This window comes from Bos indicus x Bos taurus, chromosome 3, assembly GCF_003369695.1.
Source record: "Bos indicus x Bos taurus breed Angus x Brahman F1 hybrid chromosome 3, Bos_hybrid_MaternalHap_v2.0, whole genome shotgun sequence".
NCBI lineage: Eukaryota > Metazoa > Chordata > Mammalia > Artiodactyla > Bovidae > Bos > Bos indicus x Bos taurus.
In genome coordinates, this window is record NC_040078.1 from 118,311,201 (window position 1) to 118,886,086 (window position 574,886).

The 574,886-nt window shown below is 53.8% G+C and overlaps 1 protein-coding gene and 1 long non-coding RNA gene across 7 annotated transcripts; one reads left to right on the plus strand and one right to left on the minus strand.

Annotated features, from left to right (window-relative positions):
- Nucleotides 1–15,908: 15,908 nt before the first annotated feature.
- On the minus strand, nucleotides 15,909–312,545 carry HDAC4 (histone deacetylase 4). Of its 5 annotated transcripts, none has more exons than XM_027538100.1 (28): nucleotides 312,461–312,545; nucleotides 262,047–262,283; nucleotides 163,332–163,403; nucleotides 128,446–128,690; nucleotides 116,116–116,266; nucleotides 104,313–104,427; nucleotides 97,845–97,966; nucleotides 88,959–89,090; nucleotides 84,945–85,057; nucleotides 81,517–81,633; nucleotides 81,224–81,422; nucleotides 75,126–75,364; nucleotides 74,681–74,779; nucleotides 70,159–70,416; nucleotides 67,875–68,061; nucleotides 66,386–66,519; nucleotides 62,426–62,546; nucleotides 57,218–57,264; nucleotides 53,329–53,436; nucleotides 51,390–51,445; nucleotides 49,961–50,048; nucleotides 48,385–48,504; nucleotides 47,638–47,735; nucleotides 33,058–33,176; nucleotides 31,506–31,639; nucleotides 22,110–22,194; nucleotides 21,051–21,192; nucleotides 15,909–20,599 (listed from the first exon to the last, which is right to left on the minus strand). In XM_027538100.1, the coding sequence occupies exons 2-28, from the start codon at nucleotides 262,066–262,068 to the stop codon at nucleotides 20,560–20,562; spliced, it is 3,363 nt and encodes a 1,120-aa protein (XP_027393901.1). In that variant the 5' UTR covers nucleotides 262,069–262,283; nucleotides 312,461–312,545; the 3' UTR covers nucleotides 15,909–20,559. The 5 variants fall into 5 exon arrangements, with proteins under 5 accessions (XP_027393901.1, XP_027393902.1, XP_027393900.1 ...); XM_027538101.1 differs by having other exon boundaries at nucleotides 62,441–62,546; nucleotides 104,307–104,427; XM_027538099.1 differs by having other exon boundaries at nucleotides 104,307–104,427.
- Nucleotides 312,546–356,340: 43,795 nt separating this feature from the next.
- LOC113890236 lies at nucleotides 356,341–365,860 on the plus strand. 2 transcript variants are annotated; one of them, XR_003510464.1, is made up of 3 exons: nucleotides 356,341–358,638; nucleotides 359,748–362,000; nucleotides 365,399–365,860. It is a non-coding gene; the product is annotated as an uncharacterized LOC113890236 (long non-coding RNA). The 2 variants fall into 2 exon arrangements; XR_003510465.1 differs by lacking the exon at nucleotides 365,399–365,860 and adding an exon at nucleotides 362,181–362,326.
- The last annotated feature ends 209,026 nt before the right edge of the window (nucleotides 365,861–574,886 follow it).

Consider the following 574,886-nt stretch of genomic DNA (forward strand, 5'->3'; position numbering starts at 1 on the left):
TTAGCTGTTGGTGCATCTTCTTGGGTGAAATAGCTGTTTCTGTCTTTTATTCATTTTGCAAAAAAAATTTTTTAGGATTTTACTTTTTAATTAACTTTTGGTGTTCATTTCTACGTGCGGGCTTTTCTCGAGCTGTGGTGTGTGGGCTTCCCACTGTGGTGGCTTTTCTTGTGTGGAGCACAAGCTTGAGGGCATGCGGGCTTCAGCAGCTGCAGCCTGTGGGCTCTAGAGCTCAGGCTCAGTAGTTCCGGTTGTTCTCACGGGCTTTGTTCCTCCGCTGCACATGGGATCTTCTCAGACCAGGGATCAAGTCCGTGTCCCTGCATTGGCAAGCAGATCCTTAATCACTGGGCCACCAGGGAAGTCCCAGTCTTTACTCATTTTAATTGGATTGTTTATCTTCTTATTGTCAAAATTCTTTACGTAGTCTGGATACAGGTCCTTTACCAGATACATAATTTCTAAGTAATTTTCCCTGTCCCTGACTTGTCTCTTCCTTTCCTTAATGATGTCTTTTGAACTGCAGAAGTTTTTAATCTTGATGAAGTTCAATGCATCCTTTTTTCTCCTTTCATAGATCATGCTTTTAGCATCAAGATTAAGAACTCTTTGCCTAAGTCAAACTCCCAAAGGCTTTCTTCTGTGTTTGTTCTCTAAGTGTTCAGTTAGGTCCACGATCCTCTTTGAGTTAATTTTTGTGGGCGACGGGCGGTAAGGGTCTAAATTTGTCCTTTGGCCTGTGGATATCACTCGTCTCAGCACCTTCACGGAGGAGACTCTTTTCTGTTGATTATCCTTAGCACTTTTGTTGAAAATCAAGCGAGCACAAGTGTAAGCGTTTATTTATGGACCCTTATTTTTTACTCCGTGGTCTCTATGCCTACCCTATGCCAGAGGTGTACAGTTATGCTTACTGTGGCTTTAGAGAAAGTTTAAATTCCTCCTTTAAGTCTAAATCATCCTTTTGTTCTTCTGTTTCAAAATCATTTTGGATATCCCGAGTCCTTTGCATTTCCAAATAAATTTTACAGTCAGTGGGCCAATTTCTACTAAAAAATTCTGCTGGGATCTTTATAAGATTTAATTGACTGTATAAGACAATTTAGGGAGAATTATGATTTTGAGAATATTGAGTCTTTCTGATTCCTAAACCTGGAGTGTTTCTCCAATTATCTAGATCTTTACTTTCTTTTAGCCACTGCCACTTCTGAGGAGCCAGGCGCAAAAGCAGAGCACTGTGCATGCCCCCTGCACGCAGCACCGACAAGGGGCAGGCAAGCCACCCAAGCCACCCCCGGGCCTGACCCCCGGGCTCGCCCCCACCTTCGCTCCATATAAGGAACCAGCTCGCCCCTCCTGGGGAAAGAGCAGGGGAAGCTGTTTCTGTTCTTGTCCTCCTGCTGCAGCAGGGGCCCCGACAGAGCTGTGCCTGGACTTCTTGTCTGCACTCTGATCAATTTCTGCTGATTAAGGAGCAAGAACCCTGGTTGGTATCACGGTCACACCCACTCATCCCCCGGGCCTGGGGCTCCTTCCACTGGCCATCTGTGTCCCTCTTCTTCCAGGCGGATGCTTCACATGCATTCCGTGACTGTGACAGATTCCATCAGCATCTCAGCTTTTGTAGAATTCGTCTCAGTTTGGAGGAGACATTAAATCCTCTGGCCACCATCAGAGGTTAAACACGAGGAAGATTTTTGATAGCAATGCCGACGTATATTGACATTCCCACTCAGAAATTTCTACCTTAGCAACACTAAGTCTGTCTCCTTCCAAATTCTAGGTACAACATTCACCGTCATTTGCTGCAGAGACACAACTTTAACTCTGGCTTCTGCAGTGTTGGTTGCTTCTTTGTTTTTAATTTGTACTGGACTGTAATAGCTTTACGGGCTTCCCTTGTGGCTCAGCCAGTAAGGAATCCGGCTGCAATGCAGGAGACCTGGGTTCGATCCCTGGGTTGGGAAGATTCCCTGGAGAAGGGAAAGGCTACCCACTCCAGTATTCTGGCCTGGACAATTCCATGGATTGTATAGTCCGTGGGTTGCAAAGAGTCGGACACGACTGAGCGACTTTCATTTCTTCCTCTCCTTGGATGAATCTGTTTGCTTGTTTCATAACAAGGTCAAATTGTATTTCCCGTCTGGTCACCACTAGGAAAACTGCAGTTCCCAGAGTGCCTTATAGCTGGCGTTCTGGATGGAGTTTGGGTGCAGCCTGATTGCAGGGACTCAGGAGCGATTGGAAGGCAGATGTGGCCACTGTAGGCAGGGGCTGGCAAGTGTGTGTGGCCAAATGTGGTGATGATCACAGCAAAAGTGGGGCGGGGGGTTCCTGGACTCCTCGGCCTCAGGGGTGCGACCGCTGGCTTGCCTGTGTGAGCAGACCCCCCTCACTGCCCCAGCCCACAGGGATCTTTAAGTCCTTACAGCCCAGGCTGAACCTGTTTTTGCTTCTAACACACGTGTGTGCTCAGTCGTGTCGACTCTTTGAGACCCCAGGGACTGTAGCCCACCAGGCTCCTCTGTCAATGGGATTCTCCAGGCAAGAACACTGGAGTGGGTTGCCATGCCCTCCTCCAGGGTCTCTTCCCAACCCAGGGATGGCACCTGCGTCTCCTGCATTGGCAGATGGATTCTTTCCTGAGAAGCTCCTTTCTGCTTCTAACGCTGGAAGTGACTTCTTTGAACCTGCAGGTTGCTGCATCCCCTGTGAAGAACCATCTGGAAACTCCCACACTCACTTCTGCTCACCGACTGTTGGCCGAACTCAGTCTCATGGCCACAGCTGTCTGGTGGAAATGGGTGCCTGCAGCCCTGAACACAATCAAGGTTCTGTTTCTGAGGAGGGCACCAGGGCAGATGATGTTAAAACAGGCAGCCAGCCTTGGCCGCTGAGTCCCAGCTGGTTGACCCCCTTCCCTGTACCCAGAGGTGGTTGGATGGCATCACCGACTCAAGGGGCATGAGTTTGAGTACACTCCGGAAGCTGGTGATGGACAGAGAAGCCTGGTGTGCTGCAGTCCATGGGGTCTCAAAGGTCGGACACGACTGAGCGACTGAACAACAACAAATGTACCCAGAAAAGGGTAGCATGGTTTCTGGAGCATCGTGACCCCCAATAAATACAATCATCGTACTACAGTCATCAGGTTGAAGCTGTAGACACATGGGGATCCCTGAGTGAAGGGTCTCCTGGGGCCGGGTGTGCAGGGACCATGTTGTTTGAGGAATTCGTCCCCCAGGACGACGGGTCCTGGGGGAGCCGTGGTCACCAAGCTCCTGCTTCCGGCTGACCTCCCGGGCTTCCAGCAGCCGGCAGCCTGGGTCCGCCTCCTCTGACTGGACTGGGCGCTGGCTCAGCATTGCCCCTGCTTGCTGTCCCGGGACCCCGGAGCCCCTGACTCTGCCCCTCCTCTTCTATTCCAAACATGAACCACCCTCCGGCGCGCAGACAGGTACCTTCTTTTGTGCTGTGTGTCTGCCTTCCCGCCCCCACGGGGATGTGAGCCCCCTTATGGACACTTCTCCCGTCCACCCGCCAGTGCCCAGGTGGATAGACCACCCGGTGTATCCACACGGAGGCAGTGACGGCCCAGATGGTGGCCGAGCTGCAGGGCCAGCAGGCTGGACTCTCCAGGGTGCCCGGCCCCCTCTTCAGCCCTGATCAGCAGAGCAGCTGGGGGTCTTCTCCACTCCCTGGGGTGGTGGGCTTTACCCAGGGTCCCCCAGCAGAGCAGGCGACGTTAGGAGAACCCCACCCTAGCCTGCCCACCATGAAGTCTTGCTAAGTCAGCTTTTCCCCGGATAGTGGGGGTGGCTCTCAGTGTCTGACGAACTGTTCCCCTGTCACCCCCAAAGGGTAAGCAGGGTCGGGGCTCAGGCCTTGGGGGGTGAGGGGTGGCGTGGGGGGTTTCGGGGGGATGTGGACAAGGCTGGGGAATCTGCCTGGGGCTGCAGCTCCAGGAATCACCAGCAGGCGGCGCTGGGATCGCAAGGCTCCCCCAGGAGCATCTGGACGGGTGGGGGGCTGCGCCCACTCTCCTCTCTGCCCCCTAGACAGCAGCCCGCTCCCTCTGCGGCGCCCTATGGTGGCGACGTCTCCTCAAACCTCAGAAAGCCTCCTCTGTTGCTGCCCTCTGGCCTCTGATGAGGGCAGGACAGGGCCCAGGGGTGCCCCACGTAACACCCCAATCCGGAGAGAGAGGCCTGGAGAGGGCAGACCTCCAGCAACCCTGGCTCCCGCAGGGCCTTCTGCAAATCCATCAGACTGAGTGACCAGCGCGGGACCGTCTCTCACACTCGGTCAAACCCACTGGGCATATTTAATTACAAGCCCTGTCTGGAGTCGACATCATTCTCTCGACGTCCCCAAGGCCCCAGGGGGGCGGCTCTGCGTCCCCAGCCATGCGTCCGGGGATCAGGCAGGGGTTGGCGCTCAACAGAGCCTGATCCAGTGGGGGCGGTGTCTTCAGTGACGCCCAAACCTGGGTGGGGTGGGGGGGGGAGGCAGCAGAGAGGGGGTCCCAAGGGCCTCAAGCACGAGACGGGCCCAGCGGGGTCTTCCAAGCCCTTCTGCCTCGTGGCGTCAAAGGTTCCAGATGAAGGGGCCCCTGGGAACCGGGTGCTTGCGGGACCCTCCAGAGGCCCTCGTGTGTGTCATTGCTCCTGCCCCTCCCTGGGCTGAGCAGACCCCCGCTCACACATCGCTGGGTAACTCCGCAGCATCTGGGTCCTGGCTTTCTGCCTGGTTCTCCTGTCCGACCCACAGCCGGGGCTGAGACGACATCCATCCCTGAGGAAGGGCCCGTGGTGCAGGGCTGCCCCCCGCCTGGCTCCCGGGGTCCCGTGCGGCCACCCTGCTCTCACTCACCTCTGTTTCCCCTTTCATGCCACACAGGACCTGCCCTCCTCCAGGGCACAGCACCCTACACTCCCTGGGGCCCAGGGCGACATCCAGCTGTTCCGGCCCTCAGTCCCCCAGACCCCACAGGTGCAGCTGGGCGACTCAGGAGGACAAGGGACAGAGGGTCCCAGGCTGGGCGGGGTCTGCCAAGCAGGTGACACTTGTCTTTTCTGCTCCATCCTGTTTGGATCTGGGGACACTGGCCCAGGCCCTGGTCCAGTGCCCAGGAGCCCCACAGGAGTGGAAGATGGACATCGCCCTTCCTGAGGGGCCCCCAAGGATGGGGACAGAGGCTCAAAGTTGCCCTGAGATGCGGGAAGCTGCTGGAAGCCCCATGCCCTCCCGTCAGAGAACTGCCTGAAATGTCAAGGGCATCAGGAGGTCTCAGAACTCCAAAGCCCCCAGACTCCTGGGGACACCAGGTTAAGAACCCTGATATAATGGACCCTTTCAGACGCTGGCCCAGTAGGGCCAGTGTCCCCTGGCTCCCCCTGGAAGGCTCCCTGTGAGTCTCCTGGGGGTCTGGTAACAAACCACCAGAAACCGGGGGGCTTGTTGTTGTTCAGTCGCTAAGTCATGTCTGACTCTTTGAGACCCCATGGACTGCAGCACGCCAGGCCTCCCCGTCCATCACCAACTCCTGGAGTTTGTTCAAATCCATACCCATTGACTTGGTGATGCCATCCAACCATCTCATCCTCTGTCATTCCCTTCTCCTATCCTCAATCTTTCTCAGCATCAGGGTCTTTTCCAATGAGTTGGCTCTTTGCATCAGGTGGCCAAAGTATTGGAGTTTCAGCTTCAACATCAGTTCTTCCAATGAATATTCAGGGTTGATTTCCTTTAGGATGGACTGGTTGGATCCCCTTGCTGTCCAAGGGACTCTCAAGAGTCTTCTCCAGCACCACCGTTCAAAAGCATGAATTCTTCAGTGTTCAGCCTTCTTTATGGTCCAGTTCTCACTGTGAAAAGAGAAGAGAGTACTTGAGACAACTGAAATTGATTCCCTTGCAGTTTGTTGGGCAGAAGCTGGAAGTGAGGTGCCAGCGGGCCCCCTCCCCTCGCCCGAGGCTCAGGGCGCAGCCTCCCCACCCCCTCAGCATCCAGGGCTCCCATCCCCCCTCGCCTTGTGGCCACATCACCCCAGTCTCTGCCTCTGTCCCCAATGGGGCTCCTCCTCTGTCTCTTTCAGGGGCACCTGTCATTGGGTTGAGAGCTGCCTGAGCCATCAGGATGGTCTCCATTTGAGATTCTCACGTAATTCCATCCGCACACACGCTGGTTCCCAGGGGCGGGATGCAAGTATCTCTTGAGGGACCACCGCTCACCCACTGCTGCCTGTCTCGAGGTCAGAAGCGGGGGCTGCCAGGAGTGAGCGTCTCTGGGCAAATTCGGCCAGTGCCCCGCTCCATCGCAGCTCAGTGCAGGGAGGGGCCAAAGCCCATCAAGGATGTTCCCGACTCGTGTGCAATGGCCGTGAGCCCCCCCATCCATCACCGTCCATCCCAGCCACCACCCTCACTGACTCAGGGGCCACTGGCAGCCCGTGCCCACGGAGGACGTGGAAGCAGACCCCACCCTTGTGGGGCTGCTGCCCGATGCCCCTGCCGCCCAGAGGGTCTGGTGTCAAGTCTCTGGGGCACAGGTCACCGTTGGGAGGAAGAGCCACCACCCCAGTCTCAGGAAGAGCCCTGCCTGCCCGGTCACCTCTGTGTCTCTGCAGTATTTGGGGAGGGGGATGGGAAGGTGGCTCCACTTCAACTGGGGTTCGGGGGGAAGAGGGGTCCCAGGAAGACGGGAGGAAGGCATTCCTGGCGGAGGCCAAGGCCGGGAGGCAGGGCTTCCACGGTGCCTTCCAGGAGGCCCGCCCACAGTGCTGAGTGGCATCCTGCCCCAGGCTGGCAGTTTCCGGGGGGGTGCATGTGTGAAAGCAGGTCCCCAGCTCAGGGATGGCCGGCAGGGCCCCCAGGTAGGCTCCTCGCTGTTTTACGGGCCATGGGCACCTGGACGGGACATGGGAGGCCCCTTGGCTCAGGCAGCTGGCGAGCAAGCAGGGCGCTGCCCAGGGAGGAGCTGGGCGCCTCCCCGTCCACCCCCTCACCCGCCCACCTCTGCGGCCAGGGTGCCTCCTTACCTGCAGCTGCAGAGTGGGTGCGGGGGCTGCGGGGTGGGTGCAGGGGCGCTTCCGTCCTTCCAGCCTCAGGGAGGCTCTCTCTGCTCTGCTCCAAGATGGGCGTTTGCCCCATTTTCACCTTCCTAGAGCGCATTCCTTCCCTATTGTGTGGTAGCAGCTACGCTGATTCCCCAGGAAGCAGGCCGGGGCAGGGGCAGGGCTGGGCAGAGGGAGATTCTGAGCTGCGATGAGGTCTCAGCGAAGGCTTCAGCTTCCCCGCAGCTCTAGGGATGGATGGTCCTCCACCCTGCTGGCCCCCGGGTGAGGGGCTGCCCTCCGTGGGCCCCTGATGATTTCGGGTCTGGGCTGAGGGCTGAGGGCTGGACCTTCCACCATGCAGGGTCCAGGGGCACCTGTGCCCTCTTCCCTCCAAGAACCAGGTCCAACTCCTGTAAGTGCGTGGAGCAGCTACGGATAAGGAAAGGACTGAGGAATGGAGTGTCTCCTGCCATATCAGTAAACAAGGGTGTCACAGCCAGCAGCCGCTCGGCCCTTCAAATGTGAATTCCTGAGCCTGCCACGTGTGAGTGGTGAGCGAGAAACGAAGGATGTGACACTCATACCGCAGGATGCTGGCCCCAGGCAGCTGAGATGTGCAAGAAAGGAAGGAGTTCAGTGAGCCCAGACTCTTGTGTCTTCCCATGCATAGAAAAGCGCTGAACTCCTTAACCGGAGATATCTGGTTTTCCTTCATTAGCGCTAATCTTCTGATGTTCAGAGCCCCTGCCCCTTGTTGACACTTCTGCATAACCCGACACCCTCCCCCGACCCTGTCTTCCTCGGAACAGTTTTCTCAGTGCCACTCGAGATGCTGTCTCCCAGGCGTGAAGTCCTACAAATCCCAACCCAACAAACTGCTTCCCAGGTGGCTTAGGGGTAGAGAAACCGCCTGCCAGTGCAGGAGACTCAGGAGCTGTGAGTTCGATACCTGCATTGGGAAGATCCCCTGGAGGAGGAAATGCAACCCGCTTCAGGGTTCTTGCCTGGAGAATCCCATGGACAGGGGAGCCTGGCGCACTACAGTCTGTGGGGTCACAGGAGTTGGACGTGACGGAGCAGGCATGCTCAGTATTTAGGCTGTGGTTATTCTTAAGTCGAATTTAACCTAGATGACCATTATATCTACTACTGCGGGCAGGAATCCCTTAGAAGAAATGGAGTAGCCATCATGGTCAACAAAAGAGTCTGAAATGCAGTACTTGGATGCAATCTCAAAAACGACAGAATGATCTCTGTTTGTTTCCAAGGCAAACCATTCAATATCACAGTAATCCAAGTCTATGCCCCAACCAATAATGCTGAAGAAGCTGAATTTGAACGGCTCTATGAAGACCTACAAGACCTTTTAGAACTAACACCCAAAAAAGATGTCCTTTTCATTATAGGGGACTGGAATGCAAAAGTAGGAAGTCAAGAAACACCTGGAGTAACAGGCAAATTTGGCCTTGGAATACGGAATGAAGCAGGGCAAAGGCTAATAGAGTTTTGCCAAGAAAATGCACTAGTCATACCAAACACCCTCTTCCAACAACACAAGAGAAGACTCTACACATGGACATCACCAGATGGTCAACACTGAAATCAGATTGATTGTATTCTTTGCAGCCAAAGGTGGAGAAGCTCTATACAGTCAGCAAAAACAAGACCAGGAGCCAACTTTGGCTCAGATCATGAACTCCTTATTGCCAAATTCAGACTTAAATTGAAGAAAGTAGGGAAAACCACTAGACCATACAGGTATGACCGAAATCAAATCCCTTATGATTATACAGTGGAAGTGAGAAATAGATTTAAGGGCCTAGATCTGATAGATAGAGTGCCTGATGAACTATGGAATGAGGTCCGTGACATTGTACAGGAGACACGGATCAAGACCATCCCCATGGAAAAGAAATGCAAAAAAGCAAAATGGATGTCTGGGAAGGCCTTACAAATAGCTGTGAAAAGAAGAGAAGCGAAAAGCAAAGGAGCAAAGGAAAGATATAAGCATCTGAATGCAGAGTTCCAAAGAACAGCAAGAAGAGACAAGACAGCCTTCTTCAGCGATCAATGCAAAGAAATAGAGGAAAACAACAGAATGGGAAAGACTAGAGATCTCTTCAAGAAAATTAGAGATACCAAGGGAATATTTCATGCAAAGATGGGCTCGATAAAGGACAGAAATGGTATGGACCTAACAGAAGCAGAAGATATTAAGAAGAGGTGGCAAGAATACACAGAAGAACTGTACAAAAAAGATCTTCACGACCCAGATAATCACGATGGTGTGATCACTGACCTAGAGCCAGACATCCTGGAATGTGAAGTCAAGTGGGCCTTAGAAAGCATCACTACAAACAAAGCTAGTGGAGGTGATGGAATTCCAGTTGAGCTATTCCAAATCCTGAAAGATGATGCTGTGAAAGTGCTGCACTCAATATGCCAGCAAATTTGGAAAACTCAGCAGTGGCCACAGGACTGAAAAAGGTCAGTTTTCATTCCATACCCAAAGAAAGGCAAAGCCAAACAATGCTCGAACTACTGCACAATTGCAGTCATCTCACAAGCTAGTAAAGTAATGCTCAAAATTCTCCAAGCCAGGCTTCAGCAATATGTGAACCGCGAACTTCCTGATGTTCAAGCTGGTTTTAGAAAAGGCAGAGGAACCAGAGATCAAATTGCCAACATCTGCTGGATCATGGAAAAAGCAAGAGAGTTCCAGAAAAACATCTACTTCTGCTTTATTGACTATGCCAAAGCCTTTGACTGTGTGGATCACAAGAAACTGTGGAAAATTCTGAAAGAGTTGGGAATACCAGACCACCTGACCTGCCTCTTCAGAAGTCTGTATGCAGGTCAGGAAGCAACAGTTAGAACTGGAGATGGAACAACAGACTGGTTCCAAATAGGAAAAGGAGTTCGTCAAGGCTGTATATTGTCACTCTGCTTATTTAACTTCTATGCAGAGTACATCATGAGAAACGCTGGACTGGAAGAAACACAAGCTGGAATCAAGATTGCTGGGAGAAATATCAATAACCTCAGATATGCAGATGACACCACCCTTATGGCAGAAAGTGAAGAACTAAAGAGCCTCTTGATGAAAGTGAAAGTGGAGAGTGAAAAAGTTGGCTTAAAGCTCAACATTCAGAAAACAAAGATCATGGCATCCGGTCCCATCACTTCATGGGAAATAGATGGGGAAACAGTGGAAACAGTGTCACACTTTATTTTGGGGGGCTCCAAAATCACTGCAGATGGTGACTGCAGCCATGAAATTAAAAGACGCTTACTCCTTGGAAGGAAGGTTATGACCAACCTATATAGCATATTCAAAAGCAGAGACATTACTTTGCCAACAAAGGTCCACCTAGTCAAGGCTATGGTTTTTCCTGTGGTCATGTATGGATGTGAGAGTTGGACTGTGAAGAAGGCTGAGCGCCGAAGAATTGATGCTTTTGAACTGTGGTGTTGGAGAAGACTCCTGAGAGTCCCTTGGACTGCAAGGAGATCCAACCAGTCCATTCTGAAGGAGATCAGCCCTGGGATTTCTTTGGAAGGAATGATGCTAAAGCTGAAACTCCAGTACTTTGGCCACCTCATGAGAAGAGTTGACTCATTGGAAAAGACTCTGATGCTGGGAGGGATTGGGGGGCAGGAGGAGAAGGGGATGACAGAGGATGAGATGGCTGGATGGCATCACTGACTCGATGGACGTGAGTCTGAGTGAACTGCGGGAGTTGGTGATGGACATGGAGGCCTGGCGTGCTGCGATTCATGGGGTCACAAAGAGTCGGACACAACTAAGCGACTGAACTGAACTGATTCTTAAGTCAGCATTGCGGCAGGGCGGTCACAGTGCTGACGGCAGCCCTCGGAGGCTGGGCGGTGCTCAGGTGGTCCTCCTAGGGGTCCTGCATGACAGCTCAGCTGCCTCCCCTGGGCCTTTGCCTTGCGGCTGGTGTCCTGCACCATGTCCCCCCATCCCCCGCCCCCGGCAGCTGGCTTCTTCAGGGGCTGTGCCCCAGGGGGACCCTCCGAGGCCTTCAGCACACAGGAGGTGGGCGGGAATGCCCTTCCGGGCTGGGCGGAGCTTGGGGAATGTGCTAGAAACCACTTTCCCTGCACTTTCGGTTTTCCTCCAGAACAGCTAACCGACTCCTTAAGGAAACGGCTCTGTGGGACAGAAGCTGGGAAACATGTTGTCAGCTCCAATGGACACTGGCCATCTACCCCTACGAGGATTAAATCAGGCACTTCTGTAGCTACTGACCGTCAACTGCCCCTGAAAGGAGGTCAGGGTGCACAGCAGAAACGAGGCCTCTGTGCTCTGGGAAAACAGGCAGAACGGGTCTTCAGATAGGTATTTTCAGGAGCTGGTTTGATCAGCCTAATTCTTGCATCTCCTTATACTAGAAATGCAGAAAACGCTCTAAAATCTTTCATGATCATATCTGCTCCTCGTGACCAGGAGCAACCTTCCACAAAGCAGCACGTGCTTGATTGTGTGTGCTCCCCCCTCATCAAAACCACATACACTGACCTCCCCTCCTCGGCCGGAGCAGCCTCTCAGAGCCATCAGAGGTGCTGTCTCCTGGACCGCAGTCCTCACTTTGCCCAAGTGAACCTTAACTCCCAACTGTCACACTGTGCGTATATTTTTTAAGTCAACAATGGCTTTAGGGTCGTTGTTCATGAATGTAAATGAGATGAACTCGGAGCTGGTATACTTCCTTCTATCACAGAAGGAAAGAACTGCCCTCAGTATACTGTGACGGCCCCTCCCCGTCCTGTTTGGATGCCAAGTTCAAAGTCCCAGCTTGGGTTTCTTCATCAGGTCGACATCGAATATGGTGCTTCATCTACCCTCTGGCCCCAAAAGATGTGCTCCGTGTGGTGACCAGCAGTGTCGGTCAGCCCAGCCCCAGGGGTGCCACCACCACGTGCCCAGCAACCAGGCATATGCCCACTCCCGACTGTTCAACATTAATATGTCCAGGTGTTTCCAGCTCTCCACTGAATAATGCTGAAGTGAGCATCTCTGCGCAGGAAACACTTTCTGTGATTAGATTTCTGTCCCTGGGACCGATTCCTGGAGTGGAATTACCAGGTTGAGGCTCAGCTATCTGCAAACAGGTCTGTCTGCAGCCCTGACCATCCCCAACCCAGGCTTGGCCAGTGAGGAGCTTGGTCCTCACACCCTCCCTGAACTGAGCTGAGGGCGTCATTTGCATACAATCCCCCCCACCCCATCTAATTTCCATTCAAATCTTGACCTGAAGTCACACCAGCAACTCTGCCCTTAGGAAAATACCGCAGGGAAGTGGTTACAGAGGCACAAGCCCAGCTCCGGTAGCAGCGCGAGCCTCTCCTCGACTGTGGGGACAGCAGAGGACTTGAGGGGCCGCCCGCTCACCTGTTCCTTTTATGGAGAAAACTGCAGTCCCATGAGGTCAAAGGTCACACCCTGGTTCCAAGCCTTCTCTGCCCGACCTGCCTTCGGGCAAGGGATCTGGGAAGGGCGAGGCCTGGAGGGACGTTCTCCTGGAGGGAGGGTGGGCTTTGCCCGCAGCTGGCCTGCGCAGGATGCCTGGTAGGGACTCCACATGTGGGGCCTCTGGGAGGGACGGCCTGAGCCCCCAACAGTGCCTGGGCCTCCTGGTGGTGCTGAGATCTGAGCGTCACCGCCACACGGGGGCTGGGGCTTCGGGGCACCTGGTCTGAGCACAGCTGGGAGGCTGGACCCAGGGATGCTGTGCCTGCCTCCATCTCAGGGAGGATGGCTGGGTGGAGAGAGGAGCAGCCCAGGCCCTTATCCCTCCCTGGGGTGGGGGTGGGGTTGCCCAGCTGTCTGTACATTGGGCTGTGTGCAGAGTGCCCCTAGGACCGGCCCCACGCATCCTCGTGCGGAGGGGACCAGCCCTGGTCCGGACACCGCAGGCATCGGTCCCCGTGGGTCCTCCACCCTCTCCAGTCAGCCGTGGCCTGTGCGTCAGAGTGTGGCCTGCAGGGGCAGAAGACAGGGGTTCACACGAGAGGCTCGGCAAGGGGACCGCCCTGCGTCTAGGACCCCATGTCTGATGTGCAAACTTGGGCAAAGTACTTGAACTTTCTGAGCCTTAGTTTCCTCGAGGATAAATGGGTATGACCACACCGCCTCCTCCAAGGGTTCCTGGGACGTGGGGGTTAAATTTTAGTGGAGTTGCTGCAGGGCCTGATCCATGAGCAGTGGGCGAGGAGAACCCCAGTTTTTATACACTCAAACACCAGATAAAGGGGTTTTAAGTGGCCTCAGACACCGGGAATGCTCCACTGGTTTAGTTTTGTGCATGAATCCCAACACTTTCATGAATCAAAATGCACACTTTTCATCCCCGTTTTCCAAACTGGAGCTCGCGCTATCAGCAGAGAAATAAAATTTGTTGTTACTTTTAAATTCAAACCAAGACAACAGTTTAAGCCCGCTAAGGGTGTATTTTGAACAGGAATGCTAAGTGCATTTTAAAATTAAACTCCGAGTCTTACATATTGAGTTAAACCATGTAATATCACCCTTTCAGTTTTGGTTGAAATATTTAGTATCACTGAGATACTGAATGGGAAACTTTTTCCTTTTGAAACTGTCACCTTCCAGGGCTTACTTTTTTCCTGTAGGCACTGTAACCAACTGTGAAGAACAAGCAAGGAAACAAGATGAAAAATGAGACCTCAGCTTTGGCTGGTTACTGGACAACGTGAAGGAATTGTCCATTTTTCAAGCATGATATGGTATTGTGCCATGTTTGTGAAGAGTCCTTATCTTCCAGGGATGTCTACTGAAATATTTGCAGGTGGGTGGGTGACGTGCTGCTGGGATTTGCTTCAAAGTCGCCCTGTCTGTGGGGAGAGGTGCAGACTCCACAGACGTGGGGTGTTTGCAGTGAAAGAAGGACTGGGGACACATATGGTCTCAGGACCCCTCTTTCTGCTGCTCTGTATTTGGCCAGACTCCTGATTCAGTCAGTGCTGGTGGAGGCGAAAGTCGGTGAACCGCTATGGGGAGTGACCATTCTGATTTAACAAGAGCTGACACCTTGCAGGGCCAACTCCCCTGGAGAGGGAGCCCCCACGATACCCAGGGCAGCGCGGTGTGTGGGGGAGACCACGCGGTGAGAGCTACATGCCTAAGTCAGGAGGGCTGGGCTATGCGTGCGGGTCACTCAGTGAACGAGCATGCAGCCCTTGTAGTGAGTTTCTAGAGGTGTGCGCATGGGTAGAAAGTACGAGTGAAAGTCACTCAATCATGTCCAACTCTTTGCGGCCCCATGGGCTGTCCACGGAATTCTCCAGGCCAGAATACTGGAGTGGGTAGCCGTTCCCTTCTCCAGGGGATCTTACCGACCCAGGAATCGAACCAGGGTCTCCTGCATTGCAGGCGGATTCTTTACCAACTGAGCTATCAGAGAAGCCCATAAGGTGAGCCCAATAACACACTATGGATGAAAAAGGCATTTACAGAAAATTCCGGCACCATCGCACTAATTTCTACTTCTATGGGGATAAAATAATGCAGCAAAGATGCAGAAACATGGACACAGAGTCCACACACCGATTCCAGGGCAGCGTTTACCCAGGGAGGAAAGGGAAGAGGACACGGAGCTGACCTGCGCCCCCCCGCATCTATTTACCGCAATGCTCACAGCAAAGTGTGACTGTGTGCTCACCCTGAAGGATGGGCACTCATACGTGTGTTATTTTCTCTACTCATTGTGGTTGAGGTATTTCACACTTTCAAAAGATTTAAAAAAAAATCAGTGCTTTATAACATACATTAAAAAATAATTTTCAGATAAAAATTATCCAAAAGATGTCACACAAAACCTGCAGGGCAAAAATAAATCTGAAGAAAAGCTGCCCTCACAAATCTCCTTGCCTAGAGCTTGGAAAGGACACACTCTTTCAAGGCTTCTTTATATCTGAATCTGCTTGGAAAACAGAATTCCTATTGGAATAAGATCCTCTCATTTTGCGTAAATTAATAAATATATCGTCATAAATACCAGCAAAGCATGAAAAGACTCAGGTTACACTGGAGCCTCCTATCTCTTGACACTGTCTGCATCAGTCAGCTATTGCTGCAATGATGCTGCATAACAAATATCCGCCTCTCCCCCCAACTCAGTGACTCCAGCTCCAAGGTTCTTGCCTGGGGCAGCTCTGCTTGTATCTGGAGGTGGTTGTGCTCCATAGGTCTCACTGGGGGCCTGGAGGCCCCTGGGTGTAGCATTTGGGGTTCCCAGAAAGCAGACCCTGGGTGGAGTCTGGTGAGCACAATATTTTTTAAAGAGCGTCCTTGGGGTCGACAGCTGAGAAAGGGTGAGGAAGGAAATATGACTTGGCAGAGGGAGAGCCCAGCTGGGGGCGGGCTGAGGCGCCCCTGAGTCGTTCTGTCTGGGGCCAATGGGACTGGACCCTCCCCACCTCCCCCAGTTATGTCACTGGATGCGAGCGCCTGGGAAGGGTATGACGGGCGGAGAGGTACGGTGGCCACGTGCAGGTGGCTGTGTTTGCAGGCTCACAGCCTCAGGGACACAGTGCCGAGCTCCAGAGAGGCCAGCCTCTGGTCCTTTCCCTTCAGCCTCGATCCCTTCCAAGGCTGTTTCCAGACCAGGATTTTGGGGAGAAAATAGAATTACTGGACTTGAATTACTGGACATTTAAGTGAAGATACACCTGTGGGCTGTCTGTACAGGTGGAAGGTGGCCGGGCTGCTGATGGGCTGGTGCCCAGGTGCCGCCCTGCCCCTGCCGCCCCTTGCAGGGACCCTGGCACGGAACCGGCGAGCATGAGAGCACACGGCAGAAACCACGGGTCGGAGGGCAATTAATGCTCTTTATTTACACCACAAGAGTGACAAGTCGCACGATGAGGTACAAATACTGGACTCCGGTGAAGTGGAGCCGGCCGTCGGGGGAGGACACCGCAGTCGGTGCAAACCACCCCCCACACAGAATGAAACAAGAATGAGAAAACCAAGGACAGAATCTCCAACTCCACTGAAAAAGGGAAAGGACCCCGGGAAGGTCCAGACAATCGAGAGAGAACGGATGCGAAGTTACAGAGGAGACTGGTCTCTGCCGCCCGCGTGGCGCCCACAGGAGCGGGAAGCGGGCGTCGGGGGGATGGGAACGCGTCCCACCGCGTTTTCTGCGACAGACCATGAGGAGCTCTTGGGTGAATAGGGTCAGCCCCCTCTTATACAGACACATGATAATGTTTGTCATTCTCATAAATTGGAAAGCAGCGCCTCCACTGTGGAGCACACACACCAAAAAGAAGATTAAAAAGAAAAAACAACCACCAACAGAAAATGTCTGCTTTCTTTTTCCTTCAACAGGAGGCTTCTAATCATGTCAAAGACACAAAGTGAGCTGAGCTGTGAAAGCTCTGCTTCATTACAAGGAAGAAATGGTGTCCTTTCAATGCAAAGTATGATTTTAAACCACAGTGCAGCACAGTTCATGACTGCTGAGTGTCAAGTGAAATCCTAGCCGTCCATCGCCTGCAAGTCAGGAAAAGTGGGCTCGGCTGTGCGGAAAGGGCCGCAGGGGCCGCGGCTTCCCCGGGGAGGGGGGGACCAGGGAAGAAACCCCATGGGGAGAATTCCTCCAGAGCAACTGCGGGAGACAGGCGGTCCACCTCGACCTCCGCGTAGGCTCCTACAACACTGTCTCCACATAAATACAATAAACTCTATTATTGGTATGCCACAAGGCTAGATAAACTTTTTCTTAATATGACAAATGTTTAAGTAGTCTTTTTATTTTTTCTTACAATAAAAAGTACAATTTCTTAAGAATAACTTCAGTAAGACGCAAACGTTCCCCCCTCCCCCACTCTCCTTCAAGGTTTTGTTTTACAGAAAGAAAAAAAAAAATCCCCATCTTTTGTTGTCTGCAAATGTCATGGGAGGGGAACAGAAAGGCATTTCTCTTCTTCCCCAAGCTGCCGCGTTTGCGTGCAAAATCCGTATACAATATAAAGACATGCCGCTCGTACAGCCCATGCAACCTCCAGGTGTAGGAAACTTAAAAAAATATATTCATATGTATTTATATATATATTTATATATGTATCAATGCCCGTAAAACACGTGGGCCCAAAAGTCTACAAAAAGAAGAATGGAATGAGCATGTGGCTGTGACCAGGAAAGGAGGAATGTTCCGATCGAAAATTAAAAACAAGAAACTCCATTGTTTAGTGCTGCAAAAACCAGACTTGCTTTCGTGTCAGAACCAGGACAAAACGGTCCTTCCTCTGGAAACAAACTTGGAAAGGAAGTCAAGAAAAACCTAAACGCTTTGACAAAGTGGCCCTTCGGAACCGGAGGGGCGGCTAGTCCCAGGCGGCCGGGGGCGGCCGGGGGACGGCTGCCTGCTGGTGGGGCTCGGGCGCCCGGAGGCGCAGCTGGAAGGCCCGGAGGGCAGGGGGACACGAGGTCCGCGGCATCACGGGGTTTCCTGCAAAGGGGTATAAAGTGCTCACTTGCTGACCCCCGGCCAGCGCCCCCAAGGCCTCTAAAAAGGAACAAAAAGGCTAGAGGTCCAGGGACCACAGCGGGAAGGTGTGGGTGCCCTCCCTGAGGCGGTGGGCGCTCGGGGCGGGCCCTCCGCCCTCTGCCCCGGACGGCTGGCTGTGGAGAAGGGCTGAGTGTGTCTTCAAAGGAAACAAAAGGTACACGGAACTGCTTTAAGCACGCCTGTGAAGCTGGAGCGAGCTGACAACGAAAACGGCCCCGGCGGGCCTTCTGCAGAGGAGGTCTCCGTTGGACGAGATTAGAAGTAAACCCTTCCAACAGGAACTTGGCCACCAAGGTCACCTGTTATCCCATCACCTGTAAAAACATCAGGTGACGTGTTTCTCCCCAAGAGCCACGGCCGACCGGAAGTGGGCAGGTGGCGGGGGTGGGGAGGGGCATCCCAGGAGGCCAGCAGAGACAACTGGCTGGGGCCTGCCTCCACTGTCGGGGGCTGGGTGCTTCCAGCTCTCCCACCAAGCTGGGCCTCAGGGCAAGGGGCCAGGAGGAGAGGGAACACCAGACACGGCCCAAGACCTTCCTGTCCTGCTCTTGATCACTGTCTTGAGTCCAACCAACAGCAACCTGACGACCAGGCCGGTCCAAGAATCTGGACTCTTTTGGTCCCAAGTCTGGCTGCGTCAGAGTCTCTTCCAGAAGCTACCCTGTAAATGTCACCAGACTTGAGACTTGGCTGGGGTTCCCTACCCATGGGCAAGCTGTGTCTGCGCTTCCTCGTCAGAACCCGATGCACACTCTGGAATGAAACTGGTGGCTTCGAGGGCTGGAAAATGAGTTACCACTAAAAAGTGATCCTTTTCAGTTACTGTCAAAGAGAAAAAAAAGAGCCAAGGATGGACGTCCTGATGGGGAGTCTGCTGTCCCCACGGGGTCACCAGGCAGCGAGGATCCAGGCTCCCCGCGGCCACAGGCTTCAAAGTTCAGGCCTGCTGCTCCCAGCCAGGGCCCTGCCACGTGGCTGCCGCAGAAGAGCTTGGGGAGGGTGCACCGGCCCCCTGGCCCCATGCGTGGCTGACAAGTTTACAAGCTGTTTGGAAAAGCCAAGTGAAAAATGCTATCCTGACCACGTGGTCAGAGACGTTTACACGTGAATTTCATGGATGCTGATGGCCCGTGGTGGCTGGCAAGCCCCTCAGCTCAGCGCTGCGAGGGTGCCCCCTGCCCACAAAGCACGGGCGGCAAAGAAAGGCTCCATGCTCTACGTGCAGCCACAGGCGGGCCCAGGCGGGCAGACCTCAGACCCTGCTGCACCTCCGTGCTCACTCTGAAAATAAACTCTGTGCTCACTGTACAAAAATAAACAAAATGAAAATAATAATAATAATAAAAAAAATACCTTCCAAAGTTAAAAAAAATGTACAAGCAAAAGTTTAGAAAGAAAAAAGGTTGACGTTATTACCATTCAGAAAACTGCTAAATGGTGAGAAAAAATGTAAAATTCACAAAACAATGCTTATTCCGGATCTTTTTGTGAAAAAGTTCATACAAAATCAACAGCAAATTGATATCCTTTGCTATAAAAACTTATCAGGTACACATGTGCATGGAGGCTTGGAGTGGGGAGGGGTCAGGTCAGAAAATAATTAAGATGAAGGTACAATCTTGCAGGGCAGGTGTCCCATGGCGAGCCTGTGATTGAAAGCTCTCCACTCTGGAGTTCAGAAATAACATGAGCTTCAAACTAGATCCCTTTCCACAAGCACCTTGAGAGCTGAGTCACAAGCCGTTCATTCGCCAGGGACCTTTACAATCTGCATTTATTTTATATATATATACTTTTTCTATAAATGCGTTATAAATATTTTATCAAGATTTCATAAGAATCAAGTTTCTTAGCTTGGAATACATTGGAATATATATTATACATATATATATATTTATTTATACCTAAAATTTTAAGCAATACTTCATGCTACTTGCTTTTAATAAAAAGCATTCCGATCGTAACACTGAAAGTGTGCCTAGGACATGCTTCACAACCAAATGGAGATGCTCGATTGTTATATGATGTACGAGAAAAAGAACACTTTGGATTCATTTAAAATTTGTTGGACTTCGAAACCCCCAACAGTATTTGCCACTATTTTGGAACTACCTCCATTTTTCTTCAACAGCAATAAAGTGAAACAGGGTGGCAGGACCTCAGCCCTCCAGAGCTGCTGGCCGTGGCGGGGACCACTTGTGAAGCGCCAGGCCGGTGCGAGCCGGCCTCCGGCCCACCGGCCACAGGGAGCGGTCCCACCCACTCCTGCTGTTTATTTTTCTTAAGGCATTGTTCCTCGGACTTCGGAAAACCCAGCCACAAAAATCCATCAGAGCAATAAAAAAAAAGGCACAAACGCGCATCTTCCGTCGGCTTTGAGAAACCAAAGCCGCACGGGCTCACATTTCTGCTTTTGTCCAGTTTTGTTTTCCTTAACCGCTCTCCCGCTCCACGTCCCAGCCCCACCGCGCACCCGGAGTGTGCAGGGGCAGGCCAGCGCCGGAGCGGCTGACTTTTCTCTGAAAAAGAAATAAGCTACAGGATGAGTTGAGTGGTTTACACGGAGACTGTGGAATTGTGGGGAATCACCAAACCGTAAGCACCAGTTTTAATCAAGTTTGTTTTGTGTCGTGAGATCTTTGATTTTCATTTTCTTTTCCTCGGGTCGGCTCGCTCGGCAGGCGGCTCTGCCACGAGCCCCCGCGGGCTCCCTCCCTCCGCGGCTGCCCTGGGGCGCCCGGAGCGCCCGCTCCCGCACGTCCGTGTGTCCGCGCGTCCCGGCGTCTGCCCGGGTCCGGCAGGCAGAGGGCCGCCGGCTGCGGCTCGCCCCGCCGCGCCCGCGGGCTCGGAGGAGGCCGGCAGGACGCAGGGCGGCAGCAACTTTTCTCGGCGGAGCTTCAAGACGGAGACAGACAAACAAGAGACCCGCAGCTGCGGGAGCGGCTACAGAGGCGGCTCCTCTTCCATGGGCTCCTCGTCGGGTCTGTTGGGGCGGGCGGGGGCGCGGTGGCAACAGAGGAGAGGGTGGGTGTGCGGAAGGTGGGTGTGCGAGGTTCCCACCACCCCGTCCCCTACTCCGAGCCACCCCAGCCCCCGACTCCTAGCTATCTCTGCCCCCTCCAACTCCGAACCATTCCCGCCCCCAACCCCGAGCCACCCCCGCCCCGACTCCTAGCTAACCCGCCCCCTCAACTCCCGGCGACCCCCGCCCCTCCCCTAGGGAAGTGTTCCTTCTGGCCCAGACGCCCTTCAAGTGTTTCTCCAGCTCTTGCTTCTGGAAAGAGGTGGCCGTGCAGTCTGTCCTGGGGCCAGGGTGAGGACACACACTCCCGGCTCTGCTGAGCTAGCACATGCCCCCAGTACACCCGGGAGCAAAGACCCAGGTCACCCGCAGAGGGCGGCAGCACCCACGGCCGGCCAGTGTCCGTGCTCACCTCTTCTCAGGGGCCTTCACCGCCACAGACAGCGAGGCCATGGCAGTAACAGTCTCGGCTTCCTCGTTCTCACACTTCTGGGCCTCGACCAGGGAGTAGCCAGCGGTGGAGGCAAGCCTCTGCAGGGAGCGCCAGTACTGGCCTGCAGAAGTGGGGGCAGTGACTGCTCAGATAGGGACCCCAACCCTGCGCTTGGACCCACGGGGTTCCAGCAGCACCCATCGGTGGCGACTTTAAAGCACCACGCTCTCCAAAGACCACAAGGTGGCCTGGTTAGAAACTCACAGAGGGTGGCCGTCTGGAAGAGCTTCCCGGTGGCCAGGAGAACTGGGCCCTGCAGGGGCAGGACAGCTGGGTGGGGGTGGGCTCCTGGGAGGGTCCCTCCCTCAGGGAGGGGCGGCTGGGATGGGCACTTCCTGACTCCCAGCGGGAGTCCCGAGATGATGGGGGTGGGTGCAGGCAGCCTCCTGGTGTCTCCTGGGCCTCGGGGCTCCTCATTCAGGAGGCCAGGAGCTCAGTGCACAGCAGGGAGACCCTGGGTCCCGCCCACGGACACAGACACTTGTGATGGGGCCACCCCACAGACCCAGGACAAAGGCGGGGCAGAAGTCCCAGGCTGTGTGCAGCCCCTGGGCTCCTGGGCCCGGCCACTCTGGGCCAAGGGTGCTCTGAACTGATGGAGTGGGGTTCGCTGGTCCAAGGGCAGAGGATAGACCCGAGGACACAGGCTTCCACGCGGGTCCCAGCCTGTCAGCAGGGAGCCTGGAGAAGGGACCTTAAGCCCCCCCTGAACCCCAGCTCTTTCGCCCCACAAAGCAGAGCTGGTGACCTGGCTGTGGCAGGCTGTCGGGATGCTAACGGGGGTGAGAGGAGAGTCACCGGCTCATCACATTCGCCCTGAAAGCCACGTCTCAACATGCAGGTCTGGGGACGGTACTGGCGGTGAGAGAGAAGCAGGGGATTGGGGTGGGGGGTGGGGAGGTGGGAGAAGGGCTGTGGAGTCCGGCCCCTCCCTTGGTGGGGGGGTCTCCCTCCTGAGCCCTGGGCCAGGCCACTTACTGTGGATTTCAATGACCTTCTCCATCGACCGCACGGCGTTGGCATTGGGTCTCTGCTGTAAGACCTTTTCTGGGAGAGGATCGAGCTGGGGACGAAAGAAGAATACATGGTGAATTTGAGGCTGTCAGTAGAATCCCCGTGCGTGTTCGGATGGGACGTCTGGATCATAGAATCCCCGTGTGTGTTCAGATGGGACGTCCGGATCAGCGTCTTCCTCACGTGTACGTGCTAACAGAGAAGACAGCTTGAAAAAGCCAGAGGTGGCTGTGGCATTACATAAATGTTTTCACAGAAGTAGACTTATTTTCCTTAAGGTGTTTCCCCTAGGAGGCTCTCGGGTACGTTCGTGGGTGCCTGTTGCAGGCAGGACACTGGCTGGTGTCCAGGGGCAGCTGGTGCAGAGGGGCGGCGGCGTGGGCTCCACTGCTGGATGCATGGCACAGCGTCAGGGGAAGGGATGATGACTTTTCGGAAACATCAGTTTCATCGCACTTGTAAACCAGGGTTTTATAGACAGGGCTTGAATATCCCCACTTTGGCCCTCCCTGGTGGCTCAGCGGTAAAGAATCCGCCTGCCCAGCAGTGGACGTGGGTTTGATCCCTGGGTCAGGAAGATCCCTTGAAGGAGGAAATGGCAACCCACTCCAGTATTCTTGCCTGGGAAATCCCACGGGCAGAGGGGCCTGATGGGCTGCGGTCCAGGGTGTCACAAAGAGTCAGACACGACTGAGCGACAAGCACATCTGCCCTTTAGGGTTTTCTTCCAATGATCAGAGAAAAGGTGGACAGAGGGTGTGAGCATCTCTGCTCTGAGCTCTCCCTGAAGTCCCTGAAGCAGGTGGAGTGGGGAGGCGCACACGGCCCGCCCATCTGATGGCCACAGGGTGCGCCGGGTGTCTGCCACAGAGCCGCCCAGCACGCGGGGTTAAACCGATCACAAAGTACTTGCTTCTCACAAATGCACTGCAGCCGCCAGCGCCCTGTGGGCTCATTTGCTGCACAGGCAGCCCCTGCTCCAGGGCCCGGCCAAGTTCCCTGTCGTCCCTGACTGACAGCTCGTGGCCCTCACTGTGTTTCTTTCTTTACTTTCACTGACTTGGCATCGTTGTTACTGTCTCCTGGAGTTGCTGTTGATTCGGGCTTTCCTGCACTGACGCCCCCCGTCTTGCTCAACAGACAGCTGCCTGGGCTGTCGTCCTTCTGCCTGAAGCTTCCTCCTACAGAGTTTCCCTTGGAAAAGGTCTCATGGGTCAAGCTTTCCCAGTTTATTTCTCTAGTCCCACCCACCCCAGCCCCACGGCTGACAGTCCCGCTGGGCCTGAGGCTCTGTGCTGGCAGGTTCTTCTTGACAACGGAAGACCTTGCCCCACTGCCTCTGCTTCCTTCGCTGTGAAGCGGTTGGTGTCTGGCTAACACTGCTCCTTGTGGCTTGCCTGTCTGCTCTCTCTGGCTACTTTCACAGCTTCCTGTTTGTCGTCGTGGTCCTGCAGTCACTCAGATGACCTTGGATGCAAGCGTTTTTTTTTTTTTTTAACTCTGGGTTGGGCCCCTTGCCTTCCAGAGCTGAGGATGGTGCCTCCATCAGTCACTTTTAGTCATCCCTCTGGTTCTGTATCTGCTCTACAAGCCCGCTTCTACCCCTTGTCTCTGGGTTGTGCTCAGCCTCATTCCTTCAGCTGTTGCTTCCAGGCTGTGGGATTCCCTGGTGGCTCAGTGGTGAAGAATCCTCCTGCCAAGGCAGGACATGAGGGTTTGGTTTCTGGGTGGGGAAGATCCCATGGAGAAGGAAATGACAACCCACTCCAGTACTCTTGCCTGGAGAGTCCCATGGATAGAGAAGCCTGACCGGCTATGGTCCATGGGGTGGCACAGAGTCAGACACAATTGAGCACACACACATCCCTTCCAGGTTATTAGTCTTCTCTCCAGCTGATCTCACCGAGTTTCTGTTTTCTGCTAATATGTTTTCATTTTTAGAAATTCCATTTGGCTCTCTTTAAAACATCCCATTTCAGTTTCAGCGATTTCTGGTTCATCATTCATTAGTATCTTTCTTCTAATATATTAAACATGATTACTTTATCGTTTAAAACTGAAATGAAAAATTAAGTTCTGGTAGTGCTGGTGACAAAAATGAGAGGAGGCACAGGTAAACATGTTAGGATAAGAAGGACCGTGACTACAGGAACAGTAGAGATAAAAGACAGCACAAGAACGCTGTTAACTTCAGTCAATAATTTGGAAAAATTGGCCGAGATAGAAAAAGTTCCTGGTAAAATGTAATCTTCTGAAATTTACTCAAGAAGGGATAAAAAAAAAAAAATGACAAAATCAGTCATTAACTGATTTTAATGAAACTTAAAAATTTCGCCCAAAGGAGACCCATGGCCCTGGAAAGCCCTTTCAGTCAAGGAACAGATTATTCTGACCCTACATTCACTATTACAGAGAAGAGGGTACTCCCAGCTGTCCATCAGTCTGTCTATCCCTCCAACCATCCATCATCCATCCATCCATCTATCCAACCACTCATCCATCCAACCAATCACCAATCCATCCATCCACCCATCTATCCATCCATTCAACCATCCACTATCTATCCATTTATCCATCCATGCACCCATCCAAGCATCCACCATCCATCCACTTATCCAACTATGCAACTATGCATCCATTCAACCATCCAACAATCCATCTATCTGTCCATCTACCCAGCCATCCATCAATCCATCCATCTACCCATCCATACACACATCCATCCATCCACCATCTATCCATTTATCCATCCATACACCCATCCAGCCATCCAACCACCCACCACCCACCCATCCATCCATCCATCCATCCATCTGTCCAACCATCCACCAATCCATCTATCTATCCACCTACCCATCCAACCATCTACCATCCATCCAACCATCCACCCATTTATCCATCCACCCACCCAACCAACCATCCACCCATCTATGCATCCATCCACTGAACCATCCATCCATTGACCAGTTCATCTATCCATCCATCCATCAATCCATCCATCTATCTATCTACCTACCCATCCACCAGTTCATCTATCCATCCATCCACCAATCCATCAATTTACCCATCCATCCATCCAACCATCCACCCATCTGTCCATCCATCCATCTACCAGTCCATCTATTTATCCACCCACCCACCCATCCATCCATCCAACCATCCACCATCCATCTATCCATTCACTAGTTCATCTATCCATCCATCCATTCACCAATTCATCCATCCATCCATCAATCCATCCACCCACCCATCCAACCATCCACCATCTATCCATTTATCCATCTACCAATCCATCTATTTATCCACCCACCCACCCACCCATCCATCCATTCACCAATCCATCCATCCACCCATCTATCCATCAATCCACCAAACCATCCATCCATCCACCAGTTCATCTAGCCATCCACCCACCCATCCAACCAATTCTCCCCCCAAAATAGATTGGAAAAACATGGTCTAATAGAAAAATGGGCAAAAAACTGGAAGAGAAAGGCAGAGTGGCCAAGAGACCCATGAAAAGGTGCTCAGCCTCTGAGGAACGAGGAAGTGACCCCTCTGCTGAACTGGGTGCTGTGCTGTCCTTCAGACTGATAGGGTCAAATGTGAGATGCCATGTTGCTGAGGTTGGTCCCCCACTACTGAGGGCCTGAGGGACAAACACTCAGATGCGACCTCGTAGACGTGGGACCACCCCTCCCTCCACTGGGATCTGCCTCAGGGACGCAGTTGCCCTCTGGCCATGGCTGACTGCACAGGGTGGGACCCTGATGTAATTCCCAACCTGGGCCAACCTGGTGAGTCCTGGGCCAGAGAGCAGATACAGGTGGGGAGCCCCTCCAGGAACACCTGCAGGTCCCCATGAGAACGGGGTGTCCCTGTGAAGACAGGAGTGTCCTTAAGCACCTTTGTCAGCGGGCCACCAAGGGCAGAGCCCAGGTCCCCTGTGGGTACAAAGCTGGAGCAGAAAACACGCCTTTCAGGTTTGGGGTCCTCATTGTGGCATAAACAGCTGTGGCCTTATTGTTGCAGTACAACTCTGATAGTTTGCTAGGATTTTATCCCTTTTAAGAAAAAAGCAGTTCTTTAGAAAATAACTCATTCCATAAAATGCCTATCACTTGAAGGCAGAGAGGTGTGTCAGAGCACGATGCCAGGAATTTTCTAAAATGCAACCCAGGTCTTGCTGCTCCCAGTCCTGGGGGGACCCCCACGTCTAACCTCCCCAGGGGGCCCTGGATGTGGCTGGGGGCTGACCCTCCAGGGGGCTGCATGGCCCTCCTCCAGCACCCTCTGCCTGGGTCACATCCGGTGAGCACCTTGGCGCCCACATTGCCGTCTGCCCCCCACCACCATTTCTGTGGTGGCTCCCCATCTTCAGCCGCTCTGGGCATCAGTCTGCCCTGAGCACACATCCAGCCTCCACTTTACACACAAGGGCTGGGCAGCGGGGGAGGCTCTAGCTCTTAAAATATAAATCTCTCATTACCTGGGGTCTTATTTTTCATTTAATAGACATCACTGAGCAGCCCAGGGAGAACCAACCACTATCCATCCTACAAACTTAGGAAACATCAGGGACCAAGAGACAGACCTCTGCCCGGCCTCGCAGAGCAGGGGCCTGCATCTGTGGGGCCAGCTTGGGTGAGGGGTGACGTTCATGCAGGGGCCAGGGCGGTGGGCCGTAGGGAAAGCAGGGGAGAGGGGGTCAGGCCGTGCTAAGCAGGGGAGGGACTGGGGGGCAGGTGCGACTGGGAGCAACGAATAGGGCTTGGCAGAGGGATCTGAGGCACATGGAGGTGTCCAGTGGCCCCAGGAGGAGAGCAGACAGGGGCCACCATCCTGCTCTTGGCCCGGCCGAGCAAGCTCGGAGAGCTGGGCTGTGTGCTTTCACTTGCCCGCCTGTGTCTGGAAGGAGCCAAGCTGGAGAGGCTTTGAGGACTTCCCTGGTGGCTCAGATGGTAAAGCATCGGCCTACAATGCAGGAGACCCGGGTTCAGTGCATGGATCAGGAAGATCCCCTGGAGAAGGAAATGGCAATCCACTCCAGTATTCTTGTCTGGAGAATCCCATGGATGGAGGAGCCTGGTGGACTACAGTCCACAGCGTCACAAAGTGTCAAGACACGGCTGAGCGACTTCACTTTCACTTTCACTTGGAAGAGAACAGAGGGCTGGCTGTGGGTAACGCCAAGTCCGAGTGATAGACAGGAGCCCCTGGCCACCCTGGGGCATGTTCACCTCGCGTGTATTCCACGTCACAACCGAATCAGAAAGGAGGCTCGGACTTTAAAAAGCCAGCCTCGGGGAAAGTGCGCAAGAAAACCCTTGTGCAGAGCGCCTGGTTGTGGGTATCGGTGTGGCTTGCTACTCTGCAGTTTACAAGAGCTCACACCACACCCTGAGTGAGCAGAAACCAGAGAGGTTACAGCACCAAAGAAAACGGTCCTTACGAAATCCTGGCTGAACCCAAGTCACAGCGTGTGTTTTCCAGAAAACGAAACTGCACTTTGGTGGGCATCTCTGGGCCCGCAGAGAACACGAGAGATGACGGAGCCCCCAGCCCATGCTCAGGGGCTCACGCCCTGTCCCACCATCCAGAAGCTGCCCCCAGCCTGTGACGGACCTGACGCTCACGGCCGTGCCCGGGTTCAGACGCCTGGCCACCCCGGCAGGTGCCCCGGCCCCTGCGTTCTTCCCAAGGAGACAGACAGCGTCCCCGGGGGCTCTCCAGCCGACCACACCCCCTGCCTGAAGGCTGGCTCTGCGATCCCCCCTCCCCATCTCGAGGATCCTCTGGGCAGAGGGCCCTGTAGTACTCAGAGCCACGGGGGCCCGGGGGCCGCCCCAGCCTGCTCTCCTGCATCTTCCCTTCTCTCTCGGCCTCTCCAGGACCTCTTCCAGAGATGGGTTTCTGGTCGGCCTCCTCTCCCGAGTCCTCTGTCCTCAGGCCCAGCCCCAGCCTCCCTGCTGGCTCCCCCGGGGAGGGGCCGGGCCGCCTGCAGTCACTTGTGACTGCGGTTCCCACCTGCTGGCCGAGCTCCTCTGGGGGCCTCAGGGAAGCACGCTCCTGCCAGGGCTGGTGCTGAGCCCTCCCGGGACATCCCCTCCTCGGGGTCCTTGAGGGGCTGGGTGGTGGGTGGGGTCCCCTCCCCCGCAGGAGGGCCTGCACGTCTGTCTGCTCAGGCTCTGCGGCCTCAGCGCGTGGACTGTATCTGGCGACAGGGCCGGACTCAGTGACTATCAGGGGCCGGCCACATGGCGTTTCCTGAGCCTCCTAGTGAGGCGCAGAGGCTTGGAGGACATTCCTGGTTTGCAACAGTTTTTAAACACTAGTGAAAATGAACCACATGGCACCAAAAAACCGCAACTCCTTCAGACAAAGGTTAGAAGACAGCCTCCACTGATAAGACAGCGGAGGGCATATGCCCAGGGTGGCGGGATGCTCCTGGGGCCCCCGAGGTGGGTTCTGGTCCCCACCTCGGGCTCAGCTCCTCATCTCCCCGCAGCAGGAGGCCCAGGAGCTCCGGGGCGGGTCCCCTCTTGCCGGCAGAGGGTGCAGGGCTGCTTCTCCGGGGGAAGGTGGGGAGCTGACGGGCCCGCTGGGGCACAACTCAGACACGTGGCCCACCTCCCCGACCCAGCACAAGCCGTGTCCTGGAAACACGACTGGGGGACAGCCTGCTCCATCCTCACGGCCTGCATGTGGGCGCTTCGGTGAGGTGAGCACAGGTGAACCCCAGCTGGCGGGCTGGAAGCTGACAGCGGGCTCGGTCAGCCCTGCGTCTCCTGCGTCCACCCGCTGCTTCTAACCCCCCGGGGCCGCCCCACTCTGCGGCCTGGCGAGGCAGTGCAGTGGGACAAGGGAGGGACACTGCCGCGGCCGCCGGCCACCTGATCCCCCACCACCTCCTGCCCGGGGTCTTGGACTTGGGATCAATGAGCCAGTGCCATGTGACCCCCCAGAAACCGCACAGCTAAATAGAAAATGGGCCCCAAAGGAGCCTCCCCTTGGGGGCGACCTGTGAGAGGGGAAGCGACTCCCCACCTGCCCGGGGCCCTGCCCTGGGCTGCAGGTCCTTGGCACACCCCCCACCCAGCTCCCGTAAGTGACATCTCACTGTCATCGTCCCCAAGGGCTGCAGATGGCGTGAAGCTGAAGCTAGTCAATACGACGGCTTTGTGTTCAATAGTCAATTCACACAACTTCAGTTCAGTAGTTGGTACGATGGCTGTTGTGGCGTGGCAGGCCCTCCAGGCCCAGCCCCGCGCGTGCCCCTCTGCTGACCCCCATGGGCGGGCGCCCCCAACACCGGCCGTGCACAGTCGGCTTCCCCCACCCCAGAGTGAGCCGTCCCTGCGCCTGGCATCAGCCTCATCAAAGGCCGAGGGGTGAGGCTCCCTCCAACTTTCTGGCATTAAAAAGATTTTTAAGAGACCTCGATAAAACTAGGGCTTCCTGCTTTTTGATGTGTTTCACCAAAGGAATACTTTGTCAGAAGAGCGCGAGCAGCTGAGCTGAAAGCCGAGTTCTCTACCGCTATTTTAAAATAGCTGGCTCTCAGAATCAAAAGCCCTCAAGACGGCTTGAATATAGAAATCAGCTGCCTTCTAGTAAAAGGGGTGAGGAGATCGCTTTATGGGAAGAGAGGAAAGGTGAAGACTCCTGCACACTTTGGAAAGCAAAAGCAGGCGGGTGTTTGCCAGAGAACATTCACACGTGTTGCTAACAAGCTGACCAGAGAGCGGAGATTCCAGCAGGCCCCCGGACCCAGGTGTGACTCAGGTTACAATGGACACCATCTAGGACACGCAGAGGTTGACAGGAGAAAACACAGCCCTCCCAGGTGCCTGCCCACCCAAGCTTACCACCTCCACCCCTGTTGCCAGCCAGCGGCCTGTCCCAGCAGACAGCCAGGGAACACAAGCCCGGGCCAGGGAGCACAAGCCCAGGCCAGGGAGCACGTGCCCCAGCCAGGGAGCAGGCATCTGATTCAGGGAGCACAAGCCTGGGCCAGGGAGCATGCGCCTGATTCAGGGAGCACGCACCTGATCCGGGCCAGGGAGCAGGTGTCTGATTCAGGGAGCACAAGTCTGTGCCAGGAAGCACGCACCCGATTCAGGGAGCAGAAGCCCACGTCGTGGAGCACAAGCCTGGGCTAAGGAGCATCGCAGGCAGGCCTTACAGGGAGCCGCCCTGCAGTTCTGCCTCTTTCCCTCCGTGCCTGGAGTCTTAGATCCCCCCCGTGAGCCCCTGGGCCTGGCCACTGGGAGCTGCTACTCCAGGAAGGACACACCGGTCCAGGGGCGGGACTCAGGCACCCCACAGGGCACCAGGTAACCCTGACCCTACTGAGAGAGGGTCCACGCACTCTGCGAACGTGGAGAAGCCCCGTTTCATCTGATGGGCCCTGGGGAGGGGAGCAGCCTCCAGGCGTTCCTGCATGGGCCTGCACCTCCCTAAGGCCCCCACGAGACCCTCTGTGTCTGGGGAGTGTGGACTGTGGGCCTTGCTCCACCGCGGGCCGGCTGGCGACCCGAGCCACTTGGCCAGTGCTACCATACACCAGCGGCTCTTTCCTTGGCCCCTCACGGCAATGCCATGGGAAAAGCAGCCAGAGAAAGCCATGTGGTGGGTGTGGGAACCACCCACGCTTCCCTGATGGGGTCAGGAGACTGGGATGTGGCCTCGTGTCCAAGGCCGTGGATGCATTTAAAGCTTCAGGAAGAGCACGGTTCCAAAATCCAAGGTGGAAGCTACAGAGTGGGTTTCTGTCATGAACTTCAGATTCTCAGAACCGACCCAGGCAGTATCCCCACCCCTGTCCTCCCCCCCTGGCAGCCGGGTGGCTTTGTCCACCAGGAGTGCCAGTGGGCGTGGGCATCCCAGGCCAATGGCATTTTAGCCTGGAAAACTCTCTCCCAGTGGGCCTCCCTCCGTGGAACCCTGTGAAGTTCCCTCTGAGCCCGGCTGTTAGGCCGGGCTGCTGAACCCAGTCCTGGGCATCGCCTGAGGGTCAGAGCAGCAGGAGAGCCACAGGGACCCGGGCCCATGCCCCAGCCCCCAAGATGGCGTGCTGACACCTCCCCCAGGACCTGCTTCAGGACGTCCCAGAGAACCGACCATCCACGAGGAGGTAACCAGGTAAAGGCGTTCCCGTGTGAGCCCTACATCAAGGCGAGTGCCTTTAAAAGACAGATGCTGAGCCGTCTGCTCAGGAGACACGGCTTCTAACTGTCCCTTTGCCCACCCACTTCCGGCCACAACCAGACAGTCCTGTTGGGTGGGCAAGCCTCCTCTTGGATGTGACTGGCAGATGCGCAGGCCGCGAGACAGCGGGGCAGGGCGGGGCCCTCCTACCTCATTCCCCAGCAGGGCAGAGACGCAGGCTTCCGAGGCGTCGCAGATGGCTGTGAGATCGTGGCCCCCCTCCAGCGCCAGGACAACCCGGCCGCCGGCCAGGCCCATCAGCTGCTTTGTCAGGTACCCGAAACCTGCGGGGGACACGGGAGAGGCAAAGTGGCGGGTGAGGCGCCTGGCAGCGGACCAAAGCGGCCGGGGCGCTGCAGTGCCTTACCAAGGCCCCGAGGCCGGCACTCCGAGTGAGACACCTAATGGAAGCCAGGCTGGCCTGTGATAAATCCACTGGAGGATTTCGGCTTGGGATTCTTTTTGATCTCTGTGGGAGTAGGAATTATGGTTTCGGGGCTTTGATTTTATAATGTTGCAAATCATCTCGTTCGGGGGCGGGGAGGAGCCCCGGGGGAGCCCCCATCTCGCTTGCGGGACCACAGAAGCCGGGAGGCAGCAGGGCGGCGGGCAGGGCAGCTGCTGGGGCCTGGCCACATCCGTCCCAGGGCCCAGGGTGTTCCAGTCGGCTGAAGTGCCGGGCACAGGTGTGCCAACACACCCACGCGTGTGTCACCGCCAGGGCCCTGCGCCCTGTCACTGTGCATGTCACCACTGCGCCCCTCCAGGGCCCTCCTGCATCCCCATCTGGCTTTCTGCAGCAGCCACGGTCCCTGCAGTGCAGCCCAACACCCTCCCCACGGAGAATGAGAATGACCCTCCTCGGGGAGCCAGGCCACCTGACCCCATCTGTCCACAGAGGCTGGCGCTCAGCAGAGCGGGCCCGAGGCTGGACTCTGCCCCCGGGCAGCTGCGGGTGCCGGCGAGGCCCTGGAGCCCCCCAGCCTCAGTTTCGTTTCCGGTGGCGACAGTGACGCTGGCTTGGAGGCGACTGCAAGGACCCCAGGAAGCACTCAGGGCGTGGGCCCCCAGGCTGGGCGTGGAGGGCACTGGTGCCCTGCCTGTCAGGGACTCAGCCTCTCGGCCCCCGGCTGGGCAGGTGGACTCTGCGAGGCTGTGCTCTGTTGCTGGGCTTCCTCTTTGCTGCACCATGCTCTCCCCACATGGGTGCAGGGGACAGGCTCCCCTGTCCCCCCGGAACCCCAGGCACCCAGACCACTGCAACCCCCAGGTCGCTGGTCAGGGTTGGGGCGTCCAGGCCTTTCTGGGGCCGGCGCTGGGGTGGGGGCGCTGTCACCTGCCTGAGTTGCTGAGACGGAGGACACACATGTCTTTCCTCCCGACTAGAGTGAGCCTGCTCTCGGCTCTTTATGTCTTCACAGCGTTTAGGGCCGGCCCCCCCACAGGCCCCGCGTGGGATGACAGCCCTCAGGAGGAGGGGGACCCGGCCCCAGCTGACAGCAGCAGAGGGCAGGCCCCAGGCTTGCTGGCCTTCTGGCTGCACGCCTGCCGCAGGCCTCGTGCTCTCCGGGGAGCCGGTGTCGTGGTTTCAGTAAGATGTCTTTGGGGTTTTGGGGTGGAGTCTCCTTCCACGGCCACTGGAGGGGAAGCCTGGTGTGCACACCGCGCATCTGACACCCGGCCACCCGCAAACCTGACTTACACTTGGCGGAGAGGTTGTAGCCTCCGAGGGGCGTGGGGTGGCCCTCCACGGCATCGAAGCCCGAGGACACCAGCACCACGTCCGGGGCGAACTCGCTGGCGATCGGCATGACCACGGTCCTGCACGGGGCAGAGGGGGAGACGCCGCGTCAGCCCAGGATGGCCACTGTCACTGGCTGCTGGGGCTTCCGGGGCACCGCCCAGCACTGGGGACCCGGGGCCGGGCAGCCGAGCTGGTGAGGGCGTCCCGGAGCCCCCACCCTGGACTTCGACGACCACAGCCCAAGGCTATGCCGTCAGCTGCGACGGACCAAATGACCCGCTGCTGGGGTGCAGGAGGGACGTGTAAGGCTAATTAGAAAGAAATTCAACACTTAGGATCCCTAAAGGGACAACTGATGCCCCAGTTTAAGAGAACCAACTGGTTAGTAGTATAAACAGACGCTGAGGAGGTCAGGCGCTAAGTTACGTTCAGGACACAAGGCAAGAAAAGTGGGGGGAAGCTCCTGTTAACACAACTGGCTCAGGAGCTCGCAGCCTGAGTGTACGGCTCAGCCTGGAAATCTCAGTTCCTGCTGAGACCAGGAAGACTCCCGTCCATCTAGTCCAGCGTCTGACCCAGAGCCAGCCTCATAGGCCTGGAATGTCCCCCTTGACTTTCTGTCTTCCTCCTGCCCGGCTCCTCACCTCTGAGATACACTCCCGCCCCTGCCAGGTCTTCAGAAGATTGCACAAGGGGCTCAGTGTGCGGGGCGTGACCAATGGTCACCGCCCCTCACGGGCTGGGCCCCAGGGAGCACCACAGGCACGGGGCGGGCCCCAGGGAGCACCACGGGCACGGGGCGGGCCCCAGGGAGAACCATGGGCACAGAGAAGGCCCAGGGAGCGCCACAGGCATGGGGCGGGCCCCAGGGAGCACCACGGGCACGGGGCGGGCCCCAGGGAGCACCACGGGCACAGAGAAGGCCCAGGGAGCGCCACAGGCATGGGGCGGGCCCCAGGGAGCACCACGGGCACGGGGCGGGCCCCAGGGAGCACCACGGGCGCAGAGAAGGCCCAGGGAGCGCCACAGGCATGGGGCGGGCCGCAGGGAGCACCATGGGCACAGGACGGGCCCCAGGGAGCACCATGGGCACAGGGAAGGCCTAGGGAGGACCATGGGCACGGGGCAGGCCCCAGGGAGCACCATGGCCACAGGCCGGGTCACAGGGAGGACCATGGGTACGGGGCACCCCCCTGTAATCCCACAGGCTCTCATCAGGATGACATAAAATCACCGTTTATGACAGCAAAGTCAACTCTGGAAGATGACAACTTTGGCCAAAGAAACAGAATCAGTTCAGTTCAATTCAGTTCAGTTGCTCAGTCGTGTCTGACTCTTTGCGACCCCATGGACTGCAGCATCCCAGGCCTCCCTGTCCATCACCAACCCCTGGAGTTCACCCAAACTCATGTCCATAAGAAACAGAATGCTCAGTGTTAAATACTTCTCCATCTAGGAACTATCCTGGTTTGTGGTCCTGTTGAGAGGTCCCTCTGATTTCAGGTTGGGGAGGGCCGAGAACCCCGGAGAGCCACACAGGTGAAGACCCGGCCCCTGCTCTGCAGGAACCGTGGTGAGGAGCCAGGAGGCCCGGCCAGACTCCTGAGACCATGCATGGCCCAGGGGGCTTCCCAGGGGACATCCACCTGTGACGGGTCAGGTGCTGGGAGCATCTACCACCAAGACTCACCAACTTCACCCCTGGCCCTTCGTCCACCAGGAAATCCCCTTCTGGAACCAGGGAGTCACAGGCCAGGTGGGCCTTTCAGCAGCTGGCAGCTTCTATTCTTTCCTCTGAGGCTGGGTCCAGTTCAGTTTCCTCCTGAACAGCCTCTGCGGAGCTGATGGAAATGCTCTCAAGGACTCAGGCTCTGGGCCTTGGGGGCCACCCCTCACAGCCCAGCAACGCTGCATGTGGGTCAGATCAGGGGCTGAGAGCATTCCTGCCGAGGGCCAGGGAGCAGACACTTCCATCTTTGGGCCACTTGACTTAAAAAACACAAGGTGGGACCTGGTCCCTGGGCTGCCGTCCACCAGCCCTGCCCCAGACTCCTGCCATTCCGACTCTGCTGAAGTTGCTCCATGCATGATGCCAGCCCCCGCTCTGAACGCTTCTCGGTGCCAGTGGGACGAGAGCTCACAGGAACTGGAGACGCGATGTAGAGAGCATGGCCTCTTTTTCTGGCTGCACCGCACGGCATGCGGGATCTTAGTTTCCCAATGAAGGGTTGGACCTGTGTCCCCTGCGCTGAAGCGCAGAGCCTCAACTGCTGGACGCCAGGGAAGTCTGTGAGCGCGGTCTTCTAAACACAGCACAGGCATCAGAGCAGGCCCTGGGGCTTGTGTGGAAATTCCTGGTCCAGGATGGTGGTGGGGGGGCCGCCTTGGGATCCAGGAAAAGCCGTCTGCTCTCCCTCCACGCCCGGCAGCTGTGTCTGTGCCCACAAACGCACAGGCCACCGTTCCCCACTGCGAGCACCCGGCGGGGCCCTCTGCACGAGCCCTCATCATTCCAGCGAGGCTGGTTTTCAATTATTTTTAATGAAGTTCTTGTCACATAAACTTTGTCTTTGGGCAGGAGACCGGCTTCGGCCGCAATCTTGGTAGGGATTTTAAAGCCGGCACGGTGTTTCAATGAAAACCACAGACGTTCCAAGCAGACGCCGGCTCATTCATAGAGCTCCGGCAGACGTTTTGAAGCAAGTGCATGTGGGCGCTCTGCTGCTCTGCTTTGAAGTATCGCGGAGCGATTTCATTTCTAATCCCCCCACAAAATTAAAAAAAAACAGCCCTGTGAAAATCATCATTAAAGGAGGTGAATACCGAGAGGGTCCCTGGCGTCTGTGCTTGGTGTGTGGCTTCGCCCCAAAGCCAATCATAACAAGTTGTAAAGCACGGCTGATCCCTCGTGTTGGCGTGTGGGTGTGTGGTGTGTGCATGCGTGTGTGACAGGTCTGGGGAGGGGGGCTGGCGCACAGTCCAGGCGGGAGTCTGAGCACCTGGGAAAGCGGATGTCCGTGCGCACACCTTCCTTTCCTCTTCCTGACTGGGACGGTTGACGCTGTAATCCCGAATGCTTGCTACAGTAAGAAAATCTGAAATGGTGCTGTTTGCCCGGCGTGTGCTGAGTGGGTGTGCAGCACACATTTTTAGTGTGCCCTAAGCCCCGAGAAACGTCGTCTTCCCTTGACAGGACTTGGCTTCCTCGTGGGTAGGAGAGGGCTGGACGCGTCACTACTGACTGTCTACCAGCCTGCCTTCTGGACCTCCCAGCATCACCCTGCCCGGGACCCTCGTGCCAGAAGCAAGCTGCCAGCCTGTGACTGGTTAACAGCTGCTGCAAAGAAAATGGGAAACTGCCTGACATTTTATTTCTAGGATGAAGTTTTAATGAGCAGTTTAGTCTGAAAATAATAAGATCTAAATATCTGCTGAAGGCCTTCCCTCAAACTGCTGCTCTAAGGCGAATGGGTCTAGGGGGTCCTTGGCAACCTTCAGTGGGAAAACCGAGGAGGACAGCATTGAGGGCCAGGAGCCTCCCAGGGCAGCAGACCACCAATCGTCCGCTTTCAGGGAGGAGACCCTGAGAGAGGAGGAGGCCAGGTGCAGCTCTGGACGTGGGAAAGCGGGGGGTGGGGGAGATGGCGACAGGGATGAGCAGCGGAGGTCCCGGGGCCTCCGCGCCCTGTGGGGTGGGGTGCAAACGCGCAAAGTACCTGCGCAGCTGAGCTCCTGGCCCGTGACGCCTAGGACCCAGCCCGGCGCCTCTGCCCTGGACACGCGCTCTGCCCATCCCTCCATCCTTTGCTCGCTGGAAAGTTCACACCTGCAGCCGGGTTTCCATGGGGAAAAGCCAGGCCGGGTGCCAGGGCTCGGCAGGCCAGACGACAGGGTGGACGTCGCTGACCGGCCTGTTCAGCTTGGGCCAGCCTGGCTGCTCCATGAAGGCGGCAGTGCCCGGGGTGCTACGGGGTCCCTGCAGCTCCCAGAATCATGTCTTATCAGCTGCACTGTAACCTCGCACGGCCAGACTCTGCCATGCCAACATGCCAACTCCCAACCCACAGTGAAATCTAAATGCACGAGCTGGCTCCAACAGCTGGCTCCAACTTCTAAAGAAGAAATGACTTCTCAATACACCACCCAACTGGGGCCCGCACAAATCCGCCAGACTGGCGGTCAACGCCAGCTGGGGGCACATGACCTGGTGGCCAGTGGGCTGCGGTGCCGTGTTTGGGGGCTGTGCCCACTGGTTCCAGGGCCTTGGCTGGAACCAAGGTTCTGTCTGCTACGCTGCCCCTGGCTTGCTTCTGCCCCTCCGATGCCCTGGGGCACTGTCCACGCAAGCTGGCCCTAAACACCCCTCGCATGCGGCCCCCGGAGCCTTCGCCCCACAGGCTTCCTTGCTCATGCTCACCCCTGTGTTTCTGGCTGGTTCCACGGTTCACGTCTCCCGCCAGGAGGGCGCTCACTGGCTGGAGGCGCCAGGCAGAGGACACTGATTGTGGCCGAGCCCTGAGTCCAGACCCGGTTTTACAAAGGTTGCTGCTGGGAGCCCGACAGCACCATTTCAGTGATGGCATTTTGATCATCGAAAACTTCCTTTCGTTTATGCTCTGCAAGGGGAGGTATGTGCCCTTTGGGATCTGGAATCTCTGTACACCTGCCTAGGGGGGCCTGGCCTCTGAGTCCCTGCCCTGGGGGTCCCAGCCTCTGAGTCCACCTGCTTTGGGAGCCTGGCTTCTGAGCCCCTGCTATGGGGGCCCACATCCTCTTGAAACCCCACCCTCTCCACTGGGACTGCAGGCCAGGGGCCCAGCACCTGCTCATCAAGTACCCAAGCTCTGCTGAGAGTCGGGATGTGAAGGAAGACAGTGATGACGGGAATGTGACTGCCCGGGCCGGGCCCCCCAGCAGTGACGCCGTGGCCTCAGCCAGGCTGAAAGCCACTGAAGGCCACCCCTGCTGCCGCCTCCCCACACAGGCCTGCCCCACCCTGCCCCCCACCGGAGTCGCATCCCCGAGGCTTGGCCTCTTAGCTCTCTGCTCGCCAACCTCCATCTGCCAAGGTGTGGACGTCTTTCCTCCCCACCCCCGGCAGGCTCCTGGGCAGCGGGCGGGCACCTCGCCACTCCAGACCCCAATGTATTCTCGCCCCCTTCCTGGCCCTGCGGCCCGGGCCCCGCCTGTCAGGGGCCCCCAGGAAGCCTTGTGCTTGAAGGCTCCACGACCAGCCATGGGAGCGTCCCCCGCCCCGACACCACGAGGCCCCCACCCGAGGGCAGGAGGACGCCGCACACCATCGGCACAGGCCCATCTCACCCGGGGCCCTGCCACCCACGAGGACAGGCACGTGCACCCCCGACCTGTACACAGGTGCAGTGACCGCGGGCTAAACACGGCATCGCTCAACTCCGAGGTTTTACTTCTATCTTCTGCTTCTAAGATCATTGCAGTAGAAATGTCCTCGGATAAACGCTCTGCCGAGAAGACCTGGACGCCCCTGAAGAGCTACAGTGGCTGCTAGAGGGGTCCAGGTGGGTGTGTTCATGGCCCCCAGGGGCTAGGCCCTCAGGGACAGTCTCCCCGGAGCAGACACGCTATTGTGAACGCAGCCAGCGCCCCGAACTAGATGTTCGCACGTGTTTCAGAGGGTCAAATTTTATGTATAGTTTAGCTCAACAACAACCAACCAGTGTTTTTTTTTTTTAAAAAAACATGGAAGAAACAAAAGCCCCTCAACCTTCCTGCAGGGCTTCAAAGGTTGGGTAAATGAAATGAACCTGCTCAGCTTCTCAGAATAGAGGCCGACCTCACTCAGAGAGGAAGACTTCCACTTGCAAACAGGCGGTTTCACCAGCATCTCTGATAACTTTTATAACACGGCCTTTCCCCCCACAGGGCACTGTGAGAGCAGGAGCAGTCCCTGCTCCACCATCCCTGAGCACCTTTATATCACGGCCTGTACCCCATACTGGGCTCTGAAAGCATGAGCAGTCCTGGCTCCACCATCTCTGGGATGGTCCGGCTCCACCATCCCTGAGCACCTTTGTTAACACGGCCTTTCCCCCCACACAGTGCTCTGAGGGCAGCAGCAGTCCCGGCCCCTGCACCCCACGCTGCCAGGCGGCAGGGAAGTGAGGGGTTAAGAAAAGTACACCAGGATCTCCTGGCCCGGAGGCCTCCGCTGCTCAGCAGACTTCAAAGCTGCTGGCCTGGCTGGTTTGAATTAAAGTCCCCTTTTCTCCCAGAGTCTCAGGCCCAGGAGAAAGTGCTGCTGCCTCTGGCTTTCATTAGGGGCAATTTTCTTATCTCTTCTTCATCTCGGGCTTGATCTCCTGAAATGCAACAAGGCAGGCGTGGGTCTCAGCAGAAGGTGCTGCCTGGAAGGCATGGGGCGAGCGTCGTCCGGGCCCCCAGGGAGCGGGCAGAGGAGGGGAAACGGCTTCTGACCCTCCTTCCCCACTCTGATCGATGCCCAGGGAACCATAAATTGTAAACTTCAAAGTGCTATTTTACATTAAAATCAATAAAAGAAAAAAACCCTGAAACAATTTTCCTTTTCAAAGAGGCTATTTGAGCTTTAAAAAGTTCACTTGATAGGGCATCACCATGTATACACTTGGCAGAAGATTAAAACGGGACATCAATAGCAACTCTGGGTGAGGGGTCCATCGTAATGCTGGCGGTCGGGGAGGGGGCGACCCCCAGGACCCGCCTCCTGCCCGCTTTTCCACCCCATCAGCGTGCCCAGCACCCCGAGACAGCCCTGGAGGCCGGTTCAGTCGGAACCTGGTCTGAAGGAAGAGGGAACCGCCATTTTTACCACTTTAACCCCTAGTTTCAAGACAGCCTCCACCAGAATTCAGCCATGCCGGGTCCCCTGAGACATCAGAGGTCACTGGGCTGTATCATGCCTCTCAGGGCTGAGTCCAGACACTTTCTTCCCCAGGAAGCCCCTGAGGAGGGCCAGTTCTCAGGGTGGGGCTGGAGGGCGTCCTGGGGCGGGCGGTGATGGCCTCCACAGAGAAGGCCAGTTCTGATTTCCTGAAGCTGACGTTTAATCATGTACGTGAGCGGTTTTCAGATGTGGTGTCCGTTTAGGGGGAGTCCTTCTCCCCTAAGTAAGGGGGGGGACAATGTCACGATTGCATTACATCTTACCAAGAGGAAGAGGAAAGAAGAGCATTAAGCCACTGAGATCGGAGGAGAGAGTGTCTGGGTGACGACCCCGCGGGACTTCTGAGGAGGCGATGGGGTCCTGTCTGAACCGGCTGCTCTCACTGTCTGCGCACCTCGTCGCTTGACCCACCATTTGTGGGAACCAAGTGGCAGGCGGCAGGGCCTCACGGCGGCGGAGCCCCCCTTGGGGCCCGGCCTCTGCATCCCTAGACCCAGACAGCTGCCCCTGAGGCTGGGGCACAGATGAGGGGGCAGATGCTGTGACGGGTCGTGTGACCCCTACGGCCACCCCACCCAGAGCCCAGCCCAAGGCTGGCAGCAGGGAGGGCCCTCAGCCAAGCTCTGATGGCCTGGCCCTCGCTAGGATCTCAGGTGCAGGTGGGACACAGCCGTGCTCACATCCATGCGTGCCTCCACGCACATGCCCATGTGCACACGCATGCACGCCCACACACATACAGGTGGGTCACACCCGCACACACACACACAGATACAGGCACATCACACACACAGATACAGACACATCACACACACACAGATACACACACACACAGATACAGGCACATCACACACACAGATACAGACACATCACACACACACACATACACACACACACAGATAACAGGCACATCACACACACACAGATACAGGCACATCACACACACACAGATACAGGCACATCACACACACAGATACAGGCACATCACTCACACAGATACAGACACATCACACACACACAGATACAGGCACACACACACACACAGATACAGACACATCACACACACACAGATACAGACACACACACACACACAGATACAGACACATCACACACACACACAGATACAGACACACACACACACACAGATACAGACACATCACACACACAGATACAGACACATCACACACACACACACATACAGATACAGGCACATCACACACACAGATACAGGCGCATCTCACACACACACAGATACAGACACACACACACACAGATACAGACACATCACACACACACACACAGATACAGGCACATCACACACACAGATACAGACACACACACACACACAGATACAGACACATCACACACACACACAGATACAGACACACACACACACACAGATACAGACACATCACACACACACACAGATACAGACACACACACACACACAGATACAGACACATCACACACACACACAGATACAGACACACACACACACACAGATACAGACACACACACACACACAGATACAGACACACACACACACAGATACAGACACATCACACACACACACACACATACAGATACAGGCACATCACACACACAGATACAGGCGCATCTCACACACACACAGATACAGACACACACACACACAGATACAGACACATCACACACACAGATACAGACACATCACACACACACACATACACACACACACAGATAACAGGCACATCACACACACACAGATACAGGCACATCACACACACACAGATACAGGCACATCACACACACAGATACAGGCACATCACTCACACAGATACAGACACATCACACACACACAGATACAGGCACACACACACACACAGATACAGACACATCACACACACACAGATACAGACACACACACACACACAGATACAGACACATCACACACACACACAGATACAGACACACACACACACACAGATACAGACACACACACACACAGATACAGACACATCACACACACACACACACATACAGATACAGGCACATCACACACACAGATACAGGCGCATCTCACACACACACAGATACAGACACACACACACACAGATACAGACACATCACACACACACACACAGATACAGGCACATCACACACACAGATACAGACACATCACACACACACACATACACACACACACAGATAACAGGCACATCACACACACACAGATACAGACACATCACACACACACAGATACAGACACACACACACACAGATACAGACACATCACACACACACACAGATACAGACACACACACACACACAGATACAGACACACACACACACAGATACAGACACATCACACACACACACACACATACAGATACAGGCACATCACACACACAGATACAGGCGCATCTCACACACACACAGATACAGACACACACACACACAGATACAGACACATCACACACACACACACAGATACAGGCACATCACACACACAGATACAGACACATCACACACACACACAGATACAGACACACACACACACACAGATACAGACACATCACACACACACACAGATACAGACACACACACACACACAGATACAGACACACACACACACACAGATACAGACACACACACACACAGATACAGACACATCACACACACACACACACATACAGATACAGGCACATCACACACACAGATACAGGCGCATCTCACACACACACAGATACAGACACACACACACAGATACAGACACATCACACACACACACACAGATACAGGCACATCACACACACAGATACAGACACATCACACACACACACATACACACACACACAGATAACAGGCACATCACACACACACAGATACAGGCACATCACACACACAGATACAGACACATCACACACACACACATACACACACACACAGATAACAGGCACATCACACACACACAGATACAGGCACATCACACACACACAGATACAGACACACACACACACAGATACAGACACATCACACACACACACACAGATACAGGCACATCACACACACAGATACAGACACATCACACACACAGATACAGGCGCATCTCACACACACACAGATACAGACACACACACACACACAGATACAGACACATCACACACACAGATACAGACACATCACACACACACACAGATACAGACACATCACACACACACAGATACAGACACACACACACACACAGATACAGACACACACACACACACAGATACAGACACACACACACACAGATACAGACACATCACACACACACACACAGATACAGGCACATCACACACACAGATACAGACACATCACACACACAGATACAGGCGCATCTCACACACAGATACAGGCGCATCTCACACACACAGATACAGACACATCACACACACAGATACAGACACATCACACACACACACAGATACAGGCACATCACACACACACACAGATACAGACACACACACACACACACAGATACAGGCACATCACACACACACACAGATACAGACACATCACACACACACACAGATACAGACACACACACACACACACACAGATACAGGCACATCACACACACACACACACATACAGATACAGGCACATCACACACACACACAGATACAGACACACACACACACACAGATACAGGCACATCACACACACACACAGATACAGACACACACACACACACAGATACAGGCACATCACACACACACACAGATACAGACACATCACACACACACACATACACACACACACAGATAACAGGCACATCACACACACACAGATACAGGCACATCACACACACAGATACAGACACATCACACACACACACATACACACACACACAGATAACAGGCACATCACACACACACAGATACAGGCACATCACACACACACAGATACAGACACACACACACACAGATACAGACACATCACACACACACACACAGATACAGGCACATCACACACACAGATACAGACACATCACACACACAGATACAGGCGCATCTCACACACACACAGATACAGACACACACACACACACAGATACAGACACATCACACACACAGATACAGACACATCACACACACACACAGATACAGACACATCACACACACACAGATACAGACACACACACACACACAGATACAGACACACACACACACACAGATACAGACACACACACACACAGATACAGACACATCACACACACACACACAGATACAGGCACATCACACACACAGATACAGACACATCACACACACAGATACAGGCGCATCTCACACACAGATACAGGCGCATCTCACACACACAGATACAGACACATCACACACACAGATACAGACACATCACACACACACACAGATACAGGCACATCACACACACACACAGATACAGACACACACACACACACACAGATACAGGCACATCACACACACACACAGATACAGACACATCACACACACACACAGATACAGACACACACACACACACACAGATACAGGCACATCACACACACACACACACATACAGATACAGGCACATCACACACACACACAGATACAGACACACACACACACACAGATACAGGCACATCACACACACACACAGATACAGACACACACACACACACAGATACAGGCACATCACACACACACACAGATACAGACACATCACACACACACAGATACAGGCACATCACACACACACAGATACAGGCACATCACACACACACAGATACAGGCACATCACACACACACAGATACAGGCACATCACACACACACACACACATACAGGCACATCACACACACAGATACAGACACACACACACACACAGATACAGACACACACACACACACAGATACAGACACATCACACACACACACAGATACAGACACACACACACACACAGATACAGACACACACACACACAGATACAGACACACACACACACAGATACAGACACATCACACACACACACACACATACAGATACAGGCACATCACACACACAGATACAGGCGCATCTCACACACACACAGATACAGACACACACACACACAGATACAGGCACATCACACACACAGATACAGACACATCACACACACACAGATACAGGCGCATCTCACACACACACAGATACAGACACACACACACACACAGATACAGACACATCACACACACAGATACAGACACATCACACACACACACAGATACAGACACATCACACACACACAGATACAGACACACACACACACACAGATACAGACACACACACACACACAGATACAGACACACACACACACAGATACAGACACATCACACACACACACACAGATACAGGCACATCACACACACAGATACAGACACATCACACACACAGATACAGGCGCATCTCACACACAGATACAGACACATCACACACACAGATACAGACACATCACACACACACACAGATACAGGCACATCACACACACACACAGATACAGACACACACACACACACACAGATACAGGCACATCACACACACACACAGATACAGACACATCACACACACACACAGATACAGGCACATCACACACACACACAGATACAGACACATCACACACACACACAGATACAGGCACATCACACACACACACAGATACAGGCACATCACACACACACACAGATACAGACACACACACACACACAGATACAGGCACATCACACACACACACACACATACAGATACAGGCACATCACACACACACACAGATACAGGCACATCACACACACACACAGATACAGACACACACACACACACAGATACAGGCACATCACACACACACACAGATACAGACACACACACACACACAGATACAGACACATCACACACACACACAGATACAGACACATCACACACACACAGATACAGACACATCACACACACACAGATACAGGCACATCACACACACACAGATACAGGCACATCACACACACACAGATACAGGCACATCACACACACACAGATACAGGCACATCACACACACACACACACATACAGATACAGGCACATCACACACACAGATACAGACACATCACACACACACACAGATACAGACACATCACACACACACACATACAGGCACATCACACATACACACACACATACAGATACAGGCACATCACACACACACACAGATACAGACACACACACACACACAGATACAGGCACATCACACACACAGATACAGACACATCACACACACACACAGATACAGACACATCACACACACACACATACAGGCACATCACACATACACACACACATACAGATACAGGCACATCACACACACACACAGATACAGACACACACACACACACAGATACAGGCACATCACACACACACACAGATACAGACACACACACACACACAGATACAGGCACATCACACACACAGATACAGACACATCACACACACACACAGATACAGACACATCACACACACACACATACAGGCACATCACACACACACACACATACAGATACAGGCACATCACACACACACAGATACACACACATCACACACACAGATACACGCACATCACACACACACAGATACACGCACATCACATACACACACACAGATACACGCACATCACACACACACACACGTGCCCGCATGCAGGACAACCAGAGCACACACTCAAGAGGAAGGAAGGAAAGCCCCTTGGAAACTTGATGGGCTCCAAAGCCTGATGCAGAGGCCATGTCTCAAACAAAGACGGAAGGTCTGTTGGGCTTCGCTACTGAGGAAAACTTTCCTCCTTCCGAGGGGCCCTGGACGCACACTTGCCAGGGGCTGCCCCCCCGTTCCCCGCCCCCCACCCCCCAGCCACTTGCTCTGACCGCAACAGGAGGCGGGGTTTCCTCCTACTAATCTCCTACTAACCAGGAGGTAGCTGGTTAGTGCTACCAGCCCCAGGAGTCCCTTCAATGTGGCCCAGATCGAAGCAGAAAGCACGGCTCGATGACAAGAGCAAAGACGGCTTTACAGAATCGCCTTGTACCTGACTCCCCCAGCCCAGCCTAACACAACGGAACCGGGGTGACCGAGGGAGTCACCTCCCGATTTTTATGTCAGCAGAGGAGGGATGTTCACTTCTGTTTCCCATCATCTCACAGAAGGTTTTTTGAGAGAAGAATTAGGAGATCAGGAGCCTTTTCAGACCGCAGCACCCGATTCTCCTTAACCTCATGCTTTCTGACACCTTCCCCCAGCCTCCCTCACTTTCTTACTATTGAGACCCCAGACGGAGTCCTGGTTTCCATGAGACGCACAAGACGGGAACCCTGCAGACGGAAGGTGAGAAACAGTCTTGGGGATGCCACCTCTGGCCTGAAGAGCAGACTGTGAGAAGCCTTGGGGTTCATCCCCCAAAACGCAGAGACAGCAAGACCGGTTCCTGCAGTGCCAGCACACAGCACTGCCCAGGGATGGAGGGGGCGTGCTCACGAGGGAAGGTGAAGGTCAGAGGAGAACGGTGAAGCCCACAGGAGCTGGGCCCCCGTGGGGGGTTCCCGACTGCTCCCTAAGTGCCCCACGGGGTGGAAGCCAGGACCCTCACCTGAAGGCTGCGAGGTACTCTGCGTCTCCCATGGGGGGGTCCAGGCCGCCGGTGAAAGCCATGTTGACGTTAAAGCCCACGCCGGCGCCCGTGCCCACCTGCACGGAGGAGAGAAATGCATGCCATGACCCGACCTGGGCGGCCTTTGGGGTGTGCCCCTCGCCCACCCACCCGCCCTCAACACGCTGCCTTTCAGGATGGGGCGTTTTCAGAGGCAGGAACCCCGTTCCCCGGCACGTGCAGAGTGTGGGGGCCTTGTGCCCTGCCTGAGGGAGGGGCCACACCGTGAAGGGCTGCGGGGACCGCTGCGAGCTGGCCGTCTGCCCTGACATCCCTTCCAGGACGAGACCCCGAGGCGGGCGGGCCTGTCTTTCTCCTTGGACGGGATTCCCTACTGTCGGGCCTCTCCGCTCAGAACACGGACCTTCGCTGGAGTCTCGGGGGTCACCCGGGAGCCCACCGTGGGCACTCGACCGGCGAGAGGGCCGCCGTCCTGGACACACATGGTGCCTGTGCAGCAGCCTTTCCTGAAGGCGAGGGCACCCGCGCTCACTGGCCCAAGCCCTCGGCCCGCCCAGGCTAGAACCAGGGTTCCCAGGATGTCGTCTGCACATGGACTAGACGTGGCCCGCATGGGAGCACCTGAGGGATCCGGGCTGACGGCTTCCCCCCGTCACGCCGGGCCCCCTCTGCTCACGGGCGTGCCCCCAGCCCCCAGGCTGCGCCCGCGGACAGAGCCCTGCTCACCTCGTCAGGCGCGCCGCTGCCCGGGAAGAAGTTGCCGTCGTCGTAGCGGTGCAGGGAGATGTAGAGCACGCGGGGGTCGCTGTAGAAGGCCTGCTGGGTCCCGTTCCCATGGTGCACATCCTGTGGGGCGGGGGGTGCTCAGCGCTGGCGCCCTCCCGTGAGCCAGCACCTCCCGCCCAGCGCGGGTAAGCTCCCCGGCTCGGGGCTCTCAGGGCACGGCCTGCGGCAGGTTCGCAGGGTGTCTCACTGCCCCGGGGGCTGCTGTTTCCGGGCAGGGTCATTTGATCAGTGTGTTGCCAACCCTGGGGCAAGGGGCAGGCTGGGGAGCTGGGCAGCCCGCCCTTACTGCCAGCCTGCGGCTCCCACAGCTGCTCACTTGGGGGCGCAGGCTCAGAGCCGGCTCCGCCGGGGACTGAGAGCGGGGGTGCGAGGCCCCGAGTGGGGTGACAAGCCACACGAGTGGGTGGCTGGCGGCCAGCGCGTGAGCTGCGGGCTGCAGACGAACCGCAGTTTTCAGCCCAGGAACTGCTGAGAATCCGCGCATGAATGCTGTCTGAGCTCATTGGAGAAAACACAGAAGGACAGCTGGAAGCGGGGGACCAGCTGGACTCCACAGAGGCCTGAGGGTGAGGGCGGGGCAGGTGCCGCCCGCTGCCGTCTGTGGCCACAGCAGAGCCTCCGGCGCAGCCCTGGATGGCAGCCGGCGAGCGCCCGCCTTCTGCAGGGGCTTCACGCCCCCAGCATCTCTGACTGCTCCCCACGGGGGGCTGACGAGGGGCTCCCTGGGCTGAACGGAGCAGGCACTGGGCATGTGTGGACCAGGGTCAGCAGCCCATGCCCTGCAGCCCCGGCACCAGCGCCCGGAGCTTGGGGTGTCCCGGGCTGTGTTCCGGTTTTACTTTTCCCAAACCCAGGAGGAACTCTGCAGCATAAAGGATAATCCCGCCTGAAGTATCTGATTTTTTTTTTAACTAAAAATATTATGAAATGGATCATAAACTCCAAAGGGAATTTTCTCCCCTCCCCTTGCCATCTATGGCTTGAAAAACAATAATAAAGTGAACACCTTGAGTGCCCACCTCCCACCTCTGGAATTCAGCTATTCTACAGCGTTTTACATAGACTGTACCCTGTGAGGCAGGGCACTGTCAGAAGCGGCCCGTCATGTGGGAAAATGGGGCAGGGGGTTAAATCGGTAAAAACCGGGTCACCCGGCAGAAGCAGGAGTGACAGAGGCAGCCGGCCGGGCCACCGTCAGTGCCAAGGGCCCACGAGCCCCGCCTGCCCCCCACCCTCCTACGAGGCTTGGCAAGACCACCCTCTAGCTGCTGCCCTCAACCACCAGCCTGTCTCCGGACACTTCAGAACCGGGGTCACTGACAGGAAGGGCTGGTAGGAGCTGTCACACTCCTCGGATTTGGGCTTTTACTTTCTGCATCTTTGAGGGAGTTTCCACAAAGTGCAGGTCCGCAAATCCAGTTGTCAGCGGAGGTGGGAAAGCCTGCCTTCCCTCTGTCTGCTGGAGCGGGGGTGGGGTAGGGACAAGCTGGCAGCGCCCCAGGGCCCCCCAACTCACCCAGTCCACCACGAGGGTCTTGCTCACGCTCAGCCTTTGCTGGAGAAGCTTGGCAGCGATGGCTACGGAGTTGAAGTAGCAGAACCCCCTACAGGGGAGAATCAGGAGAAACGGAGATAAAATGTGGGCTCTGATTAGTTTGTACACAGCTTGTACGAGAACACTAGAGAATCCCGAGGACACCTCTTGGGACATGCACTGACCAGCCTCCCAAGAGGCACGAAGGCCCACGGAACACAGAAGTTACTATTTTACTCCCTCCCCGCTTATCTTTCTGTGTTCTAGGATGTATACAATGATTCGAGAGAGGCTTTGAGAGGACGGGAAAAACAAGCTAAGAAAGTGAGTCGAGTAAAAATGAAAATCTCCTAAACTTGAATTGCCACAGGAGCTGAGAAGCCTAGGTGGGTTTGTTTTGAGGGTGCAGGCTGGCTGTCTGGAAGGGGTACCAAGCACCCGTAGCCTCTCCTGCCTTCCTGGCCTCTGGACCCCCAAGAGAGCCTCCAGCGACGAGACTCCTCCAGGCTCCATCTGGGTCCCCCTGAGCCCACTGTCTAGAATATGTGACAAGCCAGACTCAGATTAGAAAGGTGACCTCAGAGCAGATACCCAGTCGGTCAGCACCTGCTGCTGGGTCATGCGGACTGTCCTGGGCCAGGGAGGGACGCACGTGGGTGACGACAGCTCCCTCTACAGCAAGGGCCCTTCCTGCAGCCGCATCCCGACGCCCCACTGGGGTCAAGGTAGCTCCCTGCCTGCGTGCTTCCTGCTTCTCCCTGCGGCTCTGTCTGCATGTGTGTGCCTCACCAGCCGACAGGCCGGCGCTCAGCCTTCCAGGCTCCGCCCGTCGCCTCCTCCTGATGACCCCAACCCTGAGTCTTCTGTCTCAGGCCCTGGGTAGAAGCCCCATATGGCGCTTGCTGAGGGTTTCCTGTGTCCACTTTGGGCACAACTTGTGGGGTCAAGTCCTGTGACTCCTGCAGGGGGCTTCTGGACAGGGATGGACCCTGAGTCCACATGCCACCCCCCGCCACCTCAGCCAGCTCCACAACCCGAAACACAGGCTGGACAGCTGACCACTGTAGTCGTGGCCTGGCGACTTGAGCCTCACGGTACCAGAGCATGAGCAGGTCGGCTGGAAGGCCACACGTGAGCAGACCCGAGGTCTAGAACAAGGACGAACCCCCTGAACTCCTCCTGGGACAGCTGATGTTCCCTTTCCTGGGCTTGTTCCTGGGCTAGACAAGGAGGTGGCGCCTCTGGACTCACTTCTGCACCCTCGCCTCCCCTCTGTGCCCCCTGCCACCCCAACCCGCATCTTTCCAGAGTCACAGCCAACTCCAGCTGCAAGTGCTGCTGGCCCAGCACACGGGAGGGGTGTGAGACAGCCATGTGTCCCCTGCCCGAGAGCGACCATGTGTCCACTTACATGGGCGTGCTCTCCTCTGCGTGGTGTCCTGGAGGGCGGACCACAGCAAAGCCATTCTAGGCACGACACCAGCGGGGAGAGACAGGGACAGAAGATTGGTTTCAGGTCAGTGAGAAAAAGATCACAGACTGCTCTTGAGCACAGGCAGAGTCTGCATGGTTTCCAGCCGCCCCCGGGCGCAGACGCGGGCAGGACCCAGGGCTCCCTGTGAGCGCTTCGGAGACACCCAGGTCCCTTCTGTGAGAGGCCTGCTGTCATCACAGATCACTGAGACAAAAGGTCAGCTCACTCCTGACTTTCCATCCGCAACAGTCTGCTGGCCAGGCTGCGGGCTGCTGAGCGGGGGAGTCTGGGAAGGAGGGGAAGGGGTGCCTGTGGCCCTGCTCTGATTATAACCAGCAGGAAGTAACTGGATGGGAACGCTGGAGCAAATGAATCTGACGGGGCTAGGCTGCTCCCTGGTTGGGCCATAATGTCAGCTTCCCTGCTGTCTCTGCGGCTCAGCTCCCCGGGGACTGGGCAGTGCAAAAAAAGGACCACTATCGCCTGTGAGCAAAGGCTGGAGAAGAGCTGCAGGTTGCCCCCTCCAGGCCCCGAAATCACTTATGCTTTAAAAGGACCATCTGCAAACCATCCTGCAGCCGCCGTAATAAAGACGGTTTAGACCAGCACGCCCGGTCTTGCAAGCCCAGGAAGCTATGTGGTCAAGGTCTGCAACGGAGCCCCCAGGGCCATGGACCATGCTGGCCAGGCATGGGAAGTGTGCCCAGCCTTCTGCAGAGACTGGGCTGGGTGTGCACTTGGTGGAAGCCCCTCCTCGGCACCACCCAACCATCTCCCCGTCCCTGGACAGGACCCCACAACCCGGGCCTCTCCAGTACCCCCACAGCTCTGTGCCCGCTCCCGTGTAGCTGAGAGCTGACCAGCGGCGGGTGTGGTGGTGGGGGGAGCACACAGGTTCCCAGGGGAGCGGCAGCTCCATGCCAGCGCCCTGAGAAAGCAGTGAAACTTATCAACATCATTAAACCTTGACATCTCTTTAACGCCCACACAGAGAGATAGGGGATGTGTAACCAGCCCGGCGGGGCTGTCAGATCGGGGAGAACGAGACTGTGGTCAGCGTGGGATCTGAGCTTCCTGGTGAAAATCCCTGTGCGGAGGAGACCCTCCTGACGAAACGGGAAGTGACAGGCACGGTTCCCAGGGTGTGGGCTGCAGTGCACACTGCCTAGGAAGAGGCGACTGAAGGCTCTGGGGCCCTCCGTGACCCCTCATCTCTGGACAACCGAGCACGGTGCAAAGTCAGGATAAAACGACACGCTCAGGGCACGGGGCCCCTCATAAAGCAGGAGGACAGAGGCCGCTGGTGTGTTTCAGGGTCTACACGGCAACACGTCTTCAGGACAGCACCCCTCGCTGAACTGGGGTGTAGGGTCAGAGACACAGACCTGCAGTCCCCTGAGGACCCCCCTCCCCTCGCCCTGCACTATGCCAGGCTGCACCGCCTCTGTGTGCTTCAGCCAAGGCCACGTGTCGCCAGCCACAGATGCAGAAGTGGGCATGACGATCCCAGCTGAGCCACGAAGCCAGACGCACTATTATTTTTAAATTAATAAATATTTACAAAGCTTCATTTTTCAATCTCTGATGACTACTCAGCCATGGATGATACAACTCCTACGGACAAAATCTCTCCTAGTCTTTCAGCCACAGTGAGAGGGCGGGGCTCCAAGATCGGCTTTGCTGAGAACCGCTGCGTGGCTCTGTGTTCTCACAAGGGGCAGGGTCTCCTGCAGGTCAACCGTGGGGACAGACCTGGGCACCCGCCCCCCTCGCAGCCGCCTGGTACCCTGCAGAAGCGGGGAGCAGAGGCGGCCGGCTGCCCCCTCCCCAGGCACTCTCCCCCCACCCCAAGCCCCTCCTGCGGGTCCTCACTGACCTTCAGCTCCCCCGTGGCCACCTTGAAGACCAGCTCTACCACACAGCCCACGGCCAGGCGGGCGGCCCCCGACGAGTGCACCTCGTTCCATATGGTGTCACTGTCCACCTGCGGAGAGAGTACGCCTGCGGTGAGCCCGGCGCCCTGAGGGTCACACCGCCCCCGCCGCCGCCCAGCCACGTCCTCTGTGCTCTGCCTCTGAAACTGGAGGGTCTCGTCTCTCCCTAATTACAGAACACAGCTCACATTCCAGCTTACTTTTTTTTTTGAAGACACGCCAAAAAATACTAAACAAGAAAAGAATGGTAAATGCACCCAAATTAGCACACCTGCATTCTCACTCCTTTCTGAGGTGTCATTTCTTTTCTCAGTGGCTCCAAGTGACTCCAAGCTAAGAGTCGTGATGTCAAGGTTACCTAGCTCCCCCAACCTCTTTTTTTAAACTGCAACTGCAGCTGAGTTACACTCACAGTCAGCAAAAGCAAATGTTAAGAAGGGTTAGAATCAGCTGTTTGCTGTTCAGTCGTGTCCGACTCTTATGGACTGCAGCACGCCAGGCTCCTCTGTCCATGGGATTTCCCAGGCAAGAAGAGCAGGTTGCCATTTCCTTCTCCAGGGGATCTTCCCAACCCAGGGATCGAACCTGTATCTCCTGCTTTGTTGGTGGCTCAGACAGTAAAGAAATCCGCCTGCGATGTGGGAGACTGGGGTTTGATCCCTGGGTTGGGAAGATCCCCAGCCCAGCCTCTGGGAATGCCAGCTCTCACGTCGATTTTATTGAACTGATGCTTGAGCTGAAGTAACTGGTCCCCAATATTCTAGTTGAGAGGCTACTGAAATGAATAACAGCACACCATTATTTAGAACAGAAGCCTGTCTTTGAACGTTGAATATTAATGCCGTGGAGACCGGACTAAGTGCAGAGCGTTCTTCTGACATTTGGAAGCTATTTAAAGAACACAGCGGTTTGGTCATTGAAAAGAAGAGCCCGCACGGAATAACGCTCCTCAGGAAATAGCTCGAACCGCTCGTAAATGTATTTTAAATCATCTTGCTTTGAAGATGAAGCCTCAAGACTTCATTGAAAGAAACCCATCCATCCCACGTAATGATCAGGGCCTGGGCGCCGACCCTGGCGGGGGCGGGGTGCCAGACCCTCACCTGCAGCTCAGCCCCTGTATCTGGGCCCCGAGCGTTCAGGGCTTGGAAGGGGTTGCCGTGGGCAGCAGGTTCTCACAGGCCCTGCAGACTCCACTCCAGGTGGACAGGCTTGTCACTCAGGCTTCCCAGAGCCTCTCTAGAAGGGCGTGGGAGTCCCAGGCGTCTGCTGCAGTCCGCAAGAGTACCATCCCTGATACTCGGTTTGGGCAAAAAACCACTCAGATTCTTTCTCCTCCAAATGCAGTAACTTGGGCTTTTGGCTAAGTAACCAGAGCCAGGGGGTAAAATGGACCGACGCTTCGCGTTCAGTGAAGGGTCTTTGTGCTCTGCGCTTGTCTCGAGGGCCCAGAAGCTCCCATACGTAACATTGGGTCCAGGGTAAGGGACAGACCCCGAGCCCCACACTGCAAGACCCCAGGCTGCCACTGCCGCCCGAGAAACTGACGGTGATCTGCACTGCCTCGGGGCCTCCAGCTGCTGGCCAGCAGCTCCCCATGGACCCACGGGGATGAGGGGCTTGGAGCCCTGAGTTCCAGAAGAACAAGGCTCCAGGGAGGGCGCTGGGAGTGCAACACCGCAGAGGCGGCCCTGCTCGGGGTGACCGCCACACACGGGAGTGGTGGAGGCGGGGGAAACGGCCCACCGCCCGATTCCTCCACAGTTCCCCACAGCGAAGGTGGACGGGAGGATAGCTGGGGAGACCTCACACGGAGGTTTCAAACGGACACTCGGGGTGGCCCTTCTGGGTGGGCTGTGGGCCCCCAGGGCCTGCGAGGGGCTGCCCCCTCTAGCCAGGTCAGGGCTGGAAGAAAAATGCAAAAATCGGGAGGAGAGCAAAGCAGAAGTTGCTGTCAACTTGGTTTGGGGGGGAAAGTGTAAAACAAGAAAAACCTCCATTACACCAACTGGATGTTCACTTGAGCGACCTTTCCTTCCTGGTCTCCACAGCTGACCCACGCCCTCCCAACCACACCTGGGTGCCTGGGGTCTCCGCGGCTATCCCGACACCCCGGGGGCTGGCCCTCGGGTCTGGAAGGAGACACTGAGACCCAGGAGGGCTGCGGCTGCACCAGCGGCGCGGCCAGGCCCCGCTGAGCCTGGCAGGAGGACGGGCACCTCGGCCCTCTGCCCGTCTGTTTGTGTCAGTCGCTCGGTCGTATCCAACTCTGTGCGACCCTGAGGACTGTAGCGCCCCAGGCTCCTCTGTCCAGAGGATTCTCAGGGCAAGAATCCTGGAGTGGGTTGCCATGCCCTCCTCCAGGGGATCGTCCTGACCTAAAGACAGGAGCTGGGTCTCCTGCATTGCAGGCGGATTCTTTACCACCTGAGCCACCAGGGAAGCCCTCCTCTTAGGAGTAATTACAGCACACAGCTGGGAGTGGACAGTCCCCTTGGACACTGCACGGCTCACACTCCCCCGATCACTCTGACGGACTCCCCTCTTGACCTGGCTCCTCTTGGTAAGACTCTCCAGGTCTCCATGCTCCTGCGTGTTTCTGTGCCTGGACGTGGAGGTAGGTGCCATAGCCAGCCGTGGTGGGGTGGGACCTGGACTTCACACCAGGGAGGGGTCGCCTGGCTCAAGGCCCCAGCCCCCAGGCCCCATTTCGCTTTCGTTTGTGGATTATAAATCCTGCCTTGCACGGAGTGGCTGCAGGGCAGTGCAGATCCAAACCTTTTCAAGTCTGGCCAAAAATTTGCCCTGAATTAAGAGATTGCAGCCTATTTACAATACAAAATACAATAACTCTAGGAGGGCCTGGTGGTGGTATGAATAAATGCCGTTTATTCTCTTTCTGACGGGATAATTTTCAAAGCAGCAATTTTTGTAAAGACTCAGGAAGAAAACAATTTTGTTTCATTTCCATAACAGAATCCAGACCTGGGCTCCGCCGTGCGATCTGTCATTACGCGGACCTTCGACCACTGCACAGTTCCAGCAGGGACGCCTTTGCGCCCACTGGGGCCTCTGGGCTCTCTGGGACCAGGACCGGCCACGGAGCCCCACAGCCAGCAGGCTGGCTGGGAGGGGGCTGCTCTGACCCCCAAACCCAGCACACTCTCCTTGCCCGTGCCCCTTCCTCACCCAGAGGCCGGCGGGTTGGGGGGCAGAGCCCCTGGATGAAGGAGAAGCTCTGGCTGTGCTGGGGGGCAGCTGGGCGCCAAGACGGGTTCAGCGCCCCCACCACAGGCAGGGAGAGCCGGGGTGAAACACAGACCCTAGTTCTCCCGTGTGTCTGCCTGCGCACCTCTGCTCAAGGGCTCAACCCCGGGGGCACGGCTGTGCCCACCTCTCACGGCCCATAATCTCATGCCCGCAGTCAGAGTGGCATCGGGGGCTTCGGGCCGGGGCTCAGCTCTGGGATCGGGATCGACATGCTCCCATGCGGCGATGGGATCCGCGAGCTGAGCCAGACCAGGGGACTGTGGCTGGGCGGGTTGGATGAGACGGGCCGCACACCAGATCCCGTTTCCTGAAGCCAGCCCTGCTGCCAGACGGCCTTCCCCGGAGGACAGTGCCCCAGACCCACCATCAAAATGCTCACAGGCTCACGGGGCCTTTGAAGCCGCACGTGTGCGCAGTGGGCAGCCCCGCCCTGTGGACCCTGTTTATGGAAAACACCTGGCAGCAATTACCTGCTCTTCGGAGAGCGGGGCGGCGGTTTCTGTGACCATCGGGACCCCGAGAACAAACAGGACGTTATTTACACATTAAAGAAACACTTACCCCGACACCACCGCAGGGCAGCCTGACGAACACGGACGTTAGTGAGCCTGCGGGGAGGAGAGAGCCCGGGTCAGGTGGTGCGGTCGCCAGCCACTAGTGGGGACGCAGTGTGCCCACCGAGGGGGCATGTGCGGCTGCCAGGGCAACACCTGGCCAGCAGAGGGTCCCAGGCTGAGCGGGCGCAGCCCCGGGGACAGACCCCGCCTTCCCCTGGGCAGCAGCTGCTCGTCAAGGGGCGGGGAGCCCGGTGGGGGCTTCTGCTCCCAGCCCGAGCTGTGCACCTGGCAGGGAGCCACCTGAGCGGCAGCATCCAGAGCCCCTGCCCCCGGCACGCGCTCTCAGCCCTGAGCTCTGACTGCTGCCCTCCCCAGCAGTGAGCAGGAGGCCTGGGGTTATTGCCGCCCCCGCCCCATCCCGGGGGAGCCCTTTAGACGTGGAATGCGAGTCACGGCAGGCCCCCCTCCCCATGCAGGAGTGTTCCGGATTCACTGGGATGTGCCCAGCTAAGAAACCACACAGCCTTGGGGCTGGCCGTCCAGGAAGGCCTGCACAGGGTCCCTGAGGCTTGGACTGTCCCCACCCAGGGACAAGGCCAGGGACTGTCTTCCTCCTCGGTGTGATCCCGGTGCAGGCCGACGACCAGCCTAGAAGTCGCCCCTCCCCAAAGGGAGGCAAGGCCTGTGCCCACCTCATCCGGGCTCCTGGCCGGGACCACGCTGGGGACCCTCCCTGCCCCTCGAGATGGTGGACCTGTCCTGCCTGTGCGCACTGCTCTCCTCCGTCAGGGCCTCCCCCATCGCCTGCCGCTGCGGCTCTGGACTGTGGTTCCCAAACTGCCCCTTGTCAGAGCCACACGGCCTCCAGCCCCCTTCCCTGTGAGGCCGCGGGCATGGCTGCGTCTCCTACCGCACCCGTGAGCCTCAGCCACCAGATTAGGCTCCCCCACAGCTCGCTGCCGTGAGAAGGCGGTGACCAGGCAGCTCCCTCCAGGGTCTGCTGCCCACATCAGTCTGGCCAAGCTGCGTCACCGCCCCGCACTAACCACACAAGTCTTTTTGCACGTGGCTTAGAAACGTGCGGATTCAACTGAAAGAGGCAGGGAGATCACAGGGCAGTGTTGGGGCACCATTACCATCATTGGGGTCACCAGTCACCACCAGGTTGGGATACGCAGAAAGATGTCCCGATGGCAGGACAGTCACCAGACATGTAAACAGGTCTCAAGCAGCGAGACGCTATCTGCCCGGGCGTCCTCACGGCTACGCGGGCGCACGTCATGACACAGAGCTCACGGCCACGTGGGCACTCGTCATGACAGAGCTCACGGCCACGCGGGCACTCGTCGTGACACAGAGCGCAGTAGAGAAAGAGGAAACAGAGTGGGCTGTACTGTCATTAACGTAAATGGAACACACACAACACGTGTGTGTGACGATACCCTGGGCTCATAAAAGAAACACTAAACACGCTCACACAGCTGCCGAGGGCAGGCATTGGGGTCTGAGATGATGGAGGAACACTTCAACAAAGACACCACAGCAGCGGAGGGGCTTCCAGGGAGAACGATTCTGGATGTACTGAGGAGGGGCCCCGTGGGGGCGGGCCTGGCTCGGAGGGCGGGAAGAGACAGCTCCCAGCTCACTCTCCACGTCCCCCCCCTCCCCGTTTACTCTTCCCCGGTGACCCCCGTTCTGGCATCTCTCTCATTTCTGATCACCTGCCTTAAACGTTGGAACCAGTTTGAAAACCTCATCCATCCTCCTGGCGGGGGACTTGAGTCCACCTGCACCCCAGCATGGGGACCATTCCCCCATCACCCTGTCTCCTGTCCCTCGAGCGTCACATGCCTGGCGGATGGACATGCAAAAGGGGTGGGCTGACCAAGCGGGTGGACGTGGAGCATGAGGGTGAGCTGGGAAGACCTGCGCTGGTCGGAAAAGGACATGAGTGGGCTTGGCGGCCGCAGGGTGTGTTCAGGGGGTAGTCCGACCACTCTCTGGCCTGAGGCCCCGCAGAAGTGGGGGTTACTGGGACTGCATGGGCAGCCCCAGTGGTGTCACGGGACCCATGGGCAGCCCCACCTGTGCTGGAGAGCATTCCAGGAGTGGGGATCCACGGGGGAAGGAGCTGAGCTGCCCGGAGGATCCGGGGCCAGGCTGCAGACCTTGCTCTTGGCCAGCTCCACGCCTCCCTCCGTGGCCACTGACTTTGTCCCCCGGCTGCACCATCCTTGTCCTTGGGGGCTTCTTCCCACCAAGCCCCACCCTGCCTCAGGCCAGGCCCTCTCCTCTGGGCCCCCTGCTGGTGCCGTCTCATTTCTGGATGTTTCGGCCCGTATCCACGCCACTTCCAGTGCCATAGGCTGGCCTCTGGGCTCCTCAGTGTCCCCTGTCCTCCCCTTCCTGGGAGTGGCCAGTGTGGACCACCCTGCCCTCCCCTCTCCCCATGACTCTGGGTGTGGGGCCTGGACAACTCCAACACCCCCTCCCAAGCTCAGAGGACACAGACGTGCTTCGGGGGCTGAGTGGAAGACGCTGTCCACACTGAAGAATCTGTGTCTAGTCTGCACCGCACATGGCCTCAGCTGAGGGAGAGGGAACAGCAGGGCGCCCCCTCCACGGGGACCAGGGCCCTGCCCAGCTTTTGGCCAAGTGAACCTGCGTGGCTCCTTCTGGTTTCTTGTGTGGTATCCTAAACCACGTGGTCGAGCTTTGGAAAACCCAACGGGGTAGCATTCATCCTCCAGGGCTGGCCTCTGTGATTGGTCCAGCTTCAGTGTACGCGTCCCCAGATTCACAAGTCGAACTTTGACCCTAGTGTGACGCTGGGAGGTGGGGCCTTCGGCAGCGGCTTTAAGCCGTGAAGACAGAGCCCTCATGAGTGGGGTCAGTGCTTTTCATAAAGAAAGAGCTCCCCACCCCTCCCCCCACGAGGTGGCATCGGCCGTGAACCAGGCAGAGGCCCTTACCCACCATGCTGGCACCCTGAACTCACAAGTCCAGTTCTGGGGCAGGGGCATGTCTGGACAACGTGCCTGAGCCTGGCTGGCTGGAGACTTCAGACTGGAAAGAGCCTTCCCCGGAGCTGGCCAGGCTTTGCCCTGCAGCCGTGGCCCAATGTCGTCCTGGCTCCCAGCAGCCCTGGTCCTCTTCCTGGGAGGCGGCAGCATGCTCGCGTCTGGCCCCTGTGCTCTGAGGCTTTCCAGGGTGCTCCCTGCAGGGTCCTCCCGCCCTGGGACCCTTGCGTGGCCCCCCAGGGCTTGCCATTCCTCTCCACGTCCTCCGGAAGCTCCTGGGCCTGCGCACTAGGGACGCTCCTCGTATTTCTTCTCTTCTCTGGCTTCCTGGTGTCCAGCCCTGGTCACGTTCCTTGACTCCCTGTCCCATCCAGCCCAGAACTCGATTTCCGAGACCATGTTTCACATTACTCCCCCTGAATGTTTTTATTTTTTCTTCTGTTTCTTGTTTTTGCTCTCATTCTGTGGACATGGTGCCTCCCCTCCAACGATTCTAAGGCCAGTCCCGGCTTCTGTGGCAACTCCCAGAAGTCTGGCCTCTGAGCGGTGAGCACCTTCCCAGGGGCCCGCAACCCCTGACCTTCTGCTCTGGCTGAGGGTGAGGGTGTGCAGCTGGTGGCAGGTCCGGGGGCACGGAGGGCTCAGGCACCGTCGCCACCACTGTTGAGGAGCTCAGGGCGCTGTGTGTTGGGGTGCCTCGCCGCCAGCTCCCTCTGGGCAGACAGACCCTGAAGGAGGTCCCCCATCTCTGCCGGGGGTAAAGGTCAGCGTGCTGGGAGCCCAGGACGGAGGGAGGGAGGGCCGGCGGCCTCACCTCCTCTGGGCCTGAGTCTGTCCCAGCCCAGGGGCCCCCTGCCTGTCTGTCTGGGGCTACCGGGCTGCCAAGGGGACGTGATGGAGACCTCTCAGGCCCTGTGGCCAGGTCCCCTGAGTCCTGCCTGCCTGCACCTCGTCAGTGTCTGTCACTTGGCTGACAGCAGGCAGAGCTGGGGGCGTCTGTCCCTGGAACCACTTCCGGGTACGTGCCGCCCAGCTCCGTGCCTCAAGCCCCCTCCTGTCTCCCAAGTGTGGTGGATTCTGATGTCTAAAAGCCCAGTCACTGCACACAGTCCCCTGCCCAGACCAGAGCACATTTCCTATTGCACCCCGCCTCCAGCTATGTGCTTTCCAAGGGCTCAGCACCTACAAGGCGCCCAGCAGGGAAGATGTGTCCCCCGCGTGCACGAGGGGGTGAAGGGGCCTATGGGTGCACGGGGAGGTGGTGGGGCCGCACTGCAGGGTCCCTGGGGAGGGGGTGACACTCATGCAGTGAGGGCCAGGCACAGGGGCAACCTTCTCCACGTCTACCCCAGAAATAAGAGCAAACAGGGCATGGCCTATCTCCCCCAACCCCAGAGGGACCCGAGAGTCTGGTTCCAGGACCCTCTGCCTGCCTTGGCTCAGGGAAGCGCCCCGAAGGGCGTCTCGCCCCAGGGGGCTGGGACAGGCAGGGAAATCCAGGTTGGCGACTGTCCTGGCTCAAGATGATCAGGAAGCAGTGGTGGTGGTAGTCGGCGGAAGTTGTCCAGGAAGTGTTCTGATGGGGGGCTCTGCCCCTGGGGGGCTCTGCCCCTGCGGGCCTGGGCACCCCACCTGTCTGTCAGCCCCACCTGCCTTATGGGGACCCTGACCACCTCCCTAGGGGGAAGGAGTTCTTTCCACCAGGCCCAGATCCCACCACTTCATCTGGGGGGTTGCCTGCTCCAGATGAAGCCCCGGCCCCCAGGAAAGGCTCAGGCCACCGCCGTCCTCCTAGGAGCCTGGAAGAGCATCCCCAGGTGGACTCCAGGCCCAGAAAGGGGTGGCCGGGTGGTGGCTGCGGGCCCTGACCAGCCTCGCCCGTCACAACTCAGCTAGTTGAAATACTGCAAAACCAGCGGTGCTCAGCCCGCTTGCTCCCCAACACGCCCGATGCAAAGCAGGAAGCCAAGCGCCCACGTGAACGCCAAGGGTGGGTTCCTCCTCGGACCCTCACCTGACAGCCTGGCCCGGGCACCACGGGGAAGGGCTGCCTCTGCCCCTGCTGCCCACTCACAGCCCGGTGGGCGACACTCGGCCACCAGCCAGCGCCCCAAGGGCGGGCCGGCGGGGCCTCAGACGCGGGCCGGGCCAGGAGCAGCCTCGCGGTAAAGGTAAAGAAGGCCTTGGAATACCTAGAAGTTTCTTACTGTCCAGTTTCTGCCTGTTGAGGGGGTTCGTGCCGTACAGCAGGGCGTGTGTCTCCGAGTGCACTGTCTGCAGCTCCTCCAGCGTGGCCTTACGTCCGCGGATGCACTGCGGGACAAAAGGGGACGGGAGGCCGCCGCGGTCAGCCTCAGCAGCAAACCAGCACCCGAGACGGAGCGGGGTTTCACGAGCGCATGAGCACAGTGTGACTTGGTTTTTGCGAAATCAAAAGCAAACACCACCCCACATGATATTTGAAAAATATTTGGGAAGTATTTTAGAGGGCGTATACTTTAATTACAACTTAGACGTTTTAGAAAAAGAAAAAAAGATAATTCCAGCCTTCAACGCTTTAGCCTTCACTGTCACGTCAATGATTTGCCATCAATTTGTTATTTTGCTTTCCAACTGTCTGGTCTTAAAATAGATGGAAACCGCCTCACACGTGGGGCTGTGCTCAGCTCTCACGAGGCCAGAACCCAGCTCTCCGGGTATCGAGAGCCTTCCTGGAGGGCAAGGCGGCCCATAACCAGCCTGGCACCCCAGGCTGTGTCCGTCTGCATGCTTCTTCACTCTGGATATTCCTCAGATCTTTGGCTATTTTCAGATGTTCCCCAGAAATTACCATGAACATCACTGTTCTTGAGTTGAGCTGACCTACGTTTACTTAACCTTTCAGAAGCAGACTAGTTTGTGAAGCAAGATTCCGGTCGACACGTTACACTTTCTGAGAGTCGGAGTAATGCAGGGGGAGCCAACCGGACTCCGGGGCACAGGGGGAGGCCTTGGGCTCTCTGGGCCAGGCGCACGCTGGGCAGACATGGGCCAGGAGCTGCGCTCCCATGGAAACCCCCAGGGGGCTCTGTAACCATTCCTAACTGTACGACAGGCTCCCAGAGACGCCTGCCTTGGCCCAGGGGCCAAGGACAGGGAGCCCGAGACCAGCAGGCTGTGGCCAAGACTTTCGCGACCTGGCTTCCAGTGTGAAGGGGTACAAGGTGGCAGGGAAGCTGACCCACCCACACCATGACCTTCAACACCAGGTGGCTCAAAGAGGGGAGCCCACCCATAGAGTGGGGGTACTGGCTGGAGGCTTGGGGGTCTCAGGAAGTCATGGCACGGCAGGTCCCCTAACCTCCCCTGCCTCGGGTCAAGTCCCACAGCCGTGTCCTATAGACCAGGAGATGCCTTGCACGGTGACTGCTCCCAAGTGTGCGGAGGGCAGGCTGGCCTACAAGCATAATGCTGCGTGGAGCACCTCTCCACCCCGGATCGGTTGCCCCTCAGCCTGTGTGTCTTCACCCCGAGTCCTTCTCAGCCTGTATCTCTCAGGGTCCCCCTCAGCCTGTGTCTCACCCGGGTCCCCCTCACCCTGTCTCTACACCCCAGGTCCCCCCCTCAGCCCCCGTCTCTTCACCCCGGGTCTGTCTCAGCCTGTGTCTCTTCACCACGGGTCTGTCCCCGCAGCCTGTATCTATTCACCTCAGGTCCATCCCCTCATCTGTGTCTCTTCATTCCGGATCCTCATCAGCCTGTGTCTCTTCAATTCGGGTCCCCTGCTCAGTCTGTGTGTCTCACCCCAGGTCCCCCTCAGCCTGCGTCTCTCACCCGGGTCCCCCTCAGCCTGCGTCTCTCACCTGGGTCCCCCTCAGCCTGCGTCTCTCACCCGGGGTCCCCCTCAGCCTGCGTCTCTCACCCGGGTCCCCCTCAGCCTGCGTCTCTCGCCCCGGGTCCCCCTCAGCCCCCGTCTCTTCACCCCGGGTCTGTCTCAGCCTGTGTCTCTTCACCACGGGTCTGTCCCCGCAGCCTGTATCTATTCATCTCAGGTCCATCCCCTCATCTGTGTCTCTTCATTCCGGATCTTCATCAGCCTGTGTCTCTTCAATTCGGGTCCCCGCTCAGTCTGTGTGTCTCACCCGGGTCCCCCTCAGCCTGCGTCTCTCACCCCGGGTCCCCCTCAGCCTGCGTCTCTCACCCCGGGTCCCCCTCAGCCTGCGTCTATTCATCCCGGGTCCCCCTCAGCCTGCGTCTCTCACCCGGGTCCCCCTCAGCCTGCGTCTCTCGCCCCGGGTCCCCCTCAGCCTGCGTCTCTCACCCGGGTCCCCCTCAGCCCCCGTCTCTTCATCACGGGTCTGTCCCCGCAGCCTGTATCTATTCATCTCGGGTCCATCCCCTCATCTGTGTCTCTTCATCCCGGATCCTCATCAGCCTGTGTCTCTTCAATTCGGGTCTTCCGCTCAGTCTGTGTGTCTCAGCCCGGGTTCCCCTCAGCCTGTGTCTCTCACTCCGGGTCTGTCCCATCTGCCTGTCTCTTCAACCTGGGTCCCTCCCCAAGCCTGCGTCTATTCATCCCGGGTCCCCCTCAGCCTGCGTCTCTCACCCGGGTCCCCCCTCAGCCTGCGTCTCTCGCCCCGGGTGCCCCTCAGCCTGCGTCTCTCGCCCCGGGTGCCCCTCAGCCTGCGTCTCTCGCCCCGGGTGCCCCTCAGCCTGCGTCTCTCGCCCCGGGTCCCCCTCAGCCTGCGTCTCTCACCCGGGTCCGTCCCCTCAGCCTGCGTCTCTCACCCGGGTCCGTCCCCTCAGCCTGCGTCTCTCGCCCCTGGTGCCCCTCAGCCTGCGTCTCTCGCCCGAGTCCGTCCCCTCAGCCTGCGTCTCTCACCCGGGTCCCTCTCAGCCTGCGTCTCTCACCCCGGGTCCGTTCTCCAGCCTGTCTGCAGGCCCATCTCCTGGGTGTGGGGACCCCTGGGCTGTCAGTGCCCGCCTTCAGCGCTGCTGTCCTCGCCCCATCTTCCAGCTCCTGCCTTGAAACTACCCTGGTGGCCGCCAGCCTGAGGGGCCCGTCCTGTGAGCGTAGAAGCAGCTCAGGGATGGCTGGGCAGGGGTCCTCTGGAGGAGGCGTGTCTGCCGGGCCGATGCTGCCCCCCAGTGGCGTGTCCTCATTGTATCTGGAAGCAGGTGCGGCCACTCCAGCCCGGCTGCCTGGAGTCCCTGTCATCTCCACAGAGGGACTCCTGGGCTGGATTCTGGGCCCAGACCTCCAGCCATCTCCTCCAGAAATCGTGGGTCGTCATAAGCTGGCAAATCCGTGGGGTCACTGGAGGCCGGCTGACCTCAACTCAACACCCTGTCTCAATGAGGGGCAGATGGGGACCCGGGCTCTGACCACACCCTCCAGGTGGCGCTGGGCTCCAAAGGATGGACGGTACAGTTCTGCTCAGCCATAGGCTGGGGCTTTGTGGGGTCACCCTGCAGAGCAGCAACCCCCTTCCAGTTCCCTTTCCCTGGCTTTGTGGAGGGTGGGCACACGGGAGGCCAGGCCCTGTCACCCTGGAGGGCTCTTGGGAGGTGGTGTTGCCTGCCTGCTCCACAGACGACAGTGCTATGGCGCCCACAGCCTGGAGCCCCCCTGCTTGTGCACAGACAGACGCCCCGCCCCAGACCCAAACTGGCCACACTCCTGCATCAGAGGGGTGGAGGGACCTTACAGGTCCTTCAGCAGACCTGTTCTCCAGGACCCGATTTTCAAGGGTGCAGAGGTGGGGACCGAATTCCAGGCAGACTGACCAGTCTGCCCACCACCCCCACCCTGCAGGCCTGAGGCTCTACCCACACCCTGAGAGGAGCTTTCCCAAAAACTCAAGGAAGAGAACCTTCGATGAAGAGCCAACAGAAACGACGGTCTTCCCCTAGGTCAGGGCCACCAGATCCCATCCGTGGAAGAGGCCCTGGGATGGCCTGGCCATGCATCCTGGGTGATGAGAGGGAGCCTGGCGAGAGGCAGGCTTCCCAGAGGATGACCAGGAAGGGGAGTGGGCGAGAGGGGGCTGGGGAAGGGCCCCTCGGGTTCCTCCAAAAGGCAGGCCTGCGTGTCTGCCTGCGCAAGGGCCCTGCGTCCCCCCAGGTCACCCCACACACGCCCTGGCTTGTGACGCCCGCAAGGCCGGCCTCACCTCACATTTGCCTCGCAGGCCGGTCTCCTGCAGCCGCGACCAGATGCTCTGGATGCGCCCGGCGTGCTCTGGGTGGCTGTTGGTGTTCCCGCAAGTGCACTGGTGTTTCAGCATCAGAGTGTCGTACACGAGGCCTGCAGCAGGGAGGCAGGGTGGCCGCGCTCAGAGAAGCCCTCGGGGTACCCGGCAGCTGGTCCCCCTGCCAGGGGAGCGGAGCTCAGGGCACTTGCCCAACGGCCAGAGTCCTCGACACCCAGGGGAGCTGGCGAGGGAGGAAGAAATGAAAAGGCAGCCCTGTCCCCAGGACTCAGGGCTCTCATATCACAGGGACCGGGCTGACCCAGACAGTGGGGAGATTTTGGTCCCAAACTCAGGTCTGCCAGGGACCCTGTCTATAGAGTACTTTGCCTCTGTGGATTGAGATCCATCTGTCCGAGGTTCTTGGGGTTCAGAAGGCTCGGTTTCTGCCTGCGGAAACTTGCAGAGCCACTGGACAGGAGCACACGCTTGTGCACACACACAGACACACACAGGGACGCAACTGCATTTGAAATTGACCTAGACAGTGGGGCGGGGCAGGGTGGGACGTGGCCTTCCAATAACAGAGCAGCAGACTGACGCAAGCACAGACGCATACGCCTGTCCACGTGGACTGCAGGTGTGCACGTGTGTGGACAGCACCAGGACACAGGCCCCACCCGACGGCATCATGGTGACACAGTGATGCATTAGCAGAGGACGGGGTGAGGCGCTGTCCCGGGGGCCCTCCGTCCCAGGCGCGGTGGGGGCCGGTGATAGGGGCTGACCCGGAGCCCCTGGGCCGGGACAGCCAGTCCAGCGCCTCGACACCAGTGGACACTGCACTCGGCTGTAGACCTCTGCCCTGACTCCCAGGGAACGCTTTCAGGCGGAGAGAGTCCTGCCTGCAGACTTCTGCAGGGTTGGGAGGCCGTAGGTGAGGGGCGCGGCGAGACTGCAGGCAGGAGCAGTGTTGTGGGCTGTCCAAGAGCGGACAGCGAGCGTCTGGGCCGGCCGCGCCCTGCTCCCACTCCACCTGCACGCTCCAGGCGTCGCCTGGGCCTCACAGGCAGGGCCCTGGGTGGATCCTCAGTCCAAGGACAGGACAGACGAAGGAGGGCAAGGTGGTGACCCCGCCGACCCCGGGCGGGAAGCTGCCTGGTGGGGGCAGGCCCAGGGATGGGCAGTTCTCTGAGGCTGTGCTTCTCTGAGGAAGAGGAGGCGGGCTTCTTGGCCAGGATGGACCCCCAGTGACCTCTCTCTGTCTGGAGCCCCCAGCATGGGGCTGAGCCTTGGGCAGAAAGTCAGGTGGATGTGAGGCTGGGCACCACCCGGAAGCCTCACCCAGCCTGAGCCTCGCCCTCTGGCCCTGCAGGCCTCGTGTGGCACTTCCCTCGTGTCTGCAGCCGCGGCTCCCCCTGCGCGGGGGCCCTCGCCCTCCCCCGGCTCCCCACACCCTGCCCCATGGTACCTGTGGTGAACCTTGGCTTGGCTGGGGGCTCCTGCACGGACATGGGGAAGGTGGCGGATGCGGGGGAGGACTGTGCCCGGGACAGGGGCCGGTGCCCGCCAAAGGACACGGGGATGCCAGCAGCCTCCATGGACGCCTGGTAGTTCCTCAGCTGGTGGATCCGCTGCTGCTCCAGGAGGAGGGCTTGCTGCAGGTGGAGAAAAGGGGCCACTCTGTTGCTTCCCGGCATCTCCAGTCCCCGGCTGCAGGGCTACGGGGGCCCCTCTCCCAGATCCTCCACCACACTGCCCCCGGGCTCCCAGTGCAGAACCTCATGCCAGGCTGCTGGGGAGAAGCCTGCCCTCTGGGCCAGGAGGGTGGCCAGCAAGGCGGCGGCCTAGGGCCCTGCTGATGAGTCTGCACATCCCCATGGGGAGATAGACCGTCAGTGGAAAAGCCTGCTCAGAGCTGATGGGAGGTCGGGGTAGCCTGGGGGCCTTGGAGGGCTCCTTGAGGAGGTGACACCTGGGGGCAGGGTGGCAGTACCCAGGCAGAGGGTGCTGGCGGTGGGGTGGACTCTGGGGTGTGAAGGCAGGGACTCGGGGCAGGTCCGGTTTTGCCCAGGGAGGTGGATGGAGCCCGGGGAGAGGTGGTGGGATGGGTTGGGGGCCTGCCGGCCCTGCCAGGAGCACGGCTGCTTCTGTGGGGACCTGGGGGGTCTCCTCCCCGCACGGCCGAGGAGGGAAGGGCAGGACTCCCTACTTTGGACCCCCCCTGCAGGAGGTGAGGAGCAGGCCGCTGCCCCTGCCTTGGGCCTCCCTCCTCAGGTGCCTCCTCCCGCGGCCTCTCCAGACGTGACACCTGATGCCTCCGGAGCAGGTGCCCATCTCAAGGTGACTCTGCAGACTGCTGCGAATGCCACCGCATTTCCCCGAGACGAGCTCTGCTTGCGGTTCTCCCGAGAACCAGACACCCAGCGCCTCTGCTCACTGCCTCAGGCTCAGAGCCCAGGAATAATTCCCTAAGAGAATGCCGACCACCTTATCATTGGCAAGACACCAGCCCTAAAAAACTGCCTCTCAGTTTCACACCAGACAGTAAGAGCATGGCGCTGAATTCCAGTTATAAGAGGAGACCGCCGCCTCTGTGAACGGGCGAGGCCCTGACCTAAGCCCCCGGCGCGGGAACGAGGCCTGCAGCCCGGACGGCCCGCCTGGCGCACTCGCACTGCAGGAGTCTACACGGCCGCGGGGACAGTGGCTTCCCCTGCCCTGACCTCCTGCTGTCATCAGCATTGGCTCCAGGGCCCCTTGAAGAGCAGGGGTTTAGCACTAACACCGGCTGACACGTGAGACAGGCTGCCCTCTGAATGAGGACTAGCAAAAGTGACCGCCAGCCACCTGTGGCCCTGCCTTTAAATGCGGAGCCACGGAGAAGGCTGGCCTGCTACCCAAGAGAGGCTCCCGGGAAACGGAGGCGCTGAGCTGAGCCTGGGTGTCACCTCCCACCCTGGTCCCAGGGGCACTGGGGGAGGCACCCCCTGGGCTGTCGGGGGAGGAGTCGTCTGCCTGGGCGGCCAGCACCGGGCCCACGGGGAGGGTTGGGTGAGCCAGGGCCCCACATCCCAGGTGCTGAGCTCCACAATGAAGGACACCGTTAGATCTTAGAGTCCACCCCTCGGACGCCCTGGCCCAGCTTCTCAGAAACAACACGGGGTTTTGACTCGCTAGCTGACTGTCCCAGTGTTTTCTCGTCCCAGCCATATTACTCTTCACTGTAAGTTAATGAATCATTATCGGGTATATTCATCAGTCTCTTAGGAGTCTGTTAGCTGTGTGTCAGTGCCAGGGAACCTCACTGGCTCTGGGTGTCCAGACCAGGCTGCTTTTCTGGATCTGTCAGGCTGGTCACTAGTGTCTTCTTGGCCCCAAAAGTCCTGGCTTCTGACCAGACGCTGCAAACCTTCTTGATCAATGATTAAGTCAGCCTCCCTCTTCCCCTTCTATGCTGAATCCACCAGCATTCAGATTTGGGTTAATCTGCAGCCTTTGGGCCTGAAGGGGAACCATCCCTAGGGAGTCTGGGGCTTGTTCAGCTGAGAAGCAGGTGCATAAATACACACAGTGGACAGAGGGCCAGTGTCTCTGCGGGTGATGCCTGCAAAGCAAGGCTCACATCACATCTGCCTCCTGTATCAACAGGGAAAGCTAGGGGCCTGGATCGGCAGGTTTGGAGAACGACGCCCTTGGACTTGCTCTAGGGGCCCTGCTCACCCCCTGCTGCCCGCTCCCTGCTCTGTGGGTACCTGTCTGAAGAGCAGCTCCTGCTCTGTGGGCGGCCGCTGGCCGGGCTCCGCCTCCCTCGGGGGCTCCGTCTCCTCGTCATCACTCTCGATGGGCTCCTGCTTCACCTGCACCCCGGCCAGCGAGTGGGTCTCCTTCTGCCCTGGGAGCCGGTCCAGGAAGGGCTCCTCCAGGAGCGCCTGGTGCTCCCGCAGCTCCTCCTCTGTCTCCTCGGGGTGGCTCTCGGGCTGCCGGGCCGGCTCGCTGGGTTTGGGGATCATCTGTAACACAGGGGTACCGGGTGGAGCGTGGCGGGACGGGGGTGAGGGAGGTGCTGGGACAGGAAGGGTGTGGTCACAGAGCCCACGTCTCGGGATCAGCGGGGCTGACCTGGGCTGAGGCAGGACACACACAGAGCCCACGTCTCGGGATCAGAGGGTCTGACCATCCACGGACGCTGTTACCCTGGGCTGAGGCAGGACACACACACAGACAGACAGACACAGACAGACACAGAGCCCCCGTCTCAGGAACAATGGGGCTGATCCTCCGAGGATGTTGTCACTCTTGGCTGAGGCAGGGGACACGCAGACACACACACGCAGACATGCACACACACGCCAGGCACTGTACACACACACACACGCACACACGCAGACATGCACACACACGCCAGGCACTGTACACACACACACACGCACACACACAGACACACACAGGCAGACATGCACACACACGCCAGGCACTGTACACACACACACACACACACACACACACACACACACACACACACACACACACACACACACACACACTGGCACTGTCCGTGGTGCTGAGATAAAACACAGCCTAGCGTGGTACCTTGGAGAAGGTGATGGCACCCCACTCCAGTACTCTTGCCTGGAAAATCCCATGGACGGATGAGCCTGGTAGGCTGCAGTCCATGGGGTCGCTAAGAGTCGGACACGACTGAGGGACTTCACTTTCACTTTTCTCTTTCATGCATTGGAGAAGGAAATGGCAACCCACTCCAGTACTCTTGCCTGGAAACTCCCATGGACGGATGAGCCTGGTAGGCTGCAGTCCATGGGGTCGCTAAGAGTTGGACACGACTGAGTGACTTCACTTTTACTTTTCACTTTCATGCACTGGAGAAGGAAACAGCAACCCACTCCAGTGTTCTTGCCTGGAGAATCCCAGGGACGGGGAAGCCTGGTGGGCTGCTGTCTATGGGGTCGCACAGTCGGACATGACTAAAGCGACTTAGCAGCAGCAGCAGCAACGTGGTACCTGCTGTCACGTGCCTGTCTGCCAGGCCCAGTGAATCGCAATGCGGTCACTCACCACAATCGCGAGGTGTTGGCCCACGTCCGTACCTGGGTGTGAAGTGGGACCGGGGTGGGTGTACCCTCCTTCCTTCTCAGTCACCCCACCCGCCACCCCAGCAGCTCACACCCAGGCACCACGGGGACAGGCGGCCTCTGAGTCCACTCACCTATGCCGCTGGCCCTGAGCCCGCAGCCGGCACACCATGCCCCCTCCCTGCTGAACTTCCACACACAAGAGCCCCGCCCTGGCAGGAAGGATGGATCCTTCCCCACGTCCTGACTGTTTCTAGAAGGAAAGCAAGGGCTTCCGAGAAGCCTTAAGTTTTGGTCCTGAGCACTTGTGTTTTAAAAAGTCCTTATGGAGCCACCTGCTCCCTGACCCACACCTGGACGAGCGCAGCCTGGCCCCTGAGGGGAGGACTGGGGACGCCTGTGCTAGGGCTGGGCTGCATTTGTGGTAGCTGGCCGGGGTCAGCTGTACCGCGGGCCCCAGGGCCAGGCCCCAGAGGAGGACAGACCCACTGACACCCTCCGGAACAGCTGGCTTGCTCTGCCGAGTGAGCAGTTTCCACTGGGCTAGGGGCTTGTTCTAGTGACCGTCCCCTGAGCTGCTGTGCTAAGCTCTGCAAAGGAAGCACGCTGTGAAAGGCACGCCCCAGCCTCTCTACATCCGCCCCAAGGCACCATCTCCTGAGGAAGTTTCAATCCAGCCAGAACACGGAGGACGCTGCTCCGTGAGCAGGTCCGAGCCCAGCGGAAGGTGAGGGGCGTGAGTGGGGACACAGCCGCGGGGTGGGCAGGGGGCAGACAGGCTCCGAACCATTTCGAGTGAACAATCCTCCAACCTTACATCTGGTGATTTGACTGACTTCTCACAGTGGTTCATCCAAAAAAGTGTTCTGAACATCTGTCTTTGAAGATTTGGGGATCTGTCCATCTCATCTGCTTCCCACATACCTGCAGCCAGTAAGGCCCCCCTCTGAGCTTTGTGCCTGGACAGAGTCCACTGAGGGTGAGACCACCAGTACCCCCAGATCGGGCTGGGGGCAGGAGGACCCATCTCCACCAGCAGAGGGCGCTGGGTCTCTCCCAGGCCCCCCAGGTCCACAGGGGCCTGTAAACCTCAGCAGGTGGCATCAGGAGTCTAAGCTTTACGGTCCGCGGGGTCAAAGTGCTCGCGTTTCTGTCATCCCTCAACGTTTGGTGCAGAGCCCAACAGGTAACAGGCTGGGGTTGATGGGGAGGGTTGATGGGAGGTTTGGGGAGCACAGGGCCTGGGAAGGTGGCTGGGGGACAGACTGGTGAGTAGATGTCACAGCAGAGTGACGGGGAGGGAACAAGGATGCGGGAGAGTGGGAGAAGGCAAGGCCCCTGTGATGTGCTCCAGGGTGAGGCTGTGAGAGAAGAGGCTGTGGGCACTGGGTGGGGGTCAGGGAAGAGGACACGGGGACGGGGCATGGACAGCGGGGGGGACATGGGGACGGGAGCCCCCAGCACCACAGACTTAAGCCTCCAGATGATGGTCTGGGAGGCAGGTGCTGTCTCAGAGCGGGAGGCAAGCTCCTCTCTGCTGTGGGAAGATCCCAAAGAGTCAGGCTGAGAACGGGTGGGGTCAGGTGACTGCCTGCAGAGAAATGACCCTTTGGGGGCTCAGCGGGGAGGGGGCGGAAGGTCAGCAGAGGGGCTGGTCCAGGCACACCAGGGTACCCCAGGGATTCCAGGCCAGGTGCCTGAGGACACCTGCATGGAGGAAGGTCGGGGCGGGAGGGGCATGGGACCCGGGCCTGCCGCAGAGAGGCTGAGACCCAAACTCTGGGAGATCTGCAAGGGGCTGTCCTGGGAAGGGGGATCCGAGCAAGGGGTAGGGCGATGGGCCAGGGCTGGAGGTGATGGTTAGGAAGAAGGCAGACAGGAAACGGAGGTGGGAAGCATGGATGCTCCAGGCTAGGCTTGCGGAGCCGGGGTGGCCGAGAGCCTGGGAGGGCACGCGGACAGAGGGAGCAGGAGAGAGGCTCACCCAGGGGACAGAAAGGGGGCGGGCGGGGCCCCCCTAGGGGACTTGGAGAAGCCGTGTCTGATCCTGGAGGAGCTGGGGCTGCCCCAGGCCCTGCCAGGAGGTCAGCTCTGAGTGGGCACGCATGACCTTGGGAACGATCGCGGTGACCCAGCAGCAAACGGCACACGCAGACCTGCTCTGTCTCCCCAAGGCCTTCTGGACCTCACGAGCACCCTCTCACCAACTAAACGAGAACGGAGGTAACTGCATGTTTGGAACAACAAGCTTCTAAAAGCCAGACTGGAGTTCAGGGCCCAAACCAAACTGGTGAGCAGTCCAGCGTTCAAGATTACTGGACACGCTCACCATTAGATGCCCAAACAAATGGGACCCAGAGCTCATGTTCACAATTGAGCTGAGGAGCAGTAACACACGCGAGGAATGGCTGAGACCCTGGTGCACTCCAGCCAGGGCCTCGGGCCTTGGCTCAGGAGCCTTCAGGCCATGGGCACGAAAGACAGAGGGCAGAAATGTCAGTGCTGGCAGTGCTGGGTACGACTGTCAGCTCCCTGCACCCTCCGGGAGATCAGTGTATAAACACTTCAATCAACTGTCGCTGGTGACAGCAAACCAATCACGGAGTGAAATCCAGAGAGATCAGACAGCGTCTGTCTCTCTGTTGGAGAACACACCACACGTGAACAGGTGTTCCTGTCTTTCTAGTCTCCTACCCTATCACTCAGAGAACGACATAACACAATTAAGAAGACAGTCGGCATCAGAAAGGTGACACAGAGTGCCTTTGACACTTTGGCATCCATCTTGCCTACCTTAAAGGTGCCTTTCTTGCCCCGTGGGGCTTCATTCAGCCACCCACCCACCCCTGACCCCGCCCTGTGCCCTCTGGTAGGGGAGCCTGCCAGGCAGAGGGGCTCTGGGGCAGGGGTGCTGAGCCCGTGTCCAAGCGCTTGGGCGGGCAGTAGGGCCTGGTCTGGGGCAGCTTGCTGTTTGTTCAGGGCCCCCAGTTCTCCCAGGACAGAAGCTGCCGGGCAACGTGATGGCTCTGAGTTTAACCTTTAGAGGAACCGCTGGACAGCTTTCCAGAGTAGTTCATCTCATTCTCTATCAGAAAAGGGCTTTGCTTCCAATGTCAGCATTTGGAACCAGTTATTTGAAACTGCTGCTCTTGCTTCAATAACCAGCAGGGAGGGCCACACTGACCTTGGTGCCGCTTGCTGCTGAAAGCAGGTCGGGAGTGATCATCCAGATGTTGGATTGAGGGACGCAGACCTCTGGGCAGGAGCCCTTTGGCCGAGGTTGCTGCAATGGGCAGGCAGAGCGCCAGTGTCCAGGGGCCTGGAACCTGTGTTTCGGGGGCCCCGTGCCTCTGCTGGGCACTCTCTACTGGGGACTCTCTGCTGCGAGTTTGCTTAAGAGGATAAGTCCCCTTAAGAAACCCCAGAGACCCCTGAGGGGCAAGGAGAATAAGCCACCCAGGGACACTGATGCTTCGGGAACATAGCCCACCCCACTCCTGCCTCCTTTATGCCACCAATGGGACAAGCTGCTCACTGCCTGTGTCACCGGCCCCGCCCGCAGCCCCAGCCCCGCCCCGACGTGTTCCAGGCTCCGCCCCCACGACTCCTGGCCCCGCCCCGCGCCTCACCTTGTTGAGGTGCAGCTGCGGCTGCTGGAAGTGCTGCTTGTGCTTCTCCAGGAACTGCTGGTGCTGCTGCTGGATGACCAGGTGCTGCAGCGCCTGCGTGCTCTGGGGCAGCGGCGCCGACTGCGTGCGGCCCAGCGGGCGGTGCTGCCGCAGCTTGTGCACCGAGGGCGCCACTCGCTCCGCCCCTACCAGGGGCTGCGCGTGCAGGGGCAGCGCGCCCAGGCCTGCAAGGTAGCGGTCTGGAGAGAGCACGGGGAGGGGAGGAACAGAAGGGAGGCACGAGGCCTGGTGAGTCTGTGACGGAGGCCGGCCGCCACCGCCTCCCAGAAGCCCGCCAGGCCTGCTCCAGCACGCTGACCACCCGAAGCCTGGACTTAGGGGCAGCGGCCAGTCATCTGGTCCCCCCATACTCAGGTCCAGGTCGTAAGTGGGCAGCCCCAGCACAGACGCCCTCAGAGGGGCCTGGCTGAGGAAGGGGCCAGGGTCTGGTGGCTCCAGAATGTTCTGGAAGACCAGCGAGTGGGCGCCTCCCTGACAGCCTCAGAAACCCGGGTGTGAGGAAGACACCTGCCCTTATGAACCAAACCATTTTAAGGGTCTCAAGATGCCGATTTTATACACAAAGAGGGCATCAACACTTGAAAAAAATTCTGATGCATGTTGTCAAAATCTCTGCAAATTTCTGGGAAAGGCTGTCACCTGCTGCCCAGGAGAAGGGCAGCTCAGCCACACCGTGTCTGGGCTGTGTTTAAGTTAAGAATCTGTGTGGACATAAGAGGGTAGGTTTGACTCTGTTTGAATCTTGCTTCAGAATGCGACCTCCTTATGTGAACCAGCAGGTGGAACGTCCTCCTTCTACATTCCTTTCGACCAGTAGTACTTTTTCTTTTACAAATTGTGGGTTTAGACAGTGAGTTGGTGATGGACAGGGAGGCCTGGCATGCTGCGATTCACGGGGTTGCAAAGAGTCGGACATGACTGAGCAACTGAATTGACTGACTGACTGACCATTTTCCCTGGTACCATAGGCAAAAGGGTGTAACAGACCCTTCCCAGGCCACCTGAGTATCTGTCCTCTGGCACCAGAGCTGATCACTCAAGCTGCCTGTGACCCCAGATCAGGGCATCTGACCAGGAAAAACCACGAGTGGACAGACCACGCCAGCTCTCAGCTGCCCAGTGCTGACTCCTGGGAGGGGCTGTGTTGCCATGTTTAGTCAAACCCAAGCCCCCTCCAGCGGGTACTGACTGTCAGTCTTTTCCTAGTCCCTTCCTGGAGGTTATTTCTGTATTAAAATTTTTACTTTATGTACAAATAGAAAAAAAGGTTCAACTCTAGCAAAATTGTCCCTCGCTACCTTTTCAAAAAGTTAATCAGTCACAGTTCCCTGAACCACCATCACTTTTTATCCAACCCAAACAGTTTCCTGGAAAGATAAGTTATCTTAAACCTTATTATCTGCTTGGCTAGCAAACTAAAGTGAATAACTCGAAAGGTAGAACCAATTCTGTCCTGGGTTTTCTATCAATAGAAAAGTTAAAAACAAACAAAAACACAGCATCAGCGTAGAGAAGGTCTTCCAGAATTCATCCGTTGTTGGTCTGGTGGCTCAGACAGTAAAGAGTCTGCCTGCAACGCAGGAGACCCAGGTTCAATCCCTGGGTCGGGAAGATCCCCTGGAGAAGGAAATGGCAACACACTCCAGTAATCTTGCCTGGAGAATCCCATGGATGGAGGAGCCTGGTGGGCTACAGTCCCTGGGGTCGCAAGGAGTCAGACACAACTGAGCAACTTCACTTTCACTTTCTTTCACTTGGTCTGGGTATCATGGGGGATTAAATCATTTCACCAGCTTCCCAGGGGGCACTAGTGGTAAAGAACCCTCCTGCCAGTGCAGGAGACGTAAGAGACGTGGGTTCAATCCCTGAGTTGCGAAGATCCCCTGGAGGAGGGCATGGCAACCTACTCCAGTATTCTTGCCTGGAGAATCCCATGGACAGAGGAGCCTGGTGGCTACAGTCCATGAGCTGGCATAGAGTCGAACAAGACTGTGAAAGTCACTGAGTCTATGTAGTCCATGGAATTCTCCAGGGCAGAACACTGCAGTGGGGAGCCTTTCCCTTCTCCAGGGGATCTTCCCAATCCAGGGATCAAACCCAGGTCTCCCACATTGCAGGTGGATTCTTTACCAGCTGAGCCACCAGGGAAGCCCAAGAATACTGGAGTGGGTAGCCTATCCCTTCTCCAGCAGATCTTCCTGACCCAGGACTCGAACCAGGGTCTCCTGCCTTGCAGGCGGATTCTTTACCAGCTGATAGACCAGGGAAGCCCTAAGTGACTCAGCACGCAAATCGTTTCATGGAGGGAAGAAGGATGTCAGCCACTGGATGCTGGACTCATGGGGTTAAAAGTCCACTTAGTTACTGAAAGGCGCCCTCTCAGAAGACATCACTTATTTTTAAAGCTTCCTGGGCCCCCAAGAATGAGGGTGTCACAGGTGGCGGGGCTGCAGAGCCCTGCGCTGGGCCACTGGGCTGGCCATGCATCGTATCCGCAGGGAAGCGTCTCTCGGTTTTAGAGGAAACACTTAATTCCAGAGATCCAGTGTCTGCTGTGACCCAGGTTAGGGAACCAGGACCCCAAGTGAGCTGGAAAGGCGGGGACTGTGGGTACTTCAGGGACCTCTCCCTGCAACTGGGGCTCCAGCTGCTTGATGCTGGCCCAGAAGCCCGCCTTGGCCAGGATGACACCACCTTGAGGATACAGGCCTCTGTCCCCGCAGGGTGCGGGTGGCTGGCGGTGAGAGGCCTGACTTCCAGGGGACACCAGGGGAGCCCGTGTCTACATGGAGCCCCGGCTGTTCAGGCTAGACTCCGGTCTGGTTCCGCTCCCTCCCCTCCCCTCTCACCTCCATCCCCTTCACCCCAAATTAGGCTCTAGTGCTTCCAGGGGTGGGGGTAAAGCTGCGGGGCCCCCACACTCGAGGACAGCGTCGTGATCAGCACTCCTTAAAACTGGACATCTGACCTGCCAGGAGAAAGACCCCACACCTGGTCCAGTGTGGACTTAGGCCACACTTGAGTTCAGAAGTTTCTGGTTCAGGACTGGAAGATGACCCCTCAGACCATTCACAGGAGCTTTTGATGGTAACTGGAAACTGGTTGGTTTTTGGAATGTGCTGTGAAACTTCCAAGCACAAGGGCCCAGTACATTAGGATCCAATTCTGTCCCAGTGACCAGCTGGCCTGCAGAGGCTGGCTAGACAGCAGGCCCTGGCAGCCTGCGGCTGCCCTCATCCAGTCCAAGTGAAGGGACCTGAGGGTGGCCGGTGCCGAGCGGCTCCTCCCGGGGACAGGGCAGGCCAGCCTGTCCTCAGAGGTCCTCTCTGGTGCAGGAGGTGAAGAGGACAACGGGACGGGAGCTCCTGGTGAGCACCCAGCCCTTCCGTGGACACCTGGGCTGAAGGTTCCCTTCACCTGCACTAACAGCGAGCGGATCTGCAAACAAAGGTGCCACACAGATGCCCCCCCAGGTGTGGGGGTTAAAGAAGAAGAGCAGTTGGAAAGCAAATCGCCCTGTGTTCTGGGCCTGGTTCTGCAGCGCCGGCCTTGGCACTGGGGATCCTGCTCAGTCCACGTGGATTCTCACGTGGAATCCACGTGAGACAGGTGATTCCTGTGGCCTGAGCCCTTACACACCCACTGCCCATCTTAAAGCGTCTTTAAAGCTGGGGAGTCTTTAAAGCACCTTGACCAGCTGCTCAGAGCTCAACCTGGGGACTCTCTGGGGCTCTTTTCAGGAGAAGACTGGAGCACAGAATCACCGGCTGTCAGGAGCCTCCTGCAGTGGCGAGGACCCAGGCTGTGGAAACCACTCTGAGCGGGCACCACGTGGAATTCACACCCGCATGCCCGCTCCCCAATGGACCCGGGCTGGCTGCTCCTCCCGCATGGTCAGCCTTTGTGGAATGACGTGGCCCTAGCTCTGACACCGTCTATCTGTCCACAGTGACCACCAGCAAGCAGGCAGGTCTGTGGGCCTTGGGAGCCTCAGAGAACCTACCAGAAGCCAGCCTGCAGCGCGAGCCTGACTCTTCCTGACATGGCTCAGACACCGCCTGGCACCAGGTGCCACCGCAGAGGTATCTGCCGTGACCCTTCCGGCATCAGACGCTGAGGGGGTGCTGGGAGGGGCTGTGCAAGGTATCTCGGTGTCTGTGCTCTGGGGGACAGAGGTGTGCAGAGAAACTGCCCGTGCTGGGTGCCCGGGAGGCCCCCGAGCTGGGCCTGACACGGAGGAAGGGCCCTGAGGCCGGGCGTGCAGAAGGCGACGTGGGCCTCGTCAGTGCTGAGGAAGCCTGCACCCTGAGCGCAGCGTGGGTCGGGGGCTGTGCGCTGGGCCGGAGCCATCTGACTGCGCTCCCCGTGCTGGTGCAATGGTCCCCGTTCCTACCACGCCTCAGCCAGTGGCCACATGAGAACGTGGCGAGTCACACATGGGATGGAGAAGCCACACCTGGCCTCCGCTTTTAACTGTCGCTGTCTGGGGGAGGGACGGTGGCAGGGGTTGTTGGGGAGTTTGGGATGGACGATACGCACTGCTGGGTTTAAAATGGGGAACTAACAGACCTGTTGTGCAGCACACGAACCCTGCTCCGTGTGGTGTGGCAGCCTGGATGGGAGGCGGGTTTGAGGGAGCACGGATATGTGTGTGTGAGTGGCTGGGTCTCCACTGCTCACCTGAAACTGTCACCGTATTGTTTGTTAACAATGAAAGTGAGATTTTCACTATGAAAGTGGCTATGAAAGTGAAAGCCTTAGTTGCTCAGTCGAGTCTGACTCTGCGACCCTATGGACGGCAGCCCGCCAGGCTCCTCTGTCCATGGGATTTTTCTAAGCAAGAACACTGGAGTGGGTTGCCATTCCCTTCTCCAGGGGAATCTCCCTGACCCATGGGTTAAATCTGAGTCTCCCGCATTGCAGGCAGACGTTTTACTGTCTGAGCCACCAGGGAAGTATTGTTTGTTAATTGGCTATACCCTAATACAAAATAAAAAGTAAAAAGAGAAGAAAGAAAAGTGAAAAACCCACAACTTCCAGTGTCAATGTGAATGGTCACAGCTCTGGACCTGGGGAGGGCTTCCTGGAGTGTCCACAGGAGTATAAGGTGACCCCAGGGAGGCCCGGGAACAGGGAGGGGGGCAGGGAAGGGCCCACAGGACGCTGGGAAGGACAGACAGGCCGGCTGGGAAGTGAGGGAGAGAGCAAGGGCGAATGCTGAGAACGATAAAACCAAATGTCACCAGCAGAGCAACCAACAGCTGAGGAGGACTCCCCTGCTGATACTGATACTGGGGGCTCTGTTGGCCCTCCTAAAACCTGGGGAGGAAGCCGAAGACCCAGCTGGATGGCCTGGACCTGGGAGGTCAGCTCTGCAGCAGGGCCCCCTCGTTTCACAGCGAACCCTGAGCACTCTGTCACTTGGAAAGTAACACCTTTACACTGCTGTTGCTATGCAAATTTTATAGCAAATATGTGTGTGTGTGTGTGAGAGTCGCTCAATGATGTCTGACTCTTTGTGACCCCATGGACTGTAGCCCACCAGGCTCCTCTGTCCATGGGATTCTCCAGGCAATAATTCTGGAGTGGGCTGCTATGCCCTCCTCCAGGGGATCTTCCCCACCCAGGGATTAAACCTGGTCTCCTGCATTGCAGGCAGAATCTTTGCAGGCAACCATCTGAGCCACCAGGAAAGCCCTAATTTTTTTTCTAAACATAACCACCCATTAGATGGGGCACATTTAAAAAAATAAAACATTACTGCTGATAGGAATCTGCTGCCCAGCAGGGCCAGCTCTGTGCTCCATCACACTCTGAGCACCCAAAGGGCAGACACATCAGGGGGCTGGCAACCTGCTCTTGGGAAATCAACCAGAAGGTGTGTCTGACGCTCTGGCTTCCACGCCCCTGGCTCTGTGAGTGGACGTGGTCTCTGCGGCCACAGCCTGGCGTGGGAGGGCTTGGGTGCAGGAGTTCTCGGGGACAGGTTACCCGCTCTCCCCCGGGGAGCCCAGGACGGCCCGACGCGGCCCGCTCACCTGTGACGAGGGGCGTCTGCGTGGGCGGCTGCTCCAGGAGGACCACATGCTGCAAGAGGGAGCCCGGGGCTGCCCCCGCGTCCCGCTCCAGAGGCGCTGCGCCCAGGTAGGGGGCGAGGTGGGTACCAGGGAAGAGGGAGATGCGCTGCTGCAGGGCGGGGAGGGCCAGTCTCTCGGCCTCCTGCTGGCCGGCCGCCCCCTGGACAGACAGACACAGCCAGGTGCCCGGGTCAGGGGCCTGGGGGGGGCTGCCCTGCACCACCGCCTCACAGACCCCGGGGGCGCCCACTTACCGTGGAGGGGCCGGTGGCGGGCAGCCCCAGTGTGATGTTGGGCAGGGATGGTGACGTGTAGAGGGGCAGCGGACCCACCGAGCCCTCTCGTGCCACGAGTCTGTGTGCCAGGCTGGTCTGCAGACAGAGTACACAGGCGTCACGGAGGCTGCACGGCCAGGCCTGAGCGGCCTGTGCCACAGGAAGCAATGAGAGAAAACCCTCCAGGGGAGGCTGAGGTCCAGTCTGAGGTCCCCGGGACGGAGGCGCATGAACAAGGACAGCTCGGAGGCAGACACGGCATCGCAAAGCCGTCAACTCTGACTCACGACCCGGCCCTCTCTTGTCTGCTCCTGTTCAATCCACACAACACTGTAAAACTGTCAGAATAAACCTAGGATAATACACTTAAACATGTAGTCTCAGGGTCGGGAACGTCCTTCCAAAGGTTATGTGAGAGGTAGGAACCAGAGAGGGAGATGCTGATTAGAGAAAAATGCCTTCACATAAAAGGCAGATATCAGCGATGCCAAGGTTGGCAACCATAGTACAGACAAAGGCCACATATAAAGAGCACGCAAACTAAACAGTGAGTGAGAAGTGACAAAGAAGAGCCAGGATGGAGAAGAAACTCATGTGAAAAAAAAAATCAGCAGTGATCTAAATAAAAAAAACATTTAAAAACCTACACAATTGGCAAAGATATTTTAGAATGACAACAACATCTTGACCCAGAGAAACATAACCATACTGCTGGGTGGGCCATAATCAGCCTGCTCCTTCTACAGGACACTTTGGCCATCCACGTCAAAAGTCTTAAAAACAGACCTAGCCTTTGATCTTAAACCCCACTCCACTCGCAGGACATACTCTCGGGAGAGGAAGCTGGAGACAGAAGGACTTGACCACAGCAGCGTTCACAGGGCCCTACAGCCGGTCAGAGGGTAAAGCCACGAGGCGTGTTCACACACAGGACACGGCCCTCCACGGGGACACTCAGGTCGGAAAAATTCTGTTGATGATTGGAACCTTATTTATCGTGTGTGCTTAAGTGCCAGTCTCCGAGGGCTTGAATTACTGTCCTATTTCATGTCGTTCTGCCTCTAGAATGAAGGTTCCTGGCAGAGAGGACACTGTCGTATTCACACCGTCCCCTCAGTAGTAGAGAACGGCACTAACAATGGACTCACAACCGGTTTTCTCCCAGCTCTTCTCACAAAGGAGCGTATCATTAAGGCTGAGAAACATTTTGCCTGCTTTAAGATTTCACTGGCACGGTTAGAAAGAATATGAGCTGAAAGTCACTGTGAACAAGGGCGGGCTGCAGCCCCTGGCCGGTAAGTGCCCCTCGGTCCATCAGAGGACGGAGCGATGACCACCCCAGGGCGTGTGTGCTGGAGTCCCGTGCCAGGCAGCGGTCCCTGGGCGGCTTCCTCGTGTCACACGCACGGTGTCAGTGGAAACTCACACACACTTGTGCTCCAAGGGCACCGTAGGAAGGGCCCCTGGGGAGGGAGGTTAGTGTGGCTCTCCTAGTGAAGGCTGCAGCCACTTTACTCTGTTCACATAGTAAATGGTACAGGAATGACTAAAGGGCGACTTTAAAAGTAGCCCTTTTTCTGGTTTTAAAAAAATCAGCAAGCTCTGATTTAGAGAAAGTGACTGAGCTTGCCAAGGAAAGCATGATTCCACTGTATTATCATTGTCCAGGAACAGAACAAGCGAACACTGAGTGCTTGAAAGTTGTCATTTCCTCTTTATAACCAAGGCTTTTTTCTAAAAAAACAAACAAACCAAACCTACTTTACTTTTAGAAATCAAGCAGCCTTCTGGGAACTGTCTGATGTGCTCACTGGTCTGCGTTTCCAGTGCTGGCCATCTACACTTGCCCTATGGCATGCCCCTCAGCTGTCCAGGAAGGCCGGGGCCAGGGCAGCACCCCCACTGACGTCCCCAGATCCCACCTGGCTTTCAGCATCGCATGAAGCTCCCTCCCTGGGGCGAGGCTGTCCAGGGTTGGGGAGCCCTGCTGCCCCCGTGTAAGGACGATGCTGAGCGTCCCTCGGTCCAGCAGGGAAAGCCAGTGGCCCACCTCCTGCGTGAGGACCCCTCGCCGCCCCTGGACCAGAGGAGGAGGAGGAGTGGCCAGCCCTGGCCTTGAGCTTACAGAGGCACTGAGGGAACTGTCCAGGCCTAACCAGACTGAAACCAACGAAGGACATCCAACTGTGACCACATTTTCAAGGGCTAGCCTTGTGATTACTGTAAATATCTAACATAAAACACGTGAACTGCAATCTTTGTTTCTTACAAATCCTTTGACACCTTCTATTAATTTCCAGTACTTTAATTTACATGAAAATGCAATTTGTAAAAATCAACATGCCCCTTAAACCGGCATTCACTCAAATAAGGCATCTCTATGGTAGAAACCATTAGGTGAGTGACTACCCACTGAAACAAAACCAGGATCTGGGAGCACGACTGACAAGCCACATGCAGCCTTTACAGCTCATTCCAGGAAGCAACTTCTAGGCCAAGTTCTAAGGCTGCTAACAGGTAGATCTCAGCTATGACCTCAGCCTCACAGAGAAGGATTGCTAAAACTCTTAATCTAAACAAGTCTTTAAACAGGGAGGCTGAAATGCACAGGTAATAAAGATGTACAAGGAAAAGAATAAAGGGGGATTAACAAGCAAGAAGCAGCAGCATAAAATCAACTCAGTATCTAAAAATCTGCTTTTTATCTTAAGTGTCTAAAGACTGAAAATGGAGTGGACACGTGGGCCTGTGTACTCCAACCAAAGCCTTTCAGCCCTCTGGCGGGGCAGGACTCATTTCCAAACATTTAAGGAAGAGAGCAAATTACCGTGTTTGACAAATGACAGCCTCCTGTAAGTTGGAAGGAACTTAGAAAAAAAAAAAAAACCTCACAAGAACCTCCTAGTCAGGAGCACCATCCAAGCAGGAAGCACACGGCACAGCCGGCTCAGTCCCGGGAAGCGGGGTGTGCAGCTGGCTCCCCTTCCGGCCAGCACCCGCCCACCCCAGTCGAGTGGAAACTGGCCCTGTGCAGGGGCCACAGGGCTGGCACAAGGCAAGCGCTCCAGACACTTGTGGCATGAGCCAGAGGAGCAAAGTGAATAAGGAGGAAAATGAAAGCATGGAGTGAAGGCTCCGGAACATCGCCCTGACCCAGGTCTGGTCAAGGGTGTGGCCTCCCGCCAGCCCTGAGGTCCCCCCCTGGCTGGAACAGCCCCCGGGAGGGTTCTCCAGGAGCCACCTCTCAACCTGCAGCATAGCTGGGGTCTGACCGGCAGAGGTGAGGGGCACCGCCCCCCGTGGTCTGAGGCTCAGAGTTCCTGAGATGCCTCGGAGATGCTGCTCCGATGGTCAAGACGGAAGGGCGGCTGGACACCGCCCTGCGGACGAGCGCACTGCACACTGACCTCGGCCGGGATGCTGGGGACGGCGGGCGCGATCCCGTTCTCCGTGCTCACGTTCCCGGAGCTGTTGTTGGGTGAGCTGGGCGCGGAGCCTGGGGCACTGCTGCACGCCGAGTCTAGGAGGGAGAGACACTCGTGAGCCTGACCCGGGTCCCAGCGAGGACCCCGAGGTGTGAGCTGGGCTGGCCTCCCGCTGTGGCGGCCCTCTGTTCTGAGCTGGCCGACTGTGGAAAGGACGGGACCACGGTTCCCACCAGGGGCCATGGAGCTAATTCCCTGTTTCTGGCTGTGCTGTCAACTCGAGACCTTCACAAACCTGTGACCCCAGACGCGCCCCTGGAACCTTCTGAGCTGAACACATACTGTCAATTTTACTCCTCTTTGGTAAATGATCATAAACGCTAGAAAAACAAGCCCTGAATGATCGTTAATACTGTAACAACAAGAGACGAGAAAGCACAGAGGCCAAATGCCTGTGAGCAGTGGAAGGTCAAGTACGCTGTGCTCATACGCAGCCTCCTCTGCCAACATCTGCTCTGAGCCAGTCCTCGAGTTTTTTAGACTTCCTGGGAAACGCTCAGCTGGTGGCCTCTGTGACTGACCAGGTTACCTGACAACACATCCCGGACAGTCTCCAAGCAGCTGTGATGGCCTGTGTGGCTCCATCTCGCCCACCGTGGCCGGGGCTGAGGATGGAGCGTGTCCCACCCCGGTCCCCCCACCCTCACTGCTGAAGGAGCCACTACTGTTGTGTGTGCAAACACGCGACGGGAAGCCCCTCTGACTCTCTACGGTAACAGGAAGGTGTGTCTTGCGTTTTTGAGTTCTCGTCTGGCTCAATGGTGTCGAACACTGGCACCTCCAGGTACAGCCTCTCAGATGGAACCAGCCTGAACTGTCTGCCTTTCCCTCCCGAGTGTCTGCTTCCCTGGTAGCTCAGTTGGTAAAGAATCTGCCTGCAATGCAGGAGACCCCAGTTCAATTCCTGAGTCAGGAAGATCCTCTGGAGAAGGGCTAGGCTACCCACTCCAGTGTTCGTGGGCTTCCCTCGTGGCTCAGCTGGTAAAGAATCTGCCCGCAACGTGGGAGACCTGGGTTCGCTCCATGGGTTGGGAAGATCCCCTGGAGAAAGGAAAGGCTACCCACTCCAGTATTCTGGCCTGGAGAATTCTACGGACTGTATAGTCCATGTGGTCGCAAAGAGTCGGACATGACTGAGCGACTTTCACTTCACTGCCTGCCCCAAGTGCACTGACCGCAGGACCTCTGATGACTTAACATTCTACCCTGACCTGGACTTGCAGGCATGCGGAGGGGGAGCCTGGTCCATCTCCCAAAGCTGGACCCCAAAGGGGCTCAACAGGCATCTTCCAGGGCAGATCTTCTCTGCGCCCCCCTCCCCCCTGACACTGAGGCCCGGCCCAGGAGCGTGAGCCCATAGAGCTGCCAGTGGGGCCCAGAGGACTCTGAGACTTGGTTCCAGCTGAAGTCGGGGCAACAGTGAGGAGGCTGAGGGTGCCATGTGGATGGATGGCAGTGCCCACTCCCACAGGCCCAGCTCTCATGGAGAAGGAGACCCAATCCCAAGGGTAACATGCACGACCCCCTCCACCCAGGGGACCGTGAGCACTCGAATCCTTGCCACCGAGCAGCCGTCCCCCTGGGAACACCCTGGCAGCAAGTGGCTCTGTCCACTTGAGGCCCCCCGGGACCCCCTCATCTCCCCCGTGCACAGATGGTGAACCCAGGCCCTGGTTCCCTACCCACCGGATCCAGAGCCTGGTCTCCACCAGGTTAAGTCGTGTTCACACATGCCTCCCTGAACGGGGGCAGCTGGGAAGGCCACCTGGGCTGGCAGGTGTCACAGGTCACATGTAAAGACAGGGCTGGCTCCCCCACCCCACCCCACCCCACCACAGCCATGCCCCTGCCTGGGCGCCCTCCCTGCTGTTAGCCTGCCCCCGGCTGCACAGAACCTCCCCTCCGGCCCTCCTTTAAACAGGCCCGTCCCAGCACCGTGGGCAGGTAAACCCTCCAGAGCGTGTGGGAAGCCAGGCCATCTTTTGGGGGCAATAGAAATTATATGTGATCTCTCCAACCTTTCACCCATCTTCAGCTCAACAGTGTTTGGACTACTTTTTCACTCTACTTCAAGGTATCTGGTCTAAGAAAGTAAATATGAATGCATAATCACCATGGTATCATTTGCACCCACACGGTGGAATATCATTAAAGGCGCAAGAGTGTTGTGACTAATATCGAGTGAAAAAGGAATCGAGTGTACACAGGGTACGTGCCAGACCCGCACAGAAAGGACTGGAAGGAAATACACTCAGAGGCTAACGGCATTCCTCTGGACAGGGTCAGAGGGGCCCTTCTCTTGTCTGCTCGCCCTGCCAGGCACAGCTCCGATGAGCGACGAGGCACACGCGGTGTGACGTGGCCACGCCCCTGACCCGTCCCATGAGCGTCCGAGGGCCGCCACTGGCCGCGCCCTCACCGCCGTCCCTCCTGGCCTCCCGTTACAGGCCAGAGGAGCCGCGTCTGGGACGCCGTGGCCCTCTCCTCCCAGGACCCCAGGGGAGGGGACCCCACCCTGCCCAGAGCGCCTTATTTTCCCGTCTTCTGGAAAGCCAGCTCTGCTCAGAGCATTTTCCCCGCCCCAGCCCCCCGGGCTGTGCTGGACCGGAAACCCACCCCCATCTCCGAGCCGCCTGCGCCCATCCGCCGAACTTCCCCTGGCCCAGGGGCCCCGCCACCCGCCTTTCCTGCTTCCCGCACGGCGCCCTCTCCCGGTGATGCTGCCCAGCTCCCAGCAGGCGCCGCAGGCCGTGTGCTCCCAGCCCCAGTGTGGCGCCCTGGTCTCTGGAGTCAGAGAGGAAGCTGCTGGGAGGCGAGGACGCAGCTCATCATTGCAGCGCCCAGCCTGGTCCTGACCTCACAGGCGGAGCCGCTGCCCCCCGAAGAGACTAGGCCTCGGTGGGGGGGGGGGGGGGGGGGGGCACACGCGCCCTGCCTCTCGCGAGGCCCGAGTCTGCACGGAACCCACGGTGAGGGGGGCCTGGTCTCTCTACCAGAACCACCGGGCCCCAGGCCCGTGGCCTCAGACCCGGCTCCAGGCAGGCTTCACCCTGGCCGCAGGGCAGGGCTGAGGGCGCTCAGCTCACCCCAGACCCCGTGCTCAGAACTAAGGGTGCGGGCGGTGGGGGTGGGGTTAGGGGGACCGGCCCCTCCCACGGCGCCCAGGAGCCCCTCTTTCCTGGGGGGCGGCCCCGAGAGCCGCGGGTCTCCATCAAACCCTGTCCTTGGTGCACACGAGCCCTCCCGCCTGTTTCCAGGCCACCTGGGCAACCCCTCTGTGCTGTGATTCCAGGAACGGGGGCTGCGCACCCTGTGCACGAGGGGTGCGCCCTCCGGAGGCGGGGTGCCCCTCGAGAGCAGGGCGTGCCCTTCTGACCGCACAGCCCCAGGAAGTGGGCTGTGTCCTCGGGACCACCAGGAAGGGCCTCGGCCTGGGGCCCGGTGGTTCTGGTAGAGAGTGTGGGTGTGCTTCCGCGCGCTGGCCACTAGGTGGGGGCCGAGAGCAGCGCGTGGACCCGGGCGAGGAGACTTCCAAGCTCCCGCCTCCTTCCCAGGAAGACTCTGCCGTTTAATGGGCAGGGGCAGGTAAGAGATCTGGGCTCACCACCCACAGGGCGGGAGCTGTTAAACAGCTCCAGAGAACCCTCCACTTAGAATCCCTGATCGTCTCCCGGGATGTCCAGGGGCCTGACTGCTCTCAGCTGCCCTGCGGGTCCAGGCTGGGGGCTGGACATGCTGCCCAGGAACAGGGCTCTGAGCGCCTCTGGGGGCCACTTGGGGCCCTCGGACTCAGTCCTGGGGGCTGGCACCGCCCTCGGGACTCGATGGCGGGGGAGATGGATGCGGAGAGATGCAGGTTTCCCTGCTAAAGGGAGAGCGTGCAGGCTGGCCTCTCTGAGACGGGCAGGTAGGCGGTGGGGTTTACACTCAAAGTACCTGTGACATCCAAGGGACGCTTTTTCAGAGCCGTGACCACTGGCCCATCTTTCCTGCGTAGCAGGGGGCTGCTCCGTCTCTCAGCCACTTTCTGCTTTAGCCTGGAGCGTAATTTCAGGTTGGGTTCAGAAGCTGCAGGAAAAGGAGACGTCATTACCGGCAGGCAGACACAGCTGGGGTCAAGGTGACTGGGGGTGCTTTACCACGACTTCTACATTACACACGTCCTCACTCACCGGCAAATCAAAAATTCCCCCCCGGAGTGACGGCCCAGGCCGGCTGCCCACTCGGATCCCAGCCGCTGAGAGGTGCTAAGGCCAACCCACCTGATGAGAGGGTTAGCCACCTGCCTGCAGGTGAGGCCCGTTCCCCTCCGTGTCGCCTGACCCCCCAGCACAGGTGCTCCGGTTGCTTTTGGTAACAGCCTTGCTTGTGCGAATGGAGCCCTTTGCACACCTGCAGTGCTCTGGCCTCTGCACCCGGAGCCCAGACCACACCCTGGACCAATCCAGTCCCACGTCAGCGTGGCTGCCTTGGGAAGGGGGCATCCTCACTCAGCGGGGCCCTCCCTGTGGCCTCTGGACACCTGAGTCTTAGCCCCCCAGGCTGGCAGCTTGGGAGCCCGCGGCGGCGGTGAGCTCACCACCAGACTTCTGCCTTCGGAGGCTTTATGAGTTCATTCAAGCTTCCGTTACTTGTGGATCTGCTAACTGGCGAGTTTCTTTTACCTCTTGTTTTTGTTTGTAATCAGCAGCCCTGCTGGTTTTAATCTTTCTGGAACAGGAAGTTTGCAGCTCTCTAGAGCAACAAGCAACAGGATCAGAATTCCCCTCAGAGTTGGAAGTAAGCTGGCTGGGGTTATAAGAATGAGGCTGCGCGTGCGTCTCACGGCCACTGCGACTCCATCCTCTGGGGAGCCTGGGGGCAGGGTCGGGGGTCCTGGCAGTGGGGTGACCCTGGGGGGCGCTGGGAGGTAAAGGCGGGTCCTGTGAGGAGGGAGGAGCAGCCCGCCTGAAGGGTGCTTCCCAGAGAAATGAGGTGTGAGGTGCGAGCAAGGTGGCAGCCTCGCCAGATGCGCAGCCTGCTCTGGAGACCCCGATCCCAAGGGAGACACTCTCTGCTCTGCAGAGTTTGTCTGGACGGCCAGGTTCCCCAGCAGGACGTTTGTGTCCAAAGAGGAAAAGGACCCGGTAACGGAACAGCCATCCCTGCCGGCGAGAGGACCCGTTTCTGTGTTTTTTAATATTTAATACTGTTTTCACATTTTTGAGAACTGGAGCTTCACGTTTCACTTATTTCTGTTTCTACGCTGAGCTTCTTACTTTATCATTATTTGAAAAGAAAAAAAAACCCCAGCTCCACCCGCTAGATTAACAGGCACAACCCCTCTCCCCGTAAGATGTCAGCTGAGCCTGCACGAGGTTGCTACAGCCACGTGTCCGTCCTGGGGAGGAATCTGCCCGAGACCCAGGGAGGACAGCGCGGCCCTGGAGTGGGGGAGCGCGTGGCCCCCGCCCCAGTGTAGCGGGGCCCTGTCGGCGGCACCGAGGTTTGTCTGTGAGCAACACTGCCTGGTCCTGACGGGGGCGTCCCAGAAGGTCTCAGAGCTTCGGGGCCCAAGGGTCAGCCTTGTGAGCAGGGTCAGGCTCTGGTCATTTGCAGGCTAAGACAAGGGCCTGAGAGCCCCGAAGGAAGGTGACTCTGGACCTAGCCACACTATCCATCACTCGGGGGCCAGGATAAAGGCATCTGCCAGCAGGCAAGGACTCCAGAGAGTCACATTCCACACACAGTTTCTCAGAAACCTCGGAGGAGCTGGACAACCACGACGGAGGAGGAGATGAGACACGGGAGCAGGTGGAGTCCAGGGAAGAGGCCGGGCCTCCCCGGGAGGCCGTGAACGGCAGTCAGGGCCCAGAGCAGAGCCTCTGCACCGCCTGCCCTGGAGGACAGCCTCCTCCGTCTGCCAAATCGTGGGGCTGAATTAAAAGCAGGGACAAGCAGACACCTGGAGCCGAGCTGATATTTTATAATAACTCCAAATGGAATACAACTTTAAAAAATTGTCCACTTGAAAGCTATATAATATTGTACATCAACTATCCTTCAATTTAAAAAACATAGGCAGACAGAAAACTCAGCAAATGAAACAAACCATCAACTTCAGGATAAAGGGCACTCACACACCAACAGGAATGCAGCCAAGGTCACGGGCGGTTTGTGTGTCCTTTCTGTGCACTGTCCTCATGATTCAGGGCCGGGTGGGTGGGGCCAGCTGCTCCCGGAGGCAGCCTTGTGGGGCTCTGTGACTCATGGACATTTACTTACTCTGATAACAATAAAAAGAGAGCTCTAGAAAGACAAGGGCTTCCCTGGTGGCTCAGCTGGTAAAGGATCCGCCTGCAATGCGGGAGACCTGGGTTTGATCCCTGGGTTGGGAAGATCCCCTGGAGAAGGGTAAGGCTACCCACTCCAGTGTTCTGGCCTGGAGAATTCCATGGACTGTATAGTCTCTGGGGTTGCAAAGATTCGGACATGACTGAGCGACTTTTCTTCTTTTCTAGAAAGACAGAGGACAGGCTGGAATACAATTTTTGGTAGCATACGTGACAGACGCAGGATGGATATTAGCACGTAAAGCAACAAGAAAAAAAAACCGGCCGAGAGAAAAGCGTATGGGGGAGCTGCCACTGAACACCGACATTAGGGACCGTCCCTGCTGGTGTGGCGGCAGATGCTGGGCACAGGGGGCGCACGAGGAAGGCACAGCCTGGCCAGTATGCACGCTGCCAGGCACAGGGGCACGGGCCACGCTGGGCCCCAGGAGAGGCCCAGCGGCTCCGCGACGCAGCGCTCAGGTTTCTCCCGAGCAGGGCGATGGGCCGTAACAGACATGTACATCCCTGACGGGGACGGAACTGCTCTTTGAAAAGGCAGAGAGGTCACGGCTTCGGCACCCATCAGGCTGGCTGGGGTGACCCGGGGAGGCGTCGCGTGAGTGAAGGGGGACGAGGGCCTCTCACGAGTGGCGGGTACAGCACTGCAAGCTGGGCTTTGTCGGCTCTGCACACGCTTTCTAACTCAGGAGTCGATCCTGCAGAAAGAGTGACTGTAGGCCCCCACATCTGAGGGCAGAACTAAACGCTAGAGAGCAGTTACCACCGCTACAACATTTGTAAATTGAGATAATGTAGGAAAGGTGTTGACCTTATGTGTTGAAATGGAGTGGTACCCCAGATATAACAGTAACTGAAAAGTGAAGCTACAGCGAAAGTGCAAAGCACGTGTTTTCTTGACAAAGAGACAGTCCACGGGCATCACTCGTGCACAGACACACATAACCCCCACACGCCGGCATAGACCACGTCTGCGCTGTAGGCACCAAACCAGACACAGGAGCTGCTTCCAGAGGTCACACACAGGATGCATACATCTGACCTATGTTTTAACTTGTCGGAATTCAGACTCAAGTTGAAGAAAGTAGGGAAAACCGCTAGACCATTCAGGTATGACCTAATTCAAATCCCTTATGATTATACAGTGGAAGTGACAAATAGATTCAAGGGATTAGATCTGATAGACAGAGTGCCTGAAGAACTCTGGACGGAGGTTTGTGAGATTGTACAGGAGGCAGTGATCAAGATCATCCCAAGAAAAAGACATGCAAAAAGGCAAAATGGTTGTCAGAGGAGGCCTTACAAATAGCGGAGAAAAGAAGATGCAAAAGGCAAAGGAGAAAAGGAAAGATATACCCATTAAATGCAGAGTTCCAAAGAATAGCAAGGAGAAATAAGAAAGCCTTCCTCACTGATCAATGCAAAGAAATAGAGGAAAACAATATAATGACAAAGACTAGAGATCTCTTCAAGAAAATCAGAGATACCAAGGGAACACTTCACAAAGATGGGCTCAATAAAGGACAGAAATGGTAGGGACCTAACAGAAGCAGAAGATATTAAGAAGAGGTGGCAAGAACACAGAGAAGAAATACACAAAAAAGATCTTCACGACCAAGATAATCACAATGGTGTGATCACTCACCTAGAGCCAGACATCCTGGAATGTGAAGTCAAGTGGGCCTTAGGAAGCATCACAACAAACAAAGCTAGTGGAGGTGATGGCATTCCAGTTGAGCTATTTCAAATCCTGAAAGATGATGCTGTGAAAGAGCTGCACTCAATATGCCAGCAAATTTGAAAAACTCAGCAGTGGCCACAGGACTGGAAAAGGTCAGTTTTCATTCCAATCCCAAAGAAAGGCAATGCCAAAGAATGTTCAAACTACCACACAATTGCACTCATCTCACACGCTAGTAAAGTAATGCTCAAAATTCTCCAAGCCAGGCTTCAGCAATATGTGAACGGTGAACTTCCAGATGTTCAAGCTGGATTTAGAAAAGGTAGAGGAACCAAAGATCAAATTGCCAATATCTGCTGGATCATCAAAAAAGCAAGAGAGTTCCAGAAAAACATCTACTTCTGCTTTATTTACTATGCCAAAGACTTTGAATGTGTGGATCACAACAAACTGGAAAATTCTTCAAGAGATGGGAATACCAGACCACCTGACCTGCCTCCTGAGAAATCTGCATGCAGGTCAGGAAGCAACAGTTAGAACTGGACATGGAACAACAGACTGGTTCCAAATTGGGAAAAGGAGTACGTCAAGGCTGTATATTGTCACCCTGCTTATTTAACTTCTATGCAGAGTACATCATGAGAAACGCTGGACTAGAAGAAACACAAGCTGGAATCAAGATTTCCGGGAGAAATATCAATAACCTCAGATATGCAGATGACACCACCCTTATGGCAGAAAGTGAAAAAGAACTATAGAGCTTCTTGATGAAAGTGAAAGAGGAGAGTGAAAAAGTTGGCTTAAAATTCAACATTCAGAAAACTCAGATCATGGCATCAGGTCCCATCACTTCATGGGAAATAGATGTGGAAACAGTGTAAACAGTGAGAGATGTTATTTTCTTGAGCTCCAAAATCACTGCAGATGGTGACTGCAGCCATGAAATTAAAAGATGCTTGGTCCTTGGGAGAAAAGTTATGACCAACCTAGATAGCATATTAAAAAGCAGAGACATTACTTTGCCACCAAAGGTCCATCTAGTCAAGGCTATGGTTTTTCCAGTGGTCATGTATGAATGTAAGAATTGAACTATAAAGAAAGCTGAGTGCCAAAGAATTGATGCTTTTGAACTGTGGTGTTGGAGAAGACTCTTGAGAGTCCCTTGGACTGCAAGGAGATCCAACCAGTCCATCCGAAAGGAAATCAACCCTGAATAGTCATTGGAAGGACTGATGCTGACGCTGAAGCTCCAGTACTTTGGCCACCTGATGCGAAGAACCGAATGTGGAAAAAGACCCTGATGCTGGGAAAGATTGATGGCAGGAGGAGAAGGGGACGACAGAGCATGAGATAGTTGGATGGCATCACTGACTCGATGGACATGAGTTTGAGTAAGCTCCGGGATTTGGTGATGGACAGGGAGGCCTGGTGTGCTGCAGTCCATAGGGTTGCAAAGAGTCGGACACGACTGAGCGACTGAACCGAACTAATGCCTTCCTTTTGTGATTTTTTAATTAAAAAAAAAAAAAAAAGGCACTCTCCATGGTGTTTACGACTGGCGTTTGCACCAATCGTTTCGATAGCGTATTTCAGGCGGCCGCCAAGCTCAGGTGCGAACAGGGCACATCTGGTCAAGATAAGACCAGGTCTCACTGGGCACTTCTCATGTGAAGAGGAGTCCAAGTTTGATGGACATCAACATGTGAAGTGAGGTCCTTTTCCACATAGACACTGCCTAGTATTAATATTAACCACACGCGTCATCTCTGGAATTTTCTTTGGTAAAGCACACCAAAGCCTTTATGAAAACCCTCTGAACATATTCACACCCACTTTGCAACAAGCACAAAGTTGAGGGAAGACAGTAGTACACAAAAGCCCCCTGAGGGCTGGAAGCTTGGGCCGGCACGGCTGGAACTGCGGGTCAACCCCTTTCACCCCGCCCAGAAAGCTAAGTGCCTTATCCCATGCCAGGGCCACAGGGCCTCTACTCCGACCGCCCCCCCAGCCCTGCCCAGAGCCACATGAAGCACACCCAGGCATAGCGGTGTGCAGTGCGGGCCATGCCCACAGCTGCCCAGGCTAGCAGGCTGCCCCCGGTCCACAAACCACATCAGAACCAGATGGACCGCGAGGTGACCCGCCCTTCCCAGACTGCAGAGAGGCGTGCCATGTGCGTCCCTGGTAACCTCGAGCCACGCTACTCACAGCTAAGATGAGTAGGAACGGGACGACTGCAGGGCGAGCTGTGCACACTCACTGACGTGTCACGGGGCCTCAGTGATCGGATACCCCGGCTCTCCGCCGGACACCGCCCACCATCTCAGCCCAGGCAGGCCCTCCCTGGTGGCGGGGGCTGCGGAGGGGGACCCTGAGGCCCAGAGGCAGCCATCAGGCCAGGGCTTCTGAGCAAACCTGATGGGGGGCCTTGGTCCTCTCTGTTCTTTTGGGGTAAAAAGCCAGCCCTGCCCTCCACGGGCCAGGCCCCCTGCCCAGGGGCCCCACAGGTTCACCCTGGGCCTGGACTCTGCAGCTCCCCTCCTCCTTCAGGACTGGAGCATGTGGTCATTGGTGGCCTGTCGCCTGCCTGCCGCAAAGCTCAGGGCCGGGCACCTGGGGAACACCCGACCAGTGTGCTCCGTAACCACTGTGGAGACGCGCGGGGAGCCAGCCGTTGCCCAGGCTCGGGGCCCTGCCTGGGATTGAGCACACGTCCTCCTGACTAAGTGCCAGGAACCCCGGGGTCTGCAGCTTTCTGTCCTGTGACCTAGCAAGGCCTGAGCATGAGCGTCCGCCCAGGGGACAACAGCCCTGAGTCCGTAACAGACACACAGCTCCCGCAGACACTGACTCTGACCCCAGGGCCCAGAGAGGACCCCCTGGGGGCAGCTGTCACTGACACAGTGTCCTGAGGCTCACTCGCCCCAAGCTGCCTGTAAAGACGGAGGGAAGGTGGGTCACCATGGGATCAGCTGAGCAGGTGTGTCAGCTGCTCAGTCGTTCCCGACTCTTCATGGCCCCATGGACTGCAGCCCGCCAGGCTCCACCATCCATGGGATTCTCCAGGCAAGAATACTAGAGTGGGTTGCCAAGCCGTCCTCCAGGGGGTCTTCCCGGCCCAAGGATCGAACCCAAGTCTCCTGCAGTGCAGGCGGATTATTTACTGTCTGAGCCACCACGGAGCTGAATGCATAGAAAGATGTAAATTATTTAGAATTGGCAGCGACATGTGTTTGAAAATAGGTGCTTCGAGAATGACGCAGGATACCGTGCTGCACTTTGTTCCCCTAAGGGCTTTAAACTCTGCCCTGGAACCTTGGCCTTATTACTATTACTAATGTGCCAGGGTTGCCGTTTTAGAAGACAGTGCAAGCGCATCTCTACTGAGCTCCTCCGCAGTCCACGCAGCGTGGGGCGGTGCCTCTTTTCTGTCCTGGGGACGCGGGGCTGGGGGCGGCGCTGCTGATTATCACGCAGCTCAGGGCCACACGGAAGGTGGCTCTTCTCGGTGGCCAGGAGCTCTGTCCTTCATGTCCTCCCCCACCCATGGCTCCAGGGGCTGTGGGCACCACTCACCACACCCAGGGTGGGCACAAGTGCTGTGCGCTCAGCATACCCACTTTGGAGATGAGAAACTGAGGTCAGGAGAGCCTAGGGAATCTGTCGTGGAGCCCAGGGCTGCAAAGCAGGCGGGAGACACCCGCTGAGCTGCAGAACCACCAGCCACTCGCTCAGAGCCAGCCCCCCAGCTCCCTGGGTTCCACTCCCACCAGGCCCAGGCCTCCTGGGGCAGGCGCCTGGGGTCTCTCCTCGCACAGGGCCCTGTTTGACTGATGGCGGTGTGGCTGATCGCAGCGCCAGCTCCAGGACGGGGCGTGGAGGGCAGGCCTGGGGGTGGCTGGCCCGGATCCCGACAGACACCTCTTTCTGCGGAGCCTGCAGGCTCTCTAGGTGAGAGGCACGGCCCTTCTCGGCACACGACGGGGGACAACCACACACTCAAACTGGAGGGCAGAGGGCAGATGCCACACTCGCACATTCACCAATAAACTGTTGCCAGCCCACGCAGAACCCCAGCCACGCGTGTAGACGTCTCTCTGACCGGGCAAGGCTCTGTGGACCCCGCTGCCCACCAGGGTCCAGCTCTGGGACGGGGCCCCTCCTTCCTGCACCCAGGATGCGGGTCAAGTCCCCTGGTGCTGAGTGGAAGCGCCCCCTTCGCGTCCGGCTCCTGTTTGGGGCTGGTGACCCCACATCCTCTCTGGGGCACACTGCTTACAGGGGGCCCCCGTCCTTAGGATGGGGTGGCAGGGGCCCCCAGCCCTGCTCCCTGTACCCCACCACTCGGGCGGAGAAGATGTTCCAAAGCTTCTCTGTCCGGAACTGACCAAAATCCTTTGAATGAAGACAAATTCATGTTTGTGGAAAAGCAGCTGCCGCACACCCCCACTCCATGAAGCACGGCATTCCCCTCGAGGGCCGGACTCCACCTGCCGCCTCCAAGAGCAGAGCCCTGCCCTCCACAACCAGGAGGGTGGCCAGGCTTCCCGGGGCACAGCTTCGGGGAGAGGCTCGCTTCGCTGGCCCCTGCCCTCCTGAGCGCCCAGTGCAAGACCCAGGGATGCTTCGATTCTTCTTAAAAGCCACTGCCCGCTTACAGAGTCACTGCTGGACAGAGTCCAGGGGTCCTGTGCACCTCGCTTGTGTCTAAACATCCTTCTTCTGGCTTGTGACAGAGAGGCCGATGTCACCCTGAGGACCCCCTGGTGGGCCACCAACCCCCCACCCCCGCAGCGGCTCCGCACCCACCTGTCTTTCTGAGGGGGAAGTCGTCTTTGGCGTCATACATGCCCAGGACTGGGTGGTTGTAGGAGGCTGACGCCCCGCTCTGGGGCGGGGAGCTCTGGTCCAGCGAGCTGTGCTGCGTCTTCCTGGAGAGAAAGGGGGGGACAGAGGCTGAGTGACCCTTGGGGACCCGGAGCCACGGTCGTGCAGGGAGAGCACCCCTGGGCGCCCATGCGGGTGGTTCTCCCTTTGACGCGTGGGCCCGGCTCGACAGCCGGCCTGCTGGGCAGCCTGGCTTCCTCCCAGGGCAGGACTGAAACGATGATACAAGGCCGCCTGTGAGCCTGTGAACCCGGCCGCCTGCAGTCTCCCCTGGGCCTGTGGGGCTGAGGACAGGCGGCCTGTGGGGCTGCACGCTTGGTCCAATCCCTGGGCTCTGCCCAGCCCCCTCGCTCTTGGGGTCTCCTGGCCTGGCAGGCCTCAGGCTGAGGGGGGTGTTACCCCCGGCCACCGAGGGGCCCGTCCTCAGGACGCAGAGGGAGATGGGGGGCTCCAGGTGCAAGGAACACAGCTGTGGTTGGAGGCGGCGGAGACCTGGCCGGGGCCCGTAGGGACAGTGCTGGCGGCCTCTGGGTCCTGGAGGGCAGGGGCCACGTGGGGACTGTCCCCCTCTCGGGGACGGTCTCCCCGGCCATCTCCCCTCCCCGGGGGAGGCGGGGGTCGGCGGCACCCTGGGCCCCGGGAGCTGATCCCGGGAAATTTGCTTCCTTTGTGAGTTGGCGGACACAGCCCCAAACGGAATGATGGGCAGGGCGCTGCCACAGGCGGCGCAAGGTGGGCTCAGGCCTCAGGAGGGGGTGCTGGTCGCGCTGGCGACGACCGTCTGCAAACGTGCTGCGTCTTGCTGGCAACACTGAAGGTGTAATGAATTCCAAGAGTCTGTACACGGTGTAATCTCTTAATGACTTGAAACAAATTAGCCAACTTACTTATTTGGAATTTGTTAGACTATTTATTTGCATACACAGCACTCCACGTCCCCACGCACCTGGTGTTGTTTGAATTGAGAACGTGAGCACTTAAACGCTTACAGGTGGATGTTTAAATATTTGAGAGCGCAAACGGGTGCAAAGAACACGGTGGTCACGGAGCTGGATCCGAGGATGCCTGCAGGCAGGCCACAGCGGGTGCTCAGATCCCTGGGACAGGCCTGCTGCCCGCTTGCAGCCCCACCGCCCCCAGGACGCATGTTGGGGGCCAGGGCTGCAGGCTCAGGGCTGGACTGGCCACGCTCATGCCGGCTGTGCCCTCACCGCATCAGACTGCCAGGCCTCACTCGGGGGTCCGGCCTGGCACGACCCCACGGAAGGTCTGAGGGCATCTCTCTACCCGACTTCTCCAGGCCAGAGCCTGCAGGGAGTGCGGCCTCGGTGGCCCCAAACCGCGCCGTCACTGCCGGGGTCTAAGCTGGGAGAGAGTTCACTTTCTCCTTCGTGAGAAACATGGAAAGGCCGGTGTGTGTGTTACGTAATCTTAAAACATGGATAATCACGATTAATGATAATCACTGCTGTCATTAGACTCTGATGGTGGACTTTGCAGTTAAGCCAGAAGTACATTCAGTGTAACATCTAGCAGATTTTCTCCTGTCTTGATCTCGAGACGCCATCAGTATTCAAACCCTCCCTCCCGTCTGGCCCTGACCTGGAGGAGCACAGGCAGGGTCTGGCCCCCGAGCCACTGTTCCACGCCGTCTGAGAGGGCACTTGGGCCCCGGGCAGCGGCCAGGCTGACCCAGCGGAGCCGGACCCCACTGGTGCCTGCGAGGATGGAGCCAGACTTCATAGCAGCCAGGCTTCCCCAGGCCTCCAAACACCATGCAAAACGGAGAAAAACCAGCTCATCGCTAGAGGCCGAGGTCTCCCAGGGAGCAGTGGCCACCGGCCCTCCTGTGGGACCCGGCCCTCGTCACAGAGCCCAGGGCTCACACGCACCACAGCGGGCGACGGCCAGGGGTGTGAGTGAGGGCAAGGCCTGTCCTCGTCTGCAGGGGCACGTGCACGCTCACCCCACGCTCACATGCAATCAGTGCACAGGCACACACTCACACACACACAGACACACACACACACACTACACACACAGACATACACACCACACACACACACTATACACACAGATACACCTCACACACATACCACACGCACACACAGACACACCACACAGACAAAGACACACACACACACAGACATACACTCCACACACACACTATACACAGATACACCTCACACACATACCACACACACACACAAACTACACACACAGACACACAGACACACAAGAGACACATACAGACACAGATACCACACACACAGACATACACACCACACACACTATACACACAGATACACCTCATACACATACTACACACACACACAGACACACACACCACACAGACACACACAGACCACACACACACACCCCTTATACCTGGAGGCGGAACGTGAGGAGCTGCTCTTCTAACTCAGCTCCAACCAGAATCACCGTCCAGGTGTTCGACCTGACCTTCCAGCGGGAGGAAGAGCCTGGGGTAGCTCTGCTGTGATCCTGGCTGACGGAAGGGGCACCGAGTCTTAAAGACCATCAGTCCTCAGTGAAGAAGATGGAAGACAAACACGCCTGCCTTTTCTTTCTAAACACTGCTCTGACCATGATACGGAATGAAGCCGAACACAAACTCTGCCATTTACCAAGTGATTTAGTAGATTTAGCCATTTAACTAAATTCTACCAACAACTGGCCTTTCCCATGACCTCAGATTGATGCAGGTGAATGCCATTTGTAACTGCTCACACCAGCACCGTCCAACAGGAGTAATACAGGCTGTGTGTGCGATTTAAAATTCTCTCTTGGCCACGTGAGCAGGAACAAAAAGAAAGCAGTGAAATTACGTTCAGTGTTCTTAACCCAATACACCCCAATCCTATCATTGCAACTAAAAAGTGTCAAGGACATAGTTCTCGTTTTTTTCACATCCGGCACGTCTGATGTTCACAGCTTGTCTCCATCTGAACAGTCCATTTCGATGCCCCGGAGCCCATGTGGCTGGCGGCTACTGCGATGGGCAGCACATCTCCTCTGGTAAGCCTAATGCTGGGGGTTCTGACCCAGGTACACCATAGAACCACGCCACTAAGGACAGAAAACAGTCACCTCCACGGGAAGGCCCTCTGCCCCCACCCCGGTCACGGCCACCTGGCTTCCTGTTCCTACAGACTGGTTGTGACGACTCTAGGACCACATGCAAACGGCATCTCAAGGCACAGACTCTGCATCTTCTCCGAAGCCTAATGTTTCTAGGTGTGGGCAGGCTGCCCTGGGCCTTGCTGAGCAGATGAGAAAGCAGGTGCCCGTGTTGCCATCACCTGCTGGCAGACACTCAGCTACTTCCATGCTTTGGAGACAATGAGCAGAACTGCTGTGACCATCAGAACACAAGTCACTGCCCGGATGGAAGACCTCACCTGTTCTTAGGGAAACACCTAGGAGAATGGGTCATGGGTCACGGAGTGGGCGTATGGGCAAGAATACTGGAGTGGGTTGCCATTTCCTCCTCCACGGGAATCTTCCTGACCCAGGGATCGAACCTTTGTCTCTTGCATCTCCTGGCAGGTGGATTCTTTACAGTTGAGCCATCCGGAAAGCCGGCAATCGGTTTGTTCAATTTCAGCCATCCCTGTGTGTGAGGGGACATCTTGCTGTGCACTGCATTTCTGGGGTGACTAATGATCTTCGTGAAATTACTGACCATTTGCTTCTTATTTTGTGAGGTAATCAGTTCAGTCACTCAGTCGTGTCCAACTCTTTGCGACCCCATGGATTGAAGCACGCCAGGCTTCCCTGTCCATCACCAACTCCTGGAGCTTGCTCCAACTCATTGTGAGGTATTGGCTCATGTCTTTTGCCTATATTTTTTCAGTAGGTGCTTGTCTTTTTGTTATTGAGTTGTGAAGTGAAGTGTTCCTCGCTCAGTTGTGTCTGATTCTTTGTGCTCCCAAGGACTGTAGCCTGCCATGTAGCCTGCCATGCTCCTCTGTCCATGGAATTTTCCAGGCAAGAATACTAGAATGGGTTGCCATTCCCTTCAGGGCATCTTCCCAACCCAGGGATCAAACCTGGGTCTCCTGCTTTGCAGGCAGATTCTTTACCATCTGAGCCACCAGGGAAGCTCTTTGAGTTGTAGGGCTTCTTTATATATTTTGGATCAAGGGCTCAGTTGCTCACATTCATTGTGAATATTTTGTTTCTGTCTGTGCCTTGCCTTTTTATTTTCTTAAGGGTGCCTTTCAAAGGATGAAAGTATTAAGTTTTGATTAAGTTTACATTTTTGGTTTATAGTTGATGATTTTGGTGTTCAAAGATCTCCTTGCTTACCTCTTCACCAACGTCATGAAAACTTTCTCCTACATTTTATTCTGGAAGTTTTAACAATGCAGCTTTTATGTTCAGGTCCATGACACCTGAGCTGACCATCAGGGGTGGAGTGAAGCTGGAGCCCAGGTGAGGTCTTTCTCTATAAAGACGGGTTTTCCCATCTTGCCATCATGCAGCAAATGAACATGATCCACGATTTGGTTTGCTTTGTGTGACTCATCAAGAAGCCTACCAAGTCCAAGGCAAACAGGCCCATTCCCTCTGACTCCACTGAGGCGAGTCCTTCTTCCACTGCAGCGGGCATGGCCCCGTCCCCTGGGAAAGAGGGATCTCCCCACCAAGCACTGGACCAGGGCAAGCAAGCCTCCTCCGAGTCTGGGTCACCCTGCTCACCGTGCCCCCAGGCCCAGCCTGCGTGTCCCCGCCTCTCCCTTCCAGTTCCCAGGTGCTCCTTGCTGACCCCCCTCCCCAGCAGCCCCCAGCACAGCCCGTGGACTCTGTCCTCCTCTTTACATGCACGTACATCATCATGGCATCTATTCCTGGAGACTGGACGCCCCACCTCTCCACTCACGGGGCTCCTGACACCCCAGTCTTCCCTTCGCATCCCTCTGGCCACCATCCATGGACTCCGGCATGGTCAGCCACGCCCCTCCTCCCACCACAACCTCCTCTGGGCCCACGGCGTTCTTACGCTGCTCCTGAAGGCCCCTGCTGCTCTCAGAGCAGGGCCTCTGCTGAAAAGCTTCCTGGCCTGCAGATCACATCACCTCCCCCGAGGGAGGATCCAGAAGCACTGCCCACCTTTACCCGACAGGCTACTTCTGGGGGTCCTGGACCCCCCCAAGCCCACTCAGCTTCTCTTCCTGCCCTGCCCAACCTACTACAGTGCAAGGCATTTTCCTGGTAATCCCCCTACAAAGGAGGACGACAGAGCCTTCCCAGCACAAACCCAGGGGGCGGTCACTAGTGGGGAGACGACAGATCAGTGCCGCATCATGGGGCCCCCAGGAGCACGGCCCCAGGACTGTCCACGGGCCCCAGTGCCCAGTGCTCAGAGCACGTGGCCACCATGCGCGGCTCTTCAGGGTGGCCACTGCCATCGTGGCTGTGGGTGGGTGGTGGCGCTGCTGAGCCCACAGCCGGAGGGTGTGGGTGTAGCCGGAGTGGCCGTGCGGTGCGGGGGCTGCTGACACTCAGAGTGGAGATGGCTTCAGAACCAAAACGCCCTTTAGGCCGAATCTACTGAAACAAACACGTTCATTTCAATGCGATCTGGTGGCATGTTAGCAAGACTGTTGTCCATCTCAGGCATCCAGGAAGAGCTAAGCTTTCCTCCCGTGAATGAATGATAATCCCATTTTTATTTATGAAAACTGCCCGATGAGGCTTCTTCCAGGACAGAATCACCCTTGACAGGAGAAGCAAATGATATCAAAGGAAAAAACCGTGGGGCACCCCGGACTATGGTCTGAAGCCACAGAACTTGTCACTGCACTTCCAGCTCGGCCTGGGTTGGTGGCCAGCCCCTCAGAGCCACACGCAGGCCCAGAGGAAAGACCCAACATAGAGCAATCCCACCACCAAATTCAAGTCCTCTGTGCCAGGCTCGTCAGCCTCTGAGCATGAACAGGCACTTTGTGGTCTCTGTCAGTTACACAGGCTCTGGGAGGGATTCTTAGTATAAAAACAGTAAAAAGACCACAGGTGCTTTTGACTTGACCAGTAATCAGTAACACATTGGGCAGGATTCAGTAGGTGCATATGGACGATGTAGACCAGAGTTCCGGTTTAACAGGTGCCTTTTGTGGCCAAAAATCGCATGAGAAGCCAAGAATATGGTCAGACACCCGCCCCACAAGTTTCCCTTTAATGTTTGTTTAAAGAGCGGCCCTCTCTGCATCTGGACAAGAGCCATGTGTCCTGACCACTGGACCACTCGGGTCTGAGCGCGTCTGCTGCTGGCTCAGGGAGCATCTAATCCCACGCCATCCCAGGTGGAGAACCGAGCGCCCCTCCGGTCTCCCACGGACCCCGTGTGCCCTCACTTACCCGTACCAGTATCGAGGGTCGCTGGACATGCAGTGGTTCAGGTTCCGGTGAGCCAGGGCCTTCTTTTTATTGAGGACAAACTCCTGCAGCTTCATCTTCACTTCCGTGCTGGCCACGGCGCCTGGTGCGGGAGAGAGCGGGGCCGGGTGACTGGAGGCTCTAGCCCAGGGCCCCCTGCATCACATGCCGGAAAAGGCAGGACAGTGATGGGCAGGGGTGGTTCCCACTCAGGATGCTGCTGATACCAGAGAGCATCTCGTGGGAAAGAGGGGGATCAAGGGGTTGAAGGGAGAGAGCTTCTTCCCAGGAACATTTTATACAACTGCATTTTCATTTAAAGTGCAGACGGAATCAGCACGAAGACCCAGGGCTACCTAACACAAATCCTCTACAGAAGGAAGTTCGAATGGTCTTTTATAAGAGGAGGGCCTGAGCTAGCAGTGCAGCTGTGTGGCCTTTCTTTCGCTGCAGCAAAGAGAGGCCGAGCCTCAGAAGAGGTTTTGTGCCAACTGAAGAGCCGTGTCTGAGATAGGGACGAGAGTGACAGCGATGTGGCCCACCTCGCGGGGAGTGGGCAAGGCAAGGGCAGCGGGCAGGGCAGCCGGGGGCCTGGCCAGGCCTGCCAGAGGGACAGTCCTGCTCTTTCCAGCCTACAGCTACCTCCTGAGTTAAGCGTGTCTCACCAAGCGGGACAAGGCTGAAATCTTGTGTTGTGTGCTTTTCTGGTGGTGGTGGCGGTTGTTCACAGCCCCGTTAAAGATAACCGGCAAACTGGGGAAAAGACACTAATAAAGGCCAAAGCCACCACCCTGTCTCAGGGGCCACTGGCATCTGATCTGACCTCCTCAGAGCTGCAGTGAGACACCAGGGCACGTGGGATCCATCCATCAGAAACACGGTGTCGTCCCTGTGGTCCACAGAATGCAAACAGCATTTGCAATGGTGGGAAAATGCTTCACGAGGTGAGCAAAGCCCAGTTCAGAAAACCCGTTCCCGATTGGGAGACGGTTTCAGACATTTCCTTTTGTTTTTGTTAGAAACGACGTTGGCCAACATTTATGAGTAAATATCACCTGCCCACCGCCTTCCCCCAGCGGCTCAGACGGTAAAGGCTGCCTGCAGTGCTGGGGCAGACGCAGGTTCCACCCCTGGGTCAGGAAGACCCCCGGAGAAGGAAACGGCAGCCCACTCCAGTATTCTCTATGGAGAATCCCACGGACAGAGCCTGTCAGGCTACAGTTCATGGGCCACAAAGAGTCGGACATGCCTGAGCAACTAACGCTTGTCATCCCCCACATGTAGGATTATTTCCACAGAAGAGATGAACAGAGCAGCTATGAACAACAAAACAACATTAGAACTCTTGAAGAATCTACGTTGTTTTCCAAAATGTCTCTATACAATGACCACCACATGCCACAGACCAGGAGCCAACGTTTCCCTATCAGTACTCGAGAGTACCAGCTAACCCGTGTTTCTATCTGTAATAGTACTCAAGAGTACCACCTGACTCGTAGTCTTTATTAGCACTCAGGAGTACTACCTCACCTTGTGCCTCTATCAGGAGTTGGGAGTACCACCTGACCTTGAGTGTCCATGAGTACTCGGAGTACCACGTGACCCTTGTCTCGATCAGTACTTGGGAGTACCACCTGACCGTGTGTCTCCATCATACTCCAGGGTACCACCTAATCTTTGTTTCTATCTATAACGGTACTCTGGAGTACCACCTGACCTTGAGTATCCATGAGTACTTGGAGTACCACGTGACCCTTGTCTCGATCAGTACTTGGGAGTACCACCTGACCGTGTGTCTCCATTGTACTCCAGGGTACCACCTAATCTTTGTTTCTATCTATAACAGTACTCTGGAGTACCACCTGACCTTGAGTATCCATGAGTACTCTGAGTACCATGTGACCCTTGTCTCGGTCAGTACTTGGGAGTACCACCTGACCGTGTGTCTCCATCGTACTCCAGGGTACCACCTAATCTTTGTTTCTATCTATAACGGTACTCTGGAGTACCACCTGACCTTGAGTATCCATGAGTACTCGGAGTACCACGTGACCCTTGTCTCGATCAGTACTTGGGAGTACCACCTGACCGTGTGTCTCCATTGTACTCCAGGGCACCACCTAATCTTTGTTTCTATCTATAACGGTACTCTGGAGTACCACCTGACCTTGAGTGTCCATGAGTACTCGGAGTACCACGTGACCCTTGTCTCGATCAGTACTTGGGAGTACCACCTGACCGTGTGTCTCCATCGTACTCCAGGGCACCACCTAATCTTTGTTTCTATCTATAACGGTACTCTGGAGTACCACCTGACCTTGAGTATCCATGAGTACTCGGAGTACCACGTGACCCTTGTCTCGATCAGTACTTGGGAGTACCACCTGACCGTGTGTCTCCATCGTACTCCAGGGCACCACCTAATCTTTGTTTCTATCTATAACGGTACTCTGGAGTACCACCTGACCTTGAGTGTCCATCAGTACTCTGAGTACCATGTGATCCTTGTCTCGATCAGTACTTGGGAGTACCACCTGACCCGGCATCTCTACAGTACTCAGGGAGTACCATTCGACCCTATCTACCAATACTTGGGGGTGCCACCTGACTCTGAGTTTCTATCAGTACTCAGGAGTACCACCTGACCTTGAGTACCCATCAATACTAGGCTGTACCAACTGATCCTTGTCTATCAGTACTCAGGAATACCACTTGGCCTTTCGATTAGTACTCGCATGTACCACTTGACCCCATGTCTCTATAACAGTACCGAAGAGTACCACCTGATCCTTGTCTGTCAGTATTCTGAAGTACCACTCAATCTTGTCTATTAGCACTTATGAGTACTACCTGACCCAGCATCTCTAGAATAGTATTTGAGAGTACCACCTGACCCTTTATAACAGTACTCTGGAGTGCCACTTGCTGCAAACGAGAAGACTGAGTCTCGCTGCCAGGCCCTTGATAACCCCCAGGATGCACTGCTGTTTCTCTCTCTGATGCTCTTCAGTGATGCACTCGGCTCAATGTTCTCTCAGAGCCTTCCTGTGGTGTGTGCAGTGGTGGTGCTGCGGGTCTGTGTGTACACTTTACATTTGTATCCTTTAGTGTGACTTTTTTTTTTTTCAGTAATATACTTATCGTCAGCCATCACATGTTAAGGCATGTTTAAACTTCATCATTAATGCTGTTCAGTTCAGTTCAGTTGCTCAGTTGTGTCTGACTCTGTGTGACCCTATGGACTGCAGCATGCCAGCCCTCCCTGTCCATCACCAACTCCTAGAGTTTACTCAAACTCATGTCCATTGAGTCAGTGATGCCATCCAACCATCTCATCCTCTGTCGTCCCCTTCTCCTCCCTCCTTCAATCTTTCCCAGCATCAGGATCTTTCCAAGGAGTCAGTTCTTCACTTCAGGTGGCCAAAGTATTGCAGCTTCAGCTTCAGCATCAGTCCTTCCAATGAATATTCAGGATTTGTTTCCTTTAGGATTGACTGGTTGAATCTCCTTGCAATGCAAGGGACTCTCAAGAGTCTTCCCCAACACCACAGTTCAAAAGCAGCAATTCTTCAGCAGTCAGCCTTCTTTATGGTCCGACTCTCACACGCATACATGATTACTGGAAAAAACATAGCTTTAACTAGATGGACCTTTGTTGGCAAAGTAATGTCTCTGCTTTTTAATATGCTGTCTAGGTTGCTCACAGCTTTCCTCTTAAGGAGCAAGCGTCTTTTAATTTCATGGCTGCAGGCACCATCTGCAGTGATTTTGGAGTGATTAATGCTGTAAGTAGGTATTAACATCACCATGTGGTCCGGGAGGCACTGAGGATGGGCAGTCCAGGTGAAATCATCCTGATTCAGTCTCATCAGACCCCTGGCTCCCAGCTCCACACTCTGCTTTTCACATGAGGTTGGCCTTGGTCTCTCGTTTCTCTTTAAAATGTGGCTTATATTCTGATGCTATGAGGTAACAGAAAATACTTGTCTCTGCCCTCAGTCCCTGGCACAGAGCTCCCAAGACCCTGAAATTTCCTGAGTGATGAGAGCATGAGAAGCACCCTGTGTTCTAATGGGGTGACTCTGGGGGGGGTGTTCCTGTGGGGGAGGGTCACCAGCAAGACAAGCCTCATGAGAAGCCCAAAATTCTCAGCTCCACCTGAATCCTCCAGAGAGGGGAGGGGCTGGAGGTGGGGCTGGTAACTGATCACGCTCACGTGAGGAAGCCTCCACAAACCCCCACTGCAGGGGTTCAGAGGGGGTCCAGGTTGGTGAGCACATCCACACCGGGAGGGGGTCCCCCAACTCCACACATCAGAGGCTTCTGCACTTGGAACTCTTCCACACCACCCTCTGTATCTGTTCCTCAGGCTGTTCATCTTCTTAAAACCTAGACTTCCTTATTCATTTATCGGCGGTGCTGGGTTTGGGTGCTGCCCGTGGGCTTTGTCTAGCTGCGGCGAGCGGCGGCTGCTCTCCAGGTGTGCTGTGTGGGCTTCTCACCGCAGTGGCTTCACTTGCAGCAGAGCGCAGGCTCAGTGGTCGTGGCCCACGGGTTCAGCTGTTCCACAGATGTGCTATCTTTCCAGACACGTGTCCCCTGTACTGGCAGGCAGATTCCTATCCACAGGACCAGCAGGGAAGTCCCTCATCTTCTTGTTCGACTCAGCCCTGAAGCTGTGAGATGTGATGCTTCCTCTGGGGAGATAGTGTCAGAACTGAGCTAAGTTGCAGGACCGCCCCCACCCAGTGCTGCAGGAATTGCCTCTTGTGGGGAAATCCTCCACGTGCCTGGTGACCAGCAGTGTCAGGGGTGAAGTCCTCTGCGGGACCGGAGTGTACACAAGACTAAAGGAAAAGCATGAGACCGAAGAGCTGCGCTTTCCCAACACTGGAAAGAAAAGACTTGTTTTTTCCTAACTCAAATGTTCAAGAGCTTGTTTTTATGGAATCTATTCTAGTTTTCTCATTGTGATTTTTTTTTCTTTCGATTTCCTGGAAGTTTTGAAATTGATCTTTACACTGTTCGGGAAAATAATCAGTTTCATTTTATCCTTGTTTTTCTTGTGTTGAGTTTTCATAAATAGGTTCACATTAAAGGCAGCACTCCACTGAGGCCATTTCATGACGGATTTCAGGGTGCCGTGGACGAGGGTCAGGCAGAAGGAACCCCTTGCGAACATAATCGTCCAAGCTGTGGCAGGACCTGAACGAGACCTGCCAGGGAGGCACAAGGAAAGTGCCTGACGCTGAGTGCACCAGGAGTGGTCCACTGGGCTTCGGGGCTTTTGCCTCAGGCCTTCTCGGTGTCCCAGGAGACGACCCACCATCACCGGAGCAGCGAGGCTCGCCCAGGCTACCTGTGTGAAGTGTGAGCGGGTGAGCCAGCTGCCTGGCAGAGCGGCCCAGACCACATTACAGACCCAGCGAGACCCGCATGAAAGGCCAAGGGAATGGTGATGTGACCAGGCGGTGGGAAGTGACCGGAGGTGTAAAATCACACCTCCGCTTTCGAGCAAGGTTCCCTGGGCTCCCTCCAAATGCAGCCAGGGCTGGACTCGGACCATTCTGAACACTTTCAGCCTGATTGTGTCTGTCTCGTCTGAAAAATCCCACTCAGAGAAATGCCGAAATCTGCATATCAGGTGCCCAACACGCAGCCCCCTGGCATTCCTGATGGCCTCTCAGCCCCAGGGGGACACTCGACAAAATGCAAATGGTAGACCACAGCAGGACACAAAGTCCTGCAGGACACCCCCACCAGGGGCGGGGCGGGAGAAACGGGGACCAAGGGCGGGGCTTGGTGTCTGGCTGCAGTGCTGGGCTGGGGCGACGTCCAGTGGGAGGACGAGCAGCAGGACGACCGGAGGGCCTGTCCGAGGAGCTGACCCTAAGGTCCGTCCAAAAGGCCCGAAGGAGTAAACCAAGGTTACTTGGGTCCTCGGGGCACGGGACCCCACTCACTGGGTGTCAGCTGGCCCGACTGGCCCAGGAAGCCCTGTTAACACGGATGCACTTGGCCCTGCAGAGTGCACGGCACGGGCCACACTGGGGAAGTGCTGGCCTCCCTGCTTAGTCACAACCCAGGCTCGCACCACGGGCTCCTGAGCTCTGAGAAGCAACAAGAACAGATGTCTGGTGCCAGCAGAGAGGGCACACCCGTGATAAACACAGTGTCGGGCCGGCAGCAGGGCCCAGACGTGGGCAGGGGCGCCTGCGCCATCCAGGGAGATGACCACCCGTCCCTGGGGGCACTGAGGGACCTCCGAGGCACCCACCAGGCTGGGACACGGATGGTGTTCCTGTTCCCTGAGCCGCCTGCAGGTCCTGCAGGAGGAGGTGCATCTGACGGGCCCTGGGCCGCCGCGGACACACGAGGCCCTCGTCCAGCTCCAGGGTGGGCGCGGGCACCTTGCCAGGCTCTCATGGAATCAGAGGGAAACGAATGCAAGTCCCCAAGCCCTGACTTCCTCCCCATGAAAAAGACCTGGGAAACCCTGAGAGGAGAGAACTTGGAGCGGATGATGCCGGCTCTGCTCCTCGCCCTCTGGTTATACACGCCCTCGCCTCTCAAAAGACTTCTTTCCCCACCTTAAGTGAAGGCTCCAGCAGTGGCAAGACACGTTCAGTAAATGAGTACACGCTTTGAATTTTTTTACTTAAAAAAATTAATTTCTGCTGATGATCACTCATTCATCTGACAGCCTTACAGGGAATATACTATGTGCCAGCAGTGAACTAGCCGGGGGGTACAGAGGTAAGCAAGACACAGACAGCCCTCTGCCCCGGGGGGGGGGTGTCGGGGTAGTCAGAGGACAAGTGTTCAAGGAAACCCAGGCAGGGAAGGGGCTCTGGGTGGGGCCCACCTGCTGGGGGCAGAGTCCGGGGGCTCAGTGGTCCCCGAAGCAGGTGCCACCAGACATGTCTCTCAGGTTAGCGCCCGCGGAGGGACTGATCACCCTACAAACGGGACAAGGAACGACTCGCGGGCTGGTGTCCCATCTTCCAGCTCCATCTTTTTTTTTCCCTTTTACGAAACGTAAATTTATTTGGTCTTAGCTGTGGCACACAAACTCTTAGTTGTGGCATGTGGGATCTAGTTTCCTGACCCGGGATTGAACCCAGGCCCCCTGCATTGGGAGTGGGGAGTCTTAGCCACTGGACCTAGCCACTAGGGAAGTCCCTATCTCCACCCTTTTGAACCATTTTTAGGCAAAGCTAACAACTTCTCCAAGTGAGGGCGCCTTCCCCCGCCTCCCAGGCTGTGGTTGTAACTACCAGAGAGAAATATGCCCTAGTGTTAGTTCCAAACTGTCCAGAGAACAAAGACAGGTCTTCTGTTGGACTTTTTGTTTTTAAATGAATTTAAAGACAGTGTACCTTAGAGTCTTAAACATGGTTATATTAAATAAAACAGATGAAACAGCATGTGTTCATGCTGAGTAAGATGAAAACTGCCATCAACTCTAAGAATTCACTGTTTTACCAAATCAATAGCATTAACTGGCATCAATCAGGAAAACTGCAGAATTATTTAAAATTAAAAGCACCATAAATGTTAAATGTAACAAACCTTTCAATGAAATATTCAAAAAGAAATTCATTTTTTAAAGAACCCCAAGAAACGACACAACGGAAGCTCTGCACTACATTTTCAAATGCTTACAAACTGGAGATGCTAACGCCAGGGCCTCCGTGAGCCACACAAACAAGAATCTCCTTCATAGGTGAGGCCCGAGCAGCGTCCAGCATGCGGCCTGCCAAGCCTGCCTTCTCTCAAGACCACACTCTGAGGGCTGCAGGGCTGATGCAGGCGTGCCAAGTACCCACTGTACACAGTCCCTTATTAATAATAAACCCGACCACCCAAACCCACGAGCTGAACCGCTGGGGCTGCTGCTGTGACGAGCCTGGAGGGGAGAAGAGAACATTCCTACAGCCTGTCGAAGGGCTGCCCGGCGGGCAGAAGAAATTGTTTTTGACTTTGAACAGATTGAAACTGTTTTCAGAAGTCAAATCTTTTCATATTTTGTGAGGCCTGAGATGTTATTTTTATTGGAAGTTTCTGGCAGACGGGGAGGAAGTACTGTAGACCAAGCTGCCTTTGAGCGACCTGGTGAGTCCCTGGGTTTGCTGGTGAGCCGGGCGCACAGGGACTTGCTGACCCTCTCCACCTAGCCCTCGTTCCTCAAAGAATAACCTACCCTCGCTGCAAAGAAGAGCCCCTGTAGGATCACGAGGGGCTGTCAGGAGCAGAAGCAGAAGGCGGGACGGGAGAGGGGCGGGGTAGGGAGCAGAGGGTGGTGTGGGAGTAGAGGGCGGGGCATGAGAGGGGGCGGGGCAGGGCGGGGCGGGAGTAGAGGGTGGGGGTGGGAGCTGAGGGGGTGGGGCAGGAAAGAGGGCGAGGCGGGAGAGGGGCGGGGCGGGAGTAGAGGGTAGGGTGGGAACAGAGGGCGGGGCGGGAGTATAGGGCGGGGTCGGGCGGGGCGGGAGTAGAGGGTGGGGTGGGAGTACAGGGCGGGGCGGAAGTAGAGGGCGGGGTGAGAGTACAGGGCGGGGCAGGAGAGGGGGCGAAGCGGGAAGGGGCGGGACAGGTTATGGGGCGGGGCGGAAGTAGAGGGTAGGGCGGGGCGGAAGTAGAGGGTAGGGCGGGGCGGAAGTAGAGGGCGGGGCGGGGCGGGGCGGGAGTAGAGGGCGGGGTGGGGCGGGGCGGGAGTAGAGGGCGGGGTGGGGCGGGGCGGGAGTAGAGGGCAGGGCAGGTTATGGGGCGGGGTGGTAGAAGAGGGCGGGGCAGGATAGGGGGCGGGGCCATAGCGGGTCGACTCGGGGACCAGGTAGGCAACTCTGCGGGCTCTGGGTGCCACGTACCTACTGTCCCACAGCAAAGCCCCTCACAGGGCGCCTGTGGGACCACATGCTGTTGTCCGTGGGGCGGGGTCTATGGAAGGCAGCCCCCACGCGGTGGACACAGTGGGAAGCCACAGGGCCTCCAGGATGCTGAGGCCCCTAACTCAGAGCGAGGGCAACCACCCCAACCCCGGCTCGCAGTCTCCACTGCACCTTAGAGTCATCCCGGGAGTATTAGAAATGAAAGCTGGCGCCCACCCTCCGCCCCAGGTAAGTCCATCATGACAGCCTGTGTGCTGGTGACCAGTGCTGCAGGCTCAGGTGTGATCAGCGCCCAGCCATACCCTCAGCACGAGTGGTGGTGAGCGGCCTGTGATGCAGACCAGCCTCCTGGTGCGGTTGAGCTTGGTGGTGTGGACCAGCCTGGCAGGTGGCAGACGGGGGGCATGGGAGGCAGAGGGCAGGGAAGCGGGGACCAAGTGTGATGGGCGCCATCTGACACAGCTGCCCACGGCAGGGCCACGATCTGTATTCACAGAACAAGGTGCAGGTGGCCAGCCAAGCCTGCAAGTCCACTTCTCCTGCCGGCCTTCCACCCTCATTTACGAAGTCTTGACTGTGGGCTCGTCGTCATCTCGCCTAATCGCTGTGCTGTAATGAGCTGTCCCACTTGGATTTACCGATTCCTTTCAAATACTGGCACACAAGCTAGACTTCATGTGGGAAACAAACTCTGACCTGCTTTTACACTAAAATTCTATTGGACAGTGAAAGTGCAAATATGCTTAAAATACATTTATTATTTCAAGAGTGAATGCTGTAATAACTGACTGGAAAAGCTGTTAGTTTTGTGTATAAAAACAATGACTAAGAATGTGCAAATAAACAGAGACGTAAAGTGAATGTGAAGAGACTACATTAGTTGTATCCGTTTAGGAAAAATAATATGCTTTTTGAAAGAAATTACAAAAATGTACAAAATAATATAGGCATAATAATACAGATTAGATTACGTTTTAATTTAGAAAAGACCAGTGTAAGTTAGGCTGCATTAGAGCCGAGACTTCTGTGGTTTCAAAGGCACCACCAGGAGAGGGACAGCGAAGGTGAAGGAAGACCCTCGCGACACCCACGACTGACCAGAGAACAGGCAAGAGACTGGAACAAGGACTCAGCCGGACAGGACATTCCCATGGGCAGGAGCCCAGGAGAAGACACTGAGTCCCGCTATGATCAGAGGAAGCAGCTGAAGCCAAGGGGCTGCTTCTCAGAGCTGAGATTTAAAGTCACGGCAGGGATGCAGGGCTATAGGACTTCTATGATGTCACTGATGGGGGTGACAAGTGGTCCAGACACTCTGGAGACTGGCCTCACCTATGGAAGCTGACCTGCTCCACAAGACGTGGCCAAGGGTGTGTGGAGCAGCAGCGTTTGTAAGAGCCCAGGAACAGCCCAAACAGTCACCGACTCTCGAGTGGATGGCACAGCTGCGGGGACCTCAGCAGGAAGTGAAGCCCTCCTGCTACACAAGGACATAGCAGACACCACGCGCACAGTGTGGGGTGAAAGGAGGAAATACAGAAGCCTCCACGCTAGCGAGTCCACTGACACCAGTTTGAAAAGCGGTGTTGTGTGTTGGGGTTGCAGGGCCGAGGGGCGTGGCGGCTTCTCCTGAACTGGCCGCAGGTGCTGTGCTGGGGGTGGCTGCACAGTGGTGTGTGCTCGTGGGTAATCCCTGCACACGGAAGTCTGTGCACTATTCTTTATGTACAACACACACCAGTAAAAAGACTTTTTAGACAATTTCAAATAACAGACTTTACAAGGATCTTTAAGACATCTTAGCTGTATCTCGTGTGTATATAAAACTGTATATAAACTTTAAAAGCTTGTTAAAACGACTTGCATGGATGGCTAACCACTTTCAGAGTGTGCCCGTGTGCACAGCTGCTGAGTCACGTCTGACTCTGCAGCCCTTTGGACTACAGCCCGCCGGGCTCCTTTGTCCATACTGGAGTGGGTTGCCATGCCCTCCTCCAGGGGATTTTCCCCACCCAGGAATCAAACTGCGTCTCCTGTGGCTCTTGCATTGCAGCTGGACTCTGTACCCGCTGAGCCACGGGGGAACCCAACCACTTTCAGCAGCTGAGGATAAAGGAGTTTCGAGGTTTTTGGAGGTTAGTATGTACTGGTAAAGTGTGCAAAGACTTCTTGTTTTACTCATGAGCATGAGAAGAGTAAACCACCATCTGGTCAGGACGTCGAGTCCTGACACGGGTAGAAGTGCACAGCCTGACATACCTTCAGGATTAACAGGGCACCCACGTGTGCACCTGAGCTCTGAGGTCTTGGCGGAAAGGACCAGAGCCTGGGAAAGTCTACCTAATTTCCAGAGACAGCACACGGAAGAGTCTCCTGTCTAAGATCAAGTTGGGTGCCTCTTGCAAGATAACGGACTCCGCTGGTCTTCACTTAAGCACAGCTAGGATGGAAAGCGAACACTGGGGTCAAAGGGCAAAAATGTGCAACCCAGGAATCATCGCGCCTCCTCTCGGTGACAGGCCATCCTACCGTCTGCTGCTCACAAATGCTCTCAGACAAAGCAACTTTGAAAAAGTTGAGGCTGAACTCATAGGCGAAGCTCACTGTGATGCTTTACGGGTCTTAGTCATTTCTAAGTCCGCCAAGAGTCTGCAACCTTTCCTGTAAATGCTTACGCCAAACCAAAAGTGGGGCCAGATGCCCTCTGCAGTTCCTGCGTGAAGACAAAGCCGGGGCCCAGCCTTGAAGCTGGGGTGCCCAGAAACACACGGGCGAGGTGGCTCCTGATGCAGCTTGGCTCCGGGGCCTGGGTCCCAGGTGACCACGGGGGAGGGGAGGGTGCCCGCCTGCCCCCCGCCCCAGGGTGCCCGCCCGCCCCCGCCCCCCGCCTGGCGTGCACTCACTCTCTTTGCCCTTCTCCTTGTTCTTCAGCTGCTGCAGCTTCTGCTCCCGGTGCTGCTTCTCCAGCTCCTGCTCCTGCCGGTGCCGCTCCAGCTTCCGCTGGTGCTCGAGCAGCTCCTGCTGGTGTTTCATGGCCAGCAGCTCCTGCTGTTGCTGTGGGCGGGAAGCAGCAGACACAGACGGTCAGAACCTCGCCCAAAAGGAACACTGAGACAGACATGCACGAGAAGAGCGGCGGGGGGCCAGGGTCCCCTCTCTGCCCGTGTGGACCCCAGGCCTCACTCCCCGCTGCAGGGCCCGCATCGCCAAGGAGGAAGCAGGGCTGCTCGAGGATGTCTCCTACTCATTTCATGCTGAAGGCTGTAAATGAAAATAGAAACGACTGACCTCCTGGAAGAAAATACGCATGACACTTTATGCAGTCTAGGAAGTCGGGAGTCATGTATGGATGTGAGAGTTGGACCATAAGGAAGGCTGAGCACCAAAGAATTGATGCGTTTGAACTGTGGTGCTGGAGAAGACTCTTGAGAGTCTCTTGGGCTGCAAGGAAATCAAACCAGTCCATCCTAAAGGAGATCAATCTTGAACATTCATTGGAAGGACTGATGCTGAAGCTGAAGCTCCAGTACTTTGGCTGCCTTATGTGAAGAACTGACTCGTTGGAAAAGACTCTGATGCTGGGAAAGATTGAAGGCAGGAGAAGAAGGGGATGAAAAGAGGATGTGATGGTTAGATAGTATCACCGACTCAGTGGACATGAGTTTGCGCAAACTCCAGGAGATAGTGAGGGACAGGGAAGCCTGGTGTGCTGTAGTCCATAGGGTTGAGGGGCCAGACACGACTGAGTGACTGGAATGCCTTTTTGAGAGTGACACAAAAGAGTGTGAAAGAGTGTGGTCACTTTGCAAAACTGCCTGGCACCTTCTTTCAAAGTTAAACACACACCCATCCGAGACCCAGCAATCCCACACCCAGGACTAACGCAAGAGACGTGGGAACACATCTGGGCAAAACCCTGTGCAGGACCGCCCGTGGCCGCTGTGCTCACAGCAGCCCTGCCTGACACACCCCCGACGTCCTCCAGACGTGAGCTCAGGGACAGGAGTGCGCGTTCTTATGTGAGAATCCCACCCGGCAATGCGAAAGAATCAACTGGACATACTGGCAAAAACAAGGATGGGCCATAAAACAAGCAAAATGAGCAGGTCTGGCGTCAGCTGTGGAAACAGGACAGAAAAGAGTCCACCTGCAGACTCTGTTCACACGAAGTTCTGGAACAGGAAATCCCAAGACACGGAGACAAAAGTCAGAGACGGCTGCTTCTTGGGTGAGGCCGTGGACAAGCCGGGGGAGCCGCCCAGGGTGTGCGCCGTGTGCTGGAGGCAGCCTTTACACAGACACTCACGACTGTCCACGGACACACACTCAGGATGTGTGTGTGATCACGTTGCCAAAAACGACACAACTGACAATGTAAGAAGCTACCTTCACAACATATACTGTCAGCAAAATTGAAACGCAAAAGCTGAATGAGGAAAGCTCTTTGCCATACTCACGTGTACAGACCAACTTTTACATGCAGATGGCTGTTTCACGTTAATAAGAATATGACAAGCAGCCCACTAAAAAGGTGAGCAAAAAAAGGCCAGGAGATTCACCAAAAAGAGTTTATTGCTCAGTCATGTCCGACTCTTTGTGACCCCATGGACTGCAGCACGCCAGGCTTCTCTGTCCTTCACTATCTTCCAGAGCTTGCTCAAACTTGTAGATTGAGTCAATGATACCATCCAGCCATCTTATCCTCTGTCGGCCCTTTCTCCTGCCCTCAATCTTTCCCAGCATCAGAGTCTTTTCCAACGAGTCAGTTCTTTGCATCAGGTGGCCAAAGTACTAGAGCTTCAGCTTCAGCATCAGTCCTTCCAATGAGCATTCAGGACTGATTTCCTTCACGACGGACTGGTTTGATGCTTTTGAACTGTGGTTTGGGGACGACTCCTCAGAGTTCGTTGGACAGCAAAGAGATCAAACCAGTCACCAAAAAGAGTGGTTAAAAAGAAATAGGAAACAATGTTCAACCTCACTAGCCATCTAATCCCATTTTCACTTAGCGTGTTGGAAAAGGCAAGAACAGACAAGCGGGCCAGCGCTGACGGGGGTGTGGGAGAGACACGATCAAGCCCAGACACCTGACAGGTTTTTCTGGAACATCAACCAGCCAAGTCCTCCGCTCACAGCCAGAGCTGCCTGCTCCCGCTGGACGGCCCCTCCGACTCGCTTGCTCCCAGCCGTCTGTCCTGCCCCGCCCCCCCACCTCCCCACTCCAGGGCTTGGCCACCCCTGCACGGCCTCAGCTTCCCACCAGCCACGTGGGGCCTCGGGAAGCCCCAAGGGCCTCCCCTGCCCTCCTGGCACCTGCCCAGGGCAGGCCTCTGCTCACAGCACCTTCCCGGGGGCGCTTGTGTCCCGGCCGTGACTCACTCCCGACCCCTCTCCTTCGGCTGGGGCGGGTCTCGCCCTGTCCCTGTCCCAAGGGGGTGGGGGGGCTGCCATCTGTCTCCTGCGAGGCCCTGGGACTCTCCGTGGACAAGCACGCTTCCCCCCACACCAGCCACCACGTGCATGAGACGCCGCAGGGCGGATGCCCCCGTGGCCACTCCTGGGGGCCCTGCGGACACCTGCTCGCCAGCCCACTGTGGAACAGGAAGGATGGCTGAGCCCCGACTGGATGGAGCCTGGGCAGGCAGATCACAGCTGTGGCACACACACACACACACACACACACACACAGACACGCCCCTGTGGTCACAGCGGTGCCCGCACACACAGCAGGGCACCCAGGGCCCGCGTCCACAAGCCCTGCCACCTCCCGCTTTCCCCGGAGGGGAGGGGGCTCCTTTCCAGCCGGGACCACGGGAGAAAGAATGCAGAGGGGTGGGTGCGAGGAAGCCCAAACTCAGCGCGGGAGGGAGGGAGGGAGAGGGAGGCGGCCGCTGGACAGAGGGTGCCGGGACAGGGCTCACACAGAGGAGCAAGTGCAGACGGCCCCTGGGCAACAGAGGAGTGAGTGCAGACGGCCCCCGGGCAGCAGAGGAGCGAGTGCAGACGGCCCCCGGGCAGCAGAGGAGCGAGTGCAGACGGCCCCCGGGCAGCAGAGGAGCGAGTGCAGACGGCCCCCGGGCAGCAGAGGAGCGAGTGTAGACGGCCCCCGGGCAGCAGCACGCCTGCCCCCGCCAGGGCCCGGGGCTCCCAGGCCACATCATGCGGCAGGCTGTGCGGCGACGGGCAGGAGGAGACGCCCAGCTCAGCGCCCACCCGTGTGCTCCATACACGCTGAGCATCACGGCCGACCTCTCTCTGTGGCAGAAACAAAAACAACCGCCTTCCCAACAAGCGGCTGACAGGGGCAGGGCAGGACGAGGGCGGCAGAGGCCGCTCTGGGTGACCGGATTTCAAGCGTAGCTCTCCACCCTGGCTCCCCGGCTCTGCAGTGACTGTCGCCGGCAGTCAGCACAGCTGGGTCTGACCTTCAGCGCTTCCAGCTGGCGTTACTGTGCGTGTCTGTAAGACCAGCTCGAGAACTTTGCAAATGATTTAAAAAGGGGTGTTCTCTTCTCTTCTAAAAGGAACACAAAATGACACCACGGGGACAAAAGACTAAACGAAGTGGAAATGAGCCACGTCCCTTGTCATAGTTTCCTTCCAGGAAGGAGGGCTGCTCACCCAGGGAGGTTCTTCTACCAGAGGAAATGTCTTGATCTGCCTGGATTCAGACGATCCTGCCTTGGGGCCCGATGGCACTGTACCCGATGTCCGGGGGTACAGGCCCTCATGGGCATCACCAGGCCACTGCCAGCCACTCTGGGATTCCACCAGCATCGTCAGCCTTCGGGAATGGACACCTCAAAGGGCTGTCTGGTGTCAGGAAACCAAGATGGTGCCCGGAACAACAGATCTTGGGATGAAGAACCTGGAGCTCTTGGTATTACCGATCCCCGCACACTGCCCACACACAGCCGGGCTCCCCTCAACTGCTCAATGCGTAAACGAGGCACAGGCAGAAATCTGCTGAATCTGGTCTCACAATATTTACGTTTCAGGCAGAACCCAGAAAAGGAAAGTGAGATCTTTCAATTATCATTACAAAGAGACTGGAAACAACCACCCTAGATCCCGGTGATTAAAATTCACAGGACGACAGAACTCGCAGAAAACGCCTGTTGCGCAGTTTAATGAAAGGAACATTGAGAAACCAGGCCTCTGGCCTCCCCGGCATCATGGCGCGAAGGAGAAGGGGGCGGCAGAGGGTGAGATGGCTGGATGGCATCCCCGACTCGATAGACACGAACTTGGGCAAAGTCTGGGAGATGGTGAGGGACAGGGAGGCCTGGCCTGCTGTAGTCTGTGGAGTTGCAGAGTCGAACACGACTGGGCGACTGAACACAGGGGTCCAGCATGTCCTCTGCCCCCAAGCTCTCGTGCCCATGCAGGAGGGATGCACGGTGAGCCGTGGTCTCTGCGCCTGGCGCGGGCCCAGGGGAAAGCGGAGGCCGCTGGCAGCTGCCCATCTGCTCCAGGCCAAGGGCCGCTGGAGGCTCCCCTGGCCCGTCTCAGCAGGGCTCCTGGTCGCAGGTGGTGGGCACCGCCTGCTCCTGTCGTTCCTCCTCTGCTGATGGCTCAGGCTGGGGAGGCCCACACGGCACACAGGACAGCCTGGGTCGGCAGGGCCAGGACCGGAGAGCCAGGCCAGGCTCCGTGGGGGCTGAGCCGTCCCCCGGGGCTAGGACCACCAGGGGCCCAGGCCACACCCGAGCTGAGCAAGTGGGCCGGCACGGGGCCCTCCCGGCTCCTCTAAGCCACTCGTGGGACTGTCTCCTGGGGAGGCTCTACCTCAACACGCAGCGGGTGCACCCAGGGTGCAGGCGGGGAGCTGGCCGAGGCCTCTCGCCCCCACCTCCGGCCGACGCGGTGGCTGCTCTTGCCACCCACTTCCTGTGTCACTGTGAAAATAAACACACGGATTTCAGGTGGCCCCTCAGCACAGAACACGAGGTGCTATCACAGCCTGGCGTGGCTGGGGCAGAGCAGGGGTCAACCTGGGGGCATGGGGCTGCCACGGTGAAGCCCACGCCCCCCTGGGGCTGGACCCAGAAGCCCTGTGCATCGAGCCCGACAGGCGGCGGTCACGGAGCTTCTCCAAGATGGTCAAGGAGCTTCTGACGCTCAGGTGGCCCGCTTCTGGGGAGAAGTCCAGGGCAGACCACTGACCCCCAGGGGCCAGAGCGCCAGTTTGATGGAGGAGGCCTCCTCTAGGCTGCTCATCTCCAGGCTCACGGGCTACTTGGCCATGGTGGTCAGGGCCCACTCAAGACTAAAATATTCTTGCCTATGGGGTCCTCTGAAATAGAACCATGTGGATTTACTGGCTCAAATCAAAGAGGCACCCTCATTTCAGTTTTCAAAAGCACCCTTCCCTCCAGCCTCATGAAGCACAACAGCAGTAATCAAAAGGTCCGGTGGACCTGTCACTCAGGTTCCCCCCAGACTGGACATTCAAATGCCACAAAGGGTCTGCCATCCGCAGGTGGGTCAGAGAGAGGAGGGCCTGCGTCACAGACGCTCGGTGCCCCAGACGCCACGGACAGGGCACCACTGCAAGCAGTGGGGGGAGGCGGGGGGGTGACAGCGATCCAGGGGGAGCCCGCCACCCCCACCACCCCAGCTCCACTCCTGTTGCACGCCGCTTCCTCTCAGGTGGGCGCCATGAAGACCAGCAGAGGGTCGGCTCCCCCTGCAGGGCACCCCGACCCCTACTCTCCACGGGGCTCACCGCCACCTGGACACACTTCCCGGGACGGCTTGGAGCTGATGAAGACCCAGGCCATGTCCTCTGGCCTCTCCCTGCCACCCAGCACACAGTGGGTCTACGTGTGCCCATGAGGGTCCCGGGCTGGACCAAAGGCAGCACATTTATCAGCGAGAGCCAGTGAGGAGAGAGAGAGAGATGAGAGGGAAACCGCGGTGCAAGGCCACGCGAGAGCCAGTGAGGAGAGAGAGAGAGATGAGAGGGAAACCGTGGTGCAAGGCCACACGAGAGCCAGTGAGGAGAGATAGAGAGATGAGAGGGAAACCGCGGTGCAAGGCCACGCGAGACGGTTTTCTCTGCAGAACAAACTACGGCGGCCACCTCTGGAAACACGCTCAGCGCTCCTTCCCTCCTACAAGCCGGGGGCGGCACAGGGCACAGCACAGCGTGGAGCGGCCATCCACGCCCCAGGGGCGGCAGGTCAAGCGCGGCCCTCCGCCAGCCCTGTCGGTGACTTCCTAGAAACGCAGAGTGTGGACTTATGAGCCAGCCCTGACCGTAAGTGCGTTCACGGGGTGCCGACGGGTTCAGGAATGACGCGGTGCTCACGGCAGCCACACGCCTTCCCGGGCACCGGGGCTACGGCCGCCGAAGCATGTCCTCTGGGCTCATTACAAGTTGTCTCAGACGACCCAAAAGCTGGGGTCCAGGCAGCGTCGCTCAGCCACCCGGGGCAGGTAATAAAGACAGTAAAGACCGGCCTGGCTCTCAGGCTGGAAAAGCAGGCTCCTTTCAATTCTATCCACTTCCCTGCAAGGAAAAGCGTCACACGCTCGCTAAACAGCTCCTAAAGCTCTCCTGTCCAGAGAGACAGCACCAACCACAGCAGGTTTCACACACACACACGCTCAGCCTCACTAGTGAAAAAGGACGTGCAAATAAAGAGTGGAAAGCACTTTTATTTTTCACTTGTTAGATAGCCTGAGACCTGGGGAGAGAAGAGCCAAGCTGGACACAAACTCACAGAGAGCAGGCACACTTCTGGACGGAGACCCGATGAGACCACCAAGACGTGTAACACACACACCGTAGCGTATCTTTCACAGTAAGGGGTTTATTCCGAGGAAATCTGCCTAACGGATGGTGCTGGCAGTCTGGGCTACAAGTAGGAACTGCGGAAGACCAGCCCCATCTCCCAGGATCGCGCCTGTCAGACCGACGCGTCAGGACGGGTCTCCACCCTGAAGTGTAGGCAGGGAAGGGAGGCTCAGTGTAGATGGGGAGGGGAGGCTGCAGTGTAGATGGGAGGGGAGGCTGCAGTGTAGATGGGGAGGGAGGCTGCAGTGTAGATGGGGAGGCTGCAGTGTAGACGGGGAGGGGAGGCTGTAGTGTAGATGGGGAGGGAGGCTGCAGTGTAGACAGGGAGGCTGCAGTGTAGATGGGGAGGGGAGGGGAGGGGAGGCGGCAGTGTAGACAGGGAGGGGAGGCTGTAGTGTAAATGGGGAGGGGAGGCGGCAATGTAGATGGGAGGAGAGGCTGCAGTGTAGACGGGAGGAGAGGCTGCAGTGTAGACGGGAGGGGAGGCGGCAGTGTAGACGGGAGGGGAGGAGGCAGTGTAGACGGGAGGGGAGGAAGCAGTGTAGATGGGGAGGGGAGGCTGCAGTGTAGATGGGAGGGGAGGCTGCAGTGTAGATGGGAGAGGAGGCTGCAGTGTAGATGGGAGGGGAGGCTGCAATGTAGATGGAGAGGGGAGGCTGTAGTGTAGATGGAGGGGGGACTGCAGTGTAGACGGGAGGGGAGGCGGCAGTGTAGACGGGGAGGGGAGGTTGAAGTGTAGATGGAGAGGGGATTGCAGTGTAGACAGGGAGGGGAGCCTGCAGTGTAGACAGGGAGGCGGCAGCACTGGGGTCATGGGGTTCAGCCTTGGCTCTGTGGTGTTACCCACGCCAGGCGTGTGCGGGCTCTACCAGCCCCTGACGGCATCCCCAGGCCCTTGTCCATCCACAGCCAGTGATCCCATGGGGTCCTGGGGCCGGCACGACAGAAGTACCTATTACTCTCCTGGAAGCACTCTCTGAAGACGCCTGTCTCCTCTCTATGCTGGAGCCACAGTCATCGAAAAATCCACAAGTAACGACTAGAGACTGACAGAAGGCAACCGTTGGCTAGAAGGTCTATCAGCAAGTGGAGCAAAGGCTGCTGAGACTGCCGATGAGAGCCTCAGAGGGGGAGTCCCAGGTCCGCGCCGGCCGAGCTGCGGACGGAGTCGAGGTGGGCTCTCAGGGGTCGGGCGGCAGAGCAGGGAGGGCCACTTCTGCTTGTTCTCACCGTGCTGCGTTTCAACTGGAAACATGAGATAGAGGGATTCCCTCGATAATAGGTTTAGAAAATTTAAAATGACACATCAAAGTGGCAAACCCAGGGAACGCCTCATCTGCCGGGTGATCTGCTCAGCAGTCCCAGCTGATAAAAGACCTTCTGGGCATAAACACCTGCCGATACCACACTCACGACTCCCTCGACCCTGGGCCCCAGTGACCACGCTCCAGGACCCCCTTCCGGGGAGAAAGAACTAACTGTAGGGCAGGACGGGGCCAGGCTCCTAAGCGGCCGCAACCAGCAAGCGTCCAGAAGCAGTGCGACGCTGAGTGTTGGGACCCCAGTGAGAGAGAGCATCCTGACCCAAGGTTAGCAACTGCGGTTACCTTTTAAACACTCTACGTTAGTCACTCAGTTGTGTCCGACTCCTTGCGACCCCAGGGACTGTAGCCCACCAGGCTCCTCCGTCCATGGGATTGTCCAGGCAAGAATACTGGAGTGGGTTGCCATTTCCTTCTGCAGTGGATTTTTCTGACTCAGGGATCGAACTCGGGTCTCCCGCATTGCAGGCAGATTCTTTACCATCTGAGCCACCAGGGAAGCCCTTTTTAAAACACTGTTTCCTTTTAAATTATCAAATCCTATTCAAATTCACTGATGGTTTAATGACACTAATTAGATTGTGTGCTCAAGAAATCTGTCTGACAAACACCACTGCCAAATGTCACCAACAAGATGATGGCTTGTGAAGAGAGCGGAAATCGTCAAAACAGAGGCCGGCTGATGGGATGACGGTTACATAGTTTTAAATGGCTTCAGAGGAATGATCTCTGCTGTAAATGGAGAAACAAACAATTAAAGCCCAGAGAACGCGTCACCTTGAGAAGGTTTCTGAAGTGCATTTCTGGGGCTCCCATCCTCTCTGCGGGCTTCTGGCCTGAAGGCCTGGGGGGCTGGGGGACCCTTGGCGGAGGGGCCCTGCCTCTAAAGATGGGGGTCCCCAGGTCACTGGGAGGCCGGGTAAAGGACTTGGAAGAGACGGGCTGCCCTGACCTTTCAGGCTTCTGAGATGACATCAAGATGCAGGAGTCTGATGGCGAAAGTTCAAGAAGCCTGCTGGTGAGGAAGAGAGGAAACCGCATCACAGGGCCAGCAGTGCGAGTGGGCGGGGCGGGCTCTTTAGATTGCTTTCGGGAGTCACAGAAAAGGAGGCTGCAGCTTCAAGGACAAGACGGATCAGGCAGCCTGCGGGGGGCGCTCGCTGGTACCGAAAGGCAGTTAACTAGACGGATTCTGTGAGGACCTAATCCCGCAGCGGCCCAGAGCTTCCTCCCAGTACTGCAAACCCAGTGCGGCTCAGGGCCAAAGACCCCCTTGGAGCGGGGCCTCAGCGGGAAGCCCCACCCCCTCCTTCGCCCCTCCCACCCATCCCCCCTGCACGTGATGGGGTCTCGGCTCCCACGCTGGCAGGGCAGGTCCAGGCCGCAGCCCACAGAGCACCCCCGGGGGGCTCCGTCTCCTCCCAGCAGCAGGGGAACAGGTGCTTGGCGTCAGGGGGCAAAGGGCATGGCGATGGCTCTAAGGACCCTCGCCCGACCCATCCCAAACCCAAGGGTGTTGATTAAAACGCAGAGGACCACCATGGCTGGGGGGCCGTCTCCACGGAGACCAGCGCCATCTCGAGATTAGGCGGGAGCGCTCGCTGGCTCAGACCTCTCTGGCAAAGCCGTGAGGCCTGGGCCTCCAGCAGCTCTGGAGGGTGCTGCTCTCTGCTGGGCTTGTCGGACGCTGGCCTCAGCAGCTCCTTGGAGCTGGGGTGGACAGGAGCAGTGGCAGCGACAACCCTGCTGAGCCCCTGGACCTCAGGCGAGGCGCCAAGCAGCCAGGGCACAAACAGGTGGCGCACAGGCCTTCTGCCCGCCAGTAGCGGGCACAAGCCAGGGGCACAGGCTGGTGGTGCCTGAGGAAGCTGAGGCCGGGCCGAGTGACGTCCAGCTGCGGGCAGCGCTGGTCTCCGAGGGAAGGGCGTCTCAGGAGCACCGCGTACCACGTGGGATCTTAACTCCCACATCGCTGCTGCCCAGTCCCGCAGCCACTGACCACGGGTGGGCCCGGTGCAGCTGGTCCACAGGGCAATGGGCTCTACGTGTCTGGTCCACGGCGTGCACCCAGACTCAGCATGGATACAACCACTTATGTGGATCACAGGTTGAAGTGACACTTTAGAAATACGAGGTTAAATAAAATACCCTGAAATTACTTTTACCTTTAGCAGCCAGGTCCCCAGTGGCCCCCCAAAGACTCCTGCCTCCTGGTGTCCACCCCTTGGCTGGGCCCCTGCCGGGAGGGTTGACGCCTATGACAGCAGAGCCACGTAGCAGGGGTGGGGGTCACCTTCAAGATTTTGCCAGAAGACACCGCGACCTCCTTCTTGGTCACCTGGATCCTGGAAGCCCTGGTGAGGAGGACTTGAGGCCTCCTGCCCCAAACCAAGAGGTGAGTGAGCCAGGAAGGGGGGCCTGCAGGCCCGACCCTGTGCTCAGATGAGACCGCTGCCCTGACCACGCCCGACCACACCTCACAAGAGGCCCCGTGGCCCCGCCATCTGCGAGCTGCCCCCAGATTCCCGGTCCGCGGGAGCTGAGCTGTCCGATAACACACGTTCATTATTTCAAGCGGCTAAAAATCTTTTGGGTAATTTGTTACATAACAATAAATCACTCACACAGCCTGGTTTCTTTGGGTGTTTTAAGGTGGCTACAGGAAATGTAAAACTACCTATGAATTTTAACGTGTGCACATTTCCACTGAACAGCAAGGTTCTAAGTGCGGTGACACACGTGATCACAGACGTTGTAAGTGGTCCCCCAACCAAGTGACGGGACCTCTCCGTGCCTTGCTGGTGCACATTTCTTCCTAGAACGTTTGGTTTTAAAACCTGGGATCAGAGTAAATACGTGAGACAGTGAATGGGGCTTCCCAGGTGGCCTACTGGTAAAGAACCTGCCTGCCAAGGCAGGAGACACAAAAGATGAGGGTTCAGTTCCTGGGTCAGGAAGATCCCCTGGAGGAGGGCGTGGCAACCCACTCCAGCATTCTTGCCTGGAGAATCCCACGGACAGAGGAGCCTGGGGGGCTACAGTCTATAGGGTTGCAAAGAACATGACTGAGGCGACTTAGCACGCACCAGGCAGTAAATACCAAAAAGAAAAAATTGTTTGTTTTTTCCTTATCCCTTCTAAATCAAAGTAAATATTAGCTCCCCCCCAATTATAAAAAATTAGTGGGAAAAATGGAGAGAAGATGGACAAGTCCCAAGAAGAAAATAAAGACAATTCCTAAACACCTCACCCAGAGGTGACCACTGCTAATATTTTGTCGTTTCTTCTTGCCAGTAATGTCGCTACTTAGGAACATATGTTTGTAGATGAAGTCCAGTGATAAGAATGCTCCCCCGCTTTAAGCTTCTACAGGGTGACTTTAAATGCTGTTTCCACTCTTGGCCACATCAGCCAGGATCCCTTCAACCAGCTTCCACGTCCTGCCACGCAGGTATAAACGGCCCGGTGAGGGACATCCCCAGGCATCAACCTCAGCCCGGCAGCAGGTCACTGGGGTGGTCCTGGGCGCAAGATAGAGGGCCAGGCGGGGCGGGCCAGCCCGGGGGCTGGGGGCTCGGGGGTGGCGGGATAGAGGGCCACACGGGTTGGGCCGGCCTGGGGGCTGGGGCGGTGGTCCTGGGCAGCGGGATTGAGGCACACACAGTGGGCCGGCCCGTGGGCTCGGGGTTTGTCCTGGGCTGTGGAATCGTGGGTACACACGGGGGGCCAGTCCAGGGGCTCGGGGTTCAGGCTTTGGTACTGGGCAGCAGGGTCGCAGGCACGCACAGTGGGCCGGCCTGGGGGCTCGGGGACGGTCCTGGGCGGTGGGGTCGTGGGGTGCACAGAGCGGGCCGGCACGGGGGCCATCGGGCAGGTCCTGGGCGGTGGGGTCGTGGGGTGCACAGAGCGGGCCGGCACCGGGGCCATCGGGCAGGTCCTGGGCGGTGGGATCTGGGTGCACGTGGCGGGCTGGCCCTGGCAGTGGGATCTGGGTGCGCATGGCGGGATGGCCCTGGCGGCAGGATCTGGGTACACGTGGCAGGCTGGCCCTGGCGGCGGGATCTGGGTGTGCATGGTGGGCTGGCCCTGGGCCCGAGGCCGGGACTGACCTTGATGTGCTCGTGCAGCTGGGCCTCGTGCTGCCGCGACAGCTGCTCGTGCTGCCTCTGGAACTCAGCGATGAGGATCTGTCTCTGCAGCTGCTGCTTCTGCTTGAGCGCCAGGAGCTCCTGCTGCAGCTGCTGCTCGCGGAGGCCCGGCTCCGCCACGGGCAGCGGAAACTGGTGGTCCAGGCGCAGGTCCATGGGCACCCCCGGGGGGGCCACTGGCAGAGGCAGGGCCGAGGCCACGTCCACTGTGGAGAGAGCACAGCACAGAGGCGCTGGTGACCGGGTGGCCCGCCGTCCTGGCCCGGCCCCGCCTGCCCTCCCCGGGAGCCCATGCCGCCACCACAGGGACGCCCACGCTGCCACTGGGGACACCCACGCCACCAGTGGGGACGCCCACGCAGTGAGAGCCACTGCTCGCTTCAGATGCCTCCTCCCCCTTCCTGCTCAACAGGCTCAAAAGGCAGGACTCAGGGGCCTTCCGCCCTCTTCCTCCGAGAGGCCCACCCCTCAGGCAGAAGGCAGCAGGAGGTCGGACTGGGATGCACACTCAAACGGGCTCTCCTGCCTCTGCCCCACCCCGCACCAAGGGGCCCTGCTCGCTCAAGGGACCTGGGTGCAGGCCCGGTGGCCTTTTCTGACGTCGTGTTTGAAAGTCGACACAGAGAGCAAGCAGGAAAAAGGCTCTGATGAGCCCTGGCCACCCGAAGGCAGAGGGGCGAGCCGCGTGCTTTTCTCCTTTGCAAGGAGCCACAGAAGAGTTGTGTGCAGGGCGCACGGAACAGTGTGTGCCCTCAAAGTGGTCCAGACAGGAGCGCTGGGTGCACAGCGCGTTTCCGTGGTGACGGGCGCGCCCTCTGGGAGACAGCCAGTGCAAGGCTCCCCCGGATCGCCTGCTCGGCTCATGCTGCAGGAGGACCACTTCTGTGCTTTGCTAAGAAACAAACCGCCTTCATCGCACGGCGGCGTGGCCCACGAACAGCCACGAGTTGGCTCTGATTAGAAACGGAAGCGGAATCGATCTAAACGCTTGTAGATCAACGCCAAATTAAAAGCGAAGAGGAGGCAGAAACCAGGTCTCCAATTATGGGTCTCACAAAATATCCCCACGTGGGCGCTCCTCTCAGGGCGGGATTGTATCAGAAAAGCCGGGCCACTGGCTGTGGGCCTCCGACTTCCCAGAGAGGCTCTGGGGCGCATCCCTGAGGGTGAGCATCCTGGGCTCTGTCAGAGACACCCTCTGACCCCCAGAAGTGGAGACAGTCCAGCAGAGGCCCCGGGGCCCCGCCTCGACCAGAAAGCCCGCTCACAACCTGCTCAGTCACAGGCCAGAGGGCCGGAGGCTGGGCCTCTCCTCCAGGGGCTCAGAGGTCTGGGGGAGACCCTGCTCAGCAGATAGGGCCCCCGGGCCAGTCTCCCCTCCAGAGTCATTGCCACCCAGGAGGGGGCCTCGTCGCAGCACCTCTGCCCAGGCCCTCTGCAGTCAGGCCTTCTGACGGCCTGGACCTGGTCCCAGGGTCTCCCAGGGTGAGACTGGATCTAACCCCGTGCCTCTGGAAGTGCCCTCCAGCCCTGACTGCCCCTGCCACTGGGCAAATGAGGGGCTTACAAAAGGCAGGCAGTATGGCCATTTCGTTAATTCTCTGTGCTTATTTTCTTAAGCTAAAATACTGCTTTTTGATGAGGTAAGTGGACCGTCAGAGACACCACAGGCCGGCCCCACCTAGGTTCTGGTGGATTCTAGGAAAATGACCCAGGAGTGGAACCACCCCTCGGGATAGCCCATTTCAGCAGTCACCACACAGGCAGGTCCTTGCCGGCCGTTCTGCTGACGAGCGAAGTGAGGTGGGGAGGCCTGGCTCCAGCTCAGTCCTGGGTCCTAGCCCCCGAGCCCACGCCCGGGGCCCTGGTGTCCTGAACCGACACGTGGCCTCGCACCTCAGGCTCGCTCACCTGGGCAGGGTGTGGGGCGCTGGCTGGGACAGCAGGGGCCTGGCTCCTGCAGTCACCACCTCCCTCTCCCCGCTGCCAGAACTAAGCCTGGATTCCACCCGAGGCCCCCAGAGCCCAGGGCAGGTTGCATGCAAGGAAGGCCCGGGCCCTGGCCCCAGGGAATGGAGGAAAATCCTCAATATTCAATCATTTTCCAGAAAATATCTAATTCTCCTCTCTCTGAAGTCCTAACAAGCCCCGGGTAAATACCAGCTCTTTGGTTTTTCCCAAAATCAGTGAGGTGCAAACTCTGTTTTAAATGTATTTGTTTTTTTCTAGTTGGGTGTCAGGCTTGATGTGTGAAGGGTTTTTTATTTGATATTTAACAAAAACGGACACAAGTAACTGTTCCCATGAGCAGGCCCAGACGACAGCGGTGCCCCATCCCACCCCCACCACACACAGCTGGTAGAGATGAGGTCTTGCTGACTTCCTTTATTTTCTTTCTTTGATCATTTTTATTATGAAACATAGCAGGATGGAAAAACTGTGTAAACAACACCCGTTTTATAAAACCTCAAGATTTTCCTCCATTTGCTTCAGACTCTATTTTAAGGAATAGAACGTTATGGCAGACAGGGAGCAGGGCTCAGGAAAGGGACTCAGAGGAAAGAGAAAGTGACTTGACGTCTTAAAGGAAATTCAGCTTTCCCTTCTCCCGGGGGTGGGGAAGGGCTGTGCATCTTCCTGCTTTCACTAATGACCGCGCTGAATGCTGCCTGGAAAACATCATGATGTGTATGACGGCAGGCTTTCTGGCTCTTCTTTCTGCTTCCCTGGAAGAGGATGAAGAGGTTTTCTTCATTAACCGGTTAACCCGCCTAGTCCTTCATGGATTAACACGTGAGTTACTTGGCAGATCCCCTCAGGTTAGCTGGCCTTTACTTTGTAAAGATGAAGCCGACCTTGTCTTCCTGGGTTACAGACACACACACACACACACACACGCACACACACAGAATCACCGACAGACTGAGCCTGCAACCGTTTCACTGGGCACATCTGGGTCCATGTTCATATGTCTGGACTGGCTTGCAGTGTCTCTGACACTCTTCTTATCCGGTCAGGGAGCGTTATTTTAGCTCAAGAAACCAAGAGAATTAATGAAATAACCATATTGCCTGCCTTTTGTGAGCAGTATCACCTCACTTGCTTTGATGGCAGGGCTGACCCCTTAGGCGACATGTGAAGGTGACCTGAGATGTTATGCAGCAACAAGGCCAAGCCCGAGACGCTGCGCAGAAGATGCCCGAGCGCTGCCCGCTCCCTGCGAAGCGCTGCTGCTGTCAGTCACCCAGTCGCATCCAGCGGTGCCCCATGTGCTGTGGCCTGCCAGGCTCCTCTGTCCATGGGATTCTTCAGGCAGGAACGCTGGAGCAGGGTGCCAGGCTCCTCTGTCCGTGGGATTCTTCAGGCAGGCACCCTGGAGTGGGGTGCCAGGCCCTCCTCCAGGGGATCTTGCCGACCCAGGGATCAAAGTCGCATTGCATTGGCAGGCGGATCTTTACTGTCGGAGCCGCCAGGGAAGCCCTCACTGTACCATACCATCTCTCCATTTCTAATTTTTCACAGGCGAGGTCAGGAAGATGATCAGAAATGTCCAATAGTTAACATCTTAAAAAACTGAACATAAAACAACTTTGAGGGATCCATTTTATTAACTTCAAAAATAGGATGGGCCAAATGTTTCCTATGCCTGCATCCCCTCACTGCAGAAAAATGCCAGGGCCTGCTGCTCTGTGCTGCGTGCTGGGGGGTTGTTCCCAGTCCAGCCTGCAGCAGATCTGCCGTGCAAAGGGACAGGAGAGGGCAGAGGGCTTGAGGGACGCCCCGGGGAAGGGCCCACACAGGGGCCGCAGCTCTGAGTGGGAAGGGGCCGGGGAGCCAGGACCCAGACGGCCAGTGTTAAGAGGGCAGGCATGGGGGCGGAGACACAGGAGGCACCTGGACCGCTGGCTTGGGGCATGGGACCTGCATCCAGAGATCCTCGGGGGCCCTGCAGGCCCAGGTGGGGGTGCCAGCAGCAGAGGGAGGCCAGGCCTCAGATGCAGAGGGGCCGGCATCAGGGTGCTGGGTGTGAGAGACGAGGCGGGGGCTGAAGGCGGGAAGGGAGGATGTGGCAGGCGCCCCGGCGTGGATGGGGTGGGGAGGACCGTGGTTCCCTGTGTCCACTGTCCCTTCCCTCGGGTTCCCTTTGAGTCTGGAGCTGCAGGGAACATCAGGAGGACCCCCCCTTCCCCCCCGCCGAGTCATTCCAGACACCAGAGCCGGTGGGCCCAGGGAGGGGATGGCAAGGAGACCCGCGGGCAACACCATCAGGTCTGCAGAGAACAGAGGGGAGCAGGCCGGGGGCGGGGGGTGGTCATGGGCTGTCCTCACCATTTACTGCGAGAAAGGGAGGCGAGGCCTGCTGGATTTCCCTTTTTGAGGTTTCACATAAGACTTCATCCTCTGCTAAAGAAAGTCCCACGCAAAGAGAATGCAAAGCCAGACGTCACCTCCGCCCGACAGGCCATGCCCAGCGCTGGCCGTTCCGGTGCCTTGGGAGACACACGCACCAGCCCGGGGGTGGCCGCGGGCCCAGGCCAGGCGCTTCTCACCGCCTGAGCTCAGCCTCAGGAGGCCAGGCGGGCCCCTCAGGCGGCCGGAGCCCCAGCTGTGGGATCAGACCCACAGCCCCATTCATTCCGCCGCTGGAGGGTGCGTCAGACATGCCCGTGACTATTTCTGTATCAAAAACTCGCCGAAATGCCACGAGTTCCCAACAGAAGCTGCTGGTGCTTTTGACCCAAAGTGCCCCGAAGAAAACAATGAGACTTTCTCTACTTAAAGAATGCGGCATCAAAACAAAAAAGCCTGTATTCTCATGAATATTTTATGGCAGAGTAGAAAATTGCTTTTATAGGTTGTGCCTTGAGAAACATATTAATACAATCAGATTCATGACGTTAGTAAAAGCACAAAGACTATATTCAGAGTTTCAATAAGAAATGGCAAGGCTGGGCCATGACCTATAAGTTCTCAATCAGAAATAGAAAAAAAATCTGCTAGTCTCTAATTTTTTTAAAAAAATAAATGATCAGGGTGGGGGCAAAAAAGGACACTGTAATTTTCCATTACATGGGTTGGGTCTTCTGTTCATAACACTATTTCATGTCATCATATAGACAGCAAATAAAGAGAAGGTCTGTTCTTTAGCAAACAGGGCCAGAGTGTAGGCTCTGTTCAAGTAAAGAACAGCTCATTCAAATCTAGGGGACAATAATAGATGTTTCATCCGTGTCAGCACGAGTTCCTCTCACACTGACGTTTGTCTGCCTGTGTGAGGGATGGAGAGAGATGCCTGCAGGGGGCGAGGAGGAGGAGCAGGAGAAAGGACAGGGGTCTATTAAAAAAGCACAACCTATCTCAAAATGTTTTCAACTTTTATGACAAAACATGTCACACATCCCGGGGACACTGGCACACCCCCGCCTTGCTCCCCAGGCCCCCAGCCCCGTGCTGACTCTTTGCTCAGCACCCCCGCATGTCGTGGTCACAATCTCCAGGACGCACCCCTAGATGCGTCCTCTGCACTCAGCAGCTGTGGGGGGTGGGCGGGGGGAGGCGAGACGAAGGCCCCCAGGGAAAGACAAGAGTCTTGGGGCCAGGCTGCTTCAGCTTCCAGGACAGCTGACAGGAAGAGCTCCTCTGGGGCGAGGCCAAGAGTGACCCTGGGAAAACCACGGCCACCCCCCACAGTGGGACCAAGACTGGGACCAGAACCTCCCTGCGTCCTGCTGCCGGCCCCGCCGGCCGTCCTCCAGGTGTGTCCTCCAGGTGCACCCTCCAGCCGGCCGTCCTCCAGATGCCCCCTCCAGCCGGCCGTCCTCCAGGTGCGTCCTCCAGGTGTGCCCTCCAGCCGGCCATCCTCCAGGGGCGTCCTCCAGGTGTGTCCTCAGGTGCGCCCTCCAGCCGGCCGTCCTCCAGGGGCGTCCTCCAGGTGTGTCCTCAGGTGTGCCCTCCAGCCGGCCGTCCTCCAGGGGCGTCCTCCAGGTGTGTCCTCCAGATGCCCCCTCCAGCTGGCCATCCTCCAGGTGCGTCCTCCAGGTGTGCCCTCCAGCCGGCTGTCCTCCAGGGGCGTCCTCCAGCCGGCCGGCCTCCAGGGGCGTCCTCCAGCCGGCCGGCCTCCAGGGGCATCCTCCACGTGCGCCCTCCAGCCGGCCATCCTCCAGGGGCGTCCTCCAGGTGCGTCCTCCAGGTGTGCCCTCCAGCCGGCTGTCCTCCAGGGGCGTCCTCCAGCCGGCCGGCCTCCAGGGGCATCCTCCACGTGCGCCCTCCAGCCTCCAGGGGCATCCTCCACGTGCGCCCTCCAGCCGGCCATCCTCCAGGGGCGTCCTCCAGGTGTGTCCTCCAGGTGCGCCCTCCAGCCGGCCGTCCTCCAGGTGTGTCCTCCAGGTGCGTCCTCCAGGGGCGCCCTCCAGCCGGCCGGCCTCCAGATGCCCCCTCCAGCCGGCCGTCCTCCAGGTACGCCCTCCAGCTGGCTGTCCTCCAGATGCCCCCTCCAGCCAGCCATCCTCCAGGTGTGTCCTCCAGCCGGCCGTCCTCCAGATGCCCCCTCCAGCCAGCCATCCTCCAGGTGCGTCCTCCAGGTGCATCCTCCAGGTGCGCCCTCCAGCCAGCTGTCCTCCAGGTGCGCCCTCCAGCCTCCCGTCCTCCAGGTGCGCCCTCCAGGTGCGGGGGCCCAGGAGCCCCGTGGAGAAGCACGGCCTCAGGTGAGTGAGGGCGAGAGGCAGGGAGGTCCAGATGCCCTAGGGGCTGCAGAGCTCCTCCACAGCGCCTCCCACACAGCTGCCCCCTCCCCGAGGCTGGCCCCGGCCCTCCCAGGGATGCCCAGGGTCTGCGTTCGTGCCCCTTTATTCCACTCCTCTTCCTTCTGGGCTGTTCTCTCCCTGCAGGAACTCAGCCTCCTCCTGTGTCTCGGGAAGGAGGCGCATGGTTTCCTGTCTGAATGTGTGCTCACGTCCTAGTCCAGGCATCGTCCCTCTGCCTGCACACAGAACTCCAGCGAGCAGTCACCTCCTCCAGGACGGTGAAGACAACGTCCCCACCTCCTTGTTCCCAAGACTGTTACTGAGAAGTGAGGAGCTGCTCTGACTCTGGACGCGTGCCCTTTGCTCTCCCTCTGGCAGACCAGCTCCTGGCCACCGCGTCTGAGCAGGAGGCTCTGGAAGCGAGAGTCTTCCCTTACCTGCCGCGGAGCTCCAGGCTGCCTGTCCAGTTTGGCAGCTCAGGCCTCCAGCGTGGGGCATCTCCCTGGGTCATCGTGCGGACCATCGCCCTTTCCTCTGTTTTCCCCTTCAGGAACTTCCAGTACCTGGTGGTAAATCTGCAACAATCACTGATTTTCTTTCTGCTTCTCCCCCGTTTTCTGTGTCCAATGCTGAACTCTATTCAAGATTCCCTTAAATGTATTTTCTAAGTTTCTCACTGAGTTTTGTGTATTTTCTGTGGCTGTGTCCCTGAGGACGAGTGGAGGCAAGGATCCTAAGCTGCGAGCGGAGAGGGGACTCAAGGCTGAGCTTCGCTGGGTGGGGCTGAGGCACCCGGAGCCGCAGGGCAGGAGGCTGTTGCGGAGGGCGTGCGTGCTGTGCCTGTTGCCCTCCAGCCTCCACTCCACTCGGCCCGGCCCCCTCCTGCCCCAGTCCTGTCCTGGAGGCAGGATGTGGGGCTGCTTCCCAAGGATGCCGTGGCGTCCACCCACTGGGATCTTGGCTGCACCCGTGGGTGGCGTGCAGTCTGGTTTTTTCTGCCCAAACTGCCAAATCCAGTGTGACCTGTGACTTCAATTTCTACCTTCCAGACAGTTGTTGATGCTGTGTCCTTGTCTGTTCCCCATCCTGTTTTTTTGAATGCCCCTTACAGGTCTGGCTGCACTGGGTCTTTGTAGCAGCACGCGGGGTCTTTGATCTTCACTGGGACAGGTGGGATCTACTTCCCTGACCAGGGATTGAACCTGGGCCCCCTGCATTAGGAGCGCAGAGTCTCAGCCACTGGGCCACCAGGGAAATCCCTGTTTCCCCTACCTTTGTGAGCTGATGACCTTTCTCTGGAATACAGATATAGATAGACAATTTTTTAGGGAAAATTAAAAAAAAAAAAAACACAAAGCCACCGAAAATGGTGTAATCGCCTCCCAAGGATCCATCAGCCAGCTCCCAACAACTGCTGCCCTGTGGCCAGCCCTTCCTTCTAGATTATCCTGAAGCCGACCCGCCAGCAGAGCGCTTTACTCATAAGGACTGTGGTATCCCTAAATAAACTCTTAAGAAAACAGTCAACCTGCCCAAATAAATTAACAACTCCATGATGCTATCAAATAGCCCGAAAGTATTATCATTTTTTTTAGAGTCTCATATACATTTCTGAGACTTCATTCAACTCAAGATTCAACCGGGGACTTCCCTACTGGTCCGGTGGTTAAGAATCTGCTTTGCAATGCAGAGGATGTGGGTCTGATCCTTGGTCAAGAGAACGACAATCCCATATGCCATGGGGCAACTAAGCCATCGAGCCACAGCTCGAGAATCTGTGAGAAGGAAAACGCGGTGCAACAAGGATCCTGTGCAGCCAAAAACAAATCAAGATTCAGCAAGGTCTGTACGCCGCAATTGGCTGACACAGTCTGTGCATTCTCTGTGACCTAAAGATCCCCCTTCTTCTCCCTCATGCCTGCACCCTCTCCAGCTGACGGGCTGAAGACTCTGGTCACCCGTCCCGTGCTGACTGCACCTGAGGTGCAGATCCACATGACGCATTCCCTGGGAGCAGAAATGGGTCTGGAGTCCCGGGGGACGCAGCTCCAGTTCCCAGCAGGGCCGCCCCCCCAAGACGGTCCTGTGTCTGCCGGGCTCCTGTGTTGCCAGCAGCTAAGGGGTTCCCTGATGATGCTGTCGGGCCTGTCAACACGGCCCTTCTAGCCCCATCTGCCAGTCCTGAGCTGCTGGCCAGGGGAGAAAGGGCCCCGAGTCAACTGTCACGTTATCCCCACAGACAGCTTTTAGCAGAGAGGCAGGGCCAGTGCTTGACGATCTTTTATTTGCCAATTTTCAACAATACTGAGCTGGCCGCACTGAGTCTGGCTTCGGGATCGCAGTGAACCGAGCCTCTGCAGTCCTGTCCTGATGCTCACACGCGTCCTTGGGCAGCCTGCGTGATGGCACCAGGTCACCCAGAACCCACCAGCGGCCCTGGGGACAGCCCTCAGTGTGGCTGTGACAGCTGTCCCGAAATGCCCCTGCACTTCCTGGTCCCCAGGGGCACCTGGGCTCCTTCAGTGGGAAACACGGAGACCACAATCTGGGTTTTGGTTGCCACAGTTTATAATGTGTATATCCTTACTGGAGCTTTTGTGAATTTCAGGAGTGAGTGAAATTAGATCTATGTGTTCAATCTGTCAGCTCACCATGGAACTTTGGGTGCATAACTTATTAGAAATATCATTCAAAACGGCTGAACAGTCATAATCAAGTTCCATTCAAAATACTGATTTATATGCAGCATCATTTTCCCCAAAGGTGCTCTTAACTGAATTACAATTATTCTGTTTAATACTGTGTGTGTGTGTATAAAGGGGAAATGAGGTAGAGAAGTCAGAAGTGCTTTTTAACGTAAACATTTAAAAATATTCTGTAGGGAAGGTAAACAAGCCAAGTGGTCCCATCTCAGCTTCTCATGTAGACGGGTATGGCTCTCCCTGCTTTTTTGCCTCATTCACATGTATGTACACAGGCAATGCCAAAGAAATGAGCTTATGTGAGCAACTCAGGAGAATATAAATTATGCTTGAAAAATAAAAATAAATAACAAGTAGTATGGAGCAAGAACATACTATTATGTTTATATTGTTTTGTTTTCAGCCGAGATCAGAATGTAAAGAAATAAACATATACAGTGGTATTTATCGGAGAAGGCGATGGCACCCACTCCAGTGTTCCTGCCTGGAGAATCCCAGGGACAGAGGAGCCTGGTGCCTGCAGTCCATGGGGTCACTAGAGTCGGACACGACTGAGCGACTTCACTTTCACTCTTCACTTTCATGCATTGGAGAAGGAAATGGCAACCCACTCCAATGTTCTTGCCTGGAGAATCCCATGGACAGAGGAGCCTGGTGGGCTACAGTCCAGGGGGTCACACAGAGTCAGACAGGACGGAGCGACTCACACTTCATCCACGTGTTACATGGGAAGGCTCTTTGCACCTGGCCTGGGGCGGGGAGAGAGGCGACGCACAGCGCCTCTGAGCCGCTTTCTCCATGTGGGTGCCTTGCACACACCTGCATGCCACGAGGCAGCAGCATGCACCTTCAGGCCCTGGTCGGCCCAGGCTCTGCCTCCAGACAAGAGGGCAGTGGGTTACACTTCAAAAGCAAGCAGAGACAGGCCGCAGCAGGGCAAGTGCCTCAAGCCGAACGCAGGAGGGGGCGTCGGGGGCAGACACGCAAGCCCCCAGGTCGGCCCTGAGTCGCTGCGGACGACACCTCTGCAGGCTGCTGGCCTGGGCTAGCTTCACGTGTCAACAGGGACCCTGCAGGACACAGGTGGGTGCCAGCTCATCCCCACGGACAAGCAGGGAAGCAAGCTCAGAGAGTCTAAGTGACATGCCCGAGGCTACGCAGCAAGTGTCATGGCAAACTTGGAACTGGACACTAACCACGGGCGACGGGATGCCCACGGGAAGAGCCAGGAGGAGGGGGCACAGGGGGATGTTCTCAGGCGGGGGCACAGGTCACCCTGGGGCTCTGGTTCTCAGGCGGGGGCACAGGTCACCCTGGGGCAGTGGTTCTCAGTTTGGGTGGCACAGGTCACCCTGGGGCTCTGGTTCTCAGGCAGGGCGGCACAGGTCACCCTGGGGCTGTGGTTCTCAGGCGGGTTGGCACAGGTCACCCTGGGGTGGGACTGTGGTTCTTAGGTGGGGTGGTGTGAGCGGCTTGGGGACTTGGGAGCCGTGGAGGCTGGGCCCTGCTCAGCTGCTGTGCTCGGGGTGCCTGGGGCTCCAGGAGCACTCGGGTGATCAGGCCCCCTGCAGCCCAAGTACGCACGCTCTGGGGCTCTGAGAGCACTCCCCCCATCAGGGCCAGCGGACCCCTTAAGTCCCTGCCCACGGCTCCACCTGTGGATTCTTTCCTGACCAAGGGCTGGGCGTCCCCCCAGGATCGCCAGCTTGCTCCAGCACCCCATAGGCCCGTGCTTTCCAGCGAAGAAAAGCCTCTACTTTTCCTGAAGGACGCACAGGGGTCCGCTCCAAGAGCCCCTGCTCATGGCCGAGACATAGCCCCAAGGGTGCAGCCAGCCCGGGTCTGCACCACCCACCCGGTCCCGGGAAACAGGCTGACCAGCACCGCCAAGCAGACCTGGCTGCCGAGCAGAGATGCAAACAGCACGTTCCTGATGGCTCACTTCCGCCGCCAAAAAGAACAAGTCACCATCAACACCAGGTAATGTTTTACTCCATTGTCTCTTCCCCTAAGCTGGGTTTCACCTTCACTCACTCACACCTCCTCCCCAAGCGCCAAGTTTTCAACGGCTTCTCCCTGGCGGAGAGTCCAAGGCCATCAGCGCACCGAGGCCTGGCCACCCCTCACCCACCACCGTGAGGGCCTCTCCTGCAGCCGCCATGATCCTCCTCTTCGAGGTCCCCACTGTGCCTGCATGTCTGCAGACACCAGCGAGGACCCGGTCAGGGAACAGCTGGCGGGAGGTGGGACCCCTCGTGGAAAGCAGGCCCAGGGCCCCACTTCTAGGCACCAGGACGTGTGTCCAGGTAATGCTACTGAGAGAGAAGAGGCTGGGCCCCCGGCACAGGCACCTGGTCTCAAAGGTCCAGTGTGGGGTTCAGGGCTAATGTGAGTCCAAATCCCCATGAGGACCAGCGGCCGCCCAGGGGCCCTGCATGTGACCAGCGTCCATCGAGAGCCAAGACACAGCCTCGAGCCGGGCGACCCCATGGCAGTGTGAATGCAGGGAGAAGACTCCAGGGGAGCTGACCTGGCGGGAGGGGTGTCTGGGTGCGGTGGGCTGAGCTGAGTCCGTCTGTCTCCCGAGCTGCTGATCGCCCTCCCTCTAAAGTGGGCCCAGAAGGTGACATCACTGAGGGTGGTGAAGACCCAAGGCAAGACCTGGTGGTCAGGATGCAGGAGACCCCAGGAGGGCGCAAGCCGGCCCTCAGCATCTGCCACGTGACAACCGAAGGCTGAGGCACGAACGCGCCTGGGGACAGGCGTCCACAGCACCCAGGCTCAGGTTCCAGCACACCAGGGGCGGAGGCCCCGGAGGGCAGGCCCGCAGTGCGAGCGAGGGGCCCCGGGTCCCCCAGACATGGAGCCAAGACAGCTTCTCAACTTAAAGGATGGGAACAGGATATGGAGACACAATGGCTTCACAATGAATGAAAGGGCGTGTATTTGATGCAGACAGAGAACAAGCACCAGCCTCATCTCAGGGCGGGGTGCTGATCCCACGGCAGCTGCTGAGGAGTGTAGGTCAGGGCCCCCTCCGCCCCCTTCTCTCCTATTGTCAAAGAAATAAAAAGGCCTTTGTAGGACGGGAGCACGCAGGGGAGAGAACTCAGACAATGGGGCAGAATCCAGGTCATCTCACAGTTCTGCAAAAGCAGACCATCGAGGCCCTTCCACTCCCTTCTCACCCACCCCACCTGCCCCATTCCCCGGCCCGGGCCCCTGGGCACCTGCAGCGCGGCAGCCCCACCGCCAGCAGGGAGGGTACAGCCTGTGTTTCAGGCCCAGCAGCGGGTTCCAAAGTGTGGGCACGCCCTCTCCCCGCAGAGAAGGTCGGAGGTCAGAGGCAGCACCTAAGACAGATGGCTGAGCATTTCCAGAACTGGTGGGAGACACGGAAGGCACAACCAAGCAGGGACCCCAGCAAACGGCAGTAATCAAGACAGTTTCCAAGCGGAACCGCAGACTCGCGAGAAGAGGGCCAGCGGACCCTGAGGATGAGCAAGCTGCTGACGAGGAAACGGCCAGAGAACAGCGAGCCAGCTCCGAGAGCAGAGGAGCGCCTGCCAAGCCAGAACCATGTGCTGGGAAGCGGCGGTCACGACTGCATGCAGAGCACACACAGACGGGGCCACATCAGACTGAGAAGGCTGCAGGTGCACCGATGAGCCCTCGGGGAAGGAAGAACCCACGGCGAGTCTGAGACGCGGGAGGAACGGCGAGTGGAGAACCCAACACACACAGAAACGAGTCCACACAAACAGCAAGGAGGTGGACGGCAGCGTCCAACGTGTGGGTGAAGCCACGGAGGAAACCCTGGGGCCGTGGGGAGGCTGCAGCGCCCCAGGGCCCTGGGACCCCTGCCCCCATAGGGGTGGAGGTAGAAGACAGAGGCTCACAGGCTGCCACACAGACCTGCCGGAGACCACGAGGCGGGCCCTCAGGGCAGTGGCGGGGGGTGTGGCTAGGTCAGGAAATGATTTTAAGGAGAAAGAAAAAGACACGAGGCTGCTAAGCGCCCCCACCTACACACACAGAGCTGGTCCTCCCAATGGATGTACACGCCTGCACCTAGACTCCGGCCAGAAATAATCACAACGGACTCTGATCAAACCTCCAGGTCTAACCACTGACGGACAGGAAACTCAGGCAAGAGAGGTCCGCTTTAAATGACAACTCAGGGAGGAAATCAAGCGAAATCTAGAACCCAGGGAGACCCTGCAGGACAGACAAGCCAGTATCTTCAGAGATAGACTGCAAAGCTCAAAAAAAAGGCAGGAGGGATCTTACAGATGAGCTGGGGACAGACCAGCCACCACGCACGAACATTAAATAGACCTCGTGTCAAACAATGAAATAAAGAGACATGTGCTTTAAACACCATCAGGGTGAAGGGATAAAGAAGTGAAGTGAGAGTCGCTGAGTCGTATCCGACTCTTTGTGATCTCACACACTATACATCCCATGGAATTCTCCAGGCCAGAATACTGGAGTGGGTAGCATTTCCCTTCTCCAGGGGATCTTCCCAACCCAGGGATCGAACCCAGGTCTGCCGCATCACAGGTGGATTCTTTACCAGCTGAGCCACAAGGGAAGCCCAAGAATACCGGAGTGGGTAGCCTGTCCCTTCTCCAGGGGATCTTCCCGACCCAGGAACTGAACCAGGGTCTCCTGCATTGCAGGCGGATTCTTTACGAACTGAGCTATCAGGCAAACCAGGATAGCCGTGAAGCCGCGACAGGGGATAAAGAGGAGGCGGTATACAAATACAATGGAACTTCAGCCATAGGAAAGAAGAAAATCTTGTCATTTGTGAAAACGCGGATGAACCTAGAGGATATCATACTAGGTGAAGTAAGTCAGGCAGAGAAAGGCAAAAACCACATGACTTCACACATGTGAACTCTAAAAACAAAAATGAACAGACGTAACAGAAACAGACTCAAAGATAAGAACAAACTGGTGGGCGCGAGAGGGGAAGGAGGCTGGGGGGTGTGCAACAGGTGAGGGAGGTGCAAGATCCAGACGCGCAGATTCAGTCAGTCACAGGGCTGTAACGGCGGCCGCAGGGGACAGTCAGTGAGACGGCAGTACAGCAAGGCCCACACACGAGCAAGTTCCGTTCCCAGACTGTGTTCCCAGGTTGAGCCACGGGAGCCTGGGTGCCCGCCTAACAGCCAGCTCTGTAGTGCTGCACTGTTACAGCTTTATGACACGTCTCACACATAACACAGGGAAAAACAAGCAAGACTCCTTCCACTCCACAGCTCAGCACCTTGAAAAGCGCAGCAGTCCAACACAGCAGCCGGCACACAGGGCCTGGCCTGGAAAGAACAGGGAAGAACGGTTACTGACGGGAGGAGGGAGAGGAGGGGAGATGGTAGAGCCAAAGGGGCGTCAGCAGCAGGAGACGGGGGGCGAGCTGCTGTCTCACGCACGCCTGACGCTGACGGAGAGTAGATTTGCATCTTTGAAAGTTCACAACTTGAAGGTCTGTATGTAGGGGACTTACTGTATCTTTCTATGGTGACAAGTGGTAACTAGACTTATCATGAGGACATTTTTTAATGTATAGAACCAGGGAATTACTGTGTTCTGTACCTGGAACCAACACAGGTTTGTAGATCAATTTTACTTAAATTAACACATACACAAACTTGTATCAGGAACATATAAACACTAGGTGAACACTGAATAAAGCTAAAGGATTGTTCCGTTCACTTCATTCGCTCAGCTGTGTCTGACTCTTTGCAACCCCATGGACTGCAGCACACCAGGCTTCCCTGTCCATCACCAACTCCCGGAATTTACTCAAACTCATGTCCACTGAGTCACTGATGCCAGTCAACCATCTCAGCCTCTGTCGTCCCCTTCTCCTTCCACCTATAATCTTTCCCAGCATCAGGGTCTTTTCCAATGAGTCAGTTCTTTATATCAGGTAGCCAAAGTATTGGAGTTTCAGCTTCAGCATCAGACCTTCCAATGAACACCCAGGACTGATTTCCGTTAGGATAGACTGGTTGGATCTCCTTGAAGTCCAAGGGACTCTCAAGAGTCTTCTCCAAAACCACAGTTCAAAAGCATCAATTCTTCGGTGCTCAGCTTTCTTCTTAGTCCAACTCTCATATCCATACATGACCACTGGAAAAACTATAGCCTTGACTGGAGGGACCTTTGTTGGCAAAGTAACGTCTCTGTTTTTTAATATGCTGTCTAGGTTGGTCATAACTTTCCTTCTAAGGAGTAAGCGTCTTTTAATTTCATGGCTGCAATCACCATCTGCAGTGATTTTGGAGCCCCCCAAAATAAAGTCTGCCACTGTTTCCATTGTTTCCCCATCTATTTGTCATGACGTAATGGGACCAGATGCCATGATCTTGTTTTTCTGAATGTTGAGTTTTAAGCCAACTTTTTCTCTCTCCTCTTTTACTTGCATCAAGAGGCTCTTTAGTTCTTCTTCACTTTCTGCCATAAGGGTGGTGTTATCTGCATATCTGAGGTTATTAATATTTCTCCTAGCAATCTTGATTCCAGCTCGTGCTTCATCCAGCCCAGCGTTTTGCATGATGTGCTCTGCATATAGGTTAAATAAGCAGGGTGACAATATACAGCCTTGATGTACTCCTTTCCTAATTTGGAACCAGTCTGTTGTTCCATGTCCAGTTCTAACTGTTGCTTCCTGATCTGCGTACAGGTTTCTCAAGAAGCAGGTCAGGTGGTCTGCTATTCCCATCTCTTTCAGAATTTTCCACATTTGTTGTAATCCACACAGTCAAAGGCTTTGGCGTAGACAATAAAGCAGAAGTAGATGTTTTTCTGGAACTCGCTTGCTTTGTTGATGATCCACCGGATGTTGGCAATTTGATCTCTGGTTCCTCTGCCTTTTCTAAATCCAGCTTGAACATCTGGAAATTCATGGTTCACATGCTATTGAAGCCTGGCTTGGAGAATTTTAAGCATTACTTTGCTAGCGTGTGAGATGAGTGCAATTGTGCGGTAGTTTGAGCATTCTTTGGCATTGCCTTTCTTTGGGATTGGAATGAAAACTGACCTTTTCCAGTCCTGTGGCCACTGCTGAGTTTTCCAAATTTGCTGGCATATTGAGTGCAGTACTTTCACAGCATAATCTTTTAGGACTGGAAAAAGCTCAGCTGGAATTCCATCACCTCCACTAGCTTTGTTTGTAGTGATGCTTTCTAAGGCCCACTTGACTTTACATTCCAGGATGTCTGTCTGGTTCTAGGTGAGTGGTCACACCATCGTGATTATCTGGGTCATGAAGATCTTTTTTGTTCAGTTCTTCTGTGTATTCTTGCCACCTCTTCTTAATTTCTTCTTCTTCTGCTAGGTTCATACCATTTCTGTCCTTTATTGTGCCCATCTTTGCATGAAATGTTTCCTTGGTATCTCTAATTTTCTTGAAGAGATCTTCAGTCTTTCCCATTCTATTATTTTCCTCTATTTCTTTGCATTGATTGCCGAGGAAGGCTTTCTTGTCTCTCCTTGCTATTCTTTGGAACTCTGCATTCAGATGGATATATATCTTTCCTTTTCTCGTTTTCCTTTCACTTCTCTTCTTTTCTCAGCTATTTGTAAGGCCTCCTCAGACAGCCATTTTGCCTTTTTGCATTTCTTTTTCTTGGGGATGGTTTTGATCCCTGTCTCCTGTACAATGTCACGAACCTCCGTCCATATTTCTTCAGGCATTTCATCAGATCTAATCCCCTGAATCTGTTTGTCACTTCCACTGTATAATCATAAGGGATTGGATTTAGGTCATACCTGAATTGTCTAGAGGTTTTCCGTACTTTCTTCAATTTAAGTCTGAATTTGCCAATATGGAGTTCATGATCTGAGCCACAGTCAGCTCCTGGTCTTGTTTTTGTTGACTGTATAGAGCTTTGCCATCTTTGGCTGCAAAGAATATAATCAATCTGATTTCGGTGTTGACCATCTAGTGATGTCCATGTGTAGAGTCTTCTCTTGTGTTGTTGGAAGAGGGTGTTTGCTATGACCAGTGCGTTCTCTTGGCAAAACTGTTAACCTTTGCCCTGCTTCATTTTGTACTCCAAGGCCAAATTTGCCTATTACTCCAGGTGTTTCTTGACTTCCTACTTTTGCATTCCAGTCCCCTATAATGAAAAGGACATCTTTACTGGGTGTTAGTTCTAAAAGGTCTTGTAGGTCTTCATAGAACCATTCAACTTCAGCTTCTTCAGCATTACTGGTTGGGGCAGAGACTTAGATTACTGTGATATTGAATGGTTTGCCTGGGAAATGAACAGAGATCATCCCAGAGATCATCCTGTCATTTTTGAGATTGCATCCAAGTACTGCATTAATATGAAAATGGTATGGTACATATTTTGAAAACAAGAAGATCCCTGTCTTTTAGAGATGCAGGCCCTGGAATAGTTATAGATGATATGATATACTGAGTGGGATTCATAACATCCATGGTTGGAGCTAAGAGGTGAGGTGGGGCACTGGCCAAACACGGCTGGGCAGGACCTGACTCTGCCAAGTTGGCTCATAGGACGTGAGGAGCCCGGCTACTTGTCATTCTGCTTCTGAATGTGTCTAAAATTTTTTTATGATACAAAATTAAAAAGAAATTTTTAATTACATTTCTAAATATCTTCTGAGTCAAACAGGAAATCCTAACAACCACTTAAAAATAAGCAGAACGGAAAGATAATGAAAAAAATTACCTGTAGTAACTTGAAAGTTTCTGGTCTTACTTGGAGGAAACTGACAAACTTAAATGATTATACTTGCCAATAATAAGGATATAATTCATAAGCTAGAAAGATGTATCTTTAGAAAAAACTCTAGAATAAACCCAAGGAAAACAGATGGGAGGAGAGAGTAAATACATAGATGAACGGAAAATGTCCATCACCCTTATACATTATACAGCAACACAATTAGAAGCTGGTTCTTTGAAAAGATCAATAAAATAGACTAACTTCTGATAAGAGTGACTTAGAAAATGAGAGTAAAGCACAGACTTAAACATTAGGAATGTAAGAGGTCACCAAAATTCAGATATAGCAGAAATGGAAAATACAATGACAAACTTGAAGCCAGTCAATTAAAAAACCTACAGAAATAGACACACTTCTAGAAAAATATGCTCATCCTCTGTGAAGCTAGTATAAAACTTTGTTACAAAAACCAAAGACATTATAAAAAAGAAAAATTACAATCCTGGCCATGAATACAGCTACAAAATTCCCAAATGAATTATTAGCAAGCTTAATCCAGCAGTCTACAAAAAAAAAAAAAGAAAAATCAAAAAATGATAATTGACCAAAACATGCAGCATTTTACAATGAGAATGCAACATCTCTAAAGAACATGTATAAATGTAATTCACTGCATTAATAATGACTTCATCATAATAAAAATAAGCATATTATATAATCCAACAACTATTCATTATAAAAAGCCTTTAGCAAACTGTGAATAAAATTTCTTTAGCCTGAAAAGGGGATTTCTTAAAAAAAAAAAAAATACAGCAAGTATTGCTTTTAAAGGTGAATGCTGACTGAGACAAGATTCCAGGCAACACCACTGCAGAGGAGCTGGCTGAGGGGTTAACAATACAAGTAGAAAGGCAAGACACGCTGCCATGGTGCAGACTCTATAATCGTCAGGATAGAACTCCTTCCCTGCTTTCCCTGGTGGCTCAGCAGTAAGGAATTTGTCTGCCATGCAGGAGATTAGGGTTCGATCCCTGGGTCGGGAAGATCTCCTGAAGAAGGAAACGGCCACCCATTGCAGTATGCTTGCCTGGAGAATTCCATGGACTGAGAAATCTGGTGGGCTTTGGTGTGAAGGGTTGCAAAGAGTCAGACGCGACTGAAGCAACTCAGCACAATACATGCATTTACTCTCAGAGGAAAACAGAAACAGCCTCCAGAACGCATTGGCTCTAAGTGATCAGATTGTACTCGCACTGCCCTTGGAACAAACAGAGCTGATGACAGGGCATCCGCTGAGTATTTACACCTGTGCGTCGTGGGCGCCTGAACAGGGCAGTGTCTGGCCTCCTGGACGAGACGCTCTGACACCCACAGCTTTTGCAGCCCCTCCCACTGATGACTCGGCCTTCAGAACCTCCAGCGGGCTGCTTGGCGATGGTTCAGTTGCTACGTCCTGTCTCACTTTTGCGACCCCGTGGGCTTTGCCCGCCAGGCTCCCTGTCCCTGGGATTCTCCAAGCAAGAACACTGGAGTGGATTGCCATTTCCCTCTCCAGGGGATCTTCCCCACCCAGGGATCAAACCCTCGTCTGCTGCTTTGCAGGCGGGTTCTCTACCACTGAGCCACCAGGGAAGCTCTGGTTTTCAATCCTTACGCGTCTGCTCAGCAGAGGCGGAGCCGGCACACGAAAGAAGGTCTGTCTGGGGACCTGGACCCTCAACGATGCCTAAACGCCACAATCCCTGGTGTGGTTGAAGAGAAGTGACAGAAGATGTGTCTAAACAAGGCTCCGCTTCAGGCTGTCCCCCCCCACCAGCATATCACCCCCAAGAGGGGTACACTGAAAACTCTCCACGCACAAACGGAACCCCGTGGCCACCCTGAGGACTGGGCCACCAGCGAGGCTCGGGCAGGAGGGAGCACGCAGGGTGGCCCCACTGGCCCGGCCCGGCGGCCGGCAGCATCGCCCCAAAGAGCAGGGTGCCCTCCTCACCTCGGTGAGGACCCAGCCGACGGGATCTTTGGGCCCTACTGCTAGACACCTCGGGGTTAACTTAAAGTTCCTCACATTGTACAGAGTTATAATGAAACAAACCAAGGTGTTGGAGAAGGAACAATGTATTTTCATTTTCTCAGCTTTCTCAGGAATTGCCAATACTGCTTTAAGGTTAATAAATCAGCAAATGGTAGACAGTAAGGACTGTGGTGTTGGAGAATACCCTTGAGAGTCCCTTGGACTGCAAGGAGATCCAACCAGTCCATTCTAAAGGAGATCAGCCCTGGGTGTTCTTTGGAAGGAATGATGCTAAAGCTGAAACTCCAGTACTTTGGCCACCTCATGCGAAGAGTTGACTCATTGGAAGACTCTCATGCTGGGAGGGATTGGAGGCAGGAGAAGGGGACGACAGAGGATGAGATGGCTGGATGGCATCACCGACTTGATGGACGTGAGTTTGAGTGAACTCCGGGAGTTGGTGATGGACAGGGAGGCCTGGTGTGCTGCAGTTCATGGGGTCAAAAAGAGTTGGACATGACTGAGCAACTGAACTGAACTATATCATTTATATATTATAAACAGAATAGCCTGAACAAAAAATAACACTGTAACTAGCAAAATCAGAAAGTGAACAAGAAAAAAAAGGCCAAAGAGTCTGTATGTGCTAATTATCTAATCTCTCACGAGGCGTCCACGAACACTGCCTAAAGTGGCTGTGTCAAGAAACAGCCATTTAGCTAAATATATGGGCTTGTAAACAATCCCGCAGTAACATGTGGAAAGAGGATACAGCCTCCCAAGTGACCAGAAGGACAACACAACCACTCACCCTAAAACCAAAGAGGAGGCCAGAGAGCCCACAGACAAGAAGTCAACACAGAAGCACTTAACACAGAAAACAGAGCATACAGACTGGATGAAAAGCTCAGAACTAAATGCTATCTGTTGTGTCACCAAGTGTAAATAGGATCTATTCACACAAAAATGAGCAGATAGGGTAAAAAACAAAATGACAATTACTGTCCACCTAGGAAGCACCCAGAACAGAACAGGCAAAGAGCAACCAAAAGAAATCTGAGGTCAAAGCATCAGTATTGCAAAGGTCAGCCCCAAAACAAAACCTAAACAAGACAAGGTCCATTTCATGTGTGTGTGTGTGTGTGTGTGTGTGAAAGTCACAAGACGAGGCCCATTTCACGTGTGTGTGTGTGAAAGTCACAAGACGAGGCCCATTTCACGTGTGTCTAAGTCACAAGATGAGGCCCATTTCACGTGTGTGTGTGTGTGTGTAAGTCACAAGACAAGGCCCATTTCACGTGTGTGTGTGCGTGTGAAAGTCACAAGACGAGGCCCATTTCATGTGTGTCTAAGTCACAAGATGAGGCCCATTTCACCTGTGTGTGTGTGTGTGAAAGTCACAAGACAAGGCCCATTTCACGTGTGTCTAAGTCACAAGACGAGGCCCATTTCACGTGTGTGTGTGTGTAAATCAGTCATCGTTTGTGACCCCATGGACTATAGCCTACCAGGCTCCTCTGAACGTTGAATTTTCCAGGCAAGAATAATAGAGTGGGTTGCCATTCCCTTCTCCGGGAATCTCCCTGACCCAGGGGTCAAACCCAGCTCTCCTGAATTGCAGGCATTTTTTAGCTACTGAGCCACCAGGGAAGCCCGTTGGAGCACAGCTTACCGTGAGAAAAGGGTGCCCTGGAGCTGTGTGTGTGTCCTCTAAAGAAAGCCAAGACGGACAGTGCAGAAAAGTCAGAAGGGATGAGCAGGAACGCAGAACTGACCACAGACCTGAACTTGCTCCGGTGCACCTGACGCGAGGGACACGAAACGTGGACACGGAGGCCCTGAGCCACACAGTGAGCGCTGCAGCAGGCGGGCCCCTGAGCCACACAGTGAGCGCTGCAGCAGGCGGGCCTCTGGAAAGGCTGTGCAATCAGAGAATTTATGACTCGCGAACTCCCACAAAATGCTTAAGACGAGCAAGGCACATAAACAGAAAGTTTCCACGTACATACACAGGACCCAGCATGCAGGCCCCAAGCCCTGTGCACACTGCCACGGAAAAAGAGACGAGTGAGACCAGAAGAGAAGCAGCAGCTCAGCCGGACGCCTGGCTCCAAAGCTCCAGATCTGAGAGGAAAGTGAAGAGAACTCATAAAGTAGATCTAATGAGCTCATCATACACTGAAAATTTCAGGAATGGATTACACTGAGCTCAGAGAGTAATTCATAGTCTTACACACTTAGGCAATGTTTTTAAAAAGGAATCGAAACAAGCATTGGACTCAGAAAGTTCGAAGAGGAACCAAAAAATTAAGCCATATCTCATTCAAGAAAAAAAAGAGGAACAAGATAATAAAGAGTTAAAGAAACTAAAGGAAATACTCACTCAAGAAACAGAAAATCCATAGAATTGCTCAAGCACGCCATGTGGACAAAGTTTGTGCTTAATGGGAGCAAAACTGTGGAAATGACAGGAGGTTTTGAAGAACCAGGCAGGCTGGAACATTACAAGCAAAACAAAAAGCCCTTTCCCCGTGGAACAAAACCAGAGATGATTACTGGGAATACCCTCATGTACAGCTTTGTACAATGATCAACATTTTGTTTCATCTATTAACATCCACTTTTTTGGTAACTGCACGGGATTAAACTGATAAAAGATGGCAGACAATGAGTCATTTTAAAAGAAACAGATTTCTCACATCAACATCGCTGTTGTTCAGTCGCTGAGTCGTGTCCGACTCTGCGATCCCATCCGTGAGTGACGAGGGTAGGACATGGGAAAACGTCAGAGCGAACAAGAGCCGTTCCACGCACCGCTGCAAACCAACGATAAACCGGACAATCGTATCTTCAGCCGGACTGCACGGGCGTGGAGCCGCCGCTGTACTACCCGCCACCCAAGTCTGATTCTCATCTGGTGCGCGTCTTTCAAGGGTCGGATTAGATGACCCGCCAAAGCTACTGAAGCGCGGGCGGACTCTACCATCTGAGCCTCTGGGGAGCCGCTTGGAAGAGACAGGCTTTCTTTAACAGTCTCCTGAGTAATAAACACACTATCAACAGTGAAGAAAGCATTCCGAACCTGAGTCTACAGAAAATAAAGTGACTTAGATGGCACGTGGGTCTCCAGGTTCAGCCCTCTGGGTCCCCAAACCGCCCCCACCCCGACTCCCTGCCTCTCCGGGCAGTCCAGGAGGGCAGCGGTGACTCTGGTGCAGGGACACATCCACCGGCCGGCTGCACTCTTCTGGCCTCCCTGAAGCCTGTGGCGTTCTTTTCCGGGAATCTGGAGTGCATCAACAGAGCAGACCATCTGCACTCGGCACTCTGTGAGTCCAGATGAAGCCGGGCGTCGGGTCCCCACCCCACTCCCCACTCTCTATCTCGGAACTTCTCCTTAAAGCTCTTCAGAAAATCCTTTGCCTGTTTCTAATTTGTTCTGCATCCCCCAAGAAGAGAAACTGTCTTTGGGAAATATTTGCAAGCGCAAATTGAGCAAGAGGCTGTAAATAAAAACCTGGCGAGCAGTGGGGGAACTTGGCTTTCGAGAACTGCACAAATGTGCTTCCGGGAAACTAAAAATAGAAGCAGGCCAGCTCCGTGCAAAAAAAAAAAAAGGGGGTGGGGGTGGGGGGACGTGTTCTGAGTTCTCACATATAAAGGCAGCCGACGAAGACACGTGTGAGTCCCAGAGGAGGCGCCTGGCGGAGGAATCCTGCGGGGGCTCTGCCATCGTGACTTTGGAAGCGGTGCGAGTGGACGAGAACTCACACACGATTACAATGCAGGGACAGTGAGACAGGAACAACAGCAGAAAGCCCAGCGTTTCATCCTCAAGCATTTACTAAAAGAGCCTCCCTGCAGCCCCCAAGGCCCTCAGCTGCAGTCCCAGCAGGGACCGGCGAGCCAGGCTGGAGAGTCCTCAGCACCTTGCCTGGCTGCTCAGACAGTCACTGCTGACACCTGGGTTCAATCTGGCCACACCCCTGCAGCCCCGGGCCCTCCTCACCTGCCCACACTCTGCGCCTGGGCTGTGCTCACTCTACCATAAATCAGGTTACCCCCTGAAAGCCATTTGGTTTACCCTAAACCCCATGGATAAAAAAACACATTATCTGAAAATTAAAAATAGTTTCGGTGGTCTAGGAAAGCCACAGATCTCCTCTGCAAGCGTCCTTGCCATTTCTGTTACGTAAGGTCAAGTTTACATAACACAGAGAAGAAAGCATTTCAGAATTTCCCTCTTAGCAACCCCCTAACGTTTGGTTATGGGTTTCACCTAACAGCTGGGTTGCAGTAGGAGCCAATATTACTTAATAGTAACAGTTGAAATATTTAAAAATAGAAGGTGTTTCTTCCACTTGGCAGCAGAGAGAGAAGGGAGGGCAGCAGGGGGTGAAGCAGGGAGCAACCCCAGCTTCTCGGGGGGTGGGCTGGCCTCTTTCAGCAAGCACCTCCTGGACACCAAGGTGCCCAACGAGGAAGGCAGCATCCTTTGGGGGCTCTGCAGGGTGGGGAGTGGGGCCAGTGGTGTGGGGATGCAGTGTGTGTTGGGGGTGGGGAGGGAAGGCGGTCAGGCTCAGATTTCAGTGTCTGAAAGGAACACCTGGGACGCCGGTCAAAAATTCATGCACTTGAAGCCCCTGGTGGCTCAGACGGTAAAGAATCTGCCTGCAATGGAGACCCAGGTTCGATCCCTGGGTCGGGAAGATCTCCTGGAGAAGGTAATGGCTGCCCACCCCAGCATTCTTGCCTGGAGAATCCCCTGGACAGAAGCGGCTGGCGGGCCACAGTCCATGGGGTCGCAGACACGACTGAGTGACTGACACTTAACGCATATGCGGGGACGGCGGCGGAAGTGACCGAGCCTCTGCAGCGACCAGCACAGGTCGTGGCTGAAGGGCCGGCAGGCTGGCAGAGTACCCGTTACCATGGTTACCGCCACCCCTGCCAGCAGCAGTGCCAAGGCAGGGATGCCAAGCTCTCACGGGGGCAGTGGGCGGCCTGATCCGCGGCCTGGAGCCCCCGGCTGGGGGAGCGCTGCCCGCAGGACGGCACCACGGGCGCTGTCCAGGACACAGGTGGGGCGGCCTGGAGCCCCCGGCTGCGAGAGCGCTGCCCGCAGGACGACACCACGGGGGTGGGCAGCCTGATCCGCGGCCTGGAGCCCCCGGCTGGCGGAGCGCTGCCCGCAGGACGGCACCACGGGCGCTGTCCAGGACACGGTGGCGTGAGGGGGCAGGGCCCCCTGCCGAGACGTCACATCCACGTGGGCTGCATGCAGCCACTCCAGGGCCCCAGCCCCAGCCCAGCCCCCTCCCAGCAGGGGCTCTGAGAGCCCCCTTCCAGCATGCCCGTGTCCCACCCCAGACCTCACTGGCTCCCGCGGGCAGCCCCCTGGAGCTCCCATCTCTGTTCGGCAGCTCCGCCTTCCCGACCTGCAGAGCCGAGACCTTGGGACCACCGTGCACTCCTCGGCATCAATCCTGGCCCGCCTGCCCCTCAGCGAGCCCCCTATTTCCACACGCGGGGCAGCTTCAGCCTGCCCACTGCATCCATGCCAGCTCCTCGCCCCTGCCCGCAATTTAAGCTCCACAAATAACACGGATCTCGGCTTTACTCATAAATATACGTGTCCCAAGAGCCAAGGGTGCTGACGGATGCCTGGGAAGCACGATCACTGTGGAGGAGGGGTGAGCGAGTGGGACCAAACCCACCTTGACCGTGAGCCTTTCTGGACCCCGTTATTTAAAACTGCAGAGACCCTTCCCCACGAGAGTTCCCCCGTCTCTCCTCGCTTCTTCTCCTCCACAGCACTGGTGACCTTCTTGCATCTGCTCGTGTTCTATATCATCTGCCGTCACCAAGTAGGATTTAATGACCGTATTTAGAATCCTGCCTCTGACAGCTAGAGAATACAACTCTTCTAAAGCACATACTGAAGAGTCATAAGCACTGACCATAAAGCAACTCTCAAATTCAGAGGCTTGGTAATCTCTACCCGTAATATTAGAAATCAATCACAAAAAGATGACTTGAAAAACTCTATACCTCCAGATGAAAAACACTTGTAAATGTCACTTTTTTCAAAGAAAAAAGAAGCATCAAACAAAGTTTCCAGAGGCTACAAATTAGCTACTATCAACTAGAACTTGAATCCTACAAATGGGAATTTACCAAAGCATCTGCACCTGTCTCCAGAGAGCCCCATGACCTCCCTCAGGAAGAAGAAAGGCCAAAACGTAAGTGAGCTAAAAGACGTTCAACCTGAGAGTTTGGAGCAAGGATATCCACATACCCGCAGCCCACACCCCCACCAAAAGCAGAAATAAGAACAGGAATGAAGGGAGGAGAAACTAAATATACAGGTATCACTAGAGGCAGAAGCTAGTTCTTTGACAGATGACAAAACAGACAAAGCCTGATCAGACAGACAGGTGTCCTGGCTCCCACGACACCAGCTCTGCACGCGCCCTGTCCCGCTGGAAACACTTGGGGGGGCAGGGGGCGGGTTCATGGGGAGACCCGGCCAGCAGGACACTGTGGGCAGCCCTCGGCGGGCCTCCTGGGCTGGACACATGGGGCGCTCAGGGGGCACCTGTGGGACTGAAAGGCGCGCCCGCCTCCTCCACTCGGGCTCCCGACTCTGCTCCCCGTCCGCTCCCACCTCGCAAGGCTGCCCAAGGTCACTGGTCAGACCCCGGCCCACTGCAGCGCCTGGGAGCCCGCGTGCCAGGGACGCAGGGGCCCCGGGTGCGGGTCCGCGGCTGCGGGATGGTGTGAGTCGCTGTGCAGCTTCTCCTTAAAGGACGGCACTCTGCCCTCCTAGGGGACAAGACTGAGAAGTCACAGCAGGCTAAGTGTGAGTGCTTTCCCAACAGACAACAGACGTGGACGAGAGCTAACCCTGGCAGCACACACTTCTTTAGACACCCGTAAGGGGTTCACAGACTCTGGACACAACCCATTCATACCCCGCAGCACCAAGAAGAGAACAGAAAAGCTGGTTTAAAAAAAAAAAAGACAAAAAGACGAAAAGCGCTCTACCCACCAGTAACGTGCGCACACCCCTCCCTTCCCGGCATCAGGCGCGCGTCCAGCGCCCAATCAGAACCGAGTCCTGAGCCGGAAAAACGTCGTGTCTTCCGCCTAATCACCCCTTTCAAATACAGCACGAGGACACTAAGGTTTCATGCTACACTTTCTGTATCAGCGGAGACCGTAGGGTCACGGCGGCCGGAGCCCCGTTTTTTCCTATAAGGCGGACAGACAGCCAGTGGCCCACCTCCCCGCACCGGGCACCAGCGGGCGCGGGCCACTTCCGCATCAGGGGCACCTGGGGCGCGAGGCCCTGCCCGCCCGCCTCCGGGGCCCGCCTCGTTGGACCGGGCCACTCGGTCCTCAGGGCTCCGGGCCCCAGCAGGCTCTTCCTAACTCGGCATCTATGGCAACAACCACAGTAGAGACTTAATGGGGCGGGGCAGCCGGTGATAGACATAAATACGCCAAACAATCCAATCTCCCTCCCCCGCACCGGGGGTACTGCCAGGACGCAGCTGGGAGCCAGGCCCTGCCAGGCGGGGCAGAGGTGCCTGGAGGGGCGGCCGCAGGGGCGCGGGAGGAGGGCGCGAGCAGCCAGCCCGGGGCGGGGCACCCAGGGGCATGGCACTGGGGGGTGGTTAAAGATGGCAAATGGAACAGTCCTCCAGAGCCCACTAAAGCTGTGTGTGCATTAAAAAAAAAAAAAATCAGCTACACAATCGCAGATAAAAGGCAAACCAGAGAGAGCAGGGTTCTAGAGCAAAACACACACGTGAACAAGGGGTGCCCGCCTCCCAGCCTCACGGAAGACACGCCTGAGCGGGGCAGGGGGCCCTGGCCGCACGCACCCCCGGAGGGTCCCTGGTCTCTAGGTGCTCTGCCTAAAAGCGGAGCAGACAGGCCAGGAAAGCCGTCATCACGGAAGGCAGACCCAGACAGATAGACGACAGGACCTTGCAGGGAACCTGCTGCCCAAGGAGAAGGGAGCCAGCCAGCAGAGCCGTCCCAGAGAGAAGGGCGGCGGTCAGAGGCTAAGACCACGCGCCCCCAGTGCAGGGCCCGGCTCGGTCCCGGTCAGGGACCAGGTCCACCTGCCACAATGACGATCTGGTGCAGCCAGATAAATAAATGTTTTTAAAAATTGAGAGACATGCAGAGAGAGAGGGTGGCCCCACTGCCCGATGTCCCTCAGGGAGGAAGCTGACCTCAGCAGACAAGGGGGCCGGTCCTCAGTATCGGGAGGGAAAGCGCTCCCCAGAGCCATCAGAGCAGCCCCGGGTTTGGTGAGACCTGAGTGAAAGTGCCTGGGAAACACAAGAAGAAGGGAAAGAGACAGGAGCAGCGGCCCCAGGAGCAGCGGCAGAGCCACAGGGCACGTGTTCCCTTCTCTGCAGACCCAGCCGGGTCCGCAGGCTCCCGGCCCACTCGGAACCGAAAGATGCATAAAAGCCCAGATGGTGCAGACAGCGCAGCGGGTGCGGCTCTGCCCCCAAGGGCGCGCAGCTGCAGGAACGCTCGGCTTCGCTCTGCTCAGGGCCCTGGGGACCGACTGTCAAGGCCAAGTAACAGCGGGAGGCGGGGCTGGATTTAGGTCCAGAGGCAGAAACGCCAGCGCATGCCTGTCTCTCCTCTGGAGACGCCATCCACAGTGCAGAACCCATAGCTTTCTCCCCAGAACCACCGGGGGAGGTATCCACCTCCTTGCCTGTCAATCCCACAGCCCAGGGTTCCTCCAAGGCAGGGGGCGAGGCCTCGAGTCCCTCCTCTCTAGGGAGCTCAGTCCCCAGGCAGGCGGGGGCTCCGGGGCACACCCCCTTGGCCCGAGCGCTGAGGGCGGCCTGGCCGCTGGTGGCTGAGCTGCGGCGGTTCTCGTGGCCGCCGCTCAAAGCCAGACGTGCACCTGCGCTGCCGTTGGTGGCGGGGGGGGGGGAGGCCCGCGGCAACCCGAGTCCCCCCTCTGCAGGCAGGCCCGTGCGCCAGGCTCGGTGTTAAAGACAGCTACGTGGGCATGAAACACTCAGGAGGTCTGCGCTCAGTGCAGCAGAGAGCAGGCGTGCCTCGGACATGATTCCAAGAAAAAGCCTGAGCAGGTGTGAAGCCTCGTTCTCAACCTAACTCCGAGTGCTTTGTCATTAAGCTTCTCTACACCGGCTAGTTTTGCTTCATTTTAAACAGCTGTCCTGGGGGACGGGGGCGTAATTAAGGCCTCTGGGCTGGTTGCGGGGTGACACAGTCATGCTGGGGGGGGGGCACTGGGATGAGCAGACCCGAGGGTATCAGTGAGCTGGGGGTCAGCAAACAGAGAAGGATGGGAAGCACTGTGGGGCCCTCCCAGTCCCCACTTTCTGGGCCCGCAACGCTCTGCCAGGCTGAGAGAGGACGTGCTGTTGGCTCGAGGTCACACGGCCTCGGAGAGTCAGGCAGATCCTGCTGCCTGGGCCCTAGGCATTGCATTAACAGTAGCTCAGCTGAGCCACTAGGGCTTCCCTGGTGGCTCAGATGGAAAACAGTCTGCCTGCAATGCCAGAGACCTGGGTTCGATCCCTGGGTCAGAAAGATCCCCTGGAGAATGCATTGGCAACCCACTCCAGTATTCTTGCCTGGGAAATCCCATGGATGGAGGAGCCTGGCGGGCTACAGTCCATGGGGTCGCAAAGACTCAGACACGACTGAGCGGCTAACACAGCTGGGCCCAGCCCTGACCCTGCACTGACTTCCTTACCACCGAGCCCAAAGCGGGAGGGCAGGGGTGGAGCCTTGGGAAACGGGAGGAGGAGGAGGAGGAGAAACTGGACAAAAAGACAGCCTGATGTGTGCCATGTGAGAGGCTGTGAGCAGAGGAGACAGTCCCCTGGCCTGCGCAGAACAGAGACGAGCAGCGTCAGGACGGGCCCAGGACGAGGAAGCCCAAGTCCGCTCTCCCTTCCAGCACTGAGCAGGCGGCAGCCGTGGGGGCCCCCGAAGCTGGCATCAGGCCTTCACTGAGCCCCATCCCGACCCCAGGAGCCCAGCCTTACAGGAAAAGCACACAAGGGAGGGGCCAGCGGACAGTACAAGGGTGAGGCTTTGCCGTGGGAGGATTATGATACCGGGATGAACCGCTTCCCGCGGGGGAAGGGCCGGGCCAGCTGCTTTCCCCAGGCCACGTGGGTCCTCAGCTAGGCACCTGCCCCGCCTCTCCTCTCGCCAGAGGGAACCGACAACAAGAACAGCAAGACGTGCCTGGGAGGCATCCTGAGTTCCAGCCAGCCTCAAGTGGTCCCTGCTCCAAAGCCTGAGGAGGATCAAGCAATTCAGTAACCCTTGCACGGTGCGGTGGTCAGACGCTCGGAAAGATTCGGGAATCTGCGGCTGGAGCCAGACCTCACTTTTTCAAATCGGGTTTGGGTAAGTTCTTCAGAGTTTCGGCAGTGTCTTCAAGTTTCCATAATTCTCTTTAAAAAAATGACACCCTTGTTACACAGCCTTGAAAGGAAAGCTCGGGAACTCTGATGGAAACGCACATATAGGGTGAGGGCAACGGTGCCCACGGTGAGGCTCCTGTGTGGTTGGCACCTCGTCCTAGTAGCTGGGCTGGCCTAGAGGTCCCTGGCCTTCTCTGAGAGGTGGCCCCTGCAGAGCAGAAATGGGCCCCTGCCCCGTCATGGACCCGATGGCTGACCCTGGGGAAGCCGCCTTGCCCCTCGCCTCCGGTGGGGAGCGGGCCCTTGGCAGCCAGCACTCTGGTGCCTCTCGTGGGCCCCCAGGGCTGCTTCCTCCACGTTGCTCCCGGGAACAGGGGCTTCTCCTCCAGCCCCTGCACCCATCCAGCTGCTGAGCGTCTCCACGGTCCGGCTCCAAGGGAGCTCGCCTGCCGGGTCTGCAGCCAGCACTGCACACACTCACCACGAGGCCTCTTTTCCAGACTAAACATGCGCTGCCTTTATGATCAGGAAAAAAAAGTATCTACTTTCAAAAAAAACCGAAAGTGATTCAGGAATGGAGGACTGAAGTGTTTGTAGAGTCCCCTGGCACAGCGGGCGTGCAAGCTCTCTGCCAGGGCCCAGCTCTCGCCTCCTCCTCTGCCCTCAAGTCCCACATCTCTCCCCACCATACTGTGAGCTTCCTGGGAGCCCACAGGGTGCCCGTCACTCTGCCTGCAACCCAAGTCCCCACCCAGGAAGGAAAAGACAATCCCCCCGGGAAGGATGAGGTGGTGACATTCCACTTCATCCAAAAAATGAGGAAATACGATAGATACTAACACAGATCCCCGGGTCGGGAAGATCCCCTGGAGAAGGGCATGGCTACCCACTCCAGTCTTCTTGCCTGGAGAATCCCACGGACAGAGAAGCTTAGAGGACTACAGTCCATGAGGTTGTAAAAGAGTTGGACACAACTGAGCATGCACACACACACACACACACACACGCACACCCTCCCCCCCCCACCCCCGCAGAACAACAGTAATGGAGGAGCTGCTATGACCCAGTGGTAGGCAAACGGTTATATGTTTTCTCCCTTTTATAATAGAACTATTCACAACTAAAAACCTTAAAACAAGAAAAAAAAATGCAAAAAAGAGGGAAAGGCTTGTTAACATATAAAAAGTTAAGGGAGAAGGTGGAGAAATCAGAAAGAACCCCAAAACAAAGAGCATTTTAGCTTGTGCCTTCTACAATGCAAACTTTTCTGGTGAGAGAGATTCTTGTAGGAAGGAGCTCAAGTCTTGAGTCAAGGTGGCCCACAAATAGAAAGGCTGAACGGTGCTTTTTTATTGAAGTAAGACTTCACAAGGACTGACTGTGTTTAAAGAGAACCATTGTCAGAAAGGCTGTCGAGAGGGCTGCCTTTCACAGCCAGGAACAGACAAGAAACGCACGCGGTGGAGGTGGGGAGGGCCACGTGGGCGCTTGCCCGCGCACGGTAAAAGGCGCACATTCACGGGAGCAGGTTCCCACAGGGCTGCTGGAGTAACTCCTGCAAATCATACAGTTTGTTTTCACACCGCCAAGTGTCAAAAGAGTACTTTAAGCTCAACCAGGATTGACACAAAAACGCACCTGAAAATGTCTCTACTCCCGTATCACAAAAATGTGGCTCTAGGACCTTCCTGGTGGGCCAGCGGTTGAGAATCCGCCTGCCGACGCAGGGGACGCAGGCTCGGGCCCTTGGTCCTGAGGATTTCATGTGCCACGGGGCAGCCAAGCCTGTGAGCCACAACTACCTAGCCTCCGAGCTGCAACTACTCAGCCTGCGCGCCTGGAGCCTGTGCTCTGCAAGGAGAAGCCTCCGCAACGAGAAGGCTGTGCCCCCGACTGGAGGAGCCCCTGCTCGCTGCAGCAAAGACCCAGCACAGCCAAACGTAAATAAATGTTCTATTTAAACGCGGCTTGACAGAAACTGTCAATACTGATTTTCAAATTATCATATGGGCTGAGATTCGTATTTCTTTGTTGAACGCACCGTACAGTGAGTGCTTATATAAATGGGGCCTGTGTGCTCGGTCGTGTCCCAACTCTTTGGGACCCCATGGACTGCAGCCCACCAGGCTCCTCTGTCCAGGGGATTCTCCGGGCAGGAATACTGGAGTGGGTTGCCATTTCCTTCTCCAGTACAGTGCTCAGAATGACCGAAAACACAGTCTTAAAGAACGCCTTTCGCTTCAGCAGCTTTTAAGGGGGAGCTCGTGGCGAAGACTCCGTGGCCAGCGTGTGGCATGGGCAGCCCCCCGGTGCAGCCCTCCTCCTGCAGGCTGGTGCTCACGGGCGTCTCTTCTCCAGGTTTTAGAGCCACACTGCACACACCGACCCGTGGGGTCACCGGCAAGTGCAGCGTCATCCTCTGACTCTGACCAACGGAATCTGGAGGTGCGGGGCTACTGGCTCCTGTGTCCTGGGGCCCCCTCCCCAACATGCCATCTCTGAAGTGGGGGGCTTCCCCAAAAGAGAGAGAAGGGGGGTAGCAGACAACAAGGGCTGTGCTGGGATCAGAGCCGGCACGGCCACGGCCCTGTCCACGCCATCTGCAGCGTCTGGCCGCCTGACGTCTACCCAGGGACCACCACGAACAGACACAGGCTTGGTCTCAGAATCCTGCAGAGACGACGTGATTATCCCATCCAGAACTGAAATCAAGACACTGGGCGGCTTGCTTGAAGCCACCCAGTCCGTGGGTCACCAGGATTCCAGGCCTCCCCCCCGCACCCCCCTCCAGAACTGCGGTCAGTGTTCGTACACGGAGCTGGGAGGCCCGCACGAAGTCTCCACCAGCAGGACATGCTTCTCAAGCTGGGAGGCGAACGGGAAGCCACCCACTTCCTGGCTCACTTGGGAACCACCTTTTCACAGTCTATCAAGCTACTGAAACCCCCTCCACCCACACCTGGGCAAGCATCAGGAGACTGCCTGGAGAGGCCTGAGCTACACAAGGACTCAGTGTTTAAACCAAAGCTGCCCTGGCCAGAGGAACTCAGGGAAAGGGAAAGCGGACCTCTGACTCTGCGGGGGTCAGACAGCACAGAGGAGCATTGCCAGCTGCTAGTTTCAGCCCTCCCCTCACCCCCCGCCATCCTGGGTGAACGTAACCCTGATGGGCAGGTGGACGCCAGCCTGGGGCCACGGCACCTTCGAGGAGCACCACAGACACCTGAGCTGCATGTCTGGGGAGATGCCAGAGACGGCACTCGGCGGGCCTCCGAGAGTCGCTAGTGAAGAAAGGAGTCTCTCCTTTGACGCTTCCAGCTCAGCCGCGACTTCTTTCTGGCTGGATGGGGAAGGTGCAGCCACAGGCGGTGTGGCCGGGGGCCGGGGCAGAGGCGGGGGTCCGCGTGCCCCTCCTTGTCCCAGCCGGCCCTGCACACGCAGACAGCAGGCACAGTGGGCGCAGGCAGGCTGGCATCCAGGAGGTGCCACGGAGCGCAAACCACAGAGACAGGGGCCCTGCCTTCAGGACACGGCCAAGCCAGGCCCAGCAGTGCTGACCTCAAAACGCTGACAGTGGCTCCCTGCACCCACCCCAGGCCTTCTCGGGTCGGTTTTATTCTCAGTAAGGCCAAGGAGCCCGAGAGGAACGGATCCACTCTCTGAGCTGAAATCCCGGAGGATACCAGATGAAGGCTAAGCATTTTACTAGAAGGAGAAAGAAAAGCTTCCACAGCCGTGTAGATTAGGAAAACACTGCCCAGGGCATGGCATGCAGAAATAGCGTACACGGAATGAGAAATTCCTAACCACAGCCGACGCTTTTTGCTAATGAAAGAAGGAAAGCTGATTCGAGAAACATCAATGACACTTTCCCCAGGAGCCTGGGGCCCTGGATCCAGTGAGACCTGCATGGCGGTGTCCCAGCTCCAGAGCAGGGCTCCTTCCTTTGAGGCCTGGAGTTAGACCCCACACGAGCAGTTCTCACCTTTGGGAAGAACACACCCTGTCGGAGCTCAGGACACAGAGGACCCGGAATTCTCTGCCACTTAAGCAGCATTAAGCCGCGCCCATTTCATATCCAAAACCGTCGCCCTATCTTACCCTAGGAAAGAGCATGTGACCTCCTTGGACCTGAGACCCCACCCCTTTCTCTCCACAGACCCCCCGGACAGTGGAGCCCCAGACACCCCTTTGGGGGCATCTAGTGTCCAGCATGGCTGGGGGAGTGGACTCACCGGTGCTGGGCATGTGGTTCACGCGGGCAGGGTTGAGCAGCTCCACCGGCTGGTCTCGGCCAGAAAGTCCATCTGGAGGACAAGAAAGCATTTGGCTTCAGAAACTGCTCATGATTCAATGAAAGTATTTCACACGCGGAGTCTGCAAGGAGCACTTCCTTGCAGACAATGGAAATGCATGTGTCCTTCTCACTTTTATTTTTTTTTAATTTTATTTTTAAACTTTACATAATTACATAATTGTATTAGTTTTGCCAAATATCAAAATGAATCCGCCACAGATATACATGTGTTCCCCATCCTGAACCCTCCTCCCTCCTCCCTCCCCATACCATCCCTCTGGGTCGTCCCAGTGCACTAGCCCCAAGCATCCAGTATCGTGCATCGAACCTGGACTGGGGACTCGTTTCATACGTGATATTTTACATGTTTCAATGCCATTCTCCCAAATCTTCCCACCCTCTCCCTCTCCCACAGAGTCCATAAGACTGTTCTATACATCAGTGTCTCTTTTGCTGTCTCGTACACAGGGTTATTGTTATCATCTTTCTAAATTCCATATATATGCGTTAGTATACTGTATTGGTGTTTTTCCTTCTGGCTTACTTCACTCTGTATAATAGGCTCCAGTTTCATCCACCTCATTAGAACTGATTCAAATGTATTCTTTTTAATGGCTGAGTAATACTCCATTGTGTATATGTACCACAGCTTTCTTATCCATTCATCTGCTGATGGACATCTAGGTTGCTTCCAAGTCCTGGCTATTATAAACAGTGCTGCGATGAACACTGGGGTACACGTGTCTCTTTCCCTTCTGGTTTCCTCAGTGTGTATGCCCAGCAGTGGGGTTGCTGGATCATAAGGCAGTTCTATTTCCAGTTTTTAAGGAATCTCCACACTGTTCTCCATAGTGGCTGTACTAGTTTGCATTCCCACCAACAGTGTAAGAGGGTTCCCTTTTCTCCACACCCTCTCCAGCATTTATTATTTGTAGACTTTTGGATCGCAGCCATTCTGACTGGTGTGAAATGGTACCTCATAGTGGTTTTGATTTGCATTTCTCTGATAATGAGTGATGTTGAGCATCTTTTCATGTGTTTGTTAGCCCTCTGTATGTCTTCTTTGGAGAAATGTCTATTTACTTCTTTGGCCCATTTTTTGATTGGGTCATTCATTTTTCTGGAGTTGAGCTGTAGGAGTTGCTTGTATATTTTTGAGATTAGTTATTTGTCAGTTGCTTCATTTGCTATTATTTTCTCCCATTCTGAAGGCTGTCTTTTCACCTTGCTAATAGTTTCCTTTGATGTGCAGAAGCTTTTAAGGTTAATTAGGTCCCATTTGTTTATTTTTGCTTTTATTTCCAATATTCTGGGAGGTGGTCCTTCTCACTTTTAAAGGAGACGGGTTCTATTTTGATTTGGGGAATCAGAAAAAGAAAAGACCCTGTGCACAACAACCCAACCAGCTCGGATCTCCAATAGAACAAACACCAGTTTCTGGCCTGCGGGCGTCTGGCCGAGGCCAACAGCCAGCTGACAGCCATGGAGCGTTTCTGGAGCGACCGCGAGTGGTAGGGCAGCACACACAGAGGAGCTGCTCACCGCCTTCCCAGACACAGCGCCGGGGCCCAGGGCCACTGAGCCACAGCCCCCGAGGCCCCGTCGAGCGCACGCAGGCTGCTCCCGCTCTTGGGACAGGTGAGGAAACCAAGACTCCCAGACCCGCTCCCGGGAAAACCCCGGGCCAGGCTCCCAGAGCTGAAGGGACCGTTTCTGACGAGTTTACCTTTCGACTGTGTTCTGACCACAACGATGGCAGAACCGGAACCACACGTGCCTTTCACTCGGCACAGGCTGCCATCAGACCACATTCTCCCACGGATGAGAAGGAAACACCGGGAAGACTTCCAGGAATCACACTTGGCATGTAAAATTAGCCTCAACGATGGGTGTGAATGCCCGCGGTACAAGGGCGTCATCAGACGCTGGCATGTGGTCACTCTCGCTACTGACTTTCGCGGGAAATCACTGGTTTCCCAGAGCAACCGTCAGCTCCCTCGGGCCAGCTTACAAACTGGGACGAAAGCAAGTAAGATAAGAGCAGGTCTACCAACTTTATCCTAAAGCCTTGCTTTTCACCCCAAATGGACATCACCTCGTGGCCTTCGACTGCATGATTCTGTGACCCTGGCGTGTCTTTGGAGACGGTCAAAATCCAAGGACAAACACCATGACCCTGAGGAGACCCCACAGCGTCTCCCGAGGAAGCAGGGAGGCCTCTGCGGAGTTGTGGGCCTGGAGCTCTCTGCTCACGGCATGACGGACCCCACACATGAGCCGATATTTGGCCTGCCCGCCCAGGCCAGGGAAGGGAACCGCTGGGCTCCGTTCTCGGGCTGGGCCGGCTTGTGCTTCACACGCTGCAAATCCGAGCCCTACGTGGACATCCTCCCAGCCCTGCTGAATGAGGTCAGGCAGGAAAGCTGCGCGGGAAGACTATCCCCCCTCAGTGTGAGGGCGGAGGAGGCGTCCTGCCTCTTGGAAGGTGTCTCCGCATGAAACCCTCTGACAGCTGACTCCGCAGAGGGGCCATCGGCGGCTGGAGCCCAGCTTCGACGCCCGCAGTGTGGAGCCGGGAAGCTGGGAGAGCCCGCGGTGCCGTGCACACGGCCCACATCTCCCCGCTCCTCCACAGACCACCCCATCAGCCTGATGCCACCAGCAAACTCCATGCTCCTCACTCCGAAAGGGGGATGTCAGAGGCCCAGACGTGAGAGGTCTCCTTGCAGAAGGCAGCAGACAGGACGGCAGGGGGCAGGACCTGAATCAAGGCGGGACTGAGCACTGGGAGATGAGGCCACGGGAGGACACACAAGCGCCAGGCCTCCTCTCCCCGCCTGCTGGCGGCTCAGGGAGCCTGAGGCTGCCAGTCCAGGGCGTGCGGCCCGGGCATGAGAGGAGGACTCCTAAGGTCAGGACTCCTAAGGTCACAGGGTGACGACCCAGACTGAGAACACGGAGGCATGCAGGGCCACCTCGAGCCCCTGGGGGATTCAGACCCGGACACAGAGGGCAGATGCATCGGGTCCACGGACGGGGGCGGCAGGGCCCCGAGCAGGCAGGCAAGCTCAGCAGGCACACGACTGTGTCAGGCACGGACATCAGCCCCGGGGACGTCACTCTGTGTCACATCGGTGACCAGAGCCGGTGACGAGTACCCCCGGGGGCCTCACAAATCCAGGTCCTGGTCTCAGGGCTCACAAAACAAAGCTGTTCAGTTCAGCTCAGTCGCTCAGTCGTGTCCGACTCTTTGCGGCCCCATAGACTGTAGCACGAGCTTACCCAAACTCATGTCCATCGAATCAGTGATGCCATCCAACCATCTCATCCTCTGTCGTCCCCTTCTCCTCCTGCCCTCAATCTTTCCCAGCATCAGGGTCTTTTCCAATGAGTTGGCTCTTCGCATCAGGTGGCCAAAGTATTGGAGTTTCAGCTTCAGCATCAGTCCTTCCAGTGCATATTCAGGGCTGGTTTCACAGAGCAGAGGTTCCTTCTTCAAGGTCATGGGTATCAGTCTTTCTTTTACAGCTTTTCCTTTCTGTGTCAGGTTTAAGAAGCTCTTCCTCCCGAGGAGGTTGCAAAGATACTTTACCTTACTGCCATCGGAGAGTGTCGTGGCTTTTCCCTTTTGTGTGTAAATCTCATCTCTCTGGTATTGCTTTTGTATATGGTATAAAGTGCGTCTTTTTTTTTTTTCTTCTATGAGAACAGCCAAATGTCCCATTACCATTATTAAGAAGCCTTACTTTCAGGACCTTTCGGCAACACTGATTCTGTTACAAGCCAAACTTCTGTCCTTTAGGCCACCTTGTTCATACCTGTGCCAATAGTCACACTAACAGCCATAACTTGACACCAGGTCTTACCACCCAGCCAGGTGGGAGCCTCTGCCTTCTGCAAAATCACCCTGGGCGGTACTGGGCCTTAACCACAGAAATCTGAGAATCAGTTAAGTCCCAAAGAAAGGAAAAGAGAGAGATGGGGAGACAGAGAGAAAAAGGAAGGGAGGGCGTTGTTTTTTTCAGACTAAAAAGTCTCTTATTGATCCGTACATGACTCAAATGCCTCCTACCCCCGCAAAAAACGGCACTGGGGTCTCTTCCCCAGCCCTCCCCTCGGCTGCCGACACAACACCCCACAACAGTGCAGCTGGAGCGCAGAACAGGGAGAGGGGTGTTCACGCCCAGGGAGCCAGCCCGGGAGAGGCAGCAGAGCCTCAGAGCCGGGCCCAGACTCCCAGGGCCCCGATCCACACGTCCGACTGCGAGGCAGAGCTGGGGTCGCCAGCGGCCTCCCCGTCCTCCTGTGAAGGAGGAGACCTTGGCAGATGAACAGCCGTTCCCTCGGCCTGAGGTCAGAGCCTGCTGCCCCCTGATGGGCCCAGAACTGGGACCCCCTCGGTGCCCCAGACCCCTCTGTGAAGGGCAATGGCGGGGACAGGACATGCACTGTGAAGGGCCGGGAAAGAGAGAATCGGGGAGGGAGCAAAGAAGAAGAAAAGGGAAGCCTGACTGGGACCCCACTGTGCCCAGACTTTGGGAGCAGAGAACCTTGGCAGTACTGTGTCTCCCAACCCATGAACACAGAGCATCACTTCATCTCATTTCTCTCAAAACGGTTTTAGCCTTTTGAGTGCAGAGATCTTGAACATCTTTAGATTTATTGACAGACACTTGATACCTGAAGTAAAATATTATGTAACCCATGGACTGTCGCCTGCCAGGCTCCTCCATCCATGGGATTCTCCAGGCGAGAGTACTGGAGTGGGTTGCCATTTCCTTCTCCACGGGATTTTCCCGACCCAGGGATCGAACTCAGGTCTCCCATGTTGCAGGCAGACGCTTTTCGCTCAGAGCCACGACAGAAGCCCCAAAATATTATGTATAGTACTTTAAATTTTAATTGCTATTTGCTGGTATGTAGAAATACAATCAATGCTTATATGGTAGCTTTGCACTATAGCGTCTTGCTAATCAACCCACATTCATTCTAATCACTCACTCTAAGTTATTTTGAACTTTCTACATGCGGAACCACGTCACTTCTGATAATGACTGTTCTTGCTTTCCAGACCTGCAGCCTTTTTATGCCTTTTTCTCACCTTATTCTACAGCTCAGACTTAGGGTACATTATTGAACAGAATGTATTCTGGCATATTGAGTGCTACACTCAATATGCCAGCAAATTTGGAAAACTCAGCAGTGGCCACAGGACTGGAAAAGGTCAGTTTTCATTCCAATCCCAAAGAAAGGCAATGCCAAAGAATGCTCAAACTACCGCACAATTGCACTCATCTCACATGCTAGTAAAGTAATGCTCAAAATTCTCCAAGCCAGGCTTCAGCAATATGTGAACTGTGAACTTCCTGATGTTCAAGCTGGTTTTAGAAAAGGCAGAGGAACCAGAGATCAAATTGCCAATATCCGCTGGATCATGGAAAAAGCAAGAGAGTTCCAGAAAAACATCTATTTCTGCTTTATTGACTATGCCAAAGCCGTTGACTGTGTGGATCACAATAAACCATGGAAAATTCTGAAAGAGATGGGAATACCAGACCACCTGATCTGCCTCTTGAGAAATTTGTATGCAGGTCAGGAAGCAACAGTTAGAACTGGACATGGAACAACAGACTGGTTCCAAATAGGAAAAGGAGTTCGTCAAGGCTGTATATTGTCATCCTGTTTATTTAACTTATATGCAGAGAAAATCATGGGAAACGCTGGGCTGGAAGAAACACAAGCTGGAATCAAGATTGCCGGGAGAAATATCAAGAACCTCAGATATGCAGATGACACCACCCTTATGGCAGAAAGTGAAGAGGAACTCAAAAGCCTCTTGATGAAAGTGAAAGTGGAGAGTGAAAAAGTTGGCTTAAAGCTCAACATTCAGAAAACGAAGATCATGGCATCCAGTCCCATCACTTCATGGGAAATAGATGGAAAACAGTGGAAACAGTGTCAGACTTTATTTTTCTGGGCTCCAAAATCACTGCAGATGGTGACTGCAGCCATGAAATTAAAAGACGCTTACTCCTTGGAAGGAAAGTTATGAACAACCTAGATAGCATATTCAAAAGCAGAGACATTACTTTGCCAACAAAGGTTCGTCTAGTCAAGGCTATGGTTTTTCCTGTGGTCGTGTATGGATGTGAGAGTTGGGCTGTGAAGAAGGCTGAGCGCCGAAGAATTGATGCTTTTGAACTGTGGTGTTGGAGAAGACTCTTGAGAGTCCCTTGGACTGCAAGGAGATCCAACCAGTCCATTCTGAAGGAGATCAGCCCTGGGATTTCTTTGGAAGGAATGATGCTAAAGCTGAAACTCCAGTCCTTTGGCCACCTCATGCGAAGAGTTGACTCATTGGAAAAGACTCTGATGCTGGGAGGGATTGGGGTCAAGAGGAGAAGGGGACGACAGAGGATGAGATGGCTGGATGGCATCACTGACTCGATGGACATGAGTCTGAGTGAACTCCGGGAGTTGGTGATGGACAGGGAGGCCTGGTGTGCTGCCATTCATGGGGTCGCAAAGAGTCGGACACGACTCAGTGACTGATATGATCTGATCTGATTGAACAGAAACAGTGAAAGGGAACACCCTTGTCTGGCTTGCCATCTTACTGGGAATGTTTGCAACTATTTCACCAGCAAGTATAACATTTGTTGTCGGTTTCTGACATAAGTTTATTAGTTTAAGAAAAGTTCCCTTCTATTTCTACTTTGCAAAGACTACTTTAAAATCATGTGTGTGTGCTTAACTTTATTAAACTTTTCTGTATCAATTCATACAGTTAAATAATTTCCCTTTTCATCTGATAATTTCCTTTTCTCGTGTCTAACCAACTTGCATTTCTGGGATAAATGGACTTGGTCAGGTCCAGTGAATTCTGAGACAAAAGGAAAGGCCGAAGTCATACAGATAGATGGAATTTGAGTGAGGTCTGAAATCTGTTCTACTTTCGATTCCAAAGCATTGGCAACCCCACCTCGTGTTTCTGCCTTAGTTCCATACTTGCTCTGTTGTCATGTACGGAAAAGAACAGGAACAGGTACTATTCTGAAAGGCGCTCAGTGGGGCTTTTTCAATGCAGGTCTCCAACATGAAGCGGGGAAGACAAGGCTGCCTGTCACCCGGTTCGTTTTTTTAATTTTTAGAATTGTTTTATTATCCTTATTGCTGTTTTATTCATCTTTATTTTTTGGCCATGCCACAAGGCACGTGGGGTCTGAGCTCCTGGACCAGGGACTGAACCGTGCTGGCGCTGACCAGCCGGGTGGACGCCCGTCCCCCAGGCCTCTCCACAGTGGGGGTGCTCGCTCGTTCCCCTTCCACACAGTGCTCATTGGAAGAAAGCCACGATGAGCTGCCCACACATGTCAAAAGGGCCCAAGCTCTCCTCCCCACACTCCCCAGGAGCTAGGAAGAGTGGACCTGCTCCTGAGGAGGCTGCAGGAACACAGGGACCCAGGGGAGCCCGGTCGTGGGACCCCCGGAAGGAGGCAGGAGCGGGTGCAGGGCGGCAGGGCCAGGCCGGAACCCTGGCTGGGGCTCAGCGGGGCGGGCGGGAGGCCGGCCGTCGGTCTGCGTCTCCTGGACGCATGCTCCCAGAAGGTCAGCGTGCGAGTTACTTCTGTACCTCCAGGGCTCCAGAGCCTGGTGAGAAGCTGGTACATCTCAGTAAGAATGATGGTCTTAGTCCCCCCTTTCCCCTCCCTCCCCGTGAACTTGGTATTACAGGGAACTTGCTAGAAGGTCTGCAAAGGAAAGGGGGTTCCTTCCCAGCATGTGTCTGAGTTTGGGGTTTCCCTCTGCCGCCTGGATACTGAAGGCTCCCGGGCACACGTCTGCGATGAGGGTCCGAGGGTGAGGTGGCCCCGATTCCTGGACGTGGGGCCTCAGCCGAGGAGAAGGCTTCCAGATCTGGAGCCACACGTGGGCCGGGCCTGGTGGACTGGGGCCGTCTGAGGGAAGCTGCTCAGTGCCCTGGGTGTGGGGCCACCACGAGGGCCGATCCTCCTGGACAGACGCCCCGGGTCCTTCCAGACAGACTCGAGGAGAAAAGACAGGCTCCTGCGGTGGGGATGTGTGCGTTGGTGAGCACACGCTCCAGGATGCGTGCGTTGCTGTGTGTGTGGTGCTTTCAACTTGACAGAAGAGAGCTTTATAAAAATCGGTCCCGCTTTATAAGAGGACAAAACCAGCAGGCAGTCCTTGCATCTGGTCAGAAGCTTGCTGACCGAGCCCCAGTGAGGACGGAAGGGACCGGCCTGGGCGGGAGGGTGGGCGCACAGGCCGGGGTCTGCGGGCCAGGCTCACTTGCTGACCCCCGCCCTGGCCCGGGGGCTGCTCAGCCCCTCCTGTGATGTACAAGTCTGTGCGGAGCGGGTGGGTGTCACAGGACACCAGCGTGCCCTGCCCCTGACCCATGGACTGTGGCACCCTCTCACTGGGAGCCTGACCCTCTTGCTCATTCACACCACGGAAGGTGGCTCAGTAGACTGAGATGTCACAGCCACAAATGGCTCATGAGGTGAGAACACACTTTCCTCCCCCCAGGCCCCTTCGCCTGACGTGGAGGGGTCTCTAATGCCTGCTCGGGCAGGACTTGGCGCCTCCTATCCTGGCCTCCAGGCTCTCCGCTCCCTGCCTTCTTTGCCAACAGGCCCTCGGGCACCCCTCTCCCTCCCAGTCCACGTCCCACGGGGCCCCCACCCAGCTGATACCAGCCCCGCTCCAGGCTCCATAAACTGAGGACGGCCAGGCGGGCGCCTCCCCCGCGAGCTCTGCTAAGAGCCAACAGCATCCCGAACCATTAGATGCTTCTTGTCCTCATCATGCAAGTTGTGGAAGAATAGCCCAGTTCTATAATAAAGCTTGTGTGTGCCCATTAATGTGAATTAAACTTTAATGAGCTAAGTGTTATGAATTCCTGAGGCACGGCCAATACCGTTTGCGGATATTTATTAAGAGAAAATAAAAACGGAAGCGGGACCTTTTTCCTCTAGAGCAGTATTTTTCCTGCAGAAAAAGCAGGCAAACTTCACAAAGGTCAAGGCTGATCTATGAGGTTTTCTTGCCCTTCCCCTGAAAATCAAATCTCCTCCAGCTAGCTACCAGATTATAGGAAATACGCATTGAAAGGAACAGGTTCAGTCAGGGCCACCAGGAGGCTCCGATCCGGCAGGCGGGAAGGAGAGGACGGCAGGTCAAATGCCCCGGCTCCCCAGGGTAGTGGGCAAGCCACTGCAGGCTAGGGACTGCAGCTCAGGGGCTCAGGCCCAGGTCTGCACCTCGACTTGAAAAAGCGACAAACACAACGAGCAAAGTGGACCACAGCTTGGGTGTAAGGTGATATTTGGGAATTATTATTCATTTTGTTGAGTGTGATAAGGGGATTCCACCTGCTAGAAACACACACCAAAGTGTCTCTGGGCAAGTGCTGTGACATTTGGGATTTGTTTTAAATTCCCCAGGAGATAAAGCTTGGGGAGGGGGGCCTGATGAAGTGGGAATGGTCAGAAAGCCTGGGGTTTTGATGGGCACAGGGGGCTCTCGCTGCACCAACTAAAGCTCATCTTTTTTTCCTGAAATTCTTCACAGTAAGAGTTTCCGAGAGGCACCAACACAAGTCCGTGCTTCCTGTTCAGTAGCGTCTGTCCTCACTTCACAGAGGCCGGCGCATCAGTCTAACCAGTTCTCTCAAGAGCATTCCTAACCATCTCCAGCGATTACCAGCCCCTAGCTGTGCAGGCCGGAGAAGGCGATGGCACCCCACGCCAGTGTTCTTGCCTGGAGAATCCCAGGGACGGAGGAGCTTGGTAGGCTGCAGTCCATGGGGTCGCTGAGGGTCAGACATGACTGAGCGACTTCACTTTCATGCATTGGAGAAGGCAATGGCAACCCCCACCAGTGTTCTTGCCTGGAGAATCCCAGGGACGGGGGAGCCTGGTGGGCTGCCGTCTATGGGGTCGCACAGAGTCGGACAAAACTGAGCGACTTCACTTTCCTTTTTCACTTTCATGCATTGGAGAAGGAAATGGCAACCCACTCCAGTGTTCTTGCCTGGAGAATCCCAGGGACGGGGGAGCCTGGTGGGCTGGGGTCTATGGGGTCACACAGAGTTGGACACGACTAAAGTGACTTAGCAGCAGCAGCTGTGCAGGCAAGCGTACCCTCCAAACACACATTCAACTCAGCGAAGGGGTCAAGAAATGGGTATTTCCTGCTGTATCAGTAAACACGGATGCCATGGTCATCAGCGATTCCGGCCCTCCAAAAGTGAATTTCTGAGTCCTGAGGGCACTCAGGAAGGAGAACGATACCTGCAACGTGGCAGCCACCGGGCTGCAGCCACGCCCTGCAGGCAAGCACCCAGGAGCTCGGGACGCTGGCCCCAGAGAGCTGGGGTACATGCGAAAGGAGTGATTTCAGTGAGCCCAGACTCTCCCATCTTCCCGTAGAAAAGCACTAAATCCCTGAAACTGGGTTATCTGGTTTCCTTTACTTAACAATGACCTCGTGATGTTCAGACCACCTGCCCTTTGTTGTAAAACTTCTACATAACCTGGCTCCTCCCCTTGCCTCCTCAGAGCAGCTCTCTCAGGGCTACTGAGATGCTGTCTCCCCGACTTGAAGTCCTAAAAATCCTTGCGGAATAAAGTGTAACTCTCAACTCTGAGGCTGTGACCACTTTGCAAGGTGATTGGATCCTGGGCTCCTGAGACGCATGGGACACAGACCCCAGCTGATGTCAGGCTGACCTCAGCCCTGGTCAGGGTGGACTGGCCCTCACCTATGTGAGACACGACCCACAGACCAGAAAGCCAGGTCATGAGGAAGGACATGCAGTGAGCATGATCACGAGCTTCCAGGAGGGGCCTGGACCACAGAGCTGCCGGCGGTGGAGCACATGCTGTCACATCCCCGGGGTTCACATCCAGCTGGAGCTGCAGGAGGGGAAGGAGGGAAGGCCGGGGAGGGATGCTTCGCGGGTGGGCAGTGCTGGAGCCCTGGAGGCCAGACAAAGGCCGGCTCTGTCCTCCCTGACCCAGGGCCGCGTTTCCTGGAGGGAGTTTCCCAGCCCGCCTTTCGGACGACGGTCCTCCAGGGACCGTCTGCCCCTCCGCAGCCTCCCCAGGTGGAGCCCACAGCTCTCAGCTGTCCCCACAGCCTGGCCCAGCTCAACCGTTAATAAGTGATTTAGAAAATCAGGAGAGAATATCCTAAGCCCGCCTTTGAAAACAGATCTGTCTCTGCTCAGGGGAGGATGTCCATCTGCCCTGCGGGGAGGACGCGATTGGGTGAGTCATTCCAAAGCTGCTTGCTAGAGCTCCGGAGGCAGACAAGGGAAATGACCTCGGAGGCAGAATGTGCAGATTCTCAGAGTCCGAGTAAGAAATCATAGATGACAGAAGGTCCACAGGGGCCCGAGCAGGCGCATACGGTGAACCTGAATCTCCGTGACTTAAGAAGAACAGCAAAAAGTAACACAGCTCTGAGGCCCACCTGTCGATAAGCAGGCTTCCTCCAGCTGCTCAGACCAGCCCGCACGCCTCTGAAAAGCCACAGGCAAACCCGCCTCTGTGAATTCTGCAGGCTTCCTACTTTCTGACTAACGACCTCTGAACTGCCGAGCAGCCTAATGGACATAACTCCCCGAGGCCACCCCCTCACTGGGACACAGCGGCCCTCTGCGTGGGACAAGGCCACGTCCTGGAGCATGCGTGGCCCCGGGGTATTCGGGGTCCGCCAGGCCAGGCTTCCCCTGAACACGGAGGGTGGTCAGTGGTCATGTCGCTTCAACCCAGGCTCAGTTTCCTCGTGTGTCAAGTGGGGATGTAAACTGACCCAGGGGTAAATAAAGGAACGTGAATGAAGGACGAGGCACATGACATGCCCCTCCCACTTCACCTGCCCCTCTGTGACACGCGCGGCCCTGTCTGCATGCAGAACCAATGCACGCCCAGTCCCACGGCAGCTGATGGGACGAAGCATCTCCTGAAACTCTGAGTCAGCGAGGAAAACCACTGGACGGATGAGCCGGTGCCCAGCCCGCCTTCCACACCGCCGAGCGTTAAAGACTAGCTGGAAGGTGTTGGTGGTTAAGCAACAGGAAGCCAGAAAAGAGGTGCCTGTTAATAAGCAGCTTGTGAGAAGTGAGTCACGAACGCAGAACAATAAACCCACAACGGCCATTTGGAGTGTGTTCATGGGGGATGCACCCTGCAGGCTCTGGGGGCACGGACTCCTGTGCTGGGAGGTCACGGCCCGAGGAAGGCAGCAGAGGACTGGCATGGGAGTGGCAGCAGGCCAACAGCTGCAGGAGCTGCCCGGACCTGGGCCGCCTCCGCCGGCGCGGCACCTGCGCCAGCCTCCCCTTGCAGCCATGATCATCTCAAGTCAACTTACAAGTGCAGCTGAGGGGCCACTGCGGAGTGGACGGGGAGGCCTGCAACACGGGCTTTGAACCTTCTCAGGATGTCTGCCTTTCTCTCATGTTTGTGCTTCCTAATAATATACAGCTTGTAGTTTTGTTTTTTTTTTTAATGATTTCCATTGTCTTAATTTTCTAAAAGGTAGCTTTATAGAAACAAGAGGGGACGTGCAGCCACCCCTGCGGAGGCACAGTCCCCTGGAGGGTTCCTGCAGCCGTGGCTGCACCGTCACCTGCTCTGAACCGCACGTGAACCCCTCGTGGCCGAGAGGATGCTGTCTCGCTGCACTAGCTGCGGGTCGTTCAAAGGTGTCCACGCACGCAAGAGAATGGCATCATTATGTACGCAAGAGAACGTCATCGTTATCATTTAACTCAAAACTCCCCAGCACACGCCTTCCTCCAGTAAAGCTAGCTTTCGCAGGCCCTGTGAAAAGCTGGTGTACAAGTAGCAGAATCACCATTACATTTTGTTACACACAATATGGATCCACTCTACAGAGTGCAGCTTCTCCCGAAACAAGACGAACTGAACCTTATCATTATTCCTCTTAGAACCATTTTTATACAACGCGAACTTCAGTTTCTAAAAATACAGCGATTGCACTCCACTGTGTTCTATTTTAACCTTCTAAAAATAGAGCTACTGACAGGAGCAGCAGTTTGCTGTTAGACACTAGCTGTGCGGATGTCGGTGACAGGATATGGATTTCTGTCCTTTGCCTTCTCTTCCGTGGGTGGCCTGAGCGATTGCCGGGGAGCCCAGGCACGCTGGTGGGCGGCACCGAGGCTTGGCTGGGTTCACCAAGACCGGGTGCCCGGCCCAGATCTGCTCCTGGGTGCCCCTGACCTCACACGAATGACCTGACCTCACTTTCCACCTCCGTAAAATGGGCAACGCGGCGGTCCTCACCCCGCAGGGCAGACGGGACGAGAAGAGGCTCCCAGGTCACCCCGAGTGACCCCAGGCCCACGGGGCAGGCTGCCTGGGAAACCCCAGCCCCTGGGCCAGGCATGCCCCTCCCGCCAGCAGGCGGGTTAGTTCTCAGAAGATTTAGCCGTAACTCAAGAGGCACAGGGAAGGAGCGGAATAGGAGGGCAGCTCTGCCCCTGGAGCCCCGGAGTCCTGTGGAGCCCTCATGGGCCGGGCCCAGGGGCCCCTGCCGGCCACCCCCACCCTGCTGCTCCCAAGTACAGACGTGGCCCCCAGCCACACTGGAAAGTGCCAGACTGCTTCCCAGTCGGCAGTATGTTAAAAATGGCTGTTTCAAACAACCTTCCAAATTTTGAAAGCTTCATAGTTCTAAAAACAGAGAGATATCCAAATTTTTAGACGATACTCTCTATCTTCTGTATTCCATATGGACTAATTTTTGAAAGAAGAAGAAAGTAGGAACAAAGCATTTCTCTCCTCCTCCCCTCAACACAGACACGCACACTCTGGCCACGCAGACGGTGCTCTAAAGGCACGTCACCCGCGAACGCTCACTCGCCCTCGGTTTGGAAACCGCACACCCCAGGCTGGGACTTGAACTCACTGCCTTTTAAGTGAAATCACACAGGTGGTCTCTGGACTTAATGAAGCTCGGGTTTTTAATGTCTTTTCACAGGAAGAATTCAGTGAGAGACAAAAGTTCTAGGTAGGAAAGTGAATTTATTTAGAAACACACCTCGCAGACAGTGAGCGAGCCATCTCTGAAGGCGAGAGGCCCTGAAATACGAGGTGGGCAATTTATGGGCTGGGCGATCTCATAGGCTGATGAGTGAGGGGGTTATTCAAACTATTTTGGGAAAAGAGGTGGGGATTTCCAGCAATTGGGTCACCACCCACTTTTTGGCCTTACATGGTCATGTTGCTTACATTTGTGCACTATTTAGCATATGCTGATGTAAGTTTGGGTAAACTCCAGGAGTTGGTGATGGACAGGGAGGCCTGGCATGCTGCGATTCACGGGGTTGCAAAGAGTCGGACATGACTGAGTGGCTGAGCTGACTGAACTGATGTATCATAATGAGCGTACAATGATGCTCAAGGTCTCAGTTCAGTTCAGTTCAGTTGCTCAGTCGTGTTCGACTCTTTGCAACCTCATGAATCGCAGCACGCCAGGCCTCCCTGTCCATCACCAACTCCTGGAGTTCACTGAGACTCACGTCCATTGAGTCAGTGATGCCATCCAGCCACCTCATCCTCTGGCGTCCCCTTCTCCTCCTGCCCCCAATCCCTCCCAGCATCAGAGTCTTTTCCAATGAGTCAACTCTTCACATGAGGTGGCCAAAGGACTGGAGTTTCAGCTTCAGCATCATTCCTTCCAAAGAAATCCCAGGGCTGATCTCCTTCAGAATGGACTGGTTGGATCTCCTTGCAGTTCAAGGGACTCTCAAGAGTCTTCTCCAACACCACAGTTCAAAAGCATCAATTCTTTGGCGCTCAGCCTTCTTCACAGTCCAACTCTCACATCCATACATGACCACAGGAAAAACCATAGCCTTGACTAGACGGACCTTTGTTGGAAAAGGTCTACAGGAAGTCAAATCTTCCACCATCTCGGACCTACGTGGCTCTAATCAGCTTTTGTCATGCCCTATGGATATGGATATTGTTTTAAATATTGTGCCCTGCTCCCTGCTCGCCTATTTCAGTTTCAGGATGAACAGCCCCCTGGCCTGGGAGGACAGAGGCTCTACCTGGCTAAGCTGCCTGAACCTCTCACTGCCCAGCAAGTGTCCTGGGCGCCCACAGTAGAGGAGCAAAGCAAGAGCCTGGGGCATATTTCTATCCCCAAAGTTTACCTCCTTGATGGATTGCACTGAACTGATGACATATCTTCATTTTCTCATAAAATATTATAATCATTGGAACAGAGTCATTTCCTATCCCTCAAAATTCAACACAGATGTGAAATCATGTATGTAGCCCTCCACTGTATTAATTTACCAACAACAAATAGAATCACGAGACAAAGGAAATCTGCAGAAATTTCACCAAACCAAAACCAAAAAAAAAGGAGCCTTTCTTAATCTATAACCGATTCCTTTGGTTCTTATACCTATACAGACAGATTATGTCTGACTGCTTAGGCATGAGGGCAATCTGTAATGAAATGAAAATGAGCACCGTTAGGTGGGTACTCAGTTATGACTGATGGAGCATTAAAGTAACCGCAGACAATTAGAAAGACTGGCAAACCTTTTAATGCAACTGCAGGAAAGAGGAACTGGGAAATAACAGTGGTCAAATCTGGGCTGCTTGCTTGATGATCTGAATTAACAGGGGCACCTGTAGCAAAATCCGATTCACGCTTTGGGAAATACGGCTACTGTGAGCACTCAACACATAGAGGTGAACAAGACATAGAATCGACGACAAATTGACTAAGACACAAAATCGGGAGCCTCTGGGCTTCTGAGCCGGGTTAGGTTTAAGTCATCCAGAGAATTTTATACAATTCTCAGATTACCTAAGAAGAAACACCGGACTCAGAGCTAACATTTCAACCAAAAGATCCAAGAAACAAGAAATATGCCTTAAAACAGCTGAGTGAAATACAAGTCACCCGCAGTTCTATACCCCGCTAAACTATCATTCAAGACAAAGAAAAGGACATTTTTCTGACAAGCAGAAACTGAGAAAGTTTACCCCAAACAAACTCCTGTTGAAATGACCACTGATGGTTTATTTCAGAAAGTCACTTCCAGCGCGGAAGAGCATGCTGCTAGGAGCAAGGGTGAGGAAATGGACCACTAAGCATGTAAGTGTGTACAGATAAGGCCTGGCCACTGAGCTACAGGAAGGTCACAGAGTTACCAAGATGGCTTTCCTCACGCGTCATTCCGCTTCCTCGACCTTTGCTTCAGTGCAGCTGTGTGTGTGTCAAAACCACTGCCTCAATTACCTAGTTGCTTTCCTCTTAAAAACGATGAAAATCCTCAACAGGTTTCCCCTCTTCACTCTGTTAAGGTAGGAAACTAATGACCAAATTTTAGCTCATTTTTGAATAATTTCCTGGTGGTTCAGTGGTTAAAAAAAAACCCACCTGCCAATGCAGGAGACACAGGTTCAATCCCTGGGTCAGGAAGATCTCCTGGAGAAGGAAATGGCAATCCAAGGAGCATCCACTCCTGGAGGAGAATCCACTCCAGTATTTTTGCCTTGGAAATCCCACTGACAGAGGAGCATGGCAGGCTACTGTCCACAGAGGTCACAAAAAGTCAGACATGACTGAAGCAACTTAGCAAGCTGGTGTGCAGGACTTAAAAATACACATTTCTGGGCTCTCCTTCTCTCTGATGGACCATCATCTGTACTTTGCTCGGATTTCTGTATCTTTACTCATCTACCCTTGTTAATGAAATAAGAATTAACGATAGCTACCTTTGAAACTGCACTGGTGGGTCCCAGAGCGCTCCACACACGGTCTGGCTTCTTCTCCTCACAAAGAGGAGGCAACCAGTGAGACATGGCCCAGCCTGAGTAACTCTTTACAAAACTCTTTGCAGAAGCAGAGTCTGGTAGCACTGAGAACACAGTAATAGCTCATCAATCCAACTTTTAAACACAAAAAGCTACAAGAACATGACTGACAGCAATCAATACGGAGTTCCACTTGACACTGTATTTGCATATTGGAGAGCCCTTCTCTGGAATCAGCTACACTTGTGCAAGAGCAACTCTTTGTGAGACATAATCAACAAAAGATTGCTTATCCTCTGCTACATTCGGAAATTAGTACAAAGTAACCAGCTCTTGGAAAAGGATAAACCACTTTATGCAAAGACTTCTGCAAATGCTCTCTATTAATGCAAATATTATGTTTGTCTTTTATTTGAATGCAAACAGCATCTGTTTTGCACAGTCAATGCCACAGCTTTGTAGTTTGTGCTGAGCAACTCAAGTGTGTTCCAGCTGCTTTTTAGAGCTTGAAGCAGATTTCCAGAGAGCCAGCGTCACAAAAGGAAGGGCAGGGAAGAGAGCAGGAAGCCAGCAAGTATGGTACGGTTCCTGCGGCTCTTGCGGAGGCTTCTTTGCTTTTAGGCAAGAGAGAAACAAATCCAAGACTGAATTCCAGAACTTGCTTCTGAAGCAGTTGGGCTTTCTGTGTGGGATTTTCTTTTTTAATGGTTCTGACTAAGAAAAAAATTAGGATTGCCTTTTATAAATTCCTTTGTTGGGAAAATACACTCAGAAGAGAAACGCATGTTGGAAAGGAGACACTGGGTGGCATGAGGCTGCTATCAGAGCACCCGACGCAGGAGCAAGGCTGCTCCCCGCGAAAGCTCTGCCCTCACCCCACTGTGTCCTCTGCTTGCGATGACAGTGCCGATGTGGGAGGCTCCTTGCCAACACCTCCATCCTAAGATCACTGGATCCCTCTGCTGTCTCTGCCACAAAATCGAGAGCTCCTAACAGGGACGAAATCTTGACGGTGTTTCTTTTTAAATCCATGACCTTAAATCAATGATCAGTTCAGTACTGGTAGAGGCTGGATGGATGGATGGGTGGATGGGTGTGTGGATGAAATAAATCTTGCTCTAAATGAGGAAACAGATAATATGAAAAAACTGGCCTGAGATCCTTCAGATTTCAAATACAACCTCCAGATCTCTACCCAATCAAGAGTTCTTGGAAACAGTGGGATCTTAAAACATTAATAATACTAATTTTACCATTCCATTGGTATAGAATGCAGACATATTACCAATCAGACACATTAGACAGAAATCTCCATGGAGTGGGCTGGAGAGGAAAGGGGGAAAGTCTTGGTACTTTCAGAGGCCTCTCAAAATGAACATCTGCTCTCATATAAGCTTGGCATTAAAACTCCAGAATGTCTCTTTGGACAGATAACTCTAAACCTTCTAACAATCCCTTTAATGGTCAATTTCGTTATTAATTACATTTTGAATTGACTAATTTCCCCAGATAAACTGCTAAACATCTTCTGCTACTCATTCTTCCGTTGGATTCATATAGGAAGAAATTTGGTTTGGACAAAATACACTCAGAATGTCAATATTTGAAGGATATTTGAAGGACGGATAAACGTGACTTCTCCAAAAAACACAAGGTGCAACTTAAGATGAAACAGGTCATTTGAGTCTCAGCCTAGTCTCAGCCCACTCCAGCATTCCTTCCTGGAGTCCCAAGGACAGAGGAGCCTGGCGGGCTACAGTCCATAGCGTCGCAAAGAGTTGGATATGACTGAAGCGACTTAGCACGCAACCTAAATGACAACAAGAAAAAAGCTGAAGCTGTGGAGAGAAGAAATCAGCCTTTAAATGCCTGTGTTAGGGTCCATCCAGTTCAGTTCAGATCAGTCGCTCAGTCGTGTCCGGCTCTTTGCCACCCCATCAACTGCAGCACACCAGGCCTCCCTGTCCATCACCAACTCCTGGAGTTCACTCAAACTCATGTCCATCGAGTCGGTGATGCCATCCAGCCATCTCATCCTCTGTCGCCCCCTTCTCCTCCTGCTCCCAATTCCTCCCAGCATCAGGGTCTTTTCAAATGAGTCAGCTCAAGGGTTTATGAAAGAACAGGAAGTTGAACTCAGGAAAAGTGAAAGGAAATTATAAAGAGTAAACGTTAATAAAACAGAAAAGAGATACAAATAACTTAGGATCAACTAAACAAAACAAACAAAAAAAAGGGTTCTGTAAAGAGACTAATAGAATATAAAAAGCTGTGGTAAGACCAATGAAAGGATTTTGACAGTCACAGCTGGGACCGGGGGCGTCACTGACACCCACTTGGGAGACGCCAGTGGTTGCTGTTGGTGTTTAGTCACTAAGTCGTGTCTGACTCTTTTACGACCCCACGGAGTGAAGCCCGCCAGGCTCCTCTGTCCATGGGACTTCCCAGGCAAGAATGCTGAGTGGGTTGCCGTTTCCTTCTCCAGGGGGTCTTCCTGACCCCAGGGTTGAACCCGAGTCTCCTGCATTGGCAGGCGGGTTCTTTCCCACTGAGCCACCTGGAAAGCTGGGGGAGATTCCAGACGTGCTGCTAAATATCCTATAATGTGCAGGACAGCACCTCAAAACAAAGACTTAAGTGGCCCCAAAGAACAGCAGTGTCACAGTGAAGGAACTCTACTATAGCTCCTACGGATATGAAAAAGGCTAACCAGGAGGGCCTTAAAACAATCTCCACGCAAATCCTGATAGAATCTGAAAGCTGCTTGAAAACCACAACTTACCAAAACTGGTATCAGAAGAAATAGAAGACGTCAATAGTCCAGTTACTTTGAAAGAAATAAAATCTGTAATTTAAAACTTCCCCAGAAAGAAAACTCCAGACATAGATGACTCCACCTGAAAGTTCTATCAAGCTTTCAGTTAAGAGAACTTCCAATCTGACACAAAGCCATTCAGAGAATATAAAGGAAACAATTCTTGACCTTTTTCATGAGATAGCATTACCCTGATATGAAAAATTGGCAGGAAAAAATTTTACGTGTTAAACTTATTCACTAAGACAAAAGCAAAAATCATAAACTATTAGCAAAGCAAATCCAATAGCATACAAAAGGATACTATATTTTGGTCAGTGTGAATTCAGTTCAGAAATGAAAGGTGGGTTTAATTTATTTTTAATCAGTAAAATTAACCACATTAACAAAAAAGAAGCATTTGATAATTCTGCATACATTCATGAGGAAATTAACAAAAACTAACCTCATATGAAACCAGAAACAGACAGCCACAACACCGATGTGACGATGGGCTCTTAGAAAAACCAACCAGCCAGCAAGACCCACAGCGACATCATATCGACAGTGATACCCTGGAAGTTCTCCTCTGAGACCGGAGCCAGGCAGAATGACCACTGTTCAAGCAGTACCAGGGCTCCTGGCCAACGTACCGAGGCAGGAAAGAGACAGACAGACACGAAAAATGGAACAGAAACACAGAAGTGTCACTGCTTGCAATCAGCATGTAGAAAATGACAAAGAACTGACAGTCACGGTACTAGGATTCAGCAAGGTCAACCAAAGGCCCGTGGCTCAGCGGGAGAGAAGTCTCGCCTGCACTGCGGGAGAGGTGGGAGACGTGGGCTCCTTCCCTGGGGTGGGAAGATCCCCTGCAGAAGGAAACAGCACTTCACTCCAACATGCTTGCCAGGAAAATGCTATGGACATAGAAGGCTGGAGGGCTAAAGTCCATGAGGACACAGAGAGCTGGACACGACTGAGCGAGCACGCACCAGCACCACCCGGAAAGCAGAGGTTACTAATGGGCACCAACGCAAGAGCACCGACCAGCCAGGGGCACGTCTAACAAAGGGCGTGCACCGCCTCTGTGAGCGAAGCAAGGGAGCGAGGCTGAAGGGCACGGGAGACCGGGCAGCCTGGTCACTGCTGCGGTTCCGGCCCCCTCCCCCCACACACCCCAGGCCTCCCCTGAGTCCTTCCCTCCTGCTAATCCCCTGAAAACTCTCTCGCCAGCACCATCTTCCTGAAACAGCATCTGGGACACCCTTTGACCACAACCCACGGTGCACACATTTCTAGGTGGAGAGCCCGGGTCCCGAGGTCCCAGCGCTCGGCACACCCAGCAGAGGTGCAGGGGGCCCAGCTGATAATGCGGGGTCCGCGTGAGGACACCCCCAGTCCTCCCATGCAGGAGGAAGAGTTCGGGGCCTGCTCTGACACACTGAAGCAACTGGACAGCCTGTTTCCAGCGCTGCGCCGGCCTCTGTTCCGTCGGCTGGTGTCTCAGGCGAGGAGGAGTGTGAGGCCCTCTTAGTGGGTGGGGGGCCCTCTCTCAGTGGAGGTCCGGATGTCCACCCTGAGATGCTCTGGAATCCTCTATTCTCCAGGAAAGGCTCCCCTGGGCAGGGTGACCATCAGCCCCGACTCCCAGGTGGCCCTGTGAGGCCGGTGGATCTACTGTGCAGGACAGGGAGCCAGGGACAGGAGTCAGGGGGAAGGCCCCACCCACAGCGCTCACAAGGAACCGCTGAGGGTGCGTTCTCGGCAGGCACGGGAGAGGACAGCCGTCGGGGTCAGCACGTCTAGGGGGGCTTAGAGGGCATCAACCACCCGTGCAGGGGGGAGGCTAACGCTGCAAGGGCTCTGTCCCTGAGATGGGACTGGGGAGCTGGGACCTGGCCTGGGTTACCGGGCCCCCGGCCGGGCACTACCTCCAGGCGGCGGGATCCCTCATGCTGCCCAGGGCCCCGAGGAGGGCTGGGTGAGGGCGAGATGGCGGTGCATAGCCCGGGAAGGAGAAAGGCTTGCTTCACTGATCCAAACGGGGAAGCCGGTGGTGGCATGGAGGAGGGGAGTCAACTCAGCGGGGCCTGAGGTCACTCCTGTGCTGTGCCCAGTTGTCTGACTCTTTGTGACCCCATGGGCTGTAGCCCGCCAGGCTCCTCTGTCCATGGAATTGTCCAAGCAAGAATGCTGGAGTGGGTTGCCATTTCCTTCTCCAGGGAATCTTCCTGACCCAGGGATCGAACCCACATCTCCTGCGTTGGCAGGTGGCTTCCACCTGGGAAGCCCCTTTAGGAAGGGAAGCTAGGGCTCCCTTTTCCCATCTGCCCAGCTGAGCTTCCTGCAGGGCTCCCTGGGACTCTGGGGAAGAAACCAGGACACGCCAGTGCAGCTGCCTCTGTCCATTCAGCCGAAACTCTGGAGCGTCGCTGAAGGATACATCAGGTGTAGGTTTTAAATGTAAGCACAGGCATCTCCAAATGTGATTTTCACTTGTGAGGGCTCTGAGAGAGCGTGGGGGCAGGAAATGGGTTTCCTTGGGTTGGCTTTCCAGTGTTTACAAGGAGTGTGAGAATGTGGGGCTCCATGGAGGTCACTCAGCAGCCTGGACGCTCTGTCCTGGCCAGAGAGACATGGTGTCCGCTGCACCGCACGATGGCCAACCACGTGACTCACCGAGAACACGCCCTATGGGTGATGTAGGCTCTCCGTTCCACGCAGCCCACAGAGGACCCTCTCACCGCGCAGTTGTACATGCCCACTCCAAACCCCGCAGAGGAGGAGGTGGGCACTGGGGCCACAGGGTGGCGAGAATACACGCCCACTCCAAACCCCGCAGAGGAGGAGGTGGGCACTGGGGTCACAGGGTGGTGAGAATAAACAACCATTTCTCAGGAGGACCCTTGGGTCTCTGTAGGCACCTCTGTCCCCACTTATTTCCCCCAGAGACGAGGTGTAGTTCCCAGGCCAGGCAGGGTCTGTCTCCTCGGAAGGCTGTGCCACGCTTTTCCACCCAGGGTGGCAGTGCCCACCTGGGGGCCTGGGGTCTGCCGTCACCCTCGGTGCAGGGGGAGAGCTGGGGTGGCCACACCTGCCCTGTCCTTCCTTCCTGGATGTGACACTGATCAGGACGCCCCCACGCTGTTCATGTCAGTTGGTTTCCCTTTGGTCCATACGCTGGAAGCTGGCTCGGAACATTCCAGGTTCAGGAAACACCTCTCCCTCCACACGGCAGGCCAGGGGCCAAACATGGATGCTAGGGCCCAGGCCACTGAGGCAGGTGGGGGCTCGGGGCCTGGCGGCTGAGTCCCCACCGAAGCTGAGGGCTGGCAGTGAGTTCTGGACCCCCTGGTCCCCTGGCCTGGGGTCACCCGAGGCCAGCCTGTGCACCAACACAGAGCTCCCTGACCCCGGGGACAAGAGGCCCTCTGCATAAGGTGTGCTGACCCCCAGGGTCAAGCACACCTCTCAGGAAAGGAAAAAAATCACAGCTTCTAACAAGGCTCCTTCATAAAAGGAACTGTGAACTGCTTCCTTTCCAAACGTGATTTCTCAGCAAATACAACTGACTTTCTTATCAGGAAATCACTCTGAGACCAACAATGGGTGTGGTTTCAAAAAGAAAATCACTCCTCCCAAGAAGCCAAGGGCTCACACTCAAAAACAGGCTTTCTGAAAACTAAAACCGCAGTGCCCGACCCCAGCCCGCAAAGCCGGCCAGGCCGCTCAGCTCTCCCGGTGCCATCATGGCGGCCGTTGGACTAAGGACAGCCCCAGGGGGCAAGAGAATGCTGACTGGACAGGCACCTGCTTCTGGGTTTTTGCCCCCATCTGGACAAGTGTCCCTCTCTTGCTGGAGGCGCCCAGACCCCCTCCAGCTGGGAGCTGAACCCTCCCAGGGAAGCTGATCATATCTGCTGGGTATCATGTTCCAATGGCCCCACCAGGGGCATCTGGCCACACCTCAGCCCAGCACAGCCTCAGATTCCAGAGCACAGCCACCAGCAGAGACGACCTGACCCCTCAGGACGCCGTGGAGACAGCTACAATCTCTAACTGTTCTGGGAAGGGCTCCACACACGCCGACGGCTATAGAGAGACTTGTACACTCACAAAACTAACCACGAGCCGGAAATGTCAAACCACAGCTCTGCAGCACTCACTTCCTCAGGACAGTGCGGGGAGGGTGTGAGTGTCCAAGTGGACCATGAGAGCTGTCACACGAAAGGGCCTGTGCACCAGCAGCCCTCTGCCTCCATGTGGTTGCCACAGGGCTGCAGGGATGAGATCCTGGGGAGGAGGCGGATGGCAGCCCCTCCCTCCCCAGAGCCTCTGCCTCTGGGCACTGTCCGTGCGGAGGACCAGGGACTGGGCTAGGTCAGCTGGTTACTTTTCATCACAAAGTCTGCTGCTCATAGTTTCCAGCTTCTGGACTTTTAGAGAGTAACTCCTCATATTACTAATGCATAGTCTTTCAAATGCCATCTCGCCAAAGAATAAAGGTGTTCTCCCAAAAAGACAAAGATCAGCAAACATTTAAAAAACCGTACACCAAACTACAAGCTATGCTTCACCTGCATACATAAGTCAGCATTTTCTTTCCTGTCTAAATGAAATCAAAGGTTTATCAAAGTAATCAGGAACGATCTATTTGACTGTCATTGTTAACTTTACCTAACTCCATTTGTTCCCTCTCCATTTGAGGCACAAATGGGTGCCGGGTGGAGGTGGCCGGGTCAGGCTGCTGACCTCCCACAGCAAGCTTGAGCCTCTCGGGGACGGGCAAGGAGCCTCAGACAAGCCAAGAGATCAGAGAGAAGATTGGAAGAGGTTTAGAATTTCTCGGGTTAAATGTGATTCTGGAAAGATGCTGAGTCAACATGCTTGTATGTCAAGCATGAAGATATTCATCAGAAAAGTGAAAACATTTCTGTCCTCGAGTCTGAGTTATCGCAAAGAGGAATCAACATACTTCATCGTGCTGACGTTTACCAAGTGTTCCACAAACACACACGCCTCATGTCCGAACCGCCTGGGGGACGGCCCCTCCCCCAGCAGACAGAAGCAGCTGGAGGCCTCAGGAGAGCAGGGGTCCCAGCCGACCGCCGGGCCTCCTGTCAGAGGCGAGGACCCTCTCGAGGCTGCGACAGAAAAGGGAACAGGATTTCCCAGGAACCACGTCACCCGGGGCAGGAGGCAGAACTTCCCTTTGCTCTTTCATCCCCATCGGCCAAGCATAGATCAGAAAAAACTGGGGAAAATGAGCAGCTCTGGGAGGAACCGAGTGTCTGGCTTCGAGCAGAGGGGCCAGCGGGGAGCCCCTTTTGGGGCCGAGGGGCGGAATGACCGCCCTGGCAGCTGGATGTGAACCCTGCAGCCTGGAAGGAGGGAGGGCACTGGCCAGGGGGCCAAGGGCCAGCTCCTCCCGCGGCGAAGCTTAGAGCAGCCTCGTCCTTCCTGTCGACAGCGTTGCTCAGAAGCACCCCGACGTGCATATCTGCACTTAACCCACCAACGGATGAAAGGCATCCACGTGTCCTCGCCGCCCACCCCGGCCACCAGACGGGCTCCGACAGGGGCGGCTGCACTGGGCAGCCTCTGAGTGACCCCCCGGGACTGGGGGGCCTCCCGGCCCCACGTGGCGGTGGCAGAAAGTACCGAGTCCCCGGGCCTGGTAAGCTCAGGCGCTGAGGTCAGGACGTCACCCTCCTGCCAGCTCAGGCGGGGTTCGGTCTCGCCCGAGGCCCTGGCCACCGGGATGCCTGCCCCAGGCCCACCCGCCTCGCCAGCCCCACCAGCCCCCGTGTGTTCAGAAGCTGAGCTGGACGGAGGCTGGACACAGGAAGGTGACTTCAGCTGGGAGCACCCGCCCGGGACACGGCGAGGGTGTGCGAGCTACGCCACGTGCGAGGACGCGCCCACGGCCACAGGCCCGGGGCGCGTCCCGCCGCCTCAGCCACGGCTCAGCGGGACCTGCCAAGGCCTCCTGGCGCCTGCTCCCCGAACCTGCTCTCTCCCCTTAAATGAGGAGCGGACACGAAACACAAGAGATGACTCTGAGCCGAAGAGCTCGCTGCGCAGGGCGGCCCCAGAGCCAGGGTTCCCCAGAGCCCAGACACCCCTGGGGCGGCCCACAGAGCCCAGCCCAGTGGCGACACCGACCGTCAGCTGTCGTGAAGCCTCGCCGGGACGCCTGTGCCAACCTTCGCTGCCTGGACCACGTCAGGACCTGTGGGAACACGGACGACAGCACAGTGGCGACAGGGAGGGATGTGTTCTGCCAGTCGGGGGACCGGGCCGTGGCCCCTGCGTGTCATGCTGGAAAGGGAAGGGCGAGCTGACCAAGTGCAAAAAAGAGAATCAGAAACGCTGCAGCACAGTGCGGAGACAAAGGCTTCCAAACGAGAATCGAGAGAAAGTACAAAGTTGCCGGGGGCTCAGAAACTCAACAGGTGCACCTTAATTAGGGATTTGATAGCTCCTGGGAATTGGACCACGCTCCTTGTCCCCAACAAGTAAATTCTGCACACACTCAAAATCTTTCTAATGTGTTATGCATGCAAACAGGGAACGACCTGCATTTTTAAATCACTGAAACAGTCACTTAATACGAGGAAGTTAGCCAGCTGGCTGACAGATCACCATGGATGTGAGTATTACCTGTGAGGTGCCTGGCAGCTCATGGTTCAGACCGATATATGTAGACTTGGAAAGACTAAATACAGAGTAAATCACATATGACAGTCTGGCTTTTCATAAAGAAAATGCAAAGGGACCCTTCTTCACTGTGGGGAAAAAAAAAAACAAAAACACTAAATATCTGGATTAATACTAGTTCAGTTCAGTTCAGTCACTCAGTCGTGTCCGACTCTTTGTGACCCCGTGGATTGCAGCACGCCAGGCTTCCCTGTTCATCACCAACTCCTGGAGTTTGCTCAAACTCATGTCCATTGAGTCGGTGATGCCATCCGACCATCTCATCCTCTGTTGTCCCCTTCTCCTGCCTTCAATCTTTCCCAGCATCAGGGTCTTTACAAACGAGTCAGCTCTTCACATCAGGTGGCCAAAGTATTGGAGCTTCAGGTTCAGCATCAGTCCTTCCAATGAATATTCAGGACTGATCTCAGTATTAACACTAACTAGATCCAAATTGGAAAAGACCCTGATGCTGGTAAAGACTGAAGGCAGGAGAAGAGGGCAGTAGAAGATGAGATGGTTGGATGGCATCACTGACTCAACGAACATGAACTTGAGCAAACTCCGGGAGACAGTAGAGGACAGAGCAGCCTGGCGTGCTGCGGTCCATGGGGGTCACAGAGTTGGACACGACTTAGTGACTGAACAACAACACACCTGAATTAGTTACACGGCTCAAAAAAATTCTTGCAAAACTTAACCCTACGAAGACACACAGCTCTTTACTTGCTCATGAAACTGTATCTGCAGGAAATGAAAGATGCAGAATTCATCCTAGGAAGAAACTGATGTTTAGTGTTTTGCTTTCAGAGGGCCAGAGAAACTGCAGCTGACTTGGAAGTTACCCACATTTCACAAGCTGCTAAGTGTACAATGTGGTCACTTTCTGAGTGGCCAGAACACTTAAGGGGACTGAAGAACAGTTCAGAAAGTGCCACTGAATTGGGGGTGACCGTTCCCAAGGCCAACAGCTTCCATCCCTAACAGTGAGTCCTCCCGACTTTCAGGCAGAGGCTGCTGTCAGCCCTGTTTCATAGACGTGAGCCTGGGTGGCCGAGCCTGGTGACATCGAGCGACCAACGGCCAGGGCCCCCACTCCCAGCCTCCCCCAGGATGCCCGGCTCCCTGTGTGCAGTTCGATGAGTGTGTGCCCCACGGTTAAACTACCAGCAGAGGAAGGGACCTCTGTACGGTACCCAGGGCCTGCAGAATGTTCTGGAGTTTTTGTCTGGGGAGAGAAGGGACCTCTGTAATGCCAGGATAGTCAGCAAGACCAGCAACATCACTCTCAATGAAAATTCACAACAGGGTGCCGAACTCCAACAAACTGCACAGTAACGACCAAAAACACGGTTGAAAGAAATCAACCAGGAAACTCGGTTCTCTCTGTGAGACTCAATTCACTTGGCCATTTTCCCACGGACATTCAATTAAAACCAACTGTGGGAAAAGAGGATCGTGGTCAGAAGGCTGCAGAGCCCATCGAGGCAATGAAGAAAGTGTCTCTCGTAACAGCCAGAGAAGCCCTTTAGCATTTACATTCAACACAAGCAAGCAGACCGTCAGGAGCCCTAAGAGGGGGCCGTACCGTCACCGTCAGTCAGATTCGACTCAACAAACAGCTCTGGTATGACACCAAAAACACCAGTGACAAGAGAAAACGACCTCATCAGAATCGAAAACCTGTGTGCCTCCAAGGACACCAGGCAGAATGTGAAAAAGCAACACGCAGAAGAGGGACAGAACGCTTGCAAATCATTTATCTGACAAATGAGTTGCATGTAGAATACACAAAGAACTCTTACTTCTCAACAGCAAAAAGGCAAATAACCCAACTTAAAAAAAAAAAAAAAAGCAGGGGATTGAAACAGACATTTCTCCAAAGAGGATATACAAGTGGCCAATAAGCTTGTGAAAAAACACTCAGCATCATTAGTCGTCAGGGAAACTCAAATCAAAATTACAGTGCTGCTGCTGCTGCTAAGTCGCTTCAGTCGTGTCCGACTCTGTGCGACCCCACAGACGGCAGCCCACCAGGCTCCCTGTCCCTGGGATTCTCCAGGCAAGAACACTGGAGTGGGTCGCCATTTCCTTCTTCAATGCATGAAAGTGAAAAGTGAAAGTGAAATCGCTCAGTCGTGTCCGACCCTCAGCGACCCCATGGACTGCAGCCTACCAGGTTCCTCCGCCCATGGGATTTTCCAGGCCAGAGTACTGGAGTGGGGTGCCATCGTGTGGGACACCACCTAACACCCACTAGGGAGGCTACAGTCAGAAAGTGAGGCAAGAGCCAGTGCTGGTGACGATGTGGAGAAACCAGAGGCCTCACACATGCTGGCAGGAACGGAAGGTGGTGCAGATCAGTGTGACGGTCCCCCAACAGGTAAACAAGGTTACCATCTGATCTAGTAATTCCACTCCTAGGCATATCCCCACAACAGCTGAGAACAAATACCCCACAAAAGCCTGGACAAGAATGCCCCGTACCTGGAGCAACGAGAAAGGGGTGGGAAGTGACGCAAGCTACAGTGTGGGGACCTGAAACTCGCTGATGCAGGAAGCCAGGCACAGAAAGGCCGCTCACTGTTACTCTATGGAAAGAAACGCCTAGCACAGACACCTGGGTAGAGGTGCCCGGGGCTGCCCGGGGGTTGGGCGGAAGTGGCGGGGGAGTGCCAACAGGCAGAGGATCTAACGTGACCAGACTGACGGCTACAGAGCCCGAGGACACATTGCCAGCCCCGTGAGCTCAGCTCAACAAAGCTGAGGCCAAACACCAGTGAGTCAAGGTCCCCGCTCCATCCCTGCTAGTCACAAGCCAAAAGGCGCTTGCCTTGGCCTTTCTGCCCAGGGAGCCCTTCCCCTTTGTCAAGGTTCACCCAGAGGCCCGGGACCCCACGTGAGGAGGCCAGACAGGTTGCTGGGGGCAGAAGCTGGCCCCTGGGCTCCACCCTGCCCATCACAGAGCCTGCAGCCGGTGTTTCCTGCCTCCAGAAGGGAGCCCTGAGCTGCCAGGGACACACTGCGGGCACCACAGGGTGTGAGCAGTGAGGTCCCCCCTGGGGTCACCCGACAGGCCAGGACAACCAGCCAGTTTCTTCAACAAACACACTGCAAGGAAAGAGACTGCATGTGGACCCCAGTTAACACTTATCTGAAAAACACCCTGGTTGGGGGGAATCTTTTAAGATAAGGATTTTAAAAAGTGACTACAGAATGGGAAAGACTAGAGATCTCTCAAGAAAATCAGAGATACCAAAGGACCATTTCATGCAAAGATGGGCTCGATAAAGGACAGAAATTGTATGGACCTAACAGAAGCAGAAGATATTAAGAAGAGATGGCAAGAATACACAGAAGAACCATACAAAAAAGATCTTCACGACCCAGATAATCACAATGGTGTGATCACTGACCTAGAGCCAGACATCCTGGAATGTGAAGTCAAGTGGGCCTTAGAAAGCATCACTACGAACAAAGCTAGTGGAGGTGATGGAATTCCAGTTGAGCTATTCCAAATCCTGAAAGATGATGCTGTGAAAGTGCTGCACTCAATATGCCAGCAAATTTGGAAAACTCAGCAGTGGTCATAGGACTGGAAAAGGTCAGTTTTCATTCCAATCCGAAAGAAAGGCAATGCCAAAGAATGCTCAAACTACTGCACAATTACACTCATCTCACACGCTAGTAAAGTAATGCTCAAAATTCTCCAAGCCAGGCTTCAGCAATATGTGAACTGTGAACTTCCTGATGTTCAAGCTGGTTTTAGAAAAGGCAGAGGAACCAGAGATCAAATTGCCAACATCCGCTGGATTATGGAAAAAGCAAGAGAGTTCCAGAAAAACATCTATTTCTGCTTTATTGACTATGCCAAAGCCGTTGACTGTGTGGATCACAATAAACTGTGGAAAATTCTGAAAGAGATGGGAATACCAGACCACTTGATCTGCCTCTTGAGAAATTTGTATGCAGGTCAGGAAGCAACAGTTAGAACTGGACATGGAACAACAGACTGGTTCCAAATAGGAAAAGGAGTATGTCAAGGCTGTATATTGTCACCCTGTTTATTTAACTTATATGCAGAGTACATCATGAGAAACACTGGACTGGAAGAAACACAAGCTGGAACCAAGATTGCCGGGAGAAATATCAAGAACCTCAGATATGCAGATGACACCACCCTTATGGCAGAAAGTGAAGAGGAACTCAAAAGCCTCTTGATGAAAGTGAAAGTGGAGAGTGAAAAAGTTGGCTTAAAGCTCAACATTCAGAAAACGAAGATCATGGCATCCGGTCCCATCACTTCATGGGAAATAGATGGGGAAACAGTGGAAACAGTGTCAGACTTTATTTGTCTGGGCTCCAAAAATCACTGCAGATGGTGACTGTGGCCATGAAATTAAAAGACGCTTACTCCTTGGTAGGAAAGTTATGACCAACCTAGATAGCATATTCAAAAGCAGAGTCATTACTTTGCCAACAAAGGTTCGTCTAGTCAAGGCTATGGTTTTTCCTGTGGTCATGTATGAATGTGAGAGTTGGATTGTGAAGAAGGCTGAGCGCCGAAGAATTGATGCTTTTGAACTGTGGTGTTGGAGAAGACTCTTGAGAGTCCCTTGAACTGCAAGGAGATCCAACCAGTCCATTCTGAAGGAGATCAGCCCGGGGATTTCTTTGGAAGGAATGATGCTAAAGCTGAAACTCCAGTCCTTTGGCCACCTCATGCGAAGAGTTGACTCATTGGAAAAGACTCTGATGCTGGGAGGGATTGGGGGTAGGAGGAGAAGGGGATGACAGAGGATGAGATGGCTGGATGGCATCACTAACTCAATGGACGTGAGTCTGAGTGAACTCTGGGAGTTGGTGATGGACAGGGAGGCCTGGCGTGCTGCGATTCGTGGGGTCGCAGAGTCGGACACGACTGAGCGACTGATCTGATCTGATCTGAAGCATCAGTGTTTCAGCAGGGATAATGGTACAGTGACTACAGGTCACAAGGAGTCCTGATCTCTGAGGACAGATGTATGACAGCCGGGGCCAGGCAGAGGAGCCACAGACGGGCAGGACTGGCCTTGGAGAGGGTCTGGAGCCCGTGGGGTGGCCACCTGGCCACTCGGGGTTCTGTTCTACCTTTGTGGGCGCTGGAGAGTTTACGTAATTGAAAACAGAAGGGCTGGACCTGGACTTGGCGGCTCCTCTGCCGCTTCCCGGCTGGTGCTGACGGGCTGTTGGAGGCTGCTCAGAAGCAAACCTGGGCTCCAGGTCTGGACCGGCCACCCTCTCTAAGCTGGTCCAGAGAGAAGCTTCCAAAGACAAGCCTTCGGGGGCACCCACATTCTTTGCCTTCCCTGGAGCATACTTCCGGTCATGGCTGAAGCAGGCAGAACGGGGTAAGCTGGGCACGCCTGGGCCCACCACCCTCTGAGGTTAGAGCGGGATGTGCTGGTGGTGATGCCAGGCAGCGGGGCAGGGTCTGTGCTCCCAGACGCAGCTGGAGCTGGGAGCGGCTGGGAACGTGGACGTCAGCTACGGTCTAAACGACGAGAGCAATACCAGTAACCTTTACAGTCAAAATGAGAACCTCATGGGCCTGCTTCAGACAGAACTAACTGAGCCAAACCAGGAAACCAGCAGTGCTCTGGTCTCGCCTCAGCCAGCCCCTGGCTGGGGGGCTTCCTTGTGGGCAGAGGGCACAGCTGCTGGGCAACGCACGGGGGCAGAACGTCCACCCAGGGCTGCTGGACAAGGCTCAGCAACCCTGGGGTGGCAAGGTGGGGGCTCCGGTCGCCCGTGGTCCCACCAACTCCCGGGCCGTGGGGCCCTGCCTCCCGCAGCCAATGGGACCGTCCCCTCCGCCAGGTGCAGATGGGCAGGAAACGGCCACAGCCCCTCCTTTTTAAAATTTTTGTTTTCTGTTGGAGCACAGCTGATTTACAGTGTTGTGCTTCTTTCGGGGGACAGCAGAGCGATCCAGTCATACACATGACAGCCCTTTTGAATTAAGCTGTTCTTACGAGAGATATTTTCAAAGAGAGCCAAGTTCCGACATGATTTTCCCTGGGCCGTCAGCATTCCCAGAACTGTGACTCCATCCGCGGCTGTGAGGTGGTGGGGAGGGGACCGGGAAGAGCAGAGAGCGCCTGGGTCACCGCGGTGAGGAAGGGCCGGTGGGGTGTGGGGGGCCGCCCTGGGGCCGTCTTGGGCCAGCATCCCCGAGCAAAACCTCCCTGGCTGCTGCTTTCTTCACATGTGGTTTGACTGACGCAAATCAAGAGGCAAGTGGGTGATTCACGATGGTCCGGACCCAGGGCACACGCAGACGGGGCGGATGCGAGCCTGCTGAGTCACTGGGAAATGTCCCCCTTTCCAGGAGGCACTGCTGGGTCGAACTTGCACGTGGATGCGTGCCCTCAGCCGCTCAGAGCGTGATGGTGTGGCCGGACACAGCACAGAGCGGGGATCGCAGGGCAGATGCAGGGAGGCGTGCAACGGGGCAGCGTCCAGAAGCCCGGGCCAGCCCTGGTGCCCATGTGCCCAAGTGCCGGGTGCCCCGCGCCGGGGCACTGGGCCCTCTTACACCAGCTCCCTGGTCCGACTTCCCAGCACCCCCCTACCCTCCCCTGCCAGGGGGTGAGGAGGGTGAGGGAAGGGTGAGGAGGCAAGATGAGAAGCCAAGACCCTGCCTTCCAGGGGGCTCAGTGGTAAAGAATCTGCCTGCTGTGCAGGAGGCAGGAGATGACGGTTCGATCCCTGGGTCAGGAAGATCCCCTGGAGGAGGAAATGGCAACCCGAGCCAGTATTCTTGCCTGGAAAATCTCATAGACAGAGAAGCCTGGAGGGTTACAGTCCGTGGAGTCACAAGGAGTCGGACACGACTAAGCAACTAAGCCACCACCCCTGGGGAGGTGAAAAGAGGGGGCCCCAGAAACTCCCCTCAGTGCCAAGTGCCCCCTCGAGGGGCTGTGTGAGGGGCACGGAGGACGCAGCCCCCGGGTCCTGCCTCGGTGGGGGTGTCCCAGAGGAGCTGGGAACCGGAGCCTAGCAGGTAACAGGTGGGCAGGCTGCTTTCAGGCAGACAGGGAAGGGGGTGCAGGAGGCTCAGAGAGCGGGGACGGGGCTGGGGGACCACTTGCAGGCATGGGGGTGCCCTCCTCCAGGGGTGGGGAGAACCAGGGAAGGACCCGACACAGGAAACACTCAGCCGGATGATGCTGGGAAGACCAGCTGGCAACAAGGCCACAGCCTGGGACCCGTGGGCAGATGTAGCCAGCCCCATGGAGACGGGGAGGCCTGACCCCCAGCACGGAGGGGGCCTGGCAGGGAGCGGACGATGTACAAAATGCCTGTGAGCCAGGCGTCTGCTTTGCTGACTGGGTCTCCTCGCCCCTTCCTGCCTCATTCCCTGGCAGGGCCGTCAGACCGCAGCTCCGCTCGCCGGACCGGGTGGGACAGGTGCCCTGGGGGTCGGTAGGTCCCCCCTGCGCTGCCCTCGCACGGGCCCTCATGGACCCCCAGCTGGACAGGACAGAGCGTGTCAGTCGCTCACTCCTGCTTGACTCTGTGCGCCCCGGTGGACCGCAGCCCGCCAGGCTCCTCTGTCCCTGGGATTCTCCAGGCGGGAACACTGGAGTGGGGTGCCGCGTCCTTCTCCAGGGCCCCGGGAGCCTCCCCCAAAGCTGGTCGGGAGCGCCGGGGGAGGTGGGAGCTGCCAGCTCCGTGCATGCAGCCCGGGTGAGCGGGCTGAGCAGCCAGGCCCGGGGAGGACAGAGCCGGCCAGGGCTGACGTCATCGCCACTCTCAGACCTCTTTCACAGAACGCCCCCAAAGACCCCAACCCCTGCGCAAACGCCCAGACGCACCCGCCGGGCGCTGGGGACACGTCCAGAAGTCTGTTGCCTCCGGGCTCTCCGTCTGCCTCCGCGGACGCCCTGGGACGCACTCGGACCCGGCCCGGAAGGCGTTCTGGGACCATCTCCTTCCTCGCCGTCGGGCCCGTGGAAGCAGGCTGGGGACAGCCCCTCGCCGGGCACAGCGGGGGCGCAGGATTGCAGAGCAGGAACAGAAGCCGCCACACGCGGCTTCCTCCGCGCGGCTGGGGGGCGGGGGGCGGGGGGCCGCCGCTGATGGCCGAGCGCCAGCATTTCGGTTCCTCTCGCTTCCCCAAGTGGATGGCACAGCGGTTTCTCTCCCATTTCCTGTGTCTTACTTCACACGGGTGGGACCAAGGCTGGGAGGGGAGGTGAGCGGTGGGGGCGCAGGGTGGGGCCAGGGTTCGGTTGGGGGCAAGGGCCACTCCCTCCAGGGCGTGGGCAGGCCTAGCAGAGACGCTGACATTTCCGGCACAACCGCGACCCACCTTGAACCCGCCACACACCCAAAGGCAAGTTTCTCAACATCCTTGATGAAATTTTAGGAAACAGTCCAAAGCAGAGACCTCTGTTTCTGGGGTGCTTTCTGTACGCTCCGGGGCCTGTCTGGGCACCTTAAAAGCCGGCCCCGCCCCCGGGCCCCAGGGCACGCACGCCCCCACCCCCCAACCCAGGCCCCCTGCTCCCACCAGCACTCCGCCTGGGGATGGAAGGCTGGGTGGTTCTCCTACAGGGAGGCCATCCGCCCCAGACGGTCTGTGGTGACTCTAAGAGCCCAGGTTCTCTGGGCTGGGAGATACATCAGACAACTCTTCCCACGACTGGGGCCACCCGCACCCTGGCTCCCCACCTGCCGGGCCCACCTGGAGGCTGCGGCATTCCTGAGAAACGGTGTGTGCTCCCCACGGGCTTCAGACAGTCACATCTTCAAATGGCAAGAAAGAAACACAGACCCACAAGAGAGGGCCGGGGGCCAGGAACGGTGTGGCCCAGTTATCTCTGAGTGAGCTCCCGCAGAGAGGGGGTGTCCCCCGAAAAGAGGTGCCTCTGATACCAGGAGCATTGTAGAAATACTGACGATCTCATCTGCAAAGAAAAAAACTACTCCCGTGCAGTGACGTGTCTAGGACCTTGTGTCCCAATAACATGCCGGGCTTGCTGCAGCCTGCCTCCTCAGACTGTTCTAGACCTCTCTGCAAAGCCAGCTTCCCTGCCTGTAGATGCACACGCAGCATCCCTTCTCTTTAACCAGAGAAGGCCGTCGTCAGGGGTCACTGCAGGCGCCAGACGGGAAGGGCAGGGCAGGTGCGAGGCGGGGAGGCGCCCAGGGCAGTCTCAGCACAGCAGTGGCCCCCCAGGGCCTCCTCCAGACCCCAGGGCACAGGTGTCCGGACACTTTCACTCAAAACCAGCCTTCACCTGCAAAAACGAAGTCGAGATTTGCAGTCCTTCTTCCAGACCCAGGCCTGAGGTTCGAGCCCGCGGAGGTGATGGAGATGCAGCAACTGACCGAGTCATTAACGATCCAGGGGACAGACTGTCTACACTGCACCGGGGTGCACGCTCACACCCGCCCCGAAGCCTCAGGATAAACGCAGGCTGGGTCTCATTATGCCCATCTTACAGAGGAGGGTAGTCGGGGCTGCAAGGAACTAGACATGCACCCGCCATCTAAACAGCAGAGCTGGGCTTCAGTCCCGGTCTCATGACTCCAAAGCCAGTGCCGGCAGAACCTGGAGCCCCTCCCCACATGGAGCACAGACGGGGCTGGTCCAGCCAAAGGCCGGGAGAGGCAGGCGGGGGAGGAGTGAGCCTGAAGCAGAAACAGCGGTGGCAGCGAAGCCGTGAACCTGCAGCGCATCCTCTCTGTGCCTGACCAACGAAGGCCTCCGGGGAGCAGATGACCCTGGGACCTGAAACCGCCCGGGCTGCGGGGAGAGACGGGAAAGCAGGGAAGGGAAGGTGCATCTCCCCCCGGGGGCAGACGTGCCCGGACTGCGCAGAGCCAGCTGCCTGAGTGACTGGAGGGCGGCCTCCAGGGAGAGAGGGCGCATGCCGGCCGGGCGCCGGGCCGCTCCACGCCTTCTGGAGGACAGCTGAGAAGCATCTTGCTGAGGCCAAGAGCCGTGAGATTCTGCGTTTCCCTCCCCACGCCCGAGTCCCTGGCGATGGTCTCCACGTGGGGAGGGCACAGTCCCTGCTTGCAAGTGTCTCCTTGTTACAGGAACCCAGAGAGGGGAGGACTCTGAAACCCCCCAACCAGAGCACCTCGTCTCCAAGAGCTCTGGGATTCCAGGCTTGTCCGCGGCTTGCACGGTGACCAAAGTTCTGACACACCCGAGACACGCCCGGCTCCCTTTGTCAGTCCTGGAAGACATGTTGGTCATCTGGAAATTCTTCCTTCACATTCTCCCATTTGTAATCGAGCCGACGGCCCCCGAGGCAGGGACAGAGGCAGAGGCCAGCGTGCCGCGTCCCCCGTGATGCTCAGCCAAAGAAGCCAGCCTCAGACCCAAACACCTTTGCCCCAAGTCCCCTGCAGGTGAACGTTCCCCAGGGATGTGGAGCAGCACAGAGCTGCTTCTGGGCATGGCCTGGGTACGATGACTGAGTCCAGCCCGCTGGTCCCTCCAAGGGGCGAGAGCACGTGACGGATGACGCGGGCTGCTGCCGGCCCCCACCAGCCCCGACTCAGCACCAGCTCACAGCAGCACAGAGGGTGGGAGGAGACCACCCTGCGAAGGGTCACACACGGGCCTTCCGCCGGGACCAGGAGTCCCTGCTGACCCAGAGACATCCCCCAAGCTGCCCTTGTTACCAGTGACTACAGAGTCCTCCACGTCTTGTCCCCGTGTGTATCTGTGCACATGTACGCGCGTGTGTGTGTCTCTCTCTTTAGTCGCTAAGTCGTGTCCGACTCTTGGGACCCCATGGACTGTAGCCCACCAGGCTCCTCTGTCCATGAGATTCTCCAGGCAAGAATACTGGAGTGGTGGCCTTTCCCTTCTCCAGCGGATCTTCCCGGCCCAGGAATCGATCCGAGTCGCCTGCATTACAGGTGGATTCTTTACCAGCTGAGCTCCCAGGGACACAGCATTAGTGACGAGTGAACCAGCAGTGACAGGCCATCGTTAACTGAAGCCTGTACTTTGCTCAGGATCCTCTGTTTTCCCCCAACACCCTCCTGCCGTCCCAGGACCCCACCCAGGACTTCAGATGACGTTCAGTCATCACGTCCCCTTGGTTCCTCGGCTGTCCCGGGTCCCAGGACACTCCTCCTTGCTGGCGGCCTTGGCAGTTGAGGAGGATGGGTCAGGTGGTCTGTCGAATCCCTCGGTGGGGGTGGCCTGGATGGAGGTGAGTGCCTTCTCCTGCCATCACACCACGGGCGGATACGATCACGGTGACGGAATGTAAAGAAAGATGCTGAGCGTGGATGCACAGCACGCTGCACTCGAAGGACACGTGCGACTTTCTGCAGAAGGAGGGCTGGGAAGGAGTGAGCGGTCCACCCAAGCCCAGAAACGAGAGAAAGAACACAGACGACACCCAGAGCAAGGAGCAGGAAGACGAGAAACCCTAAAACCTGGCGCTCACTAACAGCTAAGCCCACCAGGCATAGAAACCTGGTTCCTGAAAATTTAACAGAGATTACTCAGAAAGAAGGATATGGGCGCGTAACTACAAATCCAGCAGAGATTCAAAACAATAAGAAAATACCACTGAAAAACTCCATTGCTACCAAAGTGAAAATTTAGATGAAATGGACAAATTGCTTTAAAACAACAAAAAAAAAGGTATCTTAACGTTACAGGGCTTCCTGGTGGCTCAGACAGTAAAGAATCCACCTCAGTGCAGGAGACCCGGGTTCAATGCCTGGGTCAAGAAGACCCCATGGAAAAGAGAACGGTTTCCAGTATTCTTGCCTGGAGAATTCCATGGACAGAGGAGCCTGGCAGGCAGAATCCTGGGGTTGCAAAGAGTCGCACACAACGGAGTGACTAAGCACGCACACACATATTTATATATATTTGTACATAAATATAACCTAAAATGTGCAAGGTCTGTATGGAGAAAATTATGAAAAATCTATTAAAGGATCTAATCAGTGAAAAAGCAATCAAAGAAAGGGGAAGATGTGATAAAGATGCCAATTCTCCCCAAACTCATCCGTATGTTCAATGCAATTCCAATGAAATTTCCAATTCAGTTTTTTAGAGGAACATGTCCAGTGAACTCCATCTATGGGGTCAGGCAAGGGGCGCTGGGACCCTTGGAGGAGAGGGACAGAGCAGGGAGGCGTGGGATAGCTCGTGATCAAGAAAATGGAACCGACCCCTGCCTTGCGCAGCCCACAGCAGTCAAAGACTTCCTGTGAGAGACACAACAAACAGTCACAGGAGAGACTGAAGTTCCCTCTTGGTACAGTTCTGCGGGTTTTGACACATGCATAATGTCATGTGTCTATCATTATAGAATCACATAAAATGATTATGCATCAGTATTGGTTCACTGGGGCATTCCTGGTAGCTCAGATGGTAAAAAATCTGCCTATAACGCAGGAAATCTGAGTTCGACCCCTGGGTGAGAAGATTCCCTGGAGAAGGAAATGGCAACCCACTCTAGCATTCCTGCCTGGAGAATCCCACGGATGGAGGAGCCTGGCGGGCCTAGGGTCTCAAAGAGTCCGATACGACACAGAGTCGGCACGCACACATTGGTTCCTGATGCTGGGAAAGATTGAGGACAAGAGGCGAAGCGGGCCCCAGAGGATGAGATGGCTGGATGGCATCACCGTCTCAATGGACATGAGTTTGAGCAAGCTCCAGCAGATGGTGAAGGATAGGGGAACCTGGCGGGCTGCAGTCCCTGGGGTCGCAGAGTCGGACACGGCTGAGTGACTGAACAACGAGAAACGTGCCATACTGATGCAAGACGTTAGTAACAGAACTGAGTACCAGGGAGCGGGTCTATGGGAATTCTTTGTCATGTCTCAATTTTCCCATAAAGCTAAAAGTGTTCTAAAAACCCAAAGTCTAATAAGTTTAAAAAATGGCCAAAATGGTAAATTTTATGTTGTGTGTATTTTATCGCAATTTTAAATAAGAAAATTCACTGTCAGGAGAAAAAAGTTACAGAAGGGAACTATCCAACGTGACCTCCATGACCTTGAGGTTTGGCAGGTTTTCTTTGGTGTCCTGTTTTTAATAAGCATTAACTACAAAAGGAAAGGCTCTTTTTGGTGCGGGCAAGTCATAATTTTGGACGAACAAGTTCTGCACACCACTTGTCTGTATTATGAACAGCATGAAACAGTATGAAAGGCAAAAAGATATGGCAATGAAAGGTGAACTCCCCAGGTCAGTAGGTGCCCAATATGCTACTGGAGAAGAGTGGAGAAATAACTCCAGAAAGAAGGAAGAGACGGAGCCAAAGCAAAAGCAACGCCCAGCTGTGGATGTGACTGGTTATGGAAGCAAAGTCCAATGCCGTAAAGAGCAATATTGCATAGGAACCTGGAATGTTAGGTCCATGAATCAAGGCAAATTGGAAGCGGTCAAACAGGAGATGGCAAGGGTGAACGTCGACATGCTTGCTAAGCCTCCAGTGAACCCCAACCGTGTGCCCAGGACCATGCTGCAGAAAATCAAGGGACGAGTGCGATTCGCAGCGAGGAGCCCCGGTCGGGAGCAGCGAGGCCGCGAGGTGGGCCCTGACTTCACCCGCCAGACATGGGAGCCCACGAGGGCCTGGAGCAGCACCCCAAGCCCGACACGGGGCTGGCCGCCCCAGGTGACTCTGCCTGGCCTCTAAAGACACCCCTCCATACACTCGGTCTTCCTGCTCCCAACACCCCACGGGGTTGCAAAACAGTCGGACACCACTGAGCGTCTAAACGACAACAACAAAGTGAACAGGGCTCCGTCAGCCGCAGAGAAGCGTGGCGCTTTCTACTTGGAGCGCCCCAAAGAAGCTACCGGGACTTAAGGATGCACGTTCGTGGCGCTTTCTACTTGGAGCGCCCCAGAGAAGAAGCTACTGGGACTTAAGGATGCACGTTCTCGCTCCAAACAGGCTTCACCAACAGAAACTCTCCATTTAAAATCTCAAATGTGTCAACGACTTCCAGTAAATTTAATTTGCTATTTCTTTTCCAAGTGTGAGCTAACATTTTCCAAATGATCAGACTTCCTCATACCCACTTCCCTACCTTCTGAGTCAACTTTGAGACCATAACACGGTCAGGCTATGGGACGCCCAGCAGCACTGATGCGGAACACACAAGATCCACGAGCAGCCTGTCTCACCTGCTGAAGGGCAGGAGCGGGTGAAACCGATGACCTGGAGATGTCCCCCCCCGAGAGTATGGAGGGACGAGGACAGAGGATGTGGAGGAGTGGTCTGCAGAGCAGGCAGGACAGACAGGGCGAGCTGCAGCCAGGGAGGGCCGCCCTCGTGCACACACAGGCGCACATGTGCACATACACACGTGCACAAGACCCATGTAGGCACACGCATGTGCACACACGTGCACACACACGACTGCATCCACCATCACACTGTTCCTGCACAGCTGCTGGGAAGGGCTGGGGGAGACGGGCCACATCATTCACCAGCGATTATTCACCACACAGGGAGCACTGGGGTTGGGTTTTCTTCTCCTTCAAGGCTTTTATCCAGTAAGGACTGATGAAAACAGGAAAAAAGCACCTCAGAAGCCAAGCCTACATCTGGTGGTGCTGCACAGGACACGGCTGACCCCACATTCTAACGGCTCTTCCAAATAGAAAGCCAAGCTCCTGACAAAGAAAAACCCCAAGAGAACCGTCCCAGGCCCGCTGGACACGATCCTTACCGTGAAGCCTATTCCAAGAAGGTTTTAGGTCATTGCCGCCTACCAGCGCTGGGCCAGCCCCGCACAGCTGTGACAGCGCCGGGGCCGAAAATAGCCGCCTGTTTCTTTATGTCGCCTGTGTTGCAAGGCAGCCTCGTAGCCCTTTGTTGGGGTTTGCTGGGCCAAGGGGTCTGCGGGAACACGCAGCCGGCAGTAGGGACTTGGGGAGCATCCGTGGAGCAGGAGGCTGGCTCGGGAAACGCCCGGATTCGACCGCTGGCTTCTGGAACCCGGGCTCCGGGGCCCCAGCGTGCAGGAAGGCCCCGGCGGGCCCGACGCCAGCCTGCCGCTGAGACCTCACAAATGAAAACAGCTTTAGAGGACAACCTGCAATTAACATGGGAACAATTATCTTCCTAATTTAGGTTAATTTCTACTTCGCAGCCCGGGTTGGCAGGTTTGGGCAGGGGGGGGGCAGCCCTGGAGACATCTATGTGGGTGCTTTTTCGCTTTGTTCTCCCAAGTCCACACATTTTAAATATCGTCAAGAAGGTTTCAAACATCCGCCTGCACCTTGGAGAAAAGGGCCTGGGAGCTCCAGAGAGTGGGTGCCGCTCTGGGTGCCAGCTGGCTGCCCTGCATGAGGATGGAGAGCCTTGACCAGGGGAGTTCCCAGGGTGCTGCTCAGTGCCCGCAGCACCAGCGGCTCCCTGAGCAGGAAGCTGTCTCGGCCCGGCCCAGGCTGGAGGGCGGGGCGGGGCCGAGACACGGGTGCTGGGGCGGCTGTGAGCCCCCGGGCCCTGGGGTCCAAGAGCAGAGCCCTTCCCGGGACACCCGTGCAGACGGCCCGCGGCTCAGCACCGTCACCGCCTGGCTGGGCCCAGGGCCCCGCCAGCCACGCAGTAAACCCGGGGCTCTGGCTGCTCCTCTGGCTGAGAACATAAACCCTTTCAGTGTTTGTTGTTTGTTCGAGGCGTGACGCCAAGGCTGCCGGAACACCTGGGTGCGGACGGCAGCGGAGGGTGAGCGTGCCAACGACGGGCCGAGGGAGGGGGCGCCGGGCCAAGGCGTTGCTGGAGCAGGCGTCCCGGCCCTGGACACAGCTGCCGGCCGTGGCAGGGCCTGGGAGACACAAGGCACCACCCCCCGACCCCGACATTATTTAAAATGTTTAACTTCAGTTGCAGAAGAAACTGATCTTTAACCTGGACGTTAAAGAGCAGGCTAGTCAAAAAAACATGTGTCACTCTGGACCACCCCGGTTTTCCACTCACTGGTAGCAGTGAGTTGGTGGGGGGGCAGGCAGGGAAAACACAGGTTCCAGTTTTTCTCTCTGTACTTGGAGTAGGAGAAGCTCCCAGGAGCCAGGAGGTGTTTCCGGGCGATGTGGGATGGACGGCCCCCTTGAAACGTCAGCCTGTTAGCACTCAGAGCAGAGCGCACGCAGGACGCCGGGTGGGAAACGAACTTCCCGCGTTAGTTACCATCCAAACAACAAACGGGAAGCCCCACAAGATGTACTTTTACCTTTAGAAGTAAAAATAATAATAAGGAGCTGCACACCCCTCCAGAAATGAGGCAGGGCTGCCCACCCGGCAGGCTTCCCAGGAACTGGCCCCAGGTCCCTGCCAGCCGGCCCTGGGGACAGCGTCCCTCTTGCTGCCGCCTCCTGCTCAGTCGCCCCTCGGACTCGTCCTCCTTGAGAGGACCAGGAGCAGGCTGCTCCAACAGCAGGCTGGAGTGGGTCCTTTAAGAAGGACTCTGCTGGGTTCAGATGCCCGACCCAGTCCCCTGGCAGCTTTTCAGGTGAGGGTAAACATCTTGTAAGATCCGGGGTCCCAGAAAACCCCGTCTTAGAAGAGACGCCCTGCAGTCCAGGCGGATAGGAACCTGCCAGGGGAGCACAGACAGGGCCCCAGACGGCAGGCCTGCAATCCAGGGCTTCCAGGGCCCTCAGACTTGGGGGCCCTGGCACTGCTGAAGCAGTGGACCCCGCCTCTGCACCTATAGGAGCCAGGACCTGAGCATGGCGGAGGCGGGGGACCACGGAGAGGAACAGGGTCCAGACAGGCCCTCAGAAGCCGCTGGGGCCGCCAGGCTGTGCCTGAGGTCCGTGGCGGCCCCCTCCACCAGGGCTCAGGGAGCGCTGGGCATGCCCCCCAGCCCCTGCCCTGCCGCCCAGCACCCCCCGGCACTGAGCCTGTGAGGCTAACAGGTCTACATGGGCAGCACGAGCACCCTGAAGACAGGCACGCCAGCCCCATGCTTCCTCGGACCTCAGCGAGAAAACATCGAACTACACTCACTCGCTAAGCACCTCTGGGGCCCCGGCAGCTAAAGGCAACAGGGTGACATCAAGTCATCCAAGTACTGCAGCGAGAGGGGACACAAGCTTCTAGAAAGCGCTGGGCCGTTCCAGCAGTCACCCCGCCACCATCTGCCGCACACGGAGCAGGCCCCTCTCATGAGCAGCGGCCCGTCCATGCGCCCATCAGGCCAGATTCTGGGGGTGAGCCGTCATTTCCGCGGTGGGGGAACAACGGCGGGAACAGTTGGGCACACGAAGCCCTGTCCCCAGGCCCCAGAGTCCACGGCAGGCGAGGCTCAGGCCAGGGTGCACGGCAGGACACAGAAGGGCCTGGGGGTGAGGTGGGGGCAGGGGGGGGAACCCGCTCTAGCCTCGGCTCCTCTGCGTCTCCCTCACGGTCACCGTGGGTGTCCCTGCTCAGTCCTGGTGACACCGGGCAGCAGGCAGAAGGGGTCTGCTCCTGTTCGCATCCCACAGGTCACCTGCAGACTGCCCATGCCCAGCGGCAGGGGATGTGCCAGGCCAGCTCGGGATGACGCCCGCCAGCACCGCTCTGGAGGCCAGCTATCATGGAGGGTCCCCTGGCCCTGATAAAGGTGATGACGGCAACCGTCCATGTGAGGGGCAAACTAGCAAACCTCACAGTCACCCAGAAGCCGGCCTGCAGAAATACCAGAACAGGGAGGATGCGAGGGAAGGGGCTGCAAAAGGCCATCCCACGTGGTCGCAGCGCTGACCCCCGTGATCTGGTGAGGAGGGGACAGGAGGCACCAGCTTTTACACTCTTAAAAATGTCCTGCAATAAACAGTTCCCATCTTTACAATCGAAAAAGGACAAAGCACCCTTGCTTCTTCAAAGAGAATGCTCTCGTCTTAATTATCGTATAATCTCTCACTTCCTCCATGCTTGAACTTCCCTAAAGCTTTCCCGTTTTGTGTCCAGTTGACTGTTCCCGTTGAGCTTCATTTAATTTCTTAAGTAAGATGTCCTCGCCCAAACCACCGACAATTTTCTCCAAGAATAGACTGCAGGGGCAGCCACCTGTATTCCAAACCAGGTGGGGAGCGTCTCGGGAATGGAGAGCCCTGTGACCTACATTCTAAGACACTTCCCTGCTTGGTCACACACTCGCGCTTCACTTGCAGTGGCTTCTGACGGGTCCCCGGGTCCAAACCAGCCCTGAAGTCAGGGGCAGGGATTTGGAGCTCCCAAGCGGGGACTCCAATCTTTGAGGACGTGAGCACGCATTCTACAGATGACCCCACTGAGGCCCAGAGGGTCAGTGGAAGGCAAGGACAGCACCCTGGCAGGAGCCTAAGCAGGGGGGACCACACCACCCCGGGCCCTCCACTGGCATCGACGGAAAGGAAGCACACGTGCAGCACACACGCCACACACACAGGCACACGTGGCACGCTCAGGCACGGAGGGTCTTCACCCCGAGCCCCGGAGCATGGTGCTGCGCCGAGTCCGCAGAGGCCCGGCCCGGCCCGCCACCTGCAGCGCCACGGCCCGAGGGTTTCTCCCGGTCCCGCTGGTTGCTGTCTGCATTTTCCACGCAGACGGCCGGCTGAACTGAGCAACGCTCAGCCTCTAAAGGTCACCGTCTTTCCTGGGGCCCCTGCAGGGCTTCCTGCAGTCAGGGCCACAGTGCTGGCTGGCATTTAAGAGAACCTTCACTGCTTTTTTTTTTTTTTTTTTGCACTTAGCATTTATCTGATAATTTCTGACTCTCTTTCTTGAACATCAGTCATTAAATCAGAAACCTAGGCAGGACTCCCTGACCGCCCGGGGATAGTGGACTGGGTGTTGGTCACACACTGGACCCTGCGGACCAGCTCTGTGGGGCTGAGGAGGAGCCCAAGGGTTGGGGCTCTGCATCTGAGCAGAGGGGGCTGGCGGACACGTTTAGAAAACACTGGATTGATGGTGAAACCTGCTCATCAGGCCTGTATGAATCAGACGGTCTTGGAACTATTTGCTCTAATTTTCCTTGACATTCAATATTTGATTATTCTTGCCAAAGAAATGACACAGTGATCTCGATGGCTTCCAAAAGATGTTCCCTGGGGCTCAGGAAAAAAAAATAACAAAACGTTCATTTCTGTTTATTTTTGTACTTAAAAAAATGAATTAATTTTATGCTACTTAATATAAAGGCTGGGCTGTGCTCTCACCCGGGGGGGAGGCCCCCCCAGGGCAGGAACATCAGACAGCCCTGTGAACCCGGGTCCCCTCCCAGCCTGGACCCCCTCCCAGCCTGGGTCCCCCTCCGGGCCCAGGTCCCCTCCTGGCCTGATCCTCTCCCAGTCTCGGGTCCCCTCCCAGCCTGCTCCCTGACCCAGCGAGGCTCTTAGCTCTGCATGGAGTAAGTGGGGATCAGAATGAGTGGCCAGGCAGCCTCTACACTTCCCATTTCCCACGGGGGTGTGCACTTTCCCCAATACGGGGACCAGGGGCACCCAGACTCCACGGATGCAGGGTCTGCTCAGAGAACAGGCCTCTCAAGAGGGACCCCCGCCCTCTCAGGGGCTGTGCCTGGCAGCCCTGCCCTTTGGGAAGCCACAAACCAGCCTGCCTGACGCCGTGAGCTCAGCACAGGTACTCGGGGACCAGGGCTCGGGGTGGGCACCGCATTCTGTGCCCAGGTGCAGCAGGGTCACAGCCTGCAGAGAGGGGAGCACTCGGCCTTTACCTGTGTGTCTGGTGAACTGAGCTCGTGGTTTCAGATATGGAACAGACCAGGGCAGAGCAGAGGCTCCGAGCCCAGGTTCAGACCAGCGGTCAGTCCTTGTGACCACGAGCCTGTGTCCACGGCCCCTCTACCCAGAGGACAGCATGTCCGCAGGAGCCCTCTCCACCGCTCCAGGCTCATGAGCTGATGAAGCTCCGTGGGGAGCAGGCCACGCCAGCATCCCCCAGGCCCGCCCCGCAGAAACCTCGCTGCCCGTGGAGATGCCGGCCACTGCGGCTCCAGACCTCCCTGCTGAGGCCCACCGGACTCTCTGACCCACCAGGCTGCCTGACCTCAGACACGGAGAGAGACTTTCCGAAGGCTGTGTTCACCCCCAGAATCCTGGAGCAAACTGAGGCCCAGCGAGTGGCAGCTAATTCCCAACGCAGCTGGGTCGAAGGTCTCCTAACCGCGGGGCGGCTGCCCCCATTACGCCCACTGCCGCTGTGCACGCGTCTGCCCACAGCACCACAGGCACGAGAAGATGCCCAGGAGGGACAGAGGTTGAGGGAAGCACAGGAGAGAGACCCACGTGGCCCGGGCGTGCGAGTCTGCTGAGCCCAGCACAGGTGGACGCACATGCAGCACACCCTCAGGATCAAAAGCAAACGCCAAAGACTAAACCACGAACCAGAAACACCAAATCAAACACTTCTCACCAAACTCCAGGAGGGCAGCGAGCTCGGGGCACCGCAGGGTGAGGGCGGGGCATCCGGAAGCAGCCAGGCCGGGACCGCAGCCAGGCTCTGGGACTGGGTTTGGCTGGCCCCCGGGTGAGCGGCGGCTGGCAGCCCACCCGGGCATCACGAGGGAGTGGGCAGACGCTTCCAGAACCTGACTCACAGTCAGAACCACAAACACCCCAGCCTTCGCCTCTCAGGGGGCACCCTGGGGCTCTTCAGCTCAAGTGTGCACACCCTGAACCCCCCAGGGCTGAGGCCCCTCTGTCACCATCATCACTAGAGCGGGCGAGTCCCCCGGTGGGACGCACTGTGCAGGAGAGTCCTCACTTATCTTCACAGCTGTCCTTCTGCTAAAGTCTGCTTTATCTAAATGCCAGCCAGCAGCCTGGGCCTGAGCGACACAGACGGACATCTGATCACGTCCACAAGCCCCGAAACCACAGCCCAGCTCAGGTACCCAGAGCCCGACGATGCACACGTCAACACACTTCGCCCGCAGGTGCCGGGACACTCACCGCAGAGGAATACAACTTCAGAACCATTTCCACGTAACTACTGAGATTCTCTCATAGACTTAACCGTGTCATGCAGTGGACGACATTCTTCCCTTACAGACACACGAGTCGGGAAAACCCCCTCCTTTGTCACGTATTTAGAAGTTGGGATTGGCTGGCAGCCTGCCACCAGAGAAGAGCCCCCACAACCTCTTTTTCCTTTAGGAAGGGCGGCCGCGCCGAGCACAACTGCTTTGGACAGAGGCCTCGCAGGGAGCGCAAAGGGCTGGAAGTGATCTCGGCACCTTAAGGAACTCTGTGCGCGGCCCGGGCGCACGCAAACGCTCAGGCATCAGAAACGAGGGGCGGCGGGCGGGGCTGGGGCCTCCGGCCACACGCGCGCAGCGGAGGGACACCCGCACGCCGCGGGACACCCGCACGCCGGCACCGACGCCTCACAGGCTGGTGGCTGGCGGTCACTTACGGGCCGAGGAACTGCCGACCGTCCGCACAGCCGCAGCAGACGCCTCCCCGCGTGAGAAGGGCCCGGGCTGGGCCCACGAGGTGGGTCTGTCTCCGCTGGCCGTGGCTCCTGCGGGCTCACTGGCTCCGGCCGGAGAAGGCCCATCTGGACGCCGTCTGCCTGCGCGGCCGGCGTCCCGCCCTGCTCCCGCTGTAACCCGAGAGGGCCGGTGACAGGACACAGCTGAGACGGGGCAGAGGGGTGGGGCAGGCGCCGCGGCCCCAGGACTTCTCCCCGGTCCCTCAGCGACCCCCGCTTCCGTCACACCGCTGGGGCCAGATGGCCGCGCCCCAGAACGGGGGCGACCCCCCAGGGGCTCAGGACGTGCCCTGCCCGCCCTCCTAACGGCGGTGAGAAGGAGCTGCCCAGGCGGCCCCTGTCAAGAGTGCCCCACTCCCGGGGCTCCCCTGGCGGTCCAGGGGTTAGGACTGAGCACTCCAGTGACGGGCGCGAGTTCAGTCCCCGGTCAGGGATCGGGATCCCGCCTGCCACAGCTAAGACCCAGCGCAGCAGGATCATTTAAAGAGCGTCCCATCCCCAAACAAGCCCCCTCCTTTTTTATCCCCATCAGGAAACTCAAAAGGAGTCAGCGGGGTATTTTCCAATAGCTGGAGAAAGCCCTCAGCCTGGAGCCCTGCTCACAGCTGGAGTGTGGGAGCCACGAGCCACCTGTGACAACTAACCCTGAAATCAATTAAAAGGAAAATGAAAACTTGGCTCCTCGGTTGCACCGGCCACACGTAAGTGCTGGACAGCCACACGCGGCAGGTGGTCTCCACTGTGGAGGTGAGACCCCCACCCCCACCTGGACCTGGACGGCCTGGTTCAGAGGTCGGGGGGGAGGGCTCTTCCTCACTAAGCACCACTCTATCAGGGTCTTTCCTCTTCTTCCAGGTGAGCAGGGAAAAAGCCCTCTCAAAGAGTCGACTCTGCTGCACACACGGATTAATCTGACCGAATTTGCGTGCAGAATGGGCATGAGAACCCCGAAGTGCAGCCAGCCCATGGTCGGCACGCGGCCCTCCCCTTCCTCCCCGTCCACGGTTGATGCTGGCAGCGGCGGGGGCCGCTGGAGAAATGAGGGAGCCTCACCCCGCCCGTCCGCTCCCAGCTGCTCCAGGACCCGCCTTCCCAGGCGAGGGCTCCTCACCCCCACCCCGCCCCCCAGGGGTCCCCCAAGCCGGGAGCACCCTTCCAGGGCCGCCCTGTCCCTTCCCCGCCCCCCACGGGGCCAGACGCCTGCACCTCCGCCGCTGGGTACCAGCACCTCCGCGGTGGTGGTGGGGAGCTATCTCCATCGCCTGTAAACACCAGCCCGAGGCCCCCTGGTGAAACAAGGCCCCCTCCCCGCGCCTGCATCCTGACAAGTCAGCCTCTGTCCCGGCCACTATCAGGAGCAACTGTGGGCTTCTCACTCCTGCAGGATGTCCCTCCTGCCTGTGTGTCCCCCCAGAGGGACTGTCCTCCTCCTGCTCCTCAAGTCCCCATGAGCGGGAGAGGCCACGCTGGGCTCTCCACACCGGCCCGCGTGTCTCAGTCCTGCTGGTGCTTCATCCATTTGCTTCTTTACAAAAAAACGCAAGCGGAAGACGGAGCCATTACCAAGGGGCCGCTGCTGGTGAAGCTGCTGAGCAGAGCGTCCGACCAGGGCTCGTTCGTCCTGCAGAGGCCCGCGTGATCACAGCACCCGAGAGACAACACCCACTCTGCCCGAGGGTGGCCTGCCGCGAGTTTAGCACGTAAAGACTGGTGCCCTGGGCAACGGAGCCAGAGAGGCCTGGGAGGGCACCCAGACGCCCGGGCAATGGGGGGGACCCCACCTAAGTGTGGGGGACGCTGGCCAGGCCTGTCCCCCTGCGCTCAGCCCTGGCCTGGGGACTAGAGCAAAGACAGGTGTGCGGTGGTCTAAGGACCGGGCTCAGGAAGCCCTTAGGGCTTGACGATTTGAAGGAGCTCTGTCTTACTTTTTATCTACTCCAGCGTGTTTATTTTTGTCTTTCTGTAGTGCCTGCTTAAAATTCCACTTCCTCTCCTCGAGACCTGTCCTCTGTAAAGGGAAATATTTCCCACTCTTTTGCAATCAACCCCAAAGGTCTCTGGTGTGGCCTGCCCCAGGGTGGAGGCTGGCCGGTACTGAGCACAGCGGACGAGCCTCGGGGGCCAGGTCTGCTTTTCTGTTGATCTTCCAGCTGTTTTGCTTTGTTCTCTTCTTGAAATCACTTGTCATCAGAGAGTTTTCAGCTCTTTTCTTTTTTTAACTCACAGTTGAGAAAACCAACCCGTTGAGTTGCTTCCACGATTTGCCCATCAAGTGAAAGTGTCCTGGTGGACCAGAACGCCATCTGTAAACTGTGTCCCGCAGCGACCAGGGGCCTCGTTCCTTATTCCTAACGGAAGCTCTGGCCGCCATGTGTCCTGCATGGACGCAGGCCCTGCCCTGGTCCCCAGCACAGTCCAGCGTCAGGGCCTCACTCCCTTCTCCATTGCGTCCGAGGTCTCCCAGGTCCTCCCTGACCCGTCTCGCCTCACCCCCCGCCTTGCTGAGCACCCATGGAGGGCACAGCCCAGCACTGGGACTGAACGGCCTGCACCCCAGCCCGGCTGCCCTGCCAGTGACCGCTGACCTCAGCCAGGTCTACCTAAGCGGTCCCCAGGCGTGAACAGGATCGGCGCAGGATGGGGAGCACAGCCCAGGATGGACAGGGAGCACACCACAGGATGGAAGAACAGCACAGGATGGGAGCACAGCACAAGACGGGGAGCACGGGACAGGAAGGGGAGCACGGGACAGGAAGGGGAGCACGGCACAGGATGGGAGCACAGGACGGGGAGGACAGCACAGGACAGGGAGCATAGTACAGGATGGAGAGCACAGCACAAGATGGAGAGCACAGCACAGGATGGAGCTGGGGAGGCCCTTGCTCCACCCAGCAGGAGCCCACAAGCCCAGCCCCTGGAGCAGGAATCTTCTTACCTCCTATGAGGATCACACACGCTAAGCTGTGTAAACTGGTCGTGAGCACGAAGTGATACTGGATGGCGGCCTGGTGTCACTTTCATTATTAACAATTTGAAAAAGCAGATTAACGCACCAGGCCCGGCTTAACTCTCTTGGGGCTCCCGTGAGGCTCAGGTGAAATAACAGAACACACAGAACATCCTAAACTCTCGGTGTGAATTAACTGCCCAAGTCCTCTAAACGCCCTGCCCCTTCCAGAGGCTGTTTTAAAAGAGGAGCTGACCCAGGAGCGTTTCCCCCTTGCCAGGCTCCTGTGCTGAGGCCCCCAGAGTCAAGAGCCCCAGGGCTGCTCTCCAAGTCTGTGGACAGCGGGTAACTGTTTTCTAAACTGTTGAGGATTAGGAAGGACAGTGAGAGCCTCTGCCCTCAGAGGAACAGGATTCCACATGGGATCCTCTAAGTTAGCAAAAAACAAACAAACAAACCAAAAAAGCCCTATAAAAATGCAAATGACTTCAAGCCAAAGTCTTCAAGGTAAGCCCCTTCCCTCTAGCCTAGCAAAGGGCATTTGGAGCGGTTGGCTGGGGGCATGTAGAGGGTAGGACCTGGCCTGCAGGCCCCGGTCTTAGCAAGACCTGCCTGTGGGGCAAACAAACCCACTGCCTCGAGGGCACATGCTGAAGGCAGTTAGGGTTCCTTCCTTCAAGTGCAGACAACGCACATGTGTATGCTCAGTCACTTCAGTCCTGTCTAATTCTTTGCAACCCCATGGACTGTAACCCGCCAGGTTCCTCTGTCCATGGGATTCTCCAGGCAAGAATACTGAAGTGGGTTGCCATGCCCTCCTCCAGGGGATCTTCCTGACCCAGGGATTGAACCCTCGTCTCTTACATCTCTTGCATTGGCCAGTGGGTTCTTCACCGCTGGCGATAAATCCATCTAAACGGCATAAATGTAGTCATGTTCATCTGACTGCTTCTGCCATGTTCTGTAACTGTAAGGACAACAACCTAGTGGGCAGCGCTCACACCCACTGCAGGGGCTAGGTTTCTCACGGTGAAGGCAGACACATGGGCAGCTGATGCAGGAGGCGGGCTATCTTTCTCTATAACACTTTCTGTGTGAACTATTTTCAAAACAGTATTCCAAAATGAATTCTAGAAGGTTACAGATTTGTAGGCAGAGTAAATAAAAACTTTGGTTTTCAATAATGTTCAAAGTATTGCACATGTGCAGCTTCGCTTCACTTCCCTAGACCAATGGGGCTCTCAGGACAGTCAAAGCTGGGGTCTTTCCAGTGGTCATGTATGGATGTGGGAGCTAGACCATAAAGAAGGCTGAGCACTGAAGAATTAATGCTTTCAAAGTGTGGTGTTGGAGAGGACTCTTGAGAGTCCTTTGGACTGCAAGAAGATCAAACCAGTCCATCCTAAAGGAAATCAACTCTGAATGTTCATTGGAAGGACTGATACTGAAGCTGAAGCTCCAATCCTTTGGCCACCTGATGCAAAGAGCCGACTCACTGGAAAAGACCCTGATGCTGGGAAAGACTGAAGGCAGGAGGAGAAGGGGGGCGACAGAGGATGAGGTGGTTGCATGGCATCACTGACTCAATGGACATGAGTGTGAGCAAGCTCCAGGAGATGGTGATGGACAGGGAGGCCTGGCGTGCTGCAGTCCACGGGGTCACAAGGAGTTGGACATGACTGAGTGACTGAACAATGACAGACCAATGGAACGATCAAGCCTGTATTTCGAGTGTAAATACACATACACACACACACACACTTCTGAGTTTGTACAGGTGAATCTTCGGCAAACACTTTTCCACCTCCCTTTATCTGGAGGCTTTTGGGGACACAGCGGTCACTGCCCTCACAGGCCATGAAGCTGGACAGCAGCAGGCTAAACCTTCGGGCAGCTGGGACACAGAAGCATCCAGATGAATGGACACCTGTGGGTGAACTCACTCGACGGTGATCCCAGAGCGGGGATTATTCCCGGTGCTCTGGGCAGTCTGGCCTAATGTCTAAGTATCGAAACGGTGCTTTGGGGACTCAAGCTCTAAGAATTTGGCAGACCAGTCAGTCTTGCTCCTAGAAACTGAAGACGAGTGTGGGGTCACAGGCATCCCAGCTCTTCCCCCAGGAAGTCACTTTTCTGAACAAATCCCTGGTCTCCACTTGTTTTGTTCTTGTTTCTCACTGCTTCGTGCACTGTGCTCAGGCTTGGAGTGGCTCCCAGGGTCCACTGGTTGGATGTGAGCTGCCAACCAGGGCCCTGAGGTCAGTGGTGATGACCCAGGAGCTGACTTCCAGGATGGGCACCAGGACTTGAGAGGTGACCTGGCCAGGCTGTTCGCTCGCTGAGTGCCAAGGCGCAGCAGCCTCTCTGACCCCTGCTCCAGGCCTGCGGGCTCCTTCCTGAGTGAATACACATCTGGGCCCCACACTCGGCCTATCAGTGCAGAGGCAGCTCTGAACACACCCCAGCTTCACAGCCTTCATGACTGCACGTGAAGCGCACGTTGGAAAACACACTCTTCACTTCAAACAAGCCACAGGACATCTGCTCGGCGTCAGGGCGGGGACCCTGCCCCGCGAGCCCCAAGGGCTCGGCTGACAGCAGGACGGCGGGACCGAGGCCGCCGGACACAGCAGAGCCCGGCCCCAGCGCCCGTCTGCTTCTGAACGGTGAGCGGGGGTGGGGGGCAATGAAAGCCAAGGCAGTACTCCCCACACCGGATGACAACTGATGACCCAGGCTTGTGTCCCACCGAGCCCTGTGCTGGGCAAGGGGCTGCTCACAGGGAGAAGCTTCTGGAAACGGCTTGAGATGCACCGGATGTTACGAGCCCGGCGTTGAGCGGGCAGCAGCAGGGCTGTGGGGCTGCAGGGCTGGGGGTGGCCCGTCCGTGGCCTCCGGTCCACACTCCAGGAGCGACAGTGCAGGGCAGCCTCCACGACCAAGCGGTCAGCTGTCCCTTTCCAAGCCAGGCCCCTGCACGCTCTGCTTTCTTCCAGCCTCAGGTGCCCAGCAGGGTCTGGAAACCTGACACCAAGGGGGAGAAGGGCCCTGGGCGCACAGCCCAGGTCCTGGCGTGGGCTCCATGCCTGCAGCCAGGCTGCAGCCAAACCCAGGACCCTTAGGGGAGCAGGGCTATTTTTGGGAACGTGAAGAAGGGGTCACATTTAGAAACAAAACACCACCAAGCCTGAGACCTAGACAACAGCGGCCTCCCAGCGCTGTGTAGCGGCCACTGCTGGGATCCAGGCGAGGGGCCCGCGAGGGCTGAGGGCCGCAGAGGGAGACCCCGGGACCTGGGTCAGAAGGACGCGTCCGCCCGCCACCTGGCAGCCCCCACCTCGTCTACAGAACGCGGGCTCCACGGCGCCGTCACCATCTGCAATTCTAAACACGCTTTTCTTCCGTCAAGGGCAACGCCTGCTCAAGAGAATGGCTTCAGATGTTCTCCTTACTCAGAGCATTTCCTAATGACCGCATCTGGCCTACCGAACGCTGCTGGTGGGTTTTTTCGAGCTCTCTTTTAGAACACACGAAATGGAATAAAGATGTCCCAGTGTTTCACATCCTCCTCCCAGGACCTGGATTAAGGAGTCGCTGCACACACAGTTCCACAGCATCCCGCTCCGTCAGCACCAGGACTCCTGACCTCATTTCTGACGTCCACAGGTGGACAGCACACAGGCCCAGCAGCAGATGCCCAGTGAGGCCCCTTGTCCACCTGGATGCAAGTGACCCCACTAACTCCAGGCCCTTCCTGGGCGGGACCCCGCCATGGGACGGCCTGGGCCAGGCCTTCACTGTCCCTGGGCCTCTGTTTCCTCATCTGTGAAATGGAGTCCTAAAAGCACAGATTGCCCTTGACTTACCACGGGGTTACATCCCGTTAAGTTGAGAATATGGTCAGTCAAACATGCACTGAACACCGTGACCTCCTGACCATCACAGCCTAGCCCCCTACCTTAAAGGTGCTCAGAACACTTACGTCAGCCTACAGTCAGGCAAAACCGTCAAACACAAAGCCCACTTCACAGTAAGACGCTGGCTATCTCGTGTGACGTACTGAACACTGAGACTGAAAAACAGAATGGCTGTCAGTGTATCAGTTGCTTTCCCCAGGATCACGGGGCTGACGGGGGCGCTGCACTGCCCAGCATCACAAGAGGGGGTCGGACCCACTGCTGACCCGGAAAAGAGCAAAAACCATCATTCAAAGTACAGTTTCTGTTGACCTCAAATGACTCTCACGCCATCGTCAAGCTGAACCTCCTATGTCGGGGACCACCTGCGCCTTTTATAGGAGTGCTGTGAGGACTGTGTAAGAAGCTCTTTAAACCACACTGTAGCCCAGCACCCAGAAAGCACTCCATGCATTGGTGGTCACTTTATATACACGAGACTGAGGACCCCGAGGGGCATCCATACTCAGGACTAGGAGCCCGCGTCCCTCTGTGGCTCTGCAGGACGGCCCTGGACACAGGAGCACGCTGTGACCTGAGCGGCTCCCGGCCGGGGCTTTCCTACTGGGAAGGCAACACTTCTGCGAGCTTTTCAAGCAGGCTGGGCACGAAGCTCACAGCCAAGAACACAGGCCCATTTCCAGAAGGGTCTCCACAGAGAGTCCGGAACCCGTGGCCCACTGGAGGATCAAGTTCCAGAAAATAACAGTGACGGGCATCTTCTCGTTTGTTAGACGAGGGTGACAAACTACCACCCGTGGCTGCCTGACGTTTCCTGGAGGAGGCTCGACGTGGTGGGCAAGCTGAGTTTGTTTATCACGTTTCACAGAGTCAGGGACCTGCACCCCGGGTGCGGGCCAGGCAGAGGTGCTCAGCGAGGCCTCCGGGCGTCCAGGAGGGGCCTGGCCTGGTGGGAGGCTGCCCTGAGCCGCCCAGAGTGGGCCCCCCCAGTCCTTCCGCCAGCTGCCGGCAGCCCCCACTCGACCCCACCAGGCGCTCTGGCCGCTCCCCAGCCCCAGGCCCACACCCTGCAGTCTCGGCCTAGGCGAGCCCCAGCACACGAGGCCGGCGGGGCAGCAGGGAGCCCGCTCATCCCCCGCTGGCCTCATCATCCAAGAGGGCCCTCGGGAACAAGTCACGGGCCTCCCAGGACCACGAGCCGACATGGCACAGAGGAAGCCCCGCGCAGTTCCCGGTAGAGAGAGGCCTGCGCGTCTGCTCCCTACCTCCCACCAGGCCTCTGTCTCGGGACTGGGCCCTCCGGAGCCGGGCCTCCCAGGGCACAGGGCTGGATCGCAGCAGAAACCCCAGTGGTGCCGCCGCGCTCGCGGGTGAGCGACTCCCGGCTCCGCCCCGACATCTGGTTTCTATTTCATGCCCGTGTTGTCACGTTACATAACAAGCAGATGAGACACGGGGTCACCCTAGACTTGGGCTCAGGGCTCCTGGAGCTCAGCCGGAGTCCTGTTTACACAGGGCCAGGGCCACCAGACCAGGCTCAGAGCCAGGGCCACCAGACCAGGCTCAGAACCAAGGCCACACAGCCCGCTGACACCCCACACCCGGCTGATCCTGCACAGCCCAGCTGATGCCCCACATCCTGACCGAACCCCACACAGCCCGCTGACACCCCACACCCGGCTGATCCCTGCACAGCCCAGCTGACACCCCATACAACCTGCTGACACGCCCGACACCCTGGCTGACACTACACATCCTGACTAAACCCCACACACTCTGGCTGACACCCCACACCCCGACTGAACCTGTACACCCTGACTGAACCCCACACCCTGACTGAACCCTGTACAGCCTGACTGACATCCCACACCCTGACTGAACCCCACACACGCTGGCTGACACCCCACACCCCAACTGAACCCTGTACACCCTGACTGAACCCCACACAGCCTGCTGACACCCCACACCCCAGCTGATCCCTGCACAGCCCAGCTGATGCCCCACATCCTGACCGAACCCCACATAGCCCGCTGACACCCCCACACCCGGCTGATCCTGCACAGCCCAGCTGACACCCCACACTGTGATTGAACCCCACACACGCTGGCTGACACCCCACACCCCAACTGAACCCTGTACACCCTGACTGAACCCCACACAGCCCGCTGACACCCCACACCCCGGCTGATCCCTGCACAGCCCAGCTGACACCCCATACAACCTGCTGACACCCCACACCCTGGCTGATCCCTGCACATCCAGGCTGACACCCCACACTGTGATTGAACCCCACACACCCTGGCTAACACCCCACACCCTGACTGAACCCTGTACACCCTGACAGACACCCCACACCTTGGCTGACACCCCACACCCTGACTGAACCCTGCACACCCTGGCTGACACCCCACACCCTGACTGAACCCCACACCCTGACTGAACCCCGCACCCTGACTGACCCTGTACACCCTGACTGAACCCTGTATATATACCCTGATTGAACCCTGTACACCCTAACTGACACCTCACACCCTGGCTGACACCCCACACCTTGACTGAACCCTACACCCTGACTGACACCCCACACCCTGACTGAACCCTACACCCTGACTGACACCCCACACCCTGACTGAACCCTGTATACCCTGACTGACATCCCATACCCTGACTGAACCCCACATACCCTGGCTGACACCCCACACCCTGGCTGAACACCTCACACCCTGACTGAACCCTGTACACCCTGACTGAACCCCACACCCCAACTGAACCCTGTACACCCTGACACCCCACACCCTGACTGAACCCTGCACACCCTGGCTGACACCCCACACCCCAACTGAACCCTGTACACCCTGACACCCCACACCCTGACTGAATCCTGTATACCCTGACTGACACCCCACACCCTGACTGAACCCTGTATACCCTGATACCTCACACCCTGACTGAACCCTATACACCTTGACCGAACCCCACACCCCAACTGAACCCTGTACACCCTGACACCCCACACCCTGACTGAACCCTGCACACGCTGGCTGACACCCCACACCCTGACTGAACCCCACACCCTGGCTGACACCCCACACCCTGACTGAACCCTGTACACCCTGATACCTCACACCCTGACTAAACCCTATACACCTTGACCGAACCCCACACCCTGACTGAACCCTGCACCCTGACTGAACCCCACACACCCTGGCTGACACCCCATACCCTGACTGAATCCTGTATACCCTGACTGACACCCCACACCCTGACTGAACCCTGTACACCCTGATACCTCACACCCTGACTGAACCCTATACACCTTGACTGAACCCCACACCCTGACTGAACCCTGCACCCTGACTGAACCCCACACACCCTGGCTGGCACACCACACATGCAGTAAACACACCACACATGCAGTAAACACCACGCTGCCTGCTTGCAGCTCTTCACTTCAGCCGAGCTCTGTTCGTAATCCCTCCACCCACGTTCAAACATGAGGGATGGAGGAGCCACCTGAGGCCACACGGGACGAGGCCTCAGCCCCGACGACGTGCAGAGGTGAAGCCTGGCCAGAAGGGGTGGTGGCCGGCTCCCTGGGGCACGGGGGAGGGTGGAGCCGGGGTCCTGGGGCGCGCACCACCGGGAGGCTGCGGGGCTGGCTAAGAAAGCGCACGGACCCACACCGCAGGAGGTGCACGCTGCGATGCCCGGCGTGGGAGCTCCAGCAGCTGCCTACTCCCAGCCTGGGCGGCCCTCTGCCCCCTTCACCCACCCCCATCAGGCCACGCTGCAAACCCATCCACAGTCATCTCCGCAACAGACCTCAAAGGTGTCCACCTACAATTAAAAAAAAAATCACACAAGGCACGGGATAGACTGACTGGCTCATAATATTTCTACCGGTTCAGGAAGAACACATTCTGTTTTACAAAGAAAAAAACAGAATCTCCCAGAAAGGGTGCCCAGCCCCCCAAGGCGAAAGCTTGATAGTCTCCTTGGGACATTCTGTGCACCTGGACGCCGGGACACCCAGGCTGGCTCTCAGCAGCCCCCACGGCATGTGAGTAAGGACAACTGCAGCCAGCGGCACGCTGGCTCTGCCCTGTGTCGCAATGTCTGGCACGGGCCCACCAGGAGGCACGTGTCACGGGCTGCGCAGAGGGCAGGATGAGGCGTCCTCACGGGTGTCAGCTGTCCCTGTCCACAGATACACGGGACATCTGTGTCCTGTCCACTGGCATCCGGGAACATCCGGGAAATGCAAGGCCCAAGTGTTACCAAGTTGAAAATGAGACTCCAGAAATGAATGACGCTTGAGTGCAGAGGGCCGGTGTGATCACTGCTCGAGGAAACGGCAAAGGGCCCGGTGGGAGAGGAGAGCCCAGGCCCTCAAGGGCACACACGAGACTCAAGGTTTTTACAGAACTTCATGCTTCCGTCTTAAACAAACAGTAAAAAGCAGGTGTTAAGCTGCGTTTTCATGTGAGATTCCCCCGCGGAGACTGTAACCGCGCTTGCGCTATAGATGACGAAGCAGCATCTTCTCCCTGGCGTGCTGTGTGGGGGCAGGGGGGAGCTCAGGGCCAGGCCAGCCTCATCCCAGGGGTGTGCCAGGCTTCCCCGGGGACATGGAGCTCAGAGAGGAGGGGGGATGGCGTGGTTCCTGCAGCGCTGAAGTAACAGATAGAGAAGACTGCTCCACGAACGTCTCAAGGAAAAACCCCAAGTCACGAAGACCACAAGCAGATATCCTCAGCTGACATTTGAGGGAGCTCAGCATTAAGGGCCTTCCCTGGTGGCTCAGATGGCAAAGAATCCGCCTGCAATGCAGGAGACCTGGGTTCAATCCCTGGGTCAGGAAGATCTCCTGGAGGAGGGCCTGGCAACCCACTCCAGTATTCTGGCCTGGAGAATTCCATGGACAGAGAGGATCTGGCGGCTACGGTGCATGGGGTCACAAAGAGGCAGACACGAATGAGCGACGTCCACTTTCACGTGCAGTGTTAAGATAAAACCCTCACCACCAGAGAGGCATCCAGACACCCAGAGTGCCCACTGCCACCCAAGGAGGCCACGCAGGGCGCCACCTGGACAAGGACTGGACACTAGACCCGGCAGGTGAGCCTGCTGCACGGAGGGACCTGGGTCTGGGGGCCACTCCCCTCCTAAGTGACCTCAGGGCCAGGGTCATGACCCGCCCTGCTCTCCAGGCTACGAGGGGGCGACAAGGAAGACGCTGTCACCACAGCTAAGAGACACCTGGCGCCCCACAGACGGCCTGCGGGCCTGTCTTCCCAGACCACGAGCCCTGCGTGGAATGCAGCCCTGAGGGCGGAGCGCAGGCTCCATAGCCTACCCTTTCCTCCTCGGTCCTCTGCCGGCCAGCCGGAGCTAGGTGTGAAGTCCAGAAGTAGAAACATCCCCTGCCGTCCGCAGCAGGGCTGGGCTGCACTGCTACTCACCGCAGCTTTCTTCAGAAGAATGAACCTCTCCAGGGCCACACGGGAGAGCCAAGCCCACTCTTTCCTTTGTGTATCCAACTAAAGCCCCCTCATTCACTTATGATGAGGAGAATGGCCCTGAGAAAAAGGACTGTGGCGCTTCACCGGCTTGGCCCAAGGGTGCACGGCCATGTCTGACCCCCGGGAGGGCCCCCCGCACTCACACGGCAGCAGGCAGCAGGTGTCTCCCGGAACGTGGCCTGGCCTGAGGGCGAGAGGGCGGCGGCGGGCACACCCCCAGTGCCAGGCCCGGGTTGGCTGGAGCACAGGGCTCAGGCCTCCTCTGCAGAGTGCAGCTTTCCCATCCCTCCTAGATGTGAACCCCAAGGAGCGCTGTACTCATGGGCTCTTGGAGGGCCCTCACGTGCTCCTCACCAGCAGGGGTAGGGGGCAAGGAGCCAAGGAGGAGACGAGCCGGGCAGACAGGGCTGGGTGCCACGCCAGCACAGGGGAGCCCACAGGCTGAAGACAGAGCTGGTGGTCAGGGGTCCCCTCGCTCAGGCTGCACCTCTGTACATGGAGGCTCTTGTACGAAACTAGTAGAACTACTAGTAGTTGTACTAGGGGCCGGCCTGGCCCCTCCCTCCGACTGGCAGATGGATGCACTGAGCTCCGGAGTCCAGTTGCTGCCTGAATTTATTTTGTATTTTTAGCTACACTGGCTTCTCCAGTGGCTCAGACGGTAAAGAATCTACCTGCAATGCAGGAGACCCGGATTCAGTCCTTAGGTTGGGAAGATCCCCTGGAAAAGGGAATGGCAACCCACTCCAGTACTCTTGCCTGGAGAATTCCATGGATGGAGGAGCCTGGCCAGCTACAGTCCACGGGGTTGCAAAGAGTCGGACACGACTGAGCGAGTAACACACTGAATGCAAAGCAACAAAAGGAGGTGCAAAACCATTGGATGTCAACATCCCTGCAGCAGCCAGTGACTACCTGCAGCAGTGGAAACATGAGAGGCTTAGAACCCAAAAGGGGATCGCGCCCTGGGGATCTCCTGCTCTCCGGTACGAAAAGGTCAGGACTGAAGCTCGGGGCATGAACCCCCACTGGGCCCCTTCTCCACGTGACATTACCCAGCCCTGGGACAGGGCAGCTTGGCCTGGTCATGAGCTACCAGGAGGCCGAGGCAGTGGTCACCGGCGGCTCTCCATGTCTCTCACTGGCGCGCCGCACCCCGGATCTTCCAGGCTCTCCACCTGACATCACTTCTTCCCTGGTGGCCCGAGGCTAAGACTGCGCTCCCAGTGCAGGGGGCCCGGGTTTGATGCCTGATGGGGGAGCCAAGATCCTGCATGCCTCAATGAAGACCCGGTGCAGCCAATAAACAAGCAGAGTAAATAAATAAGCATTTTTTAGACAGCCAGCTTAAAGCACTGGTGACCAAGCCCAATGTGAGAGAAGTCTGTGTCTCGCCAGATGGCCGGTGACTGTCTGAAACCTGCGTCCAGCTGAGTCGGCAGGACAGCAAGGAAGCCGCTCCAAGGGCAGAAACTCATGGAAAAGGAAGGGCATGGAGCCTGGGGCCTCTCCTGAGGCTGTCCCAAGGCTGCCCACCTCGGCCACAGCTCACAGGGTCACTGTCACGGTTTAAGGACCCTCGGGGAAGGAGGACAAGTCATGCAAGGGGCAGAGAGACTGCAGCTCCTCTGGAGGGATGCGTCCACGCCTGTGCCGGATGCTGGCTGGGAGGGGATAGACCAAGAAGGAAGCCCCCATGGAAGTGGGGAGTCACAGATCACCTCACGGGGGCCAGGGGAGACCCGGCGGTCACAGATCGCCTCGCGGGGGTTGGCGGGGACAGTCACAGACCGCCTCGTGGGGGTCGGGGGAAACCCAGCGGTCACAGACCACCTCGTGAGGGCCGGGGGAGACCTGGCAGTCAGAGATCGCCTCGCGGGGGCTGGGGGAGGACAGTCACAGACCCCCTCGCAGGGGCCGGGGGAGACCCAATGGTCACAGATAACCTCGCAGGGGCTGGGGGAGGAGAGTCACAGACCGCCTCGTGGGGGCCGGGGGAGACCCAGCGGTCACAGACCACCTCGTGAGGGCCGGGGGAGACCTGGCAGTCACAGACCACCTCGCGGGGGCTGGGGGAGGACAGTCACAGACCCCCTCGCAGGGGCCGGGGGAGACCCAATGGTCACAGATAACCTCACGGGGGCCGGGGGAGACCTGGCGGTCAGAGACCACCTTGCGGGGGCCGGCGTGATCCGACCGACGCCAGGGCGTAGCACTGCACCCACAGGGGCTGCTGCTGCGCCTGCTCGAGGCACACGTCCTCCCTGGCTGAGCATGCTGTCAGCCGTACCAGGATGCCCGGGGAACACTGCATGGGCGGAAAGTCACAGCTGAAGATCACAGCACAGGGAAAAAAAAAATGCAGGCAGCGGGAGTCAGGCCAGAACAAACTACAATTACAGGAAAATCTAATGTGACCACAAAATCATCTCAACAACAGGTCTGAGGAAACAGGGCCATGGAAGGGTCACGGAGCAGAAAGTGGATGATCCGGGGCCACCACTCAGCAGCTGCTCAGCCCCGGGTCCCAGGCCCTGCCTGCGTCTCAGTCTCTCTACAGCCAGAGAGAAACTGTGAGCTGCAGCTGCCCCAAGAAACAGCTGACGGAGGGGTGAGTGAGACCATCAACGTAGGCTCTGCTGATCGCCAACGAGCGCTACTGTTGCAGAAAGCGGCCAGGCACGTTTGAAAATGACCTGAACGGAACCGGTAGCGATAAAAACACTGATGATGAAAGGCCGAAGATGAATGAATGAGCGGCATGATCGATTAGATAGAGCTGGAGAGAGGACGGGAGAAGAGGGAACTGGCGCTAACGGAGGGCTGGGTGCCCCCAGGAAAAGATAAAACTAGATCCAAACCCAGCACACCCAAGAGCAATCTCCACACGGACACAGGCCCTACAAGCCCAGGATGGAAGAGACGAGCCCAGGAGAGGAGCTGGCCTGGGAACTCAAAAGCCAGATGCAGTTGGAAAAACAGAACTTGGTAAGTCTGAACCACCACGGGGGGAGGCGGGAGAGGCAGTTAAGAGGGCAAAAGTGTAAAGAATATGGAGAATTCACCATAAAGAATTCACAAAATAACTGACAAACTGGGAGAAATTGTTTGCAGACTAGCGCAGATAAAAGCTAACACCCCCTGCATATAGAGAAGTCTTAAAAACTGTGGGAACAGAGACGAAAGTCCTGACCGAAAACCAGGTCAAAGGCATAAAGATAGAGAAGAGGCCTCACGCCGTGGTATCCCCTTGTCGGTCAGATGGACAAACGGTAAGGGCATCTGCCCGCGTGGTGTAGGAACAGAGCGGGCCGCCTGCACGCCGTGCCGGGAACGCACGTGCCCGCACCCGCTCGCCCGGCACCGGCCTGTGGCCCCCGGCCCCGCACGACGCCTGCTCCTCCTCAGTCCATGGTCACTCAGTTCGTGAGTCTGGAGACACACCTCCCACCGCAGGGAAGCGCTCCAGCACCAGGGGACCACGGGGCACGGCTCTCAGGAGCGATGCGGGCCCCTCCTGGAGGTCTGACCGCCGGACGCAGGAGCAAGACCCGGCGAGCTGTGAGCGCACCCTGAGCGCACCTGCAGGTCGGGGACCGGGGCGGGGAGGAGCCCCGGGAGGGATGGGGCGAACGTGCTGGGGCGGAAAAGCCGAATGCACAGGAGTGGGCTGTGGGATGCTCCTCCTTTGTCCAGGAGGCAACGTGGGAGGGAGAGGGTGGGGCTGGGGAGGGCGCAGGGCCCAGGGACGGAAGCCAGAGGATTGGGGGGATGGACACCATGCTCAGTCCAGGCTCCTCCACAGCACTGGCCTCAGGGGCCACACTCATGTTCTACGTACTCAAAAAGTAAAAATAAATGAAAATACTGCACAGTGAGATAAAAGCAGTAAGGATGACCCCAAACCCACCACAGGTGAAGAGCGTGATGCCCTGGGCCGGAGGAAGGGGCAGGTAAGAACCGGCCCACGCAGCCTGGGGACACGGTATTTGGACGACGCTTGGACTGCACCCCTGAGCAAGGACTCAGCTCCAGTTATAAGAGTGTTTCTCACAGAGGCGTAGATTAACAACTTCTGGGCATTCTGGGGTTGAACAAATGAGTAAATACGTTGTGGAGACCAGGAGCCACGCTTTCTAGCGTCAGACGAGGAGTCGGTCACACGCACGGCAAAGCGCAAGGGCCTTTAAGTGGCCTGTGAGGCTGGACTGGAGCTGGGAGCGCAGTGCGCGTTCACGGGCTGCATGTGCGTGTGTGCCTGCAGCTGGGAGCACAGTGCGCGTTCACGGGGCTCTAGGTGAGTGAAGGGCTCTGTGAGGCTGGACTGCAGCTGGGAGCACAGTGCGCGTTCACGGGCTGCGTGCGCGTGTGTGCCTGCAGCTGGGAGCACAGTGAGCGTTCACGGGGCTCTAGGTGAGTGAAGGGCCCTGTGAGGCTGGACTGGAGCTGGCAGCACAGTGCGCGTTCACGGGGCTCTAGGTAAGTGTGTGCGCGTGTGTGCCCGAGTCAGAGCAAGGGCCTTTAAGGGGCCTGTGAGGCTGGACTGGAGCTGGGAGCACAGTGCGCGTTCACGGGGCTCTAGGTGAGTTGCGTGTGTGTGTGCCCGAGTCAGTGCTCACACGGACATCCGTGTCCCGGCACTGGGCGCTGGGCGGCACCTCCAGCACGCCAAGCCTGCTTCCTCAATACCAGCCCCTGGAAACAGACCCCGGCCTCTGCGGAGAACCAGCTGACTCCGGGGCGGGGCACGCGGAGACGAGAACGCCTCACTGTGTCGCAGAGAGAAAAGGGCTCACAGGTGCGGGGTCAGCCCGGGGGGCTCCCACCAGCCAGACCCACACAGTCTGGGCACCAAACGACATCATGGTGACGACAGGACTACAAGCCAGTCAGTAAAACAGCCCACTAGTCCAAAGGAACCTAAGTACGATCTCTCTGAGGCCGGAGAAGTCTGTCAGGTGGTTCAGTGGTAAACAATCTGCCTGCCAAGCAGGAGGCGTGGGCTCGACCCCTGGGTCGGGAAGATCCCCTGGGGGAGGAAATGGCAACTTCCAGTATTCTCGCCTGGAATATCCCATGGACGGAGGACCCTGGCATGCTATGGCCCATGGGGTGCAAGAGTTGGACACGACTCAGCGACTAAACAAGAGCAAAACATAAATACGTAAACAAATATATAAGAAAGGGAGGTTCTTTTTTTACAAGAAAAAGCCAATGGCTGAATTAACAAGAAAGACGGGACTAGAAAGAAGATCACCGAGAGTACCATCATCACAGTGACAGCTTCAGGTGCCAATCATCACTGGATTCAGAAACCAGAGTCATAAACTCGGGGCCCTGAATGCCCTGGAGGCCCCTCTTGAGATCGAGGGCTTTATTAGGACACCTGGCAAAACATGCGTCAGGCCCCCGAGGAGATAACGCTGCGACGTGGTTGGTATTAATAGCTCCCTGAGGTCGGCTGCCACGCTGGCTGCTGACAAGCTGCCCTTGTTCCTGGGCGACGCATTAGTTGGGGGAAGGGTGTCATCTCAACCACTCACTTTCAAATGAGTCTGAGAAAGTTCATTTTTAAAAATACAAACGTATACAGTAATTTTCTGTACTATTCTTGCTGTAAGTCTGAAATTATAGCAAAATTCAAAGTTAAAAGGAAAAACAGAAAAAGGGCTAAAATTTCCCCAGAACTTTTTGAAAGACATTAACCCCCCCACCTTCAGTAACTCCAAAAAAACATCAAGATGGATAAAATGAAAACACTCAGTGAAAATGGAGCTGAAAATACTTGAGACTAAGACCACAGAAGCACCGAGAAGAACTGGCAGGTCCTTGCAAAGATAGGAGTGTGGGCAGGGACATTTAAACGGCGGCGGTGCAACTCTGCGGGCTGACAGTGTTTTCAAAGTGCTGGAAGAAACAGCTCTCCACCCAGAAGTGTCCACCCTGGGTCAGCAGACCACGGTGCTGGGGACAGAATGCCGTTTTGGACAGACAGAAAGTGCAGGAGTTTATTACTGCAAGAACTGATAGAGAGGCTTCTCAAGGATGTCACTGTCGTCAGAGTAAGATCCAAAGAGAAGCAATGGCATGCAGAGTAAATGTAAGATTAAAATTAGGAAGCTGCACATGTGTAAAAAGCAACATACACGTCTAACAATGGCTTTGCATCCAGCTACTGGAAGGAAATACACACATGTGCGTGCCCCACACAAACACACACACACACACACAGCCAGAGAGAGAGGTTCTACAGATGAATAAGAAAAGAGAACACACAGCTGAGCAGAAGAACGGGGACATCAGAAGAGAAGCTATCAATGCCCAAAGCAGGCCGCTCCGTTCCCTGGGACCTAAGGTGAACACGGTAAGGTCCAGTTTCCGACCCGGGTGGGGGTCAGGGAAGACGGGCGCCAGGCAGACCCTGGAGAGGGACTGGCGCAGTGACCTGGCACTCCACTCCTCAACAGGGAACCTCAGAGGACCCCCCAAATGTGCCAGAAAGCACCGCGGAGGATGCCGAAAGCCGCGTCTGAAGCCCGCTGCAGGGCCATCCACGGGCAAATGGGCACGCTGTGAAAACTCACAAAACTGATCGCTCAGCACCAGCGAAAATCAGTCACAGATACACGCATAAACGTGAATCAGCTCCAAAATAGTCGTGTTCAAAAAAAAGAAAAAAACCATGAAACATACAGTATGATTCCGTTTACATCAGGTTCAACAACACGTAAAATGAAGTTGCGTTGTTGAGGAACATGGACAGATGAATTTCTTAAAGCCAAAGCACAGAAGCCCTGCCAACGGCCCCTAGCTTACAGCGGGGAGGGAGTGCGCGGCTCCGGCTTGTTTTCTCCTTTAAATGACACTCCCCACATTCTTCAGGAGGTAAAATATTCCATAATCAAAATTAAAATAAATATGTGTGGGAAAAATTTTAAAGGTATACCTGAAGCAGGCTAAGAAAGTAATAAGTGAATACAGAAAATAAAAGTGAAGGGAATCACGGAGAATTGACCGCCGCACTCCACCAGCCCGGGACAGAAGATACGGGCAGGTCCAAATGTGCTCAACAGGGAAACAAGGGAATGTAGCATCTGAGATCCTTTCTGCAGAAATCAGGAATCTCATGTAATCAAAACTGTCTACTTTGTTATTGCACTTTTCTATTAATTACAGGCAAATGCAAAATAGACGGATTATCATGGGTTTCTTACAGTCTGAGAATCTGTTGAGAGTTTCCTGTTTCTCTCTGCTGGTTTTTCACATCTTACTGACACTGTCGACATTTCAAAGTGAAAGTGAAAGTCACTCAGTCGTGCCCGACTCTTTGCCACCCCATGGACTATACAGCCCATGGAATTCTCCAGGCCAGAATACTGGAGTGGGTAGCCGTTTCTTTCTCCAGGGGATCTTCCCAACCCAGGGATCGAACCCAGGTCTCCTGCATTGCAGGCGGATTCTTTACCAGCCGAGCCACAAGGGAAGCCCAAGAATACTGGAGTGGGTAGCCTATCCCTTCTCCAGCGGATCTTCTCGACTCAGGGAACAAACTGGGGTCTGCTGCACTGCAGGTGGATTCTTTACCAAGCAAGCTATGGGGGAAGCCCTGTCGACATCTCAAAAGTAATGAACAGGTGACTTACTAAACTGCTGCTGTGAGGACAAGGCATCTAGAAGTTCCCACTGTGAAAAAGGCTTGCTTCTGCTTTCAAATAATCCATAACTATTTATACAAACTGTTCATTTCCTCCAAATTTGGGGACTTTGCGGTATTCATTACGAAAACTGGAATATGTATCTCATCGTTTTTATTAAAATAAAAAAAAAAAACATTCTCACATATTTCGTAAGTTCTCTACTTTCCCTGTGCCACAACGCTCTTGCAACAGAACCTTAGGTTGGGAATAACCAGAGAAGCTGCTCTCGAAGTCTTTCCCCAATATTGCGTGTAGGGTTTTACATCTCCACATGTAAGTACAAGCTGCACAGAATTTTTGTCTCATTTTTGTCTCCAGCAGGTTCTAGAATGAAGGCACTTTCAGTTTCACGGAATTTGATAATATTTTTCTAGGTTTAGAGGCACTCTTGAGGAGGGTCCCCAGCACATAAACTTTGGGGAAATACTGAGTAAGGAGCAGGTGCTTTTAAGAAACATTCAAGCAAACTACCATCTATAGGACGGATAAGCAACAAGGTCCTATACCATATTGCACACAGAACTATATTCAATACACTGTAACAGAGCACAAGGGAAAAAATGCAAAACAGAATGTATATACATGTATAATTGAGTCACTTTGCTATACAGAAGAAATTAACACAGCAGTGTAAATCAAATATACATCAATAAGCTTTTTTTTTTTAAGAAAAGAAACATTGAGATGGGTCCTTTACCCCCAAACCACCAGCCCCTAGCATACTCTCACTGCCTGTGAAGGCCAGGAAGGCTGAGCTCAAAGTTTCTAAGAGCAGAGCAAATGCATTTGCACTTTTACGGAAGGCAGAAAAGGCTATTTACTCAGAGTGTTTCTGTCTAAGCTTCTTATTGGAGATTTCTCCCAGTTCCTCCTGGAACTGTTTTCTTTATGACTCGGCACTTCGAACATTGGCATTTATTGTCAAGGTGACTGTATTTATTCTGAGAACCTGGGTTCAGAAGCAGCTTTCCAAAGATCCACACGGGTCCACTGTCTTCCCTGAAGTTCGTCTTTTTGCAAAATGACAAAAGGTTCAATGAGAAGAAAAATTCTAGCAAGTTCCTCTGCATCAGCTAGCACCTATTTATGGGATAAGAGTAGTAATCCCTAATTCAATGTAACGTAAGTATACTGCATGTGCAGGCAGGCAATCGCTTTAAATAGCTGCAAGTCCTATGCGGCAATGCCTATGGGCCTGCCGCAGGGCTCCTGTCACCCTTGAGACCACCTGCCGCTCCGGGAGACCATGGAGAAACCCTGACCTGCCAGGCCTATGCGCCCCGCAAGCCCTGGCATGGCACACACACCCAGGGAGGTCAGCACTCCCCCCGACAGCCCATCACACCCCCTGGGGCCTCAGATCACGGAGGACCAAGTCTTTTTAAGTGCCTTAAGAAATATATGCTTGTCCACCCCAGATGGCTTAGAACAGCAGCTCCCACAACTTCAAGTCTCAGGGCCCCTCCACGCTCTTAAAAATCACCCAGGACCCCAAAGACCTTTCAAGACGTGGTGGGACCTAATGGTGTTTGTTGCTGTTTAGCTGCAAGGTCGTGTCTGACTCTTTGAGACCCCATGGCCTGCAGCCCGCCAGGCTGCTCTGTCCATGGGATTTCCAGGCAAGAACACTGGGGTGGGCTGCCATTCCCTTCTCCAGGGGATCTTCCCGACCCAGGGACGGAACCCATGTCTCCTGCACTGGCAGGCTGGTTCTTCACTGCTGAGACAGCAGAGGAACCCAATCAATATTTACCGTATTAGAAGTTAAAATGGAGGGTTTTTAAAAAACATTCACCTAATTCATTTCAAAATAGTGATGAACACAAATCACCTATTTTTAGCGGGGTGGGGGTGGGGAGAAGCACCTTTCCTAAAACCAAAAAAAGCTGTTGGAAGGAGGCGCTGTCTGCCAACCCGACAGGATCGCTCAGGCGGGGAGCCGTCACCTCTGCTTCCGAGCTCCGCATGTTGTGACAGGTGTCTGGGCGGCAGTGACGCGGGGAAGCGCCGCGGAGACGCGGCTGGATCTGGGGGAGCATCTCTGCGGCTTCAGGATGGCCGTGGGCGGGCCTGTCTGACGTGACGCCCGGAGTAGGCCGGGCACACAGGGAGTGCGGGAGGGCCATCCCGGGTGAGCTGTGCACCCGGCCACACCCACCACCCCGGTGCAGCCCCGCACCGCGTCCCCCGACGTCAGCACTTGTCCCGGGAAGAGGCTGCTCCCGCCGGGGCTGCCCAAGGCGTCGCGCGTCAGCAGACACCCGGCGGGGACGCACCGCTCCAGGACGCTGACTTCCAGCTGAAGGGTCACCGTGGTGGCTCACACGGGTGGCTCTTTTCCTTCACGTGACGGACTGACTTCCTTCTAAGGGGAATACCTGGCAGGTCCTCAGGTCTGAATAACCGCAGTTGATCTGTGGTGGTTCTTTCTGGCAAGGACTGTGTCCCGTGAAAAGAGTGGTTAAGTCAGCTGGCAACTCGCTGGCTGAGCGGATCATGGTGCTTCCGCTTTGGTGCAGGAGAAGGGCTATCTGTGCACGTCCCCTCATCGCCCAGGATGTCAAAAAGACGTGCGCCCCCAGGCTGGAGGCACTGCACGGAAGGAACAGCCGTCCTGCCTCGTCCAGAATATTCCTAACTGACACTGGCTCCTCCGCCTGACGCCCGGCGGGGAGGAAGCCCTGGGCGGTGTGCTGTGGCACCGCTTTGCTGCCAGCTGGGGCCCAGGCACTGTCACGACTGCTGTTCCCGGCCACCAGCAGACACAGCAGCATAGTGAGAAGGAAACGCTTCTCTTCTAACTCTTACAGACCACCCCCAAGGGGATAGGGGACCTCTGCCCATTTACGAAATAAACTGCTCTCATGAAAACAAAAGCCATCCAGTAAATCTGGCCAACTCCTGGTGAGGCTGCTCTGTGGAGCCTATCTGCTGGGTGCCGGGCAGGCCTACAGAGTCACAAAGGTCAGCCTCCACTTTCCAAGAACACACAGCCTAGCAACACAACGGATGGCGCAAAAGGACGGGGGAGGCCTGCAGCCACGCCTCTGCCTCCAGCTCGTCCCCAGCCGGGCCTGGAGGGGGAGGAAGGTCCCACAGGGCTGAGGGGAGCATCTGAAGGACGGCAGCTCGGGCCCAGGGCCAGGGAGGGCTGTGCCCAGGGACAGCCAGGGCACAAACCCACAGGGCCTGTGCAGGAAGAAACACCCACTTCCGAGCAGGGGGAAGTGGCACAAAAATTCAGTTTAGGGATTTCTCTGGCAGTCTAGTGGTTGAGACCCCGCCGTCCAATGCAGGCAGTGCAGGTTCGATCCCTGGTCAGGAAGCTAAGATTCCACATGCTTCCACGAAAATCCCAAAGAATAAAACAGAAGCAATGCTGTAACAAATTTAACAAAAACTTTAAAAATGGCTCACTCCAAAAACAAACAAACAAACAAAAAAAAACCAAACAAAAGATAAAAGGTAAAACTCACTAAAAATAAAAAAAGGTAAGAACTGTGCATTGCTCTTAAAATGTTTCACTTGTAAGAAACGCTAACAATTTCAGAATGAAATACAGCTTCTGTAGCGCCCTCTATAATGTAAGTTACAAAATGTCTATCTGGACCAGGATACATACACAATGGTGTGCATTTATTAAGCACTGAGGAAGTCTGATATAACTCTTCAAAGGCCAAGGATTAAGATAATTGAAAGTGTGAAACTGGATGGCAGCTTTTAAAAAAGAAAAAGAAACAGCTGTAGTATAACAAGGGGAAACTTCTGGCATCTGAGGAATATTTTCAAACAGAAAGTGTTCAGCGAACCTGAATTGCAAACCCAACTAGGACAAGCAAAGGCCAAAATGTAACCACAGCTGGCGGAAAGAAACACAGCCCGGAGGCACCCGACAAGAGAGCCAGCCCTGCTGCAAATCACCAGCGTGAACAGAGAGGCTGCTCTGCGTGGTCTCGGAGAGTTGGGAAAAGAAGAAAACCGGGAGCCAAGAGGACATAGCAACTTGGGTCTCTAAATAGTGTCGATTAAATATGAGAACAGCAACGCTGAAACCCATTAAAACAAAATAAATAAGTCCTGCATAAATGAAGCTCTCCATGAAGCCCACGGCTCTGTGTGCGTGCTCCTGGTGAGCCCTGGGCGAGGCTGGGGGTGTGTGTGTGCCCCCAAGGTGCTGGACATCGCCAGCGTGCACATCATGTCCTGGATCCCTGGGCAGAAAATCATGAGGGTGTGGCCAGCAGGGCCCTAATCCCATGAGGCTATGATTAAGAGGGGGCGTCAACCGTGAACCTCGGCTGAACTCCGCCTGCTCTGTCCCCTGTATAGTTGAGCCCGCCGCCCTCAAACTCTGCATCCCTGGAGCATCTCTGGAGAGGGGGGCACCTGAGTGGGGGAGGGTAAGGGAGGTGTGGATTCGGGGACACAGTGGCAGGGACTGGAGCCAGAGAAGGAGAAACCGTGACTGTGGAGCCCACATCTCTGTTTAGGAAAAGCAACATCCAGGACGTCCCTGCTGGTCCAGGGGTTCCGTCCCCTGGTCCGGGAAGATCCCACGTGCTACGGAGCAACTGAGCCCTGTGCCACAACCCCTGCGGCCCGTGGGCTCTGGGGCCCACCCTCCCCAACAAGAGAAGTGATGGCAATGAGAAGCCCCCTGCACCGCGACACAGAGAAACCCCGGCCGCTGCAACTGGAGAAAGCCCAAGAGCAGCAATGAAGACCCAGAGCAGCCAAAGATAAATCAGTTATTTAATCAGGTTTTTACAAAAAGCAAGATCTATACTGATCTGAGACTGTAGCTCTGAATGCTTCCAAACAAAACCTTTAAACAAGCCATGTCCTCTTCAACCAGTGATGCTGAAACAAAGGGATACCCAAAGACAACGCAGCTGGACCCCAACTCCACCCCATGTGCAAAACTGAACTCAAAACAGATCAAGGACCAAAATATAAGAACCAAGACCAGAACACTCTTAGAAGAAAACAGAGGGGAACCTTCACGACGTTAGAGTCAGCAGTCGGAGCTTCGTTACGACCCCAAAAGGATGAGGAACAAAAGAAAATAAATAAATAGACTGGACTTCATCAAAATTAAAATGTCTGCACATCAGAGGACAGGCATTATGGAGTAAAAAGACAACCCATAGAATAGGCGGAACCATTTGCAGAGCATAAATCCAGAATATATGGAAAACCCCTCCAATTCCACAACAAAATACAAACCACTCAATTCAAAAATGAACAAAGGACTTGAATAAACATTTGTCTGAAGGAGAGACGCACATGGCCGACAAGCACGGGAAGAGATGTTCAGTCTATTAGACATCGGGGCAGCGCAAATTAAAACCACACTCAGACACCTCTTCACACCAGCAGAAGGTTATCATCAACAAACAAGCAAACAAACTAAGAAGGAAAATAACAAATGTGGGGGAAATATGGACAAACTGGAACCCTCTGGTATCGCCAAAGAGAATGCAGAACGGCACTGTCACTGTGGGGAACCAACCGTTCAGTCGTTTTCACAAGTTAAAAACAGAATCCCCGTGTGACCCGGCGGTTCTATTCCTAGGTATCTTCCCCGAAGATGCAGAAGCAGTGTTCCCAGAAGCGCTGTTCACAACGGCCAACGAGTGGAGACAGCCCAGGGGTCCCTCAGTGGTGAATGGGTACACAAAGTGCGAGCTGTGCACAGTGGGGCGTCACCATGCATCGTGCAACACGGATGACCGCCGAAAACGCCAGACACAGAAGGATAAACATCTATGATTCCACCTGTATGAGACCTCCCTCCAGAAGAGACAGGCTCACAGGACAGAAAAGCAAACCAGGAGCTAACAGCAGAGAGGAACGGAGCTAATCCTTACAGGGAAAGGGCTTCTGTGTGGGATGAGGAAAACGTTCTGGAAATAGATGGTACTGATGATGATGCTCTGAAGGTACAACACTTAAAGACGGTTCAGATCGTCAGTGTTATTTATATTTCACCACAATTAAAAAAGCACAGCAAACAAAGAAACTGGCATACGTGTTGGTAAAGGGACTGAGATAACAGCCAAGCATCAAGAGAATGAGGAGTCATTTTATTAACTGATACGGAAAAAACTTGAGGACGGAAGGATGAACACAGAGAGGGGCTGGTTGGGAAAAGGAAACAGGTGGCTCTTTAGAGCCCGGTGATTTTTCTCAAGAGCTCCCTGGCCCTCCTGCTGAGCACCGCCCAAGCCAGCGGCCCCTGCCTCCACCGCGGCGGCCACCTGGGGCGGGTCAGCATCTCTCCAGGAACACGCCTGGCCAGGTTCCTGAAGAGACACAAACCAGAGGCCCCCACACAAGATGCAGAGAACAAGGCGACCACAGCCCTCAGCTGCAGCTCCTCGCAGCTGCACCCACTGCCAGGCTTCAGCCCCAACGATGAACCAACGGGCTTCCTGCGCAAGTGTCTGCGAGTCTCTGATGTGCGGAGCCGCAAGGAAGCGCGGGCTGGCCCACCAGTGTCCCAGGGGGGCAGCGCCCAGCCCCGTGGCTGAGCTGATGCTCTTGGAGGCTCCTTCCGGGGTGATGGGGGGCACAGCAGAGGAGCAGAGGGGCCCTGCCCCCCGCAGCAGAAGGCGCACTAGCTTCCAGATCCTGCTTTTGGCCACAGTGTGGAGCCCCGAGGCGCAGGCGGCAAGACTGGCCTCCGCTGCCCACCCAGTACAGGGCGGTCCTCTCATCAGCCCGGCAGGGAAGTCAGCATCTTGTACACCTGGTCTCTGCTGCTCACTCACGGGTGCTCCTGGAAAGTGCGGTCCTTGCTCCAGCCTCAGCACAGGCCGCAACACGCAGAGACGGAGGGCCCTGTGGCCGGACAACTGGATTCAGCCTCTGGCTGGCGTGGACTTGGCCCAGTGGCTGCTCTTCTCCCTAAAAACCTGTGCCTGTTTCACAGGACTGGAATCAGGACACAGGGCCTGGACACAGGACCCCAGGGAGCATTCTGGGCCCTGCGGGCGCCTGGAAATTGGAGCAAGCCTGCAGACCCACTGGCCAAGCCCAAGGGAATGGCCACACTCTGCCCACACCTCCTGCACCTGCTAGCAAGCATCCCACAGGCCGCCCAGGTGGCCGGTACCACCTTCTTAGGGCTTGCCTGCACACCCTCCAGTCAGGGGCCCAGATGGCCCATCGCTCCTCCTCCTGAAGGTGAAAGCAAGCCCACTCCCCCAGGCCCATCCCCCTGGACCCCTCGCCACGCTGGTTAGGAAGGCAAGCTCCTTGAAGACGTCCTGGAGGCCAGGATTTCTGCAGGACTCACCTGCAGCCAGGCTCAGTTACACCATGCCAACTGCCCGAATGACCCACGGAAACACTGGAGGCCCAGGCTCTGTCTCCGAGTCACCCTGGAGGAACCATGACGCAGGCCCGAGCCCTCTCCCTTGTAAACTGGGGCTTTGGGGATGGCGTGTCATTTGGTTTCCAGCCCTTTCTGATGACATGGGGGGAGCACTGCCAGGGCGCCTCGGTGGAAAACCTTCCACAGAGAGAATTTCGGGATGGGACTCAGCCCAGGGACTCGCAGAAGATGGCATGTGCTGATGTAAAGCATCAGAGGAGTTTTACAGGAGGCTACACAGGCTTAGGGTCTGAAGGGTGAGGGCTTCCCAGAGGCCAAAATGAGACTGAAACCTCATGCACAGACGACCCACTGGGGGGAGGCAAACATTCCTGACAGTGAAGACATGGTGTCACTGACCCGGGAGGCCGGGGGAAGAAATGCACACTTCAGTACAGAAGGCATGTCTCTGCCAGCCCCATCCCAGTGACCGTCCGGGGAGCTCGGGCCCTCGGAGGAAGGGCCTGGCCGCACACAGAGGCGCTGGGCACCTTCCCCCGGCCGCCCCTGCTGGCTCTCCCAGGGCTGCCGAGCTGGCCGGGAGTCAGGAACGGCGGGGCTGGGCAGGCTGTTTATGTCTGATCCGGACAACGGAGGGCTTATGACGACTGACTGACGCGAGAGCGCCCCGACGCCGCATGCCAGAAATCCACTGGGGGAGGAGGAATTCTTTTTAAGAGACCACTCGGCGGCCACGGCCCGCCTGACGGGCTGAGAGTGTAAGCGGAGCTCTCCCTCCAGGCCCCGGGCTGCCAGGGAGCGGCAGCACGCCCGGGGCCCACAGGCCACAGGGCCGAGCGTGGGCAGAGCTCCCAGGCCGGGAGAGCGAGGCCCAGAACCAGGTGCGGAGTCCAGCCGCACGGCTCGCCCTGCCCTCTGCGGGCCGCTTCTCCCCAGACGGAAGCCAGGGCCTCTGCCAGCCCTCCTGGGGCCCAGGAGACTCCAGAAGGTCCTGGGGGACCACGGCGGGCTGGGCAGGCCTGCAGGCAGGTTCTCCTGCTGGGGCAATGCGTGCCCCCCATCTTTTATGATGGCAAAATGCCTTCCTCAAGAGCTGGCCTTTAAACTTTGCAATCACTAATTACCAAGGAGAAAAACGTGAAAACACAGACGTTTGGTGCCGGTCCATGGTCTCAGGGCAGCAGGCCCGAGAGTCGTGCGCCGGAGGGAGCGGGGAACAAGGTCACACAGTCCCCCACCCGTCCGCTGGCCTCGAGCGCCTGCCCCCTGCCTGCCGGGGACCCCCCCTCGCTGGCAGCCCCACTCTGTGCCGCCTGTGCCCGGGCAGCAGCAGGTGGGACCGTCTGGACCAGGCCGGCAGTTGGTCTTGGCCGGGGGGAGGGGAGGCCGATGGGCAGACGTGTGCAAACACCCTCGCTGGAATCTGCTTTCAGAAATGATGTCAGCGGTTCTCAAGTTTCAAACACGAAAAGACACGGGGTGTTTATGTTTATCAAAAGGGCCTGAGCCTGACCAGGGTGATGAACGTGAGACGTGCCAGACGCTTGGGGCTGGGCCTGGGCCTCGTGACAAGCACGGCAGCTGCCACTCTGGGCGCAGCCGGGCCAGGCCACATGCTGGCCCCGCCCACCCCGCCCCCTGGCCCCGCCCACCCCGCCAGCCCTCACGGCAGCCCCCAGGACTAGCCTCTCCATGTGACCTCAGTTCTCAGAAGCCGAGCCCAGAGGGACGGTCACCGGTTCCCGGGGGGGGCCAGGGTGGGAGCCCTGCAGCCCGCTTCTAGAGGGCACTCAGACAGTGCCGGGGAGCTCGGAGGAGGAGGTTGTGAGCGCCCGAGGGCGGCTCCCCAGGCCCATCACGAGCACCCCATCCTTCCAGCTGCAGGGGGCACAGTGAGAAGGGACAGGGAGGCCACGCCACTGCCAAGCCTCCCCCTCCCCGAACTGACGACCCACCAGCTGCCACCCCCCAGGGAAGCCCCTGCACCGTGTCACAATGGCACTTCACTCGCCAACACAGATGCTGGTTTCAGCACCTCCCCAACCATACGGGGGAGCCTGGTTGTGGCGTCGTGGTGACCTGGACCAAGGCACCTCAAAAGGCCAGGGAGGGGGAGTCCTGTGCAAGAGCAGGAGCCGCCAGGCCAGCAGCAGCGGCATGTCCTGCCTGGGTCTCTGGACGAGAAGCACCGGACCCCATCAGCTGCCTGAACGCAGGCCTCAGCACTCAGCAGGGCAGGCAGGGCTGCAGCAGCCCACCACAAGGCATGTGGCCAAGCAGGCCTGTCGGGGCCCCGGCCCTCGGAGAGGCTGCTCCCTGCCACCAAGAAGGTGCGGATCTCCGCTGACCCCAGGGAGGAGCCGGGGCTCCCAGGTCAGCCAACCCTCAGGCTTGGTTATCTCTAGGCAGGACGTGCATTCCAGAAAAACAAAGTAACTGACTGCAGTGCTGAGGTGGTCTCCTGGTCATAAAGCCTCACCTCCTGCAGGGAGGGAAGCGCTGGTTTCCTGAACACTGCTGCTGCTGCTAAGTCGCTTCAGTCGTGTCCGACTCTGTGTGACCCCATGGACTGCAGCCCACCAGGCTCCCCCATCCCTGGGATTCTCCAGGCAAGAACACTGGAGTTGGTTGCCATTTCCTTCTCCAATGCATGAAAGTGAAAAGCGAAAGGGAAGTCACTCAGCTGTGTCCAACTCTTAGCGACCCCATGGACTGCAGCCTACCAGGCTCCTCCGTCCATGGGATTTTCCAGGCAAGAGTACTGGAGTGGGGTGCCATTGCCTTCTCCATATCCTGAAAACTAGCAATCTGTAATTCAACCATCTGTAAGTAAAATTATGCGTTGAAGCTGAAGCTCCAATACTCTGGCCACCTGATGTGAAGAACAGACTCTGATGCTGGGAAAGGCTGAGGCTAAGAGAAGGAGACGACAGAGGATGAGATGGTTGGATGGCATCACCGACTCAATGGACGTGAGTTTGCGTAAACAACTGGAGTTGGTGATGGACAGGGAGGCCTGGCGTGCTGCAGTCCATGGGGTCGGGTCACAAAGAGTCGGACATGACTGAGCAACTGAACAACAGCAAAATTACTGACAGAACAGCAACAACAAAATTATATTTATTTTCAAAAGGTCTAGATTAGCAACTACAGGAAGAAAATATACTTCTAAAAAACCAAACATGGTATTTATAAGGTAACCACATTATATGCAATGCATGTGTTAGAAAACAGAAAAAGCGAATTTTAATGGGGAAAGTAGTTTCCACCCACAGCCTCCCCTGCATACACAAAAAACCAGAAGCCATGAAAGAGATGCTGTCTCACAATGCTGCCCCTAAGTATAAAAATCCCCAAGTCGCTATTTGCTGACCTGTGGCTTACTTCCAACCTTGCCAGCCTTGGCTGCCACTTGAACGTGAGAACCATGGAATCTCAGAGGAGGAAGGAGCTGAGGGACCCTTTACTACCCGACCCCACCCCCTTCTCAACACACAGTGCAAACGTGGCCAGGGCTGTGTGAGCTCCACCCTGCCCAGTGCAGAAACCATCCCCACTACAGGCATGACAGGCAATGTCCTACAAAATAATTCTCAAGCTAAATCTGGAATGAATTCTTTATTCACTCTGGGGGGAAAAAAAAAAGTAAGTTAAAAGCAAGGGGAGGAGGCGGGGGAGGCAGGCTGGCAGGAAGGCGCTAGCCAAGTGTGCGCTGCACTCAGATCTGGGGACTGGACGTTTATAAGGTGTGACATCAATCACCTCGTAAAACACCCGAGCAGAAGTGCTTCGAGAGCAGCCCCGGGCCACAGGTACACTTCGGTCCACTATAAAGTGTGCCGGGCAGTTACTTCACTGGAACAGAAAGGTCAGGGCACGCCGGGACAGTCACCCGGGAACCCTTCCACTCACTACGTGGCACCTTCCACTTCGGCTCCGGCCAACTAGCCCACGTCGGGCCAGCCCTGCAGCACAGCGGTTAACATAAAAACGTACATGTGTATCATGAAGGCTTTGGAGTCAGAGAGCTACCAAGGCAGACTTGAGGGGCCAAGACAGGAAAGAGAAAGAAAGGGAGAGGAGGGCAGGGTTTGAGCCCATTTCCCCCAAGAGGCATTTGCTGACATACCAGGTTCCACGCGGAGGGTGAGGAGCAGACCCTGGGAAGTAAAACGCCTTCAGAGCCTGCCCATGCGGAGGGTTCATGCGCGTCTCCTCGCTGGGATGCTTACATATTGGCTGACTCATTGGAAAAGCCCCTGATGCTGGGAAAGACTGAAGTCGGGAGGAGAAGGGGGCAACAGAGGATGAGATGGTTGGATGGCATCACTGACTCAATGGACATGAGTTTGAGCAAGCTCCGGGAGTTGGTGATAGACAGGGAAGCCTGGCATGCTGTGGTCCATGGAGTCACAAAGAGTCGAACGGAATTAGCAACTGAACAAGAACAACAGCAAAAGAATGAACACCAACTCACAATCACAACGAGGAACTTTAAAGTATCCTTCTCAGTAACTGACAGAAAAAGCAGACCACAAAAATCAGGAAAGTAACAGAAGATCTGAGCATGCTGATTAACATATTTGACTCAATAGACACACGCAGAATTGACGAATCTCAATTATTCTCTTCAAATAAATATAAAAATCTATAAAATTGACTATATCATGATAAAGGAAAATACAAAAAGTTTTTAAAAGCTGAAAGTAAATAAGAATTCAGTGACCATAATGAAATTAAAGTAGAAATCAGTAACAAAAGCAAAATACTAAGAAACGCACAAAAGGCTGAAATAAAGAAATAAAATAACCCATGAGTCAAAGAAGAAATCAAAAAGGAAATTAGCTATTATTCTAAACTGAATCACAATGAAAATGACATTAAAATACCTATGTGATCCAGAAAAGTCAAATATAGGTGAAAATTACTGCTTTAAGAGCATGCATTATGAAAGAAGAAAATCTGGGAATAAATTCAATGACATAAAGATTTGTCTCAATTACTGAAAAAAAATAGTAAATCCAGATAATAAAAGGAAATACTAGCAATAAGATCAGAAATTGATTTTTTAAAAGAATATCTAATAGAATGAAGAAAATCAAACCTGGTTGTTTGCAAATATTAAAACAACTGTCCCAGAAAGTCCAGTGGAGAAAAAAAAGAGAAAGAATGAACAAGCGATGTGAATGAAAGAGACATCAGGATAAATCCTACAGACACCACACAGATAACACAAGGGTATTTAAAAACCTACACCAGTACATTTGAAATTTTAGACAGAAAGAAAAAAATTCTGAGAAAAACTAAACACATCAAAACTGACACAAGAAAACTAGAAACTTTGAAGAGTCCTACATCAGTTGAGGGTATAATTTAGAAATCATCCTTAAGAAAACTACAACATGGGTTCACCAATGAATTCTTCCAAATATTTAAAAAAGAAGTAACAACACAACCTTAGATAAACTCTAATCCATTGAAGATCTGACAACTATGGCCCAAGGCCGTATCAATCTGTGGCCTCACTTTGTACAAGTGAGACTGATTTTTACAAGTTTAAGTGCCTGTTTTTTTTTAAAAAAAAAAAAAAAAGGAAGAAAAATATGCAATGGAAACCATATATGTTCCACACAATATTTACCATCTGACTTTTAAAAAAAATTCTGTCAACTCTAGGAATAGAAAAAGAGGATAATCTCATTCCATTTTAAGAGGCCAGTATAAACTTCATATTAAAATTGAACAAAGACATTTCAAGGAGAGAAAACCACAAACCAATTTCACTCATGAATTTAGATGAAAAAAATTAAGCAAAATAGAAGCAAAATGAATTCAGATAAAAGAAGGATAATATATTATAATCAAGTCAGACTTACTACGAAAGGTAAGGCTGGTTAACAGAAAGTATTCAAGAAAATTCATCACATTAATGAAACAAAAGGGGGGAATCATACAATTAACAGATGCAGAGCAAAATGTAATATATTGTTGTTTGTCGTTGTTGTTTAGCCCTAAGTCACTTCTGACTCTTTTCGACCCCTTAGACTGCAGCTCGCCAGGCTCCTCTGTCCCTGAGATTTCTCAGGCAAGAATACTGGAGTGGGTTGCCATTTCCTTCTCCAGGGGATCTTCCCGACCCAGGAATGGAACCCACATCTCCTGCCTTAGCAGGTGGGCTCTTGACCACTGAGCCACTTGGGAAGCCCTATAATGTATTAAGTCCAACCAAATCAAAGTGTCATTTTCGTAGATTGAAAAAGATCAAACATCTGCATGCCATGTGGTTCAACCTAGTATTTTAACACTGACTCATGAGAAAATTCAACTAATAAGGACAGAAGAGAACTGCATTGGTCTGATTAAGACTGTTACAGAAAACCTAACGATGAAATGTTGAAAGTATTTCCCTTGATATTCAAACAAGACATAGATGTTCACTACCACTAATTCTGTTTAACATTTGATTGAAGGCCCTAGACAATTCACTAAAGCAAGAAAAATACATAAAAAGTTTAAAAGTTGGCAACAAAAAAATAAAACGTCTACTATCCACAAACAGTATACATTAATATCCCAAAGAATCTACAGATAAACTAGAATAATAATAAGCCAACTCTGAAAGCTGTCTAGAGACACAGTGGCTACACAAAAACTAACTGTATTTCTAAATACAAACAAACGGAACAATTTTTTAAAGGCAGCCCATAAAATATCTAGAAGCAAATCTAATAGACAATGTGAAAGAACTCTGCCCCGTGGAATACAAAACAAAAAATGTGACTGAAATAATTAAAGAAGACCCAAACATAAAGATGTATCATATCCACGGATTGGAAGATTAAAACAAACTGATTTTATACACAAACCAGTGAAATGCCAATTGAGATCCCAGTAGGTATTCTGTTGAAATTGAAAAGCTGATTTTAAAATTCATATGGAAAGGCAGTGGGCCAAGAAGAACCAAGACAGTCTTTAAAATGATTCAAAAAAGCTGGAGGACACACAATGCCAGCTGTTAGAAGCAATCATAAAGCCCCATTAGTTACTCTGTGTTCACTGACACACAGATAAAGCCCAGGAACAGACCCACGTGTGTGACCGTGACTGCGGACACGGTGGCAACACGGAGCAGTGGGGGAAGGATGCAGCTTTTAACAAGCTGACGGGCCAACGGAACATCCTAACAGGAAAACCAGCCCTCGGTCATTACTGCACGTCCTATTTTCTTAAAAAATCAATTATAGGTAGACCACAGATCCATTTGGTAAAATGACACTTCTAGAAAACAATAGACTGCAAGATCCACCAGTCCATCCTAAAGGAAATCAACCCTGAATATTCACCGGAAGGACTGATGCTGAAGATGAAGCTCCAATCCTTTGGCCACCTGATACGAAGAGCAGACTCAACTGGAAAAGGTCCTGAAGGTGGGAAAGATTGAAGGCAGGAGGAGATGGGGACGACAGAGGATGAGATGTTTGGATGGCATCAGCAACTCAATGGACATGAATCTGAGCAAACTCCGGGAGACGGTGACGGACAGGGAAGCCTGGTGTGCTGCAGTCCATGCGGTCATAAAGAGTCGGACATGACTTAGCTACTGAACAACTACAACAGGAAATAACAGGCTCTTTCCAGTGCACTCGAGCAGGCATAAATAAAATGACCAGTCGCTGGACAATGTGAAAATTAAGAACATCTGTTCATCAAAGAGCATCATTAAGAAAGTGAAGAAGCAACCCACAGCCTTAAGAGAAAACAGCCAAGGAAACAATCAACAAAGGATTCATCTCTCGCCTATGAAAACAACGACGAGTCAGTAGGAAAAATAAAGACAATCGAGTCTCTTAAACGAGCAGAAGACTTATACAGCCACTTCAGCAAAGGGGACATCTAGCTGTTTGATAAATATACGACAGGATGCTCAGCAAATTCAGTACTTGTGGAAATATGAGATGTGTCGCAGTGGCCAAAACGAAAAAGGAGCCAGAGTGCCATGCGCTGGCCAGTGGGCAGCCAGTAGGTCTCTCAGAGCGTAACCTGGCACAGGAAATCCGAACACTGGGCTCACGCACACCTTATCAAAAGAATGCGTGGGAGGATTGCGTGTAAAAGCCCCAGCCTGAAACCACCCAGGTGTCGTCAACAGACAACAGATACACTGTGATCTGCGTATACAATGAAATGTCACACACCCAGGCAAAGGAGCACACAGCTCTGAGTCACGTGGTGTCAGTCTCACAGACAAACCGTTAAGGGAAGAAAGCCGGACAGAACAAGCAGATGTTCTGTGGCTGTGTTTATATTAGGTTCAAAACCAGGAGAGACTGATCCAAGGTGTGAGAAGCTGAAAAGGAGGTTCCCGGGGGGGGCAGGGAAGGGGCTGCATAAGGGCTCCTGGGGCCCCCGAGTTCCCCTCTCCCACTCTGCACAGCGCTCACCAGCGTTTTCCTCTCGTGAGAATCCAAGAGAAGCGCCGACGGCTTGTGCGTCCAGAGAAGACGCGCGTCTTACCCCAATACCAAGTGCACTCAGCAGTGGGAACCCTCAGGTAGTGCTGTGCGCGGCGGCAGCGGCAGTGAGAGGGCTGGAAAGAAACCCAGGACCCACCCAGTGCCTCCTTAAACGAGCAACGTCACCCCCACGCACAGCCATAAAAAAGAGTAGGAGATTGTTCTGTACTAATTTGGGCTTCCCTTGTGGCTCGGCTGGTAAAGAATCCGCCTGCAATGCGGGAGACCTGGGCGGGGAAGATCCCCTGGAGAAGGGAACGGCTACCCACTCCAGCCTTCTGGCCTGGAGAAGTGCATGGACTAGTCCATGGGGTCGCAAAGAGTCAGACACCACTGAGTGACTTTCACTTTCACTTTCTGTACTAATTTAGAACAATCCCCAAAGAAAAAAGTTTAAAAGCTGGGTGCCTAAGCATCTGCAATCTACTATCATTCATAAATAGAGATTGGGCAAGAGAGAACACCTATGCATTTATTTTTTTAAAGTTTATCGATAGACTTCACTAAAAACGGAGTAGACAGGCAGAGTTCCCATGTGCCCCACCAACCAGCACCACACTCCGCTCCCCCGGCAGGGACTGTCACACAGCTTTTTTCGGGTTAAACTTCCTTCTGATGGCTGCGGGACAAGGCACACTGACAGACACGTTCTTGGTGAAGTGCCGGTGAGTTACAACGCTTCGGGCGTGCAGCTGAGTGACCCAGTTTACAGATACCTACTTTCTCAGATTCTTTTCCATTACAGGTCATTACAGGATGCTGAACACAGTTGTTAAGAAGCTCCTGTGTATCACAGCTGAGATCCCACACGTAAGGGGGATCCTACGGTATTTTCCGTCTGCCGTAGTTCACCTAGTGTGATCATCTGTAGTGTGCCCATGTTGCTGCCCGCGGCAAAACACCATTCTTTATACTGATAACGGTATTTTTAAGTGAGGTCACTGCTCCCTTCAGATCCCCTCGTATCCACCCCAGGAGCCTGTCCGGGCCCCGCGCTGCTCTGAGTCCTCACATCTGTCTCCCCGGGCTCCCCTGGGCTGTGCATCTGGCTGCCGACGACGCTGATGGTCTGGAGGCGTGGGGCAGGGGGCCTGGGCAGGTGTATCATAAGATGCACCTCTACAGGGGTTGGACGGCTGGCATGGCCAGGGCTCGAGGTTGCCCATGGGCAGGAAGATCACAGAGGTAAGGTGCCATTGTCTCCACACAAATCAATCAGAAATTCCCGGAGAACACACACGCCCTCACGCCACCGCACGGGCGGTACCAAAGGGTGAGCGGGCACAGCAGGAGCCCTGAGGGGACGGGGCAGACGGCTCCCCGAAGGCACGGCGACCAGGCACACGCTGGCCTCAGTGGCCTCACCACAGGACACACAGCCTAGGTTCAGGTCGTGGGGTGTCTGCCGGGCTCGGACCGACACTGGCACGCCTCGGGGCCTCCCTCCCGTCTCACCAGCAGGAAGTCCCATCGACAGAAAACTCCAGGGAAAGGAAGCTGGCTACCTCTCTGAAAGAGGAGGAGATTAGGACTCATCAGAGTAAACAACGTGAGCCCAAGTTTGGCAGACGGGGAAAAGAGCTGGGGCTTCGTCCCAGTTGCGTGTTTGGCGACGGGCAGCCGCGTCCCACGGCCACTGCTGCTGGTCCTCCGCTGGGGCCCCACGAGCTTCCCACGGCAAAGGTGCGCGAGCAGAGCCTGCATCCGCAGAGCCCGCTTCTGCCCCTAGACAGACAGGCGCACCCCATGGCCCTGCCTTCCCAGGAACGGCGCGAGCCCAGGGGGAAACGGCTGCTTCGGCCCAGGGCCCCAGCCCCGACAGGACCCACGACCAGCTTGGAAGTGGCCCAGCTCGGGACGAGTGATGACTCACAGAGCGTGAGCGCTGCTGGCTTGCCTTTCCTCACTGCTGTCTCTGCTGGGAGGGAAAGCGACAAAGGGGAGAACGGCTCAGATACCTCCTCCCTGTGGACGGGCGAGGACAGAGAGAAGTGGAGGTGGGTTTATGAGTCTCTGGCCTGGAGTCCAAGGCAGGCTGGAGGAGGGCACCCCACAATGCCCATGCCCTGGGGAAGCGGCGCCTCCATCCCACTCACCCACCAGGTTCCGGCTGCTCACAGAGGAGAGCGGGCTGCAAGGGGGGGTTGCAAGCTCAGCTCCCAGCTGGGGGTCCAGGACCCCAGGGGCACGGGCTCACCCTTGTCCCCAAGCAAACCCCGCTGTGGCCCCTTGGTGTGCCTCGCTGGTACCCCGAAGCTGGTGTGTCCCAGGGGCAGGGGGCTTCCTCTCCCTCGCCTCCCTGCTCAGCCCCTTATTCCTTCCTCACACCCCAGCAGGCCCAGGTCCCCGCTCCCCTTCACTGGGGCGGGACCTGAAATGCGTTTCCAGCCCCTGCAGAGCACGCGGGACTCTACTTCTCCAGGCTGACCCTCAGCCACCCCTGCCGCCAGGACGGGTGTCAACATCCAGTGGCGTGAACGTTGCAACTCCCATGCTGCTAAACAAGGAACCATTCCACATGCAGTCTTTCTGTGTTTCTTTTTAAATCCAAAACTAGAATTTGATAATCAGAATTGAGGTATCATTCTATAAAAGGCGAGACAAATTCGTACTTTTTCCAGGCCTTTTCTTAAATCTGCCGCAGCTGTCACGGAACGTCTTTGGGTTTGGATGAGTATAGCTTAGAAGTGACAGAGGCCACTGCAATCAGGGAGGCTCTGAGCTCAGTCAATCTAGGAGATTCCAGAAGCTTCCAAAGGATGAGGGAGGCTCAGCCACGAACAGCACTTCAGCCAGTGGTGGAAGGTTCCAGAGCCAGACGCTCAGGTCACGTGGGGCAGGCCCAGCAGCTCCTGTCCCCGTCTGGCGTCCACTAGGACCTGAGCTTCTGCTTCCTAGGGCAGAGTTTTGTTTCTAGCAAGCATGCTTGTGTAGAACTCACTTGAAAGGGAACCACAATAATTGTGAAGGCAAAAGAGGATGAGATAGCTGGATGGCATTGCTAATTCAGTGGACACGATCTTGGACAAACTCTGGAAGATGGTGGGGACAGGGAGGCCTGGCATGCTGCAGACCACGGGGTCACAAAGAGTTGGACACGACTTGGCGACTGAACAACAAAATGGGAAATCTATGGATTTAGTTGACATAAAACTGGAAAATATAGACCCTGGCTTTGTACAAAATATGGGTGAAGATGTTGTCTTGATCAGTGATTTTAACCAATGTCTTCAAATGAATGTTAAAACTCATACCTCGAGCCACCTGTCTGCCCCGTCCAGGTGGAGTCCAGCCACCCTCTGGGGGCAGAGGGTCATACGTACCCCTCCAGTGTGTGGCTGTCCATGCAGGGGTGGCAGGCCAGGCCCACCCCTTTCCAGGGTAGAAAGGTCTGGATTTTGACCATGAATACGGGGCCACGTTACACGGATCCCTGTGCCCCTCTGCTCCAGTGCGGGGCTCCCAAAGGAGGAGACACGGGGTTGTCCACCTGCCACATTGGAAGGTACCAGGTCCAGTGGCCAGTGTCCTCCTCAAGGGCGAAGGCCTGGTACAGTGCAGCCCCCACTGGGAGGCACCACGGCAGGCTCAGAGCCCAGCCGTCCTCTCGCGGAGGCGGCCCGGCCAGCACACAGGAGCCGGGGGACACATGGCTGCTCGGCCCAACGGCTAGGCCAGCCTCCCTGCCCACCCCCAGCGCCTCCAGCTGTTCCAGAACTGGAAACGGTTGAGAAGCACTAGAGTTATGTTCTCTCAGACAACACGCAATGTGAGAAAGGCTCTTTTCTTCTCACAGATAACACGGATGTTTGAAACCGTACCCTGAGTCAGCGCAGGCTCACCCCGTAGGAACACACACGGGAAAGGCCTTAGAAACAGCATCTCCTCTGGAACCACAGCTGCTGAGGCCGTGTCTGTGCCAATCGGTCACCGATCCACTCATAAGAGGGTCCACGTAACGTGGACTAGAAGCTGGAGTTTCCGGTTTAGAAAGTGGAGTGCCTGTAAACGCAAAGAAACCCTCGTCCCAAGGGTCTCAGGCGCCAAGTCCTTGGCCCCATGGGAGCTCCGAGAAAGCCCAGCTGAGAGCTGAAACGTCCACATCTTGGTCCTGGCCAGAGCCAGCGGCCGTGTGAGCCTGACACTGGGCAGAGGGGCCAGCCAGTGCAGCACGAGGCGCTGAGACGAGAGAGGAAGGGGCAAGAAGGCTGGACACCGGGAGGGCAGAGCGGGGAGCACACCCTGCCCGGGGGTCTCTGTCTGCAGCACATCCAGGCAGGGATAGATGGATTCCCGAGCCTGAGGTCTCCCGGCTCCACGCAGCGACTCATGACCCACCAGGCCCTGCTGACCCCGCCTCCGGGACCGCTCCGGCCCCTCCGTGGAACCCAGCGTGACCAGTTGGCCCCTCACCCGCTAGTGTGGCCCCAGCCCCCTTTCCACACCACCACAAATGCACAAATAACCAGGGACATAACAGAAGGGAGCCTGATCCCAGAGATGGAGGGCAGACAGACAGCTGCACTCTTCTCAGAGGCCCCAGTGGCCCTGGTAGGGGTGGCTGAACTGGGCGCCTTGCCGGCCACTCAGATCTCAGGCAGTGCGTTTCCTAAAGGCTGGGCTCCTTAGGACGGAAAAACTTCAGTGGGGTTTCAGCACTTCCAGGCCAGGTCTCCTGCGGGCACTGAGTTCAGATTCTCCCCTGCGATCCTCCAGCCTTCACCTGCCTTGGCTCCTTCCCAGTGGAGCTGATGAACTGGAGACGAACACCCACACCTTCCAAAAAGTCTTTAAGGACATGGACGGCCAAAACCGTATCCAGCAAAGAAGCAGCTCCCCAGGGTGCAGCGTCGTCTGGGAGGACGGGGACGCAGGGACCCCACAAGGGCCCAGGTGATGGGGACCCCACGTGCACAGCCCCCAGGCAGCAGCCGCCTGCACCCCGCCCCCACTCCAGAGCCTCAGACCCCCCGTGAGGAGCACCTCTCTGGCCTGTCCCTGCCCGGCAGCCACAGCTTGTCCCTGCTCATGTACCGGACCTACAGCTAACAGGCGACCACAGACACCCACCAGCGGCCGATGCGATCCTGACCCGCCGCCCGGTCTTTGTCCCATCACCCTCAGTGACTCGATTCCAACACGCACTGAGCGTCCGGCACGGCAAAACACAAAGGCCCTCATCTCCAGCTTCGGCTAAACCTCCTAGCGAAAACCGCTGCCCTCCAAGGTCTCCGCCCTCCCCAGCGCCTTCCCAAATTTTCTAAAAGCCCTTTCCGTGTATTAGCACCTAAGAAAGAGATCCATGACCCCACCTTCCTCCCGTTCCCTGATTCTTTCAGTGGGAGTGAAATAAAGCAGCCAGCTCCCCGGGCCCAGGCGTGACAGGTCTGGATGAAAAGCCACGTGGAGACCGCAGGTGTTCGGGCAAAGCGCTGGGATGGGCGGCTTTTCAAGCACAAAAAGCGGCAAGCAGGCTTGCATTGTGTGTGTCAGACCCTGGTGGGGGCGGGGCCGTAAGAAACAGTCAGCTCCTGACCTGGATGAAATCAATAAAACGTGTGAAAATGAGGAGCATTAAGAATTCTGAATCATGCTGTTCAACCCTGGAGGACCTTTCGCTAAATACATCTACTGCAAGCAATGTGAACACGCCAGAGAGGGCCCTTTGTACAGCACAGTCCAGTGAAGCTGTGCTAAGAGCAGACTCCGTGGACTCTCTTGCAACTCCAGCAGCACCGCACAGATCCTACTGAATCAACAGGTCAGCGAGAGCCGCAGCTCTAACAAACGCCCAGTTTCTACAAAGGACGTCACAGGGAAATTCAAAACAGTTAAGAAGGAATAAACTTGGCTATGAATGCAAACAAGTCAAAACAGAATCTTTAGCTCCTGGAACAGGAGGCCTTCCCTCGGCGTCAGCACCTTGAACAACTGCACCATCAGAAGCGATCTTCTACCAGACGGCCTCGGAGTTTAAAGGCAAAAATAACTCGCCATCAGTCACAAAAGTTCCCTCAGCGAAAGAGGCTTGAAGACAGGGCTCAACAACAACAAGTCATCAAGATCCAGCGAGGGTACAGTATTAGAGGGCACGTGGGAGCCCCAGGAGAACGTGGTCTTGTGCAGAAAACGAAGCCCCCAGGTGCGAGCGCGGAACAACCTCTAGCAGGATGCTGACACCATGTCACAGAAGTCCTTATAAACATTACTGCAAACAGAAAAAAGCAGCAGATGTAGCAGATATGTACTTTCCTTAATATCACCTTTAACCAAGCCTCCCTGCTACCTTTCAAAAGTATCCAGTGTTTGTAGAAGCGAGAGAATGGCTGTGACACGGAACACTGCTTTTCATCCTAAAACCCCAAAAGCGCTGAAGGTGCGCTGCAGCCTGGAATGCTCCGGTTCTGAGTCAGGATCGTCCCATTCGAGCAGCGGCAGCAGGAACCCTGTACCAAGGAGGAGAAGGAGGAGGGCTGGGGGACACACAGCCTAAAGCCCAACAGGGCGAGGCCGCCGTCGGACGGCAGGGCTTCTGACCTTGACAACGGCCAGAGCTGAGAGGCCGATGCAGCTCTGCCGGGAGCCTGCCGGGACTGAGCGCGCCGGAGGACCAGTGTCTGCACCAGTGTCTAAGAGGAGCCAAGTCCACCCCTCTCATTTCTGCTTGTTTTGTGGGGGGTGGGGGGAGATATGAAAATCACACGACAAGGTCTCTCCATCACACCCCGCTTAGCACTCCCTGTCACAGGCTGATACCCCTCCTCTCACCAAGTGGGGACGAGAAAACCCATTTAAAAACACAAAACAAGAGACAGCAAGGAGATCCAACCAGTCTATCCTAAAGGAAGTCAGTCCTGAATATTCATTGGAAGGACTGATGCTGAAGCTGAAACTCCAATACTTTGGTTACCTGATGCGAAGAACTGACTCCTTGGAAAAGACCCTGATGCTGGGAAAGATTGAGGGCAGGAGGAGAAGGGGACGACAGAGGATGAGATGGTTGGATGGCATCACCGACTCGATGGACATGAGTCTGAGCAAACTCCAGGAGTTGGTGATGGACAGGGAGGCCTGGCATGCTACAGTCCGTGGGGTCCCAATGAGTCGGACACGACTGAGCAACTGAACTGAACTGAGAGACGATTCGACAAAGTTCACAGTCATTTGCCTCATTTGATTTTTTTCTTAATCATTTTCCAAAAAAAAAAAAAAATGTTCAGTTTTGAATCATGGTCTCGTGAAATAAGCAAATAAAGTGGAAATGAAACAAAAGGTTTCAACCAAAATCTCTCCCGTTAACCTGTCCAGGCCCTCAGCCAGCTCTAAGCATCAGCAGAGAGAAGCTCAGAGAAGTTCAGAACCACACTCGAGACACAGTGGAAACATGCTGGGAGGGGACAGGCCAGGGTCCCTTCTCCAGGCCAACAGGTTCTCAGAACAGCCGGGGGTGGGCCCGTGTGGACCTGGGCACAGCAGACACGCCTGCCTCTCCACCCTCTCCCTCCTCTGCCAGCCCACTTTCACCTCCAGGCCCTTCTATGCCCCATGGGGCAGTGGAGCTCCTGCCCTGCGCCCAACTCTGCTCACACGTCCCTTCCGGGGGCCCCTACCCCCGGCCCATCTCCTCTCTCCCCGTGAACCCCACTGTGTCGAGGTGGCTTCATGCTTCTCTCCACCTGGCCCGGCCCAGGCACCCCACATAAATGGTCGGGATCCACTGCTAACTGGTCCAGGGTGCCCAGCATCTGTCCGGCAGAGGGGCCCACGTCCCTCAAGGGCAGACGACCAATTCTGGTTCCAGTTTGGTCTCTGAGTAGATACCTGGCCTTGCCCCAAGCCCTGAACGGCCATCAATACTGGTTTCCTCGTGGACAGAACAGGAATGACCGAGTTCTATCTCACTTCCCGGGCTCCCCAGGTGGTACCAGTGGAAGAGAAACTCCCTGCCAATTCAGGAAGTGAAAGAGAGGGTGACTTGATCCCTGGGTCAGGAAGATCCCCTGGAGGAGAGCGTGGCAACCCACTCCAGTATTCTTGCCTGGAGAATCCCCATGGACAGAGAAGCCAGGCGTCCATGAGGTGACAGAAGAGTCAGACACGACTGAACGCCTTAGCACACATGCCCGCATCCCACTGGCCAGGCTCATCGTGGAAAACCACGAAGTAACCATAAAGCACCGTTCAGAACCACATCGCTCTTCATTCCAGGCCCCTAAGAGCACAGCAGGGTCTGACTAGCAGTAAGCAAGTAACCAATGTCGATTTATTACTATTAGAAGCTTGAAACATCTATTTTTTTTGCAGACAGAGCAGCCCTGGCCCTTCACAGCCCAGCACCCACCTGTCCACCTGCCCCTCTGCTGGGCGCCTCAATCACCGCCCTTCTGTTCCACCGACAAGCTGTGTGCTGTGGTTTCTAATGATCCTGGCTCAGGGCTTTCTATGTCAAACACATACCGGGAGTTCATTCTTAAGTTTCAATATCATTAATCATCCAACATTCAGCATCTCGGAATTCAGAAATTTGCATTTCTACAATGGTGGTTTTGAAAAAGAGGACATAAATGCAAATGTTCCACAAACCGTATAAGAATTTTCAGAGAACTGCCAAAATAAACCATCAACGCTCCATTGACAGAGAATTTTCTCAGCTCTTCATAACGACTGAGCATTCGTGATTTTTAAAAGACAAAACACAATTTGAGGATTTAAAGGAAAAAAAAAAAAAGAGGCTGAAAAAGAAGCTGTTATGTCTCCATGATTTCCAGAACAAACCTTGACTGATTAAGATCCTGGATAATCATGGCATGGAGGATCCGGGCCGCAACAATTCAGGAGCCGAAACTGCGCGGGCGGGCACCCGGAGGAGCCTGGGGCCGCACGCAGCTGGGAGACTCGCAGGCCGTTTCTGCACCCGCCCTGGAGGAGGCAGAAGCAGGTGCTATGAAGGGCCCGTGAGCGCCTCCTTCCCCAGGGTCAGGCTAAACAGCGAGGCTGCCCCTCCCACAGGACACCTGCCTCCACTGGTCTCCAGAGCCCTGGGCTTGGTCTGCTGGATCTCGAGTCTGTTTCTGTGCTCCACAGGACACTGGGGACCCGGGCTCCTCTCCCTGTGTCCCCAGCCTCGGTCTTGTCCAGAAGCCCCTGGGCCTGCCCGCCAGCGACTGGGGACTCGGATGCGTCAGGAAGAAGCTCTCCTCCGGCTCCCCGAGGGTGTGAGCACAGGTCTCCTGGCCTGAGCCCCGAGGACTCCACGGCTGGGGACTTGCCACACCCAGATCCGTCCTGAAGAAGCTCTCGCCCCCTCCCCCGTCTCCTGGAGGCCGTGAGCACAGGTCTCCGGGCCTGAGACCCCAGGACTCCACGGCCGCACCTGCTGGCTGCACACCCGCCCCCCGAAAGCCCTGGCCTGGGCCTCCCGTGGCCTCGTCTGCAGCCTCTCCCGGGGCCCCAGCTCTCCCTGTGGCCCAGCGCCTCACACAGGGCCCACGACCCACCACCAGCAGCTCAGAATCAATGTGCCCTTTGTGTTCCCTGCAGGTCCTCAAAATTCATTTCCTCCCCTTGAAACTTTGCAATACTCCTGAAACATTCCACCCTTGCACAGCACAATCTAAAAGACAGAAAAATGCATCCTTCTGAGGCCATTTCTAAATTGAAATATAATACAACCCTGGTGGCCAACCGAGTGGAAAGAAACAAGACTCAAGATCCAAGAGGCCAAGACCAGGGCTCGGGCTTGGGCCGGTGGAGCTGAGAGCCTCCTCCCAGGACCTGCAGGATGAGAACTTCACGGTGGTCAGAAGAAATCAAACTATGTCGAAACTCATCAATCACCAAGTTACTGTCGACGCAGACGTTCAGCTGCTTTCATGTGGATGAGGCATTTCAGAGTGAAGAGAATGCTTACAAATCAGAGTGTGGTCCAAACTAAAACACAGGTCTAAAATATACAGGTTTCCCTCAAAATGGCTCATCATGTGTTTTAGCAGTACGCAAGCCTCTCACCTAGCTCCCGGGAGGGTCAGGACACTTGAGTGACTGGATCCCAGTCCTGCTCAGCCAGCTTCCTGTCGAGAGTGGGGTTCGGATGCCCACGCGTGGTCCAGGGGACTGCACACAGGCTCCCTAAGGTTTACAGCCGTGCCTCCAGATGCCCTCTGGGCGGAAATGTCACTGCGAGGAAGCTGAGCTGCTCGGGGTGGGGCGGGGTGGTAACAACGTGGCCGAGGGACAGCCTCTGGTCCCGCTCTGAGCCAACCCAGGCCCCCACCTCCCAGCACACTCGGGCTACGGGGACGACCACAGCCTGTCATCTGAGGAACACGAAGGCAGGGAAGGAGGGGAGCCTGTGCCCGGGCCCTCAGTGTGGGAGGGGGACTCGCCTTCCACGTGGAGGTCCCGCGTCCTCACAGCAATCCCCCAGCCCCACACAGCCCCGCAGAAGGGAGTGCAGCGCTGGGGCGGGAGAGGCATCGCGTCTCAGCACCTCTCCTCACTCCTGCTCTCAGAGAGTTCTCTCAGCCTGAGTCAGGCCGGGCCGCTTCCTCGGGCCGCTCACAGCATTCGCAATCATTATTCAGAGCAATAAAAGCCGCACCAGTCAGCAGTTTTACGTCAGAGCGCCAGGGCCGGGCTCTGGCAAAGTGCAGAAGGAACAGCAATAAAACCATAACACGCGCCTCACCCAGCACCAGAGCGGGTCAGCGCGGGGGCCGGGGAGAAGACCTCCGCTCGCCAAGTGAAAAGCTCGTTTCATCACCGGGGCCAAGCCGGCCGGCTCCGCGGCGCCCGAGGGCCACACAGGGGCTGTGGGGCTGCGGCTGGGAGGGACGGGGGATAGCCAGTGACGCGGCGGGGCTTGCGGGCGGCCAGACAGACGGACACCGCAAGGCCCAGGGAGGCAGAGCCGGACGCGGGACCCAAGGGAGGCTGGGGCCGAAGACGGGACGGGGAACCCCGGGAGGGGCCCTGCTCTGAACAGCAAACCGAACATGTTCAGTGTTAACTACTCTCCTCCTCCCGCAAATCCACTAAAACGACAAGACACAAACACCAACACGAGACTCGCAGCGAGTCTACACGGTGGGAACACAGTGGTGTCAGCCGAGGGGCAGGGAGGGACTTCCTAGGAGATGCCCGTCTGGGGATCCAAGTGATGGAGGATCACCACGAGCGAGCAGGCGGTCACCCCGGCAGGCCACAGGCTTGCGGACAGGGCAGAGGGGCGTGCAGACCATCGCTCAGCCCAAGCCCCAGCCTGCACCCACCCGGGGCGGGGATGAGGGGTGGGCCGCAGAGCAGCCGGGAGAGACACGCCAGCAAGCCCACCCTCACGTCAGCAGATGCTACTGCTGGGCGTCAGCTACCCAGGCTGCTCCAGGACTGCCCTGGGAGGAGGGGGCGTCAGACAGAGAGGAGGATGGGGGCCAGGCCCATCCACCAAGAGGGACACGCGCAGCAGACAGGACCTGACCACAGTCAACAGCCACGGGCGAGGCCTCTGCGCAAGACACAAGGACCCTGGGAAGGAGGGGAAAGCAACACCCTGCTAGATCTCTGCTGCTCACAGGGACCAGCCTCGAGGAGGAGGTCTGTGATGCGAAGATGCTGCTGCTGCTCAGTCGCTTCAGTCGTGTCCGACTCTGTGCGACCCCACCAGGCTCCCCCATCCCTGGGATTCTCCAGGCAAGAACACTGGAGTGGGTTGCCATTTCCTCCTGCAATGCATGAAAGTGAAAAGTGAAAGTGAAGCCACTCAGTCGTGTCCAATTCTTAGTGACCCCATGGACTGCAGCCCACCAGGCTCCTCCGTCCATGGGATTTTCCAGGCGAGAGTACTGGAGATAAGTGGGTGGAGAAGTGTTTGTCAGCCAAGAGAACCCAAGGACAGAAACACTTTTAGGAGACTGATCAATTCTGGGGCAAAGGGGCACGAAGCAGAGAGAAACAAACACACAGTATTTTGTTAGGAGACTGGGGCCACCAGGACACATTTGTTAGATTTTAAGCACTGAAAAACAAAGCCACAAACGTCTTATTGTAAAAGAATACCAGAAACTATAATCATAAGAGAAAGTACACGCTTCTCTAGAAATCAAAGAGACAAAGAAGATAAAGTTACGCTGATGTAATCAGTTAATCACTGATTTAAGTAACTGAGGTTATTATGTATAGATAACACATACAGAAAAATGCATACATCCACTCCTACATACAAATACACTTGGCCTTTGGACAGCATGTGCTCGAACCACCACACAATCTGCTTATAGCAGGGTTTTCTATGGTTAGTACCACGCACAGCACCACACCATCCGCGACTGGCTGAATCCACAGACTTGGAATCACAGATCCAGGGTAGCCAACTTCCGATGAGGGGAGCCAACTATAACCCACACGTGGATTTTCCACTGTGCGGAGGCTTGGCACCCCTGACTCCCAGGCTGGCCCAGGGTCAACTGTACATAATGCACATGCATGAGAAAACTTCACAGACAGTATTGACGCAGACACATAGACTTCATTAGATTCAAAAAAGAGTGAGGAAAAAAAATCCTCTTCAAATGCCTACTGGCATGTATGAGATTTATGTCTATAGCAGCTCATAAAAAATCTGGTATCACCTCACACTGGTCAGAATAGCCATCATCAAAAAGTCTACAAACTATAAATGCCGGAGAGGGTGTGAAAAAAGGGAACCCTCCTACACCGTTGGTGGGAATGTAAACTGGTGCAGTCACTATGGAGAACAATATAGAGGTTCCTTAAAAACTATTGACAGAACTGCTATATGACACGGCAATATGCGGACGTAGGTCTAGAGAAAACGGTAATTTGAAAAGATACCAGCACCCCAGTGTTCACCGCAGCACGACTCACAACAGCCAGGACATGGGAGGAACCTAAATGTCCATCAGCAGAGGGCTGGATAATGGGCAACGGAATATCACTCGGCCACTAAAAAGGATGAAATCATGCCATTTGCAGTGACGAGGATGGACCTAGAGACTGTCACACCAAGTGAAGTTCAGTCAGAGAAAGACAGACATCATACAAACTCATTTACAAAGCAGAAGCACACTCACAAACTTAGAAAACAAACTTCTGGTTAACTAAGGGGAAATAGGTGGGAGGGACAAATGAAAGAGTTTGGGATTAACATACACACGCTACTATACATAAAATAGATAACAAGAAGGTCCTTCTGCATAGCACAGGGAAATCTACTCAAAATTCTGTATTAACCTAAGTGGGAAAAAATCTGAAAAAGAATAGATATGTGTGTGTATATGTATAACACACACACACACACACACACACACACACATATAACTAAATCACTTTGTACACCACAAATTAACACAACACTGTAAATCAACTACACTCCAATATAAAATAAAACTTCTAAAAATGTGCACCCTCATTTATACAATAATGCAAATTCAAACAATAAATTTCACCTGGCATGCTGCTGAGAAGAATGAAATAAACTGAATCCACCTAGTGCCTGTGCAAATGTAGAAAAATACATATGATCATAAACTAGGATTAAGGGGAGAAGTTGAGACAGAGCTTCTGGAGCCACGTGCAAAGTAAACAAAGTTTCCAATGCAGGTGCCCACCCACCCAGCAATTCTACTGCCTGGAACTGATCCAACGGAGATAGTCACAAAGTGTGTGAACAAAACATATAATAATTGTCTGATGATGATCTGGGGCTGTTCTAAATACCACATAAGTATCTACCTGTAAGCTACCAAAAATAAGTTAGGTTTATGTACATACTGATATCAAAAGATGCTCATAAGGTACTAAATGGAAAAAAAAAAATGAAACACAGAATTCCACAGGTAGAATGATTATCCTCTATTAAAACATTTCTTCACACACCCTTATCTTCAGACACAGAAGGAAGGCAGGCTCCCCAGCTGAGTGGGAGGGAGTCCACGTTCACCCCTTTTGATCCAGACTGTTAATTATATTTTACACTCTGTATCAATCAATACATGAACAATTTAAATCAATAAAGGCTTCGTATCTAAATACAAGTGGGAACCCTGCTCTTGGAACTTCAGACAACTCTGTTCAGGCCAGGAGAGGACATGCAGGGGCCCGATCCCCAGGGAGGAGAGCGGAGCAAGCCCCTCACTCTCATCCAGTGGGGACCCCAGCCACACTGACGGAGGCAGGGCCTCCAGGACACCCCACGCCTGCCCGAGTGGACTCAGGACGACAGATGTAAGTGGCCCAGAGGCCACACTGCAGTGGATGGTGAGGCTGGACGAGCCAGGGCTTGCTGCCACTGGGTGGCTGGGTGACTCAGTGACGGGGCTGGAGAAGCCTGAGCATGTGTCCCCGCATGCTTCTGAACCCGAGAACCGCACAAACATGCTCCCTGATCCCACCCAGCCACGAGCTCTGTGACCCTGGACCGGTCACCTCTTCCCACCAGGTGGGGGACGTCGGGGCCTGTGAAGACTCGCTGTGTGCAGGATGTGAGCGCCGTGCCTGGTGAAGCCCTGGGCACCAGGACTGATGCCCGTGGGCGCCCACCACCGAGGGGCACCAATCGTGTCCAGCCCAGGGGCAGCCCACCCCCACGGCCCCCAGAATCAAAGCAGAGGGAGAAGGAAGTGGCTCTCCAGACCACACATGGCCCTGAGCTCATCGCCTCCCTGAGGTACTGGGGAGGTGCGTGCTGCTCAGGTCAGCGCGCGGGTCAGGGCCAAGCCTGGACCCTGACTCCTGAGAGGCCCCATTCGTCTTTCTGCTGCTGAGATGGAGAGCCGGCTGCCCGGCCCACGGGGCAGACCTAAACCAGCCGCGCTCGTGATCATGAACACAGAGACAGACCCGGGACCCAACCGCCACAAGGACCCGGGGTTCGGCTTACCTGGATGGCTTTGCGAGCTCATTGCGAGCAGCGGCTTCTCCTTCAAAAGATTCAAAATGGCTCAAAACTTCCACGTACACAAGAGCTCCAAGGAGCCCGGAGTCCGAGCGGCACATACAAGTCCAGCAACGGGCAGGGCCGGCCCACAGCCACCAAGCACCCTGGTCTCGCTGACCACGCCGTGGGCCCAGAAATCCAGAGGCGGGTGGGGATCTCCAGGGGCTCTTAGAAGACAACCTGTGCGGGCAGAGAAAGGGGCGGCTTCGGTTAGCAAGTGCAGCCAGGACTCAGTCAGGTATGTGCCTCCCCGCCCCTTCCGTGGATTGCTAAAACACTCGCGTGGACTCACTGTTTCTAGTCCGACAAACTACAGAAGTCCTTACATACAAACGAGTTCCCTTCTGAGAGCCCATTCGTAAGTCTGCTTTGTTCGTAAGCCCAACCGAGTTCATCTACGTACCCAACCTTACAGATGTCAGACACGTGAACTAACTTATGTGACTTGACGTGTAAACGCACATTTGCATCTTTGAAGAGTCAGAGTTCTAAGGCTCATAGGTGGGGGACTTCCTGTACTTGAGGTTCTGTTAGTAAATATATATATATATGGATATGTGTAATAATGTATCTGTAGCGCAAGCTCAGAACCATTGACGGAAAACACTTTAAAAGAGAAATCACTCGAAGCCCACCCGATCCCCCCCACACACATTTTTCCATTCTCGTGATATCCCCAGCAAAATTTCTATCTTACACGGCGGCAATCTGAGAGTCGGTCTAAATTCAGCTTTGCTCATTTGTGCCCGAAATAGTTTCCCAGGTCTCCACCTTCATGATAACCATTTCCTCGAGGCATTCTTATGCTCTGATTTTAAGAGGACAACACACTCATCACAGGAAGTGTCTAAAGCACCATCCCAATGCCGTGACACACAGGGAGACGCTGGGCAGCATTGTGACGCGTGTCCTTGCAGCTGGGCTCTGTCACCTTTCCCCGCACAGACTGCCGGCTCCACAGCCGGGCACCCTGCCCTCTCTGCCAGCATGATGGCTGGGAACTCCCCAGCGTCAGGATCCGCGCTTGGGAACACCGCTCTGAGGCTGTGCTGGGAGCCGCCTGCCTCTTCCCCCACCGCGGGCGGCTCTGACAGCCCTGGCCGTCAGATCACAGGCCCCGTCCCCAGACCCCGGGAGGGTGACACCTGACGGACACCAATCCTCTTCCCAAGTCCAGCCTCTTCCCCAGATCACAGTCACTAATGGAGGAACCCGCAGAAACAGGGGCACGCACGCCCACCGCTGAGCGTCTGCCCTGCAATGCAGCATCACCTGGGGCTCTCTGAAGTCCTTGCTGTGATGAGCATGTGTTACAGCTGGAATGTAGACATAAACTGAGAACACAGTACTCATGAAAATCCTCATCCTGACCCTGGCCAGGGTTCCTCTAAGGCTTATTATCTGTTCCTGCAACAGTGTGACAAATCCCTGTTCCTGATTAAACTGTTCAAGGATTTCCCCCCCTATTGCTTATAACCAAAGGCCTCTAACCTATTTATCATGTAAAGAACTAAATCCCAAAAGGTGTCTGCTTAGGTGGTACCCAATAACACATCACTGACCAGCATCTTTACGATTATTATTCTATACATGGTTACTTCCTCAGGAAACACAATGACTTATCTCACGTTCAGAGTTTTTATTCTTCTCTTGAATAGATGAAGGAGATATAGTACACATATACAACGGAATATTACTCAGCCGTAAAAGACAGCAAAGCAAAACAACACCGCTTGCAGTAACACGGATGAACCTATAGGTTATTGTACCAAATGAAGTTAAGACAGAAAGAACAAGACAAATGCCATCTAATACCACTTACATAATCTAAAATAAGACACAAATATGTCTGCATAACAAAAACAGACTCACAAAGAGAACAGACTTGTGGCTGCCGACTGGGGAAGGAGGCGTGAGGGAGGCACAAATCGGGAGTCCTGGGTGAGCGGATGCCGACTATCAATATGCACAGGAAGGAGACAAAAGGCCCTGCCGTATAGCACAGGGAACCACATTCAACCCCCGTGACAAATCAGAATGGGAAAGAGCATGAAGAGGGACATGTCTAGGTATAACTGAGTCACTCTGATGTACAGCAGAAATTCACCCATTGTAAATTAACTGTACTTCAGTAAAACTTTAAAAATAAACAGAATGTTTATTCATCTCTTGACCAGAAAGAAACGTCGCAGTCTTGAAAGCAATGTAGGTGGTATATTTTGCAAACTCTTACAAATCTCAGACTGCAAGGAGATCAAACTAGTCAATCCGAAAGGCAGTCAATCCTGAATATTCATTGGAAGGACTGATGCTAAAGCTGAAGCTCCAATACTTTGGCCACCTGATGCAAAAAGGCAACTCATTGGAAAAGACCCTCATGCTGTGAAAGACTGAAGGCAAAAGGAGAAGGGGGCAGCAGAGGATGAGATGGTTGGATAGCACCATCGACTCAATGAAAATGAATTTGAGCAAACTCCTGGAGATAGTGAAGGACAAGGAAGCTTGGCATGATGCAGTCCATGGGGTCACAAACGGCTGGACACGACTTAGCAACTGAACAACAACAAATCTCTGTATCCTCCACCCAAAAGTCACGACTTGGCTGGGTATAAAAGTCTTGCATCACAACTATTTCTCTCTCAAGGCCTTGGCTGCCGTCCAGCCGTCAGACACAGAAAACCTCTGACCAGCCAGGCAGCACTTCCTTTCCAGGGAACCTCTGGGGGCTGATTTCTGATGCTTTCTTCTGTCCACATTCTGCCAGGATTTTGTTGTTACTTTAATCTTGAAATTCAAAAATGTTGTCAGAAGATGTACGGTAAGAATCTCTTTTCATTTATCTTGCTCCAAACATGAACCTTTCAGTACACACAGGTCTTCTCTTCTGCTCAGGAAAATGCTCTTTGATCGCGTTTTGGTGACTGCTTTGCTACACCTGTTTTTCGTGTCTTCATAGCTTCCCACACCATCTGGCGGGAACCAAAAACCCATCGTATCTAGCTTCTCAGCACTGGTGCCTCATGCTTTACTCTGCACCCCAAGTGCCCTTGCCCGAGTGTTCTCCATGTCACTGCTGCAAATTCCCATGATCTCCACCTCATTCCTATGGCTTCTCATACAGATTTTAACTAAACCTTAAGCTCTTTGTCTTCAACCATCTCCTTTATTGACTCACTCCAATACCTTCTCTCAGCTGAGTCCCTCCTTATGGCCTCTGCTCTGTGTGTATTTCTAGCCAAAGCCTTCTGAAATGTCTTTTTTTCTGATTCTGATGACTGTTCTCTTCTGCTTTCAGGAGAGTTGCCTTTCCACCACATGCCAGAATACCTTTTGACACTCGGTGGTAGGGATTTACTTCTGTTTGTTTATCCTCAAGTGAACATAACTGTGGTCTAGATCTGAGTTTTGCCCAAAGACTGTGTACCTCCGGTCCTACCCCTTCTCTGTCCACGGTAACAGTGGCTAAACACTTCTCAGAGCCATCCCTCTGGCAGCTGACATGCACAGAACCCAAGATAAGTGCTCAGCGTCAGCAAGCTCTCAGCTAGCACAGGGCTGGGAGGCTGGGACAAACCAAATGCAGACAGAACGGGACACAGAAGGACTGCTGCAACAGTTATTATCTGTATAAGCTCCTTCTGTATTAAGAAGCTTCTGCTATAATACAATAACACACTCTGGGAAAAACTCACGCTCCAAAAACTTGCATAAAAATACCAGGGTTTATGGGGGAAAAAAAAGGTTGGAGCAGACTCTCAAAAACTGCAGTTTAATAACTAGGATACTACAAAATCAATACTAACTCTAGTTTTAAAATCATCAGTTTTTAAAAAGACATGTAAAATTCCTGATAAATACGATGTCCAGCAAAGGCAGAGTTTTATAAAAGGTGGCAACAGTTTGATGAGAGAGGTTAAAAGGAAGAACTGAAGCTTCTGGGTCATGGAACAAGGGACAGAATGCATGAAGATGGAGAAAACCACGCAATAACCAATTTCGAGAAAGAGCACACGGCCAACACGAGCAAGAAGTAGGAGCCGTGGTGGTGCAGGGGGAGGGCGTGTGAAGGCACCTTCCAGGGTCCTCAGTGGTCACACCCCGTTCCTTGAAGTTAAGAAGCATCGCTGAAGCAGGAAAAGCCAAGTCAGACCCAGCTCGACGTCTGCATCACACCAACAATTCCCCACCAGGTACAGGAAGGACACGAGCTACTCTGAGTCACAAAAACATGCCGTGTTCCAGGGCGGGATGTACGTGAAAGAACCTTCCCAACCCCAGTGGATTTGCTTCTTGCTGCCGCAGGAACAAAGGACCACAGACTGAGTGGCGTGAAAACTACAGAAACGCATTGTTCACGGTCAGAAGCCGTGAAGTTTCCAGAAATCTGAAGTCCGGGTGCTGGCGAGGCCGACCTCCCTCCAAAGCTGCAGGAAACCTGCCCTGGCCTCTTCCCACCTCTGGGGACTGCTGGCATCTTTGGGGTCCCTGGGCCAGCAGCTGCAGGGCTCCAGACCCTGCCTTCCTCATCTCTCGTGTGTCTGCCTTCACTTGGCTGACTTTCCAGGGCACAGTCACCCAGGATTAGAGGCTCAGCTGACCTCAGCACGACTTCGTCTGTGTTACACCTGCAGGGACCCTGTCTCCATACGGGGTCACACTCTGAGGTACTGGGGGTTAGGACTGCAACGTAGCTGTTGAAAGGGAGGCACAGTGCCAGCCCTAATGCCCAGGACACAGGGTGCCCAGGCCTTCCCCAGGGGCTCCCCGCCAGCCTCGCCAGCCTTGTGTGAAGCTGACGGTTCCCCCATCTCACAATCCCCTGCACTGCAACCAGACCACATCCCACACAGGTCAGCTCCCGCTGGATGCTCCTAACACCACGAGGCAGAGAGGCAGAGGGTCTGGAGAGCAGCCCCACGTGGCACAGGGACCGACAGAGACTCTGTGCGTCCAGGGAAGGCAGCGGTGCAGGGTCTCCCGCCCTGCTCTCAGCTGAACCTCCGGATGCCTCATTTGGCCCGGGTCCTCCGACCTCAGCCACACCGAGCCTGTCGGGAGACTCTGCACCCTGGGTCTCTGAGAGGACTCAGAGTCCTAACCAGAAACTTCCGGCCCACAGCTGAGAGCGCAAGCAGGAGAGCCAAGGCTACCAGTGCGCTGGGCCCCAGACTCAAAGCTCAGAAACAGCACTTTAATATGGACGTGACCGCAAGCAAGAGACCTGAGCTCGCTCTGCCTCAGCGGCTCGCCTGTAGAGATGGGGATGACGGAGAACACTGCACTGTGAGCGCCACGGGGTGTGAAAAGACGACACGATGGTGCCGGCACAGGAGGAGCCGCGTGTCAGGCCCGGCACACGGGGAGCATCCAAATGCCAGCTACCGACACGCCGTCATCTACTCCAAACCAAGAGCTTCTAATAAGGTTTTGACAACCTCCTTGGGAAACATCAGAAGTCTGCTTCTAGTCAAAATACAATAATACAGACCAGATTTAGTCTCCCACACGAAGCACCTACAAAAGACAAAATCTGTGTGGTTTCCAGACACTGACATCAGGCGTGGGGCCCTTGAGGAGACACACACCTGATGAACTGCCCAGGCGACTGACAGCGTCCACACAGCAGCGCTGGGTAGACACAGAGAATGCCCAAAGAGACAGCGGCTTAGAAGTTCCCAAACTTGACGAAAACCATAAACCACAGGGCTTCCCTGTGGCTCAAACAGTAAAGAATCTGCCTGCAATGAAGTAGACCCACGTTCGATCCCTGGGTCAGAAAGATCCCCTGGAGAAGGGAATGGCTACCCACTCCAGTACTGTTGCCTGCAAAATCCCATGGATACAGGGCCTGGCAAGCAACAGTCCATAGAGTCACAAAGAGTCAGACGTGACTGAGCAATGAACACTTTCACTTGCAAAAACCCATTGATCCAAGAAGTTCAAAAAACTCCAAGCACAAACATGCTATGAAGATTACACCAGGCCAGAACATAATCAAATTACTTAAAACCAATTTTAAGATAATGTCCTAAAAGCAGTTGGGAAGGAAAAGTCACATCACAGACAGAAAAAGAAATAAGAGGAACAGCAGATTTCTCAGTGGAAAGAATGCCAGCCAGAAGACAATGGGGCAACACCTTTCCGTGGGACACTCATGCACACGTGCACGCACACACACACACTCTCTCACACACACACTCACACACACACATTCACACACACACTCACACACACACACACACACATGCACACACACACACTCTCACACACGCACACATTCACACACACACACACACTCACATACACGCACACACACACACTCACACACACACTCACACATACACTCACACACACACATTCACACACACACTCACACACACACACACACTTCCTGCCTCGGATGCTACACCCCACGAAAAAACTCTTTCAAAAACAAAGGTGAAATAGAGATGTTTACCAGCAGACCTGCACTAAAAGAAATCTCAAAGGCAAAAGGAAAACAATGTCAGATGGAAACACAGATCCACAGAAAGGAGAGAGGAGTTTCAGAAATGAGAACTGTACATGTATATATAAACGATTCTTCTCTGATGCTGAATCTCTTTTAAAGAGAACAGTTTAATGCAAAAATAACAATGTATTAAGAAGTTTATATCATACGTGCTAAGGAAACTTGTGTCAAAAACAACACAAAGACTAGGAGGGGGAAGAGAGGTATACTGTTGCATGTCACTACACGAGACACGAATGGGCTAACCTTGAAGATAAGACCGCGATCGGCTGAAATGTAGACCATAAATCTGAAACCCCACTTAAAAATGATCAACCAACTAGTCAACAAGTACCGAACAAGTCAATAAGGAAAATATAATACAATCGTAAAAAGGCTCAATCCAAATGAAGCCAGAAAAAGAGAGAAAAGAGCAGAAAAGTGACAGAGACATAGAGCAAGACGGCCGCTTTAAACCAAACGGTGTCAGTGACCAAACGGCCTAAACGCCCCAGTTAAAGGGCAGACGCTGTCAGAGCGGATAAAACAGCCAGACCCTGCTTCCGGAGTACGAGAGGACTTGTGTGGGGAAGGACTGAAAACGGGGGAGAAGAGGGCACGCGTTTCCCTGTAAAACAAACCTTCCCCAAGACGCGTGGCCCCAGCTAGAGCTGCCTACAAGGAACAGGTTTTATCTATAAAGACACAAATAGGTTAAAAGTAAAAGATGGAAAAAGATACAGCATGCAAATACTCCTCAAAAGAAAGCTGTAACGGCTAACATCTACTCAGACAAGGTAAATGTTAAGGAAGAATATTACCAGGGACAAAGAAGGTCATTTCATAACAATCAAGGGGTCAACTCACCAAAAGGACATAATGTTCCTAAACACGTATGCAGCTGATTCCAGAGCTTCATACATGAAGCAAAAGACAGTAAAGGGAGAAAGTCTGTGTAAGGAACAGTGGACAGAACTGTAGCTGTAAACTTCAGCACCCTGCTCGTGGCAGTGGTTAGAACAAGTGACAGAAAATTAGTAAAAGCATATAAGATGTGGACAATACCATCACCCAACCTGATCAAAATGACGTTTATAGAACACTGCGAACAATAGCAGAAGACATATGCCCCATGTTCTTTTCAAATACACACGCTATTGACCAAGACGGACCATCTTTGGGGCCATCCAACCAGTCTCAATAAGTTTAAAAGCACTCAAGTCAAGACATAGAAAGACTGTCCTCTGACTAAAATGAAATTAAATTAGAAATCAGTAACAGAAAGATATCTGGAAAACCAAATATCTAAATAACAAATATAATAAACCAGATATCTAAAACCAAAACTAAAGAATACACTTCATGGGTCAAAGAAAAAAGTAAAACAGAAATTATGAAGTATTTTGAAATGAACAAAAATGAAACACAACATATCAAAATACATCATGCTGAAAGGGACATTTATTGCAGTGAAAACCTGTGTCAGAGATGAAGGTCTCAAGTCAATGACTTCAGGGTTCACTGTAAGAAACCAGAAAAAGGATAAATCAGACCCAAAATAAGCAGGAAAAAAGACAATAGCAAAAAGCAGAAATCAACAAAATATAAAAACCAATCAAAGTAAATGCTGATTCTTTGCAATAGTAAAGCTGCTCAGTTGTGTCTGACCCTTAGTGACCCCATGGGCTGTAGCCCACCAGGGTCGTCTATATCCATGGGATTCTCCAGGCGAGAGTACTAGAGTGGGCAGCCATTCCCTTCTCCACGGAATCCTCCTGACCCAAGAATCAAACTCAGGTCTGCTGCATTACAGGCAGATTCTTTACCATCTGAGCCTAGCTAAACAGACCAGGAAAAAATCAGAGAAAGCAGCAACAAATCAACAAAATCCAGAAGAAGAGGGGATGAACCACAGACCATGCAGATGCTAAATGGATGATAAGGGGAGATGAGGAACAACTTTATGTGAATAAATCTGACAATTTGGATGAAATAAATAAATGCCCTAAAAGACCCCAACTATCAAAGCTCACTCAAGGAGAGAAAGACCAGAATCAGTGCCCTGGGCTTCTTCATGGCTACAACACCCACCGCATCCCATCTGAACCCTCCTGTCCTGGTTATCTGCCCAAGGGTGATGTCTACCTCCCCTCCCTTCTGCACGCATCGATTACAGAATCCCGCTGAGAGGAGGGCCTGTCACGTGCCCATTTTGCCGTTCAATCACCTATCTGCATCATTATGAAATTATGGATTTTTATTTTATTCCGTGCGTGGTCATCACAACCATCATTATTTACTTTGTTGTTCAAGCTTTGGCCACTGGAAGCTCCTATGTTTTTCTGACAAGCCCCCACCCCCATCTTTTATCTTTTCTTAGCACTTCCTTACTTTCCAGTTCCACGAGATACCCTTGTCACAGCCTGGGACTCAACCACTTCTCCCGGGAGTCCTGGCTCCCTTTTCTGGAGAACTGCGTGTGGGCAGCAAGAGCTGGGTGCCGGGGCTGCAGGGTTACTGCCGGAGCTGCTGCTGTAGGACCCGCTGGCACACGGGACGCTGGATGCCAGCTCACACACCCATGCTGTGCACACTGGTTAAATCATGAGTTCACACTGACACCTCAGATCCAGCCCAATGTCACAGACCAAGTTTAGTCTCCTCCTGTCCCGATTTTCACTGATTTCTCCAACAATGAGAAACCTGGTTCTTACTCATTACAATGCATCTGCTTGCTTGTTCAGCTCCAGGATACAACTCTAGTATAAAGTGCTTTCAGAACAGCTGGCCCACACACACGTGGCACACACGTGACGAGACTCAGAATTCACGCCCGTTCTTGCCTCCAGCCTCGCAGCGTGTGGTCAGGACACAGTCCCCAGGCCCCACGGTGACCCCGGGCAGCTCTTCTGCACAGGCTCACATACCTGTGCTAGAACTCGGTTCATTTGCCACTGTGTGTATTTCACTTTGGTTTCTCCCACATCCTGGTTGGTTTTAACTGTTTGTTTTTTGGACATATGAAGAGTAAGAAATACAAACTTTTTAAATATAAAAAAAAAAACACACCACACGCATGTTCATATTGATGTTTTAAATTTAAGATTTTACAGGGTTTTATTGTGAACTTCCCTTGCTTAAAGAAAGCAAGCTTTGGTCTTACAGAATATTCAAACCTACACGAGGTAACCACAGTAGTAATAACAAGTCTGTAGCACCCAGACCCAGGGACTGTCGGCAGGCACCCTGCCAGGCTGGCTTCCCCTGCAAACCCCGCGACATGCACTGGAGTGCCCAAAGGTGGCTGCACAGTCTTGACAGGGGGCACCCAGGGAACCCTATTACTGCATGAGACATTTTCTTTGATCTGGTGTGTTCAGGATCCAGTTCTCTTACAAACAGTGCACTCTGCATGACACCACGCCCTCTATTTCGGGGGAAACAGAAGGGCACTGAAGCAGTACTGAGACGTGGGGCCGGGCCAGGACAGGCCAGAGCGACAGTGTGAACGGAGATGCGCCTCCTCCTCCAGAGGGCACCTCCCCAGGCCAGGGGTCCGCTGTGGCCATCAGCGGCCCCTGCCAGCCCAGGGACGTCAGCCCCTGCTCGGTGCTGGTTACGCCCGTCTCAGAGCAGCTTGCGCCAGGGCCCCTGGCTCCCCTGGGAGAAAGGCAGGGGACTGGGACTGGAGGATAGACTCTGGAGTGAGTCTGGAACTGTGGACCAGGAGCCAGGAGGCGGAGGAGCCAGTTCTCGAACCCGCGAGGCCAACGCTGGTGCCTGGACGGTGAGCCCTTCTCTCCAGAGTGCAAAGCAAGGCAAGAACCCAGGTTCCAGAACACAGGCCTGTGAGGAGGAAGGTGTACCTGCCAGGGATAAGGTCACAGGCGACAGAAAAGGCCCCTGAACGATCTGGGCAAACAAAGACCCCCGGAAGGATCTGGAGAGCGCAGGAGGGGGAGGTCTGGAGGCGGGACGCAAGGGGCGGCCCCCAGCAGCCGGAGAGACTGACTCCCAGGGGGCCCTCAGGGCTCAGCCCTGACGCACGCCTCCTGGCCAGGCTGGGGCCGCGCGCCTCAACTGGCAGCCCCCCAGAGTGAACCCAGTGAGAGAGGGCTCACTCCCCAGAGGCCAGCTGAGGTGCTGTGAGGGGGCAGGACTGGGCCTGAGCGTTACACTCAGGGGGCTGAGGCAGGTCCCCCGAGAGGCAGCACCGCTGGGGCCTCCCCCGCTCCCCGATGTGCCCCCGTCAGATTAGTGTCTGCCTTCTGCGCTTACAGGAGGTACCACGGAGTCAGCAGGCACTCGTCTGTCCCTGCACAGCGCCCAGCCATCTGGAGCTGGGGGCTAAGCTCTGTCTGGCCCCACATCTCCCAGCGAGCGGTAAGACCCTGGACCGGTCTCCCGCCCTCTCTGAGCGGTATGACCCTAGGTTACATGAGGACCCCGCGGGTGACTGAGGCGCCTGTGAACCCTCGGGGTTCCTGGGTCACATGAGGACCCCGCTCACTGTCATGAAGATACCAGGGCACAGGAGAAAATGACAAGTTAAGAGCAAACTGTTTTACAGCTGAAAACTAAATTAACTCCTAACAAAGGAAGCAAACCACCCCAACCCCACAAGGAGAGCAAGTCTTTTCTATTCAGTCTAAGAGGATAACCCACCAATACTGTGACCCACTGGTGTAAACACATTTCTCCTCTGCCCCTGTCCCACTGCATCAGTATCGCTTCAGGTGGACAACCCAACGTAAAAATTAACTAGGAATTTAACCTCTTCACAAAATAAAATTCAAGTGTGAAATAGTTCCTTTCCTCTTGATGTAAATGTCTGATGACACTTTACTAACCAGTAGATTATTGTTTTTCTAAAACAAAACAAAACACACATAGGCAGCACCTGGTATTAAGATCTCAAAAGTTAGAGGAGTTTAAGGTTTGTGTGTGTCAGGAAGCAACAGTTAGAACTGGACACGGAACAACAGACTGGCTCCAAATAGGAAAAGGAGTGCATCAAGGCTGTATATTGTCACCCTGCTTATTTAACTTCTATGCAGAGTACATCATGAGAAACGCTGGGCTGGAAGAAGCACAAGCTGGAACCAAGATTGCCGGGAGAAATATCAAAAACCTCAGATATGCAGATGACATCACCCTTATGGCAAAAAGTGAAGAACTAAAGAGTCTCTTGATGAAAGTGAAAGAGGAGAGTGAAAATGTTGGCTTAAAGCTCAACATACAGAAAACTAAGGTCATGGCATGGGGAAATAGATGGGGAAACAGTGTCAGACTTTATTTTGGGGGGCTCCAAAATCACTGCAGATGGTGATTACAGCCATGAAATTAAAAGATGCTTACTCCCTGGAAGAAAAGTTATGACCGACCTAGATAGCATATTCAAAAGCAGAGACATTATTTTGCCAACAAAGGTCCATCTAGTCAAGGCTGTGGTTTTTCCTGTGGTCACGTATGGACGTGAGAGTTGGACTGTGAAGAAGGCTGAGTACTGAAGAATTGATGCTTTTGAACTGTGGTGTTGGAGAAGACTCTTGAGATTCCCTTGGACTGCAAGGAGATCCAACCAGTCCATCCTAAAGGAGATCAGCCCTGGGATTTCTTTGGAAGGAATGATGCTAAAGCTGAAACTCCAGTACTTTGGCCACCTCATGCGAAGTGTTGACTCATTGGAAAAGACTCTGATGCTGGGAGGGATTGGGGGCAGGAGGAGAAGGGGACGACAGAGGATGAGATGGCTGGATGGCATCACTGACTCGATGGACGTGAGTTTGAGTGAACTCCGGGAGTTGGTGATGGACAGGGAGGCCTGGCGTGCTGCGATTCATGGGGTCGCAAAGAGTCGGACACGACTGAACGACTGAACTGAACTGAACTGAAGGTTTGTGAGAACTATTCATGAATAACATTTTAAATTTAGATCTGTACAGCTCTAACTGAATTATATATTTCTGGTAAATATTAGACAAATGTTGAACATGTGATGACTATAAAAGCAGCTGCATTTATATTTTCATTCTTTCCTGATTCGTCATATAAGTTAAAGCCCACATTTGTGAAGGTGAACAGTAGCAAGGAAGATGTAATTCTAAGTCACCAGCACTTTTACAAACACAGGAACGATCATCCACAAATAAGCCGTCTCTGACACTGTGCATGGATTTATATGAAGACACCTCTTTATTTATTTGTGCTCCACACAAAACAGATGAGACCAAGCGCGTCACCACTGCCTGTGTGTGCTCACATTTCCTTCACCAAACCCTTTGAATCAAGAATCACCTACAGTTCTTCCCTCCTGCAGCGGCCCTTGGAAATTTCAGTTGACCTAATTTCACAAAATAAGCCATAAACTTTCCAAAGGGTAAAAGTCTCAGGAACTATAAATCCTTAAGAGAACATTCTTTATAAAATCTTATTAAGCGACCACAAAGAGGACATGCTCTGCCACTCTCTGCAGTCCTCTGCATCCCGTCACATGGACAGGCAACCACCGCAGCTCACAGTCGATGCTCTTCCCCACCGTGGCCTCAGCCTGCCAGGCTGCTGGAGAAACAGCACGCTGCCAGCGAGCCCAAGAAGAGAATCAAGAGCCACGGCCTGCAGCCCCAAAGCAGGACGAAGGAAACACGTCATCAGCCAAGGACAGCGAGGGCCATTCCCGGCATGAGGGAGGCCAGGGCGTCCCCTCACGCCACATCCGCTCAGCACCGCGCTGGTACTGCTCGCCCACGCAACGAGGCAAGAAAAAGAAACGCAAGGCACAGGAGGGGAAAGGCAAGACACGGCACTGCTCATAGACGTGTGCTGCAGACACAGAAAGCCCAACGTAACGGACTGACAACCGTCAACACTGCTGCATGAGCTGAACAAGATGACAAGGCTGCCACGCAAAAGCCACTGCACTCCTACATTCCAGAAACAAGCACATAGAAAATAAAAAGGTACCACTGACAATAACATCTAAAACCGCAAATATCCAGGGCTAAATCTACCAAAATATGTATATAAGAGCTCTGTACTTAAACTATGAAACATTATAGTAGTGTCAGTCGCTCAGTCATGTCCAACTCTTTGTGACCCCACAGACTGTAACCTGCCAAAGTCCTCTGTCCGTGGGATTCTCTTGGCAAGAATACTGGAGCGGGTTGTCATTCCCTTCTCCAGAGGATCTTCCCAACCCAGGGATCAAACCCAGGTCTTCTGCATTGCAGGCAGATTCTTTACCACCTGAGCTACAGGGAAGTCCATGAAACAAATGACAAGTCACAGATGTAAACAAATGGAGGAATATACCCTGTACAGGAGAAGGCAATGGCAACCCACCCCAATATTCTTGCCTGAAGAATTCTATGGCCAAAGGAGTCTGCGGGGTTATAGTCCATGTAGTCGCAAAGAGTTGGACAAGACTGAGTGACTAACACACACATTATAAACCTATGTAATTAAGACATTGTGAAAGCGTAGATAAATAAAACAAGGAGCAGAATATTCTAGACTGAGCCCATCAGACACATAGTAATATGGTTATAGCAAAGGCTGCATTCCAAATCCACAGGGAAATAGGCAGGTCTTTTCAATAAAAAGTGCTTGAGTTACTAGGATCTTTATGGAAACAGAAATGAACTATGACCTGGACAGCACATCAACAAGAAAATCAGTGTGAGACGGAGCACAGATGTACATGTTAAAGGTGAGACTAGAAAGCCTCACCTAGAAGACAAAATTTTAAGGAAAAGATTTCTTAAACCTATTCAATAATTTCAAAATGTAAGGCATTAACCGTGGAGGAGAGAAAATGACATATTATACTGCATCCAAATGAAGAACTTCAGTCTGTCAAGAGATCCAGCAGAAGAGCAAAAAGGCAACCCAGAGAGAAGATAATCTGCCCAGTACATCCAACAAAGGGTCAGAGTCCAAAATAAGTAATTCACTAATCATAAAGAAAAGGCAAGCAACCCAAATAAAAAATGGGCAAAAGCTATGAACAGGCATCTCTACAGAAGAGAGTTCCAAAAGGTCAGTCATCACAGGAAGAGGTTCTCAGCAACTGCAATACTAAGGAAATGCAAATCAAACCCACAACAGGATCCCACGAAAGGCTAAAATATAAAAGAAGAGCAGAACTCGGCACCGGCGAGGGTGGAGCGACCAAACCTCTCAGGTGCTGCCTCGAGAGTGGGCGGGAGAAAACAGCTGTGGGGAAGTGATGCTCAACCGGCCTGTGAGGCTCACGCGGGCTCCCCAGCCACGCACGAGCGATACCACACAGACACACCCTCAGAGGCTCACGCGGGCTCCCCAGCCACGCACGGGCGATACCACACAGACACACCCTCAGAGGCACACGCGGGCTCCCCAGCCACGCACGGGCGACGCAGGAGCATCGTCTGCGGTCGGTGAAAACTGGAAACCTGCCATGTGTCCATCAGCAGTAGAGTAAATAAACTGTGAATCAAAATACAGTCCTCCAGAGAACACACTCCAGCAACAAGACCAAGCAAAGCGCACCTCAGGGCAGCAGCACAGATGAGCTCTGCGGCTGGGGGAGAGCAGGCACGGGAGTGCACAGTGCGTGACTCCACGGCGTGAAAGGCCAAAGCAGGTCAAATGACCTGTGCTGTCAGAAGCCAGCACAAGGGACCCTTGGGTGTGGAAGGAAGAACCAAGGGGTGTGGGTAATGTTTTGTTTCCTGATCCAAGTGCAAACTCCATGAATGGGCAGAAATTCACCCACCTAACGCTTTGGGCTGCTAAACAGAGACAGGGAATCAAGCACTCGGAGGTCATCTTGCACGGAAGAAAGACTCGGAATCATACCTACTGGGCCGGTCTATTTCACCTGCAGTGCCAGCAGGACACTGGCTTTCTGGGCTACCGTACTCTCCCAATACAGCAGGCTCCTGCTACTGTACTCACAACCACTGTGTACTCGGGAAATATTTACCAAATTACCTCGTCTGGAAACAGCAAAAGCTCACAGAGACCGCACAGGATGCACGAGTTCGAGTCTGTAACACAAATACGGGTGTCAGGGGGAGGGGGGATTCAAACTGTGGCAAGTCCCAGGAGGCCCCAAGCCAGGCTGTCAGACAGAAAAGCGTATGGTGGGATAATTTTAATTCAAATATTTTTAAATTAAATAGTAAACTTAATTTGAATTAAGATTAAGTTTCAGTCAGAAAACAAACTGTTGACCGTATGAGTTTTCTGAGCCCTATTTATCCATAGCCAGCTTCTTAAATAAGCATCGTTTTGTTCACCAGACACCCTTCATGAAATACGGGCCGTAAGGTTGAGCAACTGTGTTTTGTAAGAGTGACATTTGATGATGGACGGTCACACAGTCAAAGACAAGATGTTTTCCCATAATCTGTTGGGACAGTTTTATATTTTAGTTGCGTAACAGGCTCTATGTGTGCAGCGTTGCTTCAGTCATGTCCTACTCTTTGCAGCGCTATGGACCGTGGCCTGCTGGGCGCCTCTGTCCATGGGATTCTCCATGCAAGAATACTGCAGTGGGCTGTCATGCTCTTCTGCAGGGGATCTTCCCGACCCAGGATCAAACCCGCCTCTCTTACGCCTTCTGCATTGGCAGGCAGTCTCTTTACCACCAGTACCACCTGGAAAACCCCAATAGGCTCTATACTTGAACAGGAACTTCACTAACTGTGAAATTAGGCTCTGTGGTGAGCAGAGGGCTAGGATTCCATCAGCCCTGACTCCTTCCGCCTGTTCTGGAGAGGCCAGAAGGTCTAACCCCGAGAGGACAAAGGGGACGGGCACTGTGTCATCCTTCGCACACGCGTGTGCACACACCGTCAGCAGCATGACAGCATCTACCCTCTCCCCTGAAGGAGGCAGCCTCCCAGCACCCTGGATCGCTTCTCCACACGGCCGTGTCTGTTGATTGATAATTAGCCACAAAAACAAACTTTAGATTAAGCATCCAAATGGATAAAGCGTCCAGATAAAACAACACTTGTTTCCTGAGCTGCTGAATAAAATAATTTTAGAGGAAAAGTTTCCAGCAGTCAGGCAGGCGGCTGGAGATCTGACTCATGAACAGAGAAGTCAGATGGGGCAGGGGGCAGGCAGGCGCAGGCCAGACACTGCCATGGCCAGAGCGCCCAGGGCATTCCGCATCAGGACGGGGTGCTAAGCCCCTGTGCGGTTCCCCGCCTGGTCTCACTAAGTGGGGGTCAAGGGAGAAAAGCAGTGCAAACCCAGGACCGTGAAGAATCCCCGGGGGAGGGGAGGCACCGGCGGTCCCATGTCCCCAAGGTTCCACTAAAGGCCTGAGGCTATCCCAGAGGCCTGGAGCGAGCAGGGACTCAAGGGTCTACTCCGACCCCCGGGCCTCTCATCCCCCAGGAAGCCACCCTTCATCCTTGTCCTTCCTTCACAAAGTGCATCGATGCAGCGGAGACATGCAAGGACTTCCATCATCCTGCAAATGGGCCCGCAAACTCCCCCGCGGGCTCCCCTCTCACCCCACCGCCCCAGCACCACCCTGTGACCTCAGGGCCGGCCCTGTCTGCAGGAGCTGTGCTGCGTCTCCCCTCCTCGTCGTTTACATGTACACGCGCGCGTTCGGTGCACATAAATGGAGGGTGTCTGCACGCTCCGTCTTTGGAGCCCTTGTCTTTTTTCCTTCTTTTTCCTCCCCTCTCCACCACCAGCCACAGCAGGTCATCTCTGTGTGGGTACGGTCCATACTTTTCTCCGTTTTCTTACACACACAGATTTACACACAGAGATGCACACACATACCCACACACGCAAACCCCAGGTGTTCACGCTCTGCCTTACAAAAGTGAGATTTTATCAACACAGACTTCTCAGTGTCTTGCTTCTCTCCCTCGACAGTACTTCTTGGGACGTCCCATCCATCGTGTGGGTGTACCAAAATCTGGCCCGTCACCGCCCTACTCAGGGGCGCAGGCTTCCTTCCGCAGGTGTCACTGCCAGACGGCTCAGTACAAATATCCTTACCTGCGGGTGCCCAGGCTCCTTGGGGGAGGACGCTGAGTTGGGGACAACGTGTCTCCCATCTCAGGACGCAGCCGCAGGACGTCTTTCAGAGCCGAGCCACCGCTCACACCTGCTCCACCCAAAGTCACCGCCGCCCCACAGTCCCGCCTGCTGCAGACGTCATGTCTCTCTCCGCTCTGGCTGAAAAGCAGAGTCGCCGCCACCTATATCTCCTCATGCTGCTGACGGGGCATCTGACCATCTCTTCACTGTGATGTGTTCTCTGTGCTGCCCAGTCTGTGTTCACTGTTCTTTTAAGTTATGTGTATATATATATATAATTTTATGCATTTATTCTTGGCTGTGCTGGGTCTTCACTGCTGCTCAGGTGTTTCTCCAGCTGCGCAGAGCGGGGGCCGCTCTCTTGTTGCAGGGCATGGGCTCTCAGCCGCGCTCGGGCTTCAGTCGTCACAGCTCCTGGGCTCTGGAGTGCAGACTCAGGAGATGTGGTGCACGGGCTTGGCTGCTCCACAGCCTGCGGGATCTTCCCAGACCAGGACTCGAGCCCGTGTCTCCTGCACAGGTGGGCAGATTCTTTGCCAGTGAGCCGTGTTCACTTCCTAACTTGTCTGTCTCTCCAATTTCTAAGAAGCCTCTGGAGAACAGAAACATTCTTCTTTAGCTGTCAAATGTTACACACGTTTTCCCCAAACCTCTCATTGACTCCTGGACTTTGTTGATGGTATCTTTATCCAATAAAAAGTCCTAAATTTTAAACTGTCAGAGGTGTCCTCTGAAGCTTCTGGGGACCCTGGGCCCAGCGAGGAGGTGACTGTCACTGCAGATTCCTACGGCTCTGCTTTTTATATTGACACCCTGAATCCTGCTGGAATTCACCTTCCCTTCATCTTCTTTAAACATGAACAGGCAATTCACCGGCCATTTAAGGAAAAGTTGAAATAAGAAAAAAATACGACCAAGATAAATAGAAACATTGACCCCAGAAGACACCAAGGTAATTGGAGCCCCTGTAACAAGTGACACAGAGAATGCACACCAGGGGCAAAACACGGCCCTGAAAACGCCAGCAGGGGTGGCCGGGCCACAAGGAGAGTGCTGGGACTTCAAGCAGGCAAGCACCAAGATAAGAAACCCACAGAGGAACGGGGTGGGGGGTTCCCAGCCGAGTAAACCTCAGAGGACAAAGCTGGTGCCCTGGATGGAGTCACGGGAACTCCACCAACGGGCAACAGAGACAGAGGGGAGCGAGGAAATGACGACAGTGACGACGGCGGTGGTGGTGATGGTGATGGTGGTGATAATGGTGATGGTGGTGATGGTGGTGGTGATGATGGTCGTGATGGTCATGATGGTGATGGTGGTGATGCTGGTGATGATGGTCATGATGGTGGTGGTAGTGATGGTGGTGGTGGTGGTGATGATACTGATGATGGTGGTGGTCATGATGGTGATGGTGGTGATAATGGTGATGATACCGATGATGGTGGTCGTGATGGTCATGATGGTGATGGTGGTGATGCTGGTGGTGATGCTGGTGATGATGGTGATGGTGTTGATGGTGGTGATAATGGTGATGATACTGATGATGGAGGTGGTGATGGTCATGATGGTGATGGTGGTGATGGTGGTGGTGATGGTGATGGTGGTGATGATGGTCATGATGGTGATGGTGGTGACAGTGGTGATGCTGGTGATAATGAGATAATGGTGGGGATGGTGGTGGCGATGGTGGTGGTGATGGTGGTCGTGATGGTCATGATGGTGATGGTGGTGATGGTGGTGGTGATGGTGATGGTGGTGATAATGGTGATGATACTGATGATGGTGGTGGTGATGGTCATGATGGTGATGGTGGTGATGGTGGTGGTGATGCTGGTGATGATGGTCATGATGGTGATGGTGGTGGTGATGCTGGTGATGATGGTCATGATGGTGATGGTGGTGGTGGTGGTGATGGTCATGATGGTGATGGTGGTGGTGATGGTGATGGTGGTGATGCTGGTGATGATAGTGATGCTGGTGATGATGGTCATGATGGTGGTGGTGGTGATGGTGGTGGTGATGATACTGATGATGGTGGTGGTGATGGTCATGATGGTGATGGTGGTGATGGTGGTGGTGATGGTGGTGATGCTGGTGGTGATGCTGGTGATGATGGTCATGATGGTGATGGTGGTGATGGTGGTGATGGTGGTGGTGATGGTGATGGTGGTGATGCTGGTGGTGATGCTGGTGATGATGGTGATGCTGATGATGGTGGTGATAATGGTGATGATACTGATGATGGTGGTGGTAATGGTCATGACGGTGATGGTGGTGATGGTGGTGGTGATGGTGATGGTGGTGATGCTGGTGATGATGGTCATGATGGTGATGGTGGTGGTGGTGGTGATGGTCATGATGGTGATGGTGGTGGTGATGGTGATGATACTGATGATGGTGGTGGTCGTGATGGTCATGATGGTGATGCTGGTGGTGATGGTCATGATGGTGATGGTGGTGATGGTGGTGATAATGGTGATGATACTGATGATGGTGGTGATGGTCATGATGGTGATGGTGGTGATGGTGGTGGTGATGGTGATGGTGGTGATGCTGGTGGTGATGCTGGTGATGATACTGATGGTGGTGGTGGTCGTGATGGTCATGATGGTGGTGGTGGTGACAGTGGTGATGCTGGTGATGATGAGATAATGGTGGGGATGGTGGTGAATGATGACGGTGATGAGGGAAGGAGAAGAAAACTCCCCTGCAAATTAACCCACAATAAGAAAGAAGGAGTGCCCTGTGTACCAACCAGGATAAATCTAAGCCCCACGTTATAAAATGTCAGAACACCAGTGTGAAGAGAAGCTCCTGCAGCTTCAGAGGGAACCACGTCACACGAGAGACCGTGAACGTGAGTGAGAACTGGGCGGTTCAGCGCTTCTCATCAGCAACAGTGGACCCGCTGCCTGCTGCACTGGCTCCCGAGTTCTAAATGCTCCTTCTGCCCCAAACAAGGCACGTCTGGTCACGGCCCCCTCGGCGAACCTTCTAGACAGGGCCTGTCGCTGTGACAGTCAGGAGATGCTGGCCCTAAGGTGTGTGTCTGCTGTGGTAAGTGACGTGGGCCTCCCCAGCCAGGCCCAGATCTGTGACCTCCTGGCCACTGCGCTCGGTGGCCAGCCAGAGGCGATGAACGCCCATCAGTCACGGACCTGACAGAGAGCAGACGGGTCCTGTCCAGGGCCCTCCTGATGACTTCGCTTGCCTCAGACCCTGATGCTTCTCAGCTCCATGTGTCCCCAGATACAGCCTGAGTGGCCAGACATGAGAGAGGGTTAGTTAAGAAAAGAGCAGGGAAGGACTTCCCTGATGGTGTGGTTGTAAGAGTCCACCTGCCAAGGCGGGGGACACGGGTTCGGTCCCTGCTCCAGAAAGATTCCACATGCCACAGGGCAGCTAAGCCCGTGTGCCACAGCTGCTGCGACTGTGCTCCAGAGCCTGGAAACCGCAGCAAGAGAACCGCCATCAAGAGAAGCCTGCACACCGCACAGCCCTGCTCGCCTAGAGAAACCTGTGCAGAGCAACGAAGACCCAGGACAGCAGAGAATCAACATGAGCAGCAGGAAGGGGCGTAGTGACGACATCTCCAGTCCTGAGACAGATGAGCGCACGTCCGACGTGCCGGGTGGCGACCTTGGTCAATCACACCACGCTGAGCACTGGCAGTGCGCTGAGATTAACTGTGAGCAGCGTCCCCACACGGGAAGAAGGTGACTCGGTGAGAAGGTAATGCATGAGGGGACGCTCATGTTAATCAACCTGATCATGGGAATCATTTCAGCATGTACACAGGTTACACGCACAAAACTTCGTCAGCTACAAGTGAAGCAGAGTGAAGACCCAGCAGAGGGCAAAGAAACCCTACGCTGCTGTACAATCACGAATCACAATCACGAATAAGCCCCAGGCAAAGACACTCCCGGCAATCGAGGGGGCTGCAGCACGACAGAGAGAAAACACCTGTGCGGCACACACGTGGCTTTTCAGAGGAGGTGGGTCTTTACTGACGGGGGAGGTGACTCCGAGTCGGCCCACTCTGGACAGAGGCTGCCCCCTGCTGCCCCTGACACCCAGCCGCTGGGCCCGGACACCAAGAGGCGCGGATGGACACACGGGCCCCGGGACAGGCCCGCACCTCCTCCCCGGATGCCCTGGCTGCCCCACGGCCGCGGTGACGGCCATTTCGGGGCTGGCGGTGCCTCCAAACAACACCCTCTCTGGCTCTGTCCGTGACCTTGTCACTGACCTAAGTCGCCTCTGAAAACGTCATCGACACGAGCCCAGGAAAACGTCACCAGACAGACCCGCCCACCTACGCCCGCTGCCTCTGCCGTGTGTCCAGGCGTCCGTGGTCCTCCCCATTGCATGAGTCCATGTGCCGTCGGTTCCAGAAGCACCATCCACCCCAAACACAGCACCCCATCCAGCTGGCTGCACCCAGCCGCAAGGCCCTCCCAGTCACTGGCAGGACCTACACATCTCTGTCACCTCCAGCAAGGAAGGCGGGCCCCAGGGGTCCTGCCCTCAGCAACCCCAAGCATCCCCAGTGTGACCCAGAGGAGACAAACCCCCTCGGCCCCGAGGTGAGCAGGCAGGGAGCCCAGAGCCCTGCTGCCCAGGGAGGTGCAGGACAGGCAGCACGTCCAGCTGGTGACGCCTGTCCTCGGCACAGCGGCCAGGGCGACAAGGGCACCCAGCACCCTCGGGCACACCTCACTGATACGACCCACGCGCAGGCCGGCAGGTCTGGGCCCCGAGACGGAGGCCCTGGCGTCCCCCCTCCACCGCCCCCGCTGAGCCCGGAAGCGGATGCCATCCCCCACACCGGCCCAACGCTGCCCCTCTCCAGGACCTCCGCCTTCCTCCAGACACTGACCTGGGCAGAGATCAAACTGACCGGTGTCCAAACTCTCCTTGAGTTTCAAGAAAGGCAGGAAGGAGAGAGTGAGACACAGAGGCAGCCGCAGGGGAAACCGAGAGACACCCAGCTCCCGACGCCCCGGCCTGGCCCGGCCCGCACCCGGGGCACATGGGGGGCCCTGGAGTGCAGATCTGAGCGGCCCCCAGCCCAGCCAGGCCATCCAGCGAAGGGAAGGCGTCCGGGGTAAGCGGTGCACTGGGCCTCGGAAGGAGACAGACAAGCAGACACGGCATGTCGGGGTGATGAGGGCTGGGAGGCAGCCAGGGCAGTCAGGGCGGGGTTGGGGGGCAGCCAGGGATGCTGGGGGCCGGGGGAGCCCTGGGAGCCTGGGGGCGAGGGGCCGCTCACAGCGGGATGCTGACTGGGCTGCTCTCAGCCACCCCACCTTGTCCCCAGACCCCGCTCTTCACCCAAAGGTTCACCTGTGGCCCACCCTCTCCTTGGCCTCCTTGGGTAAACTGCCTTCCAGAAATGAATAGGAGACAGACCTCTCTGCAGACTTCCAACGTCTGTCCGGCGTCCCAGGAACCATTTTTTTCCCTCTTTCATCCCGAAGGAAAACGACCCCACATTGCAGATTAAGAGAAGGTGCGGCGTGGGACCCAGAGCCGCAGGGCGGGAGGGCAGCTTGGAGCAGGCCCCCCGGGCCCAGGGATGGACAGCACTGTAAGGAGGAAGTATCGTCATCGGGACAGGGGGCCCCAGGGGGCAGGTGTCCCCCAGGGAGGGCTGAGCTGAGGGGAGAGGCGAGCCCAGAGGAAGGCTGGGCCTCGGGAAGGAAGGGGGGCCGCCCCGCTGGAGTGAAGGGGCTGCACAACTGCTAGGGGGCGGGCGGGGAGGTCAGCAGTGGGGACCGGGGGCCGGCCTGGCCACGGGGCCTCCTGCAGCCCTGGGGCCTCGCTGGAGGTGCGTGAGCGCCAGCAGACAAGCAGGCTGCGATTGCGAGAGGAGAAAGCACCGTGACATCTGCCCTGTTGGTGACCATCGGGCCGGGAACTCAGATGCCACATGTCCGCAGGGCACTGCTCACCTCCAGGCCTCCCCATAGGCCCCGAACTCCAGTCCCAGCCACCCACACCCTTCTGCTCTGCACCCATGGGAGACCGTGGGGCCCACCCAAGCACCGGGCTGAACCCCGGCCGGGTGCCACCCTTCCTTGGGGCGCCCGCCAGCTGAGGGGCCGCTTGGCCACTGCCTCCCCGGGACCCCGGGAGCCTCCACAGCGGTGTTGTCTGAGGGATGGGGGTGGACAGGAGTCTGTCCTGAACCAAGGCACCGATGGGCCTGGCCGTGTGGCATCGGGTGTGGGAACCCGGGGGAGGGCCCAGACCCAGGGCTTCAGCCCCGGCCGGGGGCGCGCCTGCTTCTCTGGGCAGTCGCGGTGAAGAGGGAGGGTGGGACGTGGGGCCCTGGACCCAGCATAGGCCTGGCTGGTGCTGGCACCCGGGTCACTGAGGGGAGAGGATGACAGGATCAGGCCCAAGAAGATGGACCACGGTAATAAGGGGGGATGCGCTACAGTGACCCTCACAGAGACAGTCCCCAAAGGCTCCTCGTAAAGGGGGTTTGACAAGGCTCCTATGCACGTGCTCCTGTGTACATACACACACATGTGCACATATACTCAGTGTTTTCACTTAATATTAACCTCATGTAGAATGTGTAAAGCAATATATATTAATTGCACGTCTTATATTTTATATAGTTCCATATACATATAGTTACTGTATATATATTTGTCTCTCACCATCTTTTCCTTTAGAGCTGGCAAATGTTAGAGTAGGAACCACACGTCTTTTTAAAAATCTAACAGAACTGATGCTTAACAGGTACAGAGCTGCAGTTTTGCAAGATAAGGTTCTAGAGAACTTCTGTATGACCCGGTGAATTCACCTAACACCAGTGACCTATATACATTTAGAAATGGTTAGGATGCTAAAGTTTATGTTAAATGCTAAGTACCACAATTAATAATTTTTTTTTTAAAGCTGGACGTGGTGCAGGGAAAAAATGGGGCTGCGAGAGGGCGGTTGTTCCCAGAGCAGGGTCAAGCGAGCCCCTGGGATGAGCCTCCAAGCGAGGGTCCTTAGCTTCACGCAGGAAAGCAAGCAAAAGCAAGGCAGTGAGAGGAAGCAGGTTTATTTAGGGAGAAGCACGCTCCATAAGCAGAGTGTGAGCCATCCCAGAAGGCGAGAGGCGGCCCCAGGGCACTGGGTCATCTTAGAAAGGGACAGAGTGTGGGGTGATTCAGGTTCACGGGCTGGGCAATTTCAGGGGATGACAAGAGGGAGGGATATTCTAACTGTCTTGAAGAAGGGGTGGAGATTTCCTGGAACTGGGGCACCACCCACTTTCTGGCCTTCCAGAGCAGCTGCCCTTGTAGGTGCGTCATTTAGATGCTAAGGTATTACAGTGAACAGGTACTGAGGTTTGGGTCTCCTGGAGACACAATGGCCTGCAACCCTGGGCTGAGCTGGCTGGAGCCAGCTGCTGCGCCCTGCTGCTCTCAGCGCTGCATCCTTTTGTGAAGCTGTGTCCTGCCCGCTTCCTCCCGGTCCCACTCCTGCCTCAGAGGCTTGAGTCCCACGACCGTGAGAAGCAGAGGGACAAGGGTCCATCTTCACCACGGCTTCTCCGGGGGCTGAGTGGGGGTGACCCTGCCTGTCAGGGAGTAAAAACTCTCTGAGTGCCTCCCCTGGCGGCCCCGGGGGCAGGAGGGCATCTGGCTTTAAGTCTGGGCAGCAGTATGGGCTGGAGTCCTCACAGACGTCATCTTGGTGTGGAACTCTCGTAAGTGCTTCCAGAGCCTTCCTAGGGGTCTTCACGGGGCTCCTGTGCAGCAGCATCAGAGCCCAACAGTAAAGGTCTATAAATGACAGGAGACTTAAAAGGCAGGTTAAACATCTGACGGCCGACGCTGTAACTGATGGAGAAACTTGGCAAGAACTGCCAGAATTATGACTCAACCTTATGGAAACTTCACATAAATTCTACAGAAGTCTATCGCTATGAATAACATCGACCCAGGGTGTAATCAGAGGCTTATCACTCCTTTGACAATGCTTCCCATGTAATTTAACATATTAAATAATGCTAGTTAATTTAATATCTCAGGGCCTCTCTTCCATGAACCTTCTACAACTATCTGTATCCATATTATTTGTCCCTAATTTTTTCCCATTCTGAAACAACCAGCTCCAGGACAAAAGACTGGCAATTTCTTTCCCTTTAACAAATGCGTTCCATTCCTCATCTTCTTTCACTGAAATTCACACCTTAGTTTCCCGACGCACTGAAATGGTTCTTCTTTTTTACTAGCTTTAATTCCCTGATAGCTCAGTTGGTAAAAAAAAAAAAAAAAATCCGTCTGCAGTGCAGGAGACCCTGGTTCAATTCCTGGGTCGGGAAGACATCCTGGAGAAGGGATAGGCTACCCACTCCAGTATTCTTGGGCTTCCCTTGTGGCTCAGCTGGTAAAGAATCCGCCTGCAATGCAGGAGACCTGGGTTCAATCCCTGGGTTGGGAAGATCCCCTGGAGAAGGGAAAGGCTACCCACTCCAGTATGCTGGCCTGGATAATTCCATGGACTGTATAGTTCACAGGGTTGTAAAGAGTCAGACATGACTGAGTGACTTTCACTTTCACTTTTCCCACGTTCGCTTAATGACATTATATCATTTTACCCTTAACGACCTTACCTCCAGCAAAACTGATGAGCAGAAAGTAACTGTAAACTGTCATGTCCATATTTCCTGGCTGGAAAACTTAGGTTTTAGTCTTCCTCTCCTAAGGCAAAGTAAGTGAATTTAGACGCCACCCCCCCACCACCCACCCAGGAACTAATACTCTAATACATATCCTATCTGAAATGACCCAGATAGTCAGTGAGTTCTCCCCATTTAATTTAGTCAAGTTTTAAGTTACCAAAATATAGAGAGACTATTTTAGACCGACAGTCCCAAAACAATTATTTCTACAGAGTTTACCTAAACCTTATCTCATTTACATTTACTTTCTTTAAATGTTTTTTTGTTTTTTACTTACGAGTTACTTACTTTCCTTGCTGACAAATTTGCAACAGATATAATAAGGCCTTACTACACTTCTAATAAACCTAGGTACTCTTGCCTGGAGAATTCCATGGACAGAGGAGCCCAGGGGTTGCAAAGAGTCGGACACAACTAAGCGGCCAACACTTTCACTTTTTTTCAAACCTAGGTATAACAGAAGTGTTCTTAACACTGATGACTCATAAAGACATGTCTATATGAATCAAACCACAAGCTTAAGCTCCCTTCAGTACCAGGTATCAATTCAGTACTGAGTATTTCCCAGGTTGTGTGAACCTGAAATGCATTCTGGCCAGATTTTTTTTTTATTTCTGAGTATTTCTATAAGCTCTTAATTTCTCTATTCCAATTAACTGGAGCCCTTTTATGAATTAGTTTTGGCAGTACCACACATGGACAACACACATATAGATTCGTATAAACACACAAAACATAGAGGCCTCATAGTTCCCATTCCAAAACTTCAGCCACAATTCAGGTTGCTGTTGATTCAGTCGCCCAGTCGTGTCTGACTCTTAGCGACCCCGTGGACGGCAGCAGGCCAGGCCTCCCTGTCCCTCAGCACTTCCTGGAGTTTGCCTAAGTTCATGTTCATTGCATCGGTGATGCCAGCCAGCCAGCCATCTCATCCCCTGGCACCCTCTTCTCCTTCTGCCCTCAATCCTTCCCAGCATCAGGGACTTTTCCAGTGAGTCGTCTGTTCCATCAGATGACCAAAATACTGGAGCTTCAACTTCAGCATCAGTCTTTCCAGTGAATACTCAGGGTTGATCTCCCTCAAGATTGACTGGTTTGATCTCCTTGCCATCCAAGGGACTTTCAGGAGTCTTCTCCAGCACCACAGTCCAAAGGCATCAATTCTTTGGTGCTCAGCTTTCTTTATAGTCCAGCTCTCACAACCACACGTGACCACTGGGCAGACCACAGCCTTGACTATATGGACCTTTGTCAGCAGAGTGATGTCTCTGCTTTTCAGCACACTACCTGGGTTTGTCATCGCTTTCCTGCCAAGAAGCCATCGTCTCCTGGTTTCATGGCTGCAGTCACCGTCCACAGTGATTCTGGAGCCCAAGAAGAGGAAATCTGTCACTACTTCCACCTTTTCCCCTTCTGTTTGCCATGAAGTAATGGGGCCCGATACCATGGTCTTAGTTTTTTCAATATTTAGTCTTAAGCTGGCTCTTTCACTCTCCTTCACCCTCATCAAGAGGCTCTTTAGTTCCTCTTCGCTTTCTGCCATTACCATGGTATCATCAGCATATCTGAGGTTGTTGATGTTTCTCCTGCCTCTCTTGATTCCAGCTTGTAACTCATCCAGCCCAGCATTGCTCATTATGTGCTCAGCATATAGATTAAACAAACAGGTTGACGGGAGACAGCCCTGTCAGACTCCTTTCTGTATCTTGAACCAGTCAGTTTTTCCATACAGTGTTCTAACGGTTGCTTCTTGACCCGCATACAGGTTTCTCAGGAGACAGGTAAGATGGTCTGGTATTCCCATCTCTCTAAGAGCTTTCCAGACTTTGTCATCACCCACACAGTCAAAGGCTTTAGTGTGGTTGATGAAACAGAGATAAGATGTTTTTCTGAAATTCCCTTGCTGTCTCTATAATCAGCGAAAGTCGGCAATTTGATCTCTAGTTTCTCTTCCTTTTCTAAACCCAGCTTGGACATCTGGAAGTTCTTGGTTCACATAATGCTGAAGCCTAGCATGCAAGCGTGACCTTACCAGCATGGGAAATGAGTGCGACTGTTCTGTGGTTATCACATTCTCTGGTACTACCCTTCGTGGGAATTGGGAGGAGGATTGACCTTTTCTAGTACTGTGGCCGCTGCTGGGCTTCCAGATTTGCTGACATAATGAACGCAAAACCTCGATGGCACCATTCTTTAGGGATTTGAATAGTTCCACTGGAATTTCATCACATCCACTAACTTTATTAATAGCACTGCTTCTTAAGGACCATCTGACTTCGCACTCCAGGATGTCTGACTCTGGGTGACTAACCACACCATTGTACTAATGCGGTTTATTAAGATCTTTGTTATACAGCTCTTCCATGTATTCTTTCCATCTCCTCTTGATCTCTTCAGCGTCTACTAGGTCTCTATCATTTTTATCCTTTATTGTGCCCATCTTTGGGCGGAATGCTCCCTTGATATTTCAAATTTTACTGATGAGATCTCCAGTCTTCCCCTTTTGTTACTTTCTTACATTATTAAGCACTGTTCACTGAAGGCCTTCTTGTCTCTCCTAGATACTCTTTGGAACTCTGTGTTTAACTGGAAGTAGTTTTCCCTCTCTCCCTTGCTTTTTGCTTCTCTTCACTCTTCTGCTATTTGTAAAGCCTCCTCAGACAACCACTTTGCTTTCTTGCTTTTCTCTTTCTTTGGGATGGTCTTGTTTGTGGCCTTCTGCACAATATTACAGAGCTCTGCCCATCATCCTTCACCCACACTGTTAACTAGACCTAGCCCCTTGAGTCTATTTGTCTCCTCTACTGTGAATTCATAGGGGATTTGATGGAAGTCATACCTGGCTGGCCTAGTGTTTTTCCTGGTTTTCTTTAGTTTAAGCCTGAATTTTGCTATGAGAAGCTGATGATCTGAGCCACAAGTCAGCTCCAGGTCTTGTTTTTGCTTTCTCTATCTCTGGCTACAAAGAACGTAATCAATTTGGTTTCAGTACTAACCATTTGGTGATGTCCCGTGTAAAGTTGTCTCTTGTGTTGTTGAAAAGGGGTCTTTCTAAGACTAGTGTGTTCTCCTGGCAGAATTCAGTGAACCTTTGCCCTGCTTCCCTTTGTTCTCCAAGGTCAAACTTGCCTGTTACTCCAGGTATAATCCTGACTTCCTACTTTTGCATTCCAATCTCCAGTGATGAATAAAACATCTTTTTTAGGTGTTAGTTCTAGGAGGTCTTCAAGGTCTTCATAGAACTGATCTACCTCAGCTTCTTCAGCATTGGTGGTTGGGGCACAGACTTGGATTACTGTGATGTTGAATGGCTTGCCTTGGAAATGAAGAGAGATCATTCTGTCATTTTTGAGGTTGCACCCAAGTACTGTATTTTGGACTCTTTGGTTGATTATGAGAGTTACTCCATTTCTTCTATGGTATTTTTGCCCACAGTAGTAGATACAATGGTCATCTGAATTTCGCCCATTCCAGTCTATTTTGATTCGCTGATTCCTAGGATGTCGATGTTTATTCTTATCATCTCCTGCTTGACCAGGTCCAGTTTACCTTGATTCGTGGACCTAACATTCCAGGTTCCTAAACAATACTGTTCTTTGCAGCATCGGATTTTACTTTTATTGCCAGACACAACCACAGCTGAGCATCGTATCCGCTTTGGCCCAGCCGCTTCATTCACTCTGGGCTCTTGGTAATTCTCCTCTGCTCCTCCCCAGTGGCATACTGGACACCTTCAGGCCTGAGGGGACTCATCTTTTGGGCCTTTTATACAGTCCATGGGGTGCTCACAGCAAGTATACGGGACAGTTTGCCCTTTCCTCCTGCCGTGATCATGTTTGTCGTGATTCACGTACAACAATGTACAGTCTATCCGTTACAAGGAGCTGGATTCAAACTGGGCTTCAGGCAGGTGAAACGAATCATGCTCATCTGTCTAGACGACTAAACTCTTTTTACTACTATTTATGGAAAAGGTACTTAGGATTCCTATTCTTCTTGAACAAGTCCAGTTCCAAATCACCTACCCCCTTTCCTGACATGTGAGCTTTAAAAGGCTAGGGGAAATAAGGGATCCTGGAGGAAAGTGGTTGGAGTATTGGCATCTCAAAAGCATAGGAGAAATGCTAGTTCCTCCTTGGATCACCTCCTCAGATCACCTCCTCCTCTAAAGCCAGGAATTTTTTTTTTTTTTTTAGTACTTACTAGTCTCTGAAAATAAATAGGGGAGGTCTTAGGAGTGGTAAAAGAATTGGTGGGCTTTGGATTATTTCAGGAGCCACCCATCTGTCTGGTATGGCCTAGATTTTTAAAACAAGGACCGTTTTTGTTTCCTCAAAGGAAACTGGGTGGTTTATCTCAATGATTATCAAAGGACAGACACAGCCACGCAGCTCTGTTGGCAAGTCTCGCTGACTGTCATTTAGCTTAGGGAGAAGGCCTCCCCCCAAATTCCTACAGGCTCCGAGTCTCAACTCTGGCCAGTTCTGTCAGATAGTGGCCCCCCACTTCAGTAATCTGCTCATAAACGCTTCCGAGGGTCCTCTCTGGATCTAAGAAGTGTGGCCTGTGAGCTAAGAGGCTTGCCTACAGCCTCAGATGGTCCCATCTCTAAAGGCAGCCTGACAGTTTTAGCCGAACTTTGTTGTCCATTCCATTTCCATCTCAACCTCAATTTTATAAGCACACAGCGTGTGGGCATTCCTGCTGTTCATGACTGTCTGGATTCGTCCACTCAAAGCCAAAGAGATTCTGGGAGTCTGGGTGCAGGGGGCAAGCAGAAGAAAGTGACCTTTAGTTCCAGCTCTGTGAAACGGTTTAAAAATGTAGATGGGGTAGAATGGAGACCTCCTCTGGCTTAGGACCAAGAGGTTCCCCTGACCAAGGGCAACCATTTTCCTTGGTAAAGTCTCCCAAAAGGAGCGGGGGGTGGGGGTTGGGGGCAGGGCAGGGTCAATCACTTGGCTTGGGGTCTTCCCTCCATCTCCATTATTATACAGGACTCGGGGAACAAGGGCCCCAGGATACCAGCCAGCGAGGAGCGGGCAACCACGTATCTAGTAAGGAAATAACTGTCCCACCTGTCTGTCGAGGGTCATCTGAGGCTCCACTGGAGAAAAGACCAGGTGTCCTTTGGGAGCCAGGGAAGGTCCTGGGCCCGTCAGTCTCTGATCCTCTCGGCCATCACTGGCTTGGGGGCCCTGAGTCCCCCTTGGGACTGGGGAATGCGCTGCTTCCAGTGGCCCCAGAAACCAAGCAGAGCCCTGTGGGGTTCCCACGTCCGTCTCTTGTTTGTAGGGAACAGACTCGTCTCTGACCTTCCCTGAGCTCCAAAGAGCAGATTCAAACAGCTGCTCATCAGGGACAGGAGAGAATGCAGAGACAAGGGAGGGACGGCCAAGAAACAGTGCAGCCTGGGGCGGGGTCCTGACTCTGCCTCACGGAATACACATCACAGTGTCTTTGAGCTTTTTACAGAACTAAAAACCCTGACAAATGGAAGACGTTAGTATTTTTCATTCCAGAGGAAAAAAAATCACAGTTTGATATCCCTGAGAGGCTCATCAGGACCCCCTGAAGCCAGATTAAAGGGATGCAGGCCCTGCCCTCATCCTTACGTTATCAGCAGCCCTGCCCTGAGCCGCTGCTGGAAACTCCTCACCACATCCTCCCGGGTTGGGACACACAGCTTTTCAGGGCAGGAGCCTGCTATGTCCCCTCTGCCTGGCGAAGCAATAAAGCTATTCTTTTCTACTTCATCCAAAACACGGTCTCCAAACTTCAGCGCGGCTCTGGCACATGGAGGCTGAGTTTCTGCCATAGCCCTGTTGTGTGTACTGGGCAGGGTCCAGACGGACTTTTCCCACATGGGGGCATTCGTCCTTCCAGTGGCCTCTTGGCCGCACTTAAAACAGACTGACCCTTTCTTGCAAAGACAGTGGCTCTGATCCAGGCTTCATGGACCCTGTCCCCACCATGGGCTTCTGTACGGATGGTAAGCCTGAGATGGTGCAGGCGTTAGGGCTGCCACCAGTAATGCTGACTTTTGCTGTTGTCCCTGAATCGTCCTGCTTCTTCACCTTATCTCTATCATTGAACGCTCCAAAGGCCAAGTCCATGAGCTGATTCTCAGGGGTCTGGGATCTCCAGCTCCCCGGGTGTGACGTTAGGGGTAGACAGTCCAGCAGACTGTCAGCCTCTCAGAACTGTGGCTGGCATCAGTTCCCAGTGGCGGACCTTGGGGAGGTGGTCTCATAAAGGGATTGTCTAAAACACCAGGCTCCTGCTGGGAAAGAAAGAACCTTCCAGGGGGTGTGAGCCAGGCACACCCAGCAGGAGGTCTTTAGACCTGGACTGTGGGGCAGGTTTGTGAACATTTGGATGTACGGGTCTTCCCCATTTTGGTTAAGATGCCACAAGACAAGGGTCTGATGGATCCTGGGCAGATAGTGGCCATTTGTCCCAACGCTCTCCCTGATATTCAAAAAATCTAAGGGAGTGTGCTGCAGGGACCTTCGTGGGTGGACCCCCTCAAGGGAGTGCCATGGAGAAAAATTCAATGGCAATTCAGGAGATGGGACAATTGGACTGATCTGTAAAAACCCTGACTCCTGGAATTCAGCAGAAAAGTATTTAATTAAGCAACCAAAACTGGGAAAAGCAACAGTGGGGTCCTTGTGGGCACCCCAAAATCTGCCTGTTTCGTGAGCCTGAGGAGGCCCCTTGGATTAGTCAAGGAAAGGAACAACAGTCAGTGGAAGAAAGGCAACCAGAGTCCCAGGGCTGGAACTCTTCAGAGACGGACGAAGGGAGAGCTAGACCCCGAGTCAAACAGATGACACAGCTCAGTACAAGCCCCAGCCGCCCTGCGCTGAGGGGAGCCCTCGCCCAATAGGGGGATCGGATTATGCCCTTTGGGGTCCCTTCATGGTCGCCAAAAAAGACGCTGCAGGGGGAAAATGGGGCACAAGAGGATGGTCGTGTCCCAGGTACTGAGTGATTCCTGGGACGGGCTGCCAAGTGAGGGTCCTTGCCTCATGCAGGAAAGAACTCAAGAGTGAGGAAAGCAGGCTTATTTACAGAGATGCACGCTCCACAGACAGCATAGACCTTCTCAGAAGTCCAGAGGCAGCCGGAGGCACGGGGTCACCTTGGAAAGTGTGAGAGGGCCCCTAGCGTGGGGGGTTGGTGTTTATGGGCTGGGTGGACGTCACAGGATGACAAGTGGGAGGAACATTCCGTCTTCAAGAAGGGATGGGCATTTCCAGGAACTGGGGCACCACCCACTTTCTGGCCTTTTATGGTCGAGGTTCCTGTGGGTATGTCATTTAGATGTGAATATATCACAATGAGCTCTCTCTATATTTACATATTACAATACAGATAACGAGGCTCGGGGTCTACTGGAAGCAGGACCTTCTGTTGTCTCGGGCCCCGGTGGCTGCTGTCTGTTCCCGTCTCCTGCCGTTAACGGCTGTGTCCTGCTCCCTTCTTTCCTCAGATCCACACACACCCAGTGAACTGCCTGATCTCTTCACAACATGGACGATTTCCCTTCTTGGTCCCCAACTTCACGGATGCCTGCTGAGCGCCATTCTCCACTTGGCCTTGCAATCCCGTTTCAGAAACTAAGGAAATGTGCGAATCTGAACTTCTCAGCACACAGTGCTACTCACTGCTCATCAGAGGCCCCTCTTCAGCATAACCTCCAGGATGTGACAGAGCGAACAAACGCCTGTGTCCCGACAACTCGACAAAGTGACCAAACGCGACTAAAACCCCCTCACCCAGCAAACACAGCGTGAAAAATACCTGTGGCAACAGAGCGGTCACCTGAGCAGGTGACAGACACGCACACTCCTGATGAAAGCAGCAGATCCTAAGAATTAAGAGCAGGGGCGTGGCCTTCCCGAACGGCCTTTCTCAATCATTACAATGAAAACATGAAGCCAGCTGAGCTGCAGCAGGAGACAAATGACCCTCGCGCTTTGGTTTAGCATGTTCTAAAAATACAATTTAAAATTCAGCAATATCTTTTTTTAATGTAGTCACTACAACACAAACATGCCTCTTTGTTATCTAACTGCATCTGCATGCAAAACACGCTTTAGCTAGGAAAATGTAAGGTCTGGGGAATTGAAACCCATTTTTCAAATTCAAAAGAAATGAAAAGGAGAGAATAAAGGTGCATTTTATTCACATGCAGAAAAATATAACTGCAAGCTGACCTCAGTTCCTCACCCCAACCTGGTAAATGACGTATGTAACTTGTCCCCAAGTGGTTTCAAGATTACTCTTTCAAGTCACATGACTGTGCTGTAGAACCAAATCCGCCTTGAACCAAATGCAGTGCCGTTTGCCTTCACGCTTAAGGAAATGGTATATTCTGCACTCGATGGGAGGGCTTCTCAACCTTGGCTCTGGAGACCTCCAAATCGTCTTGGGGCGAGAAACCGCCTCCCTGAGGCCACCACCCAGAGCATCGTGCACACAGGCTCTGCCCGCTGAGGCCGGCGCTCCCGCAGGGCAGGGAGCGGGCAGAGGGCTGCCAGGCTCTGATCTCACCCGAGGTCCCCCGGATCTCTGTACTCTTCACCGCACACGACCACACCAACGGGAGCTGGGTTCCCAAGCTCGGCGGGGCATGCACCCACGTAACGGATTAAAATTAGGCACCCCAATCATTAAACTGTCACTGTGAGAGCCGGGAGTACCATTTATTTTAGAAAAGGAATAGGAGAATTAATGGATTTCTTTATTTGCTTCAATGTGATCGTCAGCCCATCTTTTATTATCGAGGCAGTCATAAAAAAATGCTTCGGCCACGTATGCAAATTAAATCATTAGTATTTTCCCAGTTACAGTGACTGCTTGTTTATATCGCTGATCTCTTCTCCCAGTTTTGTTCCTTTAATATTGGCTGCTCAGTCGTGCCCGACTCTTTGTGATCCCATGGACACTAGCCCATCAGGCTTTTCTGCTCATGGGATTCTCCAGGCAGGAATCCTGGAGTGGGTTGCCATTCCCTTCTCCAGGGGGCTCTTCCTGACCCAGGGATCGAACCTAGGTCTCCTGCATTGTAGCCGAATTCTTTACTGACTGAGCCACCAGGGAAGCCCAATATTAATGATACTGGAAATGCTTCAGTAAAACACTCTGAGGCCCTGCAAGAGAAACCCTCTCTACTCCCCGCCTCTCTGACCCCAGAGCTGCAGGGCCACCCGGTAGTGACCTAGACGGCCCCCCAGGGACTGGACAGCCCCACCACCACAGGGCCCTTGGGCACAGAGGGCCATGGCAGAGGGTCTCCCTGGCTCGTCCCCTGAGCTCCTGGCAATGGGAGGCCAGGAGAAGCCAGCCCACTGCAGGTGGGAGCTTCAGGTAACAGCTTCTATTTTACCTAAGAAATCAGGTAAAGCATGCATCCTGCTTCAAAACACACCCACGTTACCTGCGTTTTGTATTCACATTAACGTGTCTCGCCCACTGATTTCGCCGGTTTCTGGCCGGGCTGCCAATGCCCAGGAACACACGCCTACTTCTGGTGCCCACCACCCCCAGCTGCTCCCCCAGCAGCCTCCTGGGGCCCGCCTTCCTGAGATCCTGCACTGCTCTGAGCCTCGCTAAGCAGACCCGTCACTCACACTGCAACTCTGAGGCTTGAGTGTTCATGAGCAAACTCCTCTGTCCTGAGCTGGGATCCCAAAAGAATGAAACTGGCTGTTGGGAGATGGAGCCAGAGCGGGAACAGATGTGATGGAGGCAAGGCCAGGGGCCAGCTCAGGGTCAGGGGCTGGGGGTCGGGACAAGGCCCAGTTTCTTAACCACCCAGCCAGAACAGGTGCCTCAGCGCCTAACTTCTCTGAAAATCACAGCGAAGTCCTCAACACGCACACAGTCCACGGTGACGCCACAGAGAAATGTTCGCTTTCCAGTCAGACCACTGAAAGGCCGCGGGATAACCCATGACAACTGACTCCTTTCTGCCCCACGTGCTCCCCAAGGCTGCCAGCGCTGCAGCTGGAAGGCAGGTGCACGGCCCAGTGCCCTGACCCAGCCCGGAGCACTCAGCGGGGACGCGCCTGGACACTGGAGCCCAAGAAAGCTGGCCACGAGGCAGAAACAGGGGGCAGACAAAGCGAGGCTGCAGCGATCCACCCCAGAGCGTGGGCAGGCTTTCCCGCGCGTGACCCAAGCTGGGGGCAAGGACGGACATCCTGAGCGTGTCGGCGGCTGACAGAATGAGACCCGTGTGCACCTCTCAAGACGGGAAGCCACGAACACCCTGGGACAAGAAAGAGTGACCCGGGCACCCCGTGCCCCCAGGCAAGGCCGGAAAGCTGAGGCTCTCTGGACCCAAGGAGTCGTCGGGCTGCTCGCTTCCCATCTCCCCTTTATCAGGAAGCTTAACCTGGGCCTTGATGGGCTGAAAAGGTCCAGGAAGTCCCCAAAGTGGCATGCAAAACGGCATTTTTTAGTATGTCTCTCTCACAGAGAAACATTAATAAAAAGAAAATGACTCTGCATGGTTAAGACCCTAAAGGTGGGTCAGCTGTTGTCAATCCCAAGGGCCCCGCCCCACCTCTGACCATTAGAGAACACACCCAGATAGTGTTTTCACAACAGCTTAAACAAAACCCCCGAGTAAGGCAGTCCGTGGAGCAGGAAGGCCGGCGACGCCCAGCTCCCCCCATACCCCTGGAGTGCAGGCCAGCACGGCACAAGGTGAGCCCAGGGGAGGGAGATGGCAGGGCCCGGGCAAAGGGGCGGCTGCGGGGACCCCGTCCCCCGTTCCTGATCCTCTCACCAGCCCAGGCCCTCGGCACTGCATGCAGCCCCCGCGGGACTGGCGTAGTCCCAGGCCCAGGGCCCCTCCTGCTGTGGGAGCAATCCCTCCCCCAAGCCCTTCAGGTAACAGCCCGACTCCAGGCCTTACGGAGAAATCCCGACCCTCCGCTCCCCTAGTTCAAGGGCCCCCAAACCTCTTCACGTCGTGGTGGGCAAAGGAAAGTGCCCACGCTCAGCACCGCCACTGAGCAGCTGAGGAGCCGGCCCAGCCGATGGCGGGGCCGGGGCTGGAGGAGGCAGGCCCAGCCGCGGCTCAGCGGCAGGCGGCCGTCCTGAGACCGGAGCTGGAGCAGGGACGGTCCTGGGGAAGCGTGGATGGCGCCTGTCCTCTGATGATGGGTCACAGGGAAGGGCCAGCGGCTCCCCACGGGGCTCAGCTCAGGAGACAGGCGGGAGCACGCACACACAGGCCCCCGTTCCTGCGGACCCCGCCCTGGGTGCGTCTGAAGGACAGTGTGACAGCAGGACGTGGAGGCCCCACCAAGATTCGCCTGCTCCTCGGGACAGCCCCCGGAGGGCACCGGGGGGCAGGAGAAGCAGGGGCCAGGGTCACAGGCTCTGGGAAGGGAGGACACCTTCCTTCGCTCCCAAAGCTGAAGGGGGCCACCGCCACCCCTCAGAGGCAGCCAGGAGCCTCCTGTGGTGGCCACGCGGCCCTGACTTGGGCAGGAGCATGAGCCCGGGACAAGGGAGTGGTTCAGAGCAGCGACAAGACGTGGCCCTGCCCACGTTGGCGCCACTCAGGGCCCCGCTGAGGCCAGGGCACTCCGGCAGTCGGTGCTGTCAGAGCAAAGAGCAGAGACAGGCAGCGGAGTGGGTCACCGCACTCACGTGACAGCTTCCTAGCCACAGGAGCCACGCGACACGCGTCCGCAGCCCCCCGGCGCAGACTTGTGGGCTGGGGCTGCAGGGGAGAAGGGCACCCCCACGGGTGGGCTCAGAATAGAAGAGGGCGCAGGGCCCAGGGGGCCCACTGACCGACGGGCCCAAGGCCCCCGCCGCACCTGCCCTGCTCACTGGGACGCGCCTCCAGACCAGCTGGAGCGCTGGCACGTGGCGGCAGGAAGGCAGGACAAGAGCCATGGGGCTGGAGGAAGCCCTGCCACGCAGCAGCCTCGGGAGCTCAGCCTGCCAGGAACCAGCAGGTCCTGCCCCACCCAGCCCCCAGCCCTGCGCGGGGACAGCTCTCACAATCCTCGTGCCCAAGGGTGCCCGACTGGCAGGGATCAAAGCAGAGAGCCCCTCCGCTCGGCAATGAGGAAGTGGGGAGGACTGTGCCGCGAGGAGGGGGTTCAGCACCCAAGCGTCTGGGTGCCCTTGTCCCGGAATCTGCTCCTGGGAGGGGGAGGGGCGGGGTCAGCTCGGCCAGCGGCTCCTGTACACCCGACGGGACCACGACAGGAGCTGGCTGACCTGTGTCACAAATGTTCACGCGTGTGCCCGTCTGTGTGCGTGCGTGCCGCCCTCGCCAAGGCTGCACCCCCAGAACCTCACCATGAGCTGAAGAAGGGGGGCCCGGAGGAGGTCGCCGCGGCAGGGCCAGCCTACCCACAGCTCCAGCGCCAGCACCAGGCGCCTGCCCACCCCCCACCCCCCTCCCCTCTCCAGCTCCCTCCACAGCTCAGGCTGTGCCTCCTCACACCATCCCACGGGGCCTGCCCGGCAAGGACCCCAGGGCCAGCCACACCACCATGACGGCCAGGAGAGCCTCCACCTCCAGGCTCAGGGAAGAGCCCCACCCCCCCCCAGAAAGAACTGCTCCAGGCAGGGAGGGTACAGGCCAGAGGTTCTATGCCTGCCCCTCGGGGGCACCTCCCACCCCAGGGAGGGGACAGCACCCAGCACAGTGAGTAGGGACCAAGTGAAGCAGGCCTGCGCCCCCCGCTGTCACGACATGGCCAAGCCAGGGCTCCCTGCTCAGACTCTACAGCAGGGGGCACGGAGGCCGGGGGCGAGGGCAGAGCGCCCTGAGGTGGTGTGGACCTGTCTGCAGCAAGGCCTGCACACTCCGCTTTTCCCACCCAGCAGCACAGCCCAGGACGAGGCCTGCGCTTCCGACCTAGGGTCCCACCCTGCGCGTGAACACAAAGGCGCAGGCTCAGGTTCGCCGCCTGGCACAGGGGCAAGCCCCGTCCTTCAGGCTCCCTGCCTTGGTGTCAGCTGCCCCACAGTCAGCCGGGTGCAGGAAGGGGAGCCAAGCCACACGGGCACAGGACGAACAGAGCGTGTTTAACCACAGCAGGGAGCCTGGCATCAAAGAAACGCCGCCAGACACAGGTGGGGGCTCCCATCCGGGGAACCGGAGCCCAGCAATAAGGGCATGTCCTCCTCTGGTGCAGCCTGGCAGGGCTGGGCCAGGCCCCTTGCGATCGCCCCTGAGCCCGATGACAATCCTCCACGGCAGAAACTCTCGTGCCCACTTCGCAGATGGGAAGAATGAGGCACCCTGATGCGTCAGCCCATCTGTCTCATCCTCAGGCCCGCCGCACGCAGGCTGAGGTGACGAGGCGGGTGAGGCAGACAGGACCAGCTCGGCACAGTCTCAGGACATCCCGGCGTGTGGCCACCTCTGAGAGCAGCAGGCCGGCTGGAAGGGCCCAGTCCCCCGTCTCATGGCTCCGCTGTCCCTGCTCTAAGGGCAGCTCCGTGGGATGCCACATCCTGCGAGTCAGCCATTGGAGGAGGGCAGGGAACCCCCAACAGGCTCCTACTTAACCTCTCCCCACTTTGCCATCAGCCGGTAGCCCGACCTCCAGGGCCTGGCGCATGACCAGGCAGAGGAACAAAACCCAGGAGGCCAGCAGAGGGCCCTGGCCAAGGCCTCGCTTTCCGACCTCACTGAGCCCTCTCTCCTCCTCGTGAACGGGGGCCAGTGCTCTCCAGGGAGCTGCCCGTGGCTCCATGAGATGAGGTCTGTGAGACGGTCAGCGTGGCGCTGCACGGAGGGTGCCCACATGCAGGCCAGTCTGGAACTGCCACCAGGGCTGCAGAGGACATGGCCCGAGGGGGACGCTGCCTACGGGGCCCACCTTAGCCTCCGCCCCCTCCCTGTCCTCTCCGTCAGCAGCAACATTCCCAGGAGGGCAGCTGACTCCCCAGCCAGCTTCTGGAAGAGGCTGACCCACACGGGGCATCCGACATCCCTGCCTGGCCAAAGCCACCGTTCAGAGTGGACGAGGGGCCTAAGCCAGAGTGAGCAAGTGAATCCAGGAAGTTCTGCTGTCCGTCCTGGTGGGCAGGGACCGGCGAGCGTGTAGTCCTGAGAGCAGCCGGCAGAGCCATCTCAGCACTGGGAAGTGGACTCCCGACGCAGGGGGAAGAAACAAGGTGTTGATGAGGCTGCAGGGGAGCTGGATCAAGCCGTGCCTGAACTCTGCCGCACCTGCACTTTCCCCAAAGCACGTCAGTCCATCCCGTGCGCTTGGAACCTGCTGTGAAGAGGTCCTCCCTGAGTGATGGGTCCCCTCTGAGTACCTTCCTGCTCATGCTGAGAGCCGCTCGTGGAGAACTCCTGGTCAAGTGCAGGTCCCACAACCTCAGGGAGGACAGTCTGGCCCCAGTCTGTTCCTCCATCTGCCAAAAGCCACCTTATCCGACCACACCGTCACCTGCCCCGGGGGCACACCTACAGAGCCACCCCCGAAGGGCTGCACCCCTGGGCGCCAGAAGCACCCACCCCTCTGTTTCTAAATCGTCCCCCTCCTCCCATCCTGGGAGCACATCCCCGGGAACCCTGCCACCAGAAGCCAGCCCCACGGCTCCATCCCGGCGCAGGTGCGCAGGCCGCACCGCTTCCCCGAGGCCGCGGCAGGCGAGGGGCACGCTGTCCTCGGGGTCCCGGCTGGTGCCTCCTCAACAACAGTGAAAAGAGGGGGAAACGCAAACTCGCAACTGGGTTTGCAACGCACGTCCACGTCGTCCCAGGAGGGGCCCCTCTGTGGACACCAGGAAGCGCCGTGGACATCCACCGCTCTGGCTCACAGACCACCTGGCAACCAGGGACCTCGGCACCGCTGGCTGGGGACAGATCCCACAGTGGTCAAGGCCCCGCTGGGCCTGCACCAGGCAGCTCTCACCCAGGGCAGCGCTCGGGAGCCAACACTTGAAGGCATGCTGCTGAGCTTTCCAGAACAGGATCTCTGCGAGCCACGAAAGGGTGCCTGCGAGGACAAAGACAGACGACAACTGGCTCCCAAACGTGACTGAGGTCCTCCAGGGAGGCGCTCGCCCAGCCGTGACTTCAGCAGACGCAGGCAGAGAGATGCCTGGAGCTGGCGTGGGAGCCTCAGGGAGCCTGCGAGTGCGTAACAGACATCAAAGGCCCAGCCGCCAGCCCTCCCCTTGCAGATAGCATCCCACCTGAGACCCGGCCTGGGGAGAGGCTCCCGGCCGCCCCCGCTCAGGACACCCAGCTCGCAGAGAGGAGGCAGCCCCGCCGGGCGAGCGCACCGTGAGGCTGAGCCCTCAGGCGCAGCCGCCTCGACACCCAGGTCTGTCCTCTGCACCCCCCGTGCCACAAGAAGCCTGGATGGCTGCGGACACCGTCCCGAACGCCTGCTGCTGAGCACGCGGAGCATCCACAGGCAGGAGCAGAGGCCCACCGTGTGCCTCTCTGCGTTTCAGATCCGTCCTCTCCTTGACGAGAGGAATTCTGAAAACAGGAGCTCCCTCAAGACGCACCCAAGCGTGGACGAAGACAATCCACTCCAACTCAGAGACACCCTTCCTCGGGGGAGGGTTTAGGGGACGCCGTTTACACTGCGGGTTGTCAACTCCAAACCCCCAAGGTCAGCCCTCCACCAGCCCTGGGCGGGGAGGTGTTGAGCAGGATGGCAGCAGCCCCGAGCACCCTGGGGCCTCCCAGCCGGAAGGACGGGGAGAGGTCAGAGGTCATGCTTAGGCCGCTGCAAATCCAGCCAGACACGGACCACAAGTTGAAAGGAAAACAAGGCCCTCGCGAGGAGACAAGGAGGCACGTAAGCACCCTACAAGTCCTGCGCGCGCCCCTCCAACCCGGAGGGTCGGGAAGGAGCCTTGCTTCACCCCTTACGCTGGCTAAGGAAGGCTTTCCAAAGAACGGGGCTGAGACACCTACTGGGGACTTTCAGTGCAAAACGTTGTGTGAATTCCTGGCAGAGAGGGCTCCGATCCACTGGAGCACTGCCCAACCACTTCTCCACGACTCTCCTCACAGGTCACACCCCCAGAGCGCTTCCCTCTGCACTTTCCGTCAACTATAGGCCCCTGCCCCGGGGGGTCGTCTGCATCCACAGCCCCAGAGCTGGGGGGCGGGCTCACCAGGCCCCCCAACCCCTCAGCCCTGAGGCTGGAACCTCCATTCTGGGAGGGCCCTGAGCATCCTTTTGGAAGCCCCCACCCCGCCCTCCTCAGCAGAGGCCCGGGCTCTGCTGGCCTGCTGGCGTCCTACTCCAACCATGACTCCAAAGGGTCTGCCGGAAAGCCCCTCGGGACCAGAGGGGCTCAGAGCACACTCCCCCCTGATGTTTAAGACCAACAGCTGGATGAGACACTGGCTCGGGCCCCTTCCAGAATGTCCCTGACACTGACTGCCAAGGCTTGGGTCCTGACAGCTACTCCTAGGAGTCCTGGGCCTGGGAGATGGTTCCGGGTCACACAGGTGGCGGGGAGGGAGGAAGGGCCACCCCACTGGAGGGTGTGGGACCAGGACCCTTGCCCCTAGGCGTGGGCCGCCCCAGCTGAGTGGGCCGGTGCTCCCCTCCCAGCCTGCCTCCCACGGCCTGGCGCAGCTGCGTGGGGTTACCCCACCCCCACCCCATCCCCACCAACGACTCAGCTCCCTGCGGCTGGGGCCTGACCGAGACGGAGCCACGGGAACCGCCTCTGGGCCCCTCGACATCGGAGCATCTGTTCAGCTCCCTCCTCTCTCGTGGAAAACACCCCGCGTGGGTGAGGTGCAGACTGCTTGCAAAATTCTTGTTGTCTAGTCGCTCAGTCATGTTTGGCTCTTTGCGACCCCATGGACTGTACCCACCAGGCTCCTCTGTCCAGGGAATTCTCCAGGCAAGAATGCTGGGTGCCATTTCCTCCTGCAATGGTGGGCGAATCCTTTACCACTGAGCAACTGATTAGAAACTTTCTAGAAACAGGCTCCCTGTCACCACCGCCGCCCTTCACCCTCCCCTACCAAAGTCGGGGTGGGGGAATGGGGTAGCAGCAGGGCAGGGAGTCACCAAAACTGCTCTCCCCAAGTTTGAAAAAGACCCACTGCAGCCAAGAGCACCATGCCAGCCAGCTGACGGTCGCTCCCACAAGATCACGCAGCTCCACCAACCACGGGCACAACCCTCCCACTTGGAAGGCCGGCTTGGGCTTTCAGGTCCTAAGAACGGACTTACTGTTTCTAGCTCAAACAGCAATCCAGCAGAAGCACTTGACCCACACAGACAGAATACTTCATGAACAATAGTGAACAAACACAGCCCAACATTCATGTTTTTAAAGGGAGCAGACTCCAAAACGTTCACAGACAAGACCATGTAAAGGCGTCATGTTAGATGATGAGGTTAAACAAGAGAAGACTAAATAACAGCATTAACTGTGATCTGAAACCAGCAGGGGAAAGAGCCTTTGACAGAGGCAGCGGCTGGCCGCCGGGAGCACAGGCCCCGGGCCTCCGGCCGAGGTCACACTGCATGCTATGGGCTGTGCACGAGGGCCCTGTTGGCCACTTGACAGCTGTGTTTAAAGCTGTTCTCCTCTCGTTCCTCTCTGCATCACAAACCCACTTCCCTTGTATTTATGGCATCTACTTAAGAGCATATGATCTCCAGAATCAGGAGTACCCAGACTGAGGCGGGAGGAAGCAGGCAATCCCAGCGCTCGGGCAGATAACGGGCGGCTCCACGAAGTCAGGGGGCCAGCCCGCACCAGGCTCTCCTCCCAGGCCCCGTGCAGTGCTGTGCACCCAGCCGCCCAGCCGCTCATGCGGACACTGCCAGGCGCTGAGCACCAAGCCGGCAGGAGGCCCTCGGGGCCCCTCCGCCCCTCGGAGGCCCCTGCCAGTAAGAAAGGTGACAGTCAACCGCCGATGTCGCAATGAGCCACTGAAATTACACAGCAGATCGCGCTAGGGAGGAGGGAGAGGGTGTGAGACCATGCTCAACAGGGACTGAAGGCTCTGCTTGGACTGAGGGACCAGAGAAGACACCAGATAAAGACAGGCAGTTCCAAGAACTGCGAACAGTGTGTGCAAAGGCCCAGGGGCCAAGGGGGCTCGCAGGGAGCAGGGAGGCAAGCAGACGAGCAGGACGGGGACATGGGATGAGGTAAGCGGAACAGAGGGCAGGACCACAGGCCTTCCAGGGTCCTACCACATGGCAGGGCGTGAGCATGGGAATGAGGGGATGGGTCTGCCCTGGTCACAGCCACCCAGGTACCATCTGCACAGCGCAACCCGGGCCAGAGCCTGCCAGACCCAGGAGGCCAGCACTGCCTCAGAGAGCTTACGAGAGCCAGAGAAACGGATCCCCTCGATTCTTCGATGCTAAGCACACGTATCAACTTACCAAGGATTTGGTTTTCCTCCCTTATAAATAATGAGGTTGAAGAGTATTCTCCCCTCCCCCATGGAAATATCAGACTTTTTAAGAGAAAGTATTACTATTCAAAAGCCATACATGCTTACAGAAACCATTTTTATATATCGTGTAAAATTTAAACAATATCACCAAACATAAAAGGGGCTTCCCTGATAGCTCAGTTGGTAAAGAATCTGTCTGCAATGGAGGAGACCCCGGTTCAATTCCTAGGTCAGGAAGACACCCTGGAGAAGGGACAGGCTACCCACTCCAGTGTTCTTGGGGTTCCCTTGTGGCTCAGCTGGTAAAGAATCCACCTGCAGTGCAGGAGACCTGGGTTCGATCCCTGGGTTGGGAAGATCCCCTGGAGAAGGGAAAGGCTACCCACTCCAGTATTCTGGCCTGCAGAATTCCATGGACTGTATAGTCCCTAGGGTAGTAAAGAGTCAGACACGACTGAGTGACTTCCACTTACTTCACTTAACAAACATAAAGAGACAATGAAAGTTGCTCACATTCCATTTTCCTGGCACCCCAGAAGGCCAGTGCTATCACTCTGGAGACCCGTGAACTTGAAAAGCAGAAAGAATGGGTCCCCTGGGTACTGTCCCAGACCCCCTTTTTCCTTTCACTTAACACACTGAATGCTTCTGCTCCCCAGCAAGCCTGCACAGAGATTTCCACAGGACAAAAATACCAAAATGTATTTAGTAAGTTTCACCTCTATAAACAATGCAGCAATAACATGCACAGATTTCCACAGGATAAAAACATCGAAATGTGTTTAGTAAGTATCACCTTTATAAACAATGTAGCCATAACATTCTGTACATATCTGGATACCCATATGCTTATCACATTCTTCCTAGGAATAAATTCCAATAAGTAGAATAGCTGGAAGAAAAGGAATGGCCATTTAAAAATTTGACACTTAAACTTTTCCTGAGTGTAACCAAGTAATTAATAACTAATAATGGCCAAAGCTTACATGTGCTTACGATGTACCAGACTACTCTAAGCACTTTCCATATATTAGCTTATTTAAATTTCACAAAAGCCGTGGAAGATAAGAATTACTATTATCACCATTATCGGCTGCTGTCAAACAGCCTGTGTGATACGGGGGCATAAACAAATGCTTCCGCTGACGTTCTTTATCAGGAAGGCTGGGTCTTTTTACTGTTAGCCACTGTGATTCGCAGATTCATGTGCTCTGCTCATTACACAATAGGAATGTTCACCGTTTTCTTATTGGTTTGTTAAAGCTCTTTACATATTGACTATTAACCTTCTGTAAGCATAATATGCTGCTGCTGCTGCTAAGTCGCGTCAGTCGTGTCTGACTCTGTGCAACCCCATAGACGGTGGCCAACCAGGCTCCCCCGTCCCTGGGATTCTCCAGGCAAGGACACTGGAGTGGGTTGCCATTTCCTTCTCCAGCGCATGGAAGTGAAAAGTGAAGTGAAGTCCCTCAGTCATGTCCGACCCTCAGAGACCCCATGGACTGTGCCTTCCAGGCTCCTCTGTCCATGGGATTTCCCAGGCAAGAGCACAGGAGTGGGGTGCCATCGCCTTCTCCGGCATAATATGCTATATTTTTTTTCTCTCACTGTCCCTTAACCTCACTTATGGAGTCTTTTGACAAGGAGAATTTTCTTTAACTCTTACGAGTGTTAAATCTATATTTTCTTTAAAGTTTCTGGCTTACTGTTACAACATGAATGGATTAAGTCAGTGGTTTTTCAAAGTTTCTGGTCTTTGGGATGCTCTCTTCCAAGGCAATCCCACAGACAGAACGGTGGAGGCCACTGTGCTCTGGCTGAAGTGGGCGTGGGCGCCAGGGGCCCCCCACCCTCACCTGCCCGCAGGCAGCCCCAGAAGAGCCAAGCGTGGGGCCAACCACCGCCGGCCGACAGGACTGTCCGGAGCCTTCCCAGCGCCACACACACAGCACAGAAGACAGCAAGAAACCCTACGAAACACAGAATCACCTATGACCGCTCCAATACCACCCAACACAACTACACCTAAAGGTGTTCCGAACGGTCCTCTTCTCGAAGAGGCTATGCTCTCCCAAACACCTCCACGGACGATGCTGAACTTCAGCTTCAAGACTACCAGGGACCCGGAAGCAGAGGCGTGGAAGAGGAGGAGTCAGCTTCGGGGGCTTAACACAAGCAGGGCACCAGGCGCTACGTTTCCAGGCCCATCTCAGGTCCCTCCTCTGCAAAACGGGTGTGGCAAGAGGGGCCACCTCCTGAGGCCGTGGGGAGAGAAGCGGGGTGCCCATGGTGACTACTTACGACAGCACACGGCCCCACGTAGCTGCTCATTAAACGGCAGCTACTGGGCTAAGCTACACTCACAGCTGCCCCTTGAACACCATGGGGGAGAGGGGTGCCAGCCTCGCAGACGGTGGAGAACCCAAAGATAACTTTATAGTCAGCCCTCCGTATCCACGGCTCCACAGCCCAGGTTGACAACAGCAGATTGTGTAGTATTCACTGAAAAAACCCACAGATAAGTGGACCCACGTGCTTCAAGCTCACGCTGTTCAAGGATCAAGTGGACGAGTGTCATCTCACTAGGAAAGAGAACCAGGCTGGCTCCACCTCTGCTGATACAGGGGCCAGTCCGCCCCCGCCGTGATGGGAGGCAACCTGTGTGGGACCCTGGCCCTTCACTGGAGGGAACCAAGAAGGCCCATCAGTCAGAAAAGGCGGCCGAGAGCCCACCCCGCTCCCGAAACAGAGCCACATACCCCATCTCCTCAGTCACACGAGCCCAAGAGAAGAAAATGACCTCCTAACAGAACCCGCTGATCTGAGCTCGGTGACACGTCTCCCCAAAGAAACGGCCTGTGAACACACGTTGCTGACGGGTGTGAAGATGCAGCATCACTTCTGACACAGGGCTCCTCGTCTGACTTGAATCAGAGACCCTTTGCTTTTCTCTAACTCTAGGCCAAAAGACCCCAACCCACTGCACACCGCAACGTATCCCAACTGACCATCTGAGACTCAAACCAAGCCTCCTCCAGACTGGCTCCCCAGTCCCCGCCCCAGGACCAGCAAGGGTCGCAACCACTGGGGAGAACTTGCCCTCTGGCTAGAACAGTGGGGACTCGGGCTCAGCTTTGCAGGCCACGGAGCGAGGGAGCTTCCATGGAGGTGGGGCTAATGCGGGTTCCCGGCAGCTGATCCCCAGCAGGGATTTCGGGTCCAGGAGCCGTCAACCCGCCACCCCCAGCGGAGCCGTACCCCACTCTCTGCATCTCCCCTGCTCCCTCCATCAGGTACCAATCTATAGCTCATGGCAGCTTCTGAGCAATGAAAGCCCAGCCGTTTTCAATAGAAAATGGTAGGGACGGATTCTCCAGGAGTGATGAAATGTTTCTTCTGCTCTGGCAATTAAGACGGCACAAAGTCGCCTTTCCTCGGGTGCCACCCCCAACATCAAAGGATGAGAATTCAAAGCCATTCATGCTGCATTGAAACCTCACAATGCAGCTGGAAAATGGAAGTCGATTACTGGACATAAATATGCAGTAGTTAAAAGCAAAGAGTTAGAACGAAATTCAACTGCAGCAACCCCACGACATGCGGAAACTTCCAGAACTGGAGTCCTCCTGGTAAACACGACGAGGGGCATCCTTAGAAAGCACGCTTCTGGCCACTGAGCCAAGCTCCACGCTCTGGACCCACGTGGCCCAGGGGCCATGTTGTCCTGCCCATCTTGCTACAGTAACGGCCCCCAAGGCCTCCGAGAACATGGCATCTAGAGATTTTTATTTCGCATGGCTGTGAAGCTGCTGACCACAGAACATTCCCTCTTGGCTCAGGGCTGCTGAGGCCACATCTGTCCTTGGTCCCCAGGCCTAGCAGGCCTCCACCCCCGCACACACCCCCAGCCCAGGGCTCTCCTGCTGCCAGTTCCGATCGCAGGACAGAGAACTAACCCTAAAGAGGGCAGTGTTACATCTGCCTGCCGCATAAACCGTGCTTCTTTTCTGATTGATTACTGCTCTCTTTAGGAAGGTATTTAATCTTTAAAATAAAAGCCCAGAACACAGAAAGCTATACAAGTCTAACAATGTGTCAGGGTGTGTGTTTTTAAGGCAGGAAAATACTTCCCTCCCACACAAATGTGAGTTCTGGGGAAAGATGCCACAGAGCCCAGGGAGTAGAATATCTGGGAAAGCTTGATGGGTCTTAAAAATAGATAATTGAACACAGATTTGAGAATTCTCAGGAGCTACCTGAAAAAAAGAAAATTAAATCTCACATATTTTTGATATCCAAAACTCCATTCTGATGAAAACTTCTAAGAGGGTGGCATTTTGCATTTCCAATTATAATAGAGTAATTGTGTTGCCATAGTGACCGCAAAATTCTGCAATAACTTTTGTTGCTTTGTAATTGCTGTAGTGTATATTTGTGTACAAGCAGCTGAGTTTTCTTAATTCAATCCCTCTCCCTCCCTCTGTCTGTCCCCCTCCCCCAGTCACCACCACCACCTTTCCTGGCTCAACCCAAAGAAAATTACCAGAAGCAACTAAAACTCCAGGCCACAGGATGATCACGGTACAGAAGAAAAAGTGAAACCAGGCCAAGGTGCAGACCCACCAGTATAACCCCAGTCTTGCTAGGCTGGCGCTGGGCGAGGGCTGTTTACATGCTTACTCCCAGGCCTCCCCTGCTTAGGTGGTTTGTGGGAATAAACAGAGAAGCCTGAGCGGAGGGAAGAAGGGAAGGAAAGTAACTCCACAGGCCCCTTCCCTCCCTCGCCCAGGGCAGGCAGAGAGCTGCTGCAAGCAATTAGGTAGGTCTCTACAGTAATGCAATTAGGATTTAGTTAAGAAAGTCATTAGTTTTAAAATAACTTGAGCTTAATTTCTGCAACACTTTATTTGAAAATTGTGTCACAGCAGGTCAATTTACAACATGCAATAAAGAAAACACTCGTATCAGCTGCTGCAAGTTATTACAAATTTCTGATGTGCATTAAATGAGTACACTGGGTTCCACCCCCGGCCTTTCCGACTGATACGCACGATCTCCTGCTATAACAGTGTCAAATAATTCAACGCTCAATGTAAATACGAGATAATTTGCTTCGGATGCCACAGTGTGAGCTTGCGATGCCGCCAAGAGCGGCTCCCGTCACCTGGGCAGGACGGGGCCCAGGGCTCGGCCTGCCCGCACCCCTCGGGTCGCGGGCGCCCCACCCCTGCCGTTCCGGTCCGGGGCACACACACCCGGCGACGGCGCACCCCCGCCCGCCCGCCCGCCCGCCAGCCCCGGGAGGGACGTTTTTCTGCAAACTCACAGCCTCGACAAAGTTATATAAACGGCGCCCGCCGGGGCTCCGGAGCCCCCCGGCCCACCTGCCGAGGGCTCGGCCTGGACGGGAGCGGGCGCCCCGGGGAGGCCCGCCGGCCGTCCTGCGCCCCTGCCCCGCGGGCGGCCCCCGCCGGGCCGGGGGGCTGCAGCAGGGAAGGTCCGGGACGGGCTCCGGCTCCGCTCCGGACGACCGCGGGGCCGCGCGGCCTGGGCGCACGGGACCGGGCCGGGGCCAGGCCGGCCGGGCGGGCGGACCCCCGGCGTCCACCTGCCGGGCCGGGCGGCGGGGGCGTGGAGGCGGGCGGGCGGGCGGCCTGCGGGCGGGCGGGGGGCGGACAATGGCCCGCGGGCCGGGCCGGGGCAGCGCTTACCGCGGCGGCGGCGGCGGCGGGCGCTCCGAGCCGCATCTCCTCAGCCTGCGCCGCCACCACCACCACCACCGCCGGCGGCGGGCGGGCGGGCGGGCGCTCGGGCGGCGGCGACGGCGGGGACGCGGCCGCGGCGCGCCGGGCCCAGGCGGCTGAGGCGGCTGAGGCGGCGGCGCGGGCGGGCAGGCGGGCGCGCGGGCTCGGGCGCGGCGGCGGCGGCGGCGGCGGCGGCGGCGGCGGCGGCGGCGGGGACGGTGCTCCGCAAGCGGCGGCCCCACAACCTCCCCTCCTCATTCACAAAAAATTGACCCACGTTGAACCATGATGCTGCTCCCCCCCTCCGGCACTGAGGCGGGCGCTGATAGGCCAGCTCCGACGCCCGTCAGCGGCCCCGGCCCCGCCCTCCCGCCGTCGGCCCTGCGGCCATTGGCTGCACCGGCCTTGCATCACCTCCCCTCGCGGGCCCCTCCCTCCCGCCCGGTTTCTAATGAAGAGCTCGTCAATTACGGCTCGGCCCCGCCCTCTGCCCGCCCTCCCTGGGCGCCCGGCGGCCCTCCCATTGGCCCACTGGGGGGTCGCGGGAACAGCCCCGCTTGGTCCCGCCCATCGGCCCCGCGGCCTCCAACTCGCTAGGCCCAACGCCCTCCGAATGCCAGGGATGCTCCGCCCCCGCCCGCCTCCTGGTCCCCATTGGCTGCCGAAGCTGCCAATCCCAGGGGCGGGGCTATCAGAGGACGCTCCAGGCACCAGCTGGAGGGCGCGGGACTGTTGGGAAAGTGCTGGGAGTACAGGCGGGTGGTGACAGTCAACACGGGCCGTGGCCCAGGCGAGCCTCGTTCGCCACGCCCAGAGAGCTGCGCCGCAGGGCCCAGCGATGAGGGCCGGACGGGCCACGCTTCTGGCGAGGGGAGGCTGAGGCGCGGGCTGAAGAGGGGAGCCGGTGAGGCCCGGCCACGGCCGCCATCTTGGGTACGGGCAGCGGTCACATGGTGCGGCCTGCTCCCGGCGACGCAGGGCGGTGCGAAGGCCGAGTGCGCAGGCGCGAGGGCCTCGCCCTACCCCGCGGCGGGAACGCGGCTTTGGGGGCGCGGGGCCCGGCCGGCCGGCCTTCCCGGCGGGCGCGGAACGAGCGCAGTGCGCCTGCGCCGGCGGAGGGCCAGGGGCAGCGCGAGCGCTCTTCGAGTCCGGTCCGAATTTTCCGGTCTCGGGCGGAGGCCGCAGAAACGTCCTCCCACTCACTTTCCGGTCGTTCCGGGCGCGCGTGCACCTCGGGCGGGGGTCTCGGCCAATCCGTTCACCCCGAGTGCTCAGCGTCTGTGCTGTGCCCTGCCGAGGCCTTCAGAGACTCCCGTTGAGCCGCACCCCCGGAGGGCGTGATGGGGTCTGCGGCGAGATCAGAGCTGTGAAGCCCACTGAGCAGCCCATCCCGAGTGTCACACCTGCGTGGGGATAGCCCTGCCAGCGTTGGTGGGGATGCTCCTGCAAAGGATGGAGCCTCCAGAGAAGAAAACACTTAAAACAGTGGTGTTCAAACTGCAGCCCTTGCGGAACTGTTTTGTTTATTAAAAAAAAAAAAAAAAAGCTTGCTGTAGTAAAAATGCTGCATGGGATCTCTATGGTTCTAGAATGACTTCGCTTCCATGAAACTTGATTCCTTGCAAGAGACTTTGAACCTTTCAGGATATGTCACACCAAACATGGTGACCCGTGCTCAAAAAACTTGAGATTTAACAGCCAAATGTTGTTAGATAACAGTGTTGTGTTTCAACTAAAGCGGCTTTTTTCCTAGAAAGCAGAATATGGGGAGCTCACCTGAGGACTGCATCCAAGGGTGTTTTTTCCCCCTCAAAGGTAAAATGTCCTTAGGTGACAGGCTTTGTAACGTGAAACCGAAGACCAGAGTCGTAGGTGAGGATGGGCTTCCCTGGTGGCTCAGACCGTAAAGAATCCGCCTGCAGTACGGGAGACCTGGGTTGGATCCCTGGGTCGGGGAGACCCTTTGGAGGAGGGCATGGCAGTCCACTCCAATATTCTTGCCTGGAGAATCCCCGAGGACAGAGGAGCCTGGCCGGCTATAGTCCTTGGGGCCGTAGAGAGGAGACACGACTGAGCGACTAAGCACAGCAGCACAGGTGAGGATATACATACAGGCAGGTAGGATAAAACAGGAACACTTCTTAGCTGGAGAACTTGGTCGAGAAGAAAAATCGGGTGGACAGACTGCTAAAACTGATGATGTTATCAGAGATCATTGCCTTAAGGGAGGGTGCTGAGCCTACACCCTCTAGCCATTGTTACACCGAGAAAAAAAGCCACTGATAACCTTCATCACTGATTGGCTTAAAGCTTGAGCTTTTCCAAGTTTCGTGGCCCAGATGCTTTTTCAGAGGAGAAAAGTAGAAGGAATTCTGTTTTAATAAAAAATCACTACTTTGTGTCATCTTTTGTGATTATTTTGTTAAATTCTTCAGAGTTTAAATTGGAGAATAGGCCAGTTTAACTGTCAATCTTAGAATACCCTAGAGACAGAGTCTGACAAAGTGAATGGATAGGATGCTGACAGAGACCCGTGATGCCTTATGAGGGCCTTTCCGTTTGGAAATGAGCAGAGATTGGTTTTAATATCCTTGGTAGGTGATTCTTAGGAGAAATGTAGCTACATGGGTTAAAACACAATTTTCAAAATGAAAAAGTATTTTGCAATACGTAACTCCAATACTTTGGCCACCTGATGTGAAGAGCTGACTCATTTGAAAAGACCCTGATGCTGGGAAAGATTGAGGGCAGGAGGAGAAGGGGATGACAGAGAATGATATGGTTGGATGGCATCACTGACTCAATGGACATGGGTTTGGATGGACTCCAGGAATTGGTGATGGACAGGGAGGCCTGGCGTGCTGCCGTTCATGGGGTCGAAAAGAGTTGGACACGACTGAGCGACTGAACTGGACTGAACTGAAAATGTCTTGAAATAATAAGTAATGATTAGCAAACCTTGGGCAGTGTAAATAGTAGTGCCTGTCCTAAGCTAGCTTAACTTTGAAGCAAATGAGTGGTGAATGGCAAAAATTTAAAACAGACACAGCTGAAGGAGATGACTACTAGTGACCTGGGCAGTAATGGAAGCAGTACCCTTATCAGATTTTCATGGAAGGTGAAACAAGGCCAGAGGCTGAGGAACATTTAGATAAAAATCAAGGTACAAAGTCATTTCACAGATGATTTAATGTGTACAACAGTCAGGAGAAAATGCTGCCTATATGTCTAGTAAAACTCATTTAAGTGCATAACGAGAGAGACGGGCCACAAGGAAAAGTCCCACCAAGGGTTCTGGGATGTGGATTCTAAGCCAGACTCGTTAAAAGGTAGAATCCCAGCCCAGAAATGAGTAGGCTCCTTTCTCTGCCACTTAGGCCTCCTGGGAGTCCCAAGAGCTCCTCCAGGTGAGTGAGGGCCTGGCAAGGATGAGGCCCAATTCCCTCTTCTGCAGAAGAGGAATGTGGGGGCCTGGGCAGCTGTGTCTGTCCACAGATCTCTGAAACACCGTCTGGCCGAAGGAGACCTGTTCACAGCAGGTAGCAAGAGCTCAATACCGCAGGTCTGCACACTATGAGAGGAGTCTCTAAGGCTGGGGCTGAGGTTCAAGGCGGAGGGATGGCCAGGATGCCAAGTGCCGTCCTCATGAGGCTTCCTACAAAGGCGTTGCACAGGGTCCCAACTCGAAGAACACAAATCCCGGTGTTAATTAAAGTCCTTTGCTCAAAAATAAAGATGCCACCAAAGACTCAGAAAAAATTAAGTTAAAAATCTAGAATTAGTACAGCAAGGTGGTCAGTTATAAAGATCTTCCCCAGTAGTATATTGGACGTGTTCCAACCCAGGAGGCTCATCTTCTGGTGTCGTATCTTTTTGCCTTTTCATCCTGTTCATGGGGTTCTCTCAGTAAAAATACCGGAGTGGTTTTTCCATTTCCTCCTCTAGTGGAGCACGTTTTGTCAGAACTCTTCACTGAGACCCGTCCATCTCTGGTGACCCTGCACAGCAGAACTAGGAGCTTCATGGAGTTACGCAAGCCCCTGCGCCAGGATAAGGTTGTGACCCATGCAGGGGGGATAAAAAACTGATATATATGTTAATATTTATTGAATATTTGCCATGCGGCAACCATTGTGCTAAGCACTTTTTATGCATTAGAAAAACACAATGGAAATTTCCCAATCTACGTTAGCAAAAGAACATTTTCAATACCTAAAGGTAACATGAAATCCCAATGGAACTTCGTGGGAGTGGACAGAATGGTTGACTAGTTCAGCTGGAAGGATAAACATTTGAGAACAGTCCAAAAGGAGAGAAATCAGAGAGAAACTGCTCCCAGAAAACAAAATGTATTATCCAGGCTCCATAATGACAATTGCTCGGTCCTGGCTGAGATCGATGGAAAATAATAGAAAGTAAAAGAAACAGCCCCAAGCAAGTGGAAGAACTCTATCAGATATCCAGCCAGTATGTGTGCTCTGTGCAAGTACCAATTTCTAAATATTTTGAACATCACTCTTGTAAGGATTTAAAATATAATAAAGGCAGCTTTTCAAATCAGTGAGAAAACGGTGTGGTAGGACCCTTGTCAATCATTCAGAGAGAAATGAATGAAGTTGAATTCCTACCTTATTAGATGGAGTAAAGATTTAAGTGTTAAAAAATAAAGGCCATAGAAGTATTAAGAAAAAGTTGTTAGTTGACATATCTCTAGGGTTACAGAATAGGACACTGCCAACAGTTGTAAAGGGAGATGTTGATAAATTTGACTATGTTACATTTATAATTTGGGGTATCATCGGCAAGGAACTAGATAAAGTCTCAATTGGGGCATATTCCTGCAAGGGAATATTACTCAGTAACAAAAAGAATGAACTACTGACACAGATCACAGATAGATGGATGTCAAAAACATGGTAAAAAAACATCTGATCGGAAGATTAGATACTACATGACTCCATTAACATGAACTTCGGGAACCACTCCTTGTTTATGAGGCTGGCAGTCAGGAGCCTGGTTCTGTGGTGGGGCAGACAGGGGACCAGCTGAGAACCAGGCATAAGAGCACTCTCTGAAGCGGTGGAGACACATTACTGGGCTGGGAGTCACACGGGGTGAACACTGAGCAAAACTCTTGAGATTTAAGAGCTGTGCCCGTCACAGAGATCTTAACCTCAAAAGGAAGAGCGTTGAAGGCAGTACGGCCCCGATACGGGGCTGGAGTAAGGGGAGGAGAGGGGACTCCCGGTGCGTAAAAAGACAAATTAGCTTAACAGACGAATGACTGGGGAAGGTCATCGTGTCTCAGGAAAGCCTGGTCTCCTTCACAGGTACGCTGCATTCAAGAAGAGAGACAAAGATGAACATTCCAAGAGTGGGGCGGGCTGGGACATGAAGAGGGAGCACAAAGGGAGAAATGCCCTGTGAACATGATGAAACACCCCACTTCCTAACAATAAGAGAAGTCTGGTGCCCTATCTACCTGTTTTATGACACCAAATGCCAAGAAGTGGGCACTGTTACACCTTGACAGCAGGTGTCAACGGGCAGAAACCTTCAGACCGGTACTTAACTAGACACACACTAGTTATTTTACCGGAACGTTTTGCATATTTTCATCTTGTGACCCCCTACCTCTAGAGCTTCATTCTAACACAATAAATGTGGATGTTGATAAAGACTTACCTACAAGCATCCAACAGTGATTGGAAGATATATGGATATCTGTATGTCTCCAAGTTTACAAAAATAGGGGACTTAATACCATGGAAAGAAATTCACACGATAGTTCTAAGTGACAAGGAAGAGCTTTAAACATCATCACAGCTCAGTACAGGTTTTATAAACACGAGCGTGTGTAGACACAGAGGAGACAGGAAGACATCCATCAGAGTTCCAGGGCTTGCTTCACACAAGGTGCTGCTCTCCATTTGCTCATCCTAGCCTTTCTGAATTCTCCAGTGCACATGGATTACTTCCATGTAAAAAAAAAAAAAAAGATTCTCCAAAAGGACATGAAATTAACCCAGAAACATGTGGGGCAAGTAGCTGAGAGACTCTGTCAGGCCAGTCAGTGGTGTGCAGGACTGCAGGACAGGTGGGAGAAGCTGCCAAGTTGGAGAGGGCGGTGTGTGCAGGGGTCTTAGGGGGTGGGCTCAAGTTTCGTCCCCCAGCCCTGAGGACTCCGTCTCTTCCAGGCACCTCTCTCTGCGGCCTGACAGTGTGCCAGGCCGCTGGGCTCCTCCCAGCCAGGCGTCGGGCTCTGATCGTTGTTGGGTGGAGGAGACCTCGCCAGGTCCCTCCCATCGACACCTGCCAGAGAGGGCTACCCCATCTTCCGTGTTTGTCTGTAGCCGTCTCAGGTTTTGAGATACAATCTGGAGGTCGGCAGTGTGGAGGCAGGTGCAGTCATAGGAGGAGGGAGGCTCAGGAGGGGGTGGGCAGGAGGGTTGCATGTAAACAGCAGGAGGAAGAAGGGGACCCAGAGGCCGGAGGTAGGGGCGCCTGGAAGGGGTTCTCGTGAGATGCCATTGCAGAGAGGTGAGTGAATGGGGGATGAGAAAATCCATTTGAGCATGAGGGCATTTGGAGGGGTTTAACTGCTGAGGGTCTTAGCCTAGGTCCCCCAGAGCAGAGCCTAACACAGGGCTTGAGCACCAGCAGCTGCTTGGAGCCATGATCCCAGGGGTCTGGGGGTGACGGAAAGAGGGGCTGGGGACAGGGGGCTGGGAAGTAGGGAGGGTCGACGCCAGGCTGTGTTGTCCCACTGGCCAGAACTATCTGCTGAGGGCAGGACAGGGGCGAGTGCTCCCTTGCAGCAGAGGCCCCTGCGTGGCTGCAGGAAATGGGTTCTGCCATTTGGACGGGGAATCTGAGGCTCTAGTTACTAGAACCAGACCTGGAACGGGGAGCCTGGGCCCCAGGTGGGAACCAGCACCCCGCCCAGCACTTCCCACTCTGGGGGTAAGACCCGCTGGAGGAGGGGCAGAGGGGGTCTTGGAGAGTGTGAGTCCAGGTCAGGGGCCCCTCTTCTCTGGTCAAAGAGAAGGACCAAAAAGCCCAGGCAGGAAAAGCCTTGACCAGAAGGAGACTCGACTCCAAAGACAAAGAGGAAAGGGTGTGAATGGATTTGTTGTTGTTGTTCAGTCACTCAGTCATGTCTGACTCTGCGACCCCATGGACTGCAGCACACCCAGGCCCCTCTGTCCTCCACTGTCTCCTGGAGCTTGCTCAAACTCGTGTCCATTGAGTCAGGGATGCCATGCAACCATCTCATCCTCTGCCGTCCCCTTCTCCTCCTGCCTTCAATCCTTCCCAGCATCAGGATCTTTTCCAATGAGTCAGCTCTTCGCATCAGGGGGCCAAAGTACTAGAGTTTCAACTTCAGCATCAGTCATTTCAACAAATATTCAGGGTTGATTTCCTTTAGGATTGATTGCTGTTCGAGGGACACTCGAGAGTCTTCCCCAGTACCACAATTCAAAAGCATCAGTTCTTCAGTACTCAGCCTTCTTTATGGTACAAGGATAGAGACATGTTTCTAGGTGTGGGGGTGGGAGGCTGGGGATGGCATCTTGATTGTATAGTAGATAAGGTCACAGCTGAGAGAGAGGAACCAGTGCAGGCTGGCAATAGTAGCAGCATGCAGCAGCACTCATGCCTGCTTCGAGCCCCGTGTGTCGGAAGCAGCCTGAGTGGGTGCTGGAAAGGGGGCTGGAAGGCATAGTCAAGTGGTGTCAAGGGCCTGGCTGAAGCCTCAGGTAGTGTGTGTATTTGATGGCAGCAGGCCCTTTGTTTGTTCTGTTAACTCAGAAGCTACATGCAAAGAAGGTGCACAGTTGGACGGATGAAGGGTCGGTGGCTGGGATGAAGAGCCAGAGAATGGGGACCCTGGGTGCTGGCCACACTGGGGGTGTGATTCACCATGGGGTCCAGCTGGATGGGACAGGAAGTGGGGAGAGCTAGAAGAAGGGCCGAGCAGAGGAACTGGGGGTTTTGTGAACTGCATCGACGGGCGGGCTCGGGTTAGGGGCAGAAAGCACTGGAGATGTGGAAGGCCATGGAAAGATGTTGTTCCTTGCAGTTTAATTTCGGCAGTGGAGGAAAGGGCAGAGAGCAGGACTCAGACAGCCTGGAAAGAGTCTCCTTGCAGGAAACCTAGGAAGGCTGTCTCGAAGATAAGGCTTTTAAAAACCCAGAGCCAAGTGCACGAGAAAGTAAGGGGAATCCCAGAGGGCAGCTGTGAAGAAGGAGACGTGGATGAGCAGTCTCCTCAGTGATGTCTTCGTCAGGAGGACCCTTTGCTGGGTGCTCTAACCAGGGCTTGGGTCTTGATGCCCAGCTGTGGAGTCGGGTGTGAGGTCCTTGTACGGACCTGGGGTTTTCAAGCTCTGCATCCTGGGTGAAAGGACAGACTCGGAAGAAATCTGCCCACTGGAACAGACCAGGAAGAGTATCTCTTTTCACCTTGGCTCTCAATAGGGAAAGGGCTCCCCTGGGAACTTGCCACAGGACTTCCCCTTTCAGGTTTGAATTCACACCACCTTCAGGATCTGGGAACTCAGGCCCAAAAGGTCACATAAAAACTAGTCCAGGGATGGGGTACTCTCAGGAGTGCCTGGTAGAAGCTGACAGCTCTAGCCAGGGAAACGCTGCAACCCACAGACCAAGCCTCATCGAAATGAGCTCACAACCTAAAATTACAAAACCCAAAGGGACTAGTTCAACCATGGACAACAGTTAGCAGGATAATAGACAGAAGGATCGTACTTCCACCGAGGAACTGTGGTCAGAGAGGAGAGTTTAACACACATGTATGAGAGATCACTAAGGAAATTGAGGAAGAATTGAATAAGTAACAAAAGAACAAGACAAGATGAATTTTTGAAAGAACCACATAAAACTTTCAGACACGCAGAGTGAAGTCATTAAAATTAAAAATTCAGTGGGGAAGACAAAAAGCATGTTAGAATAACAGAAAACATTGCTAGCAAACTGGAAGACAGCTCTGAGGAAGCTATCCCAAAGCAGGCCAGCGAGAAGAGATGGAAGTAGAGGTTCCGGGGGAGAGGGGCTGTAATGATGCCATGAGCCCCTCTCCTCTTCCCCGGATGTGCCCAGCCCCAGCTGCTGGAGGAGTGGTCTGCTGACGGCTCCCAGCCGCATCCTTCTGCAGAGTGCTGTCCTCCGGCAAAAGGAGTTGCCTCACCTGGAAGTGCTTGGGAGGTCACCCCCTTCCCCCAAGAGGGGATACCCCGCTGCAAAAGGCCAATGTCTGATTGATAGTGGTAGAAAAGGCCAGCTCCCCCTGAGTTCCCCATGGAATTGGGCTGAGCTGAGGCTTGAGCCTGAATCACAAGGCTGCCGAGTGTCTCTCCTGCCCCACCGTGCTGCCTCCAGAGAAGTTCCCCAGTGAAATGTTTGCATGAGCATCCTGACTCCAGCTCTTCTGGGGCACCTGATCCACTGCAAGGCGTTCCAGTGGCGGAGAGTGGAGGAGGGGCGAGATTCTGCCAGAGGGGTTGTGAGAACTGATGAAGAGGATCCTCAGCTTCAGGAAGTCCTCCAAGTCCTGGAGATGGGAAATAACAGTAATTACACGCTTTTCATACTGTGGTGCTATTGCTCAATGCTAATGCGAAAGATCACAACAAACTGTGGGAAATTCTTCAAGAGATGGGAATACCAGACCACCTGACCTGACTCCTGAGAAATCTGTATGTAGGTCAAGAAGCAAGAGTTAGAATTGGACGTGGAACAACAGACTGCTTCCAAACCCAGAAAGGAGTACGTCAGTTCTGTTCAGTTCAGTTGCTCAGTCATGTCCGACCCTTTGCGATCCCATGGATTACAGCACACCAGGCCTCCCTGTCCATTAACTCCTAGAGTTTACTCAAACTCATGTCCATTGAGTTGAAGATGCCATCCAACCATCTCCTCCTCTGTCGTCCCCTTCTCCTCCCGCCTTCAATCTTTCCCAGCATCAGGGTCTTTTCCAGTGAGTCAGTTCTTTGCATCAGGTGGCCAGAGTGTTGGACTTCAGCATCAGTCCTTCCGATGAACACCCAGGACTGATCTCCTTTAGGATGGACTGGTTGCATCTCCTTGCAGTCCAAGGGACTCTCAAGAGTCTGCTCCAACACCACAGTTCAACAGCATCAGTTCTTCGGTGCTCAGCTTTCTTTATACTCCAACTCTCACATCCATACATGACCACTGGAAAAACCATAGCCTTGACTAGATGGACCTTTGTTGGCAAAGTAATGTCTCTGCTTTTTAATATGCTGTCTAGGTTGGTCATAACTTTCTTTCCAAGGAGCAAGCATCTTTTAATTTCAGGGCTGCAATCACCATCTGCCGTGATTTTGGAGCCCAGAAAAATAAAGTCAGCCACTGTTTCCCCATCTATTTGCCATGAAGTGATGGGACTTGATGCCATGATCTTAGTTTTCTGAACGTTGAGCTTTAAGCCAACTTTTTCATTCTTCTCTTTAACTTTCATCAAGAGGCTCTTTAGTTCTTCTTCACAACGTATACATTACCATCTGTAAAATAGACACCTGGGGGGATTTGCTGCATGAGGCAGGGAGCTCAAATCCGGTGCTCTTGACAACCTAGAGGGGTAGGATGGGGTGGGAGAAGGGAGGGAGGTTCAAGAGGGAAGGGACATATGTATGCCTAGGGCTGATTCATGTTAATGTATGGCAATGGCACCCCACTCCAGTACTCTTGCCTGGAAAATCCCATAGATGGAGGAGCCTGTGGGCTGCAGTCTATGGGGTCGCTAAGAGTCAGACATGACTGAGTGACTTCACTTTCACTTTTCACTTTCATACATTGGAGAAGGAAATGGCAACCCACTCCAGTGTTCTTGCCTAGAGAATCCCAGGGACAGGGGAGCCTGGTGGGTTGCTGTCTATGGGGTTGCACAGAGTTGGACACGACTGAGGCGACTTAGAAGCAGAAATATAATATTATAAAGCAATTATCCTCAACTTAGAAATAATAATAAAAAGCACCCGAAAGGAACAGCAGATTCCCTCCTGTGCTCTGGCAGCTGGGTCAACAGCAGCCTTCTGGACATCTTAGAACCCAAGTGTTCAAAGTGCGAAGAGAAAATACAGGTTAGCCTAGAATTCTGGGCCAGTGAACCTTTCATTCAGTGATGAGGGTAAAATCATGACATTTCCCAAACATTGAGAGCATCTACCAAGGCAAGGCTCACTGACAGAACTCAGCAAGGATATTAGATCAGCCATCGTGTGTAACCCCCCACCCACACGGCCCTGGGTGCTCAGGCTCGGGACCACCAGCACCCAGGAGTCCCACTGCTGCACCTGCTGCCTTCTGCCCGAGGGCAGCCTGCACGTGGCAAGACATGGCGCCCTGGGCCAGCCTTCCAGTGACCAAGAGGAGTGGGTAACGCTGGGCTCCTCTCCCTGCAGGGGCTGTCTGTGGGGTGCTCTAGGCATCTTCCAGGGGCCCCATCAGGACAAGCCCCAGTAGTCCAAAGCTGTGCCTTCAGACACCCTATCTTAGCCTCCTCCCTTCCCTCTCTCAGGCTCCTGCTCCCCTGTCCTGTGCCCAGGGGGTCATCTCCCCAGATAAGCTACATGTGCTTGAACCCTTGTCTGAGGGACAGATGGAGTCCCAACTGGAGATGCGACACCAGAACTTGTCCTGTGAAGCTGCCTTTCAGGACAGGGCCTCATTGCTGGAGGGACATGGGGCAGCGTAACCCTTGTGAGTCCATGCATCACAGTTACTAAATTGGCCTCCCAAGTGGGTGAACACAGACCAAAGAGGAGGCGAGTGCTCTGAGTAGTGCGGGGCTCCAGTGCTTGGAGGGGCTTCCCTGGTGGCTCAGTCGGTAAAGAATCCGTGTGTATTGCAAGAGACTGCCTGCAGCACAAGAGACAGGGGTTCGATCTCTGGGTCGGGAAGATCCCCTGGAGAAGGAAATGGCAAGCCACTTCATTATTCTTGCTTGGAAAATTCCATGGACAGAGGAGCCTGGTAAGGTACAGTCCATGGGGTCACAGAGAGTCGGACATGACTTAGCAACTAAACCACCACACCCAGGGCCTGGAAGATGGGGCGCAAAGGGCAATTTTAAGGATGATGGAGTTGATTTCATGGTTATTGGCTGCAGCAGAAGCCCTCGAAGAAAGAAAACAAAAGGCCAACCAGTCAGAGGACGCCTGGGGCAGAAGGCCACACTGGAAAATGGCCACAGCGTCTGTGGTTGGAGGGCAAACTGTCCTGAAAAATCAGCATGACCTCTGAGTACAGCGGGCTGAATTACCAGGGAGGCTGACTTACTCCCATTCAAGTTTCTGTTGCTAAAGCCAAGGGCCTGGTCGGGGAGGAAGGGATCCTGAGTGCAGAGTGTGCTGAGAAAGTGTGCCCAGAACCTCAGCCTCTGCGGTCTCCTGAAAGGAGTGTCTTCGCCCGTGCAGGAGGAGGGGTCTTTGAGGCCTCAACTGGGATGGTGGCCCCCCTTGCCCAGCTCAAGAGCCCCCTCATCTGCCCTCTTGGCTTCTAGAGTGAAGATCAGCTCCACGTGTGGGCTGGGCAGTGGGCTGACAGCTCCTGCGGCAGGAGTTGGTTCTTGTGGTCCAGACAGAGAAGCAGCAGAGGGGCGTGTGAACAGGGGAGGGAGGGCAGTCCCCTTCCGCCACTCGGGTCCTGGCAAGGACAGCGGAAGCTGGAACTTGCAGATTCGCAGGACTTCCCCTGGAAATATGGAGACAGTGGCTGGCAGCGCACGACGGATGGGCCAGACTTGCCATGGCTCCCAGAGGGGGGCGAGCTGGAAACGATCCAGAAGGCTCCAAGCCTCGGGGCCACAGGGCACTCTTCCTCACACCCCAAGTCTCTCCCACAGGGCTCTGGGTTTGCAGGCCCACCTGTGGTCTTTGCCCAGTTCCTTTCACAGGACCGGGTAAGGTTTTGCTTCGAGGCTCAGTATGTGGCCATGGCCAGAGTTTGTCAGTGTTCCGTATATGCCCCAAAAGAAATGTTTGCTGATTAGGAGTGCAGCATTCTTTCCATGCAGGAACTTGAACTGAAGCTTGGGATGGACTTATCCTGAAGATGACAGAGCTCTTCCCAGAGCTGTTACCTGTGGAGTAACAGCTTTCATGGTTGGAAAGGCCACGGGGAAGCCCTTTCACAGGCCTCCTGGCCGCCTGCCCCCGCTTCCTGCTCGGGTCAAGGCCATGCTTCAGCTGAAAAGAAAATTCTGAGCAAGAAATTGTAAACGTGTGAGCGAGGCAATGCAGGTGTGCACTGCAGCAAACCAGGATTTAACCTCAGATGACAGCTGCTCTCTGGCGCTGCAGTGCGGGCAGCTGGACAGGCAGCCGGCGACACTGAAGCTTGGGCATTTCGGCATCCTGGTGTGGTCAGAGTGGCTGAGCGTCAGATTTTGTGTAGTGAAAGCACTGTTACGAGATCTGAAGAAGACACGTGAAGACTTAGAGTATACCACTTCCACGGCAGTGGAGTCGGGATGCTGCGGTGAGAGGAGAAAAGAAGAAAACGGGAAAGAAATCAGTCCAATAGATACTAAGGAAGAAGAAAAGAGTCATGGGAAGAGCAAGTTGAACAGAAAACCCAGAATAACACTGGGAACAAGTCCAAATGGACCAGTTATCACAACAAACGGAAGCAGACTAAATTCTCCAGTTAAAGACAGGTTGTCAGGTTGGCTTTAAAAACGTGATCCGTCTCCGACATGTTTTTCACGTGGTGGCCCTAAACACGAAAACGCTAAAAACTGAGAGTCGGCAGAGGCAAAAAATGATGTCATAGGCCAACACTTATCAAAAGAAGTCCCTGTTACTATAGTACCTGTTAAACTGACCCTAAGGGAAGAATGCATTAGTGATAAAAGTGGCCACTGCTAATGGCAAGAGGGACATTCTTCAGGGAGATTATCAGTTTAAATGTTTTTCCATCTGGTAATAATAACCTTCAAGTAATGTAAAGCAGAGTTTCCCTGCTGGTTCAGACAGTAAAGAATCTGCCCGCAGTGCAGAAGACCCTGGTTCAATCTCTGATTGGGAAGGCCCTCTGGAGAAGGGAATGGCTACTCTCTCCAGTATTCTTACTTGGAGAATTCCACAGACAGAGGAGCCCGGCAGATGACAGTCCATAGGGTTGCAAAGATTCAGACACAACTGAGCGACTTTCATTCACACAAATGAATAATAGCTTCCAAAAATATAAAGCAACAATTTTCAAAGTTCCTGTTGCTGCTGCTGCTGCTGCTAAGTCGCGGCAGTTGTGTCCGACTCTGTGCGACCCCATAGACGGCAGCCCAACAGGCTCCCCCGTCCCTGGGGTTCTCCAGGCAAGAACACTGGAGTGGGTCGCCATTTCCTTCTCCAATGCATGAAAGTGAAAAGTGAAAGTGAAGTCATTCAGTCATGTCCAACTTCTAGTGACCCCATGGACTGCAGCCTACCAGGCTCCTCCGCCCATGGGATTTTCCAGGCGAGAGTACTGGAGTGGGGTGCCATTGCTTTCTCCTCAAAGTTCCTAGGAGAAACTTATAAACTCACAGTACTGGAGAACAATAGTCTTTTAATAACTGATATACAACTTCTGATATACAAAGCCAAAGGAGAAAAGGAAAGATATACCCGTCTGAATACAGAGTTCCAAAGAATAGAAAGGAGAGATAAGAAAGCCTTCTTCAGTGATCAATGCCAAGAAATAGAGGAAAACAATAACATGGGAAAGACTACAGATCTCTTTAAGAAAATTAGAGATACCAAGGGAACATTTCATGCAAAGATGGGCACAATGAAGGACAGAAATGGTATGGACCTAAAGAAGCAGAAGACATTAACAGGTGGCAAGAATATACAGAAAAACTATTCAAAAAAGATCTTCATGACCCAGATAACCATGATGGTGTGATCACTCACCTAGAGCCAGACATCCTGGAATGCAAAGTCAAGTGGGCTTTAGGAAGCATCACTATGAACAAAGCTAGCAGAGATGATGAAATTCCAGTTGCTCTATTTCAAATCCTAAAAGATGATGCTGTGAAAGTGCTGCACTCAACATGCCAGCAAATTTGGAAAACTCAGCAGTGGCCACAGGACTGGAAAAGGTCAGTTTTCATTCCAATCCCAAAGGAAAACAATGCTAAAGAATGTTCAAACTACCACACAATTGCACTCATCTCACACGCTAGCAAAGTAATGCTCAAAATTCTCCAAGTGAGGCTTCAAGAGTATGTGAACCGAGAACTTCCAGATGTTCAAGCTGGATTTAGAAAAGACAGAGAACCAGAGATCAAATTGCCAACATCCGTTGGGTCATAGAAAAAGCAAGAGAGAGTTCCAGAAAAACATCTACTTCTGCCTTATTGACTATGCCAAAGCCTTTTACTGTGTGGATCACAACAAACTGTGGAACATTCTTAAAGAAATGGGAATACCAGACCACCTTACCTGCCTCCTGAGAAATCTGTATGCAGGTTAAGAAGCAACAGTTAGAACCGGACATGAAACGATAGACTGGTTCCAAATCAGGAAAGGAATACATCAAGGCTGTATACTGTCACCTTGCTTATTTAACTTTTATGCAGAGTACATCATGAGAAATGCTGGGCTGGATGAAGCACAAGCTGGAATCAAGATTGCTGGGAGAAATATCAATAACCTCAGGTATGCAGATGACACCACCCTTGTGACAAAAAGTGAAGAGGAACTAAAGAGTCTCTTGATGAATGTGAAAGAGGAGAGTGAAAAAGTTGGCTTAAAACTCAATATTCAGAAAACTAAGATCATGGCATCTGGTCCCATCATGGCATCCAGTCCCACGACCTCATGACAAAGAGATGGGGAAACAATGGAAACGGTGACAGACTTTATTCTCTTGGGCTCCAAAATCACTGCAGATGGTGATTGCAGCCATGAAATTAAAAGATGCTTGCTCCTCAGAAGAAAAGCTATGGCCAACCTAGACATATTAAAGAGCAGTGATATAAGTTTGCCAACAAAGGTCTGTCTAGTCAAAGCTGTAGTTTTTCCAGTGGTCGTGTGTGGATATGAGAGTTGGACTATAAAGAGAGCTGAGCGCCGAAGAATTGATGCTTTTGAACTGTGGTGTCGGAGAAGACTCTTGAGAGTCTGTTGGACTGCAAGGAGACCCACCCAGAAAATCAGTCCTGAACATTCATTGGAAGGACTGAAGATGAAACTGAAAGTCCAGGTTTTGGCCACCTGATACAAAGAGCTGACTCATTTGAAGAGACCCTGATGCTGGGAAAGATTGAGGGCAGGAGGAGAAGGGGACGACAGAGGATGAGATGGTTGGATGGCATTACCGACTCAGTGGACATGAGTTGGAGCAAGCCCTGGGAGTTGGTGATAGACAGGGAAGCCTGGCGTGCTGCAGTCCATGGGGTCACAGAGAGTCGGACACGACTGAGCAACTGAACTGAACTGATGCAAGTTTTGCATAATAAAATTAGCAAGTTTATACAAATGCCATAGCAAAGGAATTCTGCCCTCCTAAATTAGTAAACACATTCTTTTCAGGTACATGTAGAACATGTACAAACACTGATCATGGCCACACATTAAGCTACGTAGCAAATTTCAACAAGCTCCAGAGAACCGGCCACATAGACCACCTTCTTTTACTACAATGGGATTGAGTTAGAAACCAATTCCTAAGACATAACTCCAAGAACATCTGTAAGCAAACTATTAGAACTAGTAGGAGAACTTGATGAGATTGCGGGATATAAGATCCATTTATCAAACTTAACTGTGTCTCTGCATACCAGGTAGAAAGAAACACTCAGAACTGTAAGGAAAGTTCCATTTATAAAGCAAAAACCTTATGATTCCTAGGCATATATCCAGCAAAATGTGCCTAATGTATCTATTGATACATGCGAAACTTAATTGAGAAATATCTAATAAGGAACCAGATAACTGGAGACGTACACCAAATTTCATCAATTCTGAAACATGCGTTTTTTTCACCTTTTTAACATCTCAAAAAATCAGATACGTCTTTAAATTAATGTTCCCTTACTCTGTGTCATGAATTAAAAGACACTTACTCCTTGGAAGGAAAGTTATGACCAACATAGATAGCATATTCAAAAGAAGAGACATTACTTTGCCAACAAAGGTTCGTCTAGTCAAGGCTATGGTTTTTCCAGTGGTCATGTATGGATGTGAGAGTTGGACTGTGAAGAAGGCTGAGTGCCAAAGAATTGATGCTTTTGAACTGTGGTGCTGGAGAAGACTCTTGAGATTCCCTTGGACTGCAAGGAGATCCAACCAGTCCATTCTGAAGGAGATCAGTCCTGGGATTTCTTTGGAAGGAATGATGCTAAAGCTGAAACTCCAGTCCTTTGGCCACCTCATGCAAAGAGTTGACTCATTGGAAAAGACTCTGATGCTGGGAGGGATTGGGGGCAGGAGGAGAAGGGGACGACAGAGGATGAGATGGCTGGATGGCATCACTGACTCGATGGACATGGGTCTGAGTGAACTCCGGGAGTTGGTGATGCACAGGGAGGCCTGGCGTGCTGCGATTCATGGGGTCGCAAAGAGTCGGACACAACTGAGCGCCTGACCTGCTCTGCTCTGCTCTGCTCTGTGTCATGGGTAACAGATCAATCTGCAGCACTTTTTCTCTCTGTGCAGCACATAAAATAATAATATGTCTCACTCAGTGGCCTTTGGATTCAATTTAAATGAGTACCACGTCAATGGATGGAAAGACTGAAAATGGGCTCCTCTTGCCAGGGTCTTTTGTAACTTAAGAGCAATTTTTGGCGAGTTGCTTCTGAAAACCATTGAATAGCAAACAACTGAGAGCAGGCAAGGCGATGTTAATGAATACATGGTGGTGGAGGAAGCTGTGTTTACCTGGTGTCATGATCTCGTCTAAACTTTAGGAATTCAGCCATGTGGTACTGCCTGGGGGGATAGAGCTGTGTAACAGGGTAGAGTCCAGACAGTGACACACGGGCTATAGGAATTTGATCTCTGACAGCGACTGCATTACCGAGGAGTGGAGGGGACAACTGGTTAACCATGCTAAAAAAAAAATACAAGTCTTATCTCATGACCAAAAATTAAACTTGGCAGAAAAAAATCTGTATGTAAAAAGCAAAACTTTAAAGTTTAGCAGTAAATGTGGGCCAGTTTTGTAATTCATGGATTTTTAAAAATTTTTTATAAAGATTTCTTCTCTAGGACACACAAAAAAGCATAAACTGTCAAGGAAAACATCAACAAATTTGGCATCACTAACCATGAGGGAAATGCAAATTAAACCACGGTGAGGAACCGCTTCACACCTCTCTGAGTGGTGAGTGAAAATTAGTGAAGATAATAAGCACTGGCGAGGATGCTCAGCAGTGAAGACACTCACAATGGGCTGGTGGGGATGCAGAATGGTACAGCCACTCCGAAAGGTTGCTTGGCAGTTTTTTCTCTAAAGATAAACATACACCTGCCACGTGACCCAGCTGCCCCGCTTTTGAGTGTTTCTCCTAGAGACACGAGAGTGATGCTCCCCTGAAGATCTACGCCTGAGTGACGCTCACGTGAGAATCCACGAATGCTCGCTTAGAGCAGCTCCATCCGTCCGGGCCCTAAGCTGGACACAAGCCTCAGGCCTTTCATGCGCACAACTGAAGCTCATAAAGTTTCATTGGCTCTCAGTCTTCAATATAAACGCGTATGGATGCTGCTGGAGTCAGTTATTTCTATATGAAAATCAAATCACAGGTTCACTGACAAGTAGTTTCTATTTGTAGACACAAAAGAAATTTCAGAGTTCCGGAGCCCTGAGTGCACACACAAACGGTAGCACATCCACACAGCAGAACCCTGGGCAAGAGCAACGTGGAACGAGCCGTTACGGAAACACGCAGGAGCACGTCTGAACGCGTGTTTGCTATTCTTTCTGCTTTTCTGCAAGCTTGAAATACTTAATAGGGATGCACAAAATAAAATACATACCTACATAAGAAAATTATGGAGGATATTTCAAGACCAGAACCTTTCTCTTTCAAGATATTATTAGTATTTAAATGCCAGTGGTTATTTCCTCAATTCGTGTCTTCCACACCAGACAAGAAGCTCCCTGGAACGGACTCTGTCCACCTCACTCAGCTGCTGGGGCCTCAATAAATGTATCCTGAGTGGACAAAATCGTTTCTGTGATCCCGAAAAGACAAGACTTGTACATTATGTATTAACTGCATTTAGGAGCAGATCCATTTGCACAATTGAAACTCATAAAATTTCATTGGCTATTAGTCTTAAATATAAATGTCTTGGATATGGATGCTGTTGGAGTCAGTTATTTCTATATGAAAATCAAATTACAGGTTCACCAACAAGTAGTTGCTATTTGTAGACACCAAAGAAAATTCAGCACATCATAATGATCATTGAGATAAATACCTAAAGGTGGGCAAACTCTTTACCTTGCAGCGACCATGTCATGCTGCATGGTTTTTGTATATATATATCTAGCTGGTTCACTTTGCTGTATAGGAGAAACTAACGCAACGTAGTAAAGCAACTATTGTTGTCAAGGTTCAGTCGCTCAGTCGTGTCTGACTCTTTGTGGCCCCATGGACTACAGCACACCGGCCTCCCTGTCCATCACCATCTCCCGGAGCTTGCTCAAACTCATGTCCATCGAGTAGGTGATGCCATCCAACCATCTCATCCTCTGTCATCCCCTTCTCCTTCTGCCCTCGATCTTTCCCAGCATCAGGGTCTTTTCCAATGAATTGGCTCTTTGCATCAGGTCGCCAAAATATTGGAGTTTCAGCTTCGGCATCAGTCCTTTAAAGCAACTATACTCTAATAAAAATTAAGACAACAAGAAGAAGAAGACCCTACCTGCAGACACACGTCTGGACTATAAACTCCGTGGCGGGGGCGGGGCGCGGATGAGGGTGGGCATGGGGAGACAAGTCTGTCACACTCAAAATGTAGCCCTAGTGCTTAGCACACTGCCCAGCACATAGTAGGCACTCAGAGAGCACCCACTCAGCGGATTATTCAGGGAGCATCCTCTACCGAGGTGGAGAGAGCGTCTGCCCCCAGGTCTAGCTGATTCAAAGCACGTGCCTTTTCTTTTTTTTGAATCATGCCCATAAATTTTGTTAAATCTCTCTTCAATCCCAACCTGTTGGGCATTGTCTTGCTAAAATGCTCCAGTAAAATAGGAATAATTAAATAACCTTTCCCTTCCTAAAGGAAAATATCACTCCCTGCTCTTTGGGCCAAAGGTGAGAGTCATCCAGGAAGGGTTTCCCCTTCCGCTCGGGCACGGCGTGCACTTTGTCTTTGGACACTGACATGGCAGCTTCAGGCCTCTCCCGAGACCCCACCAGCCGAAACCTGGGGAACTCACACCCCTAGACCATCGCCAAACTTGCCTGACTAGCCAGGAGGGCTGCAAAGCAACCGGTGTGTTCACCACGTAAACACAATAACAGGGCATCTGCTTTTTTAATTTTAATTTTATTTTCCCACTAAAATATTCAAGTGAGAAACATTTGGAGATTTATATTCAGGGCACAGGACCAAATGGCATCCGAGCGTTTCTTTGTTAAATGTAATTAATTTTTCCTGGCTTTTTTCCTCCATCATGACAAAGCCAGAGCTGTACCATTCATCCTGTTTAGGCGCAAACGACCCTTCCCCGAAGAGTCTCGGCAACAACCACCAAGACGCCCCGCCGAAGGGCAGGCAGTTAGTGCTGTTCCCTTTCCGGTCCACGTCTCCTGAAACGGAGGACCGTCCCCGGCCTGGACTTTGGGCTCCTGACTTACATTTCGACAAACAAACCACCACCACCACACAGAACTGGCTTTCCTCTTATCTAAGAAAGTGACTCAGCTTATTCTGTTTCACTTTGAATGGCCAACGAAAAGCCACTTCCAGCCGCTGGAGGAGAAGCGTGGGTGGCAGATGCTGTGTGTGTTGGGGAGAGACAAAGAAAACATCACTTCTGTCTTTTCCTTGTTTTCTTTTTCTAGAAACAGAAAAAGGACCTCTTTGTTATATATATATATATATATATATCTCTCTCTCTCTCTCACAACCCCCCTCACGATTAGCATCTAGAGAAGTGCAGGAAGGAGAGCTGCACAGAATGTTATTTTTCCAATAACAGAAACATGTGATCTGGCCCCTGGGTGTTGGTTTTAAGTGGAGATATTGACTTCCAGCTGACTGAGGAGTAGAGCATCTTTCTCCTGAAATATTGATAGTAGATTACACGAAACCACAAACTATCTCCATAAAGCACATCATTTCTAATCCTAATGGTGTTTTCTTTCGTCAGGATGACTGTTACATTCATGATATGATGGCTTTATTCTATCTTGGGGAAAAACTTTTTACCATACTGCTAAATTAACTTGTCAAAAGGCTTCAAACTTCGGAAGCTTTTACAGCTCAATTCAGTGCTATTATTCAAGATTGAATGGGAAGGCCATGGACTGTAAAAGCTTGCAAAAAATAAATTTCACAGGCTTTCATAGGCTGAGTGAAATACTTACCTTTTGTTCAGGTTGTATATCTTTATTGAGGAGCCTTGGAATAGCTGCGTTTCACCCATAAATCCTCTTTCTCACCCTGAAAGGCTGTGTTTTGTCTGCTGCCCTTGAAGGGCCTCTCCAGCGCCTGCCCTCTTGATAACAATCCATTTCCCACAGAGGACGACGCGGACGGGAACACTCTCCAAAACAGGGGGCAGGAGGCGAGACAAAGACTCCAGCTCCCAGGATGAACCTTGGCTTTTTAAGATTCTTTTATTCTCGAAACAGATTCACAGGGGACTTGATAGCCAATTACTGCTTGAAAATGCAAGCCCACCATCATGGCACTTCCCGAGGGTGATGTCTGGAGGCCCGGAGGAAGACGCACGCAGACGTGGCAGCAGTCAGGGCTGGCACTGCTCTAACCCAGACTGGTCCTGTGGAGCACGCGTGTCTGTGTGAGGTGGAGTCTTGGGCCATCCTGCAGGATTCTCAGGCCACCGGGCAGTCAGGTCAATGGCACCAGCGTGCCCTGATCCACTGGCTTCCTGTAGGAGTGGCCTGAGGCGGATGCTGGACAAGCCCCTGCCTGTCCTCCTGGGCCCTAAACTGTTTCTAGCAATGGGACCAGAGACCTCTGATAGGATATGACTTTTCTATATCCTCTTTGTGGAGCTCCGGTTCTCACTGAATCACTTCTTAAGAAAATGCCATGAGGAGAAGGTGGATTTTTTTTAGTCTTCTAAGGCAGTTAGTTAGATGAGTGGGTAACCCTGGCATCTTGAGGACCAAGGTTTTGAGTTCTTTCTTCAATGTGAATTAGATGAAGCTAGAGCCTGTTATTTAGAGTGAAGTAAGTCAGAAAGAGAAAAACCAGTATCACATACTAACACACATATATTGCTGTTGTTGTTCAGTCTCTGAGCCATGTCTGACTCTTTGCAACCCCAGGGACTGCAGCATGCAAGGCTCCTCTGTCCTCCACTATCTCCCAGAGTGTGCTCAAACTCAGGTCCATTTGAGTCGGTGATGTCGTCCAACCATCTCATCCTCTGTCATCCCCTTCTCTTCCTGCCTTCAATCTTTCCCAGCATCAGGGACTTTTCCAATAAGTCGGCTCTTCTCATCAGGTGACCAAAGTATTGGAACTTCAACTTTAGCATCAGCCCTTACCCCAGTTTGATTTCTGGGTTGGGAAGATCCACTGGAGAAAGGATAGGCTACCCATTCCAGTATTCTTGGGCTCCCCTCGTGGCTCAGCTGGTAAAGAATCTGCCTGCAATGCGGGAGACCTGGATTCTATCTCTGGGTTGGGAATATCCCTTGGAGAAGGGAAAAACTACCTACTCAAGTATTCTGGCCTGGAGAATTCCATGGACTGTATAGTCTACGGGGTCACAAAGAATCAGACACGACTGGGTGACTTTCACTTCCAGTGAATAGTCAGGGTTGACTTTTAGAATTGACTGGTTTGAGCTCCTTGAAGTCTAAGGGACACTCGAGAGTCTTCTCTAGCATCAGAAAAATAGTGCTGATGAACCTTTTAGCGGGGCAGGAGTGGACACTCAGACATAGAAAACTGACCTGTGGACACAAGAAGGGCAGGAGAGGCTGGGACAGACTGAGACACTAGGATTGAAACAGCGCGTTGCCATGTGTGAAACACACAGCCATGGGAAGCTGCCGAGTAACAGAGTGCTCAGCCCAGGGCTCTGTGACACCCTAGCGGGGCGGGGTGAGGGGGTGGGAGGGAGGCTCACGAGGGAGGGGACGTACTATACTTATGACGGATTCACATTGCTGGATGGCAGAAACCAACACAGCATTGTGTAACGACTATCCTCCAGTTAAAAATGAATTTTAAAAAAGAACGTATTCTGATGTCAACTCAAAACACTCAAGAGACTAATGAAAATATCTAGATTTTGTGTGCCCGTACCCCTAGGAGTCAACAGGGTGGTGGGGAGGACAAGGAATGCACACAAACATATACATATATCCCCATATTTCTCATGCTTAAAGACACGTTTAAATGCCTTCTCTTCCACAAAGCCTCCTTGATCCCTCGGCCAGAAGAAATCTTTCCTTTGAACTTTTTGTGCAACAGCATAATGTTCTTTCGACACCGACAGCCCCCCGTTGTGTAATGTCGTTTGCATGCATTATTCTTCCTTTGGACTGTAAACGTCTGTGGGTTGGACCCTCGCTTATTCATCTTCCTCTCCCCCGGCACTCAGCGCAGTAGTTCACACACACTTTGTACCTTAGAGGGTGGGGCCCCGGGAGTGAGTAATTTTGGAAGTTTATCAAGAGTGGGAAGCCAGGACTGCAAACCGCTGGGCTAAGTGACCTGCATATGAGGAAATACCCCGGGGCTTCTGTGAAGTGCCGGGAAGGGTCACAGAAGAGCTGGGCCTGGAGCTGGGCTTTAGAGGGTGGGTGTGGCTGAAATACTTGCCTTGGGGCAGGCGGGGAGGAGGGGAGGTCTGGGCAGAAGTGAGAGGGCAGAGCTATTCGGGGATGGCACCTGGACCCTCACTCTTGGGCAACATCCCTTGGAAGCAGCACGGGATTTCCAGCCCCAGAGTTGGAGTTGGGCTCGCTCTGCACCAGGTGACTCTCATCTGGAGGATTTTGATGGGGGGTGCGGGGGGAGTCTCCCCAGGGCCCCTCACTTCCGATTCCCAGCCCTCTTCATGGCCATTTCACAGGGTCCCCACTTTTGTTGAGATGAAGTTCTCAGGCTTGGGCTTCTGACGTGTCATCTTTTTTTTTTTTTTAAGTTTTTATTTTGTAATGGGGTACAGCCGATTGACAAAGTCGTGACAGTTTCAGGTGAAGAGCAGAGGGACCCAGCCACGCATACACGTGGGTCCATTCTCCCCCAAACCCCCTCCCATCCAGGCCCCCTGATGTGGCATCTTTCTTGATCGAAGGTCTTGGCTGTCAAGCTCAACTAGATGTGATCCTACCAGTTAGAGGTGTTGTGGGGAGAGACTGCCCTGGAAGTTCTGAAGACAGGAGGGTCACACCGAAGGATTATTGGGAAGTGTTCTTACCCAGGAAGATTCTTATTTTTATTCTGAGTGGTTTCAGGGAAATAGGATGAGCAGGAAGGGAACTTCTATCTACATGAGCATCTTTGTTTTGCCTGGCCGCTGTGCAGCTCACATATGGACCACTCTTCGCTGCAACCCAGAATCTCTATCTATTGGTGGTGCTTCAGTCTCTCAGTCATGTCTGACTCTTTGCGACTCCATGGACTGTAGCCTGCCAGGCTCCTCTATCCATAGGATTTCCCAGGCAAGAGTACTGGAGTGGGTTGTCATTTCATTCGCCAGGAGGTCTTCCTGACCCAGGGATGGAACCCACGTCTCCTGCACGGGCAGGCAGATTCCTTACTGCTGAGCCACCAGCAAAGCCCCTCTCTATTATTATTGCTCTTTACTCCCAGATTCTGTGCAGCTTCCCAAAGTTGCACAGCTAGACACTTGAGGACGGGGCGGACCGTGTATGTTCCCACACACCACGTGACCTTCTGTGGCTACATGTGGGTGGAGATCGCAGCCCCTGGGGGTGAAATACTGAATCTGAACATGTGAAAATCTGGACTCAAAGTCAGGGACAGTTTTTTTTTTTTTTTTTTAGCAGTAGACTTTATGATTTACCAGTGATGATCCTCTTAAATATTGAAAGATTTTTTTTCCCCCTAGTAGAGGTTCCCTGGTGAATTCAAAGTATAACTGGGAAATTAGAAACGTGATTTACCAAGCTACCTTTGTGAGGACATCAGTTTTGGCCAAGTGCACTTGTGAGTGCTCAGCACACACCTGCATCTGTGGTCCCTGCCTTCACACCGCCAGTCAGGCAACAGGAGCTCGGGCAATTGTGGGAGACAGGGCAGACCAGGAAGGAAAGGGATCGATTGAAAAAACCATTCCCCATATTTTGAGGAGAAGGTTACCCTTGAGAATATAAAAAGCAGGGTGGAAGTCAAGAAAGAGGAGAGGAAAGTACCTTCAAACAGGTACATGGGGTCAGTACAACGTGTGCAGCTGTGGGCAGGTGTGTTGATCACGTTAAAGATACCTGCACGTATTTATGAAAAAGAGGAATACGGGTTCTGGGCTCAGCCGCTGCCTTGTACCTGTGCTCTTTTCTTATCCCCACTGAAGCCCGTGGCCCCCCGGTACCTGCTCGGGTGCAGGGTCCCGGTTTTCCTCGGTTACAGCCCTGCTTCCTTCAGAGAACTTCTCAAAGAGCATCCTTGACCGTGGCTGCCTGTGCCTTCACTGGCTTTGAGGGAGCACCGTTGCAGGCATCCTCTGTCCTCCCTGCCAGGGACCTGAGTCTTCAGGGCGAGGCTTGCTGGCAATGCGGGGTTGGGGGCAAGGGGTCTGTACCCCAGGTTCATGAGGGCCCACGTGAGGGCAGCTCCTCAGTCTCGACACCGTTTCTCCAAGCACCGAGCGCTGCAGGCTGATCCTTAGAGTCCCCGTCGGGACCCCAAAGGGTCCCAGTGAAGACTGAGTGCCCAGCACCTGCCCCAGTGAGCCTGGCCCAGGAAGGGGACTGGGTGATTAGGACTGAGTGATGGCTGAGGCAGGGACTCGGGGGTCCAATGTGATGGAAAACGACTTTTCCTAGCTGTTTTTTAACAAGTGTGCACTAGACTTGGAAACATTATTTGTGAGACAAGGCCAAGATTGAACTCTCAAGAGAGAAAAAGTCAAGTCAAACTGGCAGTTTCAGAGGAAGGACAGAGAAAGATGGTTTTTGAGAGCATGTGAAATTTACACACCAATCAAAATGAAGATTGCATGCAAGGCAGCCTCGCTTGCGGGTACACGTGGGGCCGGGGTGAGGCTTACTGGAAAGTGTCTGGAGACAGAAGGGGGAACCTGGGGCAGAGAAGGGCCTTGATAAATGTAAGGGCATTGTGCTCTTTACAATGACATTTTTAAGAGAGGCAGGAAGAGCCGTCAGCATGTCAGCCGTGGCTCACACGTGATACCGTGTTCCAGAGTTAGAGAAGAATGGACCAGCAGCAAGAACGAGGACACGATGGTGCTCACAGCATCACTCTCAGGGCTTGGATGCTCTCATGTCAGTCACCCATCTACTGACGCCATGCCTCAGACACAACCACAGGTAAAGCACGGAGTCCCTGGACACTTGCTCTGAGAGATCCTTGTGGAGGAAGCACATGGAAAAGCCGTCATGGGGGCAGCTCCTTTGGAGGCCTGAGGACCACCCTAGCCTGGTAGGAGATACGCCGGCACAGAGGCCTGGAGTTTGGGTATGGATTCGATGCTCACACACTGCCTGCCCTGGAGTCCCGCACAGCCCTGCATCCCCAGGTGCCTTCAGCATCCCCAGGTGCCCGCTGGCCTGTGTGGTCCTACCCAGGCTCTCAGTTCTTGTGTTCACAATTTAGAGCCCCGAGTCCCCGCCCCCACCCCCATCTCAAATGCCTGAGCAACGTGGACCTCTTTTTTTCCCCAGTATGATTTATCTCCGGATATTGAGTATAGCTCCCTGTGCTATACAGTCGTTCAGTCGCTCAGTCGTGTCCGACTCTTTGTGACCCCATGGACTGCAGCACACCAGGCTTCCCTGTCCATCCCCGTCTCCTGGAGCTTGTGCAAACTCATGTCCATTGAGTCAGTGATGCCATCCGACCAACTCATCCTCTGTCATCCCCTTCTCCTCCTGCCTTCAATCTTTCCCAGCATCAGGGTCTTTTCCAGCAAGTCGGCGCTTGAATTCAGGTGGCAAAAGAATTGGAGCTGCAGCTTCAGCGTCAGTTCTTCCAATGAATATTCAGGGTGATCTCCTTTAGAATTGACTGGTTGGATCTCCTTGCAGTCCAAGGGACTCTCAAGAGGCTTCTCCAGCTAGGATCCTGTTCATCCATTTTGTACACTAGTTTGCATCTGCTGACCCCCAACTCCCAGTCCTCCCCCCTGCACCTGCACCCACAAGCACAAGTCTGTCTCTCTGTTCTGTGAGTCTGTCTGTTTCATAGCTAAGTTCATTTATGTTATGTTTTAGGTTCCACATATAAGTCATGTCATGTGGTTTCTCTTTGTCTGATTCACTTAGTGTAATAATACCTAGGTCTGTCTGTGTTGCTGCAAATGGCGTTATTTCACTTTTTATGGCTGAGTAGTACTCCACTGTATGTATGTACCACGTCTTCTTTTACATTCATCTGAACTTTATCCATTCATCTGAACATCTTTTTACTTTGGATTCTGAGTCTTGGGATGAGGCACTCAGAGGCTTGCCGTTCATGGTGCCCTTAGCATCTTTGGAAGTAGAGTGTCATGGTGGTGTGTGTGTGTGTGTGCTCAGTCGATCAGTGTGTCCGACTCTTTGGAGCCCCAGAATGAGGTATGAAGACCACACCTCGGGAACTTTCTGTCCACTCTTTTCGGGTGAACCTAGCTCTCTGGGGCAGCCGCATCCTTGTGCCCTCTCTCCAAGCCCCCGTTGCCCACAAGCCATGGCCATGTCCACTCTGTCCTTTGCAGAGTACTCACTGGGCAGAGCCCAGAGGTCAGCCAGGCCTTCATCCTTCACGGAGCAGGTGCAACCTGGTGAAAACTCAAATTCCATAATTTTCAGCCTGCAACCACTGAGTCAGCTTCCTGAATCCCCATCAGTGTCCTTCCCCCTTCTCACGCCTGTAGGCACATGCCCCTTCCTCCTCCAAGATCCACTCAAGCATCTGTGAACTGCGTCCCCACAAGAGGTGCAGTAGAGGCCCTGCATGGCGCTGCCCCTTCTCTTCTCGTTTAGATGACAGCACAGACGCCTGGCCATGGTGACCAGCACTGCAGCTGTGGGCTGAGAAGCAAATGAACCTCTCTGGGATCAGCAGTGCCTCACAGTGCTATAGGGAGGATTGAGTAAGTCAGTACCCTGCACAGCTTAGAACAGCTCCCAAGAACTCTTGGGATTTCTCCTCCTCCATCTTCAGAGGAGCCCTCCCCTGCCTCACAAGGGACAGTCCTAGCCATCCCCCTGGGTCTTCCTCTCTACCTAAATCCTCTCCCAACAAAAGCAGTTCCTTCTTAAGAATTCTGGTGAATATGATTTGCTACTTTTTTTAAAGCTGCCTATGTTTGATGCCCTGGCTGCCCAGGTGGTGCTGCTAAGCTGACAAGTCACTTCAGTCATGTCCGACTCTGTGCAACCCCATAGATGGCAGCCCACCAGGCTCCCCCGTCCCTGGGATTCTCCAGGCAAGAATACTAGAGTGGGTTGCCATTTCCTTCTCCAATGCACGAAAGTGAAAAGTGAAAGTGAAGTCACTCAATCGTGTCCGACTCTTTGCTACCCTATGGACTGTAGCCTACCAGGCTTCTCCGTCCATGGGATTTTCCAGGCAAGAGTACTGGAGTGGGGTGCCATTGCCTTCTCTGCCCAGGTGGTGCTAGTGGTAAAGAATTCACCTGCCAATGCAGGAGACATAGAGATGTAGGTTTGATCCCTGGGCCAGGAAGATCCTCTGGAGAAGGAAATGGCAACCACTCCAGTATTCTTTGCTGGAGGATCCCACAGACAGAGGAGCCTGGAGGGCTACAGCCTCTGGGGTTGCAAAGAGTCAGACACGACTTAGCACCTGAACAATGACAATAACAGTGGAGAACTGAGACGGCACATGCCGCTGGGCAGCTAAGCCTGTGGCCACAACTAGAGAGAAAGACTGCATGCTGCGATGAAGAACCACTGCCGACAAAAGAAAGACAAAATAAAGTGGTTTCACGTACACTCAGAGGGAGCGGGACCACGGTGGACATTACTTAGCTCTCTGCAATCTAGAAAAGTCCTACCGAATTCAGTCACATTTTACAGACACACTTAGTACAGATATTAATCAGCGGATACATCTATATCCTGGATGGAAATAGATGCAGCTCCGACAGTGAGGACCCAGGATGGGCGTCTCAGAGTGAGACTGAAGGATACGCTCTTCTGGAAAGTGGTATTAACATCTGGGTGTGTCTGTTAGTCACAATCGTCTAACGCCGCTGGAGGACTGCCCTGTTAGGGAGGAGCTGCAACAGCCAAGACTCGGATCTGCTCTCAGTCGCCCCAAGAACAGAGCACTCCCCAGTCTGCACCAGTCTGTTTTGCAGCCTTGCAGCGTGAACACTGCCTCCAGCCTGTCCTTTTCCAGCAAAGTCAGAATCAGACTCAGGGCCGGACGAGCCACCAGTTGTCGCGGCACAGTCTCTCTTCAGGGAAAGGTCCCACCGGTTCTGTTTTGTCTCCTGTGATGCATTTTGTGTTCCGGGGAGTGAGGAGCAAACAGGATCCCTTTTTCTCTGGGCCATTACCTCAGAGAATGATCGTATCACTGAGAGCCCCTCTGTCTTGGAAACAGATAGTTGCATACAACATGTTTGTATAAGCAGTTCCTTATTCATGGAGTGGTTTCAATTACAATAAACAGGGAACACTGTCAGAAACCATAATGAAATTATCTCAGATTGGGACACCGATGCCAGCATTTCAAATTTATTTGTTTTCAAATTTTCATATTTGACTCCTTCCCAACATTCTGAAAAAGTTAAGCAAAGGGAGTGAAATACTGTGAATTCTGTGAATTAGACCACGCACACTTTCTGTATGTGCTCAAGTCCCTTAGGGCTCCCTTTGCTTTTATTTTCCTCTATTGATTGTTGGTTAGAGATGGTTTGGGGTTCGTAAGTATATGAAGTTTTTAACCTAATTCAAGTAGCATGTGTTTATACATATGTGATCAACCAGATTTAATAAATTAAATTAAATTAAAGTAGTTGCTATTGAAACATTTTAATAGCATTAATCATTGCATGGAATTATATTATTTATTGGTTTTCTTGTTAATTTTGGTTTTCCCATGAGAGAGGAACTTTTACTTTCCATTTTATTGCTGAGTGGCCAGCACTGAGTAGAAAGCCTGGCACATACCAAGTGCTCAGTCAATCTTTGTGCTTATTAATTATGGACAGTGCAGATGGATTATCAATGTACTTTCTTGTAGCATCACACTTAATTCCATATCCAATGTTTTTTGCTTTTTTAAAAAACCATTTGACTTTTGCTGGAACTGCAGCATTTCAAAACATTTCCTAACTTCTAGATTCCAAAAGGATTTTTCATAGAAGATTTCTGCTCATGGGTGTCGTTAGGCCCCGAGCACAGAGTTATTTATTTTGCCGTTGACAGGGGCGACTGTGAACCCGCAGCCTCCCGGGCGGGCTGTGCTCGCTTGCTCACTTACCCATGCTAACTACAGCTGCCAGTGTGTTTATTTTGGTCATGTATTTCAAAGGACCATTTCTACCCTAAAGTAAACAAACAGAATGGAACAGCTGTGGCTGATAAAAACTCCCAGGCATAATCATCACCCTCTTGTACATATCCTGTGGTTTCAGATTTAATTTTAAAATTTTTCCTTAACTCTTGATTCACGATCGGTACATTGAGTGCAACGGAGAACGGATGCGCAACTGCTCGCTCTCCTAGCCGGGCACGCCAGGGAGAGCGCCGTCTTCCCTCCTGCCGCAAACGCGAGGACAAGGGGCTTGAGGCAGTAGCTGGAGCGCACGCGCCTGGACCAGCCCCCGTGTGGGCCGCGGGTGGTGCTGCGCGGCCAGACGCGCACGCGGTCGGTCCCAAGAGCCCTCCCGAGAGATGCTCTCACGTGGCCAGGCCAGGCTCTGGGACCACACACAGCTCCTCAGGCCACTAGGGAGGCGGCCCTGGCTAGACGAAGCATGGGTAAGGGACTGCCATTTCCCCACCGTTTCCTTCAGACTCCATGTGCTAAGTTGCTTCAGTCATGTCCGAATCTTTGCGACCCCATGGACTCTTGCTGGCCAAGTTCCTCTGTCCAGGGGATTCTCCAGGCAAGGACACTGGAGTGGGTTGCCATTTCCTTCTCCATCAGACTCCATAGGCAACTATACAGTATAAATGATCAGCTTCAGAAAGTATAAATGATTCGTTTTGATAAAAGCTGTAAGATTCCCTGTTTGTTTGTTCTGTGAATGCTGCACTACACCTTACTTATATCTGAAAAAGCCCCCAAACCAAAACAGAAAGATAAACAAAAAACAATCACAACAGAAAGCCTCCTTTCCTAAATCATCCCAACCATTGGAATTCACATCAGTCCTTCCATGGGACACTCAGGACTGATTTCCTTTAGGATGGACTGGTTGGATCTCCTTGCAGTCCAAGGGAGTCTCAAGAGTCTTCTCCAACACCACAGTTCAAAAGCCTCAATTTTTGGTGCTCAGCTTTCTGTATAGTCCAACTCTCACATCCATACATGACCACTGGAAAAACCATAGCTTTGACTAGATGGACCTTTGTTGGCAAAATAATGTCTCTGCTTTTTAAGATGCTGTCTAGATTGGTCACAGCTTTTCTTCCAAGGAGCAAGCATCTTTTAATTTTATGGCTGCAGTCACCATCTGCAGTGATTTTGGAGCCCCTAAACATAAAGTCTGTACCTGTTTCCATTGTTTCTCCATCTATTTGCCACGAGGTGAAGTGATGGGACCAGATGCCGTGATCTTAGTTTTCTGAATGTTGAGCTTTAAGCCAACTTTTTCACTCTCCTCTTTCACTTTCATCAAGAGGCTCTTTAGTTCCTCTTCACTTTCTGCCATAAGGGTGGTATCTTCTGCATATCTGAGGTTCTTGATATTTCTCCCGGCAATCTTGATTCCAGCTTGTGCTTCATCCACCCCGGCATTTCGCAAGATGTACTCTGCATATAAGTTAAATAAGCAGGGTGACAATATACAGCCTTGATGTACTTCTTTCCCGATTTGGAACCAGTCTGTTGTTCCATGTCCAGTTCTAACTGTTGCTTCTTAATCTGCATACAGATTTCTCAGGAGGCAGGTCAGGAGGTCTGGTTTTCCCATCTCTTGAAGAATTTTCCACAGTTTGTTGTGATCCACAAGTCAAAGGCTTTGGCATAGTCAATAAAGCAGAAGTAGATGTTTTTCTGGAACTCTCTCTTGCTTTTTCAATGATCCACCAGCTGTTGGCAATTTGATCTCTGGTTCCTCTGTCTTTTCTAAATTCAGCTTGAACATCTGGAAGTTCACGGTTCACATATTGCTGAAGCCTGGCTTGGAGAATTTTGAGCACTACTTTGCTACTATGTGAAATGTTTCCAATTGTGTAGTAGTTTGAACATCCATTGGCATTGCCTTTCTTTGGGGTTGGAATGAAAACTGACCTTTTCCAGTTCTGTGGCCACTGCTGAGTTTTCCAAATTTGCTGGTATATTGAGTGCAGCACTTTCACAGCATTACCTTTTAGGATTTGAAATAGCGCAACTGGAATTCCATCATCTCTGCTAGCTTTGTTCATGGTGATGCTTCCTAAGGCCCACTTGACTTCTCATTCCAGGATGTCTGGCTCTAGGTGAGTGATCATACCATCATGATTATCTGGGTCATGAAGATCTTTTTTGTACAGTTCTTCTGTGTATTCTTGCCACCTCTTCTTAATATATTCAGCTTCTGTTAGGTCCATACCATTTCTGTCTTTTATTGTGCCCATCTTTGTATGAAATGTTCCCTTGGTATCCCTAATTTTCTTGAAGAGATCTCTAGTCTTTCCCATTCTATAGTTTTCCTTATTTCTTTGCATTGATCACTGCCTGAGGAAGGCTTTCTTATGGCTCCATGCTATTCTTTGGAACTCTGCATTCAAAAGGGTATATCTTTCCTTTTCTCCTTTGCCTTTAGCTTCTCTTCCAATAACAAAATCTGATTGATTATATTCTTTGCAGCCAAAGATGGAGAAGCTTTATACAGTCAGCAAAAACAGGACCGGGAGCTGACTGTGGCTCAGACTGTGAACTCCTTATTGCAATATTCAGACTTAAATTGAAGAACTTAGGGTAAACCACTAGACCATTCATGTATGACCTTAATCAAATCCCTTACGATTATACAGTGGAAGTGACAAACGGATTCAAGGGGTTAGATCTGACAGAGTGCCTGAAGAACTATGGATGGAGGTTCATGACATTGTACAGGAGGCAGTGATCAAGACCATCCCCAAGAAAAAGAAATGCAAAAAAAAAAGAACTTATTTTAAGCATGTGGTAACAATAAAAATTAATACAATTTAAAATTGAAATGAAATAAATCTTTGGAAAAGTAACTTCAGAAAATCCTGACGATGAATGAAGGTCACATGGTTATTAATCAACTCTCTACCTCATGGACCCCCTATTTTTTTTCATCCCTTTTAATGGTGGACACATGTGAGGCTCCTATGTCAGCTGGGAGCCTCCTGCCCTTTGCATCAACAGAGAAAGTTCCCTGCAGAAGTTGCCTCCTCCCCAACTCCAGATTCTAATGAAGTTCAGAATCTTCTACAGGACTTGTGAGCACACCTGTGGACTGGCAGCCACAGGAACCCCAGCAACTCCTTCCGGTGGCTGAGCTGGTGTGTCTCGGCCACTGCCACAGCCCCGTGGGGGTGGAACCTGGCTGGTCCAGGGGTTCCCCAGGGAGCAGAACTCCACACTCATCACTTACAATGGCTTTACGATGGATTTTGATATCTGGCTGGCAAGTGTTCCCACTGTTCTTTTCTTAAAGCTTCCTAACTATTCGTGAGTCTTCTACACCAATTGTAGGAACCGTTTGAAACCCTCCGTGTGAAACCTTGGTTGAATTTTGGTTCAAATTTCATCAAATTCTTGGATTAACTTCCGGGAGCGTTGGTGTCTGCATGGTTTGAATTTATCAACAGAGGTGCCATTTTTCTCTGCTTTCTTGAGGTCAGAGTGAGCGGACTCCTTCCACGCACCCTCACAGCCCCTTTCAGACAAAGCATGCCTCGTGTTGGACGCGCTCTGAGGCTTTTTAGTTTGTGTTGACGTTGTGACTGAGGGATCCTTTCCTGCTACATTTTCGAGGCGAACGCCGTGTCTCCGTCTCCCTGTCTCCTCCAACACTCCTCTCAAGCCTAGTGCTTTCCTAGCCACGTCGCACACGAGCTCGCTCTCAAACGGCAGCTCTGGGAGGCGAGCATCCGGGAGGAGCCACTTGATTCTCCTGGGTTTTCTGCCGATAAACATACACTGCAAAGAGTGACAATTATTTTCTCTTCTGTTTGAATTGTCATTCCCTGAATTCCTTTTTCTTACCTTTGTATTGCCTGCAACTCCTGGTTAAAACGCTGCCTGACAGCGAGGGTAATGAGCAGGGTTTCTTTTCTTCCTGACATCAGTGAAAACCACTTCTGGGACTTCACCATTAAGTCTGGCCGTCGCTTCAGGTAACCGGTAGATGCTTCTGATCAAGGAGATACGTTTTCTTTCATTCTGAGTTTCCTAAGAGTTTTCTTTTCAGTCACACACACGTGGTTTCAATCCATCAAAGCCCTTTTATTTGGTGAATAAAAATTAAGAGTCTTTCTCCCGTTCATCTATTATAGAGATGACACTGATCTATTTCCCACATGTTGAGTCACCTCTGGATTACTTGGATAGACTCCTTGCATGTAATGTACTATTTTAAACTTTTTTTTTTCCCTGTGAAAAAGAAGAAAATGCATAAGACAAACATTCCAGTTTAACAAATTGCTGTGTACTGAGCACCAGGTCTTCATCATCCCGGAGAAGAAACAACTTCCCCTCAGGTTCACTCCCAGCAACAGCCCTTCCCATCCCCCAAACCAGCCACAGTTATCGCTTTTATTGTATTGACTTCCTGTTTTCCTTACAGGTTTCAACCTGAATATGTCTCTCCAAACACTTAAATCTCATTTTGCCATTTTACCACCAGCTACATGGAATCAGGACTTCCTGGCGGCTCAGATGGTAAAGAATCTGCCTGCAAGGCAGGAGACCCGGGTTCAATCCCTGGGTCAGGAAGATTCCCCTGGAGAAGGGACTGGCAACCCACTCCAGTATTCTTGCCTGGAGAATCCCATGGACAGAGGAGCCTGGTGGGCTACAGTGCCTGGGGTCGCAAAGAGTAGGACACGCCTGAGCGACTAACACTTTCACAGGCACTAAATGGAAGTAACCGCACAGCGGTCTTTCTGAGAAGCAGGCTTCTGCTCTGCTCTTCCCTTCTGGAGGACCTTGGAGGCCGGTTGCTGCGATCTGTTGCTTGTGCTGGTTCTTGTTACATGGTCTTGCTTCCTTACCTGCCTGGTTATCTTTTACCCTTGCTGGTGTGGGGGACAGTGCATTATTTTCTTCCCAGGAGAAACCTGAGAACTGTGCTGTGCTTTCTTCATTCAGAGAAGTTTCATTTCTTTATGAGTCATGTGCGTGGCCCCTGTGAGTCACGGGCAATCTGCAGTCACTTTAATCTAGTCTCAGGATTCGAGAGATTTTTCTGCACCATCCTGCTGATTCAGAGCTGGTACGAGAGGCAGCTTACTCACGTTCATCCGGCTTCTAGGAAGTGGTGTGCCGGGGCCAGGCAGCACAGGCTCATCAGAACTCATTCTGTGCGGCTTTTCCCAGTGACGCGTTCAGTGAGGTCACAGTGGTAGCTTGAAATTGGCTCTCCTGGGTGTATTTACACCATGGAAACCAGCAAATGTTGCAAATCAGGACTTTTTATCTTGGAGATCTCGTTGTTGAAATTTTATTTATTACTATATGAGTTCAGCTCTTTGCGGTCTCCACCTAAAATGGGGACTCTAGTTTTTGTCCTTTAAGCCCCCAAGAGCTGTTAAATGTAAACACTGGCCTGTTAGCCTCCTCTTCCACGCCCTCGTCCATCAGTGCAGAAGCAGCCCTGGGTGTCCCACTAGGTTGCTTCCCAGTTTGATCTTGATGAACAGAGTTGTGCAAACACTTACGTGTAGGTTTGGGGGTGAGCACACATTCTAACTGCTCTAGGACAAACACAGCGAGCTTGCAGGGCTATATAGTAAGTGGATATTCCGATGTGTGAGGAGCTGCAGGCTGTTTTTCAGAGTGACCGGCCTGCACCTTTCTGCATTCCCGTTAGCAATGTGTGAGACTGCCAGCCCCGTGCACCTTGTCAGGCTCTGTTGACTTACCAACTTGCTTCCTTACTTGTATATTGTTGTTGTTCGGTCACTAAGCCGTGTGACTCTTTGTGACCCCATGGACTGTAGCTCGCCAGGCCTCCCTGTCCATCACCATCTCCCAGAGCTTACTCAATCTCATGTCCATCGAGTCGATGATGCCATTCCTCCATCTCATCCTCTATTGCCCTCTTCTCCCCTTGCCTTCAATCTTTCCCAGCATCAGGGTCTTTTCCAAAGAGATGGCTCTTTGCATCAGGTGGCCAGAGTACTGGAATTTCAGCTTCAGTATCAGTCCTTCCAGTGAATATTCAGGGTTGATTTCCTTTAGGATGGACTGGTTACTTATATATGTATACATGTATTTATTTTACTTTCATTTTAGCCCTTCTAGTAAGTGTGTTGGAGAAGGCAATGGCAACCCATTCCACTACTCTTGCCTGGAAAATCCCAGGGACGGTGGAGCCTGGTGGGCTGCTGTCTATGGGGTCCCACAAAGTTGGATACGACTGAAGCGACTTAGCAGCAGCAGCAATAAATGTGTAGTTATAGTTTAAAGCTATATTTCCATATTTCCTCGTGATGGTGAAGACTTTTCCATGTCCTCAGTTTCCATTTATAAAGCCTCTTTGGTAAAGGGTCTGTCCAATTCTTTTGCTGGTTTTAAAAGTGGATTGTTTAACTTCTTATTGTTGAATGTGAGTGTTCTTTAAATAGGCTGGATACATATCATTGTTGTGATCCCAGTGGTCATATATGGATGTGAGAGTTGAACTGTGAAGAAGGCTGAGCGCCGAAGAATTGATGCTTTTGAACTGTGGTGTTGGAGAAGACTCCTGAGAGTCCCTTGGACTGCAAGGAGATCCAACCAGTCCATTCTGAAGGAGATCAGCCCTGGGTGTTCTTTGGAGGGAATGATGCTAAAGCTGAAACTCTAGTACTTTGGCCACCTCATGTGAAGAGTTGACTCATTGGAAAAGACTCTGATGCTGGGAGGGATTGGGGGCAGGAGGAGAAGGGGATGACAGAGGATGAGATGGCTGGATGGCATCACTGACTCGATGGACGTGAGTCTGAGTGAACTCTGGGAGTTGGTGATGGACAGGGAGGCCTGGCATGCTGCGATTCATGGGGTCGCAAAGAGTCGGACATGACTGAGTGACTGATCTGATCTGATCTGATCTGATATCATTGTTGGATATGTAATTTGCAAATATTTCCTCTCTCATGTCTGTGTTTTATAGTCTTTATATTTCCATTGATTAAAAAAAAATAGATACATTACATAGAAAACAGAACTGAGGGGAAAAAAAAAAAACCCATTCTTACAAGAAACACAGGGAGGGAAGGACTAGAAGTTTACATACCAAACCTCGGAGTTGGATTGCCTTTGGGAGGGTGATGGGGATGGTGGGGGAATGGTTGAGAGGGACTGTAGCCTTTTCTGTAATGATTGAAATTTTTACAAAGAGAAAGATTTATTTAATAAGAAAGACATGAATATGTGAATACACTATGCCACCCACCTCCAAAAGGCAATCGGAGCTGAGGAGCGACTCCGCCTCCAGACGTGCAGGTCAGAGCCGCCCTCGCTGTGCACACCTTTCCTTACTCGGCTGGCTTCAGGAGCTTCTGACCCCGCCTCTGCCGGAACCGTTCACCTTCTGTGCGAAAGTCTGCAGAGACAGTGGATTCGGTTCTAAACCCAGTTCTGATTCTAGCTGGTCAGAGAACTGCATTCCCCCGATCTCCTTACACACACTTGAAGTCTGGTCCTGTTTCCTGAAAGTGGTTTTAAGGAGTCTGATAAAAAATTTAAAATCCCTTGGATTTAGTCCCAGAAGGATAAGAAAGTCATATTATATAATGAAACTTACAATTTCACCATTTGGACCAGTTCACTGCTTTTCTTGAACTCAGCATCTTCATTCACAGGCATTAAAGATTTGCTGTTAAATATTAATTAGCATTAAAAGTCCCTAATCCTGACCTGTTCAAATTGTCTTATGTTATTACGCTTTTCTGTTTACTTTATTTCAAGGGAGAATACCTGACAGAGGTCGCACTCAGGTTTTGTAATGTTGACAAACCCAAAAAATGGATAGAGGAGGATTCTGACCAGAGTTGGCAAGTAAGATAATAATCAAAGAAATGACCTCACTCTCTCTCATGTTTATATTTAAAGATCCAGAATTGTGTATAAAAACACAATATGTTCGGGAATTTTTTACTAAAAATTCAGTAAAAGAGCTTTAGATTTGTTTCCTTGGCTGTCCTTAGAATATTGTAAAGAGTATCTCTGACTCTATAGTAATGGGTAAGATGTTATTTTTAAAATGAATTCTTCCAGTGTTAAAAACACTTTCGAGGGGTTTGTTTTTACTTATTTTTACTGAGATAACGCTGATTTACCACTTTACATAAGTTTCAGGTGTATGACATTGTGTCTCTACTTATGTATACCTCGTGGCCTTGCTCACTGCCGAATGTCTCGTCCCCGCCTGTCACCATTCAGTTGGCCTCCTTCGCCTCCCCAACCCCTTCCCCTCTAGTAACCACTGTTCCTACTTGTTCTTTTCTGTTTGTTTGTCTGGTTTGGTTTGTTCATGTATTTTATTTTGTTTGTAGAGCCTCTTGATGAAGGTGAAGCAGGAGTGTGGAAAAGCTGGCTTAAAACTCTAACACTCAAAGCACCAAGATCGTGGCATCCGGTCCCATCACTTCATGGCAAATACGTGGGGAAACAATGGAAACAGTGTCAGACTTTATTTTTTGGGGCTCCAAAATCACTGCAGATGGTGACTGCAGCCATGAAATTAAAAGACGCTTACTCCTTGGAAGGAAAGTTGTGACAAACCTAGATAGCATGTTAAAAAGCAGAGACATTACTTTGCCAACAAAGGTCCATCTAGTCAAGGCTATGGTTTTTCCAGTGGTCGTGTGTGGATGTGAGAGTTGGACTATAAAGGAAGCTGAGCGCCAAAGAATTGATGCTTTTGAACTGTGGTGTTGGAGAAGACTCTTGAGAGTCCCTTGGACTGCAAGGAGATCCAACCAGTCCATTCTAAAGGAGATCAGTCCTGAATATTCATTGGAAAGACTGATGCTGAAGCTGAAGCTCCAGTACTTTGGGCACCTGATGCAAAGAGCTGACTCATGGGAAAAGACCCTGATGCTGGAAAAGATTGAAGGTAGGAGGAGAAGGGGACGACAGAGGATGAGATGGTTGGATGGCATCACTGACTCGACGGACATGAGTTTGAGCAAGCTCTGAGAGATGGTGACGGACAGGGAGGCCTGGTGTGTTGCAGTCCAAGGTATTGCTAAGAGGCAGACATGACTGGGCGAGTGAACAACAAGTATATTCCACATAAGAGTGAATTCATATGGCATTTGTCTTTCTCCATCTGACTTATTTCATTTAGCAAAATACCTTCAAGTTCCATACAGTTTGTTGCAAATGGCAGGATTTCATGTTTTATGGCTGAGTAGTATTTTACTGTATATATCTATCTATATCTGTATCTACATCTACCCATGTTTTTATATATGTGTATCACATCTTCTCCATCCATTCATCCATGGATGGGCAGTTTGACTGTTTCCATATCTTGTCTACTGTAAATAATGCTGCAGTGAACAGAGGGATACATGTATCTTTTCAAATTAGTGCTTTCGTATTCTTTTATAAATACCCTGACGTGGGATAGCTGGATCGTATGGTGGTTCTATTCTCAACTTTTTTTTACTGTTTCCCATACCACTTTACACTCTCATCAACAGCGTCTGAGGGTCCCTCTTTTCTCCATCCTCGCCAACACTTGCTAGTTCTTGTCTTTTAGATATCAGCCATTCTGCCAAGTGTAAGATGATACCTCACTGTGGTTTTGAGTGCATTTCCCTGGTAATTAGTGGTGCTGAACATATTTTCACATGCCTGCTGGCCTTCTGTGTGTCTTCTTTAAAAAAAAAATCTATTCAGCTCCTCTGCCCATTTAAGAAAATCAGGTTCCTTTTTTGTTATTGTTAACCGAAACAGTTCTTTATATAATTTTAATAGTAACCTCTTATAGGATATATGATTTGCAACTATCTCTTCCCATTTGATAGGTTGTTTTTTCATTTTATTGGCAGTTTCCTTTTCTGTGCAGAAGCGTTTAGGTTTGATGTAATCACATTTGTTTATTTTGGTTTTGTTCCCTTGCTGAGGAGTCGGATCCAGATATCTGCTGCAAAGACCGATGCCAGAGCATGCTGCCTGTGCTCTCTCCTGGGAACTTCGTGGTTTCAGGCCTTGCATCAGGTCTCTGACCCACTCCGAGCTAACCTTTGTGTGCAGTGTGAGACCTGGATCTCGTTTCATTCTTCCGTCTCGGCTGTCCAGCTTTCCCAACGCCATTTATTGAAGAGACTGTCTTCTCTCCATTGCACGCTCTTTGCTCCTTCGTCACAAGTTAATTGCACATGTGCATGTGGGTGTACATCTGGGCTCTCAGTTCTGTTCTCCTGATCTGCGTCTCTGTTTCTCTGCCAGTCCTGTGCCGTTTTATTACTATGGCTTTGTAATATAGTTAGAAGTCAGGGAGCATAATACCTACAGCTTTTTTTTTTCTCCTCAGGACTGTTTTGGCTATGGGGTCTTTCGTGGTTCCACATGTTATTTTAGACTTTTTTCCCCTTCTATTTCTGTGAAAAACGTCCTTTGGATTTTGACAAGGGTTGCACTGAATGTGTATACTTCTTAGGTAGCATGGGCATTTTGATAATGTTAATTCTACCAGCCCATGAGCACAGAGTAGTTTTCCATTTATCTTGTCTTCTTCAGTCTCTTTCTACAACGTCCAGTAGTTTTCATGTATAGGTCTTTTGCCTTCTTTGTTAAATTTCTTCTCAGGTATTTTATTCTTTATTTGTGTGATTCAAAATGGGACTGTTTTCTTAATTTCTCTTTCTGCTAGCTCATTTCAGAACTTTAGAATGTATTTGTCATATTAATGTTTGAAAAGTGCTGGATGAAATTATTTCTAAATTGCACAAAGCTTTCTTTTTCTCCACATTTTAAAATCCATAGTCAATTTTACTTCATGCTAATTAAAAAATCTTAAATTTATAATTGATTCATAATTGAACACAAGTATAATGACAGAGTAGTATTTGGTAACATGTGGATTATATGACTATGTTTATGGGAAAACTATTCTGGAACCAAGATTGCCGGGAGAAATATCAATAACCTCAGATATGCAGATGACACCGCCCTTATGGCAGAAAGTGAAGAGGAACTAAAAACCTCTTGATGAAAGTGAAGGTGGAGAGTGAAAAAGTTGGCTTAAAGCTCAACATTCAGAAAACGAAGATCAGGCATCTGGTCCCATCACTTCATGGGAAATAGATGGGGAAACAGTGGAAGCAGTGTCAGACTTTATTTTTTGGGCTCCAAAATCACTGCAGATGGTGACTGCAGCCATGAAATTAAAAGACACTTACTCCTTAGAAGGAAAGTTATGACCAACCTAGATAGCATATTCAAAAGCAGAGACATCACTTTGCCAACAAAGGTCCATCTAGTCAAGGCTATGGTTTTTCCTGTGGTCATGTATGGATGTGAGAGTTGGACTGTGAAGAAAGCTGAGAGCCGAAGAACCGATGCTTTTGAACTGTGGTGTTGGAGAAGACTCTTGAGAGTCCCTTGGACTGCAAGGAGATCCAACCAGTCCATTCTAAAGGACATGAGTCCTGGGTGTTCTTTGGAAGGAATGATGCTAAAGCTGAAACTCCAGTACTTTGGCCACCTCATGTGAAGAGTTGACTCATTGAAGACTCTGATGCTGGGAGGGATTGGGGGCAGGAGGAGAAGGGGACAACAGAGGATGAGATGGCTGGATGGGATCACCGACTCAATGGACATGAGTTTGGGTGAGCTCTGGGAGTTGGTGATGGACAGGGAGGCCTGGCGTGCTGCAATTCATGGTCAAAAAGAGTCCGACATGACTGAGCGACTGAACTGAACTGAACTGATCCTGGTTATAATGAATGTGCTATGTCTCTATGACAAAAGTTATTCTTTCTGAGGAATAATTAAATGCAAAGAATTATTGAAATAACCCCTGTCTCATATTGAATGATCATGCAATGCAATTATGCAGTAAATTCTGATAATTATATTTCAATTGAGCCAAAACATTTAATTGAACTAAAATGTTATCATAGAGTATCCTCAAATATGCACACATATTTTAAATTTCCTCTCATGTAATCACCAGCAGAGCTTAATACTGAACTAGCAATTATTTGTGACCCCGTTGACTATAGCCTGCCAGGCTCCTCTGTCCATGGGGTTCTCCAGGCAAGAATACTGGAGTGCAGTGCCATTTGATCTGAGATGAAGCAGGGATTTGTGAATTTAGAAATTACTGAATTTTTATATAAGAAGGTGAACTTTATAAGGTCACTTGTTAAAATATAGAGCCACCTTTATCTTTTAAGCTTTCCAAAAATGTTGAGGCAGGTCCTAAGACACAGACCTGAGAGAGGCTCAGATGACACCCACAGGCCCTGGAACCGCATTTCAAGGCCTGTCCCACCTGAGATCGGCCGTGGCTGCAGACACACCGAAGCTGCTGGCAGTTGTGGTTTTTCATTCATAAAAATTTCATAAGTGAAAGAGTAGCTTTGGGCAGATTGAGAGCAGGGAGAGAGACGAGAGCAGCTACTCATTTCATTCTAAATAATTTCCCCAGAAAATTTCCAGTGTTTCTGTAAATGTGGAACTAACTGGCTTAATTCAACATTTTCTGGGGAATTGGGTATTGAAAGTCAGAACTTCTATGATATGTTAACACCGTGTTCTGGGCTTCATTTCCTTAGGGATCTTCTTTAATGACTGTGTTTCTTAAAAGTGAGAAAAAGCCAAGTGAAAAGGAACAAGGGAGAGAAAGGAAAAAACTCCTCTCGCAGAGATCACGTGCCGTCTTGGAGACATTTTAGTCAATACACATTTCTGAAGCTTTTCATCTGCAGCTGCGCCGGGCTGAATGCTGAGCCAATGCAATCCAAAGCCTTTAGAAGATGGCGTGCCACGTGTGCGCAAAAATGCTTCGTTATCACATCTCCGTGGGCGGTTTGATGCGAGCATGGTCCTGGGGAGGGAGGCGTGGGAGATGCTCCTGGGAGTGGACCTCCCTTTCTAGGACACTCACAGAGCGGGCTGGCAGGAGGGGGCGGTGCTAACACGGGGTCAGCTCCCCCAGCGGGTACGGACCCAGAAGCAGCGCTCCCTGCTTGGTACCCGGTAGGAAAGCTCTGGCACTGTGGCCCCTTGGGACACCTGGAGGGGACAGGCAGCGTGATCTCTTGGCCCTGACGCAGAAGAGTCGGGGTCCCCTACCTGTCAGGAGACGAGAGGAGATACAGGGAGGACGGGGAGGAAGGAGGTGGTGTCTGGGGGTCGAGGCAGGAGGCAACAGGAGCAGAAGGGGCCGGGACCCTGCCAGCCTCAGCCAGCTGCTCACTGCACCCCTACCCCAGGTCGGGGTGGCTGTCATCAGGTGGGCCTAGTCAGGGGCTCTGCACCCCTTTATGCAGTGGGGACTCAGAGACGTCAGGCGGCCCGACCAAAAAACAACCTGGGCTGAGTCAATTTCAAGCTTTTCAGAGAAAGCCAGATATCACCCCAACCAACGACGGGGGGTACCCCACGTGTCATCCGTCCACCTCCGCTTCCCTGGGCCCCCACCTTTGAGCAGGGCACCCTGGAGCCATTCCTCTGTCCACCGTGACTCTCCCCCTATCAGCTCCCTGCTGTGAGTCTGGGCCAGGCAAGCTGGTGGTGGCTGAGTCCTTCGCTAGAGCCAGCTCTCAGGAGGAGGCAGGGGGGGCGGGGGCGAGCAGCCTTTGTCCTTGTTGGGTGGCCTTCCTGTTCTCACACCAGGGCAAGGAGAATGAGGAAAGAAGGGAAAACCGGCTCCGCAGAGTGCTCGTGTTTGCAGAGAACGCGCAGGCAGCAAGCACCTCTGTAACAATGCGGACCACTCTCCCAGCCTCGTCCAGGGGAGTTCCGGGGCGCAGCGCTGGGCCTCCGAGGAGCTGGGTCACTGTCACGTGGGGGGACGTGCTGAGGAGGACCCACGTGCAGAGCAGAGGCTCTGGGCCTGGTCCCACCCCGCCATCTCCTATCAGGCACCTGTCGGCAAAGCTGTCGACTGGCTCGCCTCTCCGTCTCCACCTCTGTGAAGCCGGACGCCGCGCTCTTCTCTAACGGGCTGGTGGTGCTGACGGTGGGTAGATGCTGCAGCCCACGGGGCCCCTAAGCTGTGGGCTGTGGTTGTCTCGGTTCCCTGCGGTGATGGAAGCGGCACGTGCTGGCGTCAGCACAGGGTTCGGACACATGCTGCTGCTGGGGAGCTAGGTCATCTTGGAGCCTGGCCCAGAATGCTCAGAGACCTCTCAGCCCTGACTGCACCACCGCACCCCTGCCCCCTGGGTCCTCGGCCATGGCTCCGAGGTGCGGCTGGAGCCCTGTGTCCCAGGCGGGGTCCCTCTGCCTCTTGCCCCCCTCCCCATGGTCTTCAAACTCCTCAAGGCGGGTGAGTACCCACCCTGTCCAGATTCCAGCCCCCAGGGCAGTATTGGGTAGCGGGCTGGGACCTCGATGTGCCGTTTCATCCTGGAGTGGATGTGACCCCTGCCGTCCCTGGGCTCAGACCTTGGCGCCTGCCTGCACGATCCCCAGGCCCCCTCCCAGGCACTGGCAGGCAGAGTCCTCAGTGGGTTAACAGAAAAGTGGGGAGGGCATCTTCCCAGGGAAATGGCCCATGTTCGTGCAGCTGTTCCAGAAAATTACTGAACTGCATAGAAAATGTGTCTCTAGGTCCCCGAACCTGCCATCTCATCGGCCACCAGGGGTCTGGCCTCAGTGGAAGGGAAGGAGGAGACTGGGATTGCGGCCCCCCAGCCCTTCTGCTCCCCTCCGCCCCCACACCAGGCTCCCCAGGGTGGGGGTGGGGGCCGAGCTGCACCGGCTCTGTCTTCTGACCAACGCACGCAGAAGAATTACCTTGCACACTGCTGTCAGTCTTGAAATGGCTGCCGGTCGCCCTGCAGGCTGGAGTGTGAGGGGCACGTGTATCAACAGTCAGGTGGGCCCTGGACTCGGATGCCGGGTGGGGGTGCTGCGCTGGTGCGGAGCTGGGCCAGGGCAGTAAAGACCATCTCCCTGTCCCCCCACTCCGCCAACCCCTGGCTCTGCCTAGCCGCTCTCGCACTCTCTCTGAAGTCTTGGCAGGTTCGAGGCCTCAGCTGGCTAAACAAGCCTGGCAGGCCCCTGGGGAGCTGCTGAATGCCACGCGGGCAGGGGGTCTCTCTCTCCCCTCTGGCCTGCCTGCTGGAAACCTGCTGGCTCAGACTCTGAGAGGCCACAGAAGACCCCGGGGCACAGGTGACGCGACCCTCAGGGGCTACGCGCTGCCTGAGGCTGGGTTTGGCTGGTGGACAGAGCACAAACGGAGCATGCCTGTCCCTGAGCTTTCTTCAGTTGGAGTGAGAGGTGAGCTCTACGTGGGTCACTACTCCTGGGAGTGCTGGGGGCTGGTGGGAGGGATGACAACTTATTTTTAAAGACTCCAGTGGAAATGTCTCCTCACAGCTGTGAAAATACTCTCCGGATCAGCCATCCTGGCCAGCTTGTAGAGGGCAGGGTTTGTTCCAGGGCCTGGGGAGGGAAGTCTGTTTTCTCCTCATCCCTGAGAGAGTCCGAGGTGGACACGACCCTAAAACGCAGAGTGGTTTTTATATCCTCCCAGGTACCGGGTAGTGGCCCGCCGGCCAGCTGCTTCCCTCTGGCAGTTTTTCTAAACCCCTGGAGCAGCCGCGTCGGCCTCGAGCTGTGAGACTCCAGCCCGGAAGCCCCGTGGAGGGGTGGCCGCGCCTTTGTTCTCTGCAGTCGCGGTGCCGCCCCTGTAAGCGCTGTGTCAGCGCACGGGACAAATGCTCTGGGCCTCTGGATCAGTCCAGTCCAGTCGCTCAGTCATGTCCGGCTCTGCAACCCCACGGACTGTGGCACGCCAGGCCTCCCTGTCCATCACCAGCTCCCGGAGTTTACCCAAACCCATGTCCATTGAGTCAGTGATGCCATCCAGCCGTCTCATCCTCGGTTGTTCCCTTCTCCTCCCGCCTTCAATCTTTCCCAGCATCAGGGTTTGTTCCAATGAGTCAGTTCTTTGCATCAGGTGGCCAAAGTATTGGAGTTTCAGCTTCAGCCTCAGTCCTTCCAATGAATATTCAGGACTGATTTCCTTTAGGATGGACTGGTTGGATCTCCTTGTACTCCAAGGGACTCTCAAGAGTCTTCTCCAACACCACAGTTCAAAAGCATCAATTCTTTGGCCCTCAGCTTTCTTTATGGCCCACTTTCACATCTATACATGACCACTGGAAAAACCATAGCTTCTGGATAGATGTCCATAAAAACCTGACACCAAAGGCCCCCTTTGATTCCTGAAGCGGGATGTTCTGTTGGGACATCTGGAAGCGTCCTGGCCTCAATTTTCTAGTCTAAACGCTGAGCTCTCATTACAGATTGGCTCATAACACCATCAGCTAGGTCCTCGGAATCACGTTTATGGAAGGTTTTAAATCCACCCTGTATCTTCACAGGCGTTTTCTCCTTCCTGTGGTCCTACAGAAGGGGCGAGAGCGGACCGTCTTGTCTCACACGTAAAGAAGGAGAAACTCAGAGGTTTGTGGAACCGCCCAAGACCACTCATTCCTACGCGTCAAAAGACGTCTCCCGGACGAAAGCATCTAAAGGGCATTCGTTCTTGTTCCCAGGCCGCATGTCAGCACGGGCTCCCGCTCCACTCTGTGTGTGTGTGAGCGCTTTAATTGGTACCCACGTAAAACAGTCCTTTCTGTTGATTTTCTTCAGCAAGTTGTAATCACAGACTCTCTTCTGCCTCTTTCCTACGGGGAAGGCAGTCTCACTCAGGGTGAAGATAAAGCACAAGCCATCAGGGGCTAAATCTGTGCTGAAATTATGTGCTGTCTTCCCCCCCTCCCCCAAAGAGGAGCTGCCTTTTGATTAACGTTGCTGGGGGTATCTGGAGGCAAGTCGCAGAGCTGTCTGGGGGCAGTGCTAGGAGAAGGCCTACCCCGAGGCTGGCTGGAAGGTCTAGTGAGCTCACTCTCAGCTTAGTGGCTGCTGCTCACCGCCCATGCGCTGTGAGATGGTGCGAGAGGGGGTGAGAGCAGTGCGGGGCAGGAGGGCAGGGGAGGGGAGTCAGGTGCAGCTCCCTGAGTGAGACCGACGTGAACTCCTGGGTCGGGCATGGACATGGAGAGACGACCAGACGGGATGTCTCCGAGAAGCGAGACTCTGACGCTTTGGGCTCCCATGGAGTTTGCCCCGAACCGGTGGTGCACTGGTAGAGGCTTAACGACAAGCTGCCAGAAAAGGGTCCTGATCAGTAGCATCTGCTGGTTGCTCTGCTGTGAATCCTCCTGGAGCGGCAAGTGTTTCGAGATACCCAAAGCAGAGCTGGGGAGACGCAAGGTCAGCTCTCGGGAGCCCAGGCCTCTGGGGCGATGCAGGGAGGGCATCTGATGGGCAGGGCTGCGGTCCAGGGAGGGGAGCCCACGGGCATGCCCTGCCTTGTGGGGGCCTCTTGGCGGGCTCTTGGAGCAGCAGTCAGCGGGCCCTGGGACCCCGCCCGGCGCACCTGTCAGGGTGCTCCCTGCGACCAGCTGCTCTGGGTGTGGGTGTGATCACAGCACTTTGGTACCAAGGAGCTTGGAAGCCTCTTGTTTGGTCTCTGGCCAAAGCAGGACTGTCTTGTATGAGCCATGCTCTGGGGAGGTGGCCTTGCAGCCCCCTGCCCTGCCTGGGGCCCTGGTGCTGTGGACAGTCTGGCTCATTGCAGAACTCTCCCCATCTCTCCTTTCCTGCCTTCCGGCCTGTGTCCTACAGCTCCACCAATGGCCCCTCCGTCGCCGATGAGAAACGCCTCCGCCGCCTGACAGAGGCCCTCACGTGTCCTGAGCGCTCTCTCCTAAAGTTGCTCTTTTCCAGCTCCGGCCAAGTTCCCTGCCCCGAGCTTTTCCCCATTGGAGTCTCGGGCTGTCTGCAGAGCATCTCCCCACATGGGCCCCTAGAGACGGGGAAGAAGGCGTCGCTCTGGGAACTGACCCTTATCCCCAAACCACACTCCCGAACCAGATGCGTTCCGCTGTGGACACAGATCAACAATCTGGAAAGCTTTCAAATCCCCGCAGGTCGAGTTTTTGCAGTAAATGAGCTCCAAGAATCGCCATGGTAAAGCCCAGGGACTGGTCCCCTCTTCCTGACACCTCCTACCTTGCCTGCTTTTCGTCAAGACCTGCTGGCGGGTCATCGGGCCCCCATCATTGATGTTTTGGGCTTAATTTTCCCAGGTCTTATTCTCCCCCCTCTCACCTTCTCCCAGCCCTGTCTCCCTAATCAGAGCCCCTGCCTAGCACGCTGCCCCTGGGGCCTCCGTGGCCCCGTTCCCCGTTGTCCTCTCAGTCCAGAGGCTCTTCTGCACCATCCTTCAAGGCCCTGCCCTTCAGAACCTGCTCCTCTGTCCCTCCATGGGTGGTGGCTCCATGTGGCTCCTTCCTGACTGCTGTGAGGTCACGTGGACTCCTGCCTCGCCAGGCAGGAAAGACTGGTTTGCGAGCGATGGTTCACCTTCTGGGGAGGCCAGAGGACTCTCCTCCCATCCTGAGGGATGTCCAGGATGCCAGCCTTGGAGCCCAGTGATGGGCTGGCCTTGGCCCTCCACCTCCGAGCTGAGTGTTTTTGTTTATTGTGAAGAAGAACACACGCAGAGAAAGCTGAGTGGAACGTCAGTGTCTGGAGTCTAGGATTATGCGGCGGGAACCACCCAGGTGGTAAGTGGGGCCACACCCAGCTGCACGATCACTGTCTAAACAGATGAGGCCCGGGGACAGGGGAGCCGTCTCAGAGCTGTGTCAGAGGCTCATTTCGGCCCGGCTGGTTCACGGAGCGCTGGCTCAGCTTCCCCACCAGCAAACGGAGTCAGCGGCTGTCACCACCTGCCCCATCCTCAGGTGTACTGGGCAAATCACCGAAGGCAGAAAAACCTCTGACGTGGGCGCCAGGAGCTGGGAGTCTTCGTTAGTCCTGAAACAACAGAGAGCGATTTCAATGCCCTTGTCTCCATCAGAGCAGCTTCCCAGGTGGCTCAGTGGTAAAAAAAAAAAAAAAAAAAATCTGCCTGCTGATTCAGGAGATGCAGGAGACACAGATTCAGTCCCTGGGTTGGGAAGATCCCCTGGAGGAGGAAACAGCAACCCACTCCAGTATTCTTGTCTGGAAACTTCCATGGACACAGGAGCCTCGTGGGCTGCAGCCCATGGGGTTGCAAAGAGTCGGACATGACCGAGTGACTGAGTACATACGCACACCCTCTCCATCAGAAGGCTCCTTCTCTCTGATTTCGGGGACCCTTGATTTCCCCATCCTTGAAGGAATCCTGGCATCCTGAAAGAGGCCAGCCTCTGGCTTCGAGAAATCCAACCTGAATCCTCATGTTAATAAAGTGACTCATGTATGGGCTTAATGATCCCTTTGTTCCAGGGAGAACATGATTTCTACTGAGTGATAATCTATTTATGAATGATTGCATCTGATGAAACATTATTTTATCTTCTACCAGTGCTTATACTTTAATAACATCTTGTTGTTCAGTTGCTCAGTCATGTCCAGCTCTTTGCAACCCCATGGACTGCAGCAGGCCAGGCTTCCCTGTCCATCACCATCTCTCGGAGCTTGCTCAAATTCATGTCCTTTGAGTCAGTAATGCCGTCCAACCATCTCATCCTCTGTCATCCCCTTCTCCTTCTGCCTTCAATCTTTCCCAGCATCAGGGTCTTTTCCAATGAGTCAGCTCTTTGCATCAGGTGGCCAAAGTACTGGAGCTTCAGCTTCAGCATCAGTCCTTTCAATGAATATTCAGGGTTGATTTCCTTTAGGATGGACTGGTTTGATCTCCTTGCTGTCCAGGGGTCTCTCAGTCTTCTCCAGTATCACAGTTCAAAAGTATCATTTCTTCCGTGGTCAGCCTTCTTCATGGTCCAACTTTCACATTCATACTTGACTACTGGAAAAACCACAGCTTTGACTACATGGAGCTTTGTTGGCAAAGTGATATCTCTGCTTTTGAATACACTGTCTAGGTTTGTCGTAGCTTTCCTCCCAAGGAGCAATCACCTTTTAATTTCATGGTGTCTTAAGGAAGGACATTAGTAGCTAGTAGAAGAAACAGGGTCTGTTTTTCTTGGCTGACTTTGAAGGAGTTGGCTGGAATTGGTTCATTTTTCCAGAATGCCTAATGCTTGGAATTGTGAAATATATTACGCTTGCCTGTCTCAAGGGCACCTAAGCTTTTGCTATTGTATAAGGCAAACATCTTTTGCCCTCTTGCCGATCTGAGCATGTCTCGATGAGCTTGGCTGCTGTGTGATCCCTTCCAGCTGAAAGCGTTCAGCTCCAGAGAGGGTTGGTATTTGCATGGCAATTAGTTTGTATTCCTACACAAATTTTCATGGATTCAAGTTCTCCATAGAAAGGATGAACCAAAGGGTAAACTGAATCACAGATTAAAGGGCTCGTGTCAGGCAATTCTTTGAACAGTATTTTTTATGGTTTGGAACCGTCATTATTTGTAATATTCTCTGAAAAGCCAGCAAATAATTGTTTTCCCCCTACTGATTTTGTTCTTCTCGTCTTAGCAAATATTGATTCTTTCCACCCCCCCGCCAAACTTGGTCCTGAATGGGACTGAAATTAACAGGGCTGCTTTTGTTTTAATACAATGAACAAAAACTTGTATTTGGAAGAGTTCTTGTCCTGCCAAAACATCTGTGCCCAGCCCAGATGGCAACCCGGCTCTGGAAATAGGGTCTGTGAGTTAAACGCTTCTGCCCAGTCAGCATGCACAGTGAATGTGCTGAATTCTTATAGGCTCTACAAAAATAGTAACTTTTGAAAACTTCTTGGCAACAGAAGGCTTTTTTTTTTTCTTCAACGTGTTAAGAATGTGGGACTTCCCCACTAGATAACTAAGTAGAGAAAAGCCCAATTTATCATCAGAAAGTCTGCTCATCAGCATTGCCTTTAACATTTTGTATCTCTAACGTATATTGTATTTATAACAGCATTGATGTGAATGATGTCATGATGTAGGAAGGATTGATGATTCCAACATAGTGGTGGTAGAGCTGTTCTGACCTCTAGGATTTTTTCCACGCATTGAAAAGAAGTTATGAAGAGGGAGTGTACTTGTCAAGAATGTCAAGTGGGAGATTTTCGTAAAAGATGTAGGGGCAGTTCCAAGTTGTGCCTTGGAAATGTTTCTTTGTTATTCTCAGCATTTTCCAAACTGCCAAAGCTTTCAGCCTCTTTGATGGGATCCATAGCCTAAATATATCTGAGAAGTGGAAAGAGACACTTCTGTTTTTTTTCTTCAACCAGCAAAACTTTATTGAGTGCCAGCTGTGTAGCTTAGGCCTTGAGTAAGTGGCAAAGGCTGAAGAAAGGAGCGTATAAACTCATCATGCACGTGCAGCTCAGTTTCCTAGACAGTGTCAGGTCCTAGAATTAACTGCGTGATTTAGTTTTGTAAGAGAAAGGGTTTTAAGTGCTGTCCTGGCTGTGGGAGAATGGTCTGCCCTTTCTTCCCCGGAAGTAGGTGACTCCCAGTTCATCATGACAGGCTGCGTGCATGCACGTGTGTGCTGCCGTGTCCCACGCTTTGCAACCCCTGGACTGGAGCCTGCCAGCTCCACTGTTCATGGAGTTTCCCAGTCAAGCATACTGGAGTGGATTGCCACTTCCTATTCCAGGGCATCTTTCTGACCCAGGGATCGAACCCTCATCTCCTTCATCTCCTGCATTGGCAGGTGGATTCTTTACCAACTGCACAGGGTTTTGACCTTCAAATCGATGGACTATTCTCCTAGATATACTTATGTACTTCACTCTTCTGGTTCAAAATTATATTTGTGAGTTTTATTCAAGTGTAGCTGTTGTTTGTTCATTTTTATTGCTGTAAGTATTTCAGTATATTGGATTCATAAAATTTACTTATCTATCCTGGCTTATTTTTTTTTTTTTTGGTTGAATTTTCCAGTGAAGCTGTCTAGATCTGGAGTTTTCTTTGAGGGAAAAAATTTTCACTTATGATTCAGTTTCTTTGATGATTATAGGCTTTCCATGCTTTAAGTGCCAAGTTTTTATAAACTGGCCATTCTGTCTTCATTTTCAGGTTTATTTGGAGAATTGTTGGATTTTTGAAACAACACCGTTACTGCCTTTTTCCTATCTGATGACCTGTGACGGTGTTTCTCTTCTCGTGTTTGATGGTATCTGCTTGTGCGTTGGAGTATCAGCATGCTGAAGCCGTGTGCCGTACGTGCGAGTCGCGACTGACTCTCTGCAACACCAGGGATTGTAGCTCGCCAGGCTCCTCCGTCAGTGGGATTTTCCTGGCGAGGATACTGGAGTAGATAGCCATTCCCTTCATCACGGGATCTTCCTGACCCAGGGATCAAACCCTCGTCTCCTGTACTGCAGGCGGATTCTTTACCCACTGAGCCAACAGGGAAGCCCTTCTGCCTTTTTCCTTTATTCCTAATGAATCTCACAGGGTAGTGACACTAATTGTAGTTTCTTCCAAATAACCAATATGTGTATCTACTCTAATAAATATTTTCTTTTTATTTTTTAACCTGTGGTCCTTTTAATATTCTTTCTTGATATTTTCATTTTACTTGTTTTGGTGTTCTTTTCCAAATGTCCTGAGATGAATGGTTAACTCATTTATTCTTAGTGTTAGTCCCACCTCACATACAATATAAGGCTATATATTTTCCTCTAAATACAGCATTACCTGCATCTCATAATTCTGTTAAGTAGTATTTGCTATTGTTCAATAGAAATAATTTCCAGTTTCCCCTGTGATGATTTCAAACCTATGGGTTATTCAGAAGCATATTGATTTCCAATAATATGGAGATTTTTAGCTATCTTTCATTATTATAGGCATATCTCATTTTATTGCATTTCACTTTGCAGATATTGCCTTTTTTTTTTTTTTAACAAATTGAAAGTCTGTGGCATCCCTGCTTTGAGCAAATCTATTGGTGTCATTTTTTCTAGTAGTATTTTCTCACTTTGTGTATCTACGTCACATTTTGGTAATTCTCAAATGGCTTCCCTGGTGGCTCAGACAGTAAAGAATCTGCCTGCAATGGAGGAGATCCAGGTTCAATCCTTGGGTTGGGAAGATTCCCTGGAGAAGGGAATGGCAGCCCACTCCAGTATTCTTGCCTGGAGAATCCTCTGAACAGAGGAGCCTGGCAGGCTACAGTCCATGGGGCTGCAAAAAGTTGGATTTGACTGAGTGACTGACACACTCTCTTGGTAATTCTCAAAAATGTTTCAAAACTTCATTATTATTTTTGTTATGATGATCTGTGATCAGTGATCTTTCATGTTAATTGCTCAGTTGCTCAGTCATGTCTGACTCTTTTTGACCCCATGGACTGTAACCCACCAGGCTCCTCTGTCCATAGAATTCCCCAGGCAAGATTACTGAAAAGGGTTGCTGTTCCCTTCTCCAGTCTTTCATATTACTACTGTAATTGTTTTGGGCACCATCAAAGGTGATGAATTTGATTGATAAGTGTGTGCATCTGACTGCTGCGTGGAATGACTGCTTCCCCACCTCCCTCTCTCTCTTCAGGTCTCCTTATTCCCTGAGACACAACAATATTGAAATTAGGCCCAATTCATAATCCTAATGCTCAGTGAAAGGAAGAGTCACGTGTTTCTCACTTTAAATCAAAAGCTAGAAGTGATTAAGCTTAGAGAGGAAGGCAAGTCAAAAGCTGAGAGAGGCCAAAAGCTAGGCCTCCTATGCCAAACGATTCTCTGAGGTGTGAATGCAAAGAAGTGCTTGAGGGAAATTAAAACTGCTGCTTCAGTGAACACATGGATGTTGAGAAAGGAAAAAAGCCTTATTGGGAGGAAGTTCTAGTGGTCTGCATGGAAGATCAGACCAGCTACAACACTCTCTGAAGCCTAAGCCAGAGCAAGACCCTAACTCCCTTCGACTCTGTGAAGGGCAAGAGAGGTGAGAAAGGTGCAGAAGAAAAGTCTGAAACTCGCAGAAGCTGGTCCCTGAAACGGAAGGAAAGAAGGCATCCTTAAATGTAAAAGTGAAAGTGAAGGGGCAGGTTCCGACACAGGCGCTGCAGTGAGTTCTCCAGAAGATCCAGCGGAGATATTCAGGAAGGTGGCCTGGGAACAACACGTTTCCAGCGTAGGTGAAGCAGCCTTCTGTTGGAAGAAGATGCCATCTAGGACTCTCATAGCGAGGAAAAGTCAAGGCCGGGCATCAAAGCTTCAAAGGACAGGCTGGCTCTCTTATGAGGGGCTAATGCAGCCTGTGACCTTAAGGTGGAACCAATTCCCATTTATCATTACAAAAGGCCTAGGGTCCTTAAGAATTATGCTACATGGGCTCTGCCTGTGCTCTAGAAATGGAACAACAAAGCCTGGTTTACTGCTTACGACATGGTTTACTGAATATTTTAAGCTCACTGTTAAGACCTACTGCTCAGGAAAAAAGGTTCCTTTCAAAATATTGCTGCTCGTTGACAACGTACCTGGTCACCCAAGAGCTCTGATGGAGATGGGCAACAAGATTGATGTTGTTTACATGCCTGGTAGCACAACATCCATTCTGCAGCCCATGGGTCAGGGGGTAAATTTGAATTTCAAGTCTTATTATTTAAGAAATACATTTTGCAAGGCTATAACTGCCATAGACAACAATTTCTCTGATGGATCCAGTCAAAACCTTCTGGAAAGGATACATCATTCTAGATGCCATTAAGGATGTTTGCAATTCATAGGTAGAAGTCAAAATATTGACATTAATAGGAGTTTGGGAGAATTGGATGCCAACCCTCACGGATGACTCTGAGGGCTCAAGACTTGAGTGGAAAAAGTAACTGTAGATGTGGTAGAAACAGCAAGGGAGCTAGAATGAGAGCTTCAGTTGTGCCTGAATTGCTGCAATCTCATGATACGACTTGAACAGATGAGGAGTTGCTTCTTAGGGATGAGCAAAGAAAGAGGTTTCTTGAGACGGATCCACGCCTGGTGAAAATGGTGCGGAGTTTGTTGAAATGACAACAAACATTTCGAATATTACGTAGTAAATTTGGTTCTTGAATCAGCAGCAGGATCTGAGAGGACTGACTCCAATTTCTACTGTAGGTAAAATGCTATCAAGCATCGTTGCCTGCTACAGAGGAAGTGTCCATAAAAGAAAGTGTCAATTGATGTACCAAAGTTTATTGTCTTATTTTAAGTAATCGCCACCCTGACCCCAGCCTTCGGCAACCATCACCCTGATCTGTCAGCAGCAACTGCAACAGAGACAAGACCCTCCTCCAGCAAAAAGATTATGATTTGCTGAAGGCTCAGATGATGGTTAGCACTTTTAGCAAAGGAGAATTTGTAATTAAGGTATACATGTGAAAAACAAATACACGATGCGGTTGCACACCAACTAGACTACAGTATACTGTAAACTCAACTTTTATACACGTTGGGAAAAAGATTTTCTTTTTTCTGCAGAACTGCACAACATGTGGGGTCTTCGTTACCTAACCAAGGATCAGGTCGGCCTCACCTGCCTTGCAAGGTGGATTCTTAATCACTGGGCCACCAGGGAAGTCCCTCTCAATTTGTTTTTCTTCCTTCTTGTTTTCCCTCTTTCAGATTTTAGATTTTTCCTTGTCTTTAGTGAAATGCAGTATTCTTGCCGGGGGAATCCCATGGACAGGGAAGCCTGGTGGGCTACAGTCCATAGGGTGACAAAGAGTTGGACACGACTGAAGTGATTTAGCATGCACACACAGTCTCATTAGAAGGGGCTTCCCAGGTGGCACTAAAAATAGAGAACCTTCCTGCCAATGCAGGATACATGGGTTTGATCCCTGGGTTGGGAAGATCCCCTGGAGAAGGGCACGGCAATCCACTCCAGTATTCCTGCCTGGAGAATCCCATGAACAGAGGAGTCTGGTGGGCTACAGTCCATGGGGTCCCAAAGAGTGGGACATGATGAGCAACTTAACACGCACACAATCTCATTAGAGAATCTGTCTAGTTTCAGTCCCTAATATTCATTTATCAACCCTTCTATTAAATGTTCTATTTCTCTGTTTCTTTCTGGTACATTCTGGATAATTTCTTCTGCTTTTTCCTCCAGTTTATTAGTTCTCTCCTCATCTGTATCAAACAACTTGTTAATTCTATCCCTTGTATTTTTGATGTAGATTATTATAATTTAGACTGCTTTAAGTTCTGAATCTTTTTAAAATCTGCCAAATTATATTTTCTAGTTGACTGTGTGCTATAGAGCACAAAAAGTCAAGAAGCAACAGTTATAACCAGACATGGAACAACAGACCAGTTCCAAATCAGGAAAGAAGTACATCAGTTCAGTTCAGTTGCTCAATCGTGTCCGACTTTTTGCGACTCCAAGAATTGTAGCACGCCAGGCCTCCCTGTCCATCACCAACTCCTGGAGTTCACTCAAGCTCCCGTCCATCGAGTCGGTGATGCCATCCAGCCATCTCATCCTCTGTCGTCCCCTTCTCCTCTTGACCCCAATCCCTCCCAGCATCAGAGTCTTTTCCAATGAGTCAACTCTTCTCATGAGGTGGCCAAAGTACTAGAGTTTCAGCTTTAGCATCATTCCCTCCAAAGAACACCCAGGGCTGATCTCCTTCAGAATGGACTGGTTGGATCTCCTTGCCATCCAAGGGACTCTCAAGAATCTTCTTCAACACCACAGTTCAAAAGCATCAATTCTTTGGTGCTCAGCTTTCTTCACAGTCCAACTCTCACACCCATACATGACCACTGGAAAAACCATAGCCTTGGCTAGACAGACCTTTGTTGGCAAAGTATTGTCTCTGCTTTTGAATATGCTGTCTAGGTTGATCATAACTTTTCTTCCAAGGAGTAAGCGTGTTTTAATTTCATGGCTGCAGTGAAGTACATCAGTCCTGTGTATTTTCACCATGCTTATTTAACTTATATGCAGAGTACATCATGAGAAACGCTGGGCTGGATGAAGCACAAGCTGGAATCAAGATTGCCGGGAGAAATATCAATAACCTCAGATATGTAGATGACACCACTCTTATGGCAGAAAGTGAAGAGGAACTAAAAAGCCTCTTGATGAAAGTGAAAGAGGAGAGTGAAAAAGTTGGCTTAAAGCTCAACATTCAGAAAATGAAGATCATGGCATCTGGTCACATCACTTCATGCCAAATAGATGGGGAAACAATGGAAACAGTGACAGACCTTATTTTGGGGGCTCCAAAATCACTGCAGATGGTGATTGCAGCCATGAAATTAAAAGACCCTTGCTCCTTAGAAGAAAAACTATGACCAACCTAGACAGCACAGTAAAAAGCAGAGGTATTACTTTGTCGACTAAGGTCCATCTAGTCAAAGCTTTGGTTTTCCAGTGGTCATGTATGGACGTGAGTGGGACTATAAAGAAAGCTGAGCACCAGAGAATTGATGCTTTCAAATTGTGGTGTTGGAGAAGACTCTTGAGAGTCCCTTGGACTGTAAGGAGATCCAACCAGTCCATCCTAAAGGAGATCAGTCCTGAATATTCATTGGAAGGACTGATGCTGAAGTTGAAAGTCCAACACTTTGGCCACCTGAGGCGAAGAGCTGACTCATTGGAAAAGACCCTGATGCTGGGAAAGATTGAAGTCAGGAGGAGAAGGGGACGACAGAGGATGAGATGGCTGGATGGCATCACTGACTCAATGGACATGAGTTTGATCAAGCTCCGGGAGTTGGTGATGGTCAGGGAAGCCTGGCATGCTGCGGTTCATGGGGTCGAAAAGAGTCAGACACAACTGAACTGATAGGGCACAAAGCGGTGTTTTGTTCCTAGTACAGACATGTTTTAAATCTGTGACTGAAAATGACAATGTCTGAAGACTTCAGGTCAGATTTTGCCACCTGTTGTTTCTGCACACCTCACTGATGGTGACTTGTTTTGTCATGTATTTGATTAATTTTCATGGGAAGCTCTCCTTTGTTAAAAACTTGTGTGGATATTCTTTGAGGCCTAAGGTGAAGATGAACTCCTCGAGAAATAATATACATCCTCTTGGGTACAGTTTTCAGGGGAATTTATAGTATAGGAACACTTTAGATTAGAAACTTGTGGCTTGATGAGCCGTACAGGTGGTGTGAATGAAGGTTATAAGTTCTATGAGGGCTGGCATGGGTGTACTTTCTCAGGAACTCTCTTTCCCCGCTTGGTCAGGACCAGGGCAATTTTCCTGCTAGGCTTTCTGTTGCTGTTGTTGTTGCTGGTTTTCACCTACAGAGGTCTAGGCCTTCGTAGACTGAACTTTGGGGCCACAGAGCAGGGCGGTCTCCGGTCACACTTCTCTGTGTGGTGAGGCTGGTCTTTGACTTCACCTTCCTCATGTGCTGAATTCTCCCTCTATTTAACACCACATCATGTGTGTGTGTTACTCACCCAGTCGTATCCGACTTTGCGACCCCATGGACGGTAGCCCGGCAGGCTCCTCTGCCCATGGGATTTCCCAGGGAAGAATACTGGAGCGGGTTGCCTTTTCCTTCTCCAGGGGAACTTCCTGACCCAGGGATCAAAGCCATTGTCTCTTATGTCTCCTGTGCCCTGGCAGGCAGGTTCTTTACTGTCTGAGCCATCAGGGAAACCTTAAAAACAACATTAATTTCTCTTTATTATTTTAATCAGTTTTTATTTAGATTTATGCATATACTTATTAATTTTGTTGCTCTTTATTCCTACCTGTAGTTCTAGGTTTCTCTTTGGAATCATTTTCTTTCTTCTTGAGGAAAATGCTGGAATTTTCTTTAATAATAGATTTCTGGTGATGGATTTTCTTAGTTTTTTTTTGCCTGAGAATGTGTAGTCATTATTTTGCTTTTATTCTTAAAGGCTTTTTTTCACTGAGAATGTGACCTTAGGTTGATAGTTATTTTCTTTTAGTACCTTAAAGGCACCTTCTGACTTTCACTGTTTCCTTTGGGATGTCACCTGTCCATGTAATAGTTACTCTTTTGCAGGTAATAATTTCCATTTCCAGTTGCTTTTAAGAGAGTTTGTTTGGTCTTTGTTTTTCTGTGCTTCCATCGTGAAGTGTCTAGGTTTAACTTACTTTTTCTTTCTCTAGTTTGGCGTCCACTAAACTTTGTGAATCATCTGTCAATTGATGTATTTCATCAGTTATGGAAAATTCTCAGTCATTATCTTCTCGAATATTGCTTCTGCCCCACTCTTGTTCCCTTCTCTTCCCTTCCCCTCAACTTAAACTTAACATGCGCTAATTGTTTTCATTCAAATCTCCATATCCTGTCCCTCTTCATTTTTCTTCCTTTGTATTTCATACTTCACTTTGGATATTTGTTGTTTATCTATCTTCTGGTTCACCAATTCTCTCTTCAGCTATGCTTTTAAAGACTGCTCTTAAACCCATTTAGTTTTTTTTTTTGGAAAAAAAATGAGTTATTCATTTTTCAACACTTTTAAAAATACTTAGGTCCTTAAGGAATATTTCCCAGCTCTTCCCCCAAATTTTCATTATTTTCTTTGTTCTCCTTGAGCATAATCCTCCTCTGTTTCCAGTTGTTACTACAGGTTATATTTCAGTTTACCTTTATTTGGTCGTTTCACTGGGCTCTTCAGACAATAAAAGCAAACACGTGGATGTAAGCTGTTTGAAGTCTTGTGTGGTCTTTTTTGATTGGGGAAACAAATAAACACACCTGTGGTCACTCAGCAAGGAGAGCTGAGGTTGGCACATTGAGGCTCCACATGATTCTGTGAATGGAGAGCTGGACCCGAGCGCCCCTCCCTCCCCATGCCCTCCCTGGAGCCTCAGCTTACCTGGCTTTCCAGCTGCAGAGGCACACTGGAGGAGAAGCCACAGCCTAAAGGCCAAACCTGGACAGGCTGGCTTTAGTCCTGGCTCCCCCTGCCAGGGAGGTGACAGGAAACAGGAAAACCAGAGAAGAAACCTCGTGTAAGGAGGGTGGGAGCAGATAGCTCAGAGGGAACCTGGCTCTGTCCAGAACTGTCTCCCTCCAGCCAGAGCGGTCCATGTGCCTGGCAGAGTGGTGCCCACGGGCTCTCCCTCCAGCCAGAGTGGTCCATGTGCCTGGCAGAGTGGTGCCCACGGGCTGTGTGTGTTCTGGGGGGCAGGGGACCCAGGCATGAGGAACAGAAGTAGATGGACAGACTGTGGGTGGATGAAATCTGTCTACACACTGCTCTCTATTAACCAGGGGGATGGAAGGTGTGAGAAGGAGAGTGAAGGTTGCAGAAAACCCCAGATGTGGAAAAACAGACCTCAGTGAGCTCGAGGTCACCTGCTTGGGTGTTAATTGTGGCAAAGACACAGTGGAGTCCTCTAGACGATGTTTCTCAACCCCCAACCTGCAGACACATATTCCGGGCATCTTATCAAATGCAGATTCAGGTTAGGTGGGTCCCAGGCGATGCTGGTGCTGGAGGTCTGGGGACCACCCAGAGCGCAAGGTTGTCTAGGAGCCCCTCCGTCACTTGGCAGAGCTCCGCACAGACAATGATCCCTATGACTGGTCCTGACTCTTCCTGTAACCACCTGGATGCATGCGATTTGGCCTATTTGTTTGAAAACAGCCTCATGCTTGAGATCAGTCCTGCTTTCCAGATGGTAGAATTGTTTGTGGATTTTCTCTGGAAATTTTATTATTACCTTTGGATTCTCAAAGGAGTCCACAGCTGCGATTATTTTCGTCAATGTCATTGATGTTAGCATAATAGCTAAATGTCTTTGTCATTTTGGAAATTATTCCTCATCTTTAAAAATCACAGTAGGTCCCTGTAACAACACTGCCCGTCTTGCCCTGGGCCCTGGTGGCCTCACGGATCACTTTGGTCCTGTTAAGTGGAAATTATAAACATGAGGTTATTCCCCTCAAAGCTTTGGGAGGAACTGGGGAGCATCTGTCCATTTCCATTCCTGGAATTGACAGGCTGCTTTTAGCCCCAACAGACAGAAGCCTGCCCAGCACGTGTCTGTGTTCCCTTAACCAGGGAACCCTCTCCCTGCTTGGCATTATATTGTGTGAAGGTCACAGTTTGATCATTTGAATCAACTGACCCTGGCCACTGGGGACCCATTTGTAACAGGAACAGCCTCCCTTTTCCTGGCAAAATTGTCCAGTGATACAAATCGCTCCTAGTTGTCTCCTGACCTCCCATCCAGAGGATGGAGGGACTGGTGGTGTGTGGTTTGGACGACACTTTGGGGCCTGAGCACTTATTCGGACGCCCTGCGGGCCCATCACTCCTGCAGTCCTGCCGGGAGGGTGGTGGTGGCCCCCTTGCCTGGTGACCCTGTGTCCCAGGGTCCCAGGAGTGCAGGGCAAGGGTCATGGTTGTGGGGGGCTGCCCCCAAGCTCATTCCGCCCTGTGTTTTGTTTTGAATCACCTTTCTCCCTAAGAGTGTGTCTTATCCCCACTCTAACTGTGGAAAATTCTTCAAGAGATGGGAATACCAGACCACCTGACCTGCCTCCTGAGAAACCTGTATGCAGGTGAGGAAGCACCAGTTAGAACTGGACATGGAACAACAGACTGGTTCCAAATCGGGAAAGGAGTACATCAAGACTGTATATTGTCACCCTGCTTATTTAACTTCTATGCAGTGTACATCATGAGAAACGCTGGGCTGAATGAAGCACAAGCTGGAATCAAGATTGCCTGGGGAAATATCAATAACCTCAGATATGCAGATGACGCCACCCTTATGGCAGAAACCAAAGAAAAGAGCCTCTTGATGAAAGTGAAAGGGGAGAGTGAAAAAGTTGGCTTAAAATTAACATTCAGAAAACTAAGATCATGGTATTCAGTCCCATCACTTCATGGAAGATAGATGGGAAAACAGTAGAAACAGTGACAGACTTTATTTTCTTGGGCTCCAAAATCATTGCAGATGGTGATTGTAGCCATGAAATTAAAAGACGTTTGCTCCTTGGAAGGAAAGCTATGACAAACCTAGACAGCCTATTAAAAAGCAGAGACATCAGTTTGCCAACAAAGGTCTGTCTAGTCAAAGCTATGGTTTTTCCAGTAGTCATGTGTGGATGTAAGAACTGGACTATAAAGAAAGCTGAGCACTAAAGAATTGATGCTTTTGAACTGTGGTGTTGGAGAAGACTCTTGAGAGTCCCTTGGACTGCAAGGAGATCCACCCAGTCCATCCTAAAGGAGATTGGTCCTGAATATTCAGTGGAAGGACCGATGCTGAAGCTGAAGCTCTAATTCTTTGGCCATCTGATGCGAAGAGCTAACTCATTAGAAAAGACCCTGATGCTGGGAAAGATTGAGGGCAGGAAGAGAAGGGGAAGACAGAGGATGAGATGGTTGGATGGCATCACGGGCTCAACGGACATGAGTTTGGGTAAACTCTGGGAGCTGGTGATGGACAGGGAGGCCTGGCGTGCTGCAGTCCATGGGGTCACAAAGAGTCAGACACAACTGAGCGACTGGACTGAACTGAGTGCTGTTGACAGATGTGCTCATTCTTGTATTTAAACAGGTATTAGCAATGGCTGAAGATGAGCTAAAAAATAAGTCATCTTTCTAAACAGGCTCTGGAACACCAGGCTGGTGCTCATGGCTCCTGACACAGCACTTGCATGGCCGGTGTCCATGGGAAACTGCTTTGCAGGGCAGCAGGGCCCGGGCGCATGCACAGGAGGTGTGAGGTACGGCAGTGGACGTCCCCGGGCCTGCTGGAGGGGGCTGGACACCACACTGGACATGGAGCCTGCCCTGCTTACCAGGTTCTGGGGTCCCACGTCCATTAACAGTGGCTCCAAGGCTCCTGTTTGGCTCTTGGCCTTACTGTTTGTAAGATGAAGGGTCAGGACTGTGCATGTGGGGTGGTGCTCTGGGAGGTGCTGACCTCTTGGAGGGAGGCCGGGCAGGTACAGGCTCACCGATGTGCAGGGGACCAGCTCTGGACCCTTTGTCCCAGGCTAGGATGGATGCTCTCAGCTGTTTCTTGGAGAGGGGGTTATCTTGTTTCTCGGGGAGCATAGTCTTGGGATGCAGGAGACACCCTCACCCCTCATCACCTAGGGGGGAAAGTGTGGACTCTGAGTTGGGGACCCACCACGTGGCAGGGTGACCACCCTCGTAGAGCTGGTTCACTGGTCCCCCTGCCCACTCGGCCACATGCTTGGAGGCTCCCCTTGGGAGAAGCAGGGGAGCTGAGGAAGGTAAGGCCACCCCATGGACTCCTGGGGCTCTCAGGCACCGAGAGCCTGCACCCTGTGGCCTCAGCCCTTTCTCCCCATCCTGCGACACGTGCAGCTGGTCCAGCAGCTGCCCCTCAGAATGCTTCTCAACCCCAGGCTCCGGGGGCCTCACCCATCAGTCAGAGCTGGCAGACAAGTCGAAACCTGGCTATTATCTCAGCCAAGATGTAGGCTGCCACTCTGGGGGTCTGGACACCCTGGAGGAGAAAGGGTCAGGACCTCAAGGTAGGGGCGCTGAGATTGTAAGCTAGGGGGACAGCCGGGGGCGGGGTGGTGAGAACAGGCACAGGGGCTGCCTTGACCTGGAGCCTGGGAATGGGAGCCGTGGGGGTCCTTCAGTGAGGAAGGAGCCTGGAGGGGCCCGTGTGTGGGGTGGGGACTCCACTCTAGGGACCAGGGGCCCTCCAGGGGGGCTGGCCCGTGAGCTCTGAGGACAGGCTGGGGGAGCGTCTACATGGAGAGGTTCTAGGTGAAGGCTGAGGGGGTCAGTGGGCAGCCTCAGGTGAAAGGAGAGACGCACGCAGGCGTGCACCTGCCTGGGGGGAGAGGAGATGGGGAGGAGGCGGTGGCCAGGGACACGGAGGGGGCACTTGTGCTCTGGGCGGTCGAAAACCCACTGGGATAGGAAACTCTGGGGGCACTGCTGTGTGCGGGGCTGGGAGGTGTCGGGCTCTGGGGAGGAGAAGTCAAGGACTAGGCAGCATGCCCAGGCGACCTCACAGCACCTGGCTGGTACCTGGTGGGCAGCTGGGGAGCACCTGGCAGGCACCATTTGATTGCTCAGATCTAGCCCGCTGGTCCACCTCCCCGAACTGCTCAAATGCCTGGGCTGCCATGCCCACTCACGTGCGCAGAGATCCCTGTGGCTCCCAAACCAGGAAAGTCTTCACAGCGGTGCCATCACAGCCTGTGGGGCTGGGGCAGCATGACCCACGGCCCGTGATGGCCCCTCATGCCCAGCTGGCTGGTAGGTGATCCAGATCCAGACTCCCTTTCGAGCCTGCTTCCTCGGGTACCCTCCTGGTACCCACTGCCCTAGATCTGTTTGCCCAGGAAACACGCCTCACCCATGGATCTCCATCTCAGAAAGAACACCTGTGAGGGAGAGAGGCGGGATCGGGTGGAGCGAGAAGGGAGCCGGGAGGCTGCAGTGGCTTCTGCGGGTCCCACAGGGAGCTCCCAGGGGCGCGGCCCTCTCCACCTGTTGCCCAAGGAGGCAGAGTCTGGGCCTGTGGACTCTCCGCACCATGCCACCCTTGGATGGGTGATGCCTGGAGAGGTTCCCTGTGGTCTGGCTGGGTGCAGTCTTGGGTGAGGGCAACTCCCAAGGGAGCCTCGGTGTCAGTGGCCAACACACCTGGTGGTTGGGATGACAGCTGTCCCTCTCTCAGGGGGCTCTGGGGGTCCACATGGCACCCCCTAGACCCTGTTGCGCATGGAAACATGCTCCTCCTTTAGGTGGGAGACTTCAGATAGGCCATTTGGAGCATGTCCGTGGTTGAAAAGGGAGAGGAGGGCAGAGGGAGAAATACGGAAGTAACCGGGTGAAAAATAACTTTTAGCTGCTGGGTAGAATGTGGGATCCCCAGCGGCTGGAACGGTGGTGGGGGGCTCGGTTTTCTGGAAGAGGAGGGTCTCATGAAGGGGCCCAAGAAGAGCAGCCAGCAGACCAGCTGGACCCCGGGGAGCATGGAGCCCAGAAGTGGGGGACGTGGGCCTCAGAAGAGGATGTCATCACCTACAGTGCCTGCTCCTGGGGGCCAGAGGAGGCCAGGGCTGAGCTCGGGCTCTGCCTCTGCTGATACAGAGGACCAGGAAGAGCCAGGAAGAGCCCCCCGTCCTGATCAGAGAAGTGGTGTGCACGGCTGGGAAGAACAAGGCTCTGTCCGGGCCAGAGGACTCGAGGGCCGCGGAGTGCGATGGAGGTGGGACGCAGTGGATGGGAGGACTTCCGGTTCCATGACTTCACCTGGTTGGTGAAGCAGAGAGCGTGGGGAACAGGGCGTGGCCGTGCAGGGAGGGTCTGCTGCCTGGCCTTGTCCTTGGGGTGTCTGCCACCCCGGCTCACAGGGTACCCGGACGCAAGAGAGAACTTCCCCTCCCCGCTGCCCTCCAGCCTGCCAGGGGCCTTGCACAAGTAGAACAGAGATCTTGAACCGCCAGACTAGGAATTTTTTCCCTGGAAAAGAGAAGGTCATCCTTAGGGCGTTTTGCTGGAAGGTCTGAGATGCTAAGCCACTGCAGTCGTTTCCGACTCTGTGCGACCTCATAGACGGCAGTCCACCAGGCTCCCCCATCCCTGGGATTCTCCAGGCAAGAATACTGGAGTGGGTTGCTATTTCCTTCTCCAAAGCATGAAAGTGAAAAGTGAAAGTGAAGTCGCTCAGTCGTGTCCAACTCTTAGCGACCCCATGGACTGCAGCCTACCAGGCTCCTCCATCCATGGGATTTTTCAGGCAAGAGGTCTGAGATGAATTCCCTTTAAATCGAAAATCCGAAAGGCGTTGCCAAACTAATATTGATACAGTCTGTGAGCCTGGCGGGCACTTTACTGTTTATAAAATGGTTTGCATGTGGTGCCCGGACCGTTTTATGTTGTTATTGCTTTTGTTACAGAAGACTATTAAATGTCATGTAAAATATTGACATTTTTATAGGAAAAAGCAAGTTTTAAAACAGTATTATATAAGCCATCTTTATTACAAAAAATCATACATGTATCCATACACAGGAAAAAAGAGACAATAAATAATACCAACATGTTAATAGTCATTATTTGAGGATTATAGGTTATTTTTCCCATTTTATTTTTTTTATACCTTATATTTTAAAGTTGTTTATAGTGCGTATAACTTTTGTAATGAATTTTAAAAAGGGAACTGGAAAGATTTAGAGGGTTTCAGCTGGTGTGAAGAGACCCCCAGACCCTTCTCCTGGCCTGCCCCGCCCTTGGTCCCACACCTGTGAGCTGACGCTGGCAAAGGCCTCTTCCTCTTTCCCGAGGGTCCTTCAACGGTTTTCCCATCCTGGGCTCTCTATCTGCCAGCCAACTGTTTTCCATTCCACACTTTGAAATTAAAATGAGTGTGTTGGGCTGTTTAGGCCACAGACACATCCGTGTAAGCCGTGTTTACGCGGCAACTGGTGACCAGTTAATTACATGGTAATTACAGCGTAGCGGCAGGGCGATCACACAGTAAGTGCCGTGTCATTAGCCCTGATTACTCCAGTCTTGTGAGCACAGGGAGGTGCGTGGTAATTGCTTTTGGACCTGCTAAAGGCAGGAGAGACAGATCCACGGCAGCCTGCAATTATCCAGGATGAGTGTGACGTGTATCAAGTAAGCAAACATTGAGGGGGTGGTCTGCGTGTGTTAAGTGAGCAAGAACCAAGCGCCCCCTCCCCCAGGAGGCCACAGAGTCCTGACGTGAAGCTCCTTTATGTCCCCAGGCCCAAGGCAGAGCGAAGGGACACAGGCTGAAGGCTCTGATTTCCTCCATTTATTGAAAGCCTACTGTGTGCTTGAATGGGCTGCTCACAGGAGCGAGAGAGGAGAACGCAGAGCAGGTGTCCTTGAAGATCCCATAGGTTCCTGGAGGAGGTGGGTGAGTAGTAAAAAATATTCCCAACACAATAAAAGAGGCACAAACACGGTCTCCGAGATCCCAGAGGATGGAGGGGCCTCTGCTTAGGGCTGTTACTGGGAGGCCTCTTGGAGGAGGTCATACTTGTGGGTCTTGAGGGATGAATAGGAGTTTGATAAGAGCAAGTGGGCTTGGAGGAAGACCTACTAGGCAGAATCTGAGTTCCTGTTTCTGAAACTCAAGTCCCACAGCTCTCTCTTCAGTCCCACCAGCACTCTTCCCAGTCAAGAGAAACAAAGAATCCCCCTCAGCCTTACGCTGCTTTGAGTAGAGAGTCTATCGTCTGCAACTGAAACTGTCCTCGTGAGTAACTGAGCTCAGGGAGCTGTGAGAGGGTTCCAGTGGCTCGAGCCTGGGGTATAGAAGATCATGGAGGGGAGGGGAGCAAACGAGAGGTGCTCCTACTGCGGGATGCGGAGGCAGTCTACAGTGGGAGCTGGAGGTCTGCTCAGTACTCAAGGATGTTCTGAAAGCAACTAGAGAAAGAAGTGCAAACAAGCTTAAGTAGACAAAATAAATCATAAAGATCAGAGCAGAAACAAGCAAAATAGAGACTAAAAAAAGCAATAGGAAAGATCAATGAAATGAAAAGGTGGTTCTTCAAAAAAGGCAAAATTGATTAAACCTCTAAGCAGACTCGTTAAGAAAAAAGGGAAGAGGACTCGAACCAATAAAATCAGAAATGAAAAAGGAGACGTTACAACGGACACCACAGAAATACAAAGGATCACAAGAGATGCCTGCCAGTGACCGCAGGTCAATAAGATGGACAGCCTTGAAGAGATGGAAACTCTTAGAAAGGTAAATGCTCTCGAGACGGAATCAGGAGGAAATAGAAAATATGAGCACACACATTACCAGTACTGAAACCGAACCAGTAACTTAAAAACTCCTAACAAGCAGAAGTCCAGGACCAGATGACTTCACAGGTGAATTCTACCAAATATTTAGAGAAGAGTTAACACCTATCCTTCTGAAACTTTTCACAAAAAAAAAAAAAATCACAGAGGAAGGAACACTTCTGAACTCATTGTATTAGGCCACCATCACCCTGATACCAAAATCAGATAAAGATATCACATGCGAAAAGTTTTAGGCTGAATCACCGATTAATAAAGACACAGAAACCCTCAAAAAAATACTAGCAAACTGAATCTAACCGTGCATCAAGAGGATCGTACACTATGATCGAGTGAGATTTATTCCAAGATTGCAAGCATTTTTCAATGTCTACAAATCAACGTGACGTACCACATCAGCAGCAACTCTGTTTACAGTGAGCAGGACATGTCCTTGTTCAGCCTCTGTGCTTTGCCGTTCAGTTGTGTCCGACTCTATGCGACCCTGTGGACGGTAGCCCTCCAGGCTCCTCTGTCCATGGGATTTCCCAGGCAAGAACACTGGAGGGGGTTGGCGTTCCTTCCTCCAGGGGATCTTCCCGACCCGGGGATGGAACTCACATCCCCTTCATCTCCTGCATTGGCAGCAGACTCTTTACCACGGAGCCCCCGGGGAAGCCCCAAGACATAGAAGTGACTTAAATGTCCATCAACAGATGAAAAGATAAAGAAGCTGTGGTCCATATACACAATGGAGCGTCACTCAGCCATTTAAAAGAGTGAAATAAGGCCACTAGCAGCGACATGGATGGACCGAGAGATTCTCATGCTGAGTGAAGTCAGACAAAGACAAATATCATATGATACCACTTATCATGGAATCTAAAATGAACTTATTTACAAAACCGAAGTAGATTCATAGACGTAGAAAACAAACTTGCTGTCATCAAATGGGGAAAGGGGTAATGAGGAACTCGGGATCATCAACAACACACACACACTACTGCACATAAAGCAGATAAACAACAGAGACCTACTGTCTAGCTCAGGTCCTCTGGCCTCAGTTCTAGGGGCTCCAACCTCCCATCATTCTTGGAAGGATGGGCCACAGTCACGCCCAGGAGCCCGCTCAAGGTCAGCAAGGGAGAGCTGTGACACGGGACAAGGCGGGGCCTGTGCCTCCAGCAAACAGAGCAGCAGGTGGCCTGGTAGGTCCATGCAGTCAGGCCCCTGGTGGGTGGGTGGGGGAGGGACCCCTCGGGGAGGTGGTGCTGAAGGTGGGGTGAGGGTGGTGGGCTGGATGGGCTGCAGTGGGGCCCACAGGAGCGGAGGGCGTGAGGAAGCAGAGCAGGCTGCAGGGCGCATGGAGGGGCCGGGGCAGAGGCTGCTGGGAGAGCTGGGAGCAGCCTGTGAGCTCCCCCCATCAGGGCCTGGTTTGGTTTGGAAGGTGGCAGGGAGCCAGAGAAGGTTCTAGAACCGGTGGTACGTGGCTGGGTGGGCACTTAGGAAGATGGACACAGCGTGAGATGGGGGACCTGGGCTCAGCCCTTCCCTCTGCACTTAGCTGGGGCGTGGCGGGGCCATGTCCCCGGGTAGCCCAGGTCTCTGGGGGATTCGGGGGGCCCCTATGGTCTCTGTGGAAGTAGGTCAGGCTTCCCTGGTGGTTCAGAGGGTAAAGCGTCTGCCTGCAGTGCAGGAGACCTGGGTTCAATCCCTGGTTTGGGAAGATCCCCTGGAGAAGGAAATGGCAACCTACTCTGGTACTCTTGCCTGGAAAATCCCATGGATGGAGAAAACTGTAGGCTACAGTCTATGGGGTCGCAAAGAGTCGGACACGAAAGTAGGTGTCCTATTTCACGGAAGTAGGTCACTTCAACAGCCCACGGAGCTTCACTGTTGCCAGTTAAACCTGGAGACAGTGTGACTCTATGAAGAGCTCGTCACTCATTAGTAAACACTGCCCCGCTTTCAGATCCAGCATTCACATGACCTTTGCCGCAGCGAGCTCAGACGAGGCAGGCGTTGGATCGCTGGGCCCCGGCTGGTGAGAAGTGGAGATGGAAACGATGCCCTCCACGCTTGTCTCCATGTCCCCCCCGCACCCCGGACCTGTCCCCCTCCCTGGGGACCAGACCCAAAGAGCTGATTACCAACCCAGACACACGCTTGCACACGTGCGCTCACAGAAGCGCAGTTCCCGTCACCGAAGCAAACGTCGGTGATTAGCGAAGAACTCAATGTGCTGTTCCAGCTACGGGCAGGGGTGACGGGGGGCACACGGCGCGTGAGCCTCAGAAAACATGGGGCTCGGTGAGAGGCGTCAGACACGGAAGGCACGTGCGGTACAACCCTGTGCCCGCAAAGTGTCGGCTCAGGCCAGTCCACGGACGGAAGGCAGACAGCGGCTGTTTCGGGCTGGGGGAGGGGGGTGGGCAGGGACCACTTAGTGGGACGCGGGTTCCTTTAGGGTGAGCGGCCTTAGGACTGGGCGGAGGTGCTGGTTGCAGGACCCTGTGAACCTGCCAGATGCCGCGGAATGCTGCATTTAAAAATGGTTAAGTTGATGTTCTGGGAATTTCATTTTAATTTCTAAAAAAGCAGCCTAAAACCCTGATACCTTGAGGGTTTGGAAACTTGGGGGACCTGCAGGAAATCCAGGCCCACCTGAGGTCAGGCTTGAGTGGCAGAGCTTGGGGGCTGATGGTGGGGTCCCTGGGACCTGGCGCTGAGAAGTGGTCTTGGCTGGGGAGATGTTGGGTAGGGGGCTCTCATGGCTGCGCTGTTTCTGAGCCGCCCCCAGGGGCCCCGGCAGCTTCTCCTTCCACCCTCACTGTCTCTGGAGACAGTGTTACTTTCAGGCCCCAGACAGAATTGTCCTGCCCTCTGCGGGGGCCTGGGGGGTGGGCGGTGGTGTGGAGAGGGGGAGTCCTGTCCCTGGGGGTCTCTGCATGAGGCCCTGCCCTCCCTGCACAAGGACAGATGCAGCTGTTGTCCCCTCTGCTGGCGACAGGGGACAGAGGAGCAAGAGAGAGGTTCTGAGCTGGGGTTGTGTGGCCCCACCAGCCTCCAGGCTCCCGGGGACTCTCCCCCACTTTTCTCTACCTGTCAGTAAAAACAGCAGAAACAGGTAGCACACACACCACAGAGTCTGCTCAACACGTGGGTGATGAAACCTACCAGTGGCCCACCCAGGAATGGGCGCTGAGCTTCTCAAGGTGGAGTCCGGACCCCCAGCACCAGCGCCAGCTGGCTTGTGGGGAATGCAGGTTCTCAGGCCATGCTGCGGGAGGCCCCTGCCCGGCCCTGGCCACGGCGATGCAGACCCTCGGGCTGAGTCAGCCCTCAACCCCACGTACTGGGGTCTCTACGTGGGAGCCCCTGGGGTCCTGCTCTGCCCCCAGGGGAGGCTCGGGCCTCACTCCCCAGCCCTCCTGGTCAGCGCTGCAGGGCTCCCTAGCATCATTTTCTACGTGGGTTTTTACCTTCTAGGAAGATTCCTCTTTCCAGGGGCTGGGCCCATCCCCCGCCTCCCTAGGGGCCCAGGCAGTGGCTCTCCCCTCAGACGGGGTGGGGAGGGCAGGTGGTCTCTGCCCTGTGGGGCACATGGCCACAGGCACCTCCCAGCGCACGCCACGTGTGCAAAGGTTGGAAGAACAGTGTAAGAGGTCGAGCTTATCATCAAGCTGCTCACCCAGCCCCCATCCACACGGTCACTTCCAACCTTTGCTCTTTTTCTTTTAAACCTTTTTGAGCCCCTGTTGTCAAAGATAAGTTCCCTGGAAAGGAGCTACTCTTGGAACAGAGGAGGAAGCTTCTGCCTGGAAGAGCAGGCGGCCCTGAGCCCACCGCCGGCCCGGCCCGGATTAGCCCAGTGTCCCCCGCTGACCCTCACGCAGCGTCAGGTCAGCCACAGTCTTGGGGGCACCCCGCCAGGCTGGCAGAGCCAACACCGCCGCCTCTGCCGCGTTTTCCTGCTTTGTTGTTATTTCCTTTGGCTATGCCGCTTGGAGCCGAATGAACTCACTGGGCAGGCATGGACGTTTGCTGTCACGAAAAGCATCCGTGATGACACTTCGATTTCCCCTGAGGAAGTCTAGCCGTGGGTCACCTCCGACCATTCGTTCTCCTCCGTGAAGACCACCAGGAAAGTCCTGCAGAGTTTTTCCAGGAAAGAACTCGGTCCTTCTCCTTCCACCTGCTCTCGGGTCTGTCCCTGCCTCATGTAGCTTGGCTCCGCTCTCAGCATACAGCAGGCAGTCACAAATATTTTTTTGACATGAAAGGATCTGCTTGATTTCACAGAATCTAAAAGCTAATTCCTGGAACCAGGGCCCTGCAGAAATGATTCTCCAGCCAGAGACACAGTCATTTGTTATCCTCTTTGGCCATCGAGCCTGGTGTCTTATCTAAGAAAATATCGCTCCTTGAGGACTCTCTTGTTCTAGGACAAACACTGCGTTTGGCACTCACACTCCTGTTACTCTGTGGGCTTCACAGTCTGGGTGGGTCACTGTTGTGAGTTAAACTATCTCCTGAAGACACAGGTCAAGCCCTAGCACCCAGTGCCTTTACATATGACTTCTTTGGAAATAAGGTTTTTGCAGATCAGTTCAGTTGCTCAGTTGTGTCCGACTCTTTGTGACCCCATGGACTGCAGCATGCCAGGCCTCCCTGCCCATCACCATCTCCCAGAGCTTGCTCAAATTCATGTCCATTGAGTCAGTGATGCCATCCAACCATCTCATCCTCTGTCGTCTCCTTCTCCTCCCGCCCTCAATTTTTCCCAGCATCAGGGTCTTTTCAAATGAGTCAGTTCTTTGCATCAGGTGGCCAAAGGATTGGAGTTTCAGCTTCAGCATCAGTCCTTCCAATGAACACTCAGGACTGATCTCCTTTAGGATGGACTGGTTGGATCTCCTTGCAGTCCAGGGACTCTCAAGAGTCTTCTCCAACACCACAGTTCAAAAGCATCAATTCTTCGGTGCTCAGCTTTCTTTACAGTCCAACTCTCACATCCACACACGACCACTGGAAAAACCGTAGCCTTGACTATCAAGTTAACATGAGGTCATCCTGGGTGAGGGTGGGCCCTAAGTTCTGTGAGCGGTGTCGTCTTAAGGAGAGAGACAGACAGATGCACAGGGAGGTCAGCACGCGATGACAAGGCAGGCCTCGGAGGGCTGTGTCCACAGAGTGAGGCCCGCCTGCAGCCCCCAGAGGCTGGAGGCGGTGGGGAGGACCCTCCCCAGTGCCTTCAGAGGGCGGGAGGCCGCACGGGCACTTTAGTTTCGGTTTCCGGCCTCCATTCAGGGAGAGAGAAACTTGTGAGGCTCAGAGCTGCCCCTGGCAGACTGGCCACAGGGCCCCGTGGGAGCACCAGGGCCTGAGAGGAGCGGGACCGTGTCCCCTGCATTCTGCGGGCCGACCGAGGCTGCAGGTCGTTCTCGGTCTTACAGGCAAAACCTCACGGGCATACCCGCCTCGAAGGGCTGATTTTAAACCCACGTGAGAAGGTTCGCTTGCATTTCGCCTGCTGTTGACACACAGGCTGTTGTGGGAGCAAGTCAGTGAAGTCGGGTCAGGGGACAGCAGGCGAAGTGCGGCTGGCGAGTCCGGCGCGTGGATTCACCAGACCAGCCTGGGCTCCGCCGCCTCGGAGGCCTTTGCTCTGGAGTCCCCACCTCCTCGGTCCTCGGATGCCTGCAGCCTTGCTATGTTTTCCACGTGAGCTCAGTGTGTCTCCCTCCGCCTGTGCTACTGTGCGTTAAAACAGAATGTCTGTGTGCCTTTTCATTGAAAGTGCTGTGTAAATATTTTCCAACGGGAGGAAAATGGCTTTCCTTCCCAGTCCCGTGTCCGCCACTCCCGTCATGCTGACGTGCTTTTGGCCACGTCAGCACGTGCCTAGTGAGAAACGCCCGACGGGACCCGCCTGCTGCTGGCCTGGCTCCGGCGGCCTTTCTTAGACGCCTCAGACCCTCGACAGGGTCACAGCTCAGCCCTCACCTTCGCGCCCAAGTTCATTGTCGCCAGCATCCCTGCCTGACAGCAAAGATGCTTCAGCCCCATACCCAGGAGGGGGCCCCTTTCTCCCTTCCCGAGCCCCGCCTCCCATCCAGTTCCGGTCTCCAAAGGCTATTCAGCCTCTGGCCACCCTGGCCTCCTGCGGGGCCTCCTGCATGGTGTGTTCTGGCCCCGGCATCTTTCATCCAGACACGGGGACACCCTTGACTTGGCTCCCAGCCTCATGCTTCCCTCTCCAGCCCATTGCTTGTTTAGGAGCAAGACTGGACATTTTAAATGTAATTTTTTAAAATTGTGGTAAAATACACATAACGTGGACTTCACCCTCTTAAGCGCTTTACCTGCACAGTTTTGTGGGACTGGGGCACATTCAGTTTGCTGAACAAGCGTCACCACCATCCACCACTGAAGTTTCTGTCTTCCCAGATGAAACTGTCTGCACTAAGTACCCTCACTCCCCAGCCCCTGACAGCCCCATTCAGCCCTGTCTCTGTGGGTCTGGCTCCTCCAGGGACCTGCTATAAATGGGGCCACGCAGTATCTGTCCTTTTCTGACTGGGTTATTAACTTGGCACGTGCGTCCTCAAAGCTCCTCCACGTCGTCGCAGGTGTCAGAGTCTCCTTCCTTGTTAAGGCTGAACCACACTCCCATCCTATGGGCGGACCACGTTTTGCTTCTTCATTCATCTACCGTCGACACTTGGCTCGCCTCCACCTTTTGGCTATTGTGAATAATGCTGCTGTAAACATAGGTGTGCAAATACACTGAGCTCCTGCTTTCAATTATTCTGGGTATTTGCCCTAAAGTGGAATTGCTGGATCACATGGTAATTCTGTTCAATCTTTGGAGGAGCCGCAGCACTGTTTTCCCTAGGATGGGTCTTTAAAAAGCCCGGAGCAGATGACCTGGCTCCCAGGGCATGCACCAAGGCCCCTCCTGCTGTGCCCCCGCCTTTCCGGCCTGCTCTCCTGCCCTCTTGTCCTGCTCTCCTGCTCCGTCCGCCGTCCTGTCCTCTGTAGTCGCAGGCCCGCCCCCTCTCACACCCATGGGTCCTGCTGCTTCTGTGCCCGTGGCTGTCCACCTCCTCCCTGGCTTTATTTCAGTTCCTCCCAGCTCGGGTCACTCCCTGGCCTGCACGTCCTCTGTTGCCTTAATCTGTCTCCTGTACAATGGTGGGCTCACCTGCAAGAAGAAACACAGTTTGTGGGTCAGCTTTGTCCCCACACAGGGGACAAAGTCCCCTAGACCCCAGCATAGGCAGTTGTTGAAGGATGAAAAGAATGACTGGACAAAAAGAACTGAGGAAGTTATCTGCAATGGAGAGCAGTATAATATAATGAAAATGTCTCTGCAAACAGAGGGATGGGAATTTGGGTTTATGATTACATCACTCCAGTGTTCTTGCCTGGAGAATCCCATGGACAGAAGAGCCTGGTGGGCTACACCTCATGGGGTCACAAAGAGTTGGACATGACTGAGTGACTGAGCACAGCAAATTAAAAATCAGTTCAGTAATTGGAATAGTGACTTCAGTTCAGTCACTCAGTCATGTCCAACTCTAAACTGTTGCTTCTTGACCTGCATACAGATTTCTCAGGAGGCAGGTAAGGTGGTCTGGTATTCCCATCTCTTGAAGCTGAGATCCAGCAGCACACTAATAGGATCACACACTGTGGCCAAGTGGGATTTATCTCTGGGATGCAAGGATGGTTCAACACATGTGAATCAAGCAGTGTGATACATCACACTTACAGAATGAAAGATAAAAACCACATGACTGCCTCAGCAGATGCAGAAAAAGTATTTGACAAAATTCAACATTCATTTATGAAAAATAATATCAACAAAGTTGATATAGAAGGAGTTTGTCACAACACAAGAAGGCCTACACTTAAAAAGCCCACACAGCCATGAAATTAAAAGACGCTTACTCCTTGGAAGGAAAGTTATGACCAACCTAGATAGCATATTCAAAAGCAGAGACATTACTTTGCCAACAAAGGTTTGTCTAGTCAAGGCTATGGTTTTTCCTGTGGTCATGTATGGATGTGAGAGTTGGACTGTGAAGAAGGCTGAGCGCTGAAGAATTGACGCTTTTGAACTGTGGTGTTGGAGAAGACTCTTGAGAGTCCCTTGGACTGCAAGGAGATCCAACCAGTCCATTCTGAAGGAGATCAGCCCTGGGTGTTCTTTGGAAGGAATAATGCTAAAGCTGAAACTCCAGTACTTTGGCCACCTCATGCAAAGAGTTGACTCATTGGAAAAGACTCTGATGCTGGGAGGGATTGGGGGCAGGAGGAGAAGGGGACAACAGAGGATGAGATGGCTGGATGGCATCACTGACTCAATGGACGTGAGTCTCAGTGAACTCTGGGAGTTGGTGATGGACAGGGAGGCGTGGCGTGCTGTGATTCATGGGGTCGAAAAGAGTCGGACACAACTCAGCAACTGATCTGATCTGATCTCCGAATGTCATAATCAATGGGGAAAAATAAAAGCTCTTCTTCTAAGACCTGGTACAAGGAAAGGATGCCCACTCTCACCTTTTCTATCAGCATAGTACTACTGGAAATTATAGCCACAGCAATTAGGCAAGAAAAAGAAATAAAAGAAATCCAAACCAGAAAAGAAGACTTAAAATTATCTCTATTTTCAGATATCATGATCACACATGTAGAGAACTCTAAAGACTGTTAGAACTCAAACAACTATTAGAACTAATAAAAAAATTTAGTAAAGTTGTAGGATACAAAAATCAACGTACAAAAGTCAGTGACATTTTTATTCACAAACAGTGAACCACCTAAAAGGGAAATTAAGAAAATAATCTCTTTGATCGTAGCAACAAAAAGTAAAATACTTCAGGATGAACTTAACCAAAGAGACTTGTAGAGTGGGAATTTTAAAACATTGGTGAAGGAAATTCAAGACATAGATTAATGGAAAGATATTCTGTGTTCATGGGTTAGAAGAATCAATGTTGTTAAAAGGTCCATACTGCTCAAAGTGATCTTCAGAATCAGTGCAGTCTCTATCAACATCCTAATGGCATCCTTGTATAGAAACAGAAAAAGCAATCCTAAAATCCATATGGAACCACAGAAGACCCAGATCAGAAAAAGTAATCTTTTGAAAGAAGAACATAGGTAGAGGCATACTTCCTGGTTTCAAAATATATTACAACGCGACAGTAATCACAACAGGCTGGTGTTTGTATAAAAAGAGACATGTAGACTAATGGAGCGGAACAGACAGCACAGAGGTAAACCCATGCATTCATGGTCATCTCCTCTTCAGCAAGGTGCCAAGAACACACACTGGGGAAAGCATAGTCTCTTCACAAACTATGTTGAGAAAACTGGATTTTCACATGTAGAAGAATGAAATTGAGCCCTTATCTCACACCCTATACAAAAATCAACTCAAAATGGGTTAAAGACAAGCATAAAACCTGAAACTATAAAACTACTAGAAGAAAACATAGTAGAAAAACTTCATAACATTGGTCTTGGCAATGATTTTTTTTTGGATATGATCCTCAAAACACAGACAAAACAAAATAAACAAATGGGATTGCATCAAACCAAACAATTCTGCACAGCAAAGGAATCAACCAACCGAGTGAAAAGGCAGCCTATGATGAGAGAAAATATCTGCAAACTATATGACAAGAGATTAATCTTCAAAAGTTATAAGAGACTCATATAATTCAACAGCAAAAGACAAATACTTCTTCAAAAAATGGACAAAGGACCTTGTCCTTTGTCCCTGTCCTTCGGACATTCCTCTGGAGAAGACATACAAGGGACCAACAGGTACGTGAACAGACGTTCAACATCACTAATCGTCAGGGAAATGCAAAGCAAAACCACAAGAAAATATCACCTTGTACCTGTTAGCACAGCTATCATCATAAAAGATAACAAGTGTTGGTGAGATTGTCGAGAAAAGGGAGCCCTGTGCAGTTGGTGGGAAGGTAAATTAGTGCAGCGCAATGGAAAACCGTACGGAGGATTCTCAAAAAATCAGAAAGATAGAGCTACTATATGACCACATGACCTAGCAATTACACTTCCAGGATTTCATCCAAAAAATGAAATCAAGGCCTTAGCGATGTGTCCGCTCCCGTGCTCACTGAAGCCTTATTCACAAAAGCTAAGATGCGGAAGCCGTCTAAATGTCCGCTGAAAGATGAGTGGACAAAGAAAATTGGAATACATTTATGTGTGTGTGTATACATAATTACATACATATGCGTAAAGAAGGAGAGTCCGCACTTTGTGACAACACGGATGACGTGTGGAGGACATTATGATAAGGGAAATAAACCAGACACAGAAGGACAAGCCCTGCGTGATGCCACTTAGTTGTGGATTCTGAAACCGTCCAACTCATGGAAGCAGAGAGAAGGGTGGTTGCCAGGGCCTGGGGGAGGGAAGGTGGGGGGTATTCCTCAGCAGTGCAAAGTTCCAGTTATGCAGGATGGGTTTGGCGAGCTTGTGTACAGCCTGGTGACTGTCGGTAACGACACCGTACTGTGTGCTTGGAATTCGCTGAGGGGATGAGTGTTCTCACCATGGGAGGAAAAAAAGGCAGAAAATGGTTCAGCATTAGTGGTTGGGGCATAGACTTGGATTACTGTGATACTGAATGGTTTACTCTGGAAACGAACAGAGATCATTCTGTCGTTTTTGAGATTGCACCCAGATAATACATTTTGGACTCTTTTGTTGACTACGTTTTGTTTCTTCTAAGGGATTCTTGCCCACAGTAGTAGATATAACAGTCATCTGAATTAAAGTCTCCCATTCCTATCCATTTTAGTTCACTGATTCCTAAAATGTCGACGTTCACCCTTGCCATCTCCTGTTTGACCACTTCCAATTTACTTTGATTCATGGACCTAACATTCCAGGTTCCTATGCAATATTGCTCTTTACAACGTCGGACCTTACTTTCACCACCAGACACATCCACAGCTGGGCGTTGTTTCTGCTTTGGCTCAGCCTCTTCATTCTTTCTGGTGCTGTTTCTTAGCTGTTCTCTGGTAGCATACTGGACACCTACTGACCTGGGGGGTTCATCTTTCAGTGTCATATCTTTTTGCCTTTTCAAAATGCTATTTTTATTTGTCAGTTATACCTCAATGAAGCTAAAAAATGGTACCAATATACTAAACTATTATAAATATATTTTTGAATCAATTAGGTCTCTGCACTCCAAGGAACATGAGGTCTCCGGACCTGCCGTATCAGTCTGGGGTTTTCAGTGGGTCAGTGTTATTAAAATGCACATTTATGGTGATTACATGAACTTTGTCCCATTGATATAAAATACCTAACGTGAGCCAAGTCGTTGCCATGGTGAATATGTGTAAGGCTATAAGTCAGGCTATTTCCCTGATGGTCTCGGTGTTGGCAGACATTAAAAATAACCAAGGATTGCTATTTAGACCCTCTTTTTCATAGGCGTGAGTCATTTTCTTAGCAACCGTAATATAGCGCAAGCTTGTCGTCGGATGCACCATTTAATGAATGCTGGGTGGCCTTTGGAGGGCAAGCCTGGGTGCTGTATCAGCAATGGTTTTGGCCTGATGCCACCACCAGCATTTCTAGAGGAGGAGTCGGCTGTGGGCGTCCTTGTTTGTCACAGGTGTCAACACAGATCTGAGCCTGCAAAGAAGCAACCAGGGCAAGAAGAAGTCATTAAATATAAAAATGCTAGCCTTGAATCTACTGCATAGCACAGGGAACATGATTCAGTACTCTGTAGCGGCACGTGGTGGGAAAAGAATCTGGAAAGAGTGGAGAACGTGTGCATATATGTGTATATACCTGGGCCTCCCAGGTGATGCAGTGGTAAAGGATCCTCCTGCCAAGCAGGAGATGTGGGTTTGATCCCTGGATCAGAAAGACCCCCTGGAGAAGGGCATGGCAACTCACTCCAATATTCATCTGGAGAATCCCACGGACAGAGGAGCCTGGTGCAGCAATACTTCAGTAGAAATTTTTTTAAAAAAGGATCTTTCTGGCATGATTTTACACCTATCATGTATTCACTATACAACATTCTAAATGAGAAATCTGCAATTTAGGTTTCATGAATCCCTCACCTCGGGGCACCATTCTGACTGGGCCAAGGCCCGCAGATGTCAAGGACGATGCTCAGAGGGAGCCTACGCGTCCAGGGACACCCTGGTGTCCATCTCCCAGGGCCTCATATCGTGTGCTCCTCTGAGCTGCTGCAGGTGACCCCTTCACTCTGGTGGAGGCTGCAGGTATTCTGGTCAGTGACCCTTGGTGGAGTCTGCCCAGTGGGGCTCTGGGTGCGTGGCCAAAGATCAAGGCCAACGTCAGCTTTCTTCTCTGTCCAGAACTTTCTGCTGTGGTCGTTTTGTCCTGAGAAACCCACAGTTCCTGAATGGCAGCCTGTGCACGACAGCCTTCTCCAAGGAGGGTTTTAGCTGGTTGACCTGGGGTCCCTGGAGGGACAGATGAACAATAACAGCGAGGGGTCAGCCTTCAGTTACGTTACTGTGTGCTGTGCTAAGTCCCTCCATTCGTGTCTGCCTCTTTGCAACCCTATAGACTGTAGCCCCCCCTAGCTCCTCTGTCCATGGGATTCTCCAGGTAAGAATGCTGGAGTAGGTTGCCCTGCCCTCCTCCAGGGATCTTCCCCCACCCCAGGGTCGAACCCACGTCTCTTATGTCTCCTGCATTGGCAGGCGGGGTCTTTACCACTAGCGCCACCTGAGAAGCCCATCAGTTATGTTAGAACAGCTATTGGATGAAATAGGACAACTTTCTTGGTCACGATCAGCAGTTACACCCATTGTGCATTCAACGCGTGTTAGGTACAGCGTGAGCATTCTCCGTGTAGGGTACATAATCTATCTGCCGTGGGAACCAGCAAGGAAGTATGTATGAAGGAAGGAATGCATGTATCAAGGAAGAAAGTATGAATAAGCAGAGAGAGAGAATGTTCTGGATTAACGTAACAGTTTTTCCTGAAAAGAGAAGTAAAAAGCAATTGGAACTTACAACCAGCAACTCTTACTCTCAACGTTTCTCTGACAAGGAGAGCTGGGAGGATGGAGTGGTTTCCTGGGAAGAAAAGCAGGAGCGTCTGCCCAGGACCAGAGTCTGGACCTAAAGGTGCCTTGCCAGACTGTCGTGACTGTCAGCATGCAAGTCAGGAGAACCAGGCTGATGGTGCCCACGCTTCAGTGAGTGAACCAGAAGATAAACTCGGGCCACGGATCAAAACAAGAAGGAATGAGAACACATTTAAACAAGGGGGCAGGATTCTGGGGCGCCCTGAGGCTAGAGCCTGGAAAGCCCAAGTGCAAACAGCAGCAGCTCCTTCAGAAGAAGCAGAACAGCACGGAAATCAGGGCGCCATCGCTGAAGGGCTTTTCTGGAAATACAGCAAGGTTGGGAAAAGCAGAGTCACGCGATCTCTAGGACACTGAATCAGCAGCCACAGGTGTGACAAGATGCTTCCTTGTTTGGCATCAGAGAGAATCTGCTGGAGGCCAAGTGCGATGAACTGGCCCCTGCGGGTCTCCCAGCCCAGCACCCCCCCGCGCCCCACCCCCCGACACTTGCTCCCTGGACATCTGTGGAGAGAAAGACTGAACCCTTCAGAAGGTCTGCCTGGTGAGGGAAGAGCCACAGGGGTGGGATGCTGTGTGTCACAAAGGATGGTCTGTTGCCAGGGTCCTTCCAAGTGCCCCCAGCTCCCCTTCCCTCTGGGAGCACCCCAAACTCCTGGATGGGGCACTGCCGGCAATGAGGTGATGGGCAGTGATGCCAACTTCCCGCAGAGTTTACTTTCTACGTCCAAGCAAAAGACACCAGAATACAGAGACCCTGGAAGAGGGGAGGGAAGGCAGGATGGGGCCTGCTGAGGGTCGGTGCCAAAGCGGGGCCCCTGCCCCAGGCGGGGGGCCTGGGAAGCAGGGAAGGGGCGGAAAGTCACCAAGGCCCCGCTGGCTGACTCTCCCTGGGCCCGACCTGGCCCTCCCCTACCCGGCTTGGACAGGTTACTCTGGCAGGACTGGCCTGGGTTCGTGGGGCTCCTCACACGTGGATGGACCTGAAATCCACCTGATGCCAAATAGGAGTCGTCCACGATATGTGGACAGAGGGGTCTTGACAAGTCAGAGGGAGAGAAGTCAAGCTCGGCCCACGTGGGGCAGAGGGCCCCCTGCAGAGGCAGCCCCATGCTGGTCCTGCTGCACGGCCTCCACTGGGGTGAGCCAGGACGCTGGGGTGTCCGGGGACTCAGCCCCCCACAAGGTGGGCCTGCAGGCCTAGGGTAGGGGGCACGTCCTCTAGGTCTGGAGGGGGCCCTGAGACCCTCTCCCTGCCTTCCTGTCTCTACCAGTACCCAGAAAGTTGCTGCCAACCTGTTTCCCAAATGAGAGAACACGCTGGAAGATTTATTTTCTGCAGAAAGACATAAAACAAATAGGAAATATTATTTCAGAGAGCTGGAGCCGGGTAATTATTTATGAATGTATTACCGACCATATGGTTTCCCACGCTGGTTTGAGGGGGGTAATGATTTTTATAATTACCTGTGTTTAGAAATACCTTCATGCAAAGAAGTAAATATGCCTCCTACTGAGAACAGAAACAGTCTCTCCGCTTCCTTAATTAGTGAGCATTTCTTTAGCCAAAGCCTGAAATTACTTTTGGTTTCTCGGGGCAATGGGGGGGACAGAGGCCTGGGGCCAGGACCCAGCCTGTGGCCGGCCCCTCTCGCCCAGGCATCTTCCATAGACTGCCTGCTGGTCAGACAGAGGTGACCAGGGCTTGGGGGGGGTCGTCAGGCCCACGCCTGCCCTCGGGGCTCGGGACCCCCGCCCGTCCACGTCCGAGTCTGTGGCCCCTCTCCAGCCATCTGCTGCAGGCCCTTCTCCTGTCCGAGTCTGCGGCCCCCTCTCCAGCCATCTGCTGCCGGCCCTTCTCCTGCCCCGTCCATGTCCGAGTCTGCGGCCCCCCTCCAGCCATCTGTTGCTGGCCCTTCTCCTGTGTCCTCAGCCACCTTCTATTGCACGCGGCCTGTCTCGTCCCCCCTGGAGCCTCCGGCCCCCGTGGTCTACAGTGACAGCCCCTTCTTGCTAGTGGTGCAAGATGCGGGCAGACCAGGACACAGAGTTCAGCTGATGGCAAGAGCAAGGCGAATTGGAAGCTCTTTGATTCTTGGATGATGTGTTTCCTACTTTGAGGGGGTGAACTGTGTTCTCTATGGATTGATGGGCATTTGTGATTTAAGCTTTGTCATTCCTTGTCCCTTCCCCAAAGTCAGTTTTCTGAGTTAGCAATATGCGTGTGTGTGTGTGTGCGTGTTGAGGGGGCAGCTATGGGGAGAGGAAGTTGGGAAGACATCTCGGCCTGCACTTGGCTGGACTTGAGCTTGGGGCCACGGGCCTATCCCTGGACCCCCAACTCCACGGCCGCTGTGGACACCAGCCATGCAGAGCAGCGACGGGGACCCTGTCCGGCTGGGCAGGCCTCTCAGCTGCCCTGTGTCCCCACCACCTCGCTGTGAGGTGGGGTGATGGCAGCGCCAGCCTCCTGGGGGGGGGACGTGTGCGTGTCTGTAAGAGGCCTGGCCTTGATGCGTGCTGCGTGCATGCACGTATGTGCCAGTGTGCACACACGCCTGTGTATGTCTGTGGGAGCCGGGCTGCAGGCGAGCAGGGAGCGGCTGCTTGGCTTGGGACTCAGGCCCGGGGTGTTTGGGGGAGCTGGTGGGGGGAGGAGGGGAATGGGTGCTGTTGGGGTCCCGTGGCTGCAGGCTCCAGGCTGTGCTTCCTCTGTCTCCTCACACGCCTGGGGCTCGCAGACATTTTCTGTGGACCCAGATGAATGCCTCAGGCTCTGGAAGATGCCTGCTGGTAAGCCACATGCCCGGCAGTGCTGGAAACGTTTCTGCAGGACTTCCGGAGACGCCTTCCTCTGGGTGACATGTGCATTTTGCAGGGACGGCTTGTGCGGACCTGAGAGTGGCCGGTCGGCCCTTCCTTTGGCCACAACGCCCGGTCATAAGCAATTAGGATGTGTGTTTTCTCCAGTTCTGACCCAGAAACTCATGACTTGTAGGTGGAACATTGCCCGTGGGACAGGCGACAGCCCTAGGTGAGTGAGGGGAGGGGGACCAGGGTGCCCTGGCTGTGTCCTGTGCCCCGGGAGGAAGTGCCAGGTTAGCGAGGCCAGGGCTCCCAGCTGCTCCCTTCCATTGAGTGAGCTCCGCTATGGGGTTTCCCTCGTTAACACAGCAGGAGCATCTATTGAGCGCTTACTGTGTGCCAAGCGTGCTGTGAGGGACGATACAGGGTCATTTTGGTCAGCGTCCAGGCTCTGGGTGGGGCAGGGAGTGTGAATGTCATGTTTGCACACAATAAGGACCCCTGCTCCTCACTGCAGCGTGGGACCCATCCATTCTCAGGGGCTGTAGGAGCGAGGCATCCGTCTGGAGCCCCAGGTCATGGGGCCACAGCTTCTAAGTCAAGGCCAGTTAATGGAGGAGCTCTGGCCCACCCTCACCGCTGATGGAGTGTCTGCTCAACCAGGCCCTTTCCGAGACCCTGTGGAGTGACAGGCATCTGTCGGCTTCAGAAGATCCAGAACGTCCCCCACTTGGCTCCTCCCTGCGAGGGACTCGCTGCTTCCTGCTGGAATCGGACAAACACAAATAACCCCACTCTAATGAGATAAGAACACAGATGGCTTTGAGCGAGGTTCAGGGTTAGGCATAATGAAGGCAGCAGATGGGGAAATTCAAGTGAAAATTCAGTAAAATTTTAATTGAAAGATGATGTATTTCCACCCTAAGATCTTTTTGAGATGAGCTCAAATTTCATGCCCCTGGCCCCTTCCCCAGCAAACACGCCATCCCAAATTGAGCCTCCTCCCAGCTGTGTGCACGCCTCCTCCCACCTCGCTCGCCCCCCAGCCTGGAGAGCTTGATCCTGTCACTGTTCCCTGTCCCAGTCCCAGGAAGAGGCGCACATGTCCCTCTGAGTGTGGGAGAGGGGAAGAGAGAGCAGGGGAGTTGGAGGATGGACGCCTCGTGCAGTGGAGGCAGGACCCGTTAATCGGTGCCCCCTCAGGCTCCCGGGAGGCCCCAGACGTCCCGGGTCTCACTCTGTCTTCCTCCTGGGTGTGCTGGGCTGTCCCTCTCTGCCATCATCTTGGGGATCAGCCACCACCACTGCCGGGAAGCTCTCTGCACCCTGGTTGGGAAGGTCCCTGAGGTCCTTGTCCTGGGGACATCCTTGTGGCTTTAGGAGACTCTGGACTGACGACTCAGGGGACAGGGGAGCAGTGAGGGGCCAGCTCTCTTGGGGCCTGGTCCTGTAGGCCCAGCTTACTGCGGAGGGCAAGTGGAACTTGCTGCTGACGTGTGGCCCTTTCTGCACAGGCTGTGGCCGGGAGCTCACAGAGCATCCACTCCCCCTGTGCCCGTCGTTGCTCCTCTGTCCTTCCACCAGGCCACTGTCCATCTGTCCTCAGGAGCTCTGCGTGTTGAGGTCATTTTGCACAGCATGAAAAAAGGCATGCTGTGGTCAAGCAATTAATCAACTTATCAGTTGCTCAGTCCATCCAAATATCTGTCCACCCATCCATCCACTCACCCAAACTTTCTCCAACAAAGACTAAATTCATACCCTGAAGAAAGTGGTAGGATGGTCAACCAAGTAATCTCTCATAGCATCTTAAAATACAATTGTAGGATTTTTTTTTTAAGATCAATGGCCACCATGTAAATATTAGTTGCCTTTTATTGGATACCTATTGTGGGTCTCCATTATACTGAAATATTATGTATTTTTTTTTCATGCATTAATGATTGGCACTGCTGCTGCTAAGTTGCTTCAGTCGTGTCCGACTCTGTGCGACCCCATAGACAGCAGCCCACCAGGCTCCCCCGTCCCTGGGACTCTCCAGGCAAGAACCCTGGAGTGGGTTGCCATTTCCTTCTCCAATGCATGAAAGTGAAAAGGGAAAGGGAAGTCGCTCAGTCGTGTCCGACTCTGTGTGACCCCAGAGATGGCAGCCCACCAGGCTCCCCCGTCCCTGGGACTCTCCAGGCAAGAACACTGGAGTGGGTTGCCATTTCCTTCTCCAATGCATGAAAGTGAAAAGTGAAAGGGAAGTCGCTCAGTTGTGTCCGACTCTTAGCGACCCCATGGACTGCAGCCTACCAGGCTCCTCCATCCATGGGATTTTCCAGGCAAGAGTACTGGAGTGGGATGCCATCGCAAGATTTTTTCCTGGGTCAGCTTTCTCCCCTGCTCCACCACCTGCTGGAGAAGAAAATCCCAATCAAAGCACAACTTTGAATAGCATGTTTGAGGAGGGTTAGCTGACTTTGTAAAGGTAGTCTTTGCTCTTTCAATGCTTTGGCCCCAGTGGTTCCACCATAATTTTGTTGAGAGGTGATGCTGAGACGTCCCTTTTGAGGCTCTTTCCCTGCAAAGCACATGAGGGGTCCTGGTTGGAGGTGAGGGATCGTCCAGTTCAACTTAGATGAGTCTTTTTATTATTTAATTGGTTAGTGATCGCTTTGTAACACATCACCCAAATACAGTGGCTCTGAGCACCAGACAGCTGTTTCTGTGGGTCAGGAATCTGAGCTCTCCCAGCTCTTGAGGCCGGACGTCCTCAGTCAAGGGGTTGGCAGGGCTGTGCTCCCTCCAGAGGTGCTGGGGGAGGGTCCTTCCAGCTGCCAGGCCCCAGGAAGCCTTGGCTTGTGGCCACGCCACTCTGCTCTCCAGCTGGATGTGGCCGTTTCTGCTTCTCATTGTGTCCCTTCTTCCATTTCCTCTGAAGACTCTATCGTTGGGTTTAGGGCCTACCTGAGTCAGCTGGGGCTTCCCTGGTGACTCAGGGGGTAAGGAATCTGCCTGTAATGCGGGAGACCTGGGTTTGATCCTTGGGTCAGGAAGATCCCCTGGATAAGAGAACGGCAATCTACTCCAGTATTCTAGCCTGTAGAATCCCATGGACAGAGAAACCTGGTGGGCTACAGTTCACGGGGTCGCAAAGAGTTGGACACAACTGAGCGACTCACACTTTCACTTTTTCGTTTTTGAGTAACCCAGTGCGATTTCATCTTGAGACCCTTAGTTACCTTTGCAAACACTCGTTTTGCAAATAAAGTCACGTTGCAAATAAGGTCTGCGGGTGAGGGCTTGGACACACCACCATTCAACACCCTACACCCACTCTGACGTCATCCGAGAGCCCCGTGCCACCTCACCTTCTCCGCGGCCCTCCCCAGAGGGTGAGGAACTAAAGGGAGTGAGCTGGAGGAGGAGACGGAGGCTTCCTGGCCGCCAGCCGGCTTCAGGGCTGCTGACGTGCCATCTGGGATTTCAGGAGATGACCATTAACTCCTGGCGCTGTTCGTGGTCTTCCATGTCACGACTCTTCATCCCACCAACACTGAAATTTTGTTTCGAGGCCAACTCTGTTTGTTTCTTTTTCTCAAATAAAACTTGGAATTATTTTGTCAGGTTCTCTCCAAACTTTGGTTGGAATTTTGACTGGAGGGGCACCAAGCATACCCATTAATTCTGGGGGATAGATACCTGCTCAGCATTGAGCCCTCCTCTTCAGGAACCGACCACCAAAGTTTGTTTATCCAAACATTCTTCACGTGACTCAGAACAGTTTGCAGGATAAATAGGTTTCACCTCATTTCCGATAGGTTTGTTTCTAGACGAGTGTTGCTTTTCAGTAATAGAAATTTGTTTTAACTTTGAGAACTAATAGTTGCTAATATACAGGAATGACCAAGAAAAAAAAAATATATATCAAAATTATGAACATATATCAGAATATATATATATACACACATATGTATTAGTTTCTTAGTTGGCATACGTATTGGTTTTGAGAATTTTTCAGTTTACTATTTGGGTTTCGGGGGGTTGATAGTGCTATTGCCTGTTCTTAGCGACAGTGACCTAGATTTATTTCCATCGCTCTTTGCCTCCTGAACGGGAGCGCTGACTCCGCTGTGAGGAATTGTTGCTAACACGTGTGTCTCGTGTGTGGCCATGTTGGTAATAAACATTTAGCTTTAGACCCACGGTTACTTGGTTACAGCGCTTCCTAGCAGAACCTTTATTCAGTGACTTTCCACGCTCGAGCTGTAAGTTGTGATTGCCCTTGGAATATGTTTGCGTAAGCCTCTGGAAAAGTCTGGTGGAGGAAGGGTTCCTGGGTGTACACTTGGAGAAATCCTGCCCGTACGAGAACGTCCTTCGGTTGGCTGAGAATGGCCCCGGCAGAATCCCACACAGGAGACCTGCAGTCCCGTCCTTAGGTCCACATTGTCTGTCTTGACTTCCAAGGCTCCATTTTATTCCCTGCAGCTTCTGCCTCGCAGCTTCCTTAACACAAGCCTCTTTTCCTCTTTATAGTCTCCTCCTGAGGAGCCCTTTTCCACTGGGCTCATCCACGTGGTGACGTGTCTGGGGGACCCAGGAGGCTGTCTTTGCCGACTGCCTCTCCTGTGACTCAGAGACGGGGCCTCGTGGGGTGATGCTGAGCACCGTCCATCTAACTAAACCTTGCTGCTCTTTCAGAGACAGATTGGCCGTGGACCGGCCCTTTTTCTTGTATTCGACGCACTCGTAACTCTGTCTTCCTAGCAGAAAAGTCCTGGAGCACAGGGCATTCGTTTCTGTGCCGTGCCGGCCTCCCCAGCTTCAAAATTCTTCCTACCGACTCTGTGAGCTAAACACCTGTTCTTCCTATGCCGTTCACTTGAAAGTCACCAAGGGAAGGGTTTCATTTGTTTTTAAAAAGTTTTATTTTTTAGAGCATTTTCAGGTTTACAGCAAAATTGTGCAGAAGGTACAGTGGGTTCTCAAGGGTGCCCTTCCCTCATAGCTTCTATTATTAACCACATGCACTGGCGCACGGTCGTTTGTTTCAACTGATGCACCAATATTGGTAGATGATTAGTAACTATTGATATAGTTCCTAGTCATCTCTGGGGTTTACTCTGTGCTGTAAAGCCCCAGGGTGCCGACAGAGGCAGGCTGCTGCGGACCCATCACAGCGTCATACAGAAGAGCTGCTCCCTCCTAAAAATGCCCTGGGCCACCTGCTCATCCTCTGCCCCTGCCCTGGCCCCTGGCAGCCACCCACCCTTTTCTGCCCCTGTGGTTTTGCCTGGTTTGTTTGTTTCCTAAGATGGGAGGATGGTTTGTGTGAACAGGATGAGGGGAGACAGCTGTGAGAAGAGAACTTGGAGGTGTCAGGAGAGCGAGCGTGCTTGGAGGGCGAGCCCCTGGGGAAGCCAGGCACAGAGGAGTCTGCAGGGGAAGGGAGAAAGCCTTCGCCCCACAGACAGGACGCTTCGGGAAGTCAGGGGCGCCCTGGAGCAGCCTGTGGGTGTGGGATTGTCTTGTGGGGGGCAGGGGAGGGTGAACAAGGGAAGAGAATGAACGTGGAGACGGCAGGCTGGGCAGCAAGGGGCACGGACGACAAGTGGAGACCACAGTTTGCAAGTGATTAAAACCCACTGAAATGTGAAGCCAGGTTGGCACGGCTTGTATGACAGAAGGAAAGGGGAGAGGGTCAAGGGTGCAGGTGGCCGACAGGGGACGAGGCCTGTGAGGGGTGGCGAGGAGCCAGAAAGGACCTGCTCTGCAGCATGGCCTCCACTTCCGAGGGCTCCGGGGTCCCTAACCCCAGTCACACCCGGACATCCCGGGAGAGTCAGGTGCCAGTCCCACCTAGGGGAGAGTGGAATTGGCACTGTCTCCTCTCAGCTGGAGACGCCAAAGAACCAGGACTCATGTGGACGGCTCCCCTCCCGTGCTTTCTCCCCTGAAATATGTGCTCGGAACAAATGTCTCTTTGCAAAACATCTCTTTCCAGAGAATTCTTTAATTCTCTCTCTCTCTCTTTTTTTTTGTCAGTAACATTTTGTGTTTTCATAAAAGCCATATTCCATCCATGTTATTCTGTAGCACTCTTTCAGAGCCAGATCTATTTTTTAAAAAGCATTTGGCACTCTGAAGTGTTACATGTGGCTTGGTGAAAACAGCAATATGCAGAGATTCAAAAGATGTCAGTCCATGTTAGGTACAAAACGTGATCAGCCTTAGCTAACATCCAGTATAAACAGGCGTTCAGCAGGAGAGACGCCATCACCCATGGCCCTGAGGACTGAAGTCCTCCGTGCTTCTGAACTGCAACTTCTCAGAAAGAGTGAGGAAGTAAGGCCTTCTCCTAGGCATGTTCTGCGGTAAGAATGGCTGCTCAGGGCAGGCCAGTCAGGCATCCCTGAATGCGTTCTTGCACCTGCCGGGACACGCCAGCCAGCCAAGGCACGCCTGCTTCCTTGGGGATGGTGTCACCTCAAAGTCACGAGCCTTGGTGGCCTGGCCCGCTGCCTGGCTAAGCCCTCTGTGACCTGACTGAATCTTTGCAGCAGTCCCAGTAGAGAGAAATGTGGCTGCCACCATCTATAGATGGGTAAACGGGTTCCTGGAGAACAGGGCTGAGCTGAACCGAGGCTTTCCTCCCAGAGTCCTTGCATGTCCACGCAGCCACACATGGCTGCCACCTTGACAAAAAGGAAAACGCTGATCCTTGTCATGGTTGCCACCTGGCCCAGGTATGCATTAAACCCATGCATCTGTTGGGATTTCGGGTCAAGGTCACTCAGTGTTGTTTTGGGAGTAGCCTATTATAGGCTTGTTGGAAGCTTGTGAGTGACAAGGAAGAGCCTGTCCTCCTAGGGAAATACCACTGCTGTCCTGACCATAGTACCCTGTAAACCTTCAGGACAGTATTGAAACTGAGCCGCAATGATTAACAGCCTCCAACCAGTACACAGTGCTTCTGAAAGCCAGCCAATCAGGGACAGCACCATCCTTCTGAAACCAAGACAATCAGCTACATACCATTCTTCCAATGCCAGCCAACCACTGACAGTGCTGCCTTTCTGAAAGCCCACCAATCAGAGACAGCCTTGCCCTTCTGGATGCCAGCCAATCAGAGACAGCCTTGCCCTTCTGGATGCCAGCCAATCAGAGACAGCCTTGCCCTTCTGGATGCCAGCCAATCAGTGACAGCCTTGCCCTTCTGGATGCCAGCCAATCAGTGACAACCCTGCCCTTCTGAAAGCCAGCCAATCGGCTACATCCCATTCTTCTGAAAGCCAGCCCATCAGTGATAGCCCCATGGTTATAAAAGCCAGCCTCCAAAGACAGTCTCACTTTGGTGACTGAGATGCCACAGTTGAAGGTCATTCTGTCCCTAACCACTGTGGGACAGGCTCTTTGCTAGGGGGTGGGGGATACTGCCTACTCTTCCTGGCTTCACTCAGGTGTCTGTGGCATGCTGAGGCCCCACTTACGAAATGCCTCCCCACCAGGTAGCAGGTCAGGCTGTGTGGTGAAGTCCAGTACTCAAGTGGGGACCAGCACTCAGGCCTAACACTCAGGTGGAGACCAAGGCCAGTGGCCAGAGTAGAGGTGTGCTGGAGGGCTGAGGGCAGAGGGGGCTAGCAGGTCTGACCAACACAGACAGCCGTGGGCACCAGGCCGCCCGCCCTTTCTCCTAGTGGCTGGGGCTGCGGGGAGAGCCCCTGTGTCTCAGTGCCCTTGGATTCTCGGAGAGAGAGGCTGGATCCTGTTAGAGCACCCGCTGGACAAGGAAAGCCAGCAGGTCAGGCCCTCTCGTCCTATGGACTATGGCCAAGGGGGTCAGCGCAGACAAGGGGACACTCCTCAAAAACAACCGACAAAGCAACTGACCCCCAGCCTCTACGCATGTCTTCACTGCCGACTCTAAATGATCCAGCAGCTTCAGAGACCTGAGCCTGGCTCACAGCCAGGACAGGAACCCCGAGGGTGGAGGTCGGTGCTGTGGCCACCAAGGCCGCACTGTTCCGTCTGGAAGCCACAGTGATGGACCTCGGTCTGGCTGCAATGGGTGTCCCGGAAGCCGCCAAGCCCCCAGCATCCCAGCTGAGCCCCCGGGGACCTGCCCCACCCTTAGGCCTCGGGTATGCCCTGCACTGACCTCTATCCTGGGGACCTCCACACGTCTGCCGTGCTCCCCACGCCTGATGTCCCGACCTCAGCACCCTCTTCCTGCCCCTCACGGGGGTCCTGTCACCACCTGTCCCGTCTGCATCCCGAATCCATGGTGAGGGTCCACCAGGCGGAGGGCGCAGGGCCCTCTCCAGGCAGCAACCAGCTGGACAAACACCCAGAGTCCATGGATGTCCCTGCTGGGACCAGGGAGGGTGGCGGAGGTGCGTCCTGGAAGAAGGCAGGAGAGCAGGCCTGGCGAGGGGCTGGTGCACACAGTCTGAAGGCAGGAAGCCAGCTTTTGTAGCCTGGCCCCTCCAGTTCCCTGGCTGGTGGTCCTCTTGTGGCAGAAATGTATGTGATGCCGGGGCTCTCAGGAATGAATCTGATGGAGCTTGCCTGCACAGGGCTCTGCTGCCCCAGCCCGTCACTGGCTACTGATGGTTGAGCCTTAAAAATGAAAACTTCCTGGCAGCCCAGGGGTTAAGATTCTGTGCTTCCAGTGCAGAGGGTGTGGGTTCGATCCCTGGTCAGGGAACTAGATCCCACATGCTGCATGTGGCAAAAAAAAAAAAAAAAAAAAAAACAGAAAAGAAAAGAAAACTTAAGGGCAGGATAAATTGTTCAACTAAGCTGTCCTTGTTGACGCACTTAGGGCTGAGTCGGTTCTGCGTGTCTGTGAACACTTGTGATTCACGAGGCCCCCACTGGGTTCCGGATAAGATTACAAAGTAGTTTAGAGCAGGGTTTGAGGAAATATAAACTCCTGGCTGTGGCTGATGGCTTAGCTGTGCGTTGCTCTGTGTCCACCTTGAAGGGGACACTTGAACTAAGTGGAGGGCGGACCCAAGGGGCTCTGAAGATCTGGACCCAGCGGCTGGACCGCGGGGAGCAGAAGGGCGGCCTGTCCAGCTGACCACCCGGCAGGGTGGCACGCGGGAACCTGGAGGGGCAGGCCCCCGCTCAGCCCTGTTTGAGTGGGAAGCAGGCTGTGCCAGAGCCCTGATTCCATGGAAACCACGCGGGGCTGTTCGTTAGTCTTCTCTGCATCTCGAGGGTCAGGTTGAGCTGCCATCGTTGGTGTGAAAGTCCATGGCTTGGGCCCTTCGTCCACCTCCACGGGCCAAATCTTGGACCCACAGCTTGGGGTTTAAAGGAAGGATCCTGAGTCTCTGGCTCAAGGACCTGGCACTCAGAGAAACGACGAGTGGCTTGGTGTGCTGTCTTGGTGTTTATTCCTACGCCACTGGTTTACTTACTAGGAGTCTGGTGGGATTGGTGCAGATAACTCTGGGACAAGTGGTGGCTGGGTCTAGAGCCCTCGGCTCTGCTGGGAGTTCAGGGCAGCGAGACAGCCTGGCGGTCTCCACCCAGTTTCCTCCCCTTGGGCACAGGTGTGGGACTCAGTTTCCCCATCTGAAGCATGAGGCTGTTGGGATTGAGACACTTGAATCTGTCCCGGCAGCAGAAGTCTCCTTCCCTGAGTCTTTGGCAAAACAGGACTGTGAACCGGCAGGGGCTGGCCGCGAGCCACGATCGGCGTGAAGGTTCCAGAACGGCACTGGACGCGGTTGCATGAAGGCACAAAGCTGGGTGAGGCCAGCACGTTGTCTCCGGAGTGTTCCGGCGGGGGGGGCAGACAGAGGGGCTGGGGTGGCTGCACTCGCCCGTGTGGCCCAGCAGGGACTGGCCGCCTGCTCCTCTTTCTTGCCCCCCCTCCGGGTTCTCGTCTCCGACTTGCTAGCAGTTGGCTTTGGACCGGCCAGCTGTCTATGACGAGGAGCTGGGTATGGCCCCGTGGAGACGAAGGGAGAATGACAGGCGCTGGGCCCCAGCCAGGAAACTGGCCTTTTCAGCTTCATCTGAATTTGCCAGAAAGCGCTCCCCTTCTCACCCCAAGCTTCTCACTAAGACGCTGAAAACCTGATGCCCTAATGGAGCGGATTGCAGTTATTCTAAATTAGGCAAACAAGCACATTTCAGAGTTTTTCCCCCATCTGTCTAACTTAAAGGTTCTGTTGCTTATAACGAGTCCTTTCTTTAACACAGAAGCCTGGACCAAGAGGACTTTGCTGTTGAATCTCTGCTCTTCCATTGTCTGGAGCCGAGGCCTGTCCGGCAGGCCCCATCCCGGGGCCGGGGCCTTAGCTTTGCGGGAAGATGCTGGCTGACTCTGATCCAGGCGGCTGGGCTGTGGGGTCCTGTTGTGTTTCCAAGGCGTTCTGCCCGGAAACTCCACGAGTCATGTGGTGGGCAGGCTGGTGGAGGGAGGAAGGGGCGGTGGGTGGATCCAAGGCCTGCTGTCTCTGCTCCTGATGTCCTCATGCCACAGGTTTCAGGGATGTTCACAGGTGATGCGGCAGCTCACACACAGCTTGTTGGCCCCAAAGGGCAGCTCAGTGAGGGGCCCCCTCTTCTCTCCCGGGGGTCGGGGGCCAGGTCGCTTGCTCTGGGTCAATGCTGGGAGGTGGCAGGATGACCCTGGGGAGCCCTGGACCCCATGATCAGGTTGACCCCTGAAGCCCACAGAAGCCCACACTTCTTGTCTATTCTCTGCCCGAGGACCTGGTGGTCCCTCCTTTCAGTCTGCTGGTGTAGAGATGGCTCTTGTGGGACCCGCGTGAGTCACGACCCGGGGAGAGGAGTAAGGCTGGCAGTGGGTGCAGGGGGGAGCTGGGCCATGGGTCCTTCCTGAAACTTCCCCTTCCATGTATGTGTATGTAAGTGTATATATATGTATACACACTGCACACACATACATACCTATATTGTCGTTGAGTCACTAAGCCATGACTCTTTGCCACAAGTCTGAGATTCCACGGACTGTAGCCCACCAGGCTCCTCTGTCCATGGGGTTCTCCAGGCAAGAGCACTGGTGTGGGTTGCCATGTCCTTCTCCAGGGGATCTTCCCAGTTCAGGGATCAAACTGGCATGTCCTGTGTCTCCTACACTGACAGGCAGAGTCTTTACCACTGAGCCACGGAGGAAGCCCATATATTTTATCACACACACATATATAAGAAGCTATATATCTTACGATATATGATAACTTATAGGATACTTATTAAAAGGTTTTAGCTCATGTGGCTGTGGTGGCCAATTCTCCATACCAGCAGTCCGCAGGCTGAACACCCAGGAGAGCCAATGGCGTAAGTTCCAGTCTGAAGGCTAAAGGTTCAAGACCCTGGACCAGCTGATGTTTCAGCTCGAGTCCAAAGGAAGACAAACCGGCTGTCCAGTGGGAAGGCAGTCAGGCAGGCGTCAGTCTCTCTTATTTGGGGAGGCTCAGCCTTTTGTTCTGTTTAGACTTTCAGCTGGTTGGGTGAGGTCCGCCAGACCGGGGAGGGCAGTCTGCTTTCCTGTCTCCTGACGTAAATGTCACCCCAAACCCTCACGGAGACCCCCAGAGTCACGGTTGGTCGTCTCTCTGGGTGCCCGTGGCCTGGTGGAGCTGACATGTAAGGTTAATGCTCACTGCTCCCTCCTTACCCAGCCCGGCCGGTTCCCTGGCTGCACCTCGGTCTGGAGCTGGGGAGGGGGTCAGGGTGGCGGACTCACGGCATGTCAGGCTGGAGCGGCCCAGGTGTGCACAGATTTGTCCTGGGGAGGACCGCGTCCTGCCCGAGTCTACTCGCCCAGTGACCAGGGGAGCCGGCCCCGCCCGAGGGGCTCTGACCTGCCGCACCCCCTGCTGCCTGGTACCACAGGCTGGATTTCTGTCCAAAATCTCTGTTGAGACGCAAGAGCCTCAAAACTTAGAGGGTTTTCTGTGTCTCAGAAGCTTAGTTTCCTTATTAGGCCAGGCCCTGCCAGTCCTCAGAGACAGAAATGAGTCTGATTCTCCCAGAAAATCGAACGTGGCCTGAGCTCCAGCCCAGGAGATTTGATTTCCTCCCAGCTCCGTGTCCCTTGATCTGTGTTACTTAGGAAGCGGCTCCTGACAATGTCCACGAGGTACTAACACACAACATTCGAAGGGCTGTTGTTTAAAAACAAGATTTACCACGTGGTGAAGACTCTGTGAGCAGCCTCGTACGCAGTTAAGCCCTGTAAGCAGGTCTGGTCTTTGTCGGGGTGCCGAACGCCTGTGTCTGAAAGCACAGATTTAGCGGCGTTTCATACACACACGCGCACGCACACTCACAGCAGACTCGGCGGCTTGTTCTCAGAAGGTGTCTAAGCTGCATTTTAAATATTTACCCTACGTCGTGCAAACAATAGAATGAGTGTGACCTGCGACACACTGGCCTCTGTCTTTCACTTTTTGAAACAAAGCTGTCATTCTTGAGAAGCTACTGCGGGTAGAAACCCCACTCCTGGTGGCCCGTGAGGCTGAAAAATGCAGTCGCAACAAGGAGGGATCTCCGAGAGTCCATGAAAGCTGCCACGAAGCTCAGGTACTCAGCACCTTAGGCCGGAAAAACAGCCAAGCTCAGGGCAGAGCCCGCCAACCTGGAAACAGAAATGGGAGTATCCACCTTCGTGATGAACAAGCCTGCTTCCCTGCTGCTTTTTCCTGGAAACCGCCTGTTCTGCTCTCGCTTCTTGAGACAGCAAGGAGACCATCCATCCGCCAACACTGACCCCAGCTGCGCAGAGGGACGAGGATGTCCTGGGAGGCCCACGCCCGTGATGTGCTCTTCCTGCCTTGGGCCGATTTCTGGGGTGTAAACGCTTCTGGGTGGCTGATTTCCAGCCATCGAGGTGAGGCCCTCACCGTGGACGGGGGAAGAGATGGGGTTTCCCGTGTCTGCTGGTGGCGGGGGCCGCCCCAGCAAGCTGCTGCCCCTCTGGCTTTGGAAAGGCAGACCTCGCGTCTCCCAGGAGAAGCCCGTCACCTGGTCATCTGAAGTCTGAGAGGGCTTCCGTGTGTGTGTGACACACAGAGGGACAGAGAGAGGAAGGGAGTCTGCTTGTGAGGGGCCAGGTGGGCCGCCCTGGGGAGCGAAGGTGGGGGCTTCGTGTCCACACCTGTCCTGTCCCATGAGTGGCCTGTCCCGGGGCACCTGTCTGCACAGACCGGCTTACACAGGCCGGGCAGCACGTGGTGGCTGTCATTTCCAGGAGGATGCCACCTGCGGGCTGGACCCAGACCCCTTAGCTGGCACGTGGGAAGAGGCTTCTGTGGTTCTCTTTGTCAGTCCACGGGGAGACCAGCAGCTCCTCAGTCTCCCCCTGGAACATGAGGCGTCTCCAAGCCGAGGTTGCTGGCATCACTGGGAGCTAGGAGACAGCCACGGAAGGAACCAGCCCTGATGACATCTTGGGCTCAGGCTTCCGGCCTTGAGACCCGTGAGCCAAGAGATTCCCGTTGTTCTAAGCCCCTGACTTGTGGCCATTGGTTACTGCCCTAGGAGATGAAGGCGGATTCCAATACAGAATCCACCCCTGAGGGCCTTGGGCATCCATTCCCGGCTCCACGGAGTGCAGTGAGGACCCCCAGGGGTGCTGTGATGGTGACCAGTGGTGACGTTGGCACAGGGCCTGGTGTGGCGTCTGGCCTGGCCGCGTGTGTACAGGCAGGAAGGCAGCACCTCCAGGTCCCAGAGCCCGGGAGCCCCAGGAGGGGCTGGGCGTGTGATCTGAAGGCCCAGAAGGGAAGCTGCCAGGAGCAGAGAGACCCGTGACTCCCAGAAGAGAAGGCAGCTTGGGACAACTGTGGCTTCTCAAAGGAGATGGGATTCCATGGGAGGCTCCCTGGTGCTGGTTCCTGGCCTGCTGTCTCATCCCTGCTCAGCCTGAGAATTCAGGGTGGGATGGAGAGAGGGGAAGGAGGCAGCTCCTCTCCTCCGGGCCTCTGTCTCTGCCAGCAGGGAGGTGAGCCGGCCTCAGGCTGAGCCTGCAGGCCCGTGACTGTGGGGAGATGAGCCGGCTCAGACAGAGCCCCATGCAGGAGGGCAGCAGGGTCTGCCCCGATGGCTCACCTCACCCCCAGGCCAACCCCAGGCTCCGCGAGGACCCTGCTGGACTGCCTCTCAGGACTGCAACAGCCCCGCTGGATCCGGCTTCATTCCCACCCCTCGACACACGGAGATAGATGCTCTTCAGAGTGAGTCTGATTGAAACTCTCAGGACCTGTCGCAGAGACAAGGGGATCCCGGGCCAGACCCGCATGGACGGCGGGCTGGGATGTGCCACATGCCCGGCAGGCTCTCCGCCACTGCCGCCCCCCACACGCCCTGCCTTTATAATTTCCAGTTGCCAGCAACTGACACGATGACACTGGGTAATCTGGTCATTTTCTCCAAACTTCAAACCCGCGTCTTTATCAGCAGGTGCTAAATTGCCCCTCCAGCTGCTGAATGTAACAATTAACTCCATTAACATCGCAACAGCTGTAATTTTTGAGGAAATGAAAAACATTAATAACTACTACCAAAAGCTAAAACACAAAGCCAAACAGAAAACACAGCATCCCCCGAAGGCTGAAATTGCCAGCACGGGAGAAAAGGGTCCTGGGGTTCAGACAGGCCTGCAGACCCCTGGGGGGCGGGGAGGGGCTCGCCCTGCCTGCAGGGTGGTGACTCCCCAACCCCCACCCCAAGGGAGGGGGCACAGAGCCACGGATCAGGACAAGTCCTTCCAGAGGACTTCAGCCTCCCAGGACGAGCCTGGGTCTGAGAGACGGAAGTGGACGCTGTGAGAGGCAGCCCTACTGGCGCGCATCCTCACGCATGGGGCACGGAGTCGCGTCTGGGCAGAGCGCCAGCAGTTCTGTCTGGCGACCCTTCCTGTGTGCACCACGGGCATACTTGTGTGTGCTGGTACACGTGCGCAACCCTGCGTACACGTGCACGCACACGCACAGCCTGTGTGCGCACCAGGCTCACACGCCCATGTGACACACGTGTGCACACACAGGTACGTACTCACACGTGTGCAGACAGCCTGGGCACTCTGGCGCACACCCCCAGGCATGCACACACACACGCCGTCACGTGAGGCACACGCATCCTCACGTGTGTGTGTGCATGGTGCACACACAGGTTACTGCCCTCAGACCCTTAGACTCAGCCACCGAGGCGCTTACCCTGGACTCTGCACTGTGGTGAGGACCCGTCAGGAACACACACGCACTGCACGCTCACACGCTCACACCCGGAGTACGAGAGCACGCTCAGCCAGCAGGCCCCAGCGGAATGCCCTCATCCTGCGCACAGCAGGGGCCACGTCCGGCAGTGTGGTCTGCGTGCGGCTGATGGTGGGGTGGGCAGACATGGGGGCCAGGAGGTCAGGTGGCGAAAGTGCTTCAGTAAAAGAAGACAAATTAAAGGGGCCAAGCTTCCTTCTCAGACAGTGTGAGTGCAAGTGGTTCCTGCACAACAAAATTTCATTTCCAAGTAGTGACTTAATTGCTAGAAAATTAAATAATAATCAGCTTTGTTGAAATAACTTTGATGTAAAGTGTCCATACTTATCATAGGTCGCATCTGCCATTCATTTTAAAAAATCATTTAAAATTTTAGATTGCATCCTTGAAAAATGCATGCTGTTTTATCTTTAATTTATATTTTTGATTAAAATGTTGGACAAAACACTCAGAAGTGTGCATATATCCACGTGTGTTCATTAACAGGCACATGAGCACATATGACATGTATAGACATATACACACGTGCTCACAGGGCATGGCACAGAGGCATGCGTGTGCACATACATGTCTGTGTTTGCCACCCCTGCGCTGGACGACTGGCCTGGGGAATTGGAAGTGGGTGAGCTGGGCAGGTGGGGGGCAGGGAAGGGGTGGGTCAAAGGCTGGGCGTGTGGTGGAGCGAGGGTGAGAACCGGAAGGCGCCCGCGGGCAGCGATGCTTCCAAGCAGTTGGCAGGAGGAGGGGGAGCGCTGCGGAGCGAGGCAAGGGGCCCAGGACGGGGCTGTGCTGTGGCGACGCCCCTCCATTCAGAAGCCTGGGTCGGAGATGTGGGTGCAGCACGGGGTTTGGGACCAGCCCCACAGAGGAGGAGCCCTGCACCCACCCTCTTTGGATTTCTCTGTGGGCCCCGCACTCCAGGTCGTGGCTAAGGGTCAGCCGTCGCCCGCCTGGCTTCCTGCTCCTTCCGGAGAGGCAGATGTTCTCCAGGAATAAACTCGCACTCCAGGCTTCGTGCGGAATCTCCCGATCGTGGTGCTTAGAAGAGCAGTATCACGTCGGGGCTAAATCAGTCCACTTCTAAATTAACATTTTTCGGGAAAAAAGAATCTTGCCTCGTGCCAACTCGCAGATTCCATAAGCTTCTGTTTAATCGTATACTAAATTTAAGGAGGATTTAATTAGCAAATCATTTCTTTATTTACATTGTGTTTCTCTTGAAATGAGATTTGAAACGAATTCTATTTTTGTTCCAGGGCATGGTGTTAAGTATGATTCCGAGCAGTGATAACGGGGAAACCGTGCCGTGTGGTACCTCTCTTCCAGGGACATGTGTGTGCATGTATGTGTGAGAAACTGTTTTCTCTCCGAAATGGAATCGCAGAGGCCCCTTGCCCAGCCTCACCTGTGCCTGCTTCTCTATGCTCCTACCTCTGCCCGGCTCCTCCCTCGTCTGCACCCCCTACCCTCCAGCCAGGACATTTCCTGGTTCCCTGAAGGATGTTCACTGCACTGCCCCTGGCCCCACCCATCAAGGCATCTCCTGGGCTGAAAGTGGGTGGGGCCTGTCTCTGGTGTCCCAGGCTGCCATGGGTATTTGTTGAGTTGGCCAACCAGCCACTGGGGTCCATCCCACTCTCTGGCTCTCTCTCTGTGAGGGCTCTTCCCAGGGGTCAGTGTGATTGGGCCTCGAGTTCGTTAGCACCTCTGGGAGCCTGACGTCAGGAGCCCAGCCCCCTGATTTCACCGGGGGGTCTTTGTCTGCCACACTGCCTGCAGGAGTGACAAGTGCAGTGTGCATACATGTGTCCATGAGGGCGCGTGCATACACGTGTGGGCATGTATGCTGCACACACAGATGCATGCCCGTGTTCAGCGGGGCTCCAGCTCTGAGAGCAGCTGAGCGACTGTGACCACACCTCCTTGCTTTGGCTGACCTACCCCTGGGTCTGCAGACATCCCTCTCCTCCTCGTTTTAATGTTCTCCATGCTGGGGACCGTCTTCCTCTCTGGGCAGCTTCTCAGGGAGGGTGCAGGGGAGCAGCGCTCGTCCTGGACACTGAGGCCAGAGGTCTCACAGCTTTCTGACGAGCTGTTCATTTCTTCCCCAAGCTGTTTCCAGTGTTTCGTTTTGGTCAGTTCCTATTGCTGTGTTTCAGGTTCACTGATCTGTTCTTCTGCAGCGTCTAATCTGCAGTTAATCCTATCCAGAGTATTCTTCCTCTCAGATATTGTGATTCATTTTAATCTCTAAAAGTTCACTGGTTATTTCTTCAGTTGCTATCTTTCCTCGAGCCTGTTGAGCAGTTATAATAACTCTATTGTCCCCAACTATTAGTAGCTAATTGGATTATTTGTGCTATTTTCTGGATTGGTCTCAGATGGTTTTTCTCCTCACTGTGGGTCACATTTTCCTGCTTCTTCGCATGTCTGGTAGTTTTGATTGGATGCTGGACATTGTGACCTCGCCTTTCGGGTGCTGGGTGTGTCTGTACCCCGAGGGACATTCCTGGCCTCGCGCAGGCGGTGTTTCCTGGCAGCACTCGGAGCTTTTGTGTCTTGTTGGCGGACGTGGCCGGGCGGGACCAGAGCAGTGCTCAGCGCAGCGTTGCCCCAGTCCTGAGACAGCGCTGTCTGAGCGCGCACCCGAGGCCCCGTGGACGGTGAGGGTTCCTCGCTGTCGGCGGGGAAGGGGCGCCTCTCGCCCGCGAGTGAGCGTCACGCACTCTGCCCTCTAATCCTTCCAGGTGGCTCTTGCTCCAGTTTTGGGCAGTTCCCTCACACAAATGCACTGATGGGTCTTCGCCTGAATACTGAGGGGCCTCTGAAGACCTCCAGAACCGTCTGCCCTTGTAGATGCCCCTCCCTGACAGGAGCCTGGAGGCTTATTCCTGCCTGGCCCTTAGCATCCGAATTGAGGGCGTCCATGAGTCTGTGACTGTCTCCCCGACTCTGTGCCTCACGCCAACCTCAGGCCTCTCGTCACCCGTCCCCCATCCCATGACACTGTCCATTTTGCCTGATGTCCAGGGTCTTGAGAACCGTGGTTGCTGTGGTTTACCTGTTTGTTCTTTCAGTTGCTTCAGGACAGAAGCTGAAGTCCCATTTGGGTTTATTCTGAAGGCCACAGAAGCCGCAGAGGTGAGTGGTCTAGTCCTTCCTCCCAAGGCTGTGCTGCCAGATGCCGACAGGACGTGTTCTTCCTCCGCAGAGCAGACCCGGGGTTTGGGATGTCCCGCCCAGAGTGGGCATCTTCGCGGCTGGGTTCAGTGGGGACTAGTACTTGTGGAGTGGGTGTTAGGGCCTCAGCACATGACTCTGGGGGCGCACAGACTTGGTCTCCTTCTCCCGTGAGCTCTGTGGGGTTGGAGGGGCTGCCTGGTGAGAAGGATCCTGAGACTTCTTGGATCTTCGGGGGAAGAGCCTGCCGTGGAGGTAGGGGCAGTGGCGGGGGCTCTGTGTTGAGTAGGGGCCCACGTGGCACCCTCCTCCTGGAGAACTTCTGTGCCTCTAGGGTGCCTGTTGGTGACCAGGGATGAGCGTGTGGTACCCCTGAGGCCGTGTGCAGTTTGGGTCACCTGTGGGCACAGGGATGGAGCTTGGCCTGCCGGACGCATGCTGAGGCTGACCCCCAGGGGTGGGGGAGAAGCTGGAGCAGGCAGGCGCGGGGCCAAGCTGTGATGGAAGCAGGACAGCCTCAGGAGCCCGCTGGGGGCTGTGGAGAAGAACAGTTGGGCTGGGACGGCCCAGGCGCCAGGTCCTTACCCTCCCCTGGTGGGGACTGCTGGTCCCAGGAAGGCCAGGTGCTGGTGAGAAGGTCACTGCAGCTGAGGCCACCCTGGAGGGGCTGGCAGTGGATGGCGATGTGCCTTGCAGCTCTGCCTTAGACGGGCACCTGGGTGCAGCCAGGGCCATTGCAGAGGGCAGAGAGAGTTCTGCCCACAGAGGTGAAGTACAGGCTGTTGAACCAGTGCAGCGATGCGTGGCCGTGATGCGGGTGTGTGAGCTTCTGCGGGGGATGGGCTGGGACTGGTTTGGGCCAGGAGGTCCCCAGCGAGGGAGAGTCTCCACAAAATCCCCACATGGGGGTTAGAGGTTCTGGAGAGAATGGGCTCTGGGATCCAGGAAGACACGGAGCATTCGTTCCGGGAGGACAATGGAGCTGAGGCCAGTGCTGCCGCCCTCAAGGCTCACAGCCCCTCCCTGCTGCCCTCATCTCCTCCCCTCGGCACTCAGGGTTTGTGCAGACTCAGCCCCTGCAGGAACAGTGGGAGCTGAGCGAGACGGCTAGCCCTCATGTCTGCACACCTACTTCCCCATGTCTAAGTCTTCTCCAATAACCCTGCATTAAGGGGCTAAGAGAAAGGGGAAAACGTGGAAGCAGAGGATGAGATGGTTGGATGGCATCACCAACTCCGTGGACATGAATTTGAGCAAACTCTGGGAGATAGTTAAGGACAGGGAAGCCTGGCGTGCTGCAGTCCATGGAGTCACAAAGAGTCAGACACGACTTGGCAACTGAACAACAAGGGATTGTATCAGTCCAAGTCTCTCCCGAGAAAGACAACCAACAGCACAGGCACACACACACACACACACACACACACACACACACACACACACGTCTTCATGCATGTTGACTGCTGTTGTTCAGTCGCTCAGTCACGTGCAACTCTGCGACCCCATGGACTGCAGCACGCCAGGCTTCCCTGTCCTTCACCATCGCCCAGAGTTTACTCAAGTTCATGTCGTTTGAGTCGGTGATGCCATCCAACCATCTCGTCCTCTGCCACCCTGCATGTCGATGCGGCAGCCTTAAGGCAGAATTACTTCTCTCAGGACCTCAGCGTTTTCCGTGTGACACACATCTGGGCACCATGGCCTGGCCAAGCTGATGTACAGGATCCACCATCACAGGGGTGGTTGAGTTTGGACAGTGACCCTGCCCTCTGGAAGAGCAGAGTTTCCCCAGGAGGCTGGAGAGGGTGTGTGTGTGTGTGTTGGGGGCCTGCAGGAAGATGGGGTTACCAGCCAGGGGGGTGGCTGTACATTGGTGTTCCTGGGCCCTCGGGGAAGGGTCTACCGACCCCCTGCCCTGAAGCTGTGCCCTTGAAGTCTGGGGGGCCAACGTCCTTCTTCCAGGCTGGCTGGACCCTGGGGGACCCTTGGCAGGCAGGCCACCTCCTTGCCTTCCCACCCCAGGACACTGGGCCCCAGTGGCACCAGCCCCATCACTGAGAGGGCACAGCAGGAAGCAGCTGATTCTGGAAACTTCCTATTGACTCTTCTTCATGGCCCAGTGCCAAGCGCCTGCCTCCACCCACCCTGTTCCACTGACTCTGGGCTTGGGCAGGGGAAGCGGGGTGCCAGCCCCTTCATCTTAGTCCAGAGAACCTCGTGAAACCCAGGACTCCTGATTCACATTCAGGGCGCTGGGCGGATGCCTTGAAATATGAGAACCTGTTACTTCAGCTCTTAAAAAGGCTGCGGATTAACGAAATTCCCTCCATCCCTCCATCTTTGGAATGAGGTTCCAGGGCTGGATGGACTCACTGGTTTCCAGGCGACTGGCTGGTTCTAGTGCTGAGGCTGCCGGGGGTCCGGAGGGGGCGGCAATGCCCTCCGTGAGGCTGCTGCCACGTGGAGCACCCGTCCTGGGCTCCCAGCCCTGGAATTCCGTCCTCATCTAAGGCTTTGGGAATTTAAAGTGGTTCACAATGTGCAGTGAGGGTGTGGGATGCCATCCGGGTGAAGGCAGAAAGCCCTGACCACAGTCTTGGTCCAGGAGCCAGGGGCCCGGCGGGGGAGGCCGGTGGGGTCTCCCCGCTGGATACCACCCTCAGAAACTCCTGCCGAGCCTAGAGCGCCACACAGACCCCTGAGCCCTGGGTGCAGACCCCTGAGCCCTGGACGCGGACGGCTGAGCCGCGGACTCAGACCCCTGAGCCACAGGCACGGGGCTCTATGGAGAAGTCGGGTGATGAAGTTAGCAGTGGCAGGCTCCCCTCCTCGCCCTGGGATGCTCACCGGCCTGGGAGCAGTTTCTCTGCCCAGCATGAGGCAGAGGGAGACACCCTGAGGCGTGGGGTCAGAGCCCAGCAAGAGTGAGTCTGGAGGATGCACCCCCCCACCCCCAGGCCATGGAGCTGGCTCTTCTGAACAGCTTCTCCCCATGACCGCTGGGGGAGCAGGGGGACGTGAGCATCCTCCAGAGGACCAGCTCCTTTCGCACCTGGCTTCAAGTGCTACCTGGGGTGGGGGGTGGACCCCATTTCAATTGTGCCAAGTCGTTTCAATCATGTCCGACTCTTTGCGACTCCATAGACTGTAGCCCACCAGGCTCCTCTGTCCTTGGGGATTCTCCAGGCAAGAATACCCACGCCCTCCTCCAGGGGATCTTCCCGACCCAGGGGTCGAATCCCCGTCTCACGTCCCCTGCACTGGCAGGCGGGTTCTTTACCACCGCGCCACCTGGGAAGCCCATTTCAGTGGCTGCTGCTCTTATCCGTTCTCAGGCGCCCAGCTACCTGTTGATGGGTGTCTATGGTCCTCAGTTTACCCCCCAGCTGACCTTGGTGACGCACAGATTGGAGCTGCCTGGCATGCAGCCTGGAGGCAGAGGCGGGGGCCTCTAGGGCAGGTGAGGATGGGGCTGGCTCCTGGCTGGCCATGCCCCCAGACCCAGAAGGTGAAAGTCAGAAAGCGCCAAGAATGGGCTCGTGTGGTCTGAAAACCACAGGCCCTCCTGTTTCCCTGCCGGCCTTCCATTTGTAACCATCTGCAAAAATCCTCAGAAGACAATGTCGGGGGTTTATGTCTTGCCGCCCAGGATCTGACATCTTCTAAGGCCCATCTGGGTGGGAGGAGGGATCGATTCCGCGTGCCGCACACTGCCTGCCTTGTTGTCAAGAAGAAAGATCTACGGTGGTTTTATTTAAGATGCTGCTCCCTGTAGCCCCCAGAGATCAGCTCTCGTCTGTGTTATGATAAATCTTTAATAGCTTTTGACTGTGATATATGCTGGGAGCATTCTTATCAGGCTGGGCCCCAGGTCCTTCTTTCTCCTCTTAGGGGAGAAGGCAGAAAGAATGATTCGCTGGCTTTTATGTGCAGAGATGGGCTTGCCGATGCTGGAGGTGGAGGCTAGGAGGCAGACTGGCGTGGCTCAGAGAGTCTGAGCACTCCTGCAGGGGCAGCACACTCGGGAGTCCGGACGTGACACCATGTCTGGGCTCCAGACCCCAGACCCACTGCCAAGAGGTGGACCAGCGGCCTGGAAAGGCCTGGAGGTGCCGCTTGGGCTGCAGGAAGGTTCTGTGTCCTTCTGGAATGCCCTGAGAGAAGTGAGGAGCAAGGAGACAAGGGAAAAAATGAACCTGTGGATGGGGGCCCCCCTCGACATTCAGGTTCACCTCCCACCAGCTCCCGCTTGTGCACCCTGAACCACGAGGTTAGGGCCCCGGGGAGTCAGAGGAAGCTTCGAGACCATCTGACTGAGTTCTGGAGGGAGAACCCGGGCTGGAGTGGGCATCTCTGCTGCCGGGGGGAGTGGCCCTGTGGGTCCCAGCCTTCAAGCTGGACGTTCACGCCTGAGGACTGAAGTCCTGCTCTTCCTCCCTTGTCACTGGGGACGCCGCGGCCAGGCCTTCCTCCGTCACTGTCACCGAACAGGCCACACCCTCCATATGAACGGTTTCCCACCCGCTCCCTGCCCCATGTGGTCACTGTGCCCTTTGCAAGTCCAGAGTCACCTGAGCCAGACACCTTGTCCCGTGTCAAAGGGGAACAGAGGGCTCCAAATTCCAGGGCTCGATTCCCTGTGGACAACCACGGAGGCTGGGGGGTCAGGGAGCTGGGGGCGGGGATGAGGGGAAGGGGGCTCCAGCCAGGCACCCCACACCGGCGCTGCCTCTGTGGCCCGTGGCCGCGGTTGGGGCTGGCTTTGTGAAGGAGAGAGTGTCCCTGAGTCTGTGTGCCCCTGGGGCCTCCGGCCCTGACCGCTGCCAGGCCTGGCTGGCTCCTGGTGGTCCTGTGGCAGGGTGCCCTGCAGGCAAATTTGGTCTGCTGTTTAAAATTGTATGTATGGTGCGGCTTCCCAGGTGGCTCTGTGATAAAGAACCCGCCTGCCAATGCAGGAGAGCAGGAGACATGGGTTCCATCCCTGGGTTGAGAAGGTCCCCTGGAGAAGGAAATGGCAACCCACTCTTGAGCTTCCCTGGTAGCTCAGTTGGTAAAGAAATTGCGTGCAACGCAGGAGACCCTGGTTCAATTCCTGGGTTGGGAAGATCTGCTGCAGAAGGGATAGGCTACCCATTCCAGTATTCTTGGGTTTCCCTTGTGACTTAGCTGGTAAAAAATCCACTTGCAATGCAGGAGACCTGGGTTTGATCCCTGGGTCAGGAAGATCCCCTGGAGAAGGGAAAGGCTACCCACTCCAGTATACTGGCCTGGAAAATCCCATGGACTCTACGGTCCACAGGATCGCAAAGAGTCAGACATGCCTGAGTGACTTTCACTTTTTCTTCACTTGCTGTCCAGTGTTCTGGCCTGGAGAGTCCCACGGACAGAGGAGCCTGGCGGGCTGCAGAGAGTCAGACACGCCTGAGTGACTTTCACTTTCTCTTCACTTGCTGTCCAGTGTTCTTGCCTGGAGAGTCCCACGGACAGAGGAGCCTGGCGGGCTGCAGAGAGTCAGACACAGCTGAGCACTCTCGAAAGGTGCGCAACATGCACTTTGACACGCCCACACACTGTGAAATTATCGCCCGGTCATGCTAGTGAACTCGTCCACCTCCTCATGTAGGTACCTTCTGTGTGTGGCGACACAGCCGAGATCTAGTCTCCCAGGAAATTTCCAGTACACGGCGCTGTGTTATAACTGGGTCACCACTCCGCATGCTATCTCTCTAGGACTTATTCATATGCATCACAGAGCTCGGTACCTTTGGCCAACGCACTGCTGGCGTGAGTGTAAACTAGGGTAGCCACTGTGGAAGACAGGATGGAGAGACAGTTAAAGGCAGAACCACCATATGATCCAGCTGTCCCAGTTTGGGGTATTTATCAGGGAGAAGTAAAATAATTTCTTGAAGCTCATTTTTTGAATCAGTTTTGAAGAGATGTCTACATCCCAATACTCATTGTAGAATTATTCACAATAGCCAGGATGTGAACGCTACCGGGGTCCGTCGGTGGACACCTGGATGAAGAGGTGCTGTGCATACATGATGGAATATTGTTCAGCCTTAAACAAGAAAAAGAGGGAAGTCCTGCTGTTTTCAACATCATGGGTAAACTTGGGGGATGTCGTGCTAAGTGAGATAAGTGAAAGTTGCTCAGTCATGTCCGACTATGGACTATACAGACCACGAAATTCTCCAGGCCAGAATACTGGAGTGGGTAGCCTTTCTCTTCTCCAGGGTATCTTCCCAACCCAGGGATCGAACCCAGGTCTCCTGCATTGCAGGTGGGTTCTTTACCAGCTGAGCCACCAGGGAAGCCCAAGAATACTGGAGCGGGTAGCCTATCCCTTCTCCAGTGGATCTTCCTGACCCAGGAATCAGACCAGGGTCTCCTGCATTGCAGGCGGATTCTTTACCAATTGAGCTATCAGGGAAGCCTAAGTGAGATAAGCCAGATACAGAAAGAAGCATTGCATGATCTCACTTACGTATGGAATCTAAAACCAACTGAACTCAGAACCGGAGGGTAGAACGGTGGCTGCCAGAGGCAGGGAGGTGGGGGACGGGGAAGCGGGGAGAAGTTCTGTTTTTAGCAGTCTGGAGTTCGTAAGCTGCTTTAGGTCATTTTGTGAACGAAGCCAGGGGAACCGTACCAGCCAAGCGTCAGGCGAGAAGTAGAAGCGCCCGTGAGCTCACCTGAGTCCCGCGGACCCAGCCGCCCCTCCCCTGCAACATGGTCCCAGGGGCTGGAGCGCTCGGAGGGGTGTGAAGCCCCCGCGTGAGCCCCTCCAGGTGGGCGGCCCCCTGGGAGGTGGCAGAGCTGCTCGAGCCTGGAGAGACTGTCCTGTGGGCCGAGCCCAGGGCTCTGGTGCCCCACTCTGTTGGGGGCACTTTATGAGAAGCTGTTGGGGGCCCCCGAGGAGAGGGACCCTGCCCCCCCGAGCCGCACCCTGTGGGGAGGGGGTACCGATAGTGAGAGACAGCGCCAGGAAGTCAGGGACACCCAGTAAGCTGGCCACCTGCGTGGGCCCAGGGCCAGCTCTGGGCACTTTGGGCACAGGGCTCTGCCCACCCTCCGGGGGGTTTAGCCGGGCCCCTGACTCAGCCCTCAGGCTGCCTCCCCTGGGCGGGGGTGCTGTGTGTGCGGGGCCCACCCAAGCACTGCGGCAGGGGTCAGAGCTCTCGGGGACAGAGTGGACGTGGCCCAGGGCCCACACGGGTCTGGAGGTCGTCTGCACCGCCTCTTCCGGAATCTCTGCCCTGTGGGGAGCCCGTCCCTTCCCTCTGCTCCTGGCTCACGTGGGCCCTGCCTGGGGTCCCGTGCCCCGCGCGGTGCCTTGCATGTTGGACCGTGAGCCCCAAGAGCAGGGCTGTGACCTCCCCTCTTCCCAAGTCAGGGGGAGCCCTCGCGCCGACAGCTGGCCCACCTCGCAGAACACCGTGCACCCGCCCCCCCCAACTCAGAAGTCATCTGGGCCCTCACTGAGGTTTATCACCTGTGAGCTGGGGGACGCAGGCCTCGAGGAGCACGCTTGGCGGGCTCCCAACTCCCATCACTCAACACCCCAGAGCTCAGAAGACAGAGCGGGGGGGGGGTGACCCCCAAATGGGCTGCCCCTAAGTGGAGTAAGACAAGCTGGAAGGGGTGCTCTAATGCACTATTTTCTGCCCAGTGAAGCAGAAAAGCGCTCTGGCTCGACACGGCCTCTGTGATTCTCAGCGGGGGTTCCTCAGCCCCCCACGGCCCAAGTCCCCTTGCGTCGCTGCCCAGGCTCTGAGGAGGCTCCGAGGCAGCGTGAGTGGGCAGGCGAGGTGGCCCCTTAAGAAGGGCAGCGCGCCATTCCCTCACTGCAGGACTTATCAGTGCTTCTGAGGAGTTATGCGCCCTGGGATTCTCCCAGAAGGGGTGGAGCTTGTAGGTTTCAGGAAGTAATTTCTTCACAGAAACATCGTCAGGAGGCGCTTTGTGCTCTGTGGGACCCAGTTTGGGAAAAGCTGCCCTACTGGCTGGTCTGCAAACAGCTGCCGAGACAGAGCAGGGGGTCCAAGCAGGACAAGGAGCGTGAACAGGAACAGGGCTTGCGGGGGTCCTGGGCTGCAGCCCCTCAGCTCGTGGGCTCCCCCGTCCTGTTTGCCCCCACTCTTCACTCCCTGCCTCAGGCTTACATTTAACACCTTCCCCTTCTTCCCTAGTGACCCCGAATCTCCCTAAAATCATCGCCCTCCACCCCCTTCTCCGATGGACACCCAGAGACCAGAGCCCCCAGCGCACTGCTCAGGGTGCCGGGCACGTCTGGCGCTTTGTAGTCATGGGATCACGTGAATGTCTGTGCTCTGCCTGCCCCTCCTGCTGGCCTGTCAGCAGGGGCCGCAGTGTCACTGACCACATACCTGGCAGGCTGGTGGGCCAGCTCCGAGGTGGGCAGAGCGCAGAGCTGTACCTGGGCCGCCCATGCGCCGGGCCCAGGCCCAGACCCGGCCACCCTCCAGGGCTTGTGTACCAGGTGAGTGGTGTGGACCCCCCAGGGGGCACCGGGGAGGGGGCGGCAGCAGACAGGGCTGAGATGGGGGTGGGCATGTGTCAGAACCCTGGCTGTGCCCCCGCCACGCCCACGCCAGCCTGAGGCCACAAGCAGCGTAGCTCTGCCCGTCTTGGAGCTTATAGAGGCCACGCCACCCTCAGCCCCTGGCTCTGGCACCCTGGTGGCTCATCTCAGCCTGGGTGGCTGGGTGTGCGTGTGGGAACTGGCCCCTTGGCAATTCCTCGGTGGTAGGAACAGGGTCCTGGGAAAGGCCGGAAGCTCCCTCTTTGCTCGCTGACCTCTGCCCAGCTCTTGCAGCAATGAGTAAGTAAATCATCTTGTGATGCTTTAAACTGTACACAAGCAGGATGGAAAACTCTGATTGATGTGTTTGACCAGGAGGGTCTCAGAGGTGACCCAGACCGCCAGGGAAGGTGGGCCAGGAGGCACCAGGTGTGGTGGCCAGGGGACCCCCCTGCCCCACCACCACATGCCCTCAAGGGCCCGCAAAGTGGTGGCTTTGTCTCAGCTCATCCCGGTGGCCAGGAACTGCAACCCTGCCTCTCCCTGTCCTCACCACCCCAGGCCACCAGAGTGGGACCTGCTTTGTCCCCAGGGTGCTAGCCTTGGGTAGGTGGCTGTGAGCTGTGCCATGCCAACTGCCCCCAAGCCCCCAGGCCTGAAACAGGAGCCGCAGTCCAGAGCCTGGGGTCGGCCCTGGGGGGCTTGCTCCCTCTGTCTCTCTGTTCTCACCTTGGGGACCTGATTCCAAGGCAGGCTGCTGAGGGGGCGTGTGAGGGCAAGGTGGCTGCCAGGGGGCATGGCCAGGCCAGTGCTGCCCCACCCCATCCTCCCACTCCGGGTTGCTGTGACCCAAAGGTGTGGGCGCCATCTGGCCTCCGGGAGCTCATGTGTGCCAGGAGCCATGTGTGCCAGGGGCATGGGCTTCGGTCTCACGTCCCCCGTTGCTCCCTGGGTAACCCTGGGGAGGCGGCTCCATGTCAGTGGAGCCGTCTCCTCCACATAAGCTGGAGAAGCCAGCGGGGGTGCTTGAGCAGAGGAACTGGCACAGACCTGGCGGGCAGGAGGGGCTGGTAAACGCTGCTTCTGTGAAAGCAGGTGAGCCCCACCCAGGAAGTCCTCCCGAGGCCGCTCTGGAGCCCTTCCTCCCTGCTGTTCAGACTGTCCTGCGTGCTCAGTAGGTGACACAGGGCCAGCCAGCCCTCCAGGGGGTGAGCGCTAGGGTGGGTGAAAGCAGGCCAAGCCCTGTTTCTAAGGACCCCGGGTGGGACTCAGGTGCGGCCCGTCCTGTTTCTAAGGACCCCGGATGGGACTCAGGTGCGGCCCGTCCTGACCCCGGGGGCACCTGGGGTGGACGAGATGCAGACCCACCTGGGAAGACGTGAGAGGGACGGGGCGGGGAGGGGGGTGATGCTGCTGCTGTGGCGCCTTGGGAAGCAGAGACCTCTGAAAACAGACAGGGACCCTTGTCTCCCGCCCGGGGGACCTGCCCAAGGCAGCCCACCCATGTCACCTGCAGGGAGGCGTCCTCAGCGCCCTCCTTCCTCCCATCCTCCTAAATCTGTCAGAGCTGGCGCTCCCTGGAAACCACTCGAGGAAGAGCTAGAGAGGGTGGAGCAGGGGACGGGATGGGCCCCCAGACTGGTGCCCACCTGCAACCTCAGACATGACCTGACTTGCAAGTAAGTTCTTTGCAAACATAATTATTAATGGTTAAGGGTCTCGGATAAATTGTTTTAGGTTTAGGTGGGTCTTAAAACCAAGGACCAGTGTCCTTATAGGAGGAGGAGGGAACACAGAGGAGAGGGGCCATGTGAAGACGGAGGCAACGACTGGGGGGATGTGGCCACAGCTGAGGAACCACCAGCAGCTGGAAGAGGCAGGGAGGACCCTCCCCTGAAGCCTTAGGAGAGAGAATGAATGCTGGACTGGACTTCTGGACTCCAGGATGGTGAAAGAATAACTTACTGGTGTTTCAAGGTGTCCAGTTGGTGGTGACCTGTTACCATCGCCCCAGGACACTCATGGAGGGGAGTCCGCATAGAGGTTGAGGGGGGCAGATAGGAAGAAGCCAGGCCAGGGCAGACAGGATGGTGCAGTTGTAGATGTGGATCCCATTCAGCTGATGCACCTGCTGATACGGGGCAGAGAGGAGGGCCCCTCCGCAGAGCCAGGAAGCTCAAGGCCGGACAACTGCTGGGAGTGCAAACTACCCCGGGAGATAAACCCAAGAGAGGATTAAAAGACATCAGTGCCAAAAAGGAGAGCAACGGAGTGGAAGATCCACCATGGGGATGCCCTCAGAGGTGTACGCAAGGGTCGAGGGGAGGAAGAGAAGGTGCCAGCTATGGGGGCAGAGCGAGAGGGAGCAGGGAGGAGCCACTCCCTGCTCATCAAGACACAGCCACATGGCATCCTGGCCGAGAGGCAGGGGTGACCGGACTCCGTTCCAGCACTGCTGGCTGTGTGGCCTCAGGCAGATTACTTGTCCTCTCTATGCCTAGACTCTCATCTGTAAAGGGATAAAAGTAACTGTCCTTCATGCTTGTTGCGAGGAGTAAATAAAATACATGCCTAAGAAGCTCAGAACAGTTCCTAATGAATGGAAACAGTCAATGTCAGCTCTTTGTTATGAAAATAGAAACAGAAGTCAAAGATAGGCTAGAAGAAAATTCCCCAGGCTGCAGAAAGACCGTGCGTGAAGATCTGAAATGCACATCCCTGGTGGAAGAGAAACACGCAGAAACATAAAAATGAATTTGGGTATGTCTACACTATGCAATACCACAGAGCTGTAAAGAGAAAGCTAAGTGCTCATACCGACCTGGGAGACGCCTACAAAATACGCTGGTAATGGATTAAAACAAGCTGCAGAGGAAGTGCAGCAGTGCAGCCGATTTGTTAAAAGTCCTGGCCCTCCTTTCTCCTGCTGGACCGACACCGGGACACCCCCAGGAGGGGGTGTTGTGCAGGCACAGAGCTGGGAGCAGGGAGCAAAGAGCCTCGTTTCCGCAGCACCGGCGGCCCAGGATCACCTCATGTGATACTTGACAACCTGGAAGGGCGTGGGGGGCGAGCATTACAGAAAGGCCGAGTGAGCTCCGAAAGTCTCAGGGTGGCTGAAGGCTGACTTGGGTCCCTCCTCTGTGCCCTGCATGCTGTACCAACCCACTTGGAGGCCCAGAGTTCCCTGGGGTCCAGTACTGGGCGGGTTGGGACACCCAGGGGCCAGGGCTGACTTTGTAGCCAAGCAACACTGATGACTTCCAAGCTGGTGGATGACACAGAAAAAAAAAACAAGTGCCCCATCCAATCCCATCTCTGCATCTTTGACAGAAAACATCTTCGGTTGCCAGGCAACAGCTGGGTGCCCGCACAGTTAGAGGGCAGAGCCAGCCCGGCTCCCTTCCTGGACACTGGCTTTCCCATGCCCTTCCCTGTCCCTCCTGAGTCACTGGCCTGGGTGGCCGAGTGTGGCCGTGTCCCTGGGTCTCTGCCAAACGTGCAGAGGCTGTCAGCAGAGTGACCGTCCCCTCCTGCAGCTCTGCTCTCATCACAGCTCCTCCATCAGCGGTCCCTCGGGAGGCGCGCCCTGAATTATGCATTTCTTATTGACCTTTCCGAACCACTTTGCCTTTCTTTGCATTTCGTGTGATGCCATCACTTGTTAACGGGAAGAGGGCCTTCAGGATGTAGGGCCAGTGGTCGGAGGGGCGCTGAGGAGCTGTCAGTCCGCTGCCTGTTACCAACGGTGTTTTCTTGACGAGAGAACTTTCTCTGCGTGCCCGTGTGTGGATGTATGTGTGTGCGCACAGTATGTTCATGTGTGTGTGCAACAGTACATGTGTGTGTGTGTGTGTGCATGGAGACTGGATCTGTAAAGCAGACCCAGGAGGAGCTGGGCTGGCTGAGCCTGGGGAGGGGTTCCTGCCTGCCCTCTGGCCCCCCGCTTCCCTGTGGCCCTGGGAGACAGTCTGAGCCCCTTTGGTCTTGTCCCGTCTCTTCATTTCACGGATGGAGAAGCTGGCCCCCGATGGGGAAGTTCGGGTCCAGTGCTCAGTGGGGCAGAGCTGTGTGGGCAGTCAGGCGTCCAGCGTGTCCTGGGAGGAGTTGGGGAGTATTCAAGGTTCTTTTAGGGAGAAAGAGTCACCTGATGTGAGGACTCTCCCCAAAGACCAGGCCAAGCCCTCTGGGAAGAGTTGTCCATTTGTGTCTGGAGAACAAGGGGCTCCCGTCCCTCCCCACAGCAGGCACTGGCCAACAGCAGAAGTGGGCTGGCGAGGCGGCATGGCGATCAGGAACAGTGAGGTCGAGCCGACTTGGCAGCATTGACTGTGGAAGAGTCAGAAGTTTCCTTCACTGTTTCTCCCTCCCAGAGTTAGAGAGGGCTCGGGTTAGCGTGCCTGGTGGTCCTGGCAATGTGCCCCAGCACCTCTGCACATGCTGTGCCCCGGCCTCTCCAGGGGTACCCTTCTCCTGTCCCTCCTGGGGAGCTAGCTCAAGTCCTCCAAAGTGGAAGTGAAAGTCACTCTGTTGTGTCCGACTCTTTGCGACCCAATGGACCAATGGAATTCTCCAGGCCAGAATACTGGAGTGAATAGCCTTTCCCTTCTCCAGGGGATTTTCCCAATCCAGGGATCAAACCCAGGTCTCTGGTGTTGCAGGTAGATTCTTTACCAGCTGAGCCACAAGGGAAGCCCAAGAATACTGGAGTGGGTAGCCTATCCCTTCTCTAGCAGATCTTCCTGACCCAGGAGTTGAACCGGGGTCTCCCACATTGCAGGCGGATTCTTCACCAGCTGAGCCACCAGGGAAGCCCGAGTCCTCCAGGACCTGACTCAATCCTCCCTGGTGTCTTTCTCAGCTCCCCTGGGCAGCTCCATGTCATGCAGCACATCTCTGTCCCCCAGCACTTCTTGAACTAGCTCCTGCTCTGTTGGGATGTTTTCCTGTGTGTATAGTTGTTCGGAGAATCTGGGTACAGAGAACTGGTTATCGCCTCTACACACTGTTGTTGAGTTGCTCAGCTGTGTCCCACCCTGTGACCCCGTGGACTTCCCTGCCCTTCACCATCTCCCAGAGTTTGCTCAGACTCATGTCTATTGAGCTGATGATGCCATCCAACCATCTTATCCCGTCTCTCCTTTCTCCTCCTGCCCTTATGTTTTTAAACACTGGATCCTGAAAACAGTTGCCTGGGTGAGCCGGGTGGCTCCAGCGGAGGCATGGGGGGTGGGTGCAGCAGCTCCAGGGCACCAGCAAGTTCAGCTCTCCCGCCTGCAGGTCGTCTTGCCGGGGCTCTGTGGGATAGCTCAGAGGAGCCCCGCGTGGGGCAGCGGCGGGGCACTGCAGCACGGTTGCTCGGGCCCTGCTTCCCCTGCACGTTCTGCCCGCTGGCCACGAGGTGGTGCTTCCAGGTCCCCAGATGGGCTGCGTGCCTGCTTGACCATGGCACGTGGCTCCCCTCTGGAACACACGTCTCCCTCCACCCCAATCCCACCCACCTTTGGGCTCCCCACCGAGCCGCCCCTTCTCCAGGGGGCCTTTCCCCAGGCTGTGTGCACCCGGCCCCATCCTGCCTGTGGCTCCCAGACGCGGCAGCCCAAACCCGCTGACTGCGGCAGCCCGGAGTCCACACCGGACATCTGGATGCAGGGCCTGGACGGCGAGGCGCCGGTGTTAGTGTTCCCCTCTGGACAGACAGACCAGCACACGCGCGGATGACGCTTTGCTCCTGTCCGGGGGTGGACTGTCTTCCTGTAGCCCCCTTCCTGCCCCCATCCAGGCCAGCCCCTCCCCTGCGCCCCTGGGTTCAGGCCAGCTTGTTGAAGCGCAGGTGCCCAGGCCCTGCTTCGGGCTTCTGTGTTCTGGCAGGGACACCTGGGCAGTGATGTGGTCACTGCTCTGAACAGAGCAGCTCCCTCGCTGGTCCTGGCCCGCAGGCAGCCCATCACAGCTTAAGGCGGACCCTGTCCTGCGCATCCTTGGACCAGAGCCCATGTGCCTCCAGATGGGGGCTGGTGTGCTTTGGCTGAATGGATGCAGGATGCACCGGGTTAGTGAGAGTTTAAGTCACAGGGATGGTTTGACGACCCTGACGTGATTTCCATTTCTCACCGCAAGGCTGCTCCAGGCTCTTCCTTTTTCAAATAATCCTCTAAGGTGGTGCGGTGACCCCTTCTGAACACCCGTGAGCCTTCCTGAGCAGGCACTCAGGCCTCACGCTCCCACCCAGCTCCCTGAGTCAGCATCTTCAGCTCACCCTCAACCCTGTGTGCTCAGTCACTCAGTGGGGTCCAACTCTGTGACCCCAGAGACTGGCCCACCAGGCTCCTCTGTCCATGGGATTTCCTAGGCACGAATACTGGAGTGGGATTGCCATTTCCTTCTCCAACTCTTGACCCTAAGCTCTGACTTTCAGGGCAGTCTTGGGGGGAACCCGGTGCAAAAGTTGGGGTGCAGAGAGGAAGCCAGGTTCCCCTGGAGAGGTTACAATGGGGAGGAGACATGCGAGCCAAGGGGGTTCAACTTACTGCAGAAAACTGGATAGGAGCACAGCCTCTCCTTGCAAGTCCTGGCCATTAGGAGGCAGCCTGCAGGCTGGGCTAGGATAGGCTGATGTCCCGCCAGGCCTGCCAGCCGAAGGAGAGGGCTGTGCCCACGCCTTCTCATATTTTGTGACCTGGTGAAGCTGACCCGCCCCTGTTCTGCTCTGAATGAGGCGTTCCTAAGAGGGGGATGTCAGCGGGTGAGGACCGACAAGACATCCGTGGGGGAAGGACCAGAAGGAAGCCCCGAACGGTGACGTCATTATCAGTGTCCGTGGGGCTGACACGTGTTGAGTGCACACGAGTCTGTCTTTATCTCCGAGGTAGGTTGCTGTCATCTCCGTTTCAAAGATGTGGACGCTGAGACTCAGACAGGTTGTGTAATTTGCCCAGAGCTGCACAGATGCTAAGGGGAAGAGTCATAACTTGAGTTCAGGGAGGCTGATTCTAGAGCCTGGTACCTGCCATGCAGATGCTGGGGTGATGGTTCCAGAATCAGAAGGAGTCTGGTACAAGGAGGAAAGCGGGGACCCCCTGAGGAGGGTCAGAGCAGGGTGAAGCATCGCACAGCTGGGAAAGTGCTGTGGCCAGCTCCCTCGTTTTGGCTACATTGAAGAGGGGACTCTTGCTGGGTCACCTGGCGGTGGTGGCCACGCCTGGCCAGCACCTGGGTCTCCGGAGCTCCACACGGCCCCCACACGGCCCCCCTGCCCCTCCACAGCGAGATCCCAGCTCCGCAGCCCAGGCTGCTTGGTGTCTGTTTGCTCACGAAAACAGCAGAGTAAGCAGTCCCTGAGATGTAATTAACTTCTCCTGGAGTAATTAAGAACGTGAACTATCCCAGACGGTCGTGGTTTCCTCACTTGGGGCTTGCGCTCAGCGTGGCAAGCGGTTCCAGGGACGGTTCCCCGGCAGACACCTGCAGGGAACCGGAGGAACATTCATCCAGGCCAGACCTGTGTCCACTTCTGCTCCAGGTCATCGGAGGACCCCACCATCCCAAACCAGACTGCACACCCTGTCCAGCTTTTGTGGACTCGGCAATGGGACCCAAGGGGTATTTCTGGAGACCTTCCCAAAGGAGCCATCCAGCCAGGTGGAAGCCCAGGCCCCCACAGCCCATCTGCTGCCGACCTCCTTTGAGAACTTAGCAGTCAACACTTGGGGGTGTGGTGGGCTGGATGTGGGGGCGGGGCTGGGAGTCTTTCTGACGTCACACAGATTTCTTTGCAAACCCCACCCTACCTGGGGTTCTCAAAAGCAAGGGCACAGATGACTTCATCCATGCTGTGGGTTGCACTGTGGCTCCCCGCAAGAGACGGGTCTATGTCGTAATCCCTGGAACCTATAAATGTTGTCTTCTTTGGAAAAGGGTCTTTGCAGAAGTAATTGAGGATCTTGAGGTGGGAGCGTCCTCAAGTATCCTGCTGAGCCCTCAATCCAAGGACAGCTGACCTCGTAGGAGAAAGAGGAGATTTGGACAGAAGCGGGAAGACAGAGGCGTGAGTCGGGGGCTGTGGACCACAGGGCAGAGAGCGAAGCCACGTGGCTGCAGATTCTCCCCTGGATGCGCAAGGGGAGTGTGACCTTCCTGGACTTCTGATTTCTGGCCTCCAGAATGGTGAGGTGATAAACTTCTGTTGTTTTAAGCCAACAAGTCTCTGGGAATTTGTTGTAGCAGCTGTGGGAAGCTAATACAGTCCACATACTGGATGTTTATAAATATTGCTTCCGGTATTTCTCTGCTCCTGAAGTTATACCATGCTTAGTGTCCTTTTGAAAACTTTTATCTTGAGATAATTGTAGGTTCACACGCAGTTTCAGAAGACAATGCAGAAAGCACCCTGCTTTCCCCTAAAGGTGACGTCCCGGGTGAGAAGGACACAGCGTCATAACCACCCCACTGACAGAACTCCCAGTCATGCAGACTCATCAGTGTTTCGTGCCCACCGGCCCCGTGAGTGCATTTCGTTTGATGAATTTATTCACACATGTAAGTTCCTGAATCCCCCAGCGCAGTGAGACACGGGCAGCCCTGTCACAGTCCCCCTAGGACTGTGAGGCTCCTGCAGCCTCCCAATTCCTCCTGCTCCCTAAGCGCCATCACTACTGATCTGCTCTCTCTGTAATCTCATCATTGCAAGCAGGTTGAACACTATGTCACCCTTTGAGACTGGCTTTCCCCCCTCATCATAATTCCCTTCGATCCCTCCCTGTGGCTGAGGGTACCAGTAATGTGTTGCCTTTCACTGCCAAGCAGTGTTCCATGGACGCGTGGACCACTACTTTCCTTGTTTTTTGGTGATATTTGTGACAATTAGGCTTTATCTTATTTTGGGAGGGGCGCTGATTGTTTATCCACTCACCCACTGAAGGACATGTGGGTTATTTCCGGGGTTTGGCTATCGTGAGGAAAGCCGCTATGAACACTACAGGATTTTGAATATCTGTCATTTCTCTGCGGTAAATGCCCAGGGGTAGAGTTGCTGGGTTACCTGGCGATGGTGTGCTTACTTTGGTAAGAAACCGCGTCCTCTCCCATAGCTGCACCTTCTGTGCCCCCGCCAGCAGCGTACGAGGCTCCTCTGCGTCCTCACCCACGCTGGGGGGCATTCTCACTTTTGTCGTTCTGGTAGATACATGGGGAGTGAAGCCTCTCTGTAGCTTTAATACAATTCACTTTTGAAGAATGACTCTTCACTATTAGACTGTCGGCCTTTTGGTGGGAGGAACTGTGGGTGGTTCGTCTTTTTGGCCATGGTAGCTGGCTTCATCCAGCTCAGATTATTCAATGCTTGTGTTTAATGTCAGCGTTTAATGGTTCAACAGGGCCATGCTGGAGGAGCCCGCAGGCCCCTCGGGCTCGCCAGTAGGGTCTGTGTCCTGAGGATGTGCCCTGAGCCATGGCCACCAGCAGCTGTGAAGCCAGTGTCAGCCGGTAAGGCTGCGAGACCCAGGGTGGGAGGGCAAGCAGGTGCCAGGTGCACTAGGAACCATCTCAGCTTGTCCTCACAGGGGAGGCACAGAGACTGATTGAGTTGTGGCTTACAAACTTGAGCAGCTTTCAGTGATGTTAACGAGAAAAAATGCAGCTTCAGATGTTAAAATGCGGGGCGGTCACCGTGTGGGGACCAGAGCGCAGGGCAGCGCTGGCTGGACCCCCAAGCCCGTGTGTAGGAGCCATGTCCTTGCTCTGGGCTTCATCCTGGGAGCGCTCCTGACTGCTCGCCTCAAGGGCGGATTTTCAGCCCACCGTTTGTCAGTTCTTCTTCTTTATGGACAAATTTTAGGGCCACTCATTTCCCTAAAATTTTAAGCTGCATCTGTACATTTTGATATTCAGCCTTTACATAATTTTTCAGCTCAACCTAGACAGCATATTAAAAATCAGAGACATTGCTTTGCCAACAAAGGTCCATCTAGTCAAAGCTATGGTTTTTCCAGTGGTCATGTATGGATGTGAGAGTTGGACTGTAAAGAAAGCTGAGTGCTGAAGAATTGATGTTTTTGAACTGTGGTATTGGAGAAGACTCTTGAGAGTCCCTTGGACTGCAAGGAGATCCAACCAGTCCATTCTAAAGGAGATAGTCCTGGGTGTTCATTGGAAGGACTGATGTTGAAGCTGAAACTCCAATACTTTGGCCACCTGATGCGAAGAACTGACTCACTGGAAAAGACCCTGATGCTGGGAAAGATTGAGGTCAGGAGGAGAAGGGGACGACAGAGGATGAGATGGTTGGATGGCATCACCGACTCAGTGGATATGAGTTTGAGTAGGCTCTGGGAGTTGGTGATGGACAGAGAAGCCTGGTGTGGTGCAGTCCATGGGGTTGCAAGAAGTCAGATATGATTGAGTGACTAAATTGAACTGAACTAAAGAATTTTTCAATAAAATAGTATTTTTAAAGTTTAATCTACATGTCTTGAATTATTTAGAAATGTGCTTGTAAATTCCCAAAAAGTATATTGCTTTTATAATGGATTTCTAACTTAATTGAATTATGGTCACAGAAAGTGTTCTGTTTGAAATTGATATTTAAGAAATCTTTGAAATTTGCCCTAGTATCTGGTCAAGTCTCATTAATAATGCATACATACTTGAGAAGAGTATGTATTTTCCATTTGTTGGGTGGAGAGTCACTGGTGAATAATAGTAAAGGTTCAGTTCACCAGGAGGACAAAGTTTCTAAACAAAATGGACCTGAACTTTTACCATTATTCACCAGTGACTCTTTCCTTTTCATAATATTTTAGCCTTCAAATCTGTTTTTCCATATATGTGGCTAATATTGGTCTGATATATTTCTTTTGCAACTTTTTAAATTTACGAAAATCTTAAATACTTTTAGACAAACTATAACTGGATTAAAATTAAAAAGTCAAATCTGACCGTTTCTGAACTGTTGAATTCTGTCCCTCTTGCTGGTAAATTTTGAATTGTTTTTACCCTCTTATTTTGTGGTTTCTCTTTCTTCTGCATTTCTCACGCTCCTTCCAGCCTTCTTTTGAATTGATTTCATGTTTACAATCCCCATCCCCTCCTCTGTGTCTTGAACTCTACAAAGCTACAACCTCTTTTGTCCCTCTGGTGGTTACCCTTAGAATTTAACCTACAAACTGAGCTCGGAAACTAGACTCAGTGGAACCCTCTTCCCCCTTCTGAACAATCCAAGAAACTTAGACTATTTTGCATTTAATTGTGGGCTTCCCAGGTGATGCTAGTGATGAAGAACCTGCCTGCCAATGTAGGAGGCGTAAGAAACACAGGTTCAATCAATGCGTCAGGAAGATCCCCTGGAGGAGGGCATGGCAACTCACTCCAGTATTCTTGCCTGGAGAATCCCCATAGATAGGGGAACCTGGTGAGCTATGGTCCATAGCGTTGCAAAGACTGAAGTTGCAAGACTGAAGTGACTTAGCATGCTTGAAATTTAATTGTGTATTGCTGACAGCGTTATTAGGCTTCATGTTTTATTTCTGTCTTCCACCTAATTAGGATTTATTATGATGATTTTAATGTCAGTGTGTATTTAGAATTGCTACATTTTAGTCTTTACTCACCCCTTCTCCATGCCACCCAGGACCTCCATTCTGGAATGTTTTCCTTGACAGCTTCTCCAGGGATGCATCTGTGGGTGGTAGACTCTGGTGGTTTCTGCATGTTCTAAGATCCTGGAGCCCAGGACGCGAGCCAGTGCCATGAGACTCACAGTAGCCGTGTACATGAGGGACGTCCACCCCAGACGACGGTCACCGTAAGGATGCTTAGGTGTTAAAGGCCTCACGGAAACATGAAGAAGGTCAGGGTCCCCTTCCCTTGAATTCTCTGTGTGGCTCGATGGCCAGCAGAGGGCCCAGGACTGGGTTCGGGTCTCTGCCACCCCCTGTAAGTGGGCGGGGCTGGGCTGCAGGAAGAAGAGCTAGACCTGGCTGTCCCGCCGCGTGGAGCCCCTCCACCCCCAGGGGGGTTTGTCTTTCCATGTCTTCACCCTGGGACTAGTCCCCTCCACTGAGTGGCCGCTGTGGGTCCAGAGTCCAAATTTGCCAGGTCTCCAGCACAAAGGAGCAGGCTGGTCCAGCCCTGGTCGAGGGAACGTGGCAGGCCTGACCTCCTACCACCTGGACCCCTCACTGGTACCTCCTCTCTGACGCTCGTCTCCTCGCACTCCTGGTGGTGAAGCCTGTGGGTGGAACCTGCACTTCCATCGCTTCTGCCCTGCTTGAAGACGCCAGCAAATACAACGTGGACATCAAAGCAAAGAGCTGCCTGAGCTTTTGAGATCCATACAAACTGATTGTCTTCCCCCGAAGCAGGCTGTCATTTTCCCTTACTTAAAGAGGGGTGACTTATGGAATATAAATTGGAAGAGAAGTTTATCTGGATGAATGAGGTTTGGCTGGTGTGAATAATTGCTGTATAGGAAAAGAATTTCAACCTCCTTTGTGCCTCCTGGCAAATTCTGCTGATTTAGGAGGATGAAGGAAAATTTCAAGATAATTGGGCGCGTGGAAAGTAGACTTGGTCAGCAGAACAGGCTGAAAGTCAAGAACGGAGGTGTGTTCCTGGCTTACCACGGGCTCTCCGGGGTCACGAGTTCATAATTTCTACTGTTGCCCTGAGGCTCTCATGAGCCATGAGAAACACGTCTCAAAATAGCTCAGCTGGTACTGAGAACCCAACCATAGCTACCTGGGGCCTTGGTCCAATTTTAGGCAAGAGGGCTTCGCTCTGGTGCAGAGGAGCAGAAGGACTCTGCACATGGATTTGAGACCCAGGTCTGCTCCAGCTCCAGGGCCCTGGTCAGGCCACTCACCCTGAACCTGAATCCATTTCCAAACACCCATTTGTAATAGAAACACCTTCATTTTATGAGACATCAAAATTTCTCATTTGGAATAAATTGAGGAGGATCAATAGTGAAGTGGATAAAGGAATATGCTCTCTGCAGGGCAGCTTAATGGACACAGGGCTCAGCCATGTTTAGAACAGATACTTCTAGCCGGAGTACAGTGGAAAAGCGCCCACACCTCCATGTCAGGGGAGCGTGGGATCACACGATGGACGTCTCTATGCAGCCTCCGCCCGTGTGGAACAAGAGGTCCTTGCCAGGGCCCAGAGTCTCCATGTCCCTCTCTAGGCCGTCCGACCCCACCTCCTCAAAGGCAACCACTGTCTTGCCTTGAAACATTTCTACCTGCTGCATAACTGACGATGCACACTACATGTTCTTGTAACTCTAGTGCTTTGTAAGCATTTTTGTTGGTGGGCTGTAGCTATGCTGTATGGAGCAGTGGTTCGCCCCTGTGTTTGTCGGTAAAACGGATGCACTAACCCCCACAGGTGGGTTCCGGTGAGGACGGGACGAGGTGGGCCACGGAGGCCCAAGAGGAGGGCGCACAGAGACCGTTGCTCCGACACAGCACCCGGGACCCTCCTTCCCATAACAGCATGGACCCTGGGGTTGAAGGGTCAGTATTCAGGATTCTGAAACTCAGTCGCAGGACGGACCCTGGGGTTGAAGGGTCAGTATTCAGGATTCTGAAACTCAGTCGCAGGACGGACCCTGGGGTTGAAGGGTCGGTATTCAGGATTCTGAAACTCAGTCGCAGGACGGACCCTGGGGTTGAAGGGTCATTATTCAGGATTCTGAAACTCAGTCGCTTCCTGCATTTTCAGTGGTTTCTCAGTGAACTCGGAGCCGACCTCGCCAGCTTCCGAGGAGATTCTGGGGGAATGTCCCGGACCCCCTGACCTGCAGGGCTTTCGGAGCCTCTGGTCAGGCTGTTCCTCCCCCGACCTCCCCTTGGGAGGTCACCTCCCGGTGACTGCGGCAGGCTTCCCTCCAGCCTCCCTCCCCGACCCTTGGGAAACAAAGCGCAGAGAGGAGTCCCTGTGAGCTCCTGGGAGGACACGATCCAGTGTCTTGGACCCAGTGACTCTGAACGTGATGCTGAGCCCAGTGGGGACCAACTGTGTCTCACCCCAAATTCCAAACAAGAACAGGAGGCCGGCTGGGCGGCCTGCGGCCCCCCGGGTTGGGGCTCAGCCATCAACTCTGCTCAGAGGACGCAGCGGAAGACTCCGCTCCTTTCCAAGCGGGAAAGGTAGAGGGTTTGGCAGGGCCACACATTTCCTCCCCGTTTCCCCTCGCGGCAGACCTGCTCTGTTATGCGTCCAGTGGGAATTCTTTTCATTATCTTCCCTCTCAACTTAATTAATCCACGTTCCGTAATGAACCTTGAAATTCCTATTAAACACATCATTACTGATCAGCGCAGGGCTGGTGGGGGCTGGCGGGGGCTTCTTACAGCTGCGCAGGGTGTTTGGGTGTGCGGGGCCGTCTTGTCTGAACCAGGCCCCTGGGGCCGGGTGGGGCTCAGGAGCGGTCCTGGCACCCCACCTCTTCCCGGGAAGGTCAAGAGTGACCTGTGGGGTGGTCGCCCCCCTGGGTGTGACGCTCACCAGCCTTGCCCACAGGGCTGGCGGCTCCACCTGGCCGAGGCCTCCTGCTGGGCTTGGTGGGGTGGGGTGGGTCAGGACTGACCCATGGATCCTGCCTCCACCTCAGGAAGAGGCTGTCTCACGACTGGTCTGGATGATGTGACAACAGTTAGGGTGGATCCCCAGAGTGACCCCTCTGAGACTCAGTTTGGGGGACTGGCAGGACAATTTGCATTTACACCTCTCCCCGCTCTTTCCCTGGAGAAGGAAATGGCAACCCACTCCAGTGTTCTTGCCTGGAAAATCCCAGGGATGGAAGAGCCTGGTGGGCTACAGTCCACGGGGTTGCAAAGAGTCGGACACGACTGAGTGACTTCACTTCACTTCCGCTCTTTCCCACGAGGCTGCCCACTGACACTGTGGGATTTCCACAGACAGGATGGGCAGGTGGGCACCAAGCTAGACTCCTCTGTGCAGTTCTGGGCCCCCTCTCAGCCCTGCCCACCTCCTGCCTGGGCCCAGGGTCCCAGCTGTGACCTGCAGCGCCAAGAACAGCTGCTCCTCAAGGTCCATCCACCCGTTCCCACGTCTTCCCTGGATCACACCGCATGACCCTGAGAGAGACCAGCTCATTCTCTTCTCCCCACGATGTGGGAGCTCTGGGTTCAATCCCTGGGTTGGGAAGATCCCCTGGAGGAGGGCATGGCTACCCACTCCAGTGTTCTTGCCTGGAGAATCCCATGAACAGAGGAGCCTGTCGGGATACTGTCCATGGGGTTGCAAAGAGTCGGACACGACTGAGCTACTGTTTCAGTTTAAAGTATAGCTGTGACCATAGCCCTTGAGGTGCCCAGGGACCTCTCACCCTTGGCCTGCGGGCTCCTCTTGTATTCTCTCTCCACCCTCCTCCCATTCCCCTTGTCAGTCTCCTCTCACAGAGGAAGTGGAAGCTTCCAGAGGCTCCTTCATGCTCCCTTCCTGACCTGGGGCCTCCTGCCCACTGCCCTCTCGTCACAGGGTCCCTAAGCCTCTGTCTCGGCGGTCCTCCTGGGCGTGGCCGCCTCCTGGGTTATAAGGTCATGCCCATCTGCACACACACTGTCCCGCTCTCTCCCCGGGAAAGCGCCCTCACCCCACCTTGCCCTCTGGTTCCATCCTGCCTCCCCTTCCACACGCAGCCCCTGCTCAGCGGGGCCTCTGTCCCATCCCCGCAGAAGTGGTTCTGCTCAGGGATGAGGGCCAGAGACCCTCCTGCCCATGCTGGCTGCTAGGGCTCGTCCTCCAGGATCTGCCCTGAGTCCTTGGCTTGCCCTTTGCCATCCTACTTACTAACTACTCCTGAGCGGCCCCTGTGGTTTTGCGACAGCCTTCCCATCTCGAAATCTTCAACTGAACCATCTCTGCAGAGCGCCTTTGCCTTGTGGGGTCACGTGTTCACAGGCTCCAGGGGTTCGGATGTGGGCCTCCTGGGGAGCCACCACTCTGCTGACCGTAAAGTGGGGGCAGGAGAGGCAGGCCGGCATGTGTGCAGGGCTGGAAGGCTGGTGCGAGGCCTCTGAGGTGGAGCGGGGGTGAGCTTCGTGTCAGGGTGGGTCCCCCACTTCCTGCGGCTGTCCCACTCTGAAAAGAGGTATCTTCCTCTCTCCACGTCTCTGCTTCACTTCACCACTGACCATAGGCGCTGGTTCTGGATGGGGCGGTGGCTGCTGGGGATTTTAACCCTCCTTCCCACCCTTCAGAGGAGCTCCCCCTGCCCTCGCAAGACCCCCATCCCCGCCAGTGCAGTGGGTCAGCACCACAGTCCTCAGTGGAGAGGCGAGCGGCAGTGACTCCCTTCTGCACAGCTTTGCGTGACGGTGGGACACTGTGGGTCAGAAATCACTGTTACAACTGAAAAAGAGTTTCAAAACATTCTTGCATGTGGGTCAGCCTACCCCTTGCACTTTCCTCAAAAGGGTGGATGAGAGGACCCCAGGAGACAGCAGGACCCTGGCACCATCCTGGGTAAACTGGCCAGCTCATTTAAGCGCCTGAATGCTGTAGTTTGATCTGTCTCAGTGAACACACACGCACGCACACGCACGCATACGAGCGTGCACACACACGCATGCACATGTGCACACATGCACTCACAGACACACACATGCACGTACTCACACATGCGCACACAGGCACACACGCATGCAGGCGGGGTGTTTCCCTTCGACTTGCAAACACCTTCATAGAACAAGAGACCGATAAAGTCTTCAGGTCCAAAGTCCGATGTTCTGAATTAGATCTGGATGATGAGTGTCCGCAGGCTCTTCTGGAAGCTAGAGCCGAGGGAGCGTCTCCTCTCTGGAAGGGTGTTCAGGCCTCTACCTGCCCCGGACGTGGCCTCCGTTTGTGTCTCAGGAAGTCATCACGGCTCCAGAGGAAAGCCAAGCTCCAGGGCTGCTGCCGGACGATGTGCAGGCGGTCAGGGGCGCCTCCTCATTGGATGGCTCGCCTCTGCTGTGTGTCTGGAGAATAGGAAATCCACGGTTTCTCTGTATGTGGGATGGAGTGGGTCACCGCTGGCCGGCCTCTGTGAGCGCCAAGACGCTCCAGCTCCACAGCCTGTGGCTCTCGCTGTGCTCGTCATGTCAGACAGCGGAGTGCAGACTTGCACGGTGTCCGTGAATGTGAGGGCCGTGCGCCCAGGGTCACAGACGCAGGCAGCAGGGGAGATGGCATCCAGCTTGTCTTCATTTTCTAATAAGGAAGCACACAGGTCTCATTTGGGCTGAAAAGCTCCTTGTGTGTTTTATACTGAAATTTTATGTTGGCTAAACTGTAGATGTATATGAATATTTTAGCAAGAGTTCAGTTCAGTTCAGTCGTTAAGTTGCGTCCAACTCTTTGCGACCTCATGGACCACAGCACACCAGGCTTCCCTGTCCAACACCAACCCCTGGAGTTTGTTCAGACTCACGTCCATTGAGCCGGTGATGCCATCCAACCATCTCATCCTCTGTTGTCCCCTTCTCCTCCTGCCTTCAATCTTTCCCAGCATCAGGGTCTTTTCCAATGAGTCAGTTCTTCCCATCACGTGGCCAAAGTATTGGAGTTTCAGCTTCAGCATCAGTCCTTCCAGTGAATATTCAGGACTGACCTCCTTTAGGATGGACTGGTTGGATCTCATTGCAGTCCAAGGGACTCTCAGGAGTCTTCTCCAACACCACAGTTCAAAAGCATCAATTCTTTGGCGCTCAGCTTTCTTTATAGTCCAAGTCTTACATCCATACATGACTACCGGAAAAACCATAGCTTTGACTAGAGGGACCTTTGTTGGCAAAGTAATGTCTCTACTTTTTAATATGCTGTCCCGGTTGGTCATAGCTTTCCTTCCAAGGAGCAAGAGTCTTTTAATTTCATGGCTGCAGTCACCATCCACAATGGTTTTGGAGCCCAAGAAAATAAAGTCTCTCTCTATTTCCATTGTTTCCCCATCTATTTGCCATGAAGTGATGGATCTGGGTGCCATGATCTTAGTTTTTTTGAATGTTGAGTTTTAAGCCTACTTTTTCACTCTCCTCTTTCACTTTCATCAAGAGGCGCTTTAGATCTTCACTGTCTGTCGTAATTAATATGCTTGGAGGAGTGTTAATTTTATGTATGTTATCCAGAATTTTGAAATGTTAAATTGATAGAAACTAGATTGACAGTTATTATGAACATGTTGGTAGAGAGTGAGCTGTCTAGATAACTTTGGAAAGGCATCAGGTTTTTTCCAAATAAACATTTCAGTAATAAGACCAGGCAGATTAATGGGCAGTAGATCCTATTACAATTCTAGTCCTTGTAGGTTTTGGGGGGAGGAATGCTATCTTTTACAAAACTAAACAAAAAGATAACCTTTGCAAACTGCATCTGCTTTTCAGTGTCTTAAGAAAAGCTAATGGTATTCTTTGCATTTTATGAGGCTGAATTAAAAACAAGATGTCAATTTCACCTCCTTGGATCTTGATGAAGAAAATCCAAAGTCATCTCTATCAACATCGGTCACGAAGCATCTGTGGTCCAGACATTCCCGATTGTGAGGAGCTGGGAGGGGGGCCTAGAGCAGGAGACGAGCTGCGTGTGTCTCCAGGGAGGGGAGCACGGTCTCTGGGTCACGTGTGTGCCTCGTGACCACAGCTGCAGTCTTAGGTGCTCAGAAAGCTGTTTCAGTGCAGTCAGCTCTGCAGGGCAGGACCACTGGTTCTGTTGCTTCACCAACGTCCCGAAGCACCCACAGCAGGGCCAGGTCCATAACGGGTTTCCAGTAAGTGTCTGTGGCACGAGTGGAATCATTCTTGTACCACGCCAAGCTCTGCAAATATTCCATTATAGTGAATATTTAACTGTAATATTCTCTGTACTACCGCCAGAAACACTTCTGGTTTCCCAGGTTAGCCGGGGTCCCAGGGTTTCCTCTGACTCAGCGTGGGTTCATGCTCCTGGCCAGCCAGCCTCAGGCTCACGTGGGTGCTCCGGGCACCTCTGGTTCTGGGGATGCATCCTCCAGTCACGGGAGGCATCTGCATGGCGTTAGGATCCTCGGGCACTTCCCCTTCTAGGACTCCACCTCCTCATATGACACCTGGGCAAGTGATCTGGGGATTTCTGGGTGGAAGTTTGGGGCCTCTGAGTGAGAAGGGTTGGGCTCCCCTCCTGCCAGAGCCACACAGCCGGGGCTTGGGGCAGAGCCCCTCAGACTCCACTGTGCTGATCTGCTAGGACCATCTTTTCCTAGAGAAACGGTGTGCCTCATCTTCCTTCCCTCCTCCCTCCATCTTCCCCTTCCTCCCACCCATCTTCCTGGGAGCCCAGGCCATCCCAGGCCTCGTGCTCAGCGCTGGGACCATGAGCATCAGATGTGAGCTCCTGAGGACCCTGCCCACGTGGATGCCCAGTTGGAAGGTGAGAGCCGCGTGCCAGCATGGAATTTCTGGGCAGTGCAGTGAGAGCTTCCTGGAGCCAGGTGACGTGCTGGGAGGCTCCCCTCTGTGCGGGATTATGGGGTGCTGGCGGGGACACTGGGGCCACAGGCGGAGATGGGTGAGGGTCTTTGGGTTGGGGGGCAGCATCCAGGAAGATGTAGCTGTGGGATCCTCTGTGTGCCAGGGGATGGGGCAAACTGGTGACGGGTGACGGAGGCACAGAGAGGGCACCTGTGCCAGCCTGCAGCCCTGTGAGAGAGGGGACCACACTGGACCTCATCTCTCCCGCCTCCTCTGGGTTCTGTGCTTGGCCTGGACGGGCAGAGTTGCTCTTAGGAGTTTGTGTGAGTAGGTTTCCAGGTCTGACATCCTGCCCAACCTGGGACCTGGTTGGGGCAGAGCCTCTGGGGCCAGGGCTGTGCTGTTCCTCTCCTCGGGAACTTAAAGTCTGCAGCCTGAACCCCCGACCTGAGCCCACACTGGGTCCCACCAACCGACCACCCCAGCATGTGGACACTGCGAGCCTGGCAGTGCTCTGCTGTGAAGTCTCACGTGGAGATGCTGGTTACAGGAAGACATTCCATGGTGTCTCCCAACACTTGGAAGCAGCCCTGTATCTCAGGCAACCCTCGGGGGCACGAGCCTTTCCAGAAGAAGGCCTGCCTTGTCAGTGACGCCCTGCACGATGTCAGGCCTTTGTGCCCTCATGGGCTCCAGACCTCCTTTGTCATCCTTCCTGAGCTCAGGCAGGTTTAGGACACTTTCCAGATGACTGTGTTATGTGGCATGTGGCTGGTGAGGAAGCTGCCAGCCCCGGCTGGGGGAAGAACTGGGCACTTCTCTCTGTCCCCACAGCTGGCGTGACCTGAGGCTACCTTGTAATGGTCGGGCTCCAAAATCCACCTAGCTATTTACAAAGTCTAGATCGGCTTCCTCGGCGAGTGCCGGTGGACACTTGCCAGATGGTGTAATAGGTTGTGCCCCCAGGACACCCGCGCCCTGGACTTCTTTCTCATGAAGCCGGTGTGAGGTCCCTCGAAGGACACCCTGAAAAAATAAATAAGTTCTTGGAGACCTTTTAAAGGAAGGCAAGCATAACAGCTAAATGCAATATGAGATCCTGGAACAGAAAAAGGACATTTGTTGGCAAACATGAAGTCCAAAGAAAGCCCACGGTTTAGCTAGTCCTATGGCACTAAGGTTGGTTTCTCAGTTCTGCTCATCGCGTCCTGGGCGATGGAAGATGCTGGCTTTAGGGGGAGCTGGGTGAATCGTGTGCAGGCACTCTCTCTGCTGTTTTTGTGACTTTTAAAGAAGTTTAAATGTATTTCAAAGTAGACTTTAAAAAAATCATGCTACTGGCTCTGGAGGTTTCTACAGATTTTACAAGTTGCAAACCCCAGGGAGCCCCATGACCTCTCTCATCTCTGCCTCGCCCCACTGACCCCCGAAGCTTGGAGCCAAGGGGGAGCTTGTGGCCAGGGACACAATATCGCCTGGTGAACACTCTAGGAGCACCCTCCCTCCCCCGCCCCTGCAAAGCTCTGTGGGCTCAGAAATTCTGAACGGGGTGGCTCGGCCAAAGGGGAGGGTGATGAGGAATCTGCAGTGACGGTGGGTCTACGGACGTGGCTCTGTGATTGGTCCTGACGTGAGACGTCGGCACCGGGGACCCAGGGGCAGCGGGGACGGAGCAGGAGTGGACACTGGAGAATCCCTGCCCCGGGGGAAGGGGCAGGTGGTGGTGGAGGCTCCTCCGGGCAGGTGGTGCAGGGCCGGGTCCTGAAACGGGCAGGCGCCCCCAGGCAGGGGGTGACATCCCAGGACCGACTCAGGTGGAACGTCCGGGGCTGAGCCCCAGGGGCAGGCGTGAGTGGGAGGGGGGCTGTCAGAGACAGAGGATGAAACAGCAGGAACAACATGTGCGGTTGTTTGTAGCAGAACCGCCCATCGAAAGGCAGAGTGGTGCCTTTAGCTGAGCCATCCCCGTGAAGAATTTCTGAACCCACAGATCTTTGCTGGGGGTGGGGGTCCCTTGTCGGGGCTGGAGCGACGAGCTGCAGGGTGGAGACCCTGGCCAGGGACAGACGGACAGGCAGATCCGCAGGGAAGAAAGCCCAGAAGCAAACCCAGGGTCCTCAATCATTGACTCCATGATTACGGGGATGTTTCAAGTTTGTGGCATAAGAATTGACTGGTCATTCAGTGGAATTGGGGCTGCTGCTTGGGCCTCTGGAGAAAGATGAGGTTAGAGTCTTTACAGCTTGTTCTAGATGCATTAACATGCTAAGTCTAAATATTAGAATTCCCATACTCTCAGGAACATAGACGTCAACAGAGGCAAAACCCACGACACAGACGAACAGCTTCAACAACACGAGGCCCTCCTTGCACCCACGACGCGGGTCAGGGTAGGTGCCCCCATGCGCAGGGTCTCATGCGGAGGCGAGTAGGCAGGACGCTTACTCAGGGGAGCTCCGGGGAGCACAGGGAGGAAGGGAAGGAGAGGGCAGGTCTGGGGCCCAGCCGAGCCCAGACAGAGGCCTAAAGCAGGCGGCCCTTCAGGGGCACCATGATCTGGGGTGGGGGCTGGGCGGTAAGTCCCTGCATCCACTGGTCATCACAAGAGCCAGGATGGGGCACCAGAGCAGGGCACCGCCCCTCGACACTGCACTCGGCAGACAGTGGAGACTCTGGGATAGTAGGTTCAAAATGCTCCAGAGAAAGAGATGAGCCTTTGATAAGAAGAGAGGTCGCAAAACATGTGACAAGTGACTGAGAGAAACTGTGACCATCCCGACAGGAGGACGGACCGCAGACGCGGCAGCAAGGTCATCAGGGAAGCAGGACAGACCTACAACAAGGAGATGAGAACACGCGTGGCCTCACACACTGTGAAGAACTTGTGATTTACCATTTCTTAAGGAAGGACAAAATTAAAACCTGACATGAGGTGTTGCTGGGCTCAGCTGCTCAGCCGTGTCTGACTCTCTGTGACACCATGGACTGTAGCCCACCAGGCTCCTCTGTCCCTGGGATTTCCCAGGCAAGAAGACTGGATTGGGTTGCCATGCCCTCCTCCAGGGAATCTTCCTGACCCAGGGATTGAACCCGAGTCTCCTGCATTGGCAGGCGGATTCTTTACCGCCGAGCCGCTGCAGAAGCTGCCGGTGGTGACGTTAGGTGGTGATGATTAGCGGTTTAGTAGTTTGTGGGTTTGCACAGATTTTCTAGAAAGCCATTTGATCAAATGCACACAGGATTCTAGACATCTCCAGAGATGTGGACTCGGCCTCGTTTATGAAAGGAAAAACCCTTTCCTTCCCGTATAGACTGTGTGTGTGTGTCTATTGCTGGGTCCTACTCTGGACACTGGGCATGTTTCTCCTTGGCTAGCATCAAACTTTCTCAATCACTACAGCATAAGCCTTGTTCCTTTGTCGAGATTACCTGGGACCGATGACAGTTTTTGAGTCAGCCTGTGAATTTCTGCAGAAGCTCTCTGTTGGAATTTCAGCTGGGCTCCACTGAATTTGCAGATTGATTTGGGGAGAACTGCCCTCACCAGGACTAAGCTTTCCATCATTTGGGACTTTAAAAATTTCTCTCAACACCACTTTGCAGATTTCTGTGAGGAGGTTTTTATACCTCTTCTGTTAGGACATTTTCAATGTCTCTTGATATTGTTTTGTAGATTTCTGCTAAAGTTTATGTGCCTCTTTGGTTAAATTTATTCCCAGATAACCATTGTCTTCTATAAATGTCTTTTTCTGTCTGTGTGCTACCTATATGGAAATACAGTTTGCTTTTAAACCCTGACTTTATAACAGGTTAAGTTTACCAGATGCACTGATTAATTATAATAGTGTGTCATTAAATTATTAGATTTGCAAGTATGGAAATGTTTAAAATTTTTCTAAGACCAAATTATTTAATATTTTTCTTAATGGTTTCTGGCTTTGGAGTTAGGCTCAGAAAACCCTTTCATACCCCAACATTCTAAAAAACCTGCCTACTCTTTCTGATGGTGTCTTTTCATGGTTTAAGGTTGCATATATAGTACAATCAAACTTGTCCTCTTTCTCAAATGCATTTTGGCAACTTTAATGTGTTTTGTTTTTATCTGCCTAAATTCCAGATTTATTTTGATAGTGTGAGAAAAGTCCTTTTGGAATTTTTTGTTGAGATGGCAGCTGATCTTATTTAAGAATTATTGCCATTTTTGTAACATTTGAGTTGACTATCTGGTGCCTCTGCAAATACATTTGTGTGGATCCAGGTGTTCAGCTTATTTATCTTCTACTCTGCTGTGGTTTTGAGAAGAGTGAGCAGTTGGATACAGGAAGCCGTGCAAGACGCCGATACACACCGGTGCTGGCTGGCGGGCTCCCGGGAATTCTTCACACAGTCTTCTCTGCTCTCGTGTGCCTTTGAAAATATCCGTGAAAATAAAAAAATTTATCTATCTCCCTGCTGACCCTGTCATTTGGGTCATCGGTTCTGCCTCGGTCTCTTTCAAAGGCCACCCTTCTTATTCACTGCACCGGGGCGGCTCTTTGCGTGTCATTGGACGCCGCTGGTTTGCTCCGTCTTTATAAACCGTGAGCAGCAAAGCAAAGGTTGAATGTAGCTCTCTGCTCATTGATTCGTATAAATGGAACACGGCTCCCAAGTGCTCTTCAATAATTCATGGTTTTATAAACATGGAAATTTATTCGGTGTGACTCCAGGAGAACACTGCTCCCCAGTGGGCGGCAACCCCTGGGAATCGAGGTGCAGCTCTGGCTCCTGGGGTTGGGGCGCAGAGCAGACAGGGCCCCCTCCCCGCTTCCCCTCCATGCATCCCCGGACCGTGCCCTTCTCGGGGAGGCCTCAGAGCTGCTTCCAGTGGGAGCCTTGTTCAGACCCTGAGATGGATTGACTGACGCCCAGACGGGGAGGCCCGCTTCCCGGGTGGCCGAGGGGCATCTGACAAGGTGCTGGCGACTTTGCACTTTGGCAGGGCCAGCTGTGAAGGAGCACGGGGCCCAGGGGTATCCAGACGTCCCTGGAACCATATGCCCCCCACGGGGGTTGGTGTCCCCAGAGCAACAGAGTGGCAGGCTCGAGGGCTCTCAGTTGCTCTGGTTCTTCCCCAGGCAAGCATCTTAAACCTCAGAACCCCTGGGCTTTTAGACAGAAACTTTCTATGATAGTATCTGCCTTTGGAGCACTTTGAGATGATATGTAGACAGTAGGTTTGTGGAGAATTTGTGCAGAGACTGCAAAGTGGGGTATCCCACATTCATTTAATTTTGATATTTAGTGTTCCAGATAACACTGGCCGCGAGGGCTCTGGAGAACGGTAACCAGGTGACCAGGTGACCTCCTTGCCCTGAAATAGAGGAGCTGGGGGCCCCTGGGCAAAGCCTGTGTCTCTTCTCCTCCATCAATTAGGAGGGAGGTGGTAGGGAAAGATACCTTTCTTACTACGGACACCACTTCTCTTAATAAAACTAGCACCAGGCGTGCGGGTTGGGGGAGCTTCTGGGCTGGAGGTTTGTCTGGACCCCGTGGCCTGACTTCGCTCCTCCAGGTGGGAACTTCCCCTTGTTTCGGCGCCCAGCGTCTCTTTCCCCACCTCAAGGCCCTGTATCACATCCCGGCTCCACCACCAGGTCAAGGCTGCAGTGGCCCAATTTTCCCAACATATTTCTAAATTTGCCTTTCTGGCAATATTGTCTTACTGAGACGTATACAATTTCATTGTCACTTTTTAGATACTTATGCTTTCACTGGGCTTCCTTGCTGGCTCAGTGGTAAAGAATCTGCCTGCAACCTAGGAGATGAGGGACCAGTCCAGGTCAGGAAGATCCCCTGGAGAAGGAAATGGTAACCCACTCCACTACTGTTGCCTGAAGAATGCTACGAACAGAGAAACCTGGTGAGCTGTAGTCCATGGGCTACAAAAGAGTCAGACATGACTTAGTGACTAACAACAACAAGAATTCAGAATCAGAAATTTAAGTTACAAAACCTTCTTAGGAAATGACTTGATCCCTTGCCTGCTACAGTTATTACACATGTTTTCTCCTCATCTGTCATTTTAACTTTTACTCTTTGGAAATTTAAAAGATTCCTGAGGCCAAATCTGTCAATATTTCCTTCTAAGAATTTTGAGTTTCATATGCTGATTATGAGACTTCTCAGATGGCGCTAGAGGTAAAGAACCCGCCTGCTACTGCAAGAGTCACGGGTTCAATCCCTGGGTTGGGAAGATCCTCTGGAGGAGGAAGTAGAAACCCACTCCAGTAATCTTGACTGGAGATACCATAGGCATAGGAGCTTGGTGGGCTACAGTCCGTAGGGTTGCAAAGAGTCAGGCATGACTGAGTGACTGAGCACACACACATCCCGATTATGAAGACCTTCCTTACCCCGGGGTTATAAACATTTATCTTCCTATGTTTTATTCTGCTGATAGCTAGAAGTATTCAGATGTTCTATTTGTCAAGAATTAATTTTTAAAGTTTGAATATGATAGGAGTAATCTGGTTTTCAAATGAGAAACCTATTTTTCCAATTCTATTTTTTTAAAAGTTTTAATCAGTTCCGTCTTTTTTCTTTTTTGGTTGCGCTGGATCTTCACTGCCGCACGCGAGCTTTCTCTAGTTGCGGCGAGTGGGAGCTACTCTCCGTTGTGGCGTGGGGGCTTCTCGCTGCGGCGGCTCCTCTGGCTGTGGAGCACGGGTTCTGGGCGCACAGGCTTCAGCGGTTGCAGCTCGTGGGTTCTAGGGTGCAGGCTTCATTGCTTCAAGGCATATTGTCTTCCCAGCCCAGGCATCGAACCCATTTCTCCTGCATTGGTAGGCATAGTCTTATCCACTGCACCACAAGGAAAGTCCATCAATCTTTTTTTTTTAAATTGAAGTATAATTGATTTACAATGTTGTGTCCAATTTGATTTTAATGAACAGTTTCTATACTGAGTTGAATTGCCACCTATATGATATATATATTATAATAAAATTAATGGCCATTCTGGAGTAGCTTTTGAACTATCTCTCCATTGTGTATTGATCTATTGAACTACTGATCTGTGTATTTCTGTGCCAGCATCTAACTGTTTTGATTAGTAGTGCTCTGCACTTTGATTTGTTGGCAATAGGGAAATTCTCTCATGATGGCCTTAATTTTCATAAATTTCTTGGCAATATTTATATTTTTATGCTTTCAGTAGAATTTTAGATCAACCTTTCAAATAGAAGTTTTTCTTGTGATATTAACTCAAGTTGGAGTGACTGTAACTTTTAGTCTGGGACACTTCATATCTTTATTTAGAACATCTTCACATCCAGAAACAAGATGGATCTTTATTTAAAAAGACCTCCTAGTATGTCCTCCAGGAAAGTTTTATAATCTTCTTTGTAAGAAGATTATATTTGTGCATGTTATTTATGCCTGCTTCTTATTAAATGTGTTGCCAGATATTTCACAAGTTTTCGTTCAAATTCGAGCACGATTTCTCTTCTGTAACATTTTACATTTGTCAGTGGGGAGCCTCAGCTGTTTGTCCCCTGTGGACCCCAGTTCAGGGGGTCCTGCTTTCAGGGGAGCGAGAAGAAGCCAGGGGCCTGGGGCGCGGGCCCACGTGGGGAGGAGGGGAGGGCAGGGGGTGCGGATGCGCCTCCGCTTGCCCCACCCCTGGATCTCTCTGCACCCCGACGCGCTGGCCCTGACTGCTCACACCTGCTGATGTGCTCCTTATTAGTCTGCGAGGGCTGCTGTGTCACAAAGAGCACACGGTGGGTGGTTTAAACCATAGACATTTGTCTCACAGTCCTGGAGACTGGCCTGGAGACTGGAAGTCCAAGATCGAGGTGTGAGCAGGGCTGGGCCCCTGAGGCCTCTCCTTGGCTTGTGGACGGCGGTCTCCTCCCTGTGTCCTCATGGGGTCATCCGTCTGCCTGTCCCTCTGTCCTGACCTCCTCTTCTTGCAAGGACCCCTGCTGTGAGGGGTTAGGGCTCGCCTCTCCTCAGCCCCACCCAGATGCAGTCTGAGGCACAGTCACAGTGTTCTCATACAAGCCTGGGGGAACAGAGCAGCCCATAAACTGAAAGGCTTCTTAGTGACTCCCTGAATTGTCTCTGCGTAACTGCAGCCATGGAATTAGAAGACTATTGCTTCTTGGCAAGAAAGCTGTGACAAACCTGGACGGAGTGTGGAAAAGCAAAGCATCGCTTTGCCGACACAGATCTGGATAGTCAAGGCTGTGGTCTTTCCGGTAGTCGTGCATGGATGTGAGACTTGGACCATAAACAAGGTTGAGCACTGAAGAATTGATGTTTTCAAACTGTGGTGCTGGAGAAGACTCTTGAGAGTCCCTTGGACTGCAAGGAGATCAAACCAGTCAATCCTCAAGGAAATCAACCCTGAATATTCATTGGAAGGACTGATGCTGAAGCTGAAGCGCCAATACTTTGGCCACCCAAGGCAAACAGTAAACTCATTGGAAAAGACCCTGATGATGGGAAACATTGGAGGCAGAAGAAGACAGTGACAGAGGGTGAGACGTTGGATGGCACCACCGACTCAGTGGACATGAGCTTGGGCAAACTCCAGGAGATAGTGAGGGATAGGGAAACCTGGCGTGCTGCAGTCCATGGGGTCGCGAAGAGTCAGAGATGACTTGGTGACTGAACAACAAAAACAACTAATATCATCTGCGAATAACGGCCATTCTCTTTTCTAATATTCTGCTCAGAAAAAGGTGGCTGTTGTCTTTTCTGAGGGTGTCATCCCAGGCCTAGGGAAGGCAGTGTCATTCTTTAGTGGGATGAACCCCCTTATTGACACGCTATTTACTGAGCAGTGCCAGGACTTGGAGAAATTATGCTTTAGCTTACAGATTTTTGCTCAATAGAGATGCAAATGATTCCTGACTCTGTTGTTATTCGGTCCCTAAGTCGTATCTGACTCTGCGACCCCAGGGACTGCAGCACGCCAGGCTTCCCTGTCCTTCACCAACTCCCAGAGTTTGTTCAAACTCATGTCCATGAGTCGGTGATGCCATCCAACCATCTCATCCTCTGTCACCCCCTTCTCCTCCTCCCTTCAATCTCTCCCAGGATCAGGGTCTTTTCCAAGGAGTCGGCTCTTCACATCAGGTGGCAAAAAGAGAAAGCTCCAAGCCTCAGGGTGCAGCCGCCCCGTAGGACGCGAGCCCGTTTCCCCTCTAACCTAGCAGCCTCACTCAGCATCCTTGGTCCCTTGCTTGTAAACATCCAGTGCTCTTTCCCAGCTTGGCCGCCGCTGGGTCTGTCAGTAATGACTTGAATGAATCTTTGACACGCTCACTGCTTACTGGTAAATCACAGTCTGACAGGCTCTACACGCACACTGTGTTTAAGGCCGGCCGAGGAGTCTTGATTTGTCTCTGAAATTATAGCTCTGCTAGTCTCTGGAAGGATCCCCGTGAAGCATCACATCACCCCGGCCTGTACACCAGGACACATGCCCCCTGCGCATCCAACCTGGGGGGGCGGCGTGCACCCCTCCAAGCAAGCCCCTGTCTGTTCCCACACAGTGAGGGAAACTCAGCCTGGGAACTCGAAGCTTGTGCCCTGAGCCGAGTGAGCTCTGTGACGTGAGCAGTGGACGGATTCCTCCCATGGCAGTGGACCCTCCGTCACGGTTTTCCTGTCTTGGCCAAAGTTTCTGACCTGTGTTTTCTGGTGAAGGGTCCTCAGTGGATGGTATTGATCCAGTGCAGAGACACACGGAGCGGTGAGCCGCAGGTGAGGTGCGAGTGTTACATCAACTGTGTGGCGTTTAAGGAGATCCTTGGTGACCCAGAGAGTGGAGACCAGCGGTCACAGGACAGGGCCCGAGCAGAGGGCCTGAGAGTCATCATCATCATGTGAGCAAGTACGTCCCCGACACCGCTCAGCCCCTAGGCTGGCCCCGACCCGAGGGTGGACGAGGCCAGATCTGTGACCGTGTGCCCATCCCCAGGAGGCTGTCCTGCCCCCTCCGCACGCCCCCATCTCGTTTCTGCTCCTCTTTGTAGCTTCTGGAGAGAGCTGAGCACCCACAGACAGTCTCTCCTCAGTCACCCCTTGCCACCCTGAAGAGGTGGGGCCTTTTTGGGGGGACTCCTGAAGCCCTGATGGGACTCCTCAGTGTGGGGTGCTGAGCCATGATGAAGACTGGGCCCGACCCTGGGGAATTGGCAGAGACCCTCGCCCCACTGCCGTGGAAATTCCCCTGCTTCTGAGCACATGTGTGAGGACACTGGTGAGTGTAATATAGTTAGTTCTGATAGGTGCTGTGAAAATAGTGAAGACAGTGGCGCGATGGAAAAACACAGGCAGGTGGACAGGGAAGGCCCTCCTGAGGAAGGGGCCCCGTGACGCCTAAGATACAGAGGAGGCAATAAGTCAGGAAGAAGACAGAAGAGGCGTCCCGACTGGAAAGGAAGAAGTAAGAACAGATGACAGAATATTATATGGAGAAAACTGTAAAGATTCATCAAAGCAGCAGTTAGAACCGATAAATGAATTCAATAATGTTGCAGAATCAACAGAGAAAAATGTTTTGTTTCTATATACTAATAATGAACCACGGGAAAAGGAAATTTAGAAAACAATGCCATTTGCAGTAGCAACATGAAGAATCAAATACTCGGGAATAAACTTAAAGAGGTGAAACACTTGGACCCTGAAAATTACAAAATATTGATGAATTAAATTAAGACACAGATAAATGAAGACACATTTTATGTTCATGGACTGGATGACTTAATATTGTTAAAGTGTCCCCACTGCCCAAAGTGATCTCCAGACTCACTGCAATCACTGTGAATTTCATTTTCATGAAAATACCAATGGCACTTTTACAAAAATAGGAAAGCCTTTCCTAACATTCATGTGGGGCCACAAGTGGCCAGAACAATCTTGAGAAAGATAAAGAAAGCTAGAGGATCACACTGCCTGATTTACAAGTATATTACAAAACTACAGTAATCCAAACAGTGTAACACTGGCATAAAAATAGACTCATAGACCAGCAGAACAGAAAAGAGTGTAGACACAAATCCATGCATGTATGATCATTTGATCTTTGACAGGATACCAAGAACACACAACAGGGAAAGCATTCTCTCTTCGACAAACAGTGTCAGGAAAAACTGGATTTCCGTATGCCAAGGATCTTTATCTTACTTTGTACACAAAGTCAACTCAAAGGAATTAAAAATGTAAACATAAGACCTGATATGGTGAAAATCCTAGAAGACATACAGGAAAACTTCATGACGTTGGTCTTGGCAATGATGCCTTGGATATCACACCAAAAGCACACGCAATCACGCAATCAAAGCAAGAACAGGCGAGTGGGACCACACTGAAACACACGTTGTCTCTGCTCAAAGGAAACAAGCAGCGGGGCAGGAAGGCAGCCTACTGGATAGGAAAATACTTGCAAATCCTGTATCTGATAGGGTTTAATATCCAAAATATACGAGGAGCAGTCAGTAATAAAAGAAACAAGCAACTATATTTTAAAACGGGCAAAGGACTTTTATAGACATTTCTCCAAAGAAGACGTACAAATGACCAACAGGTACATGAAAACATGTTCAGCATTGCTGATTATCGAGGAAATACAAATCGAAACCACTTTGCGTCTTTTACCTGTTCGAATGGCTGTCACGAGAGAGAGGGAGAGAGAGAAGGGGTAAGGGCTGGCGAGGATGTGTAGAAATTGGAACCCTTGTGCACTGTGGGTGGGAACTGAAAATGTAATTGTTGCAGCCGATATGGAAAGAAGTAAGGAGATGCCTCCAAAGATTAAAAATAGAACTACCATATGATCCAGCAATCCTACTTCTGTGTATCTACCCAAAAAATAAAACCAGAATCCTGAAAAGGTCTCTGATCTCCCAAGTTCATTGCAGGGTTATTCACAAGAGCCAAGGTGTGGGAAAACCTAAAAATACATTGAGAGACAGAGAAGAGGCGGTACAGTGGAATGATATTCAGCAAAGCTGTGACCAACCTAGACACTTATTGAAAAACAGAGACATCACTTTGCCAACAAAGGTCCGTGTAGTCAAAGCTGTGGTTTTTCCAATATTCGTGTACGGATGTGAGATTTGGACCATAAAAAAGGCTGAGCACCAAAGAACTGGTGGTTTTGAACTGTGGTGTTGGAGAGGACTCCTGAGAGTCTGCAAGGAGATCAAACCAGTCCATCCTAAAGGAGATCAACCCTGAATATTCAATGGAAGGACTGATGCTGAAGCTGAAGCTCCAGTACTTTGGCCACCTGATATGAAGAGCCAACTTACTGAAAAATATCCTGATTCTGAGAAAGGCAGATGGAGAAGGGGGCCACAGAGGATGAGATGGTTGGATGGCTTCACAGATTCTGTGGACATGAGATGGAGCAAGCTCTGGGAGATGGTGATGAACGGGGAAGCCTGGTGTGCTGCAGTTCACGGGGTCACAAGGAGTCATGACTAAGTGAATGAACAACAAATTCAGCTGTGAGAAAGAAGGAAACCCAGCCTCATGTGACTACATGGCTGAGACCTGAGGACAGTGAAAGTGAGTGTAAAGTCGCTCAGTTGTGTCGGGCTCTTTGTGACCCCGTGGACTATAGCCCACCAGGCTCCTCTGTCCATGGGATTCTCCAGGCAAGAATACTGGAGTGGGTGGCCATTTGTCTCTCCAGGGGATCTTCCCCACTCAGGGATCGAACCTGGGCCTCCCACATTGCAGGCTGACGCTTTACTGTCTAAGCTACCAGGGAAGCCCTTCCTGGTGGACAGCAGACTAGGTGAAATAAGCCAGTAACAAGACAAATACTATGTGATTCCACTTATACGACGTTTATAACACAGTCAAGCTCAGAGAAGCTGTGAGCAGAGTGGTGGTTGCCAGGGGCTGGGAGGAGGGGGCGGGGAGACATGGTTCAGTGGTGTGAAGGTTTGCTCACCCGAGAGGAGACAGGTCCAGACTCTGCTCCACAGCACTGCCTGTAGAACCTGCTATCCATGCTGAATCACGCACTGCAGTTCTGATAAGAGGACAGATCACACGTGAAGGGGTCCTACCATGCTCCTTAAAGGGCTCCCTAGCCCTTTAGGGAGCAAAGGCTCCCTAAAGGATGAACAGGACTGGCTTCTTCCTTCCGGGATGTGGGGGTGGTTTGTGGAAGTTTTCAGGCCGCCGGAGCTGCATGTTCAGGAGTGTGTGAGGGGTCCGCACACTCAGGACCCCATGGAAGATCAAGTCAGCAGTCGCATAACGCCACGGTTAGGAAAGTAAGTGTTGTTCTGAGCATAGGTGAGAATTCACTGGCCGATGTTGCAGAAGAGAAATCTGATCTGGTTTTCTTTCTTCAGAGGCTGTGGGCAGAGAAGCAGTTGATGGAGACAGAGATGTGGTGTGTGGTGCTGAGAGCCTGTGATAAATGGAAGCTTGACCCGGTCAAGGGGGCTGGAGAGCTTCGCAGGGAAAAGCAGGCGAATAGAGAGAATTAGGTGAAGGAGGTGGACGAGGTGCTGGTGGTGGGGGCTGATGCAAAGGTGAGGGAAGTGGGCAGAAGGCAGGTGGGGGGCACAGTGGGATGGGGGGCTTGGGAAGGGCTTGTAGCAGAAGAAGGTGATGTCATGGCTTGGCTTTGGGGCAGCGGTGCAAAGGGCAGGAGGCAGGGAGTGGATCAGTCAGAGGTGATCGCAGGCATCAAGGTGAGAGAAGCTGGGGTTAATGGCATTACGGGGTCGGCAGTGGGGATGAAGATAAACAGGTAAATATGAGCAAAACGCAGACGCCGAAGGGAGCAGGATTTGGTGTTAGATACGTGGAGAAAGGGAGAGAAGGATGGCCCTGGTTTGTGAGCTCGTGAGGACCCTGGAGGAGGACCACGTCTGGGAGGCGCATGGTCGGGCAGGGGGTGTCCGGAGTTCAGCCAGAGGCGTCTCTGCAGCTTTCACGGGCAGGTGGTAGCTGGGTCTGGGGCTTGGGGGAGGAGTTTGCACTAAACGTGAGTCTGTGAGTCACACCCATCAGTTGGTGATGGAGACTCCCCACCACCCTGGGATGGAGGTGCTTGCTTGGGGAGATCAGAGTGAGGGGAGGAGAGGGCGCAGGGCGGTCCTGGGGGAGTTACTCAGGGCAGCCGCGCGGTGGAGCACAGGGAAGGCGGTTTGGGCACGGCCCTGCAGGAGCAGCAGCAGGACAGCATGGGTCTGTGGGTCCGGAGCTGAGATGAGGATGCAAAGTGCTTGGGACTCGGCTGAGGAGGAGGTGCCACCTCTGAGGAGCTGGAGCCTGAGGGGTGGGTGAGGAGGAGGAGGGACTGCGAGTGGGTTTGTGGAGCAAACAGGGCCTCATCCTTGCAGAAGTCTGCCCCTGAAGGAGGAGAGGGCTCGGGGGTGCCTGGTGGGCAGTGGGGGCCACGGGAAGCTTTCCTTTGCACACCGGGGGCAGAGCCCCTTGCAGGAAGTTGTTGGATTTGTGAGGTGGGAGGGGTAATTTAGAAGGATAGACTCGTGGGGTCCACCACTCCCGAGGTGACCCATCTACACTCTGACACGTCCATTCCTTTATGCCAAGACCACCTTCCTGCTGAGTGAATAAACCATCTTCGATTTCCACCCACCGGGCCTGGTTCCCCTCGGAAGAATCCCACTGAGAAAACGCAGCCCCTTCCTTTAGGATTTCCACACAAGTTCTTCCAACCATTCTCTGTATGGTGTTGGGGTTTTTTGTTTGTTTTATTTTAGCATTTTCAACTTTGGGGCCATTTTTCCCTGGTGGAGCTTTATTTACATTTTATTTACATTTTCCATGTTCCTCCTGCAAGCGGAATTTCCAGCAGGGGACCCAGTTCTCTCGTGGGGTCTACGCACACACCATGCGCGATTTATTGGTCCCAGTTATCCTGGTTCTGAATAGATTGCTGACCTTTGATATATTTCAGTCTGAGTAGTCGACAGCCAGCACAAATAGCAAATTTCCATAGCAATTAACTACATCTGCAAAGCCCCTTTCTGATAAATTCACGTTGTGTTTATGTGTGGACACAAAGCAAAACCTGGAAGAGCTGGGTGAATGGGTCGGACCCATTTGGCTGAACGAGAGGGTGCCAGGGACTTATTAAGCTCCATCTAGTGCTGTGGAATCCTGGCCGCCACGGACACGACTTGGTGCTACTGGCGGGATTGGAGGCAATCTGGGTCACACACATTTCACATGTGAGAGGAAGCTCTGACTCGGGCTAGCTGTCCATGCCTGAGCTGGATGCTGCGCTGGAGGCTGAAGTGGAGGCTGGGCCTCTTCAACAAGAGTGGAGTCCGGGGAACACAGTCGCGAGGCTTCTGGCCCTGGAAGGTGAACCCCACACCTTCCAGTGTGGAAGTGGGTTCCACACTGCAGTATTCCAGGGGCCATGTATGAACCCAGGCGTGGCAGGTTCTAAGTCCTTGAGATCTTTGGATGAATGAAGAAGTAGGTGGATGATTCTTGCTCAAGCTTACTTTTCCTACAGAGCTGGCCTGTGTTTCTAGAACCATATGCTTAGAACAACTGGGAACAACAGTTAGGTAACAACAGTTAGAAAAGACCCTGATGCTGGGAAAGATTGAAGGCGGGAGGAGAAGGGGATGACAGAGGATGAGGTGGTTGGATGGCATCACCGACTCAATGGACACGAGTTTGAGCAAGCTCTGGGAGATAGTGAAGGACAGGGAGGCCTGTCTTGCTGCAGTTCATGGGGTCCCAAAGACTGGGACACGACTTAGCAACTGAACAACAAAATGATCCTTAACCAGTGTGCCAAGAATTTCTTGGATATCCCCAGATCTGATAACTGGGACAAGAGCAAATGAGCACCCCACAAGACAATCCTAAAAGCCCTTGTTGCTTTCTAGTACCATATCAAGGTTACTGATTCATTTAAAGAATCCCAAAGGGCCTTTGACCTCAATTTTTATAATTTCCTCACTGAAATCCAAGAGAAACTTTCTAGCTGTTCCCTATTATTCCTTTGTTGCTCAGAAAAGTTAAAGTTTAAACGGCAATTCTCTTTAGAATTTAATATCTGTTCCCAAACATTCTCGGTTTAATTGCTAACTGATTCTTTAGAAAATTGAATCGCTATATTACATTGTTTTCATGCACCGATGGCCTGGGAAGACTTGGCAGTGGTCCTGCAAAAGTTAACAGCGTCTGTGTACCAAGCCGTGAGTGCCTGATTAGAGACGCTTCTAGCCGAGGTTTTCCTTCTTTTTAATTTTTGTTCCTTTTCATGTCTACGCCCAAGAACCCTGCATTGGATCAGTATGTGTTAAAACTAGGATGTGAGCGAAACTCCTCTTCAACTGCCTCTCTAGTCGTTACCACTTATCTTTTCAGATGCAGAAAGGAGCTTGCCGGGAAACTTGGGAGATACTGTGTTAGTTGAAAGAGCAGGGTGGGGTGGCTCACGGACCCCGATTCAGTCTGGTTCTCACCTGTGGATGGCTGGTCTTCGGGAAGTCACCTCCCTCCCTAGAAGCCACGACCTGTCTGCAGAGGAAGGACTTTCATCTGAGAGTCCCCGCATCTATGGTCCGGGTTTCCGTCTGGATGAATCATGGCTTTCTAGAAGAAATGCCCACTGATGATAGGTCACTGGCCCAGACCAGGGCTTGTCACCTGGATACGCAGCCGGTGCTGGCCCACTGGCTGATTCTCTTCTCCCAGATGAATCTGAGGTCAACACTTTCGATAAAAAAGCTCGAAGGCTGTCCAGGGTCCGTAGCTGCTTTGCTCCATAATGAAGTACATGGGGAAGTTAGCGTGATTCTCCACTTCTCTCGGCGATGAGCTTGGGGGTCCTGCCTCCAGCGTTGGGGTCAGCCTCCAGCTCTGAGTCTGGGCTGAGGCCGTGACCTGCCTGGCGCACAGCACGCATGGGGAGTGAGCGTGCCCAGGGACCCCTCCTTAGACCTCGGCCTCCACTGTGAGGACTGGCCAGCGTGAGGCCCTGGCTGACCTAGGACTGTCTGAGGCCTCCAGGTCCACTGCTGGAGGCTCCGGGGATGCCAGCACAGGTCTGTCCTGCTCCGTGATGGTCTCTCATGCCGGCATAGAAGGAGTCGGGCTGGGACTGGCCCTATGCACAGCCCGGGGGGAGCCGTCAGAGCCCCCCGAGGCCCGGGGCTGGGCTGTGGCTGCACGGTGAGCACGCTGTCCCGGCTCCGAGCTCCCGGAGGCCCCCTGAGTGAGGAGGGCTCGGGTGGGGCTGGGAGTGCTCTCTCCACCGGGCCCAGCTTGTCCTGACTTCCTGCGTCCTCTTCCCCAGCAAACTGAGCTTCAGTGCCTGGGTGAGGACCTGAGCCTGCTTGCCTTGGCAGTGGCCCCCTGTGTGGGGTGGAGGGGGGCCGAGGGGGGAACAGAAGTGCTCCCTTCCTCGTACATGCACCCCAGACGTTGGAGCTTCCAGGAGACTGAGATAGGGAAACTGACTTTCGGAAATATTTAACTTACTCTGTGACTGGAGGCTGACTGAGCTACAGGGGAAGGGGGCCGGGAAGTTCCTCGGGTGGGCTGGAGGCATCGTGAGAGGGAGGAGGGGAAGGAGGCGGGGAGGGAGTGAGAAAGGAGGGAGTTAGGAGGGAGGAGCCCATGATCTCATCCCGCAGACAGGACGGCCAGGGCCCAGCGCTGGGTCCTCAGACAGGTCTGTCTGTTAGCCATGGCCAGGTCTACAGACGCCTCACACCTGTCTTTTCCCAGGCTGGGGGAGAAACTGACATGTCACGCCACTGCATGCAGAGTGGACTTGCGCGCTGCAACTCACGTCAGCTCCTGAGTCTTTACAAACGGTTACTCTGTTTAAAGTGGGAGCTTTTCATCAAATATGCTTTTTAAAAAAGAATCTATTTTTTACAAAAAATTGTATTCAGTATAGTTGATTTACAATAGTGTGTTAATTTCAGGTGTATGGCACACTGTTTCAGCTACACACACAGACACATTCTTCTTCAGATTCTTTCTCCTTATAGGTTATTACTAAATACTGAGCAGACTTCCCTGTGCTAGACGGTAGGTCCTTGCTGGTGATCTACTTTTCATACAGTAGTGTGCAAACATTAATCCCAACTCCTAATTCACCCCCTCCCCCTTTGGGAACCATAAATCTGTTTCCTATGTCCGTGACAAACATTTCTGTTTTATAAATAAGCTCATTTGTATCTTTTCAAAAATATCTTTTAGATTTAAAAATCTTATGGCAAAATGTTTATAAATTTCCATTTAGCTTAAAGGTTACCACTCTAACTGTTTTCCAGGGTCCAGTTTGGGGTAGGCTAGATGCTCACGTTGCTGTGTCACCTTCTGACCGCCTGTCTCCAGAACCAAAACTCTGTCCCCGCTAAACACTCACGCCCATCTGCCTACCCAGCCCTGGCAGCCACCCCTCCACTGCCTCTGTGACTGTGACTATGGGCACATTATATAAGTGACGTCACACAGCACATGTCATGTGGTGTCTGGCTTATTCACTTAGTATCTCCGTGAAGAGATAACCCGCATCCAAGGTAAGAGAAACCCCAGTAAAATGGTAGGCGCTGAGAGAGGGCTTCAGAGGGCAGACAGACTGCAACCACAATCACAGACACCTAACCACACTAATCATACGGACCACTGCCTTGTCTGACTCAGTGAAACCAAGCCATGCCGTGCAGGGCCACCCAAGACGGGCGGGTCATGGTGGAGAGGTCTGACACAATGTGGTCCACTGGAAAGGGAATGGCAAACCACTTCAGTATTCTTGCCTTGAGAACCCCATGAACAGTATGAGAAGGCAAAATGATAGGACACTGAAAGAGGAACTCCACAGGTCAGTAGGTGCCCAATATGCTACTGGAGATCAGTGGAGAAATAACTCCAGAAAGAATGAAGGGATGGAGCCAAAGCAAAAACAATACCCAGCTGCGGATGTGACTGGTGATAGAAGCAAGGTCCGATGTTGTAAAGAGCAACATTGCATAGGAACCTGGAATGTTAGGTCCATGAATGAATCAAGGCAAACTGGAAGTGGTCAAACAGGAGATGGCAAGAGTGAACGTCAACATTCTAGGAATCAGCGAACTAAAATGGACTGGAATGGGTGAATTTAACTCAGATGACCATTATATCTACTACTGTGGGCAAGAATCCCTTAGAAGAAATGGAGTGGCCATCATGGTCAACAAAAGAGTACAAAATGCAGTACTTGGATGCAATCTCAAAAACGACAGAATGATCTCTGTTTGTTTCTAAGGCAAACCATTCAATATCATGGTAATCCAAGTCTATGCCCCAACCAGTAACACTGAAGAAGCTGAAGTTGAACAGTTTTGTGAAGACCTACAAAACCTTTTAGAACTAACACCCAAAAAAGATGTCCTTTTCATTATACGGGACTGGAATTCAAAAGTAGGAAGTCAAGAAACACCTGGAGTAACAGGCAAATTTGGCCTTGGAGTACAGAATGAAGCAGGGCAAAGGCTAATAGAGTTTTGCTAAGAGAATGCACTGGTCATAGCAAACACCCTCTTCCAACAACACAAGAGAAAACTCTACACATGGACATCACTAGATGGTCAATACAGAAACCAAGTTGATTGTATTCTTTGCAGCCAAAGATAGAGAAGCTCTATACAGTCAGCAGAAACAAGACCAGGAGCTGACTGTGGCTCAAATCATGAACTCATTGCCAAATTCAGACTTAAATTGAAGAAAGTAGGGAAAACCACTAGACCATTCAGATATGACCTAAATCAAATCCCTTACAATTATACAGTGGAAGTGAGAAATAGATTTAAGGGACTAGATCTGATAGACACAGTGCCTGATGAACTATGGATGGAGGTTCGTGACATTGTATAGGACACAGGGATCAAGACCATCCCCAAGAAAAAGAAATTCAAAAAAGCAAAATGGCTGTCTGGGGAGGCCTTACAAATAGCTGTGAAAAGAAGAGAAAAGCAAAAAGCAAAGGAGAAAAGGAAAGATATACCCTTTGAATGCAGAGTTCCAAAGAGTAGCAAGGAGAGATAAGAAAGGCTTCCTCAGTAATCAGTGCAAAGAAATAGAGGAAAACAACAGAATGGGAAAGACTAGAGATCTCTTCAAGAAAATTAGAGCTACGAACGGAATATTTCATGCAAAGATGGGCTCAATAAAGGACAGAAATGGTATGGACCTAACAGAAGCAGAAGATATTAAGAACAGGTGGCAAGAATACACAGAAGAACTTACAGAAAAGAGCTGCACAACCCAGATAATCATGATGGTGTGATCAGTCACCTAGAACCAGACATCTTGGAATGTGAAGTCAAGTGGGCCTAAGGAAGCATCACTATGAACAAAGCTAGTGGAGGTGATGGAATTCCAGTTGAACTAGTTCAAATCCTAAAAGATGATGCTGTGAAAGTGCTGCACTCAATATGCCAGCAAATTTGGAAAACTCAGCAGTGGCCACAGGACTGGAAAAGGTCAGTTTTCATTCCAACCCCAAAGAAAGGCAATGCCAAAGAATTTTCAAACTACCACACAACTGCACTCATCTCACATGCTAGTAAAGTAATGCTCAAAATTCTCCAAGCCAGGCTTTAACAGTATGTGAACCACAAAATTCTGGATGTTCAAGCTGGATTTAGAAAAGGCAGAAAAACCAGAGATCAAATTGCCAACATCCTCTGGATCATTGAAAAGGCAAGAAAGTTCCAGAAAAATATCTAGTTCTGCTTTATTGACTATGCCAAAGACTTTGACTGTGTGGATCACAATAAACTGTGGAAAATTCTTCAAGAGATGGGAATTCCAGACCACCTTACCTGCCTCTTAAGAAATCTGTATGCAGGTCAGGAAGCAATAGTAAGAACTGGACATGGAACAACAGACTGGTTCCAAATCAGTAAGCAGTACGTCAAGGCTGTATACTGTCACCCTGCTTATTTAACTTGTATGCAGAGTACATCATGAGAAACGCTGGGCTGGATGGAGTACAAGCTGGAGTCAAGATTGCCGGGAGAAATATCAATAACCTCAGACATGCAGATGACACCACCCTTATGGCAGAAAGTGAAGAAGAACTAAAGAGCCTCTTGATGAAAGTTAAAGAGGAGAGTGAAAAAGTTGTCTTAAAGCTCAACATTCAGAAAATTAAGATCATGGCATCTGGTCCCATTACTTCATGGCAAATAGATGGGGAAACAGTGGAAACAGTGGTTGACATTATTTTTTTGGGCTCCAAAATCACTGCAGATGGTGACTGCAGCCATGAAATTAAAAGATGCTTACTCCTTGAAAGGAAAGTTATGCCCAGCCTAGACAGCATATTAAAAAGCAGAGACATTACTGTGTCGACAAGGTCTATCTAGTCAAGGCTATGGTTTTTCCTGTGGTCATGTATGGATGTGAGAGTTGGACTGTAAAGAAAGCTGAGTGCTGAAGAATTGATGCTTTTGAATTTTGGTGTTGGAGAAGACTCCTGAGCGTCCCTTGGACTCCAAGGAGATCCATCTAGTCCATCTAAAGGAGATCAGTCCTGGGTGTTCATTGGAAGGACTGATGCTGAAGCTGAAACTCCAGTACTCTGGCCACCTGATGTGAAGAGCTGACTCATTTGAAAAGACCCTGATGCTGGGAAAAATTGAGGGCGGGAGGAGAAGGAGACGACAGAGGATGAGATGGTTGGATGGCATCACTGACTCAATGGACATGAATTTGGGTAAACTCCCAGAGTTGGTGATGGACAGGGAGGCCTGGCGTGCTGTAGTCCATGGGGTTGCAAAGAGTTGGATGTGACTGAGCGACCGAATTGAACTATTCACTTAGCATGATATCTAAGAGGTCTATCCCAATTGTAACGTATGTCAGAGTTTCCCTCCTTTTCAAGGCTGAATAATCTTTGCTTTATGGATGAACCAGGTCTTGTTATCCACACAGCTGTCAATGGACATTTGGCTGTTTCCACATTTCAGCTGTGAATAACGCTGCTCTGAACACTGATGTGCAAATATCTGATTGCAGCTCTGTTTCAATTCGTTTGGATGTATACCCAGAAGTGGGTCATATGGAAGTTTTATGTTTATTTTTTAAAGAAATTGTCATACTGTTTTTTCACAGCTTAAGTATGTCTCTTCTTTTAATGGAAAAAAAGAAGCTCTGATTGTGTGTCGTTTGGGGAATGTTGATCAGATTGTGCTTAGAGCAAGTGCATTCCTGCATATTTTTAATTCAGGAGCAATGATACCTTTTTCTCTCAGCTGTTGAAGAGCAAGCCCTGATGATTCAAGGTTATGATGTTCGCCATTTGACATTACAAAGGAAATTTCTGGGAGTCATTCTGAATTCTTCGTTTTAGGTATGAAGAGCCCAGGAAAAATGAAGCATATCTGACAATAGGTGATGATAGAAACATGACCTTCATTTTACAAGGCTTATCCTTTAAAAATCAAATTAATTTTTTAAAAGCTATTTTGATGTCGACCACTTTTAAAGTCTTTACTGAATTTGTCATAGTACTGCTTCTGTTTTACGTTTGGATTATTTGGCCTCGAGGCATGTGGGGTATTATCTCCTTGACCAGGGATTGAACCCATACTCCCTGCGTTAGAAGTTGAAGTCCTAAGCACTGGACTGCGGGGTAGTCCTTCAAATTGGTTTTAAACACATAACAATTCACCTGGAACAGAATTCAAAAGATATAAAAGGAAACAGCTTTAACAGATGGAAGAAGAAGCAGCTTTCCCTCAGCCCTGTCCTCACCTGCGCAGAGGAGTGCCCTCCTCAGTCACCCAGGGTTCTCAGCTTCCTCTGTTGTCCTGGGCACCTCTGTGCACACAATCTATTATTTCTTCAGTTTTTAATGATGCAAATGTACCTTCCTATATACCTGACTCTGTACCCTAACTTTGAAGACTTATTTATATCAGTTCATAAAGAGACGTCATTTTCTCTGTAATAGTTGCCCAGCACTCCATTATTTATAAATCATTTTAAAGGGAAATTATTCTTTAAATATTGTGCTTCTGATTTAAATGGAGACTGAGGCTTTAACTGCCAGAAATCTCGAGGAAGGAGTGGAATAACTCAAAAGCCGTTGGGAGGAAGGCCTTTCTAGGGAAAATTGCCTTGAAATGCAGTCTTTTTTTTTTAATGTTATATTGAAAACTAATTTAATACAGTAAAGCATGCATATCGTTAAGTGTGTATGTCCTGGACTTTTATGGACTGAACACACCATGAAAGCAACATTCCTATAAAACATGGGCCAAGATTAGCACCCAAAATGAGGTGTTTTTTCAGCAGAGGGCTTTCTCTGCTATGATCTGTGTCTGAAAAAACTGAAATTTCAACTCTGAGGCAGGCTTGTTGGAACCACGTGTGGGTCAGATCTAGGTCTCCCTGCTGGAGGTGACACTGGCCAGGGTGCTTGGCTTTCCCCAGTCAATAGAAATTGATCAGAGGCCAGGCAAGAAATTCAGGCAAGGCTTTACTGGGGCTCCTGCTGCAGCAGGAGGCGTGAGAACAGGTAACAGGCTCTCGGGGTCACCCTCCGAGGTGGGGCGAGCTCATTTCCTGCATGGGGTGAGGGTGGGGGTGGGTGCAGGGGGCAGTCTGGAGCGGTGGCTTAGGTGGTCTGCCCGCGCCTGTGGTGGCGGTGTGTGCAGGGGCACGCGCAGTGCCTTGCTTTCCTCCCAGCTCTTTGAGTGGGAGTCGGGGTCTTGGTCTTTTTGTGTCTTGTAGGTTTCCCAGGTGGCGCAGTGGTAAAGAATCCATCTACCAATGCATCAAACATCCAATTTGATCCCTGGGCTGGGACGATCTCCTGGAGAAGGGAATGGCTACCCACTCCAGTATTCTTGCCTGGGAAATCCCATGGACAGAGGAGCCTGCAGGGCTCTGGTCCATGAGGTCGCAGACACTACGGAGCGGCTGAACACATATGCATGAAGGGTGGTGAGAAAGGGGGTCTTTCCGTGAAGACACATAATCAGTGCAAAGTGAGTGTTGTGCAGTGAGGGGGCTGGGCCTGCCCAGCTGACAGTGGTGCTGGGGGGTGGGGGGGCCCTGGAATCCCCAGGTGTAATGTCCCAGGACCCCAGAGAGCCTGCTGATGCGGGCCTCCTCTGGGTGGTCTTGATCAAGCCCACATGAGGAGCCCAGACACCCAGGAAGCTCCGGCGTCTGTTCCTGGCTCCTCCCGACCCCTGGTCTCTTCCTGGAGCCCCGATGCTCACGTTGGGCAGGGGCGCCCTTCTACCTGCAGGCTCGGGGGGGCTCTGTGGCTGTCACTGAGGATGAAGTCTGCCCTTCAGGGAGGTGACCATGTTGGAAGAGAAGGGTCCAGGAAGGACGGGCCCTGCTGAATGGGGTCCAGGGCTGACAGCAAGTGCCCAGAGGGAAGCAGGCAGGGGACGGACTGGATGACATAGGCTGGCGATGCCCAGGTGTGTGAGGGTAAGCTGAGGTCCCCAAGGGGCCACGTGGTCGGCTGGCAGTGTGGGCACATCACTGGTGTCATTGGGTGTGACCTGGCCTGAGGGGCGTGCTGCGGTCAGCACAGACCCTGAGAGGGTGCTGGCCAGTGGGGGGCCTCACTCACAGAACGTTGGCCACTCACCAGCCCGCTTCCCCATGTCCCCGCTCCAGGACCGGAGCTGGGAGAAACAGTCCAGCTCTGAGTCTGGGGTCCAGGTGGTCTGGGATGTGAAGCAAAGCTCCCTCCAGGGCCTCCTCCACAGCCCCCTGACTTCTGGAGCTTTCCATGGGTGGTCCGCACCTCATTACTGGACAGAGCTCCCCCAGCTGCGGGGGACAGAGGGTGCTCTCCGTCCTCCGGAAGGACTAGATCGAGGTCCATGTAACCCTGCTGCAGAGGGTCCTGGGATCCCGCTTGTCCTGCTCGGGGTCTGGGATATGTTTCCTGGCTCAGCCTTGCTCACTCTTTGCTGAGGACCAGGGAACCCAACCTGCGATTCCATCACCAGGTCAGAAGGAAACAGTGAGAACATGTCTTTACCGACCCCCAGGACACTGCTCCGCATCCCGCCCGGAAAGCGCCAGCCAGTGTCCACAATGACCCCTGGCATCCCTGTGCGGCCGGGAGATCCTTCTGGAGCTGGGGAGACTGGAAAGGCTTGCTCCTCGTCTAGGGTCCCGTGGCTGAGGGCAGGGGTGTCCGGCTCCTCGAAGGTCCCTTTTGGATCCAGCCTCTCCCATCCCTGGAGGCAGGTTGTCTCAATGATGACAATGCCGCACACGCCAAGCGTGACCCGTCCAGGGGAAGGGCCTGTCCCCAAGTGGTGGCCCTCACGTGGACACGGGAAGACCCATTCAGCTTTGCCTGAAGAGCCAGGGTGACGGGCCTCACTGTGGGCATAAGAGGGGATGACCTCTCAGTGACCAGGGTGGGGTTGTCCTGCTGTGCCCACGGTGCCCACGCTGTGGTCCCAGCAGGATGCTCCAGGCTCCAGAGAAGAGTCTTTTCACAATTGGTCCAACTCTGAATCCTTGAAGCTACATACTTAGAAATCTCTTTCCAAAATCACATTATTCTTCTTAGAAATCTAGTAAATGTTACATTAAATGCAATTGTGCTTAAGAAGTTAAGTATTGTTATTAATTTAAATTAAATCACATCCTTAGTTTTACTTACAGACTTAGTTAAATTCCCCGTATAACTAAAACTGCAATTCTAAGCTAAATAACCTGGAGGAGGTCGTGGCCACCCACTCCAGTATTCTTGCCTGGAGAATCCCATGGACAGACGAGCCTGGTGGGCTACAGCCCGTGGGATCGCACAGAATCAGACACAACTGAAGCGACTTAACATGCATGCACAAGCTAAATAATTTCCCTTTCTCTCTAAGAACGTCAAACACCCAATAGAATACGTACAGAAACCTGACAAGGAAGATTTTCTGAGTTATTGCAAATTGAAGAGTTAAGGAACAATCTTATATCTCACGAAGATCAAAATGCAATTTCTCTGGGGTGGTTCAGTCCCTCTAAATGTCAAGGGTGCCCGATGGGCCTGCCCTCAGGAGTGCTTGCAGCAGGAAGCTGAGTCGGTGGGTTTGGCCTCCTTCCTGACCATACCCGCTTCTGACGCAGCCCCCCGGGGCTGAGCAATGCCCTCAGGAGGCAGTCGTGTCCTCTCATGGGCCCTGGGAGCATCCAGGGCACTGGTACAACAGAAGGACATGCAGGTACAATTGCCTTGGCAACCAGAGGCTCCATGTATGCATGTTGGAGGGAAGGGTCAGCACAAGTCAGGCCCCAGACATCCTTCTGAGTGATTTGAGTCGATGGTCTGACCCGGCCAAGTGGCAACTAATGTCCTGTCATGACTTTCTTTGCTGCCGCGTGAGTCCTGCCGTCTCGCTGGCCCATGGCTCCACCAAGTACTTCATGGACATCCGTGGGATCGCCACACCTCTGTGGGCCCCATACCTGCCAGTTCTCCCATCTCTGCCCCCCAGGGCCCGGCTCTGAGGACTCATGTCTGCCCTCAGGCAGGCCTGGATATCCTGGGGAAATAGCACTGCCCGGGAGACGCTGGGCCTGTGCTTGGGTGACAGCTCAGCGAGAGACGAGAGAGTGCGGGACCTCCAGCTTGGGGCAGTGGGTGCGGAGATGAGGGGAGAGGTACAGAGAGCTGTGGGAGAGGGTCCCGGGCTGTCAGCTGGGGCAGGACTCCCATCTGCCTTTTCTTCTGTGGGAGCCCAGCTTAGACGCAAGTTCAGAGTGAATGAGCAGCAGGACGTGGGACAGACCAGGAGAGAGAGGCCCGGCGTCAGGACTGGGGGTTGGGGGATGGCGGCACCCTCACCAAGGTGGTGGGTGCAGAGGGGACTTTAAAGGAGATGGAGGCTGTGTGATGGAGGAGTGAGCTGGGGGTCCAGTAGACCATCTGATGGTTCAGTGGAAGGATACCCAAACTCCTTAACATGGTTGCCCTGGAAACCAGTGTCTCCACGTCCACACACTGGAGGGAAGGGTTGGCTCAAGTCAGGCCCCTGGACATCCATCCTGGTGATTGATACATGGGTCTAGAGCTCAGGGGAGAAGCTGGTGGTGGTACCACTTTCTGGATCATAGGAGGTGATACTGTTTAAACTCCAGGCGGGGTGAGGAGGAGAATGTAAAGATGGGATCTCTGGTCATAGCAGATTTATAGTCCAGCAAGGAGAAGAAGCCAGTAAAGAAAGATCTAGAAAGGTCAGCTGGATGGGGGTGGAGGAACAAGCCAGAGGGTCTTCTGCCCCAGGGGTCTCCTGGTCAGGGAACCATGGAATGAGCCAGGGACCAGAAGCACATGGACCCGAGACCTCGGGACTCAGGACATGGGGTGACATTATAGAATCTGGCTCCCTGCTGACCCCACGACCATATAAGGGTGAGTTCCTCTCTCCCCTGCCGGCTTCCTTTTCTGGATTTTTCTCTGGCAGGCCATTTGCCCAACGCCCCTGACTTCACCTTTGCTTCATTTCCTCTGCTTTTTTTTTTTTTCCTTTTGACCCACCCACTGCTTTCTGGTAAAGTTTTCTGTTTCTTTTTATAAGAAGAAATCTGACATTCATTTAGCTCTTTCATAACATCTAAGGGAACTGAGCCCAGCTGCTCTGTGTCCTATAATTAGGTCTCTGGGCAGTTTCAGAAAAGAAATAACCCCACGTTCCCAAGCCCCTTACAGAATTTCCTGGGAAAATGTGACCGTGAATCCTTGGGAAGACAGAGCGCCCACCCCGAGTGAGAGTCGGGGCGGGGGCAGGGCCCCCTGCGGCCTTTCCCCTTGGCCTGTGCTGTGAAGGCACGTCCCAGCCCAGCTTGAGGGGGCCCCGCCCCAGCCTGCAGCCCCCAGGGCTGTTCTCAGGCTCAGGTCTTGGCCAGGGGGCAGGACAAGAGCTGACGGAGGGTTCCCGCTCCAGGCAGGATGCTGGGAAGCGCAGGAGGAGGGTCGTTTCTCTTTCTTTCCCCATGTTGCAGGGTTTCTATGCCCTTCCACGGGGAGCACGTTGGGCATAGAAGTGGGACCCCCGCCATCCTGGGGGTCTGACCTGTCTGTTTCCCTGCCCACACTGGGAAGAGCCAGCTGGAGACCCCCCTGTCTCCAGGTTAACATGGCTGCGACCACACTCGGCCCAGCTTGGTGCACAGAGGGCCATGTCAGAGGGTCCGGGGCTGGCACACACCCCAGCCCTGCTCCCCATTCTGCAGCATCCGACCACCCCCTGGCCACTGGGCACCCCTGTCATCAGAACCTGGGCTTCCCTGGTGGCTCAGTGATGAGTAACCTCCCCTACCAATGTGGGAGATGTGGGTCTGATCACTGGGTCGGAGAAGGAAATGGCAACTCACTCCAGTATTCTTGCCTGGAGAATCCCATGGACAGAGGAGCCTGGTTGGCTACAGTCCATGGGGTCTTAAATAGCTGGACATGACTTAAATCATCAAAACCCACCTCAACAGTGACAAATGACTGTGTGTTCCATGTCCTGCCACCAGGGACATCCTGGAACCCGGGGCCTGACCGCTCATAGGCCTGGGCCAGGACTTGGCCCCGGGAAGCCCCTGGGGAAGTGCAGCTCACAGAGGGCCTACGGGAAGCCTGCTTCGTCAGCCTGGAGCCAGCTGGTGTGCACTTGGCTGCAAGATACAGAGACCTCGCGTCCGAGGCGATGGGGGTGGGGCTGCCTTTCCCCACCAAGCCTGAGGGGCACGGCCAGTGAGGCTCAGTGTCTCACAGCAGAAGGGAGGAGGTGGGAAGGGCGGTGTCAGCAGGATGCACCCCACGTGAGGAAGGCGAAAGCTGGCCAGTCTACCACGTCCATCACATTGGCCAAAGCTTTGCCAGGCTGCCGTCCCAGCTTGGGGGGCGGGGGATGGCTGGGAAGTGAGCATCTGGCGGTCACTCTGCTGACAGGACAGAACTGGGGTCCATTAGCAGGAATGAGGGTGGGTGGGGGACAGGGCGGACATTGACTGTGTGCCTGTGTGTTGTCTCACGTGTCCCACAAGTGGCCGCATGGCCGCGGGGCCAAAGGATCATTGCGTTTTTGGCAAAGAAGGAAACTGTGACTCAGAGGAGGGAAGCCCCTGGCCCAAGGCTGCCCTGAGCAGGAGAGTCGGGTTCGGGTCTGTGGGTCTGACTCTGTCCTTCCAAGTGCTCCAAGACCTCCTCAGCTCCAGTGCACACGCTGCAGATGCACAATGCTCACATTCGCACACATACACATGCATATGTATGCATGCACATGCACACACGGCATGCACAAATGCATGCACACACGCAAACATGTATGCAGCCACGTGTACATACATGGCCCACACAAATACATGCACACACACATGTATGCACGCACATGTATACACATGATACACACAAATACATGTGTATATATCTGCACATACACATATGCACACATGTACATACATGAACACACAGGTACATAGGCACATGCACACAAACATACGTGCATGCATTCAAACATACACATGCACACACATGCATAAACATGTATGTTTTCACATACGTGCGTGCACAAACACACGTCCCTGCCTCTGCAAGCCTCATGAGAGCAAAGCTCCTTCTGGCCCCACCTCTGGATGAGCAGTTGGTTCGTTCTGCTCAGAGCCCTGACTTCCCCGTCCTCAGACACCTGGACAGCCAGGGAGGCCTCCCTGGTTTGGTTACTTCTGCGTGCTTTATTTATAGTGCTTGTCAGAGAGTGATTATCTGATTATTGATGGATCTATTTGTTTAGTCCTGCCTCGGGCCACCCAAAGGCAGGATGCACACAGAGACCCAGGAGGTGCCATCAGCCACAGGGATGACGCTGAGGGCCAGGTAGCGGTTCCGTTAGACTGAGCCCTGCAGCTGGACTTTTGGTATCTCCACCGCTCACGGCCGTGGGCTGAACTTGCCCCCAGAGTCACATGTTGTAATCCTAGCCGCAGTGCGGTGGTGTCAGGAGAAGAGCCTGGGGCCCCGTGAGAGACCCCACAGAGAGCTCTTGGCTCCCCACCTGTTAGGACACAGGGAAGGGATGGCAGCCCACACCAGGTAACCAATCCACTGACCCCTTGACCCTGGACTTCCAGAAATAAACATCATTTCAGGCCTGCGGTCTGGGGTACTTCGTTGCAGTGGCCTGAAGGGACTTAGGCACTCAGCGTGTGACCTTGGACGATCACCCCACCCTTTTTCTTGCCTCTCTCTCTTCATCTGAAAAACTGAAACTCACTTATTTGTTCAACAACTATCTATGGTGCCTCTACTCTGCCACGAGCATGGGATGCAGCTCAAAGCCACTTGAGACCGGTTTTCACAGGCTGCTTCTGCGGAGGCAGGAGACAGATGTACGAGGACCCTCGCTCCCTGGACAAGAGCTCAGCAAGACCACCAGGGCAGGGGTGCAGACAGCCATCGAGGGTGACCTCGCTGAGCAGATCCTCCAGGGTCTGAGGGAATGAAGGGACCAGCCTCAGTTATTTGCGTGAAATGCGTTCCAGGTGGAGAGCAGAAAGTGCAAAGGCCCTGTGGCAGGAGCTCTGCTACAGCTGGGGGCAGTGTAAGTGGCTGGAGGTCACAGGTTGCAGGTCACCCATGATGCTCTGGGATGTGGTATGGATTTTTCACTTTGCTCTGAGTGAGGTGGGAAGTGAGACAGTCTTAAGTGGAGGAGGGTCACATGACCTGTGTGATGGTTGAAAAGGATCCCTCTGGCCAAACGGAGGCTGGACATAGAGGCACAGGTGACGGGGGAGGGCGGGAGGGCGGGATCCCCTGTGGAGGTGACCATGAGGGCATCAGAGCTTGATGTACTGGCAGGAGACTTGTCAGGACTGCCGACGGATTGGCTGATGGGCCTGCCTTTCAGGGGCGGCTTCTACTGGAGGCAGGACACAGGCGTGTCAGCTGACAGGGGATCATGGACACTCCCACGTTCTTGGCCAGAAGAGCTCAGTGCTGTTTACTGAGATGAGGATTTGGGTGGGAGCAGAGGCTGGGCATGTGTGAGTCCAGGTGGGCATGAAGCACACGGTGTGTGATGATGGCCAGCTTGGGGGCCATGTGGGGGCATGGGGTCGGCCGGGGCATCTGGAGGGCTGGCCTGGAGGAGGGGCGTGCGAGAGAGGGGCGAGGAGCTGTCAAGGATGGTGTTGTCGTCACGGCGATGGCAAGCTCACCCCGGGATGGATCATAACTCCCGGTCCTGAGGTTGTCATGGAATCAGACGGCCCAATCCAGGGGTGCCTGACACGCAGGTGCACTCGGGAGTGTTAGCTCAGACAGACACGAGCATTTGCAGATCACTGGAGGAATGGCAACTTGCCAGAGAGACACAGCCCTTGGAGCTGGTTGGGAAGAGGCTCCCAGACTAGATCAGGGCCAGGGCTTGGTGGACGTGTGGTCCCACCGCCCTGCCCAGGAGCTGGCTGAGCGGTCAGGCCTTGGAGGAGGAGCTTGGAGGAGCCCCGCGTCATGCCCATCCTGGCGTGGCCTCTGCATCTCTGAGGACCACAGAGCAGGTGGAGGACGGCCAGCACCCGTCGGCACACGGCCACCCCCAGCCCCGGGTGAGCGCAAGCAAGGAGGGCAGGTGTGTGTGCGGATGGAGGTTCTGAGAGCTCAGCCTGGATCCAGGCAGTGGTGGCGGGGGTGGGGGGTCGGCCACAGAAGCCGCTCTGAAGGGTGGCCCGAGACTGAGCTGAGGGGGCAGCGTGTGTGTGAGACCCCCTGACCCAATGGGGAGGGGTGCTCAGGGTGGGGCTGTGTGGTGCTAAAGGCACTTTGTGGGGAGAGCGGGCGCCCAGCCCTGGTGACTCCAGAGCGACCCGGGAGGAGTGGGCTGGTTCTCTGGGCAGTGGGCAGGCTGCAGGGCTTCGTGGCCATCAGTGGTCTCCCTGGACGCCCAGCAGGAGGGAGAGGAGGGGGCGTGGGAGGTGAGTCAGGGGGTTCCTGCAGAAGCCCTAGATAGACAGGGACCTGCTGGGGCCATGGTGGGGGCAGTGGATGGATTGGGGGGCTGTCAGAGGAGAGCTCGGAGAAGGCCGTGGCACCCCACTCCAGTACTCTTGCCTGGAAAATCCCGTGGATGGAGGAGCCTGGAAGGCTGCAGTCCATGGGGTCGCGAAGAGTCGGACATGACTGAGCGACTTCACTTTCACTTTTCACTTTCATGCACTGGAGAAGGAAATGGCAACCCACTCCAGTGTTCTTGCCTGGAGAATCCCAGGGACGGGGGAGCCTGGTGGGCTGCCGTCTATGGGGTCGCACGGAGTCGGACACGACTGAAGTGACTTAGCAGCAGTAGCAGCAGCAGAGGAGAGCTGGCAGCTCCTGACCCCGGGCCAGGTGTGGGGGGCTTCAGACCTCAGGGCAAGCTCCTCCTTGAGTCCAGCAAACCCACCCTCGGTGCAGAGGCAGCAGGACACCGCGGCCACGCCTGCCCAGCTACCCCTGCAACTTGAGGAGGGAAAGGGTGACTGTCAAGAAGCACATACGCCTGTCCAGGACACACGCTTGTGTGGAGTGGGGTAGTTCCTCGGGGGGTACAGCCTGGTGCAGACGCTCTGCATGCAGCCACACGACGCTTCCTATGGCTGGAAACGACTAGACAAAAGCTCCCAGGAAGCTCACGCGTCCTCCCTGCGGCTTCTGTTGCTGCTTCACTTGAAGCCACCCGCAGCCACTGCCGGTGAATGTGTAGAAGCCCTGCTGAGCGGCAAGGCACGGAGTGTTCATGGCCCTTGGCACACAGGCTGGGGGACATCTCTCGAGAGGCTGCTGAGTGGGGGTCAATGGGGAAGGGATGGGGTGTGCTGGCATCCCAGCTCAGGCTCCCTGGCCTCATGGTCCTGAAGCTGAGAGTGGTTGGTTCATGCAGGAAGGTGCGGTGAAGGGGTTGGTGGCAGAACCCCAGAGTGAATGCTTCTTGGAGAAGTCCTTACTGTTGGCCCTACCAGCTTAGCAAACAGAAAGACTGGGGCCCAGATCCATCCCTGCTCCTGCAGGTCAAGAAGCTTTGCAAACATGTGAAGTGTGCTCCAGGGCAGGCTGTGAAATTGTGGGGAGTGGGTCCCTGGAAGCAGGGCTGGGGGAGGGGAGAGGAGGCCGGGGAGGGGAGAGACTGAGGGATGCTGTGTGTCCAGGAGGCACCACCAGCTTAGACTTGCCTTCTGAGGATGGGGAACTTGTAAATGTGAACCGTGGAGGGTGAGGGAGAGAAGATTACTCATAACTACCTAATCTCTTTGAAATTGACCTTAAGTTCTGCCACATAAGATGTACACCTGTCATTTATTTGGCATGGAGAAGGCGATGGCACCCCACACCAGTACTCTTGCCTGGAAAATCCCGTGGATGGAGGAGCCTGGAAGGCTGCAGCCCATGGGGTTGCTGAGGGTCGGACACGACTGAGTGACTTCACTTTCACTTTTCACTTTCATGCATTGTAGAAGGAAATGGCAACCCACTCCGGTGTTCTTGCCTGGAGAATCCCAGGGAAGGGAGAGCCTGGTGGGCTGCCGTCTATGGGGTCGCACAGAGTCGGACACAACTAAAGCGACTTAGCAGCATCAGCAGCAGCAGTTATTTGGCATATAATAAAATAAGTTAAGCATAAACCACCATATATTTGAGTCTTTATTTCCTTATTTATATTTAAGCAACTATTTTAAAGTGTTAAGAAATATAACTGTTTATAATAGCTAGGACATGGAAGCAACCTAGATGCCTATCAGCAGATGAATGGATAAGAAAGCAGTGGTACATATACACAATGGAGTATTACTCAGCCATTAAAAAGAAAACATTTGAATCAGTTCTAATGAGGTGGATGAAACTGGCGTGTATTATACAGAGTGAAGTAAGCCAGAAGGAAAAACATCAATACAGTATAATAACACATATATATGGAATTTAGAAAGATGGTAACAATAACCCTGTGTACAAGACAGCAAAAGAGACACTGATGTATAGAACAGTCTCATGGACTCTATGGGACAGGGAGAGGGTGGGAAGATTTGGGAGAATGGCATTGAAACATGTAAAATATCATGTATGAAACGAGATGCCAGTCCAGGTTCGATGCACCATACTGGATGCTTGGGGCTAGTGCACTGGGACGACCCAGAGGGATGGTATGGAGAGGGAGGAGGGAGGAGGGTTCAGGATGGGGAACACATGTTTACCTGTGGCGGATTCATTTTGATATTTGGCAAAACTAATACAATTATGTAAAGTTTAAAAAAAAAAAAAAGAAAAAGAAGTATAACGATGGCTGGCCTGCGATTGGAAGCCCTGAGAAGCCATGGAGAAGTGTTAATTATGCATGAGGGGAGATGACACCTCGGCCATGAAACTGAGACGGAGCTCTGCCACCTGAAGACGACACTGGCGAGAAGGAAACTGGATGTCCTCATGACCAGACGACCAGAGACTGGGGTTGCATGCAGCTTCAAGGGGGGAAAGGAGGGCGGGGTCGGGCTACCTCGTGAGCACCCCCACCCAGCCCTGCATCCCGGCACATACAGGACCTGGCCTCTGTCTGTGGTTCTCTCGGGACCAGGAGTCCGCACAGAGCCAGGCTGAGAAGGTGGACGAGGAAGCCGCCGTCCTGCACGTGGGCGCCACTTCAGCACTGTCAGGGACCGTCTGCCCGGCCTTCTCGCAAGCGGCCATATAAATCAACCTGGTGCTCGATTATTAATAACATTTGGGACTTTGCTGAGGCTCGAAATGCTGAGCTGGTTATCAGCAATCGATGCTGCTGTCCAGGGGTGATGGCTGACAATGAGCCACAGGGGACACGCGAGAAAGGAAGGAGAGACTGATCTTTGGAGAAGACGTGGTTCCTGAGGGCCAGCCACCCGTGCTGTCCCGCGTCCCCCAGGTCCAGCGCTGAGCTGGCACGTGGTAGGAGGCTGGCCAGAAACCTGGTGAGGGAGGGGAGGGGGGAGGAGGAGGGAGGGAGGGGGAGGAGGGAGGGGGAGGGGAAGGAAGGAGGGAAGGAGAAGATCAGAAGGGAGAGGACTGGAATCAGTGAATCAGTGGGGGAAAGAACTCAGAGGGAGAAAGGCGGGGAGGTGGTGGAGCTGAGCTTGGCACCCCACTCCCTGCCGGGGCTTCCTGCGTGCATCCTACCACTGATCTCATTGAGAGTGATGGCCTCTGGAATACGAACCATCTGCCTGGGCCCTCAACTCAGACAAAAGCTCCCCACTTTCACTTGGACCTAAACCTGGATGGTGGACCACGGCGACTGCGTGTTGTGGCCGCGAGGTGCAGGGACAGGCAGGAGCTCGAGTTCCCTGACCAGAGGCTCAGATTTCTTTAGTCCAGGGACAGCCCGTCTGCTGGTCCGCACAGCAGCGCGGCCTCTTTGCTCGGCATCAGTGTAGCTCAGTTTGGTGTCTCCTGTACGTATGGTCTCTTCTCACCTCATTCACATCTAAACCCAGGAAACAGTGGATGTGGCCAGGAAGCTCTCAGAGAAGAGTGTTGGCATCAATTACGTTCATTGTAATCATAGCCCGCCTGGTCTCTAGATACCATGTGAATCAATGGGACCTGGATTGAGCTTTCTAATGAATAATGTAAATGTCTAATAAATTTTAAGATGTGAACTAGGATTCCAGTGGGACTGACTGATTCTCATTTAGAAGCACTGTCTATGAGAGGACATCCCAAGCCCAAGATACTCAGTGCTGCGGTGAGCCCAGGAAGAGGCAGAGGTCCTGGCTGAGCCAAGACTTCCAAGCTGGGGGTGAGGATTAGGGCCCCAAACACGAGAGATGCTGTGCTGGCCCAAGACAGAGAGACGGAGACAGAGGGGGCTCAGAACAGGTTGCTACCTGGCAGAGGGGGCAAGGCCATGTCCCAGGAGCCCTGGAAGGAGTGAGAAGGGCCAGCAGGGAGGACGTGGGGAGACTGCCCTTCCCTCCCTCCACGCCCGTCTATTTCATTAGGCCCCCCTGGAACTCTAGCAAGGCGGGAGCAATACGAGGCTGAGGATGTCGGATGACTCTGTCAAGGTCCGAAGACCAGGCTGTGGACAGGAGCCAGTGGGCCCTGAAGCCCCTGCTCTGATCAACACAGCTCTGAGAGGGGTGGTACCCAGGTGTGAAGGTCATGGGCGGACATGGAGGACACTCAACAGGCGTGGATGCAGGGAGACAAGGACAGCCTCTCGGGGGGATCGAGGTCTGGATGGGTGACCTCAGCAGGTAGGGGACAGAGTCTCGGAGACATGCCAGGAGGCCAATTCCTTCCAGAGTCAGCTTCAGTCTTGGAGCAGATGAGACCCTGGTTCTAAGAGGGATGGCCAGTTCCCTGGTGTTCAGGTCATATCCCCCTGCCAGTGGGAAGCGGGCGTCTCTCCCAGGGGAGGCCAGGGTGCGTGCTTCCTACCTTCACAGCCGCCACCCCTGGGCTCCACGCCCACCACGGTTTTCACACGGCCACGCCTCTATCCACAGGCTGCTTCCTGCTGATGAGCAGACGTGGCTGGTTAGTCAGGCTGGTTCCCGAGGGGTGTGGGGCCCTCCCATCACCTGGGCTTGACGACTTCCCACTGGATTGCTGATTTCTTGAGATCCTTTTCCCAGCTCCCTCTCTGCTTTTCCCAGGATCAGCCCCGATTCCCAGCCTGACGGCCTCCAGCCTCCCCAGGCGCCCACCCCTTCTCCCTCTGAGGACAGGCACTCACACAAGTGGTCCCCAGAAAGCAGGAGGTGAGGCGGAGGTTGGGGCCAGCTCACCCATCACCCTGCAGCACGGAGGTGGTGCGTGGGCCCTGGGTTGTCCCTGGCACAGAGCAAGGTGCAGGGGCTCTAGATGCCCTGTGGTCACCAGGGCCGATGGCCTGTGTGAGGGCAGCGCCGTGGCTCATGGTGAGGCTGGCCTTGGGCACACAGGGCTGACCTCTCAAGCCTCCCCGTTCTTGGCTGACAGCCGGAGCGTGTGGGCTCCGTGGTTTGGCATCCACATTGACCAGAATTGCCAGTGTGATTACAATTTCATGTTCACTAAACCAAAGTGTTTGTCTGCACTTCTCTTGCGTACACCTAAGGAGGGTTTATCCTCCCAGAGACTGTCCAACAGCATCCGACCGTAGGAAGGAGGCTCATCTGCCAGGTGAGCAGTAAGTCATCTGCCTGATTTATGAATAAGATTCTCTCCAGCAGAACTGGCTTGTGCAGAAGTGCTGCTTCTCCAGCTGACGGCTCACAAAGCACAGAGGTGGGTTGGGTCAGTGCCGTCCTATTTAAAGTCTCTCAACGGCTTCCTGTTCCCTGGAAAAAAGTCCCAGGGCCTCGGCATGGCCTCCCTGCCCAGCTCCCCCGCACCGTCCCTTCACAGTGCCCCCACCCGAGCTCTGCACGCACTCATCCCACCATCCCTCTGTCTGGGAGGCTCTTCTAGGGTCACCCCCTCCTCCTTTCTCTCTCTTCCCCCTTCTGACTCTTTCTCTCCTATTGATCTCCATCTCTTCACCTACCTATTTAATCTACCTAGCTATCCATCTCAGTTCAGTTGCTCAGTTGTGTCCGACTCTTTGTGACTCCATGGGCTGCAGCATGCCAGGCTTCCCTGTCCATCACCAACACCCAGAGACTGCTCAAACTCATGTCCATCGAGTCGGTGATGCCATCCAACCATCTCATCCTCTGTTGTCCCCTTCTCCTCCTGCCTTCAATCTTTCCCAGCACCTGGGTCTTTTCCAGTGACTCAGTTCTTTGCATCAGGTGACCAAAGTATTGGAGTTTCAGCTTCAACATCAGTCCTTCCAATGAATATTCAGGGTTGATTTCCTTTAGGATGGACTGGTTGGATCTCCTTGCAGTCCAAGGGACTCTCAAGAGTCTTCTCCAACACCACAGCTCAAAAGCATCAATTCTTCGACGCTCAGCTTTCTTCATAGTCCAACTTTCACATCCATACATGACCACTGGAAAAACCATAGCCTTGACTAGACGGACCTTTGTTGGCAAAGTAATTCCTCTGCTTTTCAATATGCTATCTAAGTTGGATTAAGAGGTAACATACATAAAAGCCGTGCACACCGCTTAGCATCAAGAAGCTGAGTTGTACAATTACCAAATTATTCCTCTTAATTTACTTCTGAATTTACCTCCCAGGTTGAGAGGAAACAGTCTTTTCCTCACCAGAATGTTCAGTTTGAAACGTCAGGAGTCTTACAGAGTGTGTGAATTGCCTTGGAGATGCCAGTTTGGTGCCATGGCAACGTGGGTTGGTCCCTCACAGCGTGGTAACTCAGCAGGATTCAGCCCTCCTTCTGGCTAAGCTTCATCAGCAGTAGTTTCTATTCACATGTCCAAACAGAGATGTAGGAGAAAACTTCTTCTGCTTCTCTTTTCCAGCACACGAGTCTCGTCCAGCTTCTGGGGCGGCACCAGCTCAGCTTCCCCTTCCCCTGAACTCTCTTTCGTGGGCCATACTGATGGCTATTCATTACCATGCCTCTGCGACTTCTCTGACTTTTTCCTCAAACCTGGCTTCATAAAAGGACTTTACCCTTTGTCTCTCATGACCATCTGAGCACTAAAAGAAAATAACAGACTGATCTTAAAAAGCCAGCTTCACAGAGAGTGTTTTCACCCTGAATCATGCCTCATCTTTTCCCTGGTACAGCCCGAGGCGAAGGTTAATGTAAAACAGCTGAGAGGTGAAGTCATCCGCCACCAGCCCAGAGTGCGGAGAGGAAGCAAGACAGCTTCGCCCTGGGGCTAGGCAGGAAGCAGGTACTTCAGAAAGGCTGGTAGAGACAGGCGCCCGGAGCCCAGGGGAGGCTGGATCCTGCGGATCCGAGATGCTCCGACCTTGCTAGGCCGATTACCAGTGATGCTGGCAGTTAGGACTTGGAGAGAGAAGTTTCCACGACCAAACGAGAACTCCGACAACTCGGTTGGGCAGATGTTACACTATTTTCGTGCAGCACTTATTTGATTTTCCTTTTGCTTGTTTTTAGAGCTTCATATTTTCCTGCTGCCTCAACATCCCACAAACAGCCTGTGAGCTCCCCGCCCCGGGGAACCAGGTGCAGAAGGGTGGCCAGGCCATCCCTGCGCAAGCTCCCCGCCCCGGGGACCAGGCGCGGGAGGGTGGCCAGGCCGCCCCAGCACGAGCTCCCTGCCCTGGGGGACCAGGCGCAGGAGGGTGGCCAGGCCACCCTGGTGCGAGCTCGCCTTCTCACGCCCCCAGGTAACTCACTGACATACAGCCGCACCCATGAAAACCCCTGCCGTCTTGCTGAGCTCGGCACCGCAGCCCTGTGAAGACCCAGGGCTCCCTCCCCCAGATCCCCTCCTTCCTGGCGGTGCCCACTCTGCAGATGCTTTTCGTTGTGGCCCTGGCCTCCGCCCTCCAGGCCTCGAGAATAGTGAACCCCTCAATTTCACGTGCTCCTCTGCATGTCGTCCCTGTGGCCGTGTTGGGTTTCTCCTTAAAGACCCCACAAGAGGGACTGATGCCCTGTTCACAGCGCATCTTTGCACGGCTCCCTTACTTAGCTGGTCAATAAGGGTGACCAGGCTTCGAGTCCTGGCCAGCCCCTCACACGGCCTGGTCTGTATTCTTCATCCCCTTTCTTCTGTGTTGGTCACTAGTGGGTGAACCTGGGACTCCCCCAGTGGCTCCAGCTCGTCACCCCACTCAACACTGTTCCAGCCCTTCCCAGCTGGAGGCACCTTGCGATCATGTCTCCCCAGGGCCCTCGTCTGGAGGATACTTAGATGCCCTGGGTCCACCCGGCGGGCGTCCTGGAGACAGGGGCAGAGGTGAGCCGCTTGGTCCCATCACCAGCATCACCCATGACCCTGGGAGAGGCGGGGCCTCAGTGTCCCCCCAGAGCCACGTGGTGGCCACTTGTCTCCACGTGTCATCTTTGCCTGCAGGTTCCTGGCTGGGTGGCCTTCGGAACTTCATCCATGTCTTCCTCAGGGATTCTTTAAATTATCAAATATTTCTTTCATTAACCTTTTCCTGTTTAAACCTGCTCAAGTGGACATTGGGTTGCACACACTTCACTAACCTTAACAGTCCTCAGTCGTCTTCAACTCTTTGCGACCTCATGGGCTGTAGCCCACTAGGTTCCTCGGTCCATGGGATTCTCCAGGCAAAAATACTGGAGTGGGTTGCAATTTCGTCCTCCAGGGGATCTTCCAGACTCAGGGATCGAGCCCCCATCTCCTGCATCTCGTGGATTGGCAGGTGGATTCCTTAACACCAGCGCCGCCTGGGAAAACTTAACAACAAGCCTTCAAAGTCTCATCTTCTGTTTTCAGAGGACGAACCGGGTGGGCTGCTGCAGGTCGGAGGGTACATGGTGGTAGTAGATGTTCGATAGGTCAAAACTCTTACTTATATCAGGGCTTTAAATACACTGTTGTGCAGTCACCTTTATATTTTAAAATTTGCTTAGTTAAGGGCTGACATGGCAGGCTCATAGAGTTACCTAGACAGCTGGATCTCAGATTGTATGAAGGTGAGAATAACCTTCAGCTCCTGCAACAGAGAACACTGTAGGAAGCGCCCTGGAGCCCTGTTAACAGCAGGAGCACCTCTGAGCTCTTGCAGAATCTGGATTCACACTGTAGAAATGAATGTGAAGCTTATTTCATGAGAGCTGAAATACTTACCAGATAGATGGCTCAGTGGTCAAGAACCTGCCTGCCAGTGCAAGAGATGTAAAAGCCTCAGGTTTGATCCCTGGGTTGGGAAAATCCCCTGGAGGAGGAAATGGCAACCCACTCCAGTATGCTTGCCTGAAAAATCCCAAGGACAGAGGCGCCTGGCAGGTTACAGTCCATGGTGTCGCAAAGAGTCAGACACAACCGAGCGACTGAACACATACAGAAAATACACAAGGGCTTACTCTACGGCCCTGTGTGGTGAATTACCGATAGGTCACCGTGAGAATTTGTACTGTCACAGCTTCTAGTTGATTCTTTCTCATCCATTTCGGACTTTATTTCTGATTTTTAACAGAAAGTCACTTCCAACAAAACATAAGTTTTCGTTTGTGAAAAGCCATTCTAACTGACAGCTCCTCCATCTCCCAAGGTGCGTGGAGGGGGACGCAGATGGAAATCAAGCTTTAGTTCTCATGGCTAATGTTTTGAAGGCACGATTACCTGTTATGTCTTCCCCTCACACTTCGGAAAGGAACCGGCATTTCCGATTGTCCATGTTTATAGTAAAATAAAATCCATCAAGTTTCCCCATAAAGAGGACTGGTGTGACAACCAGCTGCACGTGGACAGCTGGAGTCCATTAGTGGGTCCCACAGAGGAAGAGAACCCATGTTGCAAGCTGTTCACAGCCCAGGACAGGAAGGGTCAGACGCTGGAGCAGAGACGGGAGTTAGGAGCTAAGAGGCTTCCCTGTGTGAGGGCGAGCACCTTCAGGGCGCTTCCTTCAATCACTTAATAATGACTCAAGTTCAGGTGCAGGGAAAGCACAGGTCAGCCCTGCCCGGATTTTGGTGGGAACCAGCTGGTGGGCACATTTGATCTTGTGGAGACTTCTGCAGAGTTAATTCTGGGTTTCAGAATTTTGTTTTGTAAACCGAGTGAGTCTCCATTAACGATGCCGGGAGTTGGGGACGCACAGGGAGGGCAAGTCCGTGGACACACCTGGGAGTGGGGGACGTGTCGGGAAGACACGGCAGCACCCCCGAGGAAGGAAAGGAAGCCTTGTCCTAAGGTGGGCCTCACTTTTGGGGGGCCTGGGACTGACGTGAGTGAGCCAGCCCCGTTCTGCCATCCTCGGGTGTTGTCCCGGGCTGCCCTCTGCAGAGGGGTCCCTGCTCCAGCACCCGAGAAGTCTTTTGAGCCCAGGGTGATCTCACTCGCCTGTCCAGCCAGCCAAACTCTGACCTCCAGAATCCTAGGCTTAAAAAGCAGAGCTGCAGTCCCCGGAGGGAACCGGTCTCTTCTTCTGCGTCTCCGAGGTTCCTGAACCCACAGAGAATCTGCCTGGCCAGCAACGTTCACGCTGCAGCTGAAAATCTTCCCAAGATGGGGCCCATTGTTATGAATGATTGAGTTTCATATTGTTTCGCCAACTCCCAAACAAACGGACAGACCCGCTTGGAACTTGTTTCTCTTTGTTGATGTTTAATAAAACAGCAATCATATACCAAGCGAGATAATGGGACGGTTGAATGCAGACTGGAATTATTTTCTTTTATGGAGTCTTAATTAGATTTGTTATGCAGGGCTCCCAAGTACCAAATGTTTGCTTCAATTTAATGAGACCGGTTATGCAGAGTTAGAGAATTGTAATTCTCCCATTAACTCAACAGTGATACATATTGCAAAGTTTAGTATATATCAAGTTACAAAAGACTGGTCTTGACCCGGTGGGGGTCCAGTCCTTAATTCTCCTCATTTCTTCACAGTTTCCTCTTGGTGTTCTTTGCATGACCCTTGGGGAGAAAACTTTCACCTTTAAAGTTTCTTTATTAAAGTTTTTTCTATGTTTTTTTTTTTACTTTTTTTGAGAAATTTAAAAATTGGTTTTTCTTTTTTTTTACTGTAGTTGCTTTACAGGGCTGTGTTAATCACTGCTGCGCAGCGATGACTCATGTGATACGACCTCGTCGTTGAAGTTCTAACGGTCCACGTGAGCTGTGCCTTTGGTGGCAGGCCGGTCTGCCACTGGGCATCATGGATGGTCTCAGCTCAAAGTCCAGGTCTTCCGGTACCTGTCACCTCCTGCCCCCTGCCCCCCAGAATGTCACACTTTCCTTGGAATGCCCCCCCTTGCAGGTCACACCTTCCTGGGACACCCCCAGAAGCGCAGACAGAGCGTCAGAACACCTGTAGGTCAAAACCAGTGGTGAGGCGGTTTCTGTAAATTTATCACCCAGAATATCTAAAGTACTAGGTTTATGAATAATTTGCTTTATTATATAAGCCCAGTGGCTATTCCTACAACCACACCACCTCAGTGGACCCTGGCGTTCCAAGTAGGAGGAGGGCATGGAGTCAGAGCTGGGCCCCAGGGGAGCGTTTTGAAAGCAGGTGAGAGTTTGGTGGGGAGGGAGGGGGTGTTCCCTGCATTTCCGGGAGGGGCTGGGGGGCTCTCATCCCCACGGGCTCCCTAGCAGTGGTCTTGGGGGCACAGAGGCCAGCAGCCTCCCCCGTCGTCTTCCCTCCTGTCTCCAGGTGCAGGGGCACAGAACACCCAGGCATGCCGGAACTGCAGCCCTGCCCTCCTGAGGAAGTACTGTCTCCATGGGCACAGGGGCAGCGACGCCACCCTGGCACCACTGGCAGCTTGGCCAATGGCCAGGTGGGCGGGGACGCCCAGCACCATGCTTGGCCTGGGGTCCAAATGACCCGGCCCAGATCGTGGGCCTTTCTGCTTCCTGGTTCCCCTTTTCTCAAGTGTTGGGGCCCCTGTAGGATGGAAAACACAAAGCATCAATCCGGCCCAGGGTCGCTCCTACTAAGGTCTCCAGATCTTACATTCCTATAAAAGGGGAGTTTAACGATATGCACCCACTGAAGAGTCAGGGTGGTGGCGCATGTATAGAATCTGTAGTGTGATTTATAGACGTGTAGAGAAAGGAGCTAATCTCTCGAATCTCTCACTTCCAGAAAAACTGCTTCTGCTTCATTGACTATGCTAAAACCTTTGACTGTGTGGATCACAATAAACTGTGGAAAATTCTTCAAGAGATGGGAATACCTCCTGAGAAACCTGTATGCAGGTCAGGATGCAACAGTTAGAACTGGACATGGAACAACAGACTGGTTCCAAATAGGAAAAGGAGTACGTCAAGGCTGTATATTGTCACCCTGCTTACTTAACTTCTATGCAGAGTACATCATGAGAAACGCTGGCTGGATGAAGCACAAGCTGGAATCAAGATTGCAGGGAGAAATCTCAATAACCTCAGATATGCAGATGGCACCACCCTTATGGCAGAAAGTGAAGAGGAACTAAAGAGCTTCTTGATGAAGGTGAAAGGAGAGTGAAAACGCTGGCTTAAAACTCAACATTCAGAAAACGAAGATCACGGCATTCGGTTCCATCAGTAAGTTCAGAACATCGACTGAGCGTCTGAACAACAAGAAGAGAAAGGACGGAGCAACGAGATGAAATAGGAAATTCTACCACTTTCTTCCTGGCCTCGCCGTCTCTGGGCAGCCTCTCTGCAGGGGCCCGCTCCTGCCCTGAGGACCCCTGGGTTCCCCTGTTCCTCACCTCCTGTATCCTCCAAGGCATCCAAACCAATTCTGGATGCTCTCCCGTCCTTTGCTTCCGACCCAAAGGACAGACTCTGCAGGGACCTCCCGAGCTTCAGCCTAGGCCAGCCTCACCTCCCCACCTCACGCCTCTGTTCCCGGAGTCTGCAGGTAAGATGGGCTGGGTCTCCCCTGGCCCTCATCCCCTCTCCCAGGCCTCCTTTCCTGCTAGTTCAGTGCCGAGAGGGTGGCATTTTCCCCTCCTGCACTTTACTGAAGACGTAGGTGAGAGAGGATAGAACCCATGGAGAGGGACCCTCAAGCGCATGGACCTGTCGCCTCTGCAGAGCCCGTACTTCTCCACCCGGAACCCGGGACGGGGAGACCGAGAGGCAGTGACAGGAGCCTCCCGTGGGATGCTGGGCAATTCGCTCACTCTGAGATGGGTCTCCACGTCCCCAGATGCGGGGGACGTCAGCATTGTCCCCAAGGCCTCGGGGTGAGTGGGGCAGAGCGTGGAGTGCTCAGCACAGGCGCCAGGTATGGGTCAAGTCGTGACCCGCTTTCCCTTGGTCTGACCTTCATGAGACCCGCTCTCACCACTCCTTGGGCTCTGAGCAGCGCCTTGACCACCCTGCGCAGGGGGCGGGCTGGGCGTCTGGAGGGCGAGATCCCTGCCCACGGACCCCGCTGACTCTGCAGCTCCAGGTGTGCTGGTGATGCCCTCTTCTCTGCACGCCTGGGGCCTTCCTGCTGGTGAACCAGCCCCTCAAACCACTAGCTCCTGTGGGTCTGGGGGGGCACCTGCTCTTCAGGAGTTGCCCCAGGGCCGGGCCTTTCTCCTCCTCCTGCCCTGGCGAGGGGACCCCTCCTGGCCTCTCTTGTCATCCTCTTTGTCAGGTCGGGAGGGCCCCATGCCTGGGCCAAGACCGTAGCCCATGTGGGGAGCTGGGGGTCACCAGGTCCGGGGTGCAGGCCCCACCTGATCCAGCTCCCCACCACCCAGGTCTGCACCCCAGTGTGTGTGGGGCCCTCCCCACCCTCCAGTTCACAGCCTGCCCCCCAGTGGGGTGAGTGTGGGACTCCAAGTTTCCACTGTAACCGCGGGGAATCCCCGGCCCTCCCAGGGGTGAGTCGCCGGACACGTGCAGCCTGTCCAGTGGGTGTGAGGACAAGGCCACCTCTCCGGTTCCTGGGACGGTGAGTGAGTCACACTCGTGCTATGTGCGGAGGGAGTAAGGGAGGTGTGCCATTATTTTCAGCAACACCTTGCATTCTGAGCTGCCCCCCTGTTTGCAACATCAGCAGGAGGTGGTGGTCGGCCTCTGATTGGGCCCCCTTGCCCCCACACGGGGGTGCAGTCCCCTCCCACACTGTACCGGGGTGGGGGGCCTGGGTGATGGAGGGGGCTGGGCTGCCACTTCTGAGATTAGACGGCTGAGGATGCAGTGACTTCCGTCTTAGCTGCTCTGTCTCACCTTCTTGATCGCTTGCTCTGGGGGAAGCCAGCCACCAAGCGGAGCCCACAGGACAAGGCACAGAGGCCTCCTGCACATGAGCACGTGTGTGAACGTGGAGCCTCCGGTCCCAGCAAAGCCTTCAGGAGGGACCACAGCTCCAGCCTTCAGCTTGTCTGGAGCTTCCTGAGTGAGAGCCACCCACCTGGCTGCGCCAAGAGCCCTGATCCTTGGAAACTCTGTGCAGTGATAAATGTCTGCTGTTTCAGGAGGTTAGATATCCAGGAAGCTTGATGGCAGCAGGAGGTGCCTAACCCGTGGCCCCAACAATCCTGCATCACGACTCGCCGTGTGGGAGTCCAGGCCCTGAAGCCTGAAGCCATCTGAAGCCTCCTCTTTGTGGCCACCCCTACCTGACCCCTCTCAGGGTCCTTCTGGACTGGCGGCCATTCCTCAGCGTGACCCCTGCCCTTCCTCCGGGACCCTTGTCTTGGTGGGAAGCCCTGCACACCCTCTCTGAACCCCAGAACAGGAGCCCGGGAGAGTCGGCAATTCTGGCCTCGGGTCCCACAGCCCATCACACAGAACCCACGGCACCACCGCCAAGTGGAGAAGATGCCCGTGGGCAGCAGCATCTCCGTGGGACCCCCCGCCCACCGTGTTTAGTCTGCGGAGAAGCGGACCCCTGCCCAGCCCAGGGGAGACCACGCCTGGGCCCAAACCTTGACTGCAGGCTTGTGGGACCCAAAGCTAAGCTTGCCGACCTCTGACCCACAGACACTGTGAGACAGTAGATGTGGGAATTATCACAACCAACAAATAAACCTGTGGGAATTTGTGCAGCAGCAGATGGTGCAAACGCTGCTTCCTCAGGATCCAAACAGAAGACCAGGGCCGTGGGGGCTACGCACTCACCCCGTCGGTCCCAGCCCGTGTGGGTGAGCGTGGCTCTCAGCGTGAGCGCTCTGGACTCAGAGAGCCGTGTGGCCGCCCTGCTTGGGCGTTGCCCTCTAAGCCTTCTTTCCCACCTGTACGAAGCGCACAGCAATGTTGCTGGGTCTGCGGAGTCACTGAAAGAATCATCCAAGTGCTCAGAGCACTGCCTGGACCCACGGTGACGCGTTCAGGGTCTCCTTGTTTTGCCTCAGTGGTCTGCCAGTGCCTGCGGGGGAGGCCGAGGACCCTGAGAGATGCCATGTTTAAGTGTTGAGAAGAAATCCCAGAGACTCCTCAGGGCGACCAGGGAGAAGGCCGAGAGGTGAGTGGCCATGATCAAGGTCAAGGGTGACCAAGGTCACGGTCACTCATCCTCTTGGCTTTTGTTTCACGACCATCTCTGGCTCAGGTGTATCCCCTCCTTCTTCACCGCGGGTGCCAGCAAGCCCACCTGGGTGAGGACCGTGGGTGACAGAAGAATACAGCTCTGTCCTCTCTTGGTTCCCAGGGCAGGCCCCACACCCTCCTTCCCAGAAATCGAATGCCCAGAAAACTAGCGGGAGGAGCCCCCGGCAGCCAGGAGAAGCAGACACATTTTTCAAGCAGTGGAAGGAACCGGGCTGCCTGTGAACGTTAGCGACAAGCTTATATGAGAACTTGGTGCAAGAGCTGTAATCAGGATGATGACAAGGTATCACAAGAAGACAAAGGAAGCGGAGCCAGAAATTAAGGAGGTTACACAAAGAGGCAAGCGGCTAGCCGGTGACTGCAGACGGGAGGGTCAGAGCCTCTGTCTCAACAGAGCCAGGCTTGGGAAAAACCGCGGGGTGTCTGGTGGGAGAGGGCTGTCGCTAGAATGTGCTGAACCCAGAGGAAACTGAAACGCTCTCCCTGCAGAGCGAGGGTGGGAGAGTAAACGGGGAGGCGACTGTCTGCCTGCCAAGCCGCCCAGAAGGCCCTGAGTACAGGCGGGAAACCCTGGCTGGTCACGGTGCCTCTCTGCACCCATGGAACCGTGCAGCGTGTGGGCGCAGGATGGGGAGAGGCTGGTACATCTGCCCTGCTGGCCTCACCCACACGGAGGGGCATCCCCACCTGGCACAGGTGCAAATGCAGCCCGGGGCGTGGGAGGACCAGGAGTCCAGCCCCAGTTCCAGCCCTGGCACTGTGTGACCCTGCCCTCGCCTTCTGTATCCACAAGACGGGGGGCCGAGCCCCCTTCATTCCTGCCCTCCTGCCCTCCCTGCGTCCACCTCCACGGAGCCCGGCTCCTGGGGCCCTGGGCACCCCGGCTTCAGTCTCCCCTGGGCCCTGCTGGAGTGTGAGCAGAACTTTCTACGTCCTCAGTGGAACCAGGGGGCTTCTGCCCCCAGATTGCAGCTGTGATTACCCCCCACCCCGAGTCACAGGAAGGGACAGTCACCTGAGATGCCGTCATTTGTTCTTTTTAAAGCCTTACGCGTGACGTCTGTTTACTTTCCTAATGGTCTCCTACCCTCAGAGGAAATGAAGTCAGGAAGATAAAGACCCTGATGAGGAGCTGGAGGCTGGCGACATCGGGCGACGGGATGCCCGAGGCTGGGAAGGTTGAGGCTCAGGCACCAGGCTGGGACGCGCTGGCTCCGCCGAGCGTCCGCTTTCACTCGGGAACGCGCATGCGGCGCACCCAGGGGAATCGAGTCCGGCCCACACCCGTAGGTGCACCGCATCCCCCCCAAGCACCGGGGCCCAGTCTCCCGCCCCTTTGCTCCTGGCTGTGCCGCGTGGGGACCTGGCCCTGCCGGCCGTGGTCGCGGTGGTGCCAGGGCCTAGCCTGTCCTCTGCGGAGCGGACCTTGAGATGCAGCCCGCGTGCCTGTGTGCGCGCGGCTTGTCCAGAAAGGTTCTTCAGAGAAGACAGGAGCGTCGAGGGCGCGGGATGGGGGCGGAGTGTGTGGGTGCCCTGCGGCAGCCCTGCAGGGGTCTGCCCCTGAGCGTGTTTTCAAGGCCGTAGTGCAGGCTCTGGGACCACCTAGCAGTCCCAGACGGTCACCTCTGGAGCTAAAGGACAGAGGGGGTCAAGGGTGCAAATCCACTGGAAGCAAAGAGCCCATCAGTCATGGTTGGGGCGTCTTATAGGCAGATGCGGTGGGGGGCATCCTGGAGGTGAATGGTCAGCGTCCACCCCACCAATTTGCTCTGGGCTGGACAGTGTTCTGTGCACGGGGTCCCCTTTTCTCCCAGATCCTCACCGTTTACCTTATAGATACTCTGAACCCCACCCTCCCAAAGTAGTGAAAGTGTTACTTGCTCAGTTGTGTGGGACTCTTTGCAACCCCATGGACTGCAGCCCACCAGGCTCCTCTGTCCATGGGATTCTCCAGGCAAGAATACTGGAGTGGGTTGCCATTCCCTTCTCCGGGGGATCTTCCTGACCCAGGGACCGAATCTGGGTCTTCTGCAGTATAGGCAGATTCTTTACCATCTAAGCCACCAGGGAAGCCCTCTCAAAGATCCTCAAGTAATTAAAAGCAGCATTTTTCTTTTCTTTTTTTTCGCTACTGAGAACCCCTGAAAACTGAACTGGAGAGGAGCGACTTGGTCATCATAAATTTCTCTAAAAGACAAGTAACCAAATTTCCCAGCACAAAAGTGGCTAAAAGAAAGCTTGATCCCAAGTACGACCCCGGACTCTATCTTTGTGTATTAGTCTTGCAAGGTACTCGTCTAACTGATGTGGGACCTGACCGTGGGGGAGCATCTTTCAGGAACAAAGTCTGGTGTGATGGTAGCAGGTGCCACTGTCTGAGACCAACCATGGTCAGAGGAAGAAGCTGGTCACAGCCCTTCCTTGCCAACCGAGCCCCCTTCCTGTCCTGGAGCCAGACAACCAGACCCTGGTGTGATGGTAGCAGGTGCCACTGTCTGAGACCAACCATGGTCAGAGGAAGAAGCTGGTCACAGCCCTTCCTTGCCAACCGAGCCCCCTTCCTGTCCTGGAGCCAGACAACCAGACCCTACACAACTTTGACCTTGACCTTTAACAAAGCTCTTCCTGGACCTGCCACTTCCACCATCCTGATGCTTCCCTGGAGACTCCCAGCAAAAAAGAGGTCGGGGTAGCTGGTTCCATCTCTCCTCTCTTGGGTGAACCACAGGGTGGAAATCCTGGAGGACTTTCTGTAGGAAGGGACATTTGAACTCTGCCGTAGCGTGAAGGATTAGCTGGAGCATGGACAGAAAGTGTGTTCTAGGGCAAAGAAAGCCTCATGCTGTGTCTTCAGGGCCTGATTCTACTTCTGTGACTGGAGCTTAGAGGCAGGTATGGCCCTGGATACAGAGCCCTGCCCTAAAAAGAGGTGATCCAATCTTTAAGAAGTAGGAAGCCACATGGTGTTTGAGGAACTGAGTAAAGCAATATGACCCATAGAGGAGAGAAATGATTATGTATGCAAGTTCAGCTATAAGAGGAAGAAACTGCGGCGTGAAATGCTGACAATAATTATGTTAATGACATCATGGGCTGCATAATAGCTCCCAAATGTTGTGGGAAGAAATTACACATCCAGACAGGTTCAAGTCCTTAAAAGTTAATTATACCAAATCTGAGCTCCTCCGTGGAGGGCCTTGCCATGTTTAGAGAGGGTAATAGCAAACTCAGAAAGATTTTTAATCTAACATACACCCATCCTTCAAATCGCGATCTCTAAGCCATGTTGTAATTCCTCGGCTGTAAACAGTTTTGAGGTTAATTACTCTCCAGTGAAGAGTCAATTAGAAAAGGAAGCTCCCCGCTCAACATAAGCAGATTAAAACAGACATTTCAGACCCTTGTCAGAGCCAGGTTTGCAAAGAAAATACTAGTCTAACTTATTTTCTTGCTAAAAAAAAAAATCATCTGGGCAACAGAGTGCTCCACGGAGCTGGGTGGCAGAGTGATCTGGGACTTTCTGGAGCAGACAGGCTGGCTGGGCCCTCGTCCCCCAGTCTGGCTGCAAACCCCAGGCCTACCCACCTTGCTCTCTGCCCCTAGGGCTTCCTTTCTCTGGGGGAACCCCTGCCAAAGTCCCTTTACTCTCCCACAGCGGGTTTTCTGCACGAGCTCTGGGCCGGCGTCTCAGCCTCCCTGGGCAGGCTTTCTACACAAAATCTGGGCCAGTGTCAGCCCCAGAATGGAAGTTCTGCACATTCTCCCAGGGGGCCTTGTGACACCCTTCTTGCCATGGGCTGTGCACCCCTGCGTGCAGGAATCTTCTCTGGCTGTGGGACATTTTTGGACTGTGTTCCGGAGGAAACGGAAACCTCCGTGTTTGAGGAGAGACTGAGGCTGGGGACAGTTGCGGGCCAGCCGTGAACTAGGCGACAGGAGGAGGGGCTCTGCGTCCTGAGTGGAGATGAAGGTCCCCGCCTCCGCAGCCCCGCTCAGCCCCCGGGTCCTGGTGTGTGTGCACGTCCCTCCCACTCAAGGCCTTCAGCTCAGGGCTCGGTGTGTGTGTGAGTTGTCGAGGGGCTGGGCTTCTGGGGTGAAAGGGGAGGGGGTGCTGTGCGAGTGACAACCCTCCAACACACACACAGGTATCACACACAAACACACACCGCCCAATCGCACACACACACACACACACACCATATATGCAATAAACACCGCACACATCACACACGGTGAACACCACACACACACCACACACCACACAAGACACACAGCACCACGCAATAAGCATCACACGCACACCGCACACACACACAGCCCACCCATCCGTATAACGCACGCACGTCACACTCCGCCCTCCCTGGACACATGCCGGGCCACTTCCACAGTGACCTCAGCTCCTGTGTCTCCCTCCTGCACCTCCATCAGGGCTAGCACCCAGGAGGGCACCGTCAGACCCTGACCACCGTCTCCCGAAGTCCTCAGGTGGGCCTACCTGAGACGAGTGAGGACTGTGGGGGCGGGCGTGTGCTGGGGGTGGGGGACCCCTTCAGACACCTACAGAGAGGCAGGCTCTGCATTCAGAGGGTGTGTGAGTGCAGAACGTGTGTGCGTGTGGTGTGCATAGTGGTGTGAGTGTGCTGAGCGTGTGGAGTCTGTCTCGGGGAGCGTGTGTTGTGTGTGTTGGATGGGTGGGGTGTGTTTGTTGGGGAGTGTATGTTGGGTGTGTCTGTGAGTGTGTGTGTGTTGGGTGTGTGGAGGACTGTGTGTTATGTGCGTGGAGTATGTTGGGTGGGGGAGTGTACGGGGGAGTGTGTGTTGTGAGTGTGTGTGTTGCATGTGTGGAGTGTGTGTCAGAGAGTGCATTTTGGATGTGTTTGTGTGAGTGTGTGTGTGTGTTGGGTGCGTGAAATATGTGTGTGGGGAGTGTGTGTTTGGGGGAGTGTGTGGTGTGTGTGTGTTGGGTGTGTGGAGTGTGTGTGGGGGAATGTGTGTTGTGAGTGTGTGAGTTGGGTGTGTGGAGTGTGTGTGGGGGAATGTGTGTTGTGTGTGAGTTGGGTGTGTGGAGTGTGTGTGGGGGAATGTGTGTTGTGAGTGTGTGAGTTGGGTGTGTGGAGTGTGTGTGGGGGAGTGTGTGTTGTGAGTGTGTGAGTTGTATGCGTGGACTGTGTGGGGGAAGTGTGTGACCCTCGGTTCGGTGACCCCTCGGTGACCCCTCGGTGACCCCTTGGTTCTGTCCCCACGGTGCCGTCCACAGGCAGTTGCTGACCTGCATTCTCACCTTGCAGATCCATTTTAGTTTTCTGGAAACATCTGTTAATAGAAATATAGTATGTATTCTTATTCTTTTTAAAATTAAAAACAATCAGGTAGTAAAACAGACATTTTTCTTTAGGCTTAGACTTCCATGAGTGTTAGCAAGTAATCTCGTTCATGGGATCATCACAACAGGTCCAAAAGTTTCTTTATGGGCACCTCTCTCCATCGTAGAAGCTTCGCTGGTGGCTCAGATGGTAAAGAACCTGCCCGCAATGCAGAAGAGCCGGCTTCGATCCCTGGGTTGGGAAGATCCCTGGAGGAGGAAATGGCAACTCACTCCAGTATTCTTGCTGGAGAATCCCAAGGACAGAGGAGCCTGGTGGGCTACAGTCCACCGGGTCACAGATACCTGGACTAACGTGTTCTTCATGTTCACTTTCTCCCCATCGTAACCCCTGGCAACAACTGCTGTCCTTCATCATACAGTTGTCTGTTTTTAGAATGACATAAAAATAGAACCCTATGATATGGAGACTTTGAGGTCAGTCTTTTCCTGCATGTGATACCGTTGGCATCGTTTTGGCCAGCAAGGATGTGGGCAGTTTGCCCTCTTTGTGGGTGAGTCATGCTTCCCTGCAGACCCCGCAGGCTGTCCATTCACATGTTAAGGGTGTTTGGGCTTCTCCCAGCATTGGGCAGACATGAACAGAGCCAGGCTTTGTGAGGTTCCCCTTGCAGGGAGCTGGTTACCCTGGTATTCCTGTGGAAGTCCTTGAGCTTTGTTCCGAGATGCAGGGATGCTGCAAGGATGGTTTGATCCTTTGGAATCTTGGTGAGTGAGGAGGGCGTCCACGCTGCTGGTAGGAATAGAAACCACCACCCCCACCCCCAGCCATCTGAGGGTTGTTCTTCCAGCTCTTTGGGGGCATTGCTCAGGGGGCTTCCTCTCACCCACACCCTAGCGGGCACTCAGCTCGAAACCCAGTGGGGGCTCTGCATGCTCTCCAGGACATGACCCCTGAGCACTTGTCGCCTCTCCCAGCTCTGCCCTCTCCTGCTGGCTGCTTTTGGGTCCCTGGCATTGGCTCCACCTTGAACCTGCCCTGCTGCCTGGATGCCCGCTCCAGCTATCACCTGGGGCAGCCCAGGGCCACCTCACCTGACATGCAGGGTCTCGGACACTTCTGCTTTTTCAGATTTATTTCAAGTGGAGGATAAACCCAGACCCCGTCACTCCATTGTGGTGGGTGCAAAGGGCAATCTCCAGCCCGGGACAACTGCCCTTTGGTTTTCCACATTTTATGGCCCTCCCTGGCTCTAATTCTGTAATTATGTTTATTTTCCCATATAAAAGCTAGAATTAGCTTGTCAAGTTCCTGCTGTTATTTTATTAGGCTCACATTAAGGTTCCTAAAGATCATTAACGTAGCAGTTCTTCAGAAAATTGAGTTCTTATGCAAAATTAAGATATATCTTTCCACATAGTCAAGTCTTCTGTGTCTCAGTAGGATGTTAAACTTTTCTTAATACAGTTTTAAAATTTTCTTGTTAAATTAATTCCTAGGTATTTTATTTTTTCATATCTTTAACAGGTTACTGTTTATGTAAAAATTTAGTATGTTACTTTTGTGACCAACATTATGTTGGTACCAATTTCTAAAGCTGGTAACCATTTTAAAGTACATTTTCAGCTCTATTTGGGTCTCATAAGCAAATAGTTGGACACCACTTCCTCTTTCCTTTGTAACATTCTCTTGTTGCATTGACTAGAACTTCTAGAAAAGCATTAACTGACGTGGCACTTTGGGATATCCTTGCTCACTCAACATTAAGGAGAGGGCTTATTTTCTTTTATAGTAAGAAGGATTATACTTTAAAATTTGAGATAAGTATTCTGATGACTCTAAGGTATAAACCAACAAATTCCTCCATTATTATTGCTTAAAGACAGGTTGAATATTGAATTTCATAGAGTGGCTATCAACCTGTAAGGAGCGGAGACCTCCTGTTGCACCCACATGGAGTGGCCCCATCTTTCCCACAACTCAGAAGCCCTGGATGCACACCACAGTCAGGCACAGGAGGACGGACACGTGGGAGGAAGGACGTGGGCTGCCAAGGGGTCTTAGGACCTGGGGAAGATGTACAGGGAGTCCCTGGGGTCCCTCCTGACCTTCATCCCCGAACTCACAACAGACACCGACAAAAGAAGCGTCAAGAGAAATGAGTTCCCCCAAAGGAATGCGCAAGGGCTGTCTGGGAGCAGGAAACTCTTTGGTCAATGCTTGCCCTCCGCCAGCCAAGCACCAGGTGGATGACTGCCTCCCACCCTCTGGGTTGAGCAGGGAAAAGGGGAAACTGGTCGTCCATCCCACCCCACTCTCTCCACCCCACCTCACGGAAGCAGGTGACCAACTCAGAGTCCCCTGCCTGGTGGTGTCAGGACAGCGCTATCAGTTCAGTTAACTGATAACTGATTCAGTTCAGTTCAGTCACTCAGTGGTGTCCGACTCTTTGCAACCCCATGGACTGCAGCATGCCAGGCCTCCCTGTCCATCACCAATTCCCGGAACTTGCTCAAACTCATACCCACTGAGTCGCTGATGCCATCCAACCATCTCATCCTCTGTCGTTCCCTTCTCCTCCTGCCCTCAATCTTTCCCAGCATCAGGGTCTTTTCAAATGAGTTAACTTCTTGCATCATGTGACCAAAGCACTGGAGTTTTAGCTTCAACATCAGTCCTTCCAATGAATATTAAGGACTGATTTCCTTTAGGGTGGACTGTTTGGATATCCTTACAGTCCAAGGGACTCTCAAGAGTCTTCTCCAACACCACAGCTCAAAAGCATCAATTCTTCGGCACCCAGCTTTCTTTATAGTCCAACTCTCACATCCATACATGATGACTGGAAAAACCATAGCCTTGACTAGACAGACTTTTGTTGGCAAAGTAATGTTTCTGCTTTTTAATATACTGTCTAGGATGCTCATAACTTTCCTTCCAAGGAGTAAGCATCTTTGAATTTCATGGCTGCAATCACCATCTGCAGTGATTTTGGAGCCCCCCAAAATGAAGTCTGACACTGTTTCCACTGTTTCCCCATCTATTTCCCATGAAGTGATGGAACCGGATGCCATGACCTTAGTTTTCTGAATGTTGATCTTTAAGCCAACTTTTCACTCTCCTCTTTCACTTTCATCAAAAGGCTCTTTAGTTCTTCACTTTCTGCCATAAGGGTGGTGTCATCTGCATGTCTGAGGTGATTGATATTTCTCCCGGAAATCTTGACTCCAGCTTGTGCTTCATCCAGCCCAGTGTTTCTCATGATGTGCTCTGCATATAAGTTAAATAATCAGGGTCACAATATACAGCCTTGATGCACTCCTTTTCCTATTTGGAACCTTCCTGTTTGGAACCAGTCTGTTGTTCCATGTCCAGTTCTAACTGTTGCTTCCTGACCTGCATATAGGTTTCTCAAGAGGCACGTCAGGTGGTCTGGTATTCCCATCTCTTTCAGAATTTTCCACAGTTTATTGTGATCCACATAGTCAAAGGTTTTGGCATAGTCAATAAAGCACAAATAGATGTTTTTCTGGAACTTTCTTGCTTTTTTGATGACCCAGTGGATGTTGGCACTTTGATCTCTGGTTCCTCTGCCTTTTCTAAAACCAGCTTGAACATCTGGAAGTTCAAGGTTCATGAATTGTTGAAGCCTGGCTTGGAGAATTTTGAGTATTACTTTACTAGCATGTGAGATGAGGGCAATTGTGCAGTAGTTTGAGTATTCTTTGGCATTGCCTTTCTCTGGGATTGGAATGAAAACTGACCTTTTCCAGTCCTGTGGCCACTGCTGAGTTTTCCAAACTTTCTGGCATATTGAGTGAAGCACTTTCACAGCATCATCTCTTAGGATTTGAAATGGCTAAACTGGAATTCCATGACCTCCATTAGCTTTGTTTGTAGTGATGCTTCCTAAGGCCCACTTGACTTCATATTCCAGGATGTCTGGATCTAGGTGAGTCATCACACCATCATGATTATCTGGGTCATGAATATCTTTCCTGTACAGTTCTTCTGTGTATTCTTGCCATCTCTTCTTAATATCTTCTGCTTCTGTTAGGTCCATACCATTTCTGTCCTTTATCGAGCCCATCTTTGCATGAAATATTCCCTTGGTAGCTCTAATTTTCTCGAAGAGATCTCTAGTCTTTCCCATTCTGTTGTTTTCCTCTATTTCTTTGCACTTATCGCTGAGGAAGGCTTTTTTGTCTCTCCTTGTTATTCTTTGGAACTCTGCATTCAGATGGGTATATCTTTCCTTTTCTCCTTTGCTTTTTGCTTCTCTTCTTTTCACAGCTATTTGTAAGGCCTCCTCAGACAGCCATTCTGCTTTTTTTGCATTTCTTTTTCTCAGGGATGGTCTTGATCCCTGTCTCCTGTACAATGTCATGAACCTCTTTCCATAGTTCATCAGGCACTGCGTCTATCAGATCTAGTCCCTTAAATCTATTTCTCACTTCTACTGTATAATTGTTAGGGATTTGATTTAGTTCATACCCGAATAGTCTAGTGGTTTTCCCTACTTTCTTCAATTTAAGTCTGAATTTGGCAATAAGGAGTTCATGATCTGAGCCGCAGTCAGCTCCCGGTTTTGTTTTTGCTGACTGTATAGAGCTTCTCCATCTTTGGCTACAAAAAATATAATCAATCTGACTTTGGTGTTGACCATCTGGTGATGTCCATGTGTAGAGTCTTCTCGTGTTGTTGGAAGAGGGTGTTTGCTATGACCAGTGCGTTCTTTTGGCAAAACTCAATTAGCCTTTGCCCTGCTTCATTCTGTACTCCAAGGCCAAATTTGCCTGTTACTCCAGGTGTTCTTTGACTTCCTACTCTTGCATTCCAATCCCCTATAATGAAAAAGACATTTTTTGGGGGGTGTTAGTTGTAAAAGTTCTTGTAGGTCTTCATAGAACCATTCAACTTCAGCTTTTTCAGCATTACTGGTCGGGGCATAACTTGGATTACTGTGATATTGAATGGTTTGCCTTGGAAACGAACAGAGATCATTCTGTCATTTTTGAGATTGCTTCCAAGTACTTTTTAAATACCATGGCCTTGATATATTATGGGTGATATATTACCCATAGGAAAAAATAGCTTCAGTGCTGGTGGATTTCTCATCTGGGATCAGGGAAGCCAGAAGCAAGTGGCAGCCAGTTCTCAATCCTGGAGAACGTCTCTCAGGAATGAAGTGGGAATAAAGACATTTTCCCATGAAGGAACACTGAGATAATTTGTTGATAATACATCTACCCTTGAAAAATAGCCAACAGAATTTCTTTTTTTTATTTTTTTAATTTTAATTGTAGGCTAATTACTTAGCAATGTGGTGGTGGTTTTTGCCATTCATTCGCATGAATCAGCCATGGGTGTACATGTGTTCCCCATCAAGGAACTGGTAACAGAAGAAGACTGGAATTTCAGAAAGGGAAGAAAAACATTAAAATTGGCAAAATAGGAGTAAATCTCATATATAACACTTTTTTTCTGGTGAATTTCTTAAATGTACTTGACGGTTGCCGCAAAATATTGCAACACTGGGCATGATGCTCGAGGTGCTGAAGTAAATACTCAAGGCCACGATCGTTAAAAAGTGAAAAGTAAATGAAAAGTGTTAGTCATGTAGTTGTGTCTGACGCTCTGTGGCCCCGTGGACTGTAGCCCTCCAGGCTCCTCTGTCCATGGGATTCTCTAGGCAAGAATACTGCAGTGGGCTGCTGTTCTCTTTTTCAGGGCATCTTCCTGACCCAGAAATTGAACCTGGGTCTCCTGCTCGTAGGCAGACTCTACTGTCTGGGCCACCAGGGAAGCGCTGTTAAAAAGTGAGGGGGTGGCAAGGAAGGGAGCTTGGTCACCACATTTCCCTCAAAGCAGCAAGTTCCTGGTGTTAGAGACCGTAAGTTACCTATGTGAACTGTAACAGAGCAACTGCTAAGCCAATACCACACGATAGACTCAAAAACACTATGAGCAAATCAGATGGAATTCTAAAAATTCTTCAAGTAGCCCACAGGAAGGTACAAGAAGGGAAGCAGAAGAAGGATAAGCAGGAAATAAAAACAAAGCACAAAGAAAACGGCAAACTTAAGCCTTAACACGTCAATAATAACCTTAAATATAAATGGCTTAATATACCACCTAAAGGACAAAAATTGGTGGAGTGGAGTTAGAAACGACAACCACGACCCAACAGTATTCCATGCGTAAGAACAGCCACAATCCAAAAATATTCTATGTATAAGAAACACTTCAAATAGAGCAACACAGGTAGTTTGAAAGTTAACGGGGAAAAAATATGCAAACGTTAATAAGGACAGAAGCAGGAGCAGCACTAGTAACATCAGACAAAGCAGACTTCAGATCAAAAAGAATTACTAGAGACAAGAGAGACATCATATAATGATAAAAGGATCAAACAAATGGAAGACATAGCAATCCTGAAGGCCGTGCATCAAACAGAGAGCATTAGAATACGCGAAACAGGAACTGATGGAGCTTAAGGGAGAAGACAGACCCACAGCTCTAGTCGGGCTCTTCAGTGCCCTATTTTTAGCGATCAGCACAAACCGAACCGCACAATCAAACAGTGATATCTAACTGATATGCAGACAAAACTCTGTAAGAAACAGCAGAATATACAATTTTTATTTCATGGAACATTCACCAAGATAGATCATACGGGTCATAAATCAAACCTCAACAAGCTTCAAAGATTTAAATCATATTCAGTATCTTCTGCGACAATAATGGAATCAAATTAGTAATCAATACAGAAAGACAACAGGAAAATCTCTGGACACTTAGAAATTAAATAAGGCCCTTCTAGGTAATCCACGGAGAAGGCAATGGCACCCCACTCCAGTACTCTTGCCTGGAGAATCCCAGGGACGGGGGAGCCTGGTGGGCTGCAGTCCATGGGGTCGCACAGAGTGGGACACGACTGAAGCGACACAACAGCAGCAGCAGCAGGTAATCCATAGGTCAAAGAGGAAGTTTGAAAGGAAATAAAAGAAATGCATAGAACTGTGAAAATGGAAGCACAATTAACCAAAATATGTGGAATACAGCTGGAAGAGAACTTTATACATGATCACTTTAGAAAAGAAGAAAAATCTCAAATCCGCATTCTAAGTTTCTTCCTCAAGAACTAGAAAAAGAAGAGTAAAGTAAACCAGAAGCAACCAGAAGAAAGGAAACAATAACGAACAGAGATCAGTGTAATTGAAAACAGGAGAGCAACTGAGAAAAATCAGTGGAAGAAAAAGCTGGTCCTCTGAACAACAATCAATAAAATTGGTAAACCTCTCACAAGAATGACTGAGATAAAAAGAGAAAAGACACCAATTACCAGTGTCGGTAATGAAATGCAACAGGGGGTGTCACTGTGGTGCCTACAGATATTACAAGGAGAGTAAAGGAGTACTATTAATACAAACAATTTTATGCTCATAATTTGACGACTTAGAGGAAAGGAGCCAAGTTTTCAAAAACTACAAACTACCATAATTCAACTAAAATGAAGTAGATAAGCTGATTAATCCTAAAACCGTTGGAGTTTGTAATGAAAACACTCACAAGTGATTACTGTCAAAGATACGAGAGCAACTGAATACAGAAAGGATGGCACTTGTAACAAACGATGCAGAAGGAACCTGACATCCTCGGGCAATCACCAAACCAGACCTCCTCCCCTCGATGCCGAGCTCAGACCTTCCTCCAAAACCAACTGAAATGGGATTGTGAGCTTAAATACAAAATCACAGAGGTTCTGGGAAAAAAGGCAAAATCTTTGGGACCTAGGGATAGGTAAAGAGTTCTCAGATTTTGACACTGAAATCAAAAAAGGAAAATCTGATAAACTGGATCTCATTAAAGTTAACACCTTTTGTTCTATGAAGAGCATGAAAAGATAAGCTCCTGAGTCGGGCAAAATACATGCAAACCATATATCTGACAAAAGACTTATCTTAGGGCACATAAAGAACTCTGAAAACAATAGAAAAAAGGAAACAACTCAGGTAGAAAATGAGTAATGACACTAAACATGGAAAATACACACGAAAAGTGAAAAGCGGCTCACTATCATTAGCCACGGCTGCTGCTGCTAAGTCGCTCCAGTCGTGTCCGACTCTGCGACCCCATAGGCGGCAGCCCACCAGGCTCCCTGGGATTCTCTACAACACAATGAGTTATTAACATGCACTTATCAGAACGGCTAAAGCAAGAAAAAGTAATAACACTAAATGCTGGCAAAGATGTGGAGAAGGTGCTCGCTCATCTGTGAGAGACGGGATGTAAAGCGGTGCGGCCTCTCTGGACAGCAGTTTTCAGTTTCCTGTAGAGCTAAGCCTGCGACTGCCGTATGACCTGGCAGTCATTCTCCTCGTATTCTCTCACAGAAATGAACATCTATGCTCACACCAAAGCAGTACATGAATATTTATAGGAGTTTTATTCGTAATAGTCAGAAGTTAGAACAACCTGTGTGTCCTTCAAGGAGTGAGTGGTTGAATAAACAGCAGTGTGTCTGCCTTACGGAGCAGACACTCAGAATTAACAAGGGGCCAAGGACTGGTGCTCACAACCTGATGAATTGTCAGAGAATTACAGAGTGAAAATATCCTCCCCCAAAGCTGCTGCGCATGATCATGTTCACATAAAAGTCTTGAAAAGACAAATTTACAGGCATGTGGTTAGTCCAGGTTAGTGGTTTCTAGGGGAAAGCAAGAGAGTTCCAGAAAAACATCTATTTCTGCTTTATGGACTATGCCAAAGCCTTGGACTGTATGGATCACAAGAAACTGTGGACAATTCTTCAAGAGATGGGAATACCAGACCACCTGACCTGCCTCTTGAGAAACTTATATGCAGGTCAGGAAGCAACAGTTAGAACTGGACATGGAACAACAGATTGGTTCCAAATAGGAAAAGGAGTACATCAAGGCTGTATGTTGTCACCCTGCTTATTTAACTTCTATGCAGAGTACATCATGAGAAACTCTGGGCTGGATGAAGCACAAGCTGGAATCAACATTGCCGGAGAAATATCAATGACCTCAGATATGCAGATGACACCACCCTTATGGCAGAAAGTGAAGAGGAACTAAAAAGCCTCTTGATGAAAGTGAAAGAGGAGAGTGAAAAAGTTGGCTTAAAGCTCAACATTCAGAAAATGAAGATCATGGCATCTGGTCCCATCACTTCATGGGAAATGGATGGGGAAACAGTGGAAACAGTGTCAGACTTTATTTTGTGGGCTCCAAAATCACTGCTGATGGTGACTGCAGCCATGAAATTAAAAGACGCTTACTCCTTGGAAGGAAAGTTATGACCAACCTAGACAGCATATTCAAAAGCATGGATATTACTTTGCCAACAAAGGTCCTTCTAGTCAAGGCCATGGTTTTTCCTGTGGTCATGTATGGATGTGAGAGTTGGACTGTGAAGAAGGCTGAGCGCCAAAGAATTGATGCTTTTGAACTGTGGTGTTGGAGAAGACTCTTGAGAGTCCCTTGGACTGCAAGGAGATCCAACCAGTCCATTCTGAAGGAGATCAGCCCTGGGATTTCTTTGGAAGGAATGATGCTGAAGCTGAAACTCCAGTACTTTGGCCACCTCATGCGAAGAGTTGACTCATTGGAAAAGACTCTGATGCTGGGAGGGATTGGGGGCAGGAGGAGAAGGGGACGACAGAGGATGAGATGGCTGGATGGCATCACTGACTCGATGGACGTGAGTCTGGGTGAACTCTGGGAGTTGGTGCTGGACAGGGAGGCCTGGCGTGCTGCGGTTCATGGGGTCGCAAGGAGTCGGACACGACTGAGCGACTGAACTGAACTGAACAGAGGGGATGGGTGGGGGGGAGGGGGAGGGGGCGTGCAGCTCGGGGCACCCTGGGGTGACGGGCAGGTACCACGGCTGTCAGCACCCTCACCGTGCTGCTGTGCTGTAGTGGTCCAAGGCGCTGCCGTTGGGTAGCAAGGGTCAGGGGGTCTCTTTGTATTATTTGTTACAACTGGATGTGAATCTGTAAATATCGCAAAATAAAAAGCCTAGCTAAGAAACCTAAGGGGCTCCTCCAGTGGAGGAGTTTGGGTTTCCTCCAATGCTTACTCATTTGGTGGGTGATGTAATAGATTTTCTTACATCAGTCAAGCCTCTTCGACTGAGCCCTGACTGTCGTGCGTTACGCCTTTCACGCTCTGCTCCATTCCACGTGTTTATTATTTTTACATTAACGTGTCTGAAGGAGACTGTGTTGAAGCCTGTCTGCATTCAGTTATCTTTGCGTGCTGCTATTATGCTGACAATAAGAAGTATCTGCGTGCTTTACTTTTCCACCTCTCCTCTGGAAGAGTTTGGCCAGCATCAGAGTGACGTGTTCCTGGGAGGCCGGGCACATTTACCCTTGCGTTTCTTACAGTTCTTGCTTTAAGCATTTTAATGTTGTATTATGTGGCACGGGAGAAATTTGACAGATTTTTATTGTGGATTGCTGTCTTCTGTTTTGTTTTTCTTGTGTTGCTTTTCTCATAACCCTTTTTCTCTCCCCCAGGCCCACCCCAAGCTCCTTCGCACGACCCCCGTGTCTGGGAGCAGCACTTTCTGTACATTTCAGGGTTTGGGCTTAGAATCTTTTATTCCCATTAATAGATGAGTTTTATCCATTTATATTTAATATGACCATTTTTTCCTGGTTTTATCGTTTTGCCTTTTTAAAGATTCTTTGTTTAAGAATGACTGTATGACTCACGCCACTCGCGTGTATATTTTTACACGTATGTGCACGTGATTTGGGTGTTTATGGCCTGTCTGTGGCCTAGCAGTTTCTTACAGCTTTTATTAATACAGTAAAACCTCTGTTTGTTGGACAAGTCTAATCTCTTCCAACTCCATGGCACTTAATTTTTTTTATCCTTTCTCCTAACTCTCCTTCCTCTCTTCAACCTCCTAGTTTAAGGTTTATATATATATATTTTTTTAAATTTTTTGTGATTATCTTTAAACATTTTTATGAAAGACTAAAATTTCTAGTACTTCATCAACCAGTTTAAGTACTTATTTCCTCCACCACCTCCTGATTTTATTGCTATATTATTTTTTCATCAGGAAATTGATAGACTCAATTCTGTTCTGTAATTGAAATTCGCACAGTAGTTTAGCTATAGCTCTGAATTTGCATTTAGGATACCATCAGAGCTTTGATGACGTCTTCCTTCACCTCTCGCTGACTGGATTTCAGGCCTTTGTTTTCAAAGACAGCCTGGGGCTGCCGCGCCCCGCATTCTTGCCCGTTCCAAGGCATCTATATGCTTTTTGTCCAGGGGATATTCTGCAGATGGAGAAAATCGATGGTTTCTCCTGTGGTGGCAATTCAACGTCTTCCTCCCCAAATGCTCATTTGGGTGGTTTATTCTTGGAATCTAGTCTTTCGGCTAGAACGGGATTGCTCTGTTTAAACTTTTCTTGGGACTCAGTGTATCCCTTCAACGAGCAGAGGCAGATCTTCTTTTAAGTTTTCTTCTATTGCATCTTCACAAATTTTTTTTTTTTGGTTCTATCTGTTCTGTTCTCTTTTGGGGGGACCACCACCAAGTTTGAGTATATTCTCGCTTTTTTGTCTTTCTTCCAGATCTTTTATTTTCTCTCTAATCACATTAATACTCTTTTCTTCAGTTGCATTTTGATCTTTCAAGTTATTCATTTTTTAGCAATATATCTATTCATTTTTTCTATTTATATTGTGACTTTTATTTCTGTATATCTTAAAATTTCTCTTACATTTCCTTATCCGAACTCTAGCAGCTTATTATTATTTTTTAATCTCTTGGAACCTGTGTGCTCTGGATCTCTGCCTTCAGTTTTTGTTTCCAGGAAACTGTGTTTTAACTTTCTTTTGTCATCAGGGGGAATTTTTTTACTTGAAGTGTTTTTATTCTCCTTTGAAAGTGTCTTTTCTCTCGCCCCTTGATGACAATGCTGTTTCCTATATTTTTCTATGAAGGACACGTGTGCATCTTTGACTGGTGCTTGGGTTGGAAGGGGGACGTTTCTTTCTTTCAGTAGCGTCTTGTAAAAATGCTGCACAACATGTGCAGAGTGGCTGGGGCAGGGCCAGCCTTCCTGCAGGGCTGCTGAGTGCAGTCTTCAGGAACCGGCTGTCCCCTCTCCGCTTACTCCTGAGCACGCCTTCCTGCCTTCAGGAACCGGCTGTCCCCTCTCCGCTTACTCCTGAGCATGCCTTCCTGCCTTGCTCTGAGCATCCTTGGTTCTCCCCTTCCCAGGGGGCTGGGGGTGTGACAGGCTCACGTGACCTCTTCTGCATCCCAGACTTGTTGGTGTAACTCCACATCTATCTCTCCTGCTGGCTATGATCACCACCGTCCCTCTCCACCTAGCTGCACCAACAGCCAGCTGTTATATTTCTTCCAAAAATAACTGCAATTAAAGACTTGTCATTATGACCCAGACGTGGTTCTGAGTGCTTTGCCTGATTATCCTCAACCCTGAGAAGAAGAACCCTGATTATTCACCCTTGATATTTGAGGAGACGGAGGCAGGGGCTGAGCAAGCTGCCCCTGTGGGCTGGATGTGGGCTCCGCTCTGGGGCTTCAGGTGATCTGATTCTGGGGGCCATATTCTCTACAGCATGTACCGCTTTCCAGGCTTCTAACCCAGCCTGTCTCTCCGCCCCCCGGCGGGATGGTCAGCGTGCGGAGGCCCTGGCGCTCTCAGTAAAGGGCCACTGACTGGACACATCAGAGCTGAGTCACGTCCAGTGGAAAAAGACCTCATTGCGCACCTTTGTGGCCGGGCTCAAACAGCTGCTGCGGTGCCTGTTCAGGGGCGTGAGTGGGGTTCTCTGGCAGGAGGGCTTGTTTGCAGAGTGTGATGGACAAGGGGATGCCGCCCCAGGTCTCCTCCAGGAGAGGGCTGTCGGCCCAGCGGTGGGTGTGTGGGAGCAGGCCCCGGAACCACCAGACCCTCTGTAGCAGCGTCGGCTCAAGGCAGGGGGATACGGGTTGGACACGGGCCAGTGAGGGCAGCGCTGATGGGCCGTCCTAGCTCCGGCCGCCCTGTCCCTCTGCCCGTGCGTAACACCTCTCCGCAGGGCTCCTACCTACTCTCCCCTCTCACGCTCTTTGCTCATCGCTGGGCACCAGACCCTCATCTGCAGCCTGGCCTCTATTTCACTGTCTCCATCTCTCCTCAGTCTCTTGCATTTATTTGACTGCTTCTTGATTGTGCTTCCTCAACTGTGTCTGACTCTTTGTGACCCCATGGACTGTAGCCCACCAGGCGCCTCTATACATGGGATTCTCCCAGCAAGAATACTGGAGTGGGTTGCCATTTCCTCCTCTAAGGGGTCTTCCCACCCAGGGATCGAACTCATATCTTCTACATCTCCTGCACTGGCAGGCGAATCCTTCATCCCTGAGCCACCTGGGAAGCATCTTATATTTTTATTATCATTATTCTTGTTTTTATGCGAACCTCACTTTTTGGGCTGACCAATGGCCTTCTCCCCACACACCTGGCTCTTCCTTTTCCTTCTCTCCAGACCTTCTTGGGTCTCCATCCAGACACCACTGCCTTCTTCCCTCTGGCAATTCTGGCCCCGGCCAGAGTCTTAAAGCCACTTCGGTCCTCTCAGCGTCCTCCTCGTCTCTCCTCCTGTCTGGATCTGGGCCACCTTACCATTCACCCAAAATACCACACAGTCTGACCTCACCTTTCTGGGCCATCTCTGTGGGAGTCCCGCCAGGAGCCCTGACGTCAAGCCCTACCGCACCCCACAGCAATGCCCCCTGCCCCGCCCCAGGATCCTGTTCAGACCTGCCGAGAGTTTTGTGCCCCAGTCTCTTCCCCTGAACCCCTTCCCCTCCCACGGCTGCTGAGGCCCCACGTGACTCAAGGTTCTTTTCACGATTCTTCCCTCTCCTCCCCTGGCAGCATCCTGTAAGTCCTCAGGGGTCCCTGCCGCTCCCCGGAGGCTGGGTACGGCCCCACCTGGGCTGACCCCTGTGATTTGGGGGTCTGCCTCTGGTCACCCCTGCCCCCACTTCCCATGTTTCTCTACTGGCCGCGCCCCCACTGCTGGGCGGACAGCTCCTCTATCCCCACTGGACGTGCTTTCTTCTGCTTCTTCCGACAGATGCAAGACCACTCCCCCGACCTGGAGCAGACCCTGGGGAGACTCCCCCATCCGCAGAGCTGCCCACCCAGGAAATTCCTAGGCAGGAGGCAGGTGCCCCTCGCGTGGTCCTGCAGGAGGCAGTATTGAAAGAAAGCCCCTCAGATGTTCATATGTCTGGGTCTCGCCACCACCGTCGGCTGGGGTTCCTAGTGTGGATGCCTGTGTCTGCTGCTCCTCTGTCCACTCGAAATATGAGTCATGTGGATTCCCTCACCCACAGCCCAGCAGCGGATGCAGAAGCTGGCGGTAGCCGAGGCCAGAGCCGGAGGCTGGGCGTTGGGTGCCCCACGTGTCTCCAGCAGGACCAGGTGGATTCACCCCTTCTCCACATTCTGCTCCAAGTGCCTCCACGTGGTGCCCTGGGGCTTCAATCCCAGCAAACATGTAGACCAAGCTTTCGAAGACACACTGAGCTCTGTGAATGCAGAACAGGGAGATTTTAACCCGAGCTGATGCAATTACCCTAAGACGTCAGGGAGGAGCCGTGGAATGAGGGATAATCACCGTGTTTTGATCTGTGGTTTATGCTTTACATGCAAATGGCATCAAGTGAGGGCTAAAGAAGCCAAGCATTTTAATTCTCTGATATGGACGTAAGAGTCTCTGATTTCTTGAGGGCCCTCAGGCATCAAAGGGTCCAGAGCGAACCTCAGTCTGGTTTTTACCCGGTTTCCTCTCTGTGGTGTGAACTGAACTTGGCAGGTCAGATGAGCCTCCTCCAGGGCTCCAGCAGCTTCTCCTCCGTCCCCAACATTTCTGCACGTCTCCCCTCCGTGGCCCTCCGAGACCCCGCTCCCGCCTCCCTCCCCTGGAAGCTGTCCGACCTGCCTCCCTGGGACACGTGGGTGTGCGGTGCAGGCCACAGTCTGCACTGTCCTGGGCCGCTGTGACCGGGGTAGGGCTGGAGGAACTTCTAGGACAGGAACCACGCGGCTGGTTGGTCTCTGCCCACCCGGCACCGAGCCGGGGCGCCGGGCAGCCAGGTGCTGGCTTCGTCCGGCCCCGCCCTGCCTATTTTCTCTCTCTAACCGGATTCTGTGGTCGGGTCCCTCCCTCCTGCTCCCCACTCTTCCTCCCTCGGTTCCCAGGCTTGCCTGGGGTGGGAAAAGTCTTTCTTTGAAGGACAGCCAAGTGGCTCCCCCAGTGAGGCTCTGCTCCCGCCAGGAGAGTGGCGCCCTGGGTCGACAGGACTGCGCCCTGAAGCCCGGCCCACCCCGCATGGAGATGGCCTGTCTTGGCTCCATCTGTTCCATTCTCCGGCCCTGCTCAGATGTGCCAAACTGTTGGAGGAGGCATCTTTGGTGTGTGTTTGAAGTCATTCTCCCCTTCCCACCAAAGCCAGGCCCCGCCACACACACACACGTGCACACACATGTGCACAGATGCATGCATGTGCCCCACAAACATGTGTGTGTGCACACACATGCATGCACACACATGTTCCTCCCACGCACACACACACATGCACACACATGCACACACACGCGTGCACACACAACCCACCTGCACCCTGCTCCTAACCGCATGGGAGGTGGGGCGATCCCACTGCTCCCCTGAGGCTTCAGCTCCGTGTGCACACGATGCCTCCCACCCCAGGTTTGGGGAGTCCACCAGTGAGTGTAGTCCCCCCTAGTTTTGGGCAGCAGATGTAGGAGGCAAGCAGCCCAAGGAGTGCATGTCATCCGATGGCTTATGTCCTACACAAACCCCCTCCAGCTCACCAGGGCCTCTTCTGTCACAGAGAGGTCCTTTTACCCATCATGGTCCCCACACTTGGAAGTGAGTAGTGCCCAGCGGGGGCTTCTCCGGGCTGCCATTTTGGTTGGCAGTTGACATCTCTGGGGGCTGGTGAACTGAGCTGCAGTGGGAGCTACGGGAAGACATGAGATGAGTTTACAGGTGGAAGGAAAAAACTGACATCGGGAGAATTTTATTAATTAACTTTTGAAGTCCATTTTTTGTGACAGTGGCCCCCAGTCCACATCAACAGGCGGGCACTAGACTCAGCTCTAGGGAGCCCGCACCACTAAGGAAGCATCGTCTGTTTCAGTGAATTCTTGCTGCCACCTTCCAGCAGGTGCTTGCTGGGGTTCCCACTGCACAGATGGGGAAGTCAGCCGTGGGGTGCTGAGGAGGAGCCAGGGGTACCAACCTGATCTTCTGTATTCCCTGGTTGTGGCCAAGGAAGCTCCTCCTCCCCATGGGTGGGGTCTTGGGGAGTGCAGAAAAATGAATTTAAACCCAATCATTCATCCACAGAGGTCGATGGAAACAGAGAAGTGGCGTTTGTTCAGAGAGAGAATCTCCATCTCCTTTTGGGGACAGTAAAAATAGCTTGTAGGTTCCAAAAACAGCACTGTCAGTTACTGCTCAGGACCCTTCATCTTAAAAAAAATAACTGTATTGTTGCCAGGTTGTTAAGACCCAAACGGTCCTCCTCCCACCCTGTCAGCAGGATCACTGTTATCCTCTCTGTAGGAAATGGGCCTGCTTCCCGGGCATCGCTGGCAGCCAAGCCCGGCTGGGTATCTCTGTTTTCGCATGTGCTTCCGAACAAGACGTGCCCAGCTCTGGGGCTGCTCTGGGGCTGCTCTGGACACGGCGGCCCCTGCAGGGCTGGTGGGCAGTGAGGGAGGCCGGCGAAGCTGCGTTTTCTCGTCCCTCGGACCCTGGGCCCTCACGTCACCCTGCCCATTAGGAGAAACAGAACAGGGGGAAGCATGTGTGGGTTCCAGCCAGAGCGCCCGGGGAACCCACGAGCTTGGGTGTTTTCCAGCACTTGGGTGTCTGTTGAGGTGAAATCTCTTCCCACCAAACCTGTCCAGGAAGAGGCCCCTGGGAGGCTGTGGGACCGAGGTGGTTTCCTGCCCCAGGAGAAGTCTGATCACGAGATGTCAGAGTGCACACCCTGCCCACAGCTGCACGTCGACACAGGCCGTGTGCTTAAGTAACGTCTTTAAATCCTGTAGGTGGAGAAGACAAGACGGGACAGAGTCGCTGTGCTCCAGCCTTCCACGCATGCCCACACACATGCACACCCCACCTCGCACGCATGCACACACACATTCACACACATGCTCATACACACACATACACCTGCTCACACATCTACACATCTGCACACATAACCACACACACCCCTCAAATACGGACAGAATCTTGCTAAACACGGAGGTTCAGAAAGTCTAAAGCTCCTCAGCTATTTGGATGGGACAAAGCAGAAACCTCCACCTCTCATTAGCGGTGTCTCAAGTTTCCTGATATGGGGGCACAGATGACTTGCTCTTTGGCCTTTTCATGCCTGGGGGAAAACAGGGCTTCCTGGGATGGGGAAGCCCCCCCAAGCTCTTCGATGGCCTGTGGAGTAGACCAGGCAGCAGATGGCAAAGCTGCGTGCCATTTCCCGTCCAACACCAGGGCCTTGGAGTCCTGGGGACATTGCTTTGCCTAAAGCTGCCCTTCAAACGTCCACTTCAGCCTCTCGTGCACTCTGGGAGGAGGCAACACATGCTGAAGTGCGTGTCCTGACATGGAGGAACTTTCTAGATGGGCCTCTTCCTGAAAGGAGTGGCCTGGGAAGACCCCTGAGCCCCCCATCACTCCTCCAGCCACTCACAGGTGGCCGCAGGTATGCAGGGGTCTGGGCTAACCCATGGGGCTGCCAGACCACTGGGAGGCGGAGGGACTCAAGTTTCTCCGGCCATCTACAATCCAGCAGACGAGGTCGCTCTTCCGTGAACCTCTGCACCTGCAGGGGTACCTTGGAGGGGCGGGAGGGCTGGGGTGGATAGCGGGCATGCAAGTGGGCCCCGGGAGCCTTCCTTACCTCCTGCTCGCGGGGAAGCTGTCGTGAGGAGGACGCTGGCGGGTGACAAACAGCATCGCCCAGGCCCACCTGCAGGCCAGATATGCCGTGTGTGTCCACGTGTCTTTCGCAGCAGAGGGGCACCAAGCAGACAGAAGAGAAGAGCCCTGGCCTCGGCCCCGGGAGCAGGAGCCCGTGCCGGGTGGACCACCCCCAGGCCACGCCCACCTGCGCTGGCCGCGGGGACCGATTCCTTCTTCATTCACAGGCGGCAGCGCGCGCCAGACGCCGTGAAAACGTCCCGGTGCTTGCAGCCATTTCTTAGAACATGTTTTTGAGCCTTTTATTCTCAGAATTTTTCAAAATCAAACTGTCAGATGTTTACTAAAAACAAAGCATCAACACCTGCGGGAACAAACGTGCCCACTCTGCTCGGCTGTGAGGGTGACGCCCTCCCCAGATCCCGGGAACGGGCACTGGGGTCCACGTCAGCTGGAGGGGGCACGCGGGGCCCAGCCAGTGGGCGCTGGACTCAGGGCCAGGGCTCTGCCGCGGGACGCGGGTCCTCTGTGGGCGGGGCTTCCGGGGAGGGCGGACGTCCGGAGGTCTCTGTGTCAGTGATGCTGAGGGACCCTTGTCAGTCCCAAATAGGTGTCCTGCAGAGACATACGCGAGAAACGACCTGGGCCGTCCTCCCCACTGTCAGTGATGAAAGTTAGAATTTTGGAAAGCTTCTGTCTGCACCATGAGCTTGACCGGTCCCCAGCACTGTTCTGATAAATTGATGGTGGTATTAATGACCGAGATTTGCTAAATGTTGTATGAGGAAATGTTTCAGCGTTCAGGAAATCTGCATAACTCAGTGAAGAAACAGCTTCCACTCTTTCTAAGAAACGGCGGCCCACTGTCACATCGGCAGATCAAGCTTTGGTAAAAGATCCACTTGAAGTGAGATTGGCCCTTGAATTTAATGTAACTGAGCCATCGCAGCATTAAGTCCTGGTAAGGTTTCAGATTCCACCATCACAATATTGTAAACTAATTACCCTCCAATTAAAATAAACTAAAAAAAAAAGAATTGCCACTCATCAAATTTGGGTGTAGCATCAAAGCAGAATGCACATGGTTACCTGGAAAAGCCACCCAACACTCTGTCTGCAAACAACACACCTGTGTGAGGCCAGACTGCCTTCATGTGGTTCAACCAATGGGGTCCTTGCTAATTCTGAGTCCTGAAGCTTACAGGGGTGAGAACTGCTGCTGGGCCAGGGCACGCCCCGGAGGGCCCGTGGCTCCCCTGGAAGAAGGAGCAAGGTGGGGGTCTTGGCCTGGGTGACGTGTGCGGGCAGGGAGCTTCCCATGAGCTCCACGTGTTCATTTCTTCCTTCACGCATTCACTGAGGACGCTGTGTGTGGGGCCAGGGTGTGACAGGCAGGGGTCCTTTGACCTGTGGTGGACTTCACTGTGATGCCCGGCTCGAGCGGCAGGCAGAGTGACAAGTGATCAGCCCTAAGTGCCTTCGATCCAGGCGTGAGACCCCCCAAGGTCGCCCGTCCCTTAATCCCACAGATGTGATGAATGCCGTCTTGCTGCAAGAAGCTTTTAGAAACAGTCATCTCCAATTAAATTTTGCCTGTTTCATTCAAAAACTGCTTCTGAGCCTGGAAACTGTTGAGTAGATGCAGATCACAGACTCAGTGTCCCGGGAGGAGCCAGCAGCACAGAGCACCCTGCTACGCCTCCTGCACATCCCCCGCTCCGCCCCGGGGATCAGAGGCCGACTGAGCCGCCGTCTTCAGAGGAGGCATCGTCAGCTCCAACGTTTCTCGCTGCCATGAACGCCCCCCCATGTGTGTTCCCCCTGCACACCCCTTGTGTACTCACACATATACATACCTCCCCACACCCACAGGGAAGAAAACTATCTGAATTTTTTTTTTTTTTTTTACAAAACTAAAATTTCAGAAGTTATTGACCAATAAAGTGTTGACTCCCCATTGAAGCCAGTGAAGAGAAACAGGAGAAGGGGCCGTGGCAGGGCTGGTGGGCACAGACCAGCCCGCCCCTCCCTGCCCTGGGCAGGAGAAGACCTTCTACTCCGAAGACAGCAGCTTTGGAAAGTTGCCTTTTTGTGCATTTGTGCCTGGAAGCATGCTGCAGTGTGTCCACCAAGGGAAAATATTTGCTCTAATAGGGCTACTTGTCAACAAGGCCAGGCTTGGCGCTAAAGACTCCACCCACCCCCATCTTGTCAGGTCCCATCCCCGGGGACCAGGTGGTTCCCGACGCCAGTCTCTCCTGTGCACACTCTCTTTTCATCCCCCCAGGATGCACTGGGCCTCTCTGCTCTTTCCCTGTCCACACGAGGGAGCAGTGGTGTCCCAGATCACCACACCTCCTCCAGGGAGCCCTCGCCCCTGTACCTCCAGGCTTCAGTGCTGCACGGGCAGCCCGGAGCCGGGCCCTGAGCTGCTCTTCGCAGAGCCAGATCCGGGGTGGGGGGTACAGCAAACCTGCTCCTGCCTCCACAGTCCCTGCTGGGCTCTTCCTGGGTGGGGAGGACCTCGGGATCACAGACCAGACTCTATTCCACTGCCCGGCCTCCGTGACACCTACTGTGCTTCCAGCCCAATCAGCCACCCCGGGAGCCCCACAGCTTCCAGGCTCACAGGGGAGGTAGTCTGCCTCTGTCCTATCCCACTGGCCCCAGCGTTCTCCTCCTCCCTCCTGGCCTGGCTGCTTGGGTCCCAGTAAGTCCCCACCTGAGCACACAGGCCTGACACCAGGCCTGTCGTTCCAACAGGTGTGGCCACGGGCAGCTCGTGGACTGAGTCACCCAGGACTTCCCAGGTGGCGCTAGTGGTAAAGAACCTGCCTGCCGATGCAGGAGATGTAAAGAGATGCAGGTTCAGTTCCCAGGTCAGGAAGATCCTGTGGAGGAGGAAATGGCAACCCATTCCAGAATTCTTCTCTGGAAAATCCCACGGACAGAGGCGCCTGGCGGGCTGCAGTCCCTGGGGTCACAGAGAGTCGATCATGACTGAAACTACTTAGTGCACACACGGTGGCCCAGCGCCTCCAGTCTTAGGCCCCTGGGCACCCTGTGTGCTCCCTGGGGTGGCCCCCACACCCGTGTCCCCGCCGGCTGCACCAGCATCTCAGGCTGAGACTTCCGATCTAAAGAACTGGCCCCTCTCCCGTGTCCCCCTGGGGGGATGGAACACATCAGAGGCCCTGTCTATGCAGACCCACAGCCCTGTGCATCTCTCTGGGTGGCCACATGCCTCCTGTGGGCCCAGTTAACCGCCTTGGGCCTGGAGATGTGATACCGACAGTCACCCTCAGGCTCCGTCCTCCGGGGCCTCCGGGGCTGGGGACAGAGGTACCACTTAGCAAGAGCACTCGGCAATTAAGCACAAAATAGTCTTTCAATTACTTGCCTAACAAATTAACTTCGTTCATCGTGAGACACAGAATTAATTTTATTTATCAGGTCCATGGAAGTCAAAGCAAGCCAACTTTGAAATGCATATAGTATGTACAGTGACTATTTCTAGCACAATAAAGCCAATTATTTTTAAAAATAAAATCTAGTACTGGTAAGAGCATATCTATAGCAACTGTTGGGTAGTGATTCTTGTCTATTTTCGAGCAATGAAAAGTCAGAACTATGCAAATGGCTCTTCGTGCACTTGTATAATAAGATGTGGAGCGCTTGCAGGCATTGACAAGCCTGGCTGTGAGCTTCGTGGATGGCTCATCCCTTCAGCTTTGTCCTGGCATCAGTGAGAGGAGTGTCGCAGACCCTGGGTGCTCCGGGTCCAGGAGGCAGAAGGGGCCGCCTGGGGCAGGACCCAGGCCTCAGGCGTCTCTCCTCTCTCGCTCCTCCCCCCACGGCTGATCTCTGACCGTGGCCACCCACGTGGCCCCGTCCTAAGCCACGGCCACTCTCGGGGTCAGCCCGCTTGTCTTCTGACACAGATTTCTGTCTCCCATCCTCAAGTCTGCACCAGCACACTCCTTCAGACCACCAGGCCATGCCTTTCTCTGCTTAAGGCCCAGCCACCTCCATGCTCCCCCAGTGGTACCTGAACCCTCTGAGAACTGGCTCTGGACCTGGTCTGTGTTGCCCACCCCGCTGTGGGCAGGGCTGTTCCCTCCCAAGGCCCCTGGTCAAGATGGAAGACTCTTCTCGGAAGCTCTGGGCTCCCCAGGCCAGATGGGCCAGCTCTGTCTTACTCCAACTTGACCTCCATCCTGCAGGTCATGTCCTCGTCCACCCCAAGGCCCCGCATGCCCCTTCCCCTTCCCCTGCGGGGTCGCCTCCAGGGCCACCCCTGCTGCAAAGATGTTGTCGTCCAGTCGCTATGTTGTGTCTGACTTCTACCTCGTGGACTGCAGCACGCCAGGCTTCCCTGTCCTTCTCTGCCTCCTACAGTTTGCTCAGATTCATGTCCATTGAGTTGGTGATGCTGTCTAAAGATTCAGCTGACTGTAAACTACACAGCAATAAATAGACTGAATACAGTTCTCAAAGCTGTGCATGACAGATGCTCCCTCTTTCTCAACAGTCACTATTTAATGTACAAGTTGCAACCAGGTAATAACCTCCTAGCTGAAGGTTCTGGGCTGAGCACTTTCTACACATCAGTTCAGATCCTAAGGAGAGCTCTTCTCGCTTGGTACTCTTGATTTCACCCCCGTTTTGCAGGTGTGGAAGCTGAGGTTCCAGGGAGAAAACTGAGTTTGCCTAGAGCTACGTAGTGGTGAGTCAGGGACTTTATTCTGAGTCTTTCTGAAACCTAAGCCTGCGCTTTTAACCACGGCGTGTGTCTGAAATGTGTCTGCACATCTGTGTCCCCCATTAGCCTGTTAGGTCCCTTCAGGACAGGACGGCCTAATTGTCCGGGTAATGTGGAGCTGTCATAGCCACTCACCTCCCAGATACTCAATGGAAGTCAGATGGTGCGGACCTGGCTGGCATCTCAGGCCCAGGCCAGCTCAGCCTGCATCTCCTGCCAGCAGGAGGACTTGGCACCCGTCTGCAGCTCGGAGCCAAAGGTCCTGGGAGCCTCAGGGCACGGCCAGGGTGCTGCCTCCATCAACTGCCTTGCAGTCCAGTTATCACACAGGGACTGAGCCCCAGTGGCCCACAAAACCCCTCTTCTTGGGGCTACAGGCAGCCTCTTATTACCCGAGCCTCGGGCCCTCCTCAGAGATTAGTTCCTTTGAATCCTTTAGAGAAGTCAATTCCTTACTGATTAGCACTTAACTTGTAACAGGGTTTTGGGTTGGGGGAGAGGGATTGGGAAGAATAATTAACAAGAATAAGCAATAATAATAGTCAATTTAAACTCCCAGTTGCTTATTCTTTTTAATAATAATGCTTATTCTCCTTGAAAGTGAAGAGAAAGTGTTACTTATTCAGTCATATTCGACTGTCTGCGACCCCATGGACTGTAGCCCACCAGGCTCCTCTGTCCATGGAATTCTCCAGACAAGAACCCTGGAGTGGGTAGCCATTCCTTTCTCCAGGGGATCTTCCCAACCCAGGGATTGAACCTGGGTCTCCTGAATTGCAGACAGATTCTTTATCATCTGAGCCACCAGGGAAGCCTTGCTTGTTGTCCTTATCAGCTCTTAAATTATCAGTGTCTGTGTCTTCTCTGACTCTCCTATACCCTCCTCCATAGCATGTGGGTATTCATCTAGAGTTTTGTCTAGTCCTTGCTTTAATAAGTGATTTGCCACTGAGACTTCTTATATTTCAAGAGTTCTTTTTTTTTTTCCTCACTGGAGGAATTAAAAAAAAATGTCTCCCAAACAGTCTTTGTAAAATAAAATTTCTGAGGCTTCGTTTTGTTGTTTTAGTTCACTAAGTTGTGTCCAACTCTTTTGTGACCCCATGGACTATAGTCTGCCAGGCCCCTCTGTCCATGGGATTTCCCAGGCAAGAATACTGGAGTGGGTTGCCATTTCCTTCTCCAGGGGATCTTCCCAACCCAGGGATTGAACCTGAGTCTCCTGTGTCTCCTGCACTTGCTGGTGGATTCTTTACCACTGAGCCACCAGGGAAGCCCCAAGCCTTCCTTAGGTATCTGAAAATATCCTTATTTTGCCAAAGCATACATAATAACTTAGCTGGGTATAAAACTGTAAGTTTAGAGATTGTGGTCTTTGGACACGGACCTCTCTCACTCTACATCTTATTGCATTCTGATTGCAGTTGTCATTGATCAATATGATGTCAATCTGATTGGTGTGCCTTTAAAAATTACTGTTTTTTTCCCCCTTTGGAAGTTTTATCATTTCATCTCCTTTATAATCATAAGTTTCTCTACAGTGTCTTGAGGTGTGGCTGGCTCTCTCCCCTGCTTACTGAGATTGTACATATTCCTCAAATCTGAGAAATTCTTGGTCAAGAGTTGTTCAAATTTGTCTCCTTCATTCTTATTGTTTTATCTTCTCTGCGACCCAAACATTTGTAAAGTTAATCCTTCAGTGTTCTGTATCACTTGAAATTCTGCTAGGAAAAATCCTTTTCCTATCTTCATTGTTTCTTTTAGACGATTCCTAAGACTGGTGTTTTCATTTACTATCGTCAAGTTAAACTAATTTTCACATTAAACCTAGCTACTGATATTTTTAAATAAATAAATACTCCCTTGTTTTTTCTTTTCTACATAATTACTTGCTCTTTCATCTTTGCAATACTCTCCACCCCCTGTCTTATTTCTTAGAAGAGATCGAACAGGCTTTTCAAAACTTCCTGTTCTGCTTTAATGGAGTAAATGAAATTCTTGTTCCATTGATCCTGCTTCATCTGGAATGCGTTTCTTCCTCATTCTGTTGTCTTTCTCTTTACAGCAGTCATATTCCTAAGAAGTCTTGTTACTTTTGCTGGGAGGTTATGCTTTCCTGGGATCTTCTCTATCTTCTCCGGGAACGGGTATCTGAGGGGAGAGGATAAAGTCATGCCAGGTCCGCTTCTGAAGACTTCGTGGGGAGGAAGGAGATTGCACCTCAGGGTGGAAAGCATCTGGTGCAACGCGTCACACCCCCTCCTTGGCACTGTCTTGTTCTAGAACTGCCTCCCCACTGTGATGACCTAACACCTGAGCAGAGAGAAAGGAATGCTCGGTGGTTGGAAAGTCCGGAAGGACCAGTTTTGCGCTGTTCATCACCCCAGTGAGAGTGTAGTCGAGTCCTTGATTTAATCCACCAGCCCCACAAGCCCTAAGATGCCTTCTCTTCTCACACAGACTGAGTGGGGCTCCATGAAGCTTCTGGAATCACTGGACTGAAGTCTGAAGTCAGTCTTGAAAAATCTCAGCCATGAACTCTTCAAATACTACTTCTGCTTCACCCTCCCCCACCCCTCCTCTGAGACTCCAAATAGAAGTAAGTTAGTCCGGTTGACTTGGATTTGGGTCTGTTCTTTCTAGTCTTTCCGTTCACTCATCTTGTCTTCTGCTGTGCCCTGTCTGCTGACAAATTTATTCACTGAGGTTTTAATTTTAGATACTATGCTTTTCACTTGCAACATCTAGCTGATTTTTTTTTAGATTCTAATCTTTTTTGGAAAATTTCCTTCTTTTCAGCCACTGAGTGCATCTTTCCCATGTTGTCTTTGACAGATTTGTAATTGTTAACGTTAAGCCCTAGTGCTAACACTAGTATCTGAATCATCTATTGGTCTACTTTTATTGTCTGCTTTTTAGCAATGACTCATATTTTCATCAGAGAAGGCAATGGCACCCCACTCCAGTACTCTTGCCTGGAAAATCCCATGGACAGAGGAGCCTGATAGGCTGCAGTCCGTGGGGTCTCAAAGAGTCGGACACGACTGAGTGACTTCACTTTCACTTTTCACTTTCATACATTGGAGAAGGAAATGGCAACCCACTCCAGTGTTCTTGCCTGGAGAATCCCAGGGACGGCGGAGCCTGGTGGGCTGCCGTCTATGGGGTCGCACAGAGTCGGACACGACTGAGGTGACTTAGCAGCAGCAGCAGCATATTTTCATACTTCATATTTATGTAAGTTTTGGTTGTCAGCCAGATGCTGTGCATACAGAACAACAGAGTCTACAGTTGATATGACAGTTCCTCTGAGGTTTCCCCCTTCCCCGCCCCCACAGACCCTAGTTAGAAATTGAGCTGGGTCAAGATTGGGTCACAGCATTAGGATTAATCCATGTTAATGGATTAATACCTGTATTAGTCTGGCTTCTCCAGAGACCAGAACAAGTAAGATAGAAAAGGAGACTTATTATGAGGAGTCGACCCATGGAAACTGACTCACAGCTCAAGCAATGAGGCAGAAAGAAAAGGGACAGATTTCTTCCTCCATCTTTTTATTCTATTTAAGCCTTCACAGTACTGGGCTTCCCTGGTGGCTCAGTCAGTAAAGAATCTGCCTGCAGTGCAGGAGACCAGAGTTCGATCCCTAGTTTTCGAAGACCCCCTGGAGAAGGAAATGGCAACCCACTCCAGTATTCTTGCCTGGAGAATCCCATGGACAGAGGAGCCCGGCAGGCTAGTCCGTGGGGTCAAAAGACATGACTTGGCAACTAAAACTACCAAAAACAGCATCTGCTTTACGACTCCACCAAGTTCAGTGCCAATCTCATCTAGAAACAGCTGGCAGACACAGCCAGAAACAAGGCTTAGTCAGCTAGCTGGGCGTCCTTGGATCCAGTCGAATTGACACATAACACTGACCGTTACAAGGCTGACTGGGGGTCTCCCCAGTAAAGGAGGCGGTTGGCAACCTCACTGCCTTTCCAGCCTAGCCACTCCATCTCTTGCATCCACAGTACTTAGAAGGAATCTGCAGAAGAAAACAGCTACATATCTTGGTGTCCTCTAGATTCTAATCTCTCACACTAGCCCATGTGATTTTCAAAATATTCATGCACCTATGTTTCCCCAAGACAGCCCCATTGCTTAGGACAAGCCCCAGCACCAGCCGGTGCTCAGACTCAGAAAATGCCCTCAGGAGAGTAAATGGTTGGTGAATGCAGCTCACTTAGAAAGGGCTTCGCCTGCGCTGGAATTTTAAAAATTGAAATAGAACAATATCATGTTAATTTCATGTATACCACATGGTGATTTGATATTTTCATACACTGAGAAATGATCACTATGATAAGTCAAGGGACCACCTGTCCTCATACAAAGTTATTACAATGTTACTGACACTATTCCTTCTCTCCATATTACATCCCCACAATTTATGCATCTTACAACTGGAGTTCTGTACCTCTTAATTCCCCTCACCTATTTCATGCAGTCCCCTACCCTGTCCCCTCTGGCAATCACCATTTGTTCTATGAATCTGCTTTTGTTTCATTTAGTTTGTTCTGCTTTTTAGATTATGCGTATAAGTAAAATCATACTTGTCATATTTGTCTTTGTCTGACTTGGATCCCTCCATATTGTTGCAGATGGCAAGATTTCACTCTTTTTTTTTTTTTACGACTGAGTAATATTCCGTTGCATATAAACACCACATCTGCTCCATCCGTTTGTGTCTGTTGATGGACATTTAGATTGCTTCCGTGTCTTGGCTGTTGTAAACAATGCTTCAGTAAACATTGGAGTGTGTCTCTCTTTTCAAATGAGCATTTCTGTTTTCTTTGGAGAAATAACCAGGAGTGAAATTGCTGGATCATATGGTAGTTCTACTTCTAATTTTTCGAGGATCCTCCATACTGCTTGCCACAGCGGCTGCCCCAACTTACATTCCCAGCAACAGTGCACGAGGGTTCCCTTTTCTCCACATCCTTGAACACAGATGTTCTCAAGGCTTTTGTTTGTTTATTTAGATTCGCTAACTTCCCTCTGCTTTTCGCTGCATCACTGGGATTGGTTTGGGTGGAGGACCGTGGTAACCCACGCTGCTGACCCATCACATCATGAGCCAGAATTACAGCGATGCCCCATCTCTGCACCCTGTGGTCTGTGTCACTCTCAGTAAGCTGTTTCACCTCTCCTTTCCACAACTGCAAGCCAGCGTTCACCTAGACCCCTTGCCACTCAAATGGGAAGAAAGTATTAACAAATCCTGAAAGCTTTATATATAGAATTCATCTGTATCGCTTCTTTGAAAAAGTAGAACATAGAATTCCTTTACAACCTTTACCCAGGTTCTTCAGTTACAAACATTTTCCCCATTTGGAGCTACCATTCTCAATGAAAGACTGATAGAGAGATAGATGGATAATAGATAGATACTTTTCACCTAAACTATTTGGGGTAAGCTGCAAACACCACATCCCCTCCTCCAAATATTTTTGAATATTTCCTGAAAATAAAGATATTCTTAACGGGAAATGAAGCAATAATACAGTTCTTGTAAGTAATCTGGAGTTTACAGTCCTGTGTCAGCTTGTCCTTTATTTCCCTCTGTGGCCATTTCGCTCAGCCCAGGGTCCAGTCCAGGATCGCATCGTACATTGAATGTCGTGCTTGGTTAGGCTCGTTCTTTTCTGGAACGGTTCCTCAGCCCCTCTGTCTGCCCTGACCTCGACAGCGGTGGAGTGCATAGGGCAGGTGTTTGTAGGGGGCCCCCAGGGTTGAGTCCACGGGTGCAGTTGGGCAGGTCCACCCAGAGGGGAGGCCGTGGGTGGTGCAGCCAGTGTGGGGGCACCTGGTGAGCCGCAGCCTCCAGGCTCACCTGCGGCTCCATCACCTCCCCTCTCTGCTTGGGAGACCTCAGCCCAAGACCGCTCTCAACTCCGCAGCAGCCATCTGCAGCCACTGGAGGCTCCAGGCTGAACAACTGCTATCGGTGATGCTGCGGTGTGTTCTTCCCCAGGCCCACCGTCCCTTCCACGTGTGTTAACTCACGTGCGTGCCGCTGTAGGAAAGAGCTTTTCCTTCCCCTTTTCCCTTTTCCCCTTGTTTCAGTGGAATCCCATGGACTGCTGTGTCCATCTGTGGGTTATAATCTGTCACTACTGCTGGCCATCAAGGGGCTATCTGAGTAAGTAGCCTCTTGGTGATACCCGTATAGGGTCCCATGGGTCTTGAAGATTGTGGGATGAATGGATGGACTGGTCGAGGGGGAAACCTTGGTTGTTTTAACAAACTCCTCACTTTTCACTTTCATGCATTGGAGAAGGAAATGGCAACCCACTCCAGTGTTCTTGCCTGGAGAATCCCAGGGACGGGGGAGCCTGGTGGGCTGCCATCTATGGGGTCACACAGAGTCGGACACGACTGAAGTGACTTAGCAGCAGCAGCAGTGGATCGGAATCGGGCCAGGTATCTATTCCTTGGCTTAATCTGCTTTTCTAGCCTGCAGGGACCTCTTCCTCTCGCCAGCCTGGAGGATGAGCCAGGCTAGATTGGACATGTGGCTTCTCACCTCCAGGACTGCCCGCTCTGCACTCAGCTAGAATTATCCCCCCAGACTGGCTGCTAAGGCCACTTCCTGATCGTCTCCAAAGCCCTTGCAGAAGCGACCCTCTGGAGGCCATGGGCAGCCTGGTGCCACCCCGAGAGCCTTCTACCTGCCCGCCCCCACATCCCCGGGCACGGCAAAGCAGACAAGCTGTTTAGAAAAGCATTTGGCGGCACCTAACAAGAACCGTAAAATTGTTTGTTCCATTTGACCTCTCAGTGACATTTCTGGGAAATAGTTCTGAAAGAAAATTCCAAAAATGGGTAAAAGCCTATGCGTGAAGAGGCTTATTGCAGAATTATCCAACTCTCAGAGCACTCTGGACGCCTGTCAGTTGGAGAATGTTAGGTAATTTATGGTACACTGACTTGAATGGATATTAGATTGCTTCTCCTATGATTCTCAAGATTATGAGGAAACAAGAAAAATGCGTGATGTTTGAAATCAGGAAATGCAGAGTATAAAACCTTGCATACACCCTGAGTATCGTTATGGATAATAATATCCATGTTCTCCATAATAACAAGGATGAAAAGATTTCCTTTCCTGAGGAGCTGACATCAGAACTCCTGCTGGGCAGGGAGGAGCTTGGAGAAGCTCTCCTTATACACAGGTGGAGGCTCCCAGGCCCTCGTCCAACACAGCCCGGACTGTTGGTGAAAGTGTGACGGTCACTGAGATGAGAATGGCCCCCTCTACACGGGACCAGCACCGGGCCAGCACCAGGAAAGGGCAGGGGTATCCTCACACCCACACCTGGGCCCAGCACACCTGCCTCAGGTGATTCCCAGGTGTGGTCAGGTGGAGTGGAGTGTGTGGCTTCCCTGAGCCATTCAAAAGAATGATCCATTCCAGTAATATTCAGGGGTGTGTAGGGGATCACTCATCTTCCTGGCCCAGCACACTGTGGGATGTCGAAATTGGTGTCTGGAATACACCACGATCTCTAATGTCAAAACACCCAATTTCCTGAGAAGGTTGTACCTTTACTTGTTTTTATTCTTTCTCAGCCCTTCTCACTCCTTTGCTGGGTTTTGTACTGAACCATGCTTCCTCGTAAGACCATTGTTTTAACCTCTCAGATTGTTGGCATCAGGGAATACACAGCAGGAAGAGATAATGCATTTGAAAAGAACACTTATCTTTCTACTTACTAACATCACACAGATTTTGCACAACAGAACGCACAGAGCTGATGCGGAAATTTGTTCAGCCAAAAATATCCAGTTCTCATGGATAGAACCCACATGCATGAATGTGAGTGTGTTTAAAGACATAGCTGAGTTCAGAGGCAGAAAAGGCAAGTCCCAAGTGGTAGGCTCCATGGGGAGCTAGGTGGTCGGCCTAGCTGACCCCTGGTTGGGGCAGGTGTGGGCAAATCCAGACTGGCGTCGGGGACAGCTCGTGGCCTTCCGCAGCGGGTGAGAGCAGGGGCTGGAACCTGGGGCGGCTGGAACCAGGACCCACGCTCCATGGAAGGGGTCAAAACAAGCCCTGCACACCTGTCGTGGAGCTGGCTTGGCCTCCAGAAGGAAAACATGGTCTCCCGTAAGAAAATAAAGATCTCCCGAACTTTTCAGTGTGTCTGAAATTTTACTAATGTGCTTCAGGAATCCCAGGTTGAAAATTAAACCTAACAGATGGCCTCAGCCTGGTCACTAACGGGGTCTCCCACAGTAAAGAAGGAGAGACGACCACCAGGAAGAGAGGTTTCCACTGAGGAGACCAAATAAACGCATGTGCCAATCCATATAAAGGTCACTTTACCCGTGTGAATAACAAAGGAACTGGGGACCTTTAAGAATGCTTAGAACAAGAGCGAAACACATCAAATCCTCCCCCCACAGTCATTTCAGTGGAGCAACCCGACTCCCTCCCAGTTGTATGTTTGTAGGAATCTGCATAAATACCTTATTGCTGACTCTTTGTCTATTCATGAACAATTTCAGCATGATATTTTTTCCAGATCTGCCATTTTTTAGGTTATTTTTCTTTAGCAGGAAAAAAAAAATCAATACTGCTTTTCAGAAAAAAAAAAAGGTGGGGGGGGCGGGGAACCGAAAGAATCAACTTTCCGCCTTCCACGTGCTCCAGGGCCACGCGTTCCATGTCACGTGTCGCCTGAAGGGCAGCAGGGAGGGCCTGGTCCCAGGATTCCGAGGACCCTGACTCCGCGGGACCCAGGGGAGCGCCGGGGGTCCCGGGCGGGCTCTGCCCCTTGGCGGGGGCTGCGGGTCTAGACCCGGTTCTGACATCAGAAGCGTCCTGAGACTTCGGGGAGGGACTGGCAGGCCTGAGAGAGGAGGAGGCAGGAGGGGGCTGGGCCCACGTGGAACGGCGCCTTCCGTCTGAGTCACTTCCGGCTCTTCCTCCAAATACGCTGACGCGGCCTCCTCTGGTGGGCGCGTTCTCCCACCTGATGAGGAGACGGGGCTCCGAGAGGGCGCCCAGAGTCCCGGGCCCAGGCCTCCCGCCTCTGGCTGCAGGCAGGGGTCCGCCCCTGGTCACCTGCTGGGGCCCGGGTTCGGGGGTCTGGTCCCACGCTGTGGGGTGTGCTCACAGCCTGAGGCACGTGGGCTTCGCCCGGGGCAGCTCCAGGCAGACAGCCCTGCGCCCTCCAGAAAGTGGGAGGATAGAGTTCTCCACTGTTCTAGGTGCCAGCAGGCCCTGTCCCCCAACCTGGAGAGACCCTGCCTGCCTCTGACTTGGATGCCTCCTGGGACAGGGGGCCAGACCGGAGCTCAGGAGGGCCCGTTATCACAAAGATGTTTTTAGCATTCGGATTCTGGAGGTTCACATGAACACAGTTGCTGTTCTCTGCATCTCTGGGAGAGGCGACTGCAGGGGCTGGGCCCGCCATCAGGAGAGACTGCCTTCAGCTGCTCTTTCCTGCAGCCCAAGATATTATCCCCCCAGTGGTTCAAAACCAGGTTGCTGCAAGCTCCTTCTTCCCTAAGGCCCGAGGCCAAGGGGTCCAGCTTGGAAAGGAGAGGACCAGCCCTTCCTCCTGGCCTGTGCAGTCGCTGCTGGGAGCACTGGGACTGGTGCGGAAACCACGTGGCTCCACCTGGTGTGAGGTCTGCCTTCAGGGGACGTCGCTGTATCTTGTCAACACAGCATCTGCCTCAGGCTGGGGACAGTCCTTTCCCCACAGGGCAGGGGTCTCGGGCCGGCCACTCTTTCCTGGGCGAGGCTGAGCCTTGGAGGCAGACTGTGTGCAGGGCCAAACAAAGAGAGAGACCGTAGAGGCTGAGCGGGGAGATCCCTGATTCAGCTGCCGGGGCCTCCTGGGAGAGCCAGGATCAGAGCTGGGACTCCAGTGATGTCTAGGACCCGACGAGGCTCATGAACAGACCCACAGGCGTGGAGCATTCTCTGTTTTTGTTCAGAGCTTTACAGGGCCACCATTCACACTCAATTCACCCATTTCAATACACAATTAAATGACTTTTAGTACACTTACAGGGTGGTGCGACCACCCCCACTGTTAACTGTAGACCATGTTTATCAGCCCCCAAAGAAACCATGTCACCCCACAAGGTTCCCACCTTTACCACCCTCCTTGGCCTTAAGCAAACCCTGATCCACCCTCTGTCTCTATGGGTTTCTCTTTGGACTCTTCATAGAGGTTGAATCACATAATATACTGACTCTAGTTCCAGGCTTCTTTCCCCTAATAGTGTTTCCAAGCTTCATCCACCGTGTAGCACGCAGCAACACTCAGTTCCTTCCTGTGATTGAATGATAATGATGTTCCCTTGTGTGGGTGCCGTGTTCTGTTTATCCATTCATCAGCCGATGGACATTTGGATTGTTTCCGCTTTTTGCCCGCTGCTGAATGCTGCTGTCGACATTTCTACACATGTTTATGTGGAAGATCCCCTGGAGGAGGAAATGGCAGTCCACTCCAGTACTCTTGCCTGGAAAATCCCATGGATGGAGCCTGATAGGCTACAGTCCATGGGGTTGCAAAGAGTTGGTCACGACTGAGTGACTTTCTTTTCTTTCTTTCTTTGTGCGGGTGAGAGATGGAGGGGAGTAGGGCCCTGGCCCGTGGGCTCAGTCAGAACCTCCCAAGATGCAATGGGACCATTGTTTGGGTTGTGGCCGCCTCCCCGGCTCTGTGCATCTTTGACTGGCTTTCCTGCATCTGTGACCAGAGAGTCCCAGAGATGCAAACCTCTAGAAGGCAGGGAGGGTGGGTGGAAACTGATGTGTAGATGGGCCTACGGGGCAGGAGGAAGTTCAGAGCCTGGTGTGAGGTCCAGGGATCATGGTCATTCATCATTTGTAACCAATCAACTCTGACATCCTCACTGGCAATGGGCCGCTCAGGTGGTCTGTGACCAGCCAAAGTCTCAGCTCTGCCTCTGTGCAGCAGGCTCTCCGGCAAGGCCCGCCAGAAGCCCGTCCACACACAGGGTTCCCACGGCAACCCCAGGGAGGACAGAGCCTGCAGGTGGGTTTTCACGGGGTGCAGTACTTCGACTTTCATGGAAAAGAGGCAAGTTATAAGCACAAGTGGTATGTTACATGGTCTCGTATAAATGCTTACTTGCTCAGTCATGGCTGACTCTTTTCGATGCTGTGTATGGTAGCCCACCAGGTCCCTCTGTCTGTGGGATTCTCCAGGCAAGAACACTTGAGTGGGTTGCCACATCCTTCTCCAGGGGATCTTCCCAGCCCAGGGATCGACCCTGCATGTCCCGTGTCTCCTGTGTTGCAGGTGGATTTTTTGCCTGCTGAGTGCTTAGGGAGTCAATTTTTTAATTCAAACCTAAGCCTGCAGGGGCAGAGAGAGAGCAGCAGTTTTCCTCCAAGCCCCTGCTAGGCAAGTGGTCTCTGCTGTAGATGAGGAAACCAAGGTCAGGCAGGGTTGAACACTCACCAGGGAGACCAAGAAGCCAGGGCCAACCTGGAGTCCAGGACAGCAGCTACCCTGTGTCACAGAGTGCGGTCCACAGGTCCAGCTGCAGGCTGGGTCCATCAGCAGGGTTGGTACCAGCTGCCTCAAGCCCGTCAGAACACATTGCCTTGCTGAACGGACACACGAGACTCACCGAACCTAGAAAATGGGTCAGAAAGCCCCTTTACACGTGGTCTGACTTTATAGGGCTTCAATAGGGATCAAAGGATTCCATGGAATTTGGGGGTTTGGCAAAGGTCTCGAATCTGTTTTTAAGTGTTTGTGGTTTGGCAGATCCACACTGTGCTTTGGGAGTTCCCTTCACTCCTAAACCCACACCGGGCTTAGAAGGAAAGATAATATGGTTCCTGCTGAACAATCCTCACTTACTCTGTGAAAACTTCAGGCTTTGCAGACCAAAGAGGGTGGTGGTCTGAGTTCTCCCCCTTGGCATCAGGACAATGCTGAGAAGGCTTCACACAGTTTTTGATCAAGTGTTACTTGGTACCAAGGTTGGAACTGGGGCCTTTGGAATGTTCTGGAAGGTGGTAGCAGAGGGGTACGTGGGGGACATATGAAGATGTGGGCTGGAGAAGTGGCCACCTAGGCTTGGAGGGCAGGTCCTGAGGCCATGTCCACGCTCCCTGGCCCTCCCCTGTCCTGGTTCATGTGGTCTTGTCCAGCGCTGAGCCTGGAACATTCAGTGATGGAGCCCAAGGCCCGCCCAGGTGATAGGGCAGGAGGGAGACACACCTTCTGTTCAGGGACCTGAGCCCACACGAGCCAAGAGCCACTGAGTGAAACCCTGGGCCTGTGGTCGATTCATAACGTTCTTCAGTCCTGCTCTCCTCTGCTCTGGGCGACAGTGCCTGCGTATTCTCCACGGTGATGGCGTGAAATCCCCTGATTTGTCTTCAGCTCAGCTCACTTAGTCAAGTCCAACTCTTGAGACTACATGGACTGCAGCACACCAGGCCTCCCTGTCCATCACCAACTCCCGGAGTCCACTGAAACCCATGTCCATCGAGTCGGTGATGCCATCCAACCATCTCATCCTCTGTCGTCCCCTTCTCCTCCTGCCTTCAATCTTTCCCGGCATCAGGATCTTTTTCAAGGAGTCAGTTCTTCGCATGAGGTGGCCAAAGTATTGGAGTTTCAGCTTCAGCATCAGTCCTTCCAATGAACATTCAGGACTGATTTCCTTTAGGATGGACTGGTTTGACTTCCTTTAGGGTTGATTTGTCTTAGTCATCTTCAAACAAACAAGCTTTTCATTTTGAGATAACTGCAGATTCACGTGCAGTTGTGAAACCATACAGAGACACGTCCACACCCTTCCCCCACTTTCCCCAAAGGTAGCATCCTGGGTGACTGGAGTGTGGCACCATAACCACGACATTGACATTGATACGAAACACCCAGCCTTGCAGATTCACCGGCTTCACGCGCCCACCCTGCCCACCTCCAGAGCTCCAGGTAGAACACCAACAAAGAGGGCATTCTGTCCTATGAATTTAATCGCGCCTGTAGGTTCCCGAATCCCCCAGCGCAGTGCAACATGGGACAGCCCCTTCACAGCCCCCCCGGCCCCCTTCCACAGCCTCCCTCTCCCCCCGCTCCCTAGCCCCCATCACCGCTGATCTCTCCATTGCTGCAATTTCACTGCAGGCGGGTTATGCCCCACATAAGATTGCATCGTTTCAAGACTGGCTTTTTCACTCAGCGTAGCTCCCTTGAGGTCATTCAGGCTTTTGTGCCGTAATCCATCCTTTTTACTGTGGTCCATGGTGCGGCAGAATCTGTTTATTTACCATGGGCACTGCCAATGGGCATCTGTGTCTTTTCCAGTCTTAGCTGTTATGTGCGTCCATGGGCAGGCTTCTGCGTGAACGTATCTTCACTTCTTTGGGATCAATGCTCAGGAGTATGGGGTTGGGTTGTATGAAGCTGCGTGTTCGTTTGGGTAAGAAACTCCCATCTCTGCTCCAACAACCGTTCCACTTTGCACCGCCCCCCTCCCCGGCGGTGGACGTGGGGTCCGTTTTCTCAGCATCCCCGCCAGCATTTGGTGTTATCACTATTTTTATTTTAGCCGTTCTGACTGGTGGGCAAAGAGCTGAGATAAGAGTCCCTGGAGAACCGAGACCTGCTCAGGGGTCTTCCAGGGCGGAGGCTGCTGTCGTAAGGCTCTCACATGTCGGTCCACGGCAGAGGGGTGCACCTGGGCTCCGCTTCTCCACCAACCTGCAGGCCCCTGTGCTCCCCTCAGACCACGCTGGGCCTGTTTGCTGGCATCTGACCAGACATGCAGCCCGACCTCTCAGAAGCACCGATGACCTCCAGCTTGTACATCCACCCCATCGAGTCCAGCTTTTGTCCCCTTAGCCTGGAACACTCTCCCCAGAGCCTCACAGCCACCCTCTCCCCCTGCCAGAGGTCCCCTGGAGAGAGGCCTCTTCTGCCCACTTCAACCAAGGCAGTGCTCAGCCGTCAGTCACGGTTCCCTTTCTGATGCTTAGAATTACAGCCCTTCATCTATTGCTTATTATCTGCTTCCTCCCGCACCCAGCCCCGTAGGGTCAGTTTCTGACCCTATATTTCCAGTGCCCACATAACAGTACGACATGGGGACGGTGTCCGTCAGTATCTGGTAAATATCTGAAGTAATGATTGGGTGGATGTGTGAGCCTTCAGTTAGCGCTCCAGGTAGAACACCAACAAAGCTAAGTGCTCGGCCACAGCAGCTGGTGCAAAAGACCCACTGGAGCCCTTGGAGGTGGCTGAACCAGACCGAGGTTCAAGCCCAGGGCACGGTTCCTGGTCCACCCAGCATCCTTCCTGCAGGCCTGAGGCCCTGCCCCTTCTGAGGAAAGGGGCCCTTTCTTTCCTGCTCAGCACTTAGTTAGCAATGTCATGTTTCAATATGGCCCATGTTTCCAATCGAAATATTTTATTTGATTTTTTTAACTTTTAAATTTTGTATTGGGGTATAGCTGATTAACAGTACTGTGAGAGTTTCAGGTGATTCGTGAAGGGACTCAGCCACACGTATACCTGCACCCATTTTCTCCCAAACTCCCCTGCCTTCAGGCTGCCACATAACTCTGAGCAGAGTTGCCCGTGCTATAGAGTAGGTCCCTGTCGATTATCCACTTTAAACCCAGCACAGTGGACATGTCCATCCCAAACTCCCAAACTATCCTGTCCCCCACCTCCCCAGCCCCCATCCACTGGCAACCATAAGCTTGTTGTCTAAGTCTGTGCCAACCTAAATATTTTAAATACAAAGAAATATAGGAACTTTTCTCTCAGCCAGAAATACAACTGTAGCTGTTTAACACACTCCTTCCAAAATGTCTCCTCTGAACAACTTTATTAAGCCTGCACTTCTACACCCACACACTCGGGCCCAGTGACCCAGTGTAGACATGTTTCCAGAAAACACTTGCTTCCCTCCCCATGTCCTCAGAGTCAGCTGCCTGTGACCGTGTGTCCACAGTCATGAGACATGAGACACACAGGTGTGCCTTGCCCCATATGTGAGCAACTGTTGTGGTCTCAGCCCCTTTATACACGTAAAAACTGCCTCAGAGAGCTTTTGCTCATAAAGGTCATATTTGTCAATATTTACTGTGTTAGAAATTAAGATCAAACATCTTCAGTTCAGTTCAGTTCAGTCACTCAGTCGTGTCCGACTCTTTGCGACCCCATGAATCCACCACAGACTGGTTCCAAATAGGAAAAGGAGTATGTCAAGGCTGTATATTGTCACCCTGTTTATTTAACTTATATGCAGAGTACATCATGAGAAATGCTGGACTGGAAGAAACACAAGCTTGAATCAAGATTGCCGGAGAAATATCAATAACCTCAGATATGTAGATGACACCACCCTTATGGCAGAAGGTGATGAGGAACTCAAAAGCCTCTTGATGAAAGTGAAAGTGGGGAGTGAAAAAGTTGGCTTTAAAGCTCAACATTCAGAAAACAAAGATCATGGCATCCGGTCCCATCACTTCATGGGAAATAGATGGGGAAACAGTGGAAACAGTGTCAGACTTTATTTTTGGGGGCTCCAAAATCACTGCAGATGGTGACTGCAGCCACTAAGTTAAAAGACACTTACTCCTTGGAAGGAAAGTTATGACCAACCTAGATAGCATATTCAAAAGCAGAGACATTACTTTGCCAACAAAGGTTCGTCTAGTCAAGGCTATGGTTTTTCCTGTGGTAATGTATGGATGTGAGAGTTGGACTGTGAAGAAGGCTGAGTGCCAAAGAATTGATGCTTTTGAACTGTGGTGTTGGAGAAGACTCTTGAGAGTGCCTTGGACTGCAGGGAGATCCAACCAGTCCATTCTGAAGGAGATCAGCCCTGGGATTTCTTTGGAAGGAATGATGCTAAAGCTGAAACTCCAGTACTTTGGCCACCTCATGCAAAGAGTTGACTCATTGGAAAAGACTCTGATGCTGGGAGGGATTGGGGGCAAGAGGAGAAGGGGACGACAGAGGATGAGATGGCTGGATGGCATCACTGACTCGATGGACGTGAGTCTGGGTGAACTCCGGGAGTTGGTGATGGACAGGGAGGCCTGGCGTGCTGCGATTCATGGGGTCGCAAAGAGTCGGACATGACTAATCACTGAAAGTAACAATAATACAGCTGTTGCATATTACTATAAATAACATGCTCATGAAAGCCACTGTGTTTCCATTAAAAAATTCAGTATAAACAGTGGTCTTGCTTTATAACTTTACAGATCTCCCCAGAGTCTGACTTGTTCTCACCCCCGTTTCAATAATCATCAGGTGAATGTTGTTTTTTGGTTGAAGGGTATGAAGAAAAGCTGGCAGCGGGTTGTCCAAAAACACCTAAGAGTTTGTCCATACGGTGGTAGACACTCTTTGACAGCATCACAGACTTGACAGTGCCGCAAGGACGAGTTGCAACGAAGAATCTGAAACGCCGTCAATAAACTTTTTCTTCTCCGTTACATTAAAGGGCACTGGTTTACCTTCTGCCATGAACGGATCTTCAGCCTTTGCCTGGTTTTATGGCATTCTGTCTTGGTCACATGGGAAATATTGGTTCACGGAGTTCTGGAGAGTTTCAAATGTAGACACATTTCATTATACAACATAAAAAAATCACATTGGCTAATATCTCCTGCCATCTTATCAGAAAATTGTTTCAGCCATGGGAAGCTGTGCAGGGTTCTGTGGTGGATAGATACGCATTTTTCAAAATGTAGCTTTCAGTTGAAAGTCCGTATTTTATCACTTGCAACAAACACTGGCACCGGCTTTCTCTGAAACGACCATTTCGCTTCATTCAGTTCCATGGTGTTTGGTAAATAATAAATGCTAACTAGTTTGTCTGTAAGGTGTTCTTTCAAGTAAAAATGATGTTCCACAGAAAACGTGAGTTCAGCTGGCAACGCGGCCATCAGGCTTTTCCTGAAAAGCACAGAAACTGTGCTGCAGTCTGCAGAGAAGGCTGTGTGTGCGCTTTCCCTCTTCCAATATTAAAAAGACAGTCTTCTCAAGCATCGAGGCTCACTAGAACTTGTAATTTTGTTGTTTCGCCCAGAACATTTTCCAGTGAAGGGACCTTCCGGTGAGCGCCTGGTTCAGAAGCACAGAACCACTGCCAGCTCGGATTCAAAGCGCGGACCTGCCCGGTCACCTGTCACTGCCATTGAGCTCTCAGTGCAAACGTCAACGCTGTGAACAGAGAGTAACGCTCAGTGCTGAGAAACGAGTCTTCCCTCACAGGCTCCTGAGAGGGTCTCAGAGGCCCTAAGGGGTCCCAGTCCATTTTGAGAAATACGACTTTAGCCAAATGATTATGCAACAAGCCTAATTTCTTTACCCTCCTCCCCTTTTTAGTTTCTCAAACTATATAACATGGTGTACATTTAAGGGAAGCTTGCTAAGCTTACTGCACTCTTTTACAGCAACAGATGCAATTTAAAAACCAGCAATTGTATGAACAACACTTTTGTAATGAATGTAGTTATCTGTACAAAGTTACAAAGTATTTGCAATAACTGAAGTTTATGCAAATTTTCAGACATAGAAAATAAGAATAATGCAACATGTATCTATGAAATAAAGCGTTAAATACACAGTTGGAACCACAGTTGATCCTGTTTTCCCTCAGCACGCCTCCAAGAGCTGGTCACCATCTTAGACTGGGTGTTTATCTTCACCAAGAAGTTCTGTACACTTTTATTTTATAATAAATATGTCTCTATCTCCAAGCAAGATTCAATACTGTTAGGAACAGACAGTTCTGTAAAACCCTCCTTATGGACTTACAGTTCCTCTAAGCCACACGTGTGTGTATACCCAGGACTGAAAGTTTTCCATTGTTGTGGACATGCATTTTCATGCTCACTAGATACTGGCAATTCATTTTCTGAAGGGGTTATTTCGGCTCACACTACCAACAGCAATGCCTACAAGCTCTTTTTTTTTCTCTACAGCCTCTGCAGCATTTGGAATAATGAGATTTTGGGGGATTTTATGGGTATGAAATGTAATTTTATTATAGTTTAACTTGCATTTCTCTGATTATTAGTGAGGTTAATAATATTTCCAGATTTATTTACCATTTGTACTTTTCTCTCATTAACCACCTTACAGCTCTTAAACTGTTTGTACTGTTTATTATTTAATATTGGTTGCAGGAATGCTTGACATACATTGGATTTTAATCCTTTGGCCATTTTTGCGGTACAGACATCTTTGTCCACGTGGTGTTTTCTTAAATTGATTATGATGTCCTTTAATGTATAGTTTGCACTTTTAATACAATTGATCAATTTTTTGTCCTTTATGATTCGCCTTTTTAAAGACTTCCTTAATAAATCATTCCTTACTGAAAAGTCACAAAACATCTCCCTATATTTCCTTGTGAAAGTTTTAAAGATTTATTTTCCACAATTAAGTTTGATTCACCTGAATTTTATCTTTGGGTATCATGTGAGTTGGGAGCTAATTTTATTTTATTTTATCTCCATCTGAACAGCAAATTTCCCAGATCATCATTAAATTCTTTCTCTTTGACCTGAGGTAGTACCTCCATCCTCCATGAAGTTTGTGTATTTGGAGAACTCTTCCTGAAAAGAATATGCTCTGTAGCTCTTGGGTGACATGCTTATAACACTCCATGGGTCAAATTGTTCGATGAGGCTGTTCAAGTTCTCCGCACCTGTAGTGAGTTCTGTCTGCCTGTTCCATCTGTCATGAGAGGCGATCGTCAACCCTCCGACTATCTTCATGAGTCTGACCTTTCACGTCTTCCAGTTCTCACCTCGTGTATTTAGATCTGTCACAGTCTCAGGAATATTCCCAGCAGCATTCTTCATTCTGAAGTCGACTTTGTCTGGCATTAATGTGCCCACTCAAGCCCTCGTTATCAGGGTTTACGTGGTCTCTCCTTCAGCATTCTCACTTCTGCTCGATGCTTATATTTAAGGTGCATTTCTCTTGAACAGCTCATAGTCTGGTCCAGATTTTTATCCAGTTTGACAGTTTCTGCCTTTTCTTTGACGTGTTTAGACCATTCATATTTATTGTAATTATCAAATTAGTTCTACTTCTGTTTTAACTCCATTTTTTTTTTTTTAGCTGAAAGGTTAACCTGCTTTAAAACATTTAAAATATTAGCATTTCATAGTTATCCACATAGTGGCCATTTCTGGTTCTGCTCGCTCCTCTGTGTGGACCTGAGTATTTACATGGGCCTCTGGGCATCTGCCAGGTACCTTCACACAGGCTGCCACCTTTGCGACAACATGTGGGCATGAGGGCAACATCCTCATCCACAGACATGGAGGTTCAGGGACACTGCAGGAGTTCCTGGTCTCTAGAAAGCAGATCGGGGCTGGAACCCAGATCCTTTTGCCCATCAGCCCCTGTTTTCTGTGGGGAGAAGCAGCATCAGCAGTGAGGCTCAGACTTCGGAGGTGAGGAGGGTGGGCGGCCCCTCCCTTCACAAATAGACCACCTGCATTCAGGTGAGCTCATCCCACGGGAAGGGGCGCTGGGGGAGGGCGGGGGCTCCTGGCCACGCTGAAGGGCCCAGGGGGCCAACGGAGGGAAAAGTGCGTCCCAGAAGAGACTGAAGAGAGTTGGGGTGGATGGACAGGCGGGAACAGCCAGGAGGGTCCTCCTCCTGCCCAGGCCAAGGAGCAGGGCGACGGAGAGAGGCTGGGCGTGTCTCAGAGTGCCCGTGGTACCCTGGGGCCAGAGTGGAGGGATCTGCAGGCCAGAAGGGAGACAGGAGGAGGTGCAGAAAAGTGTGGCTGCAAAGGAGGTGAGCTCACGGACCCTGGAAAGGCCCACACCCTGGGCAGGCCCTTGTCCGTGGCTTTGTCTTTCCTCTGGACTGAGGCTGTGCCCCTGCAGGGCAGTGCTGAGGGCCCAGCGTGAGGCGGAGGCACTGCCAGTCCCCTGCTGCCATCCTGGCTGGTGGGCTCCCCGCTGCACTCTCCTTCTCTCCCCCGTCCCCCTGCAGTGGGGCTCTGCAGTTGCTGAGGTCTCTGGGAACCACTGAAGCCGGGGAGGCCCAGACTTAAATGCCAGGCCCTTCTGTGACACACCACATGGATGGTGATAAGAGCCACCTCCCCGGGGGCTGCAGAGACTCACAGAGAGGGCCGTGTGTAGACGCAACTGCCCCTTCTGAGGCTCCTTCTCTGTAGCTCCCAGCAATGGGACGCAGCACAACCCGTCAGTGTGTTTCTGAGCCAGTGAGAGGGCACGTGATCTGAAGGTGTCACCAACAGCCTGCCACCCAGACCCAGAGGTGGGTCGGGGACAGCTGCTGTTTGATCAGGCTTTTATTGAAAACGGTAGCTAACTTCTGCTTCAGCGATATGCAGATTAATGGAGAATAGAGGAGAAAGGCCGTACACGTGACCCCCGCAGCTGCCACCCCTCAGGCTCAGTTCCCGTGGGGTGAGTGGGGTGCCGACCAGAGGTGGGACCTCATTGTCCAGAGGAAGGTGTGACCGTGCGTGCTCTCAGGAAGGCCTTGGGGTGGGACGAGTGGCCTGAAGCCCACTGGGTGAGGGTCAGGGCTTCCCATTTGGGGGAAGCTTCTGCGTGGAGCTGAGCCCCACCATCTGCAAGGCTGAGCGTGGGGACATGTGAAGTGAGGCTGACCAGCAACGCCTTTTTCCTTCCTGTTGTTGCTGAGTCGCTCAGTCATGTCCGATTCTCTGCTACCCCATGGACTGCAGCCCACCAGGCTCCTCTGTCCGTGGGATTCTCCAGGCAAGAAGACTGGAGTGGGTTGCCATTTCCTCCTCCAGGGGATCTTCCCTCCCAGGGATCGAACCCGCGTCTTCTGCATTGCCAAGTGCGTTCTTCGCCACTGAGCCATCAGGGAAGCCTTTCCTTTGTGGCAGTCAGGAGAACAAACGTCTGTGCCTGGCGGGCCCTGGGGCCGGCTAATGAGAAGAAGAGCAGGCCTGGTCGGCTGTACGGGGCTGGAGAGCAGCCGGCCCAGGACAAGGCTCCTGGCCCTGAAGCTGAGGCTGCCATCCTGGCCCCACTGGCCTGGCTTCGAGACCCTGAGAGCAGGACCCGGTGATCGCCATGGCTCCTCGCATTCAGTTGTTTATTTACCTTCCAGCCCAGTGCACTAGCCCCTGGAGCTGGCTTCTCCAGGACCCCTGGCCGCTGCCCCCATCCTGACGGCCCCCATAAAGTGGGCACCAGCCCCTCCCAGACTGCCGTAACCCCGCTGCGGGCTGCGGTGCTCGACCTCCCCACCTGCATGCCTGCTTCGGCTCTCACGCCGTTTTCAACACTGCACAGCCCTTCCACGGGAAGCCCTGGCCCTCCCGGTGAGGCAGTGGAGGGAGGCGGCGCGAGAGATGACCCAGCTCGGGCCTCCTGGCGCCAGCCGTCGGGGAAGGTCGCCTGTGGGCCTCGCCCCCCACGCCCACACAGCCCCGTGGGCCTCCCAGCTTCTCAAGTGGGATTTCGCGGTAAGCCTTCGCCTCTGCCTGCCGGAGGGCCTGGGTCTGTTGTCTGCTGTCGCTTCTGCCAGTGCCAGCAAGTTCCTCCTGGCCCGCTGCCGTCTGCCCTAGCCAGCTGGCAGGAGGCAGGCTATGGGTTTGTGATGTTCCCACTGCAGACCAGGCCGGGGAGGGCACGCGTGTGGGCAAGGGTGAGACCAGGGGCGGGCTCCATCCTGCCCCCAGCGCCGCTGTCAGAGCCTCCGCGTGGAGACAAGGCAGGGTCGACTCTGTTCCAGGCCTCCAGGTTCCAAGGGCAGAGGCCGCGGGGCCTGTGATCTTACCCAGAAGGTTAGCCTCGCCTGGGATCCATCTGAGGCCGGAAACCGCTGACACCTCCACGTTCACGCCCGAGCTCGGAGGGCGATGCGCTTTTTACCACACCGCCGCCTTTGGTTTCTTTCTCCAGCTGCCCCAGAACATCCCTCTCCAGGGCCAGGCCCAGAGAGGTTAGATCAGGTACTTAAGGCCACAGAACTGGCGAGGGGACAGGCTCCGCTTTCCCCACATGGGATGGGGAACCCTGCCAGGAGGAAACTCCCGGGGAAGATTCACGGATCACTGCGCCCTGGGGGACCGGCGGCTCCAGCCAATGGACGCGCACGGAGGAGAGTGCGTGACGGCGGGTCTGAGCCACACGCTGGCGGCTGAGCTGAGCTGGGTGGACGGCGGGGCGTCAGTCCAGGCGGGCCGCTGGGAGCCGGCTGTGTGACGTGAGAGGCTGGAGGCTCAGGGAGGGTGGGGGCGGTGAGCCCGCCGCCCCTAGCTGGGAGCATTTCTTGGGCAGTGGGGGTGATGGGTGGCCTCCTGCTCTTCTTTCCGCCCGGACTCAGTGGCTCGTTTGGACGCCCCGGCCTCACGTGGGGCCTCCTGGTGGGCCTCTCCCAGCGCTGCCCTGGCTCTGCTGTGCCTCCTCCCGCTGACCTCTGGCTTCTGGCTCTTCACCCCCAGACTCTCTACTGTCCGTTCTCACGAGCAGGTGTTTAGACCCTCAGCCCCCTGCCTCCTGTGGGGTCCAGCCCAGGCTCATCATCAAAAGGCTGAGGAGTGCCGGTTGGGCATTTTGTAGACGGTCCCTCTGGGTTGGCCTGATGTTTTTTCTCAGGGTTAGCCACATGGAGCAGCTTTGCCAAGGGACCACAGGCTTAGCTGCTTAAAACAATAGCGGTTTATTGTCTCTCCGTTCTGGAGGCCAGAAAGCTGAAATGAGACTTGTGGACAGGACTACAGCGTGTCCTTCAGTGGGAGGGTCTAGTAGACCCAGCGAGGGCCTATTCCCTCCTCTTCCGGCTGCTTCTGGAGGGCCCCTGGCGCTCCTTGGCTTGTGGCCACGTCACTCCAGTCTCCATCTACCCGGTCCCTTGCCTCCTCCTCTCAATCCCCCTCCCTCCCCCTCCCTCTTACACGGACCCTTGTGATGGCGCTGGGCCCGCCCAGATAACCCAGAGTGTCTCCCCAGCTCAAGGCCCTTAAGCTAATCACACCTGCAAAGTTCCTCTGCCACAGGTTCCGGGGTGCAAGATGTCAGGGAGTTTGGGGGCCCTGTTAGCCGGCCCCAGCAAGCTCCACCCTGCCCCAGGGCCTGTGTGGTGCCCTGCTGGGGGCCCTGTTAGCTGGTCCCAGCAAGCTCCACCCTGCCCCAGGGCCTGCGTGGTGCCCTGCTGGGGGCCCTGTTAGCTGGTCCCAGCAAGCTCTACCCTGCCCCAGGGCCTGTGTGGTGCCCTGCTGGAGCCAGCACTTTGGTGGAGGGCGACATGGGGGAGGCGGTGTATGGGCACTCAAGGGTCAGTTGACCTGCGTGTTTCTAATTCTGCAACTGAGATGGTGATTTGTGACTTAAACCATCGTCCTTGGTGTTACTAGAGCGGCCGCGATGCTGGGGGTCTTCAGGGCACCACTGGGGGGTCTTCAGGGTGGCTGTCTCACAGGCTGTGCCAGGCCCTCGTACAGGCTCCGGGGTCGTCTGTGCAGCCTGGACCTCGAGTGGCCACCTTGCCCTCCTCCGACGGTCCTCTCCTTGGATGCAGACCCTTCCGTCTGTTTTCACTCCCCGCTGCACCCCCAGGCTTGGCACACTGCAGACGCCAGATCAACGTCAGGAGAACAAATAAACTGCCTCCTTTCCAGCCATCTGAGCTGAAGCTAATACGAAATCTAGATTTACGCAAAACTGCCAAAAATTGTTGTTCAACTATTCTTGCAAATTTCTAATACCCTGAGGCTAGTACTTTAAAAAAAAAAATCAAGGACATTGGTTCTTCACCCTGTAATCCTTGGTTTGTCAAGGAAAATAGGCCAAGAAAAAAGAAACCTCTCTGAAGCACAGTTTAGTTAACTGAGGGCCTCCTCTCTGGACTCGGATTAGTGAAGGCAGGTCAGGGCTGATAGATGGAGGGCAATGAAGAGGTCCATGCCCACCCAGACCTCAGAGCAGGACTCAGGTTTGGAACAAGGGTGTCTGCATAGAGCCAAAGGTAAGGCTCTCCGGTGAGCTCATTCCAGGATGATCCAGGGGCTCTAAGTCAATGACCTGGGTTCTGATGGGAAAGAGGCTGATGGAGGCCTCAGGGGCGGATGCGAGGCAAAGGCAGAGGGAGGGAGGGGTTGACCTAGTGGCGAGTGAGCTCCCGGAGCCCCAAGGATGGGACAGCCACCGCAGGCTCTTCCCTGGGGCCTCCAGAGGGAGCGAGACTCTGCTACAACCTTGACCTTGGATGTCTGGCCTCCAGAACTGTGAGAGGGGAAACTGCTGCAGTTGCACGTCCCCAGGTCTGCGGTGGTCTCCGGCAGCAACCCCGGGAGAGCCACTCAGGAGGCAAAAACGGAGACCCGAGAGGGTCATGGCCTCCACGTGACCCCCCACCCACGGTTCTCCAGGTGGGAGGGCCCGGTCAGCCAGTGGAAGAGGAGAGGGCTGCGGGCCTGGCAGACCCTGCCGGGATGCTCTGATCCGTCTGAACATCCTCGCTTGACACACAGGCCGTGGGTGACCCTGTGCAACAGCAGACGGGGAACAGACACGTGTGCAGGTGGCCCGCCTCTTCCGAGCTCCTGGTGGGGCTAGGGCACGCTGAGCTTATTTGCTGTTTAAAGCGTGAGGCTGTAAGGCCACATGCAAGCAGGAGAAGTAACTAACACCACGTGACTTCTGCAGTTTGGTCCGCCTTGGAGAAGTGGGGCTGGAGGGAAAGGGGTGAGCTGGGAGGGGAGGCTGTGGGCACAGGGAGCTGTGTCCAGGGAGGGACACAAAAATGGCCCAAGGAGGGAAAGGGGGACGGGGCTGGGGCACCAGGAGAAGGCGAGGAGAGCTGGAAGTGAGGGGAGGGGGCGGAAAGAGGGAAGACGGTCAGAGAAGGCAGCAGCGGGTCGTTGAGGACCAGGCGGGCAGGGAGAGAGAAGGGGGAGCAGGCTGTGCTGGCTGAGAGCAAGCCCGCGCTGCCCGCCCCCCAGCCCCTCCCAGACCCGCCCCTGCAGGCCCAGCGCCCCCTCCCCATCCTGGATCAGGGGCAGAAGCCCCCAGCCCCACCCCTCCTTCCCGCCCACTGAAACCTCCAGCTCTAATTTCCATTGCACCCCATCATGACCCTTTATCTTTAGATCCTGCTTGCTCCCAAAAGCACAATCATTCTTTATCAAGGAGTCACTACCTACCTATAGATAAAAAATAAAAGTTTAATTTAGAATAGTTTTAGATTTATGGCAGAGTTGCAAACATGGCACAGGGAACCCCAGGTACTCTACACTCGTTTCCCCTGTTGTGAATACCTCCCCTGTATGATGTATTTACCACAATGCAGTTCAGTTCAGTCGCTCAGACGCGTCTGACTCTGAGACCCCATGGACTGCAGCACTCCAGGCCTCTGTCATCAGCAAGTCCTGGAGTTCACTCAAACTCATGTCCGTCGAGTCTTTGATGCCACCCATTCATCTCATCCTCTGTCGTCCCCTTCTCCTCCTGCCCTCAGTCTTTCCTAGCATCAGGGTCTTTTCAAATGAGTCAGCTCTTTGCATCAGGTGGCCAAAGTACTGGAGCTTCAGCTTCAACATCAGTCCTTCCATTGAACATTCAGGACTGATTTCCTTTAGGGTTGACTGGTTGGATCTCCTTGCTGTCCAAGGGACTCTCAAGAGCCTTCTCCAACACCACAGTTCAAAAGCATCAATAATTCTTTTGCGCTCAGCTTTCTTTATAGTCCAACTCTCACATCCCTACATGACCCCTGGGAAAACCATAGCCTTGACTAGACGGGATGAACAAATCCTGAAGCACTGTCAGTGACTCCAGTCCACGCTTTATGCAGGTTCCCTCAGGGTTTCCCTGAGTCCTCTTCCTCCTGTTCCAAGACCCCTTGTAAGATTCCATGTTTATTCATGGCGTCTCTTTAGATGCTTTCTCACTGGGAGAGTTTCTCAGATTTTCCCTTTTTTCCTAACCGTGGAAGTGTTCAGGAGGGCTGGTCAGGAATTTTATATTAAGTCTTTCTGTTTGAATTTGACGTTTTTCTCAGGATCAGATCAGGACTGAGAGTTTTGGGTAGAAGAGCCACGGCAGTAGAGAGCCGCTCCCATCCTGGCGTAGTAGTCAGGGTTGTGTCCCGACAATGGGAGACGTCTCTGTCTCTGTGGACTCACGGCTACCTGCCCTGAGTAGGACGGACCAGGTGTCTCCACCAGGAAGTTGCCCTATTCTTCCATGCTGTACTGTTTGGAAGGGGGTCATCTGGCTATGCCCACATCTTGGAAACTGCCCAGTCCTGGAAGCAGCTTCGGTTCTTGTTGTCAGAGAATGGCACCAGAAATTAAGATCTGGGTGCACCGTGCTCCTCACCACCGTGGCGTTCCTGCCAGTCCTTCACAGACAGAGAGGTCACCTCCACATCATCATGGCAACAGAGATGCTCATCCCAATGGCACGCACGGCATACAACCTGCAGGACCCAGCGTGTGTCAGGGGGTGACAGGCGTGGCCAGGCTCCTGAGACAAGCTTCAGGAGCAGCTGAGGCTCAGTGGTGCGTGGCCAGGCTCCCGAGACAAGCTTCAGGAGCAGCTGAGGCTCAGTGGTCAGCCCAGGGAAATAAGACATAGGGTCAGTAAATGTGCCAAGTGATCAAAAACCAACAAAGTGCTATTTATTGGGCTCCTCCACCCCCAATCACTGTTTTTTTTTTCAAGTCACTAAGCTGTGTCTGAGCCCACCAGGCTCCTCTGTCCACGGGATTTCCCAGGCAAGGATACTGGAGTGGGTTGCCATTCCCTCCAGGAGAGCTACCTGACCCAGGGATCAAACCCAAGTCTCCTGCATTGCAGGCAGATTCTTTACCAACTGAGCCACCAGGGAAGCCCTGTGTGAGATTATCCTATTGCACGATTTACTGCGTGTATGTTAGGAACACTGTTCTGAACCCTTTATGTGATTTTTCATGGCTACCTTGTAATCCACTGAGTGGGTACCACATCGCTTATTTAACTGTCTTACTGTTGTAGAACATCTGAGCTCTTCCCAGCTTCTGTGGTAGCTGTGATGGGGGCTGTTTTTGCCGTGGACCTGTGCCCTGAGGACCCTGCCATACTAAAGTTGTATCTGTCTCCGCGGTTCGTTTCTTAACACGTGTTCCTAAAAACAGAAACTCCGGGTCAGAAGGCCCGCACTTTGTTTCTGCCCTCCCTGTCTCTTGACAAGTGTCTCCCTGCGACGTTGCACTGGCTCACGCATCTGCACAGGGCAGGAGAGTTTCCAGGACAGCCTCACTCCCAGGTGGTCAGTCTTCCAGTTACCTCTGTCTGCAGAAGACATTTTCAAAGAGCAGGTTTGATTTTTCACGTGTTACTTTGTATTGCATTTTAGTGATGTAAATTGTTTTATGTATTTATCGCCATTTATCCATGTCCTTTGCCCTTTTGCTGTTAGGAAACTTTCCTTTCTCTTATTGCTTTGCAGAAGAGAATCAGCATGCTAAAAGTCTTATAGAAAAATAAGAAACTACCTGGGCGGAACGTTCAAATATATTAAAGGGAAAACATAGGGTTTTTGAAATAAGGTGCAAAGATTGGAGGGCTTCCCAGGTGGCTCAGTGGTAAAGAATCCACCTGCCAATCCAGGGGAATGTGGCTTTAATCCCTGGGTCAGGAAGATCCCCTGGAAAAGGGAATGGCAACCCACTCCAGTATTCTTTTCTGGAGTCAGAGGTGTCTGGTGGGCTACAGCCCCTGTTGCCACAAAAGAGTCGGACACAGCTTAGCAACTAAACAGCAAGAACACAAAGATGGGAAGGGAAGCCAATAGCCTGCTTTACCATTAATTAGTTCTGCTTCCATTTCAAAGTCTGACAGGAAGTAAATGAAATAAGGACAAATTAAACGAAGCACAGTGAGCAGAGGCTTGGCACCTACATCAGACACACCAAGCGCATGGCTGAAGAGGCGGCGTGGGTGACGGAGGCCAGGCTCCTCACCCCTTCCTGGTGAGGGGCTGAGTCCCTCCTTCTGCTGGGGACCAGAGCATCATCACGGGCAGGGAAAGTGGCCAAGCCGAGAGATGCCTGTGAGGCTGGAGGGACTCTGCTTCCCTGCACCCCCAGAACAAGGTGTGGTCCCTCTGAGGGGGGAGCAGGGAGTAGGCAAGGGTCTGCTACCCTGGAAAGCACAGAAACGTGGAACAATAAGAAGGTGATTAGTACGTCTCACTTACATAAATGTAAAACTCTCTGCACACACACACACAGAGGGGAGTCCGCTGAGAAACGCCTTCCAGCCAGGTCTCCAAGACGCAGACCACCTCGGCCCTGGGAGGACGCTGTCCGTCAGGGGTCTCTTGCAGGCGCACATGGCGGGGGCGCCCATGGCGGACTTCAGGCGGCTGTTCAGGGCCGTTCAGGCGGCCCTACGCCCCAGGGCCCCTCCCAGCCCACTCTTCCCCTGCCTGGGCTGCTCCGCCCTGGTCACCCCAGCGGGCCGCCCTGATGCCTCGTTGCCACATGCAGCCAGCTTCCTCCTCCCCTCCCTGCTTCTCTACAGGCTCATTAGGAGCCGACATCACTGTTTTTCTCATTTATTGCTTTCCTGTCTGCCGCTCCCCCTGGAAACGGAACCACCAGCGGGCAGCCAGCTTGGACCCTTCTGTTCACAGCTGTCTCTCCGGCCCTCAGGGTGCCTGGCACATAGGATGTGCTCAGGAGTGTTTGTTGAGGGCACATGTGACCCCACGTGACCACAGGCGTCACAGTCCCCCAGCGGGAGGAGGGTTCAGGCTGCAGGCAGCTCACTGAGAAAGGGGCCTGGAGGTCACCATCCAGGCCAGCCTGGGACCCCAGAGCTGGGAAAGCCGGCCTTGCTTGTGCCAGTCTGCCTGGCCTTCCTGGTGGCTCCAGAGCACCAACCCCTGGAATCCACTGGTTGAGATGCTTCCCCTGGATTCTGGTGTAAGGGGACGGTCTAGGAGGCCTGCAGCAAACCAGGAGTCCCTGGGAACAGTCCCCAGGGCCCTGCTGTGCTGGTTTTTCTTTTTTTAAATTCTTGGCTTTGTTTTATTTCTTTCTACTGAAGTGTAAGTGATTTACAAAATTTCAGGTGTACAGCAAAGTGATTCAGTTGTGTGTGTGTGTGTGTGTGTGCGCGCACATGCACACGTGTGCTCGGGCCTGTCCGACTCTGCGATCACATGGACTGTAGCCCGGCAGGCTCCTCTGTCTGTGGGATTTTCCAGGCAAGAATGCTGCAGCAGGTTGCCGTTTCCTTCTCCAGGGATTCTTCCCGACCCAGGGACTGAACCCGCGTCTCCTGCTTGGCAGGCAGTTTGTTTACCACTGGGCCACCTGGGAAGCCCCGTATACATACAGTTTTTAGATTCTTCTCCATTATAGGTACTGCAAGATATTGCACATAGTTCCCTGTGCTACACAGTAAATCCTGTTGCTTACTTTATATATTAACTTATCTGCTAATCCCGCATTCCTGATTGATCCCTGCCCTCTTGCCCGTTTGGTAACCAGCTCTGTTCTCTGTGAGTCTGTTTCTGTTTGGCGAATAAGTCCGCGCATGTCCTATTTTAGATCACACAGGTAAGCGGTATCATACGGAGCTCGTGTCTGTCGTACTTCGCTTAGCAGGACAGCGTCTAGGTCCAAGTGCTGGTGCTCTGGGGTTTGGTGTCCAGGCCGCGGGCGTCAGGGGTGAGAGGACACAGCCGTTGGTGTCCAGGCAGAGTGCGGCGTCCGCTGGCTGGGCTATCCCTTCAGCCAGGGCCGAATCACGGGGCTGGAAGCAGGCGGGCCAAGCCAGACACTGTCCACCCCTCCCTGGCCCCCCTGCCCCAGGATGGAGTCCTGGGGGTGCATATGTGTGTGTGCGAGCACAGTCATTTAGAAAACATTTGGAAAGCGGGGGACAGCTCACAGAGCAGAAACATTTCTGCTAAAAGCAAGAGCAGCATAAACACCAAAGCCAAGAGGGAACGCCCTTGCTCAGAGGGAGCGCTGGGTGGGGATGAGACCTCCATGCCTGTTGGCCCCAGATGCAGTCACACAGCCTCTGAACTGGAGCTCCAGGACCCCGGAAACTTGCGTCTCTCCTGCCCTGCTTCCCACCTGGCCCTGCGCTGGGTTTTACAAACAGGTTTCAGTGAAAAACGAAGGCCCGGCCTCCGCCTCCAGGGTGGACACCGCTGCAGTTAAGGGAAGAGGCGCCTGGTCCCTCGAGGGCTCCAGAAAGACCTGGTGAACCTAGAAGTTACACCAGAGACCTGGTGACTGGTTTTCATTCAGCATCACAGTTTCATAAGCGAGCTGACATTTGCCAGCTGGCTGTTCATTTCTGCTCTTGCCTGTTAATGTCACATCCAATTCCCTGATCCAGCATATGGCAGGTTTGACCCAGGCCAGAGGCATCTTCGTGGAGGCTAAACCTACCCAGATGGGAGTGGACACTGACCATTTCCCCCTAAATGCATCCAGATCAGTTTCTGAGGCCTCCTTTTTACTCGCTAATTCTGTTTTTGGTTTGTGGATCTTATTTGACTTTCAGATGAATTTCATAATTGCTCTAATGGAGAACTTGAAGACGTCAGGCGGAGCGGGTCTGTGCTGCCCCTGGCCATCCCCAGGCCGCTCTGGAGCTATTCTCTCCAAAGCCACGAGTGTGTTTTGAATCAAAACTGCCTGCCCAGGCTGCCAAGAGGTGGGTTCAGAGATGATTCTCTTGTTTTTCTGGGCACCGGAGAAGCAGAGCGGCCCTGCCCTGGCCAGGCAGTCTCGGCCATCCACGGACATACCAGAGTATCGATGCTCAGATGAACTTGACCTCTCTGGGCCCAGGTGCCGCCCTCTGGCACTGTTTTCTGTACAGGAAGGAGGAGACACTCTCCCGGGCTGCATCCTCGTGTACAGATCCTGCTCTTGCCTCCCTGGCTCTGGGCCTGCGGGGGCTTCAAGACCACCCAAATTCTACCTGACCCAAAGGAAGGTGCGGGCGGGTGGTTGGGGTCCGGTGGGGAGGGTGGGCTCAGGAGTCGGACGCCTGGGTCCCTTCTTGCCTCCCACTGGTCCCGGGCAGCCCTGGGCTGCCTGAGCCTCTGGTTTTACGTCTGGAAAAGGGGTCTGTTTCCCAGGGCAGAAGTATCAGTGTGGCAAACGCTCATCAACACCAGCCAATGGGAATAAAAACGGCCACATGGAAACTGACGCTGAGACACGACGTTGCCGAAACACCTTTGCTTCCTCCTCTTCCACCCATCGCCAGCTGCTGTGCTCTGTCCAGGGAAACAGCTGGGCCTGCTGGTGGCCCTTGGCCCCAGGTGGCAGCCAGGGTCATTTCAAGGTCTCCACCAGCCAGGTCGGACTCACCTGCCAGCTCCCAGGGGGCCCGACGTGCCCCAGAACCAGACCTGGGGTGAATGCCCGGGGGTGCTCTCTGAGGGCAGCAGGCCTGGGCCCCGTGACGGGGTGAGGGTGCCATCAGGAGGAAGGGGGTGAAGGCTGAGGGGTCTGTTTCTCAGGAGTGAGGGCTTTCCTCCATAGCATCATGTTTTCCCTTCCATCCAGACTGACAGTGTCGAGTGGGGGGACAGGGAGAGGGGAGACCATTCAGCAAGGTGACCAGGGTGTGAGACCACTGCCCACCAGCACGGGGTGAGATGGTACAGACAGCACCCCAGCCCTAAAGCACGACTCTGAGACTTTAAGATGCTCTCAGTTTCGAGACACAGCCCTGAGGATTTTCCAGAGAAAAATATATCCCCAAGTAGAAATATGACTACACGAATTACACATGCTAGTGCTAAGGCACCTGCAGGGCTACAGAAATGAGAAGGAAGGTCTGTGTGTTTTCGCAACGGGGCAGCGGATACGTGTGGCAGGTCGATGTCTGCGGAGAAGACGTGCCCTGGTCTCGGCTCGGGCTGGCGCAGATGTCGGGAGAACACTGGGGTCGCAACGTGGGCAAAGCTCCGTGGATTAGAGGGGCTTTGGTGGGGAATACAAAGGGGTGGAGGTGAGCCCTGCAACCTGGACTTGGAAATGGAGGTTTGGGAGATGGCTCTGCTAGGAGTGAGCTTCTCTGGCCGCTCAGACAGTAAAGAATCTGCCTGCAATGCAGAAGACCTGGATTCGATCCCTGGGTTGGGAAGATCCCCTGGAGGAGGGCATGGCAACCCGTTCCAATATTCTTGCCTGGAGAATCCCATGTAAAGAGGAGCCTGGCGGGCTACAGTCCATGGGGTCACAGAGTCAGACACGACTGAGCGACTGGGCACACCGGCCAGGAGTAGCCAGCCCTGCGACCCCCGGCCCCTTATCTGCAAACAGGACATCAGAGGGCACCTCTCAGGGCCTCTGAGGACACAGGGTGGCCAGGCCATGGGGGCACTGAGCAGAGGCCGGCCTCGAAGCAGTGCACCCACAGGAAGACAAGTGGAGCCGCTCTGGCCCCCAGCCTGGGAGCTGTGGAGAGGGTTCCCTGGGGGGTCTGGCAGGCAGGTCTGCAGAGGTGAGTAAGGAGCCCCTAGCCTGCGCCCCCAACCCCTGCTGGTGGTGATGCTCTGCTGCCCAGCCACACAGCAGCACCTTGCCATCGCGTTAGGACTCTCAAGCGTCTCCAGAGCTGGATTCCAGCTGCAAAACCCAGCTGGGCCTGCAGCAGGCCAGGCGGGTGCTGGTGCCTCTGGAGTGGGAAAGGTGCCCACCCGTCCAGGGTTTCCATTCAGATTGGACTCGGGCCCTGGTCTCAGTCCTGATCCAGAACTGACCCTCGAGGAAGCGCAGGGCACACACCCTCCCCGGGAGAGGCCACGCCTGGCCGTTCAGCGTGGGGGTCTCAGTCGGGGGACGGGGAGGCCACGGGTGGGTCAGTGACCCCACACCGGTGCTGCCAGGGTCTGAGTGGGCTGGCTGCTGCCCCAATCAGGGAGGCGCTCTGGATTCCAGGAGTGGGAGCTCGGAGACCCCCGGGGCGGGCACACAGCTTCCGGCCTGGCCCAGCCGGGGAGGGCTTTGTAATGACCACCCCCTGGGGGAGCAGGAGCTCCAGGAGGATTTAAGTGTCCTCTGCTCGTGGCCATGGCATTTCTGGGGCTTCTCTGCTCTACCTGGAGAGGAGGAAAGAGCAGAACACTCAGGGAGAGATTCCAGGAAAAAGAAGTTCATTTCGGTTCTTGACACGTGACGCCTTGAGAAAGGAACTGCCTTCCAGCCAACTGCTCCCCACGGGGCGACCCCCACCCAGAGTGCTAGCGACCAGCTCTGAATCTACACGAATCCACCGCGTCCCAGCACGGAGAAGGGCTGCCCAGGGCCGCCCCCCAGCCCAGGAGAGGCCCTGGGTCCCCTGCTGCCTGGGGTGTGGGCTGCTGAAGGAATTGCTGAAGGTTCTGCGCCCTGCCAGGGGGCAGAGGGCGGTCCAGAGCAGGCTGACGCGGAGGCACCCCCAGCCCCACCCATGACAGTCCTGCCCAGCCTCATGGCAGCCCCCGCGCTGCCCCGCCCCACGATTAAATCATAAATAAACTCCCGCCGCAGAACCTCAGAGGAGGACCCACACCGCCACCCGGATTGTTTATTTTTAAATTAATTTCCAAAGAATAGGGACGCATCCTGACGTGCATCCTCCGCCCAGTCCTGCCCGACCTGGCTCCCCGAGCCGTGCCAGCCCCTCCTGGCAGACGGGGACGGGCTGCCCGGAGCCAGGGACCCGCGCCCATGGCTGGGCTGTGGGGAAGTCCCGGGTGGCACCACAGGTGTGTGCCCGCAGGGACTCGGCGCAAAGGAGGCATTGTGAGGCGAGGCTCTTGGCGCCTCCCGCCCACCCGCCCACCCGCGCACGGCACTTGTCAGGTGCTGGCGCCATGGAGGCCCGACTTTGAGTGTCAGCTTGGCCTGGCTCGTGGAATGTGGGAACGGGCACTGTTTCTCAACGGTTTCTGGGAACGCCTGGCTCCGTGCCTCTGCGCGCCTCCTGCCAAGCGCGTGGGCGCCGCGCTCGTCTCCCCACTGCCAGGGGCGTCCGGCGCCCAGAGCTCCCCCACGTCCGTGGGCAGTCCAGCCATGGGGCCTGCCTGCAGGCGCCTCAGAGGAGCCCCCAGGGGCTCACCCTGAGTCACGTGGCCGGCAGGAGCCCCCGGATCACCTGCGTGGGTCCCAGGGGGGCTCACCTGCCTGGGTCCTGGGGGAGCTTACCTGCCTGGCTCAACTGTCTGGACCCTGGGCAGGATCAGTGACCTGTCTGGGTCCTGGGGGGGAGTCACCTGTCTGGGTCCCGGGGGGGAGGGGGTCACCTGTCTGGGTCCCCAGTGGGCTCACCTGTCTGGGTCCCGGGTGGGCTCACCTGTCTGGAACCTAGGCAGGATCAGTGACCTGTCTGGGTCCTGGGGGGGGCTCACCTGCCTGGGTCCCGGGTGGGCTCACCTGTCTGGACCCTGGGCAGGATCAGTGACCTGTCTGGGTCCTGGGGGGGAGTCACCTGTCTGGGTCCCGGGGGGGGAGGAGGTCACTTGTCTGGGTCCCCGGTGGGCTCACCTGTCTGGACCCTGGGCAGGATCAGTGACCTGTCTGGGTCCCGGGTGGGCTCACCTGTCTGGGTCCCTACAGTGTGACTCTTCTGTTAGCTTCCCAATAGCTGGGTCCTCCCCCAGCTCACTCTAGTAAGTCCTCTTCACATGGGACTGCAAGGTGAGTCTGACCTTGGCCCACAAGGTCAGATAGCCTACAGGGGGCCTCTTAGACCCAGGGGACAGGCCACCCTGCGCTCTGCCCATCCATCTCCTCTGCTGCCTGGGTCCCCTGCACCCAGAGGCAGGGCTGGCCCAGGACTTGGGCTGGGTGAGTCCGAGCCTGTAGGTGATATAGCGCATGAGAGCCCAGCCTCACGGCCTGGCCAGGCGGATGGTGTACCTGGAGACGGTCAGCCTCAGAGCAGCGGTGCTCAACGGGGAGACTCATCTGAGGAGTCGCTCGCTGGGGAGGGGTCTGGTGGGAGCAATCACAGCGTCTCTCCTCAGCAGGGGAGCGCGTCCTCCAGGGACATGGACCCAACTGTGGGCCAGGCCATGCAGATAGGAATCAGTGCCACCCCCAGCCCAGACAGCTGTTGGCTAGGTGGACCCTAGAAGGGAAGACAGCTGTGCGGCCTGGTATGGTCTCTGAGCTAAGGGAGGTCCCAGTGGGGCACCTGACCCCATCCCAGGGACAGGAGGACTCCACCGAGGGGTGACTCTCACCTGGGGCCTTTGATAATTCTGCCCCCACGTAGGTCCCACAGCCTTTCGATGTACACCAGTCTCCAGGGTTTGGCTAATGTAAGTCAAGTTGAGGGGTGGTGCTCGGCACAGGGCTCCAGCCCTGATGCAGGAGGGAAGCAGAGGGGCCTGGGGCCGCCACCGTGACCCACCCGGGCCGCCCCGCCTCCTGTGCTCGGTGTGAGTGGGAAAAGACCAGCTGATGCTGGACAGCCAAAACTCGAGCTGCGCACGCTCTGCGGGGGCCAGCGCTGGGAGGGCCCAGACGCTGCACCTGCAGGATGGAGCCCTTGGGTCGGGGCATGCTGGGAACCCGGGGAGGGGCCTGGGTGCAGCTGACTCTCGGGACGCTGCTGAGCCGGGAGAGCATCCCCCAGCTTCCAGCGTCCTCGGAAGGGCAGCTGCAGCTAGGGGAGGGAAAGCCTCCCCCAACCTCCCACCTGTGAGAGGGGATGGGGCCGGGCCACACCCACCAGCGAGTCCGCAGCCTCTAGGGACAGGCGTTGAGGTCATGCGCCCGCTGGGACCTGGCCCCTGGGAACGGAAGGGTTAAAGCGTCCCTGGGTGCAAGCCCCCAGGGCCGGCTTGTCGGGGTTGGGGGGGCCGCTGGGGGCGAGCAAGGCGAATACAGCCCCCACTCCGCGTCCCCGGCAGGTGAGTACGAGGGCAGGGCCCCCCCACCCCCCAGTTCCTGGTGCTGCTGCTAAGCATACAGGAGAGAGCAGGTGCGGAGAGAACCCGGGAGCCAGGGCCGGGGAAACAGGTGCGAATTACGGGCAGCGCCCGCGTCACAGCCACTGAGCGAGCGCCTTCCCGGAGGCCCCGCCCACCTCCGCGCAGCGGGCCTTGTCGCAGGGCGCGCAGCCAGGCTTCTTCTGGAAAGCTCGATGCTGGGGAGAGACTGCTTCCTGGGCTGCAGCCCAGGGACGCTGCCTCGCTGTACACACGGGGCGGCCACCCCGCGCCCTGCTTTTGAAAAACATCCTCCTCTGCGTCACCTCCTCTTGGCCTCTTTGCTCTGGGTCAAGAAGCCACGTGACTTTTGATCACTCCCGAGTTTGATCACCGAGAGCTGGTGGTTTCCAGCTTTCCCAGCACAGAAGCCAGCGAGAAGCTCCCGACCATCCACGCAACTCTGCTTGGCCAGCAGTCAGGGCCAGCGTCCCCTTGCAGCCCCAGGTTTCCCCCCACCTTGATCCCTGACGTTCACAGCTACCCTGGATGTGCTCTGAAGAGTACAGCCCTCAGCCAGGGGTCCTTCCCAAGTGTCAGCGCCCTGCCATCAGCTCGGGCGAGGGTGGGCTTCTCCCAGGACCCGTGGCAATGGGGAAGGCGGCCAGTTAGCCCTTACCGGGACCCTCCAACCAGACCCAGCCACCCTAGCTGCACCTGCTTTGACCCTGAGCGTGGCCTGGGTGTCCCTGCTTCTCGGTCTCTGGGGCATCAAAAGGAGGTGGCTGTGTGTGCCCAGTCTGCCCCCCAAGAGTGTCAGAGTGTCCAAACAGGACAGGCCCGGGTCAGCACCATCGAAAAGAGCCCACTGTCCCACCGTGGTTACTGATAGTTAGTCTTGGCCCAGTTTTGTTGCTTTCTGGTAGTTGTATGACCTTGGGCCATCTTCCTGGCCTCTCTGTGCTTCAGTTTCTTTATCTGTGAAATGGGATAATAGCACTTCCCAGGAGATAATATCTGGAGAGCCCTGGGAGCGATGCTTTTGTTAGATGTTGTCATGACTCCCCCCACCCCTTTTCTGTCCATCTGCTGCATCTTCTTCTGCCTGGGGGTCACTCTCTCTGGCCTGTGGAGGAAGACCCCTGGGCCCTTCCTCCCTGCTGTCCCCCTGCAGTGCCCACTCTGCGCCTGGGCTGCCTGACCCCTCCCGTGTTGTTCTCGGCCGAGAAGCTGCCCCTGCCCCCAATTCTGTGTATCGCCCACCCTGCCAGACCCCTGGCCAGACTGCCCTCTCCATGGGGCCGTTTCAGTGGCTGCCCTGCTGACAGTCCCCTCCCACCTCTGGGCCCCACACCGTCTATCTGTCCACGCAGCACGCCACCCGGTCGCGTCATGGTCACGACACCATGACGTGATGCTCACGACATCACACGTCCACTCGCCGCTGCCTGACTGTGAGCCTTCCCACGGGAGCGCCGGGGCACCTGCTGGTGGAGCCAGGAAGGACGGGGAGGGAGCTGGGAGGGAGGAGGGGGAGGGAGGAGTTGGGGGCTACCTGCCAGTCTCTCGGGCCATGGGGTGTGTGTGGGGTCCTGCTCGGACCTAATCACACCTGGCACCAGGCACCCCTCATTTACACTCCGGAGCCGGACCTTCAGCGGGGGGCAGTTTGGTGGCTGCTCCGAGGCCACTCTGAACCTGCAGGGGCTTGTGTGTGCTTCAGGGTGGCCGGGGTGTCTGTGGGGCCCCCTCGTTCTGATCACGGCCTGCCCTGTGCCCCCGGGTGCCTGGTGTTCACGTGGGTCCTCTCTGGGTGTCGGAGAGGCTGGTTGGTTATGCGGCTGGGAGGGAGCATGGACGTGTGATGGATGCTTGCAGCCGTGGGGGCGCAGCTGGTGAAGGGTCCCCTCCCCAGCAGGCGGGCGCAGCTCCAGGGAGAGGCCCCAAGCCATCCCTCCTCATGAAATGAATAAAACATACCTTCAGGGAGGCAGTGTCAGTGAGACGCCCAGGATGCCAGCCCAGCTGCTGGCTGTGACTGCAGGCAGCGGGATGGTGGGCGTCCTGGAGACCCCTGGGGTAGCTGCTGCTAGTAGGGGGCTTGACCAGGGCCCATCTTCCCCTGACCTCAGCCCAGCCCTCATCCAGCCCTGGGGGGCATCTATCCACTTCCTACCACGTGGGCAAACCTGCCCCCACGTGTTCCCACCCACCAGCACGCCTGCCCCAGGGACCCGTCTCTGTCTCTGCACCTCCCTGCCTCTATCTCCCCATCTCTGACCTCCCTGTCTCTATCTCCCTGTCTCTGCACCTCCCTGCCTCTATCTCTCCATCTCTGCATCTCCCTGTCTCTATCTCCCTGTCTCTGCACCTCCCTGCCTCTATCTCCCCATCTCTGCACCTCCCTGCCTCTATCTCTCCATCTCTGACCTCCCTGTCTCTATCTCCCTGTCTCTGCACCTCCCTGTCTCTATCTCCCTGTCTCTGCACCTCCCTGCCTCTATCTCCCCGTCTCTGCACCTCCCTGTCTCTATCTCCCTTTCTCTGCACCTTCCTGCCTCTATCTCCCCATCTCTGACCTCCTTGTCTCTTATCTCCCCATCTCTGCACCTCCCTGCCTCTATCTCCCCATCTCTGCACCTCCCTGCCTCTATCTCCCCATCTCTGCACCTCCCTGCCTCTATCTCTCCATCTCTGCATCTCCCTGTCTCTATCTCCCCATCTCTGTCTGGCTCCGTGTCTGTTTCGTGTCTCCTTCTCTCTCCCTTGTCTCTGTCTCCCTCCTCTTGTCCCATGTCTCTACCGTCCCTGGCCCCCAGGAGGACACTGCCTCCAGCTCAAGCTCCCCTACCCGTCATAGTCCCTCTTAGAGGTCGCTGGTGGTCAGCTTGCCCCTCACACTCCTGTGGCTATTGAGTCACAAGAGGGGCTCACTGTATTCCCACCCAGCCGGGCCCCCAGCCAGATGCGTGCCTTCAGCTCAGCAGTCCTTTCCTCACCAGGAGTGAGCCCTGTGTGATCAGAGAGGCCCCTCAGCCCTCAGACAGGGGAAGGGGGCCATTCTTCTCTGCAGGGTGCCCCCTCGGGGCTGGGGGACCTTGAGGAGCCGCTGCCCCCAGAGCAGGGCCCGGCCCCTCCCACTCGCCCATGGTGGGCTTGTTAAGGACACCCCATTCAGGCTGCCCTGTTGCCCTTGCCCCCACCCACCCCACGCGTGTGAAGCAGGGTGGCAACAAGCCCATCCATGTCCCTGAACCCGGCCGGCCCCTCTGCCCCTCTGTCCCAGCTGTCTGTGGTGCCAGGCCCCTGGGTGGCTCTGGGCCAGTGTGCATCCCGAACTGCGTGGGCCCTGCCCTTCCAGGCTCTGGGAGCTCCATGGGTGCTCACAGGCCTCACCTCTGTCTTCGGGTTGGCGCCCCACCTGCTGCAGGCTCCGGGCTGCGGTCCTGGCCCCTGGGTCCCTCTGGGTCTCGTGGCGCCAGCTCTGCCAGGCCCGCCTGCGAGCACTCCCCCGCTGGGCTTCCACCCCCGGCCTGCAGCCCCCCTCCAACCAGAGCCCTCTCCTTCTGTCCTGGGTCCGCCCTTTTCCAAGGCTGGCACTTGGGGAAAATGACCAGTCCTTTCAGGAGCGGACCCCCTACTCCTAGGTCCTGACTTTGCACTCAGTGCCCCCAGGACTGGGCATGGGAAGCAGCGGCCCAGTGGGGCTGCCACGGGGTCGGGGGTCACAGGCGCTGGCCGAGCAGGACCCTGCTGGGAGCCCCTGGCAGTGCTGGCCCGGCCTCTTTCCAGAGGTGAGCCCTGCACCCGTGCCTGCTGTGCGTGTCGGCACGGCCTCATCCCTGCGGCCTCTCTGGAACGGGGGTCAGGCACATGCACTCACTCAAACACGCACACTCTTTACACACAGGCACACATGTGCACACACTTTGCAGACAGTCACACACACAGCACAATCTTTACACACAGTCACACATGCACAGCACACTTGTCACACACACACACTTTACACACAGTCACACACACACAGCACACTCTTCACACACAATCATACATGCGCACACACTTTACCCACATCCACACTCACACACAGTCACAGGCTCACCTCTTCTAAGAACAAACAGCCATCTTCAGGAACACTGTAGATTAAATCCATATTTAGGAGAAATTTCCTAAAGAAAACATAATCAACAAAGATGCAATTCTGCCCAGGGAGACAGCCGTTTACCTCATTATGCAGAGCAATTTAGCTCCTCGCTGACGAGAGCGTTTCTGCCACAGAGCATAATATTTGCTTTCCCTTCACATAAGCAAAAGGCCCATTACAGAGTTTTCCCCAGACAAAGAGCCACATGTCCTTGCAAGGTGAAGCCACCGCCTCTAGGGAGTCAGAAAACTGCTGGAGGCACCATCACTTCCAGCCGCCATGTTTCAGGAGATGTCAGGGTCTGGCCTCGCCCACAGCCCTGCACTGTGAACCCCCAGCCAGCAGGACACCCACAGTGAGTCTTGGCAATCGTGTCCACAGCCCCAGAACCGTGCCAGCCATGGGGGAAAACATTTATCAGTGTTTGCAGAACAAGTGGATTTCATGATAGATTTCACGACAGCTTCCAGCTGAATCCCTGGGGTCTAAGGGAGGGTGAGCCAAAGAACAAAGAGATGAAATGATCTCCATGGCACAGTTTAGGAGAGACCATCAAGACAGTATCCGCTATAAACAAGGACTGTCTAATGAAACTGAGTGTTCACTTACCTTGCAGCTCAGGATTTCCACCAGAAGACCTGGACAAGAATGTTCTGGGAGCTGTACGCAGAAGAACCAATCACTGGACTCGATCCAAGTATCCACTAACAGACTGAGGATGGATAACGTTCGATGGTCCATCCGTTCAATGAAATTGTTGTTGTTCAGTCTCTAACTCATTTCTGACTCTTTGTGACCCCATGGACTGCAGCATGCCAGGCTTTCCTGTCCTTTGCTATCTCCCAAAGTTTGCTCAAATTCACGTTTGTAAGTTGGTGATACTGTCTAACCATCTTATCTTCTGTCGTCCCCTACTCCCTCTGCCTTCAATCTTTCCTGCTGCTGCTAAGTCACTTCAGTCGTGTCCGACTCTGTGCGACCCCATAGACGGCAGCCCACCAGGCTCCCCCGTCCCTGGGATTCTCTAGGCAAGAACACTGGACTGGGTTGCCGTTTCCTTCACCAATGCATGAAAGTGAAAAGTGAAAGTGAAGTCGCTCAGTCGTGTCTGACTCTTCGCGACCCCATGGACTGCAGCCTACCATGCTCCTCCGTCCATGGGATTTTCCAGGCAAGAGTACTGGAGTGGGGTGCCATTGCCTTCTCCTCAATCTTTCCCAGCATCAGGGTCTTTTCCGATAAGGCAGCTCTTCTCATCAGGTGGCCAAAGTATTGGAGCTTTAGCGTTAGCATCGGTCTTTTCAAGGAACACTCAGGACTGATCTCCTTTAGGATGGATTGGTTGGATCTCCTTGCAGTCCAAGGGACTCTCAAGAGTCCTCTAGCACCACAGCTCAAAAGCATCAATTCAGTGCTCAGCTTTCTTTATGGTCCAACTCTGTACATGACTACTGGAAAAACCATAGCTTTGACTATAGAGACCTTTGTTGGCAAAATGATGTCTCTGTTTTTTAATATGTTGTCTAGGTTGGTCATAGCTTTCCTTCCAAAGAGTAAGTGTTTTTTAATTTCATGGCTACAGTCACCATTTGCAGAGATTTTGGAGGTCAAGAAAAATCTTTCACTTCTTCCACTTTTTCCCCTTTATTAGGCCATGAAGTGATGGGACTGGATGCCACGATCTTAGTTTTCCTAATGTTGAGTTGCAAGACAGCTTTTTCACTGTCACTTTCATCAAAAGGCTCTTTTGTTCCTCTTTGCTTTCTGCCATTAGAGTGGTATCATCTGCATAACTGAGGTTATTGATGTTTCTCCCAGCAATCTTGATTCTAGCTTGTGCTTCATCCAGCCCAGCATTTCACATGATACATTCTGCAAATACGCTAAATAAGCAGGGTGACAGTATACAGCCTTGTCATTCTTTTTTCCTAATCTCAAACCAGTCAGTTGTTCCATGTCCAGTTCTAACTGTGGCTTCCTGACCTCTATGTTTCTCAGGAGACAGGTAAACTGGTCTAGTATTACCATCTCTTTAAAAATTTTCCAGTTTGTTGTGATCTACACAGTTAAATGCTTTAGCTGGGTCAATCCAAGATCCAGTGAATGTTGGCAATTTGATCTCTGGTTCTTCTGCCTTTTCTAAACCCAGCTTGTACATCTGGAAGTTCTCAGGTCATATACTGTTGAAGCCTGGCTTGAAGGCTTTTGAGCATTACCTTGCTAGCCTGTGAATTGTACAGTAGTTTGAGCATTCTTTGGCATTGCCTTTCTTTGACATTGGAATGAAAACTGACCTTTTCCATCCTGTGGACACTGCTGAGTTTCCCAGATTTGCTGATGCATCGAGTGCAGCACTTTCACAACATTACCTTTTAGGATTTTAAACGCTCAGCTGGAATTCCATCACCTGCACTGGCTATGCTTGTAGTGATGCTTCCTAAGGCCCACTTGGTTTTGCATTCCAGGGTGATTTCACTCAGCCTAGGTGAGTGATCACACCATTGTGGTTATTTGGGTCCTGAAGACCTTTTTCGTACAGTTCTTCTGTGTATTCTTGCCACCCCTTCTTAGTATCTTCTGCTTTGTTAGGTCCTTCCCTTTTTGGCCCTTTATTGTGCCCATTCTTGAGTGAAATGTTCCCTTGAGATCTTCAGTTTTCTTGAAGAGATCTCTAGTCTTTCCATTCTATTGCTTTCCTCTGTTCCTTTGCACTGATCGTTGAAGAAGGCGTTCTTAGCTCCCCTTGCTAGTCTCTGGAACTCTCCACTCAGTTGGGTGTGTCTTTCCCTTTCTCCTTTGCCTTTCACTTCTGTTCTCTTCTCAGCTATTTGTAAGGCTTTCTCAGACAACCACTCTGCCTTCTTGCATTTCTCTTTCTTTGGGATGGTTTTGGCCACTGTTTCCGATACAATGTTATGAACCTCTGTCCATAGTTCTAAATGGAATACTATTCAGCACTGAAAAAGAACAGACTACCCATACATTCAAAATCATGAGAAAATCTCTTAAACATTGAGCACAGTGAAAGGAGTCTTGTGTGAAAAACACACACCATGTGATCCTACTGAAGCTCCAGAGCAGGTAAAACTGATCAACAATGGAGGAATCAGAGGCATGGTTGATTCCTGGGGTACAGCGATGTTTGACAAAGAGGAAAGGGCTGGAGAGAACCTTCTAGGGGATGGTCACACTCTGCATCATTAAATAGGCGTTTGGGTTATACAGGTACAAGTATTTGTTGAGACTCATCAAGTGATACCTTATGGGATGCAGGTAAGGCAGTACTCAGAGGCAAATGTATAGCCACAAAGACCACATTAAAAAAGAAGAAAGATCTCCAATCAGTAACCCAAATTTACATCTTAAGGGGCAAGAAAAGAGAAGAGTAAACGGAACCTGGAGCTTGCAGAAGGAAGGAAACACAGACTGGAGCAGAGAGAAGTGAGATGGGGAGCAGCACAGCGATAAGGAACAAAGCAAAAGCTGATCTCTGAAAAGATAAACGAACTTGACAAGCATTTAGCCAGAATGACTAAGAAACAAAAGAGATTTATTCATCTCACTGTCTCCAGAACTTGCAAAAAAATCCATAATCAATTCTTGAACTCTAGTTCATGATAATCATGTAAAAATATTTGAGGAAAGGAGTGAATGCATTGTTATGAATGCATTCTCAGTCATGTCCGACACTTTGCAACGCCATGGACTGTAGCCCACCAGGCTCTTCTGTCCATGGGATCACCCCAGGCAAGAATACTGGAGTGGGTTGATATTTCCTCCTCTGGGGATCTTCTGGACCCAGGGATCAAACTCGTGTCTCCTGTGGCTCCTGGTTGGCAGGTGGATTCTCTATCACCTGGGAAATGCAGAAAATAAAAGATGGATTGACAAATGGATAGGCAGATGGACAGATGTGTTGACCTGTGATAATGTAAGTACAGCAAACCTCAGTAGCCTAGGTGATGAGTTTAGGGTTGCTTGTCAAATGCTTTCAATTTCTCACTGAATTTGAAAACCTCCACAATAAAATGTTTGAAGAAATGACCATCCATGTGTCACCCACCCATTGCACCATCCCAGCTTTATAACATGCTTCCTGCGATGGAAAGACCTGGATTACACAAATCACTCCTCCAGAGCCACTCTGAGCACCCACTGCTGTGCAGCAGACACTGCGTGGAGGCTTGAGCACATCAGCAAATGAACTGCACCTCTGAGCTCGAGAGACAGGCGATGGCGGGACTAGCCAGGCTGCATGGCCAGGCCGAGTGGGCAGTGCTGTTGAGAATCCCATTCTGGACACATCTAGTCAAGCTTTTCAGAGAAGCGGGGCATGCTGTGTTTGGCTGGCAGGTGAACTCTCGGTTCGAGCCCTTTCCAGGAGGTCCCTCTGAGTCCCCCCAACCCTGTGGGTGGATGCGGTACACAGAGAAGGCCCCTTCACCTGCTGCAAGGCTCGCAGCAAGCCCCCTGCAGATAACAGTGTACTATAATTTTGGTGGGATGGTGGGGGGATGCAGGAGGGGCCCTCAGGAATTTGAGGTCTAGTTCTCAAAGCAGTGTGGGCAGGGAGGGCGTGGCATTGGCGAGGCAGTGATCTCTGCTATCAGACACGATTCCGGTCAGACATCCGGTACCTCTCGGTCAGGACCCCACAGGCCTTCAGAGTGTAGGCGCTGGTCACACAGCTACCGCCAAACAGGCAGGAGGTCTGGAGTCTGCTGGCAGGAGTGGGGTCTGCCCAAACACCAGGCCACCATCACAGGGGGCACTGCAGATACAGGCAGAGTGAGTCCCTCCCCGACACCAGAACGAGCCCCGTGACGACAGCGTGGGGGGTGGAGCTGCTTTCGAGACTCAGCCTGGGCCCTCGCTGGTTCATTGCTGGGTGAATGCCAGCAGCCGTGAGTCTCTCTGTACCACCCTATCGATGTGGTCTGATTTAGTAGAGCACCCCCAGTAACCATGGCCATCCAAGGCCATCCCAAGGTATTCCAAAGGTAAAGAAAATCAGGATTTGCGGAGTTTTCTGAGTATCATACAACAAAAGAAAAATGATCACTTAGCTACAAACTGGTGACATTTTTAAAAGTCAGAGATGAAGAAATCTCCAAAAGAAGGAATCCACAGGGAACAAAGCCCTCCTTGACTTCAGATTTCTCCCACACAACAGTGAACAGAAAAGGCAGCTTACTGATTTGCAGGAGCTCTTTATATGTGAGGGCTGACTACCATCCGACATGCTGTTGCTGTTGTCTAGCTGCTCGTGTCTGACTCTTTTGTGACCCATGGACTGTAGCCCACCAGGCTTCTCTGTCCATGGGATTCTCCAGGAAAGAAGACTGGAGTGGGTTGCCATTCCCTTCTCCAGGGGATCTTCCTGACGCAGGCACTGAACCAACACCTCCTGCACTGCAGGCAGATTCTTTACTGCTGAGCTACCAAGGAGGCCCACCATCTGGCACGCATGTCGCCAGTCCTTTCCTTGTTTGATTTTTGACTTTTAGATGTGCTTCTGGTTGGGTTTTTGTTTTTTTTTTAATTATTTTGCCACTGAAATTTTATATTTTTGTGTAGTCATAATTTCTTTCTTTAGTGTTATGTTCAAAATATCTTTTTATCATTTTTAGCATATTAAAAATATTCACTTAAGTTACATTGATCTTATTGGTGGCTTCTTTAATTGTTTGGGTTACATTAAATGCATGCATTTTTATGGGAAAAATGCAAACATTACGGGAACTCATGTGCCCTCTGCCCTTCGTCTTTGCATGAGTGACACCAGCAACTCTTTGCCACGTGTCCCATCAGTATTTCTGCTGTGTGCTTGTTTTTGTACATGTGTAGATAAATACCAGAATTACAATATGTGGTCACTGGCTTGTTTTTACATACACGGAATCATCCTGTATTACTCTATAATTAGGATTTTTACATAATGTTATGTGTTGAAATTAGAAGATGCTTGCTCCTTGGAAGGAAAGCTATGATAAACCTAGACAGCATATTAGAAAGCAGAGACATCACTTTGACAACAAAGGTTCGTATAGTCAAAGCTATGGTTTTTTCCAAGAGTCAAGTACAGAGTTGGACCATAAAGAAAGCTGAGCACTGAAGAATTCATGCTTTCTAATTGTGGTGCTGGAGAAGACTCTTGAGAGTCCCTTGGATGGCAAGGTCAAACCAGTCAATCTTAAAGGAAATCAACCCTGAATATTCATTGGAAGGACTGATGCTGGAGCTCCAATACTTTGGCCACCAGATGGGAAGAGCTGACTCACTGAAGGCAGATGGAGAAGGCGGCGGCAGAGGATGAGATAGTTAGATGGCATTACCAGCTCAATGGATATGAATTTGAGCAAACTCCAGGAGATGGTGAAGGATGGAGAAGCCCGATGTGCTGCAGTCCGTGGGGCTGCAAAGAGCTGGACACAACTTAGCAACTGAACAGCAGCAGCCCATGTTGGCCTGGTCCCAGGCCAATCCACTTACCTATTTTACATGCTCCAGGTTCTGCATGGTGTTTCAGAGTAGATGCCTGGAGTTTATTCAACCATCTTTCTGACCAATGGATATTTTTTATAAACACCTGATTATAAACACTCCATGATGACATTGGCACCTGACTCCTAAACCTCCTGTCACTGACATAAAATGCCAACGAGTTCACGGCTCAGACACAGCCAGTTTCCCTCTGAAGTCCCGTGGCCATTTACACTCCATTCATAGGGGACGAATCCCCTCTAACCTCCAGGGACACCGCCAGCTTTTCTCCTGGGCTGGCAGACAGAACCTGATGTCTCGGTGCTGTTTGCTTCTCACTAATTACTGTGCAGTAAGCAAACCTCTTTACACTTACTGATCCTCCGCATTTCTTTCTGTGAGTTGCTAAGTGTGTCCTGTGTCCATTTAAAATTTATGTCCATCTTTCCTTATTGCTTTGTTACACTTCATGGGTCTTTATATGTTGTCTGTTATATAAATTGCAAAGATTTTCTCCTAGACTGACACTTGTCTTTTAATTTCAGTAACCATGGATTTCATTCTACTGAAGTTTTAAAATTTCATGTGATAAAAAATGTCCAATCTTTTCCTTTATGGTTTAGGGATTCCAGAAGGACATCTGCATTCAAGGCTTTACAACGTTCTGCTCTTTGACGCTTTGATTGGCTCTCTAATCATCTGGTATTCACTGTGACTGTGGAGAGCGAATCTATGCTGTTTTTCTCTGTGACTGTCTGGTTGCCCACCCTTCAGGGGTCACGTGCCCACTGTTTTGAAATATCTGTCTTTGCCCTTTATTAAAATCCATATATCAGGGAATTCGGTCCACTGATGTATTTGGGTACTACTGTGAGCATAACAGACATTTTTTATGACTAGTAATACATCAGTACATGTAAACAAACCTAAATCTCAGCACACACACACATACTGCTTATGTGTGAATATGGGTGTGTAAGGATCTGTGTGTCTTGTGTATACATGAGTGTCTGTGTGTACACAGTTGAAGGGTATCTGAATGCTGGGAGGCAGACTGGAGGGTATAATCATGATTTTCTGGGAGGCGATGGTCATATGTAACACAGATGTAATGTGAGTGTGTATTTCTATGTCTGCACACACGTCAACCTGCACACCTGGTGATCACCTGCCCCCAATGCACAGAAAGGTAAAATGCAGGGTGGCCCAGTTACTTACCTGAAGCATCCCTGTTAGCCAAGGGGGGACCTAGAATTCTAGGTTGTGTCTCCTTGATTCCAAAGCCCTACTTGTGATGCTGTCCTGAGACCCGTCCCCTGGAAGCCAGCAGGGTTGGTCCCACCTGGGCTGCGATGGGACTGGGCCTCTGGACCAGCTGGGCTGCTGGTGAGGCCACCTGGGCCCTTCACCACCAACAGCTGGTCGGCGGCCCCTCAGGAACAGCCTGAGCTGCCATCAGCAATGGGAAGTCCAGGTGTTTCTGCCTCCTGGTGGAGGCAAAGACTGGCCCTGTGAGCACAGTCAGGGCCCGGCTCTGGGCCTGCAGAAGCTCCCCACCCAAAGTTCTGGGAGCTGACCGATCAGGGGTACAGTGCCCTGGGATCCTTGGTGAGCCTCCCGATCCCCCAACTCTGCAGACTCACCTTCCTGAAGAAAGAGAAGTGGTGGGAAGCCTGAGTCGCCCACTTCTCCCCAAGTTTCTTTTTTCTTTCATTTTTTGGCCGTACCCCGTGGCACATGGGATCTTAGTCCCCCAACCGGGGATTGGACCCGTGCTCCCTGCTGCGGAAGTACAGACTCGTACCCGCTGGACCGCCAGGGGCTGAGAGAAGCCTGCCTGCTCCCCAGAACCCTGCTCGGGGAAGCCCGTCCCCAAGTTTCTTTAACCTGCTCCCAGTCAACGCTGCCTTTTTCAAGGAAGTTGAGTATTCTGCTTCAGACCTGATTCTGGCACGGAGCCCAGGAGCAAACAGAAAAGGAAGCAGGTTTCTTATTTCATTCTCCTCAGTTTTCCATAAGGGAAAACCAAGGTCTACAGAAGCTGAGGACCACTCTAAGTGAGCAAGACACGAGTGGCAAAGCCCAGAACCAGCCCCTGCAGACGCTCTCTGCAGGGCCCTTCCACGTCTCACCGTGGGTGTGTCCCAAAGACGCCACTCACTCGGAGCCTATGAACCCAGAATCCACCCGTAGCCGTCCAGGTGGGGTTCCACGCCCACTGTGAAGATCAGTATCACAGTGGTATCATCCGCATAGACCCCAGTCTGCAGGGACCATTTCCTGTGAAACAGCACAGATACGATGATATGCATGTGTCGTATTCCTCATCTCGAGACAACTCAAGGTGCTTACTGTCCCCGTGGACGTGGGCAAATTGGAGGGAGATGCTTCGTCATGGCTGGGTCTTCCAACCCTACAGCCTAAGCCTTGCTTCAGGTCACCACACATGGGGTGTGTGTGTGTGCGCGTGTCAAACTGGCCCTGGCCACTGAGCAACTCATCTTCCTGCTCAGCTGGAGGGACCCCAGGCCCCTGGGGAGGACGGGGTCCCAGGGGAGCCTCCACCACTGTGTGGGCAGAGAGCTCAGCCCCGGGCGGGTGAGAGCTGTGGGAAGCCGGTCCAGAAGGAGAAGGGGCAGGAAGTCCCCCGCAGGGTGCCGGGCAGCTCCCAGGAGTGGCTTTGCCTGGGGAGCTCAGTGTGGAGAGCCCAGCGCTTGGTTGCTGCCCTCAAGCAGGGGCTTGGGGAGCAGGCAGGCTTCTCTCAGCCCTGGGTCTGTGCCGGAGGCCACCAGTCCCTGCCAGGATGCTCTGGTGCCAGGCCTCATGGAAGGTGCTTCATCATGACCCTGGGTAATCCTCACCACAGCCAAAGGCCAGGTCCTGTTGCAGACGAGGAACCTGAGGCTCGGCGAGGTCGTATTGGGCCGGGGCCCTGGGTCTCGACCGTCTCAGTCTGCGTGTAGCCCTGGGTCACTGTATCTGTGGCCCCTGGACAGAGGCATTGGAGCCCTGGGGATGAGGAGACTCAGGGAAGCTTCCCCAGAAGCACACGTGTGTGTCTACAGCTGCCACGAGCCCATGAGACCATGACAGACACCACCCTAGGGCACAGGCCTGGGGAGGAGGGGCCGAGTGGCCACACGGTTGAAAGGTCAGCTGTACAGCTGGAGACAAGTCCTGCGCGTCTCCAAGTCCTTGTTCAGAACTCGGGGAAGCCCCCTACATGCCCAGGCCAGACAGAGCATCCTGACCTGAGGCTGGGGGTGGCGTAGCCCCCTTTCTGTCTTTGCACTCCACGTGCTTCATGGGCAGATGGGTGAGGGAGCGGCCTCCTCAGGCTTGTGTTGGAGGATGGAAGACCGAGCCTTGGGCCAGAGCTGTGGAGGACAGGGGTGTGCCGGCCGGCCAGGGGTCCCCGAGGAGTACTCAGCTTTCAGGTTCTGCAGACTGTGAGGATGGGACGGAGGCTCCATCCTGAGCCCCCACCCCCACCTCCGGGCAGTGGCTCCCACCCTGATGGGAGCCAGCGGACCCCTCAGTGCCCACGCTGGACACAAAAGAGGCTGGCAGAGGCCACCTGGTTTGAGCAACTCAAGGGTGAGCTGGTTGGGAAGGGGGAGGAAACTTGCTGTGTGATAAGCAAATAAGGAGGTCAAAGAAGGACCACCAGGCCAACCAAGGGAAGAGGCAGCAAAAGCCACCAGGGCTTTAAACAAGCAAATCCTACCGCGGACGAATGGAGCAGGAGACGGAGGTGCCAGCGTGGGCACCACTGTCCCGTGCACGTGTTTTCTGAACGAGGGCAAGTCAGGTTGGAGAAGCAACTCGAGAGCAGCAAGACTGGCTGGTGGTTGACGCGGGACGGTCGTGGGACACACAGGAGTCCTGGTCCAGCCTGGGAAGCCTGCCATCCAGCCCATCCCCACCTGGCTGTGTGAGCTCGGGCACAGGGCAACACCCCTCTGGGCCTCTGGATCCCAGGTTGCAAGGTTTGGTTCAGAAGCCAGACCCCTCGGGGCGGGGGCGGGGCCTGGAAAAGGCCAAGTTCCCTGAACACCGTGCAGACGGCTGACGGTGCGGCCTGTCTGCTGGACACCAGCTACCCTCGTCTTGCCCTAGCCAGCGCCCTGCTGCTCCAAAGGGGTCCAGGACTTATTCTCATGGATGCTCAGTTTGGCCCTGTGGGGCAGGGTGGACTCACCCCTCCTGACTGGTCACACCCCTTGTGCGGCTGCAACCGTGGTGGGGGTGGTCTCTGCTCTGTCCTCCTCATTCTGGAAGTCTCCAACGCCTCAGCCGTGGTGCCCGGTCCTCCAGGAGTCCTTCCCGTTGTTATAAACGCCCAGCGGCCCCCCTGGAGGGGCAGCGCCTCAGTCTGAAGATGCCAGGTGGACACTGGTCCGCAGGGCACTCCACGCCCCAGCACACACGAGTCACTCTCCAGCCGCCCTGGGAAGCAAGCCAGTGCCAACGCCCAGCACAAGGAGCGGGTATCTCCTAGAACAAACTCTCAAGTTTGGGCTTCACGAGAATTTCCGCCTCCTCAGAAGCACGTCTCCACCCACTCCTGCCTGCAAATGAAGCACAAGCGTCTTTCTTCTGAGCACATGTCCCGATGAAAACAGTGGAAAGTGCAGAAACACGTCCCGGAATGTGAGTAACACCGCAGAGCAAGCCCTCCGTCCTTCTGCGAGTCCTCCGTGCTCCCCGGGATTGGCCAGAGGGTTCCATGCCCTCCACACTGCCCTGCCACCCACAGCCCTGACGGGGTCTGCAGCTCGGAGACCTCACAGGACGAGGCAGACCTCTCACCACTCTCCTGGTAGTGGTCGTCCAGGGCTGGAGCAACCAAGGTATCAATCACAGTATCGATCATAAAATATGCATCATTACTCCTTCCCCTTCCAAGAAGTCTCGGGGGACTCACAGCAGATTTCAGCTGTTTATTCCAAACCAAGCAGGGTGGGGGTGGGGAATACAGCCAGCCCCAAACCACGCTCCTCCCCAGCCTCTGCCTGAGCTCTCAGGGTGAGGGTGGGGCTGGCTCCCCAGCCTCCCCGTCTAAGCCCATCCTTACCCACTGCTGCCTGTCTGTCCTGCGGAAATGCCACTAGGCACCCACGCCCGCTGTCTGCATCCACCAGTGCGCACTCGGCCCTGGTAAGTGCAGTCATATTTGCTGGACAAACTGGTTGTGAAGGTATTAAGCGTGAGCTGGGTGCTTGGTACACCTGTGTTATGTACTCACAAGATTACTAAAAATTTAAAGATGAAAAAAACAAAAACTCAGAGAAGTTAATAGTCCAAACTAGACATTCAAATCCAGATATTGGTCTGTCTGAGATATTTTGTCAGTAGACGCCAGAGGATGAGACGGTTGGATGGCATCATTGACTCAATGAATGTGAGTATGAGGAAGCCTTGGGAGTTGGTGACGGGCAGGGAAGCCTGGCGTGCTGCAGTCCATGGGGTCGCAAGGGGTCGGACGCAACTGAGCGATGGAACAGCAACAGCAAGGCGTATCACAGAAGGGCGGGCGCCTTGTTCTGCACTGACCTGGGCATGGGAAGCGGATGGGTGGATGAGCAGGCGGACGGATGGGGCGGATGAGCAGATGGGAGGAGGATGGACGGATGGATGAGTGGATGGAAGCCAGACGTGCTCAGGTGTTCATGACTGTGTTTTCTCAAGGACTTTTTGAGGACTACCTAGGCAACTGAAGCATCTGTGAAGAGTCTATGAAAGTGGAGAAGAACGTTCCCCAGCTACGGTCAGAGAGAAAGGCAACAAGAGAGGGTCAGAGAGAGCCGAGCACCATCTATGAAAGTGGAGAACATTCCCCAGCTACGGTCAGAGAGAAAGGCAGCAAGAGAGGGTCAGAGAGAGCCGAGCACCATCTATGAAAGTGGAGAATGTTCCCCAGCTACGGTCAGAGAGAAAGGCAGCAAGAGAGGGTCAGAGAGAGCCGAGCACCATCTATGAAAGTGGAGAACATTCCCCAGCTACGGTCAGAGAGAAAGGCAGCAAGAGAGGGTCAGAGAGAGCCGAGCACCATCTATGAAAGTGGAGAACGTTCCCCAGCTACGGTCAGAGAGAAAGGCGGCAAGAGAGGGTCAGAGAGAGCCGAGCACCATCTATGAAAGTGGAGAACGTTCCCCAGCTACGGTCAGAGAGAAAGGCAGCAAGAGAGGGTCAGAGAGATGCAGTGCTACTGGTTTTGAAGACAGAGGAAAAAGGCCACAAGCCAAGGAGTGCCGGCAGCTTCTAGAAGCCAGACAAGACAAGGGATGGGTTCATCTCTGGAGTCTGCAGAAAGAACACTGCCCTGTGGACACGTTAGCCCAGGGAACCTTGCGTTGGACTTCTGACCCAGAGAACTGTGAGGCAATAGATGTGTGTTGGTCAAAGGCTCTAAGTTTGTGATCAATTGTTCCAGCAGAGACAAGTAGCTAATAGAGGGGGTTTGCGTTTCAACAGAGAAGCAGCAAAGTAATTATGGCATGTCTTTCCACAGAGCTGCAGACAGCTGTCGCTCTCCTCCAAAAGGGCATTTTTTAGATCAGAGGTTACAGTCACCAAGGAGAGAATTCTTTTATGTATATAATTCCCACTGTGATTAAAATATATATATGTAATTTTAGCGGTTATAATAGCTGATTTACAGTTATTACAAAATATGGGCTATATTCCCTGTGTTGTACAAACTACATCCGTAGAGCCCATCTTCTTTTCGAGAAGAGCTAGAAATAAGCTAGTTTCCACTGACAACAAGCAGCCATCTGCATCCCTGGTGGGGGCTCTATGGTCCCCATGGAACATCATTCACCCCAGCACCCCGAGAACTCAGAGACAAACATGAAGCAGCAGCGTGTGTCAGCGCAGTATCCACAGCTGGGCCCACCTGCCTCCAAGGTGCCTGGTGAGCCCGGCCTGGGGCTCTGACCCTCCCTGTCTGCCTGCTGCAGCCTGAGCTCCATGGACAGACCCCCCAGCCCGGCACGGCTGCCCTGTCCCCCTGATCCTGGCTTTGAGAAGGAGAGCCGGTCTACTTCCTGCGGGCAGGGAGGCCCCCAGGAGAACCTCCCATCTCTGTGGTTCCTCTGGGGAGACTGTTGGTCTTCCTTCTCCAGGAAGCAAGCAGCCAGGAAGGGTTGGGCTGTGCTCACACCCACCACATGTTCTGTCCTTCCTGGGGGACACAGTGCTGCGTTCCTGGGGCCACACCGGGAGGACCTGCCAGGCAGCAGGGAGACTCGAGCCTGCATTCCTGCCCTGCAGGTGACACTCTCATATGCTCCAGGGAGCAGGAACCCTGTCCACGATTCCCTAGCCTGGCCTCCTCACCCCATGAAGCAGGGAATCTCCTTGGGGCTCTCACACCTCCTGGAAACACAGTTCATCACATGAGTTTCCCCAGGTGTCTGGGGAAAACCGATTTTTCATTCTGGCTGACACGTAGTATCCTAAGTGCCTCCAAAGCAAAACTCACTCCTGTCCACAGGGCACTACTAAACTGGAACAGCCGCTATATTTAACAGAAAGCCCACATCCCGTTGCCATGACAACCTGCGTTCTAAAATTAGAAACACCACACACCATGGGGTAGATGCCACTGGAGGAGCTGCTCCGCTTGCCTTGATCGGTTCTCCGGCCAGGAGCTGGGGTTCCCTGTGCCCAGCTGTGGACGCCCACCAGGCTCACAGCCCATGGCGGTCCTGCTGGCCTGCCCATGAGCTTCCCTGCAGCTGCAAGTGACTTGGGGGCAGGTGGCTGTCAGTGCAGTGTCCGAGCTCCAAGATCATCCTGGCCCTTCTCCTGCTGTCTTGGCTCATGTCCACCTTCAGAGGGCAGTGCCAGCCGCTTGGCCATTTTCACAAGGAAAGGAAAGGTGTCCCCGGGGTTCCTGGCAAGTTTCCACTCTTTCTCATTGGTCAGTGCAGGGTCACCTGGCAGCTCCTGGCTCTAACCCCAGGAGTGGGAAGAGGGCCTTCTCAGCTGGTTTCCCTCCAAAACAGCGTCCTGACCTTACTGGTGGCTCTTTCTGTAGACACTTTATTCTCCAAACAGCATCGGGGGGTGTGGCCTGGATGCCTGACTTCTAGTCATGGTGCAGAGCTTGACCTCGTTTGTGACTCTGGCTCATTTTCTTCCTGTCTCTGGACTTGAGTTTTCCCGGGGAGAAAGCCAGGCCGTGGGGTCAGCCTGGACAGGTAAGGTCCCTCCAAAGTCATCTTAAATGACACAGATGTGACATTCTCGTGTACAAGGAGGCCTGGTTGGGGCTTGCTCCAGGACTTGCTAAATAATCTGGACATTTCAAGATCCATGGAGGAAAGGAGACCGGGGAAGAAATAGAAAGATAGCAGGATAAATAAGAGTTTAAAAGAAAAAACTAGGTGATTTTTCAGAAGGAAGAAAAGCATTTGGGTGAAAGCAATCTATTTTATCGGAAAAAGAGGCCCATTAGAACAGGCTAGAGGTGAAACTGAGGGCAGAAATCCCAGTGGCTGGGGGACTCCTGCCAGGTGATGGAGGGGGGAGGATGGACAAGACGTGGGTCCATATGGTGGAGACCCAGTGCCAGGATGGGCTCCACAGAGTCGTGCGCAGCCGCGAGAACTCGTCTTTGGCCAGAAGATGCATCTGCATGAGGGGGAGCCTGGCTGCAGACAGCCCCATGTGTTTCTTTAGGTACACTTTCACCTCTGGGGCCAGGGGACCTCCCTTCCCACACCCATGAGTGATGGCGCTCCCCGCAGGTGAGGGTCCCACCCCACGGTTGCCTAAACTTGCACTTCTCCCCGGAAGCTCCGTGCCCTGCAAATGCACTGACTCCCAGCAGCCTGCTCTCTCGATTCTACAGGTCTGAATGGCAGACTCAGCTCTGAGAGTGTTTCTGCACACACTTTCACGCGATGCTGATGCCCTGTCCCAGGAGGCCCAGCCCTTTTCTGAAGCCCCTGCAAGGCTGTGCACCTGGGCTGTGGGAGAAGCCCGTGGGCTCCTGTCGGACCAGGTAGCAAGGGACGAGGCAAGGCGGCTGCTCCGGACAAGCCCTGGTGGTGATCTCTGGGGTCTGGGCAGACAGAGTGACTGAGCAGGGGAGGTCAGCCACCATCCACGCCTGCAGCTGCTGGGAAGGCGATAGAGCTGGCTGGCACGGGTCAGCCCCGGGGACACAGGAGCTCAGCTCCATCCAGCGGCCTTTGCTAGGCAACGCCTTCTTCCCCAGAGCGTAGGGCCTGTGTCATAGACGCAGGAACCACTAAGAGACCTGATGTCACTTGGGACTAGGGAGCATCCAAGGTTGAAAATGAAGGGCTTGTGACCCTGCCCATTGCCTGGGGGACAAGGAGGCCCTGCCATCCGCTGCTGGTCACATATGCCTCAACATGGACAGCAGGATTGACGTCACCAGTTTCTTGAGGGTTGGAGGCAATAGACAAATCGCAGGCTGGGCAGCACTCTTGGGGCAAAATCTCCAGCTTTGTGTGAAGCAAGCCGTCCCCAGGGTCAGAGGAGGGGGACCCCGTGTGAACCGAGCCAACCTTGGGGTCAGGGGAGGGGACCCCGGTGTGAACCGAGCTGACCTTGGGGTCAGGGGAGGGGGCCCCCGTGTGAACCGAGCCAACCTCGGGTTCACAGGAGGGGGCCCCCGTGTGAACCGAGCCAACCTCGGAGTCAGAAGAGGGGGCCCCCGTGTGAACTGAGCCAACCTCGGGGTCACAGGAGGGGGCCCTGGTGTGAATCGAGCTGACCTCAGG

Bases quoted from the DNA above. Each gene is read 5' to 3' on its own strand.
- HDAC4 (XM_027538099.1), bottom strand. From the start codon at position 262,068: ATGAGCTCGCAAAGCCATCCAG. The intron at 128,691-163,331 runs GTGAGTCCACTC...CTCTCTCCACAG, and splicing joins GAACCACATGCCCAGCACCG to TGGACGTGGCCTCGGCCCTG. The intron at 33,177-47,637 runs GTGAGGGTCCTG...TGCCCCGTGCAG, and splicing joins GAGTACCTCGCAGCCTTCAG to GACCGTGGTCATGCCGATCG.